This window comes from Carassius gibelio, chromosome A4 (assembly GCF_023724105.1).
Source record: "Carassius gibelio isolate Cgi1373 ecotype wild population from Czech Republic chromosome A4, carGib1.2-hapl.c, whole genome shotgun sequence".
Classification (NCBI taxonomy): Eukaryota; Metazoa; Chordata; class Actinopteri; order Cypriniformes; family Cyprinidae; genus Carassius; species Carassius gibelio.
Window position 1 is genome coordinate 23,042,801 of NC_068374.1, and position 576,716 is coordinate 23,619,516.

The 576,716-nt window shown below is 38.1% G+C and overlaps 4 protein-coding genes, 2 long non-coding RNA genes and 1 other non-coding gene across 26 annotated transcripts; 3 read left to right on the top strand and 4 right to left on the bottom strand.

Annotated features, from left to right (window-relative positions):
- The first annotated feature begins 1,666 nt into the window (after positions 1 to 1,666).
- On the top strand, positions 1,667 to 60,055 carry ppp1r12a (protein phosphatase 1, regulatory subunit 12A). 12 transcript variants are annotated; one of them, XM_052577369.1, is made up of 28 exons: positions 1,738 to 2,064; positions 28,581 to 28,711; positions 31,850 to 31,968; positions 36,507 to 36,666; positions 37,333 to 37,477; positions 37,576 to 37,650; positions 37,727 to 37,818; positions 38,100 to 38,260; positions 38,338 to 38,468; positions 39,765 to 39,872; positions 41,794 to 42,015; positions 42,132 to 42,220; positions 42,469 to 42,585; positions 43,403 to 43,546; positions 44,539 to 44,661; positions 44,745 to 44,906; positions 45,846 to 45,936; positions 46,207 to 46,386; positions 46,511 to 46,679; positions 48,292 to 48,413; positions 48,727 to 48,789; positions 51,192 to 51,208; positions 51,314 to 51,440; positions 51,531 to 51,635; positions 51,807 to 51,854; positions 54,255 to 54,305; positions 55,515 to 56,322; positions 58,357 to 60,055. In XM_052577369.1, exons 1-27 carry the CDS (start codon positions 1,828 to 1,830, stop codon positions 55,647 to 55,649), a joined length of 3,324 nt encoding a protein of 1,107 aa, XP_052433329.1. In that variant the 5' UTR covers positions 1,738 to 1,827; the 3' UTR covers positions 55,650 to 56,322; positions 58,357 to 60,055. The 12 variants fall into 12 exon arrangements, with proteins under 12 accessions (XP_052433322.1, XP_052433329.1, XP_052433319.1 ...); XM_052577359.1 differs by lacking the exon at positions 39,765 to 39,872 and having other exon boundaries at positions 38,338 to 38,438; positions 45,843 to 45,936; XM_052577364.1 differs by lacking the exons at positions 39,765 to 39,872; positions 55,515 to 56,322 and adding an exon at positions 52,105 to 52,141 and having other exon boundaries at positions 1,739 to 2,064; positions 45,843 to 45,936.
- A 6,606-nt stretch (positions 60,056 to 66,661) lies between these two features.
- On the top strand, positions 66,662 to 123,001 carry LOC127973461 (PRKC apoptosis WT1 regulator protein). Its single transcript, XM_052577370.1, has 6 exons — positions 66,662 to 67,431; positions 99,659 to 99,784; positions 107,232 to 107,260; positions 111,694 to 111,790; positions 113,793 to 113,897; positions 121,803 to 123,001. The coding sequence occupies exons 1-6, from the start codon at positions 66,949 to 66,951 to the stop codon at positions 121,887 to 121,889; spliced, it is 927 nt and encodes a 308-aa protein (XP_052433330.1). The 5' UTR covers positions 66,662 to 66,948; the 3' UTR covers positions 121,890 to 123,001.
- Positions 117,427 to 131,719, bottom strand: LOC127973477 (uncharacterized). Its single transcript, XR_008157260.1, has 3 exons — positions 131,606 to 131,719; positions 128,344 to 128,463; positions 117,427 to 117,597 (listed from the first exon to the last, which is right to left on the bottom strand). It is a non-coding gene; the product is annotated as an uncharacterized LOC127973477 (long non-coding RNA).
- Positions 131,720 to 132,743: 1,024 nt separating this feature from the next.
- syt1a (synaptotagmin Ia) lies at positions 132,744 to 317,308 on the bottom strand. 4 transcript variants are annotated; one of them, XM_052577375.1, is made up of 11 exons: positions 317,052 to 317,308; positions 259,548 to 259,604; positions 229,538 to 229,620; positions 166,454 to 166,642; positions 154,282 to 154,454; positions 150,101 to 150,217; positions 145,746 to 145,913; positions 144,766 to 144,933; positions 143,101 to 143,218; positions 138,150 to 138,283; positions 132,744 to 136,733 (listed from the first exon to the last, which is right to left on the bottom strand). In XM_052577375.1, exons 4-11 carry the CDS (start codon positions 166,614 to 166,616, stop codon positions 136,524 to 136,526), a joined length of 1,251 nt encoding a protein of 416 aa, XP_052433335.1. In that variant the 5' UTR covers positions 166,617 to 166,642; positions 229,538 to 229,620; positions 259,548 to 259,604; positions 317,052 to 317,308; the 3' UTR covers positions 132,744 to 136,523. The 4 variants fall into 4 exon arrangements, with proteins under 4 accessions (XP_052433335.1, XP_052433332.1, XP_052433334.1 ...); XM_052577372.1 differs by having other exon boundaries at positions 150,101 to 150,226; XM_052577374.1 differs by lacking the exon at positions 259,548 to 259,604 and having other exon boundaries at positions 150,101 to 150,226.
- Positions 317,309 to 319,440: 2,132 nt separating this feature from the next.
- LOC127970277 (uncharacterized) lies at positions 319,441 to 329,457 on the bottom strand. The gene is made up of 3 exons (XR_008156582.1): positions 329,235 to 329,457; positions 320,479 to 320,535; positions 319,441 to 320,343 (listed from the first exon to the last, which is right to left on the bottom strand). It is a non-coding gene; the product is annotated as an uncharacterized LOC127970277 (long non-coding RNA).
- Positions 329,458 to 331,797: 2,340 nt separating this feature from the next.
- On the bottom strand, positions 331,798 to 469,494 carry LOC127973534 (neuron navigator 3). Of its 6 annotated transcripts, XM_052577376.1 has the most exons (42): positions 468,933 to 469,493; positions 428,973 to 429,090; positions 428,308 to 428,360; positions 417,676 to 417,748; positions 410,384 to 410,567; positions 402,510 to 402,578; positions 399,065 to 399,213; positions 394,019 to 395,045; positions 390,321 to 390,433; positions 382,870 to 382,978; positions 376,438 to 376,806; positions 375,084 to 375,215; positions 361,583 to 361,703; positions 361,080 to 361,347; positions 359,704 to 360,433; positions 357,703 to 358,137; positions 357,462 to 357,503; positions 356,066 to 356,217; positions 355,767 to 355,955; positions 355,575 to 355,627; positions 354,613 to 354,633; positions 354,234 to 354,257; positions 353,657 to 353,680; positions 353,360 to 353,437; positions 349,852 to 349,935; positions 348,919 to 349,030; positions 348,160 to 348,281; positions 345,539 to 345,562; positions 344,346 to 344,521; positions 343,910 to 343,996; positions 343,128 to 343,281; positions 342,000 to 342,186; positions 339,792 to 339,889; positions 339,587 to 339,682; positions 339,331 to 339,499; positions 339,016 to 339,251; positions 338,604 to 338,758; positions 337,938 to 338,009; positions 337,550 to 337,746; positions 337,347 to 337,465; positions 337,041 to 337,244; positions 331,798 to 334,649 (listed from the first exon to the last, which is right to left on the bottom strand). In XM_052577376.1, exons 1-42 carry the CDS (start codon positions 469,206 to 469,208, stop codon positions 334,530 to 334,532), a joined length of 7,221 nt encoding a protein of 2,406 aa, XP_052433336.1. In that variant the 5' UTR covers positions 469,209 to 469,493; the 3' UTR covers positions 331,798 to 334,529. The 6 variants fall into 6 exon arrangements, with proteins under 6 accessions (XP_052433336.1, XP_052433338.1, XP_052433337.1 ...); XM_052577378.1 differs by lacking the exon at positions 357,462 to 357,503 and having other exon boundaries at positions 468,933 to 469,494; XM_052577377.1 differs by lacking the exon at positions 354,613 to 354,633 and having other exon boundaries at positions 468,933 to 469,494.
- A 12,953-nt stretch (positions 469,495 to 482,447) lies between these two features.
- On the top strand, positions 482,448 to 482,561 carry LOC127981793 (U5 spliceosomal RNA). Its single transcript, XR_008160428.1, has one exon. It is a non-coding gene; the product is annotated as a U5 spliceosomal RNA (small nuclear RNA).
- The last annotated feature ends 94,155 nt before the right edge of the window (positions 482,562 to 576,716 follow it).

Sequence of the window (576,716 nt, forward strand, 5' to 3'; positions counted from 1 at the left end):
GAAACATCAAGCGATAGACACACCTCCGATGTCTTAAAGAAATATTCCAGGCTTAGTACAAATTCAGCATTTGTGGCATAATGTTTCCATTGTGACCTTGAGTTTTTTTTTTCATATATAATAATAATAATAATTGAAATTACTTTTTGTGGTAATGAACATTATATCACAAATGCTGCTTATTGAGTTGAACTTGAACTTGAAACCAGAATATTCCCTTGAATCTCGACTCATGGATCAGAATGGTGAGGATGGAGAAGATTGGAGGGAGTGGGTAAACAGATGGATATCACAGTTCTCCACCTGCTCAACAGCAGAGGCCAGTTCCCCTCATGGTGTGGTTAAAATTGGCTGGATTGGTCTTTTGCTTGACAGTTTATTGGAAACAATGAGGATGGGAGTTTGTTGTGTAATAGAAAACTTTGCTTTGGCTTTACTGATAAGCTGTAGGAATGATCTAATGACTAAAACACGCGAGCCCTTCTGAAAGTAACACTCTATGACTTGAACCTGTTTGACTGAGTTTGTCGAGCATATATGGATATTACATTATAGCTTATATTAAATTCAAATGAGTGACATCACAGCCATGATTCCTCATGGTTCCCCATGATTCTTCATTCCTCGTGTATCCAGCACCCACTGAGAGTGTATCTTGGCATGCAATTCTGGCCCAGAGATGATTTTCTAATCAACTACAAAGATCAACACACACGTACACACAGATTTGCCAGCAGCTGATTCAAGCTCTGATTGTGTTAAAATCCATTAAAGTAAGACTCCCGTCCTGAAAAGTCCAAATGAGAACCCAGAAGCAAAGAAAATCTCTGGAAACACATAAGATTAGGGAACACATATTCACTATTTTCACTCAATAAACTCCTAATTTGCTGCTTATATATAGTAAGCAAGGTAGTTGTAATAGTTATGTTTGGTTAAGGGATCTAGAATATGGTCATGACTCGTGCAGAATAAAAAAGGCATTATTATGTTCTTTATAAGTACTCATAAACAGCCAATATGCATACTAAATAAGCAACTAGTTCATGGTGAATAGTGTTCCCTAATCCAAAGTGGAACCAAATGTCTGAATATTGTTTTCAGATGTATTTTTAAATATTTAATAATCAGTCAAAAATGCCCCAAAATATTACTAATATACAGTGGATTTTAAAATAAATGTACACAAACTATTTATATTTTTGTTCCCTACATTTTTGACAATTTTTATGTTATGTTATGGTCACAGAATGAATAAACATGTTGATGGTCACAACAGTGACCGGTGGGATAACAGTCAAAGGTAGGCTACACAATATAAATCCAATTGCATTTGTTAGTGAAGGTCGCACTAAAATGTTGCAACGACAAAATACTGCACTCAATGAAAAGTTAAAATCAAGTTAAAATATTGATGTTGTAATACTGGTAGCACTGTATAAAAATGTGATGATATAATACAATAAAGTAACAATTTTAAAATACGTTGATGGTTGTATGTGGTCTGGGAAAAAAATTGGGATCAAACGGGTTAATAAATCATGCTTTTACTGTCCCGTGTTTTTTGTCAACCATAAACACCTTTGAATGTTGACTTTTTTTGTTTGTTTGTTTCTCTACAGTACTGCCCCATAGAGATGACGTTATGCTGCAGATCCGGGGCTGACGTCGCTCGCTCTCGCGATACTTCGGCGTAAACCGGGTTTTGAGACTAACCGCCCCCTCCCGTGTCGTCCCCTCCCACGCCCCAGCGCGCTGTGTTGGGATAGTGGCAGTATAAAGTATATCTTCCATCCGAGACAGATAAGAAGCGCCAGGCTAGAGGGGATGAAGATGGCGGACGCCAAGCAGAAAAGGAACGAGCAGTTAAAGCGCTGGATAGGCTCGGAGACGGATCTCGAGCCGCCCGTCCTGAAGAAGAAGAAGACGAAGGTGAAGTTCGACGAAGGCGCCGTGTTTCTGGCCGCCTGCTCGAGCGGCGACACGGAGGAGGTGCTGCGAATGCTCGACCGCGGCGCGGACATCAACTACGCTAATGTAGACGGACTCACCGCTCTGCACCAGGTGAGTACAGAGCGGCTCAGTGGCGGCTGTTGTGCGCGGTTCCGTGTATGCGGACGCTGTGCTGGCTGGCTGGCTGTGTTTACTCGCACCATCATCATCTTCACCATCTTCGTCGGGCCGTTTTGCTGAACCACGTCGCCGCTGGCGCCAACCGGGCTCTGATTGAAACTGATATTTGCTTTTTATGCGCACTGTGCTGGATCGATGATCCCGGGATAATCGCATTTGTGTGTAAATGAGTTTGTGAAGACAGGAAGCGGACTGTCTTACTGATTCTCGGGTGTGTTTGTGTTAGCTGTAGGCTAGCTTGTTAGCCGCTCAGCTCATAGATAAGAGCAAGTAGATACAGCACAATAACAGTTGAATCTGTTTATTAACGGATCGGGTGAATCTGCATGGGTTTTGTCATGTGTAGATTCACGGAGCCGACTCGTGAATGTGTTTTGATCCGCTGGTCACCGTTGAAATAACGTTGTTTAAAGCGCATAGCAACCAGCTAGCACGGCTGTGTTTGGAAAGAGGCTTCCCAGCTGACACGTATGTTGCTTTGGAGATTGTTGACTGAAAATGTTGCGTTTATTGGAAAAGACTCCGTATAATATGTTTTCTGTGGGGCAAGGTGAATAATGTAAAATGTGATGAAGAGCGAGCGGAATAAACGGTCAAAGCCGCGCTGTTTGTAACGAATAACTAGTTCAAAAAAACGAAAACGCTGTCGTAATGTATTCTTTCATGTTGTGACGAACCCGTGTGGCTTATTTACTTGTGTGGAACTTCAAAGATGATATTTGACAGAATGACAGCTCCGGTCACCATTCGCTTTCAGTGCATCTTTTTTTTTTTTTTTTTTTTTTTTATCCAATGGAATCGAATGGCGACTTGAGCTGTCAGTTCTTAAAACCATTCTTGACATCTACACTGTCGATCGACACGAGAAAGTAAGTAAAAAAAAAAACATAATGCATTTAAATATATCGTGACACAATTGACCATAAACGTTTAGTGAACTTTAGCTTTAAGATGTAGTTTCCTTGCCTTGACCGTAAACATCCGTGAAATATGCCTCAGAATAGTTTAGTTTTCCCATTAATAACTTTGTGTGTGTGTGCAAAAATAATTATGTTGCAAAGATATATTAGTTGTTGCAAACACAGGCACTTTCTGTCAATTTACTAATTGAATTAGTCTAGGAATCTCGGGAAACAATGATAATAATGAAATACTTATTGTGCTTGGTCATAACTGTTAGTGTCGGTATTGTCTTAAGTATGATTTCCACACAAAAAATTTGGTGATCATAGACAAAATTAACGTTTATTTACATGTTAAGGCTAAAGCATTGCAATTCAACTACATGGTTCAGGTTGTCACTCACAACACTGTTTTTTTGGCCTTTTAAAAGTGTATTCTATACATATCATGCATTTTCATCAGGCAAAAGTGTCAAATTTACATTGTAAAGCATAATATCTGAGGCCGTCATTGAGTCTGAGTGGTTTGATGTGGCTGTAAGTGACTGCTGGAGGTTGTCCGTGCAGGCTCATGCGTTTAAAAGCACTTGCCTTTTTTTGGGCCGGTGTTCAGACAGGGGGAGGAAAGAATTTGGATGCAGCTCATGAGACCTAACCATGACTGGAGAGGCTCTTTCTCGATTGGGTCTGCGGTGTGTGTTTACGTATGTGGACGTGTGAGGGAACAGAGAGCTTTAGCATGTGACCAGCAGGCCGCGAGTTCATAGCGAATGTTTTTTGTTGTTGTTGTTTTTTTTTTTAAACATGCTGATTGCGCAATTAAAGATGCACAGGTTTTGCTGTGCTGGAGGCATTTTGTATGTAAATTATGTACATCTTCTGCTAGGACTTGAAATCGCGCTTGGTTTGACGATTGCATCAAGAAATGAGAATTTGCATGTTCCCCAAAAATCACATGTCTGTTCTAAAAAGGGGAATCGGTTGCAACTTACAGTATAATAGTATGTAGCTTGTTGTATGGCTTATAAAAACATCTAGCTTTTCAAGTAGAATAGAAGATGCTTTCTGTAAATTGATGCTGCGTCAAATCTTTTGCGTCTGTTCAGTCTCTTTTGCAGCAGATTCACCTGCAACTTGGTGATGCAACTGATACAGTATGATCTATTTATTTATTATTCATTTGTTCACCTGGTAAATTGCATTTTTCAAGTTGTTTTTAGTGTTTATTAAATTGGCTGTTCTTCCGCTCTGCCCTAGGGCATGTTAATAATGTTATGTATGTCTTTTTTGCACCATTTAGTTTCATTTGCGTTCTAAAGCCTAAATTGACCTGAACCTGTACAAATCTGTGCCTGTGCATTGTCAATGCATACAATATGGATCAGCCATTTATCAAATGATATAACAATATGATGTATTCATGCAATGTAAACATTAGTAAAAATATCTTTAAGATATACCTATACATTTATATATTTCAAAATCCAAAATGTATACTGGAGAGCTTGTTTGACTGTTATTAAAAGCCTGAATTTTTTTTTGTATAAATGTGTTAGGCAGAGTTTATGTCATTACATATCTCATTGATGAGCTGTCATTGGACAATTTGATGATCTCATACGTGACCTGTTTGCTTTTCCAATTTCTTTTTATTATGAAACCAAACCAAACTGAAGTGAATTTTTTTAAGCTGTTGTGGATGTCCAAGTTACACCGCTGCATGTCCTAGAGAAACCTGAGGATTTAACAAGGTGATTGGCGAGGTGTTGCTCAATTTCACTAGTACAGAATGACTGCTCACACTTTCTTGCATTCCCCTATTTAAATGCACACTTTTATGTGCCCTGGAGGCCTTTTAATTGAACAATTCCCTTTTATGTAAACTTAGACTTTAATACTTAAAATCCTCAGCTTTACTTTAGAGATATAGGAGTCATATAAGTTTATTTAGACTGCAATATGACAGCAAAAGTTGGTTCAGGCAGTGTTTAGGTCGCCCTGGGCTCTCCCAGCATAACCCTAATGTCACACGCATGCTCTAGGAAGAGGAAATAGACAGCTGCGTCCCCTATGTCATGTAGTTTACTCATGGCAGTGTTTTGACTGAGCTACAATTAGGTTTTATTGTTCATGCAAAATGGTGCATTGGCTGCTCATTTTCACATTATTTGCAGATCTTAATGTTATGTTGAAGATTAAAAGCATGGGACTCATACTGAAGGTAGCACAGGGATACGATCGGGATCAGTTCCCAGCCGGGACTGTGTCACCTCATCTGTGCTGCAACAGGTAGTGCGCTCACTTTCAGTGCACTGCTGTGTTTGTGCAGGGAGGGTAATGGTGTGTTAGTTCCAGTGACTGTTGTAGCAGTTCGGCTAAGGGTTATAAATATCACGTGCAGGCTAGTGCAAGAACGCTAACTTTAGCACCCAGTCAGCTCACATTCTGTGTGGATTGTTTCTTTGTCAGAGCCATGTGCTCTTTGCATGTGCTCGTGTGCTGTTTGAATCAGTCTTGCATCATGTTGTGATCTCTTTTGCCGCCCAATTTCTAGAGCTTCTCAACTTTTGTTACAAATGCTTTTTTTAAAATGAAAAGAAATTGACAATAAATGAGTGAACCTCGCAAAGCCCATTGAGAACACGTCCACCATTGCATTTGGATTATTTTCATAATTTATTTAGATTTTTAATTAGATTTATAACAAAGTGTACTTACATTTTAAATATACAATAAGGCTGTTTTTCCCATGAATTAAAACTTTGCCTTATAACATTATTTCCATTAGATAATTTTTAAATATAGCTTATAAAGTTATTTCCAAAGTTAAGAAATATATATGCATCAATGCAGGGTTTTAATAAATGTTTAAAAAGTCCTTAAAATAGATAGATTAAAAAAATAATTATATAGTCAAACATGTTTCAAAAAAGGCTATTTTTACAATCTTACATTTACATTTTTTCCCTAATATATATATATATATATATATATATATATATATATATATATATATATATATATATATTACAGAATTCTATGGTAGGCTACATCTTCTTAATATATATAAACGTTCCAGTTAACCAGTTAAAGAAATTAGCTGAATTTTATCTAGTGGCTCAATAACTTTGTGGAGGCGGTATGCAAATAGAGGGCGAGAAATTGCAGATTACGCCCGAGGCCTGAAGCGTTGGTGTCTGCAGGTCTGTTCCTTAATGTTCTCCAAGGATGAGTGTTCCATAACTGCAGTGTCTTTTAAAAATGTAAGGTTTACGTGCACGTTATCTGTTTGACCTGGTATGAAGGGAGGCCCTTTAGTCAGAAAAATGTAATGTTTTTTGACATAGGTGGAATTTTCCGCAGTGAGGTCAGAGTTTAGGTAGGTTTCAGTAAGAAGGTAGGTGAAGACATGTGGTAGTGTGTCATCCTGGGCCTGCATTCCTGTCGTGTCTCTCTTTGGAAACCATGGCAGACCCAGAATTCCTCAGCTGTCACTTACACCCCCAGCCCAAACAGTCTCCACCTCCACAGTGGCACACGATGAGGCATAATTAAGCAGCTCATTAGGCAAACAAACAATACATTTTCTCCCGTTGTTTTAATGTGTCATTCTGTGATCGATGTGCCAGACTGCGTATTGTTGCGTGAGTCTTTTGTCTTGAACAATAGTTTCAGTAGTGTTACAAAGAGGTGATGCATAAAGATGGCGTGATAACTTGTGAGCTGATCTGACGGCGTTCAGGAAGTACAGCAGTAGCTCAAGGAAATGGTACCTCTTCAAATGAAATTGAACATCTTGGATCTGTCGTCGGGTTCACAAAAAAATGTGAATTCTGTCAGTTCTAAGGATCTCAATCGTTGTAAGTTGTACTCCATAAAAGCAGTCTATATAACAATACGAAGTCTTCCCTGGCAAGTTCATAAGAAACGTATCTGTGTTTGATTTTTAAATGAATCAATCTGATATTTGAATTAATGGACCTGATTAACAAAACCTGTTTGAATGATTTGTTCATGAATCATATTGGCTATGTTCACACTGTCAGGTTTTGGGATTGACAGCTGCATTTTCTTTACAGGTGTGAGTGTCGAAATGTTCCCGTTCACACAGCAGCTTACAGTGTGTTTCGAGTACTGTCTATATGAACATGCAATGGGAGTCAAGCCCGTATTCCTTACTAGTAACCAAAGTAAATAAAAGACTGTGACGTCCATAAAACGAAAAAAGACTTTTTGCTTTCTGACACAATAAGAGTCCAGTCGAGGCCCGAGTTCATCCGTCAAAACTTCGTTAACCGACAGCAAATTAAAAATTTTGGTTGATAGCGGAATATTTGAATTGCACACAGAACACAAAACTGAAGGGAGCGGCTCTGGTTGAAAACTGATGGGATCTCAAACTTTCAGATGACACACAGCTCATTTCTCCATCACTGAAAGTTACCGAAAACACACAAGAAAACACGCAACACTCGATAGGCGCGTGTTTGTGTGGCAGAGGGACTCTCTAGTTCTCCAGTCCCGTTCTGTTCACACAGTGCGTGTTCCCAGAATGCGAGTCCTGAAAATGTACAGGTGTGAGTTCGGTTACAGAATGCAGTTGTCACGCCCGTAAATAACCGTACTGTGTGTGAACGTAAGCGTATTAAGGACTTAAATACAGGACTGACAACCGTAATCTACTGCTGTGTGAACGTGGCCATTCATATGTTCTACTTACTCAGTGTGGTTTATCAGTAAATTACAAAAATGTTCCTCAAACAAATCGATCGTATTATTTCAAAAACATTGCCCGGCATCTGATATGCCTACGTGTCTACTATATAGCGGGCGAAAAACAGTAGGCCATATGTGAAATGAGTAGCATGTAGGCTTATTTATTTATTAAAGAGTAGACAAAATAATCACTTTCTGAAGTGCACATCCAGTGTGGATACTTTACAAAATATGACGCAACAGGAATTGTGTTGAGATATAAAGAAAATACTTTTTTAATGATCTTGAAGTTTATTTGATGAAGAACATAGTAGCTACTTAGACTAAGCTGTTTCAAATGCATACTTTAGGACAGTGGTTCCCAAACTTTTTTCAGCATGCACCCCTTTCTAGTGTTTGGCACCTGTCAAGCACCCCCAACACCTTACTCCGGTTAGATTTCACATTTTTAATTGCAATAACTAAATACAAATATTCACTGTAAATTAGAAAACATAATAATAATAAAAGATCACTTCCTTTTTTTGTGAGATGGATGGGCCTGCATGTTTGCACACAGATCATATACATTAAATATATATGATATATACATATAAATATTTAATTTCTTTAAAGCCCGTTTTTAACCTGGATTCACGAAACATTCTTAAGACGAAATTTCTTCTCAACTTCCATTTTCTTATTTTTTAATTTTGGAAAAAACTTAAGGATATTTTGTATTCCCAAAAAAATTCATCTTAAGAATATTCTTATCTTTTCTTAAGATTGTTGAAGATAATCTTCTTAAATTTAGGACAGCCCCAGACTTGTCTTAAATCCAAATAATAATAATTATTTAATGAATTTATTGGGTTATTTGAAATTAATTGTTATATTTGAACATTGCAGCAACAGCTAGGAGGACTAAAGATGTGCACAAGTTTTCTGAAGGGACAGCGATGACTGTTAATGTAAACATGATCGCTCATGATTAGCCTGTGTGTGACGCTGCTTTTTGCTGACTTCAAAACTCATTAGCAACCCTGAAACGAGTCAGGGTTAATTTTAGCTTATTAAAACATCATCTTTGGCAATATTCGGTGCATATGAGTGCGCTGGATGCATTTGCTGTAGAAGCGCGGACTAAAATACCGGAAGCGTTCACTCAGATGAAAGTGCAAAAACACGACACAAAAATTAATGAAACATATTGCTGCAGCTTAAGACAGGCTATTTTAAAAGTAACTGTTTCAAAAACAGGCCGCATTAAAAACATGAAGCTGAGCGCCATTCAAAGTCGCAACAAAAATATACAGTCTGGTGCGTGCTTATGATCATGATTATTAGGGTAATCTACAGGAGTGAGTTTAGCAGCAACATGTATTTATTCAGATAACGGCTGTTAATTTCTTCTTAAGAAAAAAAATTAAGATGTTCTTAGGAATATATTTGAGAACGTTTTAATATTTTAATTTATTTCTTAAGAAGATTTTTGTGAATCCGGCCCCAGGTGTCCATTCTGTTGAATGTAGTAAGTGAAAAAATGAACGAATTATCAGTTAGCACCTAATATGAACGAAAAGAACAGGGAGGGGCTATTGTGACACAAACGTGCTTGTAAAATGAAATGAAATCAATTGTAATTTATACAGTAATGTAGTGTGAAATGTGAAATTGTATTTCTTAATAAAACCTTTGCATGTAAAGATTACCTCAGTTAAATACATAAAAATAATAAAGAGCGATCTTTTTCCCCGCCATTACAAACATTCTCTTGCGCACCCCTGGTGGTCAGTCTGCGCACCACTAGGGGTGCACGCACCCCAGTTTGGGAACCACTGCTTTAGGAGATGTTTAGCAAGTGTCATTTGGACTAATTTAATTCCTCTCTAGACTTTAGCATTGTTATTTGAAAGTTTTTTTTTTTTTTTTCTCCTTTAGCTATTCATTTAACATCTCTGTCCTCGCTCCTAGTCATAGCACTGCGACATGATTATCTCAGCATGCATTGTGAATCCTGAGATTCCCAGCTGTCTTTAGCCGCCCAGTTGGCATGTCAGAGCTGATATCTGGTGTAAATACTCAAAGAAACACTCCTCAGGATTCTTCTTTTTGTTGTGAACCTTTGTTCTCGAGGTCTTGTTTTATTCTTTATGTTGTGAGTCAGTATGGACAACCTAGTCATTCCTGCATAGCTGTATTAGATTCGAGTGATTCAAAACGATCAAAACTAAAGAGAACTTGTGCTGTGTCATTTTAATCTTATTGACGAATTGTCATCATCAAATTTGCCAGCTTTTGCCAAGTTTTAGTATGCCTAGATAAACCTGTTTGTTTGTTTTCCCCAGAAGTCCATGAGGTGACACACATGTGGTATATTTTGAGTTCCACAGGATACTTCTCAAAAATACATTTAAATACCTGGAAACCATATTATAATTTTTTTTTTTTACAGGATGTTGTGGGATACTACATATAACCTGCTTTACGCAGGAGATGGTTTGTATCAGGGCCTGAAATCTAAAACCAGGTCAAGGTCATTTTACTTTAAATTAGCCTGTGTCCTGGGAAACAGGGAGATATGATTGTGTTCATTACCTCTTCTCTTAAAGGAGTCAAGAGCCCATCCCTTATGAAAACTTAATATTTCAACATGTTCAGTATATTTCTTATTAGGTTTAATATTTTATTGTAATAATCACCATCACAATAAAATTATTGTTTTAAAGTTATGCAGAATGGGTCAACAACAGTGTGGATGAAGACTTTGAAATTTAAATTGAAATTGGGATATGGCTGGATTACCACTAAATTTCCATCACCTGCTTCCAAATGGAGCGCCATTTAATGGACAGAACCGTAGTTCACTGACAAGCTACGCAATATCACGTTCATTATCGCAGATGAATCGCCTTCGATAATGAACGTGATATTGCGTAGCTTGTCAGTGAACTGCGGTTCTGTCTATTAAATGGCGCTCCATGTGAAAGCAGGTGATACTCTTCTTGTAAAGAGTAATCTAAAGTGTAAACAACTAGAGAACCACGTAAGCCATTTTTGTCCCAGTTTTCACTAGGAACTACTTTTTACCTCAATAAAGTCCTAATTTGTTGCTTATTAATAGTAAGCTATTTAAATTAAGGGATTAGTTGGAATTAAGGGATTTAAAATATGATCATGCAGAATAAAGCATTAATATGTTTTATAATTACTAATAAATTGCTAATATGCTAGTAAGCAGCTAGTCTAAAATAACCCTAATAATAGTCAACCTATTTTTTTTTAAATGATTTTGTAAAAAATATGGAGCTATTCAATTCTTAGTAAGGTATGGCACAAATTGTTCTGTCCTGCAAAACATGGTAGGGTTTATTTGACCATATTTTCCATATTTCCATTTGCATTGCCATTTGGGCTAAATCATAATGTCAGTTTGGGTGAGGACGGTCATAGTAACGTTATGTAAAGGGTGATGGAATCATGTTTTCTCTCTGTCAGTGAATAAGCTCAAGCCTAAAGGAAATTAGTCCTGACATAAATTAGGTGTGTGGGCCCTTATTTCCTCTTGGTTGGGACAAGAGCACGCATTGCCGTGAGTCAAAACTGGCGTCAGCGTATGTGTTGTGGCTTTGATGATACCATAACTAAGGAATACAGTTATAACGAGAGGCTGAAGCTGAAGATTTTACAGTGGTTTTGTGTTAAAGGTATGAAATCATTTATGGATTTAATTTAACATACTGGGTGGTTTATTGAATTGTAATACCATTCGTTTTAGTGTTTTCTGGTCCAGTAAGTTCAAATGTTATGATGCTATTTTGTCTTAAATAATTAATTTGTTTTTAAATTGGTTTGTGATGGGGCCATCCCATCACCAGGTTTCTCATGCATATAAAATGGACATTTGCTTGTGAGTCAATTATTCATTGTTTACAGGAAGTGGGAGGAGGTTGTCAAGACGGATCAGTGTGGTACAGGTTTTAATCAAAGGTTAGCAATTTGGTTTTTATTGTGTTGGCCTTTATCCTATGAAATATTATGCTAAGCAGGTAATAAAATGATACTTGGCCGCCACTGTGGAGTTGTGTAGTCATCAAAGTCTGTGTACTGCTTGATTGACACACTAATATTAGAACCAGAATGCCAACGGTTCATGTTTTACAGTTCGTAATAAGCAGGTTTGGCCGTGTCAGGCAGGCGGTGTTGAGATATTTTCAGTTGTATGTTTGAAAGGAACCCATAATCAAGGGCAGGAAGTCTATTGAAGAAGTAGAGTTACAGCGTTGTGTCATCTGTTGTCTTTTAACACGTTGATTTGTCTTCCACGCCATTTGGGTTTTGCAAAACTGTGAAGAGTTGGTTTTAGAATTTTGGATTCAAAATTATTTTTGGTTGTGCTGTTGATGTCAATTCCTGTTGAATAGGAATAGTCGTCGACCGATATTGGATTTTGGACAGCCGGTATCTTGGAAAGCAGGGGGAGCCAATAGCCGATATAACTTTTTAAAAATGTAAATAAAAATTTAAGAAATGTGAAATGATTTGACAAGGGATTAAACAAGAAATGTTTAAAATAAACATTCTTTAGATGACAAAGTATTTTTCACAAATAAATATTTAAGTAAACACTGTAACCAACGGCACTCAGTATTCTGGGAAGTTTAAATTACATAAATGCATATTTGCTTAATGCTGACGGCAAACGAGAAAGTTCTATAACGTTTGTCTTTCTATTACTAATATGAAAAGCAATCCTTTTAATACTTTTTGTATATAATAATATTATTTGTCATTTTATCTGATAATTAGACCGACTTCTATCTGTATTGGGCCGAACTGCTGCCGTTGTCATCACTGTCAAAATAAAAGTCTGATGTGCCGTCAAATAAAAGTCTCAAACACATAGGCCAAGCAGAAAAACTCATCAACCGATGCAGATATTTGAAAAATGCCAAATATCGGCCGATATATCTGCCAGGGCATTATATTGGTCGACCACTACAAAGCAGTTTACAAGTGGCTGCTTATAAAACAACAAAATATGACTTTGTATGTATGTATGTATGTATGTATGTATGTGTGTATCACTTAACACACACACACACATATGTGTATATATATATATATATATATATATATATATATGTGTGTGTGTGTGTGTGTGTAAGTGATTTAATTTTGATTGCTTTATAGTCACATTAATTGTAATTAATTCCTGTGAACTGCCACCAAACTCTGGAATGTCCTCCATCAGTTTGGATGACTATATGCTGGAGCAGGTCAACAATTTCAGACAAGCGTCACTGCAGGTTCTAACTGGTTTACTTGAGGGTTGCTGATGCACAATAATTCTTAAGGAATGTTTTAGAGCCTGAAGCCCACCTTGTAGTCCATGAATACACTGCGATTTCTGTCTTAACTTTTCATGGACTTGATTGCCAGTGTTTTCCAATCAGTGGCAAGTGTGTTCAATTCTGTGATTGCCTTTCTTATTGGTTGATGAGCCTAGATTTTGAATGTTAACAATGCTTAGTTGTGGACGGTGATGAGACATTTATAGGAGAGAATCACTATTAAGTGATTACCACTCAAAGCAGTTTAGAATTCTTCTTTCAGGAAACTCTAAAACCCAGTGGTTTTCCAGATGGAGCCAATTTTTTTGTCATTGTCACATATATGCTGACCCTTGTGGCTGGCACCTTCTGTAGATTTGATTGGGAAAAGTTCTAGTCTAAATCTGACAGCGCCCCCTATACCATCATTCACTATTCACTCCATAGGGAATGACTGAAAACAAGTGAGTGAATTTGGACTAAGCGAGCCGGAAGGGCTGCTGATGCCCTTATCTGCTGAATCATGGGAGTTTGGAGCGACTTGCACAGTGCATTGGGATTGTGTAACCGCTAGCTGTTAAATTTGTACATTGGTTGTGTGCACTGGTTATTGCAGTGCATCGTGGGACTAAATAAGCACACTAGATAATGTCCCCTATGGTTTCGGAGCCTCTACAGTTGGCTGTCCTTCAGAACTATATAAGGCTATAATGGTTGATTTGTAGTCAGAAGTGTTTCACTCTGCAGAATTCCAGGGAAATTCTCAGAAAAAGCAGAGGAACCTCTCAGCTCAGCCGTCAGACATGAGGCATGTCCTCTGCGCTGGATCCAAGTGGAATGACCTCAGCTTAGGTTTTCCTTCGCATGCCTGTCTCTCTCTCTTTTTCCTGAGGGAAGGTCTCTCTTGCTCTGGTTGGAGAGGGGACTGAAGGATAGTGATAAAATGCATGGATGAATTCTGAACTGCTTGTAGCTGAAGTCTGTGGTCCTGATACGTGTTTGAAAGTGGCAAAGGTGGACTGCCTCTGGCAATAATTGTTAAGCACAGTAAAAAGCTTCTGCTAAATGTTTTTTGAGGCTAACTTCTAGGGATAGGTCAGATTGACTGACTGGTCATCCAATAGCTAGCAGTGATTTAATTAGTTTTTGAAAGCATCTCATGTTGTAAGATCCAACCTGAGAAATGTGTCCGATTGTGGTCAGGTGAGCCTTAAACCAGCCTAATAATACAGGCAACCTACTAGTCATTTTTGAAAGTGTGTAAGTTGGCACAGCCCTAGTACCTTCCCTCTGCCCATCCTTACACAGCGTTTCAAGAATACGTTTAGTAAAGCCGCCTGTTGGAGTCAACCTAATTTATTCAACGTTTGTTTTGATATTTTTGTGAAGGTCTTCTTAAAAAAAAATCTCATTTAAACTCCAAAGAAGCACTTTAAAATCAGTCCTTCAGAGAAAAAGAACATCCTACTTGAAATGTACTCCTCTAATGTGTTTATAGACCAGCTCAAACAAACTGTTTTGGGAGGTGAGCAGCCACTTTCAAAGAGCTGAATCAGAGCGGCTTATTTACTAAAATGGTATTAACTGTTTGCTGAGGCCTGTAATGATGTGCTGCTTATGGCCCACTCAAGAATGAGATTTAGTTATTGCATCACAGAGATGCATATAGGTAGCATTTTAGTGCAAGATTGAACTCCTCTGACATTGCAGATATCATTTGCTTTAATGCAGCAATGTGTAGTAATATATAGAGATATATGGTGTAAGATCAGTGGAGGTCCAATAGAGGATTCATTGCAAAAATTTGCTCTTTAGTATGAATAATGATAATAATATGTTGCTTGAAGCAAGTTGTTGTCTGTCAATTTTTTGAAGGTGGTGCTTTGATGGCTGAAGGGGATGAATTTAGAGATTATTCACCTACTGCTCAGTTAATATTTATTAAAATATATATATTTTTTGCATGCTTCTGACAGTCAATTTTTTTTCTTGGACTACTAGCACAGTGTAGTCTAAGATGCCTTTTTCTGAGAAGATGGATTATACTTTTTAATGGATTGCCATTAAAACATAAGAAATCTAAATTCAGTTCCTTAGTTGGTTATTGGACTAGTTGATCATTCTGGAACATTCCCAAATCAAAGACTGTATGCTTGTTGTGGTGACTGTTGTGTAGGTTTTATATTATGGATTTAAATTACATTGCCAAAAACTATTTAGAAGCTGCAATGACCAACACAAAAACATCTATCATGCTAACCATGTTTTTGTACCATTTCACACCCCATTACTTCATGCTGATCAATAGGAATCGGGGTCACACTCTTGAAAGTGAGCATGCAATCACGGTTGGGGAGGTTGAGTCACAAACGGAGGAACGTCAACAGCGGTCGACATTATACAGTTACAAATGACTGTCAGTGTGTGTGGGCGTGGAACATCATGCGGGCTGTTGTGATCGTGAATTGTGCTCTTGTCCAGATGGAGCCAATCAAATGTTTAGAGCTTGTAGCTTGCAGTCACCAGATGTCGGAATGCTTGTTTGGGTTTTTCACAGATTGGAGATGAGAAATACAAGTGGATGACAGAAAACATGTACACAAATTTGTACAGTTCCAAAATGGCTATGGTGCAGCAGTCACTTGGGGTAAAGGTCAGCTGCTTCTGACCTTCTCCCGAGCTTATGTTTCTTGCTTGTGTGCATTTATTAGGTGTGTTCTTTTGTTATTTGTTTGAGTGTGAGCTTATCAGACAGTAACGGGTGGAGGGGGGTGGTCAGTTGAGAGAGTGGAAAAGGGTGTTGAAAAAAAAAACCCTTTGTCAGAGTGTAACAGGAAGTGAGTGTTTATTTTTTCATTTCCTCACCAAGGCGTTACAAGTGATCTTCACCCACCCCTAGATCTGGCTGTTAATTACCGCTGCATCCATCTATTCTCTTGTACCAGACTTGCATTATCTTGATTCCTACACACTTGATTCAGTTGGGAAGAGTGTTTTGCAAGTATGTGGAAAAAGGTTGTCCTGTCCTGCTCAAGGAAGGTCACTTTAATGCTTAGTTTAATTTCTAACTTTTAAAACGCACTTGACTGGGTGTGTCTACTAGTCCTGAAGACTTTGAATCATGCATGTTTACCAAGGTTTAGAGCTAAACCCAAGGGAACGGTGGCCCTCCACAAACATTATTCGACACACTTGACGTAGAGGAACATAAAAGTGTGACACTTTTTCCGGCAAGCAAAAGTTAAAGGTATTTAAACATTAGCTGCATAGAACTCTGTCGTAGGCATCCATTGACCAATGAGGTTCCCAGACAGGTGGGTCCAGTTGTTCTTTCGGAAATCCAAGTTTTGGTTTCCAAGCTGACCTAGATCTTTCAACACCCTCTTCAAAATATACCCTTCACATTTCCTCTCCCAGATCTTCTTCGTCTTTCCCAGTGTTTACACACTTCCCAATTGAATTACCACGAAACATTGAAATGCCTTTCTCTTGCTCACTTTCTCTTTCATAGCTTCCATCCTCCTGGTGATCCATGTCCTTTCGTCATCAGCAGTAGCTCCATCTATGGTGGAAGCCACACAGTCAGCATCTCCTAACACCCGTCTTCCAGGGATGTGTAGTTAAGCAGCTCCCAAGACCATGACAGATCCTAGGCATTGACACTGCTGCAAGCCCTTAAACCTCCCCCGACCCCTAACCAGGCACATCCAAATAAACTGGAGACAAGGAGCAACAGATTTCAGTTAAGCTGGCATGATCTACCACCTGATAGAGTTGGGTTCAGAGTTTATGTAGGAATCACTTCTTGCAAACAGTTTGGAATTGACGACCGATTACTTTTCAGAACTGGTTTCTTAAAAAAAAAAAAGCACTGGTACTTGAGCAGAAGATTGGGAAAGGAACACGAGCTGAGACTCAAACTCGGCTTTCCCAAAATGCTGTCCCATCCATACCCATATGGATCGTATCCTTTACTCCGCTTCAAAGGCTTTGTTAGAGCTTTCCGTGTGAACAGCCTTTGACACTTCTAGAGAAATGGCAGTTGCAGATGGTCTGCATTTTTTTGCCATAGTCTAAATGCCAGGATGGGGCACCAAGTGACTACAGCATTATACAAGTGTACTGTTTACCCAGGCGGTTTTAGACCTAACTTCAGCCAGCATCCCCCTCTATGGCCACAGCTCATAGAAGCAAACTTGGCTCATGCCGGCCGGTATTGTTTTGGCTGCCATGTGTAAGCCAAAGTGCAATGTATACTTACAATCTCTTCCTTGTTTTCCCTCTACCTCTACAATGCCGTCTCTTTTTCCATGGGAATCCCAGGGCCATATATGGTCTTCAGTGGCTGGCAAGGCAAAGTAAGGCTCTCTCTCTCAGTGCTCACACTTGATCTTTTGTTCGTCATCATTGTTAACCATTCTGTCTAATATGGATAAAAGTCTGTCAAATAAAAAGATAGAGCAGTTAAACAAAGGAATTAATGTGTACAGAAAGTATTATAGCAATTGCTTTTATATTAGGCCTATAATTAATAGAAAGGCAAACATAATACTTTCTCATTTGGCGTCAGCAGTAAGCAAATATGCATTTATATAATTTAAATAAATCTTTGAATGACTAATGAGCATTTAATTTCACAAACCTTGCAAACTTAGTTGAATTCAGCTGTGAGATCCTGTGAAGTGCGCATTTTTATTCAGCATGATCACGTGTTCTCTGCGTCAGAGTCAGTCTGTGTGAATTGAAAGCTTTAAACTTTAAACTCGTGATTTCAAATTATGCTGTGCTTTATTTATTTTGCCCACTGTCATATTCAAGTCATTTTCAATGTGCGCTGTATGTAAATTGAGGGATACCCTGGCTTTATTTGAAAAATTTTGTTTTGTTCAATTCTAGAAATAGAATAAAAAAAAACAATATTAAGATACTATAATTTCAGATACTAATAAACTATTATTTTGAGTTTGAACATGGTCTTATAATCTACTGTCTGAAACATGGATAACTAATATTTTTAAAGATATTTTAAAGAGAAGATTATTTTCTTCAATTTCAAGTCAAATTAACGTTTAAGCGTTATTAGTTCAGAATTAGTAGTTTGTGTAAAGCTGTAGGTGATGAACAATCACTTTACATTTTTACACCGCTCTGTAATTTCTATTTGCACACATCAACACAAAAGCTGTAAATGATGGTTACCCTTTACGTTAGTGTTAATATTAACTATAACTAGTTAAAGTTAGTGTTATATTCCAGTTATATTTAATAAATATACAGAAAAATATAGAATATTTTCTCTCTTGAATTTATAGTGAAATACGACCATCTAACTTCCCCTGTAAAAAAAATATTTCCTCTTTTTTTTTTTTGTAGCACAGGCTAAGTCTTTCTCTCTCTGTGTGCTGCTTTCTCTTTCTACACACACACACACGCGCGCGCACACACACACACAGCACAAGCAGGAATTCCTTTTGTGGAAGTGGCTGTGTTCTGGTGCTTTGATGATGTAGCAAGAGGAGGCGGGGCTCTTGCTGGCTCGGGGCTTAGAGCTGTGGTGTGTAACTTATCTGGGAATTTCTCCAGTGGTATGATAGACTACAGCCTCGCTAGGTGGCCTCTGCTTCTGGAGAAAGCGAGACATGATCGGGTCAGTGGTAACGTCCGGGAGCGTAGTATCATTGCTACGTTGCTTTATAAGGGAGTGAATTGGATATCCCTTTGAAGAAAACATGTGCGTTATCTGACATTAGACCGTATTCCCTATCTTTTGTTATTGCGTTAGCTAGTGCTGTTTCATAAAAAAATGCAGCATTATGGTTTTTATTTGGTCGCATGTGATATTTTGCATTTTGAACCTGCCCATTGATCGACTGTGTTTGGGTTTTCGTGACCGATACTTCGTTTATCATGTTCCACTCAGTAATAAACATTTAGAACTAGATAATGAGTTTTGTGATGGCTGTAGGCAGAGCATCATGCTTTAAGATATGAGAACCCATAAAAAGAAAGTTTGCATATGGTTTGCAGAAATGTTTGTTTTAAAGTCTAAAGCTATTGGCAACCAGCTGAGGCTTTTTTGCTGTTTGTAAAGAAACTTGCAAAGCAAATTATGTCACGTTCTGCTTAAGGACCAGAGTTTCAAGTGAGCCTTAGCCTCTGTGAATTCTCAGATCCTCTTGATAGTCTGTTTATAATAACAGTACAAAGACAAAGACAATTTTTTTTTTAAATTGGATAATATTGGCTGACTGTCACCATGTCAGACCCTTTATTTTGGCGTGCGGTTCTATTTTTCTTGAGACTAATAATAAAAATACTTTTCTTCTTCCATTTAAACACGAAATAAGATATTTTGAGCAGTCTCCAGGTTGCTTTTTCATACAACAGAAGCATTTAATGAACGTGGTTTTTATGACATGACCAAAGGATTTTCCTGTGTAGGTTCAAAATAGGGCTAGTATCGTTCAAAAATGTTCAATATCAATACAGATACTTACTTCGATACCGGTTCCGGAACAATATTTTTATTCATACCAATTTTATTTAAAAAATGCTAGCGTGAAAGCCCCTTCGTATTACATGTTCACAAGCCGCCCTTGCGTTACACTTCCAGAAAAACATTTATCGCGATTAAATATGAAGCTAATAAACATGAAGCTAATAAACAGATGGTTATGAAAGTATATGATTTTTATGTGATTTTCATGAGATTCTGGTTATTTTCATTACAATACAGTGTGTTTACCTGAGAAATGCTAAGCAGGTGTAGCAATTAGCTTGATGTAAAAGGCTACAAAAACATATTTCTGCAACGTTATATGACTAAAATCCTCATTAGATCGCAGTTGAGGGTTATTACAAACACTCCATGGTGGTTTAAAGTGAGTTTTGAGTAAAAGCATTGGATACGTTTTATAAATTGTCTTATGTAGCATGATGCTACAGTGTGAATGAATGGTGAAGGTTTTCCTTCGTGCCTCACCAGAGCCAAACACTGATTTAGGCACATAAAGCATGCTGCATGCTTATTGGCTCACTGACTTTAATGAGATTAATCTCTTGGGTATCGAAATTTGGTACCGAATGGCAAGACACTCTGTTATTGAGGCAGTTCGGTCTGTGTCTAAAAGGTATTGAACACGATACCAGGCCTTGTTAGCAATACCCAAAGCTCTGTATACTGTAGGTGGCTTAACCTGTTGCAAAATCTAGTTTATTCCATGAGCAGTTTGAGGATTTCATTACTCATAAGCAGCTGCATCTAACCAAGAATCAAAGGACTGGAGTTTGTGCACACTCCATCTGACTGAAGGATACATAGTTGGCCACTTAAACTGGGGAATGCCGAGGACAGCTGGCTCACACACCACCTCTGGCTTCTGGGCTTTATCACTTGGCCAGCTGCAGCACACACCTTTTCAGTTTACCTTTTCTGTCAACAATTGTACATTTAAACTGAATGGTAATTTATTGTAATATTTTTAATGAGACAGTATCATTTTACTTTTTTTTTAAATCTAAAAATTCTCATTGGGGAAAAAAAATCCTTACAATAATGACTCATTACATCTAAATTAATAATCAAATAGTAGTTTTGCATTTTTTAAACAAATGACTATTTTCTGTGTTGTGCTTTATTTGGTTGACACACGCAGGCTTGCTCTAAATGTTGAAGTTTAATGCAGAATCTTTAATGCGAAGTTTAATCTAAATTGCTAGCATTCTTTTTAAAATTGGAGTTTTTACACTTTTCCCCTCTAAAATGCGTTATTTACATTTAAATACAACAAATAAATGTGCATAAATTGTCACTGACTGATGTTCTATGTGCAGAGTAAAATACATTTTCACAATTTTCTTCTGTTGATTACAAATGAAGATATTGTGAAGCATGTTGGAAACCAAACAATTGATTGTAGTCATTTTCTTCCATAGTATGGAGAACATTTTATGGAAGTCAATGGCTACCGTCAACTCTCTGGGTACCGATATTCTTCACAATATCTTGTTTTGTGTTAAGTAGAAGAAAAAAACTAAAGTCTGAAACCAAAGGAGAGTAAATGATGACCGAATTTTCATTTTAGTGTGAACGCTCTCTTTAATGTGCTGATGGTTGTGACTTCAATTTCCGTTTTAACAACTGGGTTTCTATAAATGGTCTGGGTAGACTGGAGAGAGACTTCTGTGTTGTCAGTGTAAATATGTCTACATGGTACACCAGGTCTTTGTTTTCCATCGTGCATGACCTTTTAATATATGTTTACTTTGATTGTTTGCTGAAGGAGGAATGGTGGAAGAGAACTGCAGGATTAGGAGAGCGTCCTGATTTTTTTTCAGATGAGAGTCTACAGGGGCTGCTAGAGGAAGTGAGATGGGAGGGGGCGTCAAGTGTCTTCTCCTCTTGAAGTGAAGTGCTGCTATAGTTAGATCTAAACGCTGCACGTGATGACTTGGGAGATAATCACTCATGGGCTTGCTGCTGCCACACACACACACACACACACACGCGCACACACACGGGGGAGTTTGTGCTCCTCTCTACTGTGGTGGTTTAAGTCACAGTTCCTTTTAAAGTATGGAAAAAGCCCAGTGTCCTTTTTCTGAACTTGCATTTGATTTTTTTTTCTTGTAATGGTTAATGTAGAGTTGGTATAGAGTAGTTGTGATGTGATTGTAAATGACGTAGCCCTCTCACTGTATCCATTTATAGCATTTGCTCAAATTGGCATGCATAGACAATTCTATTTATTTATGATACCCCAGTTATAAACTCAATAGTAAATTATTTATTTATGGTATAAATTAGGGTTGGGTGCTTTACTGACATAAAACGCAATTACATTTTTTTTTAAATGTATTTAAATAGATTTAATGGTAAGATCATATTAGTTTTCTTTCATATATGGTTGAAATATTAACCGGACCTTTGACTCGTTTTGTGAAATTCACCCAGGTCGATATATACTGTGCTTTACTATTTGGCAGTCATTGTTCCTCTTGGTTTCAATCTGTTATGGAGAGACCTCATCAGCTGGTCCATAGAGACTTTTACCCCATGTTCAGGGGTCCGTAATCATGTGTTCAGAGTTTGACCATAAAGGGCCATGAGAAGCGCACTGGTTAAGACGAACTGAAGAGCTTGAAAACACAGCCGCCCGACACCGTTCCAAAAGAAGTCGGACCCCCTCTGGCCATCAGCTGTGAGACTTTCCTTTCATCTCCCCCTCGGCCGAGTCCGTCTCCAGGGGCTGCTGGAACAACCCTGGTGCGTTTTAAATGAATTCCCATCTTGTATTTATTTATGTTAGTTACAAAAGGCCAATGTGACCAAACTCTTTTCTTTTTTTCGTTTCGAGACCCACTTCCATGGAAACAAGCGGGGCTTCACCTCCGCATGCCCAACAGTCGCATGCTTCAGATCTCTCTCCCTCAGCGTAGTCCGAGCTCTCGTTGTGTTGTTTTTAGATTAGGCTGGCACATACGATTGGCACCGTATTGCATCTAAGCCATATTTATCCTTTGTTGTCCTTTTATTAAGTTAATCTAGAGATAACGCTCTAATCAGCGCTTTTTGTCTTGTCCAAATTGAGTAGCATGCTTGAGGAGATGTAGGGGTCTTCTTTCTCCGTGTCAGAGAGGGTTTTTTCTCATCTGGCATGTTTGTTGGATGCTCTATCATCATCATCATCATCATCATCATCATCATCTCATGTCCACTGTTTAAAATGCTTCTTTGAAATCCAAGTTAGTTGCCACCCTAGTGTGTTAAATCAGAACATTAGACATGTAGACATTATGCTTAATTTATTTTTTTGTTAAATGTATTAGTCTTGTTTGTTTCTACTGTAACCAAACACGATTGCAGCAACTTCTTGTTTTATTTAATTAATTTGTTCTGCTTTTTAAAATATTGTTTCTGTTGTCCCAAAGAGTATTGCAACAGTTCATTATCCACAGTAATAATAATAAAAAAAGTTATTTATTATAAATGTATTCTTTCTTTTTTTAATATCTTGCTTCTAGTGTTACCAAATAAAATTGCAGCAATACCTTTATTCTTGCTTGCGATTATTTTTCGGCCATTTATTCCAAGAACTTTCATCATCCTCCATGTCCCCTGCCCTGAACTTAAGTTATTGAACTAGCCAGTGTAACTGCGTCAGGCTTGTCATGATGCTCAAACTAACAGCGCGATGTTTTGATAGGGTCACGGTGTTTAAACACTTCTGGGAAATCATCCTACTAATGGTTTACTTTTAGCTGTCTCTGTGTATTTCGCACTTCACTTTTAACTTACTGACACTGGATGTGGTCGGTCTTGTAGAAGCTGGAGGCCGGTGTAGGATCAGGTTTCATTAGGGTACAGTGCTGCTTTGAAGCATCACTTCCTCCTTTGGACTTTTTCAGTAATGTGGCACTTCAGCAGGTAGTCTTGCAATCACAGACTCATGTCTCACTGTTTTTCATATCCAGACATATGTGTTTATATAGCGGTTAAACTCTTGCGCTTGTTTAAAATGCGCTTGATTGGTTGGAAACCTTCTAATGTGTCTGTTATGTTTATGAATCTGTGTGATGAGTGCGTTATTGGAAATGAGTACATGGTGTCCCTTCTCTTAGTGATGAGAAGTTCCCTGATGTCCTGGGTCAGATTTGCCAACTGCATTTTCCTGTTTTTTTTTTTTTAAAGACCTTTAGACTAGATAATTTTGTTCACATTATTGTCCACATCCACTTTTATTATATATGCAATGAAGAGGAAATGCTCAGATCTGCAAACTAGAGCCGGGTAATACGCGAGATGTTCAGTATTTTTTATTTTTTTTGACAATATAATAATTGACCAATATGGTGAAATATTGTGCATGCTAAGATGGATTAAAGTTCACAAAAAATTCAGTAATTAAAGTCAACATTTACTCATCCTCATGTTGTTCTGAAGCCAAAAGGCTTTCAAAAATCTCTGAAATACAAATATTGGTAATGAAACCTGCGCGTTTTCTCCAAAGTTTATTAAATGCTTTAAAACACTTAGTCAAATAGTCATATAAAGCTCATATAAATCCACATGATTACTTGAAATGAAGAATAGGGACATCTATTTTTAGGCTTTTATTTATTCACACATAAACATTGATCAACGCACATCAAATTTGGTCAGTGGCTGCTCAACCGTACTTAGTTGATGCACAAGAACAAGCATGTCAAGTAAGCATGTTTGAGGTTTGTAAACAGTGAGGGTTATTTCTGCATATTAAGCAAGTACAGTTGTTTTACCATATATGCTGAGCTTGTATGTGTCCTGATCTTTTTTGATATGTCATTAAAAGTCTAAATTAAGTAACTGAATATATTTTTTTTTTTTTTGTCAGTTATCATTCATAAATTGTAATTTTTGGATTTCATACACTCAAGATTATTTGCTTAAATGATTTAGTATGCTGGTTAATATTACTGTTGATGTATATGAACGGTTTAATCTAATTCTTTCTTGTGTTCATCTAGGAAATAACATTGTGTAATTGTGACACTGTGATTATTTAAGAGTTCAACTAAATGAAACCTCGCAAATCTACTTTGCAACGGTTGAACGAAAGCTCCCCTGATTGAAAAAAAATAAGTAAAAATACTCTTTTAGAGCAAATACTTAAATCTTGAGATATCAAACACTGTCAAAATGCAAATATTGACTTTTGTTTCAAGCTCTACGGCCCAGCTCAATTATTATTATTTTTTTTACAATAAGCTTCCATAATAACCTTTGGTGAGTGAAGTTAAGAGAATAAATAAAAGCCTGCAACCTTGTTGATTTGCGTCCAGGATTCAAGCATCTGCAGATGTTCAAAAATGAAAGTGTGTCGCCAAACAAAATGGCATTTAGTGTCCTCTCTTGGGATTCTCTATTGTGGTCTCAAATACATCCAGTCAAGCTTAAGTCCACTACAGGTAGGCGTTTTGTACACTGACCCCACCTCTAATTAAACTCCTGCTCGGCGGACATATGAAAAGGTTTTTTAGTTAACTGCAGATTGAATTCTGCATGCAGAGGTCTGTCTGCGAGAAATGAGATGCGGTACTATCATCATAGCATCAGCTGTAAGAGTAAAACCGAGAGTGGACTTCTGAAACCCTCTATTTTTAGCAGTGCGTCACAGACCAGATCCTACACCGCATGGTGCTGGCATTTTTGGTTACAAGGCAGATCAGCAGCTGTTTGGATGTATTTGGGGTGCTTTTGTGTATTGGAGTTCACCACTTGTTCCTTAAGAGCAGCTTAAGTGGTCTGTTGTTGACTTAAGACTGGAATCCTTTTGAGTTTAATTGAACGTCGCTCATCTCCGTAGCTCTGCAGATTTTTTGTTTACTAACGGCAACATGACTGTCAGCTGAGTAATTCAGTTTGAGACCAAAGCATCATTATTATTGTTAGTTTGACCATAAAGGGATAGTTTCACACCAAAATTTTAATTACCCCATGATTAACTCGCCTTCAAGCCATCCTAGGTGAACATGACTTTCTTCTTTCAGATTTATTCAATCGGAGTCCTATTAAAAAGTTCCAGCAGTTGCAAGCTTTATAATTGCAGGGAATGGGTGTCAAGATTTTGAAGCAAAACAAAGTTCATTCACCTTTATTCACCCCCTGGAGCCATGTGGAGCACTGTTTATGATGGATGGATACACTTTATTTTGCTTCAAAATCTCGACCCCCATTCACTACCATTATAAAAACTTGGAAGAGCCAGGACATTTTTTTGTATTACTCCAATTGTACTCTATTAAAATTCATATACATCTAGAATGGCTTGAGTAATGGTAATTTTCATTTTTGGGTGAACTATCCCTTTAAAATGTGGTCTTATTAGTAGAAATTGTGTAATATTTTGCTGCCAAAAATGGTGCTTTGCCAATTGCCAATGTATTAAGCGCAGCCCACACTGAAGTCACATTCAAACCAAAGCTTTCTGTTGGTCATCATACATACACCTGCATATATCCGCTGTATCTCTGGCGTCTGGTGCTGATAAATGCTTCTCTCCAGCTCTGTCAAAGAGGTTTAAATGGAGACTTGTTTGCTATTGAGCCATTATATGTCAGTGATCTCTGTACGTGACTGTCTGCGACCATCAGTGATGTGGGATTTGAATGTAATCCTTGCCATGATTACTAACATTAATAGTCAGATTAGCTCTCAAATGTCTCATGAATGTGTAGTCTGCTCCAACAGATAAAAAAACAGACCTCTTGTCTGTCTGGATCAGTTTGATGCCCACATAACCAAATATATCTTCATTACACACAGATGACGTTCTTAGAGCTACCCTGTGCATGTTCAGAAAGGCATTTAAAGTGCTTTTTTCCCCCTACATTAAACACCAGTGTAGACTCCAGAAACTCCAACATGGCGCTCAGAAGCACAATTACAGAATTAGTTAAGTCGTCCTTTTCTTTGGAGAGTAATTTCCCTTGTCTTCTAGCTCAAAGACCAGCTCTACATTCCCTGATGTGGTGACAGCCTCTCACACCTGTCAGGCCTGAACAATTACAGCCATTAATATGCCAGATTGCCATTGTTGGGCTGTGGGAACTGCTGGGTTATAATAAACATGCTGTGTTTTAAAGGGCAGAGGGAATGCTTACTAGCAAATGACACGAGGCACTGGGCCAAATTTTGACGTCTCTAAAAAAAAATTCTCCAGATGAATTGGGTTTTGTATCACTTTTCAAAGTTAATTATGTATAATGGCAGTAAAATACAATGAGGTCTTTTTCTTTTGTGGTTGTTTTGCTAGTTGTTTTTTTAATGAATCTTTTATAAAGACTCATTCCAAAAGAGTAGCTGGCGAGGAGCGATTATTGTCCCAGTGCAAATTTAATTAGAGGAGAGATGACATTTTGATATCATGATGAAGGCTGTGTACAAAACAAAAAACAAAAAAAAGAGCCGTAAAAGGTTTTCAGAATCCTTGAAGCTAGCTGTTTGGACAGTCCTGGTTTACTCTACCTCTAGCATGACAAGGCCCTGATAAGAGCACAGAGGCCCACACGGTTCTACTACGGTACTGTAAACAGCCCAAATTTGGGCAAGGATTTCAACCAGATAGTCGTGTGCCCTGAACGTGAGGCTGGTTTGCGTGTTTCCCTCCTTGTCTAGGGTATTGCCATGGCAACCAGCTGTAAGACCGGGAGATTTTACGGGCAGCCGTTCAAGAGGGGAGCACACAGAGAACCGAGGTTGGACGCTAGTCAAGGTCACGGAGTTTAGACTGTGAGGTGTTCGAGTTTGACAGTTTGCACTGAAAGCCCCACTCAAACATAAAAGATAATTAGACCGTTCACATGATCGCCAAGACCAAAAACGGTCTCTGCTGACCATAGGAATGAAGTATTTCATTTGTTGAATTTGTTGCATTTATTTGATACAAAAGTACAGTAAATTTAGTAAAATATGGAGAAATATTATTGTCACTTTTGAACAATTTAATGTGTCCTTACTGAATAAATTCATTTGCGCAAATCAGCATTTATTTCTTAAAATCTTATGAATCCCAAACATTCGTAGATCACTGACAAGCTACGCAACATCGCGTTCATTATCGAAGACGATTTAGCTGTAATAACACAAACAGATTGACTAGATGTGCATGATCCTTTCGTTAGATATATCGCCCACTAGTGTTGGGCTATATGGCCATTTTTCAAATCGTCATATAGTCAGCCCGTGAGATCAACGATACACAATATTATCGTGCATGGGTGGAGCAAGAGAGAGAGACTCTTTGTTCTTGTCGTATATTAACTATTTGGTGTTTTAAACCGAGCAGGTGTGCGAGAGAGACTATGGAATCACCAATAATAAAAAAAAATATGCTTTCAAACATACTGATAAACTAACGTTAAATATAAATATACTGTATTTAAAACAGTTCCTATATAGTTGGACGCAACTACACATCTGCGCATGGAAGTTATCAGTCTAAATCGTCCTGACTATCGACAGAGACATGTACTTATGTCAATATCTCTGACTATCCTGGAGACTCGATTCTATCATCTATTGGCACAGCCCTATCACCCAGCCCTAATATATAGTCACTGTATTGACAACACTAGTCTATTTCAAGCTCTCTTGTCTTGTCGAGTGGTGACATGCTTTATTTACAGACCTCCTTATTTCCCTCAATTTTGGTTACCCGATGATATAATGTGTCTTTGTTGAGAGGAATAGGTTCCCACTGATCTTAATCCAGAGTAAAATGCTAGCCTATATATTGCATGAATACTATTTTGAAAGGGTCTATGATTTGAAAAAGTTTACTCCGAGAGATGCTAAATGGCTAGACAGTAACATATTTTTTTTTTTACGATGTTTATTGCTTTTATATTTACATGCAATTTAACAACACTAAAATGCTATGTTAACACAAACGTATAACAAACACTTAAATACATAAAAGAAAAACGAGTCTTGATAGTACTCTTGCTTAGATGTTAACTAATTTCTTCTGTTTTTCAGGCCTGCATAGACGATAATGTGGACATGGTGACCTTCCTGGTGGAGCATGGGGCCTGCATCAATCAGCCCGACAATGAAGGCTGGATTCCCCTTCACGCTGCTGCTTCCTGCGGATACCTCGACATCGCTGAGTAAGTCCCACTTCCCCACCACAGAGAACATAAGTGTTTCTTCATCTTCAGCCTGTTTTTATGTCCCAGGGTTTCATTCTATTTAACAAAAATAAATTTCAACTTCTTTCTCATATTATCACTTTAAACCTTCTTTTATTTTTTTGCTACTTTTTGATTTAACTTTGTCCCAGACCCAGATGTTAAATGCTAAAAAAAAAGAAGAAAAAAAAATAAAAATAAAAAAATAAATAAATATATATATATATATATAAGGAGACAACGCCAGAGGGTAGTGCTGCCAATAACTGTAGAACTGTGGACATGCTCATTTTTTTAAATAAAAACATGAAATAGGTTATTGTTATAAATACAGACGTTAAAATTAAAGTTCACATCAGTGCCGTTATTCAGGCTGTTCACAATATGTTTTAGCACGTAATGTGTTATTCATGTCTGAATTAATCTGTTCTAATCTTAATCTGTAAAGTTTTTTAAAAATGATATGCTCATTTTAAAAATAGAAATGTCCTAGGCTCATACAACCTTAGCAGTTGATAATACACGGACTATTATGTTAATAAGTGGCGTCATTCGGTTATATTAATATGTTTTAGCAATCATACAACCATCAGTTGGCTTGGGTTAGGATAGACCTTTCTCTAATGAATTAAACAGTTTGTTATACAGATGGAAAGTCTGAATAGTCTCTCTCCCTCTCTCTCTTTATATGGGTGTGTGTTTATTCGTGCGTGAGTGAGTGAGTGCGTGGGTGCATGCACGGGATTACCGACTACTAATCGAATAATACACTGCGATTATCGATTATTACTTTTGCTTAAAATGCACATCCCTGTTATTAATACTGCAGCCTGCACTACAAACAGTGTGTGCTTAGGATACACGTCAAAATCAGGTGGCAAAGCTGTTTTATACATTGATAGTAATTAGAAAAGTTTCTTCAGCACCAAATCATTATATTCGATTTGTTTGTTTAGTTTCCTCTCTCCCTCATGGCTGATCTGTTGATAGGGTGTTTTGCCAGCTATATGTTACCTTGTTAAAAGGTCAGCCCAGGTTCCAAGCCCCAAGTGACCTCTGTTCCCACACTGGATGGATTAGCACCTATCCTGTGCTGAAATCATAGCTGTGCTACGTATGCTTTAACACTCTGACACTTAGCTTGAAGGGAATCAAGTTCCACTTATTAATGAGTCATTCTTCCTGTACTAAGAATTGATAAACATATCCTCTTCTATGAATTGCTGATGAATTTGGCTGTTTGAAGCACGGTTTCATAACCTAGTGAGCTGTGTCGCTGCCTACATAGACAGTAGCCTCCTGAGGTGACCTCCTGACCTCCATAAAACCTTAAAAGTGACCAGTTTGGAGCCCTCTATATGGACAGGACCTCTGTAGGCCACGCAAATAACGCTGAACATTCGAATTTTTTTCTGTACTTCTCAGCCTTGAATACATTTTGATTCATAATCTATATTTTTGCTTCCCCATCCTTCATTTTGAACCTGTGGGGGGTGTTTTTTCCATTTAGCCTTTTGCTGTACATTCTGGGATAGCAATGTGATTTTTTTAAAGTCACGTCAACCATGATAACTTGTCATGGACGATCCTTGATTGGAGTTTTTTTTTAGAGACTTTGTTGCTTTGTTGGCAGTGTCACTCTTGTATATGCTGTGGGTGTTTTTAATATTGAATTTCACATTTGAGCTATATTAGAGGTTCGAGGTCTTTGTAGAGAACACGGCACTCTAGAGAAAATATCAGCTGACTTTTAAAATAGGGCAAACAGTAAAACGGAACAAGCTTGCTTTTGTCCTGAATATTGCGAGTACTCTGACCTGTTTAGTGTCTGTTGATAGGACTAACATTTCCAGAATCTGAAATAGGAATTGTGTACAAAATGGCAAAAGAGAGTAACACAAGTCTAATGTCTCAAATATACAAATTAGGCACAAATATACAGATTGAACATGATTGATTAACCACATGTAAAAGAACACTTTCCAAATTTTCTTCTTGAAAACCATTTTAAAATAGCTTATTTTACACCCTAGGCCTAAGGTGCGGTCACAATCGTGAAGCTCACAGGCAAAAATGGACCATTGTCTGTTGTCAATAGTGTAGCACGGTATGAAGCACAGCGCACACAGAAGTCACTGTCAAACCGAGCAGCTTTCTGTTGGTCACTGCAGGAAATCTGCCTGACCAACTTCCACCCATTGCTAAATCTGTGAGGGAATATTCCTCATTGTGTGTATTCTTTTTCAAAATAACTATTGCCTGCAAAGATTTGCAGAACAATGATAAATGTGTCCCCACACTTAAGATATGTAAATTAAGGATGGGTAAGGGTTAGTAGTTGAGTTGAGAATAACCGAATAGTCAATTATGATTGTTTTGTTTTGTTTTGTTTCGCACTTGGCTTGTATAATAAAAAAAAAGTTTTATGTAAAATACTGACTGCCCTGCAATACGTTTAATTGTGATTGATGGCGAAAATACGTCAGTTTTGCGCCTCTAATAATCTCAGCAAGCATTGCCGATGATCAGTTTCAAAGAAGATGCTAAGTTTTTGAAGAACTGTAAAGTCGAGGGCTGTTCCAGTAAAAAAAAAAAAAAAAACGCAACTTTTCAAAAAAGTTACCCAAATTCTTTCCTTGCAGCCAAAAGGAGTTTTATTTCTAAGAAGAAACTACTAGTTAAGCTGCTCTTAATATGTAAGTTGATCCAGATTGTAGTAAGGGCAGGTCTGTGTGGCTTTGTTTCCTAGTGCTGCGCTTCTTGAATCTGACACATGAGCAGAAAGGTTATTGAGGGCGGTGTGTTGATCACGCCAAGGTCAATGCTGAAACGATCTTTCAGACAAGAGACGGCCACTCCTTCATTAACTCTCAAGCCTATGTACTCCGTGACATGAATCCACGCTGTTAACCAGTAACTGGTGGAGGACCACTTCACTGAATTTTGATTTAAGATGCAAATCACCACTTGAGGTTTCTGTGAAGGGAGTCCCGTAAAATGAGGCCCCGTTCCATTTCTTCTTCATTTCACTTCCAAATATTCCAAAGCAGCAGTTGTCAGTTCAGTTCGGATGTATTAGTGTCTCTACCAATCTCACACTTTGTCATGTCTTTGCAGGTATCTTATCAGTCAAGGTGCAAACGTTGGCGTAGTAAACAGTGAGGGAGAAACGCCATTGGATATCGCAGAGGAAGAGGCCATGGAGGAGCTTCTGCAAAACGAGATCAACCGGCAAGGTACTGCTGCCTCTCCTTGACACACATTGCACATGCACTCCAACCTTCATCTCTCTCATGACAATGATTTGCAAGGGTGTACAAGGCTTAGTGTCATGTCCACGTCATGCTGTGGTTGAGATCATTGCTTTCTGACGATTCTGAGGCAGAGTTCTTCAAATTATTTGCCTTGCTTGGATGGCCAGTGGTGATATTTGCATCCCGCTCAACTTTCCCAGCTGCTGTGTGCTCGAGTCGAGGCTGCAAGTCTTGGCAGGACTCCAGCGGGTGCACTGACTCAGAATTAATATTAGAGCCATGCTCAGCCGGTAGCGTAACACACAACACCCTTTCTCCTGTGTCCACTCTTAACTTGCCTGTTGACCTGGCTGGGTACTTGACGTCCGAGGTATATCATGCGTGTGCAAAGTCATAAAGGATTTAGGGAGGTCTGTGTGGCCGGCTGTAGTGAGGTCCCTTACATAATGGAGAAACATGATCCGTTTGAGCTGATGCCCATTGTAATGATCCTAAACTAGATGGAATGGCCTTTTGCCATTCTTGAAGATGAAACGGAGCCCAGCTGAGGCTCGAGGCTACCTAATTTTTGAAGAATTGAAGGGTTAGCCCATGATTTATTCACCCTCAAGCCATCCTGGGTGAGAGATGTCCACTCCCTCTTAACTCTGAAGCCTATGTACTCAGTGACCACTTCACTGAATTTTGATTAAGATGCAAATCACCATAATAAAAGTTTATCCAAACGGCTTTGGGGGTAAATAAAGGCCTTCTAAAGTGAATAGATGTGTTTGCGAAAGAAAAATATCCATATTTAAATCTTTATAAACCGTAATAAACGCACGTGGGCTTCAAAATCTTGAGCCCCATTTACTGCCATTATAAAGATTGGAAGAGCCAGATCATTTTGAGTATGACTCTGGTTGTATTCATCTGAAAGAAGAAAGTCAAATAGACCGGGTCTTTTAATTTGACGTTGTGAAAGGCTGCACCTGAGCGCGCACAGCTCATATTATCAAATTTTCACTGTGTGCTGTATGTGAAATGAGGGTTACCCTGGCTTTATTTGAAAAATATGATTCCCAGTGCGCACAAACTTCCAAGAAAACTGAGTGCTCAGTTGATTACAGTGTTAACTTCCTTTTTAATTATTTTTTTATTAGTAGTAATAAAAACTGGTTTGATGATTATAACAAACAGACTGTAAGATTAAAACTAAATGTACTTTTCTGCTTTGTCTCTGAGGATAAAATTATTGACACTACTCTATCAATAAATTTCAATAAAATATATTGTCGGAAAAACTGACCGGATGTTTAGAATAGAAAAAACGGTCTGCTGTGAAGTGTGACGAACAAACTAAAACTTAACATTTCAGTTACTCAGGCACATCATTAAAATTACACTTCAAGAAGGCTGTGCACATTTTGTGAGGTTTAGTTTCTTTACATCCAGTGGCAGAATAGCATCCGAGACGGAATGCTTACTTGACGTCTTGTAACTGCAGTATCACTCCTGTGATTTGATGGACCGATAGGAGTTGTTCAGGACACACCTGCTTGATTACATGAAGCATGTTAAGGAATGTGTCGAGAAGAATTGGGACATCACAATTGTCCCGATTTCAAATCCAGGCATTTCAGAAGGGTTATGGAGTAACCTCTCATATGTGTAAAGATATATATTTCTTCATTTCATGACCCTTTAACAAACAGTGAAGCTGTTTTGTCCCCCAGTCATGTGGTACAATTTTACATGCAGAAACAAAAAAGGAAGAAAAAGAAGAAATGTAATGAGTTTAGAATGAATCCGATGAAGCGATTAATCCGTTGATATTGGGCCATTTTGGGACTATCACTTAAGCTGATTAGCGTGCAATTTGACCAGTTAATAGAACTGACTTCATTGGTTCCAGAATCTAAAAACAGCCCAAAGTTTTGATTAGATATTGGTATTAGCCATTTGAAAATTTCGTATTGGCTGACCAAGGCATACAATTTTCTTTTTTTTTCTCTCTCTTTATTTTGTGAAGAATCCTATATCTTCCTCAGCCTTTGTGGCTTTGGCTAACAGTAAGTCCACAGTAGCTGCTGAAACGTGAGCCTCAAATTGGTTTTGCGGCAAGACAATTCTCAGAGAGCACAAACTGAGCTTGTGCTCGTCATTTATCGCTCTTAACAGCTCAACATGCGGCATGAATTTGTTGATAATTGCTCTGCCCTGCTGTAAACATACTGCACTCTTTAAGAGCATGTTATATAACCTTGCAATTCAGCCCACGCTCATGGCCATCCAGTGTGGCCCAGCCAATGGCAGCTGTCAGATTTCGTCTGAGAGTTGAAGGACACTCTTCAGCTTTGGAGAAGAAGTGTCACCGTGTGTGATAGACCTCAGCAGACGTCCTGCCACACAATTCCCCCAGAAATCACATTGCTGGTTAACCCTAATGTTTGAACGGCTGAAATGGAATGTCCTTTTCTTTCTGACTAAAGATGCTTGCTGTTCGTTGGTCAGGCTAGAACAGGAGCCCACGCATTATTCCATGTATTGTATTAGAAGACCCTGCACTATTCTCTGCTCAGAGATGGCTTTATGTAACAGTGAGTGTTGTATAATACCTTCAGCCTCTTCTAATGTGATTATCTTTTTTCCCACTCCCTGTCTGCTTTTGAACAAGACCCTAGTCAATAAAGGTTAAACTTAAGCAGAGACCCCAACCACCACCCCCTCAACAGGGTTATCCTTCAGACCTATTAGCAGTTGCTCATTTCCACAGGGATCAGGTGAGACGGGGAGCCTCTCCTATTCAACGCAACAGATTTTTCCAGCTCTTGTTGTTCGGAAAATCATACGTCGGAGGCACTAAATCCATCATGGTTGGTGACATAATCTGTCTGACAAAAACTGACTTTTCGGATCAAAAGGATTAATGTACCTTATGTAAAAGAGCCCCAAAGGCTCCAATATACTCTGAGAAGTTATTTGCAGCGGTTTACTTTTAGCAAACATTTCAACGCTATCAATCAGAATGGCAATACTACGGACCAATTTGTTAGTTTACAAGCTAGATCGAAATTTTCTGTAAAGTCGTTTTTCGACTCCCAAAGCGAATGCCAACTTTGTTTTGCTCTTATTTTGTTCAAAATTATGTCACACCAGTTTGTTTCTCGATTTCGCTTCAAGTATATCAGGGTTTTACTGAACTGACCTAAAGTGAATGCTTTAGTTGTAAAACCAAGCTCCTGTCCACTGCTTTTGACTGTCTAGTGCTCTTGTGAAGGTCAGTTTGTCTCTTGTTTTTTGAAGAGGCTGCATATTCTCCTGGCACTTTTGTTCTACCCGTTTTAACCTAACCTCTTACGTGGCATCAAATACAAATCTCTCAATTCTCAAATCTCATCACCCATTTAGACCAGAAAAGACCATGATATTCAGGCTTCACTTATGTCTTCCCACGATTGGAATTTTCTTGCAACATAGACCAGCTCTGTCATGGAATTTGCTCAGGAATTCCTACAGATCTCTGTCCCATGGCCCCATCTTTTTTTCACTCCATTCCAACTCTTTGGTCAGATATGGGCCCCATCTCTTCCACTAAACGGATCAAAATCTGTCACTTTAATCGCATCGCTTGACTTCTCCCAACAGCCACACCTGCCGGCCATTCAGTCAGGCTTGGAGCCATATAAGGGATGTGGCATGATACTCACGCTGTTCGCTCGTAATCTGAGATGCCTCCTTTTACGTTCATTTATTCGGACAAAAATGAAAGGTCAACTAGCTGTCAGCTATATTTCTGTTTATACATATAAAGCACTGATCTTGTTTTGCTTTTGCACTCAGTGGAGATGTTGCTAAGCATTTAGAGACATGATAATTGGTTGCTTGCTTCAAAGTCACATGCTGCAAAGTTTCTATTGTTGTTTCCTGTTTAGCGTAATGCTGTCAGTAAATGTCATGTTATATAGACTAGATGCACAGTGACCCATTTGGCAGTCCTCCAGTGTGGACTAGATTACATGTTGTGATTTTGGAACAATAAAAATATTAAAGTATGCATAGAATACTTTTTTGCACACTTGAATGTTAAGTGAACGTATCAAATTAAACCCTAGAATGCGAACTTCCTGGAAGTTTAAAGAATGTGTCTCTTATTTTGAATGCACTGTATATCAGATAGTAGTCGATAAAAGCTGTTTATTCAACTTTTTTGTATTTTAATTTTAATTAAATATTGAATTTTTTTAGCGGAATGGGCAAAATTGTGTTCTCACAAACTTAACCTTTGACACCATTTAGAGTAGACGCACTAGTCATTCCTGAAACGGTTTACCTTGTTACACTGTAGTCAACCTCTGTGGTTGTTAATTGGATTTCAGCATTCTTATCCCATCAAAAAAAAAAACTTTTCACCATGTCGAGGTGCAATATATTTAGCATTTGCGTATAGGTAGCCTTCTTGAATGTCCTACAGTTTGGGCAGGTTAAGTGTACGTACTAATCCTAAAGATCTGCCCCCCTCCCCCACCATCTTGCTCCAGGCGTGGATATCGAGTCGGCCAGGAAAGAGGAGGAGCGGATCATGCTAAGGGATGCGCGACAGTGGCTTAACAGCGGCCAGATCAACGACGTCCGACACACCAAGTCTGGGGGGACCGCACTACACGTCGCTGCCGCCAAGGGATACACTGAAGTTTTAAAGTAAGTTTGCTTGCCTTCAAAAGAAAGACTTTGCCATTTTGCCTGTGATAATAGTTGCTTTTTGTTGTTTTTTGCCAAAAAGTGCGATTTAGCAGCTAGTGGAGGTAGAAACAAATGAATCTTTGCTACTGCAGGTGTAGAGGCTTTATTGCTTTACTTGGGTCATCCCATACTTCTCCTTTCAACTCTTTCAGTATCCCAAGGGTCTTGTACGCAGGGCGAGACAGTTTGTAACCTGTTTATCTGTCTCCATTACAGTAGATTATCGTGAGCTGTTGAACAAACACAGCTCAGGACGTGTGTCAGGATTTAGGCAGCGTCTCTGTTTATGGTGCCTGTGGATGTCAGAGTTGAATGACTGTGACAACTGCTCCATCTGCCGCTGCACCAAAACAAGAGGATTGTAACCGGATAGACTGCTTATTTTGGGTGTGGAATCTCAGAAAACTTCACATCTAATGCATATTTCTATGTGTGACCACTGACGCCTAACTGTTGGCATGCATAACCTGCCTTCTAGGCAATAAGAAAAACGAGCCCATTGGTCCACGCAATATCCCAGGCTTTTGGCAAATGAGGCCAAGCTTAGATTGCAGCACCAAAATCCAAGAAACCCAGATTTGTCTAATCTCATCATGCTATTTCTGTTGCTCTGACTGTTCGCAGGCTTTTAATCCAAGCAGGGTATGATGTAAATATTAAAGACTACGATGGCTGGTCTCCGCTCCACGCTGCTGCACATTGGGGCAAAGAAGAGGCCTGCCGGATACTAGTAGAGCATTTGTGCGATATGGACATGGTCAATAAAGTGGTATGGGATTTATGGTTCTGTCTGTGCTGCTAGCTTCTGTGTAGTCGTCTTCCAAGGCTTTGAATCGAACCCTTACAATGTCAAGTTTTGCTCCTCAGGGTCAGACGGCGTTTGATGTAGCTGATGAAGATATCTTGGGATATTTAGAAGAGCTGCAAAAGAAACAGAATCTGGTAATTTCGCACTTCTGGTATCGGATCTTCAATTGTGAGTTGCAATTGTTGTGAGCCTTGTCTGTGTTTGTTTCAGCTTCTGAGTGAAAAGAAGGATGTTAAGAAGTCTCCTTTAATAGAAACGACGACTACTGGGGACAATAATCAATCTGTGAAACCACTGAAGAGGTAAATGGCTCCTGCTCACTAGAGAGAAACCACCATGATGGGATTGATTTACTGTTTACTCGATGTCTTGACTTTACCGTGCACCTGAGTTGGCTAGGGGTGTTTTCACACTAGAGCTTTTGGTGTGGAAACAAAATGTTTGCAATCAGAGTTTGGTTGATGAAAATGGTTTTTCCAAACTCCGGTGTGCAGCGGAGTCCAGCTCTGGTTCTTAATCCATTTTAAATGGCAAAACCGAACTGCTTTTGAATGCCAAACCAAGCTTTGCATTTGTGCTTTAGTAAAGAAACGCTTCTACTGGAGCCAGAGAAGACTGTCCCACGAATCGAGACTCTGGAGCCAGAGAAGGTGGATGAAGAAGAGGGCGAGGGGAAGAAGGATGAGTCTAGCTGCTCTAGTGAGGAAGAGGAGGAGGAAGACTCAGAGTCTGAGAACGAAGCAGGTACCTGTTTGAAACATTGTCCGCCACCTACACCCAACTTGCTTTGTTGTAAACTGTAAGGTCATTTTTTTTTTCAGACAAGACCAAGTCTTCTGTTCCGACGACCATTTCCAACAGTACACCTGCACCTGTGCCTGCTGGTATCACAGTCACGTCCCCAACTACCCCAAGCAACCAGGTGACCACCCCAACCTCACCTACCAAAAAGGTACATACTCCCTTCCTGAGGGTGCTGTCCACTTTTCCCTTCACCCAGACTTCTCCTTGGCAATATCATTCATTCTCTATATGTAGCATGTGTCAGGAAGCAAGAAAGTTGCTTTCGAACAAATGTTCAAGGTGACTTGGTTTCATAACACCATGAAGGAGTTAGAGATTCATAGTGTTACGTGGCATCAGCGCAGCGCGGTCGCGAAATACTAAAAAGTCAGCTGATTTACGTCTTATACAGGAATGTCAGTGTGCAGTGAATTCTGGGACTGTGCACTTGACAGGAGAGAACATGTCTTCCACGCGTCTTTACCTCGTACCTGCTGCCCTCTGCTGGACAGTAAAGGAGTTTCATCAGTGTCAGGCTTTCATCAGGCAACCACACCATTCGTTAGAAAATGCTGTTGTTCAGAACAAACCTGATCTCACTTATATAAGTGATTCTAAAATTTTTCCTATAAATTTTAATAAAGTTAATATTTTATAATATTTTTTGTTAATTTTAACTTGGCTTCATTTAATGCGATTTAATTTTAATGACTTTTCAGTTTCATCATAAACATAGTTTTTCAACTATTAACAACACCTTAACTTGTTTATATGTATGTGTGTGTGTGTGTGTGTGTATATATATATATATTCGAGGAAGTATTTTTTTTTATAGTGATGTTTTTATTAAATAAAAAAATTAATTTATGCATTTAGCAGACGCTTTTATCCAAAGCGACTTACAGTGCATTCAGGCTATCAATTTTTACCTATCATGTGTTCCCGGGGAATCGAACCCCCAACCTTGCGCTTGCTTGCTTGCTAGCGCAGTGCTCTACCAGTTGAGAAAAAATTTTTACAATTAAATTAAGATACATTTATGTCCCAAATATGTGCAGTAAAAATTATTTTAAATGTACAAAATACATTGGTTGCTATACTTCTAGACCGGTGTGATATAAATCGTTATTCTTTGTTTGTAAATGTTTATTTTTTTATCATGTAATTTTGTGTATTGTATTGTTCTCCACGACAAATGCTGCATAAAAAAAAAAAATCAGCTTTTAATTGCATCTTAAATTTAAACTTGCCTTCAAAATGGCAGGAGCTCTCAAAACGTTGTATGTTGTGACTGGGCTTTCATTTGATCATTCTCTTTGCTGTACCTTTTTCTCTGTTACTCGTGCATCACTGCTTTTTGATTTATGTCATTCAGGGTTTCTTTCTTCCTTTTTCTGGCTTTTTCTTTACACGCATCTGTTTTTCTCTCTCTACTCATCTTTGCTGTTGTCTTGGATGGCTTTAGTCTGATAACATTACTGCCCTTGTGCCTGGGGGGGAGCCAGGCTGTCCTGCATTGTGGCGTCAAGGCTTGCGCAAAACTGGCATTTCACTTGTGCCCAAAAAAGCGATGGTGAGGCCTCGGTGTGTTCAGCATTGTGATTCCCGCCCTCCCTCTATGTTCCCCCACGTGACCACATCCCTAACCAATCAGAAAACCGCCTAATCCAAGACCATTCCCTCATCCTGTCAACTGGCTCACTGCATGGTGTTGTGGTTTTCAGTCGCAGGTGTGATGACGTGCTGCTTTGGGTTGAACATCATTATTATATAGTTTTATACTTGAATGTGGTGGACTAAATATGACTGGGTGACTTCAATGCTGTGTGTACTTTGATAAGGGTGAGTTCATTTACCATTGACTCTAAACCCTAACAGGTCACCAGGATGCTGACGAGTTAAAGCTACGAGCAAAAACTAACATCTTGATTGAAATTGGGCATGTTTGGTTTTGTCATCTGTTGTTATTCGGTATGCTTACTATCTTAGGCTATGTTTACACGACAACGATGTTGTCAAAAACCGAAAATAATTTTTCCAAGTTTCACGTATACACAACAACGTTTTCAAAACGATTAGTGTTTACACATATCCACAAAAAAGGCCAAATACGATGTATTAAGTATGCCAGGCCAGTAGTTGGCACTGTCACCTTGTTAATTAACCGTACCTGTAGGGAAGTGACGATTATATGATGTATAAGATGCGTCTCCACTGTTGGTTGTAACATTGAAGTAAATCCACACTTTGCTGAAGAGGCATCAACAAACTCTGTTGTATATGTTTGTTCGTGCTTGCTTTTAAAAATCGACACGTACTGCGGATGTCTAAATACCTAACGCGTACTACGCACACGCATGACGTCACCATTTTCAAAGACTCCCGTATTGTGTGTTAACACGAAAACGACAAAGGTGTCGTTTTCAAGAATTTTAGAAACTTTGAAGCCCATTTTCAAAAATATGCGTTTTCATTCGCCAAAACGCTGTTTATCAGCATTAGGGCTGGTCGTTGATTGATTTGTTTGATTTCTTAAAATAGATATTTATTTATTTGTTTATTATTAAAATGCTATTATTATTTTAATGGCTATTGATTTTTTTTTTTTTTTAATGTTGGTTTTATTTATGAAATACTGAATGGTCACGCTTTAATTTGGGGACTAATTTTCACTAATAGCTAACTATTAACTACGACTTTTGCCTCAATAAATGCTGCTTATTAATAGTTAGTAAGGTAATTGTTTAGTTAAGGTTTTGGGTAGGATTAAGCTTTCTAAAATATGTTCATGCAACATATTTGCTTTATGCGAACTAACAAACAGCCAATATGTTAATAATATGCAAGCTAATAAGAAACTAGTTAATAGGAAGAATTGGTCCCTAAACTATTTCATGTATTTAAATATTTGTATTTATTTATTTTTTTGTTTACTTCTATATTTTAATTTTTTTATTTTATTTATGAAATATTGTATTTGTTTTAAAAACAAATAATGTTGTTTAATAAAAAAAATGTAATTGTGTATTTATTATTATTATTACTATTTTTTTTTTTTGTTAGTTTTTTTTACAAATATTGAATATTTACAATATACTATATTATTTTGTTGGCCATTTAAAATTAAACATCATTGTGTTTTTTTTATTTATTGAAAGTGTTTTTTTTGTTTTTTTGGCTATTGCATTTTCTGAAGATCGAGGTAGTAGATTTAAGTTCAGAGCATATACATATTGAAATATATATTAAAATATCAAAAAGTCGCCCAGCCCTACAGACCAACTCTCCCATATGTATGCCCTGCTAAGACCATGAACAACCCTTAATGTTGTTTTTCAATGTGTACTCTCTGTGGTCCAGTAAACACCATCACTGCACAAGTGTATGCTCTAGATTTTCCTATGATCAAAATATTATGAGGTTGGAATGTGGGCTCCTTAGATGTTGCACTTCCCTAATTCCCTAACTCTTTATCTGTTGTTTGTCCTCCTAAGGTGAGCACACCTCCAGGGAAGGTGTCTCCTAAAGAGGAGGACAGGAAGGATGAGTCTCCTGCATCGTGGCGACTGGGCCTGCGGAAAACCGGCAGTTATGGAGCACTGGCAGAAATCAGCACAACTAAAGAGGCACAGAAAGAGAAGGACACAGCCGGGGTGATGCGCTCGGCCTCTTCTCCTCGCCTCTCATCCTCACTGGACAATAAGGACAAGGAAAAGGTCTACTGGAATTTAGTTGTTTAATTTGGGGTGAAATATTCCTGTAAACCTTGATCATTTTACACTCGTTTCCATGTTTACTTGAACTGACATGTCCTTTTCATTTATTTGCACAGGAGAAGGAGAAGACACGCCTGGCGTATGTTGCACCATCCATCCCAAGGAGACACGTTAGCACATCGGACATTGACGAGAAGGAAAACAGGTAAAGATGGGATGCATTTGTGAGAGCGCCTCCTACTGCTCCATGTTGTGTGTTGCAGTCTGAGAAGCACACGCTCAAGTGTTGCATGCTTTTGTGCAAAGCATTCATCTTGTACATGAGAAGACTCTCAAATGTCTCTTCAACTACCAAGAAAGATATTTTGATAGAAGCTAGTTTAGCAGTGTAATAGATTTATCTACAGTTGTTCTCTGGAATCGGAGGTGCTATTTGTAGCGTTTGGTTCTCAGGGATTCGGCTGCTAGTCTGGTACGTAGTGGCTCGTACACCAGGAGACGCTGGGAGGAAGACCTGAAGAACAGCGACGGAACCGCCTCACAAAACAGAACCTCCAGCTATCAGCGCAGGTTAGCTTTTATCCTAGCTCAGACTTTCAAACAGTCGCTGTTTCCTGGTGTTCTGATATGCTTCGAAGACCTTTATGTTGCTGTCAAGCTTTTATAGCAGCTTCTGTCAGCTTGAGTTTGCCTGTGATGCTTTGATTGTAATTCGAATCAGTTTTAGTATTGCCATCCCATAACCACTGCAACTATTGTAGTTTAGATGCATGATCAAAACTATGTGCAGATGTTTTTCTTTTTCCTTTTCATTTATAACGGTTTCATGATTTTCGATCCGTTTTTAGAAATGGAATCGCACTTTCATGAAATCTCTTAAATTGTAACTATGCATATGTTTAATTCATATTTAATGCATATATTTAATTCTAACTTTGATGGACATAAACAAACATTTAGTAAAATTCCCTCAAATTTCCCCCAGTTTGAAAACCCTGGTCTAAAGATCAAAGCACCCCAAAATTTCCTAATGACCCAAGTGCTTGTGTGTCATTGTGTTACAAAGAAAATTAGCATGACTGCACTTGTGCCACCTGGTTTGGTTTCATACTCTGATAAAAAAAAAAAAAAAAAAAAGCATGCTGCAGTTTTATATAGCGTTCTTATGGTTTCTAGATAATAAGTCCGTTTCTATTTTTATGTCTAATGAAGTTATTAATGGTAATTTGATTTATTTATACCTCAAAATATGACTTTATAAGAAACCAAGCACCCCACAAGCGAGTCAGTGCTTCATGCATATATGTAATGTTTTGTCTGTGTGTGTGTTCATGTTTGTCCGCCCCCTGCTAACTCACCTCTTCACCCCGCCACACCCACACGGCAGTACGTCTCACACGCTAGCGTTAGGCCGCACGTCTAGCTCTCGCGACCTGCCCACCAAATCCTCCTCTGCCTCCAGCCTGGAACCTAACAACTGGAGGAAGGAGCAGCCTTCCTCCTACTACCAGTCTAACAGCATTCACCGCAGGTACCTGCCCGAGCACCACCGGCAAACATACACACGCACACACAATCACACACACACTCAACTCCATGTCCTCCATGTGTCTTTGTGTTCCCCACATGTAGCTGCTTGCCATTCTTGCTTTCTATGGATTTATTTGCTTATGGGGTGTATATTTTGACAATATACTGTTTAGGGCTGCACGATGTGTCGTTTAAGCATCGATATCGCGATGTACGAATCCACGGTAGTCACATCGCAGGATGTAGGCGATAGTTGATCCGTTGTTCATTAACTGTACGGGCCAGCTGCTCCCCGGCCCTTGACGAATGTGATTCGCGGATTAATTGCACAGCTTAACCATCATAGAGTGAAAGTTTTGACAGGGCAGAAAGAGAGAGCACGAGAGAGCACGAGAGAGCGAGAGAGAGCACGAGAGAGAGAGAGAGAGACAGAGGGAGAGAGAGAGAGAGACTGTTGTTTGAATCTAATTTGATTAGATTTCATATCGCAATATATATTGCAGAAAAATAAAATATCGCAATGTCATTTTTTCCCAATATCGTGCAGCCCTAAAGGCCCGTTCACACCAAGCGCGATAACTATAAAGATAATGATAAAGATATAGTTCTAAAAATCGTTCTCATTTTTAAAGAATAGCAGAGTCCACACTACAACTATAACGATAAAGGCACAGAGAAACGGTATCATTGGAATCATTTTCAGAACGATTTTATTCCAGCTGATAAACGATACAAACATTGACATCCAATCAGAATCCATCCTGCTGTAACGAGCTCGAGGATTTAAAGCGGCAGACGCACGTGCGCTCAGAATAAACAGAAGATATCGTTCGCTGGTGTGGACACTAATATCGTTATCTTTATAGTTATCGTTCTTGGTGTGAACGGGGCTTAATACTGTTAGAATGGACTGAATATAGTGCTGGGCGATATATTAAAATATTGCAGCGTATTCGTCAAAGAATCTTTGGTTTTGTCTCTGTGTTGCTGTAGCGGGTCGTTTGGAAGGAGACAGGATGATGCTTTAAGTTCCACTTCTTCCTCCACCGCCACCACAACAACGACCTCCACCTCCTCTGTTACCTCACCCACCGGATATCGCAGCCTGCTGGCCAGGTTTGAACACACACAGCCAATAAAACATCCAAACTAAACACTCAGAGTAGGTGCTGTTAGTGAACCGTGTCGTTGTATAACAGGTACTGGGCAGAAGAGAGTATGGAGAAGGAGAAGGAGAAGGAGAAGGAGAAGAAGGAGAAAGAGTCAGCCACGGTCATCCCCACAATCAACACTGCAGCCACCACCACCACCACCTCCACTACTGGAACTGTGTTGGGCTCTGACGGACGAGAGAGACGCAGGTACATACACACACACAAACACACTTCAACATGTTATCACTGAGAGCATTTTTGCATCGATGTATTATTTAACATTGATGTTCTCGATCAGGATTTCATTAAAGAGGCATGAAACCAACCAACCAGCTCCTATTTGATTTGATTTAAAGACAAAAACAAACAGCAATTAGCTTTTTGTGAAAATTGCTTTAAAACTCATTAAACCTCGGTAGGACATCTGGCTCTGTAACATCAAGGAGAAGTTCTCATTTAAAAATGAAAAGTGTCATTATTCACTCGCCCTCACATTATTCTAAATCCATTAGACTTCCGTTCATCTTCAGAACTCAATATTTTTACAATTCTTTTTAAATCTAGCTTTTGGCAATCCTTTGGACAAGTCCATGCAACCAAAATGTTCCAAGTTTTAAAAAGTTACCAAAGGACATCATAAATGTAATCCAAATAAATTGAGTGCTTTAATCCAAGTCTTCTGAAAAGACCTGATCACTTCATTGTGAATAACGGTATACATTTTTTCTTTTGTTTACACATACATATTGAGCACTGCACATACATGGACTTTATGAAGTAAACGTAAAACGGAAGCTCGACAGTACTTCATTAACTCATTGGTTTGTGCACATCAAGCAAGCATGTTTGAAAAAGATTTTAGCTTTTTCAAATATATTTTGTCGTCTTTTTACAGTAGTATTATTAGGATAAGAGCAGCAGAGGACAAAATGTCTTTTTTTAGTAAGCAACTTTTTATTTCGATTCTACATTCGACAAAATTTCTGCAATTTATGATGCCGCAGTTCCTAATAGAGTAAGAACGGTCTTGTTTATTCTCCAAAGCCTATTGTTGCTCTCATTAAAGCTGTCCCGAAGAGCCTCAACAAAAGTGTGTGTTGCTTCAGCTGGCGGTGTGCCGACATTTCTTTGTGCTGTTGCCAGTAGATCATACCTCACCCCGGTGCGTGACGAAGAGTCGGAGTCTCAGCGGAAAGCCAGATCCAGACAGGCGCGGCAGTCCAGGAGGTCCACACAGGCGAGTCTAGACGATCATCTAAACACCTCTGCTGGAACTCTCTCTAATAATAGACAAGATCCACAGCGCTGTTTACGTTATTAGATCACTATTTGTTTGTGAGACTTTTTATAAGATGTATTGATCTCTCCATCAAATATATTGTTGCAGTTATAAAAATAATGACAACGTAATTGAAACCATAACAATTTGTGGGGCTTATTTAGCAGCATCAGAAACTAATGGCATGATTTTGACCCTTTGACCTTGTTTTTTTTTTTTTTTTTTTAGGGTGTGACCTTGACTGATCTCCAGGAGGCAGAGAAGACCATCGGTCGCAGTCGTCCCACGCGGCCTCGAGAAGAGGAGAAAGAAGAGAAGGAGAAACAGGACAAGGAGAAACAAGAAGAGAAGAAAGAGACGGAAACCAAGGAGGATGACTACAGGTCACGCTACCGCAGCTTTGAAGAGGTGAGGGAAAACTCCTTTCTTTTCCCTGTTCACAGAGAATAGCGCAGTTTGTGGAATTCTAACTAGCATTCTAGGTTTTTAGTGTCGCATGAATTTCTTTTCTTTTCTGATTCTTGTCCTCCAGAAGTACCGGAGCACCTCTTTGGCCTCGACCACCACGGCCTCCTCCACCCTGCCTTCCTCCTCGTCTAGCAGCTCGTCTTCTCTGTACAGCACCTCCTCTCTGAACCGGCCCAACAGCCTGAGCGGTCTCACTTCCTCCTACAGCCGCACCACACGCGACACTGAGAGAGGTACAGCACAAAAACGTACTCAAGACATTATATCCAGGTCCTCTTTCATACAAACAACAGAATAGATTTTATACATAAAACCTGTGAACTTGCCCGTTAATGGAAGTGTTTCTTGTGACATGAAACTTGTACAGACAGCGTACAGCAGTGATTATATCTACTGTTCCCTCTAGTGCAAAATGCAATCTCTGTAGGGTCACTGAGTCGAGGGACATGGCACAGGAAGGAAAATGAGTAATAGGGCTTTGTGGTGCTTCAGGAACTGCCATACAGACAGGAAATTCCTGTAGTATTGTTGCAGACTGACTAAGCCAAGAATCAGTCTTCATTCACTTGGAAGCTAACATTTAGTAAGAAGAGGATTGCTTTTCCATTGTTGATTGTGATACACTATCGTTCAAAATGTCAGAATACTGGTATTAGATTTGTTTTATTGTTTAGTAGGGATGTAACGATTTAACGATTTTTAATTGAAAATTGACTCATGTGGCCATTCAAATCAGTTGAAATGCTTAACAAATCACGATTCATTTAAGGGTAGGAGATTATATGCATTTAAGTCTGATGGGAACCTACTGTCTTCATAAAAGTTCAGCTGGTATTTTTTTTTTTCATCTTTCCTCTGTATACATTTATGTTCATAAGCTGCTTTGTTTACAGCCGAAACCAAGGACACGCTTTAAGAGCCACCTGCTGGCAGAGAATGAGCCTGCGTCTTGTTCGGCTTGTCTTCTGTTTCGTTTTCTTGCAGATATTTTTTATGTAAAGTTTAAAAAAACTGAAGTGGGAGCATTCTGTTTTTACTTCAAAATTATACAAACTTATTTAGCTTAAAAACTGCTCATGATGCATGTATGCAACATCTTTGTTTGAATAATGATTAAAATGCAGTGGTTGCTACTAATTTTAAATGCAAAAAGCACAGACAAAGCCTTAATCTTGTTAATATGAAGAGATTTTTTGTATTTGTGTTACTTATTTATTTGATTTGGGGCTTATTTTAAAATTTAAATTAAATGTGTCCTTTTATTATTGCTTGGACAAATTGCTGCACATTTCTTTGTGAAATTTAAATATAACACTTTAATAATCTACTTGTATATTATTTATTTTTTTGTTATTTACATTTACATTCGTAAATTTTTTACATTTGTTTAAATTGTGTCATTTAGCAGACATTTTTAGCCCAAACGAATTACAAATAAGGACAATAGAAGCTATCGAAACTAACAAAAAATCTATAATATTCAAGTAGATTATTAAAGTGTTATATTTAAATTTCACAAAGAAATGTGCAGCAATTTTTCCAAGCAATAATAAAAGGACACATTTAATTTATAATTTGCCTTAAATTTTATTTCATAAAAAACAAAAATTATAATCGCAAATCGAATCGCAGATTGAATGGGGATTGAACTGAATCGTTACATCCCTATTGAGTAGTGTTAATTCATTTTCAAAGAATAATTTTTATTCCATTAGCTCAGACAGAATTTCTTGCCTGGAGTCATATCCTTCCTGTAAATAAAAGAGAGATTTCCACTAGTGGTTAGTGTATGTTCATAGTGTTCAGTTGTACTCCTAAAGAACCACATGTCTGTCTTCTGACCAGAGTCTGATAGAAAAGATAAAGAAGATGACGCTGAAGACAAGTCTCAGCCACGCTCTATACGTGAGCGCAGACGACCTCGAGAGAAAAGACGCTCGACTGGAGTGTCCTTCTGGACCCAGGATGTAAGAAACTTTTGGCCGCTCACACAAACTCACTCTACAAAAGACATGATGGAAGCTTTACAATCAGGCTCCATTCTGTCACCAGCCATGATGGTTATAAATCTATAAACGTTTCAGATTAATGCATGCCTCTACAGATCACTTACTTCTGATTGGGCAGGAAGAAAAGTTACCTGCCAGCTGGTCATTAACTCCATTTTATGTTCATGCCAAAGCGTTTATGTGCATTTAGTGATTGGCGACTTAATTTTGGACCCCGTTTTCTTTCATAGTTGGAATATAGTGGAATTTGAAATGTGTTTCTATGTTACAGAGTGACGAGAACGAGCCAGATCAGCCTTCAGATGAAGAAGGCAGCACTAAAGGAGAGCCTCAGGTGAACATCATCTCACCTCTAATGCATCTGCCAACACAAATATACCAATTAGAAAAACGCTAAGTTCCAAACAAATTGAATAAATCAGCTGCTTATTTTGTCGGGCTGTTTTTGAAGGACTTCAAGGTTTTTCATCTTGTATAGTCAAAGAACAGATTGACTTTCCTTCATGCTTGGTAGGACAAACAATTCACTCGCATTATTACTGTGTGTCTGCTGACTGCTGACCCCGGCCTCGTCCTTCAACTTCCTGGAATTGTCCTAGCAGCGTTAGTCATCTTTAAAATGAAAGTCGGCCTGATTCACCGCCCGTCGACTGTCACCTATTACAGGAATAGTTAAGTGCTCAGAAATCACACTTCCAGCGATTAAAAGAAACTACATGGCTAGTCACATGAGTTATTTAGTGTGTACGTAAGCTGTTAGTTGTGTTCGTATTGGTGTGACTAAGATGATATTGTGAGTCCAGTGAGGTAAAGATAAATATCCTGCATATCCTGTCTCGGCATGATCCTGGAACCAGATCACTCGCAGTCGGGCGGAAAACTGGGAACGAGGGATTCAAAAGTGGTGACAATTTATTTGAGTCAGGAATGTCAAGAATCAAAGAGCAGGTCCAAGCTCGTTTGGGTCAGTGGAAGAAGAACATGAAACATTTTGCACGTATCAAGTGGAAGAAGCACCAGCTGACGCCTCCAATCATCCCCCTGTTACCTAACCTTTTCAAGTGTGTTTGTTACAGCATGTCACCCAGGTTTAAATTTAGCTCCGATAGAGCTAAAGATCAGTTTTGGGTTGAATGGTTGAAGTGTTCAGCGGGCCGCAGTATGAAAGAAAATCTAATGGGGTCTGTGGGTTCTTTATGAGACAGCTGTTTTTTTGTTGGCTTAATAGCACACGTTTCCTCTTAGTGTGCTGTTCTGTGTCAAAAAGGAAGTTGGGACACAAAGCTAAGTGCTTCAATGTGCTTCCAGGGCAGTCGGCTAAAGGAAGTGGGCTGCGCTGTCACATGGGTCATTGCCTGAGAGCTTCTCACAGCCCAGGCTCTGAGCTCCAGTTGTATTCTCAATACTGAGGCTTCACACTGGCTCCCGGCCAACTGTTTCCAACCGCTTGCTATGAGAACTGATGAGGGAAGATTTTGGTTGTGTTTAGAATGGAATACTATTTGACTGCATTTTGAAAATAGAGAATGATCAAATATGTCAATACAATTCATATGTTTTAATATAATATAAAACAATAAAATATATACTTTTATGTTTTATATTCAAATATAATTGTAATATAAATAACTTTTTCTAATGTCCAAATGAAAAAATTGGTCAAGCAACTTGGTTTATATATATATAATATAAATATATACCTAATGAGTATAAGCGTATACATATATATTTATTTACATTTTAAAAATTATTTAATATTACTTAATGTTTCTCAGCAGTCAAATTGAATAATTAGTTGAGCAACAGGATTCCCATGAGAAATCTGGAAAAGTCAGGGAATTTTTGTCATTTCCAGACCTGAAAGTATCTAATCTTTATAGTTTATAGGCATGAATGTACTTTTTTCTAATTAAAATCAGCTCTAAAATATTTCATTAGCTAGCAAAGGGTGACTTTGGAGTTCAGGCTCTATAAAATTGGAACTTGGAAACCACTGAATTGGAACAAAATTGGAAAAACTGGAACCATTCAAATTAGTCTTTAGAAGGTGAGAGAACTATTATTACTCAGGTTCATTTGCCACACACATCCAGTATCATTGCCTTATGGGATGCTGTGTCTCACATGATGTGCTGTGGTGGAATACTGCACATTTTGTCAATTGGTAACAGTTTCATGCATACCGAATATTATATTGTGCACAGTATGCATACTGCAGACACAGTGGTTAGTATGCCATTCCAAACTCATTCCAATACACCCTGTGTGTGTTTTGAGTGGCTGAGGAATAAGATCAGACCCAGAAGTCTTGGCTGCTGATCAGGAATTCGTGAAGAAAAGCCCAGCAGGACCGAGAGGTCTCAAAACTCAACCTTTGACTTCCACCTTGATAAATGTGACACTTGCATGGAAGTCAAACCTTTTGAAGCATGAATTTTATTTAGTAGGACCAAATCAAATGGATTACTATCAGATGTCTTCAAACACGTCCTTTACTGTAGAGCGGTAAATGATAGCTTGCCGACCCGTGCAGACTCATTGAATAGCAGCATTAAGCAGGCCATCAGAGCCAGGAATGAGAGCGTCACAATCCATCCCAGACTAATTGATAATCTGCATTCTAGATGCTATGGTAGTCTAGACATTAGACAAACTAAATGCATTATGAGCATGTGATTGATTAACAGCAGGTACAGACTTTGTAATAACTTCCTCTCTCTCTGTTTACATCCACAGAGCGACAGACTATCCAGGTATGTATCCCAAAACACGCCAGGTCACTTGAGTGCATCTTGTGTTCGTGCTTATTATGAGAACCCAAGTGAATAATATAAGTAACCCTCATTTCCCCCCTTCAGGAATGACCCTGTCTCTACTAGCACTTCCTCCCTCGACCGTTACGAGCCTTTGAGTAGCCGTGGCATAGGAGAGAGCCGGCGGCCATATTCTCGCTTCGAAAGAGACGACACCAATGATTATAAGAAGGTACAAACTTTGCGCTCTATGATTATGCCCTGTTAAATAGTGGTTTCCTTATGGTTGAGTGTTTACCCAACATGCCCTTTCCGCTTGTAGCTTTATGAGCAGATTTTAGCTGAAAACGAGAAGTTGAAAGCTCAGTTACGTGATACAGAACTGGAGCTGGCAGACCTGAAACTGCAGCTGGAGAAAGCCACGCAGGTGAGATCCTGTCCACGATTCATTTTCTGAGAGAAGGGAAGAGAAAGAATAGAAATGGCTAGAATCATTCAATCATATAAATAAATGAATCCAAATGGACCCAACCAATATGATTTCTAGGCCAGAAAAAGAAACCCGCTGAACTCATCCATCGTGTTGTTTGTGTTACAGAGGCAGGAGCGTTTTGCTGATCGATCGCAGCTGGAGATGGAGAAAAGGGTAAAAACAACTTTTACTTGAATTTGTTGTCTCGTGAAGCATTGAATGTATGAAATCATCGTTCACCATCCAAGTTCAAGTGTCATGGCAGTAGATAAGCAGGTGTACTTCACACTAGTGCAGTGCTCCTTTATGGATAAAGCCCCATATCAGCACATCTCAACTCAAATGCTGAGATGTTTACAAACTGAATTCTGGCCTCCATCGGCCAAATGGTTTGTAACTTTTCCACATTGGTTTATGTCTGAAGGTTGCAGGCAGGTGTCAGGCTCACCTGGGTGCTTTGGGTAATGTTTAACCTGGATTTAAAGTGTTTACAGCTCTGCTAGTGGCTGAATCACGTGCCTCTCACAGCCTCGGGGTTGGAACCAAACCCCATCAGCCAATCACAATCCCTATTTCACTCTTTTTCTTGAAATCACTAAAGTGACACACCTTTTCAGACTTGAAAAGAATAATGGATCCTTTGAGATATAGAGTATGGTGTGGTATCTGCATGTGTGTGGGATATCATCTCTGTGTGAAAATCATTCTAAAACTTATTAGCTTTTTTGGTTCCGGTTTCATCCATATTTATGTAGTTTACATGTATACTAGTTATTTACATTATTCCTTCAATTATGCACTTCAATGCATACAGACTGAAGTAGTTTAAGTCTTTGGTTCTTTAATTTAACATTTAACAAAAACCCACCAATTCATCTCAACAAATTAGAATATGGTGACATGTCAGCTAATCAACTCAAAACACCTACAGAGGTTTCCTGAGCCTTCAAAATGGTCTCTCAGTTTGGTTCACTAGGTTACACAATCATGAGGAAGACTGCTGATCTAACAGTTGTCCAGAAGACAATCATTGACACCCTTCACGAGGAGGGTAAGCCACAAACATTCATTGCCAAAGAAGCTGGCTGTTCACAGAGTGCTGTATCCAAGCATGTTAACAGAAAGTTAAGTGGAAGGAAAAAGTGTGGCAGAAAACAACCAACCGAGAGAACTGCAGGCTTATGAGGATTGCCAAGCAAAATTGATTCAAGAATTTGAGTGAACTTCACAAGGAATGGACTGAGGCTGGTGTCAAGGCATCAACATCCACCACACACAGACGCGTCAATGAATTTGCTGAACCACAGACAACGATAGAGGCGTCTTACCTGGGCTAAGGAGAAGAAGAACTGGACTGTTGCCCAGTGGTCCAAAGTCCTCTTTTCAGATGAGACTAGTTTTGTATTTCATTTGGAAACCAAGGTCCTAGAGTCTGGAGGAACGGTGGAGAAGCTCATAGCCCAAGTGGCTTGAAGTCCAGTGTTAATTTTCACAGTCTTTGATGATCTGGGGTTTAATGTCAACTGCTGGTGTTGGTCCATTGTGTTTTTTGAAAACCAAAGTCACTGCACCCATTTACCAAGAAATTTTGGAGCACTTCATGCTTCCTTCTGCTGACCAGCTTTTTGAAGATGCTGATTTCATTTTCCAGCAGGATCTGGCACCTGCCCACACTGCCAAAAGCACCAAAAGTTGGTTAAATGACCATGGTGTTGGTGTGCTTGACTGGCCAGAAAACGCACCAGACCTGAACCCCAAAGAGAATCTACCGGGTATTGTCAAAAGGAAGATGAGAAACAAGAGACCAAACAATGCAGATGAGCTGAAGACCACTGTCAAAGAAACCTGGGCTTCCATACCACCTCAGCACTGCCACAAACTGATCACCTCCATGCCACGCTGAATTGAGGAAGTAATTAAAGCAAAAGGAGCTCCTACCAAATATTGAGTACATGTACAGTAAATGAACAAACTTTCCATAAGGCCAACAACTCACTAAACATGTTTTTTTTTTTTTTTGATTGGTCTTAAGAAGTATTGCAATTTGTTGAGATAGTGAATTGGTGGGTTTTTGTTAAATATGAGCCAAAATCATCACAATTAAAAGAACCAAAGACTTAAACTACTTCAGTCTGTGTGCACTCAATTTATTTAATACACGAGTTTGACAATTTGAGTTAAATTACTGAAATTTTTCCATGGCATTCTAATTTATTGAGATGCACCTGTGTATATTTACTCATAAAATAAAATGATAATTTAACAATTTCTAAATAGTTATTATTATTACTTTAATTACACTGTAGAGTTATTATGTAACTTATTTTGCTCAGATCAGGTGTGAGCTTGAACAAACCCGACTATATTTCTAGCTCTTGATCTGCTTCACTAAGCAGTGTGTGGTTTCCTTCACTTTGTTCACTTCTTTCTCTGTTTTGATGTGAATTCACCTGAAGCATCCATGATTCTGTGTGTGCATCTTTCTTTGTTTGCAGTGATGGTGAATCATGCAGATGTTTGTGATTTATGGCCATGTGAGCTAACGTGTGTGTGTGTGTGTGTGTCTGTCTGCAGGAAAGAAGAGCTCTAGAAAGGAAGATTTCTGAGATGGAGGAGGAACTAAAGGTACTTTTTGTTTGTGTTTTTAAACCGTGTCTGTGTTGTGTGCATCACCAAAACATACAATAAGTACAAAAATGTAAAACTTTACATGTTTAAGTGAAGTTTGATCCACTTTTGTAGAAATTCTATGCGTGTTTGTATGTGTTTATATGGCCTAGTATGCTAGCATGTAGATTACCTGAGCTATAACAGCCATGGACTAAAAGGTACAAGTTTACCCATTTCAGCCAAATTGTTATACTGTACATTCTTTCAAATCTCTTTTCTGACATGAATATATTATGACAAGTTGGCTCTTGTGATATACTTTTGTAAATGATTGTTTGTGGTGATTACAAAGAAGTTAATGTTAAAAGACGTTTTCGCTAGCCTTTGGTTTGCGTGATTGTTGTATATCAGTATTATAGAGTTCTCCACTGAATTCACCCTATGTCTTAAGTGTGTGTGTGTGTGTGTATTTGCGTGCATGTGAATCTATACATGAAACTATATATTGAGGACTAAAACTGATATATACATTTTTATAATTTATATTATAAATTATTTATTGTAATTTATTTTTTATTTTTTTATTTTTTTGGTTCGCTAGAAGCATTTCACAACCTTTTTGACTCCAAGGGCCCACTATTGTCAAAGACAATATTCAAAGGTCCCCAAAGATATTTCTGGAACTTGTTATAATGACCAAGCTGCTCATAAAAAAATTAAATAAATAAAAAATATTTTTATATATAGATATACATATAAAAACTTTTCGTAACTGTTGTTAATGGGTTTATTTATAAAAATGTCAGTGAAATCGTTATTTGGATATTGGATGTTATTTGTGTTTCCAGTTTTGTTTGGTTTTCTATTATTGTTATTTTGTACTCACAGACAGCAATTTCTATCTGATAAAATATTTTAGAGCTTGAAATAACTTAAAAAATTCTATTTAAAAAAAAAAAAAAAAAAAATCTATGGCCTTTTAAAAATTTCTTCAGGTCTAGAAATTACACTTTTAAAATCAGAAATTACATCAGCTAATGTCTTGATTTTTAGCTGTTTTAGCTTTTCAAGATTTAAAATCTTCTTTTCCGTTTCTTTGAATTATTTTTGAGATCCCTTTTTTTCCTTCAGTGATGTATCATTCACTTCTACGTTATCACATTCCTTTTTTTTTGTCTATCATCTTCTCCTCTGTGGTTCTTTGTCTTTCTCTTTCTCTCGTAGAATCTTCCTCAGGTAAAGCAGGTGCAGTCTCTGCGTCAGTATAATGAGCGTTTGCAGGCAGAGAACAGGGCGCTGGCTCGCGTGCTCTCCAAAATCTCACAGGGCTGCAGCCACCTTCCCGCTGTAGACCTGTAGACCCGCCCCCACCTCCCCTTACACCCCTCCTCATGCTTCATTCAGCTCCGCCCACGCCCATATAAAGGCAGGTGCCAGCCTGTGTCTGAGCTGATACCCCACCTTCCTTTTTGCGGCTTTTTTTATTTAATTTTTTTTAACACAGTACAGTTATTGCTAAAAATGGCTACAAAATACTGTACCTTTTATGTATTTTTAGAAATGACTGATATTTAGCAATTTTTTTTATCAGTATTAAATGTGTTATTAAAACATAAAATATTTTTTTTTTTTTTTTACGGACAGCATTATACAAAAGGCATGTTTCTTTGATTTAAATAAATAATTTTAAAATAAAAAATAAACCATTTTTACCCAGATTTTTATGAATTAGGTTTACAAATGACATCTATAAAAATCTACTTTCATTTAGAATAAAATATTAAACGTTTCGTTTTTAAAATTGTACAAAAAAAAAGTATGTTTTTATTAAACACTGCTCATATGTATCGTACAGTTCCTGCTATTTTTGAAACTCTTTTTTTTTTATATATATATAAATTGTACTGTTTTTTTTTTTTGTTTGTTTGTTTTTTTGTTTTCTCAGATTGTTTGATCTTTTTTTGGGTTCCCCCTTCGAATGTGTTGCTGTGAAGTGCAGTTCCCTTTGGATGACTCCAGCATCTTGCATGAGGTGCTTGACTGGTTTTTGAAAAATCAAATATAGTTAATCTGCTTTTTTTCTTTTTTGAGACCCGCACCAACCCCCCAGGCCCAGATTTTTGGGGATCTGGAGCTGAACTGCTATTTATGCTCTGCCTGAGGCTAATCTGGATTGCATGGCTTTTGGAAACTCATGCATTTTAATCCACAGATTGTCGCTGGCAAACGCTTAAATTACTTTGGAGCTTTTCTAGCGTAATCCAGCCAATTGTATACAGAATGAAACATATTTTTGGATGCTTACCTGTATATGTGTTTAATATAACTATTATTTTTTTTGTCTACTTATTTCTTTTTCTCAGTTCCGTTTTGTGACTTACTTTAACACTGTTTTTATGGACCGTTTTCAATGCATTTTTCCAGTCTACAACTGCAGTACTCAAACTGTAAACCTCTCTCTTGGGAAGTATCATTACATCGTTAAAATGTAATTGTCAGTGCCAAGTTTATCACAAGGAAGTTGTTTCTTTGCGTTCCTGCAAAATATCTAAAGTTCTTCACTGGCACACAATTTTTTGCCTTTTATTTTAGAAATAATTCACTCCAAAATGAACATTCTGTCATCGTTTACTCACCCCCATTGTGTTATAAACTTGGATGACTTTCTTTAGTGGAAGTTTGGTAGCTAAAATGTACCGTTAAGCTTACTGGGACTGTAAAACTTCGTAATGGGCAAAAAAGGGCCATGAAAGTGGTCCATATTACTCTTATTCATTTTTAGGACCTATGAGGTCACATGATGGCTTTTTGTGAGAAAATGAAGTCAGGGCTTTTGCTTAACGTCCTTTAGTTGTTCACAAATAGAAAGAAAGCCACACAGGTTTGGATCCATATGAGGATGAATAAACGATGATGACTTTTTCATTCATGGTTGGGCTATTACTTCAGCTAGTTGCTCCTAACTGATTCTTTTTCGTAAACCTGTTTGATTGTATTTACAGTTTCCAGTTAGTCCAATTAGTAGAGTAGTTTTCCTGACTTCTATCCATCTGTTCAGTGTTGTACGGTCAGTGAGGACAGTGGTGGTGAAATCTCAGCTACAGATCTGTAACCTGAAGACCGACGCAGCTCAGGTGTCGAGTAGCACTCAGTGTTGTGGTTTATACAGACACTTGTGTTCAAGCCTCTTTATTTATTCCGTCCAGTCGAGGACACACAAAAGGACTCTGTGTGTACACAGAGAGAGAGAGGGAGAGAGGACCGTCTGGCCTGAGTTCTGTTCTAATCTTGAGAGTGCATGGCTATGGTTTCCCATTGATCTGCAGTGTGCCTGTGTGGATTCCCGGTGCTTTTTACCGAAATGGTGCTGGTTGTCGTGATGAGGAATCTGCTAACTCAGAACCAGGCTCATTTCCGCTGATTTCAGAGCAGCTTTTGCAATTGGAATTATTTTGATGTTTCATTTTCGCTATAGCAATTATTATATTATTTTATTTTGCTATTGCAATAATTGCACGCATAAAAAGTGATTCTAGATCAGGCACCATAACCATGTCGGTAAAAAGGGGGGTTGTGTTGAATAGGAAGTAGGGCTGAGCGATATATCTAACGATATGATCATGCGCATCTAGTCAGTAAATCTGGTCCCATGATTAGCGCTCAATCGCCATCACCTGCTTTCAAATGGAGTGACATTTAATAGACAGAGCTGTATATCAGTGACAAGCTACGCAATATCGCGTTCATTATCGCCTTTGATGAATACGCAATATGAACGCGATATTGCGTAGCTTGTCACTGATCTACGGCTCTGTCAATTAAATGGCGCTTCATTTAAAAGCAGGTGATGGCGATTGAGCGCTAATCATGGGACCAGATTTACTGACTAGATGCGCATGATCATATCGTTAGATATATCGCCCAGCTCTAATCGGAAGTGCTGTTCGAAGGAAGGAAGGACGGATGCCGCAATTAACAAACCGCAGCATCTAGAGCCACCCCAACAACACAGCACTTGTCCTTGTCTGTTAATCTTAACCCGTCCCTTTCCTGTTCTCTCTTCCAGACGCTACCAGACTTGAAAGCAGACAACCAGAGGCTAAAGGACGAGAACGGAGCGCTGATCCGAGTCATAAGCAAGCTTTCCAAATAGAGAGACCCTCTCCACAACCTCCGACAGTAAACGGTATTGCACATCTAGATATTAATACGAGACAACGGCGACAAGAAGGCTCCGTCTCCCCCCCTCGGTTTCTCAGTCCTCAGCTTTCCCTCGCTTCACCACCTCACCCCTCACACAGAACCACTGCGTTTACAGAACTAAGGAAAAGCGTTAGACGAGAGAATGGCATTGAACACTTTGCGGGCGGGGAAAGCCTCGAAAAACTATTTAACCAATAAGCCTTAGTTGTACATACGTCACTTGCATCAAATTTCTCTTGGCTGTCACAGAACACCTGATTTTATTTGTGCCACTTTTTTTTTCTTTTTGTGATCTATCCTTCTTTTTTGTTGTTGTTTTTTTTTTTTTTTTTGCTCCGCTCTGTATAGATGAGTTATGCAATGTGCAGCTCTCTCCTTCCATGTCCTCTTCCTGTCCTCATCATCCACCCCTAATCGTGCTAGAAGTCCCGCCTCGTCCTCCGAGGCACTGTCTCTCAGCAGAAGACTTCCCAGCATTCCACAATGTTGGCGCACGCACCGCACACTTCCTCCACTCTCTCTCTCTCTCTCTCTCTCTCTTTTGACGGACCCCTGGCTTTACCAATTAGGTGGACCTTGTGGAATCGAAGCTTTCACTTATGTGCAATATATGCATTTCTTTCTATACAAATGCTTTAAGAATGAGTCCGTCACTAGTAAATGTTCACTCTTTCACCACTTTTGGATTCTTTCCTCTTCCCCCCGACTTCTTTCTCTCGTTTCTTTGAGTTTGTAGTGTAGTTGTTGGTTTATATCTTGTACTCCTCACGTTGTTTTAGCAGGTACTGAGTGAAGTTGTATATACCTGTATGTATCGTTTGAGACCAGCACATGGCATGCATTTATTGGTTCCCTGTCTGTTACTATTGAAATATACCAACTCCAGAGGACAAAGTGTTTTAACTATTTCCTCCTCTTTTTATAGTTGGAAAAGATATTGAATAACAATAGAGCCGCCCTCTTCAAAGAGGGGAGGCTGCACTTCTTAAGTGCATTTTTTTTTTCTCTTTTTCTCAGTTTTAAAAGTGTTCGCGGTAATTGTGAGATAATAATATAATTGCTTCACTACATTTCATACATTTTATTCAGTATCTTTGGAAGAGTGCTGTTCTTTTTTTCTTATTTTTTTCACTTTTCTCTCTTTTTTTTAAGCTGTTGTATTAGCCAAGGTGTTGTCACTAAAAAGAAGATCCTAGATATCGCTAACCCAGTCCTTTTTACAATGTCTACATGCACTGTCAATGCCATGTCAGGAGTCTTGCTGTCCGGTTTAGCCAACTTTTGCCACCGTGTCAGATGAAGTCCATGCATCAGAAAAACGTTTTATGCATTTCAGTGGCCTTTTACTTAAATACTGTAGTCGGGAAAAAAATGTCGCTGTAGTTGGACTGTCAGCTGTCTCCTCTTTGGTTTAGGTTTTTAATTTGTTGTTGTTTTTTTTTCTTTCTTTTTAAAATTCCCATCATCTTGTAAAATAGATGTGTGGCTTCATCCGTGCAAGCTGTGCTGTGACTACCAACCACTGAGAGTTAATTAAAATAAACTTGTACATTGTAAAAATCTCTCTGCTTTTGTGTCCTATTTATTTTTATTTTTTTGATGACTCAAATGCTTTTAGATGTGCGAACTAGTCAACTGTTGTCGGATTATTATGCTGTTAAATGTAATATGTAATGTAATAAACTCAGCCTGTTGAGATCCAGAGTCCATTCTTATATGAATAAATGCATACATACAAGTACTTTTCATGAGTTTTCAGGGATTGAAAAAGGATTATTGGATTGGATGCTTCTCTTTTGTTACTTTGAGCAATAAATAAATAATATTAATAATAATAAATACAATTAAATTAATTTTCTAGATATGATTTTAGGAATAATCTTTTTACAGGGATCTTGCACTTGCACTTTTTTATGATAGTGGAAAAAAAATATAAAATTCTACTTTTTTCAAGTCTATGGAAGCATGTTTGAAACTCGCAATTCTTTTACCCTCAGAATTGCGTGTTATAAACTCGCAGTTGCGAAATAAAAGGCCTTAATTGTGAGATATAAACTCGCAACTCTAAGAAATAGAACTGCAAGATATAAACTCACAATTCTGATTTTCTTTTCTCAGAATTGCGCGTATATAAACTCGCAATTGTGAGAGAAAAGGCCTTGCAACTCCTAAAATAAAGTCTGAATTGTGTGATATTAAACTCGCAATTGTGAGACAAAGTCGCAACTCTGAGAAATAAAGTCAGAACTACGAGATATAAACTCACAATTCAGATTTTTTTTTTCATAATTGCGTGATATAAACTCTCAATTATGAGATAAAAGGCCTTAATTGCGAGATATGAACTCAATTCTGAGAAATAAAGTCAGAACTGCGAGATATGTACTCACAATTCTGAGAAATAAAGTCACAATTCAGATTTTTTTTTTCATAATTGCGTGATATAAACTCGCAATTGCGAGATAAAAGGCCTTAATTGCGAGATATGAACTCACAATTCTGAGAAATTAAGTCAGAACTACGAGATATAAACTCACAATTCAGACTTTTTCTTCTGAGAACATGTCAGCCATATATATATATGCATTTTCCTTATTCAGTGCCGGAAATGGGCTTCCATACAAATCAGATGCTGTTTTTTTTAGAAAAGGTAAAACTCAAGGAACCTAATCCACAGCAGCTTCAGCACCACTAGATGGCGCCTGCCTGAGCTCAGCGCTATCATTCCAGATGCTCTGCTCCAATCAAATCTCAACCTGGCATGCTTTTGTTAACAGGAAAAGCAGGAAAAGTGTTCCTTGATTAGTATTGTGAGTGTAATTCCTTTTTTTCTGATCTTACATAAGGCTTGTATTTCTCTATGTGAAATCTCCAAGCATATTTTGTTTGTTTTTCCCTCTGGGGCTTGAAGTTACCAAATGTTCTCATGCAAAGGCATTTGTCCACAGACAAATCCAGATAAAACATCTTGAATTAAAGCGATAGTTCCCCCAAAAAGGACATTTCTTTCAGCAAGTAAGAATCATTTTTGCATGAAACTAAATGAGGGTGTGTAAGTGTTGATAGCGTTGTCTATTTTTGTTTGCATTGTCACTTTAAGTTTATTTTAGCATTTCTCACTGAACCACAATTGCAAAGTCATTTCCAGACTCCTTGTTAAGACTGCATTGATAAATGTGTTTGGCATCGAATGCTGCATGTTCTCATTGTGGCATGAAGAGCCCAAATAATGCAGTAATAATTGGAGGATTAAGAGGCTATATGGGCAGTAATTGCACATAGTCATGCAATGGGACTTTTCTCCTTTTTTTTTTTTTTTTTGTTCTTTTCCATTTAAGTCTGCAGAGACCCCTTCATTCTTTCTGGTTCTATTTCAAAACTTATTGGACAAAAATAAATGTGGAAAAGATTGGAGTGTTTCCCAGTTTAAAAGTAGGAACATTACAAGAATCCAAAGCAGTTAGAGAAACAAATAGATTGCATACTTTCATTTTTTGGTGATTTGCCCCATGCAGCAGGCCGACGTGGATGAGTTGCAGCAGTGTATGGGTCATGTCACATTTCATGTTAACACTTATGTGATTAAACGGTTCATATACAAGCACACAAGGCTGTGGAAAAGGTAAATGTGAGCATTTTATTGCTTGGTGGAGTTCACTATCCACCAAAACTTGCTGAATGAAGTTCAGCTGGTATTGGCAAATGAAATAAAGAATAGCTATAATGAAGATAATCATCATAAATCACCCATTAATCAGAGCTGTGTGTTCTAATATTAAGGAAAGTAGTGCTGTCTGTCAAATGCATAGTGCCATAATCTTATTATTTCTGCATTATGCTATTTGCTATATGCATAAAATACAGAATACTTCATTGTTTGATTTGACTGCCAAAAGTAAAATCAGTTTTAGACAAAATTTGATGAAAGCTCAGATGATGTTTTTGTTCCACAGAAGACTTTTTGTGCACACATTATTTTCCTTTGCTTCAGTTTTTTTTCTTTTCTTGCTTGAGTTCAAGTCAGTTTGATTCAGAGAGGATTTTCTTTTCCGTGTAAATGCTAGTTAATATTGGACTAAAACCTGATTTTGCTGAAACGGTATTTAAAAATGTTTAATATTTTTCTACAATTTTTTTTTTACTTTTATTTATTTATTTTTTTTTCACCTTGTTACACTTGAAGTGTTCCCAGTAAAAGCTGATGACAAAATAATGTTTTTTTTTTTTTTTTCATTCATTCAAAATACAAAACCTGTGCTAATTAAAAGCCAAGTAGTTGATGCATTAAATAAAAAATTTGGTGATATAGCATAATGGATAGTGTGAGTGTGTGTCTATATATATATATATATATATATATATATATATATATATATATATATATATATTACACACATAAATGTACTAATTACGCTAGTGATGTAGGTCTGCATCTCTCAGAGTTTATCTATGCAGTCCAGTATTGCAGAATGAAGTTTGCAAGTAAAAACCTTGTCTTGTTTGTGTGGCTGGAGAAGTGGCTGATGGGATTTGTGGTGGGAGACTCCAGTCTGTTCCTCCACAGCTGCATTCCCAGTCCATGGGATCCACCCTCCACTTCCAATGGATACTTCAACATCAAAAGCTAGAAAGATTTTATTTTTTATTACATTTTTTTTTTTTTTTTTGGTGTTGGCTTTTGAACACAACTACATCACAATAAGCTGAACATCCCATAAAATACCAACAAGGATCAAAATATTGACTGATTTGTTTGAAAGTGTACTGAATCACATATACTTAATTATTGCTATAGTGCCGTGTTAGTAGTTATTATCTTAAGTGTTAAATATTTGTGTCATTTCCCTGATAATTATACAATTTCCATGAGATTAGTGAAACTTCTTCAGTGCTTTCCAGTGATTTTATATTCTGTAATGCTGACAGTCAGGCAGCACGTCATTGTTGAGTCTCTTTAAATCCCCATTCCCCAGCTGAGTTGTACCGGTATATTTCCCTCTAATGAGACCAAAATAATTAGAGATCTTTAGGATATTTGAGGATTTATTCCCCACTTGACCTCCTTTCATTTCTACTCATCTAGCCGGCTCAAACTCAATTGTCTGCGGTGTCCTGACAGACATCAGGAACCTCCAATTCCAGGCCATTGGGCTGCAGCTGAATATCTGGCGCAGACCCAGAGATTGGCCTCCAGAGTCGAGGCTCATCTCTTGTTCTCCTGGAACCGTGGCACGCTGTCAATTACAACAGAAATTGTAATTTCGTCTCATCCCTCAGAATCGTGTTTACAGTAATGCACTTACAATGGAGGTCTATGGGGCAAGACACTCAACGGGATAAGATACAAACTCCACTGAAAGTGTCGCCACTGTGCTTAAAAATTGTGTGTTAATTTAATCTGAATCACTTACTAACACTGTCTGAACAATGTTATGTCCGGTTTTAAACTCCTGTCATGGCTGCTAGATGTTGTTTAACTTTCTAAGGGTACCAAAAAAAGTGGAGAAAATCCACTCAGAACAAGATAATAAAGAGAAGTTAATCTGCCGAAAAGAACAGTTTAGACAATTTTACATTTCAGAATGACATTTTGTACAGAAGAATTCATATCAGTGCTAAAAACAATCAGAATGCCTTTCACTTGTGGCCTTATTTCCCTGTGGTAATCAACAGCATGAATGAATATTTCTTTGAGACGAAATTCCAGGATAGATACATAGGTTAAACTCAGCCGACAACACTTGTTGATAAAAAAAATTGAAATAAAACACAATATTTTACTCGAGCGGTTACAAAAGAAGTAACTGGGGCCAGTCTGTGAAAATCAAAATACTGTTTCAATGGTAAAGTTACAAGATATAAACAATGTGCATGTTAATATGAGCTTTGTGTCAAATATATTTACATTTCCTGTATAAAGTTATCTAATTTGACAACTTTGTTGCCACAAAAAAATCTTTGAATCTATTTCAGCTGCACTGCAAAGTTCTTTACATCAGGTCTTCCTTCAAAAACAAGCATGTGAAGATGAAAACATGCCACTGTACAGTACAAACAAGACTGGATAAGTTATGTGTTGTGCAAGATTACTGTTATTGTGCGGTTTGATCGTTTCAGTTCATGACTAATATCAGAAGAGCATAACTGGAACATCGAGAACCGAATCAAAAGCATCTGGAATAGACTTTCTTAGTTGTACAGCTTTTGTGTCTTAATAATTCATGCTGGACATTTGGTGAATAAATGACAACTGGTACTTTTTAGCATGTGGTCATTTTGAAATCATTCCCGTGCCTCCATTCAACCAGGAAACATGCTGACAGTAGAGGAGCATCTGAGATGTTTGGGTGAACAAGATGAACAATAAAAAAGCTGACAGTTAATAAACGGAGTTGACATTTTTATCCCATTTTTTCACTTAAATGGTTCTGTGATGAGACAAATTATTTAAATGTACAAATATTCCATTTAAATATATATTTTTGAGACCACAAACACTGTGTTATTTTAAAAGAATCACAAAAATGTGTTTAAATGATTTTTTAATGAACTAATTATAATTTAATTAGTTAATTATATATTTGCATTATTATATATTATTTATTACTTTGTTTATTGTGCATATGTATCTAATGCAATGCCATTCATTTATTTTAAATGTGACTTAAGTGTACATTTATTTTCTTGATGCTGCTGTGTGTGTGTATAATATATATCATTATAGGTATAAGTAACTTTAATGCAGCAGAGCTCAACTACATGAAGTCACGTTTGCCAGAGTTAATATTAAATAAGGAATAAAGGAAATAAATCACTGTAAGTGACAGCATATTTCTGTATGCATGTAACTTTTGACTGTCATATTAATCCTGTGTGATTTTCAGTTCTGAATTGAAATGTGAAGCCCATCAGATGACACACAGAAAACATCTGTCACTCTAGTCCTCACTTCTAGTTTAAAACAACGGCATAGGTGGGTTAAAGGTTTTCAAATATGCTTGTTCTCTAGGTATTTTATTTTACAAATACCTGTTTGAAAAGTATTTTGCATTCACTGTGGGATCCATAAAAGAATGAATCGGTTCAAACACATTATCAGTACATTCAGTATCTCCCAACTCTTTTAGGTAGCACATATTGAGAGTGAGGGAATCACTCCGGTGAAGCAAACATATCAGACAGCTTTTGAGAAAAGACCTTGACTGATAAGAAAGCAAACTAAATTTAATTCTTAAAGTGGGAGTGACTCTCCACTTATCTGCTCCTTTAGAAAAATGCATTATTGCTATGCTAAGAGGAATCGACTTAAAAGGGAAGTAAAGTTTGTGCTGGAGAACGAGCCAAAGCAGCGAGTGATAGATGGGTGTTTGTGCAATGAGTACGTTTCCTCAAATCCCACTGAAACATTCTAAAAATGCATTCACGGGACCTCAGCGGGTACATCACAGGCTATTTATAGACCCAATGTTTGTTGCTAGTAGCCACTGATTCTTGTAATATTATTTCAGAATATGGTTCTGTGGGATTTAAAAACTAATTCTTCCTTTGGTTTTTTGAGTTCATTTAAATATGTCCTGTGGAGACATCTATCTATCTATCTATCTATCTATCTATCTATCTATCTATCTATCTATCTATCTATCTGTCACTCACTGCTCCGGGTGTGTGTTCACTGCTCTGTGTGTGTGCACACTTCGGATGGGTTAAATGCAGAGCACAAATTCTGAGTATGGGTCACCATACTTGGCTGAATGTCATGTCACTTTCATCTATCTATCTATCTATCTATCTATCTATCTATCTATCTATCTATCTATCTATCTATCTCTTCCAGCATAACCAGCAACAAACTGTGCAATGTTAAATGATAGCGCAAATAATATATAAAAATATTGTATCATTATTACTGCAAAACAAATTAAAACTAAAGTGAAATAATATAAACTAACAGTGTAAACAGGGGTAAACTAAGAAAATACTAATAGATGTGTTTATATTTAATATTTAATTATTAATTAAATTTAAAAAAGGTGAAAATGATTGCTAAATGAGAAAATTGTAACATCAACTCCCTATCACCTTCCTCTCGGCTATTTCCGTTGGTTTTCGTAACTGCTCGGAAACTGGGGGCAGGACTCGGCGCTCGAGAGCGCCTGTAACTAATCCAGTTCATTCCACCGGATCAGTTCACCTGAACTCCTGACGAAAGTTCGCGCGCGGAGCAGGTGAGCTTCACCGGATACTATCTTTCGAGGCGGCAGTTTACTCGACAGTTTCTTTTAGTCTTTTAAAGCGACTCCATGATAGTTTCGGTCAACTTTAAAAGCAGACTTGGTGGTTGTTTTAAAACAATCTTCAAACACTTCTGAGGAATGTGGCGGATCTGAACCAAATACAGTCGAACTGTTACTGTCTGTGTTTACAAAGTCGCACGAGTCGATCTTAAAAGGAAAGCATGGCAACAGGAGGATTTAAATCTAACAGCGGGACAGACTTTCTGGAGGAATGGAAAGCAAAGCGCGAAAAGATGAGAGCAAAGATGCTTGGAGATATCGCCGCCGCCACAGGGAGAAACACGGAGTTAAACAACAACGGCAGCTCGGTTAACGTTAACTGCGTCTCTTCTACGTCCTCCTATCCGGTGGCCCGGTCTCCCTCTTTGTCCACTCTGAAGCGACCGGACGACGAGCCGAAGAAACCCGAGCAGCTCGGGGAAAACCTGAAGAAGACGCCGGAGAAAGTGAGCGGAGTGCCGCAGGGGGAGAGCTCGAGCCCCGCTGGTGTGGAGGACAGTGATAAGGAGAGTCCCACACACAGCAAGTGCAAAGACAAGAAAAGCTCGGGACCCAGCGCCAGAAAGGGCAAAGGACAGATAGAGAAAAGGAAGTTAAGAGAGAAGAGGAGGTCAACAGGTGTTGTCAGCATACCGTCCAGTGAGGTGAGTCGAGTTCACTTGTTTTAAAGTTAACCGTCTCATCCGGGTAGCAGCAGGAGTTCTATGGTCTCAGATGATATTTAGAATTACAATAGTCATAAACGATACATTTACATGGTTTTCCAATGCATCACCATTGTACATAAAAAGTTTAAATTTTAAGGATCTATTGGGTGGCCTTTTATTTTGGCAAAACTTGACTAAACGTTGTATATTAAGTATAAAAACATGGCATTACAATAGCAAGTAAAATAGACAAACATTGGCCATTGTACAAATAAAGATGTCAATACCATGAGTCTTTAATAGTAGTTTTAAAAAGCCATGATAATGGAAACTTGGCCATGCTACTTTGACATATACCACAATACTGAAAGATTGCCATATTACTATGCCATGCATTTACATGTAATAAAAAAAAAATACCATGGTATTACCCCATGCTAGTTTCCAAATAAGCTCAACGATGGCACCATATCAAACATAGTTATTAAGTGTTACTTTTGCGTAAGTGATCTGTTGGACCACATACCGAGTTGTAACTAAATTTTAACCAGGTTTTGTAAATGAAGTATAAAAACATGGTATTACAGTGGTGCTGTGTCTATAAAATCATTGTAATGGTTATTTCGTATCGATACTTTGATGCATATCATGACACTGAAGAACTGACTGTTCGTGTTCCATGTATTTCCATGTATTTCAAGGCATACTGTGGTATCACCATCATGCTAGTTTCCAAAAAATTATTTAAAACACAGTAAAACTTTGGTACTTGGGGAATTTAACTATCTGTCATCCCGTTTCTACTGCCCTGGAGTTGCAAACATATTTACTTACAGGCATGTGGACACATTTGTTTGCCATTGTACAGAAAAAGGTGGAAATGCCATTTTTCATAGCACCTCTTTTGTAAGTGATCTGTTGGTCCATTTGTGCAAACTGGCATTTTTGCCACCACAATGGCTTGCATAGATTCAACTTCAGCCAAGTTGTGAAACTTAAGTAGAAAAAGCTGTAATCTGAAATCCATCGTTAAATGTCAGTCCCGTCAATTCACTCCTCATGTAATGTATGTGAAATATCTGTTCAAAGCATGTTCTTCTCCCAACAACTCTCACATAAATCAAGACTAAAAGGCACTGAGTTTGATCAGGAACAGATTGAGATAATGTTATACGTATTTTCTCGGTTTCATGATTTATAATGACTGTGGTTTGCAGAATAGCATTCCATATCATGTGATGTAGATGATGGAGAACATGGTACAGCTGTTCCTCTAGTTTAAGACACTTCATCTGCTGATCATAAAAAAAATGGCCTCCAAAACATGCCAACTTGACTCATAAATTTCACCTGGTGACCACTGCTACCTCTCGCCCTTTCAACCCGCTACATTCCCCGCATGAGCAAAGGGAGGCTTGTTAACGCAGCATGCCACTGGCGTACATACTGGAGCTGTGAATGTCTGCGTACCAACCAGCTCCACTGACCCGCGGATAGCTGCTGTTGGAGGCTGACCAGTATGTCTGCTTTGGCTGAAGACATCCCGTCATTAGCCTCTTGCGCTGTGCCAAGGGAAAGTAGTTTGGGAAGTGGGCGCAGGCCAAGACTTAATGTTAGGGGGTCTATGAGAGATAAGTGTGCAAGTATACACACTATTGCCCCATGGTCTCTCTGGGGCTGTTACTGCAAGAATGCAAATGTGGGGCTGGTTCATTTATCATTTGGACAATTTATTTTTATTCTGTTTAGGGTTGAAGTGAGTGTGAAAGTGTGAAGGCAGTTAATGGCCATGACCTGCTGTCTAAACACATTTAGCCAGTCTCCCATTACTTGAAATTATCATTAATGCCTGATTTGGTGTCCAACCATATGTCTTGCATGTCTTGGACATGTCAAACAGGTCCAATGTCTGCTTGGTTTTGTGGAAATGCACTTACTATCCTTCTTCGAGCTGCTTTTCAAGAAAAGATATGCAGTAAACCAGACATTTGGACTTTCCGTAGGCTGTACTTCCTGCCGTGGCTTCAAATTTATAGGGCTCATTGTTCCACCGCATTTAGCAGCTCGCTGTGAGTTATTGGACAATTGTGGAGCCTCCCAGCTCTCGTCTCTAAAGCTAAACTTTGTTTCCCGCTGTTGTTGTGATTGGAGCTGATAATGTCTATAAAGCCTGCCCCAAACGGCTCAGAGTAATTAGTCAGTAATGAATTGCTGCTGACTTTGCAAGTGTGCAATCCATTGCAAACACCTCAGCCTCAGCCTTTTGTATATGTATATGTCCCACTGTAACTTTAATCCATAACTTGTTTGCTTAGTATTTCAGATCTGAAAGTTCACATCACCAGCCAGAACATTTGATAAATGTTCCCTTGCTGCGTTATGTTTAGCTAGGGTGAGTGAGAAGTTTGTTTTAATTTCAGAATGTTTGGATCAGTGCTGCTCTAATAAACGCGAATGCTATTGTTTGACGTCTGGCCGAGTCTCAAACTCCTCACGACGCGTTTGGAGATAAAAGCCTCCATGTCCGGTCTGCTTGGCGGTTTTCCATTTCAAATTCCAAAATCCAGAATAAACGGCATTCTCAACTTTATGTAGTGTGAAAACCTTGAGTTGGTGTTAGCACAGGAGAACGGGAGATGAACCAGAATATGGCTGTCCATCAGCAGGGCGATTGTTTTATATTGGGTGCCATTTGGATGGAATTCGCAACCTTGAGGAATAAATATTTATGATTGTTTCTTGCTGAAGGAGTTGCTAGCGGCAATGAGCCAGGTCGTTTTTCAATCTCCGAGAGGGAGTTTGGCAATCTAAAGCTTGACTACGCTGACATACTGCAATGCTGAAAGAGATCATACCGTACTCTTTACATTTTGAAGCCATTGGGAATTTGCTGTACATTTGTGACATTTGGACAGGAAAGCTGGACTAACTGGCAAATGTTTGGAATTGGAAGCATGTGAATCAAAACAGTCCTTAACATTTCCTTATCTTCTGCTTTCAGTGAACGGTAGGGTCTGGTTAACCAAACAAGGCCTTCATACAGGCATATAACGACTAGAGGAAGTCAAATAGTTCTATAAAAGCACGAGGGCCTTCTTTACGTAAATCTTGTGGACTGCTGTGTTTTAAACCTGCGGTTGTTGATCAACTTATTGTTAGCGGTAGGTGACCTGTTGCTAAATGTCAAAAATAAAACATTGCACCTTGGTTAACTGCAGTCGTATCACGTCAAACATAAAAATAAAATTTAGCAGTTTTATGACTTTGTACGTTTGCCATGATTGTTGGCAGCAGTGTACTGCCTGGAATGAGACTTTGCCGCCTAAACAAGCATGGGACGGCATGTTGTGCAGTCACCATTTTTTTTCCAAACAAGGTCACATCAAACGCTACAAATACCTCTGAGATTGAATCATGGGTAAGCAAGGTAAACAGCCAGCTATAAATGCTTTCTCCTTTTTGTTTTTAGAACATTCCAGGCTATACACCAAGAGTAGTGGACTATTTTTAGTAATCATTTCAATAAGGGAAATTCCTGCATTTATTTGTTACCACTTAGAGGCTACTCTGCCTTCATGCTCTCCTCCAGAAGTGTAATGCCATTAAGCGGAGATTATGAGCATCAAGTCTTGATAAAACGGGTAGAGTCTCGCTTTATACTCCGGGTCCCGCTACGAGGCTCGGGAGGTTTCTTGGATGTCAAGCCTTGTTAATGTACCACTCGGAAGTCAAAGCACAATGTACTACGTCCATTTAACTGTCGGATCAAATCAGCACACGTAATCGGAGAGCTGGAATGCAGTGAGACCAAGACTCCCTGTACTGGCCCTCTGAGCGGTCACCCTTCTCCTCAGATTACATTTCGCTCCATCTTACCTAGCTGTCCTGTCTTCTCCAGAATGACGCAGACGGACTTACTTTGAGTTGAGAATTTATGCTCTTCCTTGTTTATGGTTCATGACATGTTTTGCCATTTTCTTTGCGAGCCAGTTATTTCCGTCGTAATGATGCATATATGATGATAGCGCCACCTTTTGCGTTTGGGTTTGTCTCTTAGGACAAGAATGGTCACGTTGTGTGCACATGAATTAGCTAGCCGTTTGATTGTCACGGTTGTGCGTTCATCACTCTTCCTCATTGGTGTAGACAGGGTGTAGGTATGAACTCTATAAATAGCCCTTTTCCAGGCTTGTGTGTTTAGACTTGCTCTTTTTGTTTGCTTGAGAAATATCTCGGTGCTTTGTCAGCGTCAGTGGCGCATTGCTGCAGATTGAGTCGTCTCTTAATAATGTGCTCCAGCCATCACATAGAGAATGAACTATATGACCTGTTGCTCATATAAAGTATATTTTTCTGTGTTCAAGAGCGGGTGCTTCTTAGTTCAGTAGTTGAAGCCTTTAGTATCGGTGGGCAGGGTTCAAAAGAGGAACGAATAAGTTTTACAACCTCTACTGAGATAGGCCACCATGTGTTGGGGAAGCTTCCCATGCAACTCATTCTATAATTAAATGAAAATTAGACTATGGTCAAGCTAGCTTTTTAATGTTTTAACCAGATGTGACAATATAAACCAGTTAACAATAAAAGGTATTTTAATAATCTTTTTTTGTTTGTTTTTTTGTGATAACTGAGCAAAACAGCAGAGGAGAGACGTTACATTTTAGTGGTTGCTTGGTTTCTTTTTCCGCAGCATTGCACTTGATATAGAGACTCATTGTGGATAGAAGAGACTAACTCTGTATTTCGCCAACACACACATTTCCTTGTGATTTATGGTTAATTGTGTCTGCATTTTCATGTTCAAACCTTTTCATGTCGCCTAGTTGGAATCTATTTATTGTGCTTTATGGTGCACACACACAGTATATTTTAAATTGTTATAATATTTTATATTAGTTTTTACTGTATTTGATAAAAATTAAATAAAAAACATCCTTGGTGTGCTTCCTTCAAAAACATTAAGTTTTAGCAATTGTTAGTGTACTTTTGTTGTTATGTAAATATATAATGACAAAAATGTAAGTATAAAAATCGAGGGATCTCAGGTTAATTTTTTGCAGATCAGTTTACACTAAATACAACTAAACAGAACCAGAATTGATTCCTATTTTTTTTTTATCAAATGAAGCTGCCAGTGATACATATGTGAGAGGATATAGGGTGCCTTTGATTAAGGTGTACCCTTAAAAAAGAAGTGACATAGAAATGTATCACACTAAACAAACGTTTTTGAAAAAATAGAAGAGCTACTGTCAGGCGACTGAAAAACTAGTTAGGTTTATAGTGTACAGTAACTGAACACTTTCCTTTTATCATACCGTATTCAACAAACACATTGACCAGTGTGCAAAACAATTTATCTAATGTGTATTCTTCAAACGAGTGCAGAACTCTTGGAGAGAGATGCCAGCGTGTTTTTAATGATATCGACGAGTGCTTTGTCACACAGCGATTATTTACACGGCTGCCTGTTAGCTTTGGTTGTGTGCGAGCAGAAACGATGATTATAAAATGGCGTGGATTTGGCCCGTAGTTGTTTGAGAACATTCCTTTCAGCAGGGCGCTTGGTATGAGTCCGTGGTAAAACCAGGCCACTCTGCGTGATTAGGCATTAGCCTGTCTGCTTCCATTCTCCATTGCACAACAAGACAATCCAGCTCGCTTTTTGCTTTCTATTTGTCTTTTCTTACTGTCATCCTTTGATCTTTTTCCCCCTCCATCTCTCATCGCGTCGGTTTTCTCTTTCTGTCATGTGGTGTAAAGGTGGTGTGTGATAGGTTGGTATTTCAGGATCTCAAATAAGTTTCACCTGATACAAGATACTATTACACTTATTACTTATTATAGTAGTTCCTATCTCCACAATTGTTTTTAGTATTGATGCAATAATGTCAAACCATTAACCTCATGAGTATATGTATTATTTATGTAACTCTAGTATCTAGTCTAGTTCATCTAGTTTGGACATAAATCCAATCCTTAAGTCCAATGAGTAATGTTGAGGAAGGTGTGCTTTTAAGAGTGATGATTATTTACAAACGTGTTTGTTTTTATGACCAATACTTTTAATTTTAACTTTCTGCAGAACCAATTTTGAGTTATTACTTCTGGCTCAGTGATGGAATGATGACAAAATAATTATACCACAACTACTACGAAAACATTTAAATAATGTTAATTAAGTGTACAATGATATGTTTCAGCCATTTCTGTAACACATGAATGTCTTTTATGCAAAAAAAAAAAGTTAATATAAGTAAATATTCCTGTTGACTGTTCATTGGTAATGTGTTGTTAATGTGTGTTAAGTTTTGAGAGTATAAAAAGAAAATCAAACTGATTATCAGTGCAATTACTTTCTAAATAATCTGGCTTTTGGCTGCTGTATGATGAAACGAGTGAAAGTGAAGTACATTGAAAGTACTTGCATTGAGAGCAGACTATCATAGAGACTTTGATGTTGACTCTTTTGATGTGGACTTAAACAACCACTCACAAAACCCTGGCAACTACTTAGTAATGCCCTAGAAACACCCCTAAAAAAACTACCAACTGCATAGCAGCACACTAAAATCCACTCACAACACCTTAGCAGTAGCTTAGCAATTCCTTGTCAACTTCCATACAACTTTGTAGCTCAGTGGTGGCAAGTTTTACAAAGACAATCACAGCTCCAAATTGCTTCCATATTTCTGTCAGTTCACCCAATACTTTGTCATCATAGTTATAAATTCTCCGGTATGCCGCCTTGTGCCACATCTCCATGGTTACACCTCAGACTTTGATCTCAAACAAATGTTTGCATAGTTACCAAGCTATGATACCATATGCCAGTGGGGCATTGAAATAAAACACACCTTTTGTCATCTTCTCCTTGTTTTGAGTCACATTACAGAGTAACAGCCTTAAAGAATGTAGAAACATGACCTTTTATCACTGTATGCATTGCTTGATTAAAGATTTAAGTTGACTTTCCTTCATTAAAGTCGCATTTGTGTCTTGACTGTTATGATTTGTTTCACCAAAGGCCTTAAAGAATGTGAATCATTTCTAAGGTCCACAACTACTTCCGTTCCACGTAGCTCAGTGTTCGAGGAAGCCAAATACAATCCCCAGGGACCTGCTTTGAGGAAGAGTTTCTGTGGACACATCAAAAGACAAAACCAGAGCAGAGATGCTTTGGAATGTAACTCAGAGCATCAAATGAAAATGTGCTACCAAAAGCCCTTGGACAAGAGAGCTTGATCAAGAATGATCTAAAAGAACAGTTATGTTACCACAGGGTTATCTAGGGAAGGACGTACCTCTAGTTTTCTTGGAATTAATTTTTGCATGAATTTTTGAAGTAGTCCTATCCGTTAGGTTGACCTTCTCACATCACTGCCCCATTCTCATGCTGCCTTCATGTGCTATCAGAAATGTCCTAATTCCCACTTATGTCATAATTATAAGTTTGTTGCAGTCAGATGCTTTGTTGTTGAAAAGAATAGTTATCAGAGGATGACAGGAAGTTCATTCATGCCTATTTTTTGGGCAAATCTTATTAAAACCAAAATATATGGAAGATATTTAGTCATTATCGAATGAATTTTGAATCAAATGTAGCGTCCAATTAAATGGCAACCATATAAACATTACCCACACTATTTATACATTCATCTCACTATCTAGCGAGCCAGTCAGCATGCTGTCGATTCCTACATTTGGGGAAAATAAATGCTTTTTTTGGTGTAGACAATATGTACAATATATCAAATGGTTATTTATATTCAGGAAAATTCATGACCGTAACAACAAGAGAAAGCAATGTAGATGTCACGGTAAAAAACTAATTTATCTTGACCGTCATTAGAGCATATCTCCAGCATGTTCAGAGTTTATAGTCCGGCCGACATAAAACTCAGAAATCAAAATTATCTCTCTTTTCCACTCATAAATACCTTTTCTCTATAAGGAAACTATCGTGCAGACATTTACAATTAGACATAAGGACATCATCAATGTTCTCTTAAAATTCTGCTTGCTTTGCTATTTCTCAACCCATTCATTTGAATTGTCCTTCAGTTGTGTAAGTTTCTATCCTTGTGGTCTTTTCCTTTATCAGCCTTCACCATGTGATTGGGCAAATGCTTAGATATGCCTTTTACCTTGATGGCCACAAGGTCTTGTCTTTCGTGCTTTTGTTTGGGCAATGCCTGTTAACCTCTAGACCAGAAGTGACGTGAGAGGTTAGGGGGGGTCAGCTCCCTAGTCAACACCTGCTAATCTTCAGGCCTTCCATAAGCATGAGTCAGAAAAGGCTCCAAAGATTGCAAACAGGAGCAGAGTCATTGTTCCCAACCACTGGTTTGCTTTTGTAGCAGGGGACGAGTTTAGGATGATGTGGCAGTTCTACGTCATTGCCTGAAATATCAGTCATTTCATTTCTGCTGCAGATTAACTATGTTGCTTTAGCAAATGTTATCAACCAAACAATCATATCATCAGGTGCAGGAATGTTTATATTGTTCACACGCCCAGAGCAGAGCACTGTTTATTGTCATATCGATGAAGTCCTACCCTAGACATACAAGACATACATTTCTGTTAGGCCTTCTCTTGGACAATATTAAAGTCACTATTATCTTTTTTATTTTTATTTTATTCATGAATGCACGTTATTCCAACGACAAATAAATTTAAGTTCATGCTTTTAAAAGATTACAAAATTGCTCCACCTCCTAAAGAGTTGTTTTGGTGAACTACATCAGTGCCCCTTAAATGATAACCACCTTGTGGAATTCTGCTGTGACTTCTCTTTTTCATGTACTAAATAATTCTCAATGACCTGCATTTTTTCTCTCTCTCTCTCTGAAATTTGTCGTATTGAGGAAGTATAATGGGTGGTGAATGGTTTATGATGTTGACTCTTGAGTTTATTCCTATCTAAACCCAATTACAAGTCATATGGGGTCGTTTGTGAATGATGCAGCTGCCCACTTGCACTTCCTGCTCCATTGAGCGGTAGTAATCGATGTGAACAACCTAATCCTGCTTTCTATGGACCCAGACTCTATGCACTCGCCCAAACTTTAGCTGATGGGGTTCACTCAGGGTATTTCACTAAAAACTTGTATAATAGCCGGCTGCAAATTGATGACAGTCCCTGGAACTGAATGCCAACAAAAGCCAATTGTTATTGCATTTTCATCAAAGTAGTTATTTCAGGCTTTAGGTTCAGTCTGAGGGTAAGGATATTTTATGAGTTTCTCTCTCTCTCTCTCTCTCTCTCTCTCTCTCTCTCTCTCTCTCTCTCTCTCTCTCTTTCTCTCTGTCTTTTAAACTATAATGACAATTCTTGTTAATTTAAGACCTGTTGTCTCTGTTTATTCAAATGAGCTAGCATTGGGTTCACCGGGTCAGATATACCTTTGATTGGCATTTTGCTCTGATGATAGACAGGGTTGATATTCCAGATGGGTAGCTGTTGTAACATTTTGTTTCCTCCTCCTAGTAATGAATTGACATTAAGATTTAGGAATTCCCCTTTTTCTTCCCATTTAAAGAGTAACTTAACCCTAAACCAACTTTTATTAGTTAATGATCTATAAGAATGGGGCTTTATTAGTGCTGTTCATTGATTCAAGTAACTTTTTTGACATTTGAGTGAAGTGTTTTAATTCTACAATATATGGTGTAAAAAAGTCAGAGTGCTGCCCTCTTCAGGTTGAACGGTGGCTACTGCAGTTGATTTTTCCTATTGGATGTTTGCGGTGGCAGGTGACGTAAGCACTTTCCATCTCACCACGCCCCCTTGGTTACGAGCTACCACGCCCTTGGCAGTATAAAACTATCTTGTTCCGTCAAAATCACTGTAGTGAGTCAGGAGTTAGAATTGCGAGTGTTGAAAACGACCAGGATAGACTATTATAGCATCTATTTAGCATAGCAATTATATAGTTATTTAGATTTTTTTTTATTTTATGTAGCCTATGTAGTTAATTAGCATAGTTGTTAGTGTAACGGTAGTATTGTTAGAAGCACAGTTAGTAGCATAGCATTGCATCAGTTAGGATAGCTTCAAGTTGGCGTAGATTTATCTGTATTTAGTACAGTGGTCAGGATAGTACATAGGTGTAGTGTTGCTGGATGCGACAGCACTGCTGGACTGCATAGTTTTCCAGCAGACTTAAATTTAGGCGCCAGTGGTTGCATGCACTTGGCCTGGAAGACTGCGAGTTCCCGTCCTAGAGCTGGAGTGTGCAAACTGCGTTTTACGCGGGATTGCTTCTCCAACGCAATGGAGGTGGAAATGGGTTAGGACCTCAGTTTGAGCCAGCGGCCCGAATTGATTTGAACAGATACCTCGACATCCTCCACTTCAGGTGAAGGTGGGGGAGAAAATTCCTCTACTTCAAATGATTGCTCTGTTGCAAAGCTACTTGCGTCACTACAGTCACTCTCCGTTTTAGCGACTTTGACAGCAGCTGTCAATCAATCCGTCACTGCAGGTCTCAGGTTCACGCCGCACTCGCTCAGCCCCTCTCTAGGTTCGTCCCCCCTATCTCCGCTGTGATCTGCCCACTTTTCAGCATCTTTCAAATATTGCCAGTGGGTGGAGTCAGGCTCTAACCAGGGGTTTAGTTACCCTTTAATCTCCTTCCCTACTGTAACTCAAACCTCCCTATAAACTTTGGTTTAAACCTATTGATCTTTGTCTGATCTTCATCTTGAATAATACACCTTCAGTTGTTTAAAGTTGCCAGCCTTTATTCACAGTTGATTGGTTTCCCAAGCTCATTTATTTTTTGTCAAATATTCTGTAACCTGGCCCTTTCTGTCCTTTCTTCAGTGAGAGTCAGGCCCTAAATGATGCATTACCATCACACAGCCTAATTTTCACGGGATATTCATCTAGAATTTTCATCATGTCCGTATTGATTCTCGAAGCTTCCTTCTGCATTCTTCTTTGAGCTTTTCATTTTTCTCCCCATCTTCGCCCTCTCTCTGTTGATTCTGTGGTTGGAGTTTGGACTTATTTGACATTCAGACAAACCGTTTATTATTGCCTGCTCATGCTCATCCTAAATGCCCTATTTTATTTTTCTTAGGTTTTCAAAGTCTGTATCACTGCTCTTGTTTCACCCCCAATGGGAAACAAAAGATATGTTGCTACTTCCATTACATTATGAAATCGTAAACTCTATTCCTCACATAACCTTCAGAAAATCTCTCTATATGAAGGAGAATGCAATCCCATGTTGCACTGTGACAAAGTCAGTGAAAGATGTTCATTTAAGTTCAGTACTGAAACTTTTCTTCAAATCAGTATTTGTGTATGTGCCATGTATTTTTACATTTTTAAATCATTTTTGTAGATAGTTTAACCCTTTTATCTTTGCAGTAGACTCTACTATTAAGTCACAATGTCTGTAAAGTGTCACTGTAAAGTGTAAAGTGTTTGAAATTCATCAGTTACACGGTTTCATGATAGTCAGAGTGCTGCCTTTGAAGACAGCTGCCTGTATGCAGTTGGCAATTCATTTGGAACGGAGAAATAAAGTGCACTGTCTAGTAAACACAGTCTGACTATGTGGGTTTTGTCTAAATGAGAGAGGAGGACAGAGAATGACCGATCTAAACATTTATCCCCTCAACTGGGACAGAGCCAATTACAGCTAAAGCACCAGACTCCGGATATGTGACAGACAACAGCAATAATATTACATTTCACTCTCCCCATTTACTTCAGTGTCAGATGCTAGCCAGATTACCCGTTATACTTCCGCTAATAAAGTTACTGTCCTTAGTTTACATCTGCTAATGGAAAAACAAGATATTTTATTACTGGAGAAACGACTTTGGCCTATTTACATTACCAGTCTCGGTTTATTATAATAGCAGCGGCTAATGTCGTATCAAGGATTTGGCTAATACCTTTGTTTTAGCATTTTTCTGGCTATTGCTAACAATCTGACTGGATGATAATTACGTGCCTTGCATGTGATTCACTCATAATCATATGTTTTGACTGTTTTCTGTCATCTTCTTTCGGGTTTTGGTAAGCTCTTAGAAGTTGGTGGCCAATGATAGCTAGGGAGTATGTGCTTAACAGTAACATAACTAGTGGGCGCTAATTACCCACATCAACCAAAGGAAGACCAGCTGTGTTTTTGTTAGACGCATATTAAAAAGTGTTTTTTATTTTTATTTTGGATTAACTTCTGAAATCCCAAGCATGAGACCACACGTAGACTCCTTCATGCCCCTTCAAGCGTTACCAATGAGGTCGAGGAGTGCTTGGGCTTCACCTCTCCCAGCATTCTGATTGGATGAGGTAGGTAATACCCAGACACGATTTGAAGGTGACTCATACTTCTGTGTCTGTTAATGTTGAAACACAATGGGCTCCATACACCGAGGGCCAAGCATGCTCCAACGATCTCAACCCAAACCGCTGATTAATGCCGGCCTGAATCTGAGAATGCACATGGAATGCTCTTTGCCTTGCCTGGTATGCAGGTGTATTGTCTGACTTCTTTTTCTGTACATTGGTGCTAGCCATACTGACAGAAGTGAAGGGGATTTTCACTACATTATGTTTGAATAATGTCTTATCATCCTTTTCAGCAAGGTAAACCTTCAAAATTAGAGCTTTGAGTGTAGCACAATATCTTTGCCACATGCTGGAATTTCTTTATTTATTTTTTTTTTTTTTTGAGGAAAAACACTTACAGAGGTCACTCTCTTTATGCAAGTTGCACCAGGATCTTACGCCAGGTTTAACTAGTTAACCACAGGACTTGAACCCCTGGCTGCTTTAATACTGTAGTAGAAAATGTTATTAAACTGAATCATTTAAAAGTTCGATTTCAGGTGGACCAAAAGAAAGTCATTAGCCTGACTCAAATTGTCTCAATGATTTCAGTCAATTGAAAATACATTGTACAATTTTGTACCTGGGTCAGTCATTCATTTGACAAAAAGTTGAAAATATGTGGTGTTTTGTTTGGCATGCTACACATTTTTAGTTAGATGACACTTTGAAAATGTCAGATATTTGTTGATTTTTTTTTTTCATTTAAAAAAAAAAAATCTACCAAAATATCTCAAAATCAGGCCTTTTAGAGATGACGTTCAGCCTAAGGACAGCATGACATATGGGACTTCTGTCCTTCACAGAGTCGTTTTTTTTCCTTTAAAAATGATGTCTACTGTGACTTGCTGTCACTAAAAGAAACACCGTCTCTATCTGTGAAAAATCATACCCAGCCTGTCCTCTTAGCGCTGAGTAATGAAAGCTAGTAAAAAATCTTTGGATAATGATGAGTCTGCTTTATGCCTGGGGCAAAGTTCAGTTCCCATCACACCCAACTGCCAGTGGCTCTTTCCATTGCTTATACACTCTCTCTGATGTTCTTCCATCTATGTTGATGCCCTCTCACTCCCTCCTACTTTCTCTCTTTTGAAATTACTGTTTAAGCATCGAGCTGCATGTTGGAAGTTGCCCTTAATTTTCAGTTTCGTAGCATGTCTGTGCATGTGTTCTGCATGAGTTGGCGAAGTGGAAACATGAATGTCTCAAAGCAAGCTAACATTACACTGGAGTTACATTTTAATTTTGTGTTCCTGGTAAAGAAGCCACCACTCCCTGCGGAGAGTTTAAAGAAATACTTTCCAAATGGGTTGTAAGCATTGTGTTTTCTTAATTAGTGGCATTTGCCTAGACAAGTATGATGATGTTTATTGCTCATACTTAACATTAGGGATTTGAAGAAACCCCTAACACTAAATTTTAAACTCTTATGTGTTGTTTATCTTTCACCTGTGGTGCAGCAGACCTGGATGAGAAATCAAATAGCTCATTGAAGAGAGAAGTATTATAACTTTTCTAAGCAATAAGATTCTAATCTGGAAGTAGAGGATAAAATGGATGAAAAAAATCCCATGGATTTATATTGATTGAACTCCAGCCATATCTAGAGACGAGGAACGAACACTTTCGTGTGATCATCAAATAAATCTATACACTGCATGTTTTAGAGTGACTACACTGTTACACACGATAAAAGTATTTTTAGTGCCTCTTGAATATTATTTATATATACATATATAATCAGAGTTGGGTATAATGCCTTACACAGTAGCTTCTCTTGGTAATGTAGTGAAGTAATGAGTTACATTTTATTAGTCGCACCTGAGTATAAGTCGCATCAGTCCAAAAATACGTCATGATGAGGAAAAGAAACATAAGTCGCACTGGACTATAAGCTGCATTTATTTAGAACCAAGAACCAAGAGAAAACATTACCGTCTACAGCCGCGAGAGGACACTCTATGTCGTCAGTGTAGACTACAGGAGCACTGAGCAGTATAGAGCGCCCTCTCGTGGCTGGAGACTGTAATGTTTTCTCTTGAATCTCTTGATTCATGTCAAATTAATTTTGATAAATTAGTCGCACCTGACTATAAGTCGTTAATGTAATTTGATTACAGTTACTTATGCAAATAAAATTAAGTTACTTAAGTTACAAATTTGGCGTTAAAAATTATGAAGTAAAAATCATGTTTTGCGCGTCAGTATACCCTTTAATAAATCACTGGACAATGTGAGCTAAAATGCAGACGAGTCCTACAACATTGGCAATGAAAGGTTGTATTTCAATTTCATATAAATCATATATAAAACTACTGCACTCTACATATTTTAGTCTGGAATTATAGTTTGGCAAAATTTCAACAAGTGAATGTGCACAAGTTTATGTAACAGTAACACAAATATAAGTAAAAAGAAATGACTCATTAGAAAGAGATCATCTGCTGCATTAAGCCGTGTCAGCGTCACAATTCAAGGCTTATTCCTCTGAGTGTCTTCTTCCAAAAAACTTAAAGTAGCCGAGATGAACTTGAATGTGCACAAACTGAATTAGGAGAGCTCAGATGGGAAAGACTATACCTCGTGTTGGTTTCATACAGATTATTTTAACAGAGAATGTTTGTTTTTGACGTGACTTCATTTAATAACGCTTCAAGCTGTCTTTAGATATACTGTATTTCTCATGTCATTTTCATTCACTTTAGTGACTTGTTTCAGGAAGATATTCACAGAGACTGAATGCAGAAAACACACCCTATTTTTATTTGTATTTTGCAAGTTTTGTAGATATTCAGTCATTATTCAATAATTAAATTTTTGTGAAAAAATGAAAGAATTGAGTTTCTCCTTGTAGTGTATTTTCTAGTTTTGATAACTTGAAAAGTAAAGTAAATTTGAAAGTAACTGTGAAAGTAAAGAAATTAGTAATCTGATTACTTTTTAAATGCAGTAATCAGTAATGTAATTAAATTACAATTTTAAAGAAGTAATTAGTAATTTGTAGTGGATTACTTTTGAGTAACTTTCCCAACACTGTATATAATATATATATGAGGTCGGCTCTTTGGCCCACATCCTTCCACAGACTCTTTAAATACCATTTACCAATTTAAATACCACACATTTTACTTTTCTTTTTAATCTAGATTTGATTTCCTGCATGCTATAAGACTTCAGCTACCTTCACATATACAAGGTCATGGCTGTATAAATATAAATGCTTTATATTTTGGGAGCGTGCAGGTATCCTGCGTTCATGGTGTTTGTTAACACTTAGCACTCTGGTCTTAATTAATTCAGCTGTCTGCATACATTGCCTCAGTCATGATAATCTGACGAACACGTTTCCAGGATCTTGATGAGCGACCCCTTTCAATAAAACTTTAACCCAGTCTGTCTGCCTACTTTCTCCTTTCTCATGTTCTCTCAAGTGCAGCTATGACAAAAATACCCTGATTGCGTTCTCATTAAACGGTAATGTTGTTATCGTTCACCTGTAATTTGTTGAGTGGCAGCGTAATGTGATACAGTGTGCTTTGTGGAATAGTGTTTCCTTTTGCTCCAGTTCATATGCTCAAGTGCTCATTAGGGCCATTTTCAGAAATGAACCAGCGGACAATAAATAGTTTTATGCTATTAAAAAGAAATGAAAAAAAATGAAACGCGTGCTATAATTTACTCTCATTTCCCTTTAAACCTGTATTACTTTCTTTCATCTGTGGAACATAAAAGAAGATATTTTGATATTAGTTGTACAGGTATTTGAATGACATGAGGATGAGTAATTGATGACAGAATTTTCATTTTTGGGTGACTTTCCTTGTTCGAACAGACATTTTTTGATGTAAGCTAAATTATGTTGTAGTCATAGCAATCTTTATGTAAGATTGTAATGAGTCATAAAAGTACAGTGTCCTAGCTTTTGGCTACCCCACATACCTGGTCCTCGTCTGATTTTCTCCATTCAGTGTTAAACTCCATTTATTAATAGCTTAGTCACAGCTGACCCAGAAGCAGCTCTGCCAAACCCACCGGATCCCAAATTTTTATGCTTTCATCCATGTCCTCTGGAGCAGAACATCTCCTTCAGAACTGTCAGAATATTCCCCTAACCTCTAAATGGAGGTCTAACTCCCTAAGGTAGGGCTTCTCAAGCCATTATTCTGGATGAGCTCTATCCGGGCGGCAGGCTGCGGACGTGGGAATGCCAACAGCCATCCTGCAGTAGCTCCACCAGGGTAACGGTTTCAGAAAGCTGGGTTCTCGTAGCCTAAGGGGCAATGGGCCAATCACAGTGGTGGATTTCTCATGGAAAAACAAACATTACTTGGCCCAAAAGCATTTTTTACTCTGGCATTTTTATTGCATATTGATGCTAATATTATTTATTGAAGCCAGTGTCGGGGTGGTACATGTACAGCTGAATATATAGGAAGACCAGTTCTACTATGGCAATCAGGAGAAATTACCTAGCAACATCAAAATGGCCTAATTAATATTAATTGTTTTTATTAATAAAAAAAAAGAAGAAGAAAAAATCAGGAGAACATTAAAGAACATCTACACAAAACTTAATCTGGACAATGTGGAAAACACACACAGACACAAAAATATGAATACATAAAATAACGCATTAATTTAAAAACAGTAAATAAGTTAATAAATCAATCAAGTACAATAGAAAACATTTACCGGTAAAGGAAAGTACATTCATTGATAAGTATCACCAATCAGCTAGTACAGCTACTTTGCTAATTTACAAAGAAAGCCCTCTTTCAGCAGGTCTGATGGGTTTATGTGGAAATCTCTCCAGTCGGCTCTAATAGGTCACTGCCAGTCTGTAGATAGACATCAGCATTCCACTCCCTCATTTATATGCAAATGAGGACTGACGTCAGCTGAACGCCTTTGTAAATGTTCTTGTGTGATTTGAACAAAAACAGTGAATGTGTAGTTGTATGTGTATTAGAAGGTGAAGTTATGATGAACGCCATGGTGTTTGCATGATCTGTATGTGTTGTAGGCATGTTTGGCTTGTTATTGTAAGGTCTTAGGACTTCTTACTGTCTGTACCTTCTTTCATGCTGTGGGATGCATTAATCACTGATGTCTAATTCTCTCTTTCTCTCGGTCTAAAGCGATGGGCTCTAACCTGAGCCGGAGTGTTTAGGCTGTTTGTCTGTTTGTAGAGAGCGAGGGTTTGTGTGGAAAATGTGGTTCTGCTCTGGCAGTGTTTAACACAAATACAGAGTCACACGAAGATAGGGATAACGTGCAATTCTTTAATCTCAGTACATCTGTCACTCTGTGATCCAAGCCAAACAATAGGTGTTTTTCATACTGAATTTCATCCTATTCAACATAAACTTTCCACACACACACATGCATGTTTCTTGAACATCGAATCAGCATATTAGAGTGATTTCTGAAGGATCATGTGACACTGAAGACTGGCGCAATGGCTGCTGCTATCGCAAGAATACTTTACAATTTAAAATATAATAAAATAGAAAACCTGCATTTTAAAACCTGCTGATACCAAACATTTAAATGTCCACTACATGCTGCTGCTGTTGTTGGTGGTGTAAAAGTAAATATTCAAAGTAAAAAAAAAAAAGCGTAATGTTATATTAAATGGTAAAATAATTCATTTGGGGTATGTTTACTATCTTAACATCTTTTTCTAAATACACTAAATATAGCCTAAATGCATAAAAAATACAGGAGGCTGAATTTATTAAAAGGAAATACAAATACTTGCTGTACCAAAATATATTAAAAATATTGTAAACAAAATGCAACCTCTCCATTATGATTGGAATCTTGTGTTTTGCTGTATATTAGCTGATTATTTAACACATAAATTATTGATTTTAATGTCAACCATTCCTTATTACAAAAGAATATTTTATAAAAAATAAAACAAAGCCATTCCTTAGCCGGAACAAAGCCATTCCAAAGCCATTCCAAGTAATCTGTCTGTCACAAAGATTATGCACCGCATATACCCAAAAGAGGATAGGCTTCCACTGTAAAAGTGTTTATGGACATCTAATTTTAATACAGACAACAGAGGAGAAAACACTCTCTGTTTTTCTGTTCGTTTGTCACTTATCTTCCAAACACACATTTTTTTTTTGCCTTTAGTTGGACAAAACCCTTGTTCGAGTGCTTATTAAAGTCATTGTCTTCTGTGCTGTCCTTTTAAGAAAAAAATGTAGACCGATCTCAATAGTCTTTGTCTTCTGCTGAAAGAATTTAATGAATATTGATGATATTTTTGATTGACATTTGGAATTGCAAGCTCTGAAAGATGACAGTGGATTCCTTTAGCAGTTGTCTCTGGTGATTATGTGTTTGCTAGTGTAGCAGTTTCAGTTATTTATGTCCTTTTAGAAGGAGACGAATGACTGGTTTGACATGTACTTGATCCGAAGAATGAGCTGCAATAATGGATTTTTCTCCTAAATGTATATTACATAGATGAGATTGAAAAGTCAATAACGTTATGATTTGCACAGTTTCTGTTATATTTTTGATATATAGCATTGCTATGTGGAGGGGATGTGTGATATTGACAAAAATTATATCTCTATTTTTAAATATATTGATCCTCTCAATCTAAGATGTGGGATTTAATTTTTTCTTGTTTTATCATCTGACAGGTGAACATTGATCTAAGTCCAGTTGTTTAAAAATGAAAGGCACACCTCTCTTCAATACGTCAACTGATTTGAGGGGTCATTCGTATCTGTAGCACAGAGTGAGACCAGTTAAAAGCTAAAGGCGAATTCAAATTGAACTAGAATTGTAGATTTTACCAGTTCCCAAGAGTGAGCATTAGGAAACATCTTGGCAAACAGAACTAAATTTCTGTTAAATGTGGTTTAGGCAGTGTATTTTGTAGAATGTTTTTGAAATGGCATCACTTTAAAACTTCACGATAAACAAGTCAAAGTGATCACCAAGGACACACAGAACAAATGCTACTTTAGTCATCTAGCATTTTTTTTGGTTTGTTTACTGCAACGAGTTGGAGGATGGAGTAATTCAGTAATTCTTTCAGTTTTTTTTGAGGCCATGTTTGACCTGAGGCTACAAGTGGCCATTTAATTGCGCAAAACAGGTTTTGGAGTTTTTTTTTCTTCTTCTTCTTTTGGTGGATGAAAAGGAGGATCACACAATAGAACAGAATTGCAGTCATGCAGAATGAATTTGAAGGCTTACATTCTGCACATCGATTAGCTTTCTCTGGTTTGGAGGAAAATAAATTTGTTTTGGGCTCTTTCTTTGAGAAATCGTTCAGTCTAATCTTGATTCTTCTAGACGAAAAGAGAAAAGCTGTATCAAAAAGACGAATGGAACAACGAACCTTGGTGGTACCGACAAACTTATTTGTTGTTGTCTCTTGTGTTCAGACCACGCTCGTAGTGCCAGATTGAAGCATTTTCGAAATCTCCACAGTCTTAATTAAAAGAAATTCACCTTTGTGCACATCAAGGGTTTTTCATGCCTTACTAAAGCACCTCATGTCGGAGTATTGTCTCTTTGATTCACGTCCAAACATATGCTCAGAGAGTCGCATCACTCTCCCAGCAGAATTCAAGCTGCCAAACCAGTGAAAGAAAGTTACGCAATCTTCATAAACGTTTGTGGTGTCAACAGCCTTGCTGCAAGATCACTGTCTCCTCCCTTCACCCCACACTGTGTTTACCCATCATCCTCCACTTCTGCCGCCTCCCCATTGGATAGGTGGTGGTGACGCACAGACTGGTTTTGTCAGAGCCGTATCACGGCAGACATCGTACTTATGTTTCTCAAGACATCACGCATCTGGTTTCAAAAGTTTTCATTGTTGTAATTCCTCGGAATTAATAGTTTAATACTTATGTTTTTTCTTATCACCAGATATAAAATGTATTGGATTTGAAGTCTGTAATGTTGTAATTTGAAGACATTGTACGAGTTTAAACAGGATTTGGACGTCTGGTGATTTGCAATTGTTTGTTTTTTTTTTAAAGAGAAAAACTGTGGCACTCATCCACGAGCCAGTGACTGATGATTTCAATAAAGACGGGCGTCCAATTTACTTTGTCACTGAAACGATTTGGGATTCTGTTATTAATTAGGCATCTTTATGTGCTCCGCTCCTACTATTTATATGTCTGCGCGCACATGCAAACCTCACAGGATGAGCGAAGGAAGCGTTTAAAGCTTTGATCTGGGAGCAATGTGTTTCAAGGCGATTCTGTCTTTCTGAATCCTCTCTCTGTAAGCAAATAGGTTTAAAGCCATCAAATAGCTTTTAATATCTGCAGAGTAATGTGAATTTAATTAGACACTGTTATTCTCTAACAAGCCGAAGAGATTAACCAGTTTTGAACAGCTTTTTACATCAGTTTCCCTTTTAAATATAATGGGTTTCTTGGCTACCTGATCAACTGCCGCTTGTATTGAATCCTGTCTTACACATTTATTTAGTTAATGAAGAGAGGTTGCATGGCGTAAATCAAAGCGCACTCTGTCTCTTGATTTGCCACTTATCATTTGATCTCTTAGAGGTTCTTATACCCTGTGGCTCATTACAACTCTCAGTGGGCTACCATGTAGGGTCCGCCGATGACCCAGCTGCCTTGAAACAGCCTTCTGAATCATTCTTTTGTGTTGGTTTTGATTTGCAACTAAACTACAGTATTATACCAAGGCCACTTATTATACACAAGTAACAAGCACTGGAGTACTAGTAGAAAGTCACTAGTCAAATCTGTTTTATGTTTGTTTAATTTGCACCTCAGGTTAAAAGTCTTTTTTTGATTAATGTGGTTCAGTTGCCCTCAAGAAGGTAGTCTCTATCTATACAGATACTTATGTTGCGCAGTGTGTCTGTTTTCTCAACGGTACTGGTTTTGTGCCAACCAGTTTTTGGACTAGCTTGTGGCAGGGATGCACCTAATGCAGAAAAATCATGTCAAATTGACATCTTCAATTTTCAAAACTGTTGCCCTGAGAAAGTAGGACACATCCACAGTGTACAAGAAAACGAAAATATCCTCTTTGCTTTGTGTTGTCAGTGGGTGTTTGGGTATAACTACAGAATGCTTTTTGCTTGGTGGTTCAGAATTATCCAGAGATAAAATGTCTGTATATTGTGTCCCTCTGAGGTCTTAGGGTGGATTTCTGCGCTTCAGTTTAGAGCTTCATGAGAGGTCAGTGACGTTTCATAGCCGTACAGACTGTTTGGGAGCGACTTGCCAGCGGTTCTGCAATAACAGGCCTAAAAAACCCCAAAACACAAACGCTCACACTGGCGTTCCCCCAGTCCCACCGCCACGGTCTGATGTCTGCAGTGCTAATGTGTTTTCATCGGCAGAGTGGTCGCAGACTACGCAGTTTGGCTGCTCTCCTCAGCCCACCATCGTCCCAGCAAGTAGTTGACACAGATGTAATCTCTCCAGCAAACTATCATGTCTGGTGGCTGGTGGATGAAACGGGATACATTTTTGTAGTCTCTTCTACTCCTCTCTGCCAATTAGTCCATGACAATCACATGAAGAGCTAAAGCAAACCCTCAGGATGGGCTGCCCTTGGGCCTGTAATCCATCAAATCTTAAAGTGGGACTGAGTTCTGCTCTGTTCTCCTTACATTAGCTAGCTTGAAGGAATTTGAGACTTTGGGTCGCTTCTTAAATAAATAAACATCTCTTTGAGTTTAAGGAGCTAATCTGGCCTCTTGGATTGAAAGCTCTTTGTTTTCTTTCTGCTGTATGTTCCTGGATTCTCAGCTTCTGTTATTCTTCAGATTCTTGAAGTACAGAGGAAATGAAAGGGGAAACGGTGAGCTGGATGTGCAAGAAGGCTTTGTTTTAGCTTGGCCTGTCAATCACAGTAACAGGGTCTCAACAATGGCAGTACTGTGCACCTACAGACTTGAGCGTTGTCCAAGAGACATGACCATAAGCACCACATCAAAAAAGTGCACTCAAAGAAATAAATAGTACTTCTGAAAAAATATGTCAACAACATTAGTTAGTAATCAGACAATATTTTGCTGGGTAGTTATTTCACAGCAGTGAAAGAAATTGATTAAATGTTTTTAAAATAACATAATATTAAAAACATAATAATAATGCTTTGAATATGAGATTAGAACCCCAATTAGTCACTGTTTAAATGCATTTTTTTTGTTAAAACGATTGATTCATCATTCATTAAACAGATTTTTTTTTTTTCAAAACACTGATCCATTCAGTAATGAAACGCCACTGTGTGTTGCTTGCAAATGGAAAACACTTCTGCTCTGGATTTGTTTGGAAATGTTTTGTTATTCGAAACAGTTCAACAAACAAGAAGTTAATATTAAGTGAGACTATTTTTTCAACATTGTCTGTGTTTGCTCGTTTGAATATTATCAGTATCACATTTGCCATCATGCCAATAAACCGGAAAACAGCACACTGCCAGAAACATGCAGCGTTTTTTAAAATAATTAATAGGACATTTACCATATTATATTATTATGCTAGATGGACAATAGTCATACATGACAAAGAACAAACAAAATGCATAGTCTATTTTTTTACGAAACAGAACATTCGTTTATCCTAGGGTTTCAAGTTACATAACAAAATTTGATGGCAGCCTTCTGTTGTTCAGGAGTGATCAAATGCTCTGTACTGGAAGAGATTAATGTCATATTTCAGAACAGGGTGTCTCAGTTTGTTGCCAGAGGAATGTCTGCTGCTTTAACACCTTGTCTGCCCAGTTAGAAGGTGAGATATTTCTGAAATTGTTTCTGATTTGTAAAATCCTCCCTGGAGCATAAAGTGTAATCAAAGATTCACTCTGCTTTAAAATTCACTTTAAAATGGTGCAGCTACAAAAATATAAATATAAATATAAAATATTATTTTTTGCAAACCTCTCAATACAACTTTTTTTTTTTTTTTTTTTACATAATTTGGATAGAAATGGTCAAATATCCAATGAATCCATTGTAAGCATGTGAGAGTGTTGTCTATGTGCAGCATTTTTTGGTGTCATGGAGTTATGTAGTGGCAAAATGAGCATTGTAAGGTTGAAAGCCGGACACTCTTAACTCAACATTACTGCTGCTCGCAGTGTGAGGTAACCATTCATTCTCACGCAGTAACTGACTGCAGCATCACAGGGTGTCTGGGACTCTTTTGATAGCTCTATGAAACCCGAATAGTCCCAGCACTGAGCTTCTCTGAATACATCCGCGTTCCACAGCCAAGAAACCCAGCACCAGAGGACAAGAAAACTGCCAGCACTTCACAAAGAGCTGGGCTTAAATTTGATTGGCTCCTGAAATGGACGGGTCTTTCGGTGAGAGAAACCCAATCAAAGCAAGCATGAACAGATGGTTTTCCATCTGATGGATGCCAAGACATCTCTACCTCATTGTTGGGCCTTTGTCATCGGGAGCCGCTACTGCCATAATGACCTTCTGTTCTGCTTGATGGGATGGGATTTTCTCTGGATTTCAGGAGAGCAGTAAAGACAAGACCATGAACACAAGCAACTCTGCAGGATAAATGAGAAACACTTGTGTTTGCCATCAGTGTTATTGTGTTGCTTAATGTGCGTTTAGCAAGGGTGGGTCAGGTTGACATTTAGATCTCATTTAGGAAGTGTCTGAAAGCTTGCTGCCTTTCTGAGCAGTCAGTCGGTGACTAAATGGGCAGTGTTTTGATGTCTGAAGTACCTGCTAAGGAGGTTTTAGACAGATTTACCAAACAAATTCAAATAAGCTTTAGGCCCTATCGTTTAAAAGCTTAAAATAATTAAGAAATATTTCATCTCTATGAAACTTTGTTCACCAAATAATCCACAAAAAAAGACCCACAAAAGTTTGAGTTTCCAAAAAAAAAAAAAAAATTGATAGTAAAAATTGTTTCTTGAGCCCCAAATCGGCACATAATAATGATTTCTGAAGGACCATGTAACCCTAAAGAAAAGAGTAATGGCTGCGAATAATTTGGCTTTGCCTTCAGAGGAATTTACATAAAAATATATATTAAATAAAATAGGACACAGTTTAAAGTAGAATAATATTACACAATATTTTTTTTGTTAATGTATTGTGATCAAATAAATGCCGCCTGAAGAAAAGACACTTCATAAAAATCTTACCAACTCTGTAGTTTTGAACCGAAGTGTGTTTCTTAGTTAGGTTATAAAAATCTATTTAGAATATATGGATTTATAAATATACATTTATAAATGAATTTACTTCTGACACTTTTAAACCATTTTTTTTTTTTAAACCAGAATGCAGAAATGTGTGGTACAATAAATTATAGAGAATCCCTACAGATCCTTAATACTTTGCATCAAGGTCAATGCAAAAAAAAAATCTCTCTCTCTCTCTCTCTCTCTCTCTGTCTCTCTCTCTCTCTCTCTCTCTCTCTCTCTATATATATATATATATATATATATATATATATATATATATCCATCCATCACTATATGTGCTCCCACTTACTAGGTTACTAGGTCTGTTTACATGGACACTTTTTGCTTCTATCGGAATGAATTCATTCTGATTGACGAATCTGAATGTAGTGTTACATGACCTCTGAATAAAGTGATCAGGTTGATATGCGCGTTTGTTACAAGGTTTTGATCGGATTTAATCTTTTGACATGTGCACACATAGTCATAGTCGTGCCTTATCCCTAAGTTTTTTTACGCTTTCATACAATCCCTACTAAATGGTTAAGTTCAGTGTTAAGGTTTGGGGTGGACCTTCTTGTTTTTTTATTGTTTTTCTTTTTAAATAATACATTCTTGTACAAATCAAATTGTCTGAACTCATATAAGATAGCCTCATAAATTTGATACATTTTCTCATGAAATCGGGTTGTCCTTACCACAGTTCTACCTTTTGCTTCAGTTCACTAGTTGAATATTGATATTAATTTGTGGTACAAAAAAAATATGAGATGTTAGATGCATTTAAAGCTCTCCATTGTTCAAGAATTGATCTGTTCAGTTTTCCTGTTTGGTGAATTAGGTGCTCGCAAACTCCCAAAAAAGTCCCAGTGTTTCAGTTGGTCTCTCATAACGCTTTAAGTCACACATTTGGGAGACTGAACGCTGTTGATGCCACTGTTCTGTTTGTAGTGACTGAACACTCACCTCCCTAGTCAAATATAGTCTCACTGTGTTTACCCTGCATCAGGAGAACTTGTGTCTGGATAAACATTGAGAGATAAGGAGCCTCATCTGGTCAGTAGTCCCTTCAAGGATTATTTAACACCAAATGCCCTCTTAGTCCTCGAGGAGGAACCAGAAACTGGCTGATTAAGAATGAACTCTAGACTAGACCCCTTAAAGCTGTAGAAGGTTACTATAGGGACTCTGCAATGAGATTTATGGCTTCCTGTGGTCGTGAAGACTCCTACTTCATATTAACAAGCATTTGGGCTGTTTGTTCAAGCAGCTGTTTATCCTTGGCTGTAAACAAATGTGATATGTAGTTGTAAACGATTTGTCACAGCACTTCCTACCCCACCGTGGCCATTCGAAATGGTTTTTAGGCCACTGCGGAATATTCCGCTGCTTATCTCAAGTTCACTTCAGAGCCCTGGTTGTTTCTTCATCCATATAATGCGCATCTTCTACATGACAAATATAGCAAAACATCAAGCAGCCATTAGGCGTGAGGAATTAGAGGCATGTAATTAGCCAATTCTCCATATGACTGGAAAATTACAGAGTGGAGCTTGTGATCAGCAAATTTCATGCATTCATAATATTTTGCATTATTTTTATTGGGTGCTGCAAAGCAGACTGTCAGTCCACAAAGAATACAAGGTTAATATCAGAGTGCTGATGTTAAAGATGTCAAAGCCTTAAAAACCAGAATTGAAGTCGTCATTGACTTAGTCCCATGTAGTGCCAAACCGACATAAATGGAGATACGTAGCAGATTCTAGTCCTAGCTGCTTTCTTCTCCATATAATGAAAGTGGATGGAGACCAGGGACAGTTGCGGTCACTATTGGCTTTCATTTTGTTTAAAAGAGCAGCATGGCCTTTCTTCTAGTCAAATGAACACTCCACTTTAAAAATAAAATAAAAAATATGCTCATTTTCTAGCTCTCCTAGAGTTAAACAGTTGAGTTTTACTGTTTTCAGCCGATCTCCAGGTCTGGTGGTAGCACATTTAGCTTAGCTTAGCATAAATGATTGAATCTGATTAGACCGTTAGAATCTCACTCAAAAATGACCAAAGAGTTTTGAAATATTTCTTGTGACTCTAGTGTAGTTACAATGTGTACTACTACCAACGGAAAATGAAACGTTTAAACACTTTGGTCATTTTTTTATGAGATGCTAACGGTCTAATTAGATTTAATGATATATGCTAAGCTAAGCTAAAAGTGCTACCGCCAGACCCAGAGATCGGCTGAATGGATTTGAAAATGGTAAAACTCAATGGTTTAACTCTAAATTAGCCTATTTTTTTTTTTTTTTTCAAAGTGGAGTGTTCCTTTAAACCGGTTTCTATAGCAGGCTCATTTCTGGATGAACTAAGCATTTAATAAGTATTTGTTTATAAAGCAAAATACAGAAAATAATGTAAAAAAAAAAAAAAAAAAACTTTTCCATGAGTTACAACGTGCTCTTAATCAGATTGTACAAACGTTTATGCGAGTTTGACATGCTAGATGTTTTTAATTAAAAAGTAGTCATATCAAATCAGAGTACTTATTGTCCGCTTTTGAGTGCTTTTTATTAGAATTTAGCATACTACACCCATGCAAAGTTTTGCTGCAAGATAAAAAGTCTTAAAATTCAATTCAGGCTTTCAAATAATGCATCAGTCTGTGGATGGCTGTTGAATAAAATGCCCACTCTGTGACTAACCGAACGGGCAAGCAGAGAGAATTGCAACCTTGAAAATTTTTATTTTTATGCGGCCAATATCACCTCAATGAACGCTCCATTTACAAGACTCATGATAACAATACCTTTGAAATAAATCAACTCTACTTTGATGGCAGACATATTTCTTTATATCAACTGCTCTGTCAGATTTCTGTAGCCTAAGTTCCCTGACAGTGAGAACCATTGTTATGGTTTTACTAGTAAACAGATTGCAAATGGTATGTTTTGGTGCAATTTGGAAGTCCTGATTTTGAGATACCACCTGTAACATGTTTATTGGACTATGAAATGGCTGTATGATTTAACAACCTACAGTAAACGTAGAGGTGGCTGGACTGATCTGAAGTCATAAATAACTTTACAGGCTGCAAATCTGCACTCAATTCCCTCAGACACAAGATTTATAGACCGACCAGGAAAGGCCTCGGTGGTTTGCTGGAAGTATGTTGTTTGAGAAAGAAGGCTACCATTTTAGGAGAGACGGTGCAAAGCTGTGAATGCTTTCTAAGCTCTCACAAACATTCCTTCAAAACCTCATAATACACCCTGTGGATCATTGTGGTTTCACTAAAAGCAGCTCTCCTGGAACGTTTGAAAAGAGCTCGCCGGCTCTCTCAGACCTGGCACAGACCAAGCAGTGGATTAAGTCTGATGTCCCGACTGTCGTCTTCCTCTGTTTTTTATTATTTTTATGTCTGACTGATGCTGTGTCTGTAATCAGTAGTGGGTCTGGCTTATGCTTGCTTGAATCGCTGTTGGGGTCATTTAGATTGACAGTGCTTACTCTCTGAGAACATACTGTGCTTTGGCCACACACTAGTCACGAGGTGAGGGTACGTCTTTGTGGTGACTTGTTTAAACAGAATGTTTTTGCAGACACTGATGAGAACGGGGACTTGTGTGACGTGTTTGCGTACGATTTGTTTTGCTTGTTTCATTATTAAAGTGGTTGACTTCATAAATCAATAATATATCTGATTTTGGACAAGATTCCTCTAGCAGCATGATGGTTTAATTGATTTACAATGAAAGCAAGAGTGTTTTGGTGATAACCAAGCAAATCACTATATTATTAAATTCTCGTTTGAAATTAAGGGAAAAGTTGACAAATGTATACACAAACTGAGTGGCAGTTGCAACTTTCAGACTCTGTTGACCTTCCTCTCAACTCTCACAGAATCGCAGGTGTATAATAGTGGGATGTCATAAGCAGCGAAAGATTAATTTGTGCTGCCTTCCAAAGCAATCTTATGACGGTATCTCGGTAGACAGGAAGTGACACGATCATTGGATCCCTTCCTGCGGTTGCAGCATTTTATAGCTTTCAGAAGCAGCCTGAATTAATGTTCAAATCTCACCTGGTGCAAACTGTAGCAAAATTCCCCAGTCTAAATCTTTCTCTTCGTTCTCTGTTTTCAAATGAAATGGAAAAAAATATGTATTTCTTTGGGGAACAGAAAACAGGCAATGACATATTTTTGTGCGTATAAAGGGAAAAATATGCAGTGTTGAGCTGAGCATGACCGCTGGGCTGTCAGAAAATGGTTTATGATTATATTTAATAATAAACAGAGAATGCCTTCCTTCCGTTTCGTCCATACGGTTGTATGTGTGTACGTAATTTAGAGCAGGCTAAGCCGTAAATATGTGTTCACCTGGTGAGGTTAATCTCTAGTCCAGTGCAGGATAGAGATATGCAAGGCTGCCATCAGAAATCTCAAGCAAATTCTTGCACAACATTTGCAGGTGGATCTTTCTGCCTCAGTAAGCTGCATTTTAAGGGTTCTTAAAGGTTTGGATTCAGTAAGATTTTTAATTGTGTAATAAATGAATACCCCCCCCCCCCAGAAAATATTCAATTGATCAAAAGTGACCGTTAAATTATTTAGAATGTTACAAACACTTTCATTTATTTTAAATAGCCTTAATGCTGTTTTTGGAGTTTCTGTTCATCAAGAATTTCAACATTGAGAATACATAAAAAAAAAACGTTTGAGTACCAAATCATCACAGCTCAGCGTGTACATGTTTCAAACTATACTCCAGTTGATAATCATCTTTGTCCAGTGTCTTCACTATTTCTTGCCTGAAGTTATGACCGATAACACTGCCTTTAAACTGGACTCAGAACCCCCTCACACAAGCACTTGTCAACGCTGCCGTCCATTGGTGTTGAGGTCTCCGGTAGATTGTTGTTTTTGCTTCTCTTCTTTTTATTTTTTTCGGTTGTCAAACAATGGTTTGTGGCCAGTGTTGCCACATTGTGGACAAACTAATCGGTGCAAAAACAATTCAAGGTATGTGTGCGACCTCGGATGAAGATGATTGTTGGGCAGCTAATTGAATAGCCCCGGTTTGGGTATATATCACGTCCCATATCTGATTGTGTTGTATTAATGTGGAATGATATGTTAATACTCCGAACCGTGTTTGACACATAAACCAAAAGTGTCTCCACAGCCCTCCAAATTAGATTCTAATGTGTGTGCCTATTAACAAAAATGGCTTTAGTTGTGGCCGGAATAATCTTGGGATTCTGGGTGAAGTCATTATGTCACTCCAGGAGACTGTGGCTTTGTGATGATTAAAGGACAGTTACTGCATCACCCACACACTTTTCACCTTCTATGGCTGTAATACATCATCCTAATGAACCTGTGAAGCCAGGGCAGGCAATACTTGATTAATCCACCGTCATTAAACTCAGTCTGCCGAAGACATCAGGAGGGAAGAGCATCCAGCCTCAGAGCCCCTCAGCTCAACTCTCCATTAATCGACTGCAGAACTGGCCTGAAAACAACAGACACAAACTTTGTTCCCACACTTTTATTGTTGCAGTTTTTCGAGAGAATTTCAAAAACCGAACCATCATGTGTAAAACAAAATCAATTCATTATTAAAACTGGATAACACGCAAGAGTAGATAATAATGGGCAAGTTCTGGATGCTGGTTGGCCAATACTGTGTTGCAGCCAAGATAAAATACACAAGAGAAGTCGGCATTATTTTTAGATTGTTCTCCCATTTGAGATTCTACATTTTAAATATGTCTATTTTTGAAATGTGTGTATACATGATCGATGTTAGATTTAAATGTATGAAAATAACATTTTAATGAAAACGTCATTATTACTACTATGATCATGTAATAATGTATTATTACTATGATCAGTAATAATAATAATATTGCATTATAAAGATTTTAAAGTACTTGAAAATATATCATTTAAAAAAAAATATGTTATAAGGAAGTAAAGCACGGTCTCATTTGTATCACTTATTTTGGAGACAGTAATGTCATTGGTCCTTTAGTACATTTGAGGGAATTTTCCATACGCGCATAGTTTCAGGTAGTTCAGCTTGACTGTTGAAAAACAACAAGAACAAGAACGTGGGATGGGCTGAAGTCTTGTGGCAGATATTGCACATTCCTTCTTCCAGGAAAGGGCTGTTAACATGATAGATTGTTGATCTTTCATTTTTCACTGGCTGGATGCAAAATTTCCACCCGCACATAAAGCAGAGGATGAGTAGAAGTATTTCTAAGAAAAGCCACTCTCCTTCATGGCAAACACGAGGAGGTTAAAGGTGTGATCATCTAACCTGTTTACCTGTCCACTTAACGCGGAGTTACAAAGAGTTTTTAATTTGCTTTGTAAACTAGAAGGTAAAAAGGAGCCGTTATTTTCTCTATTTTTGCTCAGTACTTTCTCCAGACCCTCTTCTATGAAGCCACAGACCTGCGTTGTACCTGTTCAACCTAATACATTTTTTCATATATTTATGTAATTTAATTCAAAATTGCGTAATTTTTTTTTTTGATGACCCTTTCCACTGCTTTCAGACCCTTAGAATTAAACGGGTCATTGTTTGCTGACACCTGTATGAAAATGGACTTTTCATCAGGCACAAACATTGTTTTTTTTTTCATAAGAAAAGAACAGAACGCATTTCTCCCGATATGACATCTTTCCACACCTCCTAAGTGATAAATAAAACTCCCTAAACTGGCATAGAAGTTTCAAGCCAAACAGATCATCTTTATACACATTTAATGCTAATAAGTCAGTGTTTTCAAAAGGTCACTTAATGTGAGCCTGTTTCTCTTTTAGACTTGTACAATAATGGCTTCCTTTTGAACATGTCTTAATAATCCTTTACTGTTGTGACAGTCATTTGCCCTCAGGTTTATCAGCTGTCTTAATTGACATAAATGATTGTCATTAGAGTGTCTCAATTTGACTAACGGGCAGCGGAGTGCGGACGTGACCTCTTTAAGAGTGCAGCAGGGGCTTATGAGCTGTGTTTATTGGTCCCTGGGGAGGGGAGTGTGTGTGTTTGTGTGTGTGTGTGTGTGTAAGTCATAGTTTGTACATTCATTTGCGTTTAACGATGCCTATGAGAGGGTTCAGAATTTGCCCCGTCCCTAGGAAGTGTTGATAAAACTGACTGGCTGGAAACTGGAAAGTTTGGGTAAATTGTTACATTCCAGTCTAGCCTTGTAAGGATATTTTTTCACCCTCCCAGCCCTGTTCTGAACCCCACCTTCACTCTCTCTTCTTCTTCCAGAACAGGAAAGACTGGTTTACGTGTAGCCAGAAAACCAGTTTCTCTCTCTTGTCACTCTTGTCATGTAGGGCAGTGGGTGTTATCCTTCATAATGAGCTCAAACTATTAGTATTCTCTAAATGATCATGTTTATTCCACCGTGTTTAAGGTTGTCTGTTTTAAGACGTGTAAAACGTTCCATTTCCAGTGTGCATTGGGACATTCCACTTCCCCAAAATCCCCTAGACTCATACCACAGAGGATGTTTGGAAGCACACTTCCTGTGTGTGTGTGTGTGTGTGTGTGTGTGTGTGTGTGTGTAGAGAACACAATTAGACTATCTCATCATGTGGAAATAATCAACAAAACCCAAACTCAACTGACCGAGGCTGAAATTTCTCTGCAGAGCCTGGATGAGCTTGATGACGATGATGGAGAAGAGAAGAAGATGATGGAAGAAAGTCTCACGCAGCACAACACAGTCCAGAACGAGGGGATGACCTCTGACCCCGGAGCGGCCCACTCGATACAGGTGAGAGTGTTTTTTTTTTAGTAATGTCCTCTAGAGGATACTGCCTTACAGAGACAGTGCTGACCAAAGGAACAAACACAGAACTCAGGGCAGTCGACACACATTCTGCCTCCAGTCACAATACAGCGCAAGAGAATAGCTCTTGACACTAGACATGGCTGTGTACCTTGTGTTACCACCCATCTAGAGAGGAAACGTGACCCAGGATCACATCGGCAGCAACTTTTGCACTTTATTTTGGAGTTTTAAACTTCAGGAAATCCACGACGACATACCAAACAAACAAACAAACACAAAGCTATAAATTTAATTGCCCAAGAAAAGAGAAATAAAACAAATGTGTGTATTAGCGGTGTGATTTACAATATTAACAATGAATACATATCAAGTTCATTTAGTGTGTATACAGTGACTATAAAAAGTATTTGTTAAACTGCTTTAAATTACTTTTTTTTTCTCATTAATCTACACTCCATACACCATAATGACAAAGCAAAAATAAAGATTTGTGACAACTTAACAAATTAATTACAATTCAAAAACTGAAATAAGACCCAGACCAGAGAATCCAAGTGTGTTTTCATGCGTCTTCACTGAGGAGAGGATGGAGTTTAGCCACATCACCATAAAGACCGTTTCGGAGGAGTGTTGCAGTGAGGTTTGTCCTTCTGTAGGTTTCTCCTATCTCCACATATGATCTTCCAGCTCTACTACAGTCACCATCAGGTTCTTGGTCACCAGTCTAACCAAAGCCCTTCTCCATCGATTGTGGATAATAGAGGCTACATGCTTCTGCCAACCTTCAATGCAGCAACATTTATTTCTGAACTCTTCCTCAGACATGTGCCTTGACACAATCCTGCCTCTGAGTTCAACAGGCAGGTCTCTTGACCTCAGGGCTTGGGTTTTGCTCTGATTTTCATTTTCAGCTGTTAGAACTTTTATTGAGAGGTGTGTGTCTTTCCAAATCATACCCATTCAAATGAATTTGCCACCGGTTAACACCATTTAAAGTGTAGTAACATCTACAAGCAAAATGAATGCTCCTGAGTGAAATTTCAACTGTCCCAGAAAAGGGTATGAATACTTATGCAATGGAATTATTCTAGTTTTTTTTTTTGTTTCTAATAAATTTGCAAAGTTGTTAAAAATCTATTTTTTGCTTTGTCATTATAGTGTATGGGATGTAGACTGATGTGGGGGAAAAGTTATTTAAAGCAGTTTTACGTAAGGCTGCAACATAAAATGTAAAGAAAAAAAATGAAGGGGTATGAAGACTTTTTATAGGCACTGTATACAAATATTTATATACGGTACATGTGAAAACTTGAAAATTAACATGAAAATTAAGTATTTTAAACACCGTTTGGGGAAATCACCCTCAGATTGTTTCAAATCTGTATGGCCAAACACAATATAAGATGATATGTTCACACTGCTCTTTTTCATACATCATATCTATATAGTAACAAGGGGCTGATCTAAGTAAAGCAAGTAGTCCATAGAATTTAAGCCTTATTCCAAATCTTCTGACGTCGAATGATAGCTTTGAGTGAGGCATTATTCACTAAAAATTCTGCCTACATTTGTCATTGACGGATGAGAATGGCTAACTGTCATTGTGCCATCAGTAGAGCTCTGGGAACATGATTACGTATTTTTCCGAATTATGTAACGTTTTATTATATCTGATTTCCTGCTGGTGGGTGGTTGATTCCATGTAGCTTCTGGTTGCTGAATGCATAAAAGAAACGACTAGGATGTGATATCTGCAATATAATCACACTGGCATTGTGTGAGTGCATGCCATCTTGTATTACTTTCCCCTGGAAAGAATAGCTACTGTATTATTCTGTGAATTTCAAACCTATTATTGTAAAATATGAAAGGACTTTAGCGAGCAATTGTTTGCAACTAAAGACATGGCGAAAAGTTCTTCTCTGCAAAGCCATTAAAACGTGCTTCAGTAAGAGTCCTAATTTTGTTTAAATAAAGAAACATATAATTGCTCGAGTCGTGAGAATATGAGTGGTTACGTGTTTCTATGTTCAGCAGTCTATGCCGACCCCCGGTTCTCCAGATGTTGGCCTCTGTTTTATCAGACACAGCTCACACTGTATGTAGGATATTACATGACCGTCTGGTCTTCTAATTTGATTGTCCAAGGGTGATGTACAATATATAGTCTGACTGACAGTACAAATAACCCTACACAAATCAAATCGCTGAGCTGATAAGCCTTGTGGTTATTTCGCAGTTTTGTTAATCAAGCTTATGGCAACCAAACTTTTGGACCAATTTTTTAACATTAAGGGAACAAGGTTTTCTTATGGTACATCTAATTTGGATATTAGAAAATATTAATTACACATATTTCCTTCACGTTGATGTCAATATAGTGTGCTGCAGTGATTATATATTTTTGTATGCCAAACCAGAAGTCAGCACCACCTTGGTTTTCTCTGACAAAAGTTTGATTCTTACGTTTTGTTCATTATAATTTTCATAAATGTACAAGTCGTCTTTTATGAGTTTTGAAGCCTAAATGCAATATCTAGAAGTGAAAAGCTAAACAGGCTAAAAACAAACTACACAAAATGACCTGAAATCACTTTCAATATTTATTTAAATCCCTTTTCCTTGAAAGTTTGAGATGGAAAGCTTGATTGCAATGATTGCATGATGCAAGATCATGCTTATAAACGCAATGAGACCGTAAATATGGATCAGTGAATGAATGAGTTTATTTGTTCAGTAGGCCTGTCAAGATAACAACTTTTTATTGTGCTAATATATATAAATATATAATTGCGATAAACGATAATATTGTCATTTTAAAGGGGGGGTGAAATGCTCGTTTTCACTCAATATCCTGTTAATCTTGAGTACCTATAGAGTAGTACTGAATCCTTCATAACTCCAAAAAGTCTTTAGTTTTATTATATTTATAAGAGAAAGATAGTCTGTACCGATTTTTCCCGGAAAAACACGAGCGGCTGGAGGGTTGACGTGTGGGCGGAGCTAAAGAATCACGAGCGCCAGTAGGCTTTTGCGTTGAGAGCATGTGGAAGCTGTGACATTACCGTGAGGGAAAAACCATCATCCAAAACAAACCATGGCTTACAGTCAGATTCAGCCGTTTATTTATGATCCAGAATCAGATCCCGAGGCTGAAACTGAACGAGAGCAGCAGCAGCAACGACTCGCTCCGAGCGGGGCTCGAACCCGGGTCTCCGGCATGGGAGGGGACGCACTAACAAGGAGGCAGAGACATTTTAAGTAGTTTTACTCACTGCCAGCCGTTCCAACACACGATCGTGACCCTTTTTCGTTGGGATTGCATCATCCTAAGAAATAAACTATATGCAAATCCGTCGTCAAACTGGGCCTTGTTTGTAAAACAAGCATCTTCGAAATGCAGGGAACAAACAAAAACACTTGCACAACTCCGTTGATGCTCTGTAAAAATAAACTTCATCCACTGGTCCCTTAATGCTGTTTTTTTTGGTAATCTGTGCAGGGTTGTCTTGCCCTGGCAACCAAAAACACACTCCTTTTGTGACTTTTCACGACGCTCTCGCTCTGATCAGTGATTGTCTGTGCACAGCCTCTCATTGCTCTGCTATACGGGAGCGCGCGCTCTTCCGGGAGAAGTGCCCTCAGGACCCATATAAGGAAATTCCACTCCATCTAACGTCACACAGAGCCATACTCGAAAAAAACTTTCCGAAACGTGTGACAAACCGGAAGGAGTATTTTGGGAACAAAAATACTCCTTCAAACGTACAACTTAATTTTTGAAACTTTGTCCATGTTTAGCATGGGAATCCAACTCTTTAACAGTGTAAAAAACTCAGTATGCATAAAATAGCATTTCACCCCCTTTAAAGACCATTTAATGCCATTTAATATATAATCATAATGTAACAGCATAATAATGCAAGAAGGCCTACACACTACACAACAAAATTTTAATTCATAAGAATATTTAGATCATGGAAATGAAGTATGAAAATACTATATACCTTAAAAAACCTGAATAAATAGTAAATAAACATTTTCTAACAAAAAGTGCAAAGTAACAAGTAGAAGAAAAGAAAAATGCACAAAGAACATGAATGGACCTTCTTTTCTCTGTAAATTAAAGGGTGCGCACTATTGCTGAAAAACACAATCACTGCTCTGATGTCCGTATAGACAAAGGCACAGGTCCCTAAACAAGACCATATCTACAGATGAAAGGGTTTTTTGTAGAAGCACTTTTTAAAATTTGAACTAGCACCTCATAACTGTACCATGTTATGTACAAGATGCAAAAGACACAGGTACAGGTGGAATATACAAAACATGGTGACATTCATTTTTAAGTGAATATAATGGGCGATGTATTTCCTCACCAAAAATTAATGATGTCATGTACATATATTGTGTGATAAGTCGATATATTGATTATTGCGACAGGCCTACAGTTCAGCTTTAAAATTAATGTCCCCAACAAGCTCTGTTAGTCCCATTTAGCCATTTGCTTTAACAACAAACCTTTTCAAGGAAATATTTTTTTTAACATTTCAACATAACAACATGAAACAAAAACTTGCACTTTGTTTTTTTTTTTTTTTGTTTTTGTATGTGTGTGCATTTTATTCCAAAATCATCAGGTGCATTAGCAAGCAAGTGTTATTAAAATTGTAGTTTTTGAAAAACAAGATGGAGTACCTGCCCTTAAAAAGCACTGGGTGTGGTTAGTTATTTACTGTCGTGAGGGCAATAGTGCTGTTGTACTGAATATTGGCACTCCCTGAGGCCCTGTTCCTACAGACGAATCACAGCCATTCAGCACAATTGTGTGTGTGAGAGAGTGCCATCCAGAAAGGTTTTGGAGTGTTCCCTCATTTTATGAGAGATGACAAAAGAAACATTATCTCCCTGTTTTTTTCGAAGCATCACGTTTAGAGTGGATGGCAGATTTACACGTTCCTTTCAGACACGTAAGCATAGAGTGCCTTGAAAATTTGCTGCTGCATTTATCAGTTGCTTGGAAAGGCGTTTGTGAAATTCCATGCCATATTTCACTGCTCTCTGACCTCCCACCGGACATGGCTGTAATCTACAAGCTTTCTACAATATTAATAGGATGCCTGACAGTTCTCAGGTTCACCGATTACAGGGTTGGATGCACATGTGTCTCTGGATATTCACTGTTGTCTGTTGAAGGCCACTGGTAATTTAGGGATGCAGTAAATTAAAAGTTTTGAAATAAAACTTTGAGTATTATTGCTAGATATGTTTATACTGGAGCAAGCATTTCCCTTCTGGTGGTGGTGGTGTGTGTGTGTGTGTGTGTGTGTGTGTGTGTTGTTTTGCTGCTTCTCTCTCTAATGAAGTCCTGATCAGCTCAAGGCCTCCATCTGCTTCTGCTTAAGCTGCGCTTTACCTTTCTTCTCTTCTGCCATACAAGGAAAACACACTCTGATACCGGTGAACCGCTAGAACTCGCAGTACCGTACGGAACATTCCACAGGATCATCTCGCTCCAGTGTGCTCTGTGCAGCTGTCTTTTAGTATTTTGAAGCTGTGCCTCAAAAACCTAGTATGCTGCCTACCTAGACATCAGCTTCATAGGTAATTTTGCATATTATTTAATGGTCAAAAATAATGGACAGAAACTGCTATTACTGTACTAATCATAGGTGCATCTGAACATTCAAATGAATTTTGCAAAAAGGTGTCTAGGTGGGAAACTCAGTAGGGTTTGATACAGCACTTGCTTGACAGTATATGGAGTACATTTATTGATGTTTTTGTCAGAACATCTACACTAGGGTTTGAGACACAGCCTTTGCGTGAAGATATTGGGTAAATTCTAAACCAAAGTGTTCATGCTTATTTGCATTTTTAATTGGCACTTCTTGTGTGAGGACGTTCGATGTGATGGGAGGGACTTGCTATGCATCACCGAGCTGACCCCAGCAATAAAAGTGATGAAATGGTGGCAGTGTAATTTTAACCTGACAAAGGCACCCAGTAGAAATGTTATGGAGAAAAGCAGAATTTGCATATTTGCATAGTACAATTAAATGCAGTTTGCTTTAAAACGCTGGAATAAAAAAAAAAAAAAAAAAAAAATAAAACCTTGCTATGTAAGCTCAAGGCCTTCGGCATTTCCATTTAAAATTCCGAGGGCTACATATGTGGGTAAATAGGAATTGTCTATAGGCAACAGGCAGGGCCATTTGTCTCTGGAAGCATTTGAATGATTACCACACAAAGCAGAAAAGATTTTGTGCTCATGTGCCCTGCTTCAGAATGCCAGACCAGGCCTGTGCAGGACTTTATTAGACTGGCCTTCTAAGATCCTGAGATTTTACCTTTTTAAATTAGCTGTCAGAATCACAAAGCCCGTCAGATCGCAAACCGCTATGAATTCCTTTTTAAGCAATGTGCAATTTATCAGAAGGGAAACCGGGCTGAATACAATGCATATATTTGCTTTCTCCATTTCAGTCCCCCAACCCCCCTGCCCCACACACACAAACAAAAAGTTTTCAATGATCAAAATGACTAATTTTTTTATGGTTAAGGGTTCCAGCTTTACAAACAGTAGATATGGTAAGAATTATAGAACTTTGTATCAAATGACCATTAGGCTCTATACGTTTGTATGGATGCATATTAATGTAATGTACTACTAGGTGAAACAGTATAAGAAAGAGATTGTAAGAACATATTTTTAGAAAGATTTTCAAGATACACTATAGCATTGTTCAAAGATCTTGTGCGGTTCCTATGCATGTACTGTATCTGTTGAAACCTGCGCTGGGTATTTTGCTTTAATTTCTCAACAAGCTCAGGCCAACAACCACCAGCTTAATGCAAAGACGTTCAAAAAGGATTTTGCCTCTGAAATATGATGGTTGAATATATGTGGTGGTGTGGAATCAGACTGCAAACATCTTGCTTCAGCCAAACGATATTTCAAGAGGCTTTGAGGCAATAAGAGGAATGATTAGTAAAATCTGATTGTGGTGGAACTCAATAAATAGTGAACCTTGTGTTGCGGAACATATGGGTCTGAAAGTGTCCTGTATAACTGTTGTTATCAGCCTCCATTGAGAGTTTGAGAATAATAACCATAACCAGTAGACCGTCACAACTTGTTTCTTTGGAGCAAACATAACTGTAAGGTTCAGCTCTGTTTGAGTTCTAACGCGTGGATTTATTGAGTTTTGATTTATTTGTATTTGTATTTTTTTTCTGGTTTAGCTTTGGTACCTCAGAATGGGGCGTATGAATAGAGTGAGTCACACCATTCAAAGGCCAACAGAAACTATTGGGATGCTGCTGTGTGTGGGCTTGTGTTTGTGTATGTGTCTGTATTTAGGTCTATCTGTTCATCCATTTAACAAAGGGGTTATTCTCATTTTTATGCCTCTGTTTTATTTTTCAGGACACTCCGAGATCCAGAAGTCATAAGAGGTGAGTCTGACTGTGTCGAATATCTGTCTCTGGGTAAGATATGTCTATTCAGACTGCATTACGCAGATAGAGGGACAATGAAGGGATCAAACAGTTGTACCCGTTGACCACAACTCTGCACCGCTCGCTCATGTGGTGGCTTCTGTCAGATGTGAAAAACATTCTCCTGGCTTAAACATGTCCTCAGTATAAATGTTCAGTATAAATGTTGAAAAAGAAGCATCTCATCAGAAGAAAAGGATTTAAAGCCTGTGAAATGACAGCATGGCTTAACTGGACTCATTTTCAAGGCCACTGTAAGAACGCCAGTTGCTTTCGTACTCTCAGTTGGCAGCAAAGTCATTTTTGAATTTGTTTCCACTTGAATGATACTTGTGGACTGTTTGTATCAAGCTGAGCAGACAAAATGAAGAGAATAGTTTTAGGAAGTTAAAAAAAATTCTCTTTTCTCACTCCAAACCATGTAACCTCTCACGTAAACACTTCCTGCCCCAACAATGGCTATTTTCCTTAAATATTTCCAGATGTCTCACATTTATTTTTATACAGGTTGCAGCAGCTGAGTTGAGATTCACAAACCAATTGTTCTTTTGAACAGATTCATTAAAAAAAAATCATAAAGACATTAGTATATCATTCAACTGTAAGGAAGAAATTTTTAAGTAAATCTGTAAGGTAAATAGTGGTATTATCTATATTTAATTTACCACACTTTTATCTTTATACTGTGCTTACAGTCCTTTATACTTTGATGCAAAAGTATAGTTCCCGCAGCACTCGTGCTACACACATGAACGATTTCTCAAATTGTGCATCTCACTGATTTTTGCATGGCAGATGATCAAAGGACAGGTTTTTTTTTTTATCTGGGAACCCTCTAGTTACCATTATATCATAGTGGGGTCTAGATACGACAAAACGACCACCCAAAACATGCTAGCAATAGCATAGCAACATGCTAACAACCACTTAGAACACCTCAAAATCCTAGCAGCTGGATGTCACATAGGAAGTTTTTAAAAATCCATCCAATCAGTTGAACTAGTACCTTTAAATGAACAAACAAGTTCATTTAAAATTAATCTGACTTCCCAGTTTACTATGGAGCCAGAAGAGTCTCAATAAAGATAAATGCACACACTACATTCACATATGCACACACAGGATTCATAGATGCACACACATGATTCATAAATACACACACAAGATGCACAAATGCGCACAAAATTCACAGATGCACACACAAAATTTAAAAAGCACAGAAGATTCACAAATGCATACAAAATTCAGAAATGCACACAAAAATCAGAAATACACACACAATTCAGAAATGCAAACAACATTTACAAATGCACTCAAGATTCACAAATGCACAGGACAAGATTCAGAAATGTATTTCTGATGCACACACACATATATCTTGATTCACAAACTGCTTGCGGTCTGTGAACTTCACTGCATTTGTGTGTGAATTTTGAGACTCCCCTGACTTGGCTCGACACACAAATGCTTTTTTTTAAACAGGGAATGATCTGCAACCAATCAGATATCTCCCTTCTTTTAGCTACAACTGCTTGGACTTATTTTGCACAGAAAGTGCCAGTGCATTGTGGGTCCAGGGTGATGCAGACAAAAGCCCATCTGAAGCTCGGTCTAGGCGTTTGATTACTTGCACTCAAACACCCAGGGCTCTTCCGCAGCCAGCAGGACAGGTGGACGGCAGAGCCAGCGCCTGAAACTGCAACAGTCATGATCTCAATGCATCAGAACTAAAGGAAGAGCTAGCCATAAACATGTGTAATGATAGTAATGATGTCCCATTGCAGATAATGAATTCATATTTTGGTGAGAAGTAAAATGTCTACTATGGCTAATTGAGTGCTAGCCAGAAGTTTATTCTTGAGGAATGAACACAAAATAAATTAAATCTGCAACCAGCTAGTATGGCCAACATATTTAGAATTGACTTCTGTCTGCCCCTCTTTATCTCTTTCTCTCTCTCTCATCCACACAAAGCCCCCTGCCGGGTTTCCAGGAGCAGATCATTACCTCTGCCTCCTCCGGTTTCCTCTCCACAGGGGACTAATGCAACAGAGTGGCTGTTACATTCCCAGGACATGGACATTCTGATTGGACATCTGCTCCGTTGTCCATGTCGATCAGATTCAGACTACTCTATAGTGATAGAGCCACAGCAAATTACATTACACACTTCATCTGGACACCATAGTGGACCTTTTCCTTTAGGGTTTCTTTTTATTATTATTATAACGTATACGGTGTTGAATAACAATAGCTGTCATCTTTAAAAAATATCAGGGACAAATGCATTTGTTGAAATTACAGTTCTACATCTTCTAAAGAAAATGACCTTCCACTATGCTAGATTGTTGCCAGAGCATTGCTATGTGGTTGCTAGGTGGGTTCTTTGTCAAGAAAAAGAAGTAAAAAAAGAGCACAGATGAAAGGTCACTAGTTGCTGCTCATGTCCATAACACAAATTTGCGGGAAGAGTTACTCTTAGGGTTTTTTTCTTCATATCTCTAATCCTAAGTATGAGCAATAATAATAATAAAAATTATGCTTGTCATACCTAAATAGTTTGGCTCCATGAACATTTGGTAGGGTGGTTGCACATTGGCTCCATTCTGTACGTATGACCTGAATGTCCTTATTAGATGAAGCACTTCACCGTACCTGCTCGCCATGATTTACTCACCCTCAAGCCATTCTAGGTGTATTTGACTTGATTCTTTTAGACGAATACAATCAGTGTTATATTTAAAAATGTCCTGGCTCTTCCAAGCTTTATAATGACAGTGAATGGGGGTCGAGATTTTTAAGCGAAATAAAGTGCATCCATCCATCATAAAATTTACTTAACACAACTAATTTTATAAACCGTAATCTCTAGCTTCTTTCTGTTTGTACGTGTGTTTACGAGAGAGTGGTGTCCGGCGGATAATGTAGGACGTAGGTGTAAAGTAAGTACATGATGGGGTAATTTTCATTTTTGGGTGAATGGTCTCTTTAACTAGGAATTTTCCTGAAGAACCTGAAGGCACTAAAAAATCAACAAAGAAAATAAATAGGCTCAGTGTTGATTTCATGATATCCTTTAAAGTGGAAGTGAAGCAGTCAGTTAAGTTAACATTGTTTAGTAAAGTGATTTCCACTGATTAAAAAACACTCCACTGGCCAGAAGAGGGAACCAACCCTGTGACGTCACACATGGTGGTACTGCAAGATGGCTTTGCCCTTGCTCCAAAATTAGTTATTTTCCTAAATAATGCAAACTTGACTGACTGCTTCTTTTCCACTTTTAAGAGGTGTCTCCAGATGATTCTCTGGATGAGACTAGCCACAGAGATTCTGATTAAGGCATGTCACTTCCGCACTGTCAATATCACAAATCGGAAATGCAAAAGTTGAGGTTTACATCTTTCATTGGTCAGGCACTCCCCAAACTCTCACCTTCGGTCTAAATTATAAAAAAAAAAAAAAATCAACAAATTCTTGGGCAGGTGAAAAAAAAAATAAAGACACCACATACAAAAATTTCTCTGATTCGTTGCCAGTTCTTTTCTTCCCGCTTTTGTGGAATGTACAGACCGTACAGACTCGAAATAACACTAAAGTGAAAAGAAGGCATAATAATTTGATTCCAGGAAAGGGGTTATCAGCAGAGTGAAATATTATGAAGAAATCCTCCCTCAAGTCTTCCACATATGTAATCACTGAAGAGAAGCTGGTTAAAACATGTTCCACATGAATATTTCCAGAGTGTCTGGCCTAATTGAAGAGTGAGAGAGCTGAGGAGAGGGTAAAACAAATGGATTTTTTTTTTTGACTAGCTGCACGGCGTTGTCCCAAGGCAAAGTCCTGTAAGGAGCAGGTCTGTTCTCCTCGCTAATGAAAGCACATTGCTCTAATGCCTTCTACTGTGCCATAAAAAGGCTTTTCTAATAATTTACTACTTGAGCTTTCTTATTTCCGGTCCTCTGAAATAAATGACGCACTTTCTGAGCCATTATGTTAGAAAAAGGTTGAGGTCTCATTTGAGGGGAGAAAAATGTGTGAAAAGATGTTTTAGTGAGGCATCTTTTGTAATCAGAACACAGTATTAAAAAGTTCGCACCAATGGTTTTTTTTAATGCTTTTAAGAAGTGTCTATATAGGAGTACCATCCACTATTAGTCACAAATGGGGTACACAGATCGAAAGTGCTATTTCAGCATTAATAAGCATGACCCCTTTTAATTTATGTGTGTATGTATGTATATATGTATATATGTATGTATGTATATGTGTGTATGTATGTGTGTATATATATATATATATATATATATATATATAGATAGATAGATAGTTTGGCATTAGAAGTGGTTTAGCACTCAAAAAGTTTATATTTTTAATTTTTTTTATGTGTACAGCGATGAAGACGGAAACAGACATCGTCCCCGATACGGAAAGGAAGGCAGTGGCACCGCGCCCACAGCCCTGGAGAGAAGGATAGAGGAGCTAGAAAGGGTACGTTTCTGTGCATTTACCATCAAGATAAAGCTGCCTGTCCCACCTACAGCTTTTCAAATAGGTCCTATCCCAAACGGCACACTTTCCTCACACCAGTCGGGTCAAATTTTTGGCATAAACTGCAAAAATGTCAACATTTCAGCTTGTTTCTGCTATATTTTGGCTGAAGCTAAATGACTGGTACCATTTCGGACTGTCTCTCTGCACAATACTGACCTTTCTCTGGAAGATATCACCATCGACAGTGCTTTTACAATACTCCACGACACCAAAACCTGTGTCTCTCACTCTCAAATGGCAGTATACTTAAGCTCCCTTCACACTGAGAAAATACTGAGTAATGTGTCCTGGCAGTTGTTCCCAGATCGTTAGATTTTGGTTCATTCACACTGCCAGTGATTTCCCGGAATCTGTGCGTGCGTTTACACACAACCCGCATCAGGATGTGACGTGTAATGTACAAGTCAAAATGCTAGGATATATTGGAACATAAATCATAGAAAGGCCAATCAAATTTTCCACTGCTCTTTCTGTTGTGATCCAGCACTTGGTGTTTTTTTTCTTGTCTGCTAAAACCACACTGTTGTATTTTGTTTATAATTTGCACATACACAACCGCATCACGTTACACTGAGCTGGTGAACGATCTCAGCTTCAGCGCAGATACTGAGGAGCTCCGTAGTCTCGGCTTAAGTACAGTTTGCACACATTTCTATTTATTGTATTTTAGTTCTTTTTTTAAGTGATCACCACTCTCTTCGTTTAAAGCACATGCTAGCCCCTTTGGCACTGCAGGGTTGCATTATTGAAAACACCCGCTCAGTCGCACGATAACTACGTCATCACTATGTTTCGGAATTGGTTCTGGCTTTTGTTCAGACAGAGCTTGTTCCAGGACTGAACCCAGCAATGTTACTAGGTCCCTAACCCTGGATTGATCCCGGAGTCAATCCCTGGATGTGTTTGCGTTTGCACAGAGGGCACCCCGGAAATTTTAGGGGACCAACATGCAGTGTGAAAGGGGCTTTAGAGACCTGGAACCCACACAAATTCCTTGTCATATACTGATATTAAATTTCATTTTAGCCATATTCAAACCTAGTTAGCCCGGTGTTGTTTTAGTGCCTTATCTAACGGCAGTTTCATATGGTTTCACATATAACTCTCAGCCGGCACTGTAATAACCTTCAATTTAATTGACCTCAGATTTTTCATGCAGCACATTTACATGCAGTGAACGCTTTATTTCAATGGCGAGCCGAATATTTCTTAAACATTAAGATCAACCAAACAGCATCCTTAAAGACTCACAACACATTAAGAGCTCATGATTCACGATTGTAAGAGGAACATCTAAAGTGACACAGTCAAACGAGGTACCCCTTTATAGCCCTGCATATTAGTCATAAATATTCATGTGGCTCAGAGGATATAAGAACATATGTTCACACGCTCCTACATGTAGGTGTGCTGGAGGATGAACATCTGTAATGAGGAGAATTGAGAATTTACCTCGTAAGTGAAAGCTGAGGGGGACACGGACGGCAGATTTCTGCGTTGTTTTTTTTTTATAAAACAAACAGCACATCCTAACCATGCCTGATGTGCCAAGTTCAAGGAAATGATGTCACTATTTGACCATGCTTGATATTTAATACGTCGAATAATACAATGTGGAGCAGGATTTTAGAGCAAAGAAATGTTTTGCTCAATCAAGCTCAATGCTGCAGAAATATAACCAAGCAACTTTCTCTTGTACATGTGCAGAGAGTTAAATTTAAACTATGGTGCAAAATCATTTGGAAAAGATCACTATATTGACAGTCACCACATTTTCATAACATTATGTATCAAGTATTCAGCAACCTGCCATGCTTGGCTTTAATCATTTGACATGCTAAGAGTTCAGTCAATCATAACAGTGCATATATATATATAGAAGTATGAAAGTAAGCAAAGCTCTGCACACTACATACTGTTGTAATTGTAACTTTCACAGGAGTTGGCTGCAGAGAGACAGGAGACCAATCACCTGTTGAAAGCCCACCAGGACAAGGACGAGCTGATCGTTAAGCTGAAGGAGGAGATCGACCTGCTAAACCGGGTGAGAAGCCAACAGCGTCCTCCTAATGCCTGAATGAGAGATTTTACAAGCGCACGTGCAGAAGCGTCATTACAAATAAGCGTTATCTGTCATTTCCCCCTCAATAACCGTATTGCCATTTCATTTGCGTATGGAAACGATGTCGATATAACCGCTATTAACAAGTTTATTAATTAGAAGAGGCAATTTAAAGGCTACTTTCACACATGCTTTTACAGCATTTTACCTGGAATCAGGGTTCCTAATCATATGCAATTTCCATTTCCAAATTCCATACTGTTCCAGAATGGTCTGTAGCTTTGACAGGGCATATTTAACCTGGTTTAAAAATAACCCAGACATCACAATCAGTATACTTGCATGATATTTTTATGAATTAATTAGACCAAACCATTTAGACCTATTTGACCTTTACAAGGGAATCAGTTAAAGAGTAATTATTTAAAATAGTGCAGTTATTTGAACCCAGTAAAAGTAGGCCTTTATAGCAGCAAATTGGTACAGAAAGGCAACACATTTTTCAGGTGGCACGTGAGCAGAAGATTTCCACAAAACAGCAAACATTTTATCGTGAAGTAGCCACTATCATTTTTGTTATCAGTGCAAACAAGAGGTGCTTTAGTAATTGTATTTCAGCAGTATCTGTGTGTTTGTCACACGGAGCATCCCATTAAGCAGAATCATAATTAAAAGCATCTGCGTCTGACATGAGCACAGTTATATTTATACTCGTTTACACCACTAATGGACATTACTCATCCTATAACCTCTCACGCTATTTACAAAGGCATCTTGCAGACTGTGGTTATGTCTTCCATCCTGTTTGGAGGTGTTTTGCTTTCCGTAAAGCTAGTTTTTCCCCTTCTTTTGGCCTTCCCCAAACAGCCGTGTGTCACATAGGCAGTAAGTAAACAGAAACGATTATCAAACGACCACCTCGCAGCATTCAGCACCATATTGCAAAGACGCTCAATGGTTTAGCGGCAGATTACAAATACAATTAATTTGGTGGTGTTGTTATATTCTGGCTTTACAATACTATAATACAAATGTCATGGCAATAATGCACAAACTGAAAAAAATTGAGAGGGCTTGATTGCAATAACTTTTATTCACAAAAACACAACACCACAAAAAAGTACAAAATAATTCCCCTTCCACTACAGCAAAACAATATTATTATTATCAACAGCCAAGTTAGCTTCCCTAATCAGGAAATTAATCAACTGCCATTTCAACCTATTTTTTTTGGGGGGGGGGGTAGCCTGCACCCAAAATCAAAGCACTGGGTGTAAACTAAAAAACACTCAGCAAAGCAAAAATTGGAGTGTGTCTTAAGGGGGTCGCACACTGACGAGAAGCACAGCGCCACATCTAGGGCAAATCGAGGTATTGCACACCGGATGCGCATATTCTATACGCTGGAGCTCTATAGGTTCGGTGGAGCAAGATGAATGAGTTTTAACTTCATTCATCATTATTATTTTAAATATATTTTAATTGATAATAGCTGAGTTTTGAACGTTAATGAAAAGAATCGGTGTTATAATTTAGTCTAGATTATCATATGCATTCTAGATTGCCATTCATCAATTATTAGCTTTGTTTTGTATTATTATTAGCAATTTCAACATTTCTTTTGCTATAGCTACCAATACTGATTTGTTTGCTCCATACAAACAAAGAAGTTAATTTTTTTTATACAAATGCTTATTTCTTAACGTTTCTATCACTGAACATTTTACCTCAATTTGAAAATTAGACATTCTTACCTGAAAAACCAATGACAAACGTTATCTTCCTCCACGTTCATGACTTCCTTATGTTGTCTTTGAAGAATCCATGGTTGGTTGCATATAATTCTGGATATTTCCCTACTTCGTTTATTAGTTTTTCGTCTATTGTGCTACTCCGCTTTTTCAATTACCTGAAGTGTGTTGTGACAGTTGTGACCTGGTAAATCCAGTAGGTGTTGCCCACGACATCGAATGTAATCACAACAAATGTTACACGGGCCAATACTGTAATATTTTGCGTAAAAATAAGATTAAAAATGACTGTTTATTATACATTTAATCATATGCATTATATGCAGCAGTGGTATCTTTTGTATAATGTATTGTGGGGGAAGTCGTGGCCTAGTGGTTAGACTCCTAATCCTAGGGTTGTGGGTTCGAGTCTCGGGCCAGCAATACCCCAAATGCTCCCCGAGTGCCACATGCTCTGGGTGTGTGTCCACGCACTTGGGCTAACTGCCGAGCACCATACTTGGTTATGTCATGTCACATCACATTTGGGGAAGTCGTGGCCTAGTGGTTAGAGAGTTTGACTCCTAATCCTAGGGTTGTGGGTTCGAGTCTCGGGCTGGCAATTTCACGATGTGTTTTCCCCAAATGTGACATACAACCAAGTATGGTGCTCGGCAGTTAACCCAAGTGCGCGTGGACACACACACACACACACACACCCGGAGCAGTGGGCAGCCATTTATGCTGTGGCACTTGGGAGCAGTTGTTGTGTGTGTGTGTGTGTGTGTGTGCGCGCAAGCGCACTTGGGTTAACTGCCGAGCACCATACTTGGTTGTATGTCACGTCACATTTGGGGAAGTCGTGCTATTGCCAGCCCCGAGACTCGAACCCACAACCCTAGGATTAGAAGTCAAACTCTCTAACCACTAGGCCACGACTTCCCCAAATGTGATGTGACATACAACCAAGTATGGTGCTCGGCAGTTAACCCAAGTATGCGCACACACAACAACTGCTCCCAAGCGGCACAGCATAAATGGCTGCCCTCTGCTCCGGGTGTGTGTCCACGTGCACTTGGGTTAACTGCTGAGCACCATACTTGGTTGTATGTCACTTCACATTTGGGGAAGTCATGGCCTAGTGGTTAGAGAGTTTGACTCCTAATCCTAGGGTTGTGGGTTCGAGTCTCGGGGCTGGCAATACCATGACTTCCCCAAATGTGACGTGAGCTACAACCAAGTATGGTGCTCGGCAGTTAACCCAAGTACACGCGCACACAACAACTGCTCCCAAGCGCCACAGCATAATGGCTGCCCACTGCTGTGTGTGTACACGTGCACTTGGGTTAACTGCTGAGCACCATACTTGGTTGTATGTCACTTCACATTTGGGGAAGTCGTGGCCTAGTGGTTAGAGAGTTTGACTCCTAATCCTAGGGTTGTGGATTCGAGTCTCGGGGCTGGCAATACCACTTCCCCAGATCTGACGTGACATACAACCAAGTATGGTGCTTGGCAGTGCACGCGCACACAACAACTGCTCCCAAGTGCCACAGCATAAATGGCTGTCCATTGCTCCGGGTCTAGGGCTGGCAATACCACGACCGTGACATACAGCCAAGTATGGTTAGTACAGTTAACCCAAGTGCGTGGACACACACCCGGAGTAGTGGGCAGCCATTTATGCTGTGGCGCTCAGGAAGCAGTTGGGGTATTGCTGGCCAGAGACTCGAACCCACAACCTTAGGGTTAGGAGACACACTCTCTAACCACTAGGCCACGACTTCCCCCATTATACAAAGATACCACTGCTGCAAAATACTACTTACAAATATTGCAAATGTATACATTAGCTGATAAACTTACAGTGTAAGGCTCGAGGCTCTTTCCATCGTCAGGTGTGCTCGTTCCTGTTGGTGTCGTCAATCTGGCAACCTGCGTGTCCATCTAGTCTGAGAAGGAGGGGTTAGTTGAATGTCAATCACACATACAGCACCTTTAAACCACAAAAGCACATTTATCAACAACATTGGAGCTTATAACAGACACAAAAGAATTTACAGCAACAGCACCATGTAATATTCCCCACTGCAAATCGCCTGAATGCATATTCAATGGTGGTTTATCAAGCACCCTCCAAACTGGCTTTATTTAATCTCCCAAACCAAGCTTATCCCATTCAAAATACCGTTATCTAAAATCTTAACAAAACACTAATAGTCTGCAAGTCCACATTTTTTTAGTTCATCAATGTTCAACCTAATACCAGAAACATCCTTCAAGTCTAGCATAATCCCATGTACTGGAAAATGATCTTTTTCATCATGAAGTGAAAGACCTGTCCTGTATTCTCATAAATCAAATTACTCTTGACCAAGCTTTTGCTTCCACAAGTCCACAATTGGCCACCTTGCTGGGACTGAAATCAGTTTGCAATACTGTGCTGTTCAGGTCCAGCTAAACTAAGTTCTTCAGTTTAAAAGTGTTATTGGTAGACAGCATTTGTGTAAGGCCTGATACGTCACCCTTTTTATCCAGTCGAGTCCCTTATATGAGCAGTTCCTACAGCAGCCAAAAAAGTGTCTATTATCTCCAGTCTATTAAGATTAAAGAATCCCCTTTAAACAGAAAGCAATCCATTCAAGCACAGTTCCCTTAGGGTTCAAAAGAAGAGAAAAATCAGTCAACGGTGAAAATCAATAGTAGATTTCATCAAGTCCAACAGTTTAACACTAATATTGGACATAAACGAACACGTTAAATATAAAGTATTCAAAACAGGTAAGTTCATATATTTGGAGTAAAGTTGAACTGCTTCATCAGTCATACAGTGCTCCGGAACACACCTCATGAAGAGACCGACGCACCACCACAAAAACAAGAATGAGATGCATTCTAACATAACTGTGGCGTTAAACTCCGTTAGTGAGCGCTCTTTTAAAATATTGCACAGGTCGTTCAGATTACTTGTTAAAGTGCAAGGAAATACCGTAAGTCTGTTTGTGGATGGAGACTTTGTAATGGCCAAAACTATGTATTTTGCATGGATCACATTATAGTGTGGAGTTCATGAAAATCATGAGAACCACTATGCATAAGTTCGCTCTGCCGCCTTATTATTTTATCTTTATTTGTAACGCCAAGTAAGAGCTAATTTCTCATGAATGAGAAGAGCATGTTGCCGTGTACCAGCCATTAAATGTTTGGGACACCAATTCCTCGTTTTCTGTCTCTTTCATTTCATGGATTTAACGAGTTATCCGAGACAACGTGTTACAACTTCTTCAGCGACTGGATCTAATCCTCTTTTGCTGAAGTTAAATAGCTGGGCAGTTTTATAGCCGAATTATAATAGGCCGCCTAATAAAAATAACAAGTTATTATCATTATTATTATTTAATACATTAATAGGAGAATGAGCATAATATCGTCTTGACTATTGACAAAGACATCTGCTTACGTCGATATCTCTGACTATCGTCGATACATGATTCTATCGTATATTGGCACAACCCTACTGTCCAGTCCATCCACTTTTTGTAGAATAATTTTATCATAGATCTCATATTAGGGACAAAGGCTAAACCCTCCATTGCAGTTGCTCTCTTTTTCCATTTACCTGGTCATTCCCGGTTTGTTTTTTTACTTGTGTATAATATGATCATGTATATGTGTTACATGCCCCCTCCCCTTTTTGTTTATTTGAATGTTGGTATAATATATTTGTATATGACATCTCCATATTACTTATATATTACTTTTCTATGTTGCCCTAATGCTTTGGCAATACAAAATGTATTTTTGTCATGCCAATAAAACTATTTGAATAGAGAGCCAGAGATTTGTTCTCATACTTTGATCGACTGTGTAACAATCTTCAACATGGGAAACGGCACACATCAAGACACTGCAATCGTACTTATTACATCTCAGCCGTGTTTTACGCATTATTGCTAACTAACATTGAGAGTTTAAGACACTGACATGGCTGGACTACTGAATCACTAGAGTTAGCCAATCACAGTCTGCATTAGAACACGGCTCTACTTTTATACTTTCTGCAGGGAATAGGTCTACACCCAGTAGGTAGTTTTGACCCTTTTATATCAGGACTGGTATCTTTGTCTGAGCTTGCATTCTGTTCTCTCATTTCCTCCCAATACAAACAGAGCTTCAGAGGCCCATGCCAACAAATACAGTTGGCTCTGCCATTGCTGAACTCAAACCTTTTCCCTGCGTCACACTAACACACACACTAACAGAATACAAATAGAAAGAAATAAGCATTGTAAACCCAGCCTCAATCTCATATACAAGGAGGTCGCCTTTCAACTAAAAAGAACACCACATTTATCTTGACAGTTTGCAGCTACAAAGGACAACAAGATGTGTTCTTTACTTACTCAACATCTGTGACCCAAACAGGGCCGTGCCTCCCAAACTCCAGCATGTGCATGCTTTAATCATGCTATAATTGACCACTCTCCCTGAAACACACAAACATTTCCTTCTTCAAATCTTCCATTACTCATTGTGTACCTATCATGTACACTTCGACAGTTAAACACCTCACAGTAGAACCACACTTCAATGGACTCTAGCAGAAATACAACAAAGTATCCTATAAATACACTTATAAAATCACTTCACATATACAATCTCATCTAAGCGTATTTTTACATGACACTCATGTACTATAACCAGAAAAGTTTCACACAGACTACAACATCGTCAAAACAATCCCTGTTCACACAGATCCACCAAAACAACTAACATCACTGTATTATGGTTGTCAAGTGCTATAGCTGAACACATAATACACATGGACACGACAACACTGTTTACACAAACTCATGTTTTTGAAGTTTACACGGACACAAAATGCACCCTTAGTACATGGGATGTTAGTTTTGAAAAGTAGTTGAATAGTTGTTCATAGTTTCTGAGCTCTTAGAAAAGTGTGCTGTGAGTAATCCCACCGACTGTCCGTCATTGTTAGTGACTGAGGAAACTTTACTTATTATTAATACTGCTCTGACAAAAGTTGACCCGAATGAGATGCTATGATTTAACTTTCAATGGTAGTGTAGCAAGCAACGCCACCAAATGTGACCCTGGACCACAAAACCTTAAGTCGCCGAGGTATATTTGTAGCAATAGCCAAAAAAACATTGTATGGGTCAAAATTATCTATTTTTCTTTTAATGTCAAAAATCATTAGGCTATTAAGATCATGTTCCATGAAGATATTTTGTAAATTTCCTACCGTAAATACATCAAAACTTAATTTCTGATTAGTAATATGAAATTCAAAGAATTCATCTGGACAACATTTTTTTGCACCCTCAGGTTCCAAATAGTTGAATCTCAGCCAAATATTTTCTGATCCTAATAAACCATACATCAATGGAAAGCATATTCCAAATCATAAATCAATATTTAAGACCGGTTTTGTGGTCCAGGGTCACAAATACATAGTTACGACAATGATAACGTCCTTGTATTAGTGTACTTTACAGGGGGAAAAGCCATTGCTTACAATGTATAGATGCCATTAACCTCACCACACTAACTTGCTCAATTTACACTTTTAAAAACACTGACTTGCAACAAGAAATGACTTCCTAACACCTCCTACAAAACCACACAATACTGAACAGCATACATAGGAGCTAAGGATGTGCGAAACTACTCTATTAAAGAAACTGCTGCTGCTAGTTGATACTGTAAATACTAGTTGAAATCAAATCATTTTAATAATACTTTTTAGAAATAATAGATTATTATATATTTCTGTTGCTCTCTGTGGGATCACAGAAATGTCCGCTAGTAAGACCGGTATTTCACATCACATATACACACAATGTTTGTTTTTTTTCTTCTGAGGGTTTCTTACTTTTAGACTTGTTGACTAGTCAGAACAAAATTTCTGTTTAAATGACTGTGAAATTAATTGTAGCACGCATCCCTGAGAGGAGCATCTTGATTTACTATTTCAAGACCAATTTCTGTTTAATACATATCTATGCTACAGCTATATTGTTGTTGGGTTTTTTTTGCAACACCTTAACGGCAAAATTGGAATCAGTTGACAATCGAGTATCCCTTGTGCTTTGTGAGAAGAATAATTCAGTCTGCATATTTTCACCTTTTTCAGGATCTGGATGATATTGAAGATGAGAACGAGCAGCTCAAACAGGAAAATAAGACCTTGCTCAAAGTGGTCGGCCAACTCACCAGGTAGAACCCGGCGACCCGAGGATGGCTGAAATGGATTCTGTGTCTAGCTGCCGCGGCCGGAGGGATTCTTGAACGATGCGACCGCCTTTCGCCTCTGTCCTTTACATGTTCTGCTCTGTCTGTCCTGTTGTTGTCACTCTATGGAAGAGGATGCGTGTGCACTTTGGGGAGGCTTTGAGAACCTGGACCTCTGGATGTTGAACCAGGCCACCCAATGCGGTGTTACTCGAGGCCTCCCGCTTTTATGAGGGTTGTTGAAGGAACTTGCCTTCTATTTAATGTAAATGTGTGTGTACATAGGCTACGCTGACTTTTCTTTTAAGACTTACGCGGGACAATGAAGGAAGAGAGAGAGGAAGTGCCTTTGAACATATGGGGCAGCACCAAACTTATTTTCTTTCCTTTTTATCCATCTATGTCAAATCACTCATCGAATCGCACATCTTTGCTATAGTGGGATGACAGACGCATTCTGCACGTTTTTCTCTCACACTTTCAAATGACTGCTTTTGGGATATTTCAGCTTCAAGGGCTCCTCTATCAGTTAAAAGTGGCCACCATTGCCTTTAAATGTAAACTGTGTCTCTTTAACACACATCACTTCTATTACCTGTGAGTCTAAGAAGTGCCTGTTAGTCAGGAGCCCACATCTAAACCTAAGGCCTCGTTTTAAACTGGGTGACTGATCCTCCCTGGCGGTTGGTGGTACTGGGTGCGATTCTGTGTTTCAGCCTCCGAGAACATAGTGCTACAAAGGTGTTTCTGGCTTGGAGCTTGCAAATGCTGTAATGAATATAGCTTAGGCTGCTGCTGTGCATCTTCAAAATAACCAAATCGATTGAAGATGTTATTAAGCATGTTCATGTGGTCTCTCATAGCTGAAAAAAGACGGAGATATGACATAACATTAAATTGCGATTGCGAGGTCACCACTTTGGGGTACATATCTACATTAATGCTAATATACAGTGCTAATAAAATGTATTCTGTAAAGTCATTTTTAGGGGGTCATTTGTTTTTTTTGGTTCAAGACTGTACTGGGGTGAGAGAAATCCGCATCCCACTGCTTTACATAATGCATGTACAGAAGATTAAATAAAAGTTTCATTAAAAAGCTTTCATGACAAAGCCTATTTCTTTAGTAACTTTTTTCATTACTTTATTGAATTTTATTTTTAATGAATGAATAATTTACATTCTTACATTCATTAACTGTATTAACTACAGTTCAATTAAATTATTATTATTAAAGTACACAAATTATGGGCTATTCAAAGACTGTTATGAAAATCATGAATTGAATACTGACAAATGTGGAAAGGGATAACAACGTCATTTACTCTTAATCATGTGATTCTACTCCTACTTTCTGATTACTTTCTATATACACGCAGCATTGAAAATATTAAGAGACAGCTATTTTTTTTTTTTTTTTGATAAGCGTCTCTACATGTATGGCAGCCATTCTATTCCAGTGTTTGTTAAATTACATCACAGGCGCACTACATTCTGCTTAATGAAGTAATGATTAGCTGATAAGCATAACCAAATCTTATTTAAAGTTGAAAAATATAAAAACCACTCTCCACTTCATGGGATGCACTACACCTCCATTGGTTGGGGGGGGGGGATTTTATTTTAGATTTTATTTCAGATGAGAAGTGTGCAATCTGCAAACACGTGCAGTTGCTGATGTTTACGTACAGTGGGTACGGAAAGTATTCAGACCCTTTGCTGTGACACTCATATATTTAACTCAGGTGCTGTCCATTTCTTCTGATCATCATTGACATGGTTCTACACCAGGGTTATTCAAGTCTTGCCCTGGAGTTTAGCTCCAACCCTGATCAAACCCACCTGACCCTGTTAATCAATGTCTTTGGGATCATTAGAAAAATCACAGGTAGGGCCTTTTGAAATCCCTTTTATTTTTTTCCAAATTCCGTTTTTTCTGTTTTAATTTTTCTTGATTCCATTTTTATCTTCCAAAAGCATGTCCAATTAATAAAAATTATAACACTTATACATTTTCACATCAGTTTATTAAAAGTTTATCAAAAATGTTTAGGGCCCAATGACATGTTTTATTTTTTCTTCACCATATGTTTTATTGTAACCTAATTCTGTGTTTTTGCATGTGTACATTTTTAAATGCATAAAAACAACTTCTTTTCTTTAAATAGCCTCATGAAATGTATTTTTCCCCTCTGAAATTCTGTTGTGTATTTAAATTTTTCTGGTTATCAAATGAAGGTATAAAACATTCATTTAATTTATCTTTTAATTACAGAAAATTAAGCAAACTTAATTTTTTTGGTAAACAAAGGGGATTTGCTATTAAAAATAAAACATGGAAGAAATGTTGTGTGAATAAATATGTTTGTTTCATTTTAGTAAAAGTAGTACTGGTCTATGTACATTCTGCTGAACAATAGTAATAGTACAAATGGCAAATACTTGTCATTAAATTAGACTTTTATTTTGATGGGTTACCATACCTTTACAGTTCTGTGTATGTGAAACTACTATTATGTGATATGACGCTAGTTTTACTCAAATCAAATGGTCAAATGCTCATGAAGTGACTCTCAGAACAGTTCTGGAAATGTTGTTCATGTGTTCACGTCCTCATTTAGTGACAGGAAAGATGCTGAAACACGCACTTCTGTGTGTGTAATGAATGAAGGGCTCCGCACTTCTGCGCCATTCATTAACACAGACACGCAGAACATGCAGGATCCATATTTAAATAGACTTTTCCTGCTTAATATTTACAGATATTAGTCCATACCATGATTTGATGTAAGTGCAATGACCTACTTTTGATTAATTCATTCAAAATTTGACAAATTCTGTGACATTCCACATTAAACTGTAAATTCCATTTTTATGACTGGATTCTGCGATTCTGCCCGTGTTTTCTGCATCGTGGAAATCATAGGGCCCTACACATGTAGGTGTGTTTGATCAGGGTTGGAGCTAAACTCTGCAATGCACTGGCCCTCCAGGGCAAGATTTGAATAGCCCTGTTCTACACCTTCATTTGAGTCCAGCTGTGTTTGATTATCCTGATTGGACTTGATTAGGAAAGCCACACACCTGTCTATATAAGACCTTACAGCTCACGGTGCATGTCAGAGCAAATGAGAACCATGAGGTCAAAGGAACTGCCTGAAGAGTTCAGAGACAGAACTGTGGCAAGGCATTGATCCTGCCAACGTTACAAAAAAAATCTGCACTTAAGGTTTAATTCTGCTGCACTTAAAGAGCGCAGTGGCCTCCATAATCCTTAAATGGAAGACGTTTGGGATGACCAGAAACCCTCCCTAGAGCTGGATGTCTGGCCAAACTGAGCTATCGGGGGAGAAGAGCCTTGGTGAGAGGGGTAAAGAAGAACCCAAAGATCACTAGCCGCAGTTCCACTGTCCGGCCAGTGCGAGCCAGGGCTTAAAGCGGGCCAGTAGCACTGAGGCCAGATTAGCGCAGGGTTTCCACCGTCAGGCCTGAAGCTCCGCTGCACGTCACTAAAACACGCCCTTTACACGCCTCTCAGAACAATGTCACGAAACCCCATCATTTCAGCAACAAAGAGAAGTTATCAGAAAACTAATGAGAAATAAATCACTGGAACATGCGCGATCACACAGGAACATGATAAAAGCAGCCGTTTGTTTGCAAGCTTTGTTAAATATTCAAATTCAAAAGCATCGATGTTTTAACTATAGTGGAATAAGTGATAAATTGATCATAATGATTTAATTTATCAGGACTCAAAATTAATCACACATAAATACACTTATTTCTATTATATTTATTTATTTTTAATGCTTATTCAAATAGCCTGCTTATTTAGTTGAGTCTGTTTCTGTTTATTTGTAGCCATTAGGGGTGTAACGATATGCGTATTCGTATATAACCGTTCGGTACGAGGCTTTCGGTTCGGTACGCGGTACGCATTATGTACCGAACGGTTCGTTGGAATAATTCATTATATTTGGAAAATAAATTAAAAATTGTGAAATATAATGATATGTGTTCAACAAGGTAGCCCAATAACACAAACGACGTAACAGGCGTAACCTGACACCCACGAAGAAGAAAAAAACACCAACTTATATGTTTATGTTAGGCTACTCAGTCAGGCGCTCGTTCGCTCACTCAGTACGCGTCCTTTGTGAAAGACCCTTTAGCCATTTTTCCACGAGTCTTCAGCGTGTACTGAGTAAGCGAGCGCCTTACTCTGTAGTGGAAAACGCAGGTTTTAAGAACATGCTTAATGTAATTGAGCCCCGTTACAATATTCCTTCACGAGCCCATTTCAGCCGGACCGTAATTCCTGCTTTAGTTATAGAGTTCCGTATAAAAAGTTACATCTTTGTATTAGTTCATAACTACTACAACAATATAACATTTTAATTTGTTTTTTTTTTATAAGGAGCTGTTTTTGTTTTATACAGTATGCTGCTAAGAAAACACCATAGAAGATGGGTAAAGAATAGCTCCATCATTGTTCAAAACAAAAAACATACTTTGTTAGTTTTAATAAATAATTTTTTTTTTTAAAAATCAAGGAAATTTATCTGCCAATTTTTTATTTTTGCTGTATCTAAAACATACCGAACCGAACCACCAGTGAATCGTATCGAACCGAACCGTGAATTTTGTGAACCATTACACCCCTAGTAGCCACAGTACAAATAAACAGAAACAGACTCAACTAAATACCTATACGTCACATTTAGAATGAATGATATCTCTATTTTTATAAAAGCTCCCGAACAAAAACATTATTATATTTTTTATGATAGGCAACATGAGCTAAAACTCTCAAGATGAGGCTTGTGACAGATAATATAAGTTACTAAATAAATACACGATTGTGATCTAGAATAAGAAGCTGACGTCTGGTTTCTTCCGAACAAAAATTTTATAAAAATTTGATGATACATGCTACGTGGAGCTAAACTCTCAAGATGAGACTTATGACAGACAATATGTTAAATAAATACACAGTTGTGATAGAGAATAAGAAGCTGACGCCTGATCTCTCCTGGCTGCATTTACCATGGTAATGTTAATGTTTAGCGTGCATAATCTTTTACATCGATTCTAAAGATTTCTGTCTTGTTTAGTGATTATAATCAACATCGGATCAAGTTATTTCAAACATTGTTTAGTTTGAAACAGTGTTTAGAGAATATGTCAGGATCAAAGTTCACCCCAAAATGAAAAAAATATATTATAATAATTATGTGTGTGTGTGAATATATATATATATATACATTTTTTTTTTTTAATTCAGTTTGGGGTGAACTTTGATCCTGGCATATTCTAAACACTTTACAGCATTCACCCAGTGATTCCCAATGAGTGATTTTTTTTTTTTTTTTTCTCTGTGAATAGAACGGACCCCAGATCGGCACCACTGGAAATCATGAGGCGTTCATAAAACCAATCAGATGCTAGTGAACAGAAGGCTTTGCTATCTAGAGGATGCAGGGACTCTGCTATAGCTCGCCTGCATATTAATAAAGTGACGCCTCTGTGGTCATTAGAGCCCTCACCCCGAGAGAGGAACGCCTGCTATTGCGCTAATGCTTTAGTAATTGCTTCATCTCCCCCTCTCCGTCACTCCAGGACAGACGTGCATCTGGATTAGCATTTTTATGGAGAAAGAGCAATGCAGATTTTTCTGGGAAGAGTGGAGACACGAATGCGTCCATTAGTGAACTTTAACTCCCTCACCTTTGAAAATATTTGTTGCTTGAGTGTCTGTGCTGGATGCTGAAATGACTGTATTGACCCCTTTCACATTTCTCTTCCTGTGCAAAGTCAATGAAAGCTCAGATGACAATCACTGCATTATGACCCCGATTTTGTCAAAATGTATATAAAAAAATAAAAAATAATTCAATTCAATGTAACTCAATGTTAATTATCTTCTCTTACGGGTCTGTTGTAAGCGCGTTCACGACGCTGCTGAAGTATGGCGCTGCTCTGATGTCACATGGACTACTGTGATGATGTTTTTCTTACCTTTCTGGACATGGACAGTAGACCGTACACACTGTTTCAATGGAGGGACTGAGAGCTCTCGGACTAAATCTAAAATATGTTAAACTGTGTTCCAAAGATAAACGGAGGTCTTACGGGTTTGGAACCACATGAGGATGAGTCATTAATGAGACAATTTTCATTTTTGGATGAACTAACCCTTTAACGCTCCACCTGGAAACAAAGATGCCGTTTTGCCAAACCCCTCATGTTAGAAGAAAGTCTTCATGTTAAATGTGACAATGAGCGCTGGATTTTCAAAAGTATGTGAAGTATGTAAAGTTCGCAGCATAGACTCTTTAAAATATGTACAAGAGTTTTACACAACAGTCTGTTATTGTGGGGACATTTCCACATCCCTAAACATGACACAGCACAAAAGGAAACGTGAATGGTTGCTTTACCTGTCATTGATTTGGCCTCTTGGGTGGTCCTTGTCCAAAGTTCCCAGACCTTCTGCCGTCAGTTTGAAGGTCTGACCATGCAAGACTAATTTGGACGAGCTGGCTCCACTATATCGCAACCTGTAAGCATGATAAATAATACATGTTTATACTTTCTATTGAGCATTCAATATATGAAACTATGGCAATAGGCATATTGTTTCTGACACACACTACGAAAGTGACAAACAAGTCATCTCATAACCCGCGGGGCAGGTTGAGGCGGGTAAAGAAATTGTCACTTTATATTTGCGGGGCAGGTTGGGGCAAGTCATTAAAAACTAAATTAAAAAAATCCATGTATGTTGCGTGCGATTCCCTATAGCCTATGTTAAATATTTGGAATATCTATTTTCATATTTTATTAGGTTCTTTTATAAGCTTACAATACTAAGGCCTAAGTAGCAACGAAACTTGTGTGATGTCCCCCCGATGTGCGGGTCATTGGATTGAGGCGGGTTAAGAAATTTGACTTTATTTGCGGGGCGGGCCAAATAATTTCATAAAAGCATGACCCCCGGATTGGAAATAAACCAGACCCGTGCATTACTACTGTAGATGGTAGACCAATCACAACAGACTGGGCCATCTGACCAATCAGAGCAGAGTAAGCTCATGGAAAAGAGGGGTTTAGTTAGACTGAATCTAAGAACCACTTAGATCAAATCATTTGATAATCGTTGGAAAATTAGGTGATATTAAATGCATATTTTAAGAAAACGAAATAATTTTTTGACCATGCATGCATGTAAACCTCATGTAAGTGACTCCCAAAACAATATTATAAACCTTAAAAATAGCATTATAGGGGCACTTTAAATAAAAGTTAAATGATTTAATTGATTGACTGCCATTTATTCATTCTTTATTAAGAATTTTCTGTTGTCTCGGTCTAAAGGTGTGGGAAGTGTTTATAGAGTGGGACTGACACATGATGGATAAAAGATACAAATCATTTTTTATTTAACTGTTCACACTTCAGTTGCTGTAAATATTTACATTTTGTGCTAAACAGCTGCATGGAATTATTAGCAGGTGTTTTAGAAGTAGTTGTGCAGTAGTTGGTGCACGATTAGGTTTAATTGCTCAATGTCACTAAAACAGATCCAGATTAGATCCCGCTCCTGCTATACATCAACTGGCACAGAACTGGCATTTGCCAAAGGAAAAATCAATCTGAAATCTGAAAAACTGGGAACCAGAGGAGAATGGTGAAACCAACCCAAGACCAAAAAGTCGAAATATACCATATTATACCATATGATATTTCCTCTCATAATTTAGTAAATAGGGGTGGCTGATATGCCAATATATCAAAGCAGAAATCTTATCACAATTCATTTTTTAAATGTTGGTTTTTACAGTCAAACTAGTTTCCATACAGCCTTAGAAGGTAGCATAACAAGTAAGGAAAAAAGATTGACAGACCATTTAGTCCAAAGAAGGGTGGGCCAATCTGGACAAAACCTTATTTCACATTATTTAATTTTTGTAATTAAACAAACTGCTTTTAAGGCAGATCGTAGAGGCATTTAAATTGTTCACAATCTAAGATTATATATACACAGTAGGGGTGTGCAATATGACAATGTAGGTAAGTAACAGCATATACAGTACATATGGTTATGATGCAACCTGCAGAAAGAGTCACTGAAAAATCCCCAGCACTAAAAAAAAAAGTAAAATATGATTACTTCTTATATGCATCGTGCAAGCACAGGCAGCTGCATAAGATGGGCCTCTACATATACAATCAAAAAAGCGACTCTGCTATCTTTTAGTTGACTAATTAAACTACTTTTATGGAGACATTTTCTCAATGCATACAGTAGACTATAGAGTAGCATTCAGTATAATATTGTGTTTCCTGCTTCCACTGATTTGAAGAGGGGAGACCAAAGGTCACGGCCGGATTCCCAGAGCAGTAATCACAATCCCACAATCCCTCCACTCCATTTCAGATGAGAATACTACAACAGCCGTTTATGAACACTGGTCATGTCTAGCACTCTTTACAGCTAAGCTTTTAAAAACTTGTCATGTACACTGCAGTCTTTGGGCACACAATGTCCCAAATACCAATTTGTTTAACATTTCAGAAAAGATGAATCAGTCTGGCCAACTGAGATTTTGATTTGGAGATAAAGTTGACGATCACGGTTTTTTAGCAGTTCATTAGCACTGCTGCTGCTTGTTTGCTTTTAGGAAATACAGGAGCATTTGGACCCAGAGGCGCGTGACGTCAGACTTAACCAACTAGACTGCTATCATCCGAAGTCATGTTTACACACATCATGTCCATGGCTATCATTTCCCACATATCAGTCACACACACACACACACACACAAGGGTGTGTTTAGTGACAACATTCCATACACTTCCACTCAAAAAGTGGAGCTGGGAAAGGCACAAGTGGACCTTTTGTATCAAACCCTCAATCCAGATAGGACGAGATATTTTGACATAAATGTATCACTGAAATTACAACTATTAGTGTGTCATTGGAATGTCCCTGAACAATAAAACTTACGATTAATAAGACAAAAAACGTTTAACTACAGACCGGCCTTATTAACACACACACACACATATATATATTTCTTTTTCTTTTTTTTTTACGTCTAATAATAACACATTCTTAGTATAAATAACCCCAAATGCAACACATAACGTTACTGTATATTACTTCATACTTATAAACCGAGACTGTCCTGTATTGCTGTAATTTATAAAAGGCCATACGCAGGGTGAAGATTAAAAGGAATATTTTGAAGAAACTTGGTGAATAAAGACGTTTTACTATCAGGAGGACATGTTCATCTATTCATAAATATTAATCCATGAACCGTTTATTATGGTAAATGACTTTCCTTCACGGAAGGACGGTTAGCGTTCGTACCTTACTTTTTTTTCACACCCAGGCGCCCATTCAGGACGAGGTTTTGTGCAAAAACGGAATGGAATAAAAAAGATATGGGCCTCAAGAAGTGGGTTGAGTATTTTAAAGTACATTCCTGTCTCTTCAACACCGCAATTTTGACTTTATAAATTGTTTACGCACAGACACGCACGTGTGAGGTGAGGATTAACCCCGAGCGCGCTTCCTCTGTTCACCTCAGTCTACTGTTCACCTGACCTCTGTGGAAAGCGACGACAATCGGCCCGTCGCAGTGTGCATTAGTTTACATGCATTGGGACTTCATGTGTTATTCTATGTCTTACTTTGAAGCCGAGGGCATGATGATGACACCCTTGTGATCGTTCTTGTTGACACGCAGAACCAGAGCGAGCACGTAAAAGTAGAGGAAGACGTACGATAACGCGACTCGAAGCTTCAATAGCGAGTAGCGCCCACTGTTGGTCATGACTTTTCCAATTTTTCGCGATTTACTTTATAAACAATTTCTCCCTGATTGAATATTTTAGACCTTGCTATAGCCTTCCTAAAAAAATAATGATAATAAAAATAAATAAATTATATATAACAATTCGGACACATTATCTGTTATTGTAGAAACTGCGTGAACAGATTAAATGTACTTATACAATGATACTTTCATAACCACATTAGGCATATCTGCTTAGCCACAGAAAAGTAACATGAGGTTTTTCACTGGGAGGATTTGTACCTTCAGATCATGACTAAATTTAGCACTCATGCTTCAGTTTGATAGTGAGAAGGCGCCTCATCTTGTATTCATTGCTCTTAAGCAGACCTTGAAGATCTACGCAGAGATGAAGTGGCCGACTGCTGAGTAATATGTACTTAATGGTGCGAGATGGTCAAAGTCATGTATACCGAAATGCATTTGATCCTGTGGAGCTGATAGCCCTGAGACCCCCACACAGCCCTGCTCGTATCTTGTTCTTGAAGGAGCCCATATTTCATTATCAGCGCTTCCGTGTGCACACTCTTGAGGGCCAATCCGCTCAGAGGATATCTATGTGGGCTTCTTCACACTCAGTAAGCCTGAAATGAAAGATATTGAACTAAAGACACAGAAATGTTGTTTCACCTTTGACATTTCACACTTGACCCTCAAGATTCAAACTTTTTCTTATTTCACTGTTATAATCCCTATATAAATCACTTAGTGACATTTACGACCCATTATCAAATGTAAGATCCAGAGAAAATGCTACTACGCTTGGCTTACCTTTTTTTTTTTTACATTTATAATGTGAATTAAAATCTCCTTTTCCAGCCTGGGATGAAGCGTTCTGACCAGCAGATTTCAAAAAGATGACCTTGCTGAGAAGGTCAGGGGCATTTATTGATGTTATAACCTTTTTACTCGTTTCATGCAGTTTGAAAAGCGGAATGAAGGTCATTTAAGACAAAAAAAGGCTCTTGAGAAGGTTCTGTATCAACAGGAAATAAAACATTTTTTATTGAACATTTGTGTATATGAAGTTATATAACAACAGTCAGAAACTCCACAGAGTGAATCACTACACAAAGTGAAATGAAATTGTAAAACACCTCATCAAAAATGAAGGTATACACAGCAATATAACTGTCGGCCCGCCGCTGGGGCGAGCAGTATGGCAGGAAAAACACCCCGAACAGTTCTACAAGATTACAGAGAAAATTTCCACACACAAAAATACTCAAGCAGGCAGTTGATATACACAAAGGCAACTAGGATCTCCCTACAGCATCAGATTCTAATTCTTTACACAGCTTTTTCTTGAAAGGTGGCTTTTCGTTGTTGTAGAGTATCGGAAGGTTGTATGTGTGTACTGTGCTCACCGATTGGGTTGTTTTTCTTCATTTTATTAAAATTTTTTCCTTCATTTTTTAAGTTGTCGGAGCTGTTTGCATGCTTTGGTAGGCTTCAGTATAAGATATCGTTGCTCTGCAGAGCTAGAAATGGCTTTTCAGACTACTTTACAAACCTCTGAGGTGCAACGAGCAATGCTGTCTTCAACTGTACGTCCAGTTCTACACCTGATGTGCAGACACCTGATAGTACAACACCCTTTTGGTGTAAGAAACGGGTGTAGCATCACAATCAATTTGAGACTCTAGAACTGTATTTTTATCCTTGTTTTATAAACAAGCCTCTTGTATTAAGATATCATAAATACTTGTATAAACGAGAGTACATGTATAAGTTCAGGTAACGTAGGAGTAGCGGAGTAATAATTGTACTTATAGTTGCGATTACATGTTTTGGAGTTCTTCTCTAGGTTCACTTCCTCCGACAGGGTAAGAAATCATATTCGGCTATGAATAAAACACATGAATCAATATTTATTGCAACATTGAAATGAAAGTGCCAACTATACTTGGTCCCACGATAGAAAGTAAAAACAAAACACAGTCCATACTGTACATTCTGAGTTCAATAATAAATATAAAATGGTCTTCAATGGGGCACAAAAGGAACGATAACCAGGTCATAGTCATGAGTGTAATCATAACAGCGATAACAAAACGGTACAGCCAAATATATTAATAGTACAACAGATAGTTTCCATAACAGGATTGATACAATTCTCTTTTATCCGGGTGATCTCAATAATGAGGAAATTATATTAAGACAAATATAAAAATATATATACACCTATTCTGAAAGGGAAGGGTCTTTATATATATATATATATATATATATATATATATATATATATATATATATATAGTATATATTATGTATAGATAGATAGATAGATAATCTCATATTTGGGGTACATCCTTTATATAAGTTTACCCAAATGTTTGTATGGTTAAATTTGTGTGCAGAAAAAATGGGAAAAATGGAGGAATCCTTAACAAGTTTACAGATGTTGAGCTCCAGACTACACACGTGTGCTATGACCTAACCAGACTATGGTCGATGAATACATCATCTCGCTGTATAGGGTTGCGTTTTTTTCTTTCATTTTTTTTTTGCCGCCTACTGCGAGATGCCGCCCATTTAAACACTAAGAAATGAACATACAAGTATTGCACAGTGCTCAACAAAATGGTGTGTGAATTGACCCCCGCAAGCGCACGCTCTGTAACGGTTATTGGAAATTGTCGCTCTCTTTTGTACTCTCGCGGTGTGATGGGGGATGGCAGCACAACGTCACTATAGTACAACATGGCGGCTACCTACTGAAAACTACAACGCTAAGCACACACCGCAGTCACAGTGATACACAACTCAGTCCCTAAAGACTCGCATGGAATGACGAATAGCTTTTTTTCTCCTTTTATTTTTATGTAACAGGGCTATCACCTACACAGTAACATTGAAAACACTTAGAAACTCCTCCTGAAGCTAGCATCTAGTGTACGCAAGAGGTTCCTCCAAGATAACTCATGGATTTAATGGACTATACGTCTACTCGCCCTCTTGTTTGACCCGTAGTAAAGGACATTAGAATATTATCACCTGTACAGACCATTAACATTTACGGTTATTGTTAAAGATTCGCTAATGCTTGTGGTATCCAAACCGGACGGTGGCCGGTTCGCTTTCTTGCGCTATAGACCGAACAGACTTCTCAACAAGAAATTGTCCATTCCTAGACTGTACAGTGCAAAACAGTAGCCACGGGGGAAAGGATTGGCAGTTAAGCATGGCTAACTCTATTGTCACTGTGAAAAGGCAACAGAAAGCAAAAACTGCTGTTTAGGGCACCGTTACGGCCAAAATACATTGTTCCCCAAAGCTACAACCACTATCTGAGTGGCGTGTGCATGGAGGGAGGAGTCGTACCTCCTCGTACCTCCCTGAAATCAATGGCAGTGTTTAAAAGCTCGCCTCTCCTACTTCCCTCATCATTATCGACTCGTTGGGACCAACCGCTTCAAAACCTTCGGTCCCACAACGTTTGATTACTTCTGATTGAAGGCAAGGGAGTCTTTTGAAAGACGCCCGGTATAAATAAATCCCCCTGTTACCCGGCCTTTAGCAAAGATCGTTAAAAAAAAAAAAAAAAAATCATGCAGTTACCAAAAATATTCAGACGTTGACTTAATCTAAAAAATAGTTGTCTTAAAGCTAGTCGAAACTCCTGGTTTCCTTCTTTTGGAGGCTGAACTGTAAATTCCTAAACAAAATGAGTTCAAAGACGAGAAAAGGAAGTGATTCACAAATTCAAGGACACAATGGTTACAGCTCGAGACTGTCCCATAAATGTTCAATTTACGGTTTCGCGAATACGCCGGATTCGAGAAGATTCGGGAATTGAAGGACAGAAAACAAGAAAGAAGCAAACCGGGAACCTGTTTTAATAAAACGTAACAGCATCACCGTTTGAGAAATCAAAAGAAAAGGCTGATTGGTCTTCATCAAGTAAGTGGTTTATGCAAAGCATACAGGTCCTCAGTTTGATAAATTAGTACAAAAAGTTCTTACGAAATCATGTGCTTGTATAATTGTCAGCAGCATATTATATTTATACCATGAAACCATATTAGTTAATGGCCTTCGTGTTCAGTGTGTATGTTAATCATGTACGGTACATCTATAAGCTTTTTTTTTTTAATGTAAACATGAAGCGCAAACCGTCCTTTACGAAGTGCGTGTACCTCCACTAGCGTTTTGCAGGTTGGAAATCTTTAACTCGTAAATATTTATATAGAGATATATCGTATAATTTATTGGAATGCAATAAGGTAAAATTCTTAAAACTCCTGTTATATATAATATTGGCTCTTTTATGTCAGCATTTACATAATTTAAAATATAACATCTTATTAAAAACATCAAGATATACACAGTTTAGGAAACGGGTAACAACATACGAACACAGAAACTAGAAATCATTTTTCGTCTGCATACTGATATATACACCTGTGGTACAATAAATTCCTCCAGTCATGCTCTATCTATACAGATCATATTGCTTAAAAGAAGGGGGCATTTGGTCGGGGACTTTTAAGGTCGTGGATGGAGATGAAACAACAAAGGACAGAGAGTTTATCGATGGAACGAAGGAAGGAAGGAAGGGGCGAGGGGGCGAAACCGACGTAACAACACAACATCTCAAGGGGGTGGTCCGAGAAGGCGGTTTACTTAAACATGAAATTAGGAGTGAGGGTGCATGAATCCTTTTATCACTGAGGTATTTACACGCACTGGGTAAAGAGCACAACACGGGCAGGTTTGTGGGAATGGGGGTGGTGGGTTGAGCTCGGGCTGCTCTATTTTTTCTGAGCTGCCAGCATGCCATCTATTTCCTCCTCCGGCTTGAGCACGTGCCACTGAGCGATGGGTCTCCTGGGGTTGGCCAGCATATCTGACCAGTGACGGAGCTCGGTGCCTGAGCTGTTCAAGCCCACAAACACTTTGCCGATGGCATCGTTCTTGCCAATCTTGTCATAGTCCAGAACAGTTATAACAACTTGAACTTTCTGCAACAGAAATTAGAAACACACAACAGTTTATCTGAACATGTCCTTGGTAATAGTATGATAATGATGATTCAAAAGTTTGGGGTCGGTAAGAGTTTTTGTTTTACTGTTATTGAAGTTTATTTATTTGATCAGAAATAGAGCGAAAACAATATTATTACAATTTTAAATAACTGTATTAATATAATTGACAACAAAATTTTATTATAGTTTAAAATATTATATTAAGAAAATGTAATCCTGCAATGTTAAAACAAAACTGCTTAATATTTTGCTATATCTTACAAATAATACATCTTCTGAAACAATATAAAGTTTTTATTTCACTTCTGATCAGTTTAATACATCCTTGTTTACTAAAACTATTCATTCCTTTCAAAAAACTCTCATTGACCCCAAACTTTTGAATGGCTAGATGTGTAAATATATATATATATATATATATATATATATATATATATATATATATATATATATATATATATATATATAGTACAGTGTACTGTATGTATATAAAAATATTTTTATGAATTATCATGCATTTAAAAACAATTGTATGACTTATTGAAGAGGCCTTTGACATTACGAATATCTTACAATGGGTTGCTGAGCAAAACTGTTTAACAATGACTGAAAATATACATAGTGGTGCAATAGTTTCCCGCCACTGACCATTTTGCCAAATAACACTACAATTATCTCAGTGTGTTACTCTGTAGGTCTTTGAAGAGCATGGTGGCAGATACCAAAGAAAGACCAGTGGGTGCCAGCAAAGTGCTCTGACCAACTCTGCAAATTGACTGCAAGCACACAACTGATCGTTGTGAGTTCGGGGTCAATGGCTCGCTCTTAGCTTGTTTACTTTGAGCTCGATCCACCCGTGCAAGAAATGCAAGTAGATTTCACTGACCGGTGAGAACAGGCCTGAGGCCATTGTTCTCGTGAGGCAAAGCTAATTTGCCATATAATGAAATACTGAGGGATGTACAAGGAGTGAGGAACTGTTAGTACGGGATAATAGCTTTTAGAAAATCATCTTCTGCTTGGTGTGAATGGGAAGGGAGGAAGGCCTCTTTAGTAAACAGGCCCCCAGACACTCTTTGAATTCAAAGCAGCTCACTAACCTAAGCATAAAATGTTTAAACTCTGAACCGTAAAATGCTTAATCAATCTGAAGCAATTTTACTCTTATTCTCCAACTAATTAGCAACAAAACTTTTCTAAAAGCCTCACACCGAGCCTTATCGCATTTCACAAGTTACTCTTCATCTGTGGCTTGCCAATTAGTCTCTATAAATGTATAACACAGTGTTCATTTAATTAGTTTTCGATGACAATGATGACAATGGGAATCAGCATCGACTTTGCTGTCGCCATATTAGTTTCAGAACAAGTAACAAAACCAAATGTCATTACCTGGATTTGTTCGAATGGCACTTCGAAACTGAAAGATTCATTGTAGTAAGGATTAAGGGTGTTCTTTTTGATTGTCGTCTTCTTCTTCTTCAGCCGCTTGCCGTTCTGCATCAGGTGAATCTTGACGTAGGGATCTGATAACACACAAGAATAGGATATAACATGAGAAATAGAGCAGTTATTCTTCTATAATAAGCTGAAAGGGCTAAAATCAACATTTTATATTAAAATCGAGAATGAGGTCTATTCAAAATCTTGTAAACCATGGACATATCAGTTTTTGAAATGTCCAGAATTGTATTATTCTAATTTCAATTATTATAATTACATAATTATTTTAATAATAATTACATAATTTCTGTAAATACAAAAGGTTGAAATGAGCAGCTTTGTATTTACTGCAGAAAAAGTTTGAGTACCACTGTACCAGAGTCATGTTTTCAGAGCCAGTCTTTGTGATTGAAGTCTCAATGACAAGAACATTAGACTCCAACTTAGGTGCAAGCTAGATATTGGATTAAAACTCAGATCTAATCAAGGATGGTACCAAATTATTTATATCAGTTAATTAATCCATCTTTTGATCTTATTTTATTTATATTTTATTTTAAGGTTTCTCCAAATATTACTAAATAACAGTGCATGCTACGCCTGCAACCCCTGACTGATGAGAACAGATCTCTTGTGGTTCGTGTTAGGATAGTACAAGCTTTTATTGACACATGACAGGTGTGTGCCCTGAGAAAATCTTCCCTGTTACATTACTGCCATTCAGGCGCATCAATCTTTGCCAGGGCCTTAAAATACTTATCTATCATTTCCAGCATCTATATTCTGTCCCCATCATGCATCTCTAATCATCTGTTTACCTCACCAACTACTGATTCACACTCACCTTTCTTCAAATCAGTATAACATACATGTCGAAGGCATCCTAAACTCTGTACCCATACCATATTAGGAGCAGGGCAGCACAAAATCTGTGGCATGCAGTTTTTGAAAGTGTAGCTCTCACAACTCACAAGCTGAGGGTGCACTTATATAAGGAATGTAACAGATCATGTTTAATGTAAATGACAAAACATTTGGTAACACTTTATAATAACTGCACGCTATTAATCATTAGTTAATAGTTAAAAGTATTAGGAAACAGTTAATTCATCATTTATAAAGCATTAATAGACATTTATAAGCAGTTCATAAATACATATATAAATGCTTTATACCTGATTTAAAAGCATATCGATAATGTATTTAAGATTGTTTTTTCATACTTTATTAATGATCAATTTATCATTTCTAAATGAAGTATAACATTATTTACACACCAGTTATTAAGGAGTTGTCTGTGGTTCATAAGATCACTTAGAAATTGTAAGTAAATGATTAATAAACTATTTAAATGTGCATTCATACATCTTATTATACAGACATATAGTAATAGTTACTTATAGTGTTAATAAATGGTTTATTAACATGTATTTCTACTGTAATTCAGGGTTAATTCAGGTAGTTATAGTTAATACAGGTAGTATTATTTACTGGTTTGTAAATAATGCTATACTTCACTGACAAATGATAAACTGATCATGAATAAAGTATGACAATAAAGTTATTAAACACATTGTAGATATGCTTTTAAATCTAGTATAAATCATTTATATCTGTATTTATAAACTGCTTATTAATGTCTATTAATGCTTTTTAAATTATGAATTATCTGTTTACTAATGCTTAATTAATTATTAATAGTGTGCAGTTATTATAAAGTGTTAATTTACAGCATTCACTTAATTCATGGTGGGAGTCTTTCATTCAATCCACTGAGTATGCATCCATGAAGCTTCACAGTCTGACAGTGGGATCACATGTGGAATGCCTGCTAAAACATTTTATTCAGACTATATGAGATGCAAAGATTTCTCATAATAGAGCATTACAGCACCTCCTGTTGAACTTACACTAACACTACAAGATCTTCAGAGCTCTGGCCGCTTGCTCCATCTACTTTTAATAAGGTGAAAACATGCAATATGGCTGTTTATGATGTTGAACTTAAACAGAACTTCCCTTGGTCTAACACTATTAAAGGTGATGCTTTTTCCTGGTTGCTTGGCAACACAGTGCCTGAGGTTCGAGGTTGTTAAAGAAATCTGTGGTAATCTACACTCACACAGAAGCCAAGCCAGAAGTTTGTGGTTCAAGGAGTTGGCAGTCCTTGTAATGACTTGTGTTTATGGCTCATATAGTCACTTGAGAAGCTCATCTTGACTGAAAATCCAAGTGAAAATAAAAATGCCCCTTGTCTCTGATGTGGTATGTTTTCATTGGCTCTGGAACACAGGCATTCAGTCACTGTATGGTCTAGGGACTCATAGTTGTCTCCCAATGGTGGACTGCATGTACTGCATTCACCCTCAGCTATATAAAGGCTGATTTATATATACAAAAAAGGTTATAGTGTCGATTTCAACCCCTATTATGTTATGTTGTATAATGCATAACAAATACAAAGAATGGTCTTTCATATCATAGTACCTGGGAACCTTTTTTTTTCTTAAGCCTGTACTATGAACTATAAAAATTAGACGTAAAACTACAACTTAAAAAAAACCTTTTATTTTAAAATGAGAAATAATACCTTGGCATCCAATCTAACTAAAAATAAAAAAAATAAAAATAAGTTAAAGTTAAGTTAAAATTACAAAAGCACATAACATTACTATGACTAAAATTTAAATGAAGAATCTAAATATAACAATATAATTGAAGATTTCAACAAAAACATTTTTTTATTATATTAAAATAACACTGACTTTACCATTGTTTTGTTTAAATATATGAAATACATATATGTATTTGTATCTTTCCGCAGTCATACAGTGGCCCCTCAAAATATCTTATTACTATACTTAATATGTATCATTTTCATTGCATTGCATACAAAATATTAAAACAAGTGGCAGCTGCAAACAATGCAAATGATTCCATAGCCTTTTGTTTTAATGTCTTTTTAAAAGTCTAAAAACATATATGTATATGTTGTTGTTTTTTTAAATTAATGGCACTGGATTTGATATTTTTATCTACTTCTGATGGCATTCAGATGACAGTCCTATTCACAGAACACATTACGTAACATAAGTGCAATGCACTCTTCTGCCAATGCATTATATGCATATTCAATTAATAATCTAAACCACAGTTATAGACCTAAAAGCATAATGAGAAAAAATACGGAAATTGGCAAGCACTGCTCTTCTGAATTAATTCAAATTACATTTATTTTAGCTGCAACAACCACGTCTTGTGCGATTACAGAGAGTAAACAGGGTTTGAATAGAGAAAAGGATAAATGATAGTGTTCTGATGAGTCGTCCTCCCTGTGGCTGAATCACAATGGAAACAGTCACTAATTATTGGCATGATCCATGCAGGCCTATTGTTTCTAATCATGTGACAGCTCTCTGGACATGCTCTGAAGGGATTCCTGTGGGAGAACAACTCCCCCCGTAACAACAATTAAATCCAAGCCATTTTCACCAACTTGGAATGAGAAGAAAAACAGTGAGAGCGAATGCAGGGACAGAAATGTTCTTCCAGTAAAATCAGTGGAAACACTGAGTGCTTTGTTAAAATGGTTTAATCCACAATACAAACTGTCAGAGTCTGGCAAAAACTGGCAAGTAATTGATGGTGAAAGCACCCTTAACTGCAAAATGTTCGCACAGGTTCTGATTGATCTGGCAAACGACCAATTCAACAAGCCCAACGATGAAATGCGATAGGAGGTTTGGGGCTTGTAGTTACCACATCGTGAAACCTATAGTCCTCTAAACACGAACCACTAAATAGAACTGTTCATGGTGTTAATATCAGCAGCGTGTTGAAGTACCTGATGAAACGTGCCTGACACTTTATAGCCAGCTTTAATCTGGATTGCTAATGGACTGGTGGGAGCGAGAAAGTTTGTTCTAGGCTGTGCTGCTAATAGCTGTTGTTCTCTCTCTGAGTGAGAAGGAAACGTCAGGCCTCTCGGCTCCCAGCAGGTGGGTCTGGTACTGATGGCTTGTCTGTCTCTCTGACAGCAGGGCGAGACGGAGCAGGTGCGAGAGAACTGGTCAGGGAGGTGGGCAAGTATGGGTGGATGAGACCCGGGTCGTTATTCATAAGTGGTTATGACACAGATAAGGACTGATTTCTGAATGCCGAGCTGTAAATTTACTCAGCGAAAATGTATTCATGTATTCACCAGAGCCGGAGATTGCTTCAGCTGATAAAGCGCAGCTCTCCGCACAGCCGTGGGTTCGAAAAGTGTCGGATCATTTCATGCCACATTTCTACGGCCTTGGGATTTGTAGCTGCGAATGACTGTACACGCATTACACGATTTTAAAAGTGAAAGATATATTAAAAATGATTTTACATTTACATACAGACAACCTTGTGGAGCTATGAGAAAATGAAAGGGTTCTGAAACACTGTTAAGGACAACATGAAAAGAGCATTCGCAACACATGATGCATCTTTCTTAGAGTATTCAGCTGAAAATTGATGTGAGGTGGGAATTTGACTGGATGCAAACTTGTTATGCTACGACATTATTGCAATATTTTAAGATTTTTTCGAACGACTTTGATGTTTTAAAGATACGACTTTGATGTTTTAAAGATAATGTGCACTATATAACCAGCAACATGTCTTAACCCTAAAAAGCCTTTTAATGTGACAACTGATTTACATGTTTATGTAAGTAGTCTGCTATACTGTTCTTAATGATTTACATTAGAAACACCATAAAAAAATATTAGTAAGTGAATTTCATATATTTTGATCAGTTCTTCTGGATAAAACTGAGTTGTTGTTTTTTCTCTTCGAGTGTGAGCTCAGTTTTCTCCTTTATCATAATATATGAGTCCAGCTGACAGTGTGACTCAGTAACTGGACTCACCTGACAGGCCACCGACATCCATCTTCTTCAGGTTCTTGGCCTCCAGAACGACCACGGTCAGTTTGCCAGCAGTGGGCACATACCGTAGAGAGAAACAGATGTCACCCAGCTTCTCTTGCTGTGAGTGGCAGAGAAAATTTCAATCAGAGACATCACTGACAAGGTAAACAGAAAAAATGAACCTACAGTAAAAACCTGTTCAGGTTTATTCAAGAGAAAATCAATTGAGGAGCATAGAATTAAATCGGATTAATTTTCCACAAATGTAGCTTCAATTGTAAACGCATTAAAACGCATTGAAACACGTTTACATGTACACATATTCCATTTATATTTCAGGAGCCATTCTAATAAACATGGACACAAACACATGTGACATATAGAAAACAACAGGAAGGGGGAAAAGGTTACATAACTTTACATTTGACTGGCTGATGCCATTTCCACACAATCAATTTCCTGTCAATTAAAAGGTCATCAGAATGGAAAAATAACATTTCATTCTGTAGTTTAATTAAATGAGTCCTACACAGAAAATAAGTTGAATCAAATGCCAAGATTTCTTTTTCCTCTTTTTCTTTTTTTTTTCAGTTGTGTAGAGGAAATAAAAGAGTAAAGAGGACTGAACTGGATGGAATTGAGAGAACGCTACGGCATTTTGTAGTCAATTTTCATTTCGTTTTTTTACAAGCACTTAAAGTGCCAACCTCAGGACACCACTCTAGAGATTCTTTGATAAAAGTCAATACTCTCCAGCTTTCACAAGCGGTGTTTGAAGTGCTCCACTAGCTCATCAGACATGGAGTGTAACAGCTGCACAAACTCAAAGAGCAACCTTCAACATATGTAGATAGCCGTCATCTCTCTGCCCTCAGCAGGCTTTTGACAGCGCCATAATTAACCTTTACACCAAGGAACCACAAAAACAAGATTCCCACAAAAACCGCAGCTTAAATGCTATATTCCATGACATTTACCATGAAAATTGAATCTCCCCAACCATTTTTCGGAAAGTCACACTTTTTTATTACCAAGCTGATTAATGGACATTTCCATTGAAGATGGATAGCCCTCAAGTCTTGCACTTGTACTTTTCCACTTTCCACAATTTTCCACTTGCACCTGAAGAACATGCCAATTGCTATTCGTCTGGATTTCTAGTATAGAAATAGACTATATAATCTAGTTTTGATTTTGTACAGAATTTAAGTGTTTTTACCAAATCTTGTAAAGGTGCACATTTGTTTCTTATTTTAGAAAAAAGTTACATTTATTTTTAAATAAAAATTCATATATTTTACTATGTTCAACATCTGTGAAGACGTATCATTTGAGTAGCCTACTACAAACTCTTTCATTTTACACAAACAGGATCAACCAAATGGGGGATGTTTGTATAGAAAAAATAAAACCAAAAAGATTTTGACTCGTTCACTTACGTGTTGCTACCAACTGGTATAAAGTGTTAACTTATCCAGATAAGCAAACAAATCTGAATGTGAATGAATGTTTTTTTTTTCTTTCAGTGGACTGAATCACTACTAGTGAACAACTCAACTGGCAAACTTACAACCAAGGTCAGGCAATAAAGATATATGCGCTCAAATGCTAATATTTAATCACATAACCAGAAACAGGTTATTGCCACCCATGTTAGCTTCTTACCTCTTCTTTCTCAGCGCTCTGGAGGTCCCTCCACTCTTCAGTCACATGACTAAAGTCGACCTTGTTCATGGGCACCTTCACGTCTCCAATGGCGTCATGTTTGGAGAAGCGGTCAAAATCATATACTGTCATCATCAGAGTTTTCCCTCCAAGCTCAATGTAGGGAACCTGCAGGATAAGAAGGGTGTGAAATTCATTGCATGCATACCTACCAGCCTAATCCCTCTCGATTCCAGTTATAGGACTCTAACACTGAGATGCTGGGATGAAACTATAAGACAATTGTGAGCGCGCAAGACAAAGAGATAGAGGTTTGATTCTTGATTACCTACAATTGAGCTGTTTTTCAGACAAAACTCATTATCCCGAAGGACTTGTTCAAACATGGCGACAAACTGCTTGATTGGCCGGGAAAGAGACAAGACCCAAAGGTTGCTATTGTGTCCTTGACGCTATCACACACACCAGCTCTCAAATTTCTTCATTTCAATAATGAAGGCACTTCTGATCTCTCTCGGTGTTGGCATCTTGTATTCAAGGTACCTTGTCATAGATGAAACTGTGCTAGGCTAAACACACAAACAGTCCTTTACCCATCTTGCCTGAATTAGTTATATTTTTGCAATTCTTTTAAGAATTCAACACTTCACTTAGCAATTTAAAAGAGGTAGAGGTCTGACTGCGGTAATTACACAAAAAGGTCTTTCTAGCTGCATGATGTCTCATAAAAACGAACTGGAAAGCTCTACTGAACATTCAAAATAGAAATTATACTACTTTCCGGATGACAGACACCTGCAGGAGTCCATCTGCATGTTTACATGTAATTACTCCAACGCCTCATGTCACTTACTGTCTTGTTAATATGCCAGAGGAAGTAGTCACAAATAACTTGATAAACTGTATGAGTAGAATGCAAACACATTGATTCAATCAGAAATCGCTTGTTATTATATAACGCTGTTAGGTTTGTGACCTACCTTAAAGGTGAATTGCTCATTGAAAACAGGATTCAACGTCTTCCGGTGGACCTTGGTCTCAAATTTCTTCTTCTTGTCTGGAAGAAGGTAGACCTTTACATAGGGGTCAGAAGTGCCGCCCATATCCATGGCAGGGAGCTCTGCTGCTTGGATGATCCCCACTATGAGCTATGAAGGGTCAAAAGTCAAAGTTAAAGAGATCCTGAGTAAAAGTCTTTGCACACCGAAAAGTTTTAGTTTTTTTCTCGTATTTATTGATTTTTTTTTTATGATGGACGAAAGTTTCGGCGGCAGTGTGTAAACATGATTGACATGACGTAAGGTCATGTTTATTTTTCAACGTGCAAAAATTTTGGACGAAAATTGAAGAGGAGTGAAGTCTTTGTCTGGACCATCACCCCACCACCATTCTGTAGGAGTTCACTGTAGTGGTTTCAAGCTGTCAAACAGTGTTGTTATTGTTAACTAAAACTATTAAAAAACCTTACGTTATTATAATAAAGTTGACATTAACACATAAATATCAGGGGAAAATTAAAAGTATTAGAAATTTAGCCCTTGAAACTAACTGAAATAACAAAAACAGGAAATATTAGTATTGTAAATATTAATAGAAGTAATACTAAAACGACACTACTTTCAAATAATAGGTGTGGTTCTCATTTCACATTGGTAGTCTCAACAAACAAGGTTTTTTCTCCACCCATTTTTTCCCATGGTTTGGTGGATGCGTCTTCACTTTTTGAGAACTTTTTTACTCCCAAAATTAGTAAATTAGTTGTGTGCTTCAGGCCCCGGCTGCATTACTCTTTAAACAGTCCCAACATTAAAGAGGCGATGGGGTCAGGCCATGTCAAGAGTGGCACTGCTGATCCTATCTCCCCATTGGCTCTGATAATTGATTGGCCGGCTGGCTGGGCTGAGGTCCTGATTGACCTGCCAGTCACCATATCCCTTGCATGGCCTCATGGGTCCTTGAGTCAGTCAATCAAGCTCCCATCAGCTTCCCATAAAACGCCCCATCTCTGTGTCAACACAGGCACTCGAGTGTAGAGCTCTCTCTCTCCTCTCACCTTCTCTCTCACTCCAACCAGCTGTCACACTTCAGTTGTGCTGCCACGGGAAGGATTGCAGTCAGTGACGAGCTTTGCCAGTGTTTTTCTGGTTTAGATGGGGGCCATCAGAGAATCCTATGATTGCGTTTTTTTTTTTTTTTTTGAAAAGGAACTATAAAGATTTTAATATCCTGTCAGGCTGTATCAATGTTTGATTTTTTTCTTTAAATGGTGGTGGGTTTCAGGTCTGGACAGTTTTATTGCTTTACATTGTAGTCTTGAAAAAACAAAAAAACCTTCTGGCTTCAAGAAAGAAACCCCCCCACAAACACTGCTCTAACACAGACATAACCGAACAGGACTAAAAAAAGAAAAACATCTGTATTTTGAAAGAAACTGTTGCAGAATAGAAAATGCTCCACAAATAATGCCCATCGCTCCTTTAATCACTGCATTCAAAAAGTTATCTTTTGTCAGTCATGCTGAAATATGACCATTAACTTTGTGGGAACTGTGGAATTGTATTATATACTGAATCCAGTCTTTAGCATTTCATACTCGACAGGAGAATACTTATTGTGTTACAATTGTAACACTTCTTTAAAGGTATTTGATATTAATGCTATTGTTGTGACATATCTAATAATGTTTCCGGTTCCAAGCCTCCAACTCCATTATGATTGAGAATTCTAGCTCAACTACTTAATTTATTTATAGCACACATTTAAGCTCAGCTTTTAAAAACTCACAATGTACACTACAGTCTCTGAACTCTAGTGTTCCTGACACCAATAATTTATTGATTCAGAAAAGAGGAATCACCGTTTGGCCATCAGAGATTTCGGTATGGAAATAAAAGTTAGAATCATGATTTTTCAGTAGTATTACAACAAGCTGTAAATGTATATTAGCACCATTTTTGATCTGATGGAGAGTTTGGACATGAAAACAATCACACGTGACATCAGACTCACAGTAAATTGAGTATTGTTCATCACGTTGACCTAAAGTTGTGGTTGCCAATTTTCACTGAATTTTGTCAGGTTAAATCAATTAATTTCAAGAGGAATCTGCAAAACGTTGAGATTTGTGTGAGGTCAAAATATTCCCCCATGCAGATTTCACAGCAGGTTCATGCTGGTCACCTAAATTTGTAGCGTTGAGCAATTGAAAGCCGCTTGGTTTGAAAAGTGACTTCTCTGTGAGCTGTGCTTCACACATCACTATACAGTAATATAGACAACGGACAATGCACAATTTGTGCTTGCAAAATGTTGCAAATGTCACTGCACATTTAGTCCCAATTATGCAATGTATTTGTCAGTGGCACTGCTGTCGGTCTCACGGGAAGTTTGTGAAACACATGTGATGCCATCTTTGAGTTTAAACAAGAAGTCTTTTGTAAGCAGCTCCGTGCTGTGAGTTAGAATAGATCTGGACGACAGCAGCAGTATGAGTCAGGGTGGATCTGTCTCCGATTGTTTTGGCCATTGTTTCGATGAGACTTTGACCAGAATAACCTTCAGTCGCTCTGCAGGATACAAAAACCTCACACTGGCTGAAGAATCAGACTGATGCAAGACATGCTGGAGGAAGATTCAGCTGTATCACTTCACCTCAGTGGGTGCAGTGCTCACGATCTCTCATCTGATGAAGGCTTTCAGCTGTCATCTTTAATTACTGCTGGAATGTTTTTCAGAGAAAACCATTTTCATAGGGGGGGTTGTTATTCGGCATGAACAAAGAGGGGTTTCCTGTCCTTAAAATACCTGTAATGTATTAGAAAACAGGCCACGATTGCAATGAACCACATCAGTGAACGTGTGGATTCACAGTTCAATGCATATCTTTTTTTCTATCCTCATTAATAACATCGCCCTTATCTGCACCCTGTCTCTCTGTCTCCCCAAGAAGCCGGCCTGGATTCCGTGATATTGTGCTGTGTGGTTTTGTGAATGCCATGTTTTGTACTTTTCTATTTTTACCCTTGCTCAGTAGGGTTGGAAAGGTCCAGATTGCCTCTAAACAAACCCAGAGTTTAGCTGAGCTCCCTGGAACCTTTCCCCTTTAGAAAGGACAAGAGTTGCAGAAAAATCTCCCAGTCCTCTGAGTCTCCCTGAAGCGATACTCAGCTTTATTTAAAGGCAGACGGGAAAGCAGCACATATATTTCCTGTCGGCACGAAGGGTGGAGATACACTTGTGTCTATGGGTATGAGTGAGTCTGTGGGTTGAATCTGGGTCAGGTTGATGTGGATTTCTTTGCATCTCCTGCTCTTTTCTTTTTTCTTTGCTTTGCTTTTTTGCAGGTGGTTAGTAAACATGTTGTAGGTTTTTTTTTTTTGCTAAAATACAGAGCACAAAAAATGACTCAATTGTTGAGTGAATTTGCTCTTTTGTGTTCATGCTGCATTTTATCCTCACATTCTTATACCTCCTATGAATACTTCAGTAAACCTAAACAGATATCTGAAATATTTTGTTACACGGGAGAAGAATAGAACAAATGCAGTATCTTGAACATCTCGTTTTTGTTCTTAAAACTCTATTATGCCATAAATTTAAAGCATTGCCGGTCATTTGCAGTCATTTTGTCATCTAAATACACATATATTGCTGGCATACAATGAAAAGGCGGAAATGAATTTGTGTGTGACTGTGGATAATCTGGCTTTTTCAGGTTTGTATCTTTTTTTTCTGCTCAGTCTCAGCATGAGACTATGCACAGCTTCAATTATCTGTCACCCAGGATCTGACAAAAGCAAGTGTATCTATTCTGGCATTCGCTCGTCTTTCAAGCTCAACCGCTTGTAAGAGGCGCCCAATGAATTTCGGCTTAGCCTCAGAGTTGAAGACAAGCCAGCACCCTCTCTCAGTCAGAATGGAAGTAATCCGATTCAAACTCAAATCTAACTACTGTGATGTGCTCTTGACATTCACAGCTATGGTGAGTTTACAGGATGAAGGGCATTATTTTAGAAATGCTAAGTCTGAATTTCTCTGGCTTTCATAGATAGCACAGAATAATAGAGCACACTGATAAAAATTACTCTGAAAAGTGATTCGTACACTCAAAGTGTAATCTATCTTCACATTTTCAGTATGTCTTTTTTTAAACACAGAGTTTACAGTGATCATTCAATTATGCTAAAGAGACACGCTGAATAACCTTAAGGCGTAGAGGAATGAGCATTATTTAATTGGAGCTGGTTACAATTTGACAGACAAACACACTGTACTTACGAAGAAGACCTCACTAAACACCACACACAGTGACGGTGATTCGGAGACAGCTCCTTACCGTATTCTCTGTGAAATTGTAATCCAAGGAATACTGTAATTTGCCAAGTTTCTCTTCTTCCTTAGGCTCCACTTCTTTCTCTGTATCCGTCAGCCCTGTTTCCGCATCATCCTCATCCTTCAAGGCCTGAAGGAGACACCCACTAACAGTCAGTCCTTTCGGCCCAACGCTGGCGCTGCCCGATTGCCCTCGCCAGAGCGCCGGGCCAGCCCTGGACCAGCCTGCTCTTCATCCGCACCTCTATTAGGGGGGGAGCAAGCTCTAAAACACCACAGCGATTAAGACCATGACATGCTCAGTGATGCACTAGACTTGGGCTGTGAACCCCCTTCTCTCCTATGATCTGCTATTGTGAAAAGAGTTGCAAGAAGATGAACTGAATGAGTGCAAGCAATTTAGACTGGTGGGAAAGGAAAGGCTAGGGCTGGGTGGTATTGGCTGCACATATGGTGCTGGTTATGGCTATTTTACAATGGCTTAGAACTTGGCTCTTCCAACCAGTGGTATTTATATTATATTATATTATATTATATATTTAAGTTAGGTTTAGATTATATACAGTTGTCAGATGTATAAATCATTTGTTATGAAAATCTTCGTAATAATCAACGTATGATGCTGGCTGTCAAAATTTGTAAAAAAACAGCAACGACAAACATGTTTTTATATATATATATATATATATATATATATATATATATATATATATATATATATACCGGTACTGTGATAAAAAATTACATGTACAGTTGCTTGTTATACCACCAACCCTAGACAAGATGATCAGACAGATGTTCTTAAGAAATACATTGTACAATACATTGTCCTTTATGTTATTTCAGGCAGAACATTCTCTGACATCAACGAATCAGTGGGTAAATGTTGTGGATGGTGCGGCATTAGCTCCCTAGCTAGCCTGAGTTTAAGACGGTGGCAGTGTTAAGGGGATGTTGAGGGAGGTTTGTTGTCGCTGGAAAGCATGCGATTTTCGAGGCAAACTCAGCTCTCAGTTCATTCACTGTGAAATAGTTGCCTTCCGAAAGGGCAGTCTTGCTCATCGGTAAAGCATGCAGGGCATTCAGGTTCTCAAGAAGAGTGCTCGTATATTGACCCTCATTCTCTGTGATGTGATCTTCCACACACAGTGGCATTGTCATGACCCTTAGCTTTTGCTGATAAAAACCACACTCATGGAAGCTGTAAGCATCATGCCAGCAGTAGGTGTTGGTGGGAGGGGTATAATGTTTACAGAGTCTTATTAGTTGTTGGGTAACAAGTGTCAAAGCAAAAGGCTGAACAAAATTGATTTCTTGACTCTCATGTCTCCTTATGAGTACCAGACTATTTTCACAATTCAACAAGCACTTTGGGGTGCTTGTTAAGTCTTGTGGTGCCTTTAAAGACAAGAAATTATTTATCCACCCTCATGTTGTTGTTGTTCCAAACCCGAATAACTTTATTTTTCCAGCAGAAAGCAAAAGGAGATGTTTAGCAGGACACATGAGCTGCTCTTTTCCGTATAATGAAAGTGGATGGGAATTAAAGGCTGGTAAAGCCAAAAACTGAATAAAACAAAACACCACAACAGTGGTCCATAGGACTCAGACACTATATTGAGAGTCACATGACAGCACTGTGATGAAATATTAAGCCATTATTCAGTAAAAAAAACATGCTTTTAAATCTTGCTTAATATTAACTTTCATTGAACCAGTTAAAAACCAGTTAGTATGCAGCTGTGAGAGTCCTTTATTGATACCCTTTCCATCTGACTGGCAAAAGTGTTCTTAAAAAACATGTCATCCAAATGAAGATCAGTCTGGTCCTCATGTTCGAAAATTGCTTCTTGAACAAATTTGTCCTGCTAATGAGGGGGGTGCTGTTCTCCTCCAGGACATTTTATAAATTTTAATTTCTAGTGGATCAGGGGCCAGTTGCACCAGCTGTATGCAAATTACAATTTAGCCTAGTTTCGATGCAAATAAGTTACACACTACTAAATAGCTTTTCTTTGGACCATTAAACTTAGTTGAAACGTAACTATGTATAAACCAAAAAATTTTGGAAGCCTCCAGTCAGGAGTAACTGTTGGAATAAAATACCAATCCTTTAGACATATATGATGGCTTACCTATAGGCCAGGGTTATTCAAATCTTGCCTTGGAGGGCCAATGCACTGCAGAGTTTAGCTCTAACCCTAGTCAAACACACCTGAGCATGCTAATCAATGTTTTTGGGATCATTATAAAATCACAGGCATGTGACTTTGATCAGGGTTGGAGCTAAACTCTGCACCGCATTGGCCCTCCAGAGCAAGATAACCCTGCTATAGACTATAATGTTATTCATGATTAAGTATCATTTTTAATGGAAACTTATTTTTACCGTTAGTAACTGGAGAAAACGGAAGTCAGAATGAAAGATAAATTGCATTTAAACAAGTTCTGCTCACGTATTTGAAGGCTTCTATTGGATCATTTAGGGTAAACATCACATGCGACTACGCATTATTTGACGGAGAGAGCTTACAAACTATTAGCTAAGTCCTGCATTAAAAACAACTTGTGCAACCAAATAATGTATCGATTTAGTTACAAACTAACTAGTAGTTACTAAGCTTCTAGTGTGGGTCTAACATTCTAATGTAATTTAAGTTAGAACCTACGAATGGCTGGTGCAACCCTACCCAGATTAGTACTAATAATATGGCCAAGGGCAGTCCGTACTTTAACAGTCTCCTCAGTAACTTTTATTTTTATTTTTTACACTGGAGAAATTATAATCTTCTGTTTAGGACCTCAAATAAGAAGTGAGAAATCAATGGTGTTCAACCTTGCGTACCCAAATGCATTTTCTCACTTCATATATATGTGTATATGTAGACTTACACACAAACACACACACACACACACATATATATATATATATATATTGTAGATATACATGTACTGTATGCATAGTAACATATATTTTACTAGAATAAACCTGTTGTCAAGAGGCTATTACAAGTCATTGCAGCAGGCTATAGAAGATCCAACAGCAATTGGGAACCTACCGCCAGTGGCAATCCCGCAAAGTCATCAGACAAAACATAGATAAGGAGGACATGGAAGGAAGAGACACAAATTAAAACAACCACACACAAAGGTGACTACATGAGTCCGGGCACACCAGGAGAAATGACTGCTGAGAAGCTCAAAGCTCCATCTGTTAGCCATACAACAAAAGTTGTTTGTTGTGCATGACTTTGTACTCTGGCATATCATCCTGATTGTTGTGTATCATTCTCAATACCTGCGCTAATTGGCTAAGTAAGAGTGACGATTCATTAACCTCTCATTTTTATCCAATTAGCATGGGTATTACAATCTATATTTAGGTGTTGCTAAAAACAACAGGTTAATTGAGTTAGTGTGTTAGCCTTAGCTGGTTTAGCTGGTCTCCTAACCTGACCAAGATGGTCTTCAGATAATCTTCCAGCTGTTGTTGGGTAAACATCATATGGTTCAGCTATAGTATATCTGTTTGCATTTGGTTTGAGGCTGATAAACTGTGACATTCTGAATTTCTTTTAAAGAGTGTTGTTAATTATCTGTGTCTGTTCCTCTTCACTGTGTTTTGTGCTTGAAAATCAATGTCTCTAATTTGGGATCTGAGTGGTCTTGGCATGGTCTCAAAGCCAGCATCCTTACACCGCAAATTAAGCTGACTTTTTCAATTACTCTGGTAGAAGTGTACTATTGCGAACATGTTAATGCAATTAGCATGCTAACTAGGGTTAAAGTGCCAGTGTTCCATATAATTTGTGGGAATGTGAGAACAAATGTGTTGCATTAATGTTCTTTCTCCTATTGTTTTCATTATATACTGTCATTTCTCTGGGTTGATACCACTTCATAGCACATACAGTATGCAACCCTACAAAGTGAATTAAGCTAAAAACAGAAAAAAAACATAATACTTTTATGAACCGTTAGCATGCCCAGGTTTTGCAGTCCTGCAATTAAAGTAAGCTGTGAAACAACATCATCAACAGATGACTCCATCTAGAGTTGTCTTATGAACATTCTTAATTTGCATCGTGCATTAATACAATAATACTTAAGGAAATAAATATATCATGCAACCTCTGATGACTAAAGAACAAGGCTAATCAAACAGCACTTTGTTTTTTTATTTACCTCGGTTTTGATACCGTCATTGACGTCTTTCATGTTGATTGCATTCTTGCCCTTGTCTTTGCCCTTTTTCTTGTTCTTCTTCTTGAATATCCACTTTTTGCAGATGCAGAAGCAGCAGGAAACAACTAGTACAACAGCAACAAATGCAATGGCGACGATGGCCCATGATGGCACTGTGTAGACAAAAACACACAAGAAAACTAAATACACTACACTGTACTTATACACTACATTTGTAACTCTCAGAATTTAAATCTTGAGATAACCATTCATTTATTAAACTTTCTCCTTATTAAACTTTCGAATGGACTGAGCTGACAAGATTCCAAACAGCCATGTGCTTTACGATTCAATATCTTCCAAGAGCAATGAGGAAACACAACAGGCGAGAAGTGAAAATGACGAAAAGTTTCAGTCTGTTGTTTGAATCTCTTTGATCAATTGGCTGGAGACCTTCATGTCTGCTGGTCACACAGGGTTAACAATATTCGCTCACAGAGAGATGGCTCTAGTGAGAGTAATCAGCCAATTTAGTTAAAAATAGGAGCTGCTGGCATTCACAACTTGCCATTTGATCATTCTTGGAAGACATTTTGAACTTGACATTGTTAAAGCAATCCAGCTCAGTGGTGGATTTATTTGATTGTCAAGGATAGCATGGAACCAAATGAACAGAACGAAAATACTCCAAAAAGTATGTTGCTTAATAAGGTTTGAACTTAACATTCAAGAATTTATGCACACTGACCAAATTGCTTAGCCTCTAAAATCTTGTTTTAAAAATATTGTGAGCAATTTACATCTGTGCAGCATAGTGATGGACTGTTTTAGAATAACAGAAACTAGTATTTCGTCTTCTGGTCATGACTTTATAAATACAGCTCCGAACTCCAGCGAGAGCTGTCAGGGGTGGACAATCAGGCTCCTCAGCTTTTCGACAAGATTAACAGCCTCCTGCCAAGAGAAAGAGCGATGCCTCTATACAGCAGGACTAAAACTGCATGCGTCAACAACAGAGCACAAGCACCAGATTTGGGAATGTCAGTTTTCGAGATGTGGAAGAAGCTTCCTCCTCGAACCAACATTTACTGGGAATAATTGGTAGACAGATGTGGTGGAAGAATTCTGCATTCAGAGACTCGTACAGTAATTACGGCTTTTGCTCACAACACAACAAACACCTGGCAACTGATTGACAACTTTCAGGGAAGCGGATTTCTCCAGAAAAGAAGCAGATTTTTCCACTCCAGATCTGAATGTGCTTGATTTGCTCTGGGACAATGCAGAGTCAAGGACTGTATAAATAATGTCAGGCTCCAGTGCACGAAACACATCTTGTATTCTGCTTTTGGGAAACTAGCAAGCACTCAAACTTATAGTACATCTCAAGAAAACTGCCAAGGTCATATTCCACCTGAAAATTGGAAGAAATAAAAGGGCATTTTTTTGGTAGAATTTGAATTAGATTAAATCTTGATTATCCATTCTTATGGAAATTTGGGAGTTAAATGTACTTAAAGGGTTAGTTCCACCAAAAATTAAAAGTAGCCTGTGCTTTAAGGGTTAGCGGGTTTCAATGGGGGTAAGCGGGTGTTTGTTGTCAACAGTTTAGAAGACGTGAAATAAAGTGCGCGCATCTGTGATAAAACGTCACTCACACAGCTCTGGGGGGTGAATACAGGCATTCTGTAGCGAATCCATGCAGTTTTGTAAGATAAATATCCATATTTCAAATATAATAAACACTTTTTTTCTCACTGCAGGCGGATGACATACTGTAGGACATATGTGTCGTGCGTACGCCTCTGAGAAATGCAGGAGCAAAGGATATCAAAGTTTTCTTACTTTAGCAAAGGAAAACCAGTCTCCTCTTGGGCTTATATTGAAAAATTCCAACATTTTTCCTTACAAATCCTTGTCCTGTGCTTCTAATTCATGACTGGCGTTTTGTTTTGTTTTGTCTCCACATCCACTCCACTAATCACGCAATGGCAACGAAAATTTGTATTTTGAGTAAAATTTGATCTGGTCACCCTTTTCGGTAAGTTTTACCCAATTTATATTTGAAAATAAATTCCCTCCAGAATAGGGGGCATTTGGAACACGTCTAATATCCTGACAGCCTTTCCCCCTAAATGTCCTCAGTTTGAAGCATCTGCTTTTTCTCTTATCGTGGTGTGAGGACTTTATATTTGAATTGGCAGTAGAGAACTATTTAAATAAATGCTAGCATCTTTGTCTCCCAAAAGGGTTAGACTTGCTATCACAGGACACATTTCCCACAGCAAGGTCTGAAGAGAAAGTGATGGGGGAAGATAAAGAGTGAGAAAGAAAGAGAGAAAGAAAAATCAATCGGCTGTTGACAAAATCGATAAGCACTCTCCTCTGAAGAAAAACAGTGAGTGATAGTCTAAAGTAACTTTGGGATCATCAGCCCACGGCCTCAAATTGGCTGAGGTAATGGAGATGACAATCCTCCACTTTTTCCTTAGATTTTTTTTCTTCTTAGCACAACACCCTTCATTTGACTGCATCACTATATCCATTTAAAAAAAACAATAATAGATCAATATAATAATCAAATGGACAGACATACAGTATGTTTCCAGATGGTTCATTCAAAATAAAGAGCAATTAACAGGGACCTGTAGTATGTGTCTCTCAAATGCATTAAGACAAGAATAACATTTCTCATTTTTAAATCCTTTTTACATCATATTATCAGCAAAACTGGTTCATGAATAGTGTCTCATGTTGACATTAAAATCTAATTGGTTGATATCTTGAAAAGCTGAGTTTTGCTTATTTAGCATAACATTTCAGCATGTTAAGAGACATGAAAATAAAAATAAGGATAAATAAACAACCCACATCCCCACCCCCACCACACCCCAACTTGGCCTCAAAAAGCTTTTTTCCAAAGCCCTGTCATTTCAACTCTTTTCAAACAGAGAAGAATCTGTCAGCCATCTTAAAGGCAACTCTTATTTGTCAGTTGCCCCGCATCTTCTTTGAAAGCTTGCGGCTTAGACCATAATTGCACCTGAAGCTTGTCTAGCATTAGACCCCTCATTCATTCCTGTTCAAACTTGCTCTTTGGCCCACACTTTTTTCTCCACCACTGGCCTTAATATCAACCTGCTGAGGGAATAAAGAGCCCCTTTCATCTTCTAAAGCAAACCCTGCCACATGGGACTCAAACCGCACAAAGCACTGAGCCGTCCTGGGCTTAGACCAGCCAGTGCTCCATTAGTTTTCTTGGAGTGCTATCATTGTCAGACGTGTCTTGACAGCTGTGTCATGCAAGCTTATACTGCTAGGTTTCATTCAGTGTTGTACTTTAAAATGTGCAGTTGAATGCCATGTGAAATCTGTCAGTACACAAGTCAGAGATTTTGCCAAGATGAGGGAGTATAATTTTGTATCACCATGGTGACATCGCGATGTATACAAAAAAAAAAAAATAATAATTTCAATTTAATAAAAAGCAAAAGAATGTGCAAGTAATGCAGCATTCCATTTAAAGTTGAGTGTTAAAAGTTTGACTTTGTTCCGACTTGGGGTTGAATAGAATGCAGTATATTTAATGTCTGATTAATCAATTATTTATGTAGAGCTTTATACAACTCAGATTGTCAAAGCAGCTTTACAGTATCAAACAAGGAAATTGGAAAGTGAGTTCATAATGCAAACGTGTACAACAGTAAACACTCAAATGTATTAGTAGCTAATTAGTAACTGAAGCTATATCTAACATGTAACTAGAACTTTTGAATATTTAGAAAAACATACTGTAAAAACACGATTAAAAACCTCTTTGGTCCAAGGGATACAGGATTCTGTGAGCTCATATTAAAGGTCTGTAAAGGTCATTGATGAGAACCATTTAGTGCTTCAGCAGACACTGATTAATTCTGACACTTTTATAATGAAAGCTTATGAAAAAATTATGTTTAATACAACAAGCACAGCTTGAGTCTGAGTAAATTGACTGCTATGAGTACGTTAGCTGTATTTTTAATCACACAGTCTGCGGTAGCAATAAAAAGGAAATGCTTCTCATATCTTGCTTAGTTGTTTAGAAAGAAAATTGCATTGGCTGAGCACTAATAGATGCAAATAAGTCTAATGTTGCGCCGTCCAACGCAATAAACCAGAGTGCTTATCTTCTCAATCGAGGAAATGTCTTACTCTGAAAGACACTTTTGTGTTTCTTAATTAAAAGAACCCGAGACCCATAAAGCAATAGAAACATTTTCTAATTAACTCAATTGTGTAAGTGTCCTTTGGGATTGCGGATCAAGCATGTGCTCTTCAACTTTAAGCAGCTATCTCTCGTTCCGCTCTGCACATGCACACACAAACCCTCAACAGGGAGCACAAAATGAGGTTTTGTAGCTGGACTGTGTGACTGCACAGAGAGGAACATTATTCAAATCCAGAACACAATTCAAAGCCAAACACAGCTTAGAACAGGAGGTGGATGCCAAAGAAAATCTTCCATCTCACTTCTGCTTTCAAGGAAGCGAGAGAACTTCTGGCTTGACCTCATCCAATCGAGTGTGTGAATAAGATCTTGAGCGCTCGCCACCTTTTCCGTGACAAAAGAATACAGCATCAGACTTATCAGACTGGGCTCATACAAAAATCTTACCAAGCTGCTTTGGGAAGCCATGCCAGGGAATCGAGACAATAATGACTCTGAGATTGGCATCTTAGATTTACAAAAGAATGTCCTATTTCCGTTTGCAGTGCAGGAGTGAAAGAGTTTTGGTTCCGCATTTATAACTATGACTCATGAAAACATTGTAAAAATGAATGTACTTCATTGCATGTGCATGATTGTACTTTATTCTGCATTTGACAGAATTCTCACAATGAGTTTACTCAACTTAGTTTACTTAAACACAATTATTTCTAATTTATGATCTTATTCAAGTACCTAGGTGCTGGTTGAACTACCTAATATGCAACGGGATTTTAAATATGGAAATACATTTTCACAAACACCCAAATAACAATAATAATAATAATAATAAAATATACTTATGTAAAAGGAACACAGTGAATCTCATGAAACGTTAAAATGAAGAAAAAATTAAAATGGACAAAAAAATGGAAGTCTATTTAATTAATTCTATTTTTTGCACAGTGCCATTATTTTCATGAAAATTAAGTTCATTTCTCTCCCAATTCACATTTCTCATTATTATGCAAAATTGTTAATTATATTATCACACAATTCTCAATATTGCAAAATTATTTAAATGAAGTATTTATACACCATGTTTTAGCCGTGCCTTTTAATTTAATCAGATTAAAAAAATAAATAGTAGCGACATACTGTATATGAAAGAAAATCTTTTCAAATAAAATAAAATAAACAACAAAACAAATTAAAGGTGTGAAAAAAACTTATTTTTCTTTATGTAAAATCTAATTTCTACAAATATTTTTAATTATTATTATTTTATGTTTTTCATTTCTGACTGTAATGTGAAATTTAGGGTAACTTAAACATGTTTTCACGAGTCATGAAATTATTCTTCAAGCTATACAAATATATGAATCAATAAATAGTCAATTTTATCAGCAGTAATGGCACCATGCTGGGATTCTCTTCTGCAGCCTGGGGCTCATTACCCTGCTGTTTGTCTGATCAGAATGTAATGTTAGTGTCTCTGACCAGAGGGGGAAAATGATCCATCGGTGTAATACACCACACACTGGCAACCCAAACTAATGTGTTTTGACAGCACGCTGTTGGTCAATTAACCCTGGTACTAGAGCATGTTATACAGCGTGAGAGAAAGACAATCCTGTCGCTCTTTCAAAGATACTCTCTGCGTTAAGAGAAATTACTTGGATGTGATTTTTCATGCCATGTGGTTATGTAGAAGTCCAGCAGATGGGCGGTAATTTCAATATCCATTTAGTAAAGATTCAGGAGTGAAGAAACAATCTGAAATAGAGCCTGGCTCATGAATATTAATTGTGATCTAGATTAATTGTGATGTTCATCTAGTATTCAAAACTGATATTCTAAAAAGGAGGTGAGCGGCCACTAACCATATGAGGACTACAGATTTTATCCCCCTTTTTTTATTTGCAAAACTAAGTGTAAATAGTGGTGGAGACAAACCTAAAAAAAAATATTAAAAGCAGTCCAAAATGTTTGAAAACCTCAATATCATATTAAATAGAAACTTTATCAGGTTTTCATTCCATTGCCGAACAACCAAGCAATATCGTATCATTCAGTGTCCTTCCCAAAGATGCCACGAGACTCATATAAGAGAATATTTGAATGGAAAAAGAAAGAGAAGTGTGATAATAGTTCACGTGATATTGCAAGCAGATTCATATCCTCCCTCTCATATCCTCTGTCAACAGGTTCCAGATCAGATCATATCTTTTTGTTATTAGTGATTATGCTGTTATTTGGTCTGTGATATACGAAGCGCTCGGACGGTGAGTGACACCAATGATGAGACTCTGACTGAAAACTGATAATATCATTGATTATGGCGCTGAAAATATCAGGGATGGCAGCTACGAGGGACAACAAACAAACCAAAGCCCTCATTCTCCATCTCATTTGTCTGTTCTCAGCTGTTGACTGCTAATTTGACGTCGGTCACTCCATTTTTCAAGATAATGTGTTTAGAGAGACACAGAGAACAACTAACTGAGAGAAACAAACTTCACTATATGTTGCAGTAGAATAATAACAATCTACTTTTTATTTTTTAGTAATGTAATGCTATGTTGCTGGTTTTCGTCACATGGTATTGTACATCAAGTTGTAAACTACTGCTCAAAATTCAATGGCAGGTAAGATTCTTTAAATGTCTTCTGTGCTCACCAAAGCTTTAATTATTTGATCAAATATACTGTAAATATACTACAGTATATTTACAGTTCCTGTAAAAATCACAGGAACAAATATACTGTATATATATATATATATATATATATATATATATATATATATATATATATATATATATATATATATATATATATATATCACTATATTATATATTATTATATTTGTTCCTGTGATTTTAATGTCACATGATCCTTTAGATTTGATGCTCAAGAAACATTTCTTGTTATTATTAATGCTGAATACAGATCTGTAACCCCCCCCCCCCAAGATCCTTTGACAAATAGAAAGTTCAAAAGAACAGCATTTATATGAAATATAAATCTTTTGTAATATTGTAATCGTTTTTCCTGTAGCTTTATATAATATCATTTTGAAGCAGCGTTTACACTGCAGGGAAAATGTCTCTTTTCTCATGTTTGTTTACTACTGTAATGCAGTTCTAACTTGTTTTAAATGAGATTATCTCTTTCTTCAAATGGCTTTATAATGCGAAGCTGGCAGACGGAGAGGACTGGGTTTTTATTTTTGTTTGTTTACATACAGTAATTCAGTTTCAAGGGAGCAGGGCTGACAGGCCTGGCAACCTTCAGACGTCCTCTGGGGCAGCAGGGAAAGGGGACGAGAGGGAGATAGGACTAGGTCAAAGGTCATCAGAATGGGAGGGCTAGCTGCTCCATCTGTCAGGCTGCTGGCTGATGGTGTGTTTGGCACTCTGCTCCAGTTCGCCTCCTGTTGCTGACTATGACTGAGGCTTTCTACACACTGACAAACAACACAATCCTGCTAAACAACTGATACACACCTGACTCACAACTTGTCATGTCTTGGCATTCCTGTAGCTAGTAGAACATGACAACAGAGCATCCATGGTCATGAGTTCCCAGCAAATACACATAAATACTGACAAAATGAGTGAATTTTTAGCAACTGGAAAAGGAATAAATACAATGTAAATGAGAGAGATTTAGCTCATGACAGACTGTACGCTCAATTTCATAATGCACTACTATGAACTAAGGAAAATGTTTCTTTTTTTCCAGTAAGAAACATATCTTTAAAAATTTAACCTTTAATTTAACTAAAGGTTTTCAGACAATATTTACTGTATTTTATGCCATTTAGAGTTTACATGCTAAATTTATTACTATAATGAGGACAAAATAAAGAGAAATGTTGATTTAAAAAATATTACTATGTAATTTAGTAGAGTAAAAATATTTTGGGTCGGGTGACCTCCAGACCAGACTTGGGGATCCTTTGCTGATCATTTCAGGATTTCTACTTTCTTATCTTATCTAGTTATTTTTAAAAGGTTTTATGTTTATTAAAATTAACTTTTGCCCAATATTTGTGGATGTTATACACGATCCAGTTGCAGCTTAGCAAAGTGCTAATGTCAGACTTTTTTTGCGATCCCCTCGTGAGCTGCGGTCTAAAAAAGCATTTGAATTCAGACACTAATAAGATTTCATTTACAATATAGCTGCCTATGCAGATGGTAGACAGCTAGGCAGCTCAGGGTTTGAAACAGAGCCAATCAGTGTATAACAATGTGACAAATCATTAGAAAGTTGTAATAAGTTTTTCATGGCTGCGATCCAATTAAAATGCAAATACGTGTAGATTTCTTGCAATAATGGCAATTGATAAAATTCGATTTGAAGTTAATGTTCAAAGCACATTGCCAGTTAAGTTCGCATTTTAACGAATGAAATGAACATGGATTGTGGTGCTTGATAGAACATCAGAAATTTGCTGAGATAAAGGGGCATTGTGTTGGGGATAAGGGTTCCCAGTGTTACAGAGGCTGGACAGAGTGTGTGCATTGTTCATAGTAATTGTGGCAGAGCTGAATAATGTCTTGAATAACTGTCTCGGCTAGGTTAATTATCATCAAAAACAGATGCCTTGAGCTTGAGCTGCAGAGCGTTTTGGGAGAATAACCAGATCTGTTGTGTAACAGTCATTTTCTTTGGATGCTCCGAGTCAATCGAGCTATGTAACCGCAGCGGTGCAGAGACATTTCTGAGCCAAGATGGTTAGGTTCAAACTGTTGAACCCATCAGCCAGCCTCGAGGCTTGAGGGGAACGCTCTCAAAAAAGACCGTGACAAAGCAAGTGTGGCGTACTGAGAGCTACCTGTCGGAGTGATTCTGCACGCAGGACCGTTTGTGACGGGTGCTGCAGAACGGATGTAATGTTGTGTGACCGCAAGGGTTGAGGGAACGTTAGTAATCACAGGTTATGGATAAACCCTTTTGAATATATATGACCATCTGAGACTTTGTGCAAATTGGAATGAAAACAAATTGCCTGTTCATTTACATTTACCTTGGTCTGAAGTACCAGGCAGTAATTGGGTGTTTCTTTGTTTCTTTGGGCATTAGTTTTTTTCTACTTTTAAATTGCCTTTTTATTGCCTGACCCTTGTGCCAGACAAAAACTTTCATTCCTAAATTATGAAAATGTATTATAAAAGTATGAATTATTACAATTATATTTCCCATTTCCACCACAACCAACTATTTTCTTCTTTTAAGATTGTTTACCTAAAAGAAAACAGTGTCAGTGTACAACAGGACATATGAGAAATGTAAGAACACAGGAAAATAACAGAACGAACAAAGAATTTTTATGTGTCCGTTTCTTGGTGTAATTTGTTTAACTTTGTGTGGATATATATATATATATATATATATATATATATATATGCTAGCTATGAAATTATCCTTAAAGTCAGCCATTTTATTACCAAATAAAACTCTATATAATGTCATTTCCATCACAACGTGCTATGAAACACAACATATCATTAGAAATGACAGCGGTGTACATGGTCATTTCAGGAATTCATTTACATTCATTTCAGGGAATAAAGTGACAAAAATTATTTCTACCATGCATGCAAGTCCAGCGAAGTAAACAAATTAAAATAGTGAGTGAAAAGTATGTTTTAAGAAAGTATTTTTAAAGAGCCTAAAGTGCCAGAGAAGCACATGGAAATAGATGTCAAACAGTATTCATCTTCATGTTTTGCCTACGTAGTGCTATGACAAAAAGGCAGAAGAGTTAATGTAAAGTACTTTTTTATCCTCACTAAGCAGCATCTGTCTGTGTTTCTCTGTTTTTTTCTGTGCTAGATGGCAGACTTTGACAGGTCCATTCATCTTACTTTTACAGGCGGCACTTTGCACTTTTTTTAACACACTGGAATATACTGGCACAGAACAGCTCAAGTATTCTGCATCTGTCCTCGCCTATTCATCACTAATGCAGGTCCGTCAGGGTTCCTGGACACCCCGGTCAATACAGCACCCATCTCCCAAGACATTCATCAGCCCAGGCACCAGTTGGCAAGGAGACATTTGCGTGATGGAGGGAGGCGGCTAAAACAGTAATTTAAGCCACTTTAATGGAGTGTCTTTTTCTGGCTGGATCTCAGTAGGGGTATATCTGTCTGAGTCAAATGCAGCAACCCTTTATTTTACAGTTGTCTGCAGGAAGGCAAAGTGATAATTAATGTGGTGAATGTGTCTCCAAGTGTGAAAGCAAGAGTGGAAGTGAAAGTGTAGGTGTGTGAGAGTGTGAGTTCCATGTGTGAAATTGAGTATGAGAGATAGAGAGATGGGTAAAATGACCAGGCACCTATAGTAAGGTACCGTAGGTGTAGAAGAGGACTCAGATCTTTCTCAGGTCTTGCCAATGGTGTCATGACAGGCACAGTATCCTTTATGTAGCTCTAAATGTAATTCTGCCATCAGCAGTTAACTTTAACACAATACTGTAGTGGGCTGGTTGTCAGTTGTGGAAACAAAACAAAACAAAACATGCTTATAAAAGTGTTGAGAAATTAGCTAAGCAACATTTGAGGTTAAGATTTTTGAGCCCTTCTTATTCATTACAGCTTAGAAAAAATGTCTCGAAAAAAGAAAAAAGAAAAAAGAAAAAAGAAAAAAGAAAAAATGTATCCATTCTGGGGCTCAATCAATGCCATTCAGGGTTTCATTTTCAGTGTCAAATGAGACTGTATTTTGGTTCTAATGCTGCATTAGAAGGTAGCTGGATATTAACAGAATAGGTTTATTAGTTTGCCAAATTTTATGGAGTTTCTTTTTGATTTGTAGCTACTTTACTTCTTATATTAGAAACATCGCCAAGCTACGAAACCTGTTTTTGATGCAGAAAAGCTAGTTCATGCATTTACGACCTCTAGACTGGACTATTGTAATGCACTTCTAGGTGGTTCTCCTGCTTCTTCAATAAATAAGCTACAGGTAGTCCAAAATGCAGCAGATAGTCCTTACCAGGTCAAGAAAATATGATCATATATAACTAGGATTTACACAAGCTCCAGTCTGGATCCAGAACACCTAAGAAGAAATGATGCTGACCCTCAGAGGACCCCAGATGATGCTAACCCTAAAACATACAGAATTACCAAATATTGCTACAAGCTTGATTGCATCATATAATAATTGCTGTTAATAGTGTTCATCGTCTGGTTGACTACGTCTTGTATTCATTTGTCTGAAAATGTATACCATATGCACATAAACTGACAGCCACACTAATAAGCAACTTACTAAAGTTCTGTAAAGGTTCTTTGCATTGATTTGTATTGTAAAAAGTGCTTTACAAAAAAACTTGAATTGAATGGAACTTGCATCTAAACAATAATATTTTTTGTAATTATTAAAAAAAAAATTTTTTTTGTTTGTTTTGGTTCTCTTTTAGTTTCACAGAGACCATTTGTTACCAACATAAGTTACCATTTGTTGTGCACTGGTTTATTATTGTGCTTCCTTCCCTGGGACAAAAAAGCACCTAGTTGAGGAAACACCCACACACAAAAAGATGCAGATGTTTCAGTGTTTAATTGAAAATATGAATGAGTGAATTGGTTGGTGGTTAGATGCCTGAATTCAGCCCCATGATTCACAGTGAGTGTTGCTGTGTGTTGTGGACTGAGGCACAGAGCACTTAGTCAAACGAAGGCATGCAAATGACAAAACTCATTTACTTGCTTATTTACAATTAGAATGACAAGGAACATGTTTGGTGGCTGCCTGTTTCTCATGCTCATTATTTTTCACCACTGGGTGAACAATGGAAAGTAAAAAAAAAAAAAAAAAAAGGGAAACAAAAGAATAAAAAATGGATCTGTCAGACCTTGCCATTCACTACCCATTCTGAGTTTCATTTCCAGTGCAAATTGGAAAGAGTAAATATAATCATGGGAAGACCTTTGAGTGTTGTGTTAGAAAAAAAAAAGTCACTCACGTGGGATTTTGTGCAGTTCATTCATGAACTTGTCTTTGACTTTGGAGAACATCTCATCTTTGGTCTCACGGGGACCGGGTCCTGCTGCCTCTGTGCTGTTGCCCGATACCTCAGGCGCCGCACTAGGTGCAGGGTTTCCCACCAAAGCCTCCCTTCGACTCATCGCTGGATGTGGCAGCCAGGCAGAAGCTAACCCAGGAAAGACAAAATAGGGTTACCCATATTATCTGGAATATTAATAAGGAAAAATCAGGTGCATATTCACAATTCTTTCAATATCTTGTTTTAAAAATATATTTTTAAATGCATACCACAAGGATTTGTAGGTGCCTACAAATATGGCATGACAAATTAATGTTAGACAGCTACAGGACAATAGTGGGAGTTTTGATTCATTCAACTGATTTGAATCTTTTGATTCTGTTAATCAAAGGTTTTTCAGACCCGTCCCAGTGAAAGGTTTTTGTAGGTTACAGCAATGAACATATAGGTGGCACCAATGAGTGTCATAAGCGAGTCACTGAATCATTCACTCAACTGTCACCCAACTAATTTCGAATTCCACTCTTGAAGCTGACAGCCAAACCTTGATGAACAGGAGTCGCTCACATTTGGAACTGAATGAACATGATAGCTCTCATGTTTAGTCATTATTGATTAGAAGATTCTTGTTCACAATTGATTTTTCAGTAATGAACATAATTCTCTTATAAAGTGAGTCTAGTTCAGACAGAAAACACAGATTTTCCTAGTGAAAGGGTGTATTTGTTAACATCGCTTGTTTAAGCAATGAAATATTCTTTCACAGGCCGCACAGGAAACTGCACAAGTCAAAGCAGTCACACACTTTACAAGGGAAAACCAATGCATGAAAGTGACCTGAAGTCTTTCACTAAAAGATAATTTCAAAAACACTGGGCTGTTCACAACACCACTAATGGGGATATAGATAGAAGCAGATAACAGGGTCAGGAAGTGAGAGATGGAGTGAGAATAAGAAAGATGAAAACTCCAGTGTGTGAGCATCTAATTTAGTGTGCGAGGAAGGTGAAGAATGAGGTGTGATTTCAACGGGAAGCCTCAACTGCAGCATGCACTGAAAGAACACGCTATGAGGTGAGTTCACCTGTTTAAACATCCTCCCATCCGTCCTTTCTAATCTCTCGCTTGCGTTTACTCAGTCCTCTGTTCATTTACCCACTCGCATGCCTACAGACTCTCTCTGCCTCACCAGTTCATGTGCAGTCAGTGTTAAATCTCTCTCGCCAGTATCGGCATGACCCCAGGAGGTCCTGAAGGCCCATGGTAGGTCGTAGAATATGTGCTGATGAACAGTGAGCAGACTGTGAGCCTTTTTCTCTTCTAGCCACAGGACATGTAAGATCTGCCCATTCCCACACAGTTGGTGTCGCTGCCATACCTGCTCTGTAATTACTGCCATTGTCAATCACACAGATGGAATAATAATAGATGGAATGAATGTGGCAGGTATGAAACCTCAAAGTTTAGAGGAGTCAGAATGAACTTGCAGTAAGTTTAATTAGACTTTCTATCGGGTGGAACAGCTCTCCTCACTTCTCTGCAGGTGACTGTCCGGAAACACTATGAATCCATTGGAGCTGTTGTCTTGAACAACAGCTGCTGTTATCGCTGTGCTCATGTCACCATGCAGCAGGACGTAGTGGGTTTCTTTTAGTTTGAAAGAACGTTTAAGGGCATACTAGAGCTGAAATTTCAGAAAATGCTTTAAAAACATTTCAGAAAATGGGATGCTTGTTGTTTGGTCTGACGTTTTGTATGAGCTATCAGTATCAAAACATGGCCAGTCCCTGATTAGTCTTCAGTCTAACTACCAACTACAAAAATCCTAAAGAAACTGATTTTGATTTTGAACTGAGATGGGTTACCAAAGCTAGTCCAGCATAAATCAGTCATAATACAGTTGTATACTTTTTCAGGACTCTTTGATGAATAGAAAGTTTAAAAGACCAGAATTTAGCTGAAATAGAACGCTTTTGTAACATTATAAATGTCTTCAATGCCACTTTGATTTGCATGCACGAACCGTCTCAAACTCCATCTTTGCATATGCTGTGAAAATGCTCATCTGGGAACACTGTGCACCATTCCATCAGATTTATAAGGTGCTTGGACAATGAAGATGGTGCGCAAATGGCACCCATGGCGCTATGCTCAGCAATTCTTCTGCTGTTTTTGTTGGATTGTTCTGTGTTTAATCATTCTTCTTCTGCTAGTTTTCCCAGAGATGAACTCCTTAACATTAAGCAACACATCCCAGACTATATTTTTTCCAGTCTTTGATTATTCAGATGTCTTGTCGGACAATCTAGTCTGAGGAGCAGAAGTGCTGAAACCTGGTTGAATGAAGCTATTGCGGACAACCCAATTCATCTGCTGGGCTGTTCAAAGTGGATTCTTGGAGACCTTTCCATGATCTGCCAAGATACAGACAGAATGTTGCATGTTCCACTAGAGATATTAACATATTGGATCACTGTTACACCACAATAAAGGATGCATATCATCCTGTCCCACAGGCAGCTTTGGGGCTCTCTGATCACTGCCTAGTTCATCTCGTACCAACCTACAGACAAAAACTGAAATGAACTAAACCTGTATTAAGGAATGTTAAAAGATGGACTAATGAAGCAGAGCGGGATTTACAAGCCTGCTTCCACTGCACTGATGGGAATGTTTTTGAAGCTTCAGCCACCGATCTGGATGAGCTCACAGATACTGTAACTTAACATATCAGCTTCTGTGAGGATATGTGCATTCCTACCAGGGCATTCCTATCGTTTACTGAGAAACTCAAACAGCTTAGACATGCCAAAGAGGGTGCTTACAGAAGTGGGGATAAAATCTTGTATAGAATCAGACTAACACATGAGATCAGAGTGGTTAAAGACAGATACTCTGAAAAGCTGAAAAAAACTGTTTTCAGCCAATGTCTTGGCATCAGTATGGACTGGTCTGAGGAACATCACCAAGTACAAGACACCATCCCCGCAGTCTGTGGAGAATCAACAACAGCCTGACAATCTTAATGTGTTTTACTGCCAGATTGGAAAACCCTCACACCCCGCCCCTGCTCTCATCTGCACTTCACACATACACCTACCCAACCTGTACCCCCCCTCAGGCACTTCAGAAACAGTTCTACTCGGCCATCACAGAGTTCGTCCTGTATCATCCATAACTGCAGCTGAACCAAACCAGACATCAAGAGACTACAACGAACAGTCAGGACTGCTGAGAGGATTACTGCTTCCCCCTGCCCAACCTCTAAGACCTTTACACCTCCAGAGAGAGCAAAAGGGCTGAGAAACCCTTTGGTCCTCACAAACCCAGCCCACTCTCTCTTTTGGCACTACAAAACACTGACCACCAGAACAGCCAGGCACAAGAAAAAATTTCCAACAGGTTATATTCAGTCTGAACAATTACAACTTTCATAACTGTAACGGAGGCCAGCGAGTAGTGCTGTGCAGGTAAAACCTCACTCCCCGATCTCAAGAGACGCACTAGCAACAGACGTTAGTGGCTGTAGCCATTTAGCCTCCTTGTTAGTGCGTCCGCCTCCCATGCCGGAAGACCCGGGTTCGAGCCCCGCTCGGAGCAAGTGCGAGGAGCGTCAGAGAGGACCCGGGTGAGAGGGGTTACATTGGCGCCGTGGGACATGATCAGCTCAACAGCGTCAGGTGAGCAAGAGAGAGAGAGCGCGTGTTTGAGCTTCGGAGGAGTCTAACGAGAACGCTGATAATCAAGGAATTCAGGTGATCTTATTTAATTTTATTTGCTCATTAGAGTGAAGTGGCCATTTGTTGTTTCACGGCCTCAACGATCTCTAGCAACGTCCAGGCCTGCAACGTTGAGGGGTTGGGACTTGTGAGGTGTGTGTATGTGCGTGCGCGCACACGTGTCTATGTGAGTGGCCACTCAAACGTTAAAACCGGTACTGTTTCAACTATTGTTTGTGAAACGAGTATTTATTGATATTATTTGTTTATTTGAGATATTAAGGAAGTGTTGATCTGTCATAATTGGTCATTTGAAGTGATTGTATATTTTTCTTTAAAGGGGAAAAAAGACACAAGACAAGTGTATGGTTTAATTTGAAGTTTATTGAACATTTGATATTTAAACATTTATTTAAACATTTATTTATTTTGTTTTACTGTGTATAAATAAACCTAAAGGTTAATTTTGTTATACTTACCCATTTGTGTTGATTGAAGTCATTATACAGTGACATTTCCTAGCTGACATAGGGGAGGATAGCATTAGTGCATAGTCGAGAGACACTTTAAGAACCCGGTGCGCTGCTCTGGTTATAATCAGAGCATAGGGGCGCTACATAACTATACATTGTCCATTATAACTGACACATTTATACATAGAATCTAAAAAAAAAAAAAAATGTATCTTTCCAAACTACATAAACTGTACATTTATAAACTGGTATGCTAAAAATACATGGACAAGCAACTAGCATTTCTCAAAGTTTCACATTGCAAATTTGTCCATGAAGCGTATAAGAGTAAAAAGTTTGTATCAGGTTGGTTGGGTGGCTCCCAGGTTTCTGGATTACAGAGCTTGACAGAAGCTTCTGCTGACAGTCGAAAGGCACTGTTTTTTTTTTTGGAGTGCCGTGTCACTCTTTAGATATGATGTGGGCGGCAGTTGAGCTGGCAGCCAAGCTGAACTTTGGGAAGCTGGAGGAGGATAGGGAAAAAAGAGGGTGGTGGGGTGGGGGGGGGGGGGGGGGGTACGTACGTCGCACATATGAATAGCACTGCCGCACACCTGCGAAGCTGAACTGCTTCACATGGTGATTCAGAGAAGTCCATTATAGACCTACACAAAGAGCCATAATTACTCACAAACGGGTAGAGGCTGTGCAAGAATGTCCATTAGGCCATTACTATTTCTATCACACAGACAAAAGCAAGTTGCACATTTAAGAGCTAAAACAGCAGGATACGAGAGACTGTAGGAGGCAACTTTGTGTAAATCAAATGAAAGTGCCCAGTGAACAGACCTCACAAGGATAACAACTCTCTCCATCCAAACAGCAAAACAGACATTTTAAAGCAAAACTTACAATTGGGAAAATGTTGCATAGACACTAATCATCCAGATTTTAAAAATACATAAAATGTTAATGATGTCTCTGCAGGCCTCTATTAGATTTCAGAGCTCTACTAGCGGGAACAGTTCTTGAATTTGAAGATTATTTTGTAGTGTTCTTTTGAGATGAATGATTTATTGAAAATATACTCTATTTTATGATTTGCATGTTCAGAGCAACTCCAAAATAAGTTTTAACACAAAACTTGCCTTGCCTTGCCTTGCCTAACATTAATGACAGACGGCCAGCTATATTATAGGCTGCCATTACTAGACCTATTTATTGGATCCAATAATAAAAGCCTACACATGCGTTTTATTTCACAACGGTTTACATTAACTTAAGACAAAACCTCAATTTGGTACTCGCAACAAGACCTTTTCTTTTGCAGCAATTTCCCTTATTTTAAAGTTGAAAGCTGGAATGAGTAATGTGATACATGCGCAATCTGGCAACGGTTTAAGAAACTGATTAAACATAATTATATTATATACAGAAAATTGTGAAAAAGATTCCAAATAGGTGCCATTTTGGGGCAGGTTTATCTGAAATAGTTGGTGGTACCAGTGGGGAAAAGCTCAAATAAATGTACGGCCTGACATGCTGTATAGTAACACAGAATAAATAAGTGAAAATATGTATAGATTTCGTAATGACAACTTTTTTTCTTTCCAAAAGTAACAAGTACTATTTATTTCACAAACCCAACCAGCAGAAAAGTTATCTTTCTTCATATCTAAATAACTGCTATTAAGTGCCTCAAACAAAACTGATTATCTAAAGAATTTACGCAACCAACCTGCCAGACCTTGACAAACCCACCCCAAAGTCTGGCAGGTTAGATGCCTTAATTTGTGAATAAGTACAGACTAAACCACTTCATTGCAAGTAAACTATACAAACTACACTGACTGAATAATGTGCTCCCAGGGTGCACCATACTCTCTTTACCCAGCCCAGAGTAGGCTGTGGAACTGAGTAGGTGAAAAATCCTTACCCAATTACCACTCTGCCAGATGGCTCAGCATGGCTTTCATTGCTCTCGCTCCGGTGCTCTGAGCATCAAACCGCTCCTCTCCCTCCTTTCCATGCTTCCTGCTTCATCCCCATATTTTCCCAACTGGGTTGTGCTCCTCCACTGAAACTTCCACTGCTGCCACAACAAAACTACAGCTCTACACCCTTTCCATTCCAAGCAGTAATACACACTGAGCATTGCTTTCATGTACGCTGGATTGTCATTTGGTGCTTGAGTTGCTTCTACTTTGTTTGGACTCTTGGTTTCTCACTTATAAGTGAATTTTCTGAACTGTGGTTCTCAAAACTGCGTCAGAGTGATACCTCAGCTCATAACCACCCAGTCGATAAATTTTTGTCATGTTATCAAGTGAGGGAGGGTAGGTGAGGATGCTGGGGCCCACGGCATTTCACTTTTCTTTCATCATGCAGAAATTAAACTAGCGGTGCAAGCACACGCCTTGAATCACAATGAATGTCTTTCGCTTTGGATTTTCATCTTGGCCATCTATATGTCCTAGTTTAAATTTGGTGCTTAATCAAGCATGTAATCATCAATTATTTCCACTTAACTGGAGTTGACTTCTATTTGTCACCAGCGATTCAGCCCTGCAACATGTTTATTGCATATTAAAAAACAAATGCATGCATAATGCAATCAAGGAATGGTAGTGTGGATTTGCAACCGAGAGAAGACACTTAATATTCTCTGATTCCCTGAATCTCAATGACCGATCAACATGTGCGTCTTCACAGGTTCGATTATGTGTTTCAGTCATTTCTGTGAAATACTTGCAGATGCACCGGTCTCTCAGCACTAGGTGTGAAATAGTGTGGAGGGCAGTGATTTTGATGCAGTTGCCATGAAAATGTCTACAATTATATTTAGGTGCTTTTGCATGTGTATGTAAGACTGTGTACTGTAACATCAAAATGTATTCATCTAATTGATTACATATTGTTCTGCTGTCATGCAAAACCAATTAAAGTTTAAGAGCCATTTAAAATGTATGAAAAATAGAAAAGCATATCTCCCACACTTATAAATATAATAAAATCTGCTACCTAATATGCATAGCCTTGTCTCTTTCCAATGTTGTGTTTTCATGAATAACGTGCCCTTGTAGATAGTTTACTGTACAAAGTGAGTCAACTACAAAGGAAAGGTTCAAACCAAATCATTATTTGAGTGAGCAGTGGGGTGCATATCTCAACTGTAATGACTCTGGAAAAAGGCTAATGGTGTGGAATCATTTTGTTGAACAACAGGTCAGAAGCAGAGGAAGTAGAAAAGAACAAAGAAACGGGACACATTTGGTTGAATCTTAAAACACACAGACACAAAAAATGTCTGGATGAATGCTGTAGTTTGGATCAATAGTACAAATCAATGAGATGAGAAAGAGAAAGAATGAGGAGGAGAGATGAAAAACACTGGTAACACAGAGTGGCAGAAATTGGATGTTGCAAGCAATGAACAAGCGTGAACATAGATAAGCAGCTTCAACTTCTCAATGGCAACAAAAACAATCATGTTCTCTGTAGTTAGATTTGATTACATAATGACCCGTTGAAAATCAATTTAGACATTTACCTTATTTGGTTCTTTGAAAGATTTTCTCTTTTGTTTAATCAAACCCAAATTATAGTCAAACTATCGCTTTACAGCATATTTTCCTTAGCCTTACAATACATTTCCCCAGGAAGAAAACTACAGAAATACCAAAAATAACTGCCTGTGGCTTTATAGATAAAGCGTGTAATTTCTCCACCACTAGCATCACAAATATACACAGGAATATAATGAGTATTTTAATGTCAAACTCTTGTGTTTACACAGGTAAGTTTTAATCTAGTTTTGATGACGGCATTCATAATGTTGCTTCATTCGAAGATAATGTTCACCAAGATGTTCAAATTACTTTCCCGTTGGGATAAAAGCAATAATCATAACAAGGGAAACCTTTTGATTCATGAAGGAGAACCAACAATGCAATTGTATTAAAATGAAATTAAAAAAAGAACAGAATTAAAGGCTGTATGGAAGCAAATAAATAGTTTACTGGTGTTGCAACAAACAATTAAGAGCACTTTATTGAACTGCATGACGCTTATCAGACAAATAATAATCAAAGCCTCTAAAGTAAATGCCATTTTAATTTATGATCAAAGCAAGTGCTATCTCTAAAGGAACAGTACAGGAACTATATGAATATGCAAAGTGCACATTAAAATTAGTAGATAATTAGCATCAGTACATTTCAGTACTTTTCTACTACTGTTTAAAGGCTGGAATAAACTCCAGAACTTGAAAAATCTGAACAGATTTTAAAACATTAGGCATTATACATATGTCAAAGTTGTAAGTACACACAGAGGAAAAACTGTGTAACATAAACTAAACGACTGAGGATCACACACTTCCAGACTTTCAAGTTGTTCTTATCATAAAAAAATCACTGAGAAACATGCCTCATTGCTAGGAGACCCGTGACAGGTGAACACAACTTGTTCTAAAATCAGCACAAAATATCAAACACGTTTGGACTGGATGGAAACTGGATGGAATCAGTGTCAAGCTAAAATTCAGCCTGCTACCATTATATACTATGGGATTTTCTATGAAATCTGTCAACTCAAATCTGCAGACTGGCTCTAAATTTCAGCAACTAGCTTTGACACACTGGGCCAAAATCTGGTCAAATAATGTTTTTTTTTTTTTTTTGTGTGTGTATTCCAGCCTTAACCCTCTGGAGTCGATTAACGCGTATACGCGTTATGAGTCATTTTCTCCTGATAACCCCGAAAATAAATGAAATGACACGTTCAGTTCTGATCTTACAGATAAGAGAAATACATCAATCAAATCTGTAAAGGGTCTACTTTTTTGTATACAGACATAATAACAACAAAACTTTGTGCATTTATAAAATAAAGATAACAAACAAGGTGTGCTGCCTGCAGCCTTTGTCTGCGTGATCTTCATTTACAAACGCGTCATTAAAATGAACTGTAACTCCGTGAATACTCAACGAAGAGACATGACAGTGTAACAACATTGAGTTTTACATAGTAATTAACTCAAATGATATATAGGGAATTTGAATAATTAATCAAGAATTTGATTAATATATATCTCAGATGACAGTTACATTTAATTTTATTGATTATGAAAAATAGCTCAATTGCCAATACCAATACTAATCACAGGGCACTGTAATTTACTCATTAATATGTCAATATTACATTCTTCATATCAATTATTGTGATCTCTTACTGTAAATTACTGCAGATCAAACCGTGGTATGTCCAGCACACCACTGTAGACCTATCAATTTTCAATAAAGTTATCACGCCTTATAATTCAAGGAAAAGTATTCTCTGGCCATGAAAATATTATCCTATCCTTATGATAAATTTAGTTTCTAAATTTAGAGCTTGTAGCTAAAGACCAAAACATTTCAGTGACTCGTAATGTGAGTGGGGTGGAGTCCAAAGCCAATCATTTTATATATGGGTTTTTAATAATTCAACTAGTAATACATCAAACTACAAATCACACAGAGTAAATATGCGTACGAAAATACAGACAATAAACATTTACAAGACATAACGGAATCCAAATAAAAGAGAGAGAGAGAGAGAGAGAGCGAGAGAGAGAGAGAAGTGTAGAAAGCGAGAGAGATCACAGAATGAGCTCAGGTATGAAAATCAGTCAGTAAACCTTAGTGGAACCAACAACAAATCAGATCATAATAACACTTTAAACCAGCATTTAAATCTCCATAGAGAAAGTGATACTTGCAGAAGTGTCCCATGTGAGTGTGGCGTGAGATCGGCGTCGAGCTTGTGAGCTTTGCGCGTTGAAACAGCCATGTGCCATGAAACGGAGGCCATGTGACGCGCGTGCACGCTGCGCTTGGCGTGAGCGTGGAGCACGTGGTCCTTTGTTCTGTCCTCGCGCGGTATTTGAAAGGTTCAACAAACATTGTTCCAGAATTCGTCTTCCTTGCGTGGAGAGGCGAATAGTTTAATAAACTTAGTAAAGAAAAGAAAAGAAAACGAACGAAACGAAAGCTTCCAAAGGAGCCATTAAAATGGCTTTTTCTCTCAGCCCCTGTGCTGAGGGGGTTCGCGCTATGAGCGCGGCCTACGGCCGCGCGGAAGCAACGTTGGAGAGCAGCGTGTCCGAGAACGGAGAAGAGAAAGAAGAGAAAGAAGAGCAAAAAGAGCGACGAAGAGGACAAGAGAGAGGGTGGACCTTGTTTGGTCAATTCTTATAGCTTGAAATAGTTCACGCCCATTTTCGAGGGAGCATCCAATGAATGTCCGCGATCTGAAGCGGAGGGAAAGTTCCTTTGTCTCGGTTGAGACCACCCCCTGATGATTTAGGGCCTGTCCGATCTCATCAGGAATATTAAAGCAAGTTCATTATTCCAGATTAAATACATTTTTCATTACTTTGCTCTAGATAAATGGGTCTGTCAAAGCATGACGATTAGAACAAGACTAGACATAATATATATATGACCAAAGATCTAATTTTTAGATCGAATTACACATTTAAAGATTTGTTTAACACATGATAACACTGCAGATATTCCCAATTTATATGGGAAACCTCTAATGTACCGCAAAAACAATACTATACACATTAAGACTACATTTGAGTACATTCTATCATTCTTTTGTAAGGATTAGGTTTCCTGTCCTGTGGTCCTGTGAGCTCGTAAAATTTTACGAGCTACCAAGGAGTGTGGGGGTTGCAGAACATTTCTTTTTGAGAAAGTATAAGATTGAAATCAAGCATTTCCACTTATAAGTCAGCACTTTAACCATTTACCCAGGATTAACCATTTTATGCAATACACAAACATATAAAATACATATTTAATAAAGGACTTACAAAAGTAAGGAACAAAAAGAAAGGTTTCTTTTGTGTGTGTGTGTGTGTGTATGTTAAGGAATTTGGTTTCAGGTATCCTTTGAGGCTCGCATGGGTATCGTAAAGTAATTTAAGTCCAGCCAGGCTGGTATTTAGTACCAACAGTCTGAATTTATAAAACAGGATTTAACCCATGAATCGCTGACCTGCATATCTGTTACATCTCCCCCTTTCGTCAGATGAAGTCCCTGTGTGGACATCATCGGACGGCAATCATCAGGATGGGCAGATGAAAGGTGAATCGTGATGGTCATGTAGCAGGTGGGTCATGATGGCAGGTGGTTCCTGAAGCTGAGGACTCCCCTTGATGAGGTTCGGTGTTGTCTTTGACTTGGCACCCCCTTTCCGGGGATTCCATCGGGGACCTCCAGCCACAGTTGTCGTGAGTTTGGCTGTAGAGGTTTGCATCTCGTTGAGTACCCTGTATAGGATGAAGGTTACGCCAAGAGTCAGGGCGGGACCAATGACAGTGGAGATGCCCCGTGCAGTGTCGGCAGCAGTCCAGGCTAGGACCGCAGATGACTGGTTCAGAACGGGCTGTCGAGGCTGTGCTTGGAGGGCTGTGTCGACAGGAGTAATGTCAATGTGTTGGGTGGTACCTTTCAGTACTTGGTCCAGCAGGTTGGCACGGGTGGCGGTGTCATGCTGGTCGTAGGTCAGCATAGCTGAGCGCACAGGAGTGTTGACGAGCCATCTGTTACCCACAATCTCTGCTTGCGTTTCTGTGACTTGTGTACGAGGCTTGGCTTCAGCAGGGCAGCGCGTATCGCTGACCCAGGGTTGCAGCTCGCAGATTCCTTCAGAGTTGTGTCTGAGGAAGGGTTTGCTAAGGCAGAGATAATGAATGTTTTTGGTTAAAGTACACATGTGCATGTTTGTGGCCAGGTACAGCTGTGTGTCGCTTTCGTGGTAGGCCACCACATTTGGAATGTGTGTTTTGGTGTGGGTGTTGCTCTTCCACATCCTGACACTGACAATGTCTTTAGGTCTGTAGACTTGGCTTGACTCGCTGATGAGTTGGTTCAGGAGCACGTTCACTTCTCTCTGTTTGGGGTTTACGTGCCGTAGGAAGGCGCTATCCAGAGAGTTGGCCAGGTGTATTTGTAGCAGGTCAGCTGGCATGGTGATGGCGTAAGACAGCACAGTTAACACAAGGCTTAAGGGTATCATGTATGGTGGGGTTTTACTCGTGGTTAGGCTGTCTTTGGAGGAGCTAACCTCCCACAGCATGTCTGTTGTTAACGCTGTAGGCAGCTGAGTCTGGGTAAAGTTCTTCTGGAAGACAGTAAACAGTGGTTTCAAGGAGTTTACAGTCTGGTTCGCTGCATTGACACTGGACATAACAATGTTAAACATTCTGGCGGCAGCAGCAGCGGCTCTAAGCAAAGCTCCCGGGAGCTGTTTGGAGCGGTGGTGGTGTCCACCTAACTCCATTTGTGTAACCGTCACTTTCTCATATTGGCTGAACAGGTGTTTGACATCGGCCTCCGTGTGAGTGAGGGAGTCCTCTCTCCATCGGAACCTTGTACAGCTGTATTTGGTTACAGTGCTGGGGTAGTGTGCCCTGTCATCGGTAGTCAGGAGTCTCAGCGGTTTTCTCGGTGGCAGCTGTCCTCTCTTTGGCTGACAGCACGGCACGGCAAACCACAGCAGCATCCTGGTACAGATAATAGGGAGAGAGAGAGAGAAAGGGGAGAAAGAAACAAACAAGGCCTGTCTTTGGTTGGACAGGACAGTCTCTTTGCTTCGTGGGCGGCGACTGGGTTTAGCTCGCCCTCGCCCATGTTTTGCCACATCTTGCTGCTGGCATGACGCTTGCCTCAGTGTTGTGTCAGTGGCTCTGGTGCTGCGTGGTGCAGCACATGCTGCGTCATGGAAATATATTGGCCTTATCCCCCTTTTGCTCCGTGGCATTACACGCCCTGGCATTGTGATGTCAGACGGTGCACAACCCACAATATTGTTCTGTGCACGCAGCATGGTTTGTGTATCATGCAGTGGTCTGGGGCTTTGGTTGTCAGTGACTGTTGACTGGTTGCCAGGGTGGATGGAGGGGTCTGAGAGGTGGTAAAGTCATTATCAAGGTTTCAGAAGCCCGCATGTCCGCTGTGTTGGTCTGTGTAGACAACGGAGCCTGCGTAAGCGATTCTGAGGTAGGCAGTTTAGCTAGTAAAGTTCTTGTGCTGTGTGTAATCACTTCAACCTTGAATGTGGGTGGGTGGGTTGGGAGTGACCACAGAATGTTGTTTAGTGTGCCAGTTTTGGCAAGGGTGTCAGTGTGATCTTTAAAGTCCTCGTCTAGACTTGGTAACTTTGAGTGTCCTTTTTCCTTCTTCCAGTACACGATCACATTGTGTGTTTTTGTGATGTTATCACATTGCTGGAACAGGTGTTGGTGTTTGACATGCTTGTTTGCAAGTGTGAGTCCGAGTTCCACACATTCAGGTGAGGATTGGAAGAAACCCAGCGTGTGGTGTAAGGTTTGACCACCTTGCAGGTTGAGCCGAACAGCGACCCCTTTGGTGTAAGCTGGTACCACCGTACCCTGTTTGTTGACTAAGGTACAGAGGCTTGAACTTGGGCCTGTTGTTAGGGCGTTGTACTCATGGCTGGCTGCTGGGGTTCCCGTGACCTCTGTGACCTGACCGTCTGGCTCTGTGGGAGTTCCCGTGACCTCTGCGACCTGACAGTCTGGCTTTAGCAACCTGTGTGGCTGGAGAGAAAGAGGTTCTCGCACTTGAGCAAAGTCTTTTAGCTGTTTGAAGTTCAGAAAAGGGTCAAAGTGTTCTAGCAGGTCTTTGTCGATGAGCAATGTATGAGTGTTCATTGGTGGGACATACATGGGATGTATTAGACTCATCGGAACGAATGTCAGGTGAATGGAAACAACCTGTTCAAACTGGATGTCATCCTGTCTGTACACCTGTACATTCAGTTCATAAGTTTGAGGTGTAAGAGTTCGATCTTGTCCCTTAGCTTCAAATTGGAGTCTTTTGAAAAGGTAAGATGAGATCACCGTCAGGTTTAATCCTGTGTCGATCAGGTCTTCCCTGTTGACTCCTTTTTGACCCACCCCCTTTTTGACAGGGCTGCCCAGGAATGTTGGCATTAGGGCAGGTGGGACGATCGGTGGGTGATGAGGACCGGTCTTGTGTAGCTCGCTGCGAAGGCAGGTAGTCAAAACAGCATTTTCTGGTACCTTGTGTTTGTGGTACCTGGTGTGAGGACCTGTGCTGTCTCGTTCAGTTAGCTGTAGCTGTTGACTGTGGAGCTCGGGCAGTGTTCTGGGTGCTTGGCTCATCTTCCTTGCGAGTATTCATGTGAAGAAGATCTTTCAGCACCCTCAGGATCTCTGCTGTCTCAGACGTGGCTGCACTGTGTTGCCCTCTGCTGGCTTGGAATGGTATTGACTCTCTGTAAAGATGTCTGTGACTGTGGTGTTGTAGGGCGCCATCTAGGGTTAACTCCAAGCAGTGCTCAGAGACAGAGACTTTGGGTTTTTTCACAGTCTTTTCACAGATAGTCTTTTGCTTGGTGCAAGCTTTGTGGGCTAAGTTCCGTAACTCTTGTGTAGTCCTGTTACGAGGACACGCTGGGACTCTGAGATGAAAACTCCAACTGGCATGTAGGTTTGGGAGGAACAGAGTTTTTAAGTTGAAATCCTGTTCCATACCTGGTTCGTTGCATGCTCCGAAGTAGGTGTTTCGTAGCTGACTACAGAAAGTCTGTGGGTTTTCAAATCGGCCCTGTTTGAGGTCCATAGCAATAAGGAGCCCATGGTCTGAGTTTGGATCAGAGAATTCAAGAATCAAAGTCTGTAGCAGTTGCTGGTAGTACGCTTTGACAGTCTCTGGTTGACGATCCAGAAAGCACATCTGTCACGTTGGCGACAGTTTGCAAATGAAAGTCAATGGCTTGTAAAGAAGCATGAACATCATGTCCTCCTGCAGGATCTGGATTGAATGTAGAGATGCTTCTGGTTAGCTTGTGAAGTTCTCTGTGAGCAGTGCAGGGTTTGGTGACATGCGTTCTCTGGAAGGGTTCTCTTCCCTCCGTTGTTGACAGATGTTTTGTAAGCTGGCTGGTGATTTCCTTAGAAGGGAGACTACACCCCCTTTTCCAGCTCTGAGTTCTGGGCTGAAAGGGTTGGAGTGGCGGCCCGGGAGAAATTTTGTGGTGTGCGTTTCTCCGATCCAGCCACTCTGTAATCTGTGAAATTGTCTCAGTTCTGTGTGAACAGTGTAAAGTTCATCTTGGAGCTTGTCTCTCTGCAGAGTAAGCTTGTTGAATTTAGCTTGGGCCGCTTGCAAGTGTGTTTTGCAGGCCCAGGTTTTATAGTCTTTTTTTTTTTTTTCAGTTCAGTCTCTGCTCTTTTTAGGAGAGCGTCGCCTTGCTGGAGTTTTTTTTTGAGTTCTTCTCTGGCTTCTCTCTCCAGATGTTCTCTTTGATCTGTGTCGAGGCGAAGATCTTGCAGGGCATTGTGAAGTCTTTCAACTCCTTTCTGTAGCTCTGGATCTGTGTCGTCCTCTTTCTCGCGCTGGTTCTGGGTCTCGAGGAGAAGCTGATCAAGATGACTCTGGGTTGGGGCCTGGTCCTTCCAGGCCTCCTCCGCGATGTTGCTCTGTTCACTGAGCCGTGCCTGGGCGACGAGAATGGGAACTAGGCTTCCGAAGATCCTGGCGAGTTCTCTGTAGTAGTCGCTTTGGTTTGGATCGCGTGCCATCAGTTCATCTAGCTCGGTGTCTAGTTGCTCTGGGTGCTGCAGGTTACTGGCGTCCTTGGGCAGGAAGGGGGTCGTCACTGCTTTCAACCATGTCGAGAGGTGGCCCCCGTGGACTGCTGGACTGGATGCCTGGAACATCCTGATTCTCTGTCGGCAAGAGAAGCACAGCACACACACACACAAAAAGACCAATGCAAGTTCGTTCTACGTTTAACGAGCTATATTCATACGGGCTGTGCCGTTTATGAGAATTTTGGGGCTGACTGATGCAAACAGTCAGACAGTTAAGTAGCCAATTAACTTGGGTCAACGAAGGACCTGAAATGGAGATTTGACAGGCAGTAGCCTAGCGGGTCGTGTGATGACACCGGCAGCTGGTGGTCGCTCTACTATTTAACTTCGTTGGTGGCTCCCAGGTTACTGTCTCTATGTGAAATGAAAGAAACAAATCACAACAGAACAGGTGGTAGAAAAAGATCAAAGTGAAACACAACACTTGAAATGAGAAGAAACACAATGTGTTAGTGAGAATAAGGAGGCCTAAGCCTACTGCTAGGTTTTAAGATAGGGCCAACAGGTGAGTGGGCTATCTGGGTAGGAAACCTAGAAATATGGTGTGGCTTAAAGAAGCAAAAGGGTCAAACACTTAAAATATATCCGGGGGAATATCTAATATTCTGTGGCTTATAATAAGTGGATGGGTTTTATCACATTTGGTTCACCTGGGTGGAATCCAGCGGCACGGTCAGCCTCCCTGGCGCTCCCAAACACTCAACCGCAGTGTCCCTGGCCCTCCGTTACTCTGACGCTGCGCCCTCTCAAACAGCTTGTGACTTTTAACACAACCGGCAACACCAAGATGTCAACCGCCAGACAGCACTACAAAATTGGGCTGTTCCCCAGAACCCTCTCTTCGAAAAGAAAGTGGGCCCCGATTTAGCCCCCGGTTTAGGTACTGGTCCCAGAGATTGCGTCGTGTGTCGGCTGGACTGATTGATCACCGTTGGAGTGCCAAATTGCTGATGTCTCCACTGCGTGCCGCAAACGAACAGAGATAAGAGGGACCGAGTTTCACTCACAGCCAGTGTTGGTAACGCCGGTCGGCCCCCTTGCTCACTGGAAACTTGAGATGATTGTCCAATCACCAAGGGAGTTCTACAATCAAATACACAAAGGATGAACAAAGGAAACTTTAAGTTAATTAAGGTTTGGTTTGTTTAACATCAATTGAGTAACTATGTAGAAAGGAAAGGTAACAGCTTTACCTAATAATGATAAAACAAAGAAAGGGAATTATAATAATGGTAATTATTAAAATAACCTAAATCAAAAGAGAGAAGAAAGAATAATATAAATCAAAATAAAAGACAGGAATGAAACAAGGGAGAAGGAGTAGCTGGTTTTCACCACAAGGTGGGGGTAAGTACTGCTTCTCTGTCTTTAACCTGCTGAGCAGAAAACTTAATTCAAATTAAAAATTCAAAACTGGTTTAAATCAAAATTTAAAATAAGCATGTAAGAATTAAAAGGAAAATCTGAATAATATCCTATAATAACCCATGATAGCTTGTAAGTTATCATTAATAATTATGAAATTAATCAAACAGGGTGAGATTAATTAAAAAGGGTAGAAGTGGGCATGCACTTCAAAACAGAATGGAAAAGAGAGAGGTATGTTAGTCGATTTAACAGGAGACTGCCACTAGATGGCTTACCTTCTAAGTGGGTCAATCAGTGGTTGACCTGAAACATCTAGATTTCAACTATTAAACAATTACATTTTAATTCAAATCATGTTTGAACTAAACTCAAAGTAAATGTAAACAGTCAAAGGCAGGGAACATTCTTTTGTTTCCCTGTAATAATATTCGCACGAGCAAAGCTGTAAATGCAAATAATTATCGAGAATTTAGACATCCAATTCAAATATACATCACAGGGGATTATAAATTAGCAATCAGAGTGCATTATCTGAAATGGCCACAGGTTGGCAGCTTTGCACTCATGCAAGCTGGAATCAGAAAGCAGGGTGTACCCTGAAATTTCTAACCCACACGTTCCCTCTAGTGTTTAGATAGAGGAATTACAATTTCAATATGAATAAGAATTTATCTGATCGTTTGTCAGGCTGATTTTCTGCATTAAAAATCACAAGTAACAAACAGAAAGTTTTAATCTCTGAGGTGCTATATTAACATAGGTTGAAGGAAGGATCCGTTCACTTCCAAAACACAACTGTAATAAAAACAGGAATTTTCCAACTGTTGACTCCAATAAACATTTATCAAAATAGCACTTATGATTTAAATGTTTTAGGTTTAAAAATCGGGTAGCTAAGCCAATTTTAGACCAGGAGTTTTTATCGTTTTATTTTTGAATATTATTGTGGTTTACCACGAATTCAATAAGCAAGGCCTTTTTAACTGAATCAGAGGAACATCGCTCATGTTCAGATTTACATGTTGCAACTAATAAAAGATTTCTTTATCTTTTAATTATTCATATTCAAATGTTCTCACTGTAAAAAGATTTTGGTCTTTCTTAACAGGATACTTTTAACATTATACTGCAGTTTACTTTCATTAAAAATAACAGTGACTATACTGTTAAGTTTCTACAAATACCTAGCGCTGACTGACCAGCTTTTTGCCTCAGTCAGTTGAGTGAGTTCGCGTCTTGCGACTTATCTCACCAGTAACGTTACATAATTTCATAGCGCACGTGCAGAAATTATTAAAAACCATATACACAGATTGATTGCTCACAAAACGAAGTTTGAAATGCCCGCGTTATCTCCACCAAAATGTAACAACATTGAGTTTTACATAGTAATTAACTCAAATGATATATAGGGAATTTGAATAATTAATCAAGAATTTGATTAATATATATCTCAGATGACAGTTACATTTAATTTTATTGATTATGAAAAATAGCTCAATTGCCAATACCAATACTAATCACAGGGCACTGTAATTTACTCATTAATATGTCAATATTACATTCTTCATATCAATTATTGTGATCTCTTACTGTAAATTACTGCAGATCAAACCGTGGTATGTCCAGCACACCACTGTAGACCTATCAATTTTCAATAAAGTTATCACGCCTTATAATTCAAGGAAAAGTATTCTCTGGCCATGAAAATATTATCCTATCCTTATGATAAATTTAGTTTCTAAATTTAGAGCTTGTAGCTAAAGACCAAAACATTTCAGTGACTCGTAATGTGAGTGGGGTGGAGTCCAAAGCCAATCATTTTATATATGGGTTTTTAATAATTCAACTAGTAATACATCAAACTACAAATCACACAGAGTAAATATGCGTACGAAAATACAGACAATAAACATTTACAAGACATAACGGAATCCAAATAAAAGAGAGAGAGAGAGAGAGAGAGCGAGAGAGAGAGAGAAGTGTAGAAAGCGAGAGAGATCACAGAATGAGCTCAGGTATGAAAATCAGTCAGTAAACCTTAGTGGAACCAACAACAAATCAGATCATAATAACACTTTAAACCAGCATTTAAATCTCCATAGAGAAAGTGATACTTGCAGAAGTGTCCCATGTGAGTGTGGCGTGAGATCGGCGTCGAGCTTGTGAGCTTTGCGCGTTGAAACAGCCATGTGCCATGAAACGGAGGCCATGTGACGCGCGTGCACGCTGCGCTTGGCGTGAGCGTGGAGCACGTGGTCCTTTGTTCTGTCCTCGCGCGGTATTTGAAAGGTTCAACAAACATTGTTCCAGAATTCGTCTTCCTTGCGTGGAGAGGCGAATAGTTTAATAAACTTAGTAAAGAAAAGAAAAGAAAACGAACGAAACGAAAGCTTCCAAAGGAGCCATTAAAATGGCTTTTTCTCTCAGCCCCTGTGCTGAGGGGGTTCGCGCTATGAGCGTCTTCCTTGCGTGGAGAGGCGAATAGTTTAATAAACTTAGTAAAGAAAAGAAAAGAAAACGAACGAAACGAAAGCTTCCAAAGGAGCCATTAAAATGGCTTTTTCTCTCAGCCCCTGTGCTGAGGGGGTTCGCGCTATGAGCGCGGCCTACGGCCGCGCGGAAGCAACGTTGGAGAGCAGCGTGTCCGAGAACGGAGAAGAGAAAGAAGAGCAAAAAGAGCGACGAAGAGGACAAGAGAGAGGGTGGACCTTGTTTGGTCAATTCTTATAGCTTGAAATAGTTCACGCCCATTTTCGAGGGAGCATCCAATGAATGTCCGCGATCTGAAGCGGAGGGAAAGTTCCTTTGTCTCGGTTGAGACCACCCCCTGATGATTTAGGGCCTGTCCGATCTCATCAGGAATATTAAAGCAAGTTCATTATTCCAGATTAAATACATTTTTCATTACTTTGCTCTAGATAAATGGGTCTGTCAAAGCATGACGATTAGAACAAGACTAGACATAATATATATATGACCAAAGATCTAATTTTTAGATCGAATTACACATTTAAAGATTTGTTTAACACATGATAACACTGCAGATATTCCCAATTTATATGGGAAACCTCTAATGTACCGCAAAAACAATACTATACACATTAAGACTACATTTGAGTACATTCTATCATTCTTTTGTAAGGATTAGGTTTCCTGTCCTGTGGTCCTGTGAGCTCGTAAAATTTTACGAGCTACCAAGGAGTGTGGGGGTTGCAGAACATTTCTTTTTGAGAAAGTATAAGATTGAAATCAAGCATTTCCACTTATAAGTCAGCACTTTAACCATTTACCCAGGATTAACCATTTTATGCAATACACAAACATATAAAATACATATTTAATAAAGGACTTACAAAAGTAAGGAACAAAAAGAAAGGTTTCTTTTGTGTGTGTGTGTGTGTGTGTGTATGTTAAGGAATTTGGTTTCAGGTATCCTTTGAGGCTCGCATGGGTATCGTAAAGTAATTTAAGTCCAGCCAGGCTGGTATTTAGTACCAACAGTCTGAATTTATAAAACAGGATTTAACCCATGAATCGCTGACCTGCATATCTGTTACAACAGAGATATCTATAGAAAGCCTGACATGTCTAGTTTTAAACTAAACAAGTGCTGCTAAAAACAGATATTCTGTAATAAAGTAATCCATATGAAAACAACTAAATATCTGTTTTTCATGTCTCCCTTCATTATCTTCTAATGTGAACAGGCCGACACGCTGAACGCTCTATTCAGATTCTAATGTTTCACTGAAGCACATGGCTTGAATACGTCCACACAACAGAAGTCAACGCAGCAAGACTGTTCTTCATGTTTTTATTTTACTGTTTGCTTCGCAATGAGAGGAATGAGACATAATTCACCTCAAAAAGATGTGATGTTTAGTGTACTAAATGAACACTAATAAGGGATTGTCTCTATTCCCCAGATGATGTCTATTTTCATGAACTAGAGGTCAGTTGAATAATTATTCCATAAGGAACAAACTGGAATGTCAAGGGCGAAATGTACAATTTAAAAATATAATTCACAATTTTTTTTTTCAGCAAAACTGTCTGATGGGGAAATTTTTGAAATTAACCTCCAGGAGATTTTAACATTGAGGCATATGTCTGTACAAGCACTTTAACAAATATAAAGGCAAAAAACATACATTTCAGAAAGTTAAATTATATTTCCCACAAAGAAATTCTGGGATATCTGTCTGTACAATCACTCTATCAGGCTAAATTGGCTGACCGCTAATAAGGCACTGTTAGTGTCGGCATTTATATGTGAACAAATGAGTGAAATAGAGAGAACTGAAAGTAAGATAAGAGCAGTAGAGTCCTTCGGAGTCCAGGGGCTGTGCTTAAGTCCCCTACAGTACATCTCTAGGGTAATGAAAGTGGAAAAGTTATTAACCTTGCTTTGCTGCAGGGCCACTGCCTCTCTATTTATCCCATGCACAAAATCCCTCCCTTTTTCAATTACCCCTCGCTACTGCAAGGATGATGGAAAAACTCCTAAACTCCTCTTTGTTGCTTATAAACAACCCTGGAAAAAGGACAGAGAATGCAGAATAGCATCAACTTGGGCAGAAAACCCGGTGAGTGTGAGGAACCCTCAGGGAATTGCACGCTCATCAGCTCACAGCTGCTCTCATTTAAACCCTGAACAAGTGTAAATAATGGACGTTTCACTGAGGTGGGGCAGATCTGCTGCGAAAGAGGGTTACATTATGGAAGCATGAAGTGATGGGAGTAATACCGACAGATTTTCTGGCATATGACCATTTTCTTAAGAACAAGAAGCCAGCTGTTGCCCCATCAGACAACTTTTGTCCCCACAGAGTCTCAAGTTCAAGCCAACTGTGTTTTTTTTAACACCCCGGCTTATTTGTGACCAAAAAGCACCAATCGATTATTTATTCACATGACACCAGTCAAACACTCCGTCATTAAATGCTATTAGTCATCCAGTGTAGGCAATGGCCCCAGGCCAGGATGTATTTTTTTTTTTCTTCTTGTTTTTAAGTAATTGGGCTTGTAGGAGCCCTGAGCCTCTCTCATGCATACCCACACATGCACAATTAATGGTATAAAGGGACAAAGAGTGACATCTCATTGGGAGATCCTGTTGGAGCTGGCATCAAGCTGGGTGTATGCACATATGCATGTATAGGTGGGCATGTATTTCCTAAAGAAAGAAATAAATAATGCAGGCCAAGCTTACTACAAATTGATCAGCACGTTTAAAGGGAAGATAAATCGAAGTGTGTGATATTAAGTGTTTTCTGAAACTCCATACACTTGTGAGAGTCTTTTTCTCAGGAGAAACATCTGAGAAGCAGGGGTCTCTCCACTGGCTATCTATTTAATTTCACTTCGGTAGGAGAAACAACTGAGATAATAAAAAGATCCCATTTGTTATTTTTAATACATCAAATAAATCAGTGACTCATTTCACACAGCTCTCCATTTTGTTCTATGCCTGCTGCCATTTTACGACACTGAGGTGAACAGACACAGGCTATGTAGGTTCAAACAGGATAAAAAAGGTAAAAAAAACAAAAAAAACAAGAGGAAGTGGGACAGAAAAAGAGACCGAGTGAGGGGAAAAACAACAGCTGACAGTAAAGGGATGGAAAAGGGACTGGAGAAAGCAGGACCCTTGGGGTTAGAGAGAAAAAAAAATCTTGCTCAAAAAGATCAGAAGTGACAAGGTGAAGCAGAGCATGATGGGTTTCCACTCAGCCTGTTTGGTATTTTTTGAGAAGAGGCTTATAAAAGTGTTATGAATAATTAACATAAATCTATAATACAGGCAATTTCCTGCAATGAATTCAGCATGAACTGCTAAACATAGTTAGATCATTTCATTTTAGGATTTTATTGAAGAAATCTCTCATTGACCCCTTTTGATAAATTAAAATTTAAGTTTAACTGGAAGTTGTTAAATACGTTCAACACAGGATGTTTGGTTTTGCAACAGTAGTTTAGTTTAGTAGTAGACAAACCCTTTAGGTTAATTGCGCTTTTAAATGCAAGTGATCTAATAATGAATTGTCATAGTTCAACTCCTTTCAAACACCCCTTTACTTAGGAACATTCTTTAACAATGATTCATGCATACGGAAAAAGTACGGGTACACCTTAAGGGTACATTATCACCTAAATGGTACAAAAGTGTACCTTTTGAAAAGGTACATTCAAAAAGTGAAACTTGTATATTATATTAATTCATAACACACGTTTTTTTATTTTATTTTGATGATTATTAACTTTAATGTGTGTTCAAGCAAGTGCTAAACAGCTCATAATGTCATATAAGGGCAGAGGGGTGATTAAGTAACAGCAGCAATCTGATTACATTTGTAGCCAGGTTAAGGTTGTGCTTGTGAGTAACTATGTATTAGTGAAAGAAAGTGAAAATAATTACCCTAATAATACCCTATTACTCCTCTTTTTATTCTTTACAGGTGGGTGTCCAATGTGATGCAGTGTGTGCTAGTTGATTACTTTTGAACCAAGGTCTTTGGCTCTCTCGTTCTCTCCCTCTCTCTCCGCCCTTCACACCTGTGATTTACAGTGCCTGTAAACCTCTCTAATTGAAAAGGAAAGAATGGGATGTGCTAAACTGTCAGTGCACAGGACACCTGACCCTCCCATGCCACTGGTCCATCAATACTGGCATACAATATGGCAGTTTAAGAAAGAAGTCACTTTAAATTGGCAAATTGGACCATAACATAATGGGCTGAAAACTCTGTGAGCTTATGATAACACCCATAAATGACATCAATACTTGTAAGCGGAGCCCGTCTCATGGTTCGCTGGGGCTCCTTCCACAGATGCAGCTTTTAACAACTCATTCTGCTCTCTCCATGACTCCCACATTGGCGAGTCTTTCATTTTTTGTAGATAAAGAGGGTATTTTGCAGCTGGCACTTCACACACACACACGAGCACAAGCAGTCAGTATGTACTTGTAATGACTGTTTGTCCTGAAAGTGTGAATTTTAATATTTTTCAGTTTTGCGCGACACTCTACATTTTAGGATTTTATCCTACGGAGTGGCTTTATGAAAAAGATGAATCCACCGCTGCTGGCAACACTCTGAATGCACCGGTTTTGTGATTTACATACTTCTGCAGGCAGTCCGAGAGTCTCTTCAAATCTCAGAAGGCTTTGGCCTAATCCAAACCTCCTCAGGTTGTTCCCCTTGATTAATTTAGAAGAATAGCAGAAAGGTTCAATTCACAGTGCTCACCTGTCCCTTTTCATTCAGTATTAAATTTAAAGGTGAGTTTTTGGTTTAAGACCTTGGTTTTGTTTTTGTGATTGTTAAGTTCAATACACTTAGAGTCAATGGGCAGCTACTTATACAGACAGTGAACTATAAATGCAAGTTTCATATTAAAATGTATCTCTTAAGAAGCAATTGATACTATTTGCATTCTTAATACAAATTTCAGATCTTAAAGTTAATAAAATAATGATTAAAAATTATATTCATTTATTTTATATTAATAATCATCATAAATAATAATTAAATAATTCCCCAAATAAAAATAAATAAATAAATCCACGTAAAACATAAAACAAGTGGTTTGTTAAAGCAGCTTAATTTATATTAAGGCAATCAACTGAAGTACATACTCTGTTATAAGTACAAAATACAGCTGCCACAAGAGGGTCTGTCAGTCTGAAAATCTTAATTTTGTAATGTAACGAAACACTATTAGTGCAAAAGCCTTGCTTAAAGGAAGCATGTAAACTAGCTTAACCATGAAGACTTCCACCAAAACCTTTGTTGAACAGCATGACTATTCAGCCAGATCAACCCAAAAACAGCAGTAACCAGCCTCATTTGGACTATTTTGTAGGCACAAGCACATTTGTGTGGCTTTCTTTTTGTTAATAAACTAAGTTCTGGCATATTTTAAGTTCTGGCATATTTCTTCATACTCTAGCAGACCGAAAATGTGAGAGACGAAGATAGAGAGAGGTGAGGATGAAAGAAGAGGAAGTGTGATGGAAAGGATTCTGGTGATGGTGTGTACAGTGGGTATAAAAAAGAATCACCCCCCTTTAAAATAATCACATTTTGTTGCTTTGCAGGCTGAAATGAAGACGGGAACAGTTTTTTTTTTATCCAGCTGGATTGACTCTATATATAAACTCTCAAAAAAATCATTGAGTTGGAAAAAGGATCATTCCCTTGTGTCAGTATTTTGTTAAACCATCTTTTGCTTTAATTACAGCCTTTAGTTTGTTGGGATACGTCTCTGTCTCTATGAACTTTGCACATGTAGGCTTTGCAATACTTGCCCAGTCTACTTTGCAGAATAAGAATCAGTTAAATTGAATGGTGAGCATTTGTGGACTGCAAGTCATTGCACAGATTTTCAGTGGGGTTTAAGTATGGGCACTGACTAGGCCATGCAAGGACATTCATCTTTTTCTGCTTCAAAGCTTTTGAATTTTTTTTTTTGTATCCATCTCCTGACTTATGCCGGTCCACAACTTTATCTCGGAAATCTGTTGACATTGCCTTGCCACCCATAGTTGATTGTTTGCTTCAGTTGTGCTACCAAAAAATAATACTCCAGGAAAGCTCTTTTCATGCTGAGCTGATCAAAATTTCCCCAGATGATCACATCTGAAGATCAAATGATGTGTGTGCCATTGAGAAGGTGATCAGCTACACCTGATTGAGTTTGCAAGTCATTTTTGGACTTTCTCAGAGTAAATCCAGCTGGATTTCTTCATTTCAGGCTGCAAAGCAACAAAATGTAATTATTTTAAAGGGGGGGCAATTCTTTTCTATCACTCTACTGTACATGTGAGGGATGGTTGAATGCTGACAGGTAATCTAAAGTGCAGTGGTTCTAGTGTTCAGCATTCTCCTCTCTGATGTGAATTGACAGTCACAGGACAGTCTGACTGATGTTTCCGCTTCTCACTCCCTGCATGTCACAACAAGCTGTAACATCTCTTTCCCCCTCATTCTGTGAAGGACAAACTGTGCTCGAGGAAACTGGAAAAAAGAAGATGAAATAAACACTGCTGAAGCCAGCAGTTGTACTTAATTTTCCACACTCCTTCAGAATCTGTCAGATATTTTATATCAAAATAAATGGACACAAATATAAAGAGTAGAACTGCATTTTTATTGTAATACGATTATTTGATGATTAAATTAAGTGCATTTTTCTTTTATATCTATTTATTTGTTTAATGTTAATTGTTGTACAAAATCTGGAAGCGGTATGTAAACTTATGATCGTAAAAAGTAAGATGCTCAGAGCAGAAGGCAGATCCGGAGCACTAGAGGCTTGTGCAGGTCTCGAGGCAGAAGAATCCATCCTGCTTTTACGATTTGCTCATCAAAGATAATTGGTATTATGATTATAAGTAGACTGAGGAAATAGATAGAGAGAGCAAAAGCTGTCAAGCTCATCAAGTGAAGACTGTTTTAATTGCTCTAGTCAAGAATCATTACAATCATTTACATCTGCACCGGCAAAACCATGACTGACACTAACAAACACGTCAGAGAGGGACTCAGTGTTAAGATCCTCTTTGTTATTTCAGAGATTTAGATTGCTCATTGCAGCACCGTATTTTTTTCTTTCTATGACTTGAGAAAATCTTTTGATAAATAGTGGCAGTGTTTATATTATTGAATGTAATTATTTATTTGGAGGATAATTTCCAATAATATAACTTCTCTCATGCACACATGGCAATTCATTTAATTAATTTAAGAGGGCAAATTAATTTTTTCGATGGCCATTTTCCATGTTAGTGAACATAAAATTAGTTTGTGTTAGTGCACATGCACACCTCACCCTTACATTGCCAAAACAAACAAACAAAACAACTACAAAACTTATATATAAAGTCATATATAAATATTCAGAGATTCACCAAAAGCATGCTATAAGCTGATATGCACAGAAAGAGTTTGTGTGTGCTCGTATCTGTTCTCTGTTCAAATGCTATTTTAGATGCCATTTGACTAATCCTGGGGGTGGGGATATTGATCTCGTCAAGTGTTTGTAAAGGATTTTTTTTCTTTTTCTTTGTGTGCAAAAAACATTAGAAAGATCTCCCACTCTTCCTTTCTCTTTTTATCTCTCTTTCTGAGTAGGTTTGTTGAGATGGTACTGGTAATAGCAGCAACTGGATTGTCAAAAGCAGAGGGTGTCTTGACGCTTCAGTGTCCTGTCAATCGACTCCACAAAAATAACCTCGCCTGGCTCGTCTCCAATTACAATGCCAAAAATGGCAGGAGAAATGTAATTCCTATCGATCCCCACCTCTTTTAACAGCCCAATGACTAGGACATTGGCCCAGAGAAAGGGAGGCACAAGTTAAGAGAGAATAAGGAAGTGAGAGCGCCACCTGGAGTCAGACCTGAGAGATGACTAGGGTGAATATGACACTCTCACTGCCATAGGATCACATGGATAGTCACAGTGCTACCTTTAAAGGCACCATACTCAGGTGTGAAAACTCCAAACGGTTTCCTACAGCAGTGTCATCACCGAGCAAAACAAGTGTTAAGCGTTTCAGATGGCTGGTCCGTCAAATAATGCCATCTGCTAATTCCCAACAAATTAATCGTAAGGCGACAGGCTTAGCCGTTCCTTTATAAGCACCGTCGGCATGGCCTTTCTTCTGAACGGATTTCTCTAAACGTCTGCATGTGCAGTATACAGACAGTGGGAAATTTAAATGAGCCTGTAAATTAATTAGGCAAGGCTGAGTGGGATTTTGGAAATGGGAGTAACTGAATAAGACAGAGAGACAGAAGACTAAGGCAAGATCTCTGTTAGGGTGTGTTTGCTGTGGAGGAAAGATATCACTGTTAGTCTTTGTGCTGCGGCACGAAGAAAATATTTCCTTAGCAGTCATTTCATTATGTCCTACACACTCAATCTGACCTAATTTTACCTTTGGACACATCGATTTGAGTAAACACCAGCATTGTGCGCAAGTCTGGTATAAAACTAACCATTGCAAACGTTAATGTACTGTACTTTCGCTGGGTTCAAAGTAAGCCATTTCCAGAAGTGGCTATTAGTGGTATTCACAGAACATTTCTTTCTAGTGATCTATGCAGATAAGAGGTCCACTACCAGAACTGAGCCCATTGAGACCCAGTAAACAGATGAATTAGTATCAGATTCGTTTTGTTTTGTTTATGAACCCTTTGTTCATACTTATATTATATATACTTTTTTGGTTGATTAGGTATCACGTTGATGAAGCAGCACAACTGTTTTTAACATGTTTCTTGAGCACCAAATCACCATATTAGAAGCATTTCTGAAGATCACGTGACGCTGAAGATTTGGCAGCTCAGGAATAAAAAGAATTGTTTTCACTGTATTTATGATGAGCCTTGGTGAGCATACGAAATGTACTGTACAATAACAGTGAATTATACTACGTATTCTGAGTTATACAGAAATAAGAAATAATAAACAAATAATGAAAAGTTTTGTTTTCCCACACACAAACACACGCATCTGTGGGCCAGTGCGACAAGTCTACTTCCTCACATCTGGGTTGGTTAATGCCACGGGTTTTAGTTTACAGGTCATGTTCAGGCTTAACACCCATGCGGGCCTTTTAAGTAAATCTCTTTTAGCAATCAGAAAAGTCTGCCTGAACAAATGCAATGTGTCTCTGAAGATTCTGGCAAATTATATTTGACTTTATCTTACTTGTTCTTTTTCTTTGTGTCAGCCATTCTAAACAGGCCATTAGCATCAGCAGCACCATGAGGCCGGCGCTTCCCATCAACCCACCCGACCATGCTCAACAGGGAGCTTCCTTCCTGCCCTGTCCAGGGTTTGCACAGAGAGCGTATGAAAGGAGGATAGGGTGATGAGAACTAAAGAGAGGGTTTGCCAGAGGCACAGCTGAAATTGCTCCATTAGGAAACTCTGTTTGAGCTGGGTGAATGAGACAGGGGTAGGATAGATATATGAGCTTATATGCCACAACCTCTTTATCTCAAAAGATTTCTCTGATAGTTTTAGGACAACAGTTTGGATGGAGTTCTCATTAATGTTTCTTTATACTTCCTTTCAGAAAGACTTATTTATAAGGAACATCTTTCTCAGTCCATCAAAATTCCTGTATGACTGGAGACATATTTTAATATAAGTCATTATAAAGCCAAAAAAGAAAAGAAAAAACAGTCCAATAGATTTATTAGGACTTCAATTGAAATTCCAGTTATTCATCCCATAGTATAACTACTGCAGTAGCACAAAGGCACAATGTGAATTTATTAAACTGAAAACATTGTACTCTTTTTAAGGGGTTAGCGTTGAGAGCGCCTGAGACTTTTGAAGCAGCAGAATCTTTTTTTTTTTCATATAGTAATAAACTTGTCATCTTCAGAGAAAAGAGACTCATCTCATTCGGACAAGGTATCATAAAACGTACCTTTCCTTCTCAGTAGTCAAAGGTGAACAGCAATTTTTTTCCTTTTCTTATTTGAAAAGTAGTCTCTTTTGCGGCACTGCATTTTATTTTCATGTACAAATGATGAAACTGGGAATTAGATTTCAAGACTAGAGCGACATGAATTTAAAGACCTCATCATGCATGGTTGCAGCCTCTGACTGAGGATGCCTGTAATTTCACACCAGATGCTCCTGACAGAATCTATACAGAGCAATACAAGTCTGTTGGACAAGGACTGTTGGAGAAAGACCTGGGAAATATGGCCAACAACTGTAAAGGCTGCACATCAGTCTTGTTTAGGTAGGGTTAATGAGTTTTGATACTGTTTGAAAGAAATCCTGTGGGTAGGTCGAAATAAAACAAAAAGAGAAATGAAGATGGAGGAGGTGGAGTGCAAGTCAGTCAAGGGGGTTGAAGGGGTGCACGCTTCAACCTTGTCTTGCAGAAGCTGCTGCATGCAAACCTTTGCAATTGACCTCAGCTGGTCAGCTGACAAAGCATGTTTTATACTGAATTACATTAATTAATGCATACTGAATACCATGATTAGCACTGACTAACTGGGTGATGTGTATTTGTATTTGTAAAGAATCAGCAAACTCTTTCAGTAGAGCCAAATCGGCTTAATCAGTCGAGAGGCCACTGAGGTTTGGAGAACTGCAGCCTTTGAGAGAATCAAGCCAAAGTCTGCCACAATTAGTCAGGCCATTCTCTGTGCTGATTGGTTGGGGTAAACACAATTAATCACTGTAAATGTGTACAATGGGGAAGGGCTGAGGAAATAAGTGGATACCCACTTAAATCATGTGCAAGGTTTTGCTCTACAAACTCACTGAATAACTGATCATTTCCATTTACAAAGGCTGATATATAGTAGATGCATATCGTCTTTTTGGTTTCTGTCATTTTTCACTCTTAATCATGTCACTGAAAACCAGTTAAGACTTTATTCAGCAGAGAAGTATAGAAAATTTCTTAGGTACAGTTATCTATAAAAAAGAAACTGAATAGTATATGACACTTTGGAACTCCAAAAACGACAAAAAGCAAGTCCTTTTACACTATATTACAGGTCTTCTGAAGTCAATTGATAACATTGTCAGGAAGTTAAAAGTTGTTATTCACTCAAAAACAATTGAGAACTAATTCTATTTGGAATCACTGACATCAAACATGACATAACACTTTAAATCTACCTGGATGCGACCGATGTACTAGATTTGGCTTAACTAGTCCTTTAGCTGTTCATAGCCAGGCAAGACTCAGTACAGTACTCAGACTCACAAAATATTATTGAGTTATTTTCAAAGATGATGATCCCATCCATTCCCTTGCGCTGAAGTTCTTGCCAATTGCTTTATTACTGCATTGTCACATTGAAAACACAACGGTCTTTGCTTTAAAAGATACCTTGAGTGGAAAAGCAGGTAATAGACTGAAACACTGCACATTCAGAGTTCCTTCTTTCATCTTTTGATGAGTTTTATCTGTGCAAGCTCTTGATGTCCTGTAGTGAATAGAACAAATTATACAATGGAAATCCAGAAGATATAAAAGCAGTCAGAAAATGAATTGATTAATGAGATAGAAAGATGAATGAATAAATCAAATGAAAAGGGATGTATAGAGACCAGAGATCGTCAAAACCATGTTTCAGCCAGGGCGCCTCGGCAAAACCGCCCCCGTATTTGATCATGTTTATTGTCTGAAACCATCTGCAGCTGATAACCCTTGACTGAACAAGCTGTTAGTCAGCCTAAGAGGCAGCTGAGAGAGAAATCAGCCATGCTATAAAATGGCTCCTTCGGACAGTATATGCTTCCTCCACAGATCACACTAACTGCAAATGACTGCTTAAAAAAAAAAAAAAAATGCACAGCCTTATGTTATAACTTCATATTTATCTGGTTGTTTTATTCACGCCCAGTGTAATTGATAAATATCCAACTGTATTAAATCATACATTATTCTTTTTGAAAATGTCTGATTAGACCAGTATTTGACGTTAGTTGGTTAAGCTGGTTTCTGCTGGTTAGACTAGTTAGAACCAACATGTTCTTTCCGGTGAGGCTTCTTGACTAAGAAGGTCTTAATGGAGACATCAGCATCTAGAACTGGGCACTGTCGTCTAAGAAAAACTTTTTTTTTTTCTAATTTTTTTATAAAAATAAAAAAAGACTGAGAAGCCATTTAGAGCATGTTTGCCTTTCTCAGTTAAAAATGTCAAACCTAACATTTTAGTCAATCAAACAAGTCTACATGGTCTTTTTAAACATGTTTTAAACATGTAAACATGCACTGACTTTACTTCAGTTGCAATTTACTTTATGACAGTAAATGTACTGTATGATAGAACAACTGCAAGCTTAAGTGATGTCTCACAATCAATGCTAGACAAGAACAAGAAGTGATTGTATACCTTTGCCAGAGAGGGTGCCATTCAGAGAAAGGTAGTTATTACCAACACAGCTCTTTTGCATGCACTCTTGGTGATAGTCAAGATAGAAATTTTCATTATGGGCAGGGAAGCGAGGGATAAGCAGTGCAATTGTGAAAAATCAACTTAATAGCTTCAGAAGTGTTATCAGGAGAGGCTGGCCTAAATCTGCACACTAATAAGCAAGTATTGCAAGGAGGGTATCACCTCCAGCCAATTGCCACAGGAGCAGAAAACATGGGACCAGAGATAAGCATCTCTCCCAACACACTTGGTGCAGGGGTATTTTTAAGCCCAGTGCTATGTGGGGCCTTTTGAAGACAGCTGAGCGAAAGAAGCATTTACAGAATCATTTCCGAGCAACAGGGGATGGAAGGCTAGAATGGTGCTGCCTGCTTTGAAAGGACTTTGACTCCTGACTGTGCAGACAACAGTTTTAGCAGCCTTGTTGAATGGCATGTAAATGTTGAAGAAAAATAAAATAGGTGGACAGATTTGAAATTAAATTACAGACCAAGTCCTATCCATGCATATTCTTTAGCAGTCACTGACAGAGTCTGAGTTCAAAGCTTTGTATAGTTCAATGAATTCCATAAGGTGTGAATGTAGTTAGCTGCATCCGTCACCCGCAGAGTAGCCCCAAAAATAGACCTTTCACAGCAAGGAGCAATCTGCCATTTCAAGTCTGTGTGTGTTTGCAAGCTTTCCAGTCTCATTTCCATCAGCGTGCATCCGTGACACTTTGCATCTTTCTCTCATGCCACTGTAAAGTCCACCAGTCATGCCAATCTGGCAACCTGCGATTCCATACGCTGTTCTGCCAATCCTTTTGTATATGTCACCCTTAATCTGTAGTCTAGTTAAAAAGCAATCTTACTTCTGAAGCCCATGCTGAGAACTTCATGACATTCATGACCTTGTTACAACCTTCTGGTCCGGCTGGCTGAGATTGACCATTGCTGGGTTGTATGAAGCAAGTGCCCGGAGCAGCCAGCTCAGCGGATCTCAGGTGCTGACAGGCTGCATAAACATACTGTGAAAAGCTGCCTGCCCTGAAGGCCATGGACAAGCTCAGCGAAAAAGAAAAAGAAAACAACAGCGCAATGGAAATGAGCTGTATATTTCACAGCTGTTACCAAGGGCAGGCGACCTATGTGCCAGCATGCAGCAGCATCTGAGTGAGAGATCAGAGTGGAACTCCACATTTGAGTTTCTTAAAGTGACTTAAATGGCAACCGGCACACTAATCATCAAAGAGAAAACCTTTTATTACAAAATGCCCCAAGCCACACTACACACTGCACATTATATATTCAATATATTAAAAAAGAGTGTCTAGAAAATATTTTTTTCCCTCCACAGTTTATAAAAAGTATAATAGGTTTACAATTACATCATTTTTTCTTTTGGGGTAACCAATCACTTTAAAATCACAAATCTCTTTAAACGACTCAAATGAATACACTATTTAAACAGAAAGCATATGTATTTCCCTGACCTTCTGCCCTTTGATCTCTGTGAATTCTCACCAGTTACATCCTCCATTTGCTCTTGGGAGACAAACCAGTGTGTTTACTGGTGTAATCAAATTTTTAATGGAGGCTGTTAGCAGATGGTCAATGCGGGAGGGGATGTTTTCTAGTGCACACAATGCTGTTTGATTCTCATACACAAAATAGAAAGTAATCACTCCTCATCTAGTTAATCCCATAATTATGCACATGGACACTAATTTCCCAGCAGGGAGAACACTGTGTGCCTCATCTCTCTTTCATTTTCTGCTCTTTTACTATTTATTTACTACACTAGAACAATCAAACTGAATGTTAAGCAAACAAACTATCCAATATGGCTTCAAGCTTGTTTTACGTGTGTACTAGCTATACTTGATCAGGAAATGTTTGAGGTAGTGTCATAGCACTTCTACTAGCCATGATACATCAGGGAGTAAATATGGAACCTAGAGAGCTGCCTATGGAGGGAGCATTTTTAGGCATCATAGGTATAATCTCAATTTGAAGGCTTTAAAAAAAAGTAGGAAGCATGAATATGATGTCTTCTGAATTCTAAAACAATCTTGCATGCAGGATTTGGGACACTAGGACTTGGAACAAAGTGGAATCTGACAAATCATTCATTTTCACACTGTGCATTTAGGATTAAATGTAGATTTTCAACAATATGGTGAATTCCACCCAAGACGGAATTCCCTCCCGCATGAGATGGAGCAGTTTTAATCCTGAATTCATTGTTTATTTCTATGTGCACAGCACCACTTGACAATTTCTCTGAGGTGTGCGGAATGTATCGTGACCTCTCTGTACTTCAAGCCACAGGCCTGTATACTTTTGAGCTGGCATTTGCAATGCTTGAGATGACCCTATTTTGAATGGCTCCTTCCAATAATAAGACCATTCGTCTTGTGCTGAAGGTGGGGGTCTTTAGTTGTCATATAGCCCTGAGGATGGATATGACAGATACAGGCTACACTTTGCTGAAAACGTCCTGCCAGGCATTGAGAGCCTTTCCCCTCTCTGCACCAAATCAGCATGCATTTGCAGCTAAAAAAGCTTCTAAAAACCAATAACGTCATATTTCAAGTCAGGCGGACAGAATGAAATGGGAGGAAATGCTCTGATTATAGCCAGAAGGGTGCAACTACACCCTGGTTGGCATATTTTTATGGAGAAGTGACAGGATGTTGCTGGAAAAATTATTGTTTCAGTGCTCATAAAATGGCAAGGACACAGCCCCCCTGCTGCGTAATGGCACATGGCAAGCCAAACACTTCAATGAAGTTGTGTTTTAGAGGGCATGTTTGCTGCCATTAAATCATTCTGAGGAGGAAAATGCAGCAATGTTAGATTAGATTATGTAGCTTGTGCGTTTCCTCAAACAAGACTTAATCTAATTCATTCCGAGAGTACGTCCTTCTTCCTTCAAAACATGGATGACTAAAATTGAGCTTGTCTTTGAAATAATCTTTTTAACAATCTAGGTGGAGAATTGTAAGGCAAATCGGACTCTTTTATAGATTTTTTTTTACATCAGTGCATTTGTGTCTAACTGAATGACACCCCCCTCAACCCACACATCTACCCCTCCTTCTACCACAATTCTATAAATAATCTCGGCTCTGCTTTTATAGGTCAGCTGAACTACAAAGTGCATTTTTTTTCTTGTGTGTACAGAGTTGAGGTGAATCGTTACATAATTCCAAGAACTAGTAATTAGTTACCACAACCATGTACAAGGGATTGTTGTTACCATGGCAACAAAGAAATCTTGGTGTAAAGCCCATAATAATATGTATGCACAGCCATAATTCTGTTTGTGATGTATTCAGTAAACACATTTTGTTATGGACTCTCCAGGCATGGATCAGATTGAAAGAATAAAAGAGTGACACTTTGCTAAAGAGAAGCTCAAAGTTGTGCTTCTAAAGTGGTGAATTGTGCTTCTAATGTGGTGAATTCTTTTTATTTCTATCTCTCTATCTATCTATCATTTTAATTTGGTACAAGTGCTGTAGTGGTGCTGGATATCCAGGGGATTTTTTTGTAGTCATATTATTTCAGAAAAAAATGCTTTTACCTATAATTTTAGGCCATTTTTTGAAGATTCTTTGATATAGGCTTTTACCAATTTCTAGGGGTTTGCAGCTAGCAGAGACTTTCTCACTTACACCCACATACTAAAAAAGCAAGCCCTGTTACAGGGTTGTCAAGTCAGAAAATACTATTTACATTAGTAAACAGAAACAATATTTGTTCAATAGATCTAAATGCAGGAACGACCATAGCCAAATAAATAAAATGACCTTAATCTGTTTTTCTTCCACATTATAACTAGGGCTGTGTATTGCCAAGAATCTGGCGATATGATACATATCATGATACAGGGGTTATGATACAATATATTGCGATACATTGTGGTACTGTAGCAAGGCGATGTATTGAGATATTTCTTATTTTAGGAATAGGATAGATTTTTAGAAACGCTGTCATTAAGAACACACCACCATATGCAAACCTTGGCAAAAACAAATAAAAATTGTTTAACCAAAACACACTGTGATATGCATTTGCAATAATATGTCCCTGTAACATTCAATGTTATTGAAGCACTTATTGTGCAGAATGGGTTAAGTGGGAATTTTTTTTTATTGATTGATTCTTTGATTCTTTGGTTAAATGTATATGTATAATATGTATTTTATGTATATATAGATATAAATATATAATAGGTATATTATAAAAACACCAAATATACTCTTAAGGCCCTATTTTAATGATCTAAACGCAAAGTGTAAAGCAGGTGCACTCAGGGAGTGTCAAAATCCACTTTTGCCATTTTAACAATGGAAAAACGGTTTGTGCGACCGGTCTAAATGAGTTGTCCCTATTCTCTTAAAGCTGCAGTAGGTAACTTTTGTAAACATATATTTTTTACATATTTGTTAAACCTGTCATTATGTCCTGACAGTAGAATATGAGACAGATAATCTGTGAAAAAAATCAAGCTCCTCTGGCTCCTCCCAGTGGTCCTATTGCCATTTGCAGTTATGGACCGCTCCCGGTAAGAAATCAACCAATCAGAGCTGCGGTCTGTAACTTTGTTTGTGTTCAAAATGTAGAAAAATGTATATAATAAGCGAGTACACCATGAGTCCATTTTCCAAACCGTGTTTTTAGCTTGTCCTGAATCACTAGGGTGCACCTATAATAAGTGTTTATATTTTAGATTGCTTCGGGGGTACCGCGGCGGAGTAACCCAGAACCTTTGTGATTCTTCATAGACATAAACAGAGAGAAGCAGATCCGGCTACGATGTTCTTCCGCAAGACGCAAGCAGTTCTGTTTATTAACCGCTAGAGCGTCAAAAGTTCCCTACTGCAGCTTTAATGAGTAATGGTTGTTTTTTGGGCATAAAGTGTAATAAACCGATCAGAGTCTCATCTTCCATTCCCTTTAAGAGCCAGTTGTGCTCGAGCCATGATGGATTTGCTATTTACACAGCGGAATTTGACAAGCGCGAAGACAGGACGCATCCCCGAGATGAGATGGCCCATATACTCTGCCTTACAGATTCACAGTTTAACTCTACAATTGTGACATACAATGTCATAACATTTTGATCAGAACAAAATAATTGCATCTGCTAAATATCAATGAAAAATAAAGTTCTTACAGGAATCCTAAAAAACAAAAAAAAAACTATGGTAAAACAATAAAATAAATACAGGTGTTGAACATTCTCAGAACCTTTCAACTTGGATTTCACAGGTTTTTCATTTTGTATTTATGTGCTTTTAGTCGGGATACGAACTCAAAACGAAACAAATCGAGCGCAGCGTCAGTTCAGTCAGGCCACGGAGGCAAGGCTGTGAACAGCTGATGCGGTCAGCTGTCAAATCGCTCCAATCACCACATCTCTCCTATTAGACATGGGACATATATATACGTGCCACTACTGCTCGGTAAGTATGCTCAACAACTCGCAACCCTCCATCCCTCCCCATTATATGCATGAGCACATTACTGCGCACCTTCTGGCTGTTGTCTTGTTTGTTTCAGATCACTAAGGCTTCCAAAATCTTAGCTGGCACGGACCTCTTTGCGGAGAGACACCCATCTTCATAACCAGGCTACAGGATAGACGCACCACTGCCACATCTATATGATTATCACCGTTTGCTTAAAGACTTTATTAAAATTATTATGTATTTCTAAATTCATGGTTCCGGGGGGTTAATGTTAAAGCTCTTGTATGTTCAATTATTCTGGGAGCAAGAACCCCCATAAGGAACCATACCGCCAAAGATAAATTGTGTTCAATAAACTCAAGTAAACTTGCCAAAGTGGTTCCTGTCTGAACTTGCATGAATCTTGTATGATTTATATATATAGAGCTGGTTCGAATACCATTTTTTGAGCTTCGAAACTTTGGTAGTAATCAACACCGAATTGGGCTGAACACATTCTTCTCTCTAATAAAGGCTAGAATTCTTTGTGTGTCTGCCTGTTTGCATTATAATATGTCGAGAACCGTTCATCCAATCGACTTCACTCGTGGCGGGTGTGTTGCTGGGCACCAAAAAGGAAGTGTTTCGGTTTAATATGGACATGCTACACGTTCAGAATTAAAAAACTGTCAGCACAGATATGCTTTCATTTTCCACTGAGGAGGTTATAACGGAACTTTTTAGAAAGCAATACAAATGCACATTCACTCTTAACAGCACAGCTAAGCATGGTTGTCTTACCGTACCGAGAACTCCGGGGAGAGAGTGTTTTTGAATTAATATTTGTTTTGCGGGGGATGACAGGTATTCCAAAAAAAAAGGTTATTCCAATCTCAAAAATGAAAATTGAATTCTAACCCACCGAATTAATATTCGAATAATCTAAATATTCTGGTCCATCTCTCTCTCTCTCTCTCACTTCTCCCTTCTATTCCCCGCATGATATCTCCCAGCATGCTTTGGTGGCCATAAACACACACATGTGGCTAAAAGATTGCTGAGAGATGACTGTGCTACAAAAGTAAATATAAACTCAGAGGGATTTTATTTTTGTGGTTCTGCTGAATATATAAGCAAAGGGTGGCATTTGTAATGGGGGATTTATAAATGTAACACTTTACAAATAAGGTTGAATTTGAATGAGCTAATGAGCTAATCAGTAATTGTATTATGAAATATAAAAGAATAATACTTTAACAGTGTTTATTAATTTCTGTTAATGTGCATTTCTACATTCATTAAAGCATTTGTAACATTTCAAGTGATGTGAACTAACATTAGATTATTATGAATAAACATTCAGTATTTTTATGAATTAACATTAAAGATGATAAATAAATAAACTCATGGTTACCTTAAAACAGTTAAGATAAGGGATTATATAATTTCATTAAAATGTTTATTTTAATTATTATTATTACTAGTGCTTTTATTATCTTTCTCTTTCAAAAATAATTATTCATATTAGTATTTTTGTTTGTTCATGCATACTGTTGCTTTGTATTCCACCCCCACCCAAAAATATATTCCTGCCAGGAAATTGCTAAAAGCTCTTGCACATAATGTAAGCCCAGGTGGCCATTGTCCTCAACCTCCAGATTACCTCTGTTTTGCCACTGCGTGCAGTATCCTGACATGGCACAGCAGCCATTGGCAATGGTGGAATGACAGCAGAAATGGTCATGTGGTACAGGCTACATCTTATCCTGTTTGTCCCCCCCCCCCCACCCCCCAGTCTGGTTATCCTCTCACTAAGCCAAATAGGAATGTCTTTCACATCCTAGGATTTTGCATGATGGTGTTTGATGAACGGCGCTCAAAAAAAATAAAATAATATAATAATAAATAATAAAAACAACAACAAAAAATAAACTTGGAAAGGATACATCACTCATGCAAGGTATGTGGAACAATGTGTAGTAGTTGTACTTTAGAAATGGAATGCGTTTAATTTATTTGTAGTACTGTATTTTCAAACATACAGATAATATTTTATCCCTATATCAAAGGGGGCTTTGCTATTTGGAAATCGAAAAAGCGACCCTATCAGTAATGCATCTGCAGTGTGCTTGGCTAAATGTCTGAATTCCGTGACTGTTATGAGTGCAGCCGTGCGTGTGTATGTGTGTGTGCATGTCCCCAATAGACTGCATTATGCACAGTACACAGGATGGCTCGCCTGCAGCACTAATGCAAATTTCTGTCAAGGGCTCCATTAAAAGGTAAGGCTGGGCCCTCATCTGTGCCACTTCACCTCAAGGCTTTCATGCCATTTATTACAGTCACGCCATACACACCCCTCACATTTTCCTTTCATTATTGACCACACTACTACTGGTGATCAGCTCTTTTCACACTGGCTGAATCCAGAGATTGAGGAATGGGTAGGTGGGCAACATTAGCCACCATCTCATCCAGTCTATGCCTGGCAAACGTGGAGCATCCTGTGTAATTCATTTCTCACAGGCTTTATCATCTCTGTGGACTAGTGAATGATTTACACTGACAGGCAAGCTATGCCAATACCTAGTGCCATGACATGTGGTGAACGAAGGCTTTAGTTTGAACAAAACTGTTATGAGTACAGAATGACATGGATGATGTTGGTTAATTTTAGATTAACAAGGAACAAAGCTACAGTAACTGATTTATAGAGGCATACAAAATAAATTGGGTAAAAAAAAAAAAAAAAAAAAAAAAGATTTAAATATATCTGGCCTGCATGGCTTATTATATACTTTCTGTTGTCTGACCAATGGCAGAAATAAACATAAATACAAATATTAATATACTGTAATTCCATTTTGGTGGCATGGTGGCACATTTAACTCAAGAGTTACATATATTTGCACTGATGCCAAACCTATTATGTAATGCAAGATCATATATTTTATTTTACACAAAATATATATTTTTAAATAATTTAATTATTAAATTAAATTAAATTTTATTTGTAAAACATTTAACTTAATACCCCCCCCCCTCCCCCAAATACACATTTTGTTTAACACAAATGTGATATAAATGAACTTGTCAATATGGATTAATGTGGGTAAAATCTGAAAACATTAAGGACTGTAGCATTTTGTGTTGAAGCTGATGAATGCATATTTTTGATTTTGATCTTTTTTGTTTATCTCTCCAGATGGAAAAAAGCTTGCGGGCAAATCCACATGCTTTAGAAGTGACTCGGCCCGCCAGTAAGAGCTAAATGAGTGAGAATACTGGTGCTGAGGGAGCTGATTTGATCAAACTGTCATTGTGGCTACAGTTTTTTAGGAACAAAGCGGCACCTGAAATCAGCCTCCACTCTGCAGGTGAAGGTGGCAGAGTGGATGAATAATGCATGAAATGTATGCTGCTGTTAATCATGATGAGATGGTGTGAGAAAGAGAGAGAGAGCGATATGTGATGTGTTTTTTCTCATTTACTCATTTCTCTGCTTGACTCAAGACATTGGATCCAGAGTCAAGGTCTTTAGAGAGGTAAAAAAGCTTTTGATTGCTATTAAATTTAAAGCCACAGTTCAGGCAAAAAAAAGAGAAGAAATTTCCGTAATTTACTCAACCCCGTGTCATTACGTCATATAGAGCGACATAAGGTTGAGGAAATTATGACAGCATTTTCCTGTTTGGTTGAACTATCACCCAGCTCCTGCAGAACTGACAAGATTATAACCTTTTCACATACATCAAACCACAAGTCTCTTCAGACTTTAGGCCATCTAAGTAAATGGATATGACACAACACCAAGCAAAAAACTATATCCTACGTGACAACATATATGAGCATACAGAATTCTTTAGAAATTTTGTCAGCTATCATAAAACAGAATTTATATTAGCTGTGGATGAGCCACATTCAAAGCCATTCAGATGGCTGCAGATGTAAGAATATTATGGTGTGTTCACACCAAATGCAAAGCGAATGTTCCCATCGTGTCCCTCGCTTTAAATTACTCGCGTGATGTTTTTAGTCACTTTTATTCACCGTTTTCTGATTCAACCAGATGTGCCAATAAGCTCTTCGCTGATTGGCTTGCGCAAGAACGCGTCATTTGCGTCGCCTAACGTGAATTCGCTTCTATAAGCGTCTTTGCATTGACTTTGTATGTCACCTACTCTAGTTAATAATTAAATTTGCATTTGGTGTGAATACATCATTAAACTTTAAGAATAGAATGTTTCTTTAAAAAAAATAAACGTACTAATTCTGTTGATGATCCATATGCATATAGCTAAATTTCTGGATTAAAAAAATAAAATAAAAAACTATATTGCCATTTGAGCTTACTCACACTCTAAATATATTTTCGTCCCAAAAATTGGTAAAGGGTCATACGGAAGAAAATGTTCTGCCAACAGAAGATAAGATGGAGTAACGGGTCATGGGAAACTGCATTTAGGACATGCCTAGGCCTTTGCATTTTAATGTGATCCACACCAAGATCATTTGACTGATAAGGCCTCTCAAACGGTTGGCTTAGAGTCGTAATTACTCTCTACTCCCACATAATCTTTCTCCCCAGCGAACATGTCAATGCTGGCAAGCAGGAGCATGCTTGCAAATGGAGGAAGAAAAGAAGAACATTTAGAGATAAGAAAGGCTCCTTTACTCTCATCGATACAGTCATGACTCTTAAGATTTCAATCCATCACAGGGCTCTTAAGAAAGCTCTCCTTTGCCTTTAATTAGGGCATTGTGACTGGAAGATCTTGACTTATTTGACATGCAGCTCTGAGACATTGTAAATGCACAACTTTAAAAGCTACTGGAGACTAGAGGTAGTCAGAGATTAGAGATCTTACAATCGGAAGGTCATTAGTGTTATTTGGAGGTCAGGAAGTATGTGTCATGTGATTTAGCTCAATGACCCATGAACAAGTCAACATATGACTCAGGTGTAAGGCTGATGCACACTGTGTGACCTCTGTTAAACATTGAACTAATGACAAACAAGCTTCCCTTCTTTAAAGTCAACATATTTTATGATTGTGGCTTATACATAGGCTTCATGTGTTTATATACTATATCTACGAAAAAAACTACGAAAAAAAAAAAGTTACTCCTGAGACGTGACAATATGGTGTTAAATAAGAATGTATAGCACAAAATTACTCTGGAGACACATGGCAACATGGCCTGCATACATTGCATAACTTTTAATCAAACTAATGGAGTGGAACACATTTATGTTTGAAATACTGTAGCATGATAACAGACTACTAATACTGCCACAGTATGTAGTATGTATACTTAATGTTTACTTAATTGTTTCAGATATAATCCATTGTCTTTTTCACTTCTGAATCTTTTCACAGTCGACAGCACTGGCCAAGACCTGCAGAGCTGCTGGAGTAAGAGTGGTCAGAATGATCTGGTAGACTGTGGACAGCATGTATGGCATTAGACACCCTCAGGGGAAGAGGAAACCAACCTCAACTTTATTCTGCTCACCGGCAGAGTGAAGGACACAGAAAGAAGGAGAAAATGACTGAAAGCAAATGGATGCTTGGTGGTATAGATGAGAAAAAACAGAAACAAATGTATCTGGTGGTGTGGGGGCCATGTTATTAACAGCCTGCTGAAATGCACTTAACTCCTGCCTATTCAATTATGCTAATATACACATGCAAATGACCACAGCCTGCAACATCATGCTGCTTACAAGGGTTATTGTCCTTCTATCTACAAGCAAACAGCTTTTGACCTGTGATTATCTTCATGAGACATCAGTGGGGTGGGATGACGATGAGAAACGTTCTGTTCACATTATATTTACTGGTTCACTTCAGCATTGCCACTTTTCAGCACTGCCGCATTAACTCAAGAATGAATCACAAAGTCCAGCTTTCAGGGAGTTAAAGGTAAACTTATGTCATGTGCTTTTATTTTTCATATTGTATAGATCAAATGGAACAATTCTGGGAAATGTGAGTCAAGCTCTACAACATTAAACTATCAAATGATTGAAGCACAGCATAAAATTACTCCAGACATTATCTCTGAATCGGTGGGAACTTTTAACTGCACAATAAATCTGAATCACTGGTCTACATTATTGCTCAGCTTTCATGTCCAGCATGTATTCACGATGCACGGAAAAAAAAGAAAAAGAAATGAAAATTAGGTATTAAAATCAATACGGTGAATTGTCAGAAGCTTGGTGAGTAATACATCATTCTCAGAATGACCAAGGCCAGATTAATTAAATCGATTCTGACCGTGAAATACACCATGCCGGCTTAAAAGAAACAGCTTTAGACAAGAGCTTTACACAAGAGCATTTCATTATTTAGCATGTCCCATACATATGCATGACCAACACGATATAGCTAACATGCTAAACACATATGCACTACATAGACGCCACAAGTGATCTTCATCCTGCTACAGTGAAAGAAACAGATGAGTCTATAGAATGGCAGCATGAGTCAACATCAATAGTCACTGCGTTATGGAATGCTTGAAGGTCCCGTCATTTAACACCGCAAACTACTAAGAATGAAATGCACATTACATCTGAAAATGTTGATCACACAGCATTCAATCATGAACCAGAATAAAAGCAGATTTTTAGGATAACTTTCACCTTTTCGAGGACAACTTGCATCATCCCTAGACTGAGGATTTATTATCTCTTTTTCTATAAAATGGACAAATATTTTATGCCAAAAAATTCTGCATACTTTATTATATTATAACAATGCATACTATATTATCTGAAGGTTGTTCTGGCTGGTTGCTAGGAAGGTACTTAGATGTTCTAAATGGTTGCTAGGCAGCTGCTCCTGCGTTGTGCGTGAGTTTAAGAACAATAAAGAAAATAAACAATGATGCCTAAGAAAGTAAAAGACACTATAAAGGGAAACAGTCAGTCTACAAAGGGTTTGCAACCACTAAGCATTAATTTCTGACCCTTTTATGGAAAGAGCAAAACATGAATGTAGAGGAACTTGTATACTGACAGAATAGCCACTGAGATCGTCGCTGTCCTCAGAACAGTGGTTTTAAAGCAGCCCACTCACTTAAAGCCTGGAAGTGTGTCGCTGTCCAGTGCTGAAAGAGTCGAGGCAGGTGGCGCTGTCCAAAAGCAAGAGGTGCTGAAAGCTGTGTGTTGTGTTGAGGAGTGTGGAAAAGCGCACACTCTGTGGGCGGCTATGAGGCTCGTTTGCTCAGAGCTGTCAACAGTATCCTCAGCACCTATGAGGGCGTTTCTTGCATTGCGTCTGTTGCATTTTTAAAACTGTTTATTTACATAAGCCTCAGACTGATGTCTGTGTCTTTTGTCTTATGCACATTAGCACTTTTAAGACAATCAAAACAGAAGATTTTGAGATTTCAGTTTTCAGCTACAGGATCTTATTTGATTTATAGAGAATTCTTATTAACAGCATCCTTTTGGATAGGTTCCAAATTATGTAAAAAAAAAAAAAAAAAAATCTAATAGAAATACTGCTATACTCATTTCTTTGTGATTTCATTTTTATTTTATTTTTGGACAAGGATTATATGCTCCCTTGCTTCTTTGAATGCAAGTGAAAGCCCTGATGTTGGGGTTAACAATAGACAGAACAAATTAACTGAAAAAATAAATAAATAATAATTCTTAATTCCTGGAACTATAATACAATGCTTAGCTTCCATAGCTGTACAGTATACACATGGTTAAGACTACACACAGTGCTTTGCTCCAATATGGTCATCTGCAGATATGTATTTTTATCTCCCTATTTATTTATTTTTATTTTTATTAGGAATAATGCTTGAACCAGCTGCTTGGTAAGCGTATACACTAAGCAGACAATCATACAGCTAATTTTTGACAGCAGGATAAATCCGTTAGATAATACAAATCCGCAGCAACAGAGATACAGAAAGAGAGAGTCTATAAGGGAGATTAAAAAGAGGAGATTGTGAGCGCTGAATCCCAACATCACTGATCATGTGACCCTAATTCCACTCTGTCATTTCTTCCCGAAGAGTGTTGGAGAGACGACCAATCACAAGGCACAGTTTGTGAGCTCGTGAGGAGTGGGAGAGAGAGAGAGAGAAAAAAAAAACATCCCGCTAACAGCAAGTCAATCGCAAATACAGTCCAAAAAGGGGGGAAACACTCATACAGACTCACACTTGTCACTGCAATGCATATGTAAAAAAAAAAAAAAAAAGCAACCTTTCACATGCATTTACACCTAGTTTTGTTTCAGTTTGGTCTTTCTTCCTGACAAAAGCATGTGGGTTTTCTCTCTGCATACATCTCATACAGGTCGACTCCTGTCCTCATCCATGTCATTTTACAGCCCTGCTACTGTCATGTTTTGTTCTACCTTCTGTGAAATTCATAGCTCATACAAATAACACAGCCATAAGAAAAAAAAAAGAAGAAGAAAAAAAAAAAAACATCAGTAGAGCTCTTGCCAGCATCACTCATTAACTATTGATGCTGTATGAGATCTGGTGCAACAGCTGGACACACACACACACACACACACACACACACAGATTGTTTATTTCTGAACTCATTGACAATGAACTCAATTCAAACCAGTCTCTATGGTACTAAACCAAACAAGAGGGGTGCAGGTTAAACTCAGGCAGAGGTGGTCAATCGTACTGTGGTGCCAACAGCCATAATGTAAAGAACCTCTGTGACGCCTTCTATACCACCTTAAAAGTACAAATTAATATTCAAACACAAGGGCTACAAAATAAATTGATGTAAAAACAGCCTTTTGGGGGGTAGGAAATTAAAATGAATCAGAGTACAGTTTGCTTTGATTAAGAAAAGATCCATTTAAAAAAAAGGGATGGATGGCATGCAGTGGCTTTTTAGGATTATGCCAGGCAGGAAAATGGAACCAAATGGAGATAAGTTGTTTGAAGCTCCGCAATAAGCCACTTTTCCCCTCTTTCATGTTTTGAAATGAGGAAACAACTGTGCATGCTAACCGCAATCCGAAAGCCCCTTTGTTCCTTCTTTAGATTGCAAACTAATGGAGGAACGGGGCTTTAACTTGAACTGAGGGGCTAAAATATAGTGAAACCAGAAGATATCTGTCATTTAGGTGTGGTTTGACATCACTGAAAGGCAAGTAAAACTGACTACACACAAGGTGATAATGCCTTGAGGTTTGATAACTCTGTACGTTAGGGGCTGCAAACACCATGGGGAAAAAGGGGTATGAGATGAGAGCTACAGTACATGTGGGAATGTGGTGGAAGGGGTGTGTAGAATACAAACAAAAAGCATATAACAATTTCACCACTATAATGATAGACAATCTATGTTTCTTTGCCTGCCTACTCTTATGTCTGCTCTTTCAGAAAAAGCAGATAGTCCGTCCTCTTAAATGCTCTGTGTAAATAACAGTCGTGTCTAGAAAGACCCTCTTGCTTCAAGCTGAGAGTTTTCAAAGAAAACGTTCAGGCAGGGGGAGAGATGTGTGGAGATCGCCAGTGTCAGAATTAGTGAGAGCGTCAGTAGACGGCAGGAAGCTAGTAAAGTTATTCCTCCTGGAATCAGCCGTCACGATGCACTGGAGGTAGGAAGCAGTGTGTCTCATGTTCTAGTTAGTGCTATTATTGATTGTTTTCACTCTGTAATGAAATGCAAAAGCCTTTCACATGGCTGAGCATGTAATCACAACACATATGCCTGCAAATATGTAAGTAGTGTTTTATTCTCATCATATGAGTAGAGTCAGATGTTGATATCTAAGCCATTTCAAGACTTTAAAACCCAAAGCAGCGTCTATAGAACTAGAATCTTCTTAAACAGTTCAGTACACTTGACTAAAGAGGTTATAGGTAACTAAAACACACAGACCCACAGAGGACTGTTCTCAGCACAGTCAAGTGTCCCTACCTGGCGGTCTGTAGTCACCCCTGGGTTTTTGTTCAGAGCTGGATGTCAGGAAGAGCAGGAGGTAAAGGCTGAAATAGAATTAAGTGAAAACAACTCCGTTTGTCCTGCAGAAAAATATGGATGCCCTGTACACACACGCTCTCTCTCTCTCTCTCTCTTACACACCGCTCTGACACGCAGCACTGAATTTCTCTCTCTCTCGCAGCCTTCCTACTCGTCTTCCCGCCCACCTACCCCCGATACCCTCCCTTTTCCTATCTCTTTCTTTCACACACACTGTCATTCTCTCTCGTCACACATGCGCACGCACACTCTCTCTCTTTCTCTCTCCAGGCACTCACTCATTTACTGTGACACGAGCACTCTCGTGTACACACATTGGATTTCTTTACTCAACAAACATTCTCATCTTCTGCTTTTGTCTTTTACGAACAACATCTCTCTCTTTTTCCTTTTTAAATGACTAAGGCAATATTTGTAAAACAATACCAGCTTGCTATTAATAGAATACTGAGAGGTTCTCAACCAGCATCACATGCCTGTTTCTATAGGGTCATAGATAGCCACATGATGTAAAATATACAAAATCGAGGTCAATATGATCAATTATATCAATAAAATCTAAAACTATACATACTTTTGTGTGTACATTATCACACACACACACACACACAGCTAGATTGACACACCAGTTCACAGCTGATAACTGAGAGCATCAAGACTACAAATAATCGAATTGTCTAATAATCTAAAAGTTAGTATAAACATATGCTAGACGAAAGTCTTGGGTTTAAGGCTCATCTCACTACTATTTATTAACTGAATTTATATAAAAAACTGTAAATTAAAAAATGGTTAGTTATAAATAGAACAATTTGTTGTTTAACATGCAGTACAGCAGATACATAAAATGTCAGTTTAAAAAAAAACAGACCAATCAGAATGGAAGAACACATCCTGTGTGAATGCCTCATAAGACTGCCATTAATTCCTGCTCTTTTATGCCTTTCTATCTTGTAGTGTGGATGTAGCCAACATCCCCTTGAGGAGTCAGTCAAGGGCATTCCCAAAGAAGCTGTATGCAAATGCACAGTGAGCCCGGAGCAGCTGCTTGGCCCCTCCCCTGGTCCAGATGTTTGGCCCGTTAGGGGAGTGGGGGCGGAGCGGTGGCCTAAAGGAACTATAAAAAGCCACCGCAATAAACACAGCTTGAGCTCAGTTTGCCGAGAAAACAATTTAGAGCAACACAGGCATTTTCAAAATCAGCTGATTTGTATATTTGTTGTTTTGAGTTTAGGTGCTGTTTGAGCCTTGTGATTTTTAGGCATTACCAAATGGTGGGTTTGGAGTCAGAATGGTTTGAATTGTCGTCAAGGTCATGCCCTTCAGTGAGAAACACTCATCACTGCCCGAGTCTGCAAAACAGGGAAAAGGTAGAGGGGGTGGACTCACTGCAGGTTGAATGCACTTCAGAGAACTCAGGTCTGATGCATGGAATTCCAGGATCGCTCCCTTTTTGCTATATCAGTCTTTGCTTCTCTCTCTGTTTCTCTCTCTCTTTTGACCTCATTCTCTTCCCGTCTCTTTTTCACACTACGTCTAATACTGCTCTCATGCTGTGACGGTTCATTTTTCCATTGTACGCGTACGCTTCAGGCAGCAATATGTTCTATCTGACAGTTTACATTAGCAAAAGCCTCTCAGCAGCAGAATAAGCTGCTGGCCATTAATGACATCCACTCAGTTTCTGAACGCACAGATACAGGTCAGGTTTTGCTTTTCATGTACGCTCTCAACACCTTAAATATTATCCTTTAACCTCTTCCACAACCTTGATTTTTTTTTTCTGTGTTGCAGTCAATGAGAATTGTAATTTATTTTACTGCTTAAAATGCAACATATCTGACAGTAATAGGATATCCAACAATAATACACATAAGATGGGACTTGATTGCGTCTATTAGGATTGGAAGGTGATAAGTGGTTGTTACATAATGGAACAGAGCCATACAGAATGTTTGATACAATAGTGCCCAAATTATGCTATTTGGTTACTAGTTAACATAATCCAATGGCTTATAGCATAAATTATGTAAACGGAAAAGGAAAGTCAGCTCCAGGAAATGCAAGTATTTGCATTTTGTTTTGATAAAAACAAAAAACATAAACCATATAAATACACTGTAAACCTGCACTGCAATAAGTAAACCATTTGCAAACCGCTGTTTGGTTGACTGTTTGTGGTTTGTGCCATCAGCATTGTCCCGTTTGAAACATATAAACATAGAACTTTTATTTATCTGACCAATGGCAGTGTTTGAAAAAAAAAAAAGCTTAAATATTGTCTTAGTGAAACTAGAATTACACACTTGATCTTTAAAAAAGGACAATCCAAGACTAAGTAGTGTGGAACGACCTGAATCACTTCAAGTGAGACCAGCTTTTAACATAATACAATAAGATGCTAATGCAGTATCCTTTTGGGACAACCATCTCCAAACAGCTCCCTAAACGTTCATGATGTAGAGTTTGGGATGGTATTGATGAAACAGGATGTGTGTGTGGTTACACAGGCAGCCAGGCAGGAAATCAAACCCAGCACAAACAGACTCAAATCTTAATGATTACCCTCGTTAAGCCGTCTGCTCCAAACAGCAAACCTTTAGAGGGGGACGTGTCTCTTACTGTCTTTTTTTATTTAAACAGATGTGTATTGGATCTCGCAGTGCACTGCAGGTAGATGGTTTATATTCAGCTCCTTGACAGAGAAAATTGAGAGTCAGCCAACTGGCGCTAGAAGAGAGGTGAGAAAGACAGCGACCTGTGCGTACGCTCGCCACATAAATGTAAGCTTATTGATCCAAGGTGGGGGAATAGGTTTTTTTCCCCACATTTTCACCTCTGTGTTTTGCTAAAGGCGTTATTATCTCATGCCACATTGGGTTTATCTGTTGTATCTCCCCAGCTCACAGCCTACTTCATGTCTGTGCACTCCCTCTGTCGCTTAAATGTGCACGGTAAGCACACACACGCTTCTCTCGCAGCAACCACAGAGATCTGCCACTGAAGATGATGGATTGCTCAAGGAGTAAAACAATAGAGCAACATTATCAAATCTCACATATCAGTTGCTGCCAACAATCAGGACGGATCCCAATGTGTAATCAGTGACAGCTGATCACTATGCAGTTTACATAGAGCATAATACTGCCCTCTTGGGGAGGCTGGCTCAAAATGAACAGAATGTTGTATGACCTTTGAACCAGATGATGTCTTTTGAAGCAAGACAATGTCCACCTTGCAAAGAGTATCCCAATCTGTGTTCTCAGGTCAGATGGTTCCTGGGTGGCTAATTGATTGAGGCATAGACTAATAGCTCAATTCCCATGGGCACATCTGTTACCAAGGCGATATCTATATAAACAATAAATACCAGCCATTGCTATAATGATCTGCAAGCACAATGGAGCTTTTAAACTGGGCCAGATCTTTTTGCATAGTCTAGTTATTTTTCCAAGCAAAGATTTCATCTGTGTTGAAAGCTATTTCTGAGGCATTTGAGAAAGACACACGAGATTTTCTTAACTGTCCTTCATTGATAAATAAATTAAAAGTAAATAAAGGTTGCTCAAATTATTTACAATATTTATTGACATAAAGATCATCAGCATCAACTAATAACTATTTTAACTGATAATTACTCAGATGGACTGACTAACAAACATGTTACTCGCACATGCATCATTTCCACAATATAAATACACCCTTGCTTGTACATCAGTCATTTTTTCTACTGATTTCTGGGGAAAAACTCAAAAGTTTACATCTCATTCACTGTCAAGGAATGGTCTAAGCTTAATGATGCACTTCAGTTTTCAAATACTGTACTGTACTGTACAAGTACTGGTTAACGGTTTACAAATATGTATATTTTTTTATGTGCTTCAGCCACCTAGAAAACTAAACACTGCTTAAAATAAGTGTCTGCAAGATTACTTAAAATCTGGACATTTTCAGGAACAAGAGAAGATATAACCTGATGATATATATATATATATTATTATTAAATGTTTTAATGTTTTCTCACTGATAATCATAGTAGTAGTAATTTATGTGTTTATGCCCAAAGTCTTAATTAATATTCATAGCAGTAGTGCTGTCAATGCATTCATCTTTGAGATTAATTAAATATAACATTGTTTAACGTTTAGCATTGTGTTACATTTCCTAAGGCAGGGACCACATTCATTCAAACTATGGACTGGAATAAGAGCACAACAAAGCAACACACAAAAGCAAATCCTTTGTATGACGCAAATTCAGTTATAAAAGGAAACCAAACCGGTCTGAAATATGAGACATACTTAAAAACAATGCTTATGTGAAGACAACCACGGGACTGCTACAGGTTAGTAGGGAAATTTATCTAATTATTCACAATGCACATTTGGAAAAGCTAAATATTTATAGGAACATTTCAGCAGGTTCAATATAGTTCATATTAACAGAGGGAATGTGATTCATTGTTTTAATCAACTGACAACCCTAAAACGTAATAATCGGTGTTCTTTTGTGTAACTGTCTATATGTAGGAGTGCTTCCAGAAACGCCTCAGTCATATTATTCATTTTATTATCTACCTATTTACAATAGATTGGCCACCCAGATTTCAGAATCAATATCTGCCATAATTATTCAGTACCATGGTATTACTATCTGATACCATCACTTTAGATTTTGTAAGGGATTTTGTAAAGATTGTTTGTCTAAAACTACTAGGGCATACTAGGGCATCAGTTCATTCCTAAAGTCGGTTGCCAGGATTCAGCACGGCAGACAGATTTGAAGAAATGGTCTACAGAAGAGTGTTTAATACAATAATCTCAGATGTGCTGGTGGCAGAGGAGTGTCTGCTTTAGCACAGAAAAAATAAATTAAGAATGGAGCTCTCAGCTGCCACATTAATGAGGCAAACCAGGAACACAGAGCTCACTTACACCTGCTAACCACAACTGAGTGCCAAACTCACTGACTCTTCTCATATTAGAAAGTGAGAAAAAGAAAGTAAGAAAGAAAAGAAATCGAGAATGTGCTAGGGAAAACAAACACTGCCTATATCTTAAACAAAGTATTACTGAGTCTGCATGCTCATTACGAAAATGAGGCTTTAGTCAATGTTCCATTCCGACAAATCCCATTTTCGACAAAAGTTTTTGGTGGCAAAAAGTATTCTTCATAATCCAAGACTGCCTTGTCCATAAGACTTGTGTATATATATATATATATATATATATATATATATATATATATATATATATATATATCCAGGGGTAGAGAAACAATCTGAAAAGTTGGCAGGCCATATTATAAACCTTATCAGCTTAGCTCATGAATATGAATTAGGTTGCATAAAATTCCAGTAAATATGTAAATAGTTTATTTACATAGCAAAATGCATACACAGTGGTACTTAAAAATTATTACATAAGCATAATAAAGAGAACAGCAATAGTAAATAAAATAGAATTAAAAATACATAAAATAAAGTTAAGAAGTAGTCTTAACTGATTTAGACCGATTAAGTCCAGTGCCAGTGTAACAAGAAAGAAACTTCAGTTTGGTCTTAACATTGCCATCATATGCATCTGGATAGAACATTTTTGTTTGCACATTGGCCAAGCAAAATTATGATGTCCTAAAATAGTGGGTTTTACAGTTAAAATTATAAAGGTCGCAGCTCGCTTCTGGACTGCCATTAACATTGAAATACTACTCATCTCCTCAACTCAAGCCCCTGAATATCCTCCAGACATAGACAGAATTTTACCCCTCATTCAATGTAAAACCACAAAATGAGTCTCTCCTTGAAAAATAAAACAGCCCTGAATGTATGTCTCCAACTGGAGAAAGACCAATATGAATGAAGACTGTTCTCAACTTACATACAGTACACACACCCTTACTTTACCAATACACCTATAAGGCCACTGCTAATAAATAGAAGCCTTTGAGAGATGCACTTTTGCACTTTGCCGCAAGTGTAGGTTTAATTATGAGAGTAAAATTTATATTCACTCCTTCATTTGTTTCATAAAACAGTTGGGTGTCACATGAACTATATTTATATAATTGTTCCAAAGGTGGCTTTGCACGATTTTGTAGACATAATTTAAAAACTGGCAATTCTAACAGAGTTATAATCAGTTTAAAATGAGCTGAAATGATAGAGTGTGTTCGCGCTTGGATCTGGAACAGATACATGCAGGAGATTTGAAATGCATCTTAGGCAAAGAAACATCTCTTAATTACTTCTGATAGTTTAATTATGCTTCCCGTTTGCCAGGAGCATCAACCTGCCAGACTCAAGAGAAACAGCTTTATTTTCATCATCTCATCACTGTCTCTTTCTGTGGATGCCTGGGCACCCTCCATGTTATCTTCAATGAACGCAGGTGTTAATTTCAGAGTCGTCGTTGGCGAAAGCTACCAAACTAGACGCAAACACACAAAAATACAACCCCCCTCTCTTCTCCTCCTGACACCTGTGGAGGCCATTGTTTCTGACAGGAGAGGAGGACACGTTGCAGATGTTAATGAAGTTAATGAAGTTGGGATGGTAATGAAGTGTGAGAGAGGAGACGTCCAGGGTGTCCATTGTAATCATACTCAACACTTCCAATCCTTGGGTCCTTAATTTATGCAGATATAGTCTGGTTAGGTTGGAGATGTGTAAACTCAGACACTGCCATTTTTCTGTTGCCCATCCTGGTTTCATGCCTGTCGACAAGGCCAGTTTGAATTTTAGTATATGACAAGTAAGTGATGCGGTTCAGGAATTATTCCAACACAAAGCTAATAACTGTAGATGAAAGCATAGAGTTCTTCAAATATCTATATGTAGTAGGATTCCTTTGTCCAGCAGCATCTGGTAAACACCTGTGCTGCTCTCCACGTTAACGAGGAAGACTGAGGGAGTCTGTCCCACTGGGATCAATTTAATGGAGACATCAGAGAGCTGGAGTGAGCTGCTGTGATTTAACATCTACAAGAGCTGCCTCATTGACCAATCCACTCAAGATGAGCAATTATAGCCGCGTCCGAAATCGCATACTTCCATACTATATAGTAGGCGAAAAACAGTATGCGAAGCAAGTAGTATGTCCGAATTCTCAGTATTCTAAAAAAAAGTAGGCGAGATGTACCCGGATGGCCTACTACTTCCGGCCGAATTCCGTAGTATGCATAGGATGGACACTTCTCTATCCTATGAGGCACCGGGAGAAGGCTCGTCATACTCATATTCGAAAATAACGGAAAATCGGAGGATCGTGACGCCACTGTTTTGAAGTGTAAGTACCTTATGGATAAACGCTGTTCATTGTGGTTAAAGTGTACTTGTTTAACATAATCCAAGTAAACGACTGATTTGTTAAAGCTTTACACATTGTAAACTGATGAGACTGTTTTGTAAATTGAGTTTAAAAATATGTTTAATAATCATTATCGATCAGAGGCTGTGCCTTAGCTTGTTAAGGCTGCTTTCTACAGACGGCTCGTTAAGTAATTTAATGATATAAAATTACAAAATTTTAAGTAATTGAAACGAGTTAATTTACATTTTACTAGTGTTGATATTTTGATAAAAAAAATGTTGGTTAACTTACAAGGCATAAATCATCAGTAATGTGTAATGTGTAAACCCTGTTCTGATGTTACAGAGACTGATGAACACGCTCTTGTTCTCATCCACTGATGAAACCCTATTCACTGGAAAGCATAATTCAGTAAGTATATAAATTAAAATTAATCTTAACTACACACACTCTTTACATGTATTTATGTTAGGATCATCACTGATTTATGCTGTTTTTTTATATTATAATATGAATTTCCAGGTATTTCCAGTTGCTATTTTGTCAGTTGCAAAGTACTTAATAGCAAATAACTTTTGAAGCAGTTGTGTGCACTGATTTTGTAGCAGTTTCCAGTTGTTTTTTTTAACATCTGAAGAATGTTGTCTTGAGAATGGGTGCCACACTTTAGAGAAATACCCATACAAATTATTCTCTTTATGTATTTATTTATTTATTTTTCATTTCTACATGGATAAGAGCACAAAGCTTCAGACAAAACCATATTAACATTTTCATAAAGTAGTATAATAGAGCTTAAAGCAACAGCAAAAGGGAATTTCTTAAGACGTTTCTATAATAATGTCAGGAAAATAAACTTCAGCAGCTTCATTTCAGTAACTGTAGATGAGGACTTTAAATTTGGGTATCAAAAATGAGTGAAAAAAAGTGGAATTCTAAAATATAACCCAGGGATAAAGTAATACATATTTTAAAATTAAACTTGTAAATATGTTGGTATGATATGTTATGTGATATGTTTCTAGATTTTCAAATTGTAAAATTTTCATTTTCAACTGTAATATGAATTCCCAGTTATGAGTGTAATATATTTATGTGTATATATAAATACACACACGTTTAAATTTAAATACTTACATGTGTATTTATACATATTTATGTGATTTTATAGTATTTATATTTCTTAAATAACTAATATATGTATATCTTGATTTGACAGTCTTAAAATGACCTTCACAACTTACACAAGCTTAAACAATAGCACTATGAGAACATGAACTGATTTGCAGAGTCTTAACCTGTTCGACTGTCCTACAGGTAATCTGCTCTTGAAGAGCTGCATACGGTCGTCTGCTGTGACACAGCTGTGGTCCGTTTGTCCTGCACATGCTCTCCTGTGCTGACTTCTGTGTTTTGGGGTTCCAGTGTATCATCGTCATGATCCTACACAACTTCTGGATCAGCAATGTCCTCATTCAGAAGACGGAGGTTGTGGAGCACTGCACAGCATGCAACAACATCTGCACAAAGCAGAACTCACTTCCAGGGCCTTGAAGAAGAAGATGGAGCACAGCTGGTCTTCATCATCTGAAGGCTCTCTCAACAATGTTCTGTGCACGAGCATCATTGGTGTTGAATCAAAGCTGTGCAGGATTGTGTTCAGGCTCTCTGTCTGCTGTGATGAGGCAGATGAACACTCACACAAGGATACCCACCATCTCCCAGGATGTGTTTTCCTGCAGGTGGATAGGCCTCCAGAGTTCTTCAGCACCCTGGCATCATACACAGACCCGGGATACTCAACAAAGATATCAAGGTACTTACCATGGTGGTGACCTGCAGCTGAACAGAATGAAACCACTTCCTGTTGAAATAACATTGGGCTTCACTTGCTGGAGGTTCAGTTTGTATGCGACAGCAATCTATTGTTCCAGCTACCAGAAAAAAAGCTGCTTCCACTGCCTCCAGGTCATCTGTGGTGGAGAAGGCAATCAGCCTCCTCAAAATCCCCATGACAGACCTGACCTGCTCATTCTGTGCACAATGTTATGCAGCTCTTGGATGTCAAAGGCCAGTGACAGCAGCCTGTATGATGCTGTTCACAGTCTGTAAATATGTAGTTTTTGTTTTTTAGAATAAAATTTCAATAGGTTACACATTTTTTTGCTGATATATCTATATCTAACTATATATATTTATATATGTGTGTATATTGTCTATAATGTATATATTATGTATGTATTTATGTATATATTGTGATGTGTGTATTTATGTGTATATATGTGTGTGTGTGTGTGTGTATTTGCCTAAGCATTCATTCAAGTTTATTAATTTATGTTCGTTTTGTGTAATTTTATTTGTATTTATTTATTACAATAAATTACTTTATATCCTTACATAAAATCAGTCTGTCATTGTTCACAGCTGTAGCTGCTGTTATTCTGAGGTAGAAAATTAAAAGCTAAATTTATATTTAGTAAAGGATTTACAAGCTGTCAACGAAGGCATGATCTGCGAACAGCTGACCGACGCCTGCTTTGAATTGTTAATTCAAACGACATAAAAACGCAGACGAAAGCGGTACGAAAAACGAAAAACATCACCGATGTTCGCTCAGTAGATTGGGCTCTTTAAATTTACGCGCTGTTGTGACGACGTATGTCACGTGACAATGTCAACATGGCGGATGTAGTACGTCCGAATTCCATTCATACTACCCACATTCATACTATATAGAACGTACTTTTCTAACGGTCGAGTAGTACGTTCAAATTCAAATGTAGTACCCAGTACGCAGTATTCGATTTCGGACGCAGCTTAAGTCTTTTTCATAGCCCCAATTTGACCCCAATGACCTCAGACAAAGGGAAATTCCATAATCGTATAGCAAATAAAAGCTCTTGTTCATATACACTCATACAGAGTGCCCCCCTCTTATTTGTACTACACATTTTATACTCTGCTTAGGTCAATGACAAATAAACCATCACAATATACAAAAATTATCATTTCAAATGTGCAGAGTTTTACTCAGGTCGGTTTCAAATGGTTTTGAAAGACTTCTACTGCATTTTCAAAAATGCTTAAGCCTAGCGTTGTCATGAAAACAAATTTTTTTAAACTTATTAACCAAATTACACACTTTTATGAGGGTAATTTCCTGTTTAAATTTTGTTTTTCTGCAAGACTTATGTCTTCCCAAAAAAGAACACAATGAATAAAATTCTGGAAAAAAAGAGAAAAAAAAAAACTGCTTACCATAGTAGATGGTTATACAAGTCATTGTAGTTATAAATAGAATTGTGATGTATTGCTGAATAATTAAAAAGTCTGGAAATTTAAAAAAGGTGTCATGTTACTGATCCAATTATCAAGCACAAACCGGCATAGTATACTCTCATAGTCTGGACAGCTGAGGCTATATTTGTGTGGGTCTCTACAGGATCAGTGCTGTGGATTGGGCCGAGGATCAGGTCGGCTTTGGAGAGCACTCATTAAATGTGTTTGTCAAGAGTCTGATAATTCAATTATCACGCATACAACTGCTGCACCATCCGGTTAAATCCCGTCCAAAGTAATGAAGCTATGCATTAGAATCCTCCTCATGCTTTAATTGTGACTTCTGGAGTTACATCAGCGGTAGCCTTGAAGTCAACTGATCTGAAATTATTCCTCAAGAATGACGTCCATTCAAGTGTTTGAGGACTGAAGGTCTCTAAGAATAATGGGTCTGAAATGCGCATACAGTTGCGTGCGTCAAAGCAAACAAATAGTGCGCAACCCACATAAAAATACATCCGTAATTGTAACATAGGAAGTTGGGGGAGAAAAACACTAAATGGTTATCTGTAAAATTTTTCACTGTTAATCTTCTCAGCTGTAGCACTCACTGCACAGAAAAATAAATACTAATTGATGTCAATGATTGATGTCTTGAGAGTTACAATACATAAGAGTTAAACATTAGGGATAACATGAGGTTTAGTTAAAGAAAAGGAAGTGTTAGTGAGTTTGAATACAGAAGCTTCAAAAAAATATAAATAAGTGTTGAAAGCTTGGGCTTTTCACACTTGCAATTTTCATTCATCTCCACATGAACTTCCACTACAAAGTGGTCTTTCCAAAGCAGTGAACTAGGTGTTGGAATGTAATCGCCTCTGTTCTCTTTGCCTGATGGTAATGGTTAATAAAATGCATGTCATGTCCTTAATTGCATGTCAGTCTGAGATGATTAAAACTACGAGGTTAAAGTCCACTCCTAAACTTAAGTCATCCATAGGATATATTGGTTTTCCACTTTCTCAAAGGTTTTTACAGTTGACGGTAGTACACACACATGCACGTAGCAGGCGATGGATGCGTGAGAGAACACGGTATTTTAGCACTCCCCAGGATCCAGTATTAAGTGAAGTAATAACCCAACAACACAGTCGGGCCTTGGTAATACATCACAACACTTAAATGAATTGCCCTGTCCCACAGCAATGGGACATCAATAGATTCCTTGTAAAACACAGCAGTCATGTGCGGAAACCTTCATAATGGGAAAACGTGCTTAAACATGCAAGTAGGTCATTGCTGAAAAGATCAATAAAACTTGCCTTTTGCTGAAGTCCACGTCAAAATTGACCCCATTTACTTAGGTCAACACCAGTGTTTGGCATGAAAGGCTGATCCAATTTTTTGCATGTTATTTGTCTGTTTAAACCAATGCATAAAAATGGCAGACAATCCAAATCATTGAATAATGTAACTAAACGTTGATGCCACGACAAGAATCATTCACAAGTTTCTGCATGGACCTAACTGGGCACAGGTTTTCAAGCCCTGGGACAAAATGGGATGCTTTAAGGAAAATGTATAGCCTATATAAGTAATAGGCAAAAAAAGACTTAATTAAGATTTAAAACAGAAGTGTGGTAGTGCTCCATAAGTTCATAGAAAGAAAAGGATGACAATGCCCATGCTGTTTGTTTTGGCAGTGCCAAAAACCCTAACTCAAGTGAAAAAATTTCTTGGGTTCAATTAGTTCTTCGGCAGTAATGACAACAAATGTCATCAGTGTGCACTATGGGTTTTTGTAAGACAATGTAAGCCATGTTGCTCTTACACAACCATGGCACCATTGTAGCCCATGTACCTGTCCTTTTGGAGGTGTCTTTGGCAATGCTAAACCACCTTAGGACGTATATAACTCAGCTGTGCTTGATCATTTACTAGCAGTGACAATCAAAACAATTAAACAGTTGGAATTAGAGTTGACTTGGGCACACCAGGAACAGGAATCTGATTTGGAACGAGAATAGGAATGACAGGAAGAGGAATTTACTGGAATGCCTCGATCAACATGAACAATTGCATTAACATTAACTGATTGTTCTGTTAAAAGTGAAATTAATATGAATTTCATATACTGTATTTCCTTTTTAATTGTACTTTCTTAAATTCAATTTCTGCGGTGTGTCTCATGACAAACTGATTGTTTAGTTAAAAATACTTGGAATTTAATTAAAATTCTACTTCCTTGCATTGAAATTCTGCATTCTGTCTGTCACTTCAGTACAAATTAATCAAATAAATGGGAATTTCCCTTGTGGAAAAAGAAGTGGGCTTATTTATTTTCATTATGCACTTGTAATGTACTACTATATATAAAAACAAACAAACAAACAAACAAACAAACAACAACAACAATGTACTTGCAAATATTAATGAAAAAATACACCACTTAATTGAGGAGTACACTTTCATGACTGTTTAACAGTAAAATATCAATTAAAATATAAAATAGCTTAAAATAAATTCAAAATTTACATTGTTTAATAATTTATATATATATATATATATATATATATATATATATATATATATATATATATATATATATATATATTTTTTTTTTTTTTTTTCAAAGTAGTCCACATATTTTGATGTGTTGATGACCATACTAAGTATACTTCTAAGTATACTAAACAAGTATATATAGTATACATCTTTTTCCAAAAGGGATAAAAGGCATTCGGTTGAATGACGCACAACCCTGGCAGCTAGTTTAATGCTATACTGCTACCAACACTTGTCTAGAATGCGAAAGGAAAGTACGAGATGTGTGTAAGAACAACCATGAGCTTTTGTTTTTAACCCCATTGACTGTAATAGCCAGCAGAGAATTGTGTTGTCGTCACGACTGTGCAGAAGTCCCTGCAGGGACAAATGTGCCAGCGTTAAAGTTTCCTGCCCGGTTGAAGCATCCACTGTTCTCCTTCTAGCCCACGCTCTGCCACTTTGGATATGTCATGACCAATAATGATGAAAAATTGGACTGTTCGCACCAATCCTGCTCTTAGACCACACTCCGCATCCTTCTGCACTCGCCTGGAGGTGCAGAGCCCCTTGCAAAACAAAATGGCATTTTAACAAGTACTGAATCAAACACAACACTTCCCAAAATGACTACTCAGCTTCCTTTACCAGGCCAGCTATACAAAAGACGCTAAGCTTGCAGGAGTACAATGGTACTATTCACAATCAGATCCTTTAACCTGCTGCTTTACTCAAGTATGACAGTGCTAATCAATTATTTGCACAATTAAAATCTTTAATAATACACGTATGTGTGTGTTTGCAGTTCTTTTGACCTTTTTTGGACATCTACATAGTTTGACCTCAAAAGTGTCCTTGCTGACTGTGTGGGCTTTTCTACCTACTCAGTTTGTAACATTGAAGGACAACACGCTGTGTACTGAAATGCAATGAAAAGAACAGAGAACCACACAAATGTTGACATTAAACCGCTTTGAAAACTGATGAAATTCTTCCTTTATCCTTTATCAATACAAAATGTTTTTGTTGTTTTTACCCTTTTCTGTGGCTGAAGGGTAAAATTCTGCTTAATTTGGACTTACCCCTCCCCCTGAAGACTTTAATATTTTCTTGATAGCTTGACTATCCATATTTCACTAAGGTGTGTTTGTGTCTTCTCCATCCAGAGAGCGAAATTAATATTACATTAGTCAAACTCTTTAACCCATGAAGGTGAAATGGATCACTAAATCACACAAACCTTTTCACTTTGGCACCTCCCACATAAGAGCAAATAGGCTGCTTAGAAACTGAGTTGCAGCCTTAGCATTTGACATATTGAATGAGAATGACAGATTGACAGAGGCAGAGAATTCTGTTTTTATATTATTGGGAGCATGTATTGATTTCCTCAGTGACTCAAAATGAGGTATTTGAACCAGGTGGAGCTCTTGGTGTGAGAACTGCTGAAAAGACCAGTTATCAGAATGTTTAGGGGAAATTGCTTGACTAGTTTGGTCAACTGAGCTGGTCAAGAGCATGGTTAAGTGTCTTTACAAGTCATGACGTCATGTTTCAATGAGTTTGATGATACTTCTCAAGAATCTTCTAATGCTCAAGAAGAAAAAAATTAATAAAATTGGCCAATCCAACATTAAGCACCTGGATTTTAGAAATTTTAACATGGAAAATGAATGTTGATATTTGTCAGAAAATATCATTTAAAAATGTTGAAGCCTATACATTATTTAAAGTCAAATATATCATAAAAATATTGGGACAAAAAAAACAAATAAAATAAAATAAAACAATTCAAGGAAGTCTTGATCATTTAAATATCAATATAATAATTGGAAGTAACGGTTATAAAAATAATATAATTTGCAGTGTTTTAGCTCAACATGTTAAAAATATTTGGTTTTGGTTAACATGAAATTAATCTTATTGTTTGCAGCCTTGCTGCATCATGCTTGCTTAAGATGCTGTGGAAATTAATTCTGGTCTAAGATGACCTTTTCAGCAAGATGTGTTGCAATGAACACTTGCTTGTGTGAGGCTGTGCACAGAAGTTTTGTGTGTTATTTGACTTGTGTGTACCATGCAGCTGTGTGAATTAGCAGTGTGAGGGGCGTGTGTATGGTTGGTTTAGATGGGGGGCAGGTGATAAAGGCTGAGTGGACCGATAGAGGATGAAAGCCGTGCAGGTGTTTGGCTGTGAATGGACAGGGAACCTCTCCAGCCCCCTGGCATTTCTGATGAAACCAAACGGATGCATGCGTGTCTGTGTGTGTGTTCACATCTGTTCTTTGAAGCAACAGGACAAAGACTAACCTTTAACTCAAGGTAGCTTGCTGCTGAAGCTGGCCACAGACTCTCTCTCTTACTGAAGTCACAGGGAGCCGCGTTCTTCTGATCTGAAAACGAAAGAGCCAAGGGTCAACAAAAACTAATATATACATGACGAAATCCTGGATTTCATGGAAAATAAATAAATAAATAAAATTAAATAAATTCTTTAAAAAAGGAAGTCAATTCACTCTGTTGCCATCTTGGTAAGATTCCCAGGAAATACTAAAACCTCTAAAAGTGCTTGCCAAGCTGACTTCTAAGTAACAATTGTCAAATAATATATATTTTAGGTCAAATCAGGCAAAAAAATACACATTTAAACACTTTTTTTTTTTAGATAAAAAAGAGAGGAAAAACATCAGAGACAATACGACTTGTGTCCTGTTTAAACTGTTCGACGTAATGTGCAGAAACAGCTGAGACGTTGTTATAGCACAATCAGTAGACTCAAAGGCAAGCATTAAGAAATAACCCATAAAGCCAAGAGGGTAAGACAAGTTTGGTATCGACAGGTTGGTTTGACAGCTGACATCCTACGTGTTCAATTGCAGGCCACTTTAATTGCATAATGTGCGGTGAAACTGCAATAAAGAGCAGACAGAAATCTTTGTACTACACCTACTTCATGTCACAGGCATGAGCTAAATTGCTGGCTACAGAGCAGGTGAACTTCGATGGAGTAACAAGAAGGACTCTGGATAATAAACAACAAAAAAATAAATAAATGTCTATATGAATTCTGCAATGTAAGTTTTCTGAAGTCATGATAAGAAGTTGTAATGGTAGGACATTGTTCACCTCTTTTATGAACACAATGAATTCAGACGTAATCCTCTTTTGGGATCCTGTTTTTCACATACTACATAAACAGTAGGGAAGTCAGCATATTTGGCTGTTTGCTTATGATATTTGTGAAAAACATTGTTATTTGGTGTCAAATGGCTTGTGAACTTACTGATCTGGTTTACAGATGTGTTCATGAATCAGACTTACACGGTTCTCTGGTCAACACACTTTTGGATGAGCTATCCCTTTAAAAACTAAATGCAGAATTCTCCTGAAAGCAAAGGGCAAACTCTTTTCAGAGTGCACACATTTGGCTAAAGCTACTTGAATACTAGGACGAATTGTGCTATTTGACGGGTGGCATGTCGCTGCCAAGCAGAACAGATTGTTGAGGTGACTATTTAAAGTAATCATATGGACAAGCTCACACAGACTAGATCGTTTTTGTGTTTTTAATGTGAAAATGAAAAAGTGATTTGTCTTTGTCAGTGGTGAAGCCCAGTTATTGATAACTTGGCACGTGCACAGCAGCCGTGAGAAAGAGAAGGCCACGGAGGGAGGGGGAACAAACCAAGTTTCTCATCCATATCTTCTTTCTCTCCTTAGAGACTCTTTATCCAGGCTTTGATGCACAGATTAAAAGCTATTACTTTAGACTGGCAGATGTGGAAGAGCAATGCATGGATACACAATCACATATGGAAAAAAGAAAACAAAAGCCCAACCTTTTATCGGTCAAATAAATAACACCTGGGACAAGAACGCCAAGATCTACTGAATAATTTATCTTGTATCAACATAAATGGGGGAATTTGTGAACAATGAAGTCTACATGCTGTTACCGTTTATTTGCACACACTGCCTGCATTGTTTACATGCAGATTCACAAAAAATTAAAAAATTTAATCAGGTAGCAGCTCAAACTTGTACACGAAATCAATCCTCCTGATTGGTTCTGAGTGCAAGGTTGTCATCATTATCATGATTTGGCATACAGTATTTTACAGCGTCACTTCTACATGATCCAGACTGCTGTCACAAACATATATATTAAATAAAGATTTTTTTTTAAATTCATACACTACCATTCAAAAGTTGGTGGATGTTATTCTTTATTAATTTTTTTATATAAAAATATATATTTTGAATGATCGTGTAAACAAAATAATTTAAAATAAATAAAATAAGGACATTAACGATATTAATTGTAATAACACAAATAAAACATTTTAATTTACATACTGTAGGAAGGACAGACACAATTTCTTATTAATAACCCGGCAAGGTCATATAAATGACTAACAGGGTGTTTTATGTCAGAAAGCTCAAACTGTTTAAGCAAGCTTGCTTCAACTGTTTAGTGAATTTGTCTTTCAATTTTGAAGATTTGCCAACAATGACGGAAAATGGCTCCCTTATATGACGTGCTGGTAACACAAAATTTATATAAATTCTGTTGCAATAAAATAAAAAATAGCTATAAATAATAAATCAATGTGAGTATCATTATACTGTAAAATCAGAAGAAGATGGAGTGTTTCTGAATGCCGCTGATGTTGACCCACACTTTGCGGTGTGCTTTCGCTATCACTTGTCCCTGTTGCCCGGCTGTGGTCGTGTTCCAACATCGAGTCCATTAGAGTTGCTTTGAAACTACTTATGTGAGGTCTGAACCGCTGCCAAGAACGAACAGCTGCTTCTGCGTGTAAATCATCCTGTATAACGCAGAGGCTGCACGCATGAGAATACCCAGCTTCCCTGCCCACCAATCAATGAAGCACCAGAAATCTGACGAATCCTATTGACAAGCTCTCGAAGCAAACAACACGAGTGGCACAGTGATGGTCCCCGATGCCCGTTTGTCTGCCGTCTACCTCACCAGTTAATTAGTTTCAGCTGTTTTGTTTGTGGCCATGAGAGAATGACTTGTCATTCAACATCCCTGTCTCTTACAGTTTCCTTTCACGACTGGCTTCTCTCTTCATCCCTCATCCTCTTTCATTTCTTCAGTTCTGCTCTACATCATTGTTTCTGTTTGGGAAACTGCTGTGTCCTCGTTTATGTTCTTTGGAGTTCTTGCCAAAAACAGGGTCACAATTAGGCATCAGACTACCAAGTTGTTTTAGTCAGCCTTTTGTTGACCTTTACTCACATTTTCATGAAGTATGTTTAGTTTTCAAGAACGATCCTATTTGAAAATGTTCCAATTGATCTGTAAAGTTGAACTTATTCCACTGTTACATCATCAGGTAATTTCATGCCCCATAATCTGCACAATCTCACATGCATGTTAATTATATACCATATGTTTTCACTGACAAAGGGATCTGAGTCATACTAGCATAGAGATGTACAGGGTTGAACTCTTTGTACTTGCACTAGTAACTGACACACTAGCAAGAGGCACAAAATCACGTTCACAGGCTTTTAAATTAAATGTTCCCTCCTGGTGGAACGACCTGCCCAACTCAATCCGAGTCCTTAGCCGTCTTCAAGAATCGGCTAAAAGCATATATTTTCCATCTTTATTTGACCCTCTAGCACTTTCCATTCTAATTCTATTCTTTAAAAAAAAATGTACATGTACTGTGTTAAGCTAATTGAGACTTGTTATAGCACTTGCATATCATTGCTCTCTTGTTGATTTTGATTGCTTCTATTGTCCTCCTAAGTCGCTTTGGATAAAAGCATCTGCTGAATGACTAAATGTAAATGTAACCACCTAGCAACCACATGGAAAACACATAGCAACTGCACAGCTATGCACTAGCCACCACCCACCACAGCCTATAGCATTGAATCAGGCACTGATTTCAGAAAATCTAAATTTCCAGTTGATATTTTTTTGTCATAGTGGAAAGTAACAATGAGATTTACATGCCCCGTTTTTGTTCAATCATCTATACTTACCCTAGCTTAGTATTTCTCATTACAAGTCTGTGCGCAGCATCCCTTAAAAGGTCATTGTTTGTAATATAACAAAAGCATGTGTTGATGTTAGCCAACAAGCATCCAGAATGCGTTTACGTGTTATCATGAGGCCAAACAGTGCAACCGCTGCAGACGGCAATGTGACATATTTCATATCCATATGCTTCCTAACAGAGGATTATGGATTATTGCATTCAATCCATGTCTATTTATTGCTTTCACGTCTCAATATGTAAATACAAGCACAGGACATGAAGACTACAACTCCATGGCCTTTGATTCAAAGCTGTGTAGGAGCAGTAGTGTGAATGACAGCGGAGATATTGAAATTGTAATGCAGTTTGAGCTTTGAGCTGGAGAGCCTGCTGACCCATGTGACTTGGCACTGCCAACTGTGACAGGCATCCATTTGATGAGTATCCATGAGGACACCCAAGACCCAGTTATGTCTACTGCTGTGCATGTAGGCCCATGTAGTACAAACACACATCCTAAACTATTTCTCATGACAGACACCTCAAAATCAAACACAGAACTCTGTTTTCAATTCTGAAGGTTTTATATTGTTACAGTCATACCGTAGGTGTTATTTAGAATGCCCCCCCCCCCCCCCCCCACCACACACACTTTTTAGCCATGGTCAATTAAGTCCCCACTACTCTGTGAAATAGCTCACTAAGATGTGTTTCAAAAAAGAAAAAGCACATAGATTACAAGTGCCTAGCAGGAATTTCACTGTATTTATGCCATATTGAGTGGAGATCTGGTGCTAAAATTTATTTTGAATGTTTTATGTTGCCATCAGTGGTGGAAAGTGACAGTAGCAATGTTCTCCTCTTACACTGCATGCCTTTCCATTCCAGTGAAACCACTAGATGAAAAGCAAACACATATGTTGTTGCTGCTGTTATAGATCCACTGACATACAGTTGCAATATGGCATATTAAAATAAAAAGTTATATTAGGCCACATTAAAATTATATTCTAAAGGAAATCATTAGCACTACTCTAACAAGACTTTAACTTAATTTGAATTGCTGACCCAAGCATTCATTCAAGCAAAAGCTCAGAACTGCCAATAAAAGGTGCATAGATGATGTCAACAAATTAGCAAAAATGTAAAAAAAAAAAAAAAAAAAAAAAAACTATTAGCAAAAAGCTGCATAAATAGCACCAAGACAAAGGAATATCAACGAAACAAATTTTAATCCAGGCAGAGTCCCTCAGGGAAAAAAAAACAACAACATTAAATGCAAACAAGAACAGACAAAGCATACATTCAGCATATTTGTTTTTTTTTTTTAACTCTAATTAATGTCCATGAACAAAGCCTTTCCATTTGGGACATCCCAACCTTCTCATCATAAAATGCTGAAATACAGCTGATGGTATTTGCTAGAAGAAACCAACCGTTATGTTTAGAAATGGCTGGGGCAGCTTTCAACCTGGAGTGAAGTAGAGCAGGTTGTCAGAGCGATGATGAGGGTGTGATTGTCAGATGAGCAGTGTGCACTAGTTCTGGCATGTCATACCACAATCACTGCAGACTAGCTGGCTAACAGCTTCCCAAATGATTGGGAACCATCCCTCCCCACAGACCTCCAGAGCCTGTATCCAAAGCACAAGACCTCCTCAGCTAGAGGGAGACCAGAGCCGGCAATCTGCCTCGACTGCAGCCGACTCATTATACTGAGGTGACCTCTACGGTGACGTCGCAATATGTAAACATGCGCCATTAGGGATGCGTTGCTCTAGATAACTTGGGCAGAGCACAGCATGACAGACGGTAAAAAGTGATTCCATGACTTACCTTCTTTTTTTTTCTTGCTTTATCACCAACATTCCTCTCCAGGTATTTGATAGTCTGATATCGGAAGACAAAAGCAGCTCATTTGAGAGATGTGTCTCTATACTCTGCTGATCTATCTATATATCCATCCATCCATCCAATCATCCATCCATCGCGCTATTTGATAGCCTGCTATTGGAAGATGAATGGAGTTCATTTGAGTGAAGGTGTCACTCCACCCTGCTGATTTCCATCGAGTCGCTCTTATTCAAGTAACTCTTCAGGCACTGTCAGCCAACAACAACCCTTTCCATCTCTCCCCACTGCCACTCCCTTGAGACAAGGTTTTCTGGCTTCAGAAGAATGACATTCACGAGTCATACACTGTGTTCACTGTGGCCTTTCATTTTAAACCGAGTGTGTATATGTGTTTGTGGGAACGTCAGGGCCACAGTGCAATATAAATCGACTGAAGGGGAGCCTAGTGAGTGGTTTGATGGAGGAATGGATGACCAATAAGAACAGTGAGGTGCCTTTTATTGTCGGCAGTTGAGTCTGTCCATTTCTCTTCTCTTTCTATGACTTTTTAAATCTGTTTTCTCCTCAAGGCCAGCCCCCACCCTTCCTTCGCTTTCCGTGCCGCTGTGCTGGAATCATACGTCTGGAGGAAAGACACGTCGCACCCAGTTAAGAAGTGATTTCTGCAGCGTGCCTGGATTACTTATCCCAACATGACATATTTGCCATTCTCTGCCACTTTGCTGTAATGGCAGCTCCCGGAGTGAGTAATTATAAACTCAGACGTTTGTGTTAAATCGCGACCTCGTGGCACGGCTCCGGAATCTATTCCATGTTTACGACTAATAAGACAGGACTGTCTTTGGTAATCAACTAAAAGATGCCCTGCCTTGTAAGGAGACAAATATTCTCAAATATACTCTGTAAGTGTGCCTGCAGAGGAGTAAACAATATATGTGGTAGTGCTCTCATACAAAATAGCCTAATTTTGAAACAAAACCTACAAAAAACATAATTTGCAGGGTTTTGTTTTATTTTGTTTTTATATCTAGCATTATATACTCCAAACCCTAAAGATAAATGCAAAACAAACCAGCTTTAAGTTCATATAACCAGTGTTGTTAAAACGTCATGAAAAACCTTCTGAAAAACATCAGAAAAAAATCTGAAAATGACTCATTCATCCTGTAGATATTATTCTCATCCATCAGTCCCTTTGATAGCTTTGTCCTTGTGCATCACAACCTTTCCCAGAAGCTGAAATATATAAATATTCCGCCTTAAATCGTGTCTTTTCAGGAGGACTCGTGTCCTGCACTTCAACAGCTCCACAATAGTGGACCTGAGACAATCAATTCAAGCTCTCTTTTTTTAAGGCAACACCTCTGGCATTGCAGTATCTCCAAGGCAGCCTTTTATTCTTGAGATGGGCTCTGTCCTCTGCTTGTAATGCCACCTGAGTAAACAAGATTCACCTTGATAAAGACAAGCGATGTTTTCTCCTTATTCAAGGTACTTTAGTGATGACTCATTCTCAACCGAATGGGATGCAAAAAAACTTTATACAATGCCGATCATAATGTGTTCGGTAGATATCAACAGCGATTCAACCAATGGCCTGATGGTAAACAGTACCCTCTCTCAAAATGAGGGGATTGAGAGGACAGGCTGTTCGTGTATGAGTGGGAGGAAAGACAAACTGTGGAGAGAAAAAAAGTGCATGGAAAATGAAGTGCTGGGTACATTTCTCCAAGGGTCACGTGGCCAGCTGAAACGTGTCACTGATTTAGTACTCAGGCACATCCATTAGGGACTAATGAACGCTTTCCTGAAAGTGAGCACTGGTGGAGGCTTATAAATGGAATACATCCAATAAGATAAGACTAGGATGGCATAACATGAGAGAGAAACACCTGCCATTTATCACAGTTTAGTTATGACCTTTGTCATTTACACTCAAAAGTTCAATATTACTTAATACAAGGTGTTGCATTTGATATAATAGATAAAGAACAAGAGTTGAAACACACAGGAAACTGGGGAAAACATAATGATCTATAGCAAAATCGAGAAGGAAGTATGTAATGTGAATGTAATGGGTCTTTTTTATTTGTTTTCCAATAAAACATGTTAACATCCTTAAAACAAGATACATGTCCTTTAGAGGCAACACTGAATAACGTATTAAGACTTGTTTTTTTTCGTAGATTATGTCTTAAAAATAAGCATGTTTGTTATTGCAATGACATTTTTTTTTTACTTGTATCTACTTGAACATTTAACATTAACAGTTAAAGAAAAAAACACACTTGTATTAATGATTCTTCTCTGTAATCAAATCTCAATATGTTATGCAATTTTGCTTCTCCCAGAAATGTATTTCACTTCAAGGATTTTAAGTGGAAAATTACACAAATATATTATATATATTGTAAAACAAACTATTGTAAGGGTAAGTCAGAAAACCAATTTCAAATGAACAATACTAATAAAAAAAAAAAGATTAGACATGCATTGAAGGGGCAGACGTGCAAAATAGAAACACAGAAAAGGTGGCTAACAAATTGTTAAGGGGAAAGAATTTCAACTTCAACCAGGAAGTTGATCAAGACAGCAAAATACCTTAATCTGGTAATCCAGAAGGACAAAAAAATATGATTGGAACATTTATTTAAAGATTGACAGGGGTCACAAAACCAGCCTGGGTGGGAAAAATGGCATGCTGGTGGACGAGAGGGTGACAGCCATCTCCACACAACCTGGCAGGAGGTGCATCAGGGAGGTATTTGCTCCAACCCTCTCTGTGACTCCCATTGTCATTGCCAAAAACTGTGCAGGAACAAATCCATTTAAGTTGCGTGCACACATTTCCTGTCCGAAAAGCTGGAATCACCACATATTCCTCCAACTGCTCAACCTGGCTCCACCGGTTCACCATTCTGTCACTGGAACGGTGACACTGTTTCTAAATCACATTCGTCCCGGGACTTGCCAGGCAGTACAAAGGAGATTAAATAGGATGCGTCAAATAATCTCCGGTGAATTGGCTGCCTTGCAAAGGGTGCCAGCAGGCAAAGAAATGAATACTAGGGGTGTTGTTTTTTGGGGGGAGACAAGCTTTATGCTTCACTAGGTTCGGCCTTGGATTCCAGTTCCACGTATTGAGCTTTGGACCCTGTTGTAGCGGTGATGTGAAGTAAAGTGATTGTTATTCTGACATATACATGAACTTGTCCAATGGCTGATGAGTATGAATATGGATGTCAGTGGCTGGGAAAATAAAGCTCGACAGAACTGTGGTCCCCGAAACACTAGCTATTTTCAGAGACAAACAAGATAAAGACAAAGTGAAACAGAAAATGAGAGAACGGCCATCAGAGAGCAGCAGTGAAATGCAGTTTCTGAACTGTAGTGTTTTCAGGACAAGATTGCCAACTCATCTACAGTCCTTTAAAATATACATAAATGAAGTGCAGTAGGAGTCGTTTCATCTTAAGCGATCATTATCCATGGGTTTGGGAAGAAAAGGGCTCAGATGCATGGCCAATTTCACAGCCAATTCACAAGCACTCCTCATTTACAAAAATGAGGAGCAGTATGCCATATTAATGCTTTATGAAATTTGATGGCATCACTAAGTCTCACTGCATAAATAGGGGACTGAGATCATTTTGGTACAAAATGGAGCACCATCAGAATAACACAACCAACTTTTGAAATTTGCTTTGAATATCAGTCGGGTTCGGGGCACTACAGAGCACTTCAGAGGATGCACTGCTATTAGCAAATAAGTCACAATCCTGTATTTTTCCAGTGCATTTCTGAAGCTTTTTGGAATCTGCATTCAGCTTTTTTGTCTGGAAAAGTCAAAGTGGCATTCTCACGCTGAATTGTAATCATGCAGCAAGACGGATCCTCACTAAGTGTGCTATCAGACATTGTTCCAAAATACGGTCTAAATCATTAAAATGTTTAATTGTCCACTTGGTTCATTTAGAACACAGGTAACGTTTCAAAATGGACCAAAGACACACATCATGGTGGTCCCTGTCCAGTTGTGTTGGTGCAGATCTGAGTGTAACTATCAATACACAAGTGTTAAAATTTTATCTAATATAAATAATTACTTTCATGTCATGAATAATAACCAATGCATGACCAATATTAAAATTATGTAATATTAAAACGCTTTTAAAAAATCATGCATTAGGGATGTTCATTTCAGTTATTTTTCCTAACCGACAACAGACACTCTTTAACCGATTATTAAATGTTAAACGACAATATTATTTTAAATTAGAATTGAAGTAAATTAGAAAGGATAAGCGCCTGTGTCCCATTAAAAATACTAATGTTTGTTTCCCGGGAATTAATTTGACATGCTCAAAAAGCAGCAAACAACAGAACAAGAGGGTAGTCTTCATATCACATCACGCACCTAAAACGCTTCTGCGAATGGAGAAAAACATAATAAAGTTACGCTACATATAGCTCAATATATGTACGAATAAAATAATAAATAGGCCTATACGAGAAATATATTTACTTAATAAATTAAGAAAATGAAAGAAAAAGAGTAACGAGTAGCCTAATAAGCTTTGCAAAATTTCGGTTTATTTTTGAGCTGCGCGAAAGGAAACAGACGGCCAACAGCGGCCTCCTATTTTTCTTTGGGCTTATTTCACAAAAGCACAAAGGTTAATTTATGTGGTTACATTCACAACAAAAAGTCAAACCTTTTACAATTCTGATTATCTTTATAAAAGGAGTTGTTGCTTCCACGATCAGAAGAAAAAAAATGCATGTGATTGCCCCGGTGCTGCATGCTCTCAGTTAAGCTTTGTTACATTGACCATGCAGCCTGTTCATTATCATGATAAAATACAATTAGCCAAACATTCGTTTTAGCCTAAATGAATTTGTTTTGGCTTGTCGCTTATATTGCTATAACTTCTTATATTTTAAATTCTTGTTATTTTCTAAATACTGTTAATTGAAGTGATTTGTTGTGGAATGAGGGGAACTAAAATAGCCTAGCTATGTTTACAGTGTTTATTATAATGTTTGTACAAATTTCACATTAGGCCTATTTCTGAAAGATTTTTTAATACGTGTAGCGTTAACCATGAAGCAAACCTTTTTTAAATATTTTGATAAATAACTGAAAATAAATAAATAAATAAATAAATAACTTTTTAAACCATTTAACTGATTGTATTAATTGGTCAAAATTCTTAACGCTCGGTTAACAGTTAACCGGTTAAAATGAACATCCCTATCATGCATTTTAATCTGGGACTATAGGCTTAAGCGTTGTCTGTGAAACCATACTAGATTATAGGGAATCATCTAAAATCTTTATTAAATTAACAAGAAAATGAATAGAAATATGTATAAATATGTATTTAATATGGTTTTTAGGATGGACCCATGCTGCCTATGCATAGCATGAGCGGCATCTCTTAGCTGGCAGCTAGCAGTGCCATTTTCCCACCCTGCTGCCTGATTGGAGGGGAACAGCATTGGAGAGGTCGTCTTGAATATGGCTCACAGGAGGAAGAGAATAATGCATTGATTTAGTGTGTTATCCATACATGCATCTGTTCCTCCTCTTGTAACCTTGTGATGAAGAACAAGGAGCACCAGCACCGGCACGATCAAACACTATACAAGGAAGACAAGAGCTGAACACTCCACTTTGATCTTTATCACCTGTTCATTAGTGCCCTTGACCAGAATGATCAAAACAATAGAAGAGACTACACTAGTAAATCTGACTGATACGGTTAAACCTATAGCAATTACCACCAATTGGTAACTTCAGAAGGTATACGCTGACTTTCTACATTATTAAAGGAATAGTTCATCCCAAAAATTCAAATTGTCATTAATTTCTCACTATCACATCATTCTAATTGACAATTTATATATATATCTATATAAAAATCTAACACCACAAACTAAAAAAGGAATTTTAGTTTTACAATATAACTGTATAAAAAACTGCAACAAATAGTCTAGGAATATAAAAAATAGATTAATCAGAATATCTCTTTACAAAAAAACAAGTAAAAAACAAGCAACTGTCTAGGCATAATAATTATTATTAATAGATACGTATTATTATTACTACATAGAGACATAGCTAACAACAGTAGCTTAATATATTGTCAATTTACTCATGGGTTGCCATGAAGATCTTTGAGTGTCTGTGTTTATGATATGACAGTTTTCTTAAATGAAACGGTAAATTCTGATGAACTGACGGTTTATGCGTTTGTGTCCTCACATAGTGACACACGGCAGAGACTACAAAACAGCGAGCTCCCGTGCATCTGCGCCCGTCACCCACAGAGAAGTAGAATTTGCAGGAGTAATATTTAAACAGTATTTTGCAGTTTAATATATTCACAGACACTAGTATATATATTCGGCTACAGTCTGGAGCCCTGTGTTAGACTAACACGGAAGCGACTGAAGGCAGCTGCGGGTAACGAATATACTCGGGAGTCGGTAACTTACTACCGGTACTAAAGAGACGCTGGTATCATCACATTTTACAATTTTTAGCACCGATTTGGTAGTGAAGTGCCAGTACTTGTGGCATCCCTAGTCGCCGTTTTACTGTCTGGTTGGTCCAGTCTGAAATACTGCTAAACAGCGGACATACTGCTAACCACTGACCTATAATATAGAAGCGGCTTCACTGTCTGTTGGCAGTTTAGAACGCGATGAGCGATCCAGTCATATATAGATCAGTGCTGCTAACACGTTTTCATTTCTTCTTCTTAACTAGGTCTTGAAAATGGTATCGGATCGGTATATGGGTTCATGTACTCGTCGATGCCAGAATTTGTTGTGGTATCGGTGAAATTTCCGATACTAGTATCGGAATCGGAACAACTAGTATTTATTGAGTATATGTTGACAATATATGATTTTTTTTTTTTTTTTTGTGAACTATCCCCATAGTACTGAAGTCATATTAAAACAAACAACATGTTAGGTGCCGTCCTTTTGTAAGAAATGCACACTGCACAATTATCCTCAAAACCAAACAATCTGTTTGAGCACCATAGATCAATGTGCATGTTTATGTAGTAACCACTAGACCACATCTCTGACCTGCCGGATCACAGGTGCCTGTGGTGAATATGCTCATTTAGTTTTTAAATAACTCACTTCTTCATTTCCAGTCATATAAAACTGAAGTGGCACATACTGACTTTCATAAGTGACATTTTCTCTTTTTTAATCACAATGAATGCCTTGTCAAAAATTAGATGAAATCCACTTGTAAAAAGGTCAAGTTGACTCCATTGAAATATTGTGCACTCCACCATATGGGCATTGTGTGCTGGCACTCTCTTAGCACCAGCAGCATTGGGCTTCATTAAGCCTACACAATGTGTGACAGCACCACAACATGGAGGCTTGGCATTACAGATTTTTACACAAAGCCAATCAGACTTCCACACTCAACATTTTAATGTGATTTTCCTCCTGGACCTCCAAGGGAGGGATCAAAGCAAGCCTAGGTCAGTAAAAGCTTCACTCAGGGACCTGGGCGAGCGACTTTCATGTGCACCCTTAAGCTGGTGGTCATTATAGAAAGTGGATGCCCTGCAGATGCCTGTCCTCTTTTCATCTCTAAATGCGGGCCTTTACAGTTGGGTCTCCATATTGTCGTAGCAAACGGGGCTTGGGGATAGCAGTTTGTGTTGATTGCACAGTGGGCTTTGAGTAGAAAAGACACAGGGGCCATCACACACAGTGATGCAGCTAAGGTGAACATAAAACACTGTGTGGAGCACAGAGTGTAGTAAAACCCAGTTACAAGGGGGAAGTGGCCAAGTCTCTTGTCCCCCACTGAACGGTATGGCCATATATATCCAAAGGTGGGCTTTGAAAACATTTACCCTGGCATGTTTATTTCCTGCTGATAGCCTGCCCTTTGGCAAGGAACATTCAGCTCAGCAGGCCCAATCACACATCACCTGTAGATTATATACAAAACCAGAAGCAACTAGATATTTGCATTATTAGCACATTAGCTGTAATGTTACTGCATCCAAGGTGAAGATATTTCAAATTTTGTAGCTACCTAGTGTCGCAGCCTAACTCCTGACCATACGAATATAGTCTTGGATGCTTTTTTAGGCTAAAAATCAAGCCATCCATGAAGGAAACTGTCTGACCAAAACATCAACTACAGTTTATTTTATTTAGATTTTGTCTATTATTGTGCTATCAACTGATTCATATAAGCCAAATGAATAATTATGCTTGCAACAGAAATAACATAGGTTCACATGCACTATACGAATGCACTGAAAGTCACAATAAAAATATCTGCCAAGTGTACAATTTACCCCATCAACAGTAGCTGTATTCTGGCTGTCATCAACACAATGTCATTCTCTAGAACATTCTCTCTTGCCCTCTCTCTCTCTTTTTAGTTGGCTCTCACGAAGAACAAAATCATGCTAGAATGCTTTCTTCAGCCTCTCTGGGGAGATGGCTTGACCTGGACACTGTATTGTGGCCCAAGGTAAAAGGTCAGCGTAGAAAGGGGATGACATTTCCAATATGCTACTCGCTTTGGGAGAGGAAGAAGAACAGAGCAAAGAAGATAAGACACAGAGAAAGCTGGAGATATAGAGAGGGGGATGTGAAAGAGAAGGAAAGCAACAGAGGGTGCAAGATATAACAGATAATTAGACAGTGTAGGGCATCATACAGTGTCAGCATTTAAAGCTTTCTGTCCTCACATTTAAAACACAGTTCTGAGTGTTTTAAACAGTGTTTCTATCGCAGCGTTTGTTTATGTGGCGTCCATCTCATATTAGTAATGGTAGTATACTGTGATTCCATTCAAGACTCCATGGAAACATCACACATTATCTCCTCCTTGTCTCCTCTCCACATTCTTGGCCGTCGTTTTTCAGGGGTGTGAAAATCGGTGACGTGGAAATCAGAAATAACGGCAAGTTCTGAAGTAGCTTTTTTGTTCCTTAGCAACCTCATTTAGGTTGGCTCTTATAACTCCGTGCTAATGATGACGTTTAGCTCTAAATATGAAGGGGGTGTACAATGTAGCTGTCACCTACAACTACGCTCCAATACACTGAGCTAATCAATGTATGTAAAAGGCCAAATTAGTTCCTCACAGGTTTATGAAGCCATAGGGAGGGACAAGTCTGCTAATCAAGAAAGACATTAAAAGATCTTGATTTCCATATGCCCATGTAATATTCTTGGATCATCATTACTTATCAATGTCTCTTTCCTTCCTTCTAGGCCACAACAGCTTAGGTTTGAGATGCCTGAAGCATTTGTGGAACGTCTGTACTGATCAGTAGCTTTCTTGTGTAGTTTCCTGTCCGATTTGAAGGTGTTTGAGACCTCCCTTCTCATCTCCCGCACAGACTTATGCTGCTTCTTAAAGGATTTTCTAGCTTTGACAGGTTGTTGGTACTTACATAGCTGTCTGTGGATTTTGGAGAAACCCTTATATTAGTTTTTTCTTCCTTTTCTTCTTCTCTTCTCAGCAGGTGCATTAACTCTTCAAGAAGTCATTTTTGTTGCCAAAATGATGAAATGTAGTCTTCATGAATAAGGTTTTTTTATTCATTTATTTATTTTTTATTTTATGCCGGCTAAAACTTGGTAATGATTTAAAGGAAAACCATGATAAAATGGAGCAAACAATCACTGGAGACATAACTGGTGTAGCGTCGGTCCCACAGACTCGTGAATGGCCTTATCTAGGAAGCCTAGCTCTTAAGCTGTACAATCCCGATGGACATGGTGAGGTTATTTTGAGGTCATTTAGGAAACAAAGCATATATCGAGTTCAGGGAGCGGAAACACAACGAACAAAAGACAAGACAACACACATGGGGCCTGCAATTTTAACAATGATAACCTTGACAGCCATTGAAATGAGAAATCATTTGAGACACATCCAGAACTGTAAAAATGTTACTGACTGTGACCTGACTGCTGCTTCTTTGTAGGTATTATTATATTTCTTTGTAAGTTAGCTTTTTGTATGGCTGCCCTTGGAATGACCCCCTCCAAAGGAATATTGCAGGTTCAATAGAAGTTAACCTCAATTGACAGCATTTAATTTTTTACTTGACACTTCTTATAAAAAAAAAAAAAAAAAAGGTTGTGATAAGGCACTAACAATAAGTGAATGGGACCAATCAATAAAGGACAACAAATGGTCCCATTTACAGTATGTCCTTTGTAATTTACAACCGATTAAATTCAACTTGTATTGAACCCTTATTTCTTTAAATTTATTGTCCCCAGGCGGGAACTAGAAAATATAGTAGATGTATTTCACTTCTCTTACTGATGCATTAACAGAATATAGAACATGGTCTATGTGCTAGTAAAACTACTGTTATGAAACTTTTATTAGCCTGACACCTATCTCTTTTACAAAGAGATAGCCTTAACTGACCGGGAAAGGTGGGCGGCTATGAAGGGCTGATCTCAGGAATGTGTACAGATAAAGAAGGGTAGCAGAAGGACTGTCTGTGTTTGAACACAACAAACAGACTTAGAATTACGCTCACATGTTCAATTTACAGCCGACTGTGAGCCAAAGCGGCATTTAATAAGCATCTGGGCATTTTGGCTCAGGCTTCTTTAGTCCAACCTGAGAAGAATCCCTCCTCCCTTTCAATGGAGATCGTATTTGCTGCTATTGTACCACATGTAGCAGAGACCCCCTTTGGAAAACACATTTCAAAAACATTTCACGTTTACAGAGTGTCAATAAAGCACACAAACATTTTACATCCAATAAATAATCAATAAGCAGAGTTAAACTATTGCCACCTATAAAAAAAATCACTACTTGATAATTAATTTGAATAGCAATAGGCCACAAGGCCTAGATGGTCTCAGCCAAAAAAGCAGAAAGTCATTTCAGATGCAGAACAAGTTAAACAAGGCATATTTGTTTTCTTCTATTTAGAATAGCGTGCACTGATGAATCTTAAACAACAGGACCAAGTACATTAAGAAACTAAATAGGGTCAAGAGTGATTTCTGAGTTACAGTCAGAGTCATTGTTATGCTAAACTGTAGATGTGTACATATAGCCTACATGAAGCACAAGAACCATGTTTTTTTTTTGTTTTTTCTTTTTCTGGAATTGCAAAGAGTGGGTTTAAAAAGGCATTGTGTGATTGAGTTCACCCTATGCACTGTTTCAATATTTCTCTGCCCGATTAAGTTTGCTGAACACACAATTTGTGTGTAATTAGCAGAGCCATCAGTGCACAGTATCTTGAGTCTGACAAGTCTCTGTATTTGAGATGAAATCCTTATGATGAAAAAGCCACAAAAGACTTTACTGCATCAGTTTTATGCTATATCAGCAGTTCAGCAGCGGCAGTTCTTAAAAAACTGCCAAAATAACCAGCTGCTGTGAGGGTTGTTCATCAAAAAAAAAAAAAAAAAAAAAAAAAAAAAAAAAAAAACACCTTTTATAGCTTTAAGGATTCACCTATTTTTAATTTAGAATTTAATGTTTCAGTTGAAGGGCAGAAGTGAATATGACATTTGTTATAATAGGTTTATGTGAAGATTGCTTTAAGTTCACATAAATTAAAAGTTATTTTTTCAAGTCTAATGAATGTTAAAATTGATAGCTCTCAATTATACTATAATGTTGGATGGCTATATTGGAGTGGGGGGGGGGGGGGCAATTTTATAGAGAATTCAGTATTTGTATCATTGATACTGGCCTTCAGTTATAAACAAGATGCCATTAAACAAAAATAAGAAATATACTTTGTGTTGTTTGTACATTAATTTTAAGATTGAATGTGAAATTACTGCAATAAAAAGTATATTTTAAAAGCTTAATGTTAGGTGGGATTAATCACGATTAATCATGATCAATTTCAGAAAAAATGTCTGATTAACTCGTTTTTTAAAATTTTTTATTGATTGACAGCACTAATACAAATATAATACAGAAACTCTGACTATTTTATGCTTTTTATGTCCTTAAATGTGACATGAAACCATATCTCCCTGCATGCTACAATGTCAGCATGACATCATATAACCACAGTGGGATATTAAAAAAAGTCTATGTAATAAACCATGAACCAAACCGATCAGCTATGATCATGAATCACAACATTACAACTGTTTAGAAATTATCATTCAAAAACAATTTCCCTATATACAATTCCAGAACTTGACTGTTAATCTTTGTTGGCATTCTGTTGCACTTTTACAAAAAGGACGTTTTCAAATCAATATTCTGCGCTAAATGGAATGCAGCATTGGTCCAGTTGAGCCGAAGATGGAAAGGAACATAGTAAGTAGTGAGATGGATTGCTTCTAAATTTTACCCTCCATTTGTTGACATGTACTGTGACATTTGGCTGTTGTGACTTGTGATAGGAGGGTTTGTGGGCTTGCTTGCATTGTATAATATCACAATAGGACTGTTGATTTCTAAATGCCATATGGGCGTTAAAGGAAGGAAAACACGTTTTTAACAGGTAAAGTTAGATTTTTTTTTAGAAGGTTTCTAGCTGCATGGTTTAATTGGTTTGCTCCTCATATGGTATTAAAAAGGAAGTCTAAAGCTTGTGCGCTTGCAGGAGACATACAGAATTAAAGGCTAGACCTAATCCCTGAGAACACCACGTACACTTCATGTTAAATGGCGGGAAAAGGATTAAGATGACAGTTACTAACTAAAATGCGCATACAGTATGCTACTTTTTCACACATACTCATACAAAAACTGTAAGCCATGCATACAGCAACCCTTCTATCTGCACAAATCCAGTTACTTTTGCATCTCTCTTATGTGATTTAGAATATTTTACACTAACCAAATGTTACTTTGCATTAACTTGCTTTGGAAGCGTCTAGAGCCTGCGATGATGTGTATGACTCACCGGCGGATGATCTAAGCGCAATTTAAAGAAGAAAAAAACCTGCCCTAGATATTTCATACAGTTCAAGAACAGATTAAGACGCTCTCGCTTTGATCCCTCTAATGCAACATCCCGAAACATTTCTACTGTGCTACCATGGATAAAATGATTAGGCTGCAATGGGCATAGGTCAGCTCACTGCGTGGGTCAGTTCTCTTCCCTACTCCGCCCTACTTTTTCTCATTTTATTCTACTCTTGCCTTGAAGCAGATGAAAGCTATGACTTTGCAGGTGTGACAGAAGTAAAGAATAGTGGCAAGTCTCTTTGAAACTATAAAGGTGAGTGAGAGATCATGTGTCTTACATAAGAGAGTGGACCAAAACATAGGCATACCCATCTGGGTTATGATTAGGGTTGGAAACAGAGAACTGGTTCTTATTCTTATTCAGTTTTTATTTTTAAAAGAACTGGAACCATGAGCAATTTCTAATTTTCGGTTCTTAAAACGGTTCTGGTGCGACATGTGACCAAGTGCTGTCAGCAGCCTTGCACCGGTGTTCTGATGATTCAGCGTTTCCCTTAAAGGACGTCACAAACCGAATAACAAAAATGCCGCCCTGCCTCGTTAATTACTCAGCACATTGTTTCTAATGACGCGCAATCCACAGACTCGCCGAGCCACATCGTGTCTTTAACTGCCGAAAACATGTTTCCCATGACTGTACCCTGCATCACACCATCTCCTGACTGCATTATTATTATTTGTAAAATAGGGGCTTTATGGGAGTGTGCACATGGTTATTACGGATTATATTTGATTAATTTAGGGAAATTAACAAGTGTCTCAGTCCTCAAGGGACTATTTGGCCAACCAGCTCATTCCAGCTTGAAAAGCAAAATGTTTTTGATAAAACATCAACTTTGAAGCACACGCTGACTGATGGACTAGCATTACTCAACAATCACTCACGACCTTCCAGCAACACTACATTCATTGAAGGTGAAATATTAAAATACATAATAATAGTTCATTTAAATGGAATCGGAATCGGAACCTGAAAATTTGTATACTGAAATATGTTGAATTTTGACATTGCCAACCTTTTAAGTTAAGTTGACAAACACTTAAGTTGACAGTAGGTAATAAACAGTACTGAGCATCGAGTAGTTGAGTATTGTGCATTTTTCCTTACCACTATAAGCAACGGGTGTGCACGGGTGTACAGAATGACCGAATGCAATATTTTGTGCGCGGAACATAAGTAAATTTTCGTGTTTCCAAACGAACATATTAAGTGGCGGAAGTCTCCACGTTCAGCGCAAATCATGCCCTGCAACTGATTCTAAGGGCGGCGACACACTGGATGCGTGGCGCAAGCGTCCCGTGGCGTGTCCGTTTTTAATTCGGCTCCCATGTTAACAGGTTAGAGCTTGCAGTCTGCCTGCATGAGACGCGAATCTCAGGCGTGGCTCGAGCCACGCGTGCATGCTAGAAATAGAACCAATGCTTATTTGTCACGTGACACGCAAGCGTGTTGGAAGCGTTTCCAGGCAAAATAGAATAGGAAAATATGTTTATATGTCATTTTGTACACAAATACATATTAATTCATGACACTTTGATTTTTGGAAGTCTATAGGTTGACATAAATCCAGATATAAATGTAATTTAAAAAATAAATGAATAATTATCGTTTTTAAATATTGCACCTGTCAAACGTAGTCTATTTTGCCGTCAATACTGTTGACGGTGTCCTATATCAGTAGGCTTTATATTTATGTTCAAAATGAAGTATAGATATTGTAGATCTTGTCATGAAGCCAAGAGCCTGGTCTGTCGGCGGTCTCCCTGTCACCTACAGCAGCAGGCACGGCACGGTTTTGGTGAAGTAGGCCTACAAGCTGGGATTGGTAATGCTGCTCTGTAATCATAGTTATTTATATTTATCATTATATTTTATTATATGATATTGGTTTGAGACTGAGAGTATTTTATTTAGTGGAGAACTTTGCAGCAGTATTTTATTTCTTATTCTTTTTTTTATTTTATATATATTTTATTAAAAAGTATTTTTAAAAAAAGTGTATAGTAATAAACAACCTGCAGTTTAATGTTTGCATTTCTTTCCCTTACTGTACCGAAAATTAACCGAACCGTGACTTTAAAACCGAGGTACGTACCGAACCGTGATTTTTGCGTACCGTTACACCCCTATTGTTTAATGATTCTACTGGAACCGGAAATCAGAACTGGAACTGTTAGGTGGAACCAGAACTGGAACCTGAAAATTTCTAACGATTCCCAACCCTAGTTATGACCGGCTATTTTAGATGCTATTTTTTTTATTTTATTTTATCTTTGTCCTGTTTGTCAATAAAATATATAAAAATCCATAAAACAACATAAATTACTTAGAGAAACCAAATTAAATAACAGAACAAAGATAGTTTTCAATATAAGTCTTGAATGTGAGTGCAATTTATTGAAACCCATTTCCAGCTAAATAAATAAAATACTTTATTTCTTGTCATTGGGACTTTATATTTTAAATTTGCAATCTTATGTATAATAATTGGAAATTTGTATTTATTTCAGAAACCAACTTCATATCTTACATTCTCTAACTGCAGTTTACTTATTTTATGTTTTGGCAATTTTTTTTTTTTGCACATTTTACAGATCTCCTTGCTACTTTCTGGACTTGGGAAGATTTCAGTTGCGTTGCTGTCTATGCAGGGTCAGACAGCTCTCAGATTCCGTCAAAATTATCTTAATTTCTGTTCTGAAGATGAACAAAGGTCTTACGCATTTGAAACGACATGAAGGTGAGTAATTACTGGCAGAAGTTTCATGTTTGGGTGAACTAACTCTTTAAGAAGCCTTCTGTAATTTTTCAGTTCACTGACACTAGCTGCTACCCAAATATATTTTTCTTACAATTTATCAATAGACGAGCTGCATACTAAACATATTCAGAGCAAAATATTTCTATATGCAATCAAAATGCAAGTTGTGTTGACTCACAGCGGATACAATCATTGACAGAGACAGCTTGCATAAATATGACTCGTGTTAGTATGCGTTGCCTTTTCTGTATGGCTTCAATTTCATCAACAGAAAAGAAAAATTGAACCTGAGTAGATTTAGGTATCTTTGTGATGGACAGCACTCCACCACACCACTGAGATGATGGGCAGCTCTGGAGATCAATGCAAGAATCTGACTTCAAAGCCTTTGGGGGCTGGTTGCCATTCATTGTGACCAACTCACAACGGAGAAAACGCACAGCATTGGAAGGGATGAAAACAACTTGAAAACAGAGTTAGGTCGGTAAGGTCTTTAAGCTCCTCAAATTACCATTACTGCCGACTCAAGCTCACCAAACCTAATTGGAATCAAAATATTTGTGCTTTTTTGATTTATCCACCCTGTCTGAATAATCGGTACTGGTAGGCATTCTATAATTGCTGAAGGCATGCAAATAGCCTGCTCTATTAGTCTTCATTTTGTTTAAGTGCACAAAATGCCATTGCGCCCATGGCTCAGGATAAATTTCATCCTGTCTTGTTTTCAAATGGAGAAGCTTTCATATGCTGATAGTAAAGTTGCCACTCACCAATATTTGGCCTGAGAATACTTATTTGCAGGCATTCAGCAGAGTACATTGTCTTCGATGTCTAGCAGATTGTAGTGGACTCTTGCTTTCCCATGGGTAATTTGCAGTGTTTGTTTTTCTCTTTGCAGAACTCTGGCTGAATTGCGTGACCACAGCTTTCCCTTGCTTCCTTTAAACAGCACTGACAGAGAATCATGGGAAATCTTAGCTTCTGATTCAGGTAATTTCTGAGAGTGTTTGGTGTGCTTATGTGCGTGCCATCCAGTGTTGGGTATGTAACTTTCAAATAGTAATTAATTACTATTACTAATTACGTCATCAATATTGTATTTAAATTATTTTACTAATTACTCTGTCTGAAAAGTAACTTGGTTACTCAACAAGTAACTTAATTATTAGAATCGCTAATTAGGCTACATCTTAAAATCCCTATAAATCTTAATAGAAGTTAAACTCTTTATTCTTTCATATATAAACATATAATAGTTTAGTCTTTTAGTTTTAAAACAACTGTAATACTTAAACATTTTTATATATTTGTTTTACCTCCTTTGGTTAACAAATAGAACCATGGAAAGGAAGCTATATAGCCTAATTATAAATTTCTAATGTTTTATTAACTACGTATATATTCATATTTATTGTAATCATGTTCAATACAAATTCAGTTCATTAAACATATTTTATTAGCCTTCATGACACCCTGGCTGTTGCCTTAAGAGATGGTTTTATGATGTTTAATACATTTGGCTGCTTTTAGTCTTAACCTGGAGTTCACCTTCCACCTACGACCTTACTTTGGTTTCATACGGATTACATAATCAGACAATATTTGTTTTCTATAGAAATATTTCTCATGACACTGTGTCAAATTTTGCTGAGTTTGTGATGTGTAGATTGCTCACAGAGACCTAGATGCCAGAAAGTGTTTGTTTTTTTATTTTGTAAAAGCACAATATTTTGTCTACGTGCACAAATAAAAGTATAGGCTCTTTTGAGATTCGATTGATTTTAGTCTTATCTGTATCTGAGAATGTATGGTTTCTCTGTGAATCAGTAAAAACAAAGTGAATGTCCTGGCACACAGAGGATTAAAGACACTGCATTCAATTTGATCTTTAGACGGTAAATTTAGATTTCAAATTCAATATCGATTTTAGAACTGTTGAAATTATTTATTATATGTAACGTTTATACCCAACACTGGTGCCATCTATTGCAAAGCTTCCCCAAAGCCTCAGTCGGTCTCTCTAAGGATAAACATCATAATACAGAGTAGACATATGGATGAATGTGCCTAGCATCTCATAGGCTGGATGTAAAAACGTCCACTCTGCCATTGGCCTTTATCTATAACCCAACAGAAGTGGAGCCAAAAGAGCATGTAAAGGCAGAAGATCACCTGACCTGAAGTCAGTGTCATGACTGAACACGAACGTGAGACCTTTGGACATTCTCAATGCCCCCCTCCATTGGCTCCGCTTCACTGACAGCTGACTGAGTAACTGTATCACATGGCTCTGTTACCATGGAGAAACTGGCATGAAAGTGATATGGTTAGCATCTGCCTGAACAGCCATGTTAGGTTTCTGTTCTAATTATAAATGGATGTAAAATGTGTCCCTGACACTAACATCCTCACTGCCCTATTGTACAATGACATCAGATTAGGCATAAAACGAAAACGGGACGAGAATAATTAAACCACAGAAGTAGACCTCTTAATCTCTGTGCATATTCTACAGTTAACTGTGTGCCACACATAACAATTGTGGGAGAATTGAGATCAACTGAGAACATTTACTTGTTATTAATATTTCCTACTGTCCATGAAATATTAATTTATATAATATAATATAATATTAGGGCTGGGTGATATGGCCCAAAATAATCATATCAGTCAATATTGATAATTATAACAAATTTCAAACTTTATTTCTTTAAATTTAAAGGCAGATTTTTGCTAATAAGTGAAAGTTGTAGAAACCAGACTGTTAATTGTGGTTTGCTTTATTATACGAACATTACAAACAATTCACGTCTTAAAATGCTTTCTGCATTTATATTGTTTCAAATCATGAAACCAATTTTTTTTTGCCGGACTTTGACGTGTTTCTTCAGCACAGTTTGCAGTGCAGGCTGCAATATTAATATTATTTTTTTTTTTTCTCTTAGAAATGCACATTTGACAGTAGCTTTAGTTAGGATGCAGATGTAAATTTATTTTCATCATCAAAAACAATAAGAGTTTGATAAGGGTGTCAGAATTTGGCATGGCAAAATGGCGTGATAGCACCACCTATAAAATTTCAACTAAGCACCCCTCCCGCTATATTTCACGTATGTGTACACAATTCGGTACAAGCATGTAATACCCCCAAACCTACAAAAAAGTGTCTTGGAGTGAAGTCCTTAATGTGACAGCAAGTCAGACATTTTGAATTTCCTCTATGATTTTTCAGGCCTTGTAATTTAAAGAGCTCCTACTACAGTTTTAACTGGATCATCTTTATGATGTTAAATTGTGAAGATCTATTGTTATCATTAAAGGGCGTGTTTGTGGCGGCCTGACAAATTTCAGTGTTTCGCAATGAAATGGGAAGTCCTGTCCTGAACACATGCTCAAGCTCAAATTCAGGTATAGTCATAGCACTACCTGCTGCCAACAGGAAGTGGCATGTTTTACGCTGTAATGACCTCCTCCTAGAGATTTAATGATATCAAAATTATATTTTTTCAGTCTAATCTTAATGCCTTTGCAATGTTAAATTGCAAAGATCTTGAGTTTTTGTTAAAGATCATGTTCGTGGTGTCCTGACAAAATTTGATTCCCTCTCCATGGAAAATCACGTTATTGTAGCTACATAAAATGTACGATCTGCCCTAAACTTCACATGCTGGATAAAAGTCCTGGCCTGAATATGTCATGCTTTACAGTAACCCAAACATACCATATTTAAACGGGACCAAACTTATAACTGCCTATTCAGTTATAACCATAGCGCCACCAGCTGACAGCAAGAAGTTTGGCACATATAAATGATTTTGACATATTCCACCTATATTTACCACTTTAAATGCATATTGGTCACCATTCACTGTTTTCCTAAGGCCACCGGGTGGAGGTTGCTTCGGGGTACAAGGAACATTTCAACGCTGCTTGCAGGTTTAATTTTTTAAATAATTTTTTTTATTCAGCAAAGATGCACTAAACTGAACAAAGGCGACAGTAAAGATTTTAATAAATGCTGTTGTTTTAGAAATTTCTGTTTAAAAATATTTAAAACACATAAAGGTCACAATATTAGGCAGCACAACATTTTTTCAACCCTGATAATAATAAAAAAGGTTTCTTCATCCCCAAATCATCATATTAGAATGAGTTCTGCAGGATCATGTGACACTAAGTAATGGCTGCTGAAAATTCAGCTTTGCAGTCAAAGGAATAAATTACTTTTACAATGTATTAAAACATATAATAGAAACATCTAAAAGAAGAAATTACATTATATCATTTCATATTTTATACTGTATTCATATATATTAGGGATAGGCGATACCACTTATTTTGTTTTTGATACAATACCGATACTTTTAAATGGCCAGTATCATCGATATTGATATGATACTTCTAAACTGAACTTTCAACTTTTGTCGTTCCCAAAAACATAAATGCTTTCTTATTATAGGCTACTTTTGGGAAACACAGCTCTATTTAAACGCACTGTCAGATGTGAGTGAACGCTCTCTGTATCGAATGATTCTGCCTTGCAACATTTGTGCATGTTCAGATGAGCAGGAAAATCCCTCCCACACAATTATTTGCTAACATAGGTTATCTGTCCAATTTAATGCATATTGTATGCATGATTTTTTTGTTAAATAAACAAAATCACAGGTAAATAAAACACCTTAGTATCAATATTTTTTTTATTTGAGTATCAATACTTTCGATACTCGCATCAGTATCGATATATCCAACATATCCATCCGTAATATATATTACTGTATTATTTATATATAAATACTGTATTATAATGTGTTAATATTGTATAATTTTGCCGTGCTGCAATGTATGGATTAGCGTGGAACTGTGATATGTCTGCAAATGTCTAATGGTTTCCCTAAATAAGCACATCCTCCCACCCTTATAAATAGTATGAGCACCTTTAGTATGACGTCATATTTGATGTAGAATGTGGCACGTGATGTGAAAAACCATCAGGCAATCTTCCATTTGTGGAAGAACTAACAAAGTCCCCTTTAAACTCCTTGGGTGTAAACCATGCTTCGTAGTATACTATTTTTATTCCTGCATAAAATGTTGTTTTAGCCTCAAAGTTCAGGTTTGTAATATTTTTGCTAGTTGAGACATCATACACAATTTATCTGTAAACATGCCACGTTTTCTTGTTAATAATCCCACTGTTGCAACATTTCATGTCTAATTTCTAATTCGAGGTCACACAACAGGATTAACCCTACAGCATGCGCCGCTGCATTCAAATACCCTCATGGCATGTCTTTCTGACATGTCCATCTGTCAGCTGTTGATAAGACAGTCCTATGCTGAAGTCTGTCCCTTAATTTCCTCTTAATGGGTCGACGCATTAATGTGAGTCATGTGCCAAAAGCTGTGATACATCCATGACAAGGTTATTAAAGTAACAATCTGAGCATTCGCCGGGCAGAAATCGAGAGACGAACCGGAGATGTGAAATTGCTTCTGGTATGACTATGGTCATATCAGCTTGGGCGCTTCGCTGATTAACGAATTAGAGAAGAAATGAAATAGTATAATGTGATGGATTAAAAGAGGAACATTGGGCATAGCCTGTGCTGTTAGGAACAGGCCTGAAAAAGCATGCTTATCTGTCGAGAAAATGAGGGAGACGGGCCAGCGATGGTAATATGCTGTTTAAAGTGTGTCAAAAAAGAGGGAGAGCAAGTAAAGAGAGGGAAGAGAGTTGCTTACAGAATGGGGTACTAAAAGCCTGCACAAAGTGCCCCTAATGCACTCTAGAGAGGGATGATGTACACCTTGTTATAGCACCGATGGTGAGACGTAGCGTGCTAACAGCACTGTAAAAGCTCCAACTATCCAAATATCTCCAGAATGGTCTTCCCCTCCATTACCAGACCTCACATTTAAAAATTTTTTCCATCCATAATCAGATGCCTGGATAAAGACAGATGAAAGACAAGCTGAAAAGGCCAGCATGTTGATTATTTTCACAGATGGATTCATTTTTCTCGTATTTCCCCTGATTGTTCTCTATTGACGTTGATGTGCTTTGCATAAAAATATGTCCGACAACTTTAAATGAGTTTCCCAGGGCTTTGCTCTCCACATGGGAGTTCTGATTAGCCTGAGTGGCTTGTCAATCTATCCCATCGACAAGGAGCACACAACAAGGTGCCTTCGCTTTCTGGAGAATTTATACTCACTGACTCTCCGACAGAGAAAACATGTCATCTATGACTGAGGGAGGCAATAAATAAAAATATCAACGCGTGACTGCAGGGTTGCCTGGTGGAGCCAAATGCTCAAGCTTGAGTTTATTCCCCATAATCCTCCATTTCCATGCTCAATGCACTGCGTCTTCTCTCATGACGGTATAGTTACCCAAAGCCACATCTGGAATGAAGCGTGAATGTCAAATACCCCCTTAGGTTCTGTGAAAACGCTTAAATGACCTAGACCAGGGTTTCTCAAACCCCAACGGATGCATTTCAGATATCTCCCAAATTTTAGCACACCTGATTCAGTTCATTAGTCACTTAACAGAGACCCCCTTGAGTCTATTATAACTAAATTTCGATTAGTCAGACCCTTAAAAAGTGTGGTGTAGGTGGGCCTGTAGGAATGTATTGAGAAATTCTGACCTAGACTAATCAGCGATACAGACTTAACCGAAATCCGATTGAGATTTCACTCTCAGGAATGAGCAAAAGGGCTTAGGCTTAGTTCTTGAGGTCGACCTCCGCTTGCCTCCTATCCTCTGAATGGCCATCCTGACAAATCCAACCAGGTCCTTTGTCTCTTACATCAGCATGGCTGAGGCATTGCAGATTTTACGGTGAGTGACTTGTTTAGATTATCTGTTTAGGAAATCGGGAGAGGATTAGGGGAGGAAGGGAATTGCGGGTAATACACTGCTATCGAAACCGAGCACGGTGGAGCCAGAGATACGGAGACGGCAGGGAAAGTGATGGGATTCAGAGGTGACTTCTCTCAACACATTGTACGGCTCAGGGGTGGGATTATAAAGCAATTAGCAGCGCTGGTGGTGATTAATACTGTGTCTAATAGGATGAGGCTAAAAATCGGATGGGGGAAGGGATGTACCAAGTGCGAGAAACCTGGATGAAGACAAGCACAGTGCATCAATCACAGATGACAGCTGGGACAGGGTCCAGGAGCTCCATTCATCACAAGAGAGAGAGAGGAACACACACAGCTCAGCAAAGTAGCAGTGGAAGCATTAATTACTTGTTGCTTCAGACATCCCTGACACCTCAGATTGTAAACTGAAGTTGGGTACTTAACTTGGAGGAATCAGCCCGGAGTCACGATAATGGCATTAGAGAGATTGCAAGGATTTAATAGAAATGTATCATAATAAAATTGCTGCGGTCAGAATTTTACAGTACATCAATGCATTTGAAGTCATTTTATATCACAACTGTCTGTTATTAAGCTGGAACAACTCATATGAAAAGAAAAATATTGTTCAATCTTTTTTTTTCATTTTTACATTATTTGAATTTATTAATTTTTAATTCTTTTTTTTAGAAAACAAGAAATTTAGCTTACATTTCATAATTCTCAATATCAATTTTAAGACAACAGCAAATCCTAATACTAGTCTACACTGTAAAAAATGTATCGTAATTTTAACAGTAAGAGATTGTAAAAATAATATGGTAAAAATCTGTTAAATGGTTAACATGTCGAGTGCCTTTATATGGTGTAAATGGAAATAGACCTAATGGGATATTTTTTTTTCTAAATTTACAATTATTGGAAGTGAAAAAGAACAAGCCATTCCCTAATGAACCATAAAAAACTGCAAAGTGGTTGTCAAAGTTCAGTATTATGAAGGTTTTTAAATAGATTTAAGTAATTGTGTATATTAATATTACTTCAGTTAATGAAATATTTTCTGTATATTGTTTGTAATAATTTTTAACCATCACACACACACATATATATATATATATATATATATATATATATATATATATATATATATATATATATATATATATATATATTGCCCAGCCTTACATTTCATTATATTATAGCATTATTCTTCTTCGTACTTATTTCTGTCTGAAACAAGTACATAAAACAAAAGCAACAACAGTAACCATATCATAAGCAAACAGTTAATAATTGAATCATTCAATCAATCAAGTTGCAGTGAATGTTGGAAACCGCAGTGCCAGCATATTACTCTGAACATCATTTTACTGCTTTTAATTTGTAATTGTACAAGAGATTACTGTAATGTACACACAAACAAACATTATGATTTCACATGATCCTGTTCTCTGTAAAGTCAATCTATATTGCTAATCATTTAAAGAAAAGAAGTACAGCTACTACAATAAAAAAAAGAAAATAAAATAAAAGGCTGCTTAGTATGGTGACTCATAGCTAACAATATGCCTTAAATTCACAAGAGAGGGAAATCATGCTATGAGAACAATTTCTGCTCTGTGATTGATGGATTGATGATATCAGTTGAAATATTATAGAGTGAGTTCAAGGTATAGCTTTATTCTTAGAAAAGCGGTTTCTCTTTGCAGTTTCTTAAAAGATCTACAATACATTGCACTGTGAATCGACAGGGTTGTAGTGCGACATGAACAACACTATACTAATGCTGATAAGATTCACAAGAACAAAAATCACAGTACCTGGAGAAACCACAACCGCCTCTTCCTTTTCTTCTTCAAATTCTTCTTTTGTGGGAACTGGCAGGAGAGGAGAAAAGATCCCATTAGTACAGTGCTAGCTCACAGATGGCCATCTCCACCAAACATTATCACCTCAGCCTCAGGGCAGGGCATAAAGTCTTAAGGGTGTCCAGCTATGGGCCCAAAGAATGATTATGCTTTAAAATGTGTTAAAAAAGCAGAAAATGATCAGGCTGCAAAGCCGGCCAAGGCACAGCTACAAATCTAGAGATTTATCAAACTATATAGAAGGAATTCAGTTAAACCGGGATAGTTGTTGGCAGTCATGTTCCATGAATCAGTATTAGTTTATAAGATGTTTCCTATTTAGTGACATAACACAGAATATAATTCCCAAGAGAACTGAGGTTCACATACTTTACTCTGAATATTCAATGAAATGTGTTTTGAATAACAGCTTTAAAGTAGCCTGAAGGCAGAGCTGATGTTCATTAATTAGCACAGCTCTAAATAAAACAGACTGTTCATTGTACAATTGAATTACAATGTCCACATAAAGACCTGTGCTGAGGAAGTCACCGTAAATTAAATATGAAGGAGAAGTAGGTTTGAGTTCTGCAGAATTAATGGCGATTAATTGTGCACTGTGTTCTAAAATTGAAATTGTTCTAGGGAAAGTAAATAGAAAAACTTTGTTGAAACGGACCAAAACCGGTCACATATGCAGATATCATTTTAAAATATGCATTATATAATATGTATATATACAAATGTATACATGTATAAATATAAATTTATTATACAATATAAAATGTATATATTTATTATTAATAAATACGTATTTTTATTTATTTAGAAATCACTTTTATCCATAAGAATACCAACATTTCTGTGTTTATATAATTTCTATAATCTGCATGTAGAAAATATTCTGCTTGTTTGTACAGTTTTTATAAAGCACGGCTATGCACAAAATTGCTTGATATAAATGTGACATTTATCACATAATAATTGCATAATTGACATGACTGCACACACTCAACATTCATTCTCTCTAGCATTTCCTTTCTCCCTCTTCCTCTAATATGATTACATTGTATTTGTCCCCAGTTGCAGTGGATGCCACTCTTCATTATTTAACCTCCAGAAAGCATTCTGAGACTCAAGTGATAAACACACAGACACTAATTCTAGACAATTTGCCCCTATTTAGTATGATTTATTATACACCACTGGCTACCTTCTGGAGTATTCAATTAATAAAGCAGAGCTGCATTCTTGTCAAGTCTATCAATGCAGTCTCAAACAGAGAGCTTTAACCTCAATATCTCTTGCACAAATTGTTATAAAATACTTTCCATTTGATGGTTAATGCCAAACAGAGTGTACAATTTCAGCTGCCAGGATATTGGAGAAAACACTTATAATTTTTCATTTATAAAAGATAAATGTACCATCACATAACAAAAAATGAATTAAATCACTCTGAATACTCTCACTTATGTGTCTAACAGTTTATGATATCTCTAGGAAATTTAAGTATGTATTTCACTTAAAAAAAAATTGTTAATTTAAGACCATTTAATAGCTTTTAAACAATGTCTCTAATGTCTCTGAATGTCTCTAACGTACAAATTAAATACATTACCAGAGGCTAATACTGAACTTAATCAAAGAATAAAAAAAACGTATCTACACCTAGAAATAGGTCTTTTAGGAGAAAAAAAAAGTCTAAAATGTGTGACTCAGATGTGCAAGAATGATCACAGAAGTGCCTGCATTAAGCATTTGTACTGAAAAAACAACAACACAATGGCACATTTTAATAGCACCTTCCGTGGATATTGAGTTATTATTTGGGCTTTAGATTTTCTCCTGTAAGAAACAACCTCGTTGCATTGAAGAGTCTAATTTGCTACAGACAACGGTGACGATACCACATTTTTGTGTCAAGGACTTTTTGGGAACCATTCTCTCTTTGACATTTCATACCCCTCGCTGATACACTGCATGATCTGCTCTCAAGACTCAACATCAAATTGGCCTCAAAAAGGCCAAAAGCCAACGCTGTTTAAGCTCATCCTGCACGGTGAAGGCAGCTACAATAAGTAAAGGCTAATGACTACACCACACCATTTAGCATTACAGCCCCGGTTGGTTTTTTCCCAAAACATAGTGCTTCAATTGAAGAACAAGAAAACCAAATGAAGGCCATATTGTGGAGGCTCAGACTGAAGTCACATATTCCACTTATTGTTGGAGGGAAAGTTTCTCATTTATGGTGGATCAGAGCGCCAGGGTGACCTAGTGCTCATTAGTGAGAGTGGATAAAAGCACACTGGACAGATGAGAGACCACCTGTTAAAAAGCGGTTTAAAATGACCCCAATATTATTCAGCATTACTGTCAGCCCACCACATCGTTTAAATGCATGATTCAAGATCACGCTCTAAAAGTTCAGGCTTTTCAAAACGGTGCTTCTGCATAAGAGGCACACTTTTCAATCTCACGACCATTACACAATGAAGCCTCTTTTATCATGGCAGATATATGGCATAGTTTTGGATGCAACAAAAAGTTACACGAGTTGACACTGTGGTTTCATTTAGCGACAGTTATTCATGCGTCTGCATGCATCCCCGTGTAATGCAAGACTGCTGTCATTCAAATAATAAAACTTATTTTGCGGCACCACGAAATAAACGATAGAGCACAACATGAATCGACAGACTTTTAATTTCATCCATCTGATTTATCTCATCATATCGCCCAACCCAAACGGGAATATGTTGTTTTAACGAGAAAAAAAAATTTGTTTTAATGACATAACATCTCGTTATTATGAGAAATTATGTTGTCAAAATGACATAACCTCTTGTTATTATGACATAATTGAGTGGGACAAAATAATATGTGTGTAGCAGCAATGCATCACTGTGATTTATCAAAATGCTGCAAGTTAATTTTTCTATAGCTGAATTAATGAATATGTTTTTTCTTAAGTAACTGTAACGTTACATGTCATATTGTTTAGAAGCTGTTATTTTGACGTGTCTCCGTGGTTGAAACACTGATTGAACGATTACATGACACAGTGAAAGGAGATAATTAGTTCATGTGTGCTTCATGCTGCTGCTTCTCTTGAACTGAGGCATTACAAGAATCTGATGCTCCACAATATACAACACCAAAACAGTATTTCTTGTTTGAATATTGTAATAAAATGGACACACTTTGAAATCTGAGACTTAGTTTCATAGCAAAAGTAGCAAAGCACAAAGCTTATTGCGATTTATTAAATGGGAGACATGCTACAACGTTCCATTCATTCAATAAAAACTGATAATGTTACATTTAGACATTTAACAGACACTTTGGTAGCACTTTATTTTACAGTCCTGTTCCTCATGTACATACTATGTACTTATTATAGTAATTACAATAACTATGTAATAACTAGGTACTAACCTGAACCTACCCCTAAACCTAACCCTACCACATGTAGTTACCTTGTATTACCAGAACTTTCTTAGATAAATACACTGTAAGTACACTATAAGTACATGTTAGTGCACGTACTGTAAAATAAAGTGCAACCGACACTTTTATAAAAAGCGACTTACAAATGAGGACAATGGAAGCAATCAAAATCAAAAAGAGAGCATTGATATGTTAGTGATATACCAATTCTCAGTTAGCTTAACGCAGTACATGTAGCAAATTTTTTTTTTATCATATAATAAATAAAAAGAAAACAGATATAAAAGAAATAGACTAGAGCAAGCTAGCGTTAGAGGCTGTTTTGCTTTTGTTATTTGTATGATAAATAAAAAGAAAACAAATATAGAATACAAAAAGATTAGAGAAGTCTCTTTTTTTAAAGAAAATAAGCAGTTAGGAAATAAATAGAGTGAAAGTCTAAAAGGGGCAAGTTTTTATTATAAATAATAGAATTAGAATAAATAGTGCTAGAGTTAGAGGGTCAAATAAAGATGGAAGATATTAAAATCAAGAAATCTTTTTGTTGTTGTTTTTTTTTTGGAAACCAATTACTTATTATGTACAGGTTACTTGCATTTTCTATAGTATAGACAGGTCCAAATTAAAAATAAATAAAAAAACAAAAATTTAACAGACAAGAAAAAAAAAAAAAGATACTGGTGCAATTAAAATGGTTTTATGACTGATCAAAGCGCTGCGTGACTGTTGCTACTGATTGCTTTTGTCTAAACAGACTAGACTGTGCTCCATGCATAATCCATAAACACTCATCTTTGCCTTAAAGCCACATAATAACCCAGCAGCCATGTCTGTTCATATTTATATGCAGACAGGCTGGTTTGGGACTGGGTGGCTTTTGGAAATTTATGAGAGAATAACGAGACACATGAATAATTAGGAGAGTTGTGTATTTTAGATGAGTTTCTTTCTATACAGACACTAAAACTATTTTCTTTGATGTATTCTTTCAAAGGCTGGAAGAAAAGTACACCACATTCCCTGAAAGCTCTCTGTGAAATGGACACTGGGCGACCTGATATATATATATATATATATATATATATATATATATATATATAGGCCCAAAAGAATTAAAAACTAAAAAGTGACTGAAAGTTTTCTTTAACTGTCATAAAAAATACTAGAAACTTCAGTAAGGTTACATGATATAAAATGACATAAGCGAACTTAAAAGGGCATCATTTTGACTGGTACAAAGGTTGAAGATGAAGGTTAATGCAGTTATTGGATTTGGGATTTCTTTTTCCTATCATGTCTTTTACTTGGTCTTCAGTAAAAGGCCACAGAGCTAATTGCAAGTTTTGATAGGCCATATACCTCTGCTTCCTGCATCACTGACAGCACAGGGCAGCTACTGAGGCCACGTAATTGGCCCCATCTAAAAAAAATTGAAGAAATAGTCTAGTGGGAACATGAAAGACAGAACAGAAGATATTATGAGACAAAAAAAAAAGAAAATCCACAAGTAGAAAACTTTACCAATTTTGGATTTAATTGTGTCAGTTCGTGAAAGTTAACTTAGAATAAGTCCATTAATATAGTACAGTAGCAAGCATGAATTATGCAGCCAAGCAAGAAGGGATATTACGTACTATGCAAAACAACAATGGTTTATTAGCTGCCACACGCCAAGTTTTAACCTACAAGGACAAAATTAAAAATACCAAAATTCTTCTTTTGTCAAAAATGCCATTCAAATGTCTGCCGTTCAAAAGTTTAATACTTTTTTTTTCAGCAAAGATGCATTAAATTGATAAAAAGTGAAAGGAAAGACTTTTATATTGCTATTTCTTTCCCCCAAACACGAACTTTTAAACGTCATACTCGTCACACACTCCTATAAAAATGTATCACGAAATATTAAGCAGCACCAATTTTTAACATTGAAAATAATGAAAAATGTTTCTTGAACAAATCAGCCCATTTAAAAGACAACTGGAGACGGGAGAAATTCAGGTTCTTGCCTCTTTAACATTTATGGTGTGTCAAAGTTAATAATAACTAATAAATAATAATAAAATAATAATAATAAAGTTAATAAATAATAATGAATTGAAATCAGGAAAGTAGCAAGCAAGTAGTAGTTGGGAGTTTACAAAAATGACTATAAATCTACTACGGTTCAGTAACATAATCCCGCAGGAGCAAAAAGAATGGAACAGCAACATGCACTTCTCCCAAATCAAATATTACTCCCGATGCGATGCAAATAATGCAGTTTTGAACATTCAAAGCAAACTGTTCATTAAGAAACAACTCTTCAGGGCACACCGAGCAACTGCACAGCTTTTGCACAAAGCCTAATTAAATTCCCCAAAGTGCTCGGTTGTCACGCAAAGAGCCGTGGAGGGAGACACAGAGAGGGAGTGAACACCAGATATAGCAATATAATAGTGCTTCTACTGGCTGGCACCTCCCAGCTGACTGCCGAAGCCAAAAACTACAACATAATCTGGACAGGGGTGTGAGGTACATCACTGTAGCAATGCAGCAGAACCACTGATTGCAATGGCCTCCAAAGCGAGCTAATGTTAAACACGGGTGCAATTGCATCTCGGATAATGCACATGACTCAGAGGCGCAGCGTCGGCTGGAGAGAACTTTCTGGTTCAGTCCAGCAGAGAGAGAGGAGAGCCAGACAGACGGCAATTAGAAGAGTCAACATTGCCTAAATGTAACAAGCTGCAATTTCAGCTCACATGCTCACACGTCTCTCTGGAAAATGGCTAAAATGAGTCTGGCTTCAACATGATATTGAAATAAGTATCAGGGGAGCTGGTCGGACGGTTAGATGGGCCAACACAATCAGGTGCTGTCTGTAAGAGTGGTGGATTCACAGGGTTCAGGCTCATTTGAGTCAACAAAACATACTTTATAAAGACAGAGCTGCTTACACTTCATAAATCATCCTACAAATGATCTAAGTACTGTCAGTGCTGTGGGTTATTGCAGTTAGATTCATTTGAGCTATCTAAAGTACATGATGCTCAAAATGAAGTGCCACCTTTCATGATCCTAATTAAAGGTCACTGAAGGATCCTTGGCTTTTCTGAAGCTCTTTAAAATTGACCATACCTATATGACTACTTTTTTTGACAAGTACTTTTGAGTCTCTGTTAAATAAGGAAGTTAATCCACAAATCTATGTGCGAGGCATTTTTTCATGTTTCATTAGACTGGGGAATCACTGAAGGAGATTATATAATCCAGACAATCAGTAGAATACAGTGGTCGATGTCTATTCATGGCTCAGTCCCCAGAGGGTTAAGCATTGAGATGAGCAAGCAAGCCAAGGACTGTTCAACTGAGATGTCCAGCTTTGTGGGCTCTAAGGCCTCTTTTTAAGATGGATGAAAAAATCTTAATTAAGGAACCTGATTAATGATCCAGGGTTTCATGAGCGAGTAAACATGGCCTTTCTTTATTAGACTTCAAAAGCCATATTTAACCAAATGGTCACTGCATTTCAGGTTCACTGTTTTAACAGTGCTGAAGTCTGTTTAAAGATCGTGACTGTCTTGAAACCTCTCAAGAAACATCAACAGTCACCAACTGACCCTTCAGAATGATGTAATTTAAGACACTGGCCTGCAGGAATGTCTAGCATTCTCATAGACTATATAACACAGCCAAAAAGAGGGGAAATGGAAATGTACTGTTTTTCTGGCATGTTGCAACCCACCTCTCAGAAATCAATCGGAGTATGACCTTCATGATTGAGACACTGGGAGTGAACAAAAGAAGAAAAATAGAGGTGAGTGTTTAGTGCCAAGCAATTTAGATGTCAAGGTATTTTAAGCGATTTCTGCTAGACTTCAACCACATTTCCTCGTCCCCTATACATGCAAAGGCATGTCAGCCAACCGGATGTCATTAAACCTACTGTTCAATCATATACATTTTGATTGGCTAAGACAGTGTAAGCCACACTCCTGACTCTGTAGGCCTACAGTACATGGAGAAAGCTATATGCTAACATTACCATTAATTTCGATTGCAGTTGCTTGACACTGTAAACCCTAGAAGTAAGCAAAGTGAGGATTTATGTAAATGTATACTGCAAAAATATTTGGGCTAATAAAAAAAGCCTCACTAGTGTTTAAATGTTCTTGTGTCTTCTATATTAATATATTTGAAAATCTAATTTATTCCTGTGATGTCATATCATTACTCCAGTCATCAGCGTTACATGCTACCTCAAAAATCATCATAATATGCTGATTTGGTGCTTAAAGGAACCTTTATTGATTTTATCAGTGTTGAAAACGGTTGAGCTGCCTCATATTTTTGTGAAAACGGTGATACATTTTTTTTTTCATGATTCTTTGATGAATAGTAGGTGCCAAAGAAAATTTTTGCAACATTTTAAATGTCTTTACCGTCAATATTGATTCATTTAGTGAGTCCTTGCTAAACAAAATAATTAATTATTAAGTGTATAAAAAATATACATATTAAATGACCCTACACTTTTGGTAGTGTACGAATATAAATGCTGTCAAAGTGAATCCACTGCTGTGACTTTCTGGTGTCTCTTGGATGCTTTTTTGCAAAAACCCAGGTCATTTGCATTTGATAACAAATGTGCTGGAACATTTCCTAGATCATTATCAGTGAAAATGGAGTCTGCACATCCCGGTTAGCGATGCTACTTCACTGGCAGAGGCTAATTACTCCACACTTCAAAGTGGCACAGGTTGGGAGGAGACGGAGCCACAGTGGGAGACATGACTGGTCTGACTTCATTTGGTTAAAGAAATCACACCAAGGGGCCATGCAGTTGAGGGGGCATTGATGCTTAAAGCTTTCAGCTTCTTGGATAAAATTGACTATATTAACACAAATTATACAAAGAAAGCTCTACTCTGTGGAACAGATGACGCCCAATGAATCATCTATTGAAATATATTAGCTGAATGAGTTAACTATGCAGGTACATATGTGACCCTGGACCACAAAACTAGTCTTAAGTGTCAATTTTATGAAATTGAGATTTATTATGCTGAATAAAAAAGCTTTCCATTTATGTATTGTTTGTTAGAATCAATATTTTGCCGAGATACAACTATTTGTAAATCTGTCATCCGAGGATGAAAACATGTCAAAATACTGAGAAAATCGCATTTGAAGTTGCAATGCATATGACTAATCAAAAATTACATTTTGACATATTTAATGTAGGGAATTTACAAAATATATTCATGGAACATGTTCTTTACTTAATATCCTTATGATTTTTGGCTTAAAAGAAAAATCGATTATTTTGACCAATACAATGTTATTTATTTTTGGCTATTGCTACAAATATACCCAAGCGACTTAAGACTGTTTTTGTGGTCCAGGGTCACATATTGTCCCCTTTTGTTTAGGAAAGACTACCTAAAAAACATAATAAAGGCCAAAATAATCTTATTCTCTAGCCAGCCCCATTTCCATTAAAAGCTACTTTGCTGTGTGCATGTAACACAAACAGGAGGTAAATGAACAAACGGTAAATGCATTTCTGAATAAGATGTGATCACAATCTTTTTAAATAAAAGTGGTAAATAGGAGTAATGGGCTGGTCAATGGATTGCTGGAGCAGTTGGAACAAGAAACACTGTCATAATATCCGACGCTCAGATGATAACCTAGAAAACAGCCTATGTGACTTTTAATATGAAAATCTCAGGCGTCATCTTTTGAATTTCATCTCATGAATGCAGTTTGTTCACAGAACCAGCATGAAACTTAACATCCAATTACCATTACTTGAGCTTGGGACTTGGGACAAGAATGGATACTGGTGTATTAGATTAAAACATCTAACACCAAAAATGTTTTATATGGTCCAATTGCAAATAAAACACTTGCCAAAAACTTAATTTCTCCGCAAATGGAAATTTGCGTTGATCGACTGAACGAAATGAACAACAGGAAATATCTGCCAGTATGAATCAAGTGAGAGAGATTTCACATTGAAAGATGTGTGAGCTGCGAGGTAACACATTGTACTATGAGTCCGAGGAGCATGTAAGACAGCCTCTGAATAAACATGCAAATGTACCGCTTGAAAAAAAGTGCTCATAAAATGTCTTCTTTTTACGTGAACATGACACTTGTGTTTTTTTTCTTCTGAGATTACTGGTCATAAACACCACAGTTAATGTAATTTTGTTTGCCAGGCAGGAAAAAAATCTGAAATGCACTAACATGAAAAGTCATGTTTATTAAACAACACAGTGAATGCTAAGATTAAATCCAACACATCAATTCCAGTTTATAGTCTACTGAAGCCAGTGGCATAATTAAATGCAGCGTTGCCCATCCTTCATTTTACCCAGGCTTTGTCCTTATATACATGAAGGAGGAAGGGACTGTCCCACAGAAGCTAGCTGTCAGTTTTGATCTGGTTGTGGATGAAGAGCCAGAGCTGTCACTCAGTATCACACTCGCACGTTATCAAAATGCAGTGATAATCACGCAGCTACAGATGAAGGAGAAAAAACAAGCCAGCGGTCTGCTCGGATGGCAAGGCACACTGTCTGGAACGCTCGCTTTGTCATACATATCAATTGCGTGATATTTCACAGCAAAAACTGCCTTGCTCAGATGCCTACCTGCAGATTCCAGCATCAGTGAAAACATGCTGTTTTAAAGCAACTTGAAAGCATTTTTGGTAGGTCAACACACTACCGTGTTTTCTGATCTAAAATCTCTATATTGTTTTTAAACTAGACTAGCTAAGGTTAGTTCACCCAGAAATTATATTTCTGCCACCATTTATCACTCATGCCTCATGCCATTCCAAACATGTATGGTTGTCTTTCTTCTGCGGAACACAATAGGAGATATTAAGAGAAATGTCTGGACATATTATACAAAATGGAATGGACCACACATTTAACTTCTCTAATGTTGAAACGTGAAAGCTTCAAATGAAAAAGAATATTCCGATTGAAATAATGCAAGATACTTTTATCCATTGGGATTTGATTTGACTTGATCAGAAGGTGGTGAACATTTTAGGCCATGAAATATTGGTTATTATTTGTACAACCAATACAGCAGGGTTATTCAAATCTTGCCCTGGAGGGCCATTGCGGTGCAGAGTTTACCTCCAACCCTGATCAAAGTCACCTGCCTGTGATTTTTTAATGATCCCAAAAACATTGACTAGCATGCTCAGGTGTGTTTGACTAGAGCTAAACTCTGCAACGCATTGGTCCTCCAGGGCAAGATTTGAATAACCCTGCAATACAGTGTTGTTTTTGTCAGCAGAAAAAAACTATTAAAAGACTAAAGATAACAAAAGCTTTATTTTATTTAGAATAATGGGTGAATGCTGGGGAACTGTCCTGAGAAAGACTACCAACATTAATTAAAGGTGAATGAGTGATTTCTGCACCACACTGAATCACAAAAATAATGACAGGAATTATACACTAAGGTCCCATAACCAAGAAGAAATATATTAAGGAAAGAATAACGTTTGGCCCCCTGTCCTAATAAAAACTAGGTGAATCTGATTTTACCAAGTACAACATGTTCCTGGATCACCATCCTTGTTGATCCTGGAACAGCATACCAATCGACCAATCAGAATTGTGTGAGAAGTTTTCAAGAAATGTCAGTTTTAGGCTTAAAATCAAGGTTAGATGCTTCTACACCATTTGCCTCTGACTTTAGGAATAAATTAAGGTTAGGGTTGGGTTTAGGGGTAGGTATTGGTTTAGGTCTATATTTTTGGCCAGTAACATTGATCCAGGAACATGTCTTACTTGGTAAAATCATAGGAATAGGGTAAATGGGGTTTGGTCTGATTGATCAGCTCATCCTAAGCCTGGGTGGAAAACTAGCAGTGAAGCAGCAGAAGCACAGCTGTTCTTCCTGCAGGTAGAAATCATAGAAGATAACACACAGTCACTGTGTCCCCCAACAATTACAAACCATGCATTACTTTATAGCCTAGACTGCTGTCACCCAAGGTCTGAAATTAAATATAGATCATTATAATAAAAGGAGGGAAAACATCTGTGTGGACATATGTTAGCTACCTGGCTAGGGTAGATCGTATTGTAAAAGCCTTGGGGAGTAACTCACTAAAACTGGTGAATGTTCAGGAACGTGGTTTTACAGTGACTGTTAAAGCCCACACACTGCAGATCCTTTGATTAAATGTGCAGTGCGTAATACAGTTTTTCCTTCTAAAGCCCCGGTTTACTAAGCAAACTAATTTGCATTTGCACATTATTTATTACCTCATAACCTACTTTCACCTGCTTTCTGAAATGCACCACATCAGCTGTTGCATAACACTTCAACATCCATCCAGAATTCTCCTAATCTGGTTAAACCAGCGCTCCTAAACCCAAACTAGTGGTGCTCGCTAATCAATGTTGCGTAATCTGCTTTCAAACTCTTGTAAGATCTTTGCTTGAGCCACTTCTTCTGCTGTTCCTCAGTGGGTCCCAGATATTTACATCACAGCCTCTCTTTCTCCTGGAGTACCATTAAAAACAGCTGCTGTCCCCCTGATGAGCTCTGTTCCCCTTTATAAATATGAATCTGAGCGTAGTCCTCTCGGCGAGCCCATTTAGACAGAATGACAGCACTCAGAATCAGTCGCAGCTACAATCACACAATCAAAATGCATTATTTGGCTTCTTCAGGTGCAAGGCAATGATTACGCTCCCTCTCGCACTGTACTCAATTGAGACCAATTGAGCTCATTCTGTCCTTGTGTGTCTCTGTGGAAATCATCATTTAGATGGACATTATTACAAGGGAAGAAGAATGAAGGGATAAAGCAGGAATGTGTATAATTACACCCATGAAAAACAACTGAAGTCAGGTACTAAATGTTAGGTTGCTCATTCTAACTTGTATAATTCCATTATTCTGGGTGTAACTGTGGTGAATAGGTTAAATTTGAATATGTTTTTATACTTTTCTGAATTTGAGTGATCCCAATGAAATTTGAATAGCTAAACACGTTTATATTGAAGTATCAAGTAGTTTTATGATGTTTCCTAAAGAAGTGAGGGCTGATTATGAACTAAATTTTAAGTTTTTCAAATGTTATTCATTAAAGATGTGATGTGAAGAGGTCTCGGCAGGGTTATGACAGTTAACTAAAAATAAAATTGAAACCATAAAACAAGAAAAATATTATATAATATTATCTCGATACTAAAATAACACACAAAAAAATTCATTTTTTAAATTCTTTTCTAATTAGTGCAAAAATTTTACGTTTTCATGGACCGGAAACATTCATGTCATTGCTATAATGGAAAGCAAACACTTTTCTGAAAAAGCAAGTGTACTTTGTAAATTGTCTACATCTATGCATGTAGTTAAAATTGAATGACGTTTAATAGATTAATTGCTAAATTACCATTACTTTATGTATAGAGGATTACAGCATATATATTTTGCATACAAAATCAACAAATACATTTTATTTAAATGTATTAGGTAGTTTAAAAAAGTTTTTTAAAAAGTATGCAAATTTAGAAACACTGTCAAAGTTACTTATTTGACTTGATATGTCAAATAAATGAGATGCTGATAAACTTGATAAATTCCTAGAGATGATTGCGATGTATGATTACATTTAACATGCAAATGATGATTAAAAATGCACTGTGCTCATTTTTACAGAGTTATAGCTGCCATTTGGATGGCGATAAATTATTATTTCTGAATGGTGACAGATGGCTCATGAAAAGGTAAGAGAGAAGATGGGGAAAATATACTGGGCATAACTCATTTTGAAAAGCCTTGAGAGGCTAACTTTGTGTAAGAGATGCTTTAGCGATTGCTAGGCAACCCTCATTAAAGCCAGGGTCTAATTCGTTGTGGTATCTGTGGAATAGGATGCAGTTTAAATTTTTAGCATCATCATTTCAACTGAACATTGCAATTTATCTGAATATATCTCCCTAAATGCATCTAATGCCATATCTACACATAATTTAATGTGGCTTTTGTTGGTTTTACTGTTTGTCTCATCCGTTGTTGCTATGCATTATCCACACTGTTATTGTTTACAGCTCCTCAACAGAAATTGGAACGGATAAGAGAGGATAAGCATATTCATACTCTCTTCTCATGAGTTGTGTGTGGCTGTCTTGGTTCAAGTGCCCAGCTGAACAGCACAAGGAATCTCATGATAAACAAACAAACAAAATAAAAAACATTACAATAAAAATCAACTAGGAGCAATTGCTAGATTTTCCATTGCAATAAATGAAGCACTTCTGCTACTGTTTGTTAGTTTGCATAGTTCCTGCCATTTCAGCATGGAAATAAATGCATTTTTACAGTTGATCTAGCCCAGATTGCCTCTCTCTAAAGCAAGAGGGTGAGAAATATTAGAGATGACCCGACAGACAAAAAGGGGATGAGAGATACGCTTAGCAGAAGCCATTGTGAAAGAACCACAATGCACTTGAAATGGAGAAGCAATGCAAAGTCTGTCCCCCGCTGAAGCGCATGAAATTTCTGTAATACGCACCCAACCCTGCTATTAGCATGCGGTTTACCCTGGGCGCTCATGAATACAGAGAGATATCAGAGGAGAGGTGAAAAACAAGTAATCTAGAGGAATGAAATAGCTTTGTAGTCCTACTTTACCAAAATTAAACTTTGAGAATGTTGTGAATAAGCATAAAGTATTCAAAAAAGGACCTGATCTTCAACATAGGTGTGAAATTGTCTGCTGGTGGTGTTTGGAGGAACAGAAAACAAGTCTGAAACACACAAGAGGCTGATAGGTTTAGAGGATAATTCACTCAAAAATGAAATTGCTAGCATTGCTATCAGCTGTCACACTCACCCTGTTGTTTCAAACCCATATAAATGTCACATTAGCAAAACTCTGCCACAATTTCCCAGGCGAAAAAGGTCCAAAAGTGAAGCAATGTATCTTTCAAAACAAGCAGATTTATGTCGCTGTTTGATTATGTTACAATCGTGTTGATTCATACTGAACTATGACCTGATCTCAAAGGGTTACTCCACACAAAAATGAAAATTTTGCCATTAATCACATACCCCCATTTCGTTCCAAACCCGTAAAAACTTTGTTCATCTTTGGAAAACACATTAAGACTTAAGACTGTCCTGTAGACTGCCAAATAGGGATGCCGCGATTGACAATAACCGTGATATTAAAAGAAACAATTATCGATATCGTGTTAATTTAGTGTGTGACATATATTGCGATAACCGCAATATTTAAGATGAACAGTTCTCTTATGATAACACCACATGTAAATTCTCCATCGTCAGTACCTGGTTGAGCTCCCAGGTGTCACCATTGTGCCCTAACGCTGACACCTGTCACACAAGAAGACAACTTAGCGCTCACAGCTACTCCATGGAGAGCCGTGTTCATCAGAGTAAGCTGCCATTATTTTACTAGTCATAGAATGGGAAACGTTATATTAACAAGGATGTGCTGTTTCTACGTGTATTTAGCTTTGATTTCAAATAAAACAGTGCATCCTTGTGGTGCGGAGGACACAAAAGAGCAGCACGGTGATATGGAGTGACACAGAGGAGACCGTTAACAAACGAATTATTGAATAAAGTCGTTTTTTTTTTTTTCTTCGCTTACAAAAAGTGTTCCAGTCGCTTCATATAATCCAGATTGCACGTCTGATGGCAGATGGAGTATTCTGACGGCGACTTTTCAGTCACAGTCTCAAACCTCCAGGTTTTCATCCAAAATATCTTAAATTGTGTTCCGAAGACGAACTGAGCTTTTACAGATTTGGAACGACATGGGGGTAAGTGATTAATGATGAAATTTTCATTTTAGGGTGGAATATCCCTTTAACACAAAAGTAGAACATTTGATTAATTTGATCATGGCATAAACAGCATAGTGTGAGGAACAGACACAATGATCCTCCAATATGCTGTGAATCGTTATGACCTGGTCTTTGAGTTTAACCGCAGAACTGTATCAGTCCAAATTGTGAATCATTTACTAATTAAACTGGTTTGGTGAACTGTTCAACCAAACTGAAGATCTGACTTGAGAATGTATAAGATTTAATTTATCAAAAACTTACTTCTAGATTAACTATCGCTTCAATGAGATCCCCTGAAAATTCATTCTTGCACCATTTGAGATAACTTGTGGAATTCCTTATTTATGCTCTTCAAAATGTTTGTCCATCTGTTTCACTGACTCGTTTTGTGTGTATATGTCTCCTGCTGACTTAAACCCAGTCACACACACCATCTCTCTTTGCAATCCGAGTCCAACAACAGGTCAAAAGAAAAGCTCTCTGATCATCACAAATTGAACAACATGAAACTGCAATCCATTTTATGTCCACAATTTCACATATTTCCAAAACAAGACATTCAACAGCTAAAAAATTGAGCGTGGGACCTGATTTGATTGGAACTGATGAAGTTTGGATGTGATTTCAGATGGCTTTTTGATTTCATAATTATTTAGATGACTGTTTTTTGCACACTGTTTCTAGTTGATGTAAAAGTTGTTTCACGGACAAAGCAAGTTAGAGCAATTTAATAACATGTACGATGAATCAGTCACAATCGTTTCAAGAATTACCTGTTGAGACATAAGTTGTAAGCCCCCAACTAGCTCCAGAATCCAAAATACTTTCCTGCTCCATGCACTTGCCCAATATTTCCCATCAGATGTGATTTGATTTACACCAGCCAGATCTAAACATCCATCACTGGTTTAGGCACTCAATCTTATTCATTTATAAGTCTATCTTTGGCCTGGGCCGAATGATTAGCTGGACTTTTAATGCATACGTGGGTTTAGTGAGGAGGATGGCGACAGCAGCATCTGAAAGCCCTGTAGATTAGAGCCGTTAATCTGGTTTGGGTGACAGTGGTCTGGCTAGACTCGGGACTGCAGCTGGCACCAGAGGTCTGGGGAATTAAATTAGAGTCAGCAGGCAGCAGGAGGGACTGGGTGGACATTTGTTTATCGGTGATCTTTTTTCCATCTAGACTTCCTTATTCATTGTCTAACAAAACGTTGAAATGGTATAAATGGAAGTATGGGGATTAAGGAGTGATCAAAAATGTTATGTTCAAAATGTTCAAAAACAAATCAAAAGGTTTCATATTCAATCTTTTTTCCAAGGCAAGACACTATGTACACTCTCTCGATATCCTGAAGTGCATAGTGGGATGCTTCTTAAACAGTATTAAAGGAGTTCACATGTATGCTGGTCACATGTTGGCTGCTTTTCCTTCATTTTGACAATCTAGACTAGATTTTCTATTCTTCTTGAACATTTCAATTGGCATGCAATTTTTTATTTTGTCATTTAATTATAAGCCCTCTTATCCTTAGGTTTAATAAGATAACGAGAAACAAATTCAATCGTGTCCAAACTCTTGGCTGTGTTATTTTTTTCTGGGTTTTGTACAGCACTCTAAGAAAGATGAAGGAGTTTTCCATATTGATTTTTTACAGGTGTTTTAACTGTATATTGAATATGTATTGCATTGTGTAGTGTTTTAGGGTTGAAGGAAATGTCTGTAACTTTAACAGAAAATGTCATGACCTGTTTTTCTATATTTCTTCTGAATTTCTTCCCTGTTTTATTACATAGTTTCTGCATATCTCAAGTGTTATAATAATAATAACTTTATTTTGTATAGTGCTTTTAAAAGTCAATTCTCAGAGCGCTCACATAAGCAAAATTAAGGTAGATAAAATTGGCATGATAAACAATACAGAAACAAACCTAAAAACTATTTAAAAAGTATCCAAGACATATAGTAAACCCATACAATACATCACATAAGCAAGTGTTCATGCGGAAGTAATAGCCTATAGATTTGGCAGCCAAAGTACATCATTAGCTCATTTTTTACAAAACAATTATGTAAAATAAAGAATTGTCACCTCTCTAATGAAATATTAAGGTCTCTCAAAAGTCAGTTTTAACTAAACAATTAAACTGTTATGTACTGCATAATAATGACATTCTGTATTACGGCCATTGTTTGTGTGAGTACAAAAACACCTCTGCTGACAATGAAATAGTTTGAAGGACAAACCATTTTTGGTGATATAGTGTTCAATCATACAAAACAGAAGATGAAGAATGAGGTCTAGTACAGGAACACATCAGTCAAACAAGAGTCCACAAAAAGACAAGACGGACATCTGCATTTATCTATCCCAACACACTCCATGCAGAGTCAACATCTGAAGGTGAAAGGACCACAGAAAACACTCTCACCAAAAGCCTACCGCATTATTACTCCATTATAATTTCATTATAGGGATGTTGTTTGTATGCAGCTGAAAATAGGTAGAGATTTTATTCAATTTCTTTGAAAATACTAGGATAACAAAGTTTTTCCAGAGCAACTAAAAGCAGTTCAATTTAAAAAAAAAAGGCATAATTATACAGTTCAATAATTCATAGTGCAATGATATTGCATTCAGATAACTACATTTGTCATCTCAACAACTTGTTTATACAAGTGAAAAATAATGGATTAAATGTTTTTACTATTAATTATAGTTATATTAATTAAAATGTAATTAAATTACATTGTGAAGCAAAACAAATGTAGGACTAAGTCAACAATAATGTGAAAATGGGTCAGTTCAGTTGTGACAAATGAAGAAAGAGAATTATTCTGATGACATGGCACATGGACACAGTACAATGTTAATACAGTGCTTATTTTGGACATGCAGCATGCATGATAAAACAACGTCGCATAGAAAACCATGTAAATATCATGACATTTAAATATGTTAATCATTCAGAGTATCCCAGTTTTATCATCTGACCTTATCTCCATTAATGCTATGGTACTGACAAAGTCCACGCTCTTTTCAGAAGATATGTAACAGCTTCTCACAGAAAGACCTTCCACCTTCAGTCCACCAGCTTTTTGTTCAATTTCCTTTCACAAAACCCGGTATCTAATCAAAGGTTTAGAAATGCAAAGCCAATTTCATTACATGGAGAAATCTGTGATCATTTCCAGTAAAATACTGAGTTTCTCGCTGATTAGGGTATCTACAGTAACACTGAACGCTGCATGCATCTGGGCACAGCTTAATTTCCTATTTCCTTACAATAATAAAGGCAATCAAGCCCTTTATAGGTGGTCTAATGATCACCCACTTATACAAGTGTTTTCTCTCACTCCTGGTTATTACTTTTGACATTTTAATCAAGCATCTATTCAGAAGTACTGCAGCGGCTATGGTTTTGGAGACCACTAGGGTAGCTGTCAAAAAAAAGCTCCCTTTTGAATGGTGAGAAAAGAAATAATGATTTACCCTCCAACCCCTATTTGCCTGTAATCAAATCTGCAATATCATGTGGTGCAAAGATGATGGGAGACCGTTTGAAGGCTTGCTAACCTTGGGCAAAGATAATAGCTTCAAAAACGTATCATTTTCTTTCGCTCCAAAATAATAAGGCACCTATGTTCAGAATGTGAAATTTTGCCATTACAATTGGACTAATTTCTTATTATTTGCAGACACTATGTCATCAAACAATATGAAATTAGTCCAGCTGGCCAAGATTAGTCACAAATATATATATATATATATTTTTTTTTACAATAGTGAATGTTTCTAATGGTAGGTTTACATACCGTATGAAAATCCATTTTTGCCCAGGCATATATCTTAAAGAAGATATAGCACACACAGTTTTTGCCAATCTGATGTCAATCTTGATTTCCTATAGAGTAGTACTGTATTCTTCATATCTCCGAATAGACTCTTTTATCAGATTCATAAAAGACAGACAGAGCTGTACCTGCACCAATTGGAACCTGCCATTTTAAGCAAATTTAACTCTTTTTTTTTTTAGTTTGTTTGTTCATTTATTCATTAAAAAACGAATCTAATATTCAAAAACATCACATTATTGTTTTGGCAAACAGAATGTTGATTAACTGTAACCATTAATTGTTTTAATAAAAGTTCTTAGTTCAATTATTTAATTGCAGCATACCTTGTGACACATTCCACATGTGACAACTAGCCCCGGTGTCTGTTAACAACTGAATTTCACATGATACTCTTCAGTGGCCTTCATGAATGAGCATCTGTGCTTGAGTCTACATTACTGAAACTAAACAGTACCGATGCATATAATGACAGGTTTATGTTTCCCACTTTTGAGGTCAATGAATGTATTTGCAATATCGTCATTGCATACATTTCCACCATGGGTAAATGTCAGGTAATAGCCTACTCTTTTAAGTGCAGTTTTTTTTTTTTTTTTCGCTTTAGTTTCACTGAACGCGTTAAAGGCCATGTATACACTCATTACACCAGATTGACCTTCACACACAGATGCTTTTCATAATGCAGACGGTCCTCAGCAGGGTCTGTACTGCAGGGGTCCCATAGGGCCTGCAGATAATTATCTCCTCATTACCCTCCAGCACTTACGCAGCTCAAACTAAAGTCCTCACCAGCACAAACATTGTGACGGTATTAGCATTAGCATGCTAACTCAGCATCACAGTGTCGCCTTCCGCTTGGCCATTTCATTTGGACAGGCTGTTGCTATTGTGTGAGTTGACTAATGACATAAATACCCAGAACACATTCTATTGTTTTGCCTCAGCAAGAGCATTTGTTTTCGTCATCCTTGGCCGTTCAGTCAGAATTTCTCCAGAGAACAAAGCAAACAAGCAAGAGGAAGAAAGGATGTGTGCTTCCTGCCTTCGAGACCCCGAAAACAAGTGGTGTTTGAGGAGAAGAGGAAGTAGATCTCCACTCTTCGTCCCCAGGTCCCCGAGCCATCACTGCTTTCATGAGATAGTGGTTTAATGGAAGTAATGAAAGTGTTTGCTGCCTCCCAGCTGGTGGTTGGCAGTATGTTACAAAGATACCTCAGGTAATGGAGTGCTCCCGGTCAGACCTCATTTCAACTTAATAAGCAAAGGAGCGGAATTTGACTGTCTACCTCATGATTTTTATTATTATGTGTCAGACAGTCAGATACTACTATGATGTATAAATACTTAGCACACTTATATATCCTCCACTAGTTAATTTTACTAGTAAATTGATCAAAGCACTGACAGATTAATTAGATGATTCTTCATTTCAGTAAAAATACAACTATTTCTACCCATATTTGTTCTATTACTTAACATATGCAATACACAATCATGTATTTCCTATGAGTTTGATTGACTGTATCCTGTGCATGAAACCGATGGCTGACAATTCTTTCTTTCCCAGCTTTAATTTGGATTTTATGTCTAAAGTAAAACGAACACTGTAATTTCCGAATGCCACATTACATTCATTGTAAATGCTTGGTAAACAAAGGATCCTGAGTTTCTACTGAGCTCAGGCAAAGCCAAGTGAGTCTGAACCAGTCGTATCCTATTTGTATGTCTAGAGTTTGGATGCTGCAATTACTGTTGTGCGATGGAGCCCTCTTCAGGAAAATCACAAACTGATTGCTCATTACAGCCTAATGAAAATGTAATCAGCCATAAATGAAACGCATTTTGATATTTATATCAAAGTCCGTGAGCCGACGTTGGTTTTATACTGTAAAGCTCTGTTTAATCTTTTGATCGGAAGGTATCAACTATGTTTGTGTGATTAGATTGGTTTACCTGCTGCTAGAGAATTTCACACTCCATAGGCAGTACCATCTTTGGATGTCTAGAAGACTGATTTCATTATGACACTTAGATTACGTGAATATTGCAGTCAGTAGCTCGACCACTGTGCATTAAGGCTCTCTCAATTTCTCTTCGCATGGATCGGTGCTCTAGTCGCAACAGGGATTTTGGTTATGTAAGCTTTCTCTTTGTGTTGTGTAAAATAATTTGTGCCTTCCATGTCAGTACGGCTCACTCCTGTGATGGGAATATGTGTGTGTGTGTGTGTTGAAGTGTGTGTTTGTGTACCCACTGAAAGAGATGTTATAAAACAAGGTGTCACAGCAGGTGTTCCCTTCAGTGTGTTTGTTAAGCGGATCTTGGCTAAACACAGAATAATCATCAGTCTAAATAATAAATCTATACATCTGTTGCAAAGGCTTAATAGTCCCAAATATTTGGTAAAATTTTTTCAGAAAGCCCATACAAATATATATATATATATATATATATATATATATATATATATATATATTTTTTTTTTTTTATCTAAGAAGCCTATAATTTTTTACCTATTTTTTATTATTATTATTATTCTTTTTTTTTTGTATGGATGCAAATACAAACAGGATCATTTTTAATGCCACATATGAAATTAGAAGTTGAATGCACCTCATTTTATTTAGTTTTGCTGTACCCTGCATGTAAATATATATATATATATATATATATATATATATATATATATATATATATATATATATATATATATATTATATATGATTCACACCATAATCTAACAACTTCACTTAAAAACTGCTTTAAAATAAAACAAAGCAGCTAGTTATAAAAAAAAAAAAAAAAAAAAAAAAAAAAACTGCGATGCAATGTATATATTTATAAGAAACATAAACCTGTCAAGTCTACTAAGATTTTTGTCAGAACATGTTTTTTTGTGTTCATCTCAGTCATTTGACTGACAGCACGACAAATGGATTTGTAGTCTGATGTGCTTAGAAAACAAAACAACAGGAAAGTGTATTCAGTTCCTGTACCTCAAGCTCAACTGCTCAACAAGGCGTTAAGTAAATGCTCACATCTGAATACCAGATAAACCTAGTGCCCAGTCTCCCTCCCATTCATTTTGTAATCATTTGAATTAGTTAAGTCTTAACCTGAATGGCCAATGGAAGTGTTCTTTAGAGGCGCGTTCAGCTAATAGCAGTCTAAACAGCAAATGCCCCTTATAAAGGTCTGGCAACAACTGGCTGACATTTTGCCCCTTGAGACGGGCACTCAATAGCAGGGCCTATAAGAAGTCATGATTGCCTCATCAAGACTAAACGGTGAAGGGTTTGCAGAATTCGTGGATGAAAGCTTTGAGTTGATTACCATCAGTGCTATCCGACTGGCCACTGCCTGATGCTCCCATCTAATGCAGGTCAAGGCTTCGCAGCTGTAGACAAATAAACGGTCGATTACAGAAGAAACAGACTGCACCAGTGGAAGATGAAAAAGACCTTCAAATATCAAGGTCAGCAAGTTGTCATAGTTTGGGTTGATTCATTGGGGTTTTTTTTAATCTAAAAAACTAATTTTGCAGCTGAAGTCCCTTTAGTAATTTTTCAGGCTTAAGAAAAGTTTTGTTTTCATCAAGGCTTGAGATCAATACCTCATTGAAGTGCTGTCCTGAGGGGTTTCCGCTAATGCTGCCCGCTGCTGCACTTCTCAGGAAAATAGGGAGTGACAGAGGGTCACCGCTGCTGGGTTCATCTTCCCCTGACCTTTACATCCCCGCTGGTGATCTGTCTTTCTCACTGGGACAAGATGTAACCCAGGCACACAAAGGGCAAGAACAAAATAAGGAAAAGTTACACCGCCCAACTCTGCCACCCGCGGCTCTCTCCAGTGAGCTCTTGAAAGTTATTTCCTCAAATTTGTACTTAAAAACAATAAATACAAAGTGCTAGTACACCACCTTCCTCTCAACTCGAGCACAATTTGAGCAGCAGTGGCCAAATACTCAAAAACAAAATTATTATTATTTAAAGTGAGTACTGAAATGACAACTAGAGGGTACAGAGCAGGGAGAAAAAAAGGAATTCACTCTTTTGTTTTCCAGAAAATGTCAAAAAAGTGAGAAGTGCAGTGTGAGATTGATAGCAGCGATGAAGACAATGTGGGAAAAAAAAATGCTCAAGGTTGAAACAATGACCAATGAGGCATCGGCAGAGGAGCTGGAATGATTGATATGGGTGACAAAGTGAAGACCCCAGGCTGCAGCACAGATGAGGATTCAGGATTCTGTGTCTACTCTGTCTGCTCATCTGGGGATTGATGAGGACTCAGCACTGGACCTCATACAGCGCTGGAAGGCTGGCGAAAATGAGGGGTTGAGGAGTGGTCTCTCATGTTGTCAGTTCTACTTTTCAAGTAGACACAGCTGTTTTGTTCTGGGGTTTAACAGAAAGTCGCCTTTGGCCTCAGTTTTACAAACAATATCAAACAAAGTATAATATTGAATAAATAATAACACAATTACATATTCTTTGGAAACCATTTACCGTATTTTTCGTACTATAAATCGCACCTGAGCATAAGTCGCATCAGTCCAAAAATACGTCATGACGAGGAAAAAAACATATATAAGTCACACCGGACTATAAGTCGCATTTATTTAGAACCAAGAGAAAACATTACCGTTTACAGCCGCAAGAGGGCGCTCTATGTCTTCAGTGTAGACTACAGGAGCACTGAGCAGCATAGGGCGCCCTCTCGCGGCTGGAGATGGTAATGTTTTCTCTTGGTTCATTTCTCTTGGTTCATGACAAATCAATTTTGATAAATAAGTCGCACCTGACTATAAGTCGCAGGACCAGCCAAACTATGAAAAAAGTGCGACTTATAGTCCGGAAAATACGGTACTACAAATTTACTAACACAGTAATGCTGTCTTATAAACTCAGCAGCTGTAAATGAGGGAAAGACGAAATAAACCAAAAAAAATCCCTCTCTCATTACCAGCACTATGCATGTCCTTCTGTTTCTGTAGTGAGCTATTTGAACTGGTAACTCCCCAAGGGCGAGCGACATCTCCACCAACAGCCCCTGCTGACAACCGGCCACATTTATATTTAGCCAGAGAGGAAGAGGAGGAGGAAGAGGTGCCAACTGAATAAGACCCGTTTCCCCTCTGTGAGGATGAATCCTGTAAGATCTGCCTGCCTGCGTCTCTCACTTTCACTCGGTCTCTCTCTGACCCAGAAAAACAGCCCCAGCATGACGGAGAAATGCAGGAGTGCAGGCACACCTAAATATAAATAACTTTATGCCACTTACAAGTCTAATGACGGGTAGAAGCCTGAAATCATTTGAGTTTAAAGACGGTTTGGAATGACTGCAGAGAAATTCCCGGCTTCTATTCACTTTTGAAGAGCTAGAATGCAAGGGGTTGGTTTTTATAATAATATAATACAAAACCATCCCAAGACTGATATATCAGGATGACTTAGGTCCACTAGCCGGGTTAAAAACAACCATTGCTGGGTGTCGCCGAAATCTGAGCCAGTGATGGGCTACTTGAAGAGCGTAAGGGGTACTAAAACACTTAAGAGTCATTTCTCAAGCACCGCCCAGGGAATAAATAATCAACTTGATTTGGTCCAGTGCGGCCAGTCACGCTCCATTGTAATTTGAGAGGCTGTTAGGATTAGTTTAAAGTGTGAAATTAATAAAGGGCAAACTGAATGTGATAGAAATGTGGGAAGAATTGAGATGAAACAGAAGGGAAAGGACAGACGAGAGGCTGAGACGTGTGCGTGTGTGCATTGTGGGGACAGACTGGAGGGCAGTGGGAGGTTTGGCACAAGGACAGAGATTACAGAAGTATTCTTGGGGGTGGTCTAAAAGGAGGATGTTATGACCTTTCCCTGTTCACAACACAACCAGTACCAGATTCACAGAGAGGAAGACTTGAGAGTTTAGAGTCAGAAGTGCTGGTCTTATGGGTGGTAAGATGACACTAGATTAGTGGGACATTTATACAGGATTGACAGGATGGATCAGCCATCCTAGCTCCCTCTTTGAGTAAGTGCAGTATGTATACTCTGCACAGAATGCAAGTCATCTGTTTGCATTGAATGCCCAAATGGGCTACTACAGTACATATGCTAAAGTGTGTAGTACAGTATATAATCAGAGAGCCAACTGTGTGGAATACTATATCAGGGTTGTGTCATTCTTAAATTCAATTCCTTAATTTCAATTGAAGTAAACAGGTTACAGAATGACTGAGCAATAAACAGAATGGATGGATGGATGGAAGGATGATCATAACAATAGACAGAATGACAGACAGAGGTAGATGTTGATTGACAATAACAACAGTGACAGAATGACACAACATTAGATAGATAGATAGATAGATAGATAGATAGATAGATAGATAGATAGATAGATAGATAGATAGATAGATAGATAGATAGGTTTCTGTAAAAGCATTAGCATTAAAGCACTGTGTGTCTTACACTTGTGCTATATTTGTTTAAAAAAATACATTTCTTGGGTGTTTTTTGCAACAGCTTTTTAATAACTTTACATCATTCTTCTAACTAGGTTTTTTTGGATTTTGCTTCAAAACTCCAAAGTACTGTATCTTCCAGGGGAAATCAAACGGAGGACGAGCATATGGGCCTGTGTTTGTGTTGACGTGTACACTGTACACTGGTCACTTTCTCCCTCACCTTCGCCAAGCAGTGTTTGTCGTTCCCTGTTTATGTCACCATAGAGAGCAGAAAAGGCCAGATCTGAACATGACCCGGAGAACACCTACTGTTCAAGCACTTTCCTGAGCCACAGACACTTGACTTACCTGTAAAGCATCAAGTAACAATCTGCACTCTTTAAAGCATCTTCAAATTCAAAACCACAGTCCCATTACAGCATAGATACATGTAAGGTGCTGCGTGCTGTGTGTCTGCCAGGCTGATTAAAAGATGAAGAACACAGCCTTCCTTCAGACACAAACCAGTCCCCTTGCTGTAATCAGCCATTACAGCTGTGAACAACTTCAGTACACTGAATCAGTCACCATCAGTGTAGATGTTTTTAGGGGTCCAGGTAACATTGTTAATTTACACAGCATGCTTATTTGGGTATCACAGTGCAATTGTTCAGGGCAGGTGGGGACGCCACCTCACCTTGCTAAGATGCAAATGGCCAGTTCTGAACACCTGTTTCCAGTGAATGTGTCCTCTGAGAGTGAACAGAAGGCATGAGGAAGCAGTCGGGATAGATGTGTTAGCCTTGATGCGCATGTGAACAATAACATATGTCTTTGAATGCTCGAGTCTGATTAGTCAATTGTGGTATTCAGTGGTCAGATATTTATAATGACTGCTAAACTGGATATTTCACTGTTGACCGTGGCACCATACCTGTGGATACATTTCACTCCATATCCCGTCTCTTTTTTTCATGATGCAGGTTGGAATAGCTCCTGGGTTTCGGCAAAATCTCCCACTCTTTACTGGGAAGTCGTGGCCTAATGGTTAGAGAGTCGGACTCCCAATCAAAAAGGTTGTGAGTTCGAGTCCCGGGCCGGCAGGAATTGTGGGTGGGGGGAGTGCATGTACAGTTCTCTCTCCACCTTCAATACCACGACTTAGGTGCCCTTGAGCAAGGGATCGAACCCCCAACTGCTCCCCGGGCGGCGCAGCATAAATGGCTGCCCACTGCTCTGGGTGTGTGCTCACTGTGTGTGTGTTTTCACTGCTCTGTGTGTGTGTGCATTTCGGATGGGTTAAATGCAGAGCACAAATTCTGAGTATGGGTCACCATACTTGGCTGAATGTCATTTCACTTTCACTAATTGGCCCCATCCTGTGACTCAAAACAGTTACTATGATTACTAACTGCAGTAAACAATGGTCTTCAGTCCTCAATTAAATCAACACAAAGAAAAAAATGCGTACAACAAGAAACTGTTAATAGCTACATATAGCTTGAATAAGGAACTTAAAGTCAGCATGAGATTAAAATTCACATCTATATTGTAAATGCAAAATTCATCCATTTATGTTCTGTCTTTCTTTCTTTCTTTCTTTCTTTTTTTGTTTAATCATTAATGCATTCATTTTTAAGTGCAACCCCCACATCTCAAAACCAATTAACAACATATGCATATTTTCAATAATTTATTACACTCGGATGTATGTCATAGTGAGGTTAAAACATCACTTGTAACTTCTGCTTTATTATGACTTTAAAACATTTGTAGAAATGTTAAAATCACTCTTAAGACGTTAGCAAGCTAGCTAAAAGAAAAGTACCTTGTGTGGTAGATTAACAGCAAATATAAATATTGTATTTGAAAAATGTTATCAAAATTTAACATGCTAAATCATGTGTAATCTGAAAGACAGAATATTTTCCATGTATAAGTTTTGATATTTATTTAGTAACCATGTAATAAGTTGGATAAATATGTGATCCTGGACCACAAAACCAGTCTTAAGTGTCAATTTTTCTAAATTTAGATTTATACATCATCTGAAAGCTGAATAAATAAGCTTTCCATTGATGTATGGTTTGTTAGGACAACATTTGGCCGAGGTACAACTATTTGAAAATCTGGAATCTGAGGGTGAAAAAAATATATTTTAAAAAAAATTGCCTTTGAAGTTGCCCAGATGAATTCTTAGCAATGCATATTACTAATCAATATTTAAGTTTTGAGATATTTGCAGTAGGAAATTTAGTAAATATCTTCATGGAACATGATATTTATGATTTTTGTCATAAAAGAAACATTTACATTTACATTTTTCTATGTAAGGCGAGTCTGCACCGCATCGAGATAAAAACATTTAAACTTTTCAGAGAGCAGCAAGCACACCGCAGGTCATGTGACAAGAACTAACCAATCAGCTTCATCCTTTCCCGTAACAACGTTGAAAGCTCAGCCAAAATGAAGGAACAGCTGATCATAGTTGTATATGGATTGCCATTTTGAAATAAATTTAGTAGCAGAGCTACTGCAAGCGACTTTTAGAGCTGCAAATCCATTTAACCTTTGCTGAAATTTCCGCGTCTTCAAGGAGAAAGCACGTCATGGTTGCTTAGCAAAGGCAGACGCCTCAGGAGCGCTTCTGCCCGAGCGCTTTGGAAAGAAGGGGAAAGCGGTGCGCCTAGCGTTTTCCACGCGTTTTTAGGCGCGATATGTGAATGGCCCCTAACACATTTGTCCAACAGAAATTTTTCATGAGTCTTCTTTTGGGGCTTAAAAGCTGTAAATCTGCTAAATCCACATTAAATCAGCTTCCTTGTAAAACTGGCTGAAAATAAATGTGCCAGCTCTGGATCTAGTTTCAATGGGCTGCAGTCATCACAAGCAAATCCTGATATGAACAGAGTTTTTTTTCTAATTTAAATAAAAACTTGAGGTAACCTTGAAAAATTCACAGAAAAATAACATAGAAACCAGATTCTGCCATATGATCTAAAGCAAGGTTGGTGGTTTTCTTGAGCAGTCTTAAGTAAGCAGTCAAAGTATCTTTTTTTGCAGGATATTTAACAATAAATTCGTTTAGATTTACATTGCCCATATCGCCCAGTCCTAGGATAAACTGTAGCTCTCTTATAATCCACAAGATCCAAAGTTTTACACCAAAATCAATAATGTCTTAAACTTCTTAAAGAAGGATCTGTACTTGATATACTTTGAAGAACTTATAATACCTTACCCAGCAAAGACATACAAATGAGAGAAAGAAAAGGAGGGAGGAACATTTATACTGGATCTGTGAGTTCATCCCCATAAACAACACACCAGTCCTTAAACAAATCACAAATTACAAGACTTCCCAGAGCCATTCAGAGTACATAAAACTGCTCATCAAACCATATGCTGGAAAATGTATCATCATACAGCTCAATTAACTGACTTCTTTCTGCATCTACCCTAACTGCCCAGGGATCAAGGGGTAGGTCGTGGCCTTATGGTTAGAGAGTTGAAATCGTAACCCAAAGGTTGTGAGATTGAGTCTCGTACCGGCAGGGATTGTAGGTGAGGGGATTGAATGCACAGGTGCAAAATGGCTGCCCACTGCTCCAGGTGTGTGTTCACGGTGTGTGTGTTCACTACTGTATGTGTGCACTTTGGATGGGATAAATGTAGAGCACTAATTCCGAGTATGGGTCACCATAATGGCCACATATCACGTCACTTTCACTTTCAACATTAAGAGTTGTCTGATGGATCTAGACCAGCGTGAGAGATTTTGGCCAGTTGAAAGAAACCAGTTATTAATATTGTTGACAATTTGAGAAGCATAAACACAAAAACCTTTTGAGGTTCCCATTACAAAATGAAAAAAGTATTCAAAAAATGTAATGCATTTATTTTTACAGTTTAAGTGAAAGATAATTGTACAATTGGACCACAACTGAATTGGTTTGCAATGTGCCACATTTAATTATATGGTGAAATAATATTTTAGTTGTTCAGTGTCTCAAATTAAAATGGATTTTAAATGCAAATGTTATGGAAAATGAGAGTTGTAATGAAAAAGATTATTAAAAGTATGCTTGCAAATTTTTTTGCTATCTTTGTGTAGGCAGCTTGGGGCAATATGAAATTTTTCCTTAAAATTGAAGTTTAACAGAAAGAACCAATTGGAATGTGATATTAGCAGGATATTTTAGACACCTTTAGACAGAGAGGTCCTGTGATCTATGAGCATTGTTAGTGCACTCAGACTTATCTGAAAGAAGATGAAAGGTCAACATGGGACAGTTAGTGGCTGCTCTTACATTGTCTCATCAATAAATAAAAAAAAATAGAGGATTGTCTGCTGATAATGCACTTTCTATCGTCTCTTCCAAGTTGGCATCACTGTCTTGGTGAATTTAGAAAATCTACAATCACTGGCAACTACAATTCCGGAGTCATTCAATAATCATTCTATCTCTGTTCCTCTTTGCTGTGCAGACTAAATATTAGGGGTGTCACGATTCTCCAAATCCTCGATTCGATTGCATTTTCGATTCTAAGCTCATGGTTCGATTCGATTCTCGATTTTTACATTTATTCTTTTTAAAGCACAGATTGTCATTTTTCAAACTAGACTTTTATGCAATATAATATCTGACCTTTGTTTGCAATGTTCCACACTACATTGTCAAATTTAAAACTTTTATTAACAACATAATGTAACAATAACTTATATCTTTAGTCAATTGAAAACTTAAAATAAACTGCCATCCAGTTTCTCTGTTGTAAGTGCAGTCTTCTTCACAAAAGATGACATTCAAGTTCACAACAAAACAAACAAAAACAATAAAAAATGACTAAACTAACCTTCAAATATTACGATGTATCTATTTAAAAGATTAAAGATAAAACACTTGTTAAACACTTCACTGTCATTCATTTAGATTTAGATGTATATATATATATATATATATATATATATATATATATGTGTGTGTGTGTGTGTGTGTGTGTGTGTGTGTGTGCATCATTACAGTCTGTAAAATATGTGTATCTCTTATTACAAGACTGCCATCACTAGCAAGCAGAAGAATTCCAGTTAATCAAGTACACAAAAGATCTACTCTATAAACAATGCATTAAATTACATTAAAGACAAAAATAAATTAAACAAGCAAAAGAAATGATTACTCACATGTATCTGGTCCACTGATGAAGTCATGGATCAAGTCAAGTGAATTATTAATCATTTTCTAACAGGCGTCGAATACTGACTTTAGGAAAAGGGGAATAACCAATGACATTTGAGATAACAACTAAAACAGCAAGCCCCGCCCCACGACTGACAAAAATAAAATTGTTCACGCGAGCAGAGGTGAGATGATCGAGCGCGAGGATGTGGGGAATGAGCATGCGTGCGCGAGGGCTTGTATTGCGCGCAGAGTACATGTCACGCGCGCGCGAGAGTTTGAAATGAGCTCGTGGGCTCCCGTTTCTTCGCATCCGATTCAGTTTTCCTCTCGCGGAAGCCATATAGCGCGCGCGCCAGCATCAGTTGTATGCTCGGTTATTTTTGTCATTGATTTGCCGTCATACAACATGGGGGCGTGGCAGCATTGACGATTCCATTTTTTAATTCGAAGTTTGAGACTGTGACTTAATTTCGATCAATTTCGATTTAAAATCGAAATCGTGACACCCCTACTAAATATCAACTCGAAAATTGATAATTTGACAACAGCATCAGGGTGGTAAAAAGGGGTCACGTTTGGCTTGCTTGCATGGTCCACCATCTGGATGCAAAAAGCATCTTTCTCCATCAATAGCCATTCAAAAGCAATCAACATATATATTGCTATATAACTTGACTGCTTGTCCAAAATTATTTGGTGCCATCAGAAAATCTGTGTTGTCATAATTTCATTAATCAAATGGAATTTATGTTAAATGACCAAATAAATAGCTGCAGAATTGAGTACCCATAAGCAAAGACGGGAGATTTCAAACTGCATGCTTCAGAAGAGTCCTGTGTCGGCTGAGCACCAACCATTGAGATAAATAGCAAGGTTAACAGATAGTGATCTTCCACATATTTGAGATATTTAAGTGAACGAATGCAAAGACTGATTTTCATTCATGTTCAGAGGAGACTCATTATTGGGACTTAAATGCCATCCTGTGCTGAAAATAGTAAGTCTACGGTGTTATGTAAAGACTGGGGTAACTCAGTATTAAAAGAACCCTCAGTCCATTATATTATCAGGGGTTACTACAACTTTGGCGCATTGCCATTATTGAGGAATTATGAATTATTTATGCAGGACGCATTCAAATCATGAAGGCTAAAGGTGCAGAGTGCCATTAAATGGCTGTGATTTCATATTTTAAGGTTTAATGAATACACTGCAGACTTGTTCTCTCACCTGAAGGCTGCCTGCCGACTCAAGACGAGGACATCATTTTACGGCATGTTAAAGGTACACATTCGCCTCGCCTCAAACGCTGTCCAAATCAAATGCTCTGTCCACATTTCACAGCATATCGCTGTTTTTCTTTGCTCACGCCATTGTTCGCCGTTTTGAACGAGCACGTTCGGGCAAATGTGACTGCTCTCTGGCAGCTCACCAACAACAACTGTTATGCAAATTTACCTCTGTGTTTTATTCGGAAGAACAAAGAGATTTTGGGTGGACAGTTTCAGCTTTGGTCTTTGGTCACTTCAGGGCTTTCAGATTTGTAGGTTTAATTAATTTTCAAAGGCAAGCCTGCGGTTTATTACAATGTGCAAATTATTCTCAGTGGCAGAGCAAAGCACGCTAATCTGCATGTAGTACGTTGTGAAAGGTCATTCCCTCCAGCTCAACAGACAAAGCTCACTCCAAATTGATAAGCCTGAAACTGTCATGATTCTGCCCTCGTGTCCTTGATTTTTCCTAGTCTTGAGGCAGGATCATGACAGACCCGTGTTTTGTGTACAAGCACATGGCCTTGCCTTTGGGCCATGTGCTTGTGTTGTCTCGTTCCCTTGCCCCGCCCCCCTTGTTAACCTAGTCGTGTCGTGATTGCTATCTGTGCCACCTGTCGTGTCTTAATTGTTCCCCTATTTAGCTTTCCTAGTGTTCTCTGTCTTACGTCGGTTCATTGTGTTCCTCACCTGTGATTATACCCTGGTAACCCCTTTGAGATATTGTGTCCTGTATAACCGTGAGTGTTTATTTGTAGTTAGTGTTCTCTAGTTTTGAGTCTTTGTTTATCTTGTCTAATCAGTCCTGTTTAGTTATTTTGTATCTGCCCTAGTCCTTGTTTTCCCCCTCGTGGGTTTTTGTTTTCCCTTTTTGTAAATAAACCCTTTTGTGTTGAGAATCCTGTCTGCACTTGAGTTCCTCCCTTGTCAACCCTGACAGAATGAACCGACCAAAAGGGAACTCAGCAGACAGGAGGCAATGCTGGATGTCATCAGCCAGCAAGCGGGATGCTTTTGAGGGCTCTCGCCTAGTGGTGTTCCGGGGGACCAGGGGAGGTCGCTCCGGAGCAAGCGGTCGAGAGGAGGAGCCACAGAGGTCCCCTCCACCTATCCACCTGCCAACGATTCCAGAGGGTCGTGTCCTGGCCGTGGCAACCCTGGGGGATCAGGCAAGTTCCCCCCAGAGCCCTGAGGCGCCTTCCACAGCCTGCAGTCTCCCCATGAAGCGAGGGAGACGATTGTCGTGGGAGTCAGCCTCGGAGGCGTTGGCGTCAGAGTCTGCCCTGCCCGAGACCGAACTTCCCCAACCCGTCTCTGTCCCAGCGGTGACCTCTGCACCGCGGCCTAGAAGGAAGAGGAGGAAGAAGGGGTCTCCCGGTCCTGCGACTCTGTCGCCTCCTGCAGCGGTGAGCGTGCCCGTGCCAGCAGCGGTGAGCGTGCCCGAGCCAGCAGCGGTGAGCGTGCCCGAGCCAGCAGCGGTGAGCGTGCCCGTGCCAGCAGCGGTGAGAGCTGGCGTGCCCGTGCCAGCAGCGGTGAGAGCTGGCGTGCCCGTGCCAGCAGCGGTGAGAGCTGGCGTGCCCGTGCCAGCAGCGGTGAGCGCTGGCGTGCCCGTGCCAGCAGCGGAGAGAGCTGGCGTGCCCGAGCCAGCAGCGGAGAGCGCTGGCGTGCCCGAGCCAGCAGCGGTGAGCGTGCCCGAGCCAGCAGCGGTGAGCGTGCCCGAGCCAGCAGCGGTGAGCGTGCCCGAGCCAGCAGCGGTGAGCGTGCCCGAGCCAGCAGCGGTGAGCGTGCCCGAGCCAGCAGCGGTGAGCGCTGGCGTGCCCGAGCCGGCAAAGAAGAGAGCTGTATGCAAGTCTGCAGTCGTGAGAGCGGAGGAGAGTGCCGCGGCCGACTCTGCAGCAAAGACTCTAGTACAGTCTGTCTCATCTCGTAAGGAGATGCCTATTATCCTAGCTGCTAAAGCCTTTTCAGATTATTTGTCTAGTCTTGTCCGGATCCTAGAAGTCCCCGTCAGTCCTGTCTTGTCCCCAGACCCTGTCCCCAGAATTCCCGAGTGTCCTGCCGTTGTCTCCCCGTGTCCCGTAGATGCCGTCTCCCCGTGTCCCGTGAGTGTTGCCCCGAGTCCTGCTGATGTAGTCATGTGTCCTGTTGATGTGGCCCCGTGTCCCGTTAATGTTGCCCCGTGTCCCGTAGGTGTCCCGTGTCCTGTTGTCCCCCCGTGTCCAGTAGATGTTGTCCCCCCGTGTCCAGTAGATGTTGTCCCCCCGTGTCCAGTAGATGTTGTCCCCCCGTGTCCAGTAGATGTTGTCCCCCCCGTGTCCAGTAGATGTTGTCCCCCCCGTGTCCAGTAGATGTTGTCCCCCCCGTGTCCAGTAGATGTTGCCCCGTGTCCAGTAGATGTTGTCCCCCCGTGTCCAGCTGTCGTCTCCCCGCGTCCCGTAAGTCTTGCCCCGCGTCCCGTAAGTCTTGCCCCGCGTCCCGTAAGTGTTGCCCCGCGTCCCTTGTCTGCTCCTGTCATGTCCCCTGTCAGTTGTCCCGAGACCCCTCCCCGCCCCTCACCACCCAGACCTGCCCGTACCCCCCGTCGTCAGCCTTCGTCCTGTCCTCCTAAGATTCCTACCCCACCCACCCGCCCTGGTCTGTCCCCCATGAACTTTGTGGTTCCTCCCCTTCCCTGTTTGTTTTTTTTTATTTGTCACCCTGACCCTGCCGTTGTGTACTCATGTTTGCCTTTGTTGTTATTTGTCATGTCTTGTTGGTTTGTGTCTGTGTCCCAGTCTGTCATGTCAGTCTTGTCCCGTGTTTGATGTTCCCTTGAGGAGCGTCTGGAAGCCGCTCCTTAAGGGAGGGGTTCTGTCATGATTCTGCCCTCGTGTCCTTGATTTTTCCTAGTCTTGAGGCAGGATCATGACAGACCCGTGTTTTGTGTACAAGCACATGGCCTTGCCTTTGGGCCATGTGCTTGTGTTGTCTCGTTCCCTTGCCCCGCCCCCCTTGTTAACCTAGTCGTGTCGTGATTGCTATCTGTGCCACCTGTCGTGTCTTAATTGTTCCCCTATTTAGCTTTCCTAGTGTGCTCTGTCTTACGTCGGTTCATTGTGTTCCTCACCTGTGATTATACCCTGGTAACCCCTTTGAGATATTGTGTCCTGTATAACCGTGAGTGTTTATTTGTAGTTAGTGTTCTCTAGTTTTGAGTCTTTGTTTATCTTGTCTAATCAGTCCTGTTTAGTTATTTTTGTATCTGCCCTAGTCCTTGTTTTCCCCCTCGTGGGTTTTTGTTTTCCCTTTTTGTAAATAAACCCTTTTGTGTTGAGAATCCTGTCTGCACTTGAGTTCCTCCCTTGTCAACCCTGACAGAAACAGGGGATATGCACAAACACGCTCAGACAATACAAAAATATGAACACCTATTGATGCCCAGTGCCACAATCTATTAGTCAAGAATTCAATGATTTGCTCCATGGTGTCTGTGAAGCTAAGCAGGATAATATAATGCAAACATGTTTTTGACACTGCAAAAGCACAATCTGATGTTTGCTAATGTTTGTACTAGTGTTGTCAAAAGACCCGGTACTTCAGTACCAAGTCGGTACTAAAGAAATTCAAATCTGACGGTACCAGGTTTCTTTAAGTACCGGTAGTACCGAGGTCCCGTTCAAACCCGGTTCAGCGCTATGATTTCCGCGAAGCAGAAAACGAGGACGGAATCTCAAAATCCAGTCATGAAAATGAAACTTACATTTTAATATGGACAGTCATGGAATTTGTCGTAGTTAGCATAAATTAATCAAATCAAATCTCCATATGGACCAGTATCTGTAAATGTTAAGCCGCACAAGTTTTTTGAAATATGTATCTGGGCGTCTCTGTGTCAATTAATGAATGGCAGAGACATCTGGGTTTGTTAACTACATAGACTGAAGCGCATGACGCTTGCATTCATTTCAGCATCTGAGCTTCAGAGTTCTCTCTCCATCAAGCGATCTGAACTTTTCAGTTCATCTCAATGGACACACAGCGCACCTGTATTTGACGCTCTGTAAACTCCTTGTGAAGCTGCACGACTCACCGTCGCTTTACTGATAGCGCTGTTTGTTTCTCACACATGCAAAGAGAAAGAGAGAGCGAGAATCTTACCACGCTGAATCGACACGCTATATGTAAACTATAATCTTTGTTGTCTTCTCCTGTCAAAATAATGGAGTTCATTTAGAATTATTCATATTAATTTTCGAACAAGCAGAACACATACAGGTTTCTCCAGTAATGGGCGGAGCTAATGCGCAAATGGCAATTTCATTGGCTGGTGCTGATCTAGTACCGTCCCTGTTTTGATTTCAGCAAATCAGTTTGACCGAACGCTGACAACGTGATTAATATTCATGAACCCAGCAGCTCATCAATTCATAGTGCATTGTATATACATTAGTATAATAGCAGAATTAGTATTAGTATTATCTTTTAATAATAATTAATATGATCTATTACTATTTTTTTACAGAAACCCTCAATGACCAAAAATATCTTAAGCATTACCACCAGTCTTAAGTTCAGTTAAAATGACAAATATGCGTTCATTAGGCTTAAAAGCAACTGCACAGGCGCTTTGGAAAGAAGGAGAAAGCGGTGCGCCTAGCATTTTCCACGCGTTTTAGGCGCGATAAGTGAACGGCCCCAAGACTTTTATTTGTGCAGATTCTCCAGTACAATGTTGTTTGCAAATGTTTAGTCGTAAAAGCTGATAACATTGCTTTTTAACAGTTAACATTTAAAGCCTTACAAACATGATCTGTGATCAGTTTGTCGTTTACCAGTTCATAATTCAGTCGTGCAGCCTAATTTTGACTGAATGAGAGAGGTAAATGTTTAAAGATATTTGAAATGCACTTTTTTTTCTAAGTATTCACTGCTCTTTTTCACACAGCAGGTTTTTTGTGTGTGTCCGATTTTTTTTTTTCTGGACAACCTTCTGATGGATTTTACCATCTTGGATTGTCTACAAATTTCACAGCATAAGCTATAAAGCTGTTTCCCAGTAAATAATAAAATACAACGCACTGCAATCTTATTCTGTTTTATCCTTATTCTTTGTGAAAATATGTTCTGAAAGATTCCTTAATAAGCTTTGTTCGGGATGTTAAACTACTTTAGTAGCCCTAAGGACTGCCATGGTGAAAACATTATTTGAAATCTCCTTGTGAAATTTGCTAGAGTATGGGTCAGTGTTTTGACTGCAGAAGAGTTCGACAAAGGATTACTAACACATAATAAAACAACTCCAGGTATATTTTTGATGAGAATATGACAATGCAAAATGGTTAAAATCTCTTAAAAATCTATGCTGAATGATAAAGACCCTTTATTAATAATTTACTTGGGGAAAAAAATTGAAAAAACTGAAATATAAGTACATAAACCGATTAATCGATTAATTGCAAAAATAATTGACAGATTAATCGATTATCAAAATAATCGTTAGTTGCAGCCCTAATAGCAAGTCATTGTTTTATAAAGCAAAGGCTTTATGAATCCATCAACCATGATAGTGGCTGCATAAATATGCACATTCTGCTTTTAGACATGAGGAACTGAAGGGAGGGGGAAAAAGGTCTATGAGGTCTCACTTTATATACACAGACAGTCACATTTATTGACTCCATGTCTCTTTGATGTAAATTCTGACATTTCTGGCAGCTCTGTTTTCTGTGAGTGATGGCACTGCCTTTTACTGAGGTCAGAAATATTGGTTAAATAAATCTCAGTCGAAGGGCAATCACAATGCTATGGTGAATACTGGGTATGAGTGGTTTCCTTTCCTTTTGAACCTTATCATTTTAATTCGCTTCTCAATTTTAGTTTCTATGTGACTGCTTATTAGAATTCGGCAGTCACAATGTGGCAAGGATCAAAAAGATGCAAAAATGTCCGAAGTTAGAATGAAACCAGATTTTACATCCATCAGGCATTTCATTTAAATGAAGGAACTGGACGAGCAATGCCACAAAACACTGCCATCCACGGGAAAATCCCATTAAATGAAGTGAAGACCAAAAAGCTAGAGATGCTTTGAAGACCTGCCAGCATTTAAAAAGGATGATAGTGTGAAACTGAGAGCTTTTCCTTGCTTAGTGGATGAAAAGCTGAAAGAGCCATTATTGACTGAACAGGTATCAAGTTGCTTCACAGTTTACTGTCTCTCTCTTTGTGTCAGTGACATAAGAGACAGATAGCCGGCAATACGGGAGCAGGTGAGTACTTTGACATCTGCTCTAATGGAACGGTCTACCCTTGGGCACTCGCTTTAGCACAGTCAAGGAGGACTGCAGAAGTTTGAACAGAACAGAAACTCAGTAGTAAATCTAATAAGTGTTACTGATCCAGAATTCCATTGCAATACTAGGGTTTACAATTTTTGGATTACCTGTAAACATGCAGTTACCATATAACCTTAAATCTAATAATTTCCCTATGATATTCAACACAGCTGATGTAACAACAACATGGTTTCCCAGGTTCCTTCCCCCTGAGCGGTTTGTGTTTCAAAGCACAAAGAACACGTGTAAACTGACAGCTTGTTGGAACAGGTGTGACTGTGTTTGATCTATGCATACGCTGGCGTGTGAGCCATTAGCACGACTGTTTAGACGTGACCACAATGAGGCTTGTGATGATTCACACAGAAAAAAACAGCACAGATGCAAACACACAAAAAATAAACATATGCTCAAGCTATAAGATTATCTAATTAGAAAGTGACACCATAATGCTACTAGAAAAATATTTTTGTTCTTTTCTCTAATTTTTTTTAAATCTATATTTTAGTAATTCATTTTTAATTTTTAATTGTTTATATTGTATATCATTCATTATGTAAGAAGAGAAAAACTATGGAAGTCAATGGGAACCACCAACTGTTTGATTACAAGCAATCTTCAAAATATCTTCTGTTCAACATAAGAAAGCAACTACAGGTTTGGAACGACATGAGGGTGAGTAAACGATGACAGAATTTTCAATTTTGGGTGAACTATCCCTTTAAGTGTGACCTCTATGACAAGAATACTGTAAATCTACAGAGAGCTCTCAAAGCTTCCCAAGTAGCAGTAAAGCTTAACATTAGGCATGATGTTAAGCTCCCCATATGTCTTTATGGTCATGTATACGCACACATTTTTAGCAGAAACACTCTTTCTGTCTTTATAAATTCTTCACTGCACTGAATATTCACAAAGAAACAACTCAGACCTTCATAATCGCCCCCTGTCTAACCATCCTATAACCCACCAGAAGCCAAAATAATTAAGCAACTAAAGTAATCTATACACTGTAAAAAAAATTTTTTTTTAAACATTTTGGAAACTGACAATTAAATATTGACTCAACAAATTGCTTTCAAATAATTATCCCCAAACAAAAAGATGCATTGGGGTAATTTTAGCTTATGGTCCAAATGTAAAATTAAAAATATATATTCAATGAACATATTAAATTGTGTTCAGCCAATTAATCAAGTAAAAGTGAAATATCTGTGTTTGCCGAACAAGCCTTGCGGAGAAAAAAACGCACCTGAGAGAAACCCGTTGGTATAGTGGATTCAAATATATCTGCGCGGGAGAGTGAGGAGACTGAGGAGTCGATGCTGAAGTACGACGACAGAAGTTCAGACATCATTTCCAAACAAATTTTTCTTCATTTAAGTTATGGTGAGTACTGAAATATGAATTTATTAATTCTTGTTTACGTCAAACCGAGTGCATGTCTCAATGTTTCAGCATAAAACCGTAAAACATGGGCATTAATGTTACACTACCGCGGCCATTACACTAGCATTGGGTAATGTTAAACGCATTAACAACTCTCCGAATGTTTTACTTGAGGACATAGTATGTAATGTCTGAAAAATGACAGACAAGGGAAGCTCTATTTCCGAACTTTTAATCAGAACGAAGACAGTCTGTGAGATGAACACTGTCCCGGCCCCTCCGATCTATGCTCCGAACTTACTTTGTTAACCCCATCACTGCCGGTGCAAAACAAACAGCAATTTCACAACTATGAAGAGTCTGTGCGCTACAATATTTTCTTCAGCCTACATAACATTGTATTTTGAAAAATAACATTGAATTCACGCCTTGGTTTCATTATAGCCTTTTATAAACTAATTTAGCCCAATACTAATATCTCATTTACTATTTATTGAACTAAATAATTTTATCAAACTATATTGTGATTATGATAAATGTATGAGACACTAGCTATAAGTTATATGTTTCTGTTATAACATTTTTTTTTTCTCTCAATGTAGCCAAACATCCTAGGTCTGACTCAACGGAACGACTAACGTTACGACTTTCACAGTGAGTATTTAAAAGTTTTTATTGCATATTTGTTCATACCATATTCGTATCAAATACCCTTAGCTCTTGTGATATTTAAATTGTGTTAAATTGCTTTATTGAGAGCCGCCATGAGACGCTTCTAAAATTTGTGACACTGTAATTCAGGCTACATAATTTACAAAGTGGTTGGCCAATTTGTGTTACACCCGTTTGACACATACTCCGTCTGCAGTGCTTATGTGCGTGTTGCAGTACATGTATGGCAAGCTATAAAGCTCAGAATTAGTAATGTTAATTAAATCACTATTTATTAATAGCAATCTGTTAATTAATAATTAAATACTGTTGGGTTTCTCACACAAACCGATCATTTCGTGTCAGACATCAATGTGTCAGTGACAGTATTTATATCACATTTTACCTCAAATCAGCTGTCCCCACACCATCACTTCTGGTAAGTGAGGTCAAATTACACGATATGGCATAGAGATACGCACGAAAGATCACTTGCGCCGCTTGCATCCCATTGAGATACGCCGTATTGTGTACATGACTTTGGAACAGAGTAGAGTTATAAATTATATTCAAATTAAATGTATATGTGGTGAAATTACTAGATTTATTAGAAATGAGATATATTTTAAATTAAAACTTACAACAGGCTTGACAAAAACAGCCGATTCTCATCTTTTCTTTTGTTTTAAAATCTTTTTTACAAGAAATCCTCCAAGAAAGGATGAGTGCTAACCATTATGTCACTTTTTTTTTTTTACCAAAATGCCAGGTATAGTGTCATTTTCCTTGCTTTATCCAAGGAAAAAAGCCATGTGTTGACTTTGAAACAGAGTAGACTTTAAATTATGTGCATCTGTGGTGAAATTACTAGATTTTCACGTCAATACATGTTTATTTTAATGCGAACAATGTGCTGTCACTTTAATTTAGTGGGTCCAGCACAGCAAAAAATAGACTTAATGTGGAAACGCCGCACTGCTGCAGGCCTGCACCTGTAACACACTGCCGGACCGCATCCGCTTGCAGTGTGAAAGCTCTAACCGGTTAACATACTCACTGCAAATGGAGTATGTGAAATGGGCATTAGTCTGGGAACCCCTCCCTCAGAAAATCTCTACAAATTTGAACAAATTTTATTTTATATAATTGTACATCTAATTAATTTTTTCTAAAGATTTCTAACTCTTTTACATATATATATATATATATATATATATATATAAATAACAGAAATTGCTCAATATTACTCTGGGTCTTTTGCCCTTTCAGCAGTGTGGACTTGACTATCACCAGCATGCTGCTCACACAGTTCACAGTTTGCTATATTTTCCAGTTGCTGTACAGACTTTCTGACAACTTTTCCCCATTTAGCTCTATCTTTAGAAAGCCTTTTTTTTTTTTTTTTTTTTGCAAAAGTATCATCTTTCAGCTTTTTCATTTATTTATTTTGCAGGTTTAGAAGAAGTCCATGCAGTGCTGCTTCTGCAAGTTTTCATCACCTCACCAAGACCTAATTTTCAAGCACTACAGAACTTGGCATTGGTCAGTTAATGCAACTTCCTTTCCATGTTTACACCTAGAATGTGTTTGCATTTTCAAGACAATTGGATCTTTATAAACACATTTGTGGAGGGTATCCAAAGACTGGCAACAAGGGGAATACCACATTTTCTTGTGATTTTAGGGAAATCTGCTCTCAGTCAACATTTCTTCACCATTTAAGAGGACATCTTAAAAACCACGAGAGGGTTCATTGTCCATTTTTAAATTGTAATTTTGTAGCAACCAGTAACCGTACATTCACAGCTCATAAGAACAGGAAGCACAAATCCCATGGATTAAATGAATTAAAAATTAAATGGATTAAATTCTGGAAATCAGTTTGTCCTGAGAACAGGTGCAATGATGCGAGTCCATCTTCTTCCTTAGGATGTGCATAAATAAAATATTTAATATTGTTAGTGCAGTTTCATAAATGTAGTACCTAAATACCAAAATGTCAGTGAAATTTCTCTAAACACTGATAATACATGTGTTTAAAGTAATTGTGTAAAAAATAAAGTGGTTTTGTTAATGTAAGATCTAAGGTCTAATGAGTTTTGTGTATCTTAAAATCCTGAAAATTCCAAGAAAAAATACCATTTAAGGAATTTTCACAATACTGTTGTAGATTTGATAAAATGTATTAAATAAAATGTGGCAGTATGGCTTGAGTGTTTAATGTACATATTTTTTTTATTTTGAGGCAACGGGGAATAAACAATACAGTGAAGTGGCTTTACTAATATAAATTTACCAAAATATATTTTTAGTTTAGGGAAAACTAAAAAGAAATGCTACTACAATTTAAAATGTATAATTGGACCAATAACATGGGTTGGTAACCTAATTTAGTTTCAATTGTTTTAACGAATTATTTCTAATTTAGCCAATGTTAACAGACTATTGCTACAATTGATAAAATTACATTTACAGAATTTCACTTGGGCCAATTGAAAATTTTAGATGTGACCAGTCACTAGAAAATTTTGAGTTGGGAAGATTATCAATTTTTTACAGTGTATGACATGTGGCTTATTATTTCATTTTTGTTGGCCTTTTTTATTTTTTGAAGAAATATCAGGGAGGACTGGGAAATTACAAAAAGCCACATGGCCAACATTATGAGTATCTTTATATTTATATGAAATCATATTTTATAAAAATAAAAATAAATAACTCTCAAAATGCAACATTTCTTGGTAATTTATAGTAACTGGATATCATTGTCTGTAAATTAAATGTTGAACCGTTGATTGAATGTGCACACAGATTAATTAAAATCAGACAAATTAATCAGTTGAATTAATTTAAAAAGATGTAGTCAGTGTATTTACTGACAGAAAAGGATTAAACAAAAAATTGCCCAGATGTTGCACATAGGCCTTGGAGCCACAAACTGCCACCCAGGTCTCAACTTTCACACATATTTAAGTTGAGGCTTTAGCTTTTGGAGCAAGGACACTGCCAACGTTTGCCCAGTGAAGTAATATAAGAGTTGATTTACTTCTTGTTCACACAAATGTTATTTTAACACAGAAACTTGGTTTTCACCATAATTTGGATGAATAGCAAACATCAAACTGTCTACATCACAAAGTTTTGATCGTGGTAAGTATCCCAAACATTGTTTTCATAATGCAAGGTGCAGCGTGATGTTAACAAACAACACTTCACACAAAATCATTCAAGTCACATCTTACTGTTATGTCAGACCCATATTTGCATTACACCGGCTCAATCACCAGTAGGGGTATGTAAGCGATTAGCCTACTCGCTAATAACAGGACGCTAAAACTATTCACTTATCTGAACGATCGGGCTGCTGCTTCCTAAGCAATCTAGAAACTTGTTGGCTCGTCAAATCAGAAATTAGAATCAGAACAATCCATTTTATAATGTTTTTTATAAAAACTACAGCAATATCAAATCATAAATCTGAACAATTCATTTATTTTCCCCGCAGATGACTCTGCCTGTCTCAAGCCACAGCTCCAGGCCTAGAGATATTCGCTGCATGGATGGCAGTTACCAAACGTTTGTCTCCACTCTGTCCCTGGGCTCAGATCTAACAGCAGCTGGAACAAACACACTTTATCAAATATACGTCAAAGGATGTTTGCAGAAGCAGTCTGGCATTACATACAATATTACTGCAACCAACGGCCACAAGAAGAGGCGATAAATGAGTGGAACAATGTCTCCGTTCTGACAACATCCCCAACCTCAGCTCATCCATTTGTTTTGTGGGTGTCCCTGTAAATTAGATAAAAGACAAAGGCTGCATAACATGCCGATGGCTATGTGCAGGGAGGGATTCATAAGGATCAGAGTGATGCATTTTGGTATAAACATGATTATATGACAACTGAAGACAGTGGGATACAGAGAAATGGAGAAAGGAAGGAAAGTGAGACAGACACAATATAGAGAGACAAAAAAAAAATGTCCCAATGTTTTTGACTGGTTGTCATATGCATGCAATAATTTGCACATCTTAATTTTAGACAGTATTTTTTGGTATTTCCTATAAAATCATTCAAGAAATTGCAGCTGCATTATTTAAATGTATTGTCTTCACACCAGTCTATTATTATGGTATAAACTATTTCAGATAAACCAGACCCTAACATCATTTGAAAACAAAGGCAATTGTGGTAAGGTACTTTACATGTTTATCAGACAATCTCTTCCTATCAAAGCAAGCCAGAATCAGCTCCAGACTTTGTCACAATTAAAACCCTCTGGGGTCGACAAACATGGATACGTGTTGTGGGTGCTTCTCCTGACAACACCGAACATAACTTAAATTACACTTTCAGTTTTGATCGTACAGATAAGAGCAATGCATCAATCGAATCTGGAAAGGGTCTACTTTTATTTGTATACAGACATAATAACAACAAAACTTTGCGCATTTATAAAATAAAGAAAACAAACAGGGTGTGCTGTCTGCAGCCTTGGTTCTGCGTGATCTTCATTTATAAACGCGTCATTAAAATGAACTGTAACTCCGTGAATACTCAACAAAGAGACATGACTTTTCCAAACAATAATTGCTGACTAAATGTATAAACTAAATGAAACATTATTGAGTTTAATTCGCAGAATCTAAATGTCTCACTATGCTTGGATGTTTTTTTTATTTATTTATTTTATTTATATTCTTTAACAGACAGCAATACGATGTAAAAGTAATATGAGTTATAATGTTACTAATGTTGGTAAAAGTGATTAGACAAAACTTTACTGTGATAGGCTATTCTCTGTTCACGAATATAGCCATATATATATTTATAACTATAGTTTTTGGATTGTATAGGACTACATACAAAGCATGATCGTGATTATGAATGTAACTAAGCTTCTGTTCAAGAATATCTGCTCTGGTGTAAATATTTTGAATCTGTAATACCCAGTCATTGGTGTTTCAGATCGTCTGAGTTGTAAATGTATCAAGTAAGCTGTAAATATAACTGATGATATGTATGCTATTTGGTAATTGTGTTCTTTTTTTCTATAAATTACCACTAGTATCGTGACCATCACAATAATTTTAATAATGTAGTTTGTGTAAATAGCATGCTAACTTTTTTATTTCAGATATGAGGATAAGAGTGCAGTATGTGTTTCATGGCATTATAAATGTCATTTTCTCAAAAACACAATCATGTACATACATGCTATTTACATATTATTGTACCCCAGTTTGTACTGAATACAGTGTTTTCAAGCTTAAACCATGTACGTTTATAAGCAACTGAAAGCACAAATATCAAGGCATGTCAGTACTTCTTCAGGCCCCCCCAAACACCCTTAGACCCCAGAGGGTTAAAAGTCTGCCAACACAATACTGTATGAAGGCTGACTTACTGAATCCACTAGGGGATGTTCTGACAATAATGCTGCAAGCATGTATGCTCGACACGCAGAAGGCTGTACAGCAACTTATGTTACACCGCCAGACTTTAGAAATCTTTGATTTCACCCAAAAAAGTCATTGGGCATAGTTGAAATTCACTGGATCAGGGAGAGATAGAGAGAGAGAGCGAGATAGAGAAAGCAAGAGAATGGGTTGGAGTCAAAATGGTGAAATATTGATCACAGTAGCCCCGCCAATCCAACATGCATCAATACACTCTATCTCTCTTAATTAACAAAGTGTAAAGGTTTAATTTTTTATTAATTAATATTTCCTCCGCATCTCAAATTTTAATTGCCCAAAAAACCCATCTAATGTTTATTTAAAGCTACAAGCACCACCTACTAAACACAGATTTCCTTCAGCCCCTCAGAATGCAGTACATGTGTGCAGTCACCTGACTGTCGGGTGCCAACCTGCGTGTCATGAGAGAAGAGAGTTTCATTTATCAGGTAGGAGCAGTATCTAGTGGAAGGAATCCTTCATTGCTGCATCCCGCCTAGATCGAGTCTTTCCAGTAATTCAGTAAATGGAGGAGGAAAATTCAGTATACTAAACATTAGAGGGACAAATGTAAAAAAATAAAATAAAATGAAAAACGTTTATTTACCGATAAGATTCATAGTAGTACCTTAAGGGTACATATAACTACTCTAAGGCAATAATGTGCACCTTTTAGTGGTAGATAAGTTATCAAAGTTGTCCCTTCAGTGACAAGCTATTGCACCCCTAAAGGTATTATTTTTGCAGATATTTTCTGACAGTGAAGATAATCTCAGCATAGACAGCTCAAAGTGATTGGCATATCAGTCGTTAGCAACCTTTTTAAGCCCAAGACACCCTGGCCTCGGCCTTTATGAAAGACAAAATCTACCTATTGAAGAACTGATAGGAAAGGACAGCCCAATATTGTATTTCCAATTTGAAGCCTTTTATTTAGTATTTTAATTAGCGATGCACGGGTCGTGAGTTTTCATCATGTTAATATTAATATTAACTAGCAAATTGGCAAATTACAGTGTGTGTATTAATCTGACATCAGCTTTACTTTTGAAAATTGAAAATGCTGTGATTGTTTACGTGTGGGCATGTGTGTAAAACGGCAGACAGGTGATTGATTGATTGATTGAAGAGCCTGAGAATCTGTGAGTCGGACTCAATGTGGTGGGTTTCTCATGACATTGTAGCTGTCCTTGAAGAGTCCACTAAATGTAAACAGATTGAAATTCCTGCTCCACACACGAGTGGACCCCTTATCATGTGCTTATCGCCGGGGACCAAGGGAGACCGTGTCTTGCCGTTTACATCTCACCCTACAAAACATTTATCATGCAAACAGTCTCTTTCCCTCAACCTCTTCTCACGTTCACATACAAATTACTCCTACTTATGCCGATAACCTGTTCTCAGGTCGGAGCAAGTTAAAGTTATTGGTGTATTTTGGGCTAACAGAACTGACATAGTTATATCCATTGGATTGTCTATCCTTCATCCTTTATGCTGTAGAAGACCGATCTTGGGCTCTTATACTCTCAGAGGTTTACAACAGGGCTAGATATGCATTCTGTACATACTGCCATCAAAAAGCACGAATGAAACCTCCACAGTATGAAATTACATGAACAAACACTGCAATGATAAATGATATTTTCCATGAGCATCAGTTCAGTGACTGTCCTGATGAATGTGCAAAGTGTGTTAATGAAGTTCTTCAAGAAAGTTAAAGAGAACCGTTCATGGGATCCAATCATTTACACCACTAAGTTTAAAAAAGCAACCACTTACCCCATTCATTCTGACAAATCTCCCAGCATGCTACCAATTTATCTTCACATCCTCACGTCCCGTATGCAAGTTCCTTCATTACAGACAAAAGCAAATCCATCATTGCCATTTATCACCCCTCACGTGGATTACATGAACCATCTGTTAAATCCATGCTCATCATCTCTGGCTGCCAGGCTTGTATTCATTTGAATATATGATGAGAATAATTGGCATTAATGATCTCAGGTTTAAAATTCATGCATTTGTAATTAACATGCTTTTTCATTAAGTCCAACGCAACAGTAACTCAGTTGGCAAGTATATCACAGTGTAATCAGCATAACTAATTAAGGTTACCAAAAGTGATTGTTTTTAGCATGTGGACGCATCTAAGCAAAGTGTAAGAGGGACTGTTGTGCCCAATTCACTAAGAAACAAGACACTGTGCGTGATTTTGTGTGTATGTGTGACTATGTACCCCATGGTGGGACATGAGAGCAAGGTACCGAAAGCAGTCAGTCCTGCTGAGATCACATCCTGACCTCACATCCTCGCTGTCTCCATCAACCTTTCTCTTCCACTCTCAATTTTCTTGCCACATGCCTCAGTAAACTAGAGTAGAGGGAGAAAAATTGCAGGACCATCTACTCTCTTTTTGGCATCTCATGATGCATCCAACCAACAAACACAAACTCTGTGGAACAAACCCATATCTATGTGACACATCAACTTTGACTCCCTCCGATTTTTTTTTTTTTTTTGCCTTGTCAACACAGAAGTGATTTACTCACTGATGCAGAAACTTCAGAGAGGATTCAGAAAGGCATGGCTGTCATGTCTCAGTGTTCTATTTTCGCCATCGCTATTGAACACAGTCACACAGTTGCTCCTCCTAACAAAGTAGGTAGATCAGGGTTTATGCTGACTAGTTCCACCGGATTTTAGAATTTATACTGAATCTGTTTTTTTTAAAGATTTCCAGAAATATACTGAATTGAATTTACATTTCTGGACTGTGCTTCCAAAAGTTTAATTTCTTAAAAAAAAAAAAAAAAAAAACTTAACAGGACAAACAGCAAGCATTTTATTAATAAAGCATCAAATTTTTTCAATGAAACCTTTTAGGTTTGAAAGGCACTAGCCTGCTAAGTTTTCATCGAAAGTGCTGGTAACAAGTTTTCATTCATTTACACAAAATGAGGGACAAGTCGAAATTATTTTAAGGCAATCACTGGCTTAAAAGTCCCTCAGGATGCTTACTTGCAAGAAATTAAGACACGGACACCACAAAAACCTTGTTTCACAGTCACAAAACAAGCTTAGCTCTCCCCATCATGCCAGTTCATTTACAAAACTGTCACTGCAATACAGAAAATAGAGAAGACTCATCTAAGATTGTCAAGTGTGATTCAATCACGGAAGGGTAGCGTGGAGTTCAGCATGGCATTAATCTCTTGCAGTCATGTATTTTCTTCATTAGATAATCTTTGTGCCTGCCTCTCTTTTATAAATCATTATATTAGCCAATAATAGGACTGGCCTGGCTCCCCGCTGGAGAGAGCAGCCCGTTAGGCGAGTGGATAATGAGTGTTTTTACATGGGGCTGGGTGGACATGTTTTAGGGGAAACCTCATTTTAGTCTCGGCGTGACACAGCATGCGCAGACAGTACCGCAAGTGCTTCAGACGATATGTCCCTCAGGGGAGCCTCAAATTTGTCAGCCGCTTATACGAGCAAGAGACAAACAAAGAAGAGACGAAAAGGAGAGAAGCTGAGTGTGAGGCCGATTTTTGTGATTTTTTTCACGGCAAGAGCTGTGCCCTGGGCCTGTTGTCCCATATTATTATTCCAGCAATTTGGTTGCAGTGAGCCGGCAAACAATTTACTTTTCTGTCAAAAAAGCACTGACTACCTTTCAAAATTGACCACAGGAAGCAAAACCTAGGTGGAAGATAAATAAGGAGACAGCAACATGCGGCACTGCAAGGGATGCAGTATACAAACCCTTTTTATTGTTTGCTTGAGTTAAATGTGGATAGTCATTTGTAGCATTTTACTCTAGAAGCATAACAGCACACGGAGGGAATCAGCATAGTAAATCTTCATGGAAACGAGCTACGGAAGGCAAGGGACTTGGTCGCCATAGCGACAGCAAATCTGTTTGCATGACAGGAAGATCATGGCAGGCATTTAGAAAGAGGCGGCCAGTGTGTACACCTTGCTCCAGTTATGATAACTTTTACAAAGAAACTATAGGAACATTAATAAATAGGGGTGTAACGGAGAACCACGTGCCAGTTGAAAATCAATAAAAATATTTGAGGATTCAAATCAGTTGGGTTTTAAAAGAATCATGATACAGTTGGGGTTATGAGATTATATGAATATATCTCTGATTATTGTGTATCTCTGAATATTACTGTAGTGATTATAAGTGTAGCGCTGCTTTGTTTTCAGTGGCAACAAATAAAACGCTGTATAGCTGCTGTTTCATAAGCGCCACCTGCTGTCAGAGAGTGAATTTGCAACTCATTGAGCCCGTCTGCAGTTTTTGTCCTCTTCAGATGTTTTATGAAGCATAAATTCACAAAGTTAAAGTAAGTCCATTCTGTTCTTGCTTCAAATTTCGAAATTATACAATCTAATTTTGATTAAAAACTGCTCATGTAGCATGTATGCAGTATGATTGTTTGGATCATGCTTACAGTGGCTGTCTCTAACTAAATGGAAAGAGCACAGGCAAAGCATTAGTTTGTATATATGAAAATACATTTTATTTGTGTTATTTATTTATTTGATTTGGGGTTTGTTTTAAATTTTCAATTTAGTTTTGTAATTTGACATATTTCACACAAAAAAGTTCAGCAATTTGTCTAAGCAATAGTCAAAGGTCATTTTTTATTAAAAATCTCATTTAGAAAAAAAATGTAAAAAACAATAAAATAAATAATAAATAAATACATGTATATATATATATATATATATATATGTGTATATATATATATATATATATATATAAATACATTATATATATATATATATATATATATATATATATATATATATATATATATAAATGGGAGAAAATTGTTTCAGTAACGTGAATCATATCCCATTGTGAGTTAAGTGAACCATTACATCCCTATTAATAAAATATGATTACTATTGATAAAATTGAAAATTGTTCGGACAGCAATCACAATACTGTCATAGATACTGACAATACAATCAACTTTTTCTGATAGAAAAAAAAAAAGTTTGTCAAAACAAAAACCAATAGATATCTGTTATTGACAAACAGAATGATAGAATCAATGATAAAACGATAGGACGATAGATAGAACTATAGAACTACATATACAACGAACAAATGATAGATAGATGGGGCGGGGTCAACACTGTAATAAAAGACAGTGGGATCTGTTCAATATAAGGGCAAAAGCAGTAACAAATCCACACTAGTGGGAAACTATGGCTTCTTCAATCACATGCAGACACGTTTTTGTTTGACTCATGTTTCTGATTACAGTTAAAGAGTTTATACATAGTGTTTCCTGTGCTACTTTTCTAAATCTCACGTTTTTGTTTGACTCATGTTTCTGATTACAGTTAAAGAGTTTATACATAGTGTTTCCTGTGCTACTTTTCTAAATCTCAAAATGCCACAGCAAAATAAATTATATTTTACCAGTGATGTGCTCTTCTGAATCCAATGTGGTGAGATACAAAAGACTGCATACTGTGAAATAATGTCAAGACCACACATCTTGCATTGTCTTCACTAGCTGAGCTCAAAAACTATCATCAGCCCATTTCACAAAACAAGCCGATTCTTCTAACTTATACAATTATTTATTTACTCTCAATCTTGGCCAACTCAAAATAAAGTAATACGTACCCCTGATATTTACATCTGCTTCTATTTGTGAAAACTATTTATTTCCATATTCTCTGTTTATGTGTTTTGTCTTATGTAATGAATGGGGGGGGGTAAATTTTAATCTACCCAAAAAATGTAATTACTGTTCTCTAAAGATCATTCAATTAAACAGAGCTGTAAGATCCTTAGTTATTGTAACATGCTCATTTGTAACGTTCGTTAATGTATCCTGGGACACATATTTTCCCATAATGGCACATGAGCGACAAGTAATCTATAGCACAGCAGCATTTTTTCTTGCTCTCTTATTTCCTTCCTTATTAGAATCATATAACATTCAAAATGCTCTCCAGTCCACCTTTGAGGCAGAGTCTGCCGTTTAGGTAATGATGAATCCCCCCTGACTCCGACACACTCATTTTCAAGCAGCGGTGTGGGAGTAGGGGGCGTCAGTTGGGCGCTAGAGCGCACAGCTGGGGCATCTATATGGCCATGGGTTTCTCTATAGTAATGTTTGATTTGTGACATATGAAGTGCTAAAATCAGTTACTGCTTGAAGGATGTCATCTTTGTAGCAGGAAACCCAGATCTGAAAAGATGGAAGGCAATTTTCTTCGTAACCCTTCTCGTGAGGAAAAAGAAAAATATTCTTCTTTCATCAATAACACCTCTAATTTTCCCAAACGCTTCTGAGATCTTAGGGCGGGAAAGCAGATTGTGAGCAATATTTGTACATTTAATAAATGAACATGTGGTGACATGGGAAATTAAAGGGAAATTCCGCATTGTGGTTTGTGGATTTTCCCTCCATTTCTGGGAGGTGACACCTGAAAGACAAAATGATGACTCATGGCCCTGTTTTCACCCAAATGAAATGCTGATGCTTATTAGCTGTGACTTCTGTGAAAGCATTCCATTATTCTTAATTGTCACTAGAGCGTATTCATGCTAAATTATTGTGGCTAAAATTGAAGTGAGACAAGTCATGCGTGAAGAGAATGTTTCAAGCCCTTCTTAAATTGCTGGCTGTCATTGGTTTTTAACACTCTCCGTCTTGTTAAAATTTGCAAATGGAAGTGACCTAATTTTACATACAGTGTGACTGCTCTATTTTCTGGTTATGTTAAACGTTTGCAAAGAATTAGACTAAACCAAGCTTAGCGTTTCTAAATGTAAGAGTGATTTCTTACTGTTACATAATAATTTATAGCATATTAATATTCCAATGCTATTTTTATTTTTTTTGGCTGATGACTAATATGTCCAACAAAAATAATAATCGTTATATAATAACACATATTACAGACATCCTAAAAAAAAAAATCTGCAAATTTCTCGGTCAATTCATTAGACCACATAAATTAGATGACATTGTTTGAATACAATATTTATCAACCAAAAAAACAAAAACGTCCGCAAACTGAAAGACATACAAATAGACCAAGACAAGGGCATATCACAAAATTACTTTAGTTTAACACCTACAGGGTGACTTAAGTGCAAGACGTTTCAGCTCAACACTCACTGTTTCAACACTGTTTTTGAGACACTTTTCACTTTTTTGCACTTTTGCCACCCTGTATAAGTTAAAAAGTAATTTTTGTGATAGACCCTTGTCTTGGTCTAACTGCATGTCTTTCATTTTGACATTTTGTTTTGTTGGTTGATAAAATATTTCTTGCTTTACAAACCTGAGAACGGACCGGTTATCTTTTTGGAGCGCATACAATATCTTTTTTGAATACAATATATAAATCGTAATTTGAATTAGGCCCATGTTATGTTTGTGGCCAAGCTGCAGGCAATACCTTGAGGAGGATTTCTGAAAAGCCAAAATGCTTATCCTGTCTGTTGTGATCAAGTCTGCATTGATCCTGTAATCCTAGTATTATCAGTGTAGGTCCACTGCGATCAAGACGGCCATGTCCCTCTAAAACCAGACAAAGACAATGTGTTGCTTGACCAAGGGCATAGAAGTAAACAAAATTGGATAGTAAATTTAACATGCTGGTTTAGAGCAATTATTAATAATCCAATATAATTAAAAAAGTAAATATTAAATGAAAGTAATTCATGACATTACTACAGAATGAGCACAGAGGAGTTTTCATTCGGATGTGATCTTGTGTTTAAAAGACATCCGAATGAAAAAGACATATTTTTCAATGTTTAAACTTGTGTCATCTTGAAAGGATAGTGAGGATTCAAAAACCGCAAGAGATGACACAAAAGTCCAATATTTTTGCTCAATACGTGTTTACAAAATATATTTAATCTAATATAATCATTAATATGAATGACTCCCAAGTCTATCTCGGATAAACTTGATTGCAACACAGTTTGCTGTGATTTGTAGGCCAGTGATGGACTTACACTCAGTTATATTATTATGTAGAGCATGCATATTGATGTATTTCTCTATGATGTATTTTCAGTGGTTACATTACAACAATGTAATGTCTGTGAATTATCATCATTTGGGGGCATTTCTTTATATGAATAATTTATTTAATTAATTAGCATATAAATGTAGATTCCCTGAACTGCTATGAAAACTGGGAATATTACCATCGTTAAATCAAATAATTGTCTGTGTATTGTAATCATTCAGGGCTCAAGGTGAGGCTTCACCACTTGATTGCCCCCTTGTGCACTGATTAAAAAGAAGGACGTTACATCACTTCTGTTAACTACGTGCATATGTAACCGCCATGGTAACACAGGCGTAGCAAACGCTATGGAACAAGATCTGCTCACCACCATCTGTGAGTGTGTGCATGTGTGCATGTGCCAAGGCTGTGTTATGGAGTCAGAAGGCTGGCTACATTCTCCAAGGACCTCTCCTCCGTTGCTTAGCAATATGTGGAACAGTGAGCAGCCCCAATAAGGCAACTGCATCTACTGTATTTCCCTTGCAGAAATGTAGAAAGAATTTAGCAATTTAGCATTCCCATGACAAATATATATGATATGCTCTCTATATTTTGTAATATAAAAATCTAAGTTTTGGGTACATTTAAGGAATATACCAGATCATTAACATTAGTGGTGGACTATGCATATCGCATTTAAGAATAAGCACTGCACTAATCTATTTATGGTACTTGGCATACTATTAACAGACATTATTAACAGATTATTACCTATTAAAACATTTTCTCTCTCTGTGTATGTATAAACAGACAGACAGACAGACAGACAGATAGATAGATAGATTTCCAACAAGGCCTTAAAAATGGGTCTATATTATGTTAGGTCAGAGCATTTTGTCAAACATACGGTCTCATGGCTCTTCTGCTGACCTTGAGAGTGTTCGTGTTCTCTGATCCATCAAACAATATTTATTCACCAGCATTTCCCATAAGTCCTTGCTGCTTGTGATATGTATGACCCCTGCTGCTAGCCTGTACAAACACAGGCCCTTTTCTGTTATTCATCTCGGTCACTGGGTGAAGAATCACTTGCTTACTGTTGGTGTGGTTGCCAAAAAGACACGGTTTTAAAACTCAATCCCATGGATATAATGGAAAAAATGGATCCTTTCTAATGGATATCAATTATAACACCCCCTATGGCTTAGATTTTAATCTAGTCACCGGAAGCTCGAGTGCATAAAAAAAAGATGAGATCACCTTCAATTTTCCATGGTTGTAATATTTTATTGGTTTTGAATCTGTCCCAGTTACTCGAACTCACAGTGTGTGTCGTTTAGATGGTGTCTGTGCCTGCTGTGGTGTAACACAACAAGAGCATATCACTCTGCTATTGCACACATTTATCATGGCTGCCCCAGACTCTTCACGGAGCATGACAGTGATCTGTACACTTCCCTCACCCAGGTATCTGCAGCCAACCAACCAGCTGTCCAAGGTCAAATCCTAATACAGCTGCTATTTTTATCTTCTGTCTGCTATTACTCCTAACAACAGCATATTGGCCTATTAGCAGACATGCACATATATGTACACACGTGGTCACATTTATTTCTCCACCTTCAATTTCAACACACAAGGGAATTGTGTAGGCGAATGACAAAAGAAAATCATCCAGGTGACTGATTCTAATCTCACAGGCTGACATTAAAGGCTTCCAGAGATACCGTGCTGAGCATAAGCAACAGAAGAAGGGATGGTTAACTCCACATTTCGGAAGTACCGGGCTTGTATCTCACCTCATTAATGGATATTTAACAAGGCTGATAATGAACAACGTTGCCCTTGGCAACTGCAGGAGGTGTGAAATATTTGGGCCAACATCTGCCATCCCATATTGCCCTGAAAGGTAAACTCCACGTGCCGTGTTGCTGACGTTGTCCAGAAACCTCTCGTGGGGCGATATTAGATCTAAGACCGTTGGGAAAATAGAAGAATATTATTGATGGGATGGGACTTAAAGTAACAGCTAATTTTCTTTGTAGACCAATTTAAATTCACATTTTATTCCGTCATCACAAGAAATCCACACAACAAAAAAATAAAACAACTATTATAATAAAAAAAAATTATATTGAATCATAGAGGTCCGTGGTTATCCTTTTTATTTAAAACAAATAAATTAAAATAAATATATACATTTGTCACAAAATCAAAAAGTATACAAAGTTGTTTTGTTTTTTTATTTACTTTGTTTTCAGATTTGGTGTGCAGACTTATTGATGACTTGATTGATCTGAGTCAACCCACCAACTGACCCTGAATAATTGTTAATACAGAACATTTTGATAGTAAAATGTAAATAAAGCAGTGCTGGTAAGTTCATAAGAACCATAGTTTACCATGGCATGTGCACTACCTGCATCTTAATGTGAAGTTGTGGTCTATTTTGATGAGTTTTTCAAGATAGTCTTATGGTATCACTTAGCAACTGTTTGACCACAGCTCCTCTTGCACCAATGTATTCCAGAGGAGGATCTGCACAACTGAATTGGATAAGCCCGAGGCTATAGCCAAGCAATCCCTGCTCCTCGCTCTCACCAGGCGTGCATAGCAACCGCTGTTCTGCCCAACAGAGATATGAGGTAATGACAGGCGCATTTGTTGGTGTGGGCAGCAGCTAGCCACAATGGACCAAGTCCTTCATAACATAACGGCTATAAGATATAATATATAAGATATATAAGATATCAACTTGTTATGCAATCCATGCTTAATCCCTCAACTGCAAACAAAAGGAGAGCTTGAGTTGAGAACGAAAGTACGGTTATTAATAACAATCTTGAGATTTATATTGAGGGACGACACAAGGCAAACATACTTTTCTTTGGCTGCCACTCTACGTTGAATGAGACAGCACCGATCTCCAAATATACGCTGGTAGTCGTGATTCCCAGGGCAGAACAAATAATGGTTTCTAGGGAAGAAAGCAGTTCTTTTACTGTGGGGATTATCTGCCTTTCTGAAATATTCCTCCACTGGAATACTTTACCACTATCCACCACCAAAGATAAACCCATCACAAATAAAGGGTAAAAGGAGAAAAGACGAAGAGAGTGTTTATCAGATACAGAGAACTGTGCTGGGATTAGTTTCCCTGGGATGAATACAGCATCTCAGCTTCCATCTCCCTTACCTTCCAACCTCAGCCTCCACCTGCACACACACTCCCACACACAAACCTACATGTGAGAAAATACATCTCCAATCTCCAGCTACAAATGTGTGAATAATTTCCCCCTACTTGGATAAGCAGATCTCAGCTAAGCGTGGCAGTAGATGATGGCTTTCTCACAGGAACCATCCAACCAGTAAACCACCACCTTCCCCGGCTGGCCAGAAAGAGGAAGGAACTGTGCCAAAAGCAGCACTGGCATGAAAACAAACGGCACGCTGTAGGGGCGGGCATTTATGATGGCACGCTCTACTCGGACCCAGTATATTCTCTGTCAGAATCGCATGCAATATGAAACAAAACCAACAACATCCGAACACCTGCAACTTCAGAAAGGGAAATATGAGTGCCTACCTTTATATAGCGTGCTGTTATCTCCTGCTTCAGCTGGAAGGAAGTGAAGTACAGATCATATGCAAGAGAGAGGGAGTCACAGAGAGATGGAGAGGAGGAGTCTTGTCTGGTAGAGGTGGAGAGAGCAGGAGAGAGCAGGAGAGAGAGAGACAGCTGCTGTTGTCTCTATTCTCTGCTGAGCCTGCAGGGAGTAGTGTGCATGGTAATGTGCTATCCCTGTTAAAAACCAGACCGTTCATGCATCCAGTCCAGAATTAGAGAAAGGGAGGGAGAGAGAAACGGACTCTTGTCTGTTAACCATGCGCCGTCACAAGGCACTTCCCTTGGCAAGTCCTTGACTGTGATTGGCTACTGTGGACGATGATGCAGTCAGCTGGTGATGGTTCTGGCAGCAGTCAAATAAGATGACCCTCTCAGCTAGTATTAGAATCCTCACACATCCTAAGCAACGGGTTCAAGGATAGCAAACAAGAACATTTACGAAACACTCCTTGGACAGGTTCATGCTCTCCAGGAGGTTGGAAGCTGGATGGTGTATAGTATGGCAAGTCCTAGCATGGTGACTTGTAGACATTTGTGCACATATAAAGAAAAAGAATTCTCAGAAGAACATCTAGGTGTAGAGGTTGTGTTTTCCCCAAAGACAGCTCCATCAATAGCAAGGGTTTCTCATTGTCAGGGAACGGCAGGTGCTAATTAACGGGATGAATTCTGGTTAACGTGACCTCCCATCATGAAGGAAGAAGCTTGTAGAGTGTCTATTATTCGGTCTGATATTCATTAATTTCTAAATGGCCTGAATCTGTACTGCGGATATAGCTAATAGCAGTTCCCTGCGGGTCGCCTGATGTCTCTTATGTGGACCCTACTGTTGCTGTGCTCAGAGTTCGACAATTTCACAGTGAAATGCCTCCACTTCAAAAGGCCAGCATTCTGCATAAGAACAAAGATATAAAAAGCGAGAAGGGCAAATGACTCATCTCTTTTGTTGAAAATTAAATGTCAGATGGGTTATGCTTGCAAGTGGTGGTTGTGAAAAATCTTAAAATGCTGCAATTAAAATATAACTGCATTAAAGAAATTACAAATTATTAAAGAAGTTTGAAAGACAGTTTGAAGGAAAGTTGCCTAGTCAATTACCGAGGTGATGATGAGGGGTTTAATGTAATAATTACTTTAATTATAAAAATGATAAAGAGAGCATGAAGTGATGTGTAATCCAATATAGTGCCATCGATTCAATATCGATTTGTAGTGGCCTCTTGGTCAGCACTTCTAAACAATGTTCAGTGTTAAGTCAAACAACTGGTCATGAATAATGTAATTCCCAGATCTGTTGTTATTGTATTAATCTTACTCAATACTCACATTCACTATTGCCATGACATCTTTCCCAAAATCATCTTTCTCTTAACATGATGTCCAAAGTGACATTGTCCAACTGTCACATCTATGATAAAAGAAATAGCACCAAGTCTGAATTATTTTTTTATTTTATTTTGGTGCCATTTCACACCGATGCAATTTTGTGCTTCATTTCTTTCCTTCTAGAAATCGAAGCTAGAAATGAATGGCTGCGAAGTGACATAACACGTTGATCCTCTATGTGTTCTGGTGGATCACCATGGAAACCCTCTTGAATGTAACCCTCTTCAATGACAGGGAGTGGTCAGGAAGGGAAAGTGTTAATTGCATGGGTTCTTCAGGGTCTTAATGGTAACTTTATAACCCCATATGAACAACTGACTGGTTAATGTTTTTCTCCGTCTGCATTCTGCTGTGACTGCACCTACCACTGTCTCTTGTTTGCTGTTCTGCAAATGGCCTCATCAAAGAGTGATCAGCAAGTTATTTCTTGTGTCTGCATACCGACTCTTACCTTGAGATACCCTGACTTACACACGTCTAGACCTTCAAAGCAAGCAGTAATTGCATTTTTTTGAGAAAACACATGTGGATTTCATACACAAACACTATTCTTTTTTGAAAGCAACTAAAATGGAAGATCATGCATTATTGATGCAGTTCTAGGTAATTTAATGTACACTTAAACTGACTGGAATATTAATTATAGTCATCATGTTTTATTTTGAATTGGTATGCAGTGTGCTGCAGGTGGCTGTGACTGCGCCTGTACACACTGCAATAATGTCAGCTATTCCTTTTGAGTTCTGATCTCTTAGAAGCATTTCTGAAAAATTTGAGGATTTGTGAGCTTTTAACTGAAAGTGACCAAGATTTGGTGCAGCAAGCAGGGATGTCATTGATGCTCGTTAGCAACTTTATCCTTATATTTATGCTATCAAGGGCTAGGAATTGAGACAGATTTCCAAATTAATTTCAATTATGATTCACAAGCTCCCAATTTGATTAGACTCATATGTCAATATGATTTGATTGGATTTAATTCAAGATTACATTGGGTACATTTCAGTTATAACAGCCATTCGCTTACTGTTCTTGCTTGCAAGAAGTTGTTATGAAACACGAAATCCTACAATTTCATGACTTAAATATAATAGAACAAATATGTGTATGACAAATGAATGCCGTATATTTCTGAATTAATTAAGAGAAATGGATCAGATGTTCATGGATCAGACTAAACTGGTCATGATGTACTGTATGTTCGTCTTACATTGCAGTCTGCGAACCGATCAGACTAATCAGAATTATCAAGCTATCGTTCTGATTTAAACTGTGTTTAATGGTTAGGGTTGGAGTTAGGAATGCCTTGGAAACGTTTCTCCAGTAAAAACATACAGATCCAAGAGTATGTCACCAAATCTACCCCTCAAATCTGATTACCGAATAGCTAATTAACCAAGAAAACGTGATCTGTTCCATAATCTAAAGTGCAGTACTTTACTGTAACATGTAGAGACAGTAAATGCAGATGAGTGCACACAACAAAGGTGAAAGAAGTACAAGAGGCGGGTTTGAATCCATTGAAGACAGACGGTTTCTCAGCAGCAGCTGATTGGCTTTGTTTCAGCAGGCTGGCTGCTTTACACTCCGAACAGCAGAGAAACCAGCTGTACCCTCCCCAGTGTCCTTCAGAAATAGCCCTTACCCAGCAGAAGCCTGGCCTCTGCCCAGCCTTCCCAGCAAACCAAGGCATAATGTTGGCCCAGTGTTAGCAGTACCAAGACCTGAGCGCTCTCCCTGTGGGATGTAGATTTGTATCAAGCGTTGACCCGTTGCTAGCTTCATTAGCCTGGCCTCGCCCTCAGAATTCCCATCAATCGCTGGCCCAACATTGGTCAAACGTCAGTCTCAATGACACGGATGGCTGTCATAAAACAACTCACTGATATCACCACAAAAAATATTGTGTTCATGCACACTTTGTAATCATACACCGTGACTATAGAAATCAAAGTGACATTATTAATTATGCAGTGGCAAAAAAAAAATAATTACATACCAATAAAAGATTAATGGAGAGACTTCGACCATCTGCAGCACTAGATTGTGCCTCAGCCTGCCGGGCAATAAAAACACACAACAATGTGTGCAAACTATTTTACCACAATTAACCATTAATGCAGCCTCCAACCTTTTTAGACTCATATTCTATCTACTGTATCTATTCTATCACTGTTTCTGACAGTTACTCTAGAGATTTTGAAGAAGGGAATCTGCTTCTCCCAAAATTGTTTGATAATACTCAAGTCAGGTGATTTATCTGGACAAGGCAGAAATTTAAGCTCATCTTGGTATCTCTAAATTAAAATTTTAACAACCGCAGCCAACTGATATTGGTTTTGTGAAGCTCTCTTTTTTTTGTGTGGAAACTGGATCTTCAGGGTGAATGTTGAGGTTTGCTGTCACATACCTCCAGTAGTTCTGTGTTGCCTGAACACAATTCTTTTTAGTGCTCGACAGACCCTTTCATCTGCTTTCGGTTTTTACCCACTTCACACATCCTTCTTCACTAACATGTCTTGCCATGCTTTGTGTATGCAGTCATAATTGAGAAGACTGTTGTTCTTAAAACACCAAACAACTGGGCTATTATAGTTACAAGTGCTCCTGCTAAACAGCCTTCCATGGTTTGTGTTGCACAATTTATATTAACCCCAAAAATAACGGGTTTTCACATTATTTTATCCAACTCCTGCATATGACGTGCATGTATGGTTTGAGTAATATTTGGGTACAGGTTTGTCACAACTATCTCCACTCTGAATGAGATCCAGCGTGGAAAAAGACAGGATCTAATAACGATAAGAGCACACAACTCAAACACAGACCAAAATAAAAACTGTCAAGCTAACTTCTAGGATTTTACTCAAGTAATTCCACAAGCGATTATTCATATACTATAACCAAGCTAACACCTCCGTAATGTGTCAAATCTGTCATTCGCCACCGAGAATTTAATGATACGCTTCTCCCTGTCTGCATAAGAGTGAGTCATGCGGGGAGGCCCCTGCTCGCCCCCAGGGCCCACGTGCATCTCTCATTTGGTGGTTTACAGATCACTGGCGTTCCTCACCAAAGGCTTGGCCACCCGCCTGTCAGTGCCTGATGGATGGCTTGGCATCTTTACCACTGAATGGGTAAGATACAGACACAAGAGAGCAAGATGGGAGAATCTGCATTTTAAAGGAATAATTCACCTAAAAATTAAGATTCTATCATCATTTACTCACCCTGTTGTTTTTTTCTAAATCAAATTATATTCAATTATATTCTATTATATTCAATATGTGAATAAGGACCAAAATGACAGAAAAAAAATGTGTCATTGATTTTTTTGGTGAACTGTTCCTTTAAGGGAAATAGATAAATAGGAAAAAATAATGTGAAAGAGCGAATGAGGCAATCGAGAGTGAGGAGGAGAGACCCTTGTGCTGTAACTTCAATGTGGCTGATTCGTTCTGCAGGCTAAGTTAGATTGCAGAGAGTGCGTGGGCGGCCATCAGTTTGCCTGCCTGTCAGAGCCTGGAGACAAGGCCAGGTCTGCCTGAACAACACAAGAAAAGGAAAGACGAGCAGAGAAGAAACACACTTTTATGAATCTTCCTGGAAATGAGTCTTTTGGGGGGTCTGGACCATTTCCCCTATTCGGCCGTGTCACGGTTTTAACCTCATGGTTAACATGCAGCTGATCACAAAGTCCAGCCAATCAAAACCAAGACAGAGGTGGAAACAGAACCATCTTCATGCATCATGTATGAACAAGCAGCGTGTTTTTCTCAAATGCAACCCAACAATTGTAAATTCGCCATATCTCCTATAACACATGCAAAAGATTTCAGACTCTTTTTCTGTGTTGCTACCAGTCAAAAATTTGGACTCTGTGATGTCAGTGATCTTTGTACTACTGCACTAAATATATATATATAAATATAATAACTTTTTACTAATTTCTAAGGATTGGAGAAAGAAGCTCTTTCGATTTAGCATCTGTCTAATTTGATAACATTTCTTTCTGGAACATACTGTAGATAATCATGATTTTCAACTTCACAGACTTAGTGACTGACTAGAACTCTTTGACAGCAGATCTCAGAGCGTACTGGCTTTGTAAATGCTCCAAACGGTTAGAGCTCTGTTCACTATTATAATTTATATGGAACTTTTTCTGGCAACTTCTTAAACTGGCAAATTGCTGCAGCAGCTTCTTAGAAGCACTGTAGAGTTATTCTGGTGCAACTTCACAAAACTGACAGAGTGATTGGAGAAAAAAAATGTCAAATGGAAAAAGTACTAAACCAAGAATGGAGAAATTAAAGAAATATAAAATTGGTCTAAAGAAAATGTGTCTTTTATGGGCTAACAAATAAGAAAGGTGGAATAAATCAGATGTTATAGCATCTACTAATCACATGACAATAAGGAAACGGCTATAAAATAAACTAGCGAGTAGATGAGTTTCATCTTATGAGTCTCTTCTAGCCACTTGTTAGCAACTGCATTTTTCAAGACACGTGAAGTTTTAAAATATCTGAAGTGAAGTATTACTTATGTATTTTATGCTGTAGAATAAAACATGAAAATAACTTTAGCCTGTGTTAACCACAAACTTTTTTAGGCAATTAACCAAAAACAAAAAAATATATATATAATTTCAAGACAATGGCACCAGAATTGAAAAAAATGCGAACACATTTCCAGTTTTTTGTACTCATTCCTGCAGCACTCTATTTAAATGAGCCTTTTTGTACTCTTTTAGCCCCGACAAAGGCCCATGTGCCAAAACGCATTAGCAAATACAAGACAGCCTCGTGTCCAATCTTTTGATTCTTTGATTTCTCGATTCTACAAGTGTTTCTGGTTTTGTATGCAAAAAGCACTTTAATGCATGTCTTCTAAATGGAAACATGCTGTTACACTTAACCAGTACCTGTGAAAGCTTCTCGTGATTTTCAAATAGTTTTGTTTAAGGATGCTATCAGACTTCAAACCCAGCACAATGCTAAATATGTTCATTAAACAAAGTAAAGAAAAAATTTCTAAATCAAATAATCATGATGTACTGCAGAGGTCCAACAACATGTTATATTATTAATATGACAGCATCAACAGGACAATTGGCTATTTCGGCTTCTAAACAGTTCTTGAATTTTGATGGTTTCATGCTGTTTGCAGCAAAAGATTCACAGCACAAAACACATAGTCGAGTGTTCATCTTTATAGCAAGTGAACCTGTATTTAACATAATCTGGATTATATTTTTGTTGTTTCTTATGTAGTGTCGCATACCCTGTCTACAGTATATTGGCATCTGTCTAATTTAACTAGCTTTAACCAAGTGAAAGATGAATTTGTAATAAAATAATAGTCTGATTGGATAGCCTCTGATATCAACAATAACTTAAATGGGAAGTATTTTACCTCCTTTCTGAAAGAGAAGATGAAAGATAAGTAAAGTTTATTACACTATTCTATCCGTGGTTGTTTATATGGTTATTTGCATTTTACTGGGTGCTTTTTGCTCCGTTTATGACCCTATCAGAGCATCTTTGGGCGTGGGACACCACCCACCAGTTGAGAACTGTTCATTTATATCACCCACATGACAAATTAGTTGCTTTTTTGCTCATCACCAATCATGTGCTATTTTCAAAAGACATATGGACCAAAGCCAGCATATTTTGTCATGCAAAATGTCATGCATAACTAAGCAGCCAGTAAGTTCTTTTTCCTAACACACTGATGAGTCACCTAAACACATGACACTCACTGATCAAGACCAATTCTGAGCATTTGATTACACTGGCTATTAGAGGAGTTCTCAACATAACAGCCACTATTTGCAGGGACCAATCAGAGAAAACAATCATCCCACGAGCCGCTCTGAGAGCATTTAAAATGCACTAGATAAGATCTAGTTTTCTCAAACAATTAAGCGTAATGAATTGATATTGTGCATGTGCCTAAATCATTTACAAAGATAAACAAAAGCCTCTGCTGAACTCTTTAAGGGATGCAGAGCCCTGTCTTGTCACAGTCATCTATTACCCCATCGATCTGTTGACTCAAACAGACACATTCACTGCATTTGAATGTGCATGTGAAGCTGGCGTGATCATTTAAATTAAAGCTCCAAGATGTCCAGATGCTGCAGTGGTTTACCTTATGTTACTGTTTTGTGTTGATAAATGATAATCAAATGTAATTACTGTGCACTTCACAGAAGTGTTTGTATAAACTCACTGTGTAATGATAATTCTAACTTTCATGCTAAAATACTGACACTAGTTATTCAAATTCAATAATGTACTCTATGTGCAAGTGTAATGTAATGTACTGATGTGCGAGTGTCTTCCTAATCAATAAAAATGTTATCAAAGTCACCCAATGTGACCACAAAAATGTGTCTAAGGCTCTCAGTGAATATAGAAAATCTGTGTTCTGCACATCTGTGTTTGCATTTAAATGTATCACTGTTTGAACAATCTAATGCCAAATAAATCCTTTGAGAGCTTGATTGAACAATGGAACAACAGAGACAGATTTCTGCATGTCCATGTTATGCAGATCTTGGTATGACTATATGCATGTGTTTTGAAGTCAAAGCTGGAATCTATCATTTTAAATAACAACTATTCTAAACACTCAATGAAAATGCCAATGGAAGTCTCTCCAAAGCCAATAAAAATGTTTAAATTAAAAATACAAATGTGCTGTTCATTGCAAGCAATGGTGTTCCGCCTTTTTACCGATGAGATTACATTTTAGATTAGGGAACACTATTCACTATTAACTAGTTGCTTAGAATGCATATTACATACTGTATATATTAATGCATTCAGTTGCATGACCATATTCTAGATCCCTTAACCCTACCCAATACTTCTGAGTGATAGGTGGAAGGTGATGATGACACAAAATGTATTTTTGCTTTTAAAAACATGAGATTCATATAGTTACTATAGTACTGTCTGCAGTACTAACAATGTTGCAGTTTAGTCGTAGACCAATCTGCATCTAGTGCATTATGCATTACAGGTTGGTGGGCTCACATCCAATACTAGTGCTGCATGCAGAACAGTGTCCATAAGCAAGACTTCTCTGGTCTTTTTTTCATAACAGAGAACAAAATCCCCATTTTTTATATGTATAAAACAGATTTAGTGCACTGTTTACACAAGCTCTTTCATGCATCTTATATGAAGCTGTACCTGGGCTATTGTGCTTGTGATATTCCATGCCTCATTTTCTCAAAATTATGCATCCACCATTGATTTCAGCACTCTTGGTGTTTTGGCTATGCAGTTCATTGCATATTATACTTTGACATATTTCTTCACACATTCTTCATAGTGCTGTTGTGTTGATACAATGGACAATTGTGGCAATGAGTATAATTACATTTGTTTATTTCTTAATTTTATATATTTATTCAGCCTCATGTTATCTGACACCTGTTAATGACTGAAGAGACAAAAATAATGTGGGCAACTAAGACTAGACACTGAGAACATTCACTGAGAACAGACATTGCAAATCGACACATTTTAAATGCAACTTGTCCAGTTACTTGAAAAAGATGGGGCAAGAGTCACATTTAAATGGACAGATAATAATAATATTATTATGAAGCTACAAATTTCCATGAACTGTTTAATTTTCTCAATTTACACATCACATGGGATTCTCATCACAAAAGTATTGTACTTTTACTTGACATCCCTACTAGATGTCAACAATCTCTTAAGATGATTTTTTTTGGTCAAATTTAAAGTTGCAATGAAATGGAAGGGGTATCATTTCTCATGTATTACAAAATCTTTTCCTTATGTCAGAATGAAATGTACTATTGAAATTTGAGCAGGCCCAGAAGTCAAAGCTGGTCTGCATTAGATAGACCCAGAGTTAAATTCTAGTTTTGAATTTAAGAATGCAGTACATGCCTGACATGTTCAGTACGATTATTCGAAACCTTCTGACACATTCACACATCAGTGACACTTACTGGGTCTATTTAGTAATGCTGAGGCAGAAATATCAATAAAGATAGATGCCATTATTCCTAATAACCCCAGAAAAGCTACAGGGTATAAATGAAAAGCATAGGAAAGGTAATCAAACTTTGAACAGTTCCTGGATGTGTGCAATACCTCTCTGCATATCTGTCTAAAGGATCCCGGAATTAGTAATGAGTGGCTTAACAAGACCCCTGATCACTAGGGGTGCTCCGATCACGATTGGCCGATCGTTATGCGCATCTAGTCAGTAAAGCCGGTTTTCTAATCAGCTGTTAATTCCATCAGGTGCGTGATTTCACATAGAGCAGCTGTTACTACACATCGGCCGATCGTGATCGGAGCACCCCTACTGATCACCTACTGTATGATCAGAAAAAAAGCACTACTGAATAATTTCAAATGCGAAGGGTTTTATTTTATAAAAGCAAAGCACCAAAAATGGCTTATTACTACTTAGGATCAGACAAAAAATGGTCAGTAAAAACTAAATTATTCTTGCCACAGAAACCTTGATGAGCTTTATATAAGGAGCACTCAATGTAAAAAAATATGACTCTTCTAAACAAAAGCTAATGTAATATTTATGAGAAAGACAATTGAGAATTATTTATGAGAAAGAAAATTCAGACGTCAATAACGCTTTCCCCAAATGCTTAGCATTACCTCTTATTCTTATTTCAATGCTAATTATTATAAAATGAATGAATGAATGTATAAATAAAATATCTTATAAATAAATGCTAACAAACACTGAGCCTACCGAACAAGATGTATTTCTGTTCAGCTGTTCAGATAAGCCTCAGGTGGTTGGATACCTCTGATTTTGACTATAATTGAGTGTCATTCAGTCTGGCACCTCCAGGTGCCCACAGAAGTGACAAGAATTGTATTTAAAACGGTGCCTGAGTCATGACTAATGCATTTACATGCATAAAGCCTTAAAAGGCAACAAAAGGAAGACGGGGAGAAAAACGGAAGATGAAAACATGGTCAAGTAAAACTAATGTATGACTGTTTTTGCCGCAATAAACCTTGACTAACTTAATGGCCCATTTACGCACTTTGCAGGTCGTGGAGATTTTTCATGTACAGAGACACGCCACTGCATTTACACTGGCCTGGGTGCAATTATTTCAAATGATGATTACATGACATGAATTCCTCTGTGATTTTCTCTTGGTTGCTGATTTCTTCAGGATGTGTGATTGGAGAGCATACGATGCCAAATCCTCCTTAAGCTGCCTGTGTTTTTCTACCCTAGTGATAAAAGCACTGTTTAAGGTGACCTTTAGGCTGTGTGATATTACATCACATTACCAGAAGCACTGTATTAACATGGCAGATGACCAATATAGTACTAAACTTTATGGCACTGTGTGAGAAATAAAAGTGCCTTTTTTATGTAAATTTGTGTAAATGCAGAAATCTGAAATGCTGATCTTATGGACAACATGGAGCTGATGCCACATCAGCACTCTCACCCCGCGATTTCTGTTGCATATGGGCCCAGGTGACTCTCATCCCCTTCAATCTATGAAGGTGATCTGAGCCAGAGCTCCAGTCGTTCCTCTCTCTGCTCACACTTAAACTTGCTAATTCTGCATCCTTTTCAGCACTGCACCCTGTGTGGGTTCTAGGCTCTAATAGTTTCTTTTGTGCACTGGAAATGGATCTCAGGCTCTGGCAGATAAGTATGGGGTGGGAGGCCATTCGGCTCATCTCTACAGCACATCTCATTGGCTGAACATGGAGGGGAGATGATAGCTAAGACACTGGCTTACAGGCAAAAGAGCATGATGGATATAGAGAATCCGTTAAGACTTTAGTCAATAAGGCTACAAGGTATTGCGTGGCGATTCCCATGGGTTGGTTTGGAAACGGGTGCTTAAAGCTAGGAGGATTCAGAAGTATGTGGGACTCACTGGTTATGTTTGATTTCTAACTGGCATATGTGATAAAGCACTAACATTCTATAATGGGATGTCATGACAAATGTTGATGAATATTACCTTTAAAAGTTACCTGCAAACTGTAAGTGCATACAAATTTGTTAATTATGATGAGAGCAAATAAGGTTTGGCAATCCAAAGGTGTATAATATATATATATATATATATATATATATATATATATATATATATATATATATATATATATATATATATATATAGTTTTTGTTTGTTTTTGCAGATTAATGCCCACTCTCTGAATCAACCACTGGAAAAAAAAAGTGTCAAATTATTTTCAATTGTTGGTCCACATAAAGTGCTAAAAATACACATGTATATTCACTGTATATTTGTTCAATTAATGCACATTTTTGAAAGATATGACAACAGCTGGCCTATCTGAACTGACTACGATGATGCAAGTCAAATTAAGGCAAGTGGTACCAAGTTAAACTAACTTTAACTGTAGAAGTAATGCAAATATTGAAAAACATAAAAGCATACTGCAGCATAACATGTTTGCTTATTCGTGACACATTTATAGCGAATTTTTCCTTTAAAAAAGGCCTACTGGTGCTAATGTACAGTTCCATTTTATAGTGACTGTATAGGCTGTCAAACGGTAACGATGACACTTTTATTTATACTAACAATTATTACTATATTCCTGCACTATAACATGTATGGGACTCGGGTAACTTCGAAGAATACCATGGTATTACCATGGCACAAGTAATGTCAAGGTAGTCTACTTTTTGGCATTTTACACGTTTTAACGTATACTTGTTTACCTGAGGTCGTTCTGCAGGTGCAGGTGTTCAACTTCAAACGCCCTTTACATCGCCAGCAAACGACATGATGCTTTTCCATGTTGGGTTTCGATGAATTCTAGTTGAATTTCCACTTTATCTATCACATTTCGTGTTTTTTGTCTTTTAAAGTCGTTCTTTAACGTTTTAATTACTTAGAGAACCCGCTGAAAAGACAAACGCCCGAGTGAACTGTCAGAATGATTCAAACTGAATCGCGAAATGATTCAGACTCGTTCGACCAATTTATTAAAAAAGAATTGACACAACAGAGTCATTCGTGAATCGATTAAAAAAAACAAACAAACAAAAACAACAACATCAGGGGTTCCCTTGCTCTCAAATATTATTTATTTTTAGTTTCGTTTTTGATTTTGGCCAGCGGTTATGAAAACATGAATGATCACATGTCGTAGTCTTGCTAGACTAAAAGTAATCATACAAACAACAGCCCTTACCAGTACTAAATTATAAAATAAACCACTACTTCTTGGGACTTATTGCTTTAGTTGATTTCCAAGCAAAAAATCTATAAAAAGACTCTATGTATGTCTGTTAACATTGTTATTTGTAAGTTGTAGAATTACAATTGTCATCAATGTGAATTTGTATCGTGAGATCTCTTTTTCTGCCTCTGCCTTATATAAGATATCTTTCCATCCAGATTCTCACCCATCGATTATTCCTCTCTTAAGCTTGGAGCTTCTCTGAGACCATCAGAAGGTACACTAGAGGAAAGTCAGAGATCACATGCTGTATATAATGTCTTTGACCTGAGCCCGTGCAAACACTGAACACACCTGCCTGACAGCAGCACACTTCACTTATCAGCCTAAGCATGGAGAGCTGGATTTGCCTGTTTGAGGCCTGTTCACCGCTCTAGAGTGTATGTACTTTGCACTCTCAAAGTATTGTTGGAAGAAATGACACCTTTACCTTAGCCTAAGATCCTAGAAATAGTCATATGATTATTATTATTATTATTATTTGTTTGTTAAATAATTAGGGCCTGAAATAGAGACTCTTTAGTGTAGAAAAGCATCCCCCAACTCAGGATGGTAGGCTATTACAGATCCCGAACTTCTGAAGTCAGCTATTTTCCCTGAAAAGTTTTAACACTGTACTAAATTTTCTACAATTAGGACATAGCCTATTTGCAAAAACAAGGCACAAAAATCAATTTCCGTTGAAACATTGAAGTCACTAAGCAGGATTCTCAGACACCCACCTGATAAAAGCTTGACTGATGTGAAGCTGATATAATTGATGTGGGTGTTCAAGAGCAACTCACACAAATGACTGACACCCTGTAATTTTTGCCAAACGCTCAAGCTATAATTTACCTCATTATGCCACACAAAGGCACTTTTTATTATTTCTGAAAAGTATATATATAAATGTAATGGGGAAGGCTTGGTCAACCACTGCAATTCTGCATGCCGTTTTTCATTTTAGATTATCTCATGGGTCTTTGTAGATTATAATTATGAGCAACTGACCTCTATGGCTCACAGCCCACTGAAAATGAGGGATTTCAAATGTTCTTGATTTATTTTGAATTGATATGCTCAACACACAGGAAAGTCGTGATCATGAATTTTTTTTTAAAATTATTATTATTATTATTATTTTTAGGCTCGACACTGCCGCCAAATTCTGTAGATCACTGATTCACGGAGACTGAAAACTTTCTGCAAGTAATTTTTAAAAGAACATGTCCACAAATATTCTTTCTTTTTTTTTTTTTTTTGTATGACTGCGGTGAAAGTTCAATCATTTATATAAAAAAAACTGTAATTTTTGTATCCGATGGTTTGTTATTCCTTGATGCATACATTTTCTTTCTTTAGCTTATTTTGATCTAGTACCACACAGAAACTGCTTTACCAAAAACAGGTGTTTTGTGTTTAGCTGATGGGAATTGCTCTTCAGCGCACTGTGTAGTCTATTTGAGGTAAGCAGGTAAAATGTTGACACTAATCAAATCACTTCATCATCAACATAGTGAGAGTTTTAATCTATCATCTGCCGGAGGGCACGGATCTACTGACGTCTTTTGTGAACCAGAGAGAATGATTCAGTGTGAGGTTGTCTCTTTTCTTAGCACTCAACACACAATGTCCCAGCCTCCTTTCAATTACACTGCCAGCTCATGCAGATCAATAATTAGCTATTATGGAATTAGACACTGATAAGCCATTTATTTATCTGACAAGTGGAAGCCCAGAGAGAGACTGAAGCTAAGCATTACATCACTTGCTCACCAATGGATCCTCTACAGTGAATGGGTGCCGTCATCATGAGAGTCCAAACAGCTGATTAAAACCTCCACGGGACTCCAGTAAATCAATGTACATCTCGGGAAGTGAAAAGCTGTTAAATTATGAATCTTAATGATTTACATTACAAGCTATCAAAACTATGAAACTAAACTGAACTGCACATTGCAAGACAAAATATGACACAGATAAGACATAAAAAAAGACCAAACATAATTATAAAATCATTTTCATAGATATATAAATAACGAATCGACGCTCAATGCTCAGGTGACACCAAATACCATTTATTAGGGCTTTACAAAGACTACAAAATCCCCCAGATGAATTAAATTGTGGTCTCTTTCTATTTACATGATATGCTACTTACAAATGTACAAAATATAAAACATCTACCACCAAATGTTCCACCTGAAAAGAAACGTTTTCAAAGTCGCCCCGATGTTCTGCGCTCATTGAGAGATGCGTTTGCAGTGAAGAAAACGAAAGGAAGATTTCTGATGTACCAATCGCTATTTGTGTTTGAGGTTAAGGGACCATTAGGCAGTTTGATACCTTTACTGTTCTTCTTATAAATGTTTCTCTTAAGTAGTCCTACACTGAACAATGGTTGACAAGCAAAGGATCAGGCACAGAGTCACAGAGTTTGGAGGTTAATACGTAGCACCGCTGTAGTGCCGAAGAATTATAAAGAAGCAGTTTCCTGAATCAACAAAAAGGTAGATTGGAAAGACCCAAAGCCTGTAAAACTGTGGCTGTAAAAATGAGTTACTTTGTGACAAGCAGTTCAGGTGAAGCTGGATGTGAATACTGTAAGACAGAGATCTTTTCAATGATTCACCTATAGCACCTTGTATGAAACACCTTGTATCTCTTGACCATGTGCATCAAACAAACAGAGATTCATTCACTGTAAACATGTGCAAACTCTTAAAATCTAATCCAATGAAAACTCGTTCACAGTTAATTGGGTAATAATCTGTTTAAAAGTTTTGCTAAATCGTAAGTGATTTACAGTGGCCCTAAGAAGTACTCAGGCACACTTTAGTCAAACTTGAATATCATTGCATTACATAGCAAAACACCAAACCAAGTTGCATTTCATAAATAATATTACACCTTCAACTAACTTTTTTTGCAATTAATTTTGCCTCATGTTACCGTAATTTTGTAGTGGAGTCACAAATAAGTCCTAGCAAAGTAACCACTTGTGTAGTTTATTTGCAGTCAGAAAGTGTCATTTTGAACAATGTAATGTTCCCTTGTTTAAAAATGTAACTAAAAGATATGCAACTCTTTAATTTTTTATCATCTAGGGCAACGATACTCATTAATTAAAAATAAATAAAAAATTCGTTTTAAATAGTTTTGTGGCTTTTTGTCTTTCATAAACATTTGAATTAGACAAAAACAGACATATTTTGCATTTAAGGGTGCATACACATTTTTGTCCAATCAAATGCTCTTTAGAATGGCTATTTTCGGCAGTCAGGTTCTACATTAACTTGCGGTTGTCAGAAAACATTCATGGGGTCTTTAGGTGTGGCTTTACATCCAAAGGGACCAGTGTTTCTTAAAGCTGCAGGACAGGAAGTTTAACAGTGTGATGCAAGTTAGATATGGTTGGGCTCTGATGCATTGCGAAGATAAAACAGTGAATCGTTCTGAATGATTTTACGCCCTTGAACAGCAAACTGACACTAAAGTTTTCTGAAATTGAAAAACACTTCACCCTTCACTGTACAGTTTAGAGCTCTGTATAATAACCAGTCATTACAAGACATATACGGTTTGGACAGGTTGCTGGTTTGCTTTTTTTTCCTCTGTAAATCACAAAGAGCGTAATGCTAAACTAGAAGAGCAGAAACGCATACCGACCGGGCAGAGTGCATCTTTAAGAGGCTGTGCAAGACTTGGATATTTACAATCACCTTATCAACTGTGCAAAACCCACATAGCAAATAAAAGAAAGGATGAATGAACTACAAGAGCACTGGCACACGGAAGTGAAAAAACTTTTTCGCGTGCACGTACACACATATAGCAAAGTAAAAACAGCATGCTAGCGAAGCGACACGTCGGATTTGTGCTCTCGATTCAAGTGATCCCAGCTCAGCTGGGAGTACATAAAAATCTTTTTTACTTTTATACATTTGGACCGTTTATAATGGCACACACACACACAAATTGTAACAAAAATAAAATATGTGGACGTGGCATCTTTAGGAAAATGTTTGATCGTTCTGTCCTATTCCATCATTCTGCGAAAAAGGACAGTGGCGACACGTTTAAATGTCTTCAGAGTTCAGCACATTTAAGGCAGCAAGAAAGCACCATTTTCTGGTCTTTTTCACAAAGCTGTTACACTCTCCTACAAGCAGTTGCCTTGTGCCTGTGGAGAAGAGAAAGAACTACGCACACGGCCGCGGGGTCCAACGAAAGACTTCTGCATGGAACGGTGTGTAAGCTGCAGTCGGTGGTGCAGGGATGCAGTAGGTCACTATACGCTTGGCAGTGGAACGAGGGGGGTGATTTGCGAATTTGCGCACGATTTCACAGTAGCGGTAATGACACGTTGCACGTTTGTGCTTGTTGGCTAGACGTGTTTCCTGAATGGTGCTGGCGAGATGAGTGTAAACCACATGTTGGTTTTGGCACCACAGCAGCACCAGTTTATTAACTGAGGTCAGAATTCAGAATGTTGCCCTTTAGGTTTTTACACCTCAGTGAATTTAAAAGAAACTCTCGCCTCTGTAAACATTTTTAACTAACGTATCGCCTCCAACAAATTGAAATTCCAGTTGTTGTTTTTTTTAAATTATGTGGCCACACATGCTTAATCGCCAGTGTCGTGTGCGCCACCAACACCTTTTCATTCACCGTATCCCACCCGAGGTGTCAGGCGTTTCATAGGCCTGTTTCATAAGCACAAGTCCTATGGGCCCTTTGCGCTGTTTTTAAACCAATCAAAAGGTTTCTTCTTCTAATGGGGAGGGGCTTAGAGGGCAGACTCCAATGAGGAGTCCAGCAGGTCGTCGTGGTGACTGGTGCTGTCGCTGTCACAGCTCTGGGCGCTGGAGTAGTTAGCAGCTTCCTGTAGCCTCATCAGCATATTCATCTAATGGACAGAGAAGGAAAAATATGTGTTTGCAATGTGGAAGATCTTACTCAACAGAGCATTCTGAGGTAACAGTCAGTGTCAGGGTTACAAGTAACAAATAGTTGCCAACTATTTAAGAAAAAATAATAGCCAAGACTTGTTCTGTTGTTCTGGAAAAAAAACACAGTCAGTCAGTGACGGTGAAAATAAACAGAAACACATTTAGCCAAAATGTTTAGAAGTAGTCACACTGCAATGTAAAAAGTTATTTGAAATGTAACATTCCCCCATGCTAGTCTGTGCTAAACAAACAACACGCTACTTCAATAGTACAGCACATGAACTCACAAACACACTAGTGATGTTCAAAAACAGTCACAAAGCTTGAAACTAATGATGTTTACAAAAAAACTCATTCACAAATTCACATCAATGGCCATTTAAACACTGTAGTTTAACTCACAGACAAAGACAGACCAAACACACAAACATGGATCAAACACAGACAGACAAAATGTTTGTACCTTAACGCTCACACAAAGAGACAATAGACAGAAACAATACGACAGTCAAATCCTTTAATCTATAAACACAAGCGCTACGAGACTAAACTAGAACAAAGTAATCGCTGATATTTAAACAAACAACAGCAGTTCTTTCACCTTATAATCTCTGAACGTCTGTTCTCAGAAAAAAAAAAAAAGAAATGAGAGGAGATAGCAAGATGAGACAGCGCAATAAAATTTGTTTAAAAGCCTGTTGGCAAAGCCCACCATTGACCTCAGGGAGCCAAAGTCACTATTATGATATTACTAGCAGAAAAATGATAAAAGCTAGCAGAACCCATTTCTGTGTAAAAGTCTATTTTCACGTAAACTGTTCAATTTCACTTAATGCAACATGTTACACACAAATGGTTTTATTTATGATTTAAGACATAAGTTCTGCGTAAGTGTCATGATGCTAAATCTATATTTAATATCTAAGTGGTGCCACCTAGAGGACATTGATATCATAGCATTCATATTCATATTCTTATATTACAGTGATGTCCAGTGATGTAGGAGAGGGCTGAATCTATTTTGACTCTCTCTTTCTCTCTCTCTCTTACACACACACATTCTTTTTTTTTTCAATGAAGCCCATATTGATAATACATTATAAGGGTCTCATATATTGCCATTTTTCATATGCTACTTTACAGCAAAAACCACTTATAAGTAGTAGTAGTAATAATAATAATAATAAATCTCTCAAACAGCCATAAGATCAGATATCAGATGAATTTGTAATATGTCATATTTACTTCAAACTATTTTTATTGTTATATCAGTTTGATTATTTTGATGGTACCCTTTAGACAGCTGTTGATAAGTAACTCTGAAACTACATGTCAACTAGCGGTCATTGGCATATTAGTATGTCTGCTACTGTAAATATATCTACACTACACTCTATATTGATGGTCAACCATCAGATAAACTGACTATAAGTATCACTGCAACTTATTCTACCATTCTTGAGCATACTAATACTCTATTGAGAGTTTGTTGTGATGTAGTTGCAAAGTTGCTTATAGTCGATTGATTAAATTGACGATCTTAATAAAATGCAACCATATAAAACATTGAATTTTTTTCAGTTGGAATATTAAACTCACATCAATTAATTAACATTAGCTCAACATCTAACCACTGACAAGCTGTAGTAAGTACTGTGCAGATCTGAAATAATCAATGTCAAGTCCATTATACTGTAAATGAAGTAGGTTTAATATGGTGTTCAATGTGTGTTATAAATAATCATACTCTTAAACATATAACCACACATGCATAAGTATTATGATGTATTATAATTGTTGTTATGATTATTTATGAGTTGATACAACATATTATACAGTACATTTTTTTTTTATAATGAATTATGCATTTATTAAAATGCCTCAAGAATACCCTTATAATGCATTATAAATACAGGCTTCATAGAAACTGTTACCGTATAGACTATTTCTAGCCTCTAGTTTTTTAGTCTATTTAGAAAAAAGAGTTAGCCTTTTAGCAAGATTTTATCTTTTGGCATATTATAACGTACAGTACCATTGAAAGATTGGGGTAAGAAATCAGTGCTTTTATTTAACAAGGACACATTTAATGTATCAAACGTAACAGTAAAGACATTTTATAATATTACACATTTTCAATTTTTGTTTTAATACCTACCATAATAATACATGTTTTTTTTTGAGATGCAAATCAGCATATTGAAATGATTTCTGAAGGATCATGTGACACTGAAGACTGCAGTGATGGAGTAATATTTCACAATATTGCTATAGTTTTAATCCGACCCCAAATTTTCGAATGGTAGTGTATCACCTAAATGAACTAAGTTTTATGAAGCTATGTTTACCAGTGGGTCTCCCTCAGTGTCGCTCTGAGACACTTGTTTGGAGGTGGCTCCGTCTTTAGAGGAGCTGTAACCATCATAGCCCACATCCTCCGGCCGCAGCTGCAGCAGTGACTGGCCTTCATGCTGCAGGGAGGCGGAGCTCCAGGGGTAAGTGTCAATCACCCACTTGGACGGGTCCTCCCATGCTGCCCGCTTTCCATACAGCTGGAACATGAGTCAAGTAGATAGCAAAAAGTTTTAGCTACAAACTGTGAAAAAACAAACAAAAAAAACATAATACATGATTGTGTGTGATTGCATGTATACCTGCAGTCCTTCTCGTACTGCTTCCAGCAGATATGGCACTACAGAATAGTTCCACAGGTCGGTAAACCACACACGTGAACCCTCTGCATCCATCGGACAGGACAAGAACAGCCGAGGACCTAAAAGTGACAGGAACACATATCTCACCTCTGCTCTGTGCAGAAAAACCATCTCAAATGTGGCTTGTGTGTTGTGTGTATTACCGATAGTGACATCTGAGGAGCTGTGAGCCTCTAGGAAGGAATTGAGGTGTTGCCAGGTTTTAGGGATCCAGTCGATGATTTTGATGAGGTCGTTACTGCGCATGTTTTTATCGATCTCAGTTTCAATCAGCTTTCTTCTCAGGAATCGGCCCAGGAAGCCCTTCACTGGCTCAGTATGATTAGCACAGAGTACCCACCTGAAGGGATGATGGTCTGATATTACACTGGAGAACATCACTGGAAAGGTCAGTGTGTGTTTGTTTTTGTACTGTACGTGTATGTATGCTTGTTAAGTGACAAATGTAAAATATGATCACTTATGGCCCCCATGTGGCGAGAGGCTGTAATAACAATCATCACATGCATGTAAAATATCTGAGCAAAGTACCTGAAGTTATGATGCAACTCCAAGTTTGGAGAAGAGGAAACACCCTGGTTCATAGTTCCTATGACGTACGGGCTGTGGAAGGGACAGTTGCACAGAATCAGATGTAATTTATGTATAATCAATCAGTTTGATACACAAGAAAAATCAACAAAACTGGATGGCATACTGTGGTTCCAGTATTGGATGCTGACTGGTCAATAAAGCTTAAGTACATGGTTAAAACAAGCTAGGATGCAATGCATTACTAGTATATGAAAAATTAGGCTAAAACTAATAACATAATCTTTTTATTTCAAATCAATTTTAAATTGTTAAAAATGTGTGTCCATTTTATTATTATAAGGTAGTAGCTGTTGTCTAAAACCTTGCTATATGCTAATATGAATTTTAATTTGGTACTCTAGAAACATTTTATATAATTATCAATGTTGCAAACAGTTGTAATGCTTGATATTTTTGAGGAAACCATGCTACATTTTTCAGGAAACAGCAGCATTTATTTGAATTAGAAACCTCTTATCTTTCTAAACATTATAAATGTCTTCTTAAATTTTTTAATTTAAACTGACCAAAGAGTTTTAAATGTAGACAGGACAGCAGGTCTCTCGTACCTGATTGAATTAAGCCAAAAAAAAAAAAAAAAGTTCTCAAATTTGGGATAATCACCATTTGTGATATTTGCAGTTGAGGAATCCATTAAAGATGTCACTAAGGGAGCCAATATGATGGAGGTTATCCAGAATAACTACAGAGGGCAGCTCGATCTCACACTCTTCTGTGTTGCACTGCTCAGCCAGGCTTGAGAGGTACTGCCGAAGATCCTGCTTACAGCAAACACAAAGCACATGAAGTCTTACACATCGACTGAAAGCCTACTTAATTCCTATTAAATAACTAACATATCAGCAGCATTGATCGATTGTGTGAGTTTGAGGTGGGATTATATGTCGGTTCAACCAATGGCAGATAAGGGAAATGTATAGAAAACCTTCATTAAAACAATATTTTTATTTGTTTCCACTAGCAGCACACCTTAAAATTATTTATTTAGACCCTTTCCCGGACTGGAAATATGTACCTTGCTGGATTTCTGGTCAACATTGAAGCGAGCCAGGTTAGTGTCCGTCACTACTTGACCAGTCTTGGAGATGATGTAGTAAGCTAGTTTAGTGGCTAGGTAGGATTTACCCGTTCCACTGGGACCAGACAAGATAATTCTACGGTGCTCCATCAGCAGGTTTAAGTAGCGTTGAATGATGGGTTTAGGAATCAGTGTGTCAAACACCAAGTCATCAATGCTACCCTCCTTCACACCTACAAAAACAAAAAGACATTTTCAAATCTTTGCCGCACATTTGACCTCTGTTATGGACCCTACAAGAACCTTCCTCACCTTTGAGACTGACTGTGATGGCGTTGTTGTCACCCACCAAATACCCACATGGCAACAGTTCAGGAACCTCGGAGGCATGAGATCGGACCACATCCCCCATCCTATAGCACACTATACTATCCGAATTCAGGCCCAAACTGGTCAATGGGTCCACCCGGAACACATACTCCTAAATGCAAGCAAAACTGAATCTGTTAGACCATGAAATATGGCAACTGAAACATGCATCTTATTTTGCAAGAGGCTAAACTGGCACCTTAAACAAGCGTCGTATTACACCGTCCAACACATCCCACTTAGTCTTGCCGCTGACGCCAATGGAGCCAATCAGATACGCCTTCTTCTGCACAGCCTAAGATGATGAGAAGATATGGAATGATGCATGTAAGGTACTGTTTATTAGTAGTTTCACTTCAAAACAGATGATGGAACTCAAAAGACTAGTTGAAATCTCTGTATACCTTGGTTTTGTTGGAGTCGCTGTTGATGGTGACCACTATACGGACACTCCTGCCCTCTTTGCGTAGATTGCCCTCATAGCCATCATCGAGCAGAATATCTGTGCACACAAATGCAAACTTCAAACTCACTTCGTGACAAAAATATCAAAGCCTGAACAACTCAAAAGACTTATCACCAAACGAGACATTAACTGTGTGGGAGCAGAACTTTTTCAGCGCTGACAAATTCGGTAAGCGACGACAGTAATGTTCAGTTTTGACTGTAGTTAAACACCGATTGCTTTAAGCTTTGCTTTCAGTGGGGCTGAGCTGTTTTGTTGTAACAAGGCTTTGAATACAGGAAGAAGACTGTAAGTGGAGGAGTGCGGCTTTGATGGGCCGAGTGCGAAAGGGTTGGTGAATGGGCTTGAGGGAGGCATTTTGTATTCGTCTGGCACGCTGTTCTGCAGAGGGGTGATAACGTCCTTCCACTGCACGTCCGTCCACACTCTAGTGCTCATATACACATCTCTCCATCAATTAAGCAGCCCAAAGTCCTGAGAGAGCACAAAAGTCACTACTTTTAATTAGTCGGAGCGCAAGCGAGTCTTTGCCAACGCATCCCGAGACGTGGCCATAGGCTCGACGTTCAAATCCTAGCTTACAGAAAAGAGGCCATTTCACTCTTGGCTGCGTTCATTCTCTTCCTGCACAGCTGTGAAATGGTCTTCCACATGCCAGGGGGTTTTCATCATCGCCACACTAGAATCATCAATAATACAGCCATATGCAAATCTACACTGCACACTGGTGGAAAAAACTAAATCATCAATTCGAAAAATATCTACACGGACAGCCACGACGAGAAAATTATATATATATATATATGAGGTTTGCATGTAATGCTTTTAAATGTGACCTTATATGCCAAATAGAAGCATGGCTCACAAGAGAACACTAATGCAGCACTCTTTATCATGTATCACCAAAACGCTGAAGCATAAAAAACTGCTCGTTTATAGTAATAAAGGCTAATCTGGCTTCTACATTAGATTTTGGCAGTTTTTTTTTAAACTAGTTGTACTTGCACAGATAAAAAGTCACTGCCTTGATGCTGCCTTGGGAGTAGCAGATGGTTGTGATGCCATTGCTATGTGTTTTCTAAAGTGTTCTGGTTGTTTTTTTTTTTTTTTTAAGCACTGCTATGCGGTTATAGCAACCTATCCTCCAACCAATACGCTCAAATCCCTGAAATGCGACCCATCAGAGCGTATACTACAATTGCGCCCCTATCGGCAAAAGGTCGTTTTAATATGAATGTTTTATACTATTTTATTTGCTCAGTTGGTAGTTTATTGCGTTATACCTTGATATGTAATCATGCTATCATGGGTTCGATCCCAGGGAACGGACGTGCACGAAAATGTATATTACATATGTATATAACAAAGCATGTTTTCTGTGAGGGTTTAGGGTTGGGGTTAAGTGTGGTAATTCGAACGAATAAGCAACCTAGTAAAATCTGTAGGAAATACTGTGAGATCGGTGTAAAAAGCCCACACATTGCATTTAAATAAACGTGCGTTTTGATTGGTAATGACGTTATACTTCATTTCATGACGACAGACGCAACGCGATACTGTCATTATTTTTACGCCCGCTAAAAGGCGATTAACTTTAAAACGTAAATATAGATCGTAATAAGGTGCTTGCACAAACGACCTATATATTCGTTTTTTGTTGGAGGATAGGCTTGGTTATAGGGTGTTTTTGAAGGTTGAAAGGTGGTTGCTTGCTAGCCAATGTGCAAAGAGTCCATCCCTAAGTCTATATAATATTTTCATTCCTAGATATGGCTCCATTAATGTGACCCTTTTGGATTCTGTCAACGATTTGATCATCCACCACTAATAACACGATTAGTGTCAATCTGAAACCTGTTATATTGTACTTTTGTTGCATTATATGAGGTATATTAGCTTGTATACTCTAAATATCCATGTTGGATAATGTATATACTGTTATATTTGACCATGCTAAGTATAAAACTAATGTAATTGTTGCTATCATATTGGCATTCTAGCTACTTTCATAACAGAATAACATTAAAAAGGACATCCAAAGGCTTTACAGAATCATCCAAAACAAGGCTAGAACGAAGTTTCGATGGTGCATAAATATTGTTAGACCTAAATAGCTCCACACTGAAATCACGAAGCAAATTCTGACCTGACATAATGGTGTCTGTGATGTTGAGGTTGTTCAGCGACAGCCCCAGAGATTGCCGTGAGGATGAGGAGGACGTGCTGGAGGTTTCTGAAGGCGGACGGGCTGTTTTAACAGGCGTGGCAGCAGGTGTGGTGTTGCCACTAGACTTCAGTCTGTCGTTCTCTGCCTTCAGCAGCTCAATTTCATTCTGCATGTAAAAACAAAGCAAAACAGATAACACTACAGTGATGGTTTTGACCAATTTATGTACATTGGCCTAACTGAACAGAAACACATATGCAATTCACACACAATACTGTGATTAAAATTCACAAATTTGGTAAGGTTAAGAAGGGATAAGTACAAAAAAAAAAAAAAAAAAAAAACTGAGTGAAATACGCTTCTGTGAAATGCTAAGCAGATTAAGACTTGCTGTCTGTTGTCAAAGTTTCTAAACGATTTCTAAGGCTTTTAAAGTCTGTCAGTAAACTGATGCAAAGGAGAAGCTCAGACACATACTTTAAGAATATGAACAACTCCGTCTGGTTGTTTCATCTTGGAATTAGAGCAATTTAGCCCTTTTATCAACCATTTCTCTGATCTTAGTCATTCAAACACTCTGTTACCGCTTTAATTCATGTACACATTGTAACATAAGTGTTCCCCAGCAAACAGTTTCTTAAACAAATCAACTCTCTTTGTTTTTTTTAAAAAAATATGCGGGACTCCACAAACTTCTTAACAATCTCTGCTACTGTTTGAGTGTTTTGTGTGGATTCCAAGAGAGTACTTTCCAGAATATATATATATATATAAATATATATATATATATTTTTTTATCAGTATGAGGTCAGTTTCAGATTCAGAGATTCAGTATGATTTTTGTTAAAGAAACTAATACCTTTATTCACCATGGACACATTAAAGATATTTATCATTTTATCGATATATTTATCTTTGTTTTTTACTTTCTATTTGTGAAAGAGTCCTCCTTTTAAAAACATAACAAAATCTCACTCAGATTTCCATAGATCACTGCATTGCACAAAAACACTGTATACGAATTCATAAGGCATGTATATTATGTTGCAGCACTCTGGAGTGAGTCAGCATGTATACATGTGTGTGTGTGTGTGTGTGTGTGCGTACCTGCATGCGGTTCATGGCTTCTCGTATCTGGTCAAGGTGGTGGGCGGAGCTTAACGCCTCCAGTCTGATATCAGTCAGCTTCAGCTCCTTCTCTCTCAGCTCGTTCTTCAGCTGGAGGATAATCTCTGCCTCGGCCTCTGTACATTCACACAATCTGCACAAACACACACCATACAGGGAGGAGGGAGTCACAACACTGTTACACATCCAAGAGAGCTACAAAACTCAGGCGGGTTTAATACACAACAATACACACTCCTGGGGAATTAGACGTGGTCAGAATATTTACATAAACACTTTGATGCACACGTATTCACACTCTAGGCTTTATATATTTATGGGGAGTGTTTACTGCATTCCATTCAATGTTGGACATAGATTTTTGTTCTTGATATCTCTGAAACATGGTTGTATGTTTGAAAAATTATAAGTAAGAACATGTTTAAAAGTAAATTTGTAGCATTATCTTTGTTTGGTTGTCAGCATGTTCGACTGACATCATACATCTTCACACTTTGATGGAATCAGAGTTGTGAATTTCTGCATTAGTTGCAATCTAGACTTTTACAGGTAGGAAATTCCAATATTTTGAGTTGAATGGAATCTAGCTTTAGAAATCACGCACATGGCCTTCATGTTGTCCAATTAGTTTGTGTTCTAAAATGCTCATGTGAAATGTGACTGAAATATAGGGCAAGGGATATCATATGTTTACTAGCTTTGGTGATTATAGTCACTGCACACTCTCAACCCTTCCCAGCATGCCACACTGTGCCTGTTACCGAGATCTGTGCTTGTAGACCACATGACCGTTTGACTTTTTCTTTGGCATCCAAATAGGGGAGGACTTGCTATCGCAAAAACACTTTCTAAAGACACATGGATTTGAGGAACAGGGACAGAATACAGATTAAGAGAAAGGATGAAATCTAAAAAGGATTGTCAAAAAAAAGAAAGAAAGCAAAAGCTCATGTAAAAAAGAAAAAGAAAAAACAGGAATCTCAAAAAAACATGCAATAGATTCACTAAACAATACAGTAAGTGGAAGTTACTGATGAAAAATAATGATTTATTGTTGTGGTCCATTATATACAAGTGAGGTTTGTGATTGAAAAAAAACAAAGTATATAAAAACATAAGTATGCAAATTTTCATGCATGTCCTTCATTTCATAGAAGTGTCTAATACTGTATACAGTATATGCGTGTCTGTACTCACTCTGTGGAGGACGGTGATGAGCGCAGTGGTTGGGTGGTGCTGGTCTGTCTGTCGGTGTGTTGTAGTTTGGGTGAAGAAGGGAGGGAGGAGTCAGTCATCTCTTCAAACTCATCATGAGGTGATTGGGGCTTGTTGGTCTTTTTCTTGCTGAAGGCCTGCTTAAAGGAGCTCCGCAACTGTAAGTAAACAACACAAATCAATATAATTAATATAGCCAGACAACAATCATTTCAAATTATTCTGTGGTCAGGCAGAAGAAATGGTTTAATAAGATTCATAGCCTGGGAGAATTATGTATCAGTACTAACTCTGGATATTCCAGTAACAATTATAAAACATTTAATTAATTTTTGTTTAAATTCTGTCAATTACCACAGAAAATAATTTACCTTCCAAGGGAAAAGTACAAGGTAAAATCAAGGGAAAAACCTGTGCACAGAAATGTACTTACAATGACAGTCTATACAATATACAACAAGATTTCCAAGGTAAGGGCATTTCTGTCACCATTTATTTTTTCACTAACTTTTCAGGATAAGTTATCTTCTGCGGTAACCCAAATACATGGCACAATAGTTTTATGTAGCCCGAAGTGTGTGTGTGTGTGTGTGTGTGTGTGTGTGTATATATATATATACATATATATATACATACATGTGGCATCTTTATCTATATATAATAACACTTTATAAAACTTTCACTATTTAATATAATTTAGTATTTAATTCTGGATTGTATGGATTGTGTGTGTATATATGTATATGTATATGTACATATATATATATATGTATATATATATATATATATATATATACATATACATATATATATATATGTACATATACATATACATATATACACACACAATCCATACAATCCAGAATTAAATACTAAATTATATTAAATAGTGAAAGTTTTATTAAGTGTTATTATATAGATAAAGACGCCACATGGATGATTTTTGGTAAGCTAAACATAAAGGTTAAAAATATGGTTGATTGTAAAATTTTGGGAGGCTTGCTCATATAATTGACTGAGCAGAACTAATTAAGCAGCAGAAACATACTGTCAGTCAGTGGGACTGGGGGTGCTGGTGGCATGCAAACGTTTCTATGGAAATGCTTCGGATTTAAGGGGGTAGAGGGGTTGCAGTTATCGGGGTAAGGTTATCAGAGGCAAAAGGCCACACTGACCTGGGCGGGAATGGAATCAGCCACCTATGGACAAAACACACTTACTGTTACCATTGACTGAAACGTACACACCGCTGGACCAGAATATTCAGACACAGCGGCATCATTTATTCATTGTTCATTTTATTAGCTCTGAATGATTCATGGAGGCTGTGTCTGTCAGTATGGAACTAGATAATTCCACATAACAGAAAGTCTATGTTTATGTCTATGCCTACTTCATTCGAGATCAGTGTGCTCAAAAATACGGATTTTTGATTTCATTTTTTGTAGCTCTGACTCTTGTAGCTAATATCACTTATTACATTTTAAATGTATTTTATATATATATATACAAATAATCATTCAACTTTTGTTTTCTTTTTTTATACAATCAAATATTTGCATACATACATAAAATTATAATCATATATTTATAATATATTTTATGTAGTATACACAAGAATGTAAACAATGTAAAGTTGCAACACAAGAATAGACTGCATTATATTTTATTTTTAGCAATCTAGATTTTACTATTTTTATATGCCATGAAATTTTTTTCATTAAAAATTCCCATATATGCATATTCAATTATTATTCATAAGATAACGCTCTCATGATGTATCCTTATTGTTAAGCCCTGCTATGAATATATTGTTTCACAACCTTGTCTCACTCACTTTCTTTTTAGTTTGCTTTCTCACGCGTCTTTCACCTTTAAGCTGCATTTTCAGACTGCTGGAATCTAGAGACCACACTGCCTCAATTATGCAGATGAATAATTAATGGGCGCATAAATAAAGAGGTGATTTGTATTTATGAGCTCAGTTTGAGCTCTGCTCTCATTACAAGAGTCCAGGGCAGCTTGAGGAAAAGTAGCCATAACTGCTGCACAAAATGCCAGTGTTATTTTTCAAACAGCTGTTTACCTCAAGTGCTCTTGACTTAACGCACACCCTAAATGAGAATAAACAACAGCCCGCTAGTGTTAGGAGGTAATAAATCTGTAAAATAACTGTGAACTAGAACAGCTGACTAGGAGTAAAACATGCACAATTGCATCTTTATAACATGAATACATCACCAGTAATGACTGCAACTTGAGCGAAACAATGTTCTTAATTTGTGTGCATCCTCAAAAGAAGATACAAAGATTTGCTTTCTAAAGGGTAAGCACCAAAGGATGAGGAAGTTTAGGGTTTCAAAGGGCCACCGATGGGAAAAAAGTGGGACGAGCATGTCGGATCCTCCATAAGGACATGCAGGAGAGTTATAGTCACCTTGTGTTCTTTATCCTTGCCCTGGAGGTGTGGTGAGAAAGTGAGAGACAGAAAAAGTGTGAGAGAGGGTGTGAAAGAGGGAGAGACAGCTGGAGGGGTGAAATGACAGAAATGTTTGTGCTACGTGTACTTAATAGTCGAAACTGAGTGAGAGCAGATGCCACTACTAGAATGATGACTGAATCATAATCAATTTGATAAAAGCTTTAAACTATGTGATAAAGACTCTTTAATTTCCTCAGTGTGAGTCAGGATTTCAAAAGCTGTTGCTAAATACCTAAAATGCGTTAGTATGTAGACATACGTCTCAACATCATAACTGTAATGGTTTTTCATCAGTTTGGTCTGGGTAGGGCCATTTATGGAGTATTTGCCCTAAAAAAGTATTTGGACACTAAAGTCACACTTAAAAAAAAGCATGAACATCATTACATACTACCAAAATATATGAATGATTACATAATAAATATATATAAAAAAAAACAGTGATTATTTTACAGATAAGAAAATTAAATCTCATCTCTATGTTAAACAACTCACAAAAGTTTGTGTCAGAAAAAAAGAGACATTTTTAATTTATATTTGTATAATAAATTATATTTAATATTTAAGGCAAAAACACTGCACTGTGATGATTTAATATAAATCATTAAAGGGATAGTTCACCTAAAATAGAAAATTAGCCCATGATTTACTCACCCTCAAGACATCCTAGATGTATGTGACTTTCTTTTTTCAGACGGATCCATTTGGAGTAATATAAAAAAAAAAATTGTCCTGGCTCTTCCAAGCTTTATAATGGCAGTGGGTCCTAACGTCATCTGCCAGGAACAGTTTCCGCATACAACAGTTAGCGCAAGCTACAGAAAAGTGGTTATAATGTTTTAAATATGGATATGTTTCTTACAAGAACGCATTGATTCGCAACATGAGGCCTTTATTCACCCCACAGAGCTGTGTGAGACACTTTTTTATTATGGATGGACTTCTTTTGAACTGTTGAACAGAAACCCAGTCACTGCAATTATAAGGCTTGAAAGAGCCAGGCCAATAAACTGGACCTGTCTGAAAGAAGGAAGTCATATACACCTAGGATGCCTTGAGGGTGAGTAAATTATGGGCCAATTTTCATTTTTGGGTGAACTATCCTTATTTGTACAAAATTAATTTATGGAAAACTAAAATAACCTTGAAATCAGTTCATTGCAAAAATGATGCAGGAAATTTAGTTTTGAGTAAAGATCTAGCGAAATTTGAATGCAGATGTTACTAAGCTGGATATTCATCACAGTTGCAGTCATCATTCTAAACGTGGATGAGCCTTGTGGTGTGAAGATGAAGCTTTGTGCAGTGACTCACCCAGCTTTTCTTCTTTTTCTTCTTGTCGTCTACATCTTTAGCGCTCCCCATACTGGAGTGGCTGGCTGCACTGTTAATACTGGACATACTTTCTGACGAGTGCTGTCGACGGAGCCTCAGATCTGCCACACACACACACACACACACACACACACACACACACACAGACAGACACACACACACTGTTCAATTACAGAGTCACAGTAAGACACTTGCAATGGAAGTGAATTTTAAGAGCATAAAAGTACTTACTGTAGATTTATTATTTTGCTAAAACTTGTATTATTGTATTATTTATGCGTTACTATTGCATGTCATGGAAAAAAAAAAAATTGATAATTTACCATTACACAGAAAATATTATTAAGTAATTTTACATCACATTAAAAAGTCAAAATTAATTTTAGTGGTCATTAATATTATACCACAAGACAAGTGTTGCCGAATGGTCAGATTGAATACGTTTTGTGGGTAAAAAAGGTTCATTATCTATTCAATAGTGTAGCGATGTATGAAGCATAGCTAAAACAATCACAAGTCACTTTCAAGCTAAGCAGCTTTATGTTGGTCAATGCGGAACAATTTTGACCAACTTGAACCCCCTGCAAAATCTGCGTGGGAAGATCCACATGAAATGTCTGGACTTTGCTAAAATTCACTGAACAGCACTAAATGTGACCGCACCTTAACTTGCAGTGAATACAAAATATTCATTTAATAATTGTAAAACAGACAAATTGTTATGGACACAAGCAGCACCTTTATGAACGTGATCAGGGCCATTGAGGGCAACTTGAATGGCCGTCTGAGCATCTGTATTCTGAGTTTTCAATGCCTCGATGGTCTCTCTTAACTCTGCAAGCTCGGACTCCTACAACACAATCACACAAACACAGTTACTATGAAACCCCCCCCCAAAAAAACCACTTCCCTTAATTGCTTAGAAAAGAAAAGGCATGCCTCACTCCATCAAGCCACATGATTAATGTATGTTACCGAAATGGTGCAAGACGAGTTGTGCACAGAACTTGAACGCTTATGGTAAGCGGTTTGTTCAAATCCCAAACTGTAAGTATGCACAATAATTTTTGTGATGCTAGCAAACATTTCAAATTAAAATTTCAACATCAGCCTCACTTCAGAATCACTAGAGATGAAGCGAGCCACATGGCACTTTCGGTTTTTAACCCTAAACAAGCTCATTTGTATACAAAACGCACACTCCCCCTTGTACCACCAGCTGTCTTATTCCTCTATCAGATGTTTCCTGCCAAAAAAAGCACATGTGGAGATAAACGCCCTGCTGATCTGAGGATCTGTGCATGTGTTGGGGGATCTCAACCATCCTATTTCACAGCCACATGGTCTCTGTATATGCAGAGCTCAGGATTTTAGAGCTTGCGAAAGGGTTTCTGCTTTAATTGAAAGGCAGGCTGCCTTGACAAAGATGTCCCTCTGTAATCTCTGATGATTTATTCAAGAGGGATTAACAGCAGCAGGAACTCATTAAGTCTATGAGGGTGCTTTGTGCAAATTAAGGGAGCAGTTTGACATTTTAACCTGCAGGTTACATTTGGGTGCTTGGAAGAACTGCTCGGACTTAATATCATCTGATTGGTAGAATACTGTATGTGCTGAACACAGAAGAAATTTAAATGTTTAAGTTATTTGTGTGTGTGGGACCATTCCTACCTTTTGCTCTGCTGTCATGGTTAGACTCTGCAGTCGACAGGTCATGTTTGCCAGACTTTTCTCAAACGCTGCCACCAGGTGTGCCTGTCAAAACACACACACACACACACACACACACACACACACACACACACACACACACACACACACACACACACACACACACACACACATAGATTTGGAGTTTGGTAAGAATTTTTTTTCACATGTTTTGAAAGTATTCTCTCATAATCAGAAATGCTAAAAGTCTATTTGATGCAGTTAAAACAGTAAATACTGTTACAGTTTAAAATAAGTGTTTTCTTTTGCAATACATTTTAAAATGCAATTTATTTCTGTGTTGGCAAATATCAATATACTATATGTAAAGGTTTGCCTATACATAAACTAAAAAAAATATACACCTATACGAATGCTTCACATAAATACTGTACATGAGCAAAGAGAAATATCATATGTCAAGTAAGTTTCTAATATATTTCAGTGATCCTAAAACCTTCAAAAAAGAGTTTGAAATTGTATGTTTGCATAGTGTATCTGGCTGACCTTCTACAAACTCTTGACTTGACATTTCATTTCTAGCATTATGTATAAAACTAGAATGAAAATAATTTCTAAACAAAACAGAATTTAAAAAATTTACAATTGTCAATATTTGCTGATTTAAATGACATACATTGAATGCTGCAGCTTCAAATATGAATCACCAGATAATGAATTCTGTTTCCAACATATTTTAAATAGTACGCAGTATACAGTTTATAATGAGCAGTATGCTTGTTTTCCATTCCAAACATAGCAATCAACTCACATTGCCTGCTTTCCTTTCAGCTATACAAACCGGTGACGCCAGTGGTGTGAATGCAGTGGGTGTAAAACATGTACACAGTGAGACCCACATTATAGATTCACAGGTCTATTAAGTTTACTTCCTTGTATAAAAACCTGAAGCCCACTCTTGGCATCTGAGCACAAAAAAGTATTATGTGTCTTTGTATACACCTAGTCTGAGCCTCCAGAGAGTTCCTCCTGGGTAATTCAGATCTATACTGCTCCAGCAAGCTGAATAGTGCTGTGAACTACTCAACAGTCGCCATGGGCTTTGAAGCATGTTTCAGATTTAAGCTACTGAGTTGGAGTGCAAAAGATCCATAATGTCTAAGGTTTGTCTGAACATAATGCCCCAGGGCTTTGATGGAGACATCTCTAAAGCTGACCTCAGCTACACTGAAAAGACTTCTGATGTCAGTGAATGCAAAGGAGAACATACGAATATTCACATAACAAAATATAACAGTCTTAGATTTTATACATCAAAAAAAAAAAAAAAAAAAAGAAATTACCCAGGTTATCATCTGACCTTCAACTCTGAAAAAAAAAAAAAAAAAAAAAAAAAAAAAAAACTGACTTTGTTAACAATGCATACAATAGTCAGAGTTGGCGTAAAGCTAGCAATAAAATAAAATAAAACAAAAGTAAATGCATGTTTGAACTTATGTTGTCCTTCTCGATTATTTCTTGTTACATCTACTACTATACTATAAAAATGACACTATAATCAAAGGTATAAAGTACAACACAACTTAAATAAAAGTAAAAAAAAAAAAAAAAGTCTAAAATTTTAAATGAAACATCACTGTGTTTTATTATATTATAGCAGTAGGCAGAGCTGTATTCAAAATGATATTGGCATATACTATTTAAAATGCCTGCCAGGAAGTGAAGGCAAGTGAACACTGAGAGGCACAATGCCAAATGCTTGAGTGACTCTAATGGGCGAGCGCCTCTATAAACACACTTTTACGTCGCGCCCTGCCCTGACCTGTTTGTACATCCATTTATATTCCCTCAACTATCTGTCCACACTGAGGCTCTCAGCCCAGTCAATCACACCTGAAACAAACAGCATTTCCAAAATCTGTACACAAAGGTGCCTGACGCATGAATCCCACTAAACAAACTCACCTGTCTACAATCTCAAGGTGGACATTTTGACATTAAAGTTATTTTCAACTATGATATTCAACAAAAATGAAAGCCACATATTAAGAATATGACACAGCAACATAAAACCACATGTCTTCTCATCACCCTACCTACCTGGTGTTGTTGGGATGAAATCCAGATGTTTTGCAGCCATAATGTTAACATCTGAACAAACTGATCTTGGCTCTCTTTGCCTGGATAATGTTTCAGCTGTGGCCAACATGGTGAAGTAACTAAAGCACTACCACTGTTAGCCACAGCAATCCTTAAGCTCTCTCACACCTTAAAACACTATAGAACTGCACGGACTCTCTGTCACAAATGCGCATGAGACTGAGGGATTATCCAAGAATGGGCACAAACTTGTGGATGGAAGAAATCGAGAACCCTAACTTGGACACTTTACATACACTTAAAAGCAAATTATGGACCTTTTGAATTTGTAGGTGACTTTTAGTGGAAGTTTCCCTCAAGTTCAAACAGACAAATGTGCTTTTTCTAATTTTAAAATAAACAGTTTGTTTGATATATTGGTTTGATATCTAATAGAATGGCAATCAGGCATTTTTAACTGTGTTATAAGTGTCCAAATAATTTTTTTGTAACAACATTTTTTTTTTTTTTTTTTTAGAAAGTGCAATATAATCGTCATACAATGTGTTTCTGTGTTGTTCATTCATCATTTATTTTATACACCATCTTGCTATGGAACATTAGGATTCAACAGAAAGAAACAAATATGCTCTTTTGAATCCCTGAACACTGAACACCAACTTTCAAAAGTTGTTCTGACACTGAGAAGTTCAAAAAAATCTGTCAGGAGAGCAGACATATCAATCCACTCAACTACTGTACAACTTGAGGAGATGTAGTTCTCCTGTCAAACACGAATCACACCTGTCTTCATCACTCCAGAGACAGGAAAGTGAATTCGAGCTCAGTCCAGTCCAAACTTTGCTCTCTTCTTGCAATGCATTCACACAGAAATGTAATAAAACTCTGGGAAACACTGTGTCCTACTTTGACAATGTAGGGAAACAAAGTAAAACTCCAGTCTAAAATAAAATATTTGAGAATTCAAATTCCCAAACATACCGACTATGAACAGTTTATCTTTTAAAGTCACCGCAGTGCATTTAAAATAAAAGATTTTTCTTCTATAACCTTTAGTATTATATATCATATTATATTATAACTTTCTTTTCCCATTTCCAAATATTCATTATTATTATTATTATTATTATTATAGTACATTTCTAATTTGTTTGCACCTGAAAGTGATTTATTTTAATATTTTTTTGTATATATTCTATTTTGTATATATATTAAAATCTATTATTTCAAAGTAAATATTATTAATTGTTCTGGGATTTTGGAATTATGCAGAATTTTACCACAGAACAGGCATGTATTATGTGTTCTAAATAAGAAATAAAAATAAAAAGTAAACACTAGACAAAGGGTTTTTGTATGACTTTTGACTGCTTTTCTTCGTTTTTTTTTTTTTTTTCATCAAACTCACATTGGCCGCCAGCTGAGAGGTCAGGGTCGCCACTTTCTCCTGAGAAGCGTCCAGCTCTCTTCGCAGTTTTCTGATTTGCTGTAGGAAAAGAAATGGTTTCTCATTACAACGCTTTATGAGTTGTGCACTCAAGCAATGGAGAATAAACTGCTTTCATTTTCTTTGCTTAGCAGTAACAAAAGAACCTAGATATCAATCAGTGGCCTCTGGTAAACACTCTAGCAAGACTCTGAAACACTTTCCAATGCATTCTTTCGTATTATACTAGAAGAGAGTGTATGTAAAATGGGAAATTACCGTTGTATTTTGGACTGTTTGGCCCTTGATTGAAAAAAGAAAAGTACAATTAACTCTTATGTTGCATGTTCGTACAAAATGCAGGTTTAACCATGAAATAAGAATACATTAGTTTTAAGCACTTCTAATAAAAGTTAGCTGTTTGTTGCATGTGAAGCATTAAATGTCACAGCATATGCAAAAGTCTTGGACAAATGTTAGCAGGAGAGAGAACAGTGATGGCACACAAACACAAAAAGGAAGTGAAATCAAAAGAAAGCCAGTGATCAAATGAAGTGTCCAAATCAAAGTGAACCCGGGAAATTATTGATGTGCGTGTTAAAGATGTTTGTCCATTACTGTATGTGTGCCAGTGTAAAAGTGAATAAAAGATATTGATAGCATAAGAGTACCTCAAAAAATAATGCAACATAGGTTTGCATTTTAAATTTTGAAAACACTTAAATATATTGTCCGATTCATTCAACCACCTAATGTTGGACTTTGTGAAAGTGCATCACTGATGGACCTTTTATTGCTTTTACATATTTGATTCTACCAAAACCACAATTATAAGTAGGAAACAAGATATTCTTACCTCAGAGTGGGCCTTCTCCTCAGTCTGTGGAAGAAAACAACAGTTAAAGGACATGAAAATGACTCAAATACAATATTACCAACATCCAAATAGTTTTTTTTTTTATCTACACATAACCTTAAAATCACTTTCCAAATAGATCCAATAAGAAGAAAGTATTAAAAAGCCAAAATCCACACCAGCTTTTTCCAAACAATTAAAGGTAAGTCACAAAGCCATACAAAATAACCAATGATCAGAATTTTTCCATTTGGATCAGACTTTTGGTTATCCGTTAGTAGTAGCTGATTTGAAGCCAAAAGTTAGACTGTTAGGGTCTGCATGTAATTAAAAATGGAAAGGTGAAAACAAGCAGGCTTTCTGCATGACAAATTATTACCTTGTCTAAAAATGCCAGCACCTGAAAGTGAGAAAATGTGTGTTCAAACAGTGGCAAAGTCACAATACTGAGCCACCATGAGCCAGCTTTCTAAATCTCTTCACAAGTCTTTATTCATAGCCTTGACGTATAGTGAATATAACAGCAAGTGTTCAACTTGACTTCTCAAATAAATGACTCCTTAAAGTTATTAGTTTTTCAAGCTCAGGCAAATGGAAACAGCATGTACAGTATAAGGTTACTGTTATTCAGAGACTAGTAGTTAATATTGATGAATTTACTATTAACAAAAATATATATACAGAGAAATCTAATATAGAAAGCAAGATTCAAGCAATTATTTTGAAAGGAAGCCCAGTACATGGAAAAAGGGTAAATCAATAAATATAAATAAATAAATAAATAAATAAATAAATAAATAAATAAATAAATAAATAAATAAATATATATATATATATATATATATATATACACACATATATATATATATATATATATATATATATATATATATATACACGTATACACATGTGTGTGTGTGTGTGTGTGTGTGAGTAAATTAAAGTTTAAATGTCAGCACAAATGAGTTTAAGTTTCTCTCAAAATAATTTTAATGATCATCATTTGTTTTAATAAAAACATTAAATATTAGTTAAATGTAATGCAGAATTGACTTTGCATTGCTGCACGCATGCATAGTGAAACATGGATGTTTAGAAAACTAATTTTTTTTGCCATCTAGTGGTTTAAGGGAAAATATCCTAGATATTTTTGAAAAGTCCTGTTGATTTATTCGTGTGAACTTTTAAATTAGTAAACATGAGGTAACATGATTATTCACAGATATATAAAATCCCAAAGAAAGCTACAGCCAAGACTTCCTATTTCTTTTGCAAAATGTAATTTTGACAGTTTAGTCAGTCTATGACAACCTCTTATAAGAACACTGTAAGGTCACTCACCGCAGAATACAAAGATGATGTGCTCGAGACCAAAGATAGAGAAGAACCATGAACTGCAGACAGAACAGAACAACACAAGAGTGCAAAAAATATTTGAGGAAACACACAGTTGCACAAACAGAAAAGTTACAGTTGTACATGCACAGATGTAAATAAATAAATTCTTCTAGAGGAAGTAACTGCAATGCTAACCCTCATCTGTGCTGTCCCGGAAGGAGCCGGACCGACTCATCCCACGTGGCCGTTCCTCCAGCGAGGTGGCACTGCCACCCAAATTGTGTCCCTCCCCATACAGCTCGAACGAGTCCTGTGCTGGAATACTGTTGGAGCGGCTCATACTAGTGCTGGGAAGATTGTACTGCGACATACTGGTGGGGCTCACTGCAGCACAAATGTCAGGATGTCACAAAAATATCATTTATTTCTCCATAGAATAATGCGAAATCAAGATATTTCTTGGGGCTCTATTATTAAAAAGCATGTCAACATACGCAGGTTTGAGTAGTGGTATTTGCCAGTGCTTATACTGGTTGTGCCCGGGGGTGAAAGTGGACTTCCTGTGTCCTGCAGTCCTCCAGTGGAGTGAGAACGCAACCACTCCTTTCCTTCCTCATGTGATGTCTGTCTGGAGGACGGAGGGTACCTGATTGAGGGCAAACAGACTATTTTAGTCATTCCATGAGGGAATATTTCCCCAAAATGCCTTTTCAAACCGTTTTTTTTTTTTTTTTTTGAAAATACAATCTGTTTCAAATGTTTTATAGGGTGTAAAAATGATTTATGCAGTAAAGCTTGATGATAATAACTGCCCACACATTCATCCATTGTTCTGCAGTAATAGCTTAAGGTATTGGGCAGTCTTAACAGCATGTTTGAAAGACAGTTTCCATAAAACGAATGGAGATCACATGGATCTTCCTGACTGGACACATCGCTTCTGACCTGAGCTGAGAATTTAGTATTAATATACCATATTGTGACCTAACTGATTTGCTCACATTGTGATTTGCTCACACGCATGCAGCATTAAGGCAGTTTATCTTTCATCATGACTGCAGATTGATGGCTCATTTATATTGGTTTTAACACAATAGTCTGATTTCATTCAGATGCTGTGCTTAATCTTTATGAACGCTTAATTGCTTCTTAAAAACATTGTGATGTTTCCCTGCTGTGGTTTCTGTGGTCGTCTCTTGCTAAAAGCATTAATAAATGGAAGACTGGTGAGTCACACAGTGTGACAAGTCACTGTGGATACAGCACGCAAAACATTTCGCCAAATACTGCCAGCTTTGTGGTTCATTGTCATAATGTTGCTATGCAGTTAATAAGGTGTTCTATGTGGTTGTTTGGTAGTGAATTAATGGCTCAGGTCAAAAGAGATCATCCCCAAGTCTCTTGATATTCTAGTCTAGAGACATTTTTAAATAAAGTCTCTTTCTGCATAAACCGTCAGTTTTCAGCAGCTCATAACAGTTTTAAATAAATAATACACTGCACATGTCTTGAATGTCACTTTAATGCATCCATGCTGAATAAAAGTATTCAATTCTTTTCACCAATTTTACCATCCACCAGGTGAAAAACTGTAGGCTTATTCACTTTGAAAAGTAATAACACAAGTCCCCTCAAAAAGCCTCAGGATTCGAGGTTGTTGGTATAGGTGGAGGTGCCAAAGTTTAGTATTTAGGGTTAGGGGATCGTTCAAATCACTAACTTGGTATAATAATAGTGATGCTTACTTTAGCTAACACCACTAATGCATAAATAAACACATGTAGTGGGTAAGTGACACAAAAGCCAATACTAATGCTAGGTACTTGATAAAGGTGAGAACATAAAACATACTTCTAAAGACAATTTAATATATAGTGGTTATATTAGTACCTTAATCCCTTTTTGGGAAGAGTGTTTCTGTCAAGAGGCATGCTATTAAAACAGAAGAAAAACAGGAGTGTTATGTACGACGAACAGGCAGTTTGACAGTTTAATCATGAATAATATATTTTAACATCAAACTAATGCTCCTTTATTTTATTAGCATATGTAATATGTCTTTTTTATGAAGTAATATATTATGTCATCTTATCATTCAACGAGTACCATTTGCTGGATATACTCCACTTACCCCTCAGAGAGGGTGGACTTGACGCTGCCCGTGCGGGTGACTTTTGGCCCATGGTGGTGTGGGAGCAGCAGGTCTATGGACTCTGAGCTTGTGTGTAAACTGGTCATACTTTGGCAGCTGAGTGTATCTTTACTGCCCGCAGATGAACTGCTGAGGTTTGGTGGCCATGGCCGGGTGTTAGAGGGCAGAGAGAGGCCTGACGCCGGACTAGAAGCCGGGGAGTCAATACAGAGATCGGGTGTTTTGCCATATAGAGGGCTGCTGCCTCCGCTCTGACCACCCATGCTGCCCAGACTACCTGTTCCTGAGGAGGGTGAATCCAGGCTGGCCTGCCGTGCCATTGTGCCATGGGGGCTGCCCAGTGCTGACGGGCATTTACCAGAGTCAGGGGTGCCAGGGGAACTGGGTTTACTGCTGGCTTTACTGCCAAACAACCTGGACAAAGTGATAAGACAAACAATTGCTCATCAAATCTTGCTCATGTACACTGTTGCATTGAATTGAGTTGATGAAAATGTGTTCATTCATGACAAAATGTACATTTAACCATGCAATTTCACTTAAAAACAAAGTTTCATAACTCAGTAGCCTGCATAATTTAATTGGCCAGCTTTTACTCCTTGCAAATGATCAAATCAGCTTTCAGTGGTAGATCTGCCCATGGTTATCTCTGTAAGGCTCCAGCAATAACAGTTAACAGCCTGAGGTGAGGCAAGCAAACCTAGTTATACACTTCAACTAAACAGAGCAGTGCAGAGCTCCACATAGACGTTTGTTTAAATGGACACAACTAATAATACAGAAATCAGTGCGCTTGAAACACGCTTACACGTCTACATTAATCAGCCCTGAATTGAGTCTGTTCTGAATGGCAAATCATGGCCCCTGAGGAGGCGTTTCTATAAATGCACTTATACACTATAACCACCAGGTGGCAATCTGCCCCTCCACCTTCTTGTGTGCAACTGTCCTCTGATGTGGGAGAGAGGCGCTGAGAAAGACTGCTAAAGCTGCAGTGTGATTAGGTTGCAGGTCTAATATGAGAGTCGCAGATAGCCGAGGCACAGACTACAGGGAGATACAATGCTAATTTTAGCTAATGCTAGCTTTTTAAAGGCTTTCAGCATCTTTCATTATTGATATGAAGGCTGCGTTCAATCAAACTTCACAGTGTTTTGGCACAAAATCAGTTTCTAAGTAGAAGCTAACCAAGTTAGCTAGTCAACATGGACAAGTTGCATAACAAGACCTCATTCTCAAAAACAATGAACAAAACTACAAAAATAAAAGGAAATGAGCCAGACTACATGCAGAGGATGGACATGGTTTGTTCTGACCACAATTTTGTTTTGTGCAGTAAATCACCGCCTGTCATGAAGAAATCAATATTAGAAACCCAAATTCCCATTTTTTCTATTTAGCTTATGTCATGGATACGAAATTTGCATATGGCTAGGCCTATCTCAGCCCTATCTTTATTATCTACACTTCTGATACTTCACTGGGCTATCCCTTGATGTCCACAGTGAAATCTGATCCTGAAGATAAACCAGTTAAGAACCACATTACTTCCTGGTCTATTCATCAGAGCTTTTGTGGGCTGCTTACAAGATTTGAGACAGTGAGACTGACGACTATAGACATGACTAAAACAATGAGCTCTGTAATTCATCACAACATTTCCTGGATTTCCAAGGTAAGCCTTAACTCATTGGAGAACCAATTCAGTAGTACAGCGCAGCCTGAGGCAGCTCACACACATGCTGGAACGCTTCCTCAGCTCTGGCCAAGAGGTCACAACATCACAGGAGTGAGCCAAACCACAAAAAGCAATTGTTCTTTCTTACTGTCTGCTTGTGTCCATTTGTCTCAAGCTAACTGCCTACTTTGCTGTCATATTTTAGTCTTATCTCTGCTTATGTCTGCCTAGTGTCATCTTTGTCTAACTTTTCTTGTCCTCCCATTACCCCAGTCATTTTATTTAGAAAGAAAGTCAGTTACCTGCGGAATGTGGGGGATGCAATGTCTGGGTATTTGGAGCCTGGCTGTCTGAGTCCAGATTGGGTGGAAGTGGGACTGGATTTTGGCGAGGTGGACAACCCTGTTCCCTCCTGATCTGACCCTGTCACTTTCTCCTTATCCGTCTGGTTGATGGTGACTGGACTTGAGCATCCTGATCCTACTTTCCCAGGGTCTCTTCTCTTTGTGCTGGTTGGGGTTCCTACCACTCCTCCACTCCCTCCTGTAGACTTTCCGCTGACATTCGAATCAATGCTGCTAGAGCTAGAACGATGGCCACTCCGGCCCACCACGCTGCTTCCCCCACTAGACGACTTTGCCGGTCTAGGTAGGGAGCGATACTGGAGTGTAACCTTTGAGCCTCCACAACCTAACAAAACAGCGTCGTCCTGGTGTTGAGCACCATCAAGACTTGTTTTCCGCCCATTACCAATTCCTGTGCCCTTCCCGATGCTTGCAGACTTGGGTACCTTGCCTAGAGTAGCGGAACCACTGGCCAGAGTGGCTCCGCTGGCTGTGACGAGGGTCCCGGCAGGACCCGGAATCTTCTTAAAGCCAAAAGAGCTTGTGGTAGGTGGCCGACCAATGCCTGAGGGTGGCTTCTTCCCTTCATCTCCGCTACTCTTGCCCGCATCTGATGGTGAGCGCTGGATACTTGGGCTCTTAGATGGGGCCTTGCCTTTCTCAGATGCCTTTGCGTCATCCGTTTTACCTGTCAGCACAAAGATGTTTGTTATGGCACTGGTACCTCCTGCTTAATCATGGCCATTTTTTCAACATTTTTGCTAATAATTTCACAACCCAATCAATCATCACCAATACAATGCAAAGCCCCTCTGCCAAACACTGCTGTGTTCTAGCCAATGGAACTTTTTTGCAACTCAGCAAACAGCACAGTTAAGGTACTCCTGGCCAAGACTATTTTTTCCTAATGAGTATCACCCAAAAAAAAGAAGACAAAATTGTAGCTAGACATAGCTTGGGTTGCAAAAGTTGGCTGAGATAAAAAAATAAAAATATACAAACACCCAACAGTCCCTTAAAGTTACCAAAAAGCCTCTTCTCTTTTGATTGCACCTTGTCTGTGAAGCTACAGTTAGCAATTTTCTGGAATACCATGCATAAATGGTCCCCTACTGACAGATATCATTGAAATTGTACAGCCTTTGGTTTTGTAACAAGCTAAAAGGAATCATTCTTTCAACTTGCGGATTCCATTTTAAAAAGTTATTCCGAGAACTGACATTTTGAAAGGGTACCTAAAGGTTTTCTAAAGTGCCAATGTGTCACTCTGAGGAACTACCGCTTCAAATATCTTTTCATTTTTTACAACACACAACTGTATGAGAATTTGATACCTGGTGTTTTGAGAGAGGCTGACGTGCCTTTGGTCCGTGATGCTGTGATGCCAACCTGGGCACTCATGCCCCTCCTCCAGGAGCCTGTTTGAGACATGGACAAACCTGCCTTCTGGCCAAGATCCTCACCCTGACAAGAGGATGAAGGGGATGAAGTCTTCCACTTGTCCATTCCTGGCTCCATCTCTTCATCAACCGTCTTCAGATCCTCAGCACCAGCCCAGCTGCTAGCATCCTGTTCGGTATGCCTGTGTGTATCTTTATTTGACTGTGAATCACACAGACACACAGAATATAGTTCACACACACACACACACACACACATAGAGACAATTCACTTTTGCAATCCATCTGACAGATGGCCTAACTTTTCTTACTAGCCAAAGCAAAATGTTTAAAACTCTCAAACAGTTTAATCTGCTGTGGCCTACTAACAGATTGTTGATGCAAAGCTAATTAAAAAAAGAGGAGAAAGAATACATAAGATTAGAGTGTATGCATACCTGTGCTGCTTTGCTTTTGCGAGATGAGATGCCAGAATACGTGGGTGGATTCAGGTCGTCAGTGCCGATGTTATCTAAAGTATCACTCAAACCACTGCTGACTGAACTACTGTCATCCCAACTGTAAAGACAAAAAGAGAAAAGTGTTAAAAAATAAAACCTTATGAGCAGAAACAAACACAGCCAAAATTCTTCTTCTTATCCACATCCCAAAAGTATCACTAAACTCGTACTCAATTTAAGCTGATAGACCAACATAAATCCGTTGACAAGCCATGATTATGTCAAATCATTCAGCACTATTGATTTTACTGTATAAAGAAAAATTACTCATTAATATCATGCCTGGTTAAGAAATATTAATGCACATTTTCTGTTAGGACACAAGGGTTGTCTTCGATTAGAATTTTCCAATTGAACATTTCTGGACTGAAAATATGATATAATATCCAATGCACGTTCATTCATATTTCAAAGCCCACGATTGTTGACTCACTGTCACCATCTCATTCATATTCATTTGCTTAATTAGACCACTCTGCGGCTTCGCCACTTCAATTCTCATTAACAGTTGACAATATTTTTCTTCCCCCCAGTCTTTACGTTCTCATTCCTCCTAATTTACCAGACCGTGTCTCATTAATGAAGAATATCAAACAGTAGCTTTGACACCCTTGATTTTGTTGACCCAGTTGAAAATCCCATAGTAAAAGCTGGGTGTGAATACATATGAAGTTATTACTACTCCCAAAGTGGAATTTTGCAGACTTGCGTAACATGTCCCTGTCAATTGCAAGTTGCTAAGAGAACTCTGTTTGATCATGTGTGTCCACACATATGTCCTCACATTTAATGAATCTGATCATAGAGATATTGTGTTAAATTCTCTGACGACTGTTTGCTTCCCGGATCTACAGACAAAATTGATAGCTATACCGACATGAAATCCATTTAGACAAGACAAAGAGAAACATTCTGGCATTTACTGACATCTTCTGACATAAAATGATATCTCTGAAATATTCAAACCACTTTCCTGATGTCAGTATAGCCTGTCCAGGATGTTTTGTCTTCTTCTTGAAATGTTTGATGAGCTAGTAAAGATTCTCTCAACTTTTATAATATATGCAGGACAAGAGCAAGCAAGAAAGAAAAGTCTGAGAGGCTGAAAGCGACTGGATAATAATCGTGAGAGACCTCGCAGGGCTCTAAACACCAGAGCGTGGGTGTTTCTGAAGACTCCAGCCTTAGAAATAGGCTCGGTGGGAGCGCGTATGTGCGCAATCACTCTAAAAATATCATTATTGATTTTTCAACATCCTTGTTTCTCCCTTATTTAACTCCAGGACCACTTGACACATTTAGCTTGAGATCTGATACTGTTACACAATAACGAAAATTAAAGATTAGAAATGCCAAATATTAAAGACTATTATACAACAGACCGGTTTCTTAAATCTGATGAGATGGACATTTGAAGCCAACTGATATATGCATACATCTGACTGCAGAAATTCTACATAAATGGAACATGCTGCTACAAACCATTAAACAGTCTACAGTTATATAAATTAACTATATTACTTGGCAGATAGCCTTATTTGTGATCCTCTCCGTCAATTGGGATTTCAAGCATAAAATGCATTAAAAACTGATAACATCAACGATGGTTGTGCCTAAAACTAGTGTCTAAACTATGCATTAGTTGGAACTTTTCAAGAGTGAAATGACTTCAGTATCTAGTGGCTTGACACACATTAGCAGCGAATGCTTTAACACCTGGGTTGAGTTACTGACTTGTTGGTGCTATGTTGTGCTGGCAGACCTGAGTTCAGATGAATGTTAAATCAAGCTTAATACTGCAAGTTGAAGTGCAAAGTGATGCAGGTGAGCACCCACACAAATCAATAACCACCAAACGCTTCACTCCAGTTTGCAATTTCCTAATAGGCACTCTGCTGAAAGCTTACCCTGCCTGAGAGATTTCTAGGTCTTTCTATCTTTTCTTCATTAGCCCTCCCTCAATGCAACAGTAAACATCTAAAACTGTGGTGCTCAAGCTTAGGTGGACACCCTTTGTCAGCCGGACACTTTTTGGCAAGAGCTCACTGGTTAAGGTCACCTTGACAGTCTTGTTTCCACACACCCTTGTCCCCACTGAGTGTGTGCCCACTGCTTCGAGAGAATGACATCAGCAGGAAAAGAGCACAGTCACTGTTATGCAGCCAGAATGGTGATTTAAGCACTACTTTAAAAACTCGACTTCACAGGAAGCTGCAAGTAGGAAACAGACTATCTAATTTTGGGTGTTCATGTTAAAAATGTCTGTTTTGGTTTGACTGTTTCATATTATTTCATAATATATACATTTTTGGAAACTAATACTTAGGGCCATGGGTAACATTTCAAATATATGTTCCTGGTAATTGACCATGAGAAATGAACTGTGAAAAATGTTAAATATCGAAGCACATTGTCAATGAAGGCAAAATGAGCTGCAAATGAGTTCCCTATAGTGCAGTTTAAGATAACATTACATGGCTCTCCATTAAGCACATGACTAGGATTTGAACAATTTGTCTGTATAAAAGTATTAGCAATAATATATTAATAATTTTTTTTACACATAGCAATTGCTTCCTTCTTATGCTAATTCCGCAAAATATAATAGTTTGTTCTCCTGAACACATGGACATTATCTTAAATATCAATTAATCCATTAATGTTTTAATGAAATAAGCGATTAATTAGTAAATAATTATCTCAGCTTTTGGCTACTTAGATTAAAATTTGTCACAGGAAATTAAGCAGAACAACTGTCTCTTGGCAACTGTCAGTGAATATATCTAGGGTATATTATTTTTGAGAAATTAGATGCCCTACAGACAGCAATACATGATAAAAAGTCTGTTAGGGTGGCAACGTTCTATGAGACGGCAGGAAGCTCTGTCACCACATACAGTGAGACAAACAGCCCATATTTGGGTTATCCACTGCCGTTTTACAGGAACATGCATGCTGTCTGTACCAGTCATTCTTATTTAAAATGAATTGTGATGTTGCAGATATATTTTTTCGAGCCTTGCCACAAACTTTCCTTCGCTATCCACTCTCACTAATTGTAGGCTGCTATGCATAAAATTGCCCATGAAAAAATGTTTTATATGCTAAAAGGCAAAACAGATCAAGTTAATACAATCTAAGCCCTGAGCTGTGGAAGTAGCAGCTGACTACCACAATCTGGTATGCTTTACTGGGACTATACAACTTGATCTCACTGTGATTCAGTTTTTTCATAAAGTTTTTTAACAACAGTCAGACCTAATGCTGCTAGCGAGATAAAGACCCTAGAGAGCTGCCCTAGAAGCTTGCCTATATGAGTTGAATATTTTATTCTTTCGTGTGCTGTTGTATTTATGACAGGACTGACAGTCACCGGTCCATTCATGACAGCAATTCCAGCCTGAGAAAACACACTCAAACTGCCTGCAATGTTTGCCTCCACTTGTTAAAGATGTTTTTTCTAGTTAAAATCCCTCCATAATTCACTTCAGCCAAGTTGCTACATAGAATGTGTTTCTGACCCATGCACCTGTGTTTGGTTGGATGAATATTTTCCACATATTTTTTTATTTATTATTATTTAAATGCCCCACAGTATGAGTGTCGGCATTCACTTTACTTTCGTTGAGTGTGCGGTGCAAATGTCCATTCATGCGTGCAGTAATACTCTCATGCAATATTCAGTGATGAAAGAACCATGCAACAATAAAACTCAATAAACCTTGATTGCATCCTACTGTACGTGGTTTAAAACAAATCAATTTCTCGATCACTAGCGGTGTCCATTGGTCTGTAAAATATGTTTCATGCAGCTGCATAATTATTGCAAAGGAACATATTTCAGATGAAACTAACCATTGTCTGTATGGTTGCATAACAGTCCTGTACATGTCTGTCTGTCTGTCTGTCTGTCTATCTATATATATATGTGTGTGTGCATGTGTGTGTGTGTGTGTGTGTAAAGAACAAATGCTGTCTTTTAAGTGTATGCAGCCATCAGCCACTAATTTTCACTTATATAAATCAAATTGAATCCTTAAACAAGACATACAAGAATTCAAATAAATTCAAAGTCTTAAGGACATGATGCCATGATAACATGGAAATTCATTTCAAAGAAACACATTTACAGAAACAATTTCTGTTATCAAATCATCCCCAAAGGGAAAATGTACATTTAGCAGTCTTTCAATGTTGACGCTGATATACAGTAGCGAAACACTAAACGTTCTTTTCAAATGTGCAACACAAAATATAATCCAATTTAACAGAGTAAATCTTGTCAATATACATCAAAACGAAAACAAAGTATTTCGTGCTAACCTGAAACTACATTAAACCAAACAGTGACAGGCCTGTTAGAGTCACCAACATACCAAAGTATGTCTCAAAACCAGTGACCACTACTGAGTGAGGCAAATGGGTGAACACTAACTCACCGCCCTGCGATTGATGCTGTCTGGCTGTCTGCAAGCCACCCATGTCATGCTGTAGCTCCAGGGGAGGAGAAATCAAGAGAATAGAAGCAAAGGAGAGGGAAAAAAGGATGGGAAGAAGATAGAGGAAGAATTCAACCCACCTGCTTGGCTGCAAAACACGGGCTGGAGGGAAGAGAGCAACTCGCCACTTCTTACAGCTCCACTCCGCCCCCCACACCTCACCCCTCCCCTGGGCCCATCATGCACTCTGAGAAATGCTTCAGACATCCCCAAACAACTGGGGCGTTGCCAGAAGAGACAGACTCCAAATCAAAGTCAGAGTCAGGGTCAAACTTGAAGTTGAATGCTGGGTAACACAAGGGAAAGGATGCGCAATGACCTTTAGCCACTGAAACTTTGGGAACTGGAAAAATCCATCCCCTATTTATAAATTCTTAATGGTCCTGATTAAATAAATGCATACTTGCCTTAACAAGATGCGTCATTCGAAGTAAAAAAAAAGAAGTGAAATGGTCTTCGGCAGTTGTATTTGTACAGCTTAATCAAATCAGTTTGAATGAAATGACCTTGTTGAGGCAGAGGATGACAATGTCTTTTATGAAATCAGGGACAGTCAAACGTCACTCCACTGGCTTGAATGAAAAAATTTACTTGATTTCTGCATTGCAGAGGAAAACGACAACCAGCCACCACCGAAACACTAAATCTGCAGACCTGAGCTTCAGATACACTGCATTACTTCTGCAAATCAATACACTGGCACCACTCAGGGATGTAGAAGCTCTAGCTCTAGTTTTCAAACAGACAAACCCACAATCACAGAACCAGGGAACTGCATTCTAGATTAGAGATTGTATTTCATGAAAGCTCATTGTGACGAGTGGGGCGGGGCCGAGGGACATGGGAACAAGCGAGGCCGGTGGAGTGATTGGAGATGAGCGACACCTGCGACACTCACCGGTCTCAAGTCCCACGGAGGAGATGGAGGTATATAAAACAGGAGCTACGACAGTGAAGGATGAGAGAGGACCAGGCCTGGGCTTTATTTTATGTTTTGCTTTTTTATTTGGGATCGTTCCCACGTCCCTCGGCACTGCCACACTCGTCACATACCCCCATCGCCCCTCGCAGGCCGGGGGGTATTCCTGAGACTGCCGCTCATGGGGACCTGCGGGTACCTGGGGGTAGGACAGACGAGGCTGTTTTGTGTTTATTTTGAATTATTAAAGTTTCATTTGATTGTCCGCCGGTTCCCGCCTCCTTCTTCTGGATGAATATGAAGGTTTTATTATTACAGTGGTGCCGAAACCCAGAAAAAGGAGGGACGCGCTGCTGAAGATCCCTTGCCGCTGTGGTGAATCGTGAATCCGCGGTGCCATCGAGCTGGCGAGAAAGTGTGCCGCCATGGACGCTCAAGGCGGTGGGTTGGAGTGAGTTGCCGGGGACGGGCGAGCTCGCTGCCGGCCGCCCGCGATGTGGAGGGGCAGCTGCCGTTCGCCAGGGGGCCGGAGCCTGCTGCCTCCGTGAAGGAATCCGGAGGAGCAGGGAACGGGGGACTCCTGCCGGCTGCCCAAAACCGGAGGAGCCGTCGCCGTCCACCGGGGGACGGAGGAGTGTCGTGCTGTCCACCGAGGGCCGCCCAATGCCACTGCCAGGCACCGCGGAGGAGATCACCCAGCTGGTGGGGGGGGGGGGAGTAGAGCGCAGTCTCGGGAGTACAAGGATTATTATTCAGTTTTACTGCCACAGTACTGGTACCCAATCTGGCTCTGTCCCATTTGTTTCTGCTGAAGAAAAGGCAGTCCAGGGCCATTTAAATGGGCTCTGGACCACGCTCTTAATCATGAAGTCCTGGGATCATAGCTATTTATTTCACACAACTTAAAACTTGTATTTACTTTAGTCCTCATGCATTTGGTGCTATGTTCTGATGAGGTCGGAAGGTAAAGGCGTGATTAAGTGTAATAGTCCAAGTTATAAAATGAAGATATAAACTGAGCTGAATTGAATGAATTCTACACTGTTTATATGTCATGTATATGAAAATATACAATCATATATGTATGTTTTAAAAATATATGACCTAAGAGAAGATACATTTTATAAAATATAAAGAACATACATATATATATATATATATATATATATATATATATATATATATATATATATATATATATATATATATATTTTTTTTTTTTTTTTTTTTATCGTCACATTTCAGTACTCCATGTAAGTTTTTTTTGTAATCAGCACTGGATTACAAATTTAAGAACTGAGTTTAACATTCTGAGTAGCTTTCTCTATTTAGTTACTACTTTACATCCTGAGGGAGTTAGAATAGACATACCAACACTGACATACCAACAAAGTTTGTATACTGAAATGAGGAGGAATTATTTAGAAAAGGCTCAAGAGAAAAGAAAATGTTATTAACATGAAACTGTTTATAGTGTGGGTTGACCTTAAACTGTCTAGAGTCAGGCCCGGGTTGATTTGGTGTTTGATGGATGGTCTTGAATGCAAAAGGAAGGCAACACAAACCAAGAGACTGGCAGGGGGTCTCAGGATCGGGTGTCATGGGAAACATGGTTAGATATATAGTAAAATACAGAGAAAACATAGTCCTTAAAATATGGTGTCAAAAGCACCTCTCAGCGTTGTAATCAACAATTTATCTCTCAGAAATTTCTGCGCACTTTATCTAGCTTATGTATTGTTTCTAAATAAACTGACATTGTATCATACATATCCTGATTGTGAAATACATAACATTTTGGAGACAAAACAATAGAAGTAAAAAAAATCTATATATTCATGACTGTTTTAAAATATAAACTATTTGATGTACTTTGGGGAGCAGAGTAAGAAGATTCATTCATTTATAAAGCGGGCACATGAATCTCAATTAGTGAGTTATTTCCTGCACCAAATGAGATGGTACGGTGACCATCTATAACCTGAAAGAACTCCGTGACTCCATTTCAATGTGATGAATGAAGTTGCAGGAATCATTTTCAGTTTAGAATAATTATTCATCCTGTCAGACTGGTGCATAAAAATCCTTAATCCATCACAAAACCACATTGGTCTAATAGGAATCTTTGTCAATGACTGTAAAATCACATCACTACAAAATCCTCCTGCTGTTTACCACAGAATAACAAAACCACGGCTCATTTTAACATCAGTCCTTCAAACACAAACTAACCCTCATATCTTCATTCACTCTCAATCCCTTCTCAGGAATAAACACAAACCAATCCCATAAGCTTTCCTTTAAAGTACAAAAATGCCGAGCAAGCTGTCATAAGCAGCCAACCTCTTTATCTGCATCTGAAAGCGAAGGGTTTTACTTATTCACGTCGGCGTGCTGTCATAAGGGTCCTGCTTTCTCAGACTCAGAGCTGCCGCTAGCCATGCCTCATCTATGTTGCATGATGGGAGTATTTATAGCTAAAGTCTTTCAGCCACCATTGGTCTAATCTCATGGTAACTGATTTCCAGACATCATCACAATGATGCATATATAACTTTTTTATCAGACACACACTGAAATCCCATTACGTTTAGTCTGAAATGGCTTCAATGCAGTAAAATGAGCTGTTTCATGCAAGTCAACACTGTCTTTTTAATGAATATTATTACAGGATTACTAAAAACAACACTGTGAGATTACAGTAAGATTAACTAGCAGCAGTCCAGTTTTGCACTTTTGGCCGGATTTCTACGAGGCAAAATTATTGCCATTATACGGGAGGCATGTTGCTGTTGGCCAGGCCTCATTTCTGCTTATTCAGCAGTCAGAGTTTTAAAAGGGCAACAGCAGATTGAAATAATCTCATTTCCCCCAGCCTGAGGGATTCAAACTGAGCTGCACACCACAGCAGGAGAGAGATGGAGTAAGCTTTGTTTAAATGCCCAAATCTCAGCAGTCACACTCTTTGAGATTCTTCATACAGATGGCAAATCAAAGCATATGACAGCCACAATTACACTACTACACACTGCCAAAAAGTTAGCCAGCCTCCATGTTAAGCAAAGATAAGAGTTACTAACATCAGCCGTGTATGTTGACTAGGGGTGTAACGGTTCACAAAATTCACGGTTCGGTTCGATACGATACACTGAAGTCACGGTTCGGTTCGGTACGGTTCGGTGCGTTTTAGATACAGCAAAATGTAAAAACATCTCAACTTTTCAGAATGCCGCAAGCGCACCGCGGGTCATGTGACAAGAACTAACCAATCAGCTTCATCCTTTCCCGTAACAACGCTGAAAGCTCAACCAAGATGAAGAAACAGCTGATCATAGTTTTATATGGATTGCAATTTTGAAATAAATTTAGTAGCAGAGCTAGCCTACTGCAAGCGATTTTTAGAGCTGCAAATCCATTTATCCTTTGCTGAAATTTCCGCGTCTTCATGGAGAGAGCACGTCATTGTTGCTTAGCAAAGGCAGACGCCTCAGGGGCGCTTCTGCCCGTGCGTTTTGGAAAGTAGGAGAAAGACGCGCCTAGCGTTTTCCAAGCGTTTTTAGGCGCGATATGTGAACGGCCCCTAAGGCGCTCGCTCACTCAGCACGCGCTGAAGGCTCGTTGCAAAATGTCTAATGCATTTAACAGACCAGAAATAGAAGATCCTCCAATAACCAACAGGTCTGTTTGGGTGCACTTTGGATTCCCTGTATAATGGTGTTGATAGAATGAATGGTAAATAGTAAGGTCTCATATCCGCGGCTATAACATAAATGTAACCTAAATGTAGCCTACCAATCGACGCGGTGATGTCTTTTGCCCTGTTTGAGTCAGTTGGAAATGTCTGTCTAAATGCTGCTGGGGTTGTTTGTTGCGTGTATGTTTCTCCTTTTTTTCGTCTTTTCTCAGAAACTGACACACTAAGGTGATGTCGGCGTAAATGAGTTGACATGTTTCAAGTATTCCTGCTGGTGTTTTTTTTTTTTTTTGTATTCCTGCTGGTGTACCCAGCAGATGCGACATACCGTTGTTTTTTTTATCCACCACTCTCTTGCCATCACCATTATAGCTTACAGGGAATCCAAAGTGCACCCAAACACCAGACCTGTTGGTTATTGGAGGATCTTCTATTTCTGGTCTGTTAAACGCATTGGCCACCACGTACCGTGCATGAACTGCTCGCTCACTCAGCGCGTACTGAGTGAGCGAGCGAGCGCCTGACTGAGTAGCCTAACATAAACATTGCAGTTGGTATTTTTTTCTTCTTCGGGGGTGTCAGGGGTGTTGCCTGTTACGTCGTTTGGGTTATTGGGCTACCTTGTTGAACGCATATCATTATATTTCACTTTATTTCTATTTTTTCAAATATAATTAATTAGTCCAACGAACCGTTCAGTACATAATGCGTACCGAATACCGAACCGAAAGCCTCGTACCGAACGGTTCAATACGAATATGCGTATCGTTACACCCCTAATGTCGACAGTTCAACCTTTGCCTTGATGCTCATGTAGGCAATGCTAGTTTGGGTCTAAACACTGGTATAAACACTATACAATATATTGAGTAAATTAATATTTTTGGAAGAAAATACAAGTCACCACTATTTTAATGATATAATATAATATAATATAATATAATATAATATAATATAATATAATATAATATAATATAATATAATATAATATAATAAATGGCTTATTATGACATAGCTTATTATGACATAGCTTAGTAAAGTTTTATTTATTTACAGTATTATTCAGATTTCTGCAGCAGAACCAAAGTGATGACTTCACCTGTAGATTATAAGTGCATTGCAGGAAAGAGTCAGAATCGGATTTGGAACAACATTAAGCAGCGACTGTAATGAGTCCCTCTGGAACCTTCTGCTTTTTCCACCCTAACATCACATCGCACAGAGAAGAAACGCACAGGGATCATGTTTATCTCGCCAATTAGTGCAGGCGATTGGTCAGGGAGTCAGGGATCAGTGAAATACTAAAAATAAACACAGGTTCGGACTACTAAACATTCAGTAATCATTTATAGAAATCCAATATATGAGAGAAAGCTATCAGAATTGGAGAGAAAGAGAGACAAACATTTCTCAATGCCAATCTAATGTCGCAGGGGATGTGAGCTGACAGTTTTCCTCAATCACATCCCCTCTGGACAGGTAGGGTTCATTAGTCTAGGGACTGAGGTTCAGTCTGGGGATTTTCAGCACAGCTGATCCTTATCCACAGAATGCCTGACTGTTACCAGAGGCAAGACCAAAATACAGTTCCCCCCTAGGCTTGCGATTCTGCCAGTTTACTAATGCACTTTCAATGAAATGGGGAACATGGATCATATCTTATTAATACTGTAGTAGTAGTAATAGTAGTAGTAACAATAATAATAATAGTTGGTTTTGTTATGATCAGGGTTATTCTTAGTTTAGTTCCCTTTCGAAAGGGAACTCCATGGTGCGTCCTCTAGAGGGTGCTTTGGGAACACTGTCAGCATAACCGTGGCCTGAAGCATAAATGAAATAACGACAATGAACTTGACATTGGCAGGCGGAAGCTTATGACGTAAGCAAATGAGCGACTGCGGATATAAAAGGGCACTTGTAGAACACATCATCCTCTTTATTGTATTAAAGCCTTGTGTATGAAGCTCATATGAGTTTGACTCACGAGAGAGTAGGATGCGCTCACTGTGGAACTCGCGTAACTAGAGGTCTGTACTCGAGTTTTTGCCAGCGTTTGCATGAACGCGTTCGCCTCTCGGGGGAGTTGAACAAGCTTGCCACGCTGCGAGATGTGATTCCATTTTGAATGCCTGATTCTTTTCACCCATGTTTGGGGTCTCGCGGATGCCGACGCAGTTAATCAGGCCGATCACAGGGATTGTAGGCAGGGCATGGAAGGAATCTGACGAGGAATGCTTTTTCTTCCATAATTCCTTCTAGCGTTTAGTAGTCAGGTCTCCTCTCGTTTTAGAGAGACGTTATGTTGAGACCTCCACTCTTAACTTGATTGACAGCCTTTATGTTGAGTCGATTTGGCCTCCTCTCGCTTGAGAGAGTCATTCTGCTGTGTTCTGGCGAAGCTTCCGCTCCACAGAGCTCCACCTAGGCAGTAGGAAGGAGTGTAGGCTCTTTTATTTGAGCCTCGCTAAGTGCCTCTGGCATTAAGTGTTGCTATGTCTCCCCTCGGTTTAGAGAGTCATTATGCTGAGACCTCCACTCTTAGAACTTCAGACTCTGGTGGATGAGTTAGTCTATGATGTTTGGAGCTTGAGCCTGCCGTAAAGCCTAGCAGTTTTGCTGGTAGGGATGCTGTTCCTCAAGTCCTGCCTTGGGGAAACAGTTACCTAGGCACTTATCCTTCAGCATGGCGGCGTTGGTATACCGTTCCCAAAGCGCCCTCTAGAAGACGCAGCGTGGAGTTCCCTTTCGAAAGAGAACGTCTCAGGTTACGCATGTAACCATGGTTCCCTGAGAATAGGGAACGAGACACTGTGTCTCTTTGCCAGGCTTCGGTATCATGCCTAGTGTTCCTGTAGCTCAATTGGTAGAGCACTGCACTATCAAGCGCAATGTTGGGGGTTCGATTCCCTGGGAACACATGATATGTAAACATTGATAGCCTGAATGCACTGTAAGTCACTTTGGATAAAAGCGTCTGCTAAATGCATAAATTAATTAAATTTAAATTTATGCCCGTGTCTCTTTAGACAAAAAAGGATGATGTGTTCTACAAGTGCCATTTTATATCCGCAGTCGCTCATTTGCTTACGTCATAAGTTTCCGCCTGCAAATGTCAAGTTCATTGTCATTATTTAATTCATGCTTCAGACACCGGTTATGCTGACAGCGTTCCCAAAGCACCCTCTAGAGGACGCAGCGTCTCGTTCAATATTCTCAGGGAACCATGGTTACATGCGTAACCTGAGACGTTTTTAGTTTAGTTAACTTTTTATTTTTATTTATTTTTTTATTTATTTTTTATAAATGTTAGCTAAATTCAATGACTTGCCAATGTCAATCATGTTGCTAAGGGAACATTTCTGAATTTTATTTAGATTTATATACTAACTAAAACTAAAACTGTAAGAAATATGTATGAAATATGTATGAAAATAGACATTAAGTATATAGACAAACATAAAAAAACTACTAAAAATGAATATATATTACTAATACTTTAACTAAATACATAAAATTATAAACAAGACCTATATTTCATTTAGTTCTCAGAATTACATCAAATTTTATATGTACAACCCTAAACGTCTTGTAAACACTGTTGGTTGGTCACTATGGATGTGGGTCAAAAGGCTTGATATATAACTGAGTAGTTCATTGTACAGTTAACCTCTAAAGTGAACCAGACATTATGCTTAACTGCAACACTTATGTGAAACTAACCAATAGGTGAATCCTGTCAAAATATGCTTTGCATTTGAGTCTCAAAATATAAGATTTGTTTATATACAGATACTAAAAAGACGTTCTTATCTTCTAGTTTGACAGCAGACAAGATGCAGGTTACATGTAACTGACAGGCTGCTATGATACCGTCTGGACCTCATCAGTTACAGTCACATCCCAGTCATTCATCTCTGCTCTCAAACAGCACAGACAAAAGCAGGAAGAAACTCACTGATCACAGAATGGTGATATAAGGTCCATAAAACGCTGAATCTCATTCATCACCTGATCTGAACTCTGTTAAAGTGGTGTCAGAAATGGTGTCACATTGATATAAATCACTTGGATTAGAGTTTCTGCTAAAAAAATTCATGGTTCCCATAATCAAATGACACAGTGAAGGAGACCAGCAATGAAATGAGCTCCATTTTCTAACATTTTGCCAATATCCCAGAGTTATGGAAAATGTCACATATTCATTTAAATCTTGTCAGAGCTTCTTACTTTCTTAAATGAGATTTTCTCTCAACCTGTCAACACTTGGCTGTTTCATGGCCTGCCAGAGACCTAAAATGAGTGGAAATCCATGACAGGAAGTCTTACCTGTCTTCCCCTTGCATCTCTTTGACCCCTTTCTGAATGACCTCTCGTGCAAGTGTCATCTCTGGTGGGCGTCCAACATTTCTAGTGTAGAGGTCGACATTCCGAGAGTAAAGACCCCCATCTGTGTGGTACCTTAAAGATTAAATAACAAATTTATAGTGAACTATTATCTGGGAGAATTTGTCATATGATTATATAAGTGTGGTTTAATAAGTGGGGTTACATATGCATACATACACACATACATACATACATACATACATACATACATACAGCTTTCCACAGAAATATAAATGTAATTCCAGTTTTGAATGGCAACAGGGTGAAGAATTCCTTTTTTTTTATGTAAATATATATATATATATATATATATATATATATATATATATATATATATAAAATAATTAAAACAACAACAAATTAATTTCCATTGTGTCCGCATTCTTATTGTAATAAAACTAAAACTATTCAAATGATTATTGTTATTATTATTTTTACTGAAATAAAGCTTAAATATAAATATAATATATAATAACTAAAAAACACAAATTTGAACAACTGACAAAATAAGTTTTAGTATTAAAATGACTAAAACTAAAAATGAAATAAAAAATAAAGCTAAAAAGAAATATTAAAAAACTAAATCTAAATGACCAAAACTTAAACTAAAATTAAAATAAAAACCTCAAAATATAAAAATGATACTAAAACAACACTGCTTTGTGCGTATAAATGAGCACAATTTTAACTTACAATTTGTTAATGCTCTTAGGTGTGAGTCAGGGAGTTATAAACATGCCACAGATGAGAGAGCACCAAAACCACAAATGTTCTGATAATTAGCATCTTAAATCAGCGAATCGCTGTTTTAATCAGATGTACTGCCTGCAGGAGCTTTATTGTATTTATTAACATTCTCAAATCCATCACTTTCATGCAACTTTCTTCAGGTTCAAGTATCAATACTTCTGTTCCCGTGTGAGTCAGTCTTTCATAGACTTCATTTCTAGTGCTATTTTTCTTTCTCTGTCAATTCATCAGCGTAGAGACGGCAAGTGCAGAAGCAATAGCGCATCAAACACTGATGTATATGTGACCCTGACTATTCCTCCAAACACAGACACATGACGGCGTATGAGTGTTTCTCACCCACATATGGATACTGTGAGGCAGCTGTAACTGCTTCTCTGCTCTGATAGAATGCGTGTAAATGTTATTAATCAATCATCATTTTTTTTCAAAAAGCCTTACCAGTGCTTGATAATTCGATTTACCTGCTTAAACTAACTTCTTTTAGTTTAGTTTCTTCATGGTTTGTTATCCAACGTGGTTTTGTCATTTCATAGTTTCTTACCCACTGATATCATCTGCGTGTACATTCTTGAGGAGTATGTCACCATCGCTACCATATCCGGTCATGTCCACCTCTGGCCCCGCCTCCGAAATCCCACCTTTCTCTCCCGGCTCTGGCCCTCGAGCCCCTGAGGCAGCCGCTCTCCTCAGGGGGGCAGTGTATAACAACCTTGAGGGGTCACAATAGCGACCAGTGGTGCCGGCACTGGATCTGGGAGGTGTGTAGCTAGGGGCATCGCCGGCCTGAAGACGGGGGTTCGGCGCTTGGTTGAGACGCCAAGACATTGGGGAGGAGCGGCTCGAGAGGGCAGGGAGGCCACGACCATTCACTTCTGTAGTTACAGTGGTGTCGAATGTCGTCTCAAGGGTACTACAAAGAAAAAAAATAAAGGAAGAGGAAATTAGAGGAGAGAATTTGGCGGATTTAGGTTATTAGATCAATATTCTGCTTCTGAAAGAGCTGACTTGCGATTTAAAGTAATAAATATCCAACACCTGTGCCAAGTTGTGGAGCTTGCTTGACAGTTTTGAGGATCATTCTGTACCCTGCAATGCAGCACTGTTCTTAAAGTAAAGTTTAGAGTTTAAAATATCCACCTACTTGCTTGAATATTTGTGCCGACTCAGACTTATATGTTGAATACACAAATATGGTTGACTACTGAGTTGATTTGCTACAAAACAATTGTGCCCATGAGCAAATAATTAAACTACTGTTCAAAAGTTTGGGATCTGTAGGATTTTTTTAAATTGTTCTCCCAAGTTGCATTTATTTGAGTAAAAAAAATAATAATAATATATATTTAATAATAATAATAATAATAATATATATATATAATTAAGATTTAAATTAAAAAATTTCTATTTGAACATACTTTAAAATGACATTTCTTCATGTGTTGGCAAAGTTGAATTTTCAACAGCCATTACTTCAATCTTCAGTGACACACGATAAGCACAAGACAGTTGTGTTGCCAAGGATTTTTGTGGAAACTTTGTTTTTTGTTAAGGATTCTTTGATGAAAAGAAAATTTAAAGAACAGCATTATTTGACATACAATTTTGATCAATTTAATGCATCCTTGCCAAGTAAAAGTTTTAGTTTTTTTTCACTTGTAAATTGTAGTACATTGAAAAGCGAGTGCGAGTGACATAAATAGGAATGCTAATCGACACAATTATATTGTAATGTTTTCAAACTGTATAACCCACTTTTGATGAAACATATCACCAGATAATGCTACACATATACTGTGTATGACACAACCCTTAGAAATGTAAAGCAACCATTTAAATTTCTTATTTTATATTTGTTAACTAAAATAAATAAAAGACGATTCTAATAAAAAAGACAAAGGAATAAAATGGTAAAGATACAAATAACCTAAAAAAACACTCATATTTAAAACTATAATAACTATCCTTTTTAACTGATGCATACAGTAGCGTCTTTGCAAGATCCAGCCCACAACAGATCCTTGATATGTCCATATTAGACCGAGTCTCGCTCCACAAGCATGTTAGCGCGGGCACCACTTCAGTTTAACCTCCTGACCTTTGACTGCGTGACTATAAATGTGTGAACTGATATGTGCATAGGTGTCTCCACACATCACAAACTTGTTGATGCAGGAACGTGTGAGAAAACAGCATACGGACCGATGCTTAATAATGACACACCCAAGATGACTGTCCAGCAACTGCTCTCTCTAGTGGTGAGATAGTCACATTACAAGGATATTTTAAATGAGAAGGCTTCATTTTGAATATTTACCATTAAATATACTGTTCAAATTCATACATTTGAAATAGTCTGTTTAAACAATATCTACAAGCATAAAAAAATCCCTATGACAGTCAGTTGTTTGCATGAATATTATTTTCACTTAACAAATAAGTCATCAGCACCAAGGCAATGTTGTCATATATTGATATCTTCACCATCAAAGTCTATTCAGAATGAATCTCATTAGTGGTTTGCTCGCATGTAAGCTGGTTAACAAGGTCCTATGGAAGAAATACATTATCAAATACTGTGAAAAAGTGAGCTGATCCGAGGGTCTCATTTACAGAAACAGCTTTCGTGCCTATTGTTATTCTGCTGCGCTAGGTGTATTTGAAAGGGTGGCTAAGTGTGGCTATTAAAGCTTGTTCTGTAATGCTCCTGTTATGAAATACACCAGAGACTTGTGACTCAGCTGCAGTGGAGGTTGAATAACAACCCAGTGATGGCCGCACACATGACTGACCAGTGTTTTTGTACAGATAGGACACAAACACAAATATCTAAGCAGTAATGTTGAATTTTGCAGTCTGAACACAACACAGTTGATTTATGGAATTGGAGGTATTTATGGTGCCAATATGTAGACAAGACAGATAAGAATCAAAAGCATGCATGCATATACGATTAAACAAAAGAAAAGATGAAGGGGACTTTGGGTGCACTGTAAAAAAAAAATATTTTGCATGATTTGTAAATAAACATTACTTTAGTATGTTTTCAGAAATGCCATTGTTAATTCAAAGTGTTACTTGCCATTTATTTGTTATTATGTGAAAATTACTTAAAATTTTTACTTTTTTTATTTTTTGTGTAGTACAGACAGAAATAGATTTGATGGATTCATGCAAGAGGATGAATAAAGTTTGTACAGTAACGCATCTTTAACATTAAGTTATGCATTAATGCATTAATATTTTTACAGCACTATTCTGGGCCATTATTTATTCATAAATATACTATTGTTTGTTGTACAGTAAACGAATGTTCATTCAAAATACGTCAAACAGTGTTGTTATCATTAACTTAAACGAAAACTTGCTTATTAATAAAATAAAATATTATTATAAGAAAAAACTAACTTGAAAAATAAAAATAAAACAAATTTCAAAAGTTGTCTTGGCAGCTAACTGAAAGCGTTAATGTAAGTACTTAAATAACTACAACTAAAACAAACAACAAACTTAATAGACATGTTTAAAAATAATACAAATCATCAAAGCATATGTAATCACTAAAACTAAAATTACAACTGAAAATATTAAAAAGCTAATTCTAAATATTAATAAATGCTATCATAGTACATGAATAATACTAAAAAGAACACTGATTTATAGAGTTTAAAATATTATAAAACAAATTCATACATATTATCAAAGTACTTGAATAATGTTAATTCAAAATGCATTCAACTCAAGAAGCAAAATGTAAGAATGTAGAGACACCAACATCATTGATTGGTGTGTATTTACAGGTCTTCAAACTGTGTGGATTGTATTTAGAAGCAAAAATTTGGTCAGGTTTAAAGACTGTATTCACTGCCCTCTGGTCACCCAGCATTTCCTAAAAGTGGTTCCGGAACTGTGTAATGTGAGCATACCTGCAGTACTGTATTATATACTGCTCCCAATAGTGTTGAACAAAGAACCCTGAACAACTAAGAAACAATGACTTCCCTTTTCATCTACAAATCAAAGTCAACAGGAAGCGTATGAGCTGAGGTTTATGGCTTGCTAATAAGATAAATCATGTATCTGGAGTTAGTTAACGTCACTGGATGCAGGACATTTGGGGTAAGTTGCTCTGACTAATCTATTGATCTCCCGGATCACCCTGTGGCCCAGTCACCAGTGTTTTTCTCCCTCTCTAATGTCACTCCTCATGACAGCTGACAGTTCCACTATATATATTCCTGATGTCTCGTCTTCTCGACAACACCCGTCACTTAGCAACATGCTAGTGCTATTGGGAAATGGTAAGACTGCAGCGTTTTTCTGAATTTGCCATCCTCCACTGCTATCCCTTGAATGGACACACAACAAGGAACACAACAGAACACTTACAGAAGCCACTGGTGGAAAACAGCTAGAGCTTATTTCAACATCAGTGGAAATTAGAAAAATGTTCTACAGGGAGTATTACAGGAAGATAGGGAGGTGCTGATCAGGTACATATGTAATCAATTATGGCTTATGATAGTTTGTAATCTTCTACAAAATTTTTGAGATACACATGTACAGTACATATAATGGTAAACAAGCTCATATTACATATAATGTAACAAGCTCTAGCTGGATAAATCTGCCAACATTTCAAACAGTTTGACTCACGCAATTTTTATTATTATTATTATTTTTTGTCAATTTATAATGCATAAATATTTTTGTGAAGTTTGTAAAATAAGTGTTTAGTCAATTTTAGCAATTTCATACACATCTTTTTCGTCATCACTGGACTGCATTATGTATATAATGAATCTTTTTATTTTAAATCTGGAAATTTAATTTTTTTATAAGTCATGGGAGTACAATAAAGAAGAAATGTATTTATAGTAGACTGCTGGAGATAATATATTTTACAATACAGATGAATAATAAGAATATTTAAAGGCAGAGGTTGTAGGACTTGCCACGAGAGGGCGCACTACCAAAACAATAACAATCGCGTGGTTTGATGACGCTAAGAAGGAGCATGGAATGACGGCATTTCTTGTCTTCTACCCAACCGCTGACGGTCATCAATCAGACGGAAAGATAAATCATGGATTTAACGCGAGTTCAATGATTTGCGAGAGTAGATTACATACAAAGTCAATGCAAAGACGCGATCAGACTATGGATCAGACGCCCCATAATACTAATCTTGTTGATGGTTATAATAGCATACGTTTTCTGTAAAGATACGAATCAAAACCACTCACCGGTCGAGTAAAACACAAGCGAGATCAGCATCTCTTTCTAGTAGCGAAGCTACTTCCGCATTTGTCCACGAGACTGTTGTCATGTGGTTTCTACATCAGTAAAGGCGGTAACAAAGGGTAACTAACGTCAATGACAGTGTCACTGTTTAGAATGGGAATTTTCTCATGATTTGCAAGTAGTTGAAAACATTAGAGATATTGTTAGTAATCAGATGGACAAAATATATAACACTAGCCTAGTGGTTTTTCGATATTTTACTGCAAATATCTTACAAATTGTACTTTTAAGATAATATGTAATTAATCATAAAAAGATAATCAAAAACTAAAATATTTAACTTATGCTGCCTTTATAGTAACTACTTTCATTGAGTCAACATTTTTTAAATCCCCTTGACATTCTTGACTTTAATTCCAGGGGGATTTGTATTTTCTTTGAGATGCTGTGTTGACCTTGAAGAATATATATATATATATATATTTTTCTAACAATCAATACAAAATGTAATCTCTGAGAATCTTCAAAATATGAAAACAGACTCAGATCAATAGAGCTGTGTGGTGTTCCCAACACAGCACTGAATATGTGTGGGAAGAAGATTCTGAAAGGACACTTACACTCTATAATCTTTCAGAAAATATACCATATGGCATGTTTGAAGATGAATGGAAGTCAATTTTAAAAGCTCCTGCTAGAATCCAACGTATGTGTAATGGAATCCACATAGTGGGCCAATGTCTCAGAAAACCACAGGTCAACTTCCTGCATTTGACTCCATTTTTTCCATGTGTGCAACCCTGTCGTATGTTAGAAAACATATTCTCCTGAATTGGTCTGTTTAGTTGGTCACAGGGTAGAATAGCTTTTAGTTATCTTCATTCATTGTGAGCACAGCTTGACAGCTATGTCAACAATATATATCTGACCATTATGAACACCAAGAGTTGGAGTTTTTTGATTCATGGGCTCTTAAATGGTTAGCTTTATAGCGAGGGAATGTGAGGAAGTCTCTAACTCCTTTCTGGCTCCTTTTAAGAGGCAATGTGCTATGAAAAAAAACAAAAAGGCCAAGCATTGATTTCCAAAGAAGATGCTCCCCATGAGGGAAAGAGAGAGAGAGAGGGCCGACACCATCTGTCATGTCAGAGCGCTGCCTCTGAACCACTATCCTGTGAAATTATGTCCACATTGTGAGTGAGATAAAGAGAGAGGTGCCGAAATAGGCCATTCCAGAGCTGGATAAATGTGGTTACGCTTATGTATTTTCTGCAGTAATTGGGTGTTTGGGAATTTGGGTTGATAAATTCAACAAAAATGAAAGCATTTTTCATTTCACAATGAGATTGGTGAGAGTCTTTGTTAGCAAAGATGTTGGCACAGTGAGGGTTTGCATTGTTTGTGAGTGCCAAACTGAGCTCTGTCTTTAAAAAAATTTAATTGGCAAAAGACACCTAATTTTTAGAAAGTGCAGCTGTCACTGTTTTGGAGCTAATTAACTTTCTTTTCATGATGTTTTACTAAACTACTATATATATTTATATATGGATAAGACAATCCCAGAACACATTGCAACTACTCATTGCAAAAAGCTTCACAAGTAAGATCATGCTTCACTATCTAAATTTTGATGGTCCATCAGATAAACTAGAACTAAACCAGCTCAAACTTGCCTGGATATTTGTTTTTGCTGTTTTTTTCCTTCTGTGCATTACAATGACCCAACACTCACCTGTGGCTAATCTGTGTCCCACGTAAACTAGACATGGTTTCTTCAAGATTCTGTCTCAGATCTGCAATGTTCTTCACTGTACGCATCCGTCTTGTTTCTGGATCCTCCCCTGATGGACAGAGAGAAGACAACATAGGTTACTGACCCTGTTACAGGTGCCAAGTCACTTGCTAGTAAATAGTCCGGAAGACTGGGCATTTGATCCAGTCAAACCTGCTGCGACCAGTGGTTATGGAGCAGAGGGTGTCTGCTCTTGCATGTAAGCTCAGACGCTGAAGTTACAGCATGCTGTGCAGCTGATGGGATAAAGGGACAGATTTCACAGTCATCATTTTTTCTGTGAAGCACAGAGTAATCCATGCGCTATGACACCCATTCTTAACCCCTAAGCCTGGCTCAAAGTTTGGCTGGAGCAAGATTTGCTCATAAAGCAGAAATATGTCAAATTTAAACAGACTTAATCTAACAGAGTTGTTTTCTAAACAAAAGCAGAGGTATGAACTCATAATAGATTCATCAATAGAATATTATTTGGATCTGTTCCCCCATAAAGATTAATTCAGAGAAACTTGTCTTCAGCATTATTGTTAGTGACTAATGAGTGCCTTTTTGTGTGAGACATTGAGTCATTCATTTAATTGATTCATTTAAACATCTGCTTTGAGATGCAAAGAAGACACCAGAAATGTTGTTTTGCCACAAATTACAACAAAATATATCTTTTGTTTCTATAAATTAAATTAATATAAATTAAAATAAATTGTAAAAACACCTTTACAAAGCAAAAAATAAAATAAAAAATAAAATAATAATAATAAAAAAATGATGTCAATAATGTGCTTTACAAAGCAAGAAAGTTGATTTGAATATGATTTGTTTGCTTAAAAGAGTTGTTCATGAAAACAAAACTAGAGCACAGGCTCTAGATCTGCAGAGGTTCAGTAAAGTGCTTTCTTTACATTGAACTCAATGAATAAAGACACTCATAGAGACACTGATAAAGGCTGATGATGGCAGTAGGTGGTCTAACAGCAGGTTTGCAGGGTTTTCACATCCCATCAGAGACATGCTTATTTGATCCAATCATATCTGGTATTACAGACTCCTCCTGAATATATAACACCATGTTAATGGCATGGCCTATGATATAAAACACGAATTAATAGAAAAAAAAAAATCTATCGCATAGTATATTTGTGCACTGATCTTAAGTGTGTTGTTTGTGTGTTGCAGTGAAACTCTCATATGTGGCCATTCATTTCTTTGTATTTTTTTATTTATCTAATGCTCTTTTTTCATATTTACTTTCACAATACGCATTAATTTTAAAATAGATTTTAAATGTGACATTTTGCACATTTTAATGAAATATATAGAAGCCTTCAGCTAAAAAAAAGAAAAATAAGAAAGAAAGAAAAATAAGAGAAATATAAAAGGTGATTCCCATCTGAACCATGATGAATCACATTAAGATTTACACCTAGAACTATTTCCAACAGCGCTTCTCACTTGTCAAATACTTCAAGGTGAAAGCTTATTTTTCTTCTGTGTAAGTAAACGCTTCCTCATGTTGAGTGACAGCATGTCTGTGCTGCTGCTGAAAGAACTGGACAAGTCAGAGTCAAATCAATGTTTTTTTTTGTTTTGTTTTTTTTTAAGGTAAACTGTCTGACAAACAGAAGCAATTATGCAATTAATCCTGTCTCAAGGCGTCTGAGTGGAAGATGTGTCTGAGAGTGCAAAAGATTGATGAAGAGCACAACCAAGTGTGAGAGTGTCATGATGACTAACCACCAATCCAAGGCCAGAATGAGAGGGAGAAAAAAAAGTTGAGAAATGTGTCTTGAGGCTGTTTTATATTCTTATCGGACACAATTTGCAATGGATGCATTATAATATTCAGTTTTAGATGGCTAAACTGCAATCTAACGATGTTCATGGTATAAGAAAGTACAAGATGTCTGTTTTCATATGTATATAGAGCATTATAATCCTCACAGCAGATGATTGAATTTGTTACAAAATTTGACTGCAGAGGGAGTAACATAAACAAGTTAGCAACATAAGATCTCAAAAATGACTTTTTAAGCTACCATGCCAAAATCCTCTTTGAAAGGTTACATCTTAAAATCATATCGCACCAAATATTAAATATAAAATGTCAACCTAACAGAAAAACAAAAACAAAAAACATTTAAACTCACAATTTAACTATTTGACCGTCCTTATCCCTACAGCAAAGAATAGCACGACCCTGGAGCACAAACAAACACATATGGAGTCACTATGAATGTATCAGGGCCTCTTTTACCCAGAAGGCTTTGTTTTGTAATTTGTTTTGCTTGTAATGGACCATTCAGCCAAACTGTGTAAGGCAAGTCATTTCTCTCCCCTAAATCTAAAATCTCCCCTAAATGGCTACAGAGCCATTTAAACATAGCAGGTGCATGGCTATTCTCACTTCATGTGAATGCTGGATACAGACAAACAATACAAGCGTCTGAAACAGATTTTTGAAAATCAAGAGATCTCTGGGTGGCATAATGTGCACTTCTTGCCCTCTGGGTGAGCAGACACATTTCTGCAAGCACCACTTGAGCCTGTCAACAGCAAAGGAGGGCGTGAGGACACACCGCTGGCTATGTCTGATCAGATGGTAGTTGAGAGTTTCCACTGATTTAACCTCATTGTGGCAGTGTGAAAACTAACCTCAGAGTCTACAGCTTCAAAGCTCAACATCAGACCCTACTGACTTTCACTGTATTGCCAAAAAGCACTGAATTTCTCTAAAAAGCATCTTCGTTTGTGGTTCACAGAAGATGAAATACACAGAGGGCTGGAATGAAAAGAGGGTAAGTGATTTTCAGACCAAATGCTAATTTTTAGGTGACTTATCTCTTTAAGCATTAGCAATAGTTAAAGTGACCACTAAAAAAAATATGAAATAGCATTTAAAACATTTCCTTAAAATGCTGTTTGAAAATGCTGTGTGAAAGAATTCTGCTACAGGGAACTGAATTACTTCAATAAGATGTGGTGGTGGGGAACTGAATTACTTCAATAAGATGTGGTGGTGGGCTTGTGAACAAATAGCCCCGTGGTTGACGGTTAACACTAGATGGACTGGGAATACAAGCATTGATCACACCGACAGGAGGGTAAATAGAGCTATTGATCAGAGCAGCAGACAGCATGGCAGCACATTAATAGCCGGCAGGTGAATCTGGCTTCCAAACGTTCTTTTTTAGCACAATTAGAGCACCATAATTCAACCAGACACCCCCCAGAAACATTTCTAACGCAATTACACACACACTCGACCCAGAGTTCAAGAATAAAAATGATCACGACAACAGCAAGGCACAATAAGCTACTGATGCGTTTGAGTGACACTTACGGCGTGCCTGTGGGTTCAAAACCTGCTCCAGGTCTCCCAACATAGTGAGTATAACCTCTTTATCCAGCTGTGCCTGCTCCTCCCTGGCACTCTCAAGCTCCCAGTCTCCTCCAGTGCCCGCCGGACCTGCTCCGGGGTCCTCACCCGATTTTCTACAGCTGTCCGCTTTCTCCACCAGCTCGGGCCGCTGGTGCTGATGCGCAGGTGCCATCCGGTTGGACTTACAACCCCAGGGCACAGGTATAAGGGAGTGTTCGGATTGGGAAAGCACCTTGGTGAGGGACAGGGAGAGTGACCGAGCTCGGGTGCTGCTGTCGGGATGTCTACGGGCGCTACCTCTGCCATGTTGGGGCGAGGGCGATGAAGACGATGTCCCGGAGGCTGACGAAGGTGGGCATGGTGGTTCATCCAAGTCAAAGGCATAAACCCTCTGCTCCCCATCGCTAAGCAGCACGAGATTGCCAAGAGAACGTTGCTTGCGGAGGTTTAAGTTGTCCCGGAGAGGCAATGGTGACTTGCAAGGTGGGCTACCACCCTGGAACACAGAAAACTCGGCTCCTCGCTTCATATTTTCACACGTTCTTTAGGATCCCTCAACACTTTTTTGTCCTTTTCTTGAAGCTAGTTCCTCCTCACATGATCTGCGAGCTTCAGGTGGCTGCTGGCACACGCTCAGTCGCAAAGCTGCCCCTTGCTCCATGGAGCTTCAAATATCATCCTGCCCACACACATGCTCGCTCTCCGCAGCCAATAACCAGCATCCAGGTGAATGCATTGAGAGCATGCTCCTCCTGTCTTCCTCTTCTCTTTCTCTTCTAACACTTCTTTCCTTCAGTTCAGCACGGATGATCGTGTGAAGCAGATCTGCACCAGATCACGGTTATATTGTGATACACGCCCTTCACAGCATCTCTCCCTCTTCCTGTTTCTCTTTCAGCGACCGAAGACTCTTCACACACTCTGTCTATTAATTACCGGCTAGAGCAAGCGCATGTGGTTCGCTCCAAGGGACAGCAGCAGAGACTGAGTGTGTGTGCATTCTCAGACACAAGCTCAGGGTCCGCCTGCTCCTTTTAACATGCTGTGAGCTGCTTCATTCTCTTCATCTATCGCCCTCTTTCTTCTCTGTTTCTCTTTGCAGCAATGATGGCTAGTTTCCCGTTGCTGTTAGCTACCAATTCAGCACACACCTTGTGTGTGTGTATGAGAGAGAGAGAGAGAGAGAGAGAGAGAGAGAGAGAAAGAGAGAAAAAGAGAGAGAGGTGGGAATAATGTAAGACAAAACTGGCTGTGATCTCTTCTTTAGACTCTTCATACTGGAGAAAGGTGTTAAGATGATACATTTAAGTTATGCAAAAAAGCTAAATTATGATAATGTATAATAAGATATATCCCAAAATAAGTATTTTCAACTTTAAGCAATCAGGGGCCCTATCATACACCCGGCGCAATGCGACGTAAGGCGTAGCACAAGTTTAATTAGCAAATGCATTTGCGCCCATTTGTGCGCGCTGGTCTAAATAAGAGGTGTGTTGTGCATTGCTATTTTAAGGAGCTGAAAATAGACTGTGCCAACTCAAACCTGGTCTAAAGTCTAAAGTCAATGGTGCAATATTTGTTTGTTATTTAAAGAGCGCGTTGGTAGAAACCACAGTGCTCGTTGACATTGCTTATTACACACAGGGATGCGCATCACAAAAACATGCCAAATATTAAAAACAAAAGGATTACAGTGTAAAATAATATTACTGTGTAGGCTACATAAATAAAATTTTTTAATGATGGATAGTCATTGCGTGTATTAGAATTAGGCTACCTATTTGCAATTCAGCCTATTACTACTTATAATTATGAAATAAACTGGCAAATTAATTAAACAATTGTGCCAATGCACACACATATATATTAACAGACTCATCGCGTGGAGCTATTTGAAAGCCTGCATCCAACGCAGACGACTGAAAGATTGACTGGCCACTTAACAGGTAATTTCAGCAAAACATCACTCGCTGAACTCCTCAGTTTAATCAAGGTGTTTAATAAGTCAGTGTATTTTATTATGGTACGTATTACGTATTACGGGGACAAAGTCACTGCTACTTCATCCCACGACTTCTTCACCTCGGGACGCTTTGGTGAATTCCTGCTTGTCCCGTAGATGATCTGCTCACATGCTTTAACTTCACGCACAAGCAGATCAGTTTCTTTGCTTGAGAAGCATTCGAGTTCCTCCATGTAAATAGTGATCCGCCATGGAGCGAGCACATCTCGCTCTTAAAGGGAATGGGAGATGACACTCTGATTGGTTTACTGAACATTATGCCAGAATAGGGACAACCCATTCCAAAAATGCGCCCCGGCGCACGGACCATTTTTCCATCGTTAAAATAGCAAAAGTGGATTTGGACATGCACCGTGCACTTTACACTTTGCGTTTAGATCGTTAAAATAGGGCCCCAGGATTTCAATCAAAACAAGGACCCCCAATATAAAAATCTATTAGTATCATTACCTTATATTGCTGATAGACAGAAAATCTATAATATAATATAATATAATATAATATAATATAATATAATATAATATAATATAATATAATATAATATAATATATAATCTTTGTTTAAATATTGTATTTAATGTTATGTATAATTATTTAGCATTTTTTTAAAAAAGGCCCAAATGTTTATATTATATTATGTTATAAGTTTTTTTTTTTTTTCATTAAATGACTCCAGAGAAGCACAAAATTTATTGTGTAATATTTCAGAATTAAACAGATATTTTTTATTTTTGTAAAAATTCCAGCACTGAGCTAATAGGGTAAACATAACAGAGATGCTTATCCAAACTATATTCCAGACAATTCAGCAAATAAATGTCTACATTTCTTGCAATACTACCCCCACCAACCAGCCTTCTAAATGTGCTAAAACGGAACAGGTACATGCAGAGAATTTGTTTTTGTACTTGCTTGGAGTGGAACATATTTTACAACCGGGCGGACCCCACAATGCACTTCAACAGGAAGTGAGTTCTGAGGCTAACATCTATAAGCACTCCATATGAAGGTTTCCCTGACCGCATTACTGCCCAAACCACAGCATTTCAAACATGACCAGATGTTCCCAAACTCTAACGCAATGCAAAACACACAACAAATGTCTGACCATGAGTCATGATGTTATTGCTGCGTCTAGATCCACTTGCAGACAACAATGTCCCTCAGCTTCAAAATGACCACAGCAGGGCTGCATTCTCATTGACGTGCAAACACTGACCACATTGTGTCTGCAGTTTATTCACTTTAATTTGACATTCCAGGCATTTTTGTGCAAGCTGGAGCACTAATTTATATCTCATTAAAGAAGAGTTGGCTGGTTTGAGGAACAATTTTCGAGTCTAATTTGTTTTCAGCTGTTTTAGATTGTTAATTATGAACAAAATGTAGTAAAGTTACAAACAGGGAACCTCAGGGATACAACAAGATGATCAGATCCCAACCTGATTAAAACTAATATTAATGAATAAATGAAATAAACCAAGAGCATTTGCAGAGGGATATAACGAGAGTGTCTGTGCTGATAAATATGCACACAGGAAATGAACGACTAGGACTGCATGTCATAGTGCACCCTGGAATTACAGAAACTGCAGCACAGGTAAATGCAGTATTTGGGCACGATTTGCATTTATTTCTCACAGTTGCTCGCCGACTGGTTGTTAAGAGAAGTGTGCAAGCAGAGCCTGATCCCCAGGCAACTATCTTCAGCTAATCAGCTGTCACATCACAGTCCCACACACAGAGAAATACACACAAGCACAAATAAACAACACATTCTGCAGCCTGGCCTCCCAAACAAGGTCAGCCTTTGTCCACCTGTCATATCTGACCTTTTCTTGCTGCGATAGCAACATGGAATCAGTGGCCTGCAGAGAGAATCTGTGCCTGTGTTTTGGCTTCTGTGTGTGTGTGTTGGGCTTGTGCCACTCTCTTATGTCTGACTGTGTGTAGGTGTACAAGTGTACATGTGGCAGTACTCATCCTACTGTACCTGAGATCTCCTCCAGGCACTGTTTGGCGGTCTTGCTGTAGACCAAGTCTTTTGTGGGACTGAGGCAAGGTTCAGGGGGGACCACAGTTGTGCAGTCGTTCTCTGAATATGTCCTGAGTGAAACAAAAGAAAAAATTACTCAGCATTTTACACAGAGTAGATTTTTTTTGCATGCATACAGTCAACATGAATTTTGCATTAGATCAATCCAAGTTCCATTTATTTTAAAAGACAAAAAAAAAAAGTATCAATGCACTTTTAATTTTAGTAACATTAATATACTATAACAGATTTTGATTATAGTTTGAACTAGACTATTTTTTTTATATTTTCTGTTTTCATTTTAAATTTTGTTTGTCTCATAATTTTGCTGTTGTTTTTGTTATTTCAATTAGATTTTTTTATATATGCCTATACAGTTTATTTTAAGTAATTTTTTTGTTTATTTAGTTATGTTAGTATTTCAATTTAAACAAAGCAACAACAACAAAAAAAGTATAGATATTAGGGGTGCACAATAAATATTGGCCGATAATTAATAAATAAACAGAAAGGAAGAGGGCTTAAACTTTCAGAGCTGAATGAACTCATTAAGTGATGAAACTGCATAAAAGACGTATTCAAGAGAAGGTCAACTAAAATGTTTTATATTAAAAATCTTTTTAATATAATTTTCAAGCAACTTCACTGAAGCTGAGAGTGCTGATGTGAGGAGGGGCAGTGGATGGTTGGTCAACCCACTGTTCTCCATGCCAGTGGAAGAAAAATACAAAAGCTTCCAAACCCATGTGAGCTACCCAACTAGACATCATTTTTTAGGAAACATCACTCCAAAAATAAAGGCTTAAACAGAAGCCTGCAAAATTAGACAGCAAGTAAATCCTAGAATTTATTGTGGACATTGAAAATATTCTAATGTTTAATGTATATAAAATTTCATTTAATACAGAAAAATACTGAATAACCTGATAAATCATTCATTTATATGTAATAAATAAATACATAAAACTAATTTTTAAATAATGGCAATGGCAAACACTACTATTGTAATTTATTTATACATTTATTTGTATGTTTACTTTTATTCAACAAAGACACATTAAATTGGTCAATGCCAGTAATATAATATCACAAAAGATAAACTGCTGGAAATTTGTCAAGTTTGCCATCACAGGAATAAATTACATTTTAAAATATATTCAGATTGAAATGGTTATTTTAAATTGTAATAATAATATCACAATATTGTCATTTCTACTATATTTTTAATCAGATATGTGACCCTGGAGCACAAAACCAGTTTTAAGTCACTGGGGTTTATTTTTAGCAATAGCCAAAAACATTGTATGGGTCAAAATTATACATTTTTCTTTTATGCCCCAAATCATTAGGATATTAAGTAAATATCATATTCCATTAAGCTATTTTCTAAATTTTCTATTGTAAATATATCAAAACTTATTTTTTGATTAGTAATATGAACTTCAAAGTGATTTTCTCAGTATTGGTTGTTTTGCACTCTTAAATTATAGATTTTGAAATGGTTGTGTCTTGGCCAAATATTGTCTGATTCTAATAAACCATACATTAATGGAAAGTGTATTTATTTATCAGCTTTCAGATTATAAATCAAACTTTAGAAAAATGGACACATAAGACAATAAATTTCACAAACATACAATAATTTTTCCCGACCCAAAACCTTTAAATAGTAGTGAATATATAATTAAAATGAAAAATTATACAGAAATACAGTTCTGAGGCTGGTAATGCAACATCCTCAACTCAACTGCCCTTGTCAAGCATGCCAAAAGGTTTGACCCTTATTGTAGTTCTAGGAGCATGATAACCATGTGGACTTGTGGAAATGCAATGTATCATCTCTCAACGGGCTGTCGCAGCCCTGCGGGTTTTACAGAGTCAAGCAAAGCTCTCGAGAGGAAGATCTGCAGTACTGGAGAGGAGTGTGATAAGAGCTCCAGTTTAAAATTCCATAAAGACTTTAGGTTGTAATCCTTATGAGATGGCACAGAGAATGCCAAACACAGCTTTAAGAAAACCCCACCGTCTTCCTGTGAATAATGAACCTGTGGCAGGCCGGTAAGGAGGTAAGTGTGTTTTTATGAGAACTGTTAAACTCTTAAGGTTCAGTTTGTGCAGGTACACAAAGGTAACTGGGTTTGAGAGCTCTATATTCAAGCAAAGGATTAAACCAGCTACTGAACATACACAACCACTCAAGGACAAAACCCTTTGGCTCTCGTTTTCAACATTCTCATCTGTCTTTCATGTCATTATTATTTTTTGTTGTCTATCACAGGCCCATTAACACTCTCTTTCTCTTTAATAAGCTGACTCAAACTGTTATGAATGCCCTTTGCCCATCGATCACATATTCTCTTTTCTGTTCCCACCTTCTCTTCAACATATTCACCCTCATCAGTCTCTTTGTGAGGACTGAGAGAGACCATGCCCATTAAACAAGGCGGTCTGGCAAACAGCTCAGTGGTTCCCACTTGGTCTAATAATACCGTCGAGATGAGACATTTACCCGCTGCTTTTTCTTACAAAGCACTGGGTGATTGGATAGGTGATACAAGGGACAGATGATCAGTGGGTAGGTGTCTGTGTATCTAAAAGCTGGTTTGATAAACTATAGATAGATTGCTGGTTAAACATATATTTGCCTGTAACTAAAGATGCTTTATGATGCTCTGTCAGCCTTGGTGTGTAAGCAGGGTCTCACTTTGCCTGGTCAAAAAAGAACAATTGTCTAGACAGTCTATACTGAAAAATAGATCAATTTTGTTAAAATCACCCCCCACACTCAGATTTAACAAGACATCCTCCAAATTTCTCGCTCTGCCTTTAAAGTGACAGCAGAGTGGAGAAACGATTGACTGGAAAATGACTGAAAGCCGGGTTAGCTTGCACAGAAACATCACTGTGCACTTCCCACCAGGTCACCACTAAAAAATGTCTTTCTTTCTAGATCTATCATGAATAAATGACTTTCCACTTTTCCAAAAGGAAATTATTTTCTGAATCTTATCGAGAATTGTTACATTTGGTTACAGAGATTCTTAAAAGTGTCCGCCTGGTTAGTGGTGTGCAAAATAAGTAAAAGATGAGGTAATTATTCTGGACCTCCTGGGGATGAGGGTTTCATCTTTGCCTGTCTATTGAGGGTATTTACAGAGACATGGTCCTGCTGTCTGATGGATAATGATAATGATTTCACAACCCAGAATAGAACTCAGGAACCCAGATCTGTCTGTTTGTCTGAGTCTTGCCCTTTTAAGTCTCTAAGGGTCATTGGATATCTAGACCCTAGGAGCCCTGCTTAGGACTAGAAGTCAGCTGGGTCCATGATGAGGACATAATAGGGTTGAAGAATGACCAGCTGGAGGGATTTCTGTCCAACAACTTTAGCTCAGAAATAATTTTATCCAAAGGGACGACATCACAAGGAAAGCCCACCTGCCATTAATTATATTGCTAGGGTGAAATAATAAATTGTAAAGAAACAGAAGTGGTATCTTATGTACTTTTCTGTGATTGAACGTTACAGATCCAGATCTGTAATAATTAAGCTGCCCCCCCCCCCCCACAACTTCAGCAACCATCATTCACAATATGCAAAGCAAGAGATCTGAAAATGCAAAAATCATGTGCAATTGTATTTAAGAATCACTCACCGATACATGAAGGGGGCGACAGTTGCCGTGTTGGGATGGTTGTGTTGTTGCTGCTGGGGAAGTTGTACTGTCCCATTACCTGCTAAAGCTCCTCCACCACCCAGCCCAGATGTGGCGGATCCAGAAAGTGCTGAGGTACTGGTTGACGACACCATGCTGGTCTTCCGATTCTCCAATCCTCCCAAGGATCTCTGCATATATATAGACTGACCACCTTTACTAAGTTTGGTTTTCTCACCACCTGTAGCAGGTACACTAGTTGCAGGCACACTGGATTGGCTTGCTGCAGGCTTGGCCGTTGCTGTTGGAGCCTTCAGACCAGGTTTGGGGATGCTGCTGGAGACAGGGATTACACTTTCTTTCTTCACAGAGGCTGCAGAAGTTTTGCCTCCTTTGGGGATGAGGCTGGCAATCTTGGAGCCTTTCTTAGAGGGCTCCGCTATCACTGGCTCCTCCTTGGGTGGCGTGCTTGCTTTGTTCTTGGTTTTGTTCTTGTCCTCTTTGTCTTTGGGCTGGGGCAAGGACTTGTTGTTGTGGTTCTTGCAGTTGTTGGTCTTGTTTGGGGGTGCAAAGGAGGATGCAGGGGATTTCCCCTGCTGCTTTGAGATCCCGCCGGGTGGTGTAGGACTGCAGGTCCCCTCATCTCCAAACTCCGACAAGTCATCCTCCTCCTGGAGAGCCATTTCAGCCACTGAGGGTGATGTTCTGGATGCAGATCTAGGGTTGATGAGTCTGAATTTCTCCAACATGGAGCGCTGATTACCGGGGGCTGATTTGGAGGAGTCTGTGATTGGGGGCCGGAGGTGATCGGATGACGAGGGAGGGGTTGGGGAAGTTGTTGGGCTGGGCGGCTTGGTGGCCAACATAGACGAGGTGGCACTGTGCTTCATGTTCATGGATTTGCTGCGCCAGGTCTTTCCAGCAGTTGGAGAGGGGATGGCAGAGGCCAGCTGCTGCCCGCTGGTGCTGGAGGGCACCGAGCCACTGCCATTCATGCTGCCTGGCAGAGGAATGCCCTTCACCGACTCTACGTCAAAGAAACAGACCAAACAGTGGACACATATGTTAGACTGATATAACTACACCCTAGAAGCAATACATACTTTGTCTTTGGCAAGGAGGAACATTATGACTACCACAATAGTCAAATATTAGCATAAGTAGAAAGAGATCGTAAAAAAGGCAAAGCTTCCCACAAACACATGAGGAATAGATGCTCCATCCAAATCTTTGCTCTGCAATCCCAACGCATACTGAAATCCCAAGCAATGCGGCGAAGCACTCAGGCAGAAAATTGGATCCTAAGTTGATTTTGTGGGATTTCAAATACTCTGTTGTTTCCATATACCCTCTTGCTCTTTGTAAATGCAGTAATATTTTGGGAGAAATCAACACGTCTCTCAAGATAACATATATAAACGTACTTAATACTATATAAATAGATAATTTTAATGTGGGGGAAACAGATTTATCAAGCCCCTTGATAGCATAACAATGCAGATATGTAACATCCTTTAAATTACAACTTGTCTAGGCCTTTACTATCAGTCCAGTGATGACTGCTACAGTGAATAGCTAAGCTTAGGGCCGAGACTCAAAATGCATTACAAATTTAGTCCACATAAATTGAATCGCTTTGACTAGGTCTCAGTGGATTATACATTACTGTCAAAAAAGCTGTGTATAATATTGTTTTGAGTACCTTGTAAATACAATGCATATGAAAACAGTAATCAAACAGTACCATGGTACATACCAAAAACCCATGGTACTACTATGTAATTTCACCAACATACCATGGTGCCAGTACTAAGGGGAATGCTAATGCTCCGAACAGTTTAAGAGTGAATCTCATGCAACTAGCATAAACATTTATTTTTATAAAAAAAAAAAATATATATATATATATATATATATATATATATATATATATATATATATATATATATATATATATATATATATATATATACATATATATATATATTAAGTATTTAATGAGAATCCCAACTGAGAATTATGGAAATTCCAAAAAAATTAAACATGCAGACACAATAAGGAAATGTAAATTTGAGTCATAAATGTGTGACAGACAGACAGACAGACAGATAGATAAATTAATCTTACAGCAACTCAGGCTGCACATAACTTTGATTTGCACACAGACATATGAAAGTTAAGCTGGAAAGGAAGACAGAAATAGATGGGATTTAATGGTTCCATTGAAAATCTAGTAGAGTGAACAGAGATTGGACTGTGAATGAGCGCTGTGTGGATCGGTTTCAGTGCATGTGTCAGCTAAATTAACCCTGTCTTTGGAGATAACAGCAGCTTAAATAACAGCCACTCACACACATACACACAACAGACCATTGAAACAGGGTTACCATAGCTACCCTTTTTTCCATACCACTTTATGTTGAAAGTGAAATACCACTTTGTTCTGGGAAGTCTGAAAGGATGCCACACACATTTCAAAACAAACACATTGATAGGTGTGATGACAGCAAACATGGCATTGACGATTTTCCATCTTAATCCACTCTTGTCTAATCATGAATGGACTGCAGGCATTAGGCATTTTCTTTGCCTCTGGCTCTCTGTTATCTCTTCTGCCCAGTTCTGATCAATCTTTCCCATCTTCGTCACAGGTGCTACTATATGAAGCTATGCCAAAAGTTCAGTAAATGTACTAAACAACACTGATTTCCTTAAAATTAATCCAGAAACTGAACACAGTGCTTTTGAAAGCCTTCTGGACTGAGCTAATGCTAGCAAACGTGATGATTCACTCCCGCAGCCTGTGTGAATGGTGAAATTAGCTTTGTTATACAAGACTATTTAACATGCAAGTGTTTGTGCCCACTACCTTGGCACAGGGCTTATAAACAGTATGAGATGTGCGTCCACAGAGAGGCTTTGTGCTGAAATACGTAGGAGATGTAACACAGGGTGTTGACAGATTTGGGGTTAAGGATTAAATCAGTTAAAGGTCAAACTCGGGATTATGACATTCTTATTCAAGCCTGCCATGAAACGAAAGACTACATGCTTACTCTGTTCCAAAACCTAGTGAGATGCCTAGTGGGCTACAAAGGCAGCGTCCTTACTGTCACGAAAGTCCAAAAGTGACTGAATAATCTATGTAGGCAGCATGAAGCACAAATGAGACTCAATTCACAATTGAGATATTAGCATGTAGCTAAGCTAACAAAGTTGTTTGTTGTTACTTTATTGAAATGTTTACTTCAAAAAATATTCTAGGTCTAAGGAATTTGGCTGAAAAAAAATGTGTAAATCCCTGATCTATTTAAATAGGGACAGCCTTAAATCTATATAACTGTTGTTAGAAATGATGCTTTAACAACACATGCACAGACAAAAATCATATCATTGAAAATTGTCAGGATGATCCAGCTAATGCACATTTTTGTGGTGATTTGCTCTGCATGACGGGACTTCTATTCCTACAGCTAACATTTTGAATGTTTAACTGTCTCTTTTAACTGTAAAGTGAAACAATATTCACGATTTCGCCCATTAATATATGTTCCAGACCATTTCTGAATGCATTTCAGAACTGTATTCTGGGATAGCCTCTCTTATGAAGAATAAAGAACATGTGATACTGCGTTCATTTGCAGTCACAATTTTTGTTGTTGTTCTTGTAGGCAAAACTGGTAGAAATCCACACAATTTCAGTTTTGAATGAGGGGGATGGATGTTCTGGTGCAGATTAGGTAATGGATTCAAATTGGTCACACATTCACCATGTTGACCATCAGGAAGATGATTGGTTTGAAAGCTACTGCTGTGTGAGTTTGCTTCATACATCGCTACTGACTTGTTTTGCCTACAAAATTTAACTGGGATCGCACCTTTACAATTTGGCTAAAACATTGCATCTCACACAAAATCATTTGTTCTGCCTACTGCTTGGAACAGCATTTGTGTCAACTGAACACCTACGATGCCTTAAAATGCTAGGTAGGCAGCTCACTAGGTTTTGGAACAGAGCTCTGTTCTCTCTACCAGCCCCTCCCATAGTTTCTCCAGTGCGGGAGACTTTTTGGTCAGAGAAAAAAGGAAGATGAGGGAAAAAAAGGCAGATGGGAGTTTGCTTTTCTCATCTATGGAAGTACTAGCGCAGTAGCCCTGTAAATCTAGGTTTTGAGTAATGTTAGGCCTGATGGAAAAGGGCAGGAATAAGTTTCGAGAGAGATGTTGCCTATTAGGACTCTCCGATTCATCAAAGCTCCCGTCTGCCATGTAAGACCCTCTGTCTGGCTTTGTGTGTACTGTCTTGCCCTTTCCATAAATAGTGTCTGGGAACACCAGCCTCTGTGCTAAAGTCCGGTATTAATCTAACTGGGCAGTACAGCCAAAACAAAGAGTCTGGTCGGGAAATCAGTTACGTTTTCTTCACTGATCGCCTTGCAGTGAGGGGTGAACCAGGAGCAAAATACAGGTCACACGTCTGTGAACTCCCAACCCTGCTTCAATCGACACACTCCATCAGTTTGAGCACAGATTTATGAAGTAACCAATTTAGCCTGTGGAGATTTACACACTGGTGGCTAAATAGCCATGTGGTTTTATGAAGTCAACTTTGAATGATGTTTCGGCTCTGACAGGAAGATGAAATCTGAAGTGAACTCTGAATAGGCTGGTTATGTGGAAGAGGTAGAAATGTAACATGAACGTCATCTCCGAATATATTGGAGGAGGACAGTGAATGCCGATGGCAGATCACCTTTTCAGATGTGAATAACACACCAGAGAAGAACAACAGTGCAATATCATACTTTAATTTCCCAGGAAATAGTTTTTTTTTTTTTTTTTTTTTTACAGATTTATGTCATTATGAAAATATAACAATAAATGCATGAGGGAACCAACTCAGAGCAACCTGCCCTGTGCTACAGCGCCATTGTTCATTGTGATAGTGGCACCATCTAGTGGATAACAGGATTTAGCTGTTGCTGTTTCATTTGAGTAATGTGCAGAAAGCTTGATTTGAATATTAAGATTCTGTTTATTGCTCACCTCTGTCATTGCCACTAGCATATTGCAGTGGTTTGCTCTTGTCAATACTGTTGAAGCTCTGGCTCCTTCGGTTCAGGTTTGAGGATCCGTGGGCTTTGCTACTGCTACTGCCGCTGCCTGCAGCGGGGACTTTGGAGGGACCTGGCAACCTGTAACACACATACTGCACTCATTAGTTTGGGTTTCAATCACAAAACAGCTCATTTTTCAATATGACAACACAATAGACATCTCTTAATTGCTCTATAATCTGCAATAAATATTGCATGGCGGGTGTGTGTGTGTTTCTTTGCATTGTCTCATGCACCATTCATAATATTGATGACTTACTCGTGAATAAAGCTTGTTAATGACTCACGAGTGCCAGTGTTTAATTGGGAAACACGACCCTGTGACACATCTGCCTAACAACGGCTCATAAACATGTTGCGGGGTTACAAAACAGCAGCAAGATAACATTCTTTGACATTGACAGCTGTTTCACCTTCCTTCAATCTGATTATGCCAATAGACAATTGATTTTAACAAACCAAACTGATGACCTAATAAAGACTCAGTTATAGTTTCATTTTAAAAACCCTCATCATTTGAAATTCTCATCACTGATCAAATGTTTTGAAAAGTCTTATCACACAGAATCAGAGCAAATAGCTTTCTTAGAGATGATGGATTGGAGAACGATGATTCAGGCAGTTCAGGTGCATGTCTCATCAAGCCTCTAATGACACTGCTTCATCACTCGCTCATTTCCCATCAGGCACTTCTGCTTTTCCCCATTAACCTGTGTGTGCAGACCACCATAATATGCAAGCTCTGATAAAGCATATCTGATGATATTTCTCAAACAGGTTAGTTTGGTGAAAATTGGGACGGACATCAGTGTCTTGAGTTGAGGACATGGGTCTGAATGAAAGGCATTTAGAGAGTGCAGCAGAATCCTGCTGGGCTTTGTGTGTTTGTTTATTATACATTCGGACTAATTTCATCGTGCTTTTAACTATCAGTAAGACTGCGTAACTCTCAGCTGAACGTAACACATTTTATCATGTTAAAATGTGCAGATTTCTGCCAATTTTTTCCGCTGAATGTACAGAGAAAAACATCAAAAGAGAGCAGATTCAGTTTGGCCTGGTTCAAGGATGCAGGCAACATCTGACATCAGCATTTATTAGACATTTGGTTTTCTAATCTGGTCTTGAAATGTTCCTTACGCAAAGATTTGCATAAAAATGTATCATGTACACATTCACAAACACAAATATGCCTGTAGAGGATACATTTTGTGCTTACCAGGCATCTCAAGACAGAGAATGATGCTAAAATAGACCTGAAATAAACCTGTGGTGTGTAATGTTTCTCTGTGCTAAAGGATTTTATTCTACCCAGACTTATATTCAGAGACAAGTATGACATTTATAGGTTGATTTCCCTGAAAAATCCATGACGCTTTCAATGCATTGCTTTTTTTTGAGCATCCCAACCAAGCCAACACAGCAACACACTGGCTTAACCAATTGCATGAGTTCGGGGTGGGACTATATGTTAGTTCGGCCAATGAAAGGGAAGCAGATTTTTTTTTTTTTTTCCTAACTGTTTGTTTGATGGCATTGGTGGCACAGACATATATATTCTGCTTTAAAGTCTGAATCTGAGGTGGTCAGCTGCTAGACCAGGTCTCTGGATCTGTTCTTGTTTATTTCACGGTAAGAATTAAAGTGTTGGGGCTCACAGAGTTCAACTGTAAAGCATCTCAACGTTTGAATAATCACTGAATTTTAATCTGTATCCTGCATGCATAAAACGGCCTTATGGAAGATAAAATCTTTCAAATTATGCTTATTAAAATTTAGAGCAGGATGTTTAAGGATCAAATAAGACTGTTTCTGTCATCTCCGTTGAATCTTAATACTATCTTTCCGATTGAAGTACACTGAATATAACTAAAAGTTTTGGATTCTAGAGGACAGCTAATATTATGCATTATTATCCACCCTGCTTTCCTTCCTTTAAGAAACAAGATTACAGGTTATTACAATGTTCTATCTTTCCCAAATTACTGCACAATAATTATGTGTTGAATTGAACAGACACAGAGTTTCATATGCATATCTCTGAGGAAACAAACAGGAGTGTGTATTTTTGTTTGTGTAAATGTATGTGTGTATTAGTAACCTTTGAAGCCTCCTGTCAATTCAGTTTAATGATTAAATTAACACTAATAATATATATATATATATATATATATATATATATATATATATATATATATATATATAACTGATTTATTCATAAAGGATAAAACTGAATATAACCCACCAACCTATTACTGGAATATATTAAATATTAATTAACTATAATTAAAAACGTGTCTCGAATTCATTAATATGTGATCATTCATTTGTGAACCCACAGCCATGCAAGCATCAAAGCCACTACTCCGCTCTTCAGTGTCACATGATCTTTCAGAAATCATTCTAATCTGCTGATTTGGTGAAATTTGATTTAATTTCTGAACTGACCCCAACTTCTGAATGATAGTGTATAGTGATGTCATCTGGGAGAAACAAAATAAAAACGCCTAAGAAATGCCATGAACAATTCATCCATTTTTACAGTTTACTCTTTAACGATTTTTGATATACGGTTCATCTGTTTTCTGGTGCCTCTAAACACAGGCATTCTCACTTGCAATCACCAATAAATCTAAATTCTGATCCGATTTTCAAAAAAAAAAAAAAAAACTGTGGCCAGTTGTGCAGTCCAATGACAATATTAGGTGTGAACGTCTCTCTGCATATTTATACTGCATCTAAACATCTACATAATAAAGTATACATTACATCTGAACTTCGGAAGAGACCAGAGTCTAGTATGAAAAAAAAAATATTCAGGTCACTGACCAAACATTGTATATAATTGCTTTGAGAGAAGATACCAGATCTCAGATACCTCATAGAAAACTGCAGGCACGTGTTGTCTTTGAGCAAATAATGCCGTCAGTCGAACCCTACCCTTCAGGCTGTCAGTTCAGAAAGCACCATATCATACAAAGTGTCCATCACATTTCTCACATAGTTTGACCAGGGGCTGCTTGAAATGCTTTTTGCGAGCACAAAGCTTCTCACCAGCTCTGAGATTGGAGCAAATGCTTTCAGGGCCAAACAACTGCTGCCGGAGACTGAAACGGCAAAAAACTCAGAAATAAACCGCATTCAAGATCTAGGGTGCATCCAACACTTTCTGCACCTGTTCATCTGGAATCAACCAAGCTGTTCAGTTCAAAACCCTCAGAAAAGCTCCAGAAAGATTTTTTTTTTAATGATGAAAAAGCCAGACTAAAGTTGAGTTGAACTGCATAAGTAGATTCGGCTTTCCCCGAAGGTCTGCTGAGAATTTCAGGTGGCAGAACAGAGCAAGAGCAGACAGATACAGTTGAAGACTCTACCTTGTGTTTTTCTTCTGAGGGGCTGCTATTCCACTGTGACCGGGTGGACTTGTATATCGTGCGGTGAGACTGTAAAGAGGTAGTAGGAGAGAACGAGAGAGAAACGGGAGAGAAAAAGAGAAAGGGAGAGAGAGAGAGAGGAATGAAGTTAATGATTGGATTGAATTGTTTTTCAAACTGTGGCATCTTTCTCTCTAATGCAATAAGGGCGGCACTTAGCGAGGGCTTGGCGCACACGTGCAAACACAAACAGCATGGCCTCTGTCCGCACCTACTCAGATTCACATGACATGTCACTCGTCTCAAACCACAAGTATGTGTATTTCCTCCAACTGTCCTTCTGTTCTTGCCACTGTTGTATGTTGAAGATCTGTACAAGTTCTAAGCCAATCATAATCTTCATAAACACATAAGTGTTTGTGTGAATGCAGTGAGAGCTTTATTCTCAATTCTGGTGAATCACTGATCGGTTTGGATTGACCTCCACAACAACATATAACTCAGAGAAAGAAATCCCATTTGACAGAGAAGATATTCCTGCAGCTCCAGTCATAATATTTTAAAATTAGACTTATCCACACACTCTCTTTCCCACACACACAAGCACACACCTCTTTCAGGAATAATTTACTTGAAACTTGTATATACTGTGACCCCTCTTTATACAGTTTTTTTTTTTTTTTTTTGTTATTTATGTAAAAACATGCACTGTTCAAAAGTTTGGGTGAGTATGATTCTGCATATATATTATACATTTACTGAGCAAAGACACAGCAGAAACTATAGACCCTCTCTTTTCTAGCACTTCAAGGCTGCTCCTTTATGCTTAAAGAGTCCGACACCATGGTATAACAAGCGCATTTGCGTCCTAAAGAGAGCAGCCTGGAAAATGGAGCACAGCTGGAAGAAAACAAAAGTAGAGGTATTTCGTATTGCATGGAGGGAAATTGTTCTACTTACAGAAAAGCTCTTAAAATGATCAGCTTACTTTTTCTCACTTTTAGAAGAAAACAATATTTAATACAGTGGCTGAATTAATGAAAAATTAAGCATCAACTGCACAGACATTTCCCAACATTACAACAGTACAGAGGTAATGACTTCATGGACTTCTTTACTTCCAAGATCAATGCTATTAGGGATAAAATTCTAGCCATGCACCCGTCAGCCACAGTATCACATCAGACAGTGCACTACAGATCCCCTGAAGAATAATTCCATTCATTCTCTGCTATAAGAGAGGAAATATTGTATAACTTTTAAACCTACAACATGTATGTTAGACTCTATTCCATCTAAGCTACTAAAAGAGGTGCTTCCAGAAGTCATAGATCCTCTTCGGAAAATTATTTATTCGTAATTTTTATTAGAATATGTCCCAGAATCCTTCAAAGACTGCACGAACTTGTCATTGGGACAAGATCGCGGAAACCAGATAAAACCTCTGCACAATCTGACCTGTGTTGCAGCCTGGAATTAAACCACACCATGCAGGTTTCGTCTGGCCAGAGGAGAACTGCCCCCTGTCTGAGCCTGGTTTCTCCCATGGTTTGTTTCTCCATTTCTGCCACCGATATAGTTTTGGTTCCTTGCCCCTGTCACCTTTGGCTTGCTTAGTTGGGATGCTTATTTTCTGCTAATATTGTCGCCCTGATTGCATAGAAGCTATTGGAAGAGAGATGAACTGATGACATCACTGATTCGTCAATGAACTGACTTTAACTGAAAAAAAAAAAAAAATTAATCTGTCTTGTATAAAGCTCCATAACTATAAAGGTGACTTCACTATATCAGCTATTTAATGGCTTCAAAAGTAGTTCAATCAGATTTTAGAGCTGAAAACACTTTCATACTTTATATCATGAACAAACATGCACTGTATATAATGTTTTAAAGGTTTAACCTTTGAATATATACGTAGCATATGTAGAATACCTACAGTTACTGTGAAAATACATACTGTAATCTACAAGGTATTAGACATATGCTGCCTTCAAGTGGAGTTGTCCTTATATGTTTGGTCATTCATTACTACCATAGATGTAACGGAGTTCATGTACAGCCTGGAGGCTGGAGTCACTTTCCTGCAACACTTGATACATTACTGTAATAAACTTCATCCAAACATGTTTTATGGCTGTTTAGGTGAAAGTGCTACATGTTTCTGAACCAATCTCTGTAGGACAGAGATGACCCTTGCCTGAGGCTGGGATGAATGAGTGCAATTTGTCAGATCGAAAATATGCTGGATAGAGGCCCTGCCAGTAGGACTTGTACTTACAACACACTCACACATAAAACAAAGCACAAACACCACAGTCCAAAGCACAAAACACAGAACAGTTGGCTATACAGGTCTCAAATCTCTTTATCTCCAGCCACTGATGGCTGATTGACACAGGCTTTGTTCGTTTTGGGTGTGCACTCATGTTTGTCAATGTTTGGATATGCTGTGCTAAGCTGTAAATGTGCCTTGACAAGCTTTATAGCAGGTTTGTTAGCCCTGCGTGATGGAACGAGAATGTCTGTGGATGGATGGAAGTTGATTAAAGTCAAAGTATGAGAGAGAATGAGAAAAGGGGGATGTCCAGTTTGCAATGGTTGAACAGTTACAATAGGAGGGCTTCCATATAAATTACATCTAGGTGGTTTTACCTTCTGCCACGCTGAAGAATTTTTTTTTTAGCTTAAGGTCATCGGTAATATTCGTTGCTAATCCAAAGTGGTTTACCACCAACAATCAGCCTGACCAAGATGGTTGACAAGGTCAAAACCAAGTCTAACAGCTGGCAATCAATCTGATCAACCATCTACATTACTGTATCCCGGGCAGCTAGAGATCATGAATGACCAGCTTAGACCAGTAGAAAACCATGGAACACTTGACGCAACAAGTGTTCAGTCATTTGATTTATGTTTCTTTGGTGTTCCATGCTAGATAACCCCAACCACAGTGAAATTTAAAAAAAAAAATCTGATTGACTATGATTTTGTAATGTGACATCTAGTTAGGACATAAGATAAAACAAGCATCCATCTGTATTTCAACCAACAAGAGTCTTCCAAAAATGTCCTTCCAAAAGCTTCCAATATTGAAAGATAGGTGGGTGTGCATCCTCAGATGGAGATCATTATGACCACCATGAACGTTCACTTTAACAAGTAACTAGGAGCTGGCTTAAAATTACGGACTCCCTCAACAGAAACCCTGAGGAGCAACAAAGACTTCACCAGACTGGGAGAACGAGAGGAAGACAGTAAAATAGGGAGGCAAGACAGCAGGTTAACAAGCATTGTAACCCAAGACAGCTCCAGTGAGACACTAACACTGTCTTTCACTTTCTCATTCTCTTTTTCTCTCTCTCATGAGAATGTGATCATGTCCACATGATTAACGAGGCCCATCGTTTCTCCTCCATTTTTTCTACAGTATGGTAGAAAAAAAAAACACTCCTTACTCTACATCTTTCTTTCATTTCCCCTTACAGTCTAGCAGCATAAATGCATGACAGTGGTAGGTCTGACAATCTAAAAAAAAAAAAAAAAAAAATTGCTGCCATGGGACATTTAGACACATTTCACAGTAAAAAATCACTTTAAATAATAATCATTTCAATCATAACCAGTAACTCTGCCAAGTCACGATTCAGAACATATTAAAATTCATCTAAACAGTAAGGTTTAGTAAGGATCTCAAACTCACTCACTACAGTTTCTCTAGTGCAAGGGTGCCCAAACTCAGTCCTGGAGGGCCGGTGTCCAGCAAGTTTAGCTTCAACCCCAATCAGACACACCTGAACCAGCTAATCAAGCTCTTACTAGGTATACTAAAAACTTCACAGCAGGTGTGTTGAGGCAAGTTGGATCTAAACTCTGCAGGACACCAGCCCTCCAGGACTGAATTTGGACACCCCTGCTTTAATGGAAATCAATAAATCTGAAGATTACCCTACCTGCTCAATATAAAAACATCACAATGATAAAGAAAAGAAAAAAACAGTTCACGGTCTCATGAGATGAATTTCCAGTCATTTAAACAACAGAGACCACTTTTTGTGTGAGGCTACAGTACATTCACAACAACAGATATCAGTATTAAATTCAAGACCACTGTACTATCAAAGGGTAAACATAAGGTGCATTACAAAAACAAATAATATAAATCAAATCTGTAAAAATTTACACAACAATGTAAACAAATGCATTTTTAACATTCTGACTAGTCAGTGTCTGTTCTGAAAATACCTTAATTGCATTATAATATACAGTAAAGTACACTTGCTAATTATTCGTTTCTTATCTTTATCTTAGATTAAGTGTCATACGTGCTATGTATTGTGTACATGTGTATATACACGTGCGCACACACACACACACACACACACACACACACAATCTTACCTTTAAAATTAAAAATCTTTTCTTTAGCTGTACTTCACAAGTTCTGTTTAAATAATACTGTGATACTGTATGACTTCCCACAGCAAAAGACAGCAAGCAAAAATGACCACCCTCCGAAGAAGTTTGAAAACTAAGAGAAGCTGAACAACCCATAAAATGAGTTTAAGCTTACCTCCCGAGAGAGAAACATCTCATTTTCAAAGCAGAACAGGCAACTTCCAAAAAAAGGAACTAAACACCTAAATATAAAATGTGACACTTTGGATCCAGAATAATGATCAAATCTGGAGTGACACAATAGCCTCAATACACAGAACCAGAAACTTGTGCCATAAAGAAAAAAACCAAAACAATAACCATATGGTTTCCAGTCAAAGTTCCTGTTTAACCCAGATATGTAACACATTCAATATTACTATACCTATTGCTGTCAGGCTTTCTCTCATAGGACAATCGGCTCTTCCTGTCCCGTGAGTTGGGGGCAGGCAATCGTGAGCATGAGACCACCGAGTCGAGCCGTTCACCTCGGGACATGGTGCGCTGAGAGGATGATACTTCACCTCCCATATCTTTCCCAGAACTTAAGGCTCCGCAGTGTCCAGCTATCCCTCTCTCTCTCTTTCTCTCTCTCTGACCGTCACTCCAGCTGGTGTTGGCAATAGAAAGCTTGGATCTCTAAAACTGTAAATGGGAGCAGGGCCTATGGGTAAAACCAGCCAGTGTGTGTTATAAAAAGCTCACCCCTCATTCCCAGGGATCTCAGACGGTGTTGTATTATGGTATTTGGATCTCTAAAACGTAACAGATTCCCAGCTGACTGGGTGTCACAGTGTTAAAGGGAATTTCTAATACCATGTTCTAAGTAGTGCTAAAGGTTATAGTAAATCTATGATAAAGACATTTAGATTGTTACAAAATGATTTTTGCAACATCAGAATATTAGAATGATTTCTGAAGGATCATGTCACTGTACTGTATACAGTATAAGTGTGGAATATCTTCTCATGTCAGAAAAACCGAAAAATTATTTAGCACCAGCAATTCGACATATGAGTACAGACCAAAGAAAGATTTAGTTTAACCCTAGTGACGCAAGCGAAACTAAATTAAAGCATGCTGAGATTGATTTAGATGGTAAAAGTATACAAATATGCCAAAATTAAGCAGTCAGACCTTTTTACTCCATATATCTACACAAGTTGCGTTTAATGTAATATACACTGTCCTATTTAAAAACACTAGATTGAGCGATAAACAAGTGTTGTGTTGTGATATTTAATTTGAAAATAAATGTATGTCTTTTATCTTATTTAACCATAATCATAATACTGTGACTGTTGTGTCTTGCTCACTTTCCCACGAACAACCGCACACAAATCATTATTGGGACTAATGAAATTAAAGAATTACGGTGGAGCCTCAACATCTTTTCACCCAGTTTATTTTAATAAAACTTTTTACAATGGCCTATCCGTTGTGATGCGGATGGCAGGTGGATTAATTTCCCTCTCTACTATTGCATTAATCGTCCATTATCACCTGATCATACCTTTCGCAGGTTATTCGTGTTCGTGCTCTGTAGTCTGAAGACCATCAAAGATTTCTATTTACAGTTCGATTTGCTCACTTTCTGTAGCCTATATCATTTTATCTTTTAAGCTTCTACAGCCTGACAAATGGCCATGTATACACTGCAGAGTTTAAGGAGAAAAAATGTAACAGTAAAGGATTATATTTACATTTTATTTTCATTTATTTCATTGTTTACAGAAAGGATGCATTTCAAACTTTCTGTTTTCTTTTTTTTTTTCTATTAATAATCCATGTTGCGCTGCTTTTCTAGGCTATTTTTCTCCAAAGGACACACTTAGAATGCCTAATGTTGGTTTGATTTTTTTGTGTTACAGGAGAAAATAAAGAATTTAGTCCACCTGATGTAGTAGATTTAATGCGGGTGGGGTTCAGGTTGTGGTCTTCATGTCAAACGGGTTAGTTTTTCGTTTATTTGACCATTTTATTTTATTTCAGTTTCTAAGATTTTTTTTCCGATCAATCATTTTCGTCTTAGCTTTCATTTTCATTTACGAAAATAACCTTGCAAGCCAGTAAACATTTGGAGAAACACTTCCCAAATGCCATACAATAGCTTCCCTTTTACCCGACTGTCTGAAGCTGGACAGAGAACTGAGACTGTTATCTGAGAAGACTGTGTTTACAACATCCTCCAGGCCAATCTACAGCCCTCCTGGCCCAATTCTGCTCGCTGATGTCATTTGGTGTGTGTGGAATGCTAAAGCGTGTGTGTGTCTGTTTCAGGCTGGCAGTCCAAGGCCCTCTGAACACCTGTTACTGCTGGATGTGAGTTGAGAGAGCTCCCACAGGCCCTGGACAAGAATGAGGGGCAGCTGTTGTCCTTCTCTCACTCTCTTTCTCTCTTTTCTTCGCACTTGTGAACGCTGACAGAACAGAGAACTCAGCACTAAAAAGCGTACACTCGTGCTTTTCTGCCTGTCCCACACACACACATGCGCAAATGCATTCTGGGTCAGGTAACGTGAGCCAGGCTGTATAATGCCACTCATGTGTGGCATCTCCTCTTCAGAGCTGCTAAGAAAGATTACTCATCTATTTACATCATAGTCACAGCCTTCCTTTTTTTTTTTACCAACACACATATCCACACTGTATACAGAGGCGTTTAGTGTTTAAATGAGAACATGGCTGAGACTATCGTCTTATATAGAAATATTTATAAATACTGTAACCTAACCCTAACCCACACCTGAACAGAAAACTTTCTGCATTTATTTTTACAATTGAATGGATGAATGATTACTTTATTTTGATTCCGTTATTACAAACAAGGATGTAACCAAATGGAACTTTGTCCCAAATTTGTAAACAAACACAAACCCTTTTATCTTGATCAAATCTGAAATTAATTAAATGCAATAGAATGACAAATGTTGTGTATAAAAAGTCCAGTGTGATACTGATAATTAAATACAGTTGTTATATAGTGTGAATTGCACACTAATCTAGTATTAATAAATAAGCAATAATAATAAGAAGAAGTTGTATTGCACATGAAAATCCCTTATTGCACATAAATATATGTGAACTGCACAGAAACTCAGCTTTTTCCCTTGTTCATCTGTAAACTAAATCACATTATATTTCAAGAATTTGAAAGAAAGAACATCTAACATTCCACCCCAATATATATATATATATAATATATTTAATATATTAATTAATTAATTAATTTAATATATTAACTTTGTTTAACTGATGAAAGAGAAAGCATGGACTGTGAAATGACATATGGCTTGGATGTTAAGACAATATTCTCCTTACAATTTCTTACAAAGTATTAAAAGGTCTCTCTCTCTCACACACTCTCTTTTCATGATTAAAGATGCAAAAGTCAAATGGAGAAGCAACAGCAATAGAGATTATAAGACATGTCCTACCTGGACTGCATGTCTTGTGTTTTGTGCTGGCTCGCTGGCGCCGCCCCCGTGGTCTGATGCGTGACGTGCTGCTGAAGCTCCACTAACGACTGCAGGTACTGCTGCTGGTGCTGCTGTTGCTGTTTGTAGCGGGACAGGATGAAGAACAGACCCAGGATGCTCTTCAGATTCCCATTACACACTTCTGAAGATCAAACACACCATATTTAAAAAGTACCACGGGAAGAGCACTTTAATCCTGCATTACTTTGATGCGCTAAACCTTCGCATGTTTTCGGTACAGAATCAAGTGAGAAGAAACCGTTGTTATGACACATGGCAGTTAGCCTCATCATAGGGAAGTTCAAGTTTTGTTTACAAGAAGTTGAAAATATGGGGAAGATGAGTTCTGCTCTGAATGAGGAAGTGATATATTGTATGACAATATGAGACCGTCTGGAGAATCCAAGTTTAGCACAGTCATTTGACTGTCTGGAGTCCTGTGCATCATAAATTAGATGTTAACATTTATAAATAGTCACAGAAACAACTGACTTCTATTTGACATCTTTTATGAGGATATGCCGATTCAATAAGTAAAACTCTGGAGTGACGGGTTGGAGTTTAGAAGCCCAAATGCTATTATCCTGATTCAGAGACGATGTAAATGAAGTGTCCTATGAGGAATGCTTTTCCGAAACTTTGTTCCACAATTGCAGTTGTGAGTTTGAATAAGTGCCAACACATCGTAGCTCTGATCACAGAGATAAAAGATTGGGGATGAAGGCAAAGGCATCGATTGTCTGCGCTCCGCCTGCCAGCGACGCTTTACTCTCTTGTGCCCATTTATGAAATGGCCTTCATTCATACTCACACACTGCTAATGGTTGGTGCTGAAAGCGACTGAAAGATGGGTGTGCTGAGGCAGCGCTAAAGAGAAGGATCTGGCTTCATTCTGACAGCCCGCCTGTTTGTTCTGCCCATCAGCAATCTTTGGGGTTATTAATCTCCCCCCAGTTCAATTTGGGATCGTGCAGAGCTGTAATTTGTATTCTACATAATAAAGCAATCAGATGGTATGTTTCAGCTGAACACATTTTCTGTGTCAGGCAACAGAAATCTGGCACTATTTGGTTGCATTGCACTTTAGATCAATATGGAAAATGCGAGGCGCAATAATGTTTTCAACTGTTTATTCTGGAAGGCTAATTTGTAAATATGCTTTGTATGTTTGCATTAATTGAGGGAATTAGTCTTTTTTGTCACAACTGCTCTTTGAAACAGCTTACGGAGTGCATTTGTATTATGGCAAAAGCTATTTTGATTCACATTAATGGGATAATTTTATGTTCATCTGCTTATCCCCAGGATCCAAGATGTAGATTACTTTGTTTCTTCAGTAGAACACAAACAAAGATTTAGAACTCAAATCGTTGCAGACTGTCAGTCGTATATAATGTAAGTGGATGGGAATCGTGGCTTTGGGAGTCCAAAAACATACACAAACAAAACCAAATTAAATATTGCGGCTCGTGACGACATAAAACCAATCGTCTGTGCAAGAAACTGAACAGTATTTATAACTTTTAATTTAATTTCATTTTCACCGCAATGTCCAAACTGTCTGTCCTGAGCGTGTCTTCTTCTTTCTTTACAGCAGATTGCAGACTTAAACGTGCATTACCGCCACCTATGTCTCAAGTGGACCATTCACACTCCTAACTGAGATTTTAGATAGCGTGTCAATAGTCCATTTGAGACATAGGTGGCGGTTATGCACTTATAAGCCTGGATCCGCCATAAAGCAAGAAGAAGAAGACGTGTCAGGCACCTGCTGTTGAAAAGAACGTGCTCAGGACTGTTCGGAACTTGCTGTGAAAACAGATGAAAACTATACAAAAACCAAACAAAAAACAGAAAACTAACAGAAAACTATATAAATATGATATGTACAAATTGATAGCCTGAATGCACTGTAAGTCGCTTTGGATAAAAGCGTCTGCTAAATGCATAAATGTAATTTAATTTAATTTAGTTTAATTTAAATACTGTTCAGTTTCTTGCACAGAATGATGGTTTTGTTTCTTTACACATTACACATAATTTGGTTTTGTTTGTCTATGTTTTTGGACTACTAAAGCCGTGATTCCCATCAAAATCTTGTGAAATATTATTTAAATTGCAATAATATTTAATGATATTATTAATACAAATTATTAATAAATATAATAAGAAAGTGTTAAAAATAAATCTGTCAGTCTATCGACAGACAGACATAGTGAAAGTGAAATTCTAGCACTTACATAACCCTGAAAATACTCAAGCTAACAGATCACGCCACATGTTTTGCAAACTAACACCTGAGCTAGGACTTAAATTGGAAACTTGAAGTAAAAGCTGTCAGCAAATCAACACACTTTTAACAGAAGTTTAAATGTGGAGTCTTTAGGCTTTGCTGTCACTAGCTGCAAAAGATCAAATGTCGTATCTGTTCAGAAGGGCTCATAAAGGGAAGTGGGGACAGAGAGGTGTGCATGCATTATCTATTTACAGTGATGTGCCCTTGACCACTTCCACTGTATACTAGGGGTTGTGATGACTTCTGATTTTTAAAGTCGACTTTTATGTGATGAAAGTCGAGTCAAAGTCGACTAGCCACTGATGACGTCATTAATGAACATAAGCCTGGAGCTGTAAAAAAAAGAAAACCTTGTGCACAGCTATGGCATATGACACAGTGCTGCCCACATGGTTATTGCTCCTATTAACAGCAATTTTTTTTGTCAGTTTTTTTGTCTATGGGTCGTTATATTTCTCAAAGATTTCTGCTCGTTCTAAATCAGATACAGATAAAGTAACATAGTAAAGATTACTTGTATTTATGTATTTATTTTAGGGCCGGGACTTTAACGCGCTAATTGAGATTAATTAATTACACAAAAAATAACGCGTTAACTAAGATTAATTAGTTACAGAAAAAAAATTCCCGCATTTTTAATAACTTATTTTTGCACCGCGGAACGTTTCTCACTGCATGAGTGTCGGCGGACCGATTATACTGGAGCACCAACTAGTGTTCGCATATCACGCAGCACATCGAGCCTCAAGTATCACCTCAACGCAAAACATATAGCAGCTAGCGTGGACTTTACACTTTATGTTGAACTATGTATTATTTTGTTGGTGCAACTGGCAGTTTATGTTGAACTCTTTATTGTTTTGGCCAAGGTTATTGAGAGTTGGACTTAGTATGTTATGGCCTCTGAAGCAACAGAGAGATGTTTTCTAATAGTCAGTCTTTCCAATGTTCTGAATGTAATTGACAGTATTGTGTTTTATTTAAAAAACACTTTACAGAAGGTTCCAGCACCTATAAGCTTCCTGAATTTCTGAAATGTACTATTTCTAAATTGTTTCTAAATATGCTATTGCTACACTTAATGGCAAAAATTGCACTGGTCTGCTAGACTTGGTTGAACAAAAATAAACAATATTTTGTTGCTTAAGCTTATGTATTCAGTCATTATTCAATGGTATACTATAAATCGAGGTGAAAAAAAAATTACTTCTCACTGTTCTCAGGTCAAATATTTATATGCGATTAAAATGCGATTAATTTCGATTAATTAATTACAAAGCCTCTAATTAATTAGATTAATTTTTTTAATCGAGTCCCGGCCCTAATTTATTTTTATTTTTATTTTAACTGTTTGGAAACGGAGTGTAAATGTGGAAGTCTTTCAAAGATTTATTATCCTGTTGCGCCCTCTATAGGACCAATGACTAGTTGACGTAAAGCTTAAAGCATCACTAGATGACTACTCGATTAATCGGTGCAATCCCTACTGTATACAGTAGTTTTCTAGCATTCCCTGGCAAAAATAGGCAGTAAAAACTTAATACTTTATTCAGAATTACAAAATTTTATTAGGTGTGTATACAATATCACTCAAAAGTTTGGAGTTGATAAGATTATATTAATGCTTTTGAAAGTAACTAATGCTCACAGAGGGATTATTTATCGAACATAAAAACAATAATATGGTGAAATAGTACATTTTTAAATAACTGTTCAAAATATTTTAAAATGTAATTTACTCCCATGATAGAAAACTATCCTTTTAACATAGCTAAGATTAGGAGAAGTGATTTCTGTGAAAACAGGCTTCCTGTAGTTTACATATTAATGAGCGTCTTTCAATCTTAAAACCTCAGAAGGTCATGCTTGATCTCCTTCAACTTGTGAGGATTTTTTTTTTTTAATTTTGAGCGAAAGGATTAAACAGCTCAGCAGCGGAAGTGCCTCTTCAGTTACGCTGAGTTAGCATGGACGACAGTTGCATGAGTATCTTCATACACGTGTGTGTTTCTTGTCCTGGTGGGTTTCATGGTCACATCACCGAAGAAGGTGCCCCCTTTTGACCCTGGCAGAAGTCTTTAAGACTGACCTGCTTTATAACAAACTGCACCTTTTCACCAGATTCTCACAGCCAATGAGATCAAAGCTCACTCTGTGCAGAGTTCATGGTGTGCCCTGCACTTAAAAGCATTTAAAACCAGAGTCCCGCTGTGCATTCTGATACCCTACACACTGTGAACAGGGAGTCACAGCCACCGCAGCAGGAAAAGGGATATTGAGAGTTTGCACCTATCTTTATTGGGGAAATAAGGCTAGGATAACACTCAGCAGGGGTCAAGAGCAAACTTTCCCGGAGGATGATTTTATTGCACAGATGATGTGTTTTTTTGTAGCGCAGGAGGTTAGGTTTCATTTAAGTATCAACTTTGTCTCAGATGTTTCTTAAAAATTCCTAGTAGAAATAGTATTAGAAACAAATAACTGTAAATATAAAGTAAGATTGTAAGTGTCATTCTACGAAACAAATGCGGTTTGGAAAAGTGATTTGTTTTAAAGTACATTAAACATTCTAAGAATGGAATTAAGTGCTAATAAAATATCTAATTTTTTTATTCTATTTTTTATAATTACTTTTGAATTTATATATTTAAGCTTGTCTTATATTTCGATAACTTCTAAAGTTTATTCTGCTCTAAATTGAATCCAATTTCTGTCTAGGAGAAATCATTTCACAAGTTCAAAAATAAACAAATTCAACACTGACAGTAAAGAGAAAATTCTATATATGTGACATATTGTCTGTGGCTTAGACATCATTACTTTTATATTCCTTGGAAAACTCCTACACACTCAGGCACATCAAACACAAAAAAAAACGACTTCTTTTATTAAGGCCTCGAGTCGGCATGCCTCGTAAAAAATTAAACACAACCGTATGCAAGCCTTCAAACCCCTAAAACTGAAACCCCAGTTAATTTAATTAAGACAGCTACTCATAGCTTTAGGAAAGATGCTCAACAAAAACACAAACACAGCTCTATGGAAGCAAAAGTGTGTGTGATAAAAGCTTTGAGAAACCAAATACACTGTATATTTATGGACCCTGTGCACTCATGGTGCTGAATTAAGCAAGAATACAGTGTCCAAGCTGCTTTAGGTTAATGATATCATTCCACACTGTATTTAGTACGCTTAAGCTCCTACTTATGGTAAAAAATGAAAATCAAGGATCTTTGCAGTTTGTCGATCTTTGATTAAAAAAACACACATAATCAGAATTTTATAATAAACTCTCAGAAATAAAGGTACAAAGCTGTCACTGGGGCGGTACCTTTTCAAAAGGTACATATTTGTATATGTTTTGGAACATTTTGGTTCCTTTGAGTCCTTAAAGTGTACATATTAGAACCCAATAGGTATAAAAGTGTACCTTTTGAAAAGGTACTGCCCCAGTGACAGCTTTTGTACCTTTATTTCTAGAAGCAATTTTTTTAATAAATCGTTTAATTAAATTTAATTTAATTACTTAAATATATTACCACTCTCAGTTTTTGTTAATAAAAAAGTTTAAAAACACATCATAATTACAGCAGAAATGCTGTAATGAAATATATAAAATGTTGAATTGGGCCTTCGAGGCAAAAGTGTGAGAAGTAATGTTGTAGAGACTTGAGGGGTCGACTATTTTGACTCAAGCTTATAAATACCCAATTAGGACCACTATAGCAACCATCCAAAACTTCCGAGCAACCACACAATAGCGTCTCAGAACAAGTTAGAAACCGCATTATAGTGGCTTAGCATTGTAGTGGTAAGGGGGCATAATCATTATTTTAGCATTTCCATTCAATTCCATACATACTGTACACTTCTAAGTATCACATCATTGATATTAGAGTATTTGAGCTCATGGAGAGCTGTTGATATCTGAATATGATCGTTTCATTTTTCTTAGATATGCTGCATCGACAAACCACTACAATGCTAAGCCACTATAATGCGGTTTCTAACTTGTTCTGAGACGCTATTGTGTGGTTGCTCGGAAGTTTTGGATGGTTGCTATAGTGGTCCTAATTGGGTATTTATAAGCTTGAGTCAAAATAGTCGACCCCTCAAGTCTCTACAACATTACTTCTCACACTTTTGCCTCGAAGGCCCAATTCAACATTTTATATATTTCATTACAGCATTTCTGCTGTAATTATGATGTGTTTTTAAACTTTTTTATTAACAAAAACTGAGAGTGGTAATATATTTAAGTAATTAAATTAAATTTAATTAAACGATTTATAAAAAAAATTGCTTCTAGAAATAAAGGTACAAAAGCTGTCACTGGGGCAGTACCTTTTCAAAAGGTACACTTTTATACCTATTGGGTTCTAATATGTACACTTTAAGGACTCAAAGGAACCAAAATGTTCCAAAACATATACAAATATGTACCTTTTGAAAAGGTACCGCCCCAGTGACAGCTTTGTACCTTTATTTCTGAGAGTTTATTATAAAATTCTGATTATGTGTGTTTTTAAATAAAATAAAAAAAAAACTTAAGGTCCCATTAGTAGTTTACTTAATGAAATAACTGCAATACTTAATATTTTTTAAATGTTAGTTAATAAAATACACGTGTTCATTTTTAGTCCATCTTAGCTCAGGTCTGGTAAAGGATATTAACATATACAACTTTTGATTTTAATAAATGACGAATAACATTAACTAAGATATTTAAGTGCTTTAGAAGTTTATTTTTATTTTTAGATCATGTTAACTAGTGCACGTTAGTTAATGTTAACAATTGGAACCTTATTGATACAGTATATGTATAAGTATGACGGTTTTAACGTTGAAGTTGAACATGATAATACTGACACAAACACCACTAACGATAAGCATATTTGTGTATATGAAGGCATTTAGCAGTTGTAAAAGTTTCAAGCAGACAGAAGGGTCTTACCTTCAGCAGAGAGCCCTTGAACACCGACTCCTCTGGCTCCTAAGAAATTCAGACAAGCCTCCACATTCTCAATCTGAAAATGAAAAACAAAACAAAAAATCAGCCATAGAGCAAAATTACCAGCACATGGTTTTGGCAGTGAGGATGTGGACGGTGTGTGTGAGAGGGCAGTGATGTCAGAGAAGTGACTATTGAACCTCACACACACATTCCTGTCAGCATTTAGAGTTCAACGAAGCCTTTGATGCAGAATGCAATGGCTTCTTCAAAAGCGTATTTCAGCATGTTTAACAACTCAACTGGTGGCTGACGCGCGCATGTCGACATTGTGTGTGGACACGTCCACGGCCTTATGCCCACAAAGGCTCTATTGTCATGAGTCAGATAGTGTCATGCCCCCTGGCTAACCTTCGTGGGTCAAACTCAGAGTGTGGCACTGTGACGGCAGTGTGTCACACCTACACACAAGCTGATGGACAGTCCAGGCGTGACTTTGTGGCCCAATTGAGGGGTTTAATAATACAACACTTGACTGAAAGTGTGGTAATATCCTGGCGCTTCCACTCACTTTAGCCATGTGATATTCATGGCTCACATATTTTGCATTAGTGTAGGGCAGAATGATGGAGAAGTCGTACAGTAAGGTCAAGGCCAGACCGCACTATATTATTATGCGACAAGCACAGTACTGTGTGGAATGCATTGTGCTGTGTGACAGAACCGAAGAGAGTTGACTCAGCTCATGAAGTACATGAGACCCTGAAGGACTGCTTCTGTGCACAGTTATCAATACTGTCCTTAATACACCGTATCACAAGGAAGATGTCTCTCTGGCCCCAACTACCAATGCGGTTTCAAAGGGTGATGTAAAGCCCCAGCTATCCTTTCAGATGATTGTGCAATATTCATATATAAAATTCAGGAAACACTTTAGGTTGGGGGTCCAACTGTCCAATTGTATTAGCTAACTGTTAACTATTATTTTGCATCAATGAACTCCTAATTTGCTGCTAAAAAATAGTAAGGTAGTTCTTAAGTTTAGGTATGGGTTAGGTTTAAGCTATCTAAAATAGTGTCATGCAGAATAATGCATTAATATGTGCATTATTAACATTATTCATATGTGCATAATATATGTAAACAGCTAATATGATAAAAGTTCTAATATGTAATATGTATGCCATGCTAATAAGCAACTATAGTTAATAGTGAAAATTGGTTTCTTTATATTATGTGTAAGCTTTATTCATATCTATTATAAACACAAAGTACAGCACCATAATATAGAATTTGATGTTTTATGTAATATTATTAGATTACCATTGGTGCATTTTTTTTTTGGCCCATTAACATTAATTCACAACTCTTGTCACGTTGTAAAATCATATACAATTAAAGCATCCAGAGTAAACAGCCTCAGTCTCATGTCTAATTGACCTCAGTGCCTCACAGCGTCCAGTATTAGGCCAGAAAGATCCACACATCACATACAGAATTAACTCCCACACACACTTGCAAACACACAGGATGACGCATGAATGAGCAATTGTTAAATGTGATCCATACCGATAGCATCTTGTTTCTTCTTACATCTGTCCCAACGACAAGTAGCTGCTTTTCAGACGACACACATCCCACACACAGCCGCACATGCAAAGAGCCTAATGCACTTTAAACATTTCATTTATCTTCTCTCATAAACCTCTTTGAAAGGCAACATGGTGCAGAACATGTGTGGTGCACCAGAGATGGGCTGTTTTTCATTGCAGTCTCATTAGACGACAGCAACCGCGCACATAGGCACCCGACAGCATGTCCCGACCAAAAAACTGATTCAGACATTCTCAACGTAAATTAAATGTATTTCACACTAATGTGGTGGAACGCTAAACGCTGGCCTGGCATTTCAACCGCATCATTTAATGCTTTTCTGGCGTGTTTAAGATATATGATAGCTGGTAATGTCTTGGCGATGGATTGAACATTTGTCGCCGAATCCAAAAGTGTGAGCGCACACTCTTGATTGTTGGACGTGTGCAAACAGACGTAAGGATGGGGCTTGCGCTCTAAAAGCGAGATCATCATCATATTCGGTGTCCATTACGGATATAACTCCCTAAGTATGGAGGGAAAATCCATCCTCGTTTTAATAGCGATCCCATCAGCTCATCGCTCTGTTTATTTTTAGTCTGTCTCTCAGCCTACAGTGATGTACACAAACAAAATCTGAGAGTCTATATGCTAATGGTGATGCCGAACTGCTGCTTGCCGAGCAGTTTTCTCAAACCATGTGGGATTTTAACAACACTCCGGGAAAGTCAGATCATCTGTTTTTCCGACATAAACTGACATTTTCCAGCACCAGATATGTCATTAAACAAAATTAGGGAGGAGAATGTTTTGATGAGGTATATTTTCACAAAATAATATTGAGAAATTTATAAGCGAGCAGTTTTCGGAGCTGACATGGATGCAAAAGGATGGAAAATTACCATGAGTTGGCTTATGTCCCTTCCTCCAAATGACAATGATGATTAGTCGTTTAAGTTTACTGTCGCCGCGAGTGGCAAACATCATAAATATGTTTGTGTTTAATCTATACTAGACACTTATCAGAGCAAGGCTTTAATGCGGAGTAAATGTTTGTATTCGGGTCCGGCTGTGTGGATCCAGATGCTAAGGGGCCCAGCTTGTTGCGCAGGGACTGGCTCCAAGCGTATCGGATAACCGTAGGGTGAGCGCTGGCTTTGGAAAGTGTTGCTGTTCCAACACTACCATGAAATACAAATGGTCTCAAGCCTCAATTATATGGGTTTCACTTAAAAACCACTCGGAGCTAAGAGAACAGATAAACGCTGTGTTTTCTCCAGTACTTTTGGTTTTACAGAGAGAGAGTTGCAGTCATTTTTGCAGCATTTCATTTCCTCTGACTGTAGTGACCACATGCACATGAATCTGATGAGCTGTCATAAGTACACAGCAAAAACACTGTACACACTGTCTGAAAGGCTAACTGTCATGCAGTTACCAAAAAATACAAAATAAATAAGTTTTCTTATATATATATATATATATATATATATATATATATATATTAAAGAAAAAGTTAATATTTAGTTATAATTTAGGAGAATTATATCATACAAACTAACTTTTGCTTTTATAACCAACATGCTTTGAGTTAAAAAGTTATTTTCCCCCTCAATTTTCTCATACCAGGTTTACTATTTCAATTATGGGATAACTATAACTATATAAACATAACTACTATTTCAACTATGCGATATATAAAAAAATAAAATAATAATAATAATCTGACAACATGTCCTTATAAATCTGACAACATGTCCTTATAAGTAAATGTGTGTCATCTTTTTTATATGGCAAAAATTTTGGAAATATTTAATACATATAATTTGCAAATACATACATACATACATACATACATATATACATACATAAATTTGATTAGTAGCTGAAAAAAAAAAATATTAAATGGAAAATTATTCAATTTATTATTATTACTATTTTTTTTTTACTCCAAAGTATGCCACAGAATTGCCATTACATCTGTATAACAATACGTACAATCTAAATAAAAATACAAATTGTGAATTTTGCTCTTTAGGACTTCTGTGATAAATTATTAATACCTTTTATTTATAGGTTCAATTGACAAATGCAACAAATAAAATTATTTCTGCACTAATAGTGTTATAGTAATTCTTGGCAAGTCTCTTTGTTAGAGCCATCCCAGTGCCAACTTCAGCATGCCATTCTATGTGCCCAGTGGGCACTGAGACAAACAACCGTAGCTGAGCCATTATAATGCCAGCCAATGATGACAGCTGTTAAATTCCTGTGGCCTCCTCTGTCTAATTAGCAACTAAATGGATCAGGCTGCAACCGCTACCCAGCACAAGACTGGTGAAGGAACTACACCAGTGGACGGCCTGCCTGCAACATGTGCTTTCAAGTGTCTCCTGTCTCAAAACACTTGAGAATGCCCAGATTCCATATTGCAGATCCACCATTTAGGACGAGATAAAATGCCCACAATTTTTAAGAAAGCACTTACATTGTTCCAAACCAGTATTATTATTTATTTTTTATTCTTTTGAAGATTAAAAATGACCCAAAAGCACAACAAAATATCATAAAAGTGGCCCATGTAACTTTTGCATTACAATAACGTCCCTAATACAAGTATTTGGGTTAACCCAAGATCAATCTGATTTGTAACCAGTGGTTAAGAGTCTTTTGTGAACCACATCACTGAAAAGATCTGACTCAAAGAATCTGATCTTTTACCCAAACACACAACTACAGAAGATGGCAAGATCTACAGTAGTTAATAACTTGGAATATGGCACTTTTAAGTTTGGAAACTTTAAAGATACAGTACTTGTAGAATTCTTTTGCAAGTTTTTTTTTTTTTTTTGCTTACTATCTTTGGAAATGCATAGAAAGGGGTGACCAGCAGTCTTAAAATGTTCTCGTTTTTTTGTGTTCCATTTAAGAAAATGGATGTACAGGTTTGGAACTATATGAGGTTAAACCCATGGTGACAAATTTCATTTTGGGATATCCTATCCTTATGAGGCCATCATCTCATAAATGAGGCTTGTGGATTTTTTAGTAATGTTCTGGGTGTCAGATTTGCTCTTTTAGCCACATCACACATCAAGTTCTCCCATATTACCGTCTGAAACCATGACTCTATGCTGTGGTTATCCTCGTCACTGTCTGTTTTATGGTTGGATCTTTGTAGATTTCTTAAAAGAAACAGAGTTGCTCTGGGATTTAACAGACTCAGTTCTACAGTTTTCTCGGCGTGGTATTAGTAAGCTTCTTATTGTTGCAGAGCAGAATTTGAATGAACCACAGAAAAGCATTCAAGTGAGATGTCATCAAAGGCTTAGACGTTCTGATTTTCACTCTGGGAGAGCGGATATTTGGAGCTCCATTAAAATGTCTGTCAAATATGTTTGTTGACGATATAATAAAGGAACATTTCCTTCATTGGTCTAACTGTAAAGATGTCTTCAAAGACATGATTACAATAGGACACAGAAATTTGATTTTGAAAACATGTAAACAATTCTGAGGCAGTGTTGCCAACTTCTTTCAATGGAAAGTAGCTAAACCGTGCCTGAAAAGTCGCTAAATGCCGCTAGATGACGTCATATGCTAATTAGCATATTCATGACGTAAGTGCCTTATATTATTTTGCCCTTTCTGTGCTCAATAAAACGTTTTTTATTATTATATGTTAATGTTTCTGTTGTCCGACAATGGAATTAATATTATAATGACTGAAACGCGTTCCATTAATACTACATACCAGGTCTCAAAGATGTTAATCTCTGCACTAAAATCCTATTCACGACATTGTCTAATGAAATCACATACACATAAGATTAAGACAATGGTAGTACTGTGATTTTGGCTATACTTGTATGTAAAATAGATTCGGAAGCAACAGAATATCTTTTTTTAACTGAAAGTGCTCCTCTCTGCTCGCAGATGCAGAGAGAGAGAGGCGTGTGCGCACGCTGGGAGAGAGAGCGAGAGAGAGAGCTCGTGCTGCAGTACCGGAGAGTCTCAGAGACTAAATAAGGTCTGTCAAAAAAAGTCGCTAGATTTGTCGCTAGTCGCTTTTTTGGAAAAAAGTCGCTGAGAGGGTCTGAAAAGTCGCTAAATCTAGCGACAAAGTCTCTAAGTTGGCAACACTGTTCTGAGGAAGGAAAAACGACATCAGTACCTGCCAACTTCAAAGTAATTTATAAAAGGATAGAAATCCCGACAATTACCAAAATGATTCCCCGTCAAAGGGGTGGAAGATGCATCAATCCAAAAACAGATCCTCCCACAGCAGAGGTCAAAGCACAATCACAGTCCAGTGACAGTAAATATATCTGACAGGAAACAATCAGAACCATTTCTGTTATGTCTACAAGCCCAGATGGAAAGGTCACTGCTAATGTCAAACGCTACTTGTCACAAATCAAATGTGAAAATGGGGCGTTAAACATACGAAAAGACAAGGTGAGAAATGTCTCATTATTCTGTGCAAGACACACTTGGTTAATATCAAACTGCTCAACCCCTTTGAGAGAGCTGTGCATAGAAAGAAAGAGAGTGAGAGTTGAACTGAATAACTGATATTTAAGCTGACCACCACCTGCCCCCAAAAAAGAAAGGATTATCATAAGTTGGCACAACAAAAGAGGGAAATCGGAGGCAAAAGTCTGCTAAAAAGTCCATCTCAAAAAAAAAACAAAAAAACAAAAAAAAAATTCATGTAGGATACTTTATAAAAGAATGTGTGCTTAATGATTAAATGTAAATGTGTTCTATTAAGGCAACACTTGTTAGTTATTTACTAAAAATCTAACTAACTCAGACAAGTCCAAAATCCATCCTTTTAATGATCTAACTCACTAAATAACCAAACCAAGTCAATCAAGATGCAATGGCATGCTTCTTTGAAGGAATAACTCACTAACCAAAATAACTAAATCAACACCAAAAGCCCATCCTGTTGATAAACAAACTCATTAACTAACTAAACTACTTCAACAAAGTTCCAAAGTTTATTCTCTTAAGAAACTAACACACTAACTAACCAGACCAACTCAATTATGAGCCATCATCACGTTTCATTTACAACTATTATGCAAACTAACTAAATCAACACCAAAATCCCATCCTTTTGATGAACTCTCTTACTAACTGACCATATTGACGCATTAATTAATTTTTTATCTAATAATTCAATCGAACCAAAGTGGTAACTAACCAAACAGACTCAATATAGACTCAAAGTCCATCAGTTAAGTGCTGCATTGATCTTGAAATTATGTGGACCAGCTGATATGTAGCATCCTGTGGCCTATCCAACAGCTGGGTGAATGCTGTATTAATCACATGAAGGTACATGCGGTTTGCCATCAGAGGGATATGCTGATGTCTGTAGATGAAGCAAGGAGCGTACCTCTCAGCTGTCAGGCTGTATGCTGCTAACAGATGGAGCCCAGATGATGCATCCACTTTACAAGCCCTAACACACTTAACTGCACCGGTCCTCCCACACGACCTGGAGAGGTAGCTGATCAGTCAACCTCTCCTGAGCAGTAGAAGACACTGAAAGCAAGTCATATGTCCTGTTTATAGACAGACTTGTGGCTGCAACCTGTAGAGTTTACAATATCCAGGTCTATGTGGTGTATTCTGGGAAGTGCAGTCCAATTATGTGCCTACACATCTGGCGCCTTTTAAAGTGCAAAGTGGTTTATTAAAGAAAGTTGTAATTATATAGATTAGTATTCTGATGTTTTTGTTTCAGCCGAATGGATCTGTATGGCGCTGTTTGGATTTCTTTCTGTCTTTTTCTGGGCTGGAGGGTGTCTGGTTGTGTTCAAAGGCACTCTCTGCATGCTCAGTTCCTGCAGTTTCCAGTTTTAGGGACGAGACAACACTGTCAGACTGAATTTGTCCTAACAATGTCTAATGAGAGAGGAAAGAGGTGCAAACAGAGATTTGTTGAAGCAACCGTCAGCCACAAAACAACCACTAAGAAGCCAAAACACTCCTCAGTAACATCTTAATGTTAATACTACCCAAACTGCATATTAGATTGCCCAATTTTCCAATATGTCACCTCTGATGATCTTTGAGAGTTGTATACACAAAATAATTTGTTTACATGCCTCGGGGACATCTCCAAATGTTGCAATCCCTGGATCTGCTAATCAAGGCTGGCCTATGGGATATGCTCATGTCCAGGGGAACTCCCATTCTGATTCATAACGTCTAGAAATAGCCGTCTCTCACTAACTAGGCCACAAATGGCAGCGGGGACTCATTTTGGTGGACCGGCATGTTCAGAATTCCTGACTAATCATAATACCAGCCTTGGGATCATAGCCATTCCTTTTGGGAAAAATGGGTCCTACCTTTTTATCTTCTGGTGCAGTTGCGGTTCCAATGACAAACATTTCCATAAGAGCCAGTGAATGAACAGACGATTTATCTGCCTCTCTTCATGCCAGTTTAATTAAGCCCCGAGAGACCAATCAGATCAATGAGAGAGAGTTTATTACGCATGTAATTTAGCAACCATCTTCATTGCCTGGGAAATCACCCAACAGTACACTCATTTAACTGAAGCTGAGTCACTTTTAACAGGTGCTTTTAATGGACGTGAGCAAGCATTTCTTTGCTAATGCCAAAGTTGTAAATCTTTACTGGTCCACAGTGGAAAATGTATAGAGGACTATCTATTCCAAATCGATAAGGAATTTCCTTTCTGAAGGATATTTATAATTGATTATTCCTCAATGGCAGATTGCCGACTCTCTGCGCAATGAGGCTTGATGTGATTTACTCTTTAATATTGACTGCCACACAGTAACAAATACAGGAAAAGGGGCACAATAGATTAGCTTCCTGACTTATTCCCGAAAAAGTTATCCTGGCTGTGGCCAGGATATTTCTTATCCTCTCATTTAACACACATAAATGGCAAAATCTTACACAAAACCCTCCAGAAAAGACCAGCTTAAAAAAGAATGAATTTGGATGGTGAACCAGCAAACAAACAACAACAAAAAAAAGCTGATTATTCACCCAATTTTTCGATGGGAGGCGGAGCTGGTTAAAGGACCCCTATGATTTATTAATTCTGTGGAAGATACAACTAAATAATTGAGCAATGTTTCAGCTATTTTTGTCCATTCAGATGTAAGTCAATTGAGTCAAAAAGATTAAAGCTCCAAAAAGGATATGTAAGTATCATAAAAGTAGTCCATACTGTTCCAGTGGTTTGATCCATGTCTTCTGTCATACTGACTTTCACTGCATGGACAAAGACAACATTATCATTCTTGGCTGAACTATTTCTTTCAATCTACCCTGACCACCAGAATCCCATCTACCAACAAAGTCCATTTTCTCCTCTGGTTTAAATCATTCTTTGAATCTTTTCCCTGTCATTTCTGTGTTCCTGTGGCTCAATGGTAGAGCATTGCCTTAGCAAAACAAAAGGTTGTGGGTTCAATTCCCAGGGAACACGTTAGGTAAAATATGTTAGCCTGAATGCACTGTAAGTCGCTTTGGATAAAAGTGTCTGCTAAATGCATAAATGTAATTAAAAATGTAAATTTAATATGTCCAGGGCCGAATTTGAACCCCAGTCCAGCCCTGCCTGCATGCTGAAAAATCCTCTTGCAGCAAGTTTAATTCCCTTCCTAAACAATACAGCCAGTTTATAAAAGCATAAAATGTAACCTCAAATTAAGATGAACATAAACATTTTTTAAAAATCATTAAATTAAGATGTATCTCTCAAGCACTTTGCACAATGAATATAAGAAACATTCCAAAGAAACATGTTGAAATTATAAAGAACTGTAATAATGTGTCGACAGATGGGCTGGATAAACCTGGAAGTCATGCTGTAGACTACTTGAAAAATAATCTGTTGATCAAACTTAGAGTGCACTGTACTGATATTGGCGGGGGGCGGGTCTAGGGGGACTAGGTAATAGTGAACCACTTTTTTTCTTTAGGACTACACCACTGATTCCTATCAATCAAATACTGACAATTATCTTAGAGTCACAGAGAAGTCCCCTGTGCTGATGTTATGGCCGTGAAGTTGGCAGCGATACATTGTGTGTATGTCCTAAATATTCCTCCCTAACCTCAAGTTCCCGTAAACAGTTCCTCATAAACAGACACACTTCCTCAGTGTAAAACCTCTACATATGTCTGCAAACTCATGCTGGCAAACAGGTGCAAGATCAATGGGCACTGAATGGAACAATGAAACCTCCTACGCCTCCCCCAAAACACACACACACACACACACACACCATCTCACAGTTAGCCTTGAATGTAAGCTTTTACTGGGGTCTTTGTGCTCTTCCAATCTGAAAAGCATACCTACATGGGAGTTGTTAGGAGAAGCCCACAGCAAGTAACCCAGGATTCTCTGCTGTACTCATTGACATGCAGAGAGTTATAGCACAGGACTCGACTGGGCCATTCTACTGCAGAAAAGACCTGTGGGTCCACTAAAGCCTTTACTCGATGTGCTACAGCAGAAACACAACGTAAGATCTTACCTACACAGGCAAAAGAAAATAATCTTAATTTTGCAGAACCATTAGAAAAAACGTCTTGATTTGGCAGATGAAAAGGAGCAAAATATGTTTTCTTGAATTTCTGACAGGTGCATTTTTTATGAGACTGGTTTATCTTAGTGACACAGTGACACATGGTGTTTATAGGAAATATGCTACAAAAAAGCTATATAATACTGTTGTGACATAAATAAAACTTACTGAGAAAGTTTGCACATAAAACTTGTTTCCTTACTATCAGTTTCAGTCAATTTAATTATTTTCATTTACAATATATGTAGACACAATTTTATGTTTACAGTATTTTCGCCTTTTGATCAAAACATTTGTATCTGTAAGAACCATTTATAGCAGGCAGATGTGGTAGAAAGTTAATATGTCAGGAAAAAATGAAAAATATAGAAAAGTAACAATAATAATGCAGAAAACAGACATCATGCTGTTAATGTATTACATGCAATATGAATAAAAAATTGAAACTTACCATTTGAGAGTGACTCTTGGGGCAGCTGTTAATATCTTCTACCTTCTCATTAGCTGCAACAGAGATATTGCTGGGTTAAAACTCTGCAGCACGCTTTACAAAACACAGAAGTGTACCATAACCTCTGGCCTTTCCATCCAAGGGTTACCGTCATGAGGCAAGATAGTTTGTCTTTGCAGTTTTCGAGAGTTTGTGATTGAATGAGCATGTGTATATTTGCAGTGTGGAAGAAAACACTGAGAAAATGAATGGGTGTTAATTCATCAGCTTCTGGTTGCAAGTATGTAGCATAAGATCTGCCATTGTAGGCTGGAGGTTCATAATAACGTTTCAGTACAGCCCAGAGGAGGGGAAAATGGGATGGGGGAAAGAAAGAAGGAAAAATAAAAAAAGACACACTGACACACATGCACACAAAGCAAACCACTCAGGGCTCTGTAAAGTGAACATATGGGAGACACATGCTTTAATTGTGCAGAAATTGCATTCAATTTTCATGTTGCTGATTTCCTAATCCAGTTAAACGTGAGCAAAATAACTTATATCTGAATCACAGTAAGTAGTTATGTTTTACACAAATAATTTTATCGCTGAAATGAGCTGTGAAGATTTATTAGCTTGCACTGTGTGTGTGTGTGTGTGTGTGTGTGTGTGTGTACCCTTACCTATTATCTGGATGATTTCTGCCAGCAGAACTCCATCGGGTATGTCATGAGTCAGGTCCTTAATAAGCCTTGGACACCCGGATTTGGCCAAATAATGGTTTGCCCAATCAGTGTAGATCTATGGGGAATAGGAGGGTAAAAAATCTGATAAGGAACAGAAGATGGATGAATAAAAACAGGAAAACAGCCTCTAGACAGACAATACTGATTAATGAAGAATTGTGTCAAAGAGGACCTAAGCAGGCAAAAGATTTCAGTGGTTTGATTGACAAAAGATCAGAACCGGTACCACTTAAGAAAACAAAAACAATGAGAGTAAGTGAAAGAAAAAAATCTAACCATCAAATCACCCAGCTTGAGTATGAGGTCAATTTAATCAAAACAATCAATAAGGCCTCTGCATTTGTAATAGATTACCTGGATTTTTTTTACAGGATAAAATGCAGCCCTTACATGATGTTTTGACACAGCTGATCCATTTAATCAGATGTGGATTAAGGATAGTGCCAATTTACAAAAAATTAACTTTTCAAAAGGCTGATTCCTCTCTTAATGATGGTGTTATTGCAGCTAAGTTTTTACAAAACTGTTTCAGAACAGCAAAAGTGTAACAGCAAAAACACTGAAACAGCATGCAGGGAACACTAAATTAAATAAGTCATTATTTATTGCTTAATATACCAGGTCTATACGAACAAATGCAACCCCCTGGTGTCCTTGGATAGGTGTTCCTCAGGGGTCTGTTCTAGGGCCCCTTAAAAACTCATGTCACAAATCTTAGCGCTCTTTCATTGTGATCTTTGGGTCTCATTTCACATGAAGCAAACGGTTTTCCATTTCCCACTTAAGTGAGAGCACCTCAGTGGCAAGGGACACTCTCAGAGCTCACATCCTCTCACTTATAGAATTGCCTGTATGGGGCTTTTGTCTGTAACATTTCAAATCAGTGTGAGACCATACATTTTTCAGCTCATATTTTACTTTTTATTTGTTTCATTTTTTTTTTTTTTTTAAGTACTGTACCATCCAATTTTGATCCTGACAGAAAACAGTCAACCATCCTAATATTGCTATAGCCTCCAATCGTTTTGTTCTGGCTTCTTCTATGCAGTTTCAGCCTTAATTAGGGTGAACAGACCTCTCCAACATCTCATAACCTGCACACTGCTTAATGTTAAAGTCATGAATGACGTGCAAAAATGTATTTAAAGTGGTAAACCTAATTTACACCCACAAACCCAGTAAAATTTCAAAGGAATTTACATTTGCGTAGCTAGTTTCATTTTAGACCATAATATAATGGCTCATAAAATTCAAAAAGATCAGCCATGCTTTCTAGCCACCTCAAACACAGTGACCAATTAAACACATTTATGCCTTTGCCAGGCAAAAGGAAGCATTCCACTCAAAGATGCCACAGTTTAAATGTTTTCCTATGTTGTGGTTTCAGCATATGATGAGGAGTTGTTAACAAGAACAGGGTGATGAAGAGATCTTTAGTCATCCTCCCACTGAAACACAACACAATACAAAAGAGATCCAATAAAAATCACAGTCATCTCCAAGAGTTGAGTAAACAAACAGCTTCACTACCGCACATGCCAACACCTCCAGTCACAGCAGAGGAAACAGCAAAGAATTGACCCATTTCACAAGTATCTAGAAAACCAGGTGAATTCTGCTCTGGTTTGGCTATGATATTGATATTTTGGTTCATCCTGTGGCCCGGGTTGTAGAAGGAATTTGTATTTCTGTGGCTTAACCTGAGTGAGTTGGCGAGGTAAACTGATGCAGTGGTTAAAAGGTCAGAAAAGGAAGTGGAGTATAAGACAGCGATTCTCTGCAGCACAACCCTGTTCTTCTTTTCCCTGCCTGACGGAGGGCTGAGAGAATTAGAGGTGCCGCAGTGCCACAGTTGTTCATGTGCTCGACAATGTCCATCTGGACCTATGAAAAGAAGGAAAGAGAAATCGCTTTGTCTTCCTTTTATTGCCTCCAGTGCCCGTAGATCAACAAAGAAAGCAAGTGAGACATGGGAAGAGAAAGTAAGATGAGAGAATGAAATGACAGAGAGAAAGAGAGAGAGAGAGAGAGAGAGAGAGAGAGAGAGAGCGCGAGCGAGCAAAGAACAACAGAAAAAGCAAGAGACTAGTGCACATTTTACATTTAAAATTGTTAACCCAGCAGCAGCTATCTTGTTCTTGCTGTACTGTTGCTTATTACAATCATAGGTAGTCAGGATTTTAACACAGTTTATTTGTAAATGTTAATGTTAATGTTAATATTTGTATATTAATGGTTAATAATGTCAACTGGACAAATACAGCACACAGTGAGCAAAAAACCTGGACAAATCTATGCATAAGCCAATCACCAAAGCCATTCATGCCATGTGACTAATGATCACTCTAGAGCTGTAGGAAAATGACAGTGCTGATGGCACCACAAGAAAGGACATAAAAATGTCTATTTCATGCTATTTCAAGTCAGACTACACAGCTTCTTTTGAATGGCTATCAATGGAAATGCTTTTGGAAATGCTTTTTGGTGTAGTTAAATTAGGCCATCTACCAGCATGGGCCAGCTAGCAATTGCTTGTTCATTATTCAACCTTTTTCAACCCCCTTAGACTATGAAACAAAAGAGTTTTTGGGAACATTAAAAATTCATGAATATTTAATGATCGCAATACTTTTTGATAAGTAATGTCCCACACTTCTATGTTTAACACTACAGTATATACTCTACTTTTGGGACTATAAAAGTTAGGCTTCATAAACTAGGGTTAAAAACGTTGCTAAGGTCTGTCCAAATTATACATGTGAAACGCTGCTTAAAAGCTGCCTTATTTCTGTGCTACCTGTTTTCAAACAGGTTTCCTAAACACCCCTACCATTGGCCAGACAAACAACTACTCCCCAAATGCTATTGGTTGAGCTAATGTTGGAAAGCAGGGCCGGTTGGGATGCCGAACAGAAAAAGTGCTGTTTTGAAAGCACCACAGAGCCAAAGCTTTTTACTTTTTAGGGAAAACTGTGTTACTTAATGTTGCCTCTGCATATTAAGCTGGCATAAGATAAGGTATTTAAAGAAAAATTACAAGCTTCAGCTTTAACTTGAGGTTTAAAAGATAAGCAAAAATGAAAATGAAAAAATAAAAAGCTGACAGGTAGAGGAAGAGGAGATTCTCATTAAAATAAAGCTAAAGGAGTATCTCTGCATTCTAGTAATGAGGATAGCAGTGGATACAGATTAAATCTCGCTGAGAGAACCATTACCACAGTCAATTACTTTCTTAGAAACAGATTGGTTTATCTGAAAACCACCATTAAAATTTTTTTAGCCTAGGCAATGAAGAGTATACCGAAGAGAAGTTCTGTTACAAGCAAGCCGTCATCTCCAGTGCACATATGACAACCAGCAGCACACTGTAAATGCTTTAATCAATGCTCCCATTAACACTCAGGCACGAAGGAGGGTGAAATGGGACGTTCTGCAGCTGTAAATAAGCGACTGTTATGGCAGAAGGAAGCTGGTTGTAAAGCAGTCTTTCAGTCCAATAAATTCATGGAGGGAAGTAGACAGAGCCAAGGTTAAACAGATTCCTGTCCCGTTGTTTCAGGGAATGAACTTGCTGGTGTTTCCCACTGTGAGACCGGCAGAAGCTCACACGAACGAGAACACATCTCAAAGTCAGTCCCAATGCTCCTTAGTCCCCAAATGTGTGCTGGATCCCATCTAAACTGCATTAATCTTATCATGCGTCACTGTTTCTTTTCCCGCGACCCATTATTTTCGATTCCATCCCAACAGCTCTGACACTGTGGTTCTGTCTCTATTAATGAGCAAGGGCTTGTTTGGCTAATGCATCACTTCACTGTAAAAAAAAAACCCAACTATGCCACCCTCAGCGTTCACACAGCATTAAACGGACACACACACACACACACACACACACACACACGCGCGCGGCTGTCATTCATGAGCGCTGCCTCCTCCCCTCGCAAGCAGGTTGCCAATGTACACATACATGCATCAACACACACACACACACACACACACACACACACACACACACGTCCCTCAAACAAAAACACAAATCCCTTGGCTTTGTCCCCAACTCTAAGAAGCAGTAAACAGTTGCTGTTTCAGCCTGCTAGAGTTAAGCTCAAGTGAAGTGTGTGTACCTCTTATGAGTATCTGAGCCCAGGTTGTCCCCGTCCCCAGCGTCCCGCTGATAAACGCCAGCATTCGGCTCTCTCTACAGTCTGCTCTCTATGCAGTGCTTATGACTGCGCAGGTAATGGAAGACTGCAATTACGATCGTCAGCCAAAAGGGGGAGTCAGCTGCTGAGAAAAGCTGTCATGCATCAGCCAGAAGGGTCTGTGAGTTCATCGCCATGCGGACTGATCCAAAGACTGTATTTGGGGTTTATTTTAATGTTTTTAGATGAAGTTTAGATTATGAATCACATGACTGGTGTGGAAAAGGGATGGAGTTGTGTTGTTAATAAACAATGAGGCACTTCACAAGCATATGGAATACTTAACAGCCCTGAAACACTTGAGGGCTGTTGCGTAATGCTGTAAATTGAGTTATTCTGTACTGTACGGAACTGTAAAAACTTCTTATTAGAGGAATTTACGATAATTGGAAACAATACCAAGGCAAAAGGAAAGAGGTAAATAAAGCAGAACGTTGTGGTGATGTTTGTTTTTGATGTGCAGTTCATATGAGTGTTTTTTTTTTTTAAAAATGTATGGTTCTGGTTGGTTCAAAAGTTGTGGGTCAGTAAGATTTGAAAATACTTTTTCGAAAGTCTCATTCTCCTCAAAGGCTGCATTCCTTTTAAAAAAATATATAAAATATAGTAAAACTTTAATATTTTGAAATATTATTACAATTTAAAATAACCCGTTTTTAATGTGAATATATTTTACATTTTAATTCCTGTGATGCTAAAATGTATTTTTCAGCCGCCATCAGTCTTCAGTCTCACATGATCCTTCAATAATCATTTTAATATGCTGATTTGGTTCTCAAGATTTTTTTTTAATCTTTATAAATTTACTTTAATGTCACTTCCGATCATTTTAATTCATCCTTAATTAATACAAGTATTAATTTATGACCCCAAACCTTTGAATGCAAGAGTCAAATTTAATAGGCAAAAAGTGTCAGTATCAAAAAGTATCATTTACTTCTCATGTTGTCCCTAACCTGTATGACTTTCTTTCTTCTGTGGAACACAAAAGAAGATATTCTAAAGGGTTTTTTTTTTTATCTTTAAATACAAAGTTAACAATAAATGCTGCCCAAAACAACATTGCAACCCATTGACTTTCACTGTATATACACTTTATTCTTTTGTGTTTTACAGAAAAAGTCATAGTTTAGAAAAAAAATAAGGGGGTAAGATGAGGCATTTTAATCATATACAAATAATCAAATAAAGCTAGGCTGTGCTGCAGAGGGAGAGCATACAGAATGTGTTTGCCGTATTCAGGGACAGAGTGACACTTCAAGGAAAAGGAATCATCTTGTGACACTGTAACTGAGAGACGAACAAGACTTTGCTGAATCAGGGCTGAGGCGGCAGCAAACGCAGCTCACCGCTGTTTACCCATAACACACCAGCTGTCAGTCTTTGCAATACTGAATTGAACGCAGTTTGGATGAATTGAATTCAGTTTCTTCATTAATTTCATAGTAGTTTTCCATTCATACAGAGGTATACAGATGAGTGGGAGTGCAGACGGCTGACATATGGCTGTGATTCTCTCATTTAGCTCGGGGGAGACTTGAAGAGGATGGGGTCTTGGGTTTTATTGCGTGTGTACGGTTGTGTATGTGTACTTCAAACATCACTCCCAGATGAGACCCTCAGCCGAGAAGGGCGAGGGTGTTTGTCGTTTCTGCAAGGACGAGACGCCACTGTGTGTTTTGACAGGAAGTGCAGGCAATTGGGCTGTCAGTACTAGTTTCCTGTGTGCGCGCTGGCCCTTGGCTGCCCCTCGTCCCATTGAAAGATTTGCCTCTCAAATGCACTCAAACTTGAACCCAGTGAGACCATGACAAATGTCCCTTCCTCTCACCTGGCATGACATTATCAGTGTTGACATGGCATAAAGATGACATTTGTAGATGCACTTCATGTTGGGACCTCATGTTTCCGGTGAAGGTGAAACTGATAGGATGCCAAACCCTACCCACTCTCTTAGACTGCATTCTCATTGGCCCATTGGTGATATTTTAAAATGTAACAAAATAAACTGGCAAAATCTTTCTCTTAATTGTATATCGGTTAAGTAGGAAGATAAGAGGTTTGCCATTTGCATGTTCTTAACCGAAGACCCACACAATCGACCGCCAGATTCATTAAGTGACCTGAATAAATCAGTGTCAGTAGCTGCCGACGGAGTTAATTGTGTTTGTTTGAAGGTTGATTGTACATCTTTATAGAATATTCTCCTGAATGATGAAGACCATAAAAATCAATGGATGATGATGCATGCAAAATAAGATTAGATAATTGTAAAACAACTCTTGTATAAGTTTAGATATAATACTTGTTTGTGATAAACAGTGAAAGGTTCTCTGTTTGAGCCGTGGTTTAGTGGTGATTCATTGAGCCTGAGTGTTCATATGGGGAATACATTTTCATGTCTTTGTTTAGTGAACATATTTCAGACATCATTATGTAACATGGTTGTCTACGTTGACACCTTAAGAGATTTACAGCATGAACCACACTGGACACATCTGGAAGATATCACCATGCCAAACCTTTCTTCTCAAAGCATCTTTAAATAGCTCCTGGTTTTCCTCTTTCCAGCACAAACATCATTATCGTGTCCAAGGGAGCCAGTAGCCCTTCATGTCACTTAATGTTCCCAATAATAGCACCTTTCAGCCCCATGGTCACTTCATGAAGGGTCTACAAACACTCACAGCAAAACTCTTCTTCTTTGTGCACCGTACAAAAAATAAAAAAAAAATAAAAAAATAATAAAGTGGCAAATAATGCAACATCGTTAAGGCAAAACACATTTGTAACCCTGCCACTTGTTAATGGCTGGAACTTCTGCCAAGCAACAAATAAAACATTTTCTCATATGCAAATGGGTTATTTTTTGCCAATAAATCTTGAGGTGCATCCGTTTCCCAACGCAAAACATGTCAAGGCCGTATTTCACCAATAAATAAAATATACTAAAAAATTAAATAAATAAATATATATATATATATATATATATATATATATATATATATATATATATATATATATATATATATATATATATATATATATATATTTATTTATTTATTTATTTATATTATTGTACTATAGTAAAAAATATTAAATTATACAAATTAATACTATGATTAAAAAAACGCGTATTGCATTATGCAAATCAGATTGAACAGAAATAGAAGACACTCAGTCTTTAAACTTTTTCAAATACTTTTCTAAAAGTTTTTCGATCTGTTACACAGACACATGCCAACAAAGCACACTTGTCTGATGAGAGTTGAGACAGAGATGTGAAGGCGCTCACGGCAGGGGCGCCAGTGTCTTAAAATTCTCTTGTAGATGTCAATCAACAGACGTGTAGAGAGAGAGAAAGCAAGGAGGAGGGACAGAAAAATACAGAGATTAAGAATGCTAGGGAGAGAAATCTGAGGGAAGAAAGTACATAAGCCGTTTTCTTGAAGTGACATTCAGGATTTATGGAAACTGAAGGCATTTTATAAAGGCTCCCTGCATTTCCACACAAACGGTGAAGGACACACTGTTCCTAGTCTCAGATGGGAAGATTGGATCAGATCTGATTGGTTTTACACGACCTCAAAAGCGACAAAACTGTGATAAACAAAACTCGAACCATGACTGGTTGCCTTATATGTCCATCAAAAAGTCTCTTCCTGCCTAAGTGGGCGGATCTTGACCAGAATAAACTGCAATGAGGACCAGATTTATGTCGCAAGTCAAAAGTCTCCACGACCACACTGACCCTGACCTCGGTTTTTGAGCTTGAGTGACAGCACGCCGCCGTCTAACTAGTTACCACAGAAAACATAATAAACACAGGGAGGTTTTGTTTACTTTGACCTATGATGTGGTCACACTGACTCCCACTGTTGCAGAAAAAAGGAATCTCCCTCGGCCTGCCCCATTTCAAAAAATGCAATTACTAAAACAGGCAGCGCTACCAAAGAAATATTTGTCATCTAATTAGTGAGCACATTTCATTCACCGGAAAGGAATAATGAGCGCTACGCTAGAAAATGAAAGTATATCCAGTGGGATCTAGTGAGAAATAGAGCTTAACCATCTAAATCCTTAAATAATTCTGCTGTCAAGGTGAATTGTAGCACTGGGATGCAGCAAACACTGAAGCCTGTAGCCTATATATAATGCATTAAATGTATTTATAATGCATTACAGTGCACATTGTAATCGGGTTTATGCTGCCGTGAATAATTGTAGCTGCAGTTAATACATTCTAATACTCGTCTTTACATATTCAACGAGCACAGTGCATTTTAACACTTTGTGATCTCAAAATGTGATGATTGTGTGCTATAATGTCAAATAATTAATCACTTAGTATTCATATATATCATAGCTGTGATTTGAAGTATACAAGTATATAGCTTATTATAAGGTGTGTCATCAGACATTATGTATCCATATAGAGTAAAGGGCACATTAGCACTGCATTTATATATACTTCATGGGAAAAGTGTTACTCCAAAATCCTTTAAATAATAGAAGATTTACTGAATAAACTGAATAAACACACTATTTATCTGGATATGTGCACTTATAGCTTAGCTGGCTCTGGTTTAAGACATAGCATCTTAGCTCTACTAGCTAGTGCGCTTTGTCTCTTAGCGACACAAAAAAGCTATTCCTGTCTCTTCGTATGTCTCTATAATTAGCAGCAGACCTGTAAGAGCCACCTTCACTAAATAAATCACCCAGTTTAGAAAAGTAAATACCAAACATGTAATTAGCTTCCATCAACTCCACCACCAGCTAGACTGCAACAAGTGACTGATGTGTGGGCGGATTGGGTTAGAGACATGTTCCAAAACCTAGTGAGCTGGCTACCTAGAAAGGATTTTAAGGCATCGTGGGAACACCAGAATAAATGAATATGCTACCAATAAAAAGTTTGAGGTCAAAATTAAATAAAATATTTATATTTATTCAGCAAGTATAAATTTAATTGATTAAAAGTACAAGTGAGGACATTCAAATATTTATTATTTTATTTTTTTTAAAGCTGATGAAAATCTACCTTTGACATCACAGAAATAAATTACATTTTATAATATATATATATATATATATATATATATATATATATATATATATATATATATATATATATATATATTGCTATAGAAAACAGTTATTTGAAATTGTAATACTTTTTCACCTGTATTTCTTATCAAATTAATGCAGCCTAGATGAGTATTAAAGACTTGTCCAAAAGGAATAGCATAATCATTCTCCAAAGTAATTAAATTAATTACATTTTTATGGTTATTAGAGCAACATTATATTAGATTAGAAACATGCTTATGTCAAACTGTACTGGAAACAATTGTGAGTCAAGTCTTCTTGGACTTCACATGAGTTTGTGTGGCCTGTCTAGAGCATTCCAAATCAGTCACTTATAAGGTCCCATTACTGTTGTGAACTTTGAAAGCTGCTGTCTATGTAGGTGACTCACTAGGGTTTAAAAGCTCTAGATTTGCATTCCATTATCATTATCTGACCTCAAAAAGATGTCAATAAGATAATGGGGAGTAGTTTTTTCCCAATCAAGAAAAACACTGCACAAGTTGTCCTGTTAATACAGGATGACTGGCTGGTATGGAGGAGGTAGATATGGTGGTCCCGGTGAGTAACACTTCATCCCTGTATCAGTAGTCTGATTTAACATCCCATAAGAGGATATTAGTGAGCATGTATTGCATTTGGAAGAGCACCGATTGCAGCATTGCATTGCAGCGAGTCTGCTTCCTCTGGTTAATTAGTCACGCTTCCTGACAGTGTTCAATTAAGTCTGGCCTCACGCTCACCCATGACTAGAAGGTGAGTCAAAGCCTGGAGAAAACCAGTGACACACCAAAATAACAGCACACTCAATGTTAGCATGAACCTGTGACCTTCGCTATGGAAAACACATGAATGCACACTCTCTGCTTTTCACTTATTTGATATTTCCCCCCTCTACACACACTCATGCTTGCAGTTAGGCAGAATGCAGAAACACGGAATGGTTACTGATTAGATTTAATGCCCAAGTACTTTCATAAATAAAGTCAAATTATACTGCCAGCTAACTGAATTGCATCCCATCTGCCTTGATATCTTAAACCAATAATGTTTTGATGTGAGGAATTGTGGGTGATGTAGTTACTATGAGTATCTCTGTACCCAAAACCACCTGTTTTTCAAATAACCATGATGCAAGAGGGATGCCACATGATAAGTGTCAAACCAAAGCTTATCTTTGGTTTTGACGTGGCACTAAACTAATATTTAATACAGATGGGCTTTCTTTCATCTGAAAGGAATTTGCTGCAGTCTGCCATTCCTGTCATACTGATGCAACTGTAATTGGTTTTATAATCAATAATTATGTGGGCTGGTCAGTCGAACACTTGATGCAAAGAAGTCCTCATGTTCCATGGATACCGAGAGTAGGATTATGGTTACTTTGAATTCAGGAGACACGTTCTCTCTATGTAAATCAATCTGTGCAACCTTCACAAATGTGATTTAACTCGCTGGCTTTCTCTAATGGTTTTTTGATTTGCATCTTCACCCGGACCGCTTGGAGCCCGGCTGTCTGCTGTCACCCCACTACCAGAAGCCCCCACTAGAGGGCATCGATTTCACTCAATATTGTGGTGTGTCTAACAGTGGGGGGAAAGCTTGGAATTTTACCCACACCAGAATCCAACGAGCAGGAAACCAAAATATACGGAGTCATTTACATCCACTTATTAGTCATTTGAGAGTGAAACCGAATGCAAAGAATAATTTCTACAATGTGATACAAAAGCATTGTCATAAACCAGTGCTGTATATCTCTGCGCTTCGAACCTTTTGAACCAATAAAAGGCAGACCACCTATCAGATGGGGTCTGTCATTATTCTTACTGACAGCGAGAACAGGGTTGCTGAGTTTGGGTTTGGCCTAATTCAAATATAATATATAAGTATATATACAATTGATATAGGATAGGCCTATATCAATATGGCCTATCCTACATTTCATGTTTCAACATATCCACACACACACACACACACACACACAAAACAAAAACAAAAAACATGTTTTACAGAGATTTTGTATTTTTCAGAAAGACCTTTCATCAGCTGAGCAATCAGTGTGTTATTACTTTTATCCCACACAGCCGTGTTTTCATTCCTTAAAAAAAAAAATATATATATATTATTATTATTTATGTTTTTTTTTTTTTAAATAAGACTTGGTGCTACCCTGATAAGGTCTATTAAAGCCATTTTAAAGCCACATTTTGAAACAATTGTGTTTAAAATGCAAGTTGCTGCATAAGTTGCTGCATTTGGGGAAGTCGTGGCCTAATGGTTAGAGGGTTGGACTCCCAATCGAAGGGTTGTGGGTTCTAGTCTCGGGCCGGATGGAATTGTGGGTGGGGGGAGTGCATGAACAGCTCTCTCTCCACCTTCAATACCGCGACTTAGGTGCCCTTGAGCAAGGCATCGAACCCCCAACTGCTCCCCGGGCGCCGCAGCATTAATGGCTGCCCACTGCTCCGGGTGTGTGCTCACAGTGTGTGTGTGTGTTCACTGCTCTGTGTGTGTGCATTTCGGATGGGTTAAATGCAGAGCACAAATTCTGAGTATGGGTCACCATACTTGGCTGAATGTCACTTCACTTTCACTTTCACTTTCATAAGGACTACAACAACCATCAAGTTGTCAGTTTATGTGCTTGATGAATCAGACTGCTGTTGTAGTCCTTATGTAGAGATTTCAATTGTAAAGCAAAAATCAATCTACATGCACTATTCTAAAAACCTATCAGAAATTCCTGAGGGAACCTATGGTGAATTAGCCTTCCAGGTTGGCCTAAAAACTGACGTCATGACCGAACACCTCCTTAAATAGTAGTCATCCAATCCTCTCCGGGAGAAGAGGACAACATTAGTCATCATATATAGGATAGAGCCAGACATTTTGTGTGTGTTTGTGTGTGTGTGTGTGTGTGTGTTGATGGATAGCACGAGTCTGCACTAAGACACTTAACAAGTTAGTGGCTGGTAGACATTAAGTTTTAGTCAAACATGTCACATTAAATTACTCTATGTAATCCATAATGATGGCATTTACAGTAAAATATTCTTTTCTGGATGTTTGAAACATCTGCCAGCGAATGAGTGTGTGTTACTCATGTCTGACATTCTGTGAATCATCACTGGTAACTGACAGCTACTTATTTTTTTGTGTGTGTGTTTGCTTCATTTGAGCTATTTTCCACTGCCTTTAATCAGTGCTGACTCATTAAGGTTCAACTGCATTTCCTGCTCTCTGAGTCATGTGACTATCAGAGGTCAGAGGTCAAGAGCCCTGCAGTCGTTCAGGATTTCCCTGGGATGCTGTCTAAAAACGCCTCTCTGCCGCCTTGAACCGCTTTACCAGCTTTCCTGCATGAAGTTTCCTCCTCCACTCGACTGAAAGCTTTTGCTCTAGTTGGCACACAGCTCAGCCTTCCACTCCTTCACTCAACACAGCTATAATAACAATATCAGCTCAGGAAAGGAGAGATGGGAAACACACAGGCACACGAGTGCACACCTGTCAGGGGAACGGGAAGAGGGAAACCCAGTCTTATGATCCCTTTAAGGATGTTTATGAATGCCGGCTTAGCTACTAGAGGGAAAATATGAATCTGAGTCATCTGAAAGGAATCTTCAAAATAAGTTCTATCGACAGCTTCTGAATCATGCTATTGATACCACTAAAATAAAAAAAACATAAATAAATAAACATGTATATTATTATTATAGATAACCATATATTGCTTTTACAGTGGCTATTACAATGCATTCCCATTTTAATAATAATAATAATAATGTCCACATTAATTTTTGCTTGTTTTTAAAAACTGGGAGGTGGGGAAACTGAGATGGAAACCCTTATCTGGCTGGAAAACCGAGTGTCACAAATCACATCAGTTCTTTCAAAAGAACTCTTTAGGAGAGAGTCAACCCCTCTCGTTGCTTTTTTTACTCGCTCCCTCCATCCTAAATGTCTATTAACTTTCCAAATTGTGATATTTCTTTCAGAGTGAACTGCAGTAGTGAAGCCCCGGGAGACAAACAGACCTAGAAGAGTTACAAGAACCATGCCAGTACTATCAGTAAAGGCTGTTGCTAAAAAGCCTCTTTCACACACACACACACACACACACATTTGGATGTGAGGACACTATATCCACTCTCAATCTCAGGCCTTCTATTTGCTGTCTGTTTTGACCCACAGTCAACTCCGCAGTGGTAGAGAAAGGAAAAACTGAGATCTAAAATTACAACAGTACTGGCTTGTCAGTTCAGCTGGTTGAGTGTTGAGAACTTCTCAGTGGCCCTTAGTGGCCTTTGCACTCACCAAATGCTCTCCTCCTGAGTTCACAGTGCGTAAACTCGGAGAATTGTGGGCCGCCACGGCTAAATGAAACGCTTAAATAATATTCCAGCTTTCCTGACCACGTGGCTGAAACCAAAATGCACACATTTTTCTAATAAGTCCTGTTGAGTACATCGAACACACAAGCATTTTGATTACCTATTAGTCATTTTTTAGTTATGGGCTTGATTTACGATCGTTAACTTGATATATGCGTGAATGCTGAATACATTAAAGGGGGATGAAAAAAGGCTGGATTTGAAAACTTCACGGCATTTGGGTCCAAGTATCTCTCAGGACTTTGATTTGTCACTGCCAGTTCTACAGGAATATTTAATGAATGAACAGACAGGTGAACAAACTGACGGATGAATGAATGAACAAAGCTGAATGAAGAGAAATCGACAAATGGAATGAATGAATGAACCAACAAGCACAATGAACACTGAATGAGTAATAATAATAATAATGAAAGAATGAATACAAATTTCAGTAGCATGCACATCTGGATTTTCACTATGCATACAAGCCCACTGTACACAGAGAAAAACATCTGTCCTTCATGGAGAGCACAGCGTGTCTTGACACTTTAGTAAACGTGAACCTGACCCGTATTTGAATAAGGACGCGGGACAATGGAAGGAGCTGAATGAAAGAATGACAGTGAGCAACAGAAAATGAGGCAGTGCAGCTCAACTGTCCTTAACCTCACTGCGCCGACATGCTGCATCACCATGGAAACAAAAGAGCCTTTATAAATACATGTGAACACCACAAAGCTATGCCTTGAAAAAAATGAAAGAGAGAGATAGAGGTCTTAGAGCTCAGTATTATTACTTTACTGCATTCTGCTTTCTAAATATCCTATTCAGAAAGACCATTACTGAGAACTTCACAAACGAGAAAACAACTATTATAAAGGGCTGCTCACACTGACTTCTGTTTGACTTTTCTTTGTAGGCAAAATCCAGACATTTTAATAGGAAGATAAAAATATTCCCCCACAAAGATTTCATATAATGTTCAGGTGGTAATGTGAATTGCCACATAGATCAACAGAATTAAATTGATATAGAGTACATCACTATATTCTCAACAATATATGGACATTTTCTGCTTGCAAATATCTGCTGAAATTTCACACATAGAATGAGTCTTGGATCTGATATTGGATGCTGATCGGTCACTACAACATAACTGTTTCATAAAAGCAATAATGCACTTGTGGCTGGGATATATTATCAATAAAGTCATGGCTAAATGGTTTGTAGACCACTAAAACCATCCTTTAGTGGTGACTGTTCTCAATATACTATCAAAATAAGCATTCTTATGCCATTTTTAAATGAAAATTCCAGGTTCAATTTAAATTAAGCTCAAGTCAATTGAAGGCATTGGTGGCAAAATGTTGATTGCCACAAAAAATGGGTTAAAAAATGTGTACAATGCTATTTCAGTGTTTCTACTTGACAATTTCACATTGAAATCATGTGCATATTCTTTTATAGCTGTACTATTAAAACATTGAGGATTGTATAGTTTACAAACGGTTCCCATTCACTTCCATTGTAAATGTCTCACAGTAATTATTATTATTTATTTTTTTTTGCCTTGATTGAGAATCCAGAACTACCTTTAACTCAAAACACCATATTGCCTTATTATAATGGTTTGTATACAATAAAAATAAACTGTAAATGTCTTTATTTTTTCTATAGAAGTCTGGTGTGCTATTTAGGGCACTAGGCCAGCATGTGTACTTTCCCATCTAACAGGAAAGAAAAAATACAATTTTATGAAACGAGGAGGGAAGGGGTTTGTCTGGTAAACTGATGAGAGAATCAGGTGCTGAGTCGCCTGGTGACATAATATGATATAAAAGCCGTCTCATCCCAGACTGCTTTCTCCCTTTCTCTCTCTCTCACTCCGATACGACTGGAAACGTGAGCCACTGTGACAATCGATTTTCCAGCCAGCCCTTCCTGGATTTTTTTCTCCCTTTCTTTGCAAAGAAAAAAAGCTAAGCGTGTTTTTGATTTAGCATCTCAATATGTGGTGGCAGGGCACGAGCTATTGAGGGAGAGATCGCTTATTAAGTTCTCACATAGCGGCAGGCACAGACGCAGCAGGCGAGCGGCCCATGTGATTTTGTATTATTACTTTATTACCAATTTGCTCCAGATGCACCACTAAATATCCTAGTGATATAACAGCACAGGCTTATGGCCTGTAAATGTCTGTTTGATATGAATGAAGCCGGAATGATGGAGCGATGTTGCGGTGTATCCGTTGTGGCAAGTCTGACTGCACGTCTATCCAATCCAAATAGCCGTGGAAAGTGACGGTCACTCGTAATTTAAAACATCACCGGAGCCATCAAACAAAGGCTCTTGAAATACATCCGTCAGTTCTGACAGAAGTCTACAGAGAATGTGTGTGTGTGAGAGAGACGGAGAAAGAAAGAGTGAAAAAGGAAAGGCAGTTTAGATGTGTAGATCTATGCATGTGTCTGTCTGGATGCGCTGGACAATCGCCATTAAATCCCACATGCAAATACAGGAAAAGATATTCGAAACATTTAAAAGATGCTTTTGCAAAACGCAACATTTTAAATATTGCCCTTTCGTGGGGTTACTGAATAAAAAGATCTAATAAAAAAAAAAATCTGCACTGCACTGAAATTTCAGGAACTGAAACAGCAAAAAAAGATTAGTGTTTTCTTATCGCCTCTCTGATGACGTTTTAACTGTGTTACTGCCTATTTTGTGCAAATAACACGATAAGAAGTATGGACACACTTCAGGGCTTCACCGAGACCAAAAAATATGCTGGAGTAAAATGTGTTAAATATGTAACATTTAACTTGGTTTGAGTTTAAGACTTTTGATTTAAAAAAAAAACAAAAAAAAAAACAATGAATCTGTGTTTCTGTAAAAAATAATCTGGAGCATCATTACTAATGCACTTTCCTACAAAATCTGACTTTCACTTTTTACTTGGCAGATGATAAAATTCCCACCGAAGGAGAGAAATCTAGAGACCAGACTATCATTGACACTACTTGGAACAAAACAACTTTTACAACCACGTAACAACACCCGTAGAAACCATCCATAATAATGTAGCAACGTTAAACAAACAAGATGACTTTTGTTTGTTTGTCCTTCTCTTTCTTTTTTAGTTTCTTTATTTCCTCACACTTTTCAAATGTTTTCCGCCCCAATTATTATTATTTTTTCTGGGTCATGTGGCGCTTTCAGGCAGCTCTGTTGGAGGTTTTTCTTGGTCGCCTTAAACTCATTCATCAAACTCTAATCTTGGTCTTTTTGAACGCAGAACAACAAATAAAAGAGACTTTTTGAGAGCGTGATGATTTTCTGAGAGAAAGAAACCACTAATCACCACAAAACCAAAATCTTTCATCTCTGGCGATGTAAAACTGGCACAGACAAAAAATAAAAAAATAATAAACTCTTCACAACACACATTGACATTGGTTCTGTGAAAATCTGCTCTCTGGCCCAAATCATGAGTCATACTGACCGATAAAAATTCAGTCCTAGGGAATGCTTTGTAAATGATACAGCGTGCTCAGAAAAGGCCTTTAAATCTGCTGCCTGTAACTCAAACCCGACTCCTGGTTTCTGTGGTTCATGTCGGTAATTCTTCCCAATGGGCAGAAAAGTGATATTTTGCTGCCGTAGGGGGAATGCCCTTGTCACCACAAACCCATCTTACCCCTGAAATGCTCACATACACACTCACTCACACACAGCCTAGAGCTGAGAAAACGGTCTCTTTCATCTCTTTCAGATCACACATGGGCTAAGCGTTCAGTCATTCCCATCTACTTATCGGCACACCTGATGAAAGTGCTGCAGCTCCATACAGACCAACAGGTCTCCCACAGGAACTTGATCCCTCAAACTTCTCGGCTCCCAGAAGCTCCAGCACCTGCTGCTTTGTTTCACATGTGCCCTGAATGCAGAAGAGGAGCCGTGTCAAACATGCACTTTTGAGGAGAGCTGGGAAACTCTCCGTGAAAATCTGAACAAGCATCAGGCCTGATGTTCTCTGTGATCATGTGTGTATAAAAACAAAGGACGAAAAGCCCTGAAATAATATCCCTATCAGATTCCATTCAAGACGCAGCCTGTGGTGTTAGGAGAACCCATAAATCAAAGTTTGTGATGGGTTCTTTTTTCAGTGAGGACCAAAATGGTTTTAACCTCTTTAACTTAACTTCAAGTTCTACCCACAATATCTAGTTCTTTAGATTTTTTTTTATTTTTTTTATTTCGTTTTCTAAATGGTATTTATATATAAAAATCTTATACTGTACACTGAAAAAAAAAAAAAAAAAAAAAAAAAATATATATATATATATATATATATATATATATATATATATATATATATATATGTATATATATAACAAATATTATTGGAGTATTTCTTGCTGATTTTTATTTTATTTTATTATTATATTATTTTTTATATTTGTGAAATTAACCATTTCTTAGTAAAAATGCTGACATCCCTCCAGAGAGCCATATAACCAATTTAGGAACCATATATAATAAAAAGTGGTTATGAAGAGGGACTTTGGTTTAACCTGAGGTGATAATTTGGTTCTCATTTTCCTGTCTGCCTTTCCCTTTCTGCAAATTAACAATTAAAACCGAACTGAAAACTCACAAAGATAGTATCTCATGAGAAAAACTACAGTTTATTCAGTTATTAAGTACTCTAGACAGAGACTGCAAGTACTCCTCATAATGTTCATATCAGCAATAAAACTGACACACAACTTTGTGTGTCTTCGTGGAGCTCTGCTATATATCCCCAGTGCCTCTGAGGCAGTAATAATCTCCTGTCTCTTTTCCACATGGCCACAGATTCCCACACCCCCCCACATGCCCTGTGAGGTCAGATGAGCAAAGCAGGTATGCAGCCTTGGGCTGGGCTATTATATGGGTAAATATTGGCCTTATCTCTTCTCTGTTTGACTTCTGCATCCATTCATCTCCCTCAGCGTCACTGGCTAAATACCTGCCATTTTGGTGAGCTGCACAAGTATCTCATGGGCAAAAAAATGATCCCAGCAGGCAGACATCTGTTAAACTTTCACTCACAGTCTCTCTTTAGAGGGATTAAGTCCGAAGATCTAAGAGCTTGTATCACAAACCTTCACGTGATTAATCAGCAGTTGTGGACAGCGAGGGGTGAACCACTATGTCTGTGTCCCCACATGCATATGATTTAACATAGGACCACCAGCTAAACTCTGCTTTAGCTTTATATATATATATATATATATATATATATATATATATATATATATATATATATATATATATATATATATATATATATATAGTCCCAATGAATAAATTAACAACTGAGCACTGTGATATCTGCTTCTTTAATTTACTGGGGAGGCCTGATGAGAAAGTAAGAACTGATTTGTGGCAGCTGTTGTTTGCATTTTGTTTTCATGAGGGGATGCAGCTCACTGTGGGGAAGAATGCAACGAAGAACAACTGTCACTGAATGAGCATGTGAAGACAATTAAACCACACAGAGTGATGTCAGAAGACATTAACATGGACAGGATATCAGTCTCCGGTTGAGGAAATGACATTAGACTACAACTGCTCCGATATATCAGGTTCATTTCCGCAACTAAAGGGCTTAACACAGACTTTAATTAGCATAACCGGTCAAGATTTACATCGAGACACAACAACACGGACAAATTCCGTATTAAGACGCGATATCCATTGATGGCAATTGAATCTTAGGGTCTTATCAGGCACCTTGACTCGTAAACAGTATAACCAATGCAGTCTAAGACAGTGCTCATTCTTATCTTATTGCAGCAGCCTTGACTAATCGAATTCAGAGCCGCAGATACAATCTGCTCAGCGTGTCACTAGATTAATGGGGCTTTACGCATGTGGTCGCTACGGTAATGGAGGAGTGGGCTTCCTTCCCGATGAGCGCACAACATCAGTGTTGTGTATCAAGAGATAAAAGAGAGAGAAAGAGCCTTGCATTTGTTTATCAGGAGGAAATGAGTGAGTTGGAGTTGATGGGGATTTGTTCCTGATGAGCCGTGCATCAGGTGCTCCTCAGAGAGAACAGAGGTCTATTAATAAGATGCATGTGGAAGGATGTTTGATTGAGCCTTGTTGTTGTTTCTTAGACGGTCTTTTCGGTCGTTTCCTATTTCCTGTTTTATCTAATTGTAGAAGGATGTAAACACACAGAGGCTATATGTTCGGAATGGAATATTAGCAGACTCATAGACTCTTCTCTAGAGCCTTAGTTTCAAAGTCATACTGCCTGCTGATCCAAGTCGAGCGAGCGAGTGAATCAGTAGAGCAGAAGCAGAAACAACATGACCCGTCTGACAAGTCATGTTCCACTCAGGTAGATAGGCAGCAAGCTCATGGCTTACTAACATGCTCCGAACTTTCGAACCCACTTTGCCTCAGATTGCACAAGAACTGCCTGAGGAATATGTTTCCAAAAAGAATCCTCCTGGATACAGAAAGATCTTCTCTCTTCTAAGCTTTTCCGTTCACATGACCTCGGCCGGCTCCCTCAGCTGACCCCAAACTAACTACCCTTCCTCCCACTCCTCTTCCTCCTCCTTTGCCTCTCAGAAACACAACAGAACTGGGAAACTCAAAGAAACAGAGCAAAAGAGAAAAATAAAAAACTAAACTAAAGAGAGATCCCCAAACAAATGTATAATGCATTATAAGCTCCAAATCTCCAAATCCAAGAATATTTTCATACAATTTTGACAAATCAACCCCAACCTTTGAGAAACAGTGCATGCAGGTGGTGGATCAGAGGAGAAATTACCACTACTACATACTTAAAAAGATAAAGGACAACACTAAGCAGTTTAAAGTTTCCGTCACACTCTCACTTTTCATCTTTCTGGACGACTTCCAGCAAGTGTAAACCTCTTACACAACATGAGAGACATGAAAGCAAAAACATCGGCGATCAAGGGAGTCAATGCCGGCCCCATCATAAACAACATCTCCGGGAAAACAATGATCTGGAGCTGGTCCAAACAGGTGCTGATCGTTTCCTCCCATCAGCAGCGACTGATCTAAAGGAAAGCACTTTTACGGCCTTATGGTTATGATTTCATTATGTCTTTTAAGGCTTTTTTAATCAGCTTCCAGCTTATCTCTGACTATCTAGAGCGATGGAGATAAATAGAGATGCTCTTTTGTATCAGTTACAGCTGAGGTGAAGAATATAAGACTTCAAACAAAAAAGCTGCACATGGGCTTTTGACAAAAAAAGTCGACAGGTATTGATGGCTTTTTTTGTAATGCCTTACGAGAGTACAGGTGGCTTTAGAAAAGGACTCTCTGGAACATATATTGAGGGAGAGGTGTATGCTTTCAACTGGCATGAAATGTACAATACATTTACCCTGTGGTAAATGCAATGAAACCCAGTTTAAGGTGGTAGGTGGTTTTACATGGTTCAAGTTGGTCCAAATTGACAAACTGAGCCCAATTCAGTCCAGGTATTTGATCAGTAAGTTGGTACACCAGGTTTCAACCTAGTACACCAACTTCATAAATCTGATTTGAGCTGATAGACCAATTTGGACCAACAGTATTCTACCTATCTTGTTCAAAAACAATCTGGAACACCTTAGGCATACACTGTGCGATTTTCATCCGATTTTGAGCCGAATTCTGACTCGTGCGACTCTTTTTTTGGGTCGGGCCGATTTTCAGCATTTTCATGCGTCGTTTGTCATGGAGTTTTCATGGAGTGTACAAGGGGAAGCGAGAGGCGATTAACCTCTCCCGACCAGCAATCGGTTGGTCGGATGTGTCATAAATTTTGGTTGCCTCTCGTGAGGTATCGCACTATTGAAGCAGGGCTACGGAGCGATTTTCCGTGTTTCCCTCACTGCGCGTGCGCGAAACCATAAACAAAACCATGGTGACACGGCGTGTAGCGTGGACTGAAGTGATGGAGGGAAAACTTGTGGAGTTATGGCAAAGAAAAATTAAAAAATAGGGAAGAAAACGCCTGCTTTCCTCCAGTTCACGTTGCAAAATGGATAAACCATATTGCCCACGGCCTCCGAGCCACCTGCGCGTCTAGATATGCCTACGCCTTTTTTTTCTTTTGACGTTTCAGCACACAGAATTGCGCATATCACCAAAGCAGTGCGTTTATCCCGGGAAAGCATGTTTATTCAGAAACCGCCACAAACATCCGGGTTCTGAGGGATCCTACGTGTTGATTCGGTTGATTCGGTATAGTGTGAGCAGTCAAATCGCAACGCGACAATCGGACCGTACAGTGAGCGCATAAAATCGTGAGCCTTGGCTTTAAATCGCAAGCGATCTACTCGTACAGTGTGAGTTGGTACTTTGCCGAAATCGTGCCTTTACGCCGGTATGATCAGGTTTTTCAGTAAGTGGTGTGTTCCAGCAGTGCAACAAACAAAATATGACATGGTTATATATGATAACAAAGCTTTTTTTTTTAGAGGGCCCACGTACAAAAACTTATTAGCTCATACATATGTAGGCCTGGAGACACTAGCACTGTTTTTTTTTTTTTTTTTTTTTTTTTTTACCTTTATTTAACCAGGAGGTCCCATTGAGATTCAGAATCTCTTTTACAAGAGAGACCTGGCCAAGGTAGCAGCCAAATCACAACAAATGCATACATAACAAACACTAAAGTACATTTTAACAATAAAAGAAGTACAAAATATTAAAAATAAAAATATAAAACACAATGAGACTCTTAAGAAAAACAAGAACATGTCTCCATCACAACACTCTTTATAGTAGTTTTAAATTCATTTAAGGACATAAGGGTTTCTAACTTTAGCTCTTTTTGTAGATTATTCCACCCCCAAGGTGCTAAATAAGAAAAGGCAGTTTTTCCCAATTCGGTTATAACTCGTGGCACATTAAAAAGCAACCACTTTGAGGAGCGTAGCTGATAGGTACCAGAGCAAACAGAGAGGAGGTTACAGAGGTACAGTGGAAATTTGCCAAGTATAGCTTTATAAATAAAGATATACCAGTGCTGTTGTCTACGAATTTTAAGTGATGTCCAACCAACTAAATCATAAAGAATGCAGTGATGGGTAAGGGACTTTGTATTTGTTATGAATCGTAGTGATGCATGGTAAACTGAATCTACATGACGCAGGATGGAAAATGCAGCATGCATGTACAATATATCTCCATAATCAATTACAGGCAGAAAAGTAGCTTCCACAAGTTTCTTCCTAGCACTAAAAGTAAAGCAAGATTTGTTTCTGTAATAGAAGCCAAGCTTGACTTTAAGTTTCTTAACTAAAGCAGTAATATGTTCATTGAAGGAAAGCTTATCATCTATCCATATCCCCAAGTACTTATATGAAGACACTCTTTCAATTGATTTCCCATCTAATGACAAAATGCCACAATTGTCGAGTAGCTGTGCTCGAGCTTTTGAGAAGACCATAAACTTTGTTTTCTGTGTATTTAAAACCAATTTTAGACTCAATAATGTGTATTGCAATGCCTGAAATGCAGTCTGAAGTTCCTGCACTGCTACTGAAATGGTGGCAGCCTGGGTGTAAACCACTGTATCATCAGCGTATAAATGTAATTTGGCTTGAACATCTCTATCCAAATCATTTATAAAAATTGAAAACAAAATGGGTCCTAAGATTGATCCTTGAGGGACACCTTTAGTTATCTCAAGAAAATCAGATTTATAACCCTCAGCATAAACACATTGAATACGATCTACCAAATAATTCTGGAACCATGCAACAGCCTTCTCACTTAAACCAATTGAACGTAGTTTGGTCAATAACAATCCATGATCAACCGAATCAAATGCCTTAGAAAGATCAACAAATAATGCAGCAGAATGTTGCTTCTTATCTAAGGCCCCAATAATATCATTTGTCACTAATGTAGCAGCAGTGATAGTGCTATGGCCACTTCTGAACCCTGACTGAAAATTATTTAAAATATTTTTGTCAGTCAAATACTGTTTTAACTGTACATTCACAAATGATTCCAAGATCTTTGACAAAACAGAAAGTTTTGATATTGGACGGTAATTATTCAATTCTGATGGGTCTCCACCTTTATGTAAAGGGAGAACATAGGCTGCCTTCCAACTTTTAGGAATGGAGTTAGAAAGAAGACTCAGACTTTTATCTTTTAGGCAATATTTTATGCTCTTAAGAAGACAAGAAAAGACTGGAAGACAGTTGTCTGGAAGCTGTGGGAAGATGAAGGTGGCATCAAAGTATCTCTCCCATAGTGTCAGATCACACAGTGCTCCGGATGACCCTGCCATCTTTCTGTAAGTGTACACCGGCAGATACCACTGAGAGAGACGAGAACACAAGTACACCCTGACACTCGACTGAAACAGCAGTTTGCATTTCATCAAAGCTGACACAGAGACTTTGAAGTCATATTTCATGAAAGCATAACACATACAGTGCAGTTTATTTGCAACTTATTCTCTGGGAATCTGTGTTCTTGTTGAACGGGCCAATCGAGTTGAGCCAGTAGCAACAGGAACCATCTTCAGTTTAGCAATAAAACATGATACTAAACACTTTACTGCAACGCTAATTCAAGAAAACAACTCTTTCTCACATTTGGATCTCGTGTTCCCTCTGAGACTTTGTGGAGATTCGTGGTTTCCTGTGAGACAGTGGGTTGTGGGAATGAGGACAGAGAAAGCATGGATGCAATCACAGCAGTTTTAAAGAAGAGTTTGCTAATAACTCCCCTACCCTCTCTCACACTCTCTCTGCCAGATGATATTGCATAACTACCATCAAACCAGTTCTTGATGTGGGAATGTCAAGCTGCATGAGTCTGTAGATTCGACTGCTAGTCTTTGATTGTGAATGTAGGCATATGTGTATTTGTCCAGTCTTGAACCATTGGATCAAACCCTTCTATCTTATCATCAGCGAACTGAATGTATATGGTGTATTCTTATCGTCCACATGCCTATGACTAAACATAACCTGTGCTCCCCATCTGGATGTACCCTTCTCTGCAGGACTGTGACGTCCACGTTCCTCTTTTGACTCATTAATGCAACCATATGCACACTTTCTCACTTCCTGTTAGGCTTCAAGGTAGAGGTCTCCGTGGGTCCACTTGGATCTGAAAACCCGAGTTACAACCTGAGACCCAAGCGGGTTTGGTTTCAATACTTTGACGAGTACCTCAGACATAGGTTGGGTTCGGTATTAGCGACCTTGGGTCTTGGGTAATAAAAATAAAAACATGCTTTTTCCAAATGGACCTGATTAGACCTGAATTATTTTAAACTATCCTGATTGCGTAGGTGTTAAGTGAGGAAGGCACATAGAAAATGAAGGTACGTTTGTAACCATATTATATATATATATATGAGATCCATCAGGAAAATCCACTCGCTTCATTATGCTGTGCTTTCATGCAGGGCTTTTCTTTTTTTGTGCAGCCTTTCGCCAGAGATCAGTGAATACTTTAATTATTAGGCTATCGATTTATTCTTTATCAAACTATCATGCTTATTTTTCAAATCCACTGGTCACAATTGAAGCCAAGCTCAGTAATAGGTTAGACTCCATCAAGGAAGACACTAATATAAAGTAGCCTAATAATAAAATTAATGTTAAATAAATCAAAGTAATGGAGAAGCAGCCAAATCAGTCAGCAGGACACCGGGAAATTTTCCTGACTGAATGCAGGGTTGCAGGCTGTACACACATCAATGGCGTTTACATTAGGGTCCAGTCGTTTTCGAAAATAAATGCTGTCGGGTAAGACTAATTTCACCTGGGGTTGAGTTTTTTCTTTAAAAAAAATGATGCACTTAGGGTTCGGGTAAGAAGTTATTCGGGTCTTGTACAGATTTAAGGACTTGAGAAGACCTCTACTTCAAGGTGGCATAAGATGCTTTCAATATATTATGTCTAAAAATGGCAGATCAACTGTCACTATTCCATCCAGGGATTTCGAAAATTGCATACCTGCCACAGGACCAACAGCCTGAGACTGATTTTAAGGGATGTCAGCAAATAAATTTGTGTTGCAGATGAGGTCGAAAAATAAAAAAGGACACTGGTGCATGGCATAGTTATTATCCAGGGCACTGACAACTACTAATAAACACTACAGTACTGAATTCAGTAGCTATAACAAGCTGTACTGTGCTAAGAGACACACAAACAAAGTTGTTCGTGACCAAAGAATAGGGTTTTCTTTTAGTTGCTTTAACACAAGGAAGAAAAGACTTTGCACAGACACTTTGGCAGAGGTGCTGTTCTTAGACAAGCAAACTTGGCATTTGCATCTCGACCTTGGAAAGAGAACAGACAGTGTGAACATCATTACCACACGCTCTCACCATATCACCTCCCTAATTAATAAACTCAAATGCAAAGCTCAATGAATATGTGTAGCCTCAAGCAAACAGTGTATCATGGCTGGATATTATAGCTGGGGTACTTGGGGCTACAAGAGTAATTAACCACAAACTTTGAAAATATCTACTCTGGCTTGGGGGTCAGTATTGTGTGTGGGATACTTGTAAGAAACTACTTTTCACAATGCTCTCAAATTCCGAGAATCCGGTGGAAAAAACTGTTCCACAAATCCTATTAACCCCTATGATCTAGCCGAGCGTTTTTCAATGTCAGGACTTGCTAAAGTTCAGAACAGTGAGGTGATGACTGTAATTGTAGGTACAACTTCTCAAGGATGGGATAGATTCATCAGTCATAATTCTGACCAAGCCTCCACACACCCATACAGTAAAGGCTGTTCATTGTGGCATTTCCAATCATTTAATTACAGATTCAAAGAGCAAAAACAGCTCTCTTACTTTCTCAGGTGGAACAGGAGGAAGTGGAGACGGGGTCTCAAGTGAATAACCAGACTTACAGTAGGTCATGACATTAGGTTGAACTGCACCCAAACTCTAGGAAGAGAGAAAAACAGTTTCTTAATCTTTGGATTGGCTTCCTTTTTTTCACTCTTCAGAACAGGAATCAGACAAAAAACTAGTGAATGTCTCTGTCCTGCTTTCTGCCTCTTATTTCTCTCTCTCACACACATTAAAAGTTCTCACCTGAGGGGCCCTGCGCTCAGAGAGTGTCCAAGTAGGGCAGACATCTATGCGTATGTCTGAAATGCTGCCAAGCACAACAGTATTAGGTTTCAGTAGTCAGACTTCAGAAGCCGTTCACTTTTTCTCGAACCAAACCAGCAGCAGCAACCTACATGACCCTGCTACACTGTTTAACCAACAACCCTCAGTAGGTCACTTTAAAGATGGTCTCTCCCTGATGTTTGTACAAGTACGAATATACATTTTGTATGTATATCTACAGTATGTCAGTGTGTGCAGATTATCCCCTGTCGCTCTTCTCCAGGCAGGAAGGGCCATGTTTGGAAAGCAGTGAAAGCAGCGGTTGCAGAGGCAGACAGGGTCTCTGCATCACAGCCCAAAAACGTTTGCTCACAGAGGATCCTGCTGGGCCAGCTTGAGGCCAAGGCCCTTATCTGACTTGCTCCTGTCCTCTTGCAGCTGTGCAAATACAGACTACGACACATTCGCTTGAATGCACAAGGTACCAAGTGCTGCTCTGCTGGAAGCCCACCAACACACAGACACATATAAAAAAAAAAACAGGTGGATTTTATCGTAATATCTGCATGCAAAACATTTAGCCATTGTTGGACTTGGGTTACAAACATTAGATAGATAGATAGATAGATAGATAGATAGATAGATAGATAGATAGATAGATAGATAGATAGATAGATAGATAGATAGATAGATGAGAGATCAAATCAAAAACATCCAACACAAATGTAATTTTTTTTTTCAGAGGAAGCCCAATTTATAGTTGTTAAATGATTCATTATGGATCTCTATGGATCCAAAGACTGCCTCAGATATTGATAAACCAACGTCATTCAGCAGTTGACCTTTATAAAGACGGCGCTTAACTGCTGAAAAACTGTACATCTTAGGAGTGGACCTTAAATGGTCATGTCATATAATCTATAGGCTTGAAGCCTGTGGAGGAGGAGGTTTACATTCCAAGCCATAAAGCTGCAAAAAAAAGTCTCCGCTGACCAAGTGTGAGGGTAGTGAAGAGGGAGCGAGACATTGAATTTAAAGCAAAACCCAGAAACATATGTAGTCATCAATTACTCGCAACCTCTGGGAGAGTACTTGTGCAATTTTCAGTGAGGACAAATAGATCCAAGGCCAAACTGTTCCTCCTGAGAGCCAGGCCCTTATAAACAAATGCCAGCCGTAAGGGAGAGGCTAACATAATTCTCCATGTCACTGACCAACAACAAGTACAACAAATAGTTGAACAAATTTTCCAAATTATAGTCTTTACAGTAGTGGAAATGGAGTTCCTGTTGGAGCTATCAGCAGGGGATCATGTTGGAGAGACCACAGATGCAATCCTGGCTGATAGCTGCCCGATAGCTTCACCAGTCGGTGCAAATCTTTGTTTTTCTGCAGAGTGTAAGCGGTGTACCCCTAAGTGTAGATGCAGTCCAATCCAAACATTCCTCATAGAGCTGTCTGAGAGGGTTAAGACATTTGGTCTCTCTCTATAACATCATCGGCCTTCTTAAGGTCTTGACAGAAGGCTTAGCTATTGGCAAATGGCTACCACTGTCCTTGGTTTTCAACGGGTTCTCTGATCACTATACAGGGTACTGTTGAGTCCCATCAAAGCCAGACCTCTATATTATAGATCATGCAATGGCTAACCGCAATTACAACCTTTTCTTTTTGTCCTCAATCAAGAGCATCACATAAAGCAAAGACCAATCTGCTCTCCATTTCCTACAAGCAGGAAGAGATGAAAGATCAGGTGCACGTGGCATTCATGCTGCCTCTTGGCCAGATGTAAAAAAGTACAGCTTTTGGCAAGCACACCTCCTCTTTCATCCCTTCTTCCCACCACCCAGACTCCTCCACTGGACCCCTTGTCTTATTTTAATCCATTCCTTTCAGGGTGCAACGGAAAGCTTATGGGCCCAATATCTATTAATTAAAGCCATCTGAATACATTGTCTTCTTTTAGTCAGTGAGTTCACGGTGTTCGTCACCCTGTGGTGTTGACTATGTCGGAATGAAGGAGGCCTAAAACAGAGGTGGGTCTATTTCCCAAGCTCGTTTGCATTACCTACAGCTATCATAAAAGAGAAGCACTTTTTGGGCGGATTGTAAAATCAGTTAGTAAGACGGTGGTGGGCACGTTACAACGTTAACTTTACTGCTCAAAGCATACCTGCCAGCAAAGAGGCATACTCCGAAGTAGAGTGCATCCAGAGTGGGTCTGGAAAAGAGTAAACAACTGGCCTATTAAAGTGTAACTGCTTTCAGCCCGCAGCCAAGTGCTACTTCAGAATATAAACCTGAGAAAACAAGATCAGACCCACAAACACACTCACAACATGCACATAAACAGTGAAAAATCAGGCAAGCCTGGCACGCTTGTAGTTCTTCTGTCTGCCAGGCAAAAAAAATAAAATAAAATAAAACTATGTAACCACAGAAAAATATTGGGCAAAATCGAATCTCCCAAGTTTTTAATGTTTGCCTTCATCCTCCTTTTCCATTTATGTGGGAGCAATTTGATTGGACCACCAGGAATACACATCCAACTGTATTCAATTAAATGGAATTCTGAGCAAGCTCTATGAAATTGGAACAAAATTTGACACCTCTCTTGCCCCTTCTATGTTTGTTTAGGTAATATATTTTGCTACTCTGATTTGAGTGCATTTGGCAACATAAACAACAACTTTATTTTATTTTTTACAGATTTTCATCCCATGATCAATGTGGACATTAATATTTCTTTAAAAAATAATGCTGGTCTCAAAAATACAGTAAATATATATAATTTTTTATTTCTTAGTTTTAATTATTTTTTCATTTAACAGAGTTTCTCTCTCTCTCTCTCTCTCTCTCTGTAGCAATGCTCTTTATATTTGCAAGGGATATCCACATGTCTCATTAAATGATAACTTTTTTTAAAAGGTTTCTTTTTTCACTAAAATTATCAATTTCATTACAAGAAGAAAACTTGCAACAAGCGGCAAATTATACAGCTATAATATAACTACCCAAGTTCATAAACACTTACTGATGCTTTCAATATGATCACGTCATTTACAAAAAAATGGATGATCTTTTCATTGGCAATGCAGCAAGACTTAAAAGTCTTAAAACTCTCTCGCAGATCCTTGTAAAGTCATGCAAAAAAGAGACCATGGGGCAGGACTCTAATTTACACAAGGATACCTCTCTGTCAAGATGGTGCAAAATATCTTTCTCTCACTTTCCCCATCTCCCTCCCTCTTTACTTTTCTCCCAGTCTTTCTTTCTGCACATCTTTAACACTGCACTCCAGCATCCTGTTTTAATGCAACTCTCAGCAAAACAGGCTTCGACCCCTGAGGCACCAAGTGCAAGGATCATCCTTTGCCCAGAATATAAGAGGTGTCACAAGCTGCCACACCTATGAACAATTTAACAGAAAAGCAAAAATTGTTTGCATGTAGTTCCAAGGCTGTTGCGGTTTTGAAGTACACACACAGAGATACATAGCACAGGAGGGGCTGACGTTTTCTCAATGCAGTGCTCTTTAGCCTGTAGCAATGTAACTTACTGTAGCCATCTTTCGTATGACTAACAGCTCCTGTCAACCTGGGAAAATGAATATCAAAGCATGCCTTAGCTATACGCACTACTGGAACGGCCCATTTGGAGACTCTGTGCCAGTACTATGGGTGTATGTCTGGCATATGTGTGTATATTTATGAGATCAAAGGACACAAAGCATGGCACACTCCTTCCCTATACAATATGCTTCTAATCTAAATTTGCCCTTTAAAACTTAATTAAACCCGATTTACTCCACATTACTGCAATACTGGCTCAGTAGACTACATGGAAAGAAGGGCTGAGATCCATGAAAGCCAACCAGACCTCTTCATCCGCCTAGCTAACTCATCCCGTTTCCTTTCCTCACTTAGCAAGTCCTATTCGTCCTTTACCTTTTCCTCTTAGCTGTTCCTTTATGAAGTTACAATAAAGCATGAGTGAGAGAATGAGGAAACAGGCAGATGTGGGCTTTAAAAATCTGCAGTAGGTGCTTCCATCTGCTTCCAATGCAATAAGTCTTTCTCATGCACATCTTCTTTTAAGGTGAGCAGGGGTGTGAGCCAAACACACATTACCACTTCAGTGCACAGTGCCAATTCAACTGAACTAGACATGCTGAAAAGACCAGCTTAATGTGTTGTGTTTTAGATTTTGGTGCACTTGTACTGGTGCTTGGTAAAGATTTATGAAAATTCAGTTTTCCTTGCCCTCATGTTGTTCCAAACCTGTATTGTAAGTGATAATTAAAACTAAAAACTACTAAATATTGTTTTCAGTAATTGATATAAAGCTTAGATAAAATAAAATTTTGCTGCAAAACATACACTTAAACATAAATGGAAGTGCGTGCGAAGGTACACATGCTTATCGACATCGGGATAACAGCAGCAAAGGGGAAGAGAAAATGAGATGGGGCTGGGCGATATGACGATTTTAAGGTATAATGACGATGTTTTGCAATGTCAATAATAAAATTCAGTTACAGACGATAATCACCAATATCGAGGAAAAATAAAATACAAATATAATGAACATAGTTCCGTAGTTACCATGCACATATTTATTCACTTGAAGTAGCATGAGTGAAATATTTTGTAGCCTATGCTAGCAGCTAATTTGGGAATTAAAAAAAAATCTATTCTGGAATCACTTAATTTACGTAAGGCCTGGAATCGAACATCCAATATATATATTTACTTTTTAATAATGTGATTTTATTTATCTTCAAGCAAAAGATGAAGCAGACACTTCTGTAGATACCGCGAACTGTTTTCTGAGCTTCATACACATCTAAAGCACAGAAAAACTCATATAGCCTGTATAAAAGGAATAAATATGCAGTTTATATATATTCACAAAATTAACAGATTAACAAAACTGCATGGCAAGTGGTAGCCTGTAGGCCTTTGCTGCGTTTCTATTTATTTTTACGCATTCTCCTCACAAACACGCTCAAGTAAAAGGAAACTTGAGATGGAAGTAAGTTTTCTTTATTTTACAAAAACACAATGTTTTGTTTTTATTTTTAGTTTATATAGATAAAGGCCACAACACCAAAAATGAAAGAGAAACATCAGACCTTTTGGAAAAATAGGCAAGACACATTGCAATGTAACATCAACATGCATTTATCATTTTTACAATCACCACCAAAATGTCCACCTTCACAATGAACTCTGTTAAACGCTGTTCAGTTCGACACAACTGACCCCTGTGCCACTGTCATAACCGCAGTAATGGAGTGTTCATTCAAAATTAACCTCCCGCTTTCACTAGATCATTATGAGAGAATGAGTTTGCATATATATATATATATGTATATTCAAGGCCCATCAAACATCAACCACTGCGTTAATGGCTGACCTAAACCATGCATGAACAATTTAGAGGACAACAGTTCCCTCTCTCTCTCTCTCTCTCTCTCTCTCTCTCTCTCTCTATATATATATAGACTCAGAACACAAGTAAAATTTAGAAGCATTATGCTATTAAGACGATTACACCATAATTATGAGATTAGGAGGTTCTGGCAATCTTCAAGGAAGCACAGAGAGGAGTCTGTGCAGTGTGAGAGAAAAAGAGTTTGTGGTAAAAGCCAGACCCCATCATGTCTGGTCAACCTGGCCTTGACCCGCACAGTTTTGTTGTCCATAATGCTGCACTTCAGTTTTAAACACCGTTAATGAAGAGCTTAACACCTTTCCAAAATAATATTGTTTTGTTCTATATTTATTAAACCCTTTAAATAATGGGAAATATTTAACCTCTGGTCTGTTGTTGAGGCAAGATACAAATATCAATTTTCAGAAATGATTAAGGATTAAACTAACTACAAAGGTACATATAAAGCTGGAGTTTATTAAGGGTAAAGTAATTTGCCACCTGCTAAATTGAGAACTGCTAAAATAAAAACTAAAACATTTTGTGCTGAGCAAATAAATCTGAACCATCTCTTAAAATTAAATCGCTTATCAGATCTAATTAGTTTCTGCTGGCACAGCTTTTTTTATTTTCTTGGATGTCGGCTGGTGTGGCAGGACACACACACACACACACACACACTGAGTTCAGAGTCTGTCTGTACTTCACAGTTCATTTGTTGCGGTCATCTGGGCAAACACAGATTCAATCATTTAACCAAATGCAGTACTGGGGTGAACCACTGCAAATGTCACTAAAACTTTAAAATCACAACAAAATAAGCACCGAAAAAGTGTTTCAGTTATTCTAAATATGTTCTAAAATTTAAGTAACTCGCTTGGCAGTTCGGCAAAATTCATTTAATGTAATGTACACTACTGCTCAAAAGTTTGGCCTAGGAAAGATTTGTATAATGTTTTTGAAAGAAATCTTTTATGCTCACCAACCTAGCATTTACTTGAGCAAAAATACAGTAAAACAGTAATATTGTGACATTACAATTTAAAATCATTACAATTTAAAATAACTGTTATCTATTTTCAGCAGCCATTACTCTAATTTTCAGTGTCACATGATCTTTTAGAAATGATCTAATATTCTGACTTTCTGCTCAAGTACATTTAATTTAATTTCATATTATCAATGTTGTAATATATGTATAGCTTAATATATATATATATATATATATATATATATATATATATATATATATATATATATATATATATATATATATATATATATATATATTTACTGTTACTTGTGACCAATTTAATGCATCCTTGCTGAATAAAGGTATTTCTCCTTTCTAGTATCTTGTAATATTTGAAGACCATGTGACATCTTTGACAAGAAAAGCAGCCAGCTAAAGTTCCCTGAAGTTTGCAATAACCTCTAAACATTCATGCATGTCAGTGCATAAACACTCCAATAAAACACTCTGGACTTTTGCCCATGGGCCAGGAAATCCCATGATTCTGTAGCAGGTCACTATGTAACCATGCAGTCTGTCTCAGAGGGGCTAACTGAACTTGTTCTGTTTACCTCTCCTCTCCTCTCCCCTCTCCGGATGAGTAAACTAGTCATTTTAGTAGTTTTAACTCACCCTAAGACAGTGAGACAAATGAATGTAGTCCAGCTCGTCCAGTAGATGTTCAGACAACCTAATGACTAGTCGATCATGAAAATGCGTAGCTGTGTGCATCCCTACTCTCCTTTCCTTGTGCGTATTAACAACATGCTGGGATGTCCGCTCTGTCTCAGTCCCTGCTGATTGCTAATGAACCCCATGCTTTGGTTCCACAGATGTGTCTCCTTTGACCCGAGCCAAGAGGAAGAGAGTGTGTGCATGACCTCTGTGTGCAGCATTGGGCTCATGGTGTGGATCAGAGCCAGTTATACAGACAGTGCCAGGTGTGTGCACTGCCTTTATCCCTCAATCAGCACAACATCAGTGAGAGAGAGACAGAGACAGAGCACAAACTGTGAGAATTAGTAAAGGAGAACAGAGGTCTGGAATGAAGTGAATGCTCCAGGAAAATGATTGGGTAGATTATGTAACAAATGACAAATGCAGCTGATTGGAGCAATGACGGAAAGGGAGTGACAAAAGGTAATAGACTAACCTCTTGAATGTGCGTTTTCATTGGTTTGCTTACCACACTTTGAGCTAAATTATCTCAATAAGTTAGCTATTCTGACAAAACAATGTTTTCAGAGCTAGCATAATTCATAAATAAACTCAATTGTTTTATTTATTTTTAAATATATTCAATTAAAATTAAGACTTCTTGTTCTTATATTTTTATTTACTGATTTATTTATTGGTTTATTCATTCATTCTTAAAATGCATTGTTCTTTTTGTTACAGACATTCCACAACAATATTCAATCCTTTTCAATACGTTTTCATTATTTATTTGACAAGGATTTAAAAAATATATATTTTATACAAAATTTCTTATGCAGAAAAAATGAATTACAATAATAAAGATTTAGATTTTTAGTTGTTAAGCTAATTTTATTGCTTGCCTCATCCTATTTAAAATCATTTTAATTGATCTTTAGGCCACCTTGGAAGTCTGCTGAGGCCCCATAGTGGGTCCAGGCCCCCTGGTAGAGAACCACTGGTCTTTGATATGTCATTAGATAACTAGGTAAGTTTGCATTCTGTAGTTGGTCTGTTATTTTTGTTCTTAACACACAAGTAATCAACATCCAAGTCTCAATGTATAGTTTGTCTAGAAATTATTTTGCAGCTCTACCGTGCCACATCAGTAAGCATCATTCAAGAGTATCAGATATGGAAAGGCCACTTAATGAAACTGGCGATAAAGTCCTCAGCTGAACCGAGGGAAACAAAATGGCATCTGCCAGATCATTAAATGTTATTAGATGTAATTTTTTTCTTTCAAATTGAGCTGTATGCACAGAGTGTTCTTAGTCTCTGGACTGCACACCCCTGTAAAATAAACAGGATGCCTGGCAACTTTTAGTTTAGGTTGCACGCTGTTTTTCTCACCAATTTTTCTTCCTGTTTTAACTAAAGACTGATTCAGGTTCCAGACAAGTTCAATATAAATTTGCATGGCTGTTTTGTAAACAAACACTATAATGTGACCACAAAACATTTAAAAGAATAGTTATAAATTATCTAAATTCTTTCATCACTTACCCTTATGCTGTTCAAACCTTATAGGACGTTCTTATTAGAAGTTGTGAATAATTAGCTGGTTTTTCTTTTCCTCGGAATTACAGTGAATGGGGAGTGAAGCTTTGAGCTTCACACAAGGATACATTAGCAAAAATAAATACTGTAAAAAAAAAAAAAAATTATATATATATATATATATATATATATATATATATATATATATATATATATATATATATATATATATATATATATATATATGCAAAAAAAATATAGAGTCAACTTATGTGATACTTTATTGGTGCTTCTGCATCTCTTTTGAAGCTTGAAAGCTTTAGCCTATCTTTCTTATCTGAATGAAAACGTTTGGAAATAACTTAGGGATGTATAAATGACAACATCATTGTTTGGGTGGACTAATTCTTGTTAATCAGAGTCAGAATTAACATTTTCATTAAATAAATGACTAAACAGCGTAAATTAAATTGTCTGATTTTATCTTCATAAACAGCATCATCACTAAACCCTTGAGTTGGTACACTGGAAAAGAATATGTAGATGAATTAATAGATTATTTCGATTTGTACAAGTCACACCTCTTAAGAGAGTTGTTATATAATATGTTTCCATGCAAGCTGAGCTGTCTAATTGTTCTGAGACTCCACTTCTGCTTGTCTAAGGGGCGGGATCATCACTTGTCTTCAGTGTCCTGCACTCTTCCAGATAAGGAGTGCAACATGCCAGACCACCCATGGCTGCATCATACATAGACAGAAGGACCCCCCACTTCCGACCTAAAGTCTCAGTGTTTTGCCAACGACAGCACCTCTGCTGCTGGGAAACATTGGCACTGTCCCCTTGCACTCTCAGCATTCCCCTGCCTCCTCATACAAAACACTGTGAACCGTCAGTGGCCTGTTTACATTCCTTGACTTCCTAATCTCACACATACAAATCTTGAGTGGGACAAGTACAGAGCTCTGGGGAATCTCGCTATTGGACTGCACCACTAAGCTTACTAAGAATGAAGATAATGAAGCAAAATGTGTGTGTCTGTGTGCATATGTAACAGGATACGCCAACAGCCTCAAGATATTTTTCATGAGACATAACTGTAAAAATCAAACAAACAAACAAAAAAGGGTTTGTGGACCCAAATATTTTGTCTAGGCTATATAATGAAAGTCAAAAGGGTCCAATGTTGTAGGGGCAAAAACAGGTGGAACATTCTAAAAAAGTATTTTATTTTGTTTTCCACTGAAGACAAAAAGTCATACAGGTTTTGAACTATCCCCCCTTGAAAAGTTATACTAAAAAACTAGCAACAGCAAGGTCCGAGTTTAAGAGAGGCTACCTTTCACTGGACAGTTAAACTGTCTAATCAGAGGTGTAAATACAGCAACCGCATTGGATCCTGTTGTTGACAATCAAGTTTTGAAAGTTAAGAGCATCTGATGGAGAGGGATTTAACATAACTTTATTACAAAAGACAATTCATAGAGCAAAGGAAACACATTAAATAAATATGTAAGATGGCAAAAACAAACTGAAGATTTGCACACACGGAAGACACGTTCACTTCTTAGAACAGGATTTTGCTGCCACTGGATGCTAAAATAGACAGACAAACCTCAGTTTCCACATGCAGCATAGAAGACACCCCCACCCCATATGCATTCAAAGCCAAGCACTCAAAGGAGGCTTTTCAAAAGCTGTTGGGACAATAAATAATGCAATAAATATGAGTAATAAAATCTAACAGATGGATTTATCTCAACAAAACATTTCTGGATCATTATTTTTGGATCTATATCAACAGCTGTTTTATTTGATGATCTAAAGACAAGAAAAAACTTCACTCTGCACAAGAAGATAATTCTTTATGTCCCAATTTTAGGCTTGTATAACAGAGAACAGCACCCTGTGGAGTCATTCCATTTTCAGTTGTTAAGTCAAGTGAGCGGAATGCAGAGCAGTGGAAGCTGAATTAGAGAACTGTTGTGATTTTTCATTTACTGTTCTACAGTAGTTCATAAAAGTAGGTTTAAATTAGAAAAGATTTCCTTATTCTTCATATTTCCCAGAAACAGAAGACAGTTAATTAAAATACCGTTGTTTCCTTCTTTTTGTTCTCTTTTTCACAAACCAAGCCTTCCACAGACACACATTCTTGAACACACCTTACTGCCCTTATTCTCAGGTGTATAAAGTGTACAGCATCAGCTAAAATCAGTACACCAACCAGACCAACCACATATTTCCTTTGTTTACCACGGGATACTGAACTTGCACAATCGGCATTTTTTACTCTCTTCACAATGTCATGAGATAAGGCCCTTACAGGCTCCTTGGACGACTTCTCTTACAGGTGTCCAAAAGAGCTTCTACAGCACATTCGCAGTCTGTCCACACATTAGCCGTTAAGTTGCTCCATGGGTTTACTTTAAATCTTGCTCTGTGGAGCTCCTGTTTGTTTGGAAACTTGATAAATAGCATTTGCAGATCACAGCACTGCCAGGCAAGAAGTATATCGATGTCCTCAAATGCAAAGTTTGTCATGAGTTTGCTGTCCCGGCACATGATTCAAATCAAACTGCAGTCAAATAAAGCCTGTGTCAACAATAAACAAGGTGAACATGCTGCCCTCTGTGGGAATGACTACAAACATGGCCAAATAGACATGTGGGTATAAACAAATCCACATCTTCTGAATGAATGTACTCGTGACGTGCCACTGCATTATGATCTTAACTAGTCCTACAAAAACTACACTGTCAGGAGAAAGTAAGCACTGCCTCAGGCTCTTCAGCCATTTCAAAGAGAGCTGAAAGACCTGAATGGACAAGCTCACATTAGTACTTAATGCTCCATTGTGACCAGTTAGGAAGTGACAGGTGGGACATTTCTTTATTTAAGGAGACACTAAAAGGTCAGTCACATTATGACATTATTTATTAACATTGTAATAGGTAGTGCTTGCTCAGTTGTGCTTTATGACCAGTATTAACATTCCCACTGCTTTTTTAACAGCAAACTACAATGAAAAGACAAATCTAATCTTTTTTTCTCACTAATGACGCTTGAGTGAATGCTGTCTTAGGTCACAGAGCACTGAGTTAATAATAAAACACACTTCCCCTCATTCTTGGCCCACTGCCCTGCAGCAACCCTGAACATCCTTGCGACTTGTGGCACCAGAAACACTGCACAGTCAACCATGACCCGGCTTTGAAGTTATTACACACTTTCTGCAGGTTAAAAGAAAATCCCTCCTTTTAGGATTTGAAAATGAAGGAGGAAGAACTAAGGAGGTCACAAATGATACAACGATCAGGATGAGCTTACTAAACAGGAAAGTCTTTTCCCTACAGTCTTTTCATTTTTTCCTCCAGTTTTGAAAGGCGGTGTAGCAAAACCTCAAATGAATATCCATGGCGGGATTTTTGAAAGATTCTCACTTCCTTCACTCAAAAGCACCCCGCCTTCCTTCTGTCTCCACTCTGGTTTCCAGCCAAATGTGTGAAAATTGCTTTCAGAAACACTGGCATGCTTTTGTTTTGAATGGGAAAGAGTTCACGGCAATCTAAGTCTAACATTCACTAGCAACTGTGCCTTTTTAATATAGTGGTGCCTGAGCAGTGGAGCAGGGGGAAGACATTAGCCATCTATCTGCAACAGAGCACCACACATGGGGGATAGGGAGTTAGTGTTCTTTACTGGTCTACTATACACAAGGGTTTCTCAGGTGGCTCAGCCTCCCCCGCAAACACCCCCCTAAATCTGGCCCCATGCTTCATTTCACAGATAGAGATCTTAATAGCCATTCAAAACTACTACAACAGTCCTCTCGTAAACTGGAAGTATCAACGACATGAATGACATGGTTTGTAATGAGAAACTAGCCTTGCTCAAACATTACATGACACATCAGTGTGATTCTTCCCTTTAGAAATTAAAGGAGTAGTTTAGACAAAATGAAAATTCTGTCATCATCAATATACTCTCATGTTGTATGACGCTTTATTCTATTCTATTCTATTCTATATATATATATATATATATATGTATATATATATATATATTTTTTTTTTTTTTTTTTTGAATGACATGATGGTAAATAACAATTTATTTTATTTTTTTATCGATCAATCAATATTAATTTCAAATCCAAATTCATGCAAATGCACTACAGCTTAATGGCTACCAAAAAGAATACTAATGTCTAGACATGACCGATCTATGGCACCTGCTAAAATATTGCAGTGGTCCACCAGGCATATAGCTGGTCTATTTCCAAACACGCATGCAATCATATTTCCACACAAATCAAACGAGAACCGTTACTAGCTTGAAGAAACATGAAAACCACTTGTAGAGCGAATCAGTACCTGCTCTAAAGACCAACCCAAACACATCACACGTTGAATGCCTGGATAAAATGCCATCATCAGTCTCACTGACCTTGCAGATCTTGCTCTCCTCTGCCTCTCTGCTGCTACGCGCCAAAGTTGTGGCTGGAGCTGGGACCAAGCTTGACCTCCTGTCATGGATCTCCGTCTTGAGTGACAGCTGACAGGAGAGCATAGACGTTTCTGGGACTCTGAGCTCCGAGCTCCTGGGTGTCAGTCCATGTGCCATTCTGCTTCTCCCGGGGTTGGGGATAGGTAGTGCAGTGTGGATGGGTTTGGACCCCACAGCTGGCTGCCGGAGTTTCGATGCAACACCAACTACCGGCATAGTCCCTCAGAGTGCAAGTCACAGAGAAATAAGGAGGAAAAAAAAGTGGAGGAGTTGTCTCTCGTGGCTTACTCCCACAAGAGAGAGAGGGAGAGAGAGAGAGAGAGACAAGAGCCCTGTGTCTACTCTTGACGTCTGGCAAGGACTGTAAGAGGTGGGAGGGGGCGAATGTCTCTTAGAGAGCGCTGGTAGCGGGAGAGAGTGCGGACATGCTCATTCGGTTGCAGAGAGCGTGTGCTGCTCTCAGTAACTGAGAAGGCTCCTCCACTACACATTCTCCCCTCCTCCTCTCTCTCTTCCACTCCTCCTCTGACAGAGCACCACTACAAAACCAAACAGCTCTTGGGGGCGTGAACTTCCCTGGAAGGCAACCACCACTCTGCTCTCCTCACTAGAGTCTCTCTCTACACACACAGAGAGACACATCTAACTCTCTGGTTCCTCCTCTGTCATTTGAAGAACATTCCACAGCAGCGTGTCACACTCTGACTGCAACTGTCAAAACAGTCTCTGGATAACCCAGCTCAGATTGGTGGACATAGACACCTCACACTGGCTGCAACTGGAATAACTGAATGCTGTGTTGAAAGAACGATTGCAAAAAGAACACTCGAAAGTAAGGGGAAACATTTGGGGTTGTCTAGAGTGAAAGTAAGTTTGTGTATATGTGATGGCCAACACAAACAGATGTTAGAGAAGGTCTACTCTCTTTAATCCCGGAAACAATCCACACTAAAGTTGTTTGTCTAGTTCCCTGGATTTAGCTGCCAAACTCGAATTCTCATCTCTAGCTTCCTTTTTTGTGGTGTTTACTTTCACTCTCATCTCATCTATCATCCCCACCCAGTTTATGGAAATGAAGAATCAGTGAAGAATCAGAAAGACAGGAAGGCTCGGAGACAGTGGACTGACAACAGAATTTGTGTTAGACATTTTGCATAGCATTTGAGCGGGTGAAGTGGAGAACATGACAGTGGCGCTGACAGCTCTGGAACTGATATCACTGCTAATTCATGTCAAACAAATAATCAGACCATTTTCTTGTGTCTAGCCCAGGAGATACAATTCATTTCCCATGAACAGAGCAATGATCACTAAACAGTCTGTCATTTAGTACCTGGCAACTTTGGTGTGAAACTGAGTAGCCCTTGATGTATTGAAGACTTTATTAAGTGGGCAAAATATGACATGTACCATGGTTTTTAACAGCCATTAGCCCGGTGTGAGACTTAAAAGGGAGTGAAAGTTTTATATGGAAAGAGCCCATCTGGTTCAGTTTAAAAGCAGGGATGTGTGGAGGCACAGCAAGGATTTCGACCACATCGGAACACTTTAACACTGCAACATCCAGTTCCTAAGCCTACTCTGAGCACCTACAGTTTATTTAATACCTCAAGGGATAGACTCATCACTCTCAGTACTAAGCATAAATGCTTGTCTGTTTGGTATATGTAGAATCAAGCGTATGTAATGGGAAGATGAACATTGTTTTTTTTTTTTTTCATTTTCCTCCTTTACCATCATATTTTACAATCCAATGAAACTGCAAGGCAATGAATGACACCTACACCTTCAATCTGAGAAATTATATACAATTATGTATTACTCTTCAGGATTTCAGGCGCTCAGAGGATCAAATGTAACTGAATGCTCCAGGCAGGAGGTCGGATTCAACACAAAAGTGTAGTCCAAAATTAATTTTCATTGTCTCCCTTGCAGAGTTCATCAAGCCGCTCTGGAAAAGCACTGCTGAATGACGTGGTTGCAGCTACCTGTGTTTTCTGAACTTACTGTGGTGACGCTGAGCTGGAAGTCTGCTGCTTAAGCACCTTAGAGAAGCCAAAGTCAACAGGAGTAAAGCAACCTCCAGGTTCAGTTCCATCTAAGCATGGTAGGTCATGGCTAGTGTAATGTTCAGACACTCAACCACATTTCTCCACATCAGAGCCTGTACTCTAAGTGAGTTGGTTAAGTGGGGACAAAGATCATAAAACATGATGAAGACGTTGATGGGAATGACAGCAATATTGTTGTTGATGCCGCAAGGCGATGATGGTAATCATAGAGTTTACTCCCTCGGGCTTGTCTAGTGAGGCACAGTTGAAAACTGTGGCCTGTACCTCTTTAGTACCATAATTCAAGAACAAACAATGTGTCTTATGAGATTGGGCATGGGCAATGCTCCTTGGAAGAGGTTAAGAGCCCTGACAAGAGCTAAATTTACAGCCTCAACCTCTATTTCTGAATGTGGGCTCAGCAGAGTTGCTCCATACTAGGTGGCCTCCAAAGCCACAGTGGAGTATCTTGTGGCAAGGAAAAGGGCATTCCAACCGGAACAGGGGAAGGGGTGGGCTGAGGGAGAAACCTCAAGATCTTCGGGTTGGGGGAGAATTATGGAAGACCCAAAAGCCACAGCCCAAGAGAGGAAATAGGAACTCAGCATCTCAAGACTCAAACCTCCTGGCCAAGGACCATAGCGTGTGATTAAGTCAACTTGCTGCATTCCACGAAAGAGCCTGGAAGGAAATCTGCTCCTCTGATTGATGAGACACTCTCTTTTCTCTCTGACTGATAAAAACAGGGGTTCAGCATTATACAATGAGCCCAAACGAACGTTGGCAAATCTCCAGTTGACTTGCTCCCAGTTGCCCTTTTCATCAATGAATTGGAATATCATGAGAGGCCTGAGACTTTGCTCTGACAAAAAAAATATCCCATCGGTTACAGAAAAATAAATACCAGGTAGAACCAAAGCAGTGGTTCCTGATTATATGGAACATCTCTATGCGAACCATACATCAGAAAGTGGCCTGCGCTCCCTGTGAAAACAAGCAGTGAGAGAGTGAGAGACAGGCAGAAAGAGAGAGAAACTGAAAAGAGAACGAGAAAGGGGTTGACCCTCTTGCATCCCTCCTGGACCCTACCCTGTCAAAACAAATCCCTTGAGAGGCTGATAGTCATGCACCTGGTCCCCACCACAAGCACATGCTTATCTTTCCTCTGCATATAGGATGGCATGGAAAAGAAAACACACACACAAGGGGAGCTAGTAGAGTCATGGATTCCTACTCCCCAGTCAACCTTTGATGCACTCCATGAGCTCTCACCCTCTGCCTGATGGGCTTCAGGCACCAGAGATAAGCATTATATGGCACTATGATGGTATTCATTTTTCATCATTAGCATCATAAGAGTGCTTCTTAAGATTCTCTTACCATGCTAATCCTCGTGAAGACTTCTAGTCTGGAGTGAATCATAGAATATCAAGACATGACAGGGGTTAGAGGAGATGGAAGAACCTCTATTCAATTTATTATTCATAATTTCGTCATATTGAATTCTTAAGCCCTTAAGGCCACCGTGATGGAGAAAAGTAGTGAAACAGATCGAAACAATTCATTTTAGTGGGAGCAATTGTGCTCCGTGTCATATTCAAAGGAGTCGGAGCAAATGGAATGTGAACTATCCTTTTTCAAATGGCCAAACTTATAAACACGCATTTAGCAAAAAACGTCAAAGAGATTCCAGCTGCACGGAGAACATGTTTGGAGCGGGTGGCTTGGCCACAACCCAAAAAGGAGTGGGTGGAAACAACACAACATTGAATCAAAGCCGCATCCTGCTTTCCAACAGAAAATCTTCTACTTTCACCCAAAAACAGAGCTGCCACTTTCCTACTTAGTGGTCAACTTCATCTACAACAATCAACCCTGAAAATCTGTGATCAAGGGTCAATGACATAACAATATGTGTGATACAAAAAATCTATTTTAAAAAAAATAATTTAAAACACCTTTGCCAAAATCAGTAAACTTGTTGCAATTATGTTCATTCCGTTTAGCTTGAAACTACCCTATTAAAGAAAATAAAAATTGTAAGTACATTTTTTTCTAAGAAACCACATTTGAACAAGGTTTCATTCTTCATGTTGATTACATGACAACTTGTACCATAATATATAAGTATCATGATAAAACTCAAGCATCGAATCAATACCTTACCATCAAGAACAATAAGCAATATGTAGGGATGTACAGTAACTACAAAATGTGCCTATTGTGGCCTAAAAATAACATGAAAGGGAGGTCAGCCATTAATCCGAAAAAGAGGAAGAGGCCACCACAACACTGGGCTCAGTCCCAACCAAACATCCCAGCAGAATAATACTAACATGGACAAGCGCAATAGTAGATCAGTGAACACTCATCTGCCCAGTAGTCAACAGTTATGTAGCCAAGGTCAGAATAACAGACACAGACAAACTGTTAAAGGTCCAGCCCTCTGTGAGACTGACTGAGGATTATTGGGTCCAGAAATGTGCACACCAGACATTGTGAAATATACAGGGAAATTAAAACTAGTGATTAAAGAAGGGGAAATAATCAAAAGTGACAACACATATGAATTACAATGTTTAATCTTCATTATCATAACCAATATTCAGACAGTTGCTTCAACTTTATGTTTTATACTGTAAAGAAATAGCTTTTAAGCAATCTATTGAATAAAATGCCATAAATAACATGGCATTACTTTACTGGAGTCCTACTTTGCAGAGATCATACTATGGCTGGACCAGAATATTTGATTATTCAAATATTAATTTGGTGGGTTGGCATTTGAATTTTGAGATTTTAATAATCTTTTTTTTTACATCTGGCATCCCCCCGCGAAACAGTTCTCATTCACTTGAATATGACTGTGAATGTCATGATTCATTTCATCTGGAAGAGAAGACAAAAATGCCAGGTATTCAGCTATGTGGGAGCACTTTAAATTGAGTAGGGGCAAGACAAAGGCAGTGTGCCAAAAATGCGATTTGAAACTGGCCAACCATAACAGCAGATCAACTTAGAAAAAAACCTTCTGTAAGTAGTTATGTAAGTAGTAAGCCTATAGTATATTGTTGGTGTAATTTCACACATGATAAAAACGTGCACTTAATTTGCTTGGAAAATACTTGTGAATACGGGAGTCATAAAAAAACGTACAGTAGTAGGCTACAAACTCATCTTCCTCACACACAACATGGAAAGTGTGTAGGTAGACGAAGTAGGTTGCTTCACCAACTTGCAACCTGATTTTTTGGAAAGTTTGTAAAGAAATTGTTTGTTTATTGAAATGTGAGCTGTCTAACCACCCTAACATTACCTTGTTCTATTTAGCCTATTACAGTTTGTTTTATTCTACACTGAACAAAATTATAAATGCAAAACTTTTGTTTTTGCCCCCATTTTTCATGAGCTGAACTCAAAGATCTAAGACTTTTTCTGGGGACCCAAATGGCCTATTTTCTCAAATATTGTTCACAAATCTGTCTAAATGTGTTAGTGCGCACTTTTCCTTTGCCAAGATAATCCATCCACCTCACAGGTGTTGCATATCAAGATGCTGATTAGAGAGCATGATTATTGCACAGGTGTTATTTAATACAAAACCACACATAATGTTTCTACTGTATCTCTGTCAATCACTCTGATATTTAGTGTAAAATGAGTGCTGTGTGTCACCGTCTTTAATCAGTTATGTGAATGACTGTATGGTCATTCTTTATAAAGTAACAACAATGTTATTTGTGAAGTACAGTACTGTGCAAAAGTCTTAGGCACAATAGTATTTTCACCCCCCAAAAAAAGGGTTTTAAGCCAGTTATTTATATATTTTGCTGCAGTATGTCAGTAGGAAATATCAGTTTACATTTCCAAACATTCATTTTGTCATTAATTTTAAAAATAATCTAGTGAAATTATTAAAATTATCCAAAGCTACAGTACTGTGAAAAGTGTTAGGCACTTGTGTAAAAATGCTGTAAAGTAAGATCTCCAAAATGACTTTCACCATTGGCTGTGGCTTCAGCCAATTGCTACTGACTTACATTTCAAAATAAAGCTTTATAAATTAAACATTGTTTCTAGTTCATCTAAAATAAAATATGCTATATAAATAAATATTCTCCATGAGAGCAGGGGCCATAGCTTGTGGCCAGTGGGGTTTGGACCCGAGTTTGAACCTCTGCTTCATGATGTAAATGGCAATCATTCAGGAGCCATCCCAGTGGAGGGGAACAATTTTACTCTATCACTTTATTCCATGCAACGGGGGCATCCTGTGGCACGAAACTCGCAGGGTAGGAGGGTTTTAGTGATGCTGGATGTAACTAAAAAGGTGCCATTTTCCGTTGAGTCTCATATCACATGATCTCCTGAACTGCAACTTTCTTTGCCACGCTATTCAGCGCCAATCCCGCCATTCAGTCAATTTACTGGTTAAGGTAAGGTGTGGGGTAGGTTTAGGGGTTAGCATTTTTAGTTTTTTGTTGCATAGTGTAGGAAATCAACATTTTAAATGACACAACCAATAAAAACTTCAGAATCCGCTGTGGGGCGGAGTTTGCACTGAAGTGGATTGGGGGGGAAATGGTGCATGTGTGTCATGCGCCTGTCTGTCAATGGAAGGAAGCCCTATTTTGGAGCATCCACCCCGTTGTGGAGTTCCCGCCCCTATTTGGAGATCTCCAGGCTGTAGTTCTACCCTTCTCAGTTCCTTTAACAAACAGCATGGAGTCACAGCTATCCAATGCCTTACAGGGTAAAAGCATTCACCAAAGCCAAGGATGGGTGGCTGATGAACGACAGTCAAACCTAACCTCATATAGTAATAAAAAGGTGAGATCCTTCCGCACCAAGTCATTAAAAGTGCATTTTATATTTCAGTTTCAAAACATAACTGTGGATATCACCCAAAAGGAAAAAAAGAAAAAAAGTCAGGTGGTCAATTTATCAGCTATACAACCATAACAACAAACAAACAATAAATAAATCAAAATTTCTTTAAAAAACTAAAAATAAACATCGTAAAAAAATATGTCATTTAGAATACACGTCACAACTCATTAGAACATTAACATGACCACCCACATTTGCATAACGCCAATCTAGGCCATGTAATACTTTTTATGGAAGTTTATGGAAACTTAAAGGTAAAGTAACAAAAACAGCCTCTTTAATCAAAAACAGCCATTTAAAACTATAGTAAACTTATTAGTATGCTTTTTAGTATGCTATTCTACGAATAGAAAGGGGGTCTGATACATGACTATAAATTCTGGAGCCTCCAGTTTGTGTTCCGAGCACATTCTCTCCCTATGTAAACAGATCTGTTGCATCTGTTCTTATTTTAAACATTCTTTTATACTAGACTGGATCTCCTCTCCCCCAGCTTCATTATAGTGTTTGCTGTGGATATCAGCATGTGTGCTTTGTAAATAGCACTCAGTCTCACAGTTTTTTCTTGCTAAAAGCACACAGTGCTGTTACCTGTGGCTGTATCCCCTACTCATTACAGATCGCTCATAATACTGGAGCGGTGCTCCTCGAGAGAGAGATTCTGATTAAAGGCCTGGGATGTGAGGCCGTGCTCCTGTGGCACTCCGCTATCAGTTCCTTGCGCCAGCCTCAGTTCAGCAGCTCCAGATGTGGAGACACTGGGTCATTACTGGAGGCTTCTCATGTGGAGTGTGCTAACCATCTTCCAGCTCATTACTCCAAACACTTGCTGCTCTGCGCCGGGGTGTTTGGCTCGTTTGGAGGATTCGTCTTGATGAGTTTGCGGTTTCTGAGTCCAGTGCACACTGACCGCTTCAGGCCTGCGAGAGGCTAGTGTAAGCAGTAGCCAGCACACCCACAGATGTTTATGAACCGTGTGATGTGCACCCTGTTGTTCCTGCCAGGCTTCTTAACTAACTTATCCAACAAATGAAACATCAAAGAATGTGCTGGTAATGTGCTGTGCAGCTAAATCTTGCTGGTGAACAGCGTGGCTTAATAAGGTTCAGGAACTAAACTACCAGCAAACCATCCCTAACAGGTAGAAACAAGCTTTTCTTTGAGACACTTATCTTTGCTTATCTTGAGATGCACATCACCGCACTCTCAGGTTTAAATACAATTTATATTTATCAATGCAAATATCAGGTAGCACTGGATAGTTAATTGTTTTATTAAATATTTAAATATAACCATTTGTAAATCATTCAAATACTACATTTTACATACGTTTTAGTAATTTTTTTTTTTTTTTTTTTTTTTTTTTTGCTTTGACATTTTATATATTTGACACTTTATAATATATTTTACATTTTTATTGAAGTATTAATATTATGTAAGCATATTATGTAAGCATTACTATTATTATTATAATTTTTTACTTAATCATGATTTTAGTACTTGAACCTAAGCTTATTTGACTTAGTTGTCAAGACAACATTAAAAAAATTTTAAGTTGTCATCTAAAATCAATAAACTTTCATCATTAGGGGACTATTTTACAGGCCCGTTTCTGTCTAAATGGGTAGTTTGTGGACAGATAAAAAAAAAAAAAAATGGAAATGGGTTGTTTAACACAGAGTTTATCCCTTGTGATGAACATATCACAAAGCTTCCTGTTTTACTTCAATGAGTTTGGGCAGGTGTTGTTCTACAGTGCAACAGAAACATCAAACCCAAACTTCACCCCCATCAGCTGTGATACAAACAGTCTCAGGCTGGCACAGCCAGAAGACCAATTACATAAAATATGAGCATATAAAAGACTGTATAAATAATGGAAGTGCTGATATTTATCTGCAGAGTGAATTTTCCCTCTTTACCCCATCCATCATTAACAGATAGGTGTTGTTAAATGGGGGTAAAAGGCTGTGGAGTCAGCACTTTGGCCCATGTATGTGAGCATGCTGAAAGCTTAATGGGCCTTTGCCCACACCGCTGGTGCAGATCAGAGCCTCGCGTGTGTTTGAGCAGAGAGCACAACTCTTTCATCTGCAGCAGTGTGTTTACGATGGGCCTCTCTCTGCTCTGTGTAATCAACAGCTCTGAGAGACTCAATCCGCACCTTCTTTGAAATACTTAAAATGCCCAAGTGGCCGCAATGTGAAAAGAAAGACCCCTAATGGATTCTGACTCATTAGCAACGAGATACTGTATTGACATCGTGTGCATTGTCCTCTATTACTAATCACCCATGGACACAGATCACAGCTTTGAAGAAATCTTCTCCACTAGAGCTATTCAAATGTCAGATTCACTAAGATTTTTCTGTTGAACTTTTTTGGAAAGATATTTTAGCATGGAATCAGAGGGCAAACTTTACTTGGTGACTGATGTTAGAGAGAGAGAGAGCAACCATGTGCTACATAACAGGGTTGGGCAAAATTCTAAATCAAAGAACTGGCTCTATTTAACTTCTGAGTATGAATCTGAATTGAATTGACCACACTGAATAAGGTCTCTAATGGGTACACACAAGTGCATTCTGGGTATTATACCTGCATATACTATTAACAGTAGTCATTACTTTGAATTCATTTTTATTTGTACATCTTCAGTTTTCATTTAAATTTAGTTTGTTTTAATCAATTTTGTTAATTTATTTTGGTAATTTATATAGCTTCAACGTCTTTTCATTTCAGTTTTAATTAAGTTTTAAATCTAAACATATAACAGTTCATTTTTAAGGATGCAGTTTTTCATGTCTAAGTAGTTTTTTCCTAATATTTAGGTTCCAATTCAGTATCATGATTTTTTTAAATAGCCTAGTTTGTTTGAATTAACAACAACAGCACTGCCATTCTCACCTCAATTCTCAATTCACAACCCTGCGAGGCAAAACACAAACACATGAGTGAATGGTTGGCCTGTGCATTGGAAGCGTAATCCCCATGCACATATAGAACTTTGGGGGGTGTTAGAGTTCCCCTCAAATTTCTAAGTCATTGGATTTGAAGTGTCATTATTTAGGTGGCTAGCTATAAGGCCAGCAGTTTAACTAACTTTACCCAACTTACTCCTCAAAATAAAATGATGCCATGACAGTACAAAAAATACAGTTTTGAGAATTCCCCGCTAAAGCACTCCATGCTAATGTGATATGACTGAAATGATGTGTGAAATCAAGCTTTTGTACTCGAGCTAACAGCAGTTGTCTTTGCAAAGAAAATGTCATGCCTTTCTCTCATTAAAGCCATCAGAAAAGTTGTTCATCATTACTTGTGCACACATGTAGTCAGTTTAGACCGTGAAATGACCATATAAATACATTTCGAATGGAATCCCATGGTAATTCAAGGACTAATATGAGTAATGGAGGACTTCCGTCCAATTTCAAACTAGTAAACCTCAATAAAATTACTTTTGGGATACAAAGTGGAACTCTGCTATCACAGAAGTACTGTGAGTCTAAAAATCAATATCCAGGTCTACAGTCTATTAATCTCACAGCCAATAACATCTGGCTTCTGCTTGCCAAATGCTCTGAATCTGATAGTTTAAGCAGAGAGTTTCGGAGCCTGTTTGCTTAACTCTTGGAACCGTGTGGCCTCCAGGACATGATTACATGCGATGCTGTGTTTTCTAACACTGGATGTATTGTGTTTGGCCAGGAAGCGGGTCCGGCCCCTGGAAGAGCGTCCAGCACTGTGTTAGGTTTGGCACGACAGTCTCACCTCCGTCAACATATTCAGATTGTCTTGAGTTCCCGCTCCCATTCTCCCCTTACACATGCACTCATACAGTTGAACAAACTCTTTTGCCTGGGCTAGTCCAACACTCATGGGTGAGATTAACAGGATGTAAACTATTGTGACAAGCTTATCAGACCTTGACTTGCCTCAAGAAGGCAAGAACAACAGAGCATTTTGGATTAAGGGGTCCGCAGGTAATAAATCACAATCTGCTTAGACTTGTCAAACAGATAAGGCTATTAGAAGCAATAATACCCATCGCACCCAGTTTTAAGAACGTGCCTACCATGTTGTTGTTGTTACAGGGGCCCCGTAACAATTTCTAAGTCAGATTTGCCGCAGTCAAGCTGTGGCCTGGGAGACTCCGAGTTAAACTTCAGGGACCGTGTGGCTAAGTAGTGTGGTGCTGAGAGGTGAAAGCACTCACTTCATTTCTCTTCATTATGGCCTGCTGACGGAAACCAAATGGGAAGCTGGAACCGGCAAGAAGCCAGAGCGCGTGGTGCCCAATTAAGGGCCTGAGTGGGGAATGGGACATGGCATTGCCAGAGCATAAACAGCGGTGTTAATCTGTGCTATGTCTGTTTTATGAATGACCCGGCACTTCATCATTCATGAGTGGCCACTGGCGTTTGGGGAGAGGCCTATAAAAGGCCTGAGAGTACATGTGCAGCACGGCCCCTAGAGAGAAACTGGTGGGGACCCGTCACAGTTCAGTGGAACACAAGGACTGGAATTAAAAGTGAAAACTTATGATTCATGCCTATTCTTTAAAAATCAACCCGGTGATGAGGCATTAATCGTGGAAGTGAATTGGGACAATTTTTGGAGGATTTAAAAGCAATTACATAAATAGTTCTTGTTAACACTTTCTGTTAGAACTGTAAATTTGTCATCATCATTTTCAGGGTTACTATCATTTAACATTTTAGTAAAGTGAAATCAAGCTTTAGTGAATTTAAATAAAACAAAAACTAATACAAATTTCAAAAGCATATAACAAAGTTAAAAAAAAAAAAAAAATTAATTGATACTAAAATGGTAAAACTTCCAAAATGTAAAAATAAAAGCTTATTCAAAATTCATTAATAAAACAACTAGATATTAAAACAACACTGGCCATTTTTTTAAATCAGTTTAGGTGTTACACTGTCATGGCACATTTGGATAAAATGAAATAAAATACAATTATGTTATATTTTACACAGAAAACATTTTTTATTTTTTTATTTACTGAAATCATGTAAACACATTGCTTATGTCTTGCGTTGCAGTATTTCTTTTAGTATTTTAATGTTTATGGATTGGCCCTATTTACTTTCACTGTAAATGCCAATTTAATATTTTGTACTTGTCTCAACGTAATGCCAGAATTGCTTTCAACTGAGCTTAACCAGCACTGAAGTCGAAATATTCCTTTAACTGTGCGATTGTTTGGAATTATAAAATCCATTGATATAGAAGGAAAATGTTCTTCTACATTCAAAGAAAGCTTTCCGAAGGAGACTGAGTCATGCACATTGGGTTCACATCACATTAGTAAGTCTTGTTCCGTTTTTCCACACAACGACTAACATTTTCTTATTATGCAAAACTTTCCCTCTGTTTGTTTACATCAATGCGGTATGTGACACTGTGAGAGGTGATTGATACCAGAAAAGCTTGGCTGGAAAAGAACAATCAGTTTTGTCTGTGTCTTCAAAAGAACCTATGCATGCATTATCTCAACATCATAGAATACTCAGTCCGGCATGCAATTTGTAAAGTGCTTTCATCCAATGAGGAAAATTAGTCTGTCTGCGGGTCTAGACACAAGGTGATTGATCGAGTCATGATAATTTGCAATCATGTCACGGTGTTCCTGTGGATTCAGGGTTTTCTCTTCCTACATCAGCTCATCAACCTCCTTTCATTTTAAACAAAGCAGAATGTTCCCAGTTTCATTTTCCTGGCGTCAATAAAAGCCCGTTAAGTAATTAGTCCCATTTTTAGGTTTTTCTTACTTATCTGGAAGGAATGTGGTAGAACTCACTTCACATGTTTGCCTTTACTGATAAAGTGGCTCCAACAATACTGTCCACACAGCAAACCTGGCCAAATCAGTTGTGCCCCTTGTATTATACCCATTTATTCAAACACAGAGACGTCATGCTTTGTTATAGATAAAAAGGTAGGCAAGATCCTTCATTATCCTTTGCATAGCCACACTGTCTTCTATTATGATTCACAGGCTCCGTCATAACGCTGTGAATCCATCATTGGACTCGGTCTGTGAAGCATAATGCCTCTGCTCTGCTGTGATAGGATTTTCAACCCAAACAAATGCTGTCATGGCACATATCAAGCCAGCAGACACAAAATGCTACAGACAAAGAGCAAGACAGCTTGCTCACAGTTCAGGCCGAAATTGAGCCAAAGCAGGACCTGCTGACCAAACGATGCTACAAGAATGAACTCACACAGTTGTTAAAATCACATTGTGATGCTACATGCCTGTGCTGTGGTCTGAATTAACTAGAGAACTATCAAATACAGACGTTTAAAAACGGACAAATTATGCTTCTTTGTAGATAATGCATTATGCATTACTATTCCCCATGAATAGGGATGCCCAATGTAACAGTTGTTGGTGCAAATTAGATACATTTTGGTTGGTATTGGTTATTTAATTGTGCATGTTCATTTTTGTCCATTTATTTTTCCCAGCCTTATATATTATACTCAGCTCAAGTTTCTCTTCATTGTTGCATAAATCTTTCGCCTTTTACTAAAGATTTTGTAAAGGGGAACTTTTGCGAGTGACCTGTATTTTTGGGTGCTCTGCTCTCAGCAGAGCTACAAGAGGAAGTTGTGGCCTAGTGGTTAGAGAGTTTGACTCCTAACCCTAGGGTTGTGGGTTCGAATCTCGGGCAGGCAATACCACGACTCAGGTGCCCTTGAGCAACCTCTGAAGCTTTAATAGCAGCAAACAGAAGACAAACTTAATACCCGTGGTACTGAAATTAAATATAAGAATGTCCACATAATTTTGGCCGCATTGTGATTTTCAGCTTCTCTACAAAGCTTGCAGAGTAAATGTTCTTGAATAAGGACCAAGTCACACTGTGCTCGAGTTTGATCTTCAACAGCCAGTGAGATCTCAGATTCAAAGGCAGGAGGCTCTCCGGGAAACACTCTAATCGCTCAACTGTGAAATTGCCACAAATTTACAAGAAGTTTTCTCTTAATCTTAGGATGTTCATTTCAAACAAATTCTCCACTCTTAGATGGCAGCGTTTCCATTTTGAGAACTCCTTACTCAGCACACTTACATAAACAGATAAAAAAGGGAAAATTAAAAATGTAACATCAGCTTCTTTCAGAAAAGGAATGTGGGGCTGCAAAAATAAACAACTGTACTGTATATAAAAAGCCATGTATTGGTGTACAGTTTAAGCATTTTTATACACGCAGCACAGCCAGTTACAAATGACAGAAAAACACAAATACACTTACATGCACAAACAACAAAAAGGACATGATGGATACAAATGGATAAATCAGCTAAATATGGTTTGCAGAAAACCTCAAAAACAGTAAATGCAGGGTGAGAGAGAAGCCATTATTACATCCACGTAATGATTTTCCTCAGTTGTTTGGAGTTTTCCTTCTTTTCATTTCTTTTAACCCAAAGCAACATTCTCTGCACTCCCACTTAAACAGGAGGTCAGTGGGGAGCTCGGGCTTGGCCGGGCCTCATCAGTGGGAAAGAGCTTCTCTCAGCTTAATACCACTGGAGACAGTGATCGGGAGCATGGAGAAATACACTCGGCAGGCAGCTAATAGCAGAGTAGGGAAACCCTTTTGGAAAATGCTACAGAGATGCTCCGCTGATTGTTTGCACAAATGGGATTGCACCTACTAATTATGGTAACAGAGTACACATAACGGCTGACGTATGGACAAACTGTTGTGGTGAGCTGGCATGGATGACAGACCGAGGTTGTGAGGTTCCAGGACCAAGCCAAGACTATGCAACCCTTCTGATGGTAGAAATTGTATAGGCCCCATGGCTGACGTGATGATCAATGTACCTGGGAATCTTAAAAATAAAAAAAATACTTTCAAGAAAATTAAGCATATTTTAAAGATCAACACGATGCATTGTGAAGTCATTATTTATTATCATAAAAACACAGTTACAGCTATATATCTGTCATACCACGTTTATACTATGCTTGTTTAAAATAATACAATTAAATTAAAATTTAATTACATTGATATCTATCTCCTGGTATTTTCTGTTACGATAATTAATATTGCATTGTCTGTTTCAAAATGCAACAGCGGATATAAAAAAAGCAGGTGCTCAGTAAATCACCTAAATAAATAAAAATAAAAATGAAAGAAAAAGAAATGAATGTATAAATAAGCTTATATTTGATATTTTAAAATACAACTTTTCTTATGATTTTGGGGTAAACTAGGACATGGCCTTGACAGGTTTCCCATATAGGAGCAGCAGACTGTAATGTCAACACATAAGGATAGTGTTCCACTGCAACCAAGGGTTATGTTATCAAGTCAAAGCGTGACGGATACACTGCTAATTTGCTCGAATGATACTGCTATCCCTTCCATGGCGTGTCTCAGACTGCAGCATTCAGACAAATTCTAATCTAATCATTTTGGGGCTCTAAACACAGCTGGGTATCTGCAGAAGTACAGATAACAACTGTTCTAAACATGAAAGCCTGTGACTATTCCAGGCACTGAACTTAAAGGCATTATGTCTGCTTGTAAAACACTGCAGTGCAACACCAAGAACAAGACTGTCTGCGTTGGACTGTAGAGTACATCTAAAACTGGCACTGACATGCTCGGAGAAGAAGACCTTTCCCCTGTGGACCTCCACTGATCCACTATAAATGAACAGAGACTGTGTGGGCTATAGATCTGAAGGGAAGACTTCTATAGCAGCAAACCCAGTGGACTGCTTTTCTCACAGCAGCATTGAATAAGCCTGTCCCTTCGCTCCCACTGGTTGAAATCCCTTTAAATGCATAGGAATAATGAATAGAGAGACTGATTATAAACTATAAAAAAGTCTATTAAAAGCTCTTATATGACCAAACATGTATCTGCATCTCTCACAGTCATCCAAATTGTATGTCATTTACTACCCTTACATTATTTTAAAGCAGTAGGATGCTGTGTTTGGCCATGTGACATGTGAGAACCAATAGGTTTGGTGTCACTAATAGCAAACGTCATATTTTAGGTGTTCAGGGGAAAAATGAAATAAAATCAAATCTGTAAATTGTAGTCAGAAGTTTCCACACACAAAACTGCTGCTTGTCTTTAGAAGACTTCAGGGGATTGAAACATTAAAAGCATTTATAGTGGTAGTTTTGTGGGGCTTTTTGAGCCTCAAATTATGAGAAATGACAGTCAATAGGAAAAGAGCAGGAGAACCATAATCACAATGTTTCCTGTAATGTTTTGTGTGGATTTGGAAAAACATGCTTGAGTAAATTATCAATTTTCATTTTGTGTGCACTATGCCTTCAAGAACATTAAAGTTTAAGACTAAAAAAAGCTAAGCAGACATGCCAATAGGGAAGACAGCACACGCTGTGGGACAAAGCAATGAGTTTGAGCTGTTGATAGCCTGTCTAATTTCTCTGTGGGTGACCAATTAAGAACGCTACATGTGTTTTTACATATTCAAACAAAGATTGGAAAGAAAGGCTTTTTAAAGGGATAGTTCAACCAAAAATGACAATTCTCCCATTATGTAATCTACTTCAAGAAGATATTTTGAAGAAATGTTGGTAATTAAACAGTTGACCATAGCCGTTGACTTCCATAGTATGAAGAAGAAAAAAAACTATGGAAGTCAATGGCTACTATCAACTGCTTGGTTACCAACATTCTTGAAAATATCAGAAGATAACAGAAGAAACTCTTACAGGTTTGAAACAATATGAGGGAGAGTAAATTTAAATTTTTGGGCAAACTATACCTTTAAATAAAGCATATTAATAAATGTCTAGAAAGAAAAAATTGTATAAATGCATGTCTGACAGCAAAAAAATGCCTAATGCCTGATCCTGCTGATGGTCACTATGGATGCCATATCATATTCACAGAAGTTTTCGGGACTGGCTTAGTTTCTCTTTTCTTTAAAAATGTTGCTCTGTAGCTAATACTCTTTGAAAAAAAAAAAAAAGCTGTCAGAAAAAGGATTAAAACCACAGTATTATTTAACAATGACACTTGAGTTTCACGCTGCCAAAATAATTACAAACACTTTCTCATATAACGTAACCAGAGCATTTGTGGTGTGAAACAAAGCCTTCTTTCTGTACTCCCATTTGCAGAGATAAAAGACAAATAAACATTCACATTCACAAACAGATGTTGACAGCAGCAGTACTGGCGGATGTCTATAGCAGGTGTACCATGAACAGGAAGAGAAAACTGTGCAAACCTGTATACTTCTGATAACTTATGTATTTATGTATTTCTTTGTTTGTATAAATTCATGTATGGCCTAAATTAATCTAAAGTAATTAAAATGTGATACTGCTTCTGTTGTTATAATGATGCAGTAATTTAATTTATTTCTCTCTTTTTTTGCTCATTTCATATATCTCTATATTTCAGAACATATTTAATTAATGTTATAGACTAAAGAAAAAAATACTCTATATATTACCCCAAAAATCTTACTGTTAGTAAGAATTTATATACATATGATTTTTATAGAATTTCCAATTGTTGGCAAGATTTTTTGCATCAATAACCACTCCAACGACATTATTACCCAAATAATAGATGGCGGTAGAGTAGGATGGAGGGTTTGCATCTTTTTAAAATACATGCTGAGAGACCAGCCAACTGTGACCTCCAACAGATTTCAAGGAACCAGGTAATTTCATAATTTTCAATTAAATTCATGTATCTCCTTTCATTACATCTGCTTTTCCTCTATCAACTTACAAACACGGTAATATAAATGTCTGTCATTCATCAATGTGTTTCCTATAATCTTACTGGAATACCATCAACAAGACGCCTCATTCTATATTCCTGGACTACTGTAGCATGAAGCTCATTTGTCTACATGACAGTCAGGAAATGCCTGGCCTTAAGTAACCAATGCAGACATCTTTAAGCTGAACTACAGCTACTTGACTGATGTGAGCACATATATATATATCCAGGCCTCAGAAAAAATAATTATATTTTGGCAGTGTATAGTTGTAAAATTCCACAGGATGTTAAAATATAGACTAAAATCTAAAGAAAAATGGAGGGAGTGAAGAGAGTTAGGAATGCCATTGAAACCTTGAAATATGTGGAATATCCCAATTGCTCTGACGGAGCCGTGAGTCAGATCTAGTCATGCTGCTACACGGCAGCTATTGGTTCATGAAGTGCTTTTTAATGAAAGCCTTGTGAATGCAGATTTCACTCTGATTATGGCCTTGGAAGGCGGCCTGAATTTTGTAGACCATGTTTAAATTCACTATCGAGAATCAAAGCCAGTTTTGAAGAGCGTTGGTACATCCAGGTTTGAGAGAGGACCCAGTTTTCCCAGTTCAGCTGGACATCTGTGCAACAGAGCACACACCAAACCAGACCAGTTCATCTCGGGGTCAGTCTCGCACTCTGGCAGGCCCACTTTTGGAAAACAGACTCAAGACCACTCAAACAAACCAGCCGTGCTGGAAAAGCTTGCACATAACCATCTTCAAACCCACACTATTTTATTTAGCTGCACACTGGAGTGATTACACGAAACTTTCCCAAAGAACAAAGCATTGTGTAACATTCGCTTTTTCACAACTTCTTTTCCTTTCACTCTTTCTTCACTGTTTCCCAGCCTTGGAGGAGGCGTGAGATTTAGAGACCTCGGTGCAAGGCACTGTGGGATGGCTAATCTGGGATGTGCCGAATGGAGGATTACACGGAAACAGGGGAAGCGCAGAGCTGAAGACGAGAAGAGAGGGATGGAGAGCTTCCTTTCATTTGTTTCTTGGAAAAGATCAGCACGAGGTTGCAGCAGCTGTGCAGTAGAGCTGCGATGAAAAAAGACAAAGAGGGGTCAGGAAATGGATCAGAAACTCAGCTGAATCCCAGCAACCCACTGACACATGTGACAAAGCAGCTGCACATGCTGTCAGTCAGCATCCAGCGTCATGCAAGAGAAAGAGATGGACGTGGCAGAACCATCAAGATGTCAAACTGTGCCAGACTGCAGAGGCTGGATGAAAAACTCCAGGAACCATGAAACTCCAGGCAGCGGCAAGAATGACGAATGCAAGACTTCATAGAACATGACAATATGAAGTCTTCCAGTCATTGGACAGTAGTTAAAATCAGGTATTTAAGAGCTAATGCTTTTGCCTACATAAGCATCAAAGCCTTTTTTTTGTCTGCAAAGGGAGGTGGCTGAGGTCAAAGGTTAATGTTGCTTATAGCCCTCATTTACTCATAATACGTTCTGAAGAAGTGGAGGCTCATTGTGTGTAATATAGGTTTGAACAGATATTAAATTGAAGCCTCAATTCAGCCTGTAAATGAGGACCTGTGACTTAACCCAATCTGACCTGACTGGTACTGTCAAATTTAAGGACCCAACCCCCAAATTGCTCAACATCTTTTATTTCCTCCTTGAGCAAATGGACCCAGAAGTATGGCTTCTTAAAGCCATAAAGGTTGAAAGAGTGTATATGAATATACAATGAACACATACAATATATATTGCTCCAAATCAAAATGATCATATTTACGAGAAAAGTGCACATCCGCTACATAGTTATAATTACAGGTGCAACATTTCTTTTAGCTGAAGAAGCAAGTTGATAATTCAATTTGCTGTGAATGATTACAATTTAAGTGGTATCTGACTGAAACCAAACCAAATCTAGATTGAAACAGCAAAAGCTAGCTGTTAGCATTTCCATTCATCTCAATGCAAGAGCTAGCTGTTAGCATTTCCATTCATCTCAATGACATTGATCTCCCGTCTGGTTTGAGTCAGGCAGACCTCCCATGTGTGCATATGTTAGCCGTCTTTTTCTAACGTACAGAGAGAGAGAGCAAACAAAAGAAAGATAGTGTCTGAAAAAGAGAAAGAGAAAAGAGAGTGGTTTATTTTTCTCCCTCTCTTCGGCGAGAGGCCCGTTAACATTAGTTCAGGGTGATTTTGGTAATTATTTCAACAGCAGCTGAACGTGCTTGGACAAATAACAGTAGTGCCACCCAATCTCAAAGGTGCTGAGTGAGCAGGTCTCGTGCAACCAAAGCAGCACTTACCTTCTCACCCGGTCTACAATGTGATCAAATGATCAAGAGGCATCAGTGACTGCAGTCATCCACTGCGATTCCTCTGCACTACAGTAAACAGGAATGTTTTATGTACGCTTTTCAGCATGGGAATATAATGAGAGGATTTAAAGTAGCTTCCGACTCAGCATTTTCTCCCATGAATAAATAAATGGAACAGAGCATTTTCTGGCAGCATTTAAACTGAATCTAGTGTTGTGGTTGACAGTGATGGACAAGTGTGGTAGTTACGGAGGAAAATAGAAAGGAGCGGTTGTTAAAAACTGGCTAGTATACTCATTCCTTCGAGGTTAGTGGGTAGAGGGAGAAATAATGAGTAGAAATGGACTGTGATAGGAATACAGATATTGGCACAGACAGTGCATCTTTACAGTTGATATAAAATAACTTGCATTTTCGTTTACTGGGAATTGAACCCATGACCTTTGTATTGCAAGTGAAATGCTCCACCTGTTTATATACAGTACAATAGAAAAATCATCTTTCAGTGTTGTTGTCAAAAGCAGATCATCCAAATCTGGTTCCAGACCAAGATTTTAATAGGATTGAATCAAAATCAAGGCAGAGACCAGAAGAGGATCAAGTCAAAACCAAGACGAGTAGAGGGCATAGTCTGAGTCAAGAAGAGGGTCAAGCCCGAGCCTTGACCAAGTCCACATACTTCCGAGTCCTTGGCAAGACCAAGACAATGAAGATGTTATCTTAGGCTCGTACTCAAATAAGCTGGTTTTCATTTCAACATTGACATGTTCCTTAAGACTTTAAAAGACCAAGAGCAAAAACTTTTTTTTCCCCTCCTTTGGTTTTGCAAGCATTTTCTCTTGGGATATCATCCAATCATAATGAGTAATAACAGAATTAGTTTTCCCCCAAAAGTGGTTTTAAGACATCAAGGTGATTTGATGGTAAGAGGTCATAAATCATTGATTGTGGGTGTGCTGGTCCTGTGCTGAGTGGATTGTTGAACTGTCATTATCCGTCATTGGACTAATGCAGTCAGGCGCTAAGCCCTTGTCAGACCTCGAGTCAGTTCCTGCAGACCTCGTCTGCCGTCCATGGGAGAGCACAGTCATTTAACACAAGCTGATCTTCATTAGCCATGAGATTGTCCAAACATGGCACAAACCTCACCACCCACATATCTCAACACACAAACTCAAATATTTTAATGTCCATATGTGAAGCATAATTGGCATTCCTGTAACACAAGACAAAAATCTGTTTTTTTTTTTACACATCAGATGTCTTTCAGATGTGTTTGAAGCTGTGTTTTGCAAACAAAGTGGTTGAACATAAAAAAAAAAAAAAAAAATATATATATATATATAATTGCATATTAATAATTGCATATTAATTATTAATATATATGTGTGTGTGTGTATATATATATATATATATATATATATATATATATATATATATATATATATATATATGTGTGTGTGTGTGTGTGTGTGTGTATAATTTTATTACAATAAAATGGCTAGCCCTTGACAGAACAGGACATTAATAATAAACCAATTGTAAAAGCAAAATGAAAATAAAATGTATCTAAAAATGTTATGTGTTAGCAGAAATAAGCTGAAATGTTAAGTATGACATTGAGGAAAAGGGTATTAACTTGACTGAGAATTTATGGGTGCTTCTCAGAGATAAGCCTGGAAGCCATAAAGATATTATCATACAATAACTGTGTCATCAACCAGCCAGCAGGACTCAATGCATTTGAAGCACGTTGTGAAATCCAGACAAAGCAAATCCAAACAGAGCACACATGAATAATACACATAAACATTCACATGCACACATATAGAGGGGCTTTATATTCTGTGCAAAATGAATGTGATGCTTCATGGATTAAGGTTGCTCAGCTGCTGCACATGTTATCATATACTCAACCTTAATATCTTAATAAAACACAATCAATTGCAGAATGCATTGCATTTATGGCTGCATGGGCTGAGACTACATGGGCTGATCATGAATACAATAATTTGCCACATTCTGAGCAGTTCAAAAATATTTACATATATTTACTTAAATTGTTATAATTTTTTTTAATTCATTATGTCCTAAATAAAACACCATATGCGTCCAGAGCTTGGATCTTCGTTACTATGCCTGATATTACCATTCAGGTCTCTTACCTGTTTGGCTGAGATGTCTTTCTTTGAGGGCATGCTCAGGCTGGAGGTGGGGGTCACTGGGGCACCACGTTCGCCCCCTTTGAACAACGATCGTACTGTCTCTAACCACCTCATCTTGGAGAGGAACTTAGATTTCCAAGAAGTCTAGACTTCTCAAAGTAAGAGTATGCCTGAAGGGCTTGAAAGATCCTCTGAAAAAGTCCTGCTAGATGTGTCCAAAGGAATAGATGGAGAAGAGGCCAGACACTGAAGCAGATTACAGAGTGGACTGGTTATGATCTGCTTTACGGGTCCTATCTCTGATCCCCCTCCTGCCTTCGCTCCACCAACCACCTTCGGATTGACACTCAATTATTTTCCTGCTTTTCTCCTGCCACCATCTGTCGCATTCCCTTTCGCTACCTCCTGATTCCTGTCTCTGTCTCTCTGCCACCCCATCCCACCATTTCTTGCCCTTCCAAAGACCACACTTCTTCTTCTCAGCCTCTGACTGAGCAGAGTCCCTTGGGGTGTCCCATGTCGCAATTTAGATTGAGTTGATTCAGTGGCATTCCCTCTGGTGCTCAGATTCCTGAACACAGACTTAGCCTTAAAAAAATACAATCATACTGTATGCACTAGGTAGCTTAGTGTTAGCATAACAAAGCATTGGAGGCAGGCACTGGCACTGGAAACCAGAACAGACTGAAAGTAGCGGCTTAGAGTGTACTGGACAGAATGAACAATACTAAGCCGCAGATATGGGCACTCAGTAATGTACTAGACCCCCAACTGTTTCTGACACAGCCGGATCATTAGCTTTTCAGTGGCTAACAAATATCCCAGCATGCTGTCTGTTGTTCCAGGCATGTGTGCTTTTGTTGTTAAATGTCTTCGAATAATCATTGAGAGACAAAGTGAAAGAATACAAAATGAAGTTAGGATATAGTTACGGTTCAGCTAAAAATTACAGCTCACTTACATTTATCCATACAGTGACGTTCAATGGGGGCCAATATTTTGGAACCCTTCAACTTTAATTGTATCTATTTAAAACAGCTGGAACATCTTCTGTGTCACACAGAAGAAAGTCATACATGTCTACACAACATGAGAGTGAGTAAATGATGAAAGCTTTAAAAAAAAAAATCTAACGCTTTAACTGACACTAAAGAGTAGAACTGTATGGGTGGATACACTCAGTCTCAGCGGTATGTGTCTGATCTTCAGTTAAATGCTGTCCCGGAGCATCTTGTCAAACTCTCTTATGCTCTACGTGGCTTCACAGTGTCTCTGTGCAGACATGAAGAGAGTCACATTGGGAAATTTCTGACAAGGACAGGATAGCACACGAGACCAGACAAAGTCAATATTACAGACATAGCGCTCTATTTGAAAAAAAAGAAAGAAAAAAAATAGAGATACTAAGTACGTAAACTGTTTAAGTGAGCTGATTACTCACTTAATTTACTGTCTACGAGGAAACTATTTTTTATTGGAAAGCCAATACAGACCAAAAGTTTGGACACACCTTTTCACTCAAAGAGTTTTCTTTATTTTCATGACTATGAAAATTGTAGAGTAACACTGAAGGCATCAAGGGCTATTTGACCAAGAAGGAGAGTGATGGGGTGCTGCGCCAGATGACCTGGCCTCCACAGTCACCGGACCTAACCCCATCGAGATGGTTTAGGGGTAATCTGGACCACAGACAGAAGGCAAAAGGGCCAACAAGTGCTAAGCATCTCTCGGGGGATTCCTTCAAGACTGTTGGAAGACCATTTCAAGGGATATGTTACGGTACTGAATAATGTAATTTTTTTCTTTACTCATTCACCATTATTGTATGTTTTTCTCTTTTTCCCACCAAGATTGTCTGATTCTGGGTTTGCGTTTTCTGTGAAGGATACATGCAATGCTGCCTTGATAATTTGTATTGTGTAATGCCTTAAACGTTGTCTATGCAGACAGATTGCTAGGTTTTAGAAAAGAACCTTCTAATAAAATAAAAACTGGAAGATGTGTATGGGGATATATCTATCAAATACATCTAAAGAAATAACAAAACTTGTAGAGAAAAGAAAAAAGAAGGCAAAAACATTGTCATAATCTACATTTCAGTTTAAAACTTAAAGTGGATATCTAAAATGTCCTGTTTTTAGTGGATATCTGAAATGTCCTGTTTTCAGTATGAGTGCCATACATTAAAGGGATAGTTCACCCAAAAATGAAAATTATGTCATTAATAACTCACCCTCATGTCAATCCAAACCAGTAAGAACTCCTTTTATCTGCGAAACACAGATTAAGATATTTTAGATTTAGTCCGAGAGCTCTCAGTCCCTCCATTGAAACTGTGTGTACGGTCTACTGTCCATGTCCAGAAAGGACATAATAAAAATACATTTTGGTCCAAAAATCGCGACTTTATTCAGCATTGTCTTCTCTTCTGTGTCTGTTGTGAGACAGTTCAAAACAAAGCAGTTTTTGATATCCGGTTCGCGAAAGAATCATTCGATGTAACCAGATCTTTTTGAACCAGTGAAGAGAGCTGTGAAGAGAGAACTGAAGATGAACACCGAGCCGAGCCAGATAACGAATGAACAGAAGAACGAACGAACTCAATCAGTACACTAACTGACCTTCTGTGAAGAGAGAGATGAACACCGAGCCGAGCCAGATAATGACTCGTTCACGAGTCAAGAACCGGTTGCATCAGTTTTCGGATCACCAGTAGTTCTTTCTGACAGTTCGATTCAATAAACCGGTTGAAGAAAACGGTTCACCAGTTCTTTTGCGCTCGACGTAATGGCATCATTGGCGATGATTGCAAGCCTTTGGTTTACCTGGGCTCATAACATTAGCACAGAATCAGTTCAGAATCAATCACCAAAAGAATCAGTTCAGTTCAGATGCTCTGTGTGTCGGTTTGCTTCATGCTGAATCACACATGCGCAGTTTCATGATTCGTTCGCAAACTGGATATGATAAACTGCTTTGTTTTGAACTGTCTTACAACAGACACGGAAGAGAAGACAATGCTGAATAAAGTCGTAGTTTTTGTTATTTTTGGACCAAAATTTATTTTCGATGCTTCAAAAAATTCTAACTGACCCTCTGATGTCACATGGACTACTTTGATGATGTTTTTCTTACCTTTCTGGACATGGACAGTATACCGTACACAGCTTCAGTGGAGGGACTGAGAGCTCTCAGACTAAATCTAAAATATCTTAAACTGTCTTCCAAAAATAAACGGAGGTCTTACGGGCTTGGAACAACATGAGGGTAAGTTATTAATGACATAATTTTGCAAATTGGGCGAACTAACCCTTTAATAATTTGGCATTAAGAGGTGCATGTTAGACAGGGCCAGACATGCAGGCTGCACCATCTGTGGCCCACGGCTCTGACCCTACTGTCTGCGGAGAGCTGGATCCTACAAAGCAGAAATCATATGGAAAGCTTTGGCTTAACTTTGCCTCGGTAATCTCTTTCATATACCACCACGACTTCACACTGAGAAAGACGGTGCCAAACCGCATTTTACTTGTGCTTTTAGAAGGATGAACGTGAGAACAGGGAGTGATATATTTTATGAGGCAAATAAGATGTGTCAAAATGTGGTTATTCACCAAAGAACAGAACAAATCTTGCAGAAGAGATGCAAATCATCTCCTCATCTTTGTCTCGGTGGGTTTAACTTCTATCCCATTTTGCTGTGTGTTTAGCATCTAACCGTTGCAGACCAGTCACATGGGAATATGCATTTGTCATACGTAATGTGTTTTGTGTTTACATGCCAGCACGTAATAGACTTGCTCTGTATGTAAAATCATTCAGCTCCAGCCTCGTAACAATCCAATTAAGCTTTAAACGAAGCCAAACAGAACAATATCCCAGTTTAAATGGTCCCAGAGGGAGGGCAAAGAACAATGGATGGAGAAAGTATTCCTCAGCTGCTTCACTGGAATCTGTTTTAGATGTTATTATGTATATAAGTCACCCAAAGCCCCTGAAATGAATGGATTTGTTCTTGGCAGATCCAGATCATTCAGCTCAGGAAGACCCCATATCTGCTTCATTTGCAGCATCTGCTGAGCTAAAACAAGCGAAATAAGCCTGGCACAAGTGTAAAAATAAATCAATTGATTTGCTGGGCGGGCAAGTGAGCATTGTACAGTGAGAGGGTGTGTGTTAAGACTTCACACGTTGAGTGCTTTAAAACAGATATGAATAGTTTCCAAACTGAACTTTCAGCAACGCAATTATGGGCTGAAGCAGAAGAAAAAAGAAATGAAAAAAGAAATCAACATATTTAGATGTGTGGTTAGATGAATTTAGAAATATCACAGTGTTTACAAAGCAAAAGACAAGCAGTTGTGCTCCATAAATCTCCCCACAATCTTGAGTTAGATTTCCAGTTATGCTACTACCAAATTACACCAGAAACATCTGTTGACCAAACAGTGATACTATTGACATCAAATAGAGCAAAATGGGAATGCAGTTTTCCCCATTCCAGTAACTTCTCTTACAGACTTAAATGTCTTAAAAAAAACTGACTTATGTAATTAAAAGCAAAAAATATATAAAAAAAAATATATAAAACTAAATCTGTGCAAACTATTAATAGGGGTTATATGACGTTGCTAAAAATAACATTATTTTGTGTATTTGGAGAAATGCAATGTGTTTTTATGCATTTAAACTTAAAAAAAAAAAAAAAAAATCCACATAATGTACATCGTTCTGACAACCGAGGTGTGCTCTGATTGGCCAGCTATCCAGTGCATTATGATTGGCCGAAATCCTCAAGTGCGTGATGGAAATGCTGTCCACTTAACATATTGTGATGCAGAGTCCCAGCATGACAAGACAAACACATCAATACCCATTATAAATAAGGTATTTGTAGCATCCAGTGGGCACATAAATACAGATTATAACGACTTATACTGTCTTTTTATGTGTTGCGTATCGCGCTGCATAAACATAAAACGATGTCTGCATTTGTGATTGGAGAAATGACAAACAAAAAGCACTACTCTACACTGCTCAAAACTTGCGTTTGAATCATCAGTGCCAAATTCTTTAAGAAGTGACAGTACTTACAAACTTTATACGTAGAACAGCCTTCGTGCCTTCCCAGGATCAAGAAACAGTCCTCTATAAAATGTGCTGCAAGCATCTGGGTTGAACTGTTCTGGAAAACTGTTGTACATACAAAGTTACATCTTCTTTCTTTGCGTAAACATTTGGGTGGTGTTATGCAAATCTTCCCACATCGTGACATAGACATGTAGGGGGGCGTGTTAAAACGAGCCGTTTAGGAGGGTGTGGTTGACTCTTAACTTTTATAAACAATATCTCTTTAGATTTGAGACTTTACTCTTTGCAACTTTACAGAGCTTCTTTATGCACCAAGAGCTTGTAACACTCCAAAGAGAAAGGAAACAATGTAAATGGCATCAGGGGCCTTGTTAAAAAATCCTCAAGTGCTCTTTCCTAACACTGCAATTCTTCAGAAGAATTTGTATAGCAGAAAGTGCTACATCATAGTCAGGAACAGCAGAAGGTTTGGCAAACATTCCCAAATACTATTGTATTATTTCACCATGACTGAGCAGTCCTGGTTTCTAATAACCTAATGTTTATCACTGACATGTAAAAGTGGGAGGTAGTGCCGATTCTCAAACTTACGGTTCCTCAAATCCAGTCCTAAAGAGCCATTCCCCTGTAGAGTTTATGTCAAAACTAGATATATGCTATCTAAGCTAATCAAGATCTTCAAGAGTTACTAGAGAAATAACAGGTAGGTGAGTTTGATCTGTGTTTGAGCTAAACTCTGTAGATCAGTGACCTCCATGGCAGGATTAAGGGACCCTGTACAACTAAACCTCTGTGATGTCACAAAGTTACATATGTTTAGTAAGAGTCCCCCCCCCCCATGGACTCATCAGATTGGAACGTTATTGTACGTTTTCATAGTAAATCAAGCTATTTTATCTCAAAGGAACATTTGATTGCTCATGATATGAACCTTTGAAACTAAGTCCAGGATGTAGAATATACTGCCATTACACTCTTTCACAGAAAAATAAACATTATCTTCTCCTAACCAACCAGGACTATGGTTGCTCCAACAACAGCAAATGGTGGTTAGGTCTTGGCTTCATTTCACAAGGGATCGAGCCAGGCTTCCCTCGGCCTCTTCAGACCCCAAGGTAAAGAGGGCCGGGTCTGGGGACGTTGGTTTGGATCCTCTCCTTGCACTTCAGCTATCCCACCGCTGCTTTTCAGCACTCACTCTATAGCGAGCGCCTGCCGGGGACGTGGTCTTTCATCCCAGGCCAGGCGGCTAGAGGGAAAATCAATAGGGCCGTAACCATCTCCCCATAAGAAAGCCATTAGCACAAAACCATGCAGCCCGATTCATGCACATGCAGAAAAAAATAGGGTTAATTCTTTTCAACTGCAGGGGTGAAAATGACAGACTTTTGTAAAATAAAGAGATTTATGGTTATGTTTTTTAGTAGAAACACATGACAAAAAATATATGGCTATAAATAAATCACTTAATTGCTAAAATTCAAATGCTTCGAATAACTAATATGTGGAAACAAATATAAGAAAGCTCGACTTGTTTGAAAGTGTTATCCCTTGATATAGAGAATACACATTTCACCTTTACATTGCATGCTATTAGTTTAGAAATTGTAAGCGATACTATTATATTTTATTTCTGTATTGTTAAGAACTAAAACAAAAGAGAAAACAATCAGTATCAGAAATACACGCACTAGCACACACAAAACCTGTCTTGGCATAATTTTAAAGAGAAGTGGTCCTCTAACAACCTTTTGGCATGTGATCAGAGTCAGTAAACAGGTCCTTTTATTGGACTACAGGCCGAGCGTAACTTGAGCAATCACTGAAGAGATGAAAGTTTCGAGTAATACTTAATATTCAAGGTTTTATATTGTAACCTTACTTGATGAGGCCCCACGCATACTTCAAAACAGAAAAACAAACTAAAATTGTTGTCCTACTATTTTGAAACAACTTTGAAGCACAAAATTGCCTCAGCATCCCTTGCCTCATAAGACATCTCAGACATTTCCATACATCAAATGGGCAGTGCTGTTGAGAAGTAAATGTCGCGGGTAGATTCTAGCCCTTGCTTCAGATGGTATATGATAAAAACAGCCCATGTGTAATTCCATCTCAGAACCTGGAGTTAATATACGGCTTTTTGAGTCCCGAGTGGCAGGTTTTTTGCAAGCTAAAGCAATGCAGATCTGCTTAACTGAACATCTAACAATGCACGAGACAGGACTTCTGATACCAAATTGCAAGGCTACAGATGTGATAAAGAAAATCATAAAGTGAAATGCCTACAAAGCCTTATTGTTTCTCTTATCCAGTGCCAGAGCCTCCCAGAGACTTTCAACAACAATCCACTTTGTGACGACTGCTCATGGACACACACACAGATGTAAACAATTACACAACCAAAGAAAAGCTGACATGACAATTGGAAATGGGCTTGAATTAGTGAGACCAAAGCCTCAATGTTTGTATTAATTGAGTCCTGCTGTTAATAACTGGTCGGTGACCTCAAATGTGTTTCCAGCCCAGAGTTTCTGGAAGAGCATGTCTATTACCTGCTGCTGAGAGGCCGCTCCAAAGAAAACAGAGGCCAGATAAACAACATAGATCGCTACACGGATTGCATCACTCAACAGAACTATAAGGGTAGAATTCTCCAGTGTCAATGTAAAATGTTAGCTATATTACTGCTAATGATGTCTCATGGAAAGATAGAGTCATGGCAAGAACTAGATATAGCTGATAAATTGTATTAAATTTTATGTATTTATTTATTCATTTGTTCGTGGTGCAAAGAGTAAAAACAAAGTAGAGTATTTGGTTTAAAAGGAGTATTAAATATACATATTTAAGTTGTTAAAGTTTTTTGTTATTATTATTATTCATTATCACTTTTTGTTTACTTTAATGATTACACCCCTTGACAGTTTAAGAAATAAAATCAAAATAATTACATTTTTCAAAAAGCGCATTCCTATGAACAATTACATTTGATGACTCACCGCTTTTTTTTCTTTTCTTGTAAAGACATTTCTAAACTGTTCATAGCACACTTTCAAGAACATTTAAAAAAGCCCCATTCATCTCTTGTAGTGGGACTCTTTTACAAGTTGTTGAAAATACACTACAGAAGAATCCAAAAATAAGCTATGAGCGCCTCTGTAATCTGAATTTTCTCCTCGCATAAGGCTTACAACACTGCCAGATCTAAAAATAAATGGGCAGAGCCTTTTTATTTTTCAGCTTTAAGAAACAAAACAAAACCAAACCTCATTTACAAAACATGGGCATGGCAGCGGAGTGCAGGGCAGATCTGGGTGCAGCGTAATCTGTTTGTGTGTCTGCAGTAAAGGGCAGGCTTTATCGACAGCATCCATCATAGACAATAACCCATCTGGGTGTAGAAGCTGGGACAGCCTAGAGGGATGGGTGAATGAAAGCAGAAACACGGGCGGATTTGGTCTCCCGTACCACAGCTGGTGGTAATGCAGGTCCTGCCAAAATAAACTGCATCAAAACAACACAGTTGCTCTGCTGTACATACACAGGAAAAACTTGACAAACTAGCATTACCTCTAAACCATATTCTATGCACTTTAAAGATATCAGCAGACTTCTGATTTATTTAATTGTATATATATATATATATATATATATATATACAGTATTGTTCAAAATAATAGCAGTACAATGTGACTAACCAGAATAATCAAGGTTTTTCGTATATTTTTTTATTGCTACGTGGCAAACAAGTTACCAGTAGGTTCAGTAGATTCTCAGAAAACAAATGAGACCCAGCATTCATGATATGCACGCTCTTAAGGCTGTGCAATTGGGCAATTAGTTGAATTAGTTGAAAGGGGTGTGTTCAAAAAAATAGCAGTGTGGCATTCAATCACTGAGGTCATCAATTTTGTGAAGAAACTGGTGTGAATCAGGTGGCCCCTATTTAAGGATGAAGCCAACACTTGTTGAACATGCATTTGAAAGCTGAGGAAAATGGGTCGTTCAAGACATTGTTCAGAAGAACAGCGTACTTTGATTAAAAAGTTGATTAGAGAGGGGAAAACCTATAAAGAGGTGCAAAAAATGATAGGCTGTTCAGCTAAAATGATCTCCAATGCCTTAAAATGGAGAGCAAAACTAGAGAGACGTGGAAGAAAACGGAAGACAACCATCAAAATGGATAGAAGAATAACCAGAATGGCAAAGGCTCAGCCAATGATCACCTCCAGGATGTTCAAAGACAGTCTGGAGTTACCTGTAAGTACTGTGACAGTTAGAAGACGTCTGTGTGAAGCTAATCTATTTTCAAGAATCCCCCGCAAAGTCCCTCTGTTAAAAAAAGGCATGTGCAGAAGAGGTTACAATTTGCCAAAGAACACATCAACTGGCCTAAAGAGAAATGGAGGAACATTTTGTGGACTGATGAGAGTAAAATTGTTCTTTTTGGGTCCAAGTGCCACAGGCAGTTTGTGAGACGACCCCCAAACTCTGAATTCAAGCCACAGTACACAGTGAAGACAGTGAAGCATGGAGGTGCAAGCATCATGATATGGGCATGTTTCTCCTACTATGGTGTTGGACCTATTTATCGCATACCAGGTATCATGGATCAGTTTGCATATGTTAAAATACTTGAAGAGGTCATGTTGCCCTATGCTGAAGAGGACATGCCCTTGAAATGGTTGTTTCAACAAGACAATGACCCAAAACACACTAGTAAACGGGCAAAGTCTTGGTTCCAAACCAACAAAATTAATGTTATGGAGTGGCCAGCCCAATCTCCAGACCTTAATCCAATTGAGAACTTGTGGGGTGATATCAAAAATGCTGTTTCTGAAGCAAAACCAAGAAATGTGAATGAATTGTGGAATGTTGTTAAAGAATCATGGAGTGGAATAACAGCTGAGAGGTGCCACAAGTTGGTTGACTCCATGCCACACAGATGTCAAGCAGTTTTAAAAAACTGTGGTCATACAACTAAATATTAGTTTAGTGATTCACAGGATTGCTAAATCCCAGAAAAAAAAAATGTTTGTACAAAATAGTTTAGAGTTTGTACAGTCAAAGGTAGACACTGCTATTTTTTTGAACATACCCCTTTCAACTAATTGCCCAATTGCACAGCCTTAAGAGCGTGCATATCATGAATGCTGGGTCTTGTTTGTTTTCTGACAATCTACTGAACCTACTGGTAAGTTGTTTGCCACGTAGCAATAAAAAATATACTAAAAACCTTGATTATTCTGGTTAGTCACATTGTACTGCTATTATTTTGAACAAGACTGTATATATATATATATATATATATATATAATAATTATTATTATTATTATTTATTTATTTTTTTTTTTTTATATATATTTTTTTTTGCAGCACGATGAAGCTACAAAAAAGCATTTCGTTTATGATAGCTATTTGATCTGTGACGATGTGCTGGTCTTGCTCATGAGCGAGATCTTTCCGTCACCAGACGGTGGAACCACACAATCCCACAGGACTCGGCTACAGACATTACACCCACATTAATCACCGCATTTCCTGACAATGCAATCATGTTAGTAAGACATGTTCCCTGTCTCACGGTTTTTCCTGCTCGCATGGCAGGTGCAGCTTGGGAAAACTGACACACCACTGTGTTTGTGCAGTACATCAAAGCCCCAAAAGTGTGTGTGTGTGTGTCCGCTTAAGCTTGCGTGAGTGTGCGCACGCCAGGTATTTACTTATGCCCTGCTGGTGAAGTTTCCCTGAGAAAGTTGCTAATGTGATTTTAATGAGCATGTAAGGCACAAACAGCATTTAGGATCAGAGCGCTGTAATAATACCATTCAGAAGCAGAGCAAAGGGTCAGACGATACACCCCAAACCACACTATTTTTACTTAGATCAGTGCACCGGCACTTCTCCGGGATTTCACAAGGCAGAAAAGAAACACCACTCATTTTAGAAGGATTTTCACTCATTTTACAGTAACTGGCAGTAAGGGAGTATAAACAAGCTCCCTATGTCCTTCCCTTAACCTGGCGGGACCTGTAAGTGTTTTCACATCTTGAAAAAGCACAAAATGCAATGTCTCACAATGCCGCAGGTGTGCAATCAAAGGTCTGTCCCACTCTTGTGTTTTCTACTCAATACTACACTCAACATTGTTATCTTAGTGTGTTTAATCTGTGCAATTAAGACACTTACTCTTCCATCACCTTGATATCCTGCTTGAAAAATACATTTTTTGGTAGCTGTGTTTAGGAGCATGGTACCTGATTTTACCTGTAGCTGGTTATTAGTTGGCCTAAGATGGTCTTAAAATGGGCTAGGCTGCATATTAGCTGGTCTAAAATGGCCATTAACTGGTCTAAGAAAACATAAGTTGGTCTTAATTTGCCTAAAATGAATAATAACTGGTTTAGATTGATAATTTTCTAATCTTAACTGGTTTTCATTCATGGTAGCTAGTCTAAGCTGGTCCAAGTTGGTCATTTTGGAACAACACAACTGATTTTACTTTAAAGATGGTCATTAGCTGGTCTAAGATGATCTTTAGCTAGCCTAAGCTGGTCATTAGATAGTCTAAGATGAGCTAAACTGGTAATTAACTGTTTTAAGATAGTAATTAGATAGTCTGAGCTGTTCTGAGATGGTTATCAGCCAGTTAAAGTCAGTGGCTGATCTAAACTGGTTTTAGATGCTCATTAACTCATCTACAATGGTCATTAGATCTGATCTTACTGTAGCTGACCTAGGCTACATATTAGATAGTCTAATATGGTCACTAGCTGATCTAAACTGGTAACTAGACTAAGATCAACATTAGCTGGTCTAAGCTGTCCCAAGAAGACCACATTTATTGGTCTTAGATGGTCAATGGTTTTCTAAACTTGTCAATAACTGGTTTAAAACAGTCATTAGCTATTATAATATGGTCCAAGATGGTCATCAGCTACTTAAGATAGTAAATGGTTATCTAAAAACTGTCAAATGTGGTTGTTAATTGGTCCCCCAGCTGAAAAATAAATGTGCTAAGTGTACTAAAATTTAGCATACTTGTGTGTACTTGTGGCCACACTAATCATCATTATACTTCAAGTGTGTTCATGATTAGTTAACTTGAAGCATGCTATTTTGGAACAACTAATTTTGTACTAAATATATTTTAATTGTAATTAAATTGTAGAAAAGCTCAACTTAAAGTGTATTTAGTGTACTTTTATGTGCTAAAGTGGAACAACTTAAAGTATATTTTGTATACTTTAAGCATATGGCTATATAATATATGCTTATAAGTACCATTATAGTATACTTTGTCTTATTTAAAATGAATTGTTAGTGTTTTATAAATATATAAGCTTTATATTTTGAATATATTTTTACTGTGCTAATAATGTGGCTAATTAAAATTACCAACAATGTTGAAAGAGATTAAAATTCTTGAGGAGCTAGTACTTTACAGACATCAACGCCAAACCGACCTCTATATCAGTCCTATATGCATGAATACTGCCAGTGACTTTTTGATCTGTACACTCTCCAATTGGTCTTGTTTTCTCCATTAAACAATACCAATGAAATATTATTTTTTAAACACTTGTGACAATGTTAACACAGTGTGAGTGAACTTCATTTTTTTGCTTATAATTCTGGCAGTATTAACTTGTCTGTTGCAATATGTATGATGCTATCTGTTAAATCATAATGTAGCACTGCACCAAATTTAAACCACCTGCTGTCCACCAATACATTATTTTTGCACCTGTACTTTTGAAGTGTGCATTTAATGTTTTGTTTAATGTCATTTTGTGTGTAAGATGTATCATATTTCTTTGCAAAACTGATTAAACATTACAGAACAGCTGCAATAATTGCTATCTGTGTACCTACACACATCAAAAAAATTCATAAATGGGGTTAAGTGCACTTTCATAGTAATACTATTGAACACTTTCTTAAAGAATGTCCTGAAGTACTGAAGTAAAAAAAAAGTTTTTATTTCAAAATGTGCTTTTATTCTGTTACAATGACAATTTTGAGCATACAATTTAAAATATATCAAAAATTATGTTTTTTTTTTTTTTCAAATAAGTACAATTTAGAAAGTACACATAACTTCCACTTAAAGTTCATTTTAGGATAATATATTTCTATAAAGTGTAATATAGTATAATTATTTTAAAGTGTGTTAAAAGTGTTAGCGTGAAAGCGTAATGCCAGTATACTTTTTATATATTTACAATTTTCAATATACTATCAGAAATATAAATATACTTGAAATACAATGAAGTAAAAAAAAATTTCGCTTGGGCCAGGCTGTCATTAGCTGTCTGACCAGCTACTAATTTCCAAAATCCAGCTTGACCACCTTAAACTGATATAATCAGCTTGTTGTAGCTCTGCTACTGGTTAAACACAGATCACATAATGATAGCCTCGGCCTTCTGAAGTTAATGTCCAGTTTAGATCAACTGAGAACCATGGTATATTTTCCAAAAAACACAGATACCAGGTTAAGCTGGATAATCAAAAAGGGAAAAACCTAATGAATCACATGCTTCTGCTAATGCTGACTTCTCAGCTGGGCTAAAAGACAGCTGCCAATCTTTAATGAGCAGCCAGAGTGGCCTGCGAGTGGCGCGTCTGTTGTGGTTTTGGCATGCACGGCAGAAATTGCCACAAAGAAAACTCTCATCCTTTTTAAAAACAATAAAAAGACCGCACTCTGCGCTGGAGAGAAAACAAGAAAAATGAGGGAAAACAAAAAAACTGCTGGCTAAACATATTGTTATTGAATGGAAATGTCCATTTTCTGAGAAGTGTTGAAAAGGCGCCACAGAACTGATGTTCTATTAGTCAAGCATGGTTACAAGGCCGCAAAGATTTCTAGGATGGAGATGAGTCAGCCAAGATATTGAATATGGTATAATATCTTGTCATCTGAGCCCTGTTAGTCATATGTGAATTATGCATGTGTAGTTGGAAACTGCAGGAACATTACTTCTCCACTGATCGTGATCCATGGGTCATGCCTGCAGCACACTCAACTCAAGCACAGGACCAGAAATAATCAGAGAGTACATATCCAGGTTCATTCTTTCAAGCTATATTACTTTCTTTCTTCCATATATTCATAAGTGTTGAAAAGTTCAATTCTTTATTTGCTTAAACTATCTCCTCTCCACCACACAGTGTGTCTCAAATGTCATACTTGCACGCAGAGCTATCTAGCACCAAATTGTGTTTAAACAACAGTGACATACAGCTTTATTAATTCTCATGCGTATTGCAACTGGCTCTGATATGATGCAATTGAACAAACTGCATATAAATATGAATTCAGTTTACTTGGATGATTCACTTTCATAATCTGGAAAACAGCAGTTTGAACATTCTGATAAATATTTACTTTTGGGTTTGACCCAAGTTATTTTAGTATTATTAATTTGTGTTTATAGTTTTTTCTTTTATGTTTTATATTTTAAGTTTTATATTTTAAGTTTTAATTTTAATCGTGCATGTATTTATTTATAATATTAAATATTACTATTTAGGTTTTAGTTTTTGTTTATTTTCATTTCCATCTAGTACTTTCAGGCACTCAACTTTGTACATTATTCAATATCCGATTTGATAAAAAAAAAAAAAAAAAAAAAAAAAAAACCATACATACATATATATATATATATATATATATATATATATATATATATATATATATATATATATATATATATTTTTTTTTTTTTTTTTTATTATTATTATTTTATTATTAAGGATTTTTTTATTTTCTTTTTTTAAAGCAGAAAGCAGACAATAAAATTAGGAAACTGAGAATGGGATCAGGATAGGTCGTGGGTTTGTGACAACTGCTCTAATGTGTCACAAGCACATGCACTCCCCACAATGCCATGGCTTTGACCTTCTCTCTTATTCCAAACCATGTTTTCTCCTTCTTTCTTTATTGTTTTCTACCCCTTTCTCCCTCATTGCTTTGTGGTGGAGTGAACTACCACAGGCGATTCCAAAATTGTGTAAAACCATTTCTGTTAGACATCAAAACAAACCAGAGTAAATGAGCTAATAGTGTCTGCCAACAGAAATAAGAAAAAAATATGAGAAAATAAGATTGCGCTCATTCCCTCAGTGATGTAGTACAGCAGATCCAAAGAAGTTTGCCTTGCTTTGAGCCCTGTAAGGCTGGCTGCGGTTCCTGCATGCTGTGTTAGCGAACAACAGTCCTGTAGCAATCCTATTCCTTCCCTCACCGTCCCTCCACTCTGCTATAAAGAGATAACACACCACAATCCTGGCAAAACCACTAATGGTGCTGTAAAACTTTCTCTGCCGACTGGCTCTGACTCTCCAGTTCTGCAGGACACATGGAGAATTCCCCTATAATGATAATGCCAGTATAAGAGTGAATACCACGGCAAACAATGGGATACATTCAGCATGGACAGATACCACACAGATGCTGGTCCAGATTAAACACAGCCTCAACACACGATGTGGGCAAGGACCTGCACTTTGTCGAAGTCTTTATGTATGCATGTTTTTGTATTTTACAGCTCTGTAAAGCAGATTTACATCAATGGACGAGAGAAAGAGGCTATAAAAGAAGAACTGGGAGACAGATATGATTGAAGGATGTCCAGCATTTTTACCAGCCCCAAATGCCCCAACTGTGTGGATTATTTCTAAATACCGCAATACACATGCATCAAATAAAAAAAAAAAAAAAAAAAAAAAAAAAAAACATCTGTCCCATTTGGTAAAAGGATTAGTTCACTGAAAAAAAAAGAAAAGAAAATTCTGACATTATTTAATCATTCTACTGATTTTCCCTTCCTTAAATGGGATACAAATAAAAAAATAAGGAAGAATTTTTGAAGAACAGCCACTCCACATGTTTTAATAAAATAGAAAGTGAATGAAAACGTTCCAGGTTATGTATGTAACCATGGTTCCCTGAAGGGAAAGAGACACTGCATCCGAGAATGCTTTTTGGGAATGCTTTTTGGGAACTTCAGCGTGACCAGCACTGAATAATATGTGTAATCAGTTTTATGAATGGGCTTGACGTCATAGGCGGGTGACGTAGCGACCAGGAAGTTATAAAAGCATGTGAGGTGGAACAAGCTACAGATTCTGGAAGCACAGCTAAGGCAAGATAATAGAAGAGCTGGGAGTTGCTCGCAGATCTAGACCATAAAATCTGACAAATGTGAGGGACGTGGACCATCCAGCTGCGTTGCAGATGTCTTGCATGGACACACCTGACAAGAAGGCCTTGGAGGCCGCCATACTGCGGTTTGAGTGAGCCTTGACTCCCAATGGTGAGGGGAGATTAGAGGACTCATAAGCAAGAGTAATTGCATCCACTATCTACTGACTGAGGGTATGTTTTGTGGCTGGAAAGACCCCTCTTAGGGGGACCATAGCATACTAGGAGTTGGTCCACCTTTCTCCACATGGCAGCTCTATGGATGTATGTGTCTAGTGCTCGAACTGGACACATACAGTTTAGCTTCTGCTGGTCTGGATCCCTGAAGGGAGAGGGACTGAAGGCCTACAGTATGGTAGGCTGTGTGGGGTAACTGAGGGAACCTTCTGGACATACCCCACTCGAGGGTAGAGAAACACTTTGGCCATGCCATGCGCAAAGTCTAAATAGTAAGGGGCCACTGAGAGGGCCTGAAGATCCCCGACTCTCTTTAGAGAAGTGATAGCTAGAAGAAAGGCAGTCTCAATAGTGATTTCTTCAATAGGCTCGAAAGGAGACTTGCAAAGAGCTTCTAGCACCAAAGCCAGGTCCCATGTGGGGACACAAGATCGTACTGGAGGCCTCAGCCTCAGTGCATCGCTGAGGAAACATATAACTAGTCTGCCCACTGACTGGCCAACAAGAGGGTCGTGGTAGGGCATAATGGCCACCACATAGACCTTCAGGGTGGAGTGAGTCAACCGTGCGTAGAAACGGGACTGCAGGAATTCCAGTACTGAACCAACTGGGAAATTAACTGGATCAAATTGGCGATCTCCACACCAAGAAGTGAAAAGTTTCCACTTCAAGGCATACAGTTTCCTTTTTGATGGAGCTCTGGATTGGAGAATGGTCTCAACAACCTCGGCAGAGAGACCAGAAGCTATGAGATGTGTCCCCTCAGGGGCCACACCCATAACTTCCATAGCTACAGGCGGGGGTGAAATATCTTGCCCTCTGCCTGTGAGAGGAGATCCCTCCTGATAGGAATCTCCCAAGGAGAGCTGTGAGGAGCAAGATCGGGTCTGAGAACCATACACGGCCCGGCCAGAATGGGGCTACTAACATAAGACGCACTCTCACCAAACAGATCCACCTGAGCCTGACCAAATATAATCAATATCTGCTTCACCACCTTGGGGTGAATCCTCCATTCCCCGGGCCTCGACCCTGCCTTGACAGTATGTCTGCTCCCACATTTATATGCCTAGGAATATGTACTGCTCTTAGTGAAAGGAGTTTGTCCTGGGACCACACAAGGATCTGGCGCACAAGCTTGTACAGGGGTTGCGAATGCAATGGTGAGGGAAGATCAGAGGACTCATAAGCAAGAGTAATTGCATCCACTATACACCGACTGAAGGTCTGTTTTGTGGCTGGAAAACCCCTCTATGGGGGACAATAGCATACTAGGAGTTGGTCCACCTTTCTCCACATGGCAGCTCTATGCGTCTAGTTCTCCCACTGGACACATACAGTTTAGCTTCTGCTGGTCTGGCTCCCTGAAGGGAGGGGGACTGAAGGCCTCCTTGGTGGTTGATGTAAGATACCACTGCTGTGTTGTCGGTGCGCACCAGCACATGATGACCTCTTACGTCTGGGGGAAAATTAATCAATGCTCGAAATACTGCTAACATCTCTAGACAGTTGATATGCCATGTCAGATGGTGACCAATCCACAGACTGTGGGCAGGGTGGCCACTCATGATCGCACCCCAACCGGTGATGGACATGTCCGTCCCTATCGTTACACGGCGACAAGGAGCTCCCAGCACAGGGCCCAGAGACATGAACCAAGGCTTCCTCTAGATGTCTAAGGCACGTAAGCATAGCTGTGTGACCTTGATCATGCGAAGTGGGTTTCCCCTCGGGGAGAACCCTTTGATCTTGAGCCACCACTGTAGGGGTATCATGTAGGGCTGGCCAAGAAGTAAAACGTTGGACGCAGCTTCCATTAACCACAATAGTTTCTGAAACTGCTTGACAGCGAGTGACTGGCATTCTCTGACTCTTGACTGACGTGAGGATCGACTCGATACGAGCAGGGGACAGACGTGCCTGCATCGCAGTTGAATCCCACACCACACCCAGATAAGTGGTCATCTGTAATGGATAAAGCACACTTTTCTTGGCGTTTAATCTTAAACTTTTTTATATGGGCGAGAATGACATCTCGATGCCGAACCACCATCTGCTCTGATTGAGCCAAAATCAACCAATCGTCAATATAATTTAGTATGCGGATGCCCTGGAATAGCAGTGGAGCCAGCGCAGCATCCACACACTTTGTGAACGTTCGGGGTGAGAGTGCTAGGCCAAAAGGAAGAACTCGATACTGGTAAGCTTCGCCCCTGAAAGCAAACCTTAGGAACTTCCTGTGATTTGGAAGGATGGAGATATGAAAATAAACATCTTTTAGATCATTCGTGACAAACCAGTCCTCGGACCTGATCTGAGACACGACCTGCCTGATAGTAAGCATCTTGAACTTCAGTCGCATGACTGAGCGGTTTAACTGACGCAGATCTCCTGGTCTTGCGTGGAGAGTTGCATCCGCTTCACAGGGGGAAGAAGCGCCGAAACGCGCTTCCGATCCCCGAGAGCGAACACTGGATCTGGCAGGTGAGGACGAAGATAAGGACTCACCCGTCACACTTGTTCCACCTCACGTGCTTTTATAACTTCTTGGTCGCTACGTCACCCGCCTATGTCGTCACGCCCATTCATAAAACTGATTACACATATTATTCAGAGCTGGTCATGCTGAAGGGCATTCCCAAAATGTGTTCTCAGATGCAGCTTCGAGTTCCTGAAGGGGAACTGGGGCTTTCAGGCTTCAGAAAGGAGGCAGAAGCACCATAAAATCATTATAAAAGTAGCCCATACAAGTTCGGTTCTAAATTTAAGACAGTTGATGTAAGATAACTTTATGTTAGTAGCAAACCAAAATTTAAGTTGATATTCCCTGATTATCTTCTTATTCATGATATATTACCAAGACCATTAAGTCAATAAATTGAACGAGTGAGTCAAAAATGTGAATGAATCGTGACCTGTTTTGTTAGTTGATTTGTTAAAATGATCAGACTCCAGATAAAAGTTTGTTCTGAAATCAGGAATGCTACTTATGAAAAAACTAGTTAGAGTTTAGATTTTCATACAGCTTAAATTTCGGTCTGTTCTCAACAAAGTGCTTCAGAGGCAATAGAGTGCAAGTCATCGGGTGCAATTTTATTGTCCATTCTGTACTTGTTATACCCTTTTTTGTTATTGCAAATTCATTGTAAAGAGCTTTCAAAACTCAAAATGCTGGTGAAAATCAATTCTGGCTTGAGCAGGGCACTTCCTTCCTCTATTATCAGATCAGTGCTCTTTATATATCTCAGGGTTATGGGTCACAGCATACAGGCCCTGCAGAATTCATTACACCAATCACTTTAATCAAACATAATTCCTTTGTCATGCTGTGGCAATTTAAACAATAAGCTTTCATTGAGGATTCAGCACCTCATCTTGCTTTGACCTGACACGGATAAATAACATCCCTGGTGTTCGGTTTCACACGCAATTTGCGTGGCATGGTGGCACAGAGTGCATTATCATCATCTAGAAATAGAAGCATAATTCTCTTTTTCCATGCAGGTGATGATTCAATCAAACACTGCTTGATGTTTTATTCATCATCCTTCCACAGTTGCCTGAAGATAGAAACACTGTCAGGACTGTGAAGGGTCAAACTGTGAGGCATTGTGTGGAATTACACAAAACATGAGTGCTACTCCGTCACCATGTGCAGATTATACATAGGTATTTAATTAAATGACAGCCTTGCACATGACCATCTTTTGGTTTGGATTTTATAATGAAATGTGTAGACCTAACTGTCAAACAGGGCTGGTTCTTCTCAATATAGAACAAAAAGTTCCTTTCAACTGCCCTACAACAAAAGCTGTAACAGGTACGTTCTGCATGAGCTCGACACTGCCATCATACTCAAATCTCAAACCACAGATGGTGTTTTTAAGGTTGGAAAATTTAAAACGCACAATATATATTTTTGTCTTGTAAATCTACTATTCTTTAAATAATACAAGTTGTTGAGAATTACCCATTGGCATTTACAAAGGGTATTGTATACTACTGTAATTTCTCATCTATTACTCTTGCAGACCACCTATGTGAGAGCAGACCCCAGAGTGATGAGTGTACGTTAACAGCGAGGACCACCAGTTCAGTCCATTGCGGGTGACATTTCCTTTCTCTGACCACAAAAATGCCCAGCATCTGAGAAACAGAGCGCATAACGGCTGCAGCCAAGCACTCATATTCATCAGCTCTTACTCTTTCAAGCTGTTTCAACTTCAATTCATACTCACCGTGTCAAAATCGTTTTTTACAGAACATTCCATTTCAATACTCTGTTTCCATCAAATGTGCGATGTGAAATATGGTGTGGATACTTAAGAAAAGGCTGTCTTTGGCAGTTTGCACACTTGGTTTGTGGTTTGCTGCTGCACACCAGAGTTTGGAAAACTGCTTTTACACCGACTGAGCAAAACAAACTGCTCTAGTGTGAAAGCACTCTTTATCTGTCTCTGAATGCAGTACTCAGCCTGCATTTTAAAAACCTGCGCCGCCACCACCAAAGCCAGCATGACTCAACACATAAGGCCGCTAGTCATTTTTACGGTCTAAGTTTAATAGAAATGGGTAGTAGCAGCGGTTAAGAGTGGGCAGCAGATCCGACGGGCTCTTCTAATGGACCATCTGGTTCTACTGAGCATCCAAAAGCACCCAAAAAAAGATCGGAAGCGTTAATGTTTGTGTACTTGGTCATGGTCTTCACTCCGGACACCTGGGGGAAATCACAAGCTGCCAAACACCACCCGGAAAAACAGCAAACAGCATGATTTATCTGATCTGGGGTCAGCTTCCCCTTCGCTCAACAAAACTAATGGCTGTTAGTCTTTTGTCGGGTGCTTGTTTCTGTTGTTTTGGAGGTTAGATGAGAGGAAACACACTGCTCGGCATAAACACCCTGACATAAATAGGTCTTTTGTGTCAGATATAATCAACAGGACAACACTTCTTGAGGAACTCAAATAGATCTAATCAAATACGGCAATAAGACATCCAGAGTAGTGGTTCTCCGAGCCTTCCCTAGAACATCTGCCACAAATTCCCAATTTGCCCGCCTTGGTTTAGCTAGGTTACACAGTACTGATCAGCAGGGTAATTACAGCAATTGTGTGGCTGCACATACAAGGCTAAATGTCTTGGCCTGCCGCATCATTACATCAATTGGCTTTTGGGAATCTCTTCTGTGTAATTACATATTTAGGACATTATAGTCATTTAAGACAACAATATGACGTGGAAAACAGAGGGTTAGTAAAGAAAACGACCCTGCTGTGTCTGAATATGCTAGAATTAGCATGATTTATACAGAGGCCTTTCAAAGTTATGGTATTAAAGTGAAGAATTAGCCTTGTTTTGCTATATGCTGCTATTAGTTGCTCAATTAAATTACTTGCGTGTAATGAAAATGTGTTGTTGTGTAATATAAAAAATAGTTTTCACTGATTTGACCTCTATATGTCACTAAATGATGATGCATCGAATCTGTAAATGATGGTAATTTACGATGTTTTGTGTGCTAATACAGTAATTAGTAGCTCAAATTAGGTTTTCCGCAAATTATAACATACATTTCAGTATGCACTTCATTAAAATTCTAATTACTTATATAGACTAATATTCCGATAATTTTTTTCCTGTTGTTGTTTTTTTAGCTTGACAGTGTCCGCCCCAGCTGACATTTCACTGAATGAAAACATCAAAAGGGAGATTTTGCTAAATCTCTGCCTTTGTGCTGTACGTAAGAAAGAGAATCCAACCGGTTTGGATCAACATGAGGATGAGGATGAGACAAGAGCAGGATAGACCTGAATGAAAGCTATTTTTGCCACAGAAGCAATCTTGTTGGAACCTGTAGCTTGATCTTTGTGAAAGATGGGTTGTGAAGAACTGGCTCGCCAGTTTTAAAAGACTGCCTGTCAAAAGATGGTGGAATAGTGAGAGACTTGCACTCCCACCTTGCATGCGAAGACACATACGTTCACTCATAAATACAGATAATACCCTGAAGGCATACAACTCCCAAAACTGAACTGAGAGATTAAGTTATTCAATATTACACAGAAAGGCTGTTGGATGAACAGACAGTCTGGCAGAATATATACATGGATCATCCACAACTTTAAAATCACTTGCCTAGTATCATGTAAGTCCACTTCATACTACCAAAACATCTCTGATATGTCAACGTAAGACCTCTGAAGTTGTTCTGTGGTAACTGGCACCAAGACATTAGCAGTAGATTCTTTAAGTCCTGCAAGTTGCAAGGTGGGGCCTCCATGGATCAAATTCATCGGTCCAGCACATCCCATATAGATGCTCAATTGGACTGAGATGTGGGAAATTTGCAGGCCAAAGCAACACCTTGAGCCCTTTGTAATGTCCTTTTATCTATTATATGTCAAAGTAACAACCACATGAATGCCAGGCCCCTAGGTTTCCCAGCAGTACATTGCTCAGATCATTACACTGCTTCCACCGTCCTGCCTTCTTCCCATAGTGCATTTTTCTGCCATCTCTTCCCCAGTTAAACAATGGACACACACTCAGTCAACTGATCTAAAAGAATCCAACAGACAGACAGATAGATAGATAGACAGATAGATAGATAGATAGATAGATTTCATTCGCAGTCTGCAGTCAAACTTACTATACCCTACATGCTGGTACTATCTTTAAGTATAAGGAGCATGAGAGAGTTTTAGTGTGTGCCTGCAGCACTTTCTTTCCACTCGTTTTCTGTCAGCATAGATGTATGCTCGTATGTTCAGAGAAAACACAGAAATATCAGTTTAACTTAGAATCACCCTTGCCTTCATTCATAAAACTGTCCATCAAGAGCGCAGACCTCAAATGAGCACACCGGTGCCTCGAAAACCAACTCAAGCAGAAATCACGCAAGCCTGTCGGGAATAAATAACACAAAAGTGACACAATATATGCCACAGAAAAATAAAAAGTGTCAATTACAAGCCCATAAAGGGCAGATCACCATCTCAAAGAAGACAAGGCTTCTAGTGTTAACTGTGCAAGACATTACTTTCTGTTCTACAAGATAGCGAAGGCAGACAGACAGTTTAATTACTACTCTCAGAGCTGACTAGGTCCAGCAGAGAAATCAGCCCCTGGGCTACATGTCTCATGCTTAGCACCTAAACCCTCATTTCCGTAGTCTTCATCACTGCACTTCCCGAAGCACACAGTAACGGCCACTTAGGCAGAGATGGTTACGCAACTTCTGTCTGTCCGTAAGATACAAAAGGAAACTGGGAAAAAATGGAAAATTCCTAATTTTGTATGTATTATATTCAATTATATTATATATTATTACAAATTATCAGTATACCTCCCCTCCGCCATTCATTAACCCCTTCTTGCTCTCTGCCTTACAACATAAAGCAGCACAATCTCAAAAAAAAAAAAAAAAAAACTGTTCATGACTGTCAAACATCTAAAAAGGTTGCACAGTCTTCTTTTACAGTAGGAGTATGGTTGTAAAATGCTGTGTGAGTGCTTCGAATGGGGTGAGAACAGTTATTAAATCAAATGGATTGATTAATGCTCTACTGGAGAGAGAATATATTCTCTATCCCCACAGGGCCAAATGTGCGCGTGGTCACACGTTAAGGTCCAGTGCTAAGTCCATTTGCTAGAGCTCCCTCTTCTGGTCATAATGCAGAGTGATAAAAGTCAAACCAATACAGCGTCCACACACATGCACACACACAAAAGATTTAAGTAACACTTTACAATAAGGTTCTATGTGTCAGCATTGGATAAAGCAGTCAATTAGGCAGTCATGCTAAACTAACAACTTTCAGTGTTTCTGATTGGCTCTCTTTTTTTGCAGCTTGGGATTTCTCAGGATTCTATTTCAATGAAATCTTTCAAACTGAAAGACCATTTTATGTGTGCATTATAAAAATCAATTGCAGCACCTTTAATCACCCTAAAAATGAATGAACAATTGCAGCTCTTCTGCGTTCACCCGAAAATCCTCCTACCTGAAGTCTAACAAAACATATAATAGATAAGTGAATAAATATGTCATCAAGTATCACGCCCGCTTCTCCAGCAAGAAATCATAAAGCATTCAAAAGCAGCAGGCCCCGCTGGACTCTGACAAACAGATTTGCTCATACAGACCCAAAAACTATCCGTCCAGATCCCAACATTCACCACATATGTTTAATCTCTCCCCCTCTCTGCCTGATATGGTAATAATACACCATCTCCTCTCTCAGCCTACCCTTCTTCAATTAATTCAAATCCAATTAACTCTCCCACTAGCTTAACGAATGACTAATTCAATTTAGGCAAAACAAATAAGCATTGGATGGCACCCTTATCATCGCTTCCACAACATTCTTTTTTCCCACCAATGAGCATCGAGCTCTGGAAATCTGTGGCGGCTAAGGTTTATTGATGTACCGTTATCTCGTTAAATCAAATCAGTGTGACATCCAATGTAAACCCCAAGCCGATAAGAATCAACACGCAGGAACATCGTCAACGTGCGCACATACACATGCGACCACACCGAAAACCTCTCACACTTCTTCGGGGCAAACAAGTCATGGCATTTAACAGCAAGGGTTTCTGTATTATGAGTCACTGAGAGCGTAAAGCCTTGCAAAACTGCCAATCTGCTCTATTAGACACCTGCCATTATCATCGTAAAGTTGTTTACATGCTCCTATTGCATACACGCCTCGGGCTTCAAGCATATTTTCAGGCTACAATACGTCTAATTGATAGGCGTTTCTAGACTTTATTTAGAGAGGCTATATAGTAGATGTATGATATCAGCTCCCACAGGTGTCCTAGCAGAGTAACCACAGGTGTGCTTTATCATGTAATGCTCTTTTTTTTACCAACTGCAGTGTCGTTTTTCAAACTTTTTTTTCTTTTTATGAAAAGGTTCTTTAAATGTAGTCAATATTTCATTGTCAAATTATTATTTTTGTGTGTGTGTGTTGTGGTTAATACCAACCCGATCTCATGGCAATTCATACATTTTTCACGAGGTGGCTTATTTGTACAAATTCGTACGACCACACTCGTACAAATTCATACGATTTTTGCCAAATCGTATGTATTTTACGAGTTGCAAAATTCGTATGAATTTGTACGAATGACCTACACCTAACCCCGCCCCTAAACCTAACCGTCACTGGGGTTTAGACAAATCGTATAAAATAGTACGAGTGAGGTCATATAAATTCGTACGAATAAGCCACCTCGTAAAATAAGTATGAATGGGTCGTGAGATAGCATTGTTAATACACACACACAAACATAGATTTTATATTTTCAGTTTACAAATAACTAAAATCGTACTAAAATTTCTTCATAAAAAAATCTACTTCAATGCATTAACTATCTGTAAGAGCCTTAAGGTAATTATATAGATGTAGATTTGATAGCTGCGAATAAAGTGTAATATAAGATACTATAATACTTTTTAAAGATTGTTACATCACTTTCTGCAATAATCACTAATTAAAAAATATATACACAGTACAGACCAAAAGTTTGGATTCACCTTCTAATTCAGAGAGTTTTCTTTATTTTCATGACTATGAAAATTGTAGAGTCACATTGAAGGTATCAAGTCAAATATGCTTTGATACCTTCAGTGGGAATCTACAATTTTCATAGTCATGAAAATAAAGAAAACTCTTTGAATGAGAAGGTGTGTCCAAACTTTGAAATCCTAGAAGCTCCGCTGGTTTAATTCCTACTGTACTGCAGTGATAGTGACAGATCAGCCTGGATTGAAAACTCATAATTAACATCATCTTTGGTACGAGGAGCTGGTCAGCCTGGCCTTTAGATCGGGATACGACTGATTGATAGCAGCCCCTCTTGCGCTGACCAGGCTCTGATCAGATTTACTGTGTGTAATTGAAGGTTGGACTCAAGTACTTCATTTGACCGCGACCCAGAGGGTTTCCGCCACCAGGTCTCTTCAGAGCCAAAAGCAGTGAGTGATTTGTGAGATGAACTTACATTGCTCTGAACAGTGCCTTTACAATGACTCGGAATAAACGTATGAAGAAAATCCAAGAGTACAATGCTTTTACACATCGGAACAAAGTGGCTCATTCATACAGAAGCTCTCTCTCTTTCTGATGAGGTGAGCTCATGAATTAAAGAGGGGTGAGAGTGAAGGGAGGAAAAGCGACCTCTCCGTTGAAAGGCAACAAGGGAATGGTGTTTGCTTTCCAGAGGAAGACAAGTACATACAGGAAATGCCCCACGGCTTGACATGTGTTTTCTTACAGCTGCAAAGCCTAGGAAAACAAAGAGAAGAAAATGCCATGAAATAATACAAGACAATGGAAAGATGATTCCTGACACACGCCTGTCCTTCAGGGACGTGATGGTTGTGAAGGAAAACATTCCAAGAAAGAGAACAGTCGAAGCTATGAATGGCCTCTCTTTGTGGCGGTGGGATTTTTCCGACAGGTTGCTGTCTGCTTTGGTTTTGCTCTGATCTTCAGAAGATTTTGGAAGCTGTTGAAAATTCGTTGAGGTTTGACTGGATCCTGAATCATCCTGAATCCTGGATCCTGAATCATCAGCTACAATCTCCTTTTATCCAGATCTGACCCCTAGTAAAAGCTCTCTGCTGCTGGTTTACGTGACCTAACTGTAGTTTCCAAATAAAAGATGGATAGTGTTATGCAACAAGTGTTGCAACAGAAGGAAAACATGGGTGGTCTGCGTTCAGGCATAAATATCATATTCATGAAATGAACAATGGTTTGTTAATCTAACTGATAACGCTGTGAGCTACAACCCGTGCTAGTATAATCACAGTGACTTTATTTGTAAAACACTTCAACCCTGCTGTTTAAATCAGACTTCAGGCTGCATTAACTTATGAAGTATGTAAATAAGCCACATATACGATGGGACATCTGTAGTTGGAGAATAGAGAGGCTGCTAAATTGATGGGGCCTCAAGTCCAAAAAGATGTTCTTTGCAATAAAAAAAGAGGCTAATCTCTTAAAAGTAGTTTAGTTATCATTAAAACTCTGTAGGATGATGCAGGGTTAATTCTGAACTGAAATATATATTTACGTATTTATGCAATAAGTATGAGCAATTGCAATAGTGATGGACAGAACAAGAGCAAAGAGAAACAGAACAAAGAGAGATGAAGACAGAGATGGAAGTGCATTCCACAGCTCTATATATCATATCAATCATCATTCAAATGACATGAGGAAGACAGATAGAGGGTGATATGAGAACAAACATATAGTGTGCAACTGATCCTTGCTATGGTGATAAGAGACATCATTTGCTAGTTGCTCTGAGGCATTTTCCAATAGATACCTGAACACAAACATAAGGCTTAAAGGGAAAGTTCACTTAAAATGAAAATTCTGAATGGTGAACCAAATGCATAAGGGGCTGTTAACACAGTATATATTTATGCATTCGACTACTGCTTTTTCATTGTGTTTGATTTTCACGTGTGTGATTGCTGCACTTGTGTCTTGCATCTTTTATTCTTTGTTTTAAAAATGCTGTGCACACGTTAAAAGCAGTTCAACAACAACAACACATCAGACCGTTTTATTGTCTCAGTTTTAAACTCAAAAACAGGCTCTGTGTGAATGGCTCTCCAGACTTCCTTTGTTTTGACAAACACAAAAGGATGAACGTGTGAAGAATATGCAGGCTATTCTTTAAAATATAATGAGAATGAATGAGGACTGGGCCGGTCAAGTTCCAAAATGACAAAACAGCACAACAAACGTTATATAAATGGAATTCAAATGATTTCTGCACTATATTTTGTGAAGTTTTGTGAAGCCTTTTTGTGTGACAGATTCTCATATGTTTTCAACTAATCTTTTGATCCTGACCGCAAAACTGGTCGGAACGATTTGCTCTATTTTATAATTTAAGAAGACATAGAATTGGAATACAGAGATCAAGTCGTAAGTACAGAAACCTTCATAATACTTTTATGTAGTACTCATTTAATACTCATTTCCCATTCATTGTAAATGCTGCAGACAATACATTCTGCCTAATATCTCCTTCTGTGTTCCTCAGAAGAAAGTTGTAAAGGTTTGAAATGACATGAGGGTGAGTAAATAAAGACTTTTCAGCAGTCTTCAAAAACTCTCCTATACACACACACACACACACACACTATATTCATGCAATCAGTTCTCGTGACCTATTCCCAGTGTGGAGACAGGTCTCATGATAAGCACCTGGCTGACAGAATGCGTGACCTTTTATTCTTAACGGAACGGTTTGGATGTGGTGCCGCCAGTCTTCAGAACTCCAGCCTCCACTTCCTAATAGCACGCTCAATTGACCTTCAGATAATCAGGGGAGTCATCTGAGCTTCCAGCAGCACAGCTTCACTGCGCTCATTACACAAACCGAAAGGGCTCCTGCTTTAAACTTCCGTTCCTTCTGGAAAAAGTGTCCAACACTCAACTTCCATTTGACCGTCACGTTTGTGGGTTCATTCCGGTTCTGAAGGAGCTCTACAGAGAGAAAGGAATGCTAGACATTGACATAAAGGTAGAGAGAGTTGAACTCAGAAAAACCTGTAACACCACGTATGACCAATAGATGACAGTGTTAAGTCTGTTCAGTCTTTTACAGGGTAACATGATGTGGTGAATCCCTCTAGACACTTCAGATTGTGGTTTGTTGAGACACAGCTACAAAGGAAAAGTGAGTTTTGTGAAGGGAATCATCCAAAGAGACATCTTTCCAGTCTATAAAATGATCAAGCTTTTTACTTTTAACTGCTGTGCACACCCTTAATGGCATATATTTTTAATGTGAACCTTTCTAATCATTACATTTTTTTATATATGCATCCACCGTTTCATATATGCATCTGCACCCAGTACAATAAACAAATAATAAAAAAATAAAAAAATGTCTCCCCAGTTGTATATTTAATATCATGTGCTTGATGCACTGAGCTTAAAGCATCCTCCTTTCACTCATAAGCATAAGCAGATCTGCATTTTCCACATGGGAAAATCTTCAGTCAGGAGTGACTGAGCATATTTCCCTTTTAGTGTGCCTCACTAAAGAAGTCAGAAACACAGTAATCTCTTTTTCCTTACTAAATTTCCCCTGAGGGATCAATAAAGTCCATCTATATATGTCTATCCACATCACAACACCTGTATGCGGCCTGGTGTATCCCAGGGATCTGATCACATATACACAAATAAAAGCGTTATGGTGAATAAATAGCACTGCTGCTGACAAAGGTATTTTGAGAAATCAGTGCACTTTTAGTGGTTAAATCAGGAAGATGACTTAAATTTTATGGATCAATCTCATGGAAACACAACCAGGTTGCATCATACCCATTATAACAATGATAATAATAATACTAATTTTGCATTGTGACATGTTCATAACAACTAAAATATAATTTTAAGAACCACTAAGATTAAAACTATAATACATTTTTAAATAAATTTCTTTGTTTCTTTGGGTTGTAAAGTGACTGGGACAAGTTTTGTGGGATTCTCCCATATGTCAATTTAATAAGAATGCTTTCACTAAGAACATAATGGTAAATGTAATTGAACAGGCCAGGTTTGTTTCATCCCATGTCTCCAACAGGAGTTTTAATAGGCTGAGGGGCTGAGTGAAGGTCATGAACAGTTTGACCTTTAATAGAGCCACACCCACATACTCTAAATTATATATTAGGGCTCTAGATATCTCTCAGGATGCAATCTTTACATCCTTTTGAAATCCTTTCTGTCTGATATACATGTTTGTTCAGCATTTTTCCTTTCTGTTTATACAAGACTTATTATAGATTGTGCCTTATTCAAAGTAAACACTGTTGCAAAAAAGAAAAAGAAAAAAAAAGACTAGAACAAAAGAACAAAACAGCAGAAAAAAAGACAAAACAGCATAAAGCAAAGCAAAACAAAACACACCCTCATGACCTTTCCGAATCCCGAGCACAGCTCTGCAGAGGCAGCCGTCTGAGTGCTTCTACGCTGCAGGTGTAATGAAGAGGTCGAGAGAGGGAGAGTGGAGGTAATGAAGTGGCTTTGAGCAGTGCACAGAACCCGACCTCCGCTCATCAAGTAGATCACTAGTCCTGGGCCATTACAGATACATTAGACCAAAAGTGGCTGATCGGAAATGGGAAAAATCTCAAACCCGGCATCTAGTATATTAGAACAGTATTTCTGATGTTTCCAGGTCCTATTTAGGAAGTGTTCAACAAGACTTTGGGTATAATCTCAGTCACTGAAGAATTTACATTTATGCATTTACACAAAAGCTCCCTAAAGCTTCTTAATCAGGAGTGTGTAGCACTTTATTTTACAGTCCTGTTCCTCATCTACATACTATGTACTTATTATAGTAATTACAATAACTATGTAATAACTGGGTACTAACCCTGAATCTACCCCTAAACCTAACCCTACCCCATGTAGTTACCTTGTATTACCAGAACTTTCTTAGATAAATACACTGTAAGTACACTATAAGTACATGTTAGTACACGTACTGTAAAATAAAGTGCAACCGTTATCATTAGAAATTATTATTTTTCATCCCTAAGAGAACTTCAAGATACAAAATAAAATTTGGGATTATTTTGTGTTTTTATTTCATATTCTATTAAAGTTGTGTTTCATATATGTTATTTTATTAAATATTTCCATTTTAAGGCTTGACCTCATAATAATGATGCGGTGACTGCTAGTGCTCAATTCATGTTCATGATACATGACAGGAAGAAACATGACATAAACAGCAGAATCTTCTCAACTAATTGGTAACTTGCGTTTTTAGCTTCAAGCTCAATCCGTCTCAATGGTTTTATATTCGTTTAGCTTATGTCTGGTGCCGAGGTCTTACTTTTGGTGGAGCTTCCTCCATGTCAGTTTGATTGGCACCCTGCACTTAAGCTGTCAGTATTTTATGATAGTACAACATTGAATTAGATGCTAGAATCTGCAACGAAACTGTAATTTGATGAGTGTTGGTGAAGGAAAATAAAACGCCCTACTTTCTCGAAAATCCATTTGGTTCGCATGAAAACCTCAAGCAGATTTGCTCTGGTTTGTCAAGCCGGGTCATTATTTGGGAGCAGAGGTGCGGAAAGGCCTGTACTGGTTTGGCTGAGGTTGGCGGGCACCCCGCAGACATCGCCGTCCAAACGGGCGAGCCCACACCACTTCATTCCGCTCCACTTTACCGACCGACATGTGAGGTTTCCCGCTAGTCACTGTAAAAAAGCATTTGTAGAATTCAAAAGCCGTATTTCTGGTGATTCTAAATATTCACCCATTTTGTTTGCATTGTGGGGTGGATCCCAACGTGTGTATGGCTCTCAAGCTTGATCTGACGCCACAATGTTGGTACTCCCACTGCGGTGGAGCTGGTCATGGTGTGGGAGCGACAGACCGCCGCCCGGCGTGGTGCCTCACACTTCAGCTGCTGCAGTCTGGGATATATGGTATGATTCAACCAGGAAAAGGACCTGATAGAGAGCTAAAAACGTGCATTAGCCCATCTGGCAAGGATGCCCATCCTAACACAAAGTTACAGTTTGTTAAGCCATTCATCGAAATGTCACTGCAGGTTAGAGAAATGCTAACACACAAGCAGTGAGGAAATCTCTAACAAGTAGTCTTGGACTCCGTTCCACAGTTCAAACATGATTCTCTGGCTCCTAGTGGATGTACACATTTCCATAAGGTTTTTATAAGATATCAGTCTGACACATGGATAAATAGGTGGCTCTTAACTGCAAAATGTACCAGACTTTATGCTCATTGTCAAAAGTCTGGTTATGTGAGAATTATTATCTCTGATATAATCCGATATGACAAACAAAAGGAAGATTCTGACTGGTGTAACAGATGACTATATCTCTCTTCCTGCTCAAATCTGGTTCTAGAAGGTCATTGGAGCAACCTGTTAGAACAGCCAAGAGAACAGATGTGCTCAGTCAAAGGTGAGAGCTTAACAGACCCTCAGAGATGCACTGTAGAGTCCATCACAATAAAATGATCTGGCCTATTGCCAAACAGACAAAATCAGGGCTGAGGAAATGCATTTTGCACTGTGCCAGGAGTTTACCTCGGCTTACACTTTCCAAACCCATCAGCTGTCCAGACAGCATGACCGTAATACAATTAGGAATGTGTCGAGAAGCAGGTAGAATACGGATGGAAAGAGTTTCTGAGATTAGACACGCCTCTATATGTTTAAAGTGCCATCCACTGATACGGCTTGGTGTTGCTTACAGTTGCAGAAGTAGAAATCCTCTACAACAAGAATCTGCAAGTGCCAAGAACCTCCAAATATGAAAATATTCTTGCGAGAAAACCCCATTCAATCAAATTAACAGTGAGGCCACCTTTTGAAACAAAGAGAGAGATACTACTATTCAGAAGAATAAGAATTGTGTTTAGTATTTGATAAAAAAAAAAAAAAAAACAACAGAATTGTGAAATATTATTACAATTTCAAATACCTGTTTTCTATTTTAATACAAGTAAAATTGTGTCTTTAGTGACAGTCTTCAGTGTCACATGATCATTCAGAAAGCATTCTAATTTTGTGTATTTGGCACCATTGAAAATGTCTGTACTATGTGATATGAGATCTGAATTAACAAAAAAGAAATTAAGTTGTATTTACTGTATGAGAAAGTTACAGCTGACCCTTTTTCCTAATCCAAGTTGTAAACAGGCTTACACCGATATATCTTTCTGTGTATCTATGTATTTCTATAAGAGAAATCATTTATTTCTTAATCTAAAAGTAATGTAAAATTAGACTGCAATCGCTCTTGCAGCACCCTAAAGGTTGTCCAGTTTAAAAACCCTCTATTCAATTCCACGAGTGGCGCAATGTATGAAATTTGCGTTCAAACGTTCTTGCAGGTTTCTTTTTTCGAAATCCTAAGAAACGTCAACATTCGAAAACAGTCCATTTTCTTCACCAGCACATCAAATCATGCAATGCATCGAGCATGGACGGAAGCCAAACACAACCTTGACCGCCTATGTGCTTCAAAAGACTCTAAATGTTTAAATAGAAAACCGATGCAGTGTCACCGGGAGACAAGTTATCACATTTCTAAGGCCGAGACCTGACAGGGGCCTGTGTTAAATCTTAGGGAGAACTCGGGTTCAATGGTTCAGAATGAGAGTGACACTGCGCGAGTAGTGGAGGAGGACGATGAGATACGACTGCTCGTTTTACACTTCAGAGGAGAAACAAGCCTCCCAGGGTTCCAGGAGAACGGACTGGAAAAGGTAAGGTTAGTATAAGGCCCATGCTTTGATTTATACCTCCCTCCTTCCTACAAGGCTATTAAGGGTAAGACAATATTTTCATATTGTTTTATTAAACATCATGTAGGTTTATTTATTACCCCAGTCCCTAGACGGTCATAGCCGAGGCTCCATTCATTTACAGTGGTCGTGCCCTACTGAAAAGGCACATTGAAGACCCATTAGGAGGGAAAAGAGAGATCTAAATGGATATACTGCATTAGAATGGCCTGGATAATACTGGCTTATTGGTAACATGAGTGATTGTGTATTTTTTTTTCTTTTTTTCACGTCATCAAAAGATTCCCACTTTGTCCATCATTACTGACGTACAATGGGCTTTGAATACGTTTTTTTGTAAGTCAGTGCAGTTTTCTTTGAGTTAGAGCCAGAATTGACATTAACAGTAAAACATACGTCAACAACAACTTAACATTTTTTAAAACAAATATGGGGGAACTATAAATCTTGCATTGCATTAAATAACAGACTTGAAGAATTGTCTGAGGTTTTTAAAAGCAACTGATCTTTCCACTGCATATAAATACAGTAACTGTGACGGCTGATAATCCAGAATCAACAACTATTAGTGTCAATTAGTTCCTATTCTTAGGAGAGAGTATAATAAAAGCATGAACTCTAATAAATCCCTCTCACCTCTCTATTATACACTCACCCACACAAAGATCTATGCCAACTTATTTTAATTATTTATAAGGAATTTGCATGCTGGCAATTAGCACTTTCTGAATCATTCATGCTCTGTGCCCTAAGACAATCTCACTGTCATTCCAGTGTGCTTATTCATCCTGATTGTTATTTTATGTCTGCAGTACAGACATGTGAATATCCCCGTGTGTAGTCAAATCTTAAACGAGCACAATAGCTCACTTGCAGTGTCTAATACACAATCTTCTGTGATCCCAACCCTCACCTGTCAGATCTATCACTAGTCCTTGTTCTGGGACCTCATAATTTACAAATTAAGCACATAAAATATTGTATATTGCAGGTTTTAATGAGGTAATGTGACACAAAACACAGCTAGAGGCTTATAGAGCAAAGAAAGTAGGTGAGAAAGAAAATCCACAGTGAGGAAGAGAAAGGGAGAGAGCGATGGATGGATGGACAAAATGAAGAGCATCCTCCTCTGGCCCTGTTCTCCGCAACAAACGATCGAGCCGCCCCGCTGACAGCCAGAGCAACACTCCTGTCAAAACAACTCAACACCTTGTTTCTCTGCAGATAACAATCCACTGACAATCAAAATCCATCCCTCACAAACCTCCAAGACACGTATGCTATCTAACCCTGTCAACAACCGAGCAAATCTCTATTTTTCCAGCGTCTTTTATTGGGCATTGTTTAATGAACTAAAAGGCATTATTCTGCGAGACCGGCGCTACAGACAGGTGAGTGAAAAAGATGAAAAGGAGGAGAAGGTCCAGCTGACTGCATGTTAAGACACTGGCAGGCCTGTCATATTTCCTATTGTACTGACAGAACAGATGGTGCAGAGCAAGCTCCTCCATGTCTGGGGCCGGAGAAAAACAGCTGCCACTGTTCTGCAGATGAGCTCTGTCAGTCACCGGCGCCTGCTGCCTGTCATTGTCAACACTACATCTGCAACAGTCACAAGGTGACAGTCAACAAATATATGGACATGTACGGCTGCCAGTGTGTATATGACATTTTTCCTTGAAATATTGGGACGGAAGAAAGTTTTGACGCATCAATGCAATGTAGGTATGTAGGCAGGCTGCTTTAAGATATAAAAAAAACTTAAAACTGCATTTTTTTTTATTTTTTTATTGTAATTGTAATACAATGTGAAGCATCTGATGACTGATTCAATTGTTAAGAATAAATTAATACAAATATATTTTGGTGTGCAGCAATTTCCACTAACTAGCCAACTAACTAAATAAATAGGATTTTTAAAAAAGTAATCAAACTGAATACTTAAATATTGAAATAAAAAATACAAAAGAATAAATAAAAATTCTGAGTAAAAAAAAAAAAAAAAGACAAACCAAATTATTATTATTTTTTTACTTTAATTAAATTGAAAATGGAACATATGCTAATAAAAAATGTAAAAAATTATAAAAAACTATAATTATATCAGAATGATACTAAAATAACACTGTTGTGAGGTCCTGACCCTATTCCTCCTCCTGTCCCCAATAGTTTGCTGTCTTTCTGTACTAATTTAATAAAAACAAAATCGAATAAATAAAGAAAATGAGTATCTATAAGGTAATAAAATAACAGAGATAACTTCAAACCAGTGTGGTCTGATCCTCTGCACAGATGAACACCACCCACCGCATGCTGATAAATGTCTCCGTAATCCTCGACTGGAAAACAAACAAGTGTTTAGTGTAGATTTTCTAAGTAAGTGACAAGCTAATTAGGATGCTAAGCTATTTAGCCTTGATTGCATTGCTATTGCTAATGAACAGCGCAAGCGAACCTCTCCTCACCACATTACGCCTATATTCAGAAAACTCCAGAAAACATTCCCTCTCTACAATATTAAACTGCTCTCTGAAAGTATGAGGGCATGATGATGTAGAACTAAAGCAAGAAAAAAGCCCTGAAAAACGAAAGCACTAGAGCAAATGAACTCAGAGGAAGATGGGCCAGGTTGGTTTTATGGGTATTGATTTTGTTCAGTTCAGCTACAGGTCACCCCGACACTCACGAGAGGCGGATCAGATAAGAGTAAAACTGCTACTCGTAGCATGGAAAGAGCTGGCCTGCACTACTAATGAGGGCACGGACTTTGAACTTGTGCCAATCTGAATGCATTTTCTGAAGTGCTCAAGAGTGTGGATTCTCCCGTACTATGCTTTGCCAGTTTGTTGAAAAGAAAAGCATGAATTTCCATATTGGTTATGCTAGCATACGTTGGTTATTGCTAATTTGTGCTAAGGTTGCTGGTCGACAAGTGTAACCATTCTGGGATCTGTTTCCTGTAACACAAATATAACTCGCTGCGAACTATCATCCAGTAGTGTGATGTGTCAATGGAGAACTTACTAGCTCACAACCTTTTCCCAAAACTGTAATAACTGTCAGTAATGATGCCACACAGGTGCTGGAGTAATGACTTCTGCTAATTAATCAGTCTGAGATCAAATGAATGCCATGTTATTTCTGTAAATACTGAACATGCAATCAAAGGACTATTCTGCTATTTTTGCATTGTTTCTCTTGATTTACAGATGATTGATTTAAAATTGCGATTTCCATCTCATCTCATCTCATCTCATCTCTAGAGCAGTTGTTCTCAACTCTGGCCAACGAGATCCATTTTCCTGCAGAGTTAAGCTCCAACCATGATCAACTATGCTTCTAACCACAGGTCGAGAGTTGAAGTTTCAACCAACTTTCCGATGCTGTTTGTGCATGTTTCTTGGAAAATGTTTCAGGAAAAAGTCAAGTCAAGTCACATTTTCTTATATATCACTTTATATGATATATATATATATATATATATATATATATATATATATATATATATATATATATATTAGTGCTGTCAAAATTAGCGCGTTAACGCATTCGATTAATTTGAAATATTTAACGCGTTAAAAAAAAATAACGCAATTAACGCGGTTGCAGTTTTTTTTATTTCCAGTTGTGGCCTATGTGTGTTCAACGTGCAAAGAAATATGGATAAGACCAAGGAAGGACTTTTAGACGGAAAGTTTCAGTATAAAACTCTGCCGGATTACTCTTCAGTCTGCCACAAGAAACATTACTCTTCATTTAGTCTGCCACAAGAAACAGCAACATTAAAATCATGAACTCAAATGTCATTGTTTAAAAAAAAAAAAAAAACAATGACTGTAACAGTGCGTAAATCAGACCTTTCTGTAACGCTAACGTTAATAAGCTTAAACGAAAATAAACGAAATAATTGTGTAGCGGAGTATTTTTTGTACACAGTGCCGCGAACTGTCAATCACTCCTGTACGCGTGCATCACTGTCCTCCTCACAGCTGCAGCAACTTGCGCTCTCTCTCTTCATCAAGCTTTAAAACAAAAAGGTGACAAAAAGATCATATTGTCTTTGTGCATAGGTTATAGATTAATTAGATAAATGAATATCTAAATTTGTGCCTTGCCGTCTACGGTATTTTTTTAGAACTTAGAAAAAAGATGCTGCAGCCAATGAGCAGCCAGCGGGGGCTGCAGGACGACTCAACCTCCGCAGACAGTTTTTAATGTTTATCAGACAATAAATACTCAAGATTTTGCTTTAGTATAACTCACAACGAGTTTCACACACCTTCTCCAGCCACGTTGAGTTGTTGACACTTAACAGTGGGAAAAGCGACACATGCGCTATTCACTTGTATAACTTAAGGGTGAATGGGTAATGTAGTTACTGCTCTGGGTGGGTTGAATTAGGAAGCTTGCATTGTGAAGGGCGCTCTGAAAATCGGCAGTGCAGGTAAAAGATTAAAACCTCTATTAAAACAGATGTCCAAATGAGCGTACCGGTACGCTACAAGCACGTTCTGGGCGCACGGAGAGGTGGCGGTACGCTCAAGAGCTATATTTGGAAGTGGCAGTACTGAGTACCGGTGTGTACCGGCCCACTTAAAGCACTGGCAATGACTATACTTTGGAATTTTTTTGCAGTCCACTTAGAATTCAACATGGAAATCATTTTTGTCTATTATTGGCATTGATTGTTTTGAAATTCAAATGGTACTTACATGTCTGTGTTTTTATTTCTGTAATAAATATGGCTTTCAAGCCAACAGTTAATTTGGAGGATATTGATGGTTTATTGCAGGTATGTTGTTTACATGAGAAAATCTGTGTTACAAGTTAAACAAAAATTCCAATAAACAATCATATTTTGAATTTAAATAGTTTCTTTGTCTTGAGTTTACATTAATTATTTAAATTTTACATTTACATATCCAAAAAGTTTCAGTCTTTTAATTGCGATTAATCGCGATTAATCGCGATTAATTTTAAAAAATTGTGCGATTAATTAGTTAATTTTTTTTAATCGATTGACAGCACTAATATATATATATATATATATATATATATATATATATATATATATATATATTTCAAAGAAGCTTCACAGTAATAAACATTTCAGTTATGAAACTAATTCAATTTGACTATAAAGCATCTCTGCAGAAAAGCACCATTATTTAGCCCAATCTAGTTCAATGGTGATACAATTCAGTTCAGTGTTGCAAAGTTCATCAATTATGAAACAAAAGGCATATCGAAGACAACAGTGTCATTACCCGGCTCCATTCAGTTCAAGTTATTCTCATCTGGGAAACACTGAATCGATGAACTATATTGGTAAAAACATGCGACCATAGCTGGCTAACAAAAATGCTCCCTTGTTCAGCAAAACTTGTTTATACTTGCTTATGCAGATGAAGGATATTTAATGCTGATGAAGGTAATTGCCCAAGGAAGTCTTGCTAGAACATGCTAGAGATCAGCATTCCAGATGGGTGGGAAAAGACTGAAATGGCACACTTCCAGGGAGTCCCGTGGCATCCAGGTAACTGCCATTGGGATGAATGGGAATGTTATCGAATATATATCTCCAGGTATTACAGATCTCCTTAGGGTGAACCAGTATCCACCACAATGATCAGACATTGGTCATTTGCTAACTTTGCAACTGCCACCAGAAAAGAGAGCTTCTAGGAAGACATGTATGTAGATGCATTTTAATGAAAGCAAAAAGCATAGTTTAACCTTTTAAAGAGGTGGAGGTGTCTCCCACAGCAGGAGAATTGATTCATGGAGCTGTACAAGATGGTCAGGAGATGTGTCTTCCTGCCTAGTTGACAAAGTACAGGCCAGCGGCTGCATTGTAGAAGGTTAGTCATGGCAAATTTGAAATGACTTGACCCCTCCACCCTCGCTAACATGTAGAACATTCCCTGTGGCTTGTCATCTCTTCACTGAGTCAGAAACAATTGAAGCATTGTGACAAAAGCATGATGGAAAATGGAAATAAATTATTACCTCTGTTTAGTTTCATTCATTTAGGTAATCTGCTCATTATCAGCATGAATACAAACAACATCTTCAAGTCCGTATTAATATTCATGCAGGAGTTGATTTAATTTGTTTTTATTCCAGATGAAAAATAGTCTCAATAGTCCAAGTCATCCAGTCCAGTTCAGTGAGCTTACACAAGCTAATTTCTCTTCAGGGTTTAATTCCAGATTTCTGAATGAAAGACAAAGCTATAAAAGGAATCTGTAAAAGCACACGTCCAATCATCTTTTTAGTCAATCACAAGTTGTACCGTCACCATCTTTTGTCCAACAGAATGGCTGTGGTCAAACCTCCAACATGTGGTGCAGCCCAAAACAGAGAAATAGTATAGGCAAAGCCTTAGATTTTTGACACACCAACACAAGGCAAAAAGGGTGGCAATGTGACCTTTCAGCCCTGGCTTCATAAATTTCCCCACCCTTTGATCAAACAAGTTTAAGAAGCAGCCTAGAGAGCTGATACGGCAAAGAGCCATCCCCATTTGTACCCATTTATCATGACAGCTAGAGGAACTTAATCTTGAGGTTCATTCACGTCTATAGTAGTGCAAGGTAATAAATCTGAACTGAAGTTTACAAACTTAAACTTTATTGTATCAGGAGCGCTAATATGAGAAATCATCAGCATGCATTATTAAAGAGCTCTGATTCATCAGGTCTTTCCAGTGGCTCCCTTGAGTATCATAATTACAGTGCATTTATAATGATTTCTTGGATAATGGAGATCAAAGATACAGGGTCAAAACTGAGGCCTTGGTGGGGTGGGGGGTGGGGGCTTGGTTGGGGGTTTCCCATTGACAGCTATTAAATTGCTGGAGTTGGTAGTTAGAAAGCATTCTTATTTGACTATATTATCCAACTTTGCTGAATAGCATGGCACATTGCTATCTACACTCCAACTGGGCACTGGATCTTGTTACAGTTCAATCATTTTCTATAATGGTTGTTGCCAGCGTTTTCTGTCACTTATGAAATCAACAGTTAAAATTTTAGACTAACCAGTAATGTTTTGCCATGCATTCCACCATTTTTATGCAAAAATGTTTATGAATTGATTTAAGTTTCCTGTTTACATTTCCAGCTGGTCCCAATTATCTACTGGTCCAACTGGGCAACACTGCAGTACTGCAGTGCAACCCCATTTAACTTTGTAAAATCATGTCTTTTCAAATGGCTGTTGTTGTTGCAAATTGGCAAAATAAAATAATTTGTCACAAAACTGAATTAGAAAACTAAAATGAAAACTAAACTATGAAATACTTAAACTAAACTAAAATGAACCTCTAATTGTGCATACCTCTATAATAATGTCATTCATCCAGTGTTGGACTCTTGGACCCCATGGGGAAGTCTGGCCAAGTCAGAAAACATTATCAAACTGAGGAGCAAATCTAGCAGTCGGAGACACTGTTCTTTGCCTTATTTTCTGTCAGAGTCATGCAGCTCTTCTTTCAGGCTCTCCTGAGAAGGAACAGTATCGTGAGAGATGGAGAGACAAACACACTTATTTTCCATTCCCTCTGTCTCCCTGTGGGTCTCCACATGGTTGTCTAGCCAGAAAGCCGCCACATTGTCCATGTGAAGTGAGAGTATGAAGATGACTGGAAAGGTCGGATGAAGCAGTGCATGTCATCTCGAGAGAAAAACACAGTCGGCAAAAAGTACTCTGCAACACTGCAAACGCGCCAATGTAGCTAACAGCCCAATGTAACCTTGTGAACTGATATTACTGAGAAGAGACTCAACTGAGCCAATAAACATAATAAGCATCACAGTCTGTAATATTGTATATTTTATTGTATAAGTATATTCTGAATGGCATAATACATCTTTTAATTATTAAGTATGCCAAACGGATAACATATAACAGGCACAGCACGCAAGATTTTCCAGACCTATATCATTTCCTAAAATACGCATTTTACAACCACAGCACACAAAGCAGTATGCTGTATCCCATGATGCAATGTGATTGATTTGAACTTCCATTTTCAGTGTGAAAAATGTAATGTAAACTAAATTAATCTGGATTAGAAGTCTAATTATTATTATTATCTTATAAATGCTAAATAAAAGTTTGTCACAAATCTGAATTAGAAATATTATAATAATCATCATTAACATAATCAAATGTACATAAAATAACAATAAATAAAATAAATGAGAATAACATGCCACAAACTTTCTGAAGCATGCTGCATACTACCTCACGATATATTTTAAGCATTTGCAAGTGTACAGTGTATAGCTGCGAGTATGCAGTAAGGATACAGAACTTACAGCTGTGCTTGGAAAAAAAATATGAAAAGCCACTGAAATATTCATAAACTCCTGATTATGAAGCGCATTAATTGTATTTTCATGCATATTTGTAAATCCCAACTGAACTGCCTTCTGCACTGCAGCATTTTTACAAGAGCAAGTACATGAATATAAACAGTGCATGTTCAAATATCTAAAGCCATATGATAAATCAGAGGGAAACTTCAGAGAATGTGATCTTCTTGTAAACTTTTGATCTTTCCCCTTATGACAGCAAATAAATCAGGGGCCTGATCTTGCCCGAGACTTTCCTTTTGTGGCTGAGCGGAGGTGTTGATTGCTTTCATGGATATTTGTTTTTCAAAACACTCTACTCTTATCTGTACTGTTCAATCCTGTCTTACATTTGTCTGGTAGAGACAGTTCAATGCTAACCACAGCCAATACAAATATGGCTACCTTATACCTTATATGGCTACCTTATTGTTCCCCAGCTTTGGCGCAGAGTGACTACAGATGACATGGCACCACAAACCATCACTGACAGTGGAAACTTTACACTGGACCTCAAGCAATGTGAATTGGGTGCCTCTCTTCTCTTCCTCCAGACTCTGGGATCCTGATATCCAAAGGAAATGCTAATTTTACTTTCATCAGATAACATAACTTTGGACCACACAGCAGTCAAGTCCTTTTTGAAGCGAGATGCTTCTGAGGCTGTCTGTTGTTCAAGAGTGCCTTGACACAAGGAATGCGACAGCTGAAACCCATGTCTTGCATACGTCTGTGCGTAGTGGTTCTTGAAGCACTGACTCCAGCTGCAGTCCACTCTTTGTGAATCTCCCCCACATTTTTGAATGGGTTTTGTTTCACAATCCTCTCCAGGGAGTGGTTAGCCCTATTGCTTATACACTTTTTTCTACCACATCTTTTCCTTCCCTTCACCTCTCTATTAATGTGCTTAGACACAGAGTCCTGCAAATAAATGCACAGACACCATTTAAACTGAACAGAGATGACATAACTGAATTATTGAGACACTGTTTTCCAATTGAATGTTGTTCAGTGCTTTGACACAATGTATTTTGTTTAAATCACTATATAAATAAAGGTGATTGAACAGCCAACCTCTTTTGCAATGACGTTTTGTGTCTTGCCCTCCTTGTGCAAGGTGTCAATGTCTTTTGGACAATTGTCAAGTCAGCAGTCTTCTCCATGATTGTGTAGCCTACAGAACTAGACTGAGAGACCATTTAAAGGCTTTTCAGGGGTTTTGAGTTAATTAGCTGATAAGAGTATGGCACCAGGTGTCTTCAATATTGAACCTTTTCACAATATTCTAATTTTCTGAGATACTGAATTTGGGATTTTCCTTTGATGTTATAAACATCAAAATTAAAAGAAACAAACATTTAAAATATATCAGTCTGTGTGTAATGAATGAATATAATATACAAGTTTCACTTTTTGAATGGAATTAGTGAAATAAATCAACTTTTTGATGATATTCTAATTATATGGCCAGCACCTGTAGGTTTGGAAAGCACAGCAAGTCTTTTAAGTCATCTATACAAATTGAAACGTACAACTCTCACAATAGAAACCTATTTTTGCATAACGTTAATTTATTTACTTTATAGGGCACTATATATTTAACAAATTCTTAAAGGATAGTTTATGCAAAAGAAGATAGTGATGTTCATCCAAATGAAATAGCTTAATGATAAGAAAAAAAGTGTTTGGAGAAGTCTGGCATAGGTCACCATAGAGAAATCTAACTTTTAATTGGAAAATCAACATTTTGATAAAAAATAAATAAATGCAGAGATAAATCACTCAAAACAAGATATTTCCTTTAATGTCAAGTAAAAAAATGAATAAATAAATAAATTGTCCATGCCACGAAATTCAACAATACATTCCTTTGTTTTTGAGGTCATACAAGTTTGGAACAACATAAGGAAATTGAGGAATCTAAATTTGACACAAAAACAACAATCTTCTGCGTCCACAGGATCCATTCCTTATATTTTAGCAATTGTGGACATTTAACCCAGATGATTGGCACTTAATTTCTCTATACATAAACTATTCACTGCAGAAAAGTGAAGGAATTTAGAGGAGGAATGCAACTGGTACATAATGCAGGCCAGATTCAAACCTGCATCCCACAATTTTTGTCATGTGTCAAGCATATTATTCATACATCCTGAAATTATAACTTGCATCCAGAGCTCTACAATAGTTGTAATCGAACAGCATCCCTCCTTGCTCTCTCTCTCTCTCTCTCTCTCTCTCTCTCTCTCTCTCTCTCTCTCTGTGTCTACAGTGACAACCCTTATTTCAGTGCTCGCGAGCTCTAAAGTCTCTTTAATTAAATCTCTTTAATTAAAATTGACTATGGCAGGTGGGCTTGAAATTTCCTCTGTTGCCAAGGTGAAACAATGCAATGCTGTGGGGGCGCATTTTCATGACGCACTGCAAGTGGCATATGGATGTATTAAAAGAGGCCGCGGATGCCGGCTGTACAACAAACACTACAGCGAAACGACTGCAGGAGAAATAACAGGTCCCAGTGCCTCCGCTGAGAAGGAGTCTAGGCCAGTTGATGTTAATTGGATGGAAAAATGAGCACGTGTGTCTTTGGGAACTGGGGAAAACCATCACATTGATCATCTCTACAGGAAGTGGAGCTGGTACTGAGTGATTGAAGCTGAATATGAGTTAAAATCTAATTTCTACACATGGCAGGAGGAATAGGCAGTAAATTACAGCAAAAAAATTGTATGGCTGCTTGTTCATAAATAAACCTGGCAGTAAATTAAAGGACGGCCACATAAAGAAATGCAGATTAGCTGACTTGGCTTGATATGGTTAGGATGTTGAGTAGGATGTAATCAGTACACTGTGATTGGACCACAGGGCAAGACAACACTTGGTCATTACTCTCAATGTTTATATGATGTTTATTAGCTCATATTAAAGTCATTAGAAGTAATCTCAGAGGGCCCTGACTTTCTTCTCTGCAGGCAAACGAGAAGCTATTATATTAATAGCAGCAATCTTACAATGGACATCTTCTCTGTGGAAAAAAAGAGCATTTTGAGTAGGTTTTCCAGCTTTTGGAATTTTAAAAGAATGTAAATGCTACAAATCTGAATCCAAAAAGAAGTAAAGAAATATTTATTTAAAGTATGGGTTTTTTCAGGATGTGCCAATTTGCATATTGAATATTTGATATCACACTGTGTTTACTGAATCATATTATCTTATTTCCCCAGGTTCTAGGTCTTCAGTTAAAGTGATTCAGTGCCATGAAATACACTGTCTGCATAACTAAACAACAGGCCAAGCTTTAGAATTCTTTTTGCATTAAACTGGTGCAGAGTAGATTTTAGATAAGCACCCGAGGACATGAGGGTGTTTGCCATGCCTTGAGCTCTCATGTATGACTTAAATAAATTTTAAACATCAACAGATGGACAGGTGAATCCACAATGCCTTGAGAAATTACAAGTCAGAGCTTTGATTGTAATTTAATATTAAAAACAAGCTAGATAACCCTTCTTTTATTGGATATATATATATATATATATATATATATATATATATATATATATATATATATATATGTGTGTGTGTGTGTGTGTGTGTGTGTGTGTGTGCGTGTGTGTGTGTGTGTGTTTTAATTTAATAATTGAGAAACAATTAAAATGATGTGCAGATGAAGACTCCAGTCCGTAATGTAAAAATGGTGCTATCTAAACATGAAAATCAAACAATATAACATGGATGAAAATAATCCATGAAAATGTGATTGAATCCAACAATGTGGATTTCTGGAGGTGTATATTAAACATGCTGACATCAGATGCTCTCTGAGAAGGTACTTCTTTTGTCATTACTAGACACTACTACTATTACTTATCAACCATTAATATAGCATGTTATAGTATATATCTATATGGTATAAATGTGTGTAGTATGAATGTAATCTGCACATTCATCATTTTATATATTGAAAGTGACGTGACATGAAGCCAATTATGGTAACTAGAGATGCCACAATTCTCAATATAACATTGAACAATTCAATACTACATCCACGGGTCAATACATGCTTGTAAAGTTTTTTTTTTTTTTTTTTTGTGGACGTGAGTCTATGTAGTGACTCTACATAGTGTAGAATAGGATCACACTCCCCTTCCACATGTAAACACACACAGTTTGCCATTAGTTATCAGAAAATGAAAGCGATATCTATGTGGTAGTATCCTTCCAAAGTTTAAGGGGATTTTCCACAAGTGGCTGTTTAATGCATTGAAACAACTCCATTGATTTCTGTAAAGTGAAACATCAGCTTCAGCTTTATCCAGGTAACATACAGTACAGACCAAAAGTTTGGACACACCTTCTCATTTAAAGAGTTTTCTTTATTTTCATGACTATGAAAATTGTAGATTCACACTGAAGGCATCAAAACTATGAATTAACACATGTGGAATTATAAATGGAATTATATACATAACAAAAAAGTGTGAAACAACTGAAAATATATCATATTGTAGGTTCTTCAAAGTAGCCAGCTTTTGCTTTGATTACTGCTTTGCACACTCTTGGCATTCTCTTGATGAGCTTCAAGAGGTAGTCACCTGAAATGGTCTTCCAACAGTCTTGAAGGAGTTCCCCGAGAGATGCTTAGCACTTGTTGGCCCTTTTGCCTTCTGTCTGCGGTCCAGCTTACCCCTAAACCATCTCGATTGGGTTCAGGTCCGGTGACTGTGGAGGCCAGGTCATCTGGCGCAGCACCCCATCACTCTCCTTCTTGGTCAAATAGCCCTTGATGCCTTCAGTGTGACTCTACAATTTTCATAGTCATGAAAATAAAAAAAACTCTTTGAATGAAAAGGTGTGTCCAAACTTTTGGTCTGTACTGTGTGTGTGTGTGTGTGTGTGTGTGTGCGTGTGTGTGTGTGTGTGTATATATATATATATATATATATATATATATATATATATATATAATTTAAGTGCAAATACAAACATATTGCAATACATATAGAGTATCGTACAGAAATTAACATTATCGAGATATATATATATATATATATATATATATTTATTTTATTTTTTTTTTTTTTCATATATCGCCCAGTCCTAGGTGAGTATAAAAGTGTATGACCTTCAGACATAAGTCTTTGATTCTTTACCCCTCATTTTATTTGCCAGTCCCACAGCGCATATTTCCATCCTATAAATGAGGGATACAACTAAGATGTGTTTCCAAAATAAAATGCGATGTGCAGCAATATCCAGTTCCAAGATTGTCTCAAATAGCAGCACATTTTCAAACCTGTCTTCCAAGAGCTCTGCAGTCCTGACACACATGGTGTCTCTTAATGCACAGGCAGTGTGACGGAGAATGCATCTCTGGATATGTGTGGCATCTCATGTTTACATTAGATAATCTTTTGAGTTTGACAGTATGTTTGACTGCTCCCACCACCATGAAGACAACCCCACCACCCCCCACAAACCTCCCAGGCACAAATATGTCATGGCAAGACTGTACGAGGTGACAAGAGATGAGCAAGATGATTATTCTCGTTCGCTTTCTCCTCATCCCTCTAGCAGAAGTGAGGGAGGAAGATGTTCGGATGTTTAATCCACAATTAGTCGCGCTGCAAATTGATTGCTGAGGGAAAGGGAGAGAAAAAAGCCTGGGATGAGCTTAAAAAATTGACATCATTATCACATTCCTCCAAGAAAGAAAAGACAATCATAATAAATTCCTTTTGTGCCTTTGTTGAGAACTGATATTCCCCTTTGAGGGACTATGATGAGGACAAGCTGAACCAGAGATCTGATGATATTGTAAAGAAACCGCAAAGAGGTTTGATCATTATATAATTACAAGATCTGTATTAAAATGAAGAAAGACAATGACAAGGAACATTAAAGGCCTATTACAAGTAGCAGAATTGTGCCGTCAGATTGCTGACAGAATCAAACCTCTGAGGTTTCTGCCCGCATTTTCCACCAACTTCCAATTCTTCCTTGTCATGCATGAACTCCTTAATTTTGAGTCAAAGTGACATTTAAAGGCCATGAAAGGGATACAGGGATCCTAAGCTGATACGAGACTTGGCGAGGCACCACAAAAAAAAAAGTATCAGGCCCAGATTGGGATCCAGTGACAATTCAGTCGCCCTATATATGTATCCCAGCTTCTGAACATTACGTAATGAGTCTTGTGGATGTGTAGCAGTGCAGAGGGCCACAGCGGGTTAGCTGTTGTTGGAAAAGTTTACTATGATGTTATGAACATCATAGAACTTTCAAGTAAAACAAGAGGAAATCAGCTCCCTGGGACGAGCGTGTCAAGAAACAAGCAAAGCCCCACGGTTGAGTGACACTCTATCCCTCCAAGGTTCACTTCCTGCTGTTTGTTGCTCTCTCACTGGTCTTGTTAGAAGGTTGAGATACATTTCTGTTTAAAGTGCACTGTACTGCATGTACTACACTTACCAACAACTAGATGTAAGGCATTTATTCAAAATTCAAATGAGATTTGAATTACTTGGAGACCTAATTTTATGAAAAAATATAAAAAGAAAATAATGCAAAAGCGTTATTTTGGGGATATTCATAATAGTGTCAAAGGCAGACACTGTAACCCCCCCCCCCCCCCTAAATGTTTAAATACATTTTGTGTTATTACATTAAAGATATGTAAACCTTCAATTAAAGTTGCCAAATCTCTATCATTTTATTAACATTTGATTCAGGTCACAATAATGCTGACAGCAGCTGAAAAAGGTTAATAGTGTTGTAGAAATGAAAAAAAGAAAAAGAAAAAAAAAAGATCATGCTTAATTATCATAATTGTGAGAAAAGTTACAAAAAAGAGAGGGAGATTATAAATCATAATTATGGCTAAAATGTGGAATTATGAGGAAAAAAAGTAAATTACAGGTCAAATTTATTTTGTCATAATTTTGTCAACTTATAACCATGATGTAAAATTATGACTTTTTTTTTTATCAATTTAGACTTTTTCTGTCTGATTTTAAGACCAAACAATAGTAGCAAGGATGGGTATGTGATTTTTGTCAATGATGTTAATAATCAGAATTATATTCTGAATTCTGATTCTGCACATTCTGTCCCAAAAACTGTCCTTTAAAAAAAAGAAAAAAAAAACATATATATATATATATATATATATATATATATATATATATATATATATATATATACATATATATATATATATATATATATATATATATATATAGTTTACTCTCCACCCAAACAGGTCTTCTCCACTCTTCATGGTCCACAAATTCTGACTGCTTTACTGCTGCTCACAAAACAGGCCAGAGGTTTCCACAGCAACAGTGAAGTCAGGGATGGACGCGCAGCTCCTATCGACAGATCTAAAATTGAACTTTCACCAAAATAGACTTCTTTCATGCTTGAGCTCCAGGGACAAGTCGGGAAGAGGTGTTGGTGGAACTTTTTTTAAACAAGCCTCAGATATCCTGCAGGCCTGCCTTGCTTCTTTGCTAACTTTAGTTGCATACATCAGAATGAAAGCAAGTAAAACACAATCCCCATTTGAGATCAAGCTTTACTTGAGTTCACAGACCTCAGAGGAGAAGAGTTACCACATGCAAACTAAAACGTTGTGGGGAAACAGCTGATTTTGCAGCAGATTAGAGTAAAGACCTTCAACACAATTGTTGGTTTGAGTAGTTTGGGCCCGAAGGTCAGTAGTGAAGAAACATCTGGTCATCTGAGGACAGAGCCTCTTTCTTTTCTTTCATAACTCTGTATAAACGGAGGAGGCCTTCACAGTATGTGTTTATCTCTGAAACTAAATTAATTTTCATGTAGACCACATGACCTTTCGATGCAGCGCCCACTCTGTGTTCACTATAGCGTAACGACAGGCCCAAAGGCTCATAAGGCAATGGGACTAATCAAATATATACTGTATTCACTTATCAGAATTATAAATTAATTTTAGTTCATTTTTAACTAGAAACAGTTAAAATGTTGCAATCAATTATATATTGAGATTAATTGTGATGATGAATCCATGTAAATAAAATAATGTAAATGCTTTCAAACGACAAGTTTGATTACAGCATTTAATCAGCAGACCTAATGAAAATATAACCATGTCATGTGCAGGTTGGTGAGGGAAGTGTCTGCTAATTGTGGTGGATTAAAGGGGGGATTAGTCCACCACAGCTGTTTTCTGATGAGGAACAGTGCAGGTGTGCTAAAACTATACTGGGGTCTCTATTCATTCTCCCACTCTCACACCCGCTCACAGTTTCCCAGTGGTTCAGTCCACAAGGCTTGTCTGTCTTCAAGATGCTAACGTGGCATACCTCTGCAGAGAGCAAAGTAATGAGGGGGATGACAGCTGGAGACACTATGAGTAAGACTAAGAGACTGTGAGAAAGCGGAACATGTACTGAGTAAGAGAACTGAGGTAAAGTTATATCATATTTAGCAGCACTAGCTGTAAGATTTCCAAGTTTCAGGATTACTGTGTGGTGCCGTCAAAGATATTTTTGTCCAATATTTGTTTTTCTTTTTGATCTACTGACTACATTTTGTCACACTAAACTAAATGTATAGTAAAAAAGAAAAAAAAAGTATTACCATATTTGTTTTGACATGGTAAAAATATGATGGCTGATCCTTGGAGTCAAATATTAAGTTGAGTATTAAATATATTAATAATGGGTAGGTGAAAAGATGAAGAATAGATTTTAACACTACAAGTATTTTAATATCATGGCAGCAGCATACGCTCTATAATAATAACATTTTAATAACTATTCACTTTTTGACAATCCAGTGAATTAATTACATTACAAATAAAATGTTTTATATTTTGATTATTTTCTCTTTTTATTTCAGATTATTTTAAATAATCTTATTTAAGATGAAATAAGGGTTGCACTTTATTTTACAGTACGTGTACTAACATGTACTTATGATGTACTTACAGTGTATTTATCTAAGAAAGTTCTGGTAATACAAGGTAACTACATGGGGTAGGGTTAGGTTTAGGGGTAGGTTCAGGGTTAGTACCTAGTTATTACATAGTTATTGTAATTACTATAATAAGTAAATAGTATGTACATGAGGAACAGGACTGTAAAATAAAGTGCTACCGAAATAAGATTATGCAGCCTCATATTGTTTATTTTAATTAGTTAAAAACTAATTATTCAAAACAGCAAAACTAATCTAAAATATATAGCTTTAAATTCTGATTTTAAATGATTAATTAGAAGAAACAACAAATGTCTTTATGTGTGTATTAAATATTACTGCATTTATTTAATTAATCCTGGCCCTGACCAATGCAACATTCAAAGACATAAAGTAGCCAAAATATGCATTATATATATATATATATATAAATACCATAGTATTACAATCTGACCATTACTGTAAAATGGCACTACTTGGAAGAACAGCTAGTTCAAGAAACCACCCAGACAACTGCAATCCTTATTATCTATTGTATAACACTAACTTATCCATTGAACACATGCTGGTATAACTATGTGAGGACATTGTGAAGACTATAATGGCAAGACTGCAATCCGTTTAAGTAAAAGCTTTTATCTACAGCTTAATCTTTCCTTCATCACAGTTTTCAAGTGTTGACACACAAATCGAACAGCTTACTCTTTATGAATCGCTACACTAAAAGTAGAAGTGATCAATAAACAGAAGCCATTTGTTTGAGTAACAGTCTAAATGGGAGTTTGAGATTTCCCCTCACTTTGAGTCAATGTAGCCTTGATGCATGACTACAGACAATGGGAACTAGCAATCAGGCCAATTTCACCCCTATTCAAATATATTTCACCTGATCGATTTCCTTCTGAGGGGAAAAAAAGCGAATGGCAGAGGGGGCAGCACTTAAGTCTTCTTTGATAGCAAATGTAGCAGAAATGAGTCGAACCAGACAAATCAAAGAGTCTATCAGAGCTGTGTGCATTGAAACGAGAGCCGAACTCCTCAGGAAGTCATAAATCAGTTCTAGTGCCACAAGAACCAAGCAAGATAACCAACCAACCAACTTGTTCACACAACAGCTTTCAACATTAACACCAATAGAACAATTATTGACAATTTTAATTCGAAGAAGAGATTGTCAAATTTATTGTTCGTGATTGAAATGCAACGCTGGACATCACATGTAAACCCAGGAGATCAAGTTAAATACTTGCATTGACTTCCCCCCAGCCAGCAGAACCAGACTGAAATTCCTAAGGGGGAAGGGCTTTAAACCTTTGTCTTCACAGAAAAGTCCCTTTGCCAGAGAATGGCAAAGAAACTGCTTTTTGTACATTATATATGGACCAGAATGAACTCAAAAAGACTTATAAATGAATCGTTCCATTGCTTAACTCCATATTCATTTATGTGTAACCCACACATTTGACTATCATGTATAATCACTTATTGTGTATGTCTTTTGATAACTATAGGATACATAGTCATGTCTAGTATTGATATAATCGGATTTTCTTGCTTGATGTTGTCCTGACAATCATTTATTTGTAAAATATATCATAATCATGTTATAGGAATCATGTCCAAAATTAGACCCTGTGAGGCAAGAACCACATGCTTGGTAAGATAAACAAATGATTTATGATACCCCAGACCCAAGACCATATCTGATTGGTCAAGGCAACATTTAAGGGGTGGCCAACAAGGAAGTTTAAATACTTTGGACCCCATGAAATTTTGCTTTTAGTTCTAGCATTGCTTGTGCTATCAGTCATGCCTTGCTTTTAGTTCCAGCCTTGCTCGTGCTATCAGTCATGCTATTAGTCATGCCTGCTCTTAGCTTTTAGCTTGTAGCTTTGCTACCTAGCTTTAGCTTGTAGCATCTAGCCATGCGGTTAGTCATCATTGTTCTTTGAGCGCGGTTCCAGCGTGCCTGCCTGCTGCTACTATGCCACAATGAGAAGGAACACAACCTAGTCTCGTCAAACTTTATTTCTTTTCTTTTTCCGTTTGAGAGTTTCGTGTTCTGAGTTAAGTTTTGTAACGTCGAGTCTCCGAAGCCTGACCTCGGATGCCCGTTCAACTTCGACCAGCGCACACGACTCTGCACTTTCAGCCAACGCCCAACAACCACGGGCTTCCCAAGACGTCACTTCACTACTGAACTTCCAGCCAATCAGCGACACCGGGATACCCCTTTCAACGGGAGTCCCTTTCACAGGAAACGAAGGCAACGTATCCCCCAGATATTTGTTGTGCTGGTGTATCTAATATAATTTTAGTCACATTGAGGAACTCAATGCAAGGACTAATTACGTGATTGATGGTTGTTCATGTCTATGCAATTTAACGTATTGCTGTAAACTTGGAATTCCATATTTCCATTCTCTTAAACTCATCTTTTCCTAACTTTCGATCTTCCTGCAACTTGTGTGAATGTGTGTGTGCGTGTGTTTATGTGTTAGATTAGTTTATATGTCTTAGATTTATCTAATAAAGCCTTATTCATATTGAAAAGAGAAGTATCTTGTGTTTTGTGCTTACAAGTTAATGTCTTAAACTGCCGATCTTGTTACTGTGCTAATTGATAGTGTTTTCACTATAGTTTGGATATTAGTATCCAGCGCAGATTTGATGTTAAACGGCTCGTTCACTGAACCGCAGGCGCGTCTCTGTGAACAGCCGTGAAACAGTGATTCTGTTCAAATTCCCTTTAAAATCTTAAATGATTCCCTTTGAGCTATATTGACCTGTTTCTCTTACACAAACAAACACCATTTTGACATAATCCATTATCATTAACCCAACGCCAGTCCAGAAACCTGCAGCGTTTATATGATATCTTGCCTGGAGCAAATTCTTAAGAAGATTTTCTAGAATCCGTGCCAGTCATCCAAATGTTCCCCCTCTCTCTATAAGGAAAGCTATTGAAAAAGATGATACATTATTCTCTGCAGGCTGCACCCTTTCCATCGGTGGAAAAATCCAAAGTATGCTATGGCACCTGACTAACAAGAGAAGGATCGGAATATTCTTTTAGGTGTCTGCACTGTTGTGGGCCAGATTCAGACTGGAATAACATAAGATGTTTTCCATAGTGCTACAACTCTCTATAAGCATAGAGAGTTGTCATTCCCATAAAAAAATATCGATTTAGATGTAAAAATTATATAAAAACATATATAATGAAAAATGAATTAATTCTGCAGCCTTTGTTTGTGCTGATCGTCATGTACAAACACGTCATTAAAATGAAGTGTAACTCCGTGAATACTCAACGAAAAGACATGAGAGAGATATCTATAGAAAGCTTGACATGTCTACTTTAAAACTAAACAAGTGCTGCTAACAGATATTGTGTGATAAAGTAATCCATATGAAAACAATGCGATGTCTGTTTTTCATGTATCCCTTCGTCCATTCATTGTGACCACGCCCCCGCGCTGAACGCGCTATTCAGATTCAAACTGAAGCGCGCGGCTTGAATACACCCACACAGAAGAAAAAGCAGCGAGGCTGTTCAAGTTTTTTATTTTACTGTTTGCTTCGCGATGAGAGGAATAAGACATAATTCACCCCAAACAGATGCTAACGCATAGTTTACCGTGGAGGTGTGTGCGGAGCAACCAATCCAAACTGGTTATGTTAGTTGACCAATCAGAACACAGTATGCTACTGAAAGGTGGGGTTTAAGGAAACTGAATATTTTGAACAGCTTCGCGCGAACCGTTTGGGGATCTCTGAGAATTGAGGTAATTTTAAAATTATATTTTGACAAAATTACAATGTTTTTTAACCTTGGATTGATTTAAACCTAATGTACAGGACTTATAAACAGTGATAGGAAGCTTAGAATTTTCATCTTACTGGCTCTTTAAAATATAAAACAGTTATATTAAATTGTAATAATATTTCACAGCATTACTGCTTTACTATATTTTTTTAAATCGAATGAATGCAGTGTTGGTGAGCATAAACATATATATATACTGTTGGCTTCTCCACTGCATTGGGATTCACTCTATTATTACACTCTTCCTGACTCTGATCACATCCGCAGCATAGCACATCAGGCTCCGACAGAGTGCAAAACTCTTGTTAGAGGGCAATTACAGTACAGCCAGATGCTAAAGTGCCTGAGTTGTACTTCTAACTTAATAGAAGCAAAAAATGTTCAAAATGGATGAGGGCAGAGTGGTGATGAGGAATATGGGCAACCTTTCCAATCAAACCCTGTTGAAAACGCCAGCATGGTTTAAGCTGGTTTGATGTTGGCATAGCTGTTGTTACCCAACAAAAGACATCCGCCACACAAGCCACATCTCTATCGCTCGACCTTAACCGTTTTATAGGAGTGCATCCACTATTATTAAAAATGAATTGTGACCTACATAAGCAGAGCTGCTCTTCTCGGCAGAGACCTGCAATACTTGCCCTCTGTTGATATAGTAATTGGCTTGTTGTTTTGGGTGATGTAATGGCTCAACAGATGCAGCTCACACTATAAAAAAAAAAAAAAATCATAATAACATAAACAAACCATTTGACCTTTCACATGTGGCGCATGTGAATGTCAAAAAGAGATTAAGCCGAGCATGAGGTGCTGCAGTAATGAAGTCTGTGCTGTGGACGACAAAATTAATTAGCAGTAATATGGCGCTATTTGGTTGTCTAGGATGTGTTCTAAAGCTACCCAATACATTCATGTTGTGCAATGCATGTGTTGTTGTGGCAACTGCAAGAAATTGTCCATGTGTGGAGCACACAACTAAACACTAAGAGCCTGAAGACAAGATATGTGACAACCAACCCAGTTCTCTGCTTTGTAAACAGTCTTTGTTAAATCTATCAGCCATTGAGGTAGCAAGAGTGAGAGATAGTGCTTGTTGGGTCTTTTAGTAAATAAACCACCACAAGGCAGTCATCTCATCTCATGATCTGTGCACAGAAAAACAAAAGTGGTGAGGAAACCTTTGCTGGTGTATCTGTGCCCTGAAATTAGAAGGATGTTTCAAAAAGTATGTGATCTGTGTAAAGGAAAAACAAATCCAAGATAAAAGAGATGTTGATTAAATGTTGATTGTGGTTTTAACTAAATTCTGAAATGCATATGTGTATACAATATTTGTGTTTTCAATGCATATTTAGTGCTTTGTGCACAGCCGTAAATGTTAGAAGAGTTGGTTCAATTCTTTTTTCTTTTTCTTTTTTTTACACAGTACTGTAATACAATCTTTCACAGACATGTTTAAACACAATAAATGAAAGCAACACATTATTCAATGCTTTTTTTTTTACTTTTGCATTTTCTATACATATATATTATATGGCAAAACATTTAAACTACTTTTCTTACGTTATCACAATTTTTTTGCATTTAAATATTTATTACAAGCAATCTTGTAGTTTATAAAAAGAGCTTTGTTTTTATACCTCCACAAGTGCAATCTATTATTGCCTTCTTTATCTAATAGTGCTCTTTCTCTTTAAACCTAGCCGAAAAGCCATATGTGTTGACTATGAAACACAGTAGACTTTAATAATATGCATTTATGGTGTAAGTACTACAGCATCATTGCATGCAACGCTATGCGCAGCAATATACTCTGCTTCTGAATGCCCTGCTTAACCACAACCGTGTGCAGTGAACACTTTAATCCATTAACATGAGCACAGAAAAAATACACACCATGTATGCATTGCAAACGGAGTGATGTGAACCTGCGGTTATTTGTGTGCACATGAGCGTACGGTCTCCAGGAGAGCGTGTGAGCGTGTGCGAGCGCTGAATGATTAAACACTGACAATAATTAAAAAGAAATAAAATTTATAAACTTAAGTGACGATGTGACACTGCCTCGACTGTGCAAGTGACGATTCCTGTGTCAACTGTGCAGCTTGCAGCTCGCTTATGGACAGATGCAATGTGTGGTGATTTGTGGCCATTTGCGCATTTGAGAAAGAAAGAGAGAGATAGTGTGCATGTCTCACACAAGGTTTTCAAATTACTTTATACATTTTTTTATGAATAAATATGCATTATAATTATTTCACCCATGCCAGTCAGAGACTGAGATGGTAATGTTGGATGTCAGCCCAAACCTCTCATGTCAGCGTCATCAGCTTGAGATAGTTTAATAAATCTGCCTTTTTAGAGACCGCCGATCAATCATCCCAACATGATTATCGGCCAATAGTGATCGTTATCCCAATCAATCGGAGCACCCCTAGAGGATAGTTCAATTAAAAAAATATATATATACTATCATAAATAGTTACAAGCTATGGCAAAAGTATTCTAAAGTTTGCTAATGTGCCATGGAGCTAGGTCTTGAGTGCACAAGAGCTACTTTCTCATCATTCCAACCTTCTTTAATTTTCTGTTTGACAACTTAAATCCAGTTTTAATTGAAAAATGATATTTGTCAGCTGGGATCAGCCAGCCTTATGTAAATCATGAGCTCGAGGATGACAGGTCAATGTCACAGACACTAAAACAAGACTGCTTTGCTTCAGAGCTCGAAAACCATTTGGAGATATTATAGGGGAAATGGATATTGTGTGGCTTTACCCCGAGGTTGTTAGTGTTGACCTTGAAGGATCTTCCCACAAACCCAAAGTGTGCAGTTACCGCAGGCTAAGAGAAACTCTGTCTTATTCCGCAGGGCCATTTGTGTTCCACAACTCAGCTACTTCCAAAACCAGTGCTGCCTTATTAAGATGATCTCTCTATTTCTCTCACTAATGGTTTCAAAAGTCACTGAAATGTCATGACAAACCTTTATTTTCCCTTTATGAAAGCCAAGCAAGAAAAACTAGAATGTAACAGTTATGAAACTGCTTGGCTTCAGGACATATATTACTAAGTTCACATTTAGCAAACACCTCCATATAAGATAAGTAAGTACGTTTATAGGGACTGGTCTGATCTCTTCAGAAATCCTGATTGGTTCACTGTTAATCTGCTCACAGTCAGCCAAAACATCCCACAACAGGTCAACACTACAGCATTTACTTACTCATTCCAGCCTTAGAGTGCAAAACATCTTGAACTGTGGTAAAAACAGAAAAACACAAAATGTCTTCAGTTACATTTACACTGTCTTAACAAGAAGAGATTGTAGAGAGAAAGCAGTTGGCCTTTATTTTGGTAGGACAGCAAGTAGACAGGAAGCGAGAGGTGGGGACTGGATCAGGAAAGGTCTACGAGCTGCGACTCGAACTCGGGACGCCTGAAGCTCAACAGCGCTACGTCAGTGTGTTGCCCCCAAGGCTATCAGCACTGACATAACTGAATATTTTAAGGCCATGTCCACACGTACATGGGTAGTCTTTCCTTCTAACGTTTAAAAAAAAATCTCAGTCCACATGAAAACGCGTGTGGTCGAATGGCCAAACCGCGTAGAAAAATAACTTTTTTGTTTTTAAAAATAACCGCGTTCTTGTGGACAGGGCCTAAGGCTAACAATACTTTCTGTGTTCTCGTTTTTAACTCCACATGTCACTAAGGGTTTTGTATAATAATTACATCCTTTTATGGTCATTAAAACAGAATTTTGTTGAGCACACCCCGAACGTAATCCAATCTCGGCAAAATTTGGTTTATTTTAATTTCCCTATAATGTACACGCATCTTTCCTCCACCGCGAGAATAGAAGAGAAAGATAGAGAGTGTTGCCTAGAGTAAAACCTTGACAGCTTTGTGCTCTGCCTATGAGACGGACAGCTATAGTGACATTCACAGCAAGTAAAGACGATTTGCCCTTAAATCAGCCGCTATGGTTCTGTTGTGATCACAGGCACAGGCACTTACTCCATTGTAGCGTGAGATGGTTATGGGCAGGAGTGAAAAACCGTGATTTTGTGCCTGTCAAAAGGGGCGATGAGAGTAATGGATGCTTGTCTGCGGCAGCTCAGTTCTGCGATTAATAACTGTTTATGTGACGCCGGTAAATGCATCTAAAGACTGATGGAAATGGAATGATATTCAGAGTGATGCCAAGATTACATTTTCTAAATGGCATTCTTCAAACAGAGTTGAATGGAAGTTTAAACACATTACTTTCTTTTTGGGATGAGGAGTTACAGAGCTGACACTGAAGCTGAAAGATCATTTTGGTCTTGTTGTGACTAGACTTTTCAAACATTGTGTACTTTAATGTTTATTGCTTAAGGTCTTGCTATAATATTAGTGTCATCTGACGATGGTTAAGTGCTTCTGAAGGCACAATACATCAGTCATGGTGCGATTTTCTGGTTAGAACCCTGCAATAGTGACCAATTATGGCAGCCGCAGTGAATCTGAGGCTCATGAAAATTCAGGACTGCATTTCTTTGCCAGTTAGTGCCATAAGGACACACACAAATATCCCTCCAGCTCATCTAGCTATGTATCCCATGGTGTACAGTGCCCCCACATCTCATGAGTCACCTGTGACAGATGTAACCGTGGCTATGCACAAACACACCAACCCTCACTGCACACTCCCCTGTGACCAGGGCTTCTGACCGCAACAGATGGGAAGGTATCAAACCATGAATCTGTGTTTCTACATTCTAGATTTGAAATGATTATAAAAGTTTATAAATCTATCTACTTGAGACACTCTAAACTTGAGATAAGCTTGCTGGGAAAATACATTATTTAAAAGACATTACATTACAGATGCAGATTAAACTAAATCCAATTAAACCGAGATAATTTAATCAGTTTTTTTCTTCTTCTTCAAAATATCAAAGTATCTTTTCAAATTTTGCAGTCAACCATGACTTTATTTCACTTTTACCAGTACCATTCAAAATTCTCTGAAAGAATTATCTTGTGCTCACCAAGGCAGCATTTACTTGGTCAAAATTACAGTAAAAGCAGTAATATAGTGACATATTAGTACAGTTTAAAATAACAGTTTCCATTATAATATATTTTCGAATAAAATGTATTCCTTTGATACCAAATCTGAATTTTCAGCAGCCATTATGCTATTATAATCACATGTACAATCAGAAATCATTCTATTTTCAACAATAAACAAGAGCTCAGTTTTAACGTTTATACAATACTCAAGGCATAGACTAAAAAACAACTTTCCAGGGAATTCATATGACATGGATATGAAAGTGCAGTCTTAGGGGTCAGTTTTCCGAAATTGAGATTTATACATCATCTGTAAGATGAATGAATAAACTTTTGATTAATGTATGGTTTGTAAGGATCAGGAGATTACTAGTCAAAAATTTTATTTTTATATATTAACAGTAGGAAATTTACTATATATATATCTTCATGGAACGTTATCTTTACTTAATATCCTAATGATTTTTGTCATAAAAAAGATAATTTTGACTCATACAATGTTTTTTGGCTATTAATAAACCCCAGCAACTTAAGGTTTGGTGGTCCAGGGTCACATTATATAAAATCACAGCTGCACCACTTTTGCAAGTGGTATATTTGAGCATGGAAAATCAACCCACAATTCAATTAAACCAAGCACTAAATGTGCAAAAATGTGTTGGAAACTTTCCCAAAATTATTAGCAAACTTGGAAAACTGATGTATCAGCAATTTGAGTAATTTTTTACATATTTTACTTTTATTTTTTAACATATTTGAATATTTTACAAAATATCAAATATCAAACATTATGGCATTAACACAACCAGTCGCAAGTTATTTTGAAAGTTGGTTTATGTTATTTTTGGTTGCACCTATATCGATGTGTGAAAAGAAACAAACTTTCATCCAAGTACCTCTGTGATTTCTTTTTTTTTATGTTTCTAACATAACACATATGAGGTTGTGTGGTTGGGCATGTACAATCACTTGAATTCTACAGGTATTAATTGCAATTGTCGTAATCGTTTAACTCTGCAGAGGCATTTTTCCCCAGTACCTTCACAATTTGGGAAGAATTTTTGTTCATTTTAGTAGCATTTACACCTCAAGTCCCCATACTTCCCCTGATCTGATCTCATGTTGGCCTCACTGTAATCAAAATGACAGAGTGATGGGAACTTTGTCTACATAAATAAATACATGATAATATATTAATATATACATATAGACAATTCAATATTTTAGTTGATTAACCCTCTGAGTTCAACATAATTGCACTTTATATGAGTGACAGTTTATATGAATGCAAATTCATGCGCTGAAATAAATAAATGAATAATTTCATACAGATGAAGTGGGTTATTTAATTATATAATATATTGCATATTTTATAGAATATAAATATATGCAATTCAGTCTTTTTGGTCAACTGCATTATATTGAAGGATTATTCAATTAAACATGAATGCAAATTTACAACTGAATGGGGCCTGATGATCGTAACTAAATGAAAAATCATCAGCCGAGCATATAGGGAGGTCTGAAATCAAACCACCCGACTCTTAGGCACTCAGGACCAGCATAATATGCTCTAATAGAGGGGCACACAACGAGTCACAGTGTTCAGAGTTTAAACTCATTGTACAGGTCACTGAACCTTGAGTTTTCGCATTAGGTGGAAAAAGAAATATGATAAGCTCTGCTGAATTAGTGCCCGACTTGAATTACCACTATACTGTCCGCTCTGATTTCTGACAGGGTATCCTGAAACTAGATTTAGAGCCGTGTGTTTCCAAGCTTTTTGATTACCATGAGACAGCGCGTGTCTGAAGCCCCCAAATGATTACCATTTATATTGGTTGCAATATTAGATACAAATTGTTCCTCGGTCCACAATGCAACTCACTTAGACTTTTGCTTCACTAGTCAAAAATGGGATTCTATTTCAACGATACTTTTTCTGGGTTAGGTTGCAGTATTCTTCTTTGACGTGCCCGTAGCTCAGGAAATCAGCATGTTAGCGTCGATATGGCTGGAGAAAGCCTGCTATGAAAGTTTATGGTGGACATATATATTTCCATACAGCTCTGGCGATCCATTTGAATTCCCAATCCCGCTGTAAGCACATATGCTTCCCTGTGATTTAAGGCTGGCCTCTAACAGGCACAGCGTTGCTGTATCTCTGCATAGGCACGATCAGTGACGGATATTAGATCAGGAGGAGAAAACGATCTCATCTCCTCACCACAGTGAAACTAGTAACCCAAGAGACTGGCATCATGGGTAAAACAGGAACAAGGATTTCTGGAGCTTTAGGGAAGCTATTTGAATTATTTGGTTAGATAGGGCTGCAGGGGATGTATTCTACAAGCTCCCTGTGAGTAAAAACCACCAAGATTTGAAACTCAATGAGCCATTCAGGCAGAATTTCAATCCAGAAATGATCTATGTGTACCAATATGGTGTTAAAATGACTTTGGTGGCAAAGCAAATAAGACTAGGTTAATGTCATGACATTAAGCTTTGGTTCTGGTTTAACGCTTAGGAAACAAATAAAAAGCAAATCAAAGCATCTAGACTAGATACATTTTATGAAGGAAATGCTAGGGTGTTTTGGGTGGCTGCCACTGTATTTCTATACTGATGCTAATGTCTTTTGAATGGTTGTTTGCATGTTGCTATGTGGTTGCTATAGTTTCAGGCTTGTTGCTAAGCGGGGCCCAAGTCAAAGAACTCAAAAAAGTGCACAATATTTTGATGCCACGTCAATATAGGGATACATTACTTTTTAATGTTATTTTATCAGTCTAAAAGAATAAACAGGCCAATAATTTAAGACAATGAAGTATAGTTAAATGATCAATAGACAATAGCATACATTCTCAACCCTTAGTATGTGCAATAATAATAGTAAAACAAAAAATTCAAAATTCTAATGCAAAAAAATGGATATAACCTGTAATTTACATTAATACTGTAAAATAATAACTTCAGACACACAACAGATGCGAGACCACTGACACCTCATTCTCTTCCCCAACACTCAACTAACTGCCAAGGTTAAGAAATGAGAAGGAGAGAACGACAGACAGAGAGTGACACGGCAAACTGATTACAGCAAACTGACGTGTGCGTGCAAAAGTGATGTTTCTTTTGAAAGTCGACACTGAGTGACAAATTTCCTTTCTTGCTGGAAAAGAGCCAATGTTGTATTTCTCCATTTTCACAGTTTCCTGTAAGCTGTCGGTTATATTTTTATGGTGTCTCGGTTATATTGTGACACCCAGATAGTCTGACTCTTCGGCACGGTGCCACCGGCACTTGCGCGCCCAGCTAATTCCCCAGCAGCTCAGACCCAGACAAGCATCAGTCTTCCATCCCAAGGGGGAGTAGGGCAAAGTGGGCTTCTTTTGAATTAGCCTGCTAGTGCTCCGATGTAGGGAAGCATTGCTCCTGCCAGCAGCAGTCGGCCCGAGGTCAAGTGAGTTCATTGCTTCAATGCCGCCCTTCCGACTGTGTGCCAGCTCACGATAAGAAGATTAGAGACCCAAAACGCATCCCACACCTGCCTCTGACTGCAGGTCCTTCATGTTACACAGTGCCAAATCACTATTTAACCCAAGATAAAACATGCTTGTCATGCAGTGAACCAGGAAACAGGTTTATAGCTGAATTAAACTGAATGAAAAGGGAAGATTATGATTTACATGCTTACTTTGAAGAAGAAAAAAAACGGGCTTGTTAAAAAGAGTAGAACAAATTAAAAGCGACAAGCTGTGTAATGGGGCTGCTGGAATAGTTTGTCAAGTTGTTACAAAGGAAAACAACATCCTGTTTCAGTGTGGTTACAGCAATGTTATGAGAAGCACTGTATTTTTATGACTGTGAAACACTAAAACTAGACTCTTCAATTATTCATCTGACATCTACTAAAGATCCAGTTTATTAATGCTAAGAGCATACATTTGCCAACGATGAGGGTATGCCGGCTCAACAGACACAGCAGCAATGATCCTGAGATTATACTGACTTCCTGGCAAAAGACCTCCGCAGTGATTGGACGTCACTCATTGGTCATCCAAAATGGAATGCTAACACACTGGTTACTACACAGTACATGATATATAATACCTACTATTTTTAGTACTACTATTGTTATGTTAAGTCCCCAGTCATTCAAATTATGCAGTTTATACTGTTATTAATATTCATGATTATTTATTATTATATATATAACCCTAAGCATTATGGGTATATTTTTAAATTTTAAATTTACAAATGAATTAAATTATCAATAAATATTGTCTTAATGTTTTAATATATTTAAATAATAATGATTATATATTTTATATATGCTATATATATATATATACACACATTTTATGGTATATTTATATTTTAATACATTAAAATATATTTAACAATTAAAATGTTAAAATAATTAATAACTTTTTTTTTTTTTCCTAGCTTCTGTATAAAGATTAAAAATAAATAGTTTTGTCATAATTATTCCTTACAAAATTGTATTGGCAATATTAATAAAACACGGATGGAATGGAACATAAGATGACATGAAATCTAAGTGTGAAAATCGGGGGAAGTCTTTTGGTAGAGTCATAAAATATTGAGTCGAGAAAAAGACGTCAAAAATTGCAGTAGATATTGCTTTGACTTCATAAGTCATACCGGAAAAGGAAGGTGTCAAGCACATTGCATTATAAGAAACCGTATTCCTCCTTGCTGTCTACTCTGGTGAAAAATATACATTTTGGCAAATATACAAGGCATAGAGAAAATCAGCATAAGGTGCAATACACATACTTCATACAAAAACTGAATGAGTAGTATGCTATTCTAAACACAGCCAATGACAGTGGTAGGTAACAGTGGTGCACAGCAGCCATTTGTCAGACAAGTGTCAGCAAATCCATATCTCCTTCCAATTGGCCACGGAACTCAGGGTGGCCTTGATAATTGCGTGCTACTCCCTGCCAAGCTGAACTAATGGAGAGCAGGTGTGAGCAGAAACAGAACGTGGACCGCTGCCTCTCAACTCCAATATGCAAAAATACCCACCTATCAGATTCTCCCAGCATGCAGGAATGGGCAGAATGAAGGTGGGCTATGCTAAAGAATCTACCTTCCTCCAGACAAGACAAATGGGAGCAATTAACCGTATCATATACTCACACTGCCTCAGACTCTATACATAATGTAACAAAATCGCTCATTGTAGCCAGCACGTCCCAAAAGGGGCCACAAGAATTAGTGCTCCGAAAGGGCTGATAAGAGTAAAGTGGGAGAAAGGACCGCAGACGGCTTTAATAATCAGAGCAGACGACACAGCAACCTCTGTATGCTGTGTTTAAGTGATTGTGCATTTATCTAGCAGTTTACAATAAAGCACACCGCATTCTGTAGAGTTGGGCACTCTGCTGGGAACACAGCCCTGCAGAGCAGCCAAACACAGCAGTTCCCTCCATTCAGCCCGGCAGTTTGCTGGAGGCGAAAGGAAAATGAGAACTTGGTTTCCCTTTGGTCCAATTTGAAAGGCGAATCTGCATCTGGTCAAATGTGGCTAGAGTGCTGCACATGAGCAGATTGTGCAGATATGCAAAGCCGTGGGGTGTTTTGGTTAATTAATGCATTGGTGTATTTTAGAATCGTTCATAACATTGCATCATTCAGAACGGCGCAAACCCTGAAACAAAAACAGTTAAAACTGAGCGATATAGCAAAACACTATAAATAAAGTGTAAACTTTAAGGGGCAGATTTACTCACACTTTGAGCGCGTGCAAACCCTCTTTTGATGTTAAAAAATACTGTCAGGAATTAGCTTAAGGCACACAGTGAAAGATTAGTAAGGAAAATTGCGGACAAAGTCATTTTAGATTTTAAAGGAGAGTATTTAAATAAATCGTGCAAGGTGGTTTACTAAGTTTTGCAGTAGTCGATTTGCTGGTATTTGCACTATTCGTTTATTGCCCAGAAAAGCATGTCTTAACCCATTTTGTGCTTGACTTGGCTGTGATAGTTGCTCCTAGGAGGACGCACCACAGAGAACCGAATTTATTTGGAATGCCAGAGGAAGACGATATCTGAAAATATCAGTTGGTAAGCCACATTATCTTTAATTTGCTCTCCTCTTGGTAGATTGTGTTGGTTGCTATGAAAATGCACTGGCTGTGTCTGTGTTCTTCATTAGATTAACCACAGAACTTCACACTCCCACCACCACTTTAAAGGGGTTGCACTTGCAAGCAAATTTTCCCTGATTAGTAAATCTGGCCCTCATTGGTTTTTCTTTAAATGTTTCCATTTTTTTTTATATATAAATCAAAAAAAAAGAAAAGAAAAACATTGCCATATCATGTTTCCAATAATGACATAGCCAGAAGCAGTTATCTCAGCTCACTGGAGATGGTTTCCCATCTTAAAGATGCAAGGAAAGCCAGTGAGAATGATATTTTTGATGCTGACATTAGTGTTAAAATTTGCCATCCAAATTATTCATGAGACATAAGTCATGCATTATTATAGATGCACATCCTTTTCCCATTGATGCTAACCCACTGAACTGACTGGGTCAAGCGACTTTTCCTTGGATCTGTCATGTTTTACTTACAGTATGTCTTTACATGGTATTCAAAAGTAGTGATATACTAAATATATTTTTCCTTATTCACTCAGTTTAAATTCACTGTATGGGAAAAAGAACGATATTAACATTCCTCAAAATATCTCATTGTGTTCAGTGAAAGAAAAAATGGCCTTTTAGTTCAGAACAACTTGAGAGTAAATGGTGAAAGTGTTTACATTTTTGGAAAAAAAAATGTATGTTGCTGTGATAACCAAAAAACAACAATATAGATTTGTATTGTTTTTAACTAAATTAACTAAAATCTAAGCACTTGACTAGAGAATCTGATGTAAATTCAAATGGGAAGAACTGTGTGTAGCCCAATGTACCTACAAATCCAAATGTAACAGCAATCCAACATTAAAACCATATTCTGAAGTACTTCTGAAATAAATAATTACTGTCAGAGAATAACAATCACATCTGAGCGAGAAACCAGCTATATCAGAGCTGGTCATCTCAATATTGCTTCAAAAACTCAAGCTGGTGCAGCCAAACATATCTGAATGCCTGTATTCTCCTCCTTTCTCCTCACGTACACCTCTTGAAACCGTCAGTAAATCTCTAGTGCCACACTTGATGGTCAGTCTCTCTCATGAATATTCAACAGCACTTCCTGTCCATTAGCATGCAGTGTCTGAGATCGAACACCTCTGGCCATGTCTATCTCAAACTCAAATGAACCGAGTGGACATCTCTTCATCACTACTTCACTAGTCTAATTCAAGTGAGCTCTCAATGTTTACATTGCATTTTGACCTGCTTCTTTCCATTAACGTAAAAGTGCATGATTAGGATGATTGAGGAGGACACTGTACTCCGCAACTGATGATCAAAGCCGTCTGTCTGCACAAAGCTTTTATTTACTACAAAGAGACCATGGAAGTAAAGAAGCTGCTTCTTCAGTTTATTCTTCTCTTTCACTTATATCAGTGTTTTGTGAAAGCCAGAAGGCCTCTGGGTCTAAATCATCACTAAACCACACAGAGAAGGAAAGGTCATAATACCAGTATATTGGCGTTAAATTACACAGTAGTGCATAATCTCTATGGATTTCTATTATGCTGTGTTGAAGTGGATTTTTGACCAATGAGATTTCCTTTGGTAGACTAAAGAAAACCAAGTAATCTTAGTAATCTATCGCTTGTGGGTGGTTATGGCTGGTTAGATTTGCACTGAATTCCTAACAGTCATTGCTTTATTACGTCAAATCTGAAATCGCACATGATAGCGCGCCATTTATACATTCCAAGAACTTCCACAACTGATTTAGGCTACATCCACATGATGCCAGAGCTTTCCCTACGCAATCATATTTTTTCCTTCTCTCAAGAAATATCTGCATCCACACGATACCACAAAACCGACACAAGACAATGTAGTATACATGCCAGACCAGCATGTGGTGCTCTGTCCACAGAGATACATAAAAAATTTAGAAAAAGACTTGGACTATGCGCATAAACCTTGTGCACAGTATACAAATGAACATGGTACAAACCAGTTATTAATATATATGTTCATGTTAGTTAATAAAAAGACAATCGTTCAGTGTTTGTTCATGTTTTTGTTTCTGTCACATGACATAGCGGTGTCTGACTAGGGCTGAGATTTGGGCTGATGACTTCATTGCTTCAGAAAATATATGGATTCTACACGAAAATGCAAGGCAGAAGTTCTCAGATTTATCCACTCTTGGACCTGGTTCCAAAAAATATCGATTTCACCGTGTGGATACAAAAAGGATGCGTATACAACAAAACACTTCCATGTGGACAGGGCCTTAGTGTCTTTGAAAATGCATTTTAAAAAGTTGAATAAAACTCAAGAAATAAACTAAAGGAGATAACTGGCTCTAATTACTGCATACATTTTTATTTTATTTTTTCATTTCGAAAAGTTTTCGAAAGCGTAAGCAGAAGCTTGCACCTGCAACACACATACACATACACATCCATCTTTCTTTGCTCGTACTCTCCACTTGTATCGTTAAAGAGCTAATATGGCACCTCCCGGTAGACGTTAGGCCTAAAACAGAAATAAAACCCCCAATAAAGTCTGGTTCCCAACTTCATCAACTCCTAATGATTTTGCAGGTGTCAGGCCTGATAGATTATTGGGCGTCTTCTACACTCTCGGGAAGAAGATGGCTTATCATAGGTATCTCATTAGCCAGATTTAGGTCAGCGGGACTCCATCCAGATCAAACAGAGCACACACTTCTCTCATGTCCATAGGCAAAGTCTTAAAAACTAATCACACTTAAGAGCAGGAGCTCCACTCGCACCTGCAGTGTGAGCGACAGAAGGACAGTGTCCTAGATGTCGAATATAGAGCAGGCCTGAGGCTCTAAACAACTTCCTAGTGCTTCAAAATATATATATATTTCTAGCTATGTGTACTGCGCTGGACTGCCTGAGACTTGTCATGGCACTTGTATACTGTTGCTGTTCTCTTGTTGGTCTAATTGCTTCTATTGTCCTCATTTGTATCCCGCTTTGGATAAAAGCATCTGCTAAATGATTAATTGTAAATGTCTAAATCTGAATGAAGTGTTTCAGTGCTTCTAACCAGTGCAAACACCAGTATATTCCATATATAAAGCATATAGTAACTTTAACCTAACTTTCCTCCCCTCCGCTCATGCTTAAGATATTAAATGTGACCAGCCATAATAGGTTTAGTCCATAATAGGAAGGATTTCTTGACCTACTGAATATTAATTACATGATAACAGTTCATATGAATTGGCTTGATAATAACTGTGTTATATTTGTGTTCCCTCCTCTTCACAAATCATTCCTACACCTTTGCAGAACTACCTGAATCTCTGCTTATAAATAACCAACAGGACATACAAAAACCCAGAGCAGCAGCTTTGAGAACAACAAGAAAACCGGCGTGGATAATCTCATCCGTTCTGCACTGCTGATGGTCTTGAACTTTCAGCCCTGGGGAAGACAGCGAAAGTGGTAGGAATGGACCACATGTCTTACCTTTTTCTGATCCTCCAGCTTTTGACTTGTGGACTTCTTTACATGCTTGCTGGTTTCAGGCGGTACATCCATCCCCGTTGAGAGTGCTTATATCTCCAAGAGAGACCAAGTGAGAGAGAGAAAGACAGAGAGAAAGGAGCTACGAGCCAAAACGTGTGGGAGAAAGGGAGGGGGCTACAGGCAGATTATTCCTTTCCCTGGGTCACATCTTCTCTCGGGCTGAGGTGGGCCTTTCTGGAAGAACAGGAGATGGAAAATGACAAGGAACGGAGACAACCCGAAACTACCGAGATTACGTCAGCAGGACGAAGAGACCAGCATCTTCTTCACACGTGAAAACATCCTTTCAGAAGTTTGTAATTTCCAACCAGTAGATCCCAATGTGTGTATTCCGGTAGTCCAGCTCAGTGATGCATCCTTGGTCATCAAATCTGGAAAACAGATGCATCTTATCAGACCAACAAATATAAAGAAGTCATAATAAAAAAAGTCAATGTCAGCCTTAGGAAGTGCTATCAGTCGATAAATATGCATTTATTATATCCGGTTGCGTGTTTTGTAAATGTTGAAATCTCTTGAATGCAATAATAATTCTTCAACATGATTTATTTAGTTATGAGCAGAATGGGAGGCCAAACACAACACTGTGCTAGTCAACAACACCAATAACTGGATAGAGCATTCATGTGACCCACTACCAACACTAAGTGCATCACGACCTGCTGATGTGCAGCGTAGATCAATTTTCAGTGGGTCACACATAGCCTACGGTTTGTTCTGCTGGTTACTTTGTTTTCAGGACAATATTTGATACAAACAAGTCAACATTATCATTGCAATTCCACACACAACCCAGGAATTTCACATGGCAGTGAATCCCAAAAATACATAACTAAGAGAAAGATGCACTCGAGTGATCAATACACAACTTATAAATGACACCACCAGTTTAGATAATGTAGCAAACAGTACAAATAATAAAACAGTACATATATTGTTTCATACTATTAGAGAATAATGTATATGGTGCAGAGATTATAGGGTCAGTGACATAAGAGTTTCCGAGATAAACTTAAGAATTAACCAAACATTTGCTTTTTTGTTTTGTTTAGCATTTTGTTGTGATTTTTTTTTTTTTTTTTTTTTTTTTGCATTTTTCTGTATGTTGGTTGCTGGAGTTTTATTCAAGAATTCAAAATCTGTTGACCATAAAATAAGTCATTGTGTGCAAGAGCTGCCTTTTCATTGTCCGTTTGCAAACTATCATGTAAATGTCCCTAATAAGAAATGTAAAAGCAAAATATTGTTTGCAGAAAATGCTGCCCCCTTCCGTAGAGCATCTTTTGCAGTCCCAGCATCCCAAATGTGAAGTCGCTTCACCAAGACAGCTAGCGCTAGTCAATATCCCTTGAGATGTTTTGTGCAACGTGTAAAGGGAGGCAGTACATCTGCATATCAAAGTGAGTTTTGCTACTTGTGTTCTTCTCTATATATGAGTAAACACGCGTTTGTTTTTGGCTTGGGATTGTTTTCATCCTTCTTCTCCAAAAGCCGCTAAAGATAGGAAGGCTCGTTTCATGCTGAGGTTGTAAGAGGCATTCTGGGAAGAGACCAAGCTCTGAGCAATTACCACGGGATTGATGGCTGGCCTTGTCTGCTCTTTTGGCAGACTTCAAAACATTGGCCTGTCGAAGGGAGTTTGACTTGCAACTTGCAAGATGTTAGAGGTTCATGGACACCACGAGCAAAATGACAAGGAGAGACACTTTGGCTTGTGAGTCCCAATTTTCATCTTTAGGATGGAGATATACTAGGGTTTGGATTTCATTAATAATAGTTCTTAAATCTCAGAATGCATTGACTTGTGGCTATTTGTGTAAAAGTGTCCATTTAACAGTCCTCCCCAAGCCAAACTGCTCTTGTCTAGTTGTCTTGCATCTGAATCTTGCCAACTCGTAACTTTCCATGTACCATAATTTTTATTTTTTACTTCAAACTGCACTCATGCCGCTAAATCAAGAGTCACACCAAGACAACTCTGTGAATTCTTCTGAGCAATGGGCTCAGCTGAATCAGTGAATAACATTTTTGAACTAGTTCATTTAAAATTAACCAGTGTACTTCCCCAGTGCATTTCAGTTGCAGTCATCTTGTTTTCTTTTAAACAAAAGCGTAAAATGCAGCATGTGGTTCTCATTTTTTGTCAAAACTGGAATACAAAAAGGTAATTAAGAAGTAATTTTGTCAGCTACGACTGTCCTGAATCCAGATGGAAAGAACCATCTTGAGGAATTCATAGTGGGATAGTATTATTATGTCACTATTATTTGTCAGAGAACAATTCAAAGAAAATAGACCCAGGGCCTCAAAGGATTTGCAAAACAATAGTTTGACTGAATCAACAAATGCACATAAATCTACATCCAAATCTACAGCATCACTCGAAGGCTCCCATAAAGAGCACAACCGAGTTCTACCATCTCCTGTATTATTCAGTAGTTCTAGTATTCTTTATTTTCACAAAAAGAAACATTCACATATTCCTGCAAAGGACTGACACACTTTACTCTACATATCTTCATGGTTTTTATCATTTATAATTGATTTGGCTGTTTATTTTACAGCAGTAAGGGCAGTAAAACATTTTTCGAATACACATGTGATGTTAGAAATGAAACCAGGCTGTCAAAACGAAGAGGTAAAGGCACTCATGGTGATGGAAATACTCCTCTTTGTCTATCAGCTAAATTGTTGTCATTTTGAGGTGAAGAACAATTTCTATTATTTCAAGAGCAATACTTTGCATATTCCACAGATAATTGACAAATTCAGAGAGAGAGAGAGAGAGAGAGAGAGAGAGAAACAACTGCTGAATTCAGAATATAATAAAAATGGTAAGAGTAGTAAGAGTAGTATGCAGTTCCAAATTCATGTATGACGCCGTAGGCATAAATAAGAAGCCAAGCACAGTAATTATAAAGAAATGTGTAGACTAAAAAATTGTGATTAGAAAAAGAGGCAGAAATCTAAAGCAAATCAAGCGGGTGTATGTGGGCCATCTCACTGCTGCTAATATACATCCGTTACTCTTGAGAACAGAAGCTGTTATTATTCCAATCGAGAAATCTAATTTTCTATCTGAATAGCAATGTGCTAATTCAAAGAGGTGAGACAGGTACATGTTTGATTTAATTGTGCCATTCAGTCATAAGTATAGTTATTACGTAACTATAGTTACTTATAAAAACTGCACAAATAACATTTTATGGAAAGAACTTTGATAGCTTGAATGCACTGTAAGTCGCTTTGGATAAAAGCGTCTGCTAAATGCATAAACTTTACTTAGAACTAGTAAATTTGTCTGAGGATTCAAAGATAATGTAAGGATACTTTAATGACAAGAACAAGAATTTATATATATATATATATATATATATATATATATGTGTGTATGTTTTATTATTATTATTATTTTTTTTTTTTATTGTGAGGTCATTGTGAGATATCCAGAGTAACTGATTATTGAAGAATTTAAGTCTTTTTCTCTGTTCTTTTACAGACTTTTAGCATTCAATGAGCATCCATTGTCAGTGAGCTAGACTATATCCAATAAAATATGATTCATTGACTTGGCCTCTGTGCTACCACTTTAATTTGATGTAAAGAGGTGAATGTCTATGGTGGATTTCCACTGACTTCCCCTGGGAGAAATGATCACAGTATGGAAATGTCCCCTGTACTGTCTCATAACAGATCAGAGGTCAGTGACATTGAAAACACCTAACTGATCATAGAGGCCTCTGAGGGCATCTTATAATAAATCAGGCAGATTTGCCCTTGAATCTGCTTTGAAATTGACCAGCAGTTAAATGCTTGGTAATTGCAGCGATGTGGATGTGCTGGAGTGGTAAAGCATTTGAGCTTTACTACCACAATCACACATACACACAAATAGTCCACCCTACCCGGCATTTGTCTATCAGGGAAACCTCAGAGAGACGATGATTAAAACATAATAAAGGTGTAATTACCAGCCGAGCTTTCGTGCTTGTCCTCCCTGCACTTGCAAAGACAAAAGATGAGTTTTATTTCGAAAGCAATAAATTGATTTCACTGCTTTCCCGAGAGTGATTTATTCCCCGTTCCTGGTTTATTGAGGGAAATCTGCAGAGAGAGCGAGTGTGAACGAAGCACATTTCAGAGATAAACGGAAGGAGCTGTAACATCACTCTAAATGCATGCCAAACAACATGCTTTAAATAAAACTGGACGGGCTATTGAAACCCCCACACGACATAAACATGTCAGACTTCCTTGTGTCTGTGCCAACTGCTTGCCTCAGCATTACAGAGAACAAATGCAGCAAACTCAGATTCATTCATTCATTTGTTCAGTCCTTTCATATGATTTGAGTATTGATTCAAAGTGCACTGGCTGATGCTTTTAAAAAATTATTAATATAAAAATATTGATGTGGCATGAAGTTATGTCACTTCTCTCTGTGATTTCAATGTAAATGAATGAATCTTCGATGTATGATTTCATCCAAAATCGTATGACTTTGTAAGACTAATATAACAAGCAAGTCACGTGGACCATTTTTTGTTTTGTTTGTCAGCTTTTGAAGGCTTGACAGTCCACATCTCATCAGGGTTATCTACAAAAATCTGTAATATAAATAAAATATAATATAATAAATAAAATACAATAAAAAGAAGTAGTGCAGAGGTTAAAACAATGCTGTATTTGCTTGGTACACATGTGTACAGGACCAAAAGTCCCATACCACATACATGTACTGCTATACCTCTAGTATATAGCTAATACTGCATCCTATTTATCTCCTCAGACATCTTCTTTGGTGTTCCATGGGAGAAAGAAAGTATGGTTTTGAAACAACGTGACAATGAAAAAAACAAAGCTTTCATTTTCAGGTGAACTAAACCTTTAAATGAGTCTTTCCTTCACCAAAAAACGACCATATAGGTCGTTTGTGCAAGCATTTATTATGACCTATATTTAAGTTTTAAAGTTAAGCGCACCCCCTAGTGGGCGTAAAAATAATGACAGTATCGCGTTGTGTCTGTCGTCATGAATTGACGTATAACGTCATTACCAATCAAAATGCACGTTTATTTAAATGCAATGTGTGGCCGTTTTATACCGATCTCACAGTATTTCCTACAGATTTTAGTATTGTAGGTGGCTTATTCGTTCGAATTACCACACCTAACCCCACCCCTAAACCTAACCCTCACAGAAATCATGCTAAATTATGATTTATTGAGCATATACATTTTCGTGCACGTCCGTTCCCTGGGATTGAATCCATGATAGCATGATTACATATCAAGGTATAACGCAATAATCTACTAACTGAGCTACACGAAACGCAAACCAGAGGGCAAATAAAAGAGTACAAAACATTAATATTAAAACGACCCTTTGCCGATAGGGGCGCAATTGAAGTATACGCTCTGATGGGTCGTATTTCAGGGATTTGGAAAAAAGACCTATACAAGCGTATTGGTTGGAGGACAGGTTGCTTTAAATTGTACATAAGTGAGTGCAAGGTTATTTGAGATTTATATGTACAAAACATTACTCCTTAGGTAAAAGCTAAATTTAGATCTCAGTACCACTGAATACATTTTGTGGGGCCGTTTAATTGGACAACAGATGTCATAACAGTCTCTATGCGATTCCCAACTGTGCCCATTTACTACAAAGTTTCTCAGCAGCCACGAGCCCCGGCTGAATTTACAATTCTGTTTACCAAGCTCTGAGCCCTCAAGTAAGCGTGTCTTTAACTTTAGCCCATATACCTGCATGGCCATCCTACTCAAACAGAAATACAGGATGGAACATACAAAAGGGATCATGAAACAAACAGTCATCCATTGTCACTCTGGGAAACGATCTGGTCAGTGGCAGCTTCTGTGGTTGCATAGTAACACTGCTGTTCAAATCATTCATAGTATAAAAACATCGCTGGCCCGATACCGTTCAGTGGAGTTCTGAACGCAGTCTACACGTTTTGTCATTCTCTGACAGGGTAGATTGGTTTGCTGCTGTCGGAATGACCCTGGCTTTCCTGTCGCCACGGTAACAGGAGATGCAGTTACCAAGCGTCGCTCTTTCTCTTTGAGATCTTGCACTGGTCTTAACAAATCTGTATATCTCCAGGAGCTTTTAAAATATCATAAACCAGAAACTGCAGAAACATGCAAAACCTTTTATCCTTATAAAAAAAGCTCATAATATGGTACTAAACACTTAACGTATATGTATATATCATGGTATTTTGGGATAACATGTAATACTTCAATAAAGATATACCTGGTATGGTATTACCATCATGGTATTACTAGAGTACCACTTCTTAAAAGCATGTTAATGCATTTTATTTGAAAAGCAAATTCTCAAATGTCTCAATACATTATATTATTATTTTATAGTCACATCCATGAAAAGATGTGCACTTTTCCCGAGTTTTATAAATTGGCAACAAAATGTGGCATTCAGTGTACATTCAATCTGCTTTGGAAAAAAATGGCCAGTGGAAATCTCTATAAAAATAACACTTATCTGAATTAAGTGCTTTAGATCTTCAATATTTTGTCTAAACAGGCTAACTTGTCATTTATGAAGGTTACACCATAGGAGATTTTTTAAATACTATGCGCTCTGTTGTTCTTATTATGCATTCTCGAGCGAAAACATGAAGCCAGCACTCGTTTCTTTGTATTCTCCACCATTCAGGGGCACTCCCTTTCTCATTCAGAGAACAGAAGCAAGGAATATTCTATCTGAGCAACAGTCCCTGCCTCATTATTCAAGGCAGAGCAAGCACGGCTAGACATAAAACACCTTTATTCACTCATTCGTTTCAATAGATTTCGAATAAGAAGCCAATTATACCAAGATTACACTAATACCAAACCACAGAACTGACTTTTCCATTCGGTTCCTGAGCTGCTAATCTGGAGAACAGAGTGATCTAGTGAGATTACGGAGGGATTATGGTAAAATCCAATTACGGCAAACTGGTAGAACCACATTATAAGGCAACAAATCATAACACGAAATCTCAGTTTTGAGCATATAGTGTTATAATGTAAAATCCCATGATCAAATTCCATAGAGGGCTTTCTTGTGTTCCCTCTTGCCTGTTTTCCAACATCAGGGTGTCGGGCCATGTTGCACAGTGGCTCCAGCCACTATTATCCCCTTTCATGTAAAATTAATAAACACTACTGGTTAAAATCTTTGAATAATTAAGAATTACTCAAATTTTTTTAAATTAATTATATTTTTGAAAAAGGATTCTCTTGTGCTCACCAACGCTTTACATATAAGATAAAAATAATGTAAAAACTATAATATTGTGAAATATTATTACAATCTAAAATAACTTTTTTTCTATTTTAATATATTTTAAAATTTTATTTAATCCTGTCATAAAAAAGGCTGAATTTTCAGTAGCCATTACTCCAGCATATTTAAATATGTGTATATTGTTGCATGTATGTGTATATTTCTATATTAGAATGATCATTGTTAGTTGTACTCTCACTCAACTCTCAAGCTACAAAAACCAGCACCACTTGAACAAAGCGGAGCTACCAGGCAGCGAGGTCAAAGTTGAGACGGCTCGGTGGAAATTTCCATCCTTATACTGTATCTTCTTCACCATGAGCATCTCTTATTCATGCCCTCTGTCTGCATAAAGCTGCTTTTATTACATGGCAAAGCACTGAGGTGTAATTGCTGGCATGATAAACAGCCTCCATCCGCGCTCAGCTCAATTTTTGTTGCATTTTAGATGCTCTTCGTTTCCATGGTCTCCTTAATAAAGCAACTTCTTCCGTCCAATAATGGGGTCCAAATCTCGTTTCTGCTCACATCCTTCGCCCCAGGGTTATATACACTATGAAACAGCCTGTGACCATGCCCATTCTTTCCATCAACCCCCCACCGTTCATGAGTATATATTGAACAATGTGAGCCTTACCAGATTACATGAATGCATCAAAATGACAGATAATTGGTGGGCGGGAAATACAGGCATGTTACGTGTGCGGATTGCAGAAGCCATCTTCTTGTTTTACTCATCAGCCTTGTAGGCAAGCCACCAAGCTGGCAGTGCTTGCTAAACCACAAATACCTGAGAATGTAATGGGAGGGAAAATTGCAACACGTAATGCAATCAACGAGGGATGAGAGCGATGCGCATTTTCACAGCTCCGCGGTGATGATTACAATGTAGCACGCTGAGGATATTCAATGAGTTCGGAAAATCCATCTACAGCAGGGTAAACAAACTCGATCTCTTTACCCGACTTTACACACTCAACGGTAAAAGGAGATCACTTGAAGTGTCTTGAGCCGTGAAAGCTTCGCCGCACACATCCGAGACTTTAGTTTCGTTTAATCAAAAGGGCAGCTGGGTAATCTGTGAAGCTGAGTGGATAAGACACATTAGTCATTATCAAGATGGAAGTCATAAGTACTTAAATGAATATGAAGGCAGCCACTGGAGCAACAGCAGTCGTGGGGGCGGAGTTTGTTTTCATCAAGCCTGTTATTGACTATTAATCATCCTCAACCTCAGATTCAATCCACAGCAGAGCCATTGACCCATAAAAGGCAAAGGGCTGCTGGCATTGGTGGATTAGTAGCATTCTTGTGTGATCTGGGCTGGGGATGCAGGTAGAATATTTAGGTGAGCGCGGATCTGTCAACTCGGCAGAATTCTATTATCCCAACCATGATATACTGCCACCAGTGGGATCCCTCCTTTCCTCTCTCTCTCTCTCTCTCTCTCTCTCTCTCTCTCTATCCCCCCATCTTCAGAGGTGATCCATCAAGCAACAGTGCTAATCCAGTGTCCCACGCAGGTGAATTAAGCAGCGATCATGGTCCGCTCAACCACATGCTTCAAAATACAGCATGCCATTACTGACCTGAGAGATAATCATCAGCTGCTTACTGCCACCACAATAAAATGAGAATCGCAGAAAGACAGAGACGAAATAGCGTCTAGGTAAGACATTGGAAACAAAGCAGCGTATGCACAGGGAGTGGCAGATTTCAGGCAGCTGTGCATTCTGACTATCTCAGAAGGTTCTCTAAGGAGACAAAGTGGCATGACATGTACAGTACAACGCACAATGCACACCTTATGTCGTGAGCAATATATTCATGAAGAGCAGGAGATCTCTGCTTCACTGTTATATGGCTCATTTATCAACATTAGGCACAAGAATACAAAAAAAAAAATTGCATCAGAAATCTGCTGTGACTGAGGATGTGTAATTTAGGTTTAAAAAAAATGATGTTTATGTATTTTTTTTTCTGAAATGGCACAGAAAACCAACATTTCACTTAAATTCTTGACAAACAGATTTCAAATATTTAATGCAAGAATTAAAACACGAAGACCAATCAAGACATTTTCAAAACTGAATACGTTTAAAAAATGTATTTATTTATATTAATATAGTCTACAATGATGTAATACATTTACCTTCATTAAGTACACATTACACGTTTTTATAATATACACATATTATTATTTTATTTTCACAAACATTTTTTTAATAAGGCAAATTAATCTTGAGTTTAGAATCATTTTAATAAAAAGTTTGACTGATTTGTGAAAATGAATCCAATTTACAAACTATAAAGTCATGTATTTATATTAATATAGTCTGCATTAACATAACAGATTTACCTTCATACAGATTTTCATAATATACACATATTATAATTTTATATACACAAACTATAAAGGCATTTTTTGTGACTGAAGTTTAAACTACAGGCACTTATAAAAAGTCAGCATGAAAGTCTTAAAAGCCTGCATAAAATTTAAATGCACCCTATATATTTTTTAAAAGCATGTTATTCATTCCACTCTTCCATGCATATGTTAATTATTTATGTATTTTACCATGCAATTTTTAATCAAAATACCATAACTCGACCTACTGGTTGTCAACCTCTCTGGTGATTTATACTGGTTTTGTCCAGTCATTATGACTGCTTAAACGCCATCACTTTTTTACAGTCGATCTCAAGCTAGCATTGATATCTGTCTCAATCCAATCATTAACTGATGGATAGAACCAAGCCTCCGCCCTACAATTTACTGTTAATCTGTTAAACTTTGATGTGCCACAAAACAGAAGAAAAGATCTGTCGCTACTTCCTTTTCAATGCGACTTTAACACTCTCATACTCAAGCATTGACAAAGAATGACCACAAAAACTAAATTTTTAGTCTTAAGAAATTGTCATAGTAAAAAAAAATATGAACAGTGCATTGCAATTTGCTTGAGTTCAATGTTATAATTAAAATATATATGCAAGAATTTAATTTTACACTGTATATATTAAATATCACCCAGTCCTAGCTGAGACTTCACATGCAGAGAGACCAACAGGTAGAGTTTTATGTAGAAACACCAGACGCCTATCTTACCTTCCCATCCCCCAGTGTGTCTAAAGCATCCCTCCTTTGAGGGGGTGGGCAAGGCCCACATGGCGAGCCAGGTAGAACTACAACAAGTGCCATAGTGCCTATATGTATGGAAAATCCACTTGGTCCTCGTTGGTCCCACTCTAAGAACAGACAGCTCACTCTGCACACAAAAAGGGACACTCGATCACTTCCATCATAATCCAAGGGTGTGTGCCGCCCTCCATGTTTCCAACCAATCCAGGAGTCAGAGAGAAAGAGAGAGAGAGAGAGAGAGAGAGAGAGAGAGAGAGAGATGCTCAGCCTCCCCTTTCCCAACCCCCTTCCCCATCCCAGCTACACTCTGGTCTCAGTGCTGAAGAAGAGATTGCGTTGCAGTGATGAAATTTTAATGATTCTTTTAAGAAGAATAATGAATAGGCTGGTCCCAGGGGGTCAAGATCTCTGTATTAAACAAACATACATTTAAGCGCACATACATTACTGTGCACAGCCGAATGCACAGGTGGACGTCTGACACAAAGACTTACGCCTCAAAACAAACACATTCTAACAAACATACACACAGGCTCACAACTCCAACCAACAAACACTCCTTACGACAGCTTCCCCTCTCCCTATTCAGAAGTGTCGGGAGTGCGGCGCCAAACACGGATCCACCCTCGATCAAATGCTCTCCAGACACGCTTGTACGCACACATGCGGAGTGGAACAAAGAGAAGGAGTTCAGCGTTGATCCTCTCACTCATGTCAAAGTGGATAGCTGCTTTGATAAGGAATCCACAGTCTATTTCTCTCCAGATGACTTTTCTTTCCCTCTGTTTATCACTTTCTCCCCCTCTTTCTGGCATAAATAAATAAAGGAATGTCAAACCGAGGGAGACAACATGGAACCCCATCAGCCATCTGCAGCCAACGCCGATCGCAGCTACATTGATTGACTCATGAATCAAAATAAACCGGTGATGGGTTATTTACTATGTGCATACATTAGGAGAAAATTATTTCCTCTGGCTTTGGCACAAATACATACATCGTCTCGCATCAAACATAAACTTGCATCTATATTTTCAGCTCATTTATGATGGTTTCCAGGCTCTGCCTGCTTTGACAAATACAAGGTGTTTAAGGGATCTAAAGATTATTTGTTTACCTTTAATACAATATCCGAGCCCTGAAGCTGATAAGCTAATGCTTGAGAATATTGATCTACTGTATGACTGAAAAGGTGCTTGGAATAGAAGGTCCAAATGCAATAGTTTTGTTAGCCATCTTGCTAAGTGGCTTTTGTTAGCCATCTAAAGCCACTTCCACTAGACATCGCTACTGAATTAAGGCGCATTCACATCAAGAATGATAACTTTAAAGATAGCTACCTTGATAACTGTATAAGGATCCACACTATCGCACAATAACATTCTGTTTTTAATAAACATACACCACAGTTGTGTCCTCTGTCTCAAGTTATTTAAAGCAGGATGGATTCTTTTTGTCATTCAATACTTAAAAAAAAAATCATTTTTAAATTACCACCACTTCAACACTTTAATCACATGGGTACCCTTTTAAAATCCTGCCCTCTAAAGATATGTCAGTCAAACCAAGAACTGTACACAAAATGACTGAAAGAAACAGCATTTTTTTAATTAAATTAAATTAAATTAATTAACTATTATATTCTACATTAAATTGTACAATAAATATGTAAATAAATCTAGTTTTAAATAAAAAATGAGAAATGGATGAAAATAAAGTACGGAGCTCCGCACATGACACAAAGGAAATAATATAAGGCTTAATTCGTTCCCTCAATGTACTAAAACGTGCACATGATTACTATAACATTCCCTCAATTTACTGTTGCGTTCAATTGATTTATAAATTGTGCGCACAATTTCCTAAGTCGTTCCCTCGATTTGCCAAATCGAGCGAACGCAATAGTAACTCGGGGGAATGCAATAGTAATCGTGTGCACGTTTTAGTAAATTGAGGGAATGAATTAGTAAATCGTGCACACACTTTATTTATTTTTTCTCGCATGTCATGTGTGGGGTTCCGTAGTAAAGTGTAATGTTTTTATTTTTATTTTTACTAATAATTTTCTAATTTATTGTTATTGTGTGTGTGTGTGTGTGTGTGTGTGTGTGTGTGTGAGCTCAGATTATTTTAATTGTTACAAATCCTAGAGCTGTCATAGAGAAAAGTCGCCAATTATAGATAGATGTCAGGCAGTTGGATTTGAAAAATGATCCAATGAAATTTCTGTGAGTGCCGTACACAAACACAAACAGTTGAAACTATTGCAAGGAATCAACAAAAGCCTGGTCTTGCTGAAAAAGAATGATTTAAGAGCAAAAACAAAACAAACAAACACAAAAATGAGTCGTTATGAAGTTATCATTAGTCTGCAGTGTGGAGAACTGGTCACTGATGGTTCTTGTCTTATTTGTGAAGAAAAGTCATCGGCTGTAAAAGTCGATGAAGGAGGGGGAGGAGGACAAAGAAAAGAAGAGAAAGAATTTACTTCAAATTCCATTGATAAAATATTTTCGTCAAACTTAAAAAAAAAAAAAAATGTAAACAGCAGTGTCTCTATCGTTGTTATAAAAGTATATATTCGTTTTTAACAGGTAGTGCAAATATTTTTTTTCCCTTTCTTTATTTTAACTTAAATAACAAAAGAAAAAAATGCACCCAAATAACAACATTGCACTGAACAGATGCAAACACTGAATACATTTGTACACTATTCTATTTCTTGCCAGACACCTGGCAGCGCTTCTGCTCACACAGCTGAGCCAAGTTTGTTCTGATGGAGGTCACAGTTGAAACTCTGAGTACAGCTTCAAGATGGGCATCACTAAGCCTGGACCTGTACTTGCATTTTTTAAAGTTCATAGTTCAGAAAAGTTTCTCAAAGATATGTGCTTCCAAAAAGGCACATTAACTGACTGAACACTTTGGACAACTCTAGGAAGCATGGTGGTAATTCTCTCAAAAACGGTCCAGTCTTGTCTGCTTGTCCCTGTGCCTCTTTTAATTTAGTTTTTAGCTCACTGTTGCACTGCAAGTCAATAAGTTCCATTTGCAACAAACAGCTGGAAAGTTTCACGATGTGCCTTGAAGTCAGCAAAATGGTGATCAAATTCCTACAGTAGGTTTTCAATAGCAGAGGCATACTCATCACCACTGAATGCTGTGACCTCCTACCCAAGATATCTGCATGTTGGGAAATGACTGAGGTTTTTTGCAGAAAACTGAGTTTTCTACAATCATAGTTTTGTTGAGAAGGCTTTCACACTCTCATAGGCTGCTGTGATGAGCTGACCTAGGCCCTGGAGCTTCAGGTTAAGGATGTTCTGCTCCTGTATTATGTCAACTAAGAATGCAAGGTCCATCAAATAATCTCTTCAGGACATTCCCCCTGCTGAGCCAGCGCACCTCAGTAAAATAAAGTACATCACCATATGTTGACTCAGTTTCTTCTAAAAAGGCCCAAAACTGGTGGTGCTGTAAACTCCTTGATCTGATGTAATTGATACATTTCAGGACAACAGACATGACATGTTCATATTTCAAGTATTAGTTGCACAGTGCCTGTTGGTGAATAATGCAGTGCAGAACAAAGTGCAGAACAAAGTTAGAAGCATTTTCCTCTTCTAACTTTCTTAGTACTAGTGCTACCAGTCAATTTTTTTCAATGTCATAGACGGGGTCCCATCAGTGGTAATGCCAACCAGCCTATTTCACAGCAAACCAGTGTTCTCAAATGCATTGGACACAAACTCAGTAACTCTTCTGTCACTTCAAATTGATCATTAATACCCCTGATGAAAATTGCTAGCTGAGCAATGTCGGTTATGTGTGCTTTCTTCAAGCGCTAGAGTATGCAGTGAAAACTTTAGATTTGCTGCGTAATTGATTATAAATGTCTCTCGATAACTCACTGATTAGCTCTGCCACTGTGTTTGCTGACAAAGATAGATTGTTGAACAAGTTTTACAAGGAATATCAGCGACTTTCTGCATGCAATCCTTTATAAACTGCCCTTCTGTGAATATCATTCCTGCTTTAGCGATCAACTCACTCACTGCTTCAACTGCAGCATCAGCATCCTCTTTGGCTTTATGGAAAAGGTTTTGCTGGGACGTCAGCCCTCTCTGCAACTGCGTGGCTCGTATTTTTCTCTCGTCTTCCTGGTAATTCAACTACTGTTCTCCATGTTTAGTCAACTAATGATGCTTGAGATTATATTCCTTTAAAACGGCAACTTTATCTGTTCCTAAAGATCAGACAGGTATCATTTCAATGATCAGACAGGTATCATTTCCATTAAACACCACAAACAAAAAAAAATAAAATAAAAAATACCGCAACATCCATCTTTCTTGAAACTATCTGTGATCCTCATCCACTTTCTTTTTCGGTTTGGAAAGAGACATCTTTCCTCTGGCGTAAATGGCCAGAGGAACAGCAGTTTGAGACCCCTGAGTTAGAGGGTAGTTTGAAGAAAGAGTTCTTATATTTCAAACAATTTCACAAAGCATTTTTTTATGTTTAATTTGTTAAACGCATATTTTCTTATGTATCACTAATATTTCCACTAGGATGGACTCAGGAGCACTGTGGAGCATATAGGCAATTTCAACCCCAAAAATCAATTACCTGCAGGACTGAATGTTCTTTCCCTCCCTTGCTGAGAACAGACAAGGATCTTAATTTAAATATATGAGAGGAGACAAACAGTCTCTTCCTCCCTTATCCCCATCACATCCCCTCTTACAGGTGGGTCTCAGGTGGGCATATGGATGACTATCGCTGACTAAATCTACAAGAACACGACTCCACTCCAATAGAATTCCCCTTGGCCCTCGAGGCATCGACGCAACATGGAAAAACATCTGCTTTTACAGCATTGAGGAGACACAGAGGCATTAAGATCGAATGGCAAAGTTGTGCTTGTTGAGTTCAGATGATTCCTCCTCATGTCACCAGAACATCAGTACTAAAGAATGTTGTTTGTAGATAGCAAAGACAAAGGAAGACTGTTGCACATGTAAGGAACAGCCTAGAGGTGCGTTTAAAGCTTTTTAAGAGTTATTGATGAGGAGTGTTTTCTTGCTCTTATTCAAACAGAGAGCATCATAGAGACACTACTGAACTTCTGTGAGACCTCTCTTTTGTATTCCACCCCTCTATTGCAACAGTCTGTGCTTTAGCAGAGAAAAATGATGTTTTCCTTAAATGCTGGAGTGCATTAGAAGATAAGAGCTCAATAGCTTAGAGGAGTGTGTGAGAAGAGAAACTCTGATTACCAGCCTGTCTCTGAAAATGCATTTTTAAGGCCACATGAATAAACAAACATGG

What these genes read in the sequence shown, in the direction of transcription:
- ppp1r12a (XM_052577369.1), top strand. Translation starts at nt 1,828, where the DNA reads ATGAAGATGGCGGACGCCAAGCAGAAAAGGAACGAGCAGTTAAAGCGC. An exon ending in GACTCACCGCTCTGCACCAG is followed by an intron (nt 2,065 to 28,580) that starts GTGAGTACAGAG and finishes TCTGTTTTTCAG; the next exon opens with GCCTGCATAGACGATAATGT. An exon ending in TGTCCTTCTGGACCCAGGAT is followed by an intron (nt 48,414 to 48,726) that starts GTAAGAAACTTT and finishes TCTATGTTACAG; the next exon opens with AGTGACGAGAACGAGCCAGA.
- LOC127973461 (XM_052577370.1), top strand. Translation starts at nt 66,949, where the DNA reads ATGGCAACAGGAGGATTTAAATCTAACAGCGGGACAGACTTTCTGGAG. An exon ending in GGATAGAGGAGCTAGAAAGG is followed by an intron (nt 111,791 to 113,792) that starts GTACGTTTCTGT and finishes TAACTTTCACAG; the next exon opens with GAGTTGGCTGCAGAGAGACA. An exon ending in AGATCGACCTGCTAAACCGG is followed by an intron (nt 113,898 to 121,802) that starts GTGAGAAGCCAA and finishes CACCTTTTTCAG; the next exon opens with GATCTGGATGATATTGAAGA.
- syt1a (XM_052577374.1), bottom strand. Translation starts at nt 166,616, where the DNA reads ATGAGTCGAAGGGAGGCTTTGGTGGGAAACCCTGCACCTAGTGCGGCG. An exon ending in ATGAGCAATTCACCTTTAAG is followed by an intron (nt 144,934 to 145,745) that starts GTAGGTCACAAA and finishes CTTATCCTGCAG; the next exon opens with GTTCCCTACATTGAGCTTGG. An exon ending in GGATGTCGGTGGCCTGTCAG is followed by an intron (nt 138,284 to 143,100) that starts GTGAGTCCAGTT and finishes GTGTGTTATCAG; the next exon opens with ATCCCTACGTCAAGATTCAC.
- LOC127973534 (XM_052577376.1), bottom strand. Translation starts at nt 469,208, where the DNA reads ATGCCGGTAGTTGGTGTTGCATCGAAACTCCGGCAGCCAGCTGTGGGG. An exon ending in GGGACACAGATTAGCCACAG is followed by an intron (nt 376,807 to 382,869) that starts GTGAGTGTTGGG and finishes TTTTCTTTGTAG; the next exon opens with TACCCTTGAGACGACATTCG. An exon ending in GCGACTCCAACAAAACCAAG is followed by an intron (nt 339,683 to 339,791) that starts GTATACAGAGAT and finishes TCATCATCTTAG; the next exon opens with GCTGTGCAGAAGAAGGCGTA.